Here is a 456,349-nt window from a genome sequence, read left to right as displayed (position 1 = left end):
AGCAGAGCCCATCTCCCACGACAGAAGCTGAAAAGGCTTACTTTCCCTGCCTCCCTCACACCTGAGGCACAGGCAGACGTTCCAGACTCAGCCAATCAGATGGACCTGCCCTGAACTTGGGAGCAAGTGACACTGAGGAGCAGGGACAGTGGGACATCCATTCCTGCTGCAGCCATGGCCACAACATCTGGTGTTCTGGATGGTGTTGGTGGCAGCTGATTGAGTGCTATAAGCTGCTCTCTCTGGAGTCCATGGCGGTGGTCAGTGTCTGGGTCTGCAGCGTGATTTGGGCTCCAGCCACGGAGCCTTCCTTGTCCCTGTTTTCAGCAGCTGGCTCGCCAGTGTTCCCAGACATCTTGTGACTGCCCCCACAGACTTTCACTAAATTATTTTCTGCTCCCATCAGCCAGCACCTGTGTTACCATGGTAGTGGGAGGTTGACCATCCACTCCTCTCTCATACTCCTTTGCCTTTCATGGAACCGACCACCAGAGAAGTTAGGGGTCACTATTGGTTCTGAAGGTACCTCCCAAAGAAATGAGGACATGAAGATATAACAACCTTGGGCCCCAGGTTTTTGGGGGCAGAAAAAATTTCAAATATTCTGTTCATACATTGTACCCCCGTTTTGTAATTTTAAAATATTCTCTATCTGCACAGTGGGGTTGGGAAGGATTGGTACCTGCCAGGGCAGAACTGCCTCTTACAAGCAGTAGTATCAGAGCTGAGAAGGATGGGACAAAACAGACAACTGTGCCTGAAGGCCTGAGCCACCTCTGAAACAGCTAGACACCCCAGGGACGGCTTCCAGGTGATATGGTGAGGAAACACCCAAGCTTGGAATCCCAGAGGCCAGCAGGACAGCAGTGGTCAATGAGAATGGAGAGACCTCAAAATTAGACACACTGATTCCCTGCGTGGAACCTGTCTTTCTCTTAAGAGTGGGCTCAACAATGATCTTCTAAAGAACAGAATAGGCCAGCTGTGGTGGCTCACACCTGTAATCCTGGCACTTTGAGAGGCTGAGGGGGGCGGATCACAAGGTCAGGAGTTTGAGACCAGCCTGACCAACATGGTGAAACCCCGTCTCTACTAAAAATACAAAAATTAGCCAGGCATGGTGGCACGTGCCTGTAATCCCAGCTACTCAAGAGGCTGAGGCAGGAGAATCGCTTGAACCTGGGAGGCAGAAGTTGCAGTGAGCCAAGATTGTGCCACTGCACTCCAGCCTGGGTGACAGAGCGAGACTCCGTCTCAAAAAAACAAACAAACAAAAAACAGAATAAAGTGAAAGTGACCTGCAGTTTCAGAGAATACATCATGTAAGGCACAGTGGCTTTCTCCTTGCTCTCTCCCTTGGATTGTTTGCTCTGAGGGAAGGCAGCCATGTTGTGAGGACACTCAAGCAGCCTGCGGAGAGGTCCATGTGGTGAGAAACTGAGGCCTTTTACCAACAGCCAGTCAAACAGACCTGCCAACAGCCAGCACAGAATGAGGCCTTCTGCCAGGACAATAGCCATGTGGGTGAGCCACCTTGGAAGTGGATCCTTCAGTCACTGTCAAGCCATCAGAAGACTGCAGCCCCAGCTGGCATCCTGACTGCAGGTTGAGCCAGAGCCACTCAGCTGAGACACTCCCCAATTTCTGACCAAGAGAAACTGAAATACATATATGTGTTTGTTGTTTTAAGCCAGTGTTTGGGGTTACATTTTTATGCAGCAATTGATAATTAATATGTTTGTTCATTACTGAAGGAACACAGGGGCCTCTCACTTATTGACAGACGGGTTGAAGAGCCAAACTTCAGGCTGGGCACGGTGGCTCACGTGTGTAATCCCAGCAATTTGGGAGGCTGAGGTGGGTGGATCACTTGAGGTCAGGAGTTCAAGACCAGCCTGGCCAACATGGTGAAACCTTGTCTCAACTAAAAAAAAAATACAAAAATTAGCCAGGCGTAGTGGCACATGCCTGTAGTCCCAGCTACTCGGGAGGCTGAGGCAGGAGAATCTCTCCAACCTGGGAAGCAGAGGCTTCAGTGAGCCAAGATCGCGCTACTGCACTCCAGCCTGGATGACAGAGCCAGACTCCGTATCAAAAAGAAAAAAAGGAAAAAAGAAAAGAAAAGAAAAAGAGCCAAATTGCAAAAAGGATACAGGTCCAGCTAAGAGTCAGGAACACCAGTGCCACTGGGTCTCCCCTTCATCTGCTGTCCCTTCCTCTCTGCAGATCTTTATTATCTCTCACTCTAGATTGGCATCTGCCATACAGTGGTGACTTAAATGCCAGTACCTCTTAATTTATATATTTTAATGTCCAGGCCAGGCAGATGTGGTGGCTTACATCTGTAATCCCAACACTTTGGGAGGCAGAGATGGGAGAATTGCTTCAGCCAAGGAGTTTGCGACCAGCCTGGGCAACAAGTAAGACACTGTTTCTACAAAAAATAAAAAAAAATTAGCCAGTTGTGGTGACATGCACCCGTAGCCCTAGCAACTCTGGAGGCTGAGGCAGCAGGATCACTTGAGCCCAGGAGTTTGAGGCTGCAGTAAGCTGTGATCATGTCATTGCACTCAGCCTGGATGGCACACAGTGAGGTCCTGTTCAGGCTGTGGGAAGAGCAGACTTTCTTTTCAAGTTCCCAGGAGGGCCTCTGTTTGGCTCATCTTGAATTAGGAGCCACCTGGCCTAACGCTTGGAAGGGCAGACTTTCTTTTCAAGTTCCTGAAAGGCCTCTGATTGGCTCATCTTGAATTAGGAGCCACGTGGACTAACCAGGTGGAGTCCAGGGGGCATATAAAATTGCAGTCTCTAGCCGGACTCTGGCTTTTAGTGGAGAGAGAAGGCGTTACCAAAAGAAGAGGGGGTTCTATTCTTCAAAGAAGGGCTGGGACAAAGCAGCAGATGTTCTTGACTGGAGGAAAAGATAAGTGTGGCTTTGTGGGCCAAGCCGCCTAGGAACCTCCGGACCCCAGAAGACAGGGGACTCTTCCTTCTGCTTCACCCCACCTACAACCAGAGAATTCTTCGGGCTTGTGAAATGTGTAATCCCCTAAATGCTTCTAAATCTCGAAACAAGTAGGGCCCCCCCACCCAGTTGTTCTTCCCCCCAAATTAAAAAAGTTGGGAGAGGAATCACAGGTTTTTTTAATTGACGGATTAGAAAAGGAGAAGAACGTGTTTAATCCCAGTGGCTAGAGTATAGCATTGCATCGGATGCAGCCACCTCCTAGCTTTTTGATTAAGTGTTGCTTGTGGAAAGTGCTAGGTTCACATGAGAGGTCTTCTGAGCTCAGTGTCCTTTTAAAAACAGTGTGCAGTTTTCCAGTGGAAAACCCAAAGTGCCCTGAGGTGCCCGCTGACTGAGCAAGTCAGTGTAGGGGAAACCACCTGCTCCACAGCCCTCCCCTGGGCATATTTTGTTCCTGGGTTCCTGTAGTGCCCCTCAGCCCTGGTTAGACCACCTAACTAGCAGTGTAGGGAACAGGGTGGCCAGTAACCTGAGAGAGGACCTGAGGCTGCAAAGCCCCACCCAGACACAGACTGGTTAGGAGCCAATGGTTTCAATTCCCTTTCTTGGGAATCCAGAGTGGGAAAGGTGAATGACCCGCGGAGAGCCAGTCCACCGACCAGACAATGACTGCTGGAGTGCTCAGGGCAAACGGACCTGCGAATCCAAATCGGGAAGTGTGGAGATAATGGACTGGAGAGGGCAAAGTTGAACAAATGGACTGAGAAGGTCATGAATGAAGGGTTGTGGCAAGAACATGCTAAGAGAAAGCAGGCATTGAAATAAAGAAGATACAGTGATTCCCACTCTGGCTGCAAATTCGAACCACCTGGGATAATTACAAATATCCCTTCCTGGGTCCCTGCCAGATTTAAGAGTCTCATTAGTGAGAGAACGGGAGAGCGGAGGCACGGAGACCAGGTAAGTCACTGTACTGGGGGAACTCTCCTCTCTATCCCCTACCAGCTCCCCAGGCCTGCCCTGCCCACCGCAGTTCCCCTCCGTCCAACCCCTTTTCCCTCGATGGGGCTACTGCGTATCCATTAATTCACCTCGCCTCCACCCTCTCACCCATTTGCGGGGAACTGCCCCCCAATCTCTAATTCCGCGGGGTGAACAGCGGGAGCACTCCCAGGCAGCCAGATCCCGGGCAGGCCCGACGTGGCCTGCGCGCAGAAGATGCCTATCCTGGAATATGGTCGCAGCCGGCAGTGGTCTGTTAATCCTCTCATCAGAAAGCAGCCCGACGGGTCTGCGGTCCCACAGGTCGGCTGTATCCACAGGGTGCACCCAAGCACAGAGAAGGTGGAGATGAAGGGACGGGAGGGGGTTCCGCCGCCCTCAATCCCCGGGTCCAGACGTTGTTGGAGAGCAGCAAGCGCGCCCTAGTCCGCGCTTCCTTGCCACGACTCTGCAAGAAATGTCTTACATAAGACACTCTCGGCTCAAGTCCGCCAGCGTTGGCTTGTAAGCTCCAGCTCCCTTCTTCGGGCTACCTAAAGGAGCGCAACCCGCAGAGCGCGCACTCTTGCACGCTCACCGCCTCTCCACTCCCTGCCCAATCAGCCAACATTTGTACCTGCACTGGCGCTAATATTGCTGGTCGGGCTATGCTCTACCCTTAGGCACCTCATTCTAGGAAGCTGACCTCATTTCTTAGCTCCTGGTAAGATACCCTGTGGCTGTGAATTTAAAAGAGCATTTGTGTAATTTATTTTTTCTGTAAGGAAAATGTGTTTAGAGTGGCAGATGAGAGTACACCTAAAAGATGCCCGATGGGTTCTTTTCTTTTGCAATAAGACTACAAAGAAGCAACCATAGTGACTGTGGTCAAACAAAACTGTGAACCCAAGTGTCTATACTACAGCTAACTTTTTTTTTTTTTTTTTTTGAGACGGAGTCTTTGTCTCCCAGGCTGGAATACAGTGGCATGATCTCCGCTCACTGCAACCTCTGCCTCCCGGGTTCAAGCGATTCTTCTGCCTCAGCCTCCCAAGTAGCTGGGATTACAGGCGCCTGCCACCGAGCCAGCTGATTTTTGTGTTTTTTAGTAGAGATGGCGTTTCACCATGTTGGCCAGGCTGGTCTCGAACTCCTGACCTCAGGTAATCCGTCCACCTCGGCCTCCCAAAGTGCTGGGATTACAGGCGTGAGCCACTGCGCCTGGCCTAAAGCCAGCTGTTAAAGCAGCCACCAGGGAATTCAGTGTGAGTGTAACAACAGACTCCTGCCTCTCTCCGGAAAATATAAAAACAAAAAAGTCACTGGGGGCACAAAAGATGATCACATAAAACAGTAAAACAACGGATGTTCAAGTAATGCCTTTAAGGTTTTTTCAATTTATTTTTATTTATTTTTTTGAGACAGGGTCTTTCTCTGTCTCCCAGGCTGGAGCGCAGTGGCGTGATCTTGGCTCACTATAGCCTCTGCCTGCTGGGTTCAAGCAATTCCCCCACCTCAGCCTCCCGAGTAGCTGGGATTACAGGTGCCTGCCACCACTCCCGGCTAATTTTTGCAGTTTCAGTAGAGACAAGGTTTCACCATGTTGGCTGGGCTGGTCTCGAACGCCTGACCTTAGGAGATCTGCCTGCTTCAGCCTCCCAAAGTGCTGGATTACAGGCATGAGCCACTGTGCCCAGCAGGTTTTTTTTTTTTTCTTTTTGAGATGGAGTTTCACTCTTGTTGCCCAGGCTGAAGTGCAATGGTGCAATCTCAGCTCACTGCAACCTCCACCTCCCAGGTTCAAGAGATTCTCCTGCCTCAGCCTCCTGAGTAGCTGGGATTGCAGGTATGAGCCATGAGCCACCATGCCGGGCTAAGTTTGTATTTTAGTAGAGACAGGGTTTCTCCATGTTGGTCAGGCTGTTCTCGAACTCACGACTTCAGGTGATCCACCCCCCTCGGCCTCCCAAAGTGCTGGGATTATACGTGTGAGCCACTGTGCCCAGCCTTTTTTTTTTTTTTTTTTTTTTTTTTTTGGAGACACGATCTCTGTCACTCTGTCACTCAGGCTGAAGTGCAGTGGTGCATTCACAACTCACTGCAGCCTTGACTTCTGGGGCTCAGCTGATCCTCCCACCTCAGCCTCCCAAGTAGCTGGGAGTATAGGTGTGCACCACCATGCCTGGCTTTTTTTTTTTTTTTCTGTAGAGTTGAGGTCTTACTATGTTGCCCAGGCTGGTCAAATTCCTGCCCTCAAGTGATCTTCCTGCCTTGGCCTCCCAAAGTCTTGGGATTACAAGCATAAGCCCAGTCTTTTTTTTTTCTAATAGTCTTTATTATTATTTTTAATAGTCTTTATTGTTTTAGAACAGTTCTACATTTACAGAAAAATTTTGAAGATAGTGGCGTTCCCATATGTCCCACATCCAGTTTCCCTGATTATTCACATCTTACTTTGTTACAATGAATTTGTTACACTGTTATTGACGAGAGCCCATACTTTATTCAAGTTTCCTTAGTCTTCCCTTAATGTCTTTTTTCTAGGTAGCCCTCCATGAAACCAGATTACATTTAGTCATCATGTCCCCTTGGCTCTTCCTGGCAGTGGCAGTTTCTCCGATTTTCCTTATTTTTGGTAAGCCTTAGTCCATATAAATATATTCTGAGGGAATTATAGATGGGTTTGACAGAAAGCAATTTTAAAAACAAAAACTACAAAAGAAGAAAGTCACAATCGATCAGTTGAAAGTTACCCTATTCCAAACATCTTGGCAAACATTAAATAATCACATTTCAGAAACCACACCAAGCAAAAAAAACAAAAACAAAAAAAATTGCCTTGAGTTATGGACATCAGGAAGCAGTAGCTTTGCACAAAAAGGATGGGTTTAAGGAGAACATTGTTTGAGGTGAGGTTTGGTAGATTTACAAACAAGGTTAGAGAAGGCTTCTATACACATTATTAACCTGTGACATTAAATATATCTCTAAAACTTTATAACTTTTCCTTCTTTTATTTAACAGAACTGTTGGAAGAAAACAATATTTTGAGTAAAAATGGAAATTCCTGATGCTTTGGGAATTGTTTCAGTACTTTTTCTAATACTTCAGGCATTGACTAGAAGAACTGAGACTAGAAAATATTTTTACCTGTTTAGTCAGTATCACATATCTTCATCTGTTTGTTCTCGCTGCTGAAGCACACACTTAAAATAATCATCATACATTTATGCACACAACTCCTTCTCCCGTGCTCTATACGAACCTATTAAGCTATTTTTCTGAATCAAATTTGCACAACTTTAAAGAAAAAAAAAACCTCACAGAATAATGTGTTTTTCAAGGCAGACATCTTTTTTTTTTTTTTTTTTTTTTTGAGATGGAGTCTCGCTCTGTCGCCCAGGCTGGAGTGCAGTGGTGCAATCTCGGCTCACTGCAAGCTCCGCCTCCCGGGTTCACGCCATTCTCCTGCCTCAGCCTCTCTGAGTAGCTGGGACTACAGGCGCCCGCCACTACGCCCGGATAATTTTTTTGTATTTTTAGTAGAGACGGGGTTTCACCGTGGTCTCGATCTCCTGACCTCATGATCCGCCCGCCTCGGCCTCCCAAAGTGCTGGGATTACAAGCGTAAGCCACCGCGCCCGGCCAAGGCAGACATCTTAAAAGCTAATCCCAACTTGTCCTGCTTTAGGCTTTTGCAGTGTTTAACTTGCTCTCTTGGGTAGTTAGTCTGGAAATGAGTTCATCTTCTGACATAGGATGGCTGGATTTTAATATTTTCTGTCTCCAATTCGCTTGGTTAAATGCCTAAAGCTGGTAGTCTCTAGTGCTGAAGGAAGAGGGGAAGCATTTATGGCTCATTAGAACCAATCCCCATGGTTTCCAGGTCAGCTGATTTTCTCACTACAATACTTAACAGCAAGATGAGAGGCTTTATCAACATCATATCAATAAGGCCATTAATAATTCAGAAGAAATTTTAATTACAAGCTTAAAAGAATTACATAGTTGTAAATTAGTCTGTCACTAAGTAAAGACTACTACATTTCACTTTGGGAGACCTTGTAAAATGTAAGCTAACTCATTGCTGGAACCTTGAAACAGAGGTCAGCCAGATCAACAAGCATGAGTCAGTCCCTTCTGCCAGCTTCTGATCCCCTGATTTGAGTTTATGTGATGAGCCAATAATGTAGAGGCAAGAAGCTCATTTTTCTACCTAAAACTAAGGTTCAGCCTGACACTTTCCTTCGGACCCAGTTACAGCTGCTTCTCTGGTGTGTGCTTCAATCCTCTTCACTGGGCACCATTAAACACTGGACTTGGTAGCTGTCTATGCATGTGACCAATTTCACTATCCATCCTCTGGCTTCAGTGCCAATTTTAAGGATGCTAATTCCTACGTGGCCAGATTTCTATAAAGATGGCAAATTATTTTATTCTGGCTAAAATTAATCATATTATTAATATTGTCTAAAGTTAGCCTTTATATTTACTGCTTTAAAAAAATTCCAGGCTGAGTGTGGTGGCTCACGCGTGTAATCCCAGCACTTTGGGAGGCCGAGGCAGGTGGATCACGAGGTCAGGAGATCGAGACCACGCTGGCTAACACGATGAAACCCCGTCTCTACTGAAAAAATACAAAAAATTAGCCGGGCGTGGTGGCGGGCGCCTGTAGTCCCAGCTACGCGGGATGCTGAGGCAGGAGAATGGTGTGAACCCAGGAGGCGGAGCTTGCAGTGAGCAGAGATGCGCCACTGCACTCCAGCCTGGGCGACAGAGCAAGACTCCGTCTCAAAAAAAAAAAAAAAAAAATTCTAGCAAACATAAAATTTAGGCCTAAAAGATGCCAATGATTTAAAAATCTACACAGATCTAAGATCAATGCCTATGTATGAATATAGCTACTGCCACAAGGCATTCTACTCATAGCCAGCCTAGGGAAGTATGAGCTGAATACAGGTCCTATGCCAAAAAACCTCTGCCTGAAACAACTACGGAAGTGAGAAGCATTAATAAATGTGCACTGTATTTATATAAGCTTCTCTTTTCAGCATTAAAACAGCTGATCTACTGTGTCAATCTGGTAGAGATCAGTTGGTGCCATATGTAAAAACCAACAGGTTAACTGACCAAACTTCTCCAGATTTCAATTGGCTCTATGGGATCAAATAGACATGATAGGTTAATTATGATGAAAATAATAATATTAACCATGTTTAAGAAAAAAATACAAAATTTTAGTACAAGTACTTATTTACTTCTGTACTCAAAAAGGGTGAGAATTCCAGCTACTCAGAGGCTGAGGTGGTTGGATCACCTGAGCCACAAGTTCAAGACCAGCCTGGACAATATAGCAAGACCCCTGCCTCAAAGAAAATTGAGATTTTAAATTTTGTTTGTGATTTCCTCTAAGTGAATAATGGTAAAATTTAACAAACTAGCATAGTTCAATTTACCGAGCTACAAAGTATAACATTCAGCTGGGCATGGTGACTCACGCCTGTAATCCCAACAGTTTAGGGGGCTGAGGCCAGAGGATTGCTTGAGGCCAGGGGTTTGAAACCAGCCTGGGCAACATAGTGAGACCTCATCTCTCTAAAGTTAAAAAAAAAAATTGTTTTTAGTGTACTTTAATTTATGGCAGGTACTATATATGAGAGCTGAAATCTTCTGTACCTCCACAATGCCACACTTTCTTATTCAAAAAGGATGGTTAGAAGCTAGAATACAACTTTTTTGCTATTTATAAATGCTGCCAAAAGCAGAAATGTTTATGGAATTTCAAATGACACAGTTGTAAATTGGCAGTTAACCAGCTTTCCATGTAAAGCTTCATCTCAGCATGAAAAACTTGATTACAGTCAAAACTAGCCAAGGAAAACTCAAGTGTATGATGCCTGAAAGTCTACTGTGTGGCTGTCTGAAAACGTGTGTTGTACCATGGTGTTGTCCATCCAGCCAGGCTTTTGAAGCTATCTGTAAGAGTCATGTTATAGGGAGAAACAGCTCCATAATTAAAAAATAATCTAAGTGAGGCCAGGTGCAGTGGCTCACGCCTGTAATCCCAGCACTTTGGGAGGTCGAGGCAGGCAGATCACCTGAGGTCAGGAGTTCGAGACCAGCCTGGAAAACACAGTGAAACCCTGTCTCTACAGGTGGCAGGCACCTGTAATCCCAGCTACTCAGGAGGCTGAGGCAGGAGAATCACTTGAACCCACGAGGCAGAGGATGCAGTGAGCTGAGAATGCCCACTGCACTCCAGCCTGGGTGACAGAGTGAGACTCCATCTCAAAAAAAAAAAAAAAAAAAATCCGAGTGATATTAAATATACATGTTAGCACCTTTGGCATTTTAGTCCAAATCAATGTTGACAAAGTAGGGACTTAACTCTTTTCATCTTCATTTTTCCAAAAGCAGATTCACGCAGCACCTTCATTTTCCTCTATAATATACAATATTTTTGCTTCAACTATTGAAATGATTCCTTCATTCTGAACTTCAAACATGTAGAGGGTTTTCCAAGTCCCTAAGGCAGGAAGCAGTTCCTTATCAAATTCATTATCAAGGCTGGGTGTGGTTTCTCATCTGTAATCTCAGCACTCTGGGAGGCCAAGGTGGGTGGATTGTTTGAGCCCAGGAGTTCAAGGCCAGCCTGGGCAAAATTGTGAAACTCCATCTCTATAAAAAATACAAAAATTAGGCTGGGCGTGGTGGCTCATGCCTGTAATCCCAGCATTTTGGGAGGCTGAGGTGGGCGGATCACAGGGTCAGGAGATCAAGACCATCCTGGCCAACAAGGTGAAACCCGGTCTCTACAAAAAATAAAAAATTAGCTGGGTGTGGCAGCATGTGCCAAAAATAAAAATAGGTAGGTGTAGTGGCACATGCCTTTAGTCCCAGTTACTTGGGAGGCTGAGGTGGGAGAAGAGCTTGAGCCTGGGAGGTTGAGGCTACAGTAAGCCATGATCGAGCCACTGCACTCCAGCCTGGGTAACAGAGCAAGACTGTCTAAAAATACACACACACACACACACACACACACACACACACATATAACTATCAAAATCCATAACCAGAACTCCTCACCCTACTCTCTTGACTGGCTCCTCTATGTAACTGCCTTCTGAGCCCTTCCAGTCTTGTGCAAACCTCTCTGGGATTTTGGATTGGGTTTTTGTACATTTCACTCTGTTGTCAGGCTTGTTCACTTGATTGTGAGCCTGCCTTCAACCTCAGGCAGCTAGACTTCAAATTTCTGGGCCTCTTGTTTTTCTGTATTTTTCTCTGAATTTTGTTAATTTGTGACTCAAACTGGCTGTGTCTCCCATTTGAGGATTCCTTTTGTAAATGTTTTTCATTTTTGTTATGCCATTTCTTTGATCCATTTCCATCTGTATTTATTTCATTGACTTTCTCTTGTAGTTTTTTCCTTTTCAGTTGAGGTGGAAGACTGCCAACATCCTCTGGGGTTACACCCCTTACACTACAGTCTTTTTTTTTTTGAGATGGAGTCTCACTCTGTCACCCGGGTTGGAGTGTAGTGGCATGATCTCAGCTTACTGCAAACTCCACCTCCCAGGTCCAAGCGATTCTCCCATCTCAGCCTCCCAAGTAGCTGGGATTACAGGTGCGCACCACCACATCTGGCTAATTTTTGTATTTTTGGTAGAGATGGGGTTTCACCATGTTGTCCAGGCTGGTCTCAAACTCCTGACCTCGACTGATCCACCTGCCTCAGCCTCCCAATATGCTGGGATGATTACTGGTGTGAGACACTGTGCCCAGCTTACATTACAGACTTTTGAAGCAGCCAATATTGGATTTGATAATGAGCTCATTAAACCAATCAGTTCCTTTTGCTGCTTTGGAGCTTTATTTATACATTTTTATGAACAGCCAAAGTTTCCTTTCAATTTGCCACCACAACTGACCCTGGTTTGCCTTCTCCTCAGAAATCTGAAAGACTATTATCAAGCACCTTATTGGCAGAGTGTAGTCCTCAAATGTCTCCAGGAGGCTCATACTCTGACTTGAAAGTTTTTATTACCAGCTGTGACATTTTTCTGATCATTGATTCAGTTGCCTTTACTATTCTGTCCAAGCATCTCCTATTGATTGCTATCACCTGTTGACCAATCGCTACATACGTCTTCACTGATTCTCCCATTCTCACTATCCTGTTTCCCTCTATCTCTTGTATTTTCTGGAAGTTGTTGTAAATATTAGGATGGTAAAATTCCTGAGGCTCAGTGTCATATTTCTCGAAGAATTGATGAATCAATTCTCATTGAGTAGTCTGCTGTCTTCTGCCATTGGTGATGCTTTCTCAGCTTGGTGGTGTGCCTTTTTCAACATCCACTTTTAAAAACGTGTTTTTAAAACATACGACATTTTCTCAAAATACTGATGTGCTCAGCAGCCTTTTTATAATCTCAATTGTCTTTTACTTGACTCAAGTTGCTTCCATCAAGTCTCTGTCGGTGGTTGTGCCTTCTGGGCATCATGAAAGTGAGATTTCCTCTCCTGCTTTTGGTTTTGAACATGCCCTTGTAACTCCACGGTGATCAGAAAGTTCAAGACCTCAAAGAAGATAACTTAATGCTGCCCAGCATGATCACTCATTTTGTTCACAGGGAGGGAAGGAGAGTTTTACGTAATGTATTCTTTCTCCTTCCAGTTCCTTTTCGGTTGTCATTTCTTTAAAAGATTCCTGAGTTGTTTTGTATAGCTGAGTTCAATCTCAGTCCTTTCCTTGGCAGATGTGATGAATTTCTCAAGACTACCGATTTTCTAAGTTGTCAAACTGATCCCAGAGTTCTAGGTCCAGGCAGGGAAGAGGGTCCCTACCCGGCCACGCCCTTGCCTCCTGAGCTCCTAGCGGCCGCCGCCCCGCTCCTTGGGCTCCTCAGCGGCTCCTCCTTCCGGTTCCTCCTCAACAAGATGGCCGGAGGAACCCGCGCCGAGGCCTGCAGGGCCGCCTGCCTTGGGTACTTGAACGTGTGAGTAACCTGCCATTCGCGACTCCAGCGGCGCAGGCACACGTTCCCCCAGGGTAGGTGTGTGGAGCGGCCCGGGCGTAGCCACGGCACCAGCCCAAGAGGGAAAGACGGAGAGGTCCGGACGTCGCCTCCCATCTTTCCGGAAGCTCCTGCCGGGCTGGGACCCCGGCGGAAAGCCTTGCCGAGAGGTCGCCCCCTGCCGCCGTGGAGGCAGTCGGCCAGAGCGACCGGAGGCGGAGCCTGCAGCCCGGCACGGAGAATGGAGCGCTCCGGGGTTGGGCGGGTGGGGGAGCTGGGAGCCGGGCGCCTGGAATGGAGTTCCCCCGGGAGGAGCCCGAAGCAGTGTCCTCCTGGGAGCACTCAGGGAAGAACCTGGAGGTCCAAGCCGTGGGCTCTTAAGAGAAGGAAGGCGGCCTATTGAAGGTCCTAGAGGCCTGAGGTAACAGGGCTTCAGGGGCCACTAGTACGTCTTTCCTGCTGACACCTCAGGCGTGTAACAGAAAACAAAGAAGCACCCAAGGAATGTCAAAAGGCCACAGGAATAAGTTTGAAGGGGCTGCCGTTGGTTAAATTTTGTACAATTTGGCAAATATTTATTTTAAAACATTCAATTAAAAAGAATCCATGGGTTCATATTACCACAACTACTACACTAATATTAATATGAAAGGAGAGAGAAGTAAAGATGCTTTTTCAAAACAGTAGAATGATAACCAATAAATATATGAATTATAAAATTGGAAATCTGCCATTTTGCAGCAATTGTGGTAATAATTGATTCAGCCAAGAATCACCAGTGGAAGCTAAAACTATTAGGTGAAAAGACTGGGAATAGGTTATTCACACAGTCTTAAAGTAGCACCTCCTAGATTACTTATTAATTATAAAGGGGAAATTTTTCAGGCAATGGAGACATTTGCTGGACATTGCCTTAGCCAAAAGTCAAACTTAGCATTTCCAGTAATAGGACAAACTGAGACTGTGTGCTTCCTGGTGTGAGGAACAGGAAAAACACACATCATCTGGGTAGTATTTCTAATAGACTTAACCTGATTAATGAAGAATCAATCAGACAAATCAAAATTGAGGAACATTCTGCAAAGCAATTGACTTGAGTTCTTAAAAGATGGCAATATCTTCTTTTTTTTTTTGAGATAGGGTCTCACTCTGTCTCCCAGGCTGAAGTGCAGTGGTGCGATCACGGCTCACTGCAACCTCCCCCTCCCCGGTTCTAGTGATTCTCCTGCCTCAGCCTCCCAAGTATCTGGGATTACAGGCACGTGCCACCATACCCAGCTAATTTTTGGATTTTTAGTAGAGCCAGGGTTTCACTATGTTGGCCACGGTGGTCTCAAACTCCTGACCTCAAGTGATCCCGCCTCAGCCTCCCAAAGTGCTGGGATTACAGGCGTGAGCCACCGCGCCCGGCCAAAAGTTGGCAATATTGTGAAAGAACAAAGTGGTAGGGCAGCAGTCTGCAGATCAAAGAAGAGTCAGGAAACTACAACTTAAATGCATGGTGTGATTCTGGACTGGATCTTGGTTTGGGTCTTGGTTTAGGAGGAAAACACAATTATAAGAGACATTATTGCAAAAGTTGGATAAATTTGAATATGAACTCAATATTAGATAATATATCAGTTTCCTGGGTGCAATAATTTTATCGTAGTCATGAAGGAGAATGACTGTTCTTAGGACATACAGACAAAAGTATTTACAGGAGAAGTGTCTTGATGTCTGCAACAAATTCCCAAATGGTCCATATATATGTAATACATAAATGTTTATATATATGTAAATGTAAAGATGTGTGTGTGTATTCAGAGAGAGGAGCAAATACAATGTGACTTTTGAACAATGTCAGTTAAACATTCTGACTAACCCACATATAAATTTTGACTCCCCAAAAACTTAACTACTAATAGGCTACTGTTGACCAGAAGCCTTACTGATAATATAGTTATTTTGTATGTTGTATGTATTATATACTGCATTCTTACAATAAAGCCAGAGAAAAGAAAATATTGAGAAAATCATAATGAAAATACATTTACAGTACTGTACTGTGCTCACTGATACTGTAAGTGTCAATTGTCTTTATAAGATGAATCGTCTGTCTGAAATGGTGGGCAACTGCAGCTGCAGACCTCAATCCATGGTACATATCAAGCAATTCAACTTGTTCTTGTAATGTCATGACTTTTCTTTGCTTCTTGGGAGCACTTCCACCATTACTAGAGGCACTCTGTGTGGGTCCCATGGTGTTATTCAAGATTTACAGCATTGCACTAAACACCATGAAAGACATGTGAAAACCACAAGAGATCACTTTTTACTATAGTATGCAATTTACTGGCGATAGTAACTGCTCTCGTGGAGATGATTAGCGTCACAGGCATTTAAAGCAGATACTTGGTTTTTATCAATTTTAATTTTTATAATTTGTGGGTCGGGTGCAGTGGCTCATGCCTGTAATCCCAGCACTTTGGGAGGCCGAGGTGGGTGGATCACGAGGTCAGGAGTTCGAGACCAGCCTGGCCAACATGGTGAAACCTCGTCTCTACTAAAAATACAAAAATTAGCTGGGTGTGCTGGTGGGCGCCTGTAATCCCAGCTACTCAGGAGGCTGAGGCAGGAGAATCGTTTGAATCTGGGAGGCAGAGGTTGCAGTGAGCCAAGATTGTGTCATTGCATTCCAGCCTGAGTGACAGGGCGAGACTCCGTCTCAAAAAAATATATAATAGATTTGTGTGTATTTTATGGTACAACATGATAAAATAGACTAATATCTACATGTATTTTATGCATTCTTGACAAACCAGTGTTGCTCAAGGGACAACTGTATAACAAAATGCTAAAAAATGGTGAATCTAGGTGAAGAGTATGTGGGTGCCCATTGTACCATCTGTGCAACTTTTCTATAAATTTGACATTTTTTAGGATCAAAAGGTCTGTAATCCCATGCATGCCTGTGGTCCCAGGTACTCAGGAGGTTGAGGCAGGAGGATCACTTGAGCCCAGGAGGCAGAGGCTGCAGTGAGTCAGGATTGCACCACTGCACTTCAGCCTGGGAGAAAGAGTAAGACCTTGTCTTAAAAAAATAATAAAATAGGCCGGGCGTGGTGGCTCATGCCTGTAATTCCAGCACTTTGGGAGGCTGAAGCAGGTGGATCACCTGAGGTCAGGAGTTCAAGGCCAGCCTGGCCAAAATGGTGAAACCCCATCTCTACTAAAAATACAAAAATTAGCCAGGCATGGTGGCACATACCTGTAATCCCAGCTACTTGAGAGCCCGAGGCAGTAGAATTGCTTGAACCCAGGAGGTGGAGGTTGCAATTCAAAAACAAATCCTGATTTATCTCTGTACCTTCAAAACACAAGCACAATCTGACCCCTTCTAACCACCTCTTCTGCTCCCAATCAGAGTTCCCACTGGGTTCTTCCACATACCCCTTACCCATCTCCCCGCTCCCCTCTCCCTTGCCCATTTGAGGTGCTTCCCTGAGTTCCCTGGCTGCTGCTCACCTCCCTCCTGGCTTCTCTTCCCTGCCAGCCCCTTAGTGTCTGAGCCCCCTTCTCCCTCCCTGGAGTGTTTCATGCACAGCTGGGGCTTTGCTCACCATGGACTACCGACAGCTCCCCTAGTCGCACCCAAAGTGCTGGGATTACAGGCATGAGCCACCACACCTGGCAAGATGCTCTTTTTAATCTTTTTGTTTGTTCTTTTAACTTTTCTAAATTGACAAATAACAATTGTACATATTCATGGGGTACATAGTGATTTTTTTTTTTTAACTTGAGATGGAGTCTCACTCTGCTGCTCAGGCTGGAGTGAAGTGGCACTATCTGGGCTCACTGCAACCTCCACCTCCTGGGTTCAAGCAATTCTCGTGCCTCAGCCTGCCGAGTAGCTGGGACTACAGGCACACACCACCACACCCAGCTAATTTTTTGCATTTTTAGTAGAGCCGGGATTTCACCATGTTGGCCAGGCTGGTCTCGAACTCGTGACCTCAGGTGATCTGCCTGCCTTGGCCTCCCAAAGTGCTGGGATTACAGGCATGAGCCACTGTGCCCTCCTAGATATCTCTTTGATATAATGATTTCCTTTCCTGTGGATAAATGCCCAGTAGTGGGATTGCTGGATCATATGGGAGTTCGATTTGTAGTTTTTGAGGAACCTCCATACTGTTTTCCATAGTGGGTGAACTAGGTTTACATTCCCACCAGCATTGTATAAGAGTTCCCTTTTCTCTGCATCCTCATCAGCATTTATTTTTTGTCTTTTTGTTAATAGCTATCCTGAGATGACATAATATCTCAGTGTGGTTTTGATATACATTTCCCTGATGATTAGTGATGTTGGGCATTTTTTCATATATTTGTTGGCCATTTGTATGTCTTCTTTTGAGAAATGTCTGTTCAGATTATTCCCCCGCCACTCTCTCCGGCCTTTTTTTTTTTTTTTTTTTTTTGAGACAGGATCTCACTGTCGCCAGGCTGGAGTGCAGTGATGCAATCACATCTCACTGTAGCCTTGTCCTCCAGGGCTTAACAATCCTCCCACCTCTGCCTCCTAAGTAGCTGATACCACAGGCATGTGCCACCATGCCAGGCTAATTTTTTGTATTTTTTGTAGAGAAAGGGTTTTGCCATGTTGCCCAGGCTGGTCTTGAGCTCCTGGGCTGAAGCAGTCCACCCACCTCCACCTCCCAAAATGCTGAGATTATAGGCGTCAGCCACTGCACCTGGCTCATTTGCACATTTTTTTTAATTTTTATTTTTGTTTGCTTATCTATTTAATTTATAGAAGCAATTGCACCTTTAGCATATTCCATTGAATCATCTTCAACATTACATTTTTCTCTCAACTAGGCCTCTCTCTTTTTTTTAGCTCTATCCAAATTAACAAAATTTTAAATATTTCAACAGTTTTAGGGGTACAGTGGTTTTTGGTTACATGGATGAATCGTACAGTGGTGAAGTCTGGGCTTCTGGTGTACCTGTTCACCCAAATAGTCTACATTGTCCCCAGTAGGTAATTTTTCATTCCGCATCCTCTCCCATCCTCCCTGTTTCTTGGTCTCTAACGTCCGTTATACCCCTCTATATTCCTTTTTATCCCATGGCTTAGCTCCTGCTTATAAGTGAGAACATGTAGTATTTGGTTTTCTGTTCCTGAGTAACTTAGGATAATCATTTGCCCATTTTTAAATAGCATTGTTTTGTTTTTTTGCTGTTAAGATGTTTGAGTTCCTTGTATATTCTGGATATTCATTCCCTATTGAATGAGTTGTTTGCATATCCTTTCTCCCATTCTGTAGATTGCCTTTTTACTCTGGTGATTGTTTCAGCTTTACTGTGCAGAAGCTTTTAGTATGATATCTCAATTGCTTATTTTTGCTTTTTATCGCCTGTGCTTTTGAGGTCTTATTCATAAAATATTTTCCTAGACCAATGTCCTGAAGCATTTGCCCTGTGTTTTCTTCTAGTAGTTTTATTGTTTGGGGCCTTACATTTAGGTCTTTGGTCCATTTTGAGTTGATTTTTTGTATAGGGTGAGAAATGGGGTTCTAGTTTTCTTCTTCGTGTACAGATATCCAGTTTTCCCAGCATCTTTTCTTTTCTTTTTTTTCTTTCTTTCTTTTTTTCTTTTTTTTTTTTTTTTTGAGACAGAGTCTTGCTCTGTCACCCAGGCTGGAGTGCAGTGGCGTGATTTTGGCTCACTGCAATCTCCACCTCCTAGGTTCAAATGATTTTCCTGCCTCAGCCTCCTGAGTAGCTGGGATTACAGGCGCCTGCCACCACACCCAGCCAATTTTTTGTATTTTCAGTAGAGACGGGGTTTCACCATGTTGGCCAGGCTGGTCTTGAACTCCTGACCTCAAGTGATCTACCTGCCTCGGCCTCCCAAAGTGCTGGGATTACAGGCATGAGCCACCATGCCCAGCCTGCTTTTTTAACTTTTAAGAGATTTAATTTTATTGTGGTAAAATACACAGAACATAAAATTTACTATTTTAAGTGTACAATTCAATGGCACTAAGTGTATTCACATTGTTTATTTCAATAATTTTTGGGGTACAGGTGGTTTTTGGTTATGTGGATAAGTTCTTTAGTGGTGATTTCTGAGATTTTAGTGCACCTATCACCCAAGCTGTGTACACTGTACCCAATATGTAGTATTTTATCCCTTACCCTCCTTCCAGCTCTCCCCCCGAGTCCCCAAGGTCCATTATATCACTTTTATGCCTTTCTGTCCTCATAGCTTAGCTCCCACTTATAAGCCAGCACCATTTGTTCAAAAGATTGTCCTTTCCCCAATGAGTATTCTTGGCACCTTTGCCAACAATCAGTTGTCTGTAAGTATGTGGATTAGTTTCTGGGTTCTCTATTCTGTTCCATTAGTCTTTGTGTCTGTTTTTATGCCAGTACCATGCTGTTTTGGTTATTACAGCTTTATAGTATATTTTGAGGCCTGATAGTGTGATACCTCCAGATTTGTTCTTTTTGCTCAGGATTGCTTTGGCTATTTGGGGCCTCCTGTAGTTTCATACAAATTTTAGGATTTTTTTTTTTCTATTTCTGTGAAGAATGTCATTGGTATTTTGATAGGGATTGCATTAAATATGTAGCTTGCTTTGGGTAGTATTATTATGTTAATAATATGAATTTTTCCAAATCTGTGAGCATGGGATGTTTTACCATTTGTTTGTGTCCTCTTCAATATCTTTCATCAGTGTTTTGTAGTTTTCCTTGTAGACATCTTTCACCCCCTTGGTTAAATTTATTCCTAGGTATTTTATTTTATTTTTTGGTAGCTACTGTAAATGGGATTGCTTTCTTGATTTCATTTTCAGCTAAGTTTGTTGTACATGTATGGAAATACTACTGATTTTTATATGTAATTTTTTGTTATCCTCCAACTTTACTGAATTTATCAGTTGTAAGAGTTCTTTGGAAGAGTCTTTAGGTTTTTGTATATATGTGATCCTGTCATCTACAAACAGGGACAATTTGACTTCCTCCTTTTACATTTGGATGCCTTTTATTTCAAGTTCTTGCCTAATTGCTCTGGGTAGGACTTCTAGTACTAAGTTGAATAACAGTAATGAGAGTGGACATTCTTTTTTTTGACGGAGTCTCACACTGTCGCCCAGGTTGGAGTACAGTGGCGCGATCTCTGCTCACTGCAACCTCCACCTCCCGGGTTCAAGTGATTCTCCTGCCTCAGCCTCCTGAGTAGCTGGGATTAGAGGCATGTGCCACCATGCCCGGGTAATTTTTTGTATTTTTAGTAGAGACAGGGTTTCACCATGTTGGCCAGGCTGGTCTCAAACTACCTCATGATCCGCCTGCCTCAGCCTCCCAAAGTGCTGGGATTATAGGCATGAGCCACGGCGCCCAGCCAAGAGTGGACATTCTTGTCTTGTTCCAGTTCTTAGAGGAAAAGCTTTCAGCTTTTCTCCATTCAGTAAGATGTTAGCTGTGGGTTTTTTTTTTGTTTTTTGTTTTTTTGAGATGGAGTCTTGCTCTGTAGCCCAGGCTGGAGTGCAGTGGTGAGATTTGCACTCACTGCAACTTCTGCCTCTCGGGTCCCATATCAAGCAATTCTCCTGCCTCAGCCTCCCGAGTAGCTGGGATTACAGGAACACACCACCATGCCCAGCTAATTTTTGTATTTTTGGTAGAGACGGAGTTTCACCATGTTGGCCAGGCTGGTCTTGAACTTCTGACCTCATGATCCATCCACCTCGGCCTCCCAAAGTGCTGGAATTATAGGCGTGAGCCACCGTGCCCAGCCTGCTGTGAGTATTTTTAATCTTTTTGAAAGTAGATTGTAGTCACTGTCTAATCTCTTGTATTTCTTGCAAAGCACTCATTACTAGTCTTTGAGTTCTTAATATGTTTTTTAAAATAATTAAAAAATTTTTTATACACTTAGATCTGCATATTGTTTTTTATGTAGTAAAACTTTTTATTTGGTTTTAGATAACTTAGTTAACTTGGTTTCCTGTTTATTTACTTCCTTGAGTATAATTTTGCTGATGTTTTGGTTCTTATTGATAATTTTCTTTATTTGGAGCAGTTTTATAGTTTATGTAAATGTTTTAATGGATTTCAAAAGGAGTTAGTTTCTTACAGATACTTTAAAAGCAAATAAATAAGTAAATAAAAGGAGTGGGTTCTTGGTGGTATTACTGGCATTACCATCAGAAGACCCTTCATATTTGAGAGGCCACATGGGGAGGTGCACCAAGGAGATAATCAGATAAAAGACACCAAATGGCCTGCAGTGTTACTAAAGATACAAGCTGGGGCCAAGTCCTGTGGGTCCCTGGGACAAAGTTAAAATGTGTCTTATCCTGAGAGCTGTATCAAACGGGGAGTATCAAGGAGTATTACAGGGAAATAGTATCATCTGATTTGGTTTTTAGAAAGATTATCTGAGTAAGGAGATTGGCTTTGGTAAGCTGGGCAGGGAGATCAAATGGGGGCTAGAATTCAAGTTTTTCTTTTTTTTTTTTTTTTTTTTTAATTATTTATTTATTTATTTATTTATTTTTTTTGAGACGGAGTCTCGCTCTGTCGCCCAGGCTGGAGTGCAGTGGCGCGATCTTGGCTCACTGCAAGCTCCGCCTCCCGGGTTCACGCCATTCTCCTGCCTCAGCCTCTCTGAGTAGCTAGGACTACAGGCGCCCACCACCACGCCCGGCTAATTTTTTGTATTTTTAGTAGAGACGGGGTTTCACCGTGATCTCGATCTCCTGACCTCATGATCCGCCCGCCTTGGCCTCCCAAAGCGCTGGGATTACAAGCGTGAGCCACCGCGCCCAGCCGAATTCAAGTTTTTCAAATAACAATACCTGTTGAAGATGCTCTAAAGAGCCCAAGTCTTCCTGTGGAGCCACTTTGTTGCAACCTGTGCCTCTTGTGCCCATAGACCCACAGACTCAGGTCATGCCCTAAGCTTTAGGTAGGTAGATTCCCACCAGTGAAGACAATGTCCCTTGGGTTTGTGGGTCTTAAGGTACAGAAGAAACGGGTATATTTGGATAGGGCATACAGACTTTGGCACCAAATACATCTGGGTTGATTCTGGGCTTTGCCATTTCCTAGCTGGATGGTCTTGAGCAAGCCATTCAACCTTTCTGAAGGGTCTCACATTTAGACCAAGATATGAGAGGCCTCTGCCCTGGGTCCCCAGCTTTAGAGAGCTATACTGTGGTCCTCGTTCAACATGCCTCTGTCCATACCAGGGAGGAGTCTATATCTGTAATGAAGGCTTACACATGGTAGTCTGTATGAATGGTGTTCCCCAGAGTTGTGCAGTGCATAGCCTGTATGACTGTACAATGTGGGTTGCTAATAAAAGTAGCAAAGAGAAGCAGGATTGAGAATGCTGAGGATGTAGAATCTAGACTTGGCAGGTGTCAGGATATGACTGGGAGAATAGGAAATTTGGTGGAGAGTTGAGAGGTCAGTTTTGGTTAAGACTTTGACCTTACCAAAGAGCCACCCAGAGCTATCCAGCAGCCCAAACTCATGAGCCCAAACTCATGGCTTTGGAAATCATTGGCATTAGGGTCATAGTTGAGGCCTGGTGGCTGAACAAGTCCTTTGAAGGAAAGCTTATAGTCTGTGGAGAAGACTGAGTTGATTCTCTTGGGGGCATTTGTGTTTAAAGGACAAGAGGTCACAAAGGGGCTCATGAAAGAGGGCAGGGTCCTGGGACAATGGAATGTTCCTGGCTATGCAGTCCGGGAGCAGAGGGTTTCCAGGGCTTCACAGAGGTCAGTGAGGATGAGGATCCCTGGCCTAGAAGCTATGTCTGGAGAAATAAAGGTACAGGTGAGTGAGTGGTATGGAAGGAGGTTGTCTACACCTGCAGATATGTGGTGGTGATAGGAAGGAATGGGAAAGGTCTACGAGGCAGAGCAGGGTCAGGATGGGGTGAACCTGAGAGCACGTGATGGGGAAAAGCCACAGAAAAGGGTTAATGGATGAAGCACGTTCCACAGGAGCAGCACAGGGTGCACATGGAGAGAGTCAGGGGTACCGAGCAGCAGGGGTGTGTGTGCAGTAAAGAGGACGAACATACAGGAAGATGGTTTGAAGTATAGCGAGGGAACTTGGGCAGGCTCCCTGGGCCTGGGGTTGGGCTTCTCAGTAGAGGAAAGCAGGCCTCTGCTAAGACTTCTGGAGTGGGGATGAGGCGCTGGGGGGTATCTAGAATTTAACAAAGCTTTGTCTTTCATGCCTTCTATGTTGTCTTCATGGCTCTGACAAGAATGTACACTGGATTATGTGTGCTGAACATGTTTTCAGGGCTTCATGTCCCCCTGCATGGACATGATGTATGTATGGATGCACCATCCCATGGACATGGGATGTTGAATGCCTATTTTCAGAGCACAATGGGAGACAAAGATGACTAACAGCTCTCCAAGCTTAAGAAGCTTACAAGAGCGTCAGAACACACAACAAAGTTGCTGACCAAGTTGTATAGCTGGGTTGGGTAAACCAGTATTTGACAAAATTAAGATTCAAAATAGGCAGGGAGAGTGGGTTAAACAACAGTTCATTTAAGATGGCTACACTTCAACTGCTGTGTGAAGCATTAAAAAAAAAATTGCATGAAGACTGGAGTTAGTGGACCTGATTTGGCAAAAGTTCACAGAAGAGGTCACTATGTGGTCCAAGACTAGTCTTGGACTCCTTAATGACCTAAAACTTTGCATATATCAAGAGTAATAATGATAGCTCTTATTACCTGCTATGTTCTGAATGCCTGGCACTTTCACTTCTGTAGTAATTTTTTTATCCTTATATCTTATGTGGTATCATTAGCCTGTCTTATTGACAAAATGACACAGAGAGATGAAACGACTCATCAAATCGCACAATTGGGAATTGAGGGAGCCATGTTCTTTCCAAGCCACAAGCCCTCAGTAAAACTCAGCTGCTTAAAAAGCTAACAAACAAACCTTGGTGTACACTTATAAAAATAGCATGTCCAGATCGTGGGGCTCCATGGTGTCTTTGTGCTTGGCTTGCATGAGCCGGATCCCATCTGGAACTAATTGCTCATTTCTAGAGATCCCAATATGAATAATGATGCTCTAGGTGTGAACAGACGGGGGCGCGGTGGGGAGTAGTGGTGGACAGGGCCTGGACCTGTTACAAGAAGGTTTATGGAACGTGGCAGAGGGGAATTTACTGCAACGCTTCTTAGCGTAGAAAGAAATAGACTGAGTGAGATTTACATGGAGGCACATTTAGATTAGTTCAATTTATAATTGCAACAAGTTGAGATGTTAAAGAGTTTGGTGATACAGGGATGATTAAATGCTTCTGTATCCATACTAAAAACATTGCTAGGCAACTATTTAAAAAGATGCTATTCTGCATACTGATAAAGATAGCTTAAGTGCAAAAAGATTACAACATTGTATTATTGTATTCCATTTGAAAACATACATATGGGTTGTATTTACACACTCAGAAAATGTTTGCAACCAATATGCGGTTCTCTCGTGGTGGGATTTCAGATAACTTTTAAGAACTTCTGTCTTCTAATTTTCTATATTTAACATGGAACTTGTGTAAGAAGAGATGGCAGCATATTTATAGCTAACCAATAGTGAAACCAGCCCCAGCTGAAGGAGGAATGTCCTGCCCCTCCCTTCAGGCTCTGCAGATGCAGCAGCCATCATGACAGGCGCTCAGGAAGGGGACAGAACTAGGTCTCTTCCAACTCGAGGAAAGCAGGTTACAAAACAACAGTGTGACCCCACTTTTGTAAAACATATAAACATGTTTGTTTGAGGATCCCTGGATAGCCAGGTGTGCCAAGGCATTTCCAGTGGGTTCCTCTGCAAGCAAAGTAAAATGGAGATGATAAAAACTTCCAAGCCGATCACCTGGCACTCATGATCATGGTGTTTTCACTCAGATGCCCTCAGAGATAAACTTTCCCATCTAGAGTGACTTGGGATGTTGGGATATTGCTGAAGTCCTTATCAACAGCTGGGCTGGTTGTCCCTCAAAGACACCGGATCAATTTCAATCAGATGTTTCACGCAGGAGGAAGAGCGAGCAGATTCACTATTATCTCTTCTCCTTCCTCAATTCATATTCCCTTTTCAAGAACAGCCACCTCCGGAATTGGTAATCTGAATTAAAGAAGGTAGCTCCAGGCATGGGATCTTGTGGGAAACCTCTGCCGCTGGTCAGCAGAATCTCGGGTTCCGTATTAGCCAATCCCTACTAGACTTGCTGTTCAAGCCATCCAAACCAAGCAGCATTCGGTGATCCTTTAGCAAACCTAACAAACATCAGAAGTTAATTTTAGTAGGAGGGGGGTATTTCCCAGTGGAAAGAATAAAAAGGACAAAAAAACATAAAAGGGAAAGAAAACAAAAAGAAACATAGATGAGAAAAAGGCCATCTCTACTTTCCCCCTTTAGATCCCGTTTTAACAGCTGATAGCCTTTGAACATTCCTTTATCCAGGTGGCAGAATGGACAAGGCCAGGTTCCGCTGCTGCTATTAGTGAGGGCTTCATTTGTACATCTACAACATACGGTGGGCGGGTGAGGTTACAGGGTACCTGACACATCACATTCCAGTCCTGGTTCAAGGAGGGGGAAAAAAAGAAAACCCACACTGAATTTGAGTGCAAAAAATAAATATAAAATTTATTAAAACACCCACAATATTTTAAAGATACCAGGAGTAATACAGTTCACAAACCCAGTTGTTTGTGTAAATTATAATAAAATACAAATCAAAAAGGATACATACTTGCAATTTCTAGGCACCCTAAATTAAATTTACTGAAACACTGAGGGAGAAGGGAGGGTAAGGAGGGGTAGCTCAGGAGGCAAACCAATAAAGTGGAAGGAAAAAATATTAACAAAAGGTAAAAATTATACAAAATAAAATTATCAGCATAAATTTACTGTACTAAGGATATCTACAGTTTAATACACATCCTATTGCCTTGAGACATTGCAAAAATCTACCATTCATCCATCAACCCCAGATAAACTTCATTTCAAGTAGCCACAGTTTACAAAGTCAAGACGGAATATTCAAGTATGGTTGTTAAGTTCACCTCCATTGGAAGCCAAGTAACCAAACAGGAATTCAAAGAGATAAGAAATAAAACACATCAAAAAGCTACAGGGGTTCTAGATTAAGTCTAATGTATTAATATGCCATTATACGACCTGCCCTTGTTTCTTTAATTGGAATACATGAAAAAGAAATGACATCACTCCTGTTTTTCTCCCCTCTTTTCCCCTCAAAAGAAAAAAAAAAAGGGTATTGAAACCAAGAAAATTTGGAATGTTCAAATGAGCCAATTAGTTTCTTAATTTAAATCCCCGTGTGAAGAGTGATGAGTTACCCCTGAATGACGGGTAGTCAAAACGCGAAGAGGGAGCAAACAATACCACTACAAAAAGCATCCCTGATATCAGAATAGAAGCCAATGAGGAAGTAGGCCAAATCGCTCGCTGATTCTTAGGCAAAAAGCAACTTTAGACCTTGCATTTCTGTGCTGCGGTCTCTGCTCAGGGGAGAAGCCTATTGCTCTGCTCTTGCCTGCAGCTCTGCAGGAGGAAGGGCTGGGAGCACCAGAGGGGGCCGCCCCTCCCCCTGCACTCGCAGAGTGCACTCGCACTCTGTGCACCTGGATGTGGGACTGTATAACTTATGCTGGGGGTATGCACCTCAAAAATGTTTTGGTCCAGGGTATGTTGAAATTGGCTATGTACTACAGCAGAGGCAGCTGGCTAATAAAACTAGGTTTTGAGGGAGTCATTTCAAATGACAGCAACAATGACTGAGAAAGCTCAATGAGATGGGCATAGGAAATTCACATTTTATTCAAAAGCAAAACTTAAACATGAAATACAGCCAACTACGCTCCTTCCTTTCGGCGTTCCGCTATCTTAACTGAAGAATGAAACACAAAATGACCCCAGATTTTTCAAGGTCAAGTACGTCATCAGACGGACAACCTGCAAGTATCAGACCCTCATGGAATCTACTTTACTGAAGTTGTCATGATGTCCTGTTTTTGAGGTATTTAAAAAAATTATTGTGACAGTGGATGACACAAAATGGAGCTTCCTGGTGAGTTTTTAAAACATCAACTTCTGTGGACCCAAGAAGAAATTTAGGTTAGCACCAACTAAAAAGCAGCCTCAGTGGCATCGAGTGAGCAAAGAAAGCTCCTTCCTTTAGTTCGAACATAAGGGGTTACCAATGAGAGGCAGAAGCAACGCTGGGTCAGAGAATGAAGCCCCTGCCCACCATGGTCCCAGCCAGTGCCAGGGGAGGAAGGAGATCCATCTGGTCTCCCTTGGTGTGCCCTTGGGACTCCCAGAGATGTCTGCTTAGCACCCTGGGCTGCAGGAGAAAATCTGTGTCCCTGGCTATGAGAATGCCTATCATGCTAGGAGAGGCAGGAGTACCCAACTCCCCTTCCTCAAAAACAAAAACTCAAAAAACCCTTCGCCCTTTCTTTCACATCAAGCCTGAGAAGACAGGTGTGGAACCAAAGCACCTGCCAAGCCAGGCAGGCCCACTCCCGATCATAGAAAGGGAGATAGCTGCCTTCTCGACTTGCTTTGTTTGGCCACCAAGGGAAGAACAATACAACACAACACTGCTCAGAGCAGATTATAGCACGGTAAACGGGTCTAAGACAGCACCAAAAGAGGGGAGGGAAAAAAAAAGCCAAGAGACTGGAGCCCACCTTGTTTTTGGTTGGTTGTGGTTTCAGAACGTTGATAGCACCTCAGCAAGACAGGATCAGGGACAGTCACATTAAAACACCATAGCACCATTTTATTTAGACTATTTCAATTCATAAAAATGCTTCCTAGTCCATAAAACACACTTCAGTAACAAAAGGAAAGAGATACTGGTTGAGGCACGTCAGGGATATCGTATAGTTTTCCACCAGCTTTGCCTTGGTTTGAGATCTCATGGTGATTAAACCTCTAGAAGCAAGTCTGGCTGGGTTTCTCTCAATGAAATTAGGTTATCATCGACTAACTGTCAACCATCCTTGCACATCTACTGCTGTGTGGTACAAAGCAGTTAAGCTCTGCTACTTCTTTCCTTGCTTTAGCACTTTAAAAATCCCTTGCTCTGCAAACTACTGTTTCCAAAAGTGGCTGGTGGAAGGACCAAGAGGGGGCGGTGGGGTATCATCTCTTTCCACGCACACCATTGTCACCTTGGTGAGAAGGCAAAGCAGTACCCATGAAGCCGGGGCGTGGGAAACATTGGCCCTGCTAAAAACCAGACCCAAAACCAAAAACCAAAAACCCCCCAAATCCATGCAACAACACCTTTAGTCAAGATTTCTGATGGTCAGATGATGATTTCTTGAGCTAGCACCAGTTATTTGTGAGAACCTGCTGCGAAGCGATTTTTATTTTTAAAATCTCGTAGCACAGAACTTTACAAGCACTTCCCTTGCACGCAACAGGCAGGGAAAACAAAACAGAGCAGAAAAGGAACCAAATATTTGCACTGCACGTGGATGGTGTCCGTGGACAGGGCACACTGGGGAGATGACTAAGACGCCATCGATTTCCGTTGCTATAATATGACTCTTCAAACTTGGTCATGCTGTTAGGTTCTTTAGTTGCAATGGCTTTATTTTTCTTCTCATGATAAAAATGTCTGTTAATCATCTTTAGGACTTAAAAAATGATAGTGCCAGTAAAAAATAAAAATTTGATTTTTCTCTTTAAGAAACCTTCAGCAGCAAGGGGGGGCTAAAGAGCTGTGCATAGTTACTTTTTAAATATATGTCTAAAGCATGCTAATTTTAATGACTGAGATTTGAGGTAGGTTAGACATGTAGTGTACAAATCAGCATGGGCTTGAGCACGGCAACCACACCGCCTAACTCTGGAAATGCCATTCTGAGGGGAATAGGGACATCCAATGGAGACTGCCTCTTGACTCACCTCTCAGCAGCCTATTTCCTACTGCAGAAACTGATGAACCAAGGCTGTTTGGGCTGGGGGACAGACGTCGCATGCTTTTAGCTTGTATTGATTTCTCCTTTCATCTAATGGCTTTCCTACCAAAGGGTGATGAGGGGAAGAGTTTATTTAACATACATCAGGAAGATTCACACATGCCAAGTATCAGAATCACCTGGGTTACACTCGGGACCTTCCAAACCAACAGCCAACCTGGGGCTTCCACGGGTCATACAGACGGTCACATTCTCCAAATGTTTCGTAAAATATTGTATTTCTTGCTTAAGATCATTTAAAATGAAGTTTTCAAGGCACCCCCGCATCTACCTAAGCACGGAGTCAAATGAGACCTGCATAAAAGTACTGATGCGATAAGCAAAATAGCATTTAAAGGACCCAATTTTTCCTCAAAACTAGAAAATTAGCATGCTCATTAAAGACTCTGCTTCCTTTAGCTTGTCAAACTGAAGGTCAGAGGTTTTCCTATAAATCTGAGTTCTGAATAATTCTAAGTCCTGATAAGCTCTTGGGTATTTATTTCAAAAGCAATAATATTTCATTTTTTTGTCCTGTAAAATAAATGCAACTTTACAGAATATGGTAAAAGTGGAGGATAGACAAAGCACATTAAATATTCAGCTACTATTTACAATTTCTCCCACAATTACATGTTAAAACATACTTTTTTTCAAGTTGCTGTTTAAATCTAGGCAAAAGTGCTTAAAAAAATCTTTCACTATTTACAGTTAAAACCAGACCACATAAATGCTCAGGACATCTTACAACGACCCTCCGCCAGTGCTTCCAAACAGATACAGTAAACACCCAGCAGGCCGGTTCTCAGCTCTTACTCAAGGCACCCGGAAGCTCAGGAACTTGCCTATAGCGGTCATCTGATTGTTAAACATGATTCATGAAGACCCATATCTGAATACAACTGCTCAGTAAATACCTGTTCATCTCAGGGCTTGGTGGTCATCCACCGTGTGGCCACATTCCCCTCTGTGTGTCCTGATGAAGCCCCCCATTCACCACACACACATCCACATGGGTAGCAAGAGATCATTTCTGCTAATATCACAAGAAAAACCAACACTCCAACAAAGTTTGACGTGGTGATGATGAGTGTTGCTCCCATCAGGCCCAAACTCTCTCAACAACGTCACAAAAATTAAGCACCACATTCTCATTTCAAAGAACCGAATGAATGCACCAGAATTTCAGAACAGCTATGTTAAAGTGGATGAAGAGGGGAGAAAGGAAAAAAAGAAAATGATCAAATGGAGAAATGGCACCAATTAGGGAGGAAAATTATAGCAACCTGTTGAAAATGTTTGACTCTTGCACTTTAAAATTGTTAAGTGTAGGCCCCCGAACCCGATGATAACATGGAGGAAGCAGGCTCAGGTGTGAGGCATGCACCATTGTCCAATGTGGAAATTCAGGGATCAGGATAGATGCATTAACTGTTGTTACACTGGTCTGCTGAGCTCCTGTAGGATGTGACCTGCCCAAGAGTCAAGAAAGTCCCAGCACAACACTACAGCACCAGGCTCCGCACAGCACCATGCACAGAGCACCACTGGCTTTTCACAGCTTGGGTTCAGCTTCCTGTTTTTAAAGATACAGTAGCCCTTTTTCAATGTCAGCATAGACTTTGGGGGCATTTTTTTAAAAACTGCCACTAAGACAAATTCCTTCAGCTCAGCATGCATTGGCTTGGCAACATGGTGGGCGCGGCCCCTAAGAACCTTGCACTCCAGCTCCAGCGTGAGGTGCTGCCTAGTGAACCATGACATCATGTGACTCCATAAATAACGGACAGAGGATTCAGTGTGGAGACTAGCAAGCTTGAAGCCATCTACTTCCAACCTGGTTTCTGGGGAAAGCTATGCCAGCATCTCGTGGGGGCTGGCCTGGGGTGCATCTGCCCTTCGACTCCAAGCCAGGGACTGGAAAAGGGACCCCAGATGGTTTTCTGCAGACTCTCCCATCCTATCAGAGAGGACAGAAGCTGTCCTGAGGCTCCCTTCCCCAAAGGGAAGGGGTGTGTGTCGGGAGGGATGAACTGGGTGGCTACCGTCCACGCTTGGCTCTCGAGGGGCAGATGGCTGAGGACCTCGCCAGCGCCCGAGGGGCTTGGCTCGCCGGACCCAGCGAGACTGGGCGGGGGAGCACTACTGGCCTTTCCTGCCCATCCTTTACCATTACTATTGTCGCTTTTAAAAAATCCAATAAATACACATTTTAAATGGAATTTAAAACTACTCCTTTGTGAAAGGATACTATAAACTTTCTTTCCATTATTGTGATATACAAGGATAGAGTTTTAAAAACAAAGAGAAAATAAAAACCCCCCAAACAAGGGGGGGGAAACAACTTGGAGATATAAATATTAAGATCACAGAAAAATCACCCGACAGCCGTAGTTTCTTCTTCAAAGTGCTGGGGAAGTGGGGGTAAGGGAGGGGCGGGTCAGTTCTGAGGTTTGGACCATAAATACATATATATGATATGCGCATCTATATATGTATATAGAGATAAAAAGACTTCTGCACCCCCAACCCGCCCCCAGGTATGAGGGCAAAAGCACCACAGAGACAGCTCGGGCCGGGCCCGACGCTGAGGTACGCTGGCTCCCTGGCACCTAGATCCAGCGGCTGTAGGGGCCAGTGACCTTCGTGTAGGCATAGGAGGACACGGTGACTGCCGAGTCTGTGGGCACAGCCAGTGCCTGCCGGGTGGGGACGACCCCCTTCTTCTCCTTCTGCTGGGGCTCAGCAATCACAGTGCCCCCCCACTTGCGCTTCTTCCCGTAGAGCTTGGCCTCCTGCTGGCCCAGGCCCAGCCGGGCAGCCTCCTCCTGCCGTGCCCGTGCCCTCTCCGCCAGCTGCTTCATCTTGGCTTCCCAGAGGGCCAGCCCATGGTTGGGCTGGTTGAGGTTCTTGTGCTGGTAGAAGACCAGCGAGATGCGGGTGGGGTGGCAGCGGTTGGGCTTCTTAAGCGGCGTGGTGGCGTGCAGCTCCCGCCGGGCACACTCGATGAGGATGGAGCCGTGGGCTGGGGCCACGGCCACACCGCCGATGTTCTCGTCCAGGAAGTTGTGTTCACTGTCAGACCATAGCTCCTCCTCTTCCTCCTCCGCACCACCACCGCCCTTCTCCTCCTTCACCGCTCCCTTGCTGGGGGGCTCCTCAGCTGGCCCCTCCTCCAGGCTGAAGGGGTCCCACAGCTTCTCCTCCGACTTCAGGGCCCCAAACAGCTTCTCGCTGGATCCCAGGGGCAGACCAAAGGACTGCCAGGCCTTGTCCAACTGGCTGGCCCCTGCGGCTGGAATCCTGCCCTCCTCTCCTTTCATGGGATTCCACAGCTTGTCTTGGAACCCAGGACCACCTTTCAGGGCCGAGTTGAAATCCCCTGCCCCCAGCGCCCACGGCTTCTCAGTCAGGCTGGGCCCAGCCAAGGCAGACGTGCTGTTCCCAAACTTGCAGGGGCTCCACGGTTTGCCTCGCAGCCGTCCTCCAGAGTGGGAAGCCGCCTGCTGCCCCTCACTGGGGAACAGCCCCCACTGGCCATCTGTGAAGTGGGAAGGACCCAGGCAGCTGGCCCCAAAGGAACTGAGCTTGTCGGGGACGATGACAGGACTCTCCCCAGACGAGAACACACCCCAGCTGCCACCCACGCTGTTAGTCCTCTTGGGGGACATGCTTGGGCCTCCTGAGTACTGTCCCCAAAGGTGACTGGGTCCTCCATTCTGAGACACCTCGGGCAGAGGTGTCTTGCCCATCTTGCCAGTGTCTCTGGGCACAGGCTCAGCCTGGGTCAGCGGGTCTACTGGCTCTTGCTTGATGGATCTGTTGTAGCAGTTGGAGCTCTGGGCAAAGGGGGAGGGGTCCCTGGACACTGAGTGGATTGGGGGGGCCTTGGGAAGCAGATACTCCTTGGGGCCTGGGTACGCAGGCTGCTGGTGGTGAGGAGTGGGGTGGCGGGCGTCTGTGGGAACAGCCTGGCTAGGCAGCTCGGCAAACTCAGCACCACCGTAGGCCGGGCTCAGGCTGTTATGCAGAGCGTGGAGGTCTGGCTTCTTCTCAAAACTGCCACTGCTGCCACTGTGCCCCCAGGCACCAGGACCCAGGAACTGAGAGGGGAAGACAGGGTTGCTGGATGGAAAGCCATAGTAGCTAAAAGATGGGAGAGCGTACTTGGAGTGGAAGCCATTGACGGAGGTCAGGCTGGGCTGTGCATAGTAGGAGTGGTAGGAGTACACGCTGTTCATGCTGTAAGGGTCGGAGGGCCGGCAGTTGCCCAGCACCGAGTAGCTCTCCACCACCGCGTTGCCACTGTACTTGAAGGAGCTGAAGTGGTTCTGTGGCTCCACCTTGAGGGAAGGCTTCAGGCCTTGCTGGGACAATCCACCCTTCAGAGACAGGCCTGGGGAAACAGAAGGCAAGATGGCAGAGGGGCAGACACCACCACAGCCTGGAGAGGCCCTGGGTGGGGGACTGGGGATGGACCCTCCCTCTTTCCCAGGGATGTTTCCTCTTTTGGGACAGGCAGGTGAGGTGCTGAGGCATGTCCAGCCCAGACCAGGTCGTACTCCCTGGGCCCTGCTCAGCACAGGCCCCAGCTCCAGCCCCTGCTCAGCACAGGCCCCAGCCCCAGCCCCAGCCCCAGCCCCAGCCCCATTGCGGGTGGGAGGAGGCGATCCCTGGTGAGAAGCAGCTCATGCAGGGTCCACAGTACCCCCACCAACTCCTCTCCTCACCCTAGAGAACTCCAGAAGTTGTACTGAACCACCACCACCCACTCTGTGCCCAGCCCAGTCGGGATCACTGCAGGGACCAGGGCCAGGAGAATGAGAACTCAGATGCCTGCCAGCAACCGTCTCCGCCCATAAGCCCTGCCGCCCTGGCACACACCCACATGCCCTGAAGTGCTGCTACTCACCTCAGTATCTCAGAGGGGAGCAAACTAGAGCTCAGAGGGGAGCCTCTGATTCTCTGAGGGATGCAAACTAGAGGAGAAACCCAGTGCTTCCCCTCTACCAAGCTCAGTTCCAAGCAGATAACAAGTCCTGCTGTACTTGCGTCCCCACAGCCTCCTATCAGGCTGGCTGTCTGTGGCTGCTGCAGATACCCTTCTGACAATTAAGCAGAGGCCCCAGTTCCAGTGTGATGCAGGAGGGTGCGTGGAAGAGCAGGGGCCCCCATGAGGACAGTGCCAATGCGACTCCCAGCGGGCACCCTCCCCCCACACACCTGGGTCTGATGTAATGCCCGCCAGCTCCAGGGCCTCCTGCTTGATCTTCTCCGGAGTGCTCAGCTTCTCCTTCTGAATCTTCTTCTTCTCGGCTGCTGCCTTTCTGGCTTCCAGCTGCCGCTGGCGGCAGGACTTGGCAGGCTCGGGCAAGCGTCGGACCTCGCGGGGGAAGGCGGTGAGCACCTGGATGGCTCCGCTGCCCACCTTTGCATTCTGGTTCTCCTCGCTACCAAACTCATCCGTGTTGGCCATCTTGTACAGGGGGAGAACGTGCAGCTGCTCATCCTCAGGAATCTTGCCCACGCAGCGATTGTCTTCCTTGGTCAGGGTGCAGACCTGCCCCAAGCAGTGGGGGAGAGAGGACATGGGGTTGGGGGACCGAGTGCTGGGAGAGAGGGGTCTGAGCACCCAAAACACGTGACCTCATCTTTCCCCACACAATCCCAATACCAGCCACTACTACTTCCGAGAGTTTCTGGAAAGCACATTGATCTTGGTTCACGGGGCAACAGTATCACTAGCATTTACAGTCCATTCATCAACTTTCTTTTTTTTTTTTAATTAATTTTTTTTTTGCACACAAAACAATAAACATTTTCTAAAAATACATACAAACAAAAAGATACATATCAAACATATTAGGAAGGTTGCACATGGGAAGACGGGGAATAGAAATGGGGGGTGGGAATTAAAGAAAATAAATGAGAGAGGGACTTTGTATGGATCAATGATAATAACTCAATCCTCTATTTGACAAAGAAGAAGGAGAAGGAAGAGGAAGAAAAAGCAAGTGGGATAAAGGATCAGAAAGGGAGGAAAATAGAAAAAATTAGAGTATGACTCCAGGGTAGACCTGTTTTGTTGTCGCTGGGTTGGTTGGTTGGTCTGTTGTATTTTTCACGTTTCGCCATGTTGGCCAGGCTGGTGTCGAACTCCTAGCCTCAAGTGATCAACCCGCCTCGGCCTCCCAGAGTGCTGGGACTACAGGCATGAGCCACCACGTCTAGCCCCCACATTGCGTCTGGCCTCCATGGTAGACCTCCCAGACGGGGCAGCCGGGCAGAGGCGCTCCCCACATCCCAGACGGGGTGGCCGGGCAGAGGCGCTCCTCACTTCCCAGACGGGGCGGCCGGGCAGAGGCGCTCCTCACTTCCCAGACGGGGCGGCCGGGCAGAGGCACTCCTCACATCCCAGACGATGGGCGGCCGGGCAGAGGTGCTCCTCACTTCCCAGACGATGGGGGGCTGGGCAGAGTCACTCCTCACTTCCCAGACTGGGTGGCCGGGCAGAGGCGCTCCTCACTTCTTCCCAGACGGGGCAGCCGGGCAGAGGCGCTCCTCACTTCCCAGACGGGGTGGCCAGGCAGAGGCGCTCACTTCCCAGATGGGGTGGCCGGGCAGAGGCGCTCCTCACTTCTTCCCAGATGGGGCAGCCGGGCAGAGGCGCTCCTCACTTCCCAGACGGGGCGGCCAGGCAGAGGTGCTCCTCACTTCCCAGACCGGGCGGCCGGGCAGAGGCGCTCCTCACTTCCCAGACGGGGTGGCCGGGCAGAGGCGCTCCTCACATCCCAGACGATGGGCAGCCGGGCAGAGGCGCTCCTCACATCCCAGACCGGGCGGCCGGGCAGAGGCGCTCCTCACATCCCAGACCATGGGCAGCCGGGCAGAGGCGCTCCTCACTTCCCAGACTGGGTGGCCGGGCAGAGGCGCTCCTCACTTCTTCCCAGACGGGGCGGCTGGGCAGAGGCGCTCCTCACTTCCCAGACGGGGTGGCTGGGCAGAGGCGCTCCTCACTTCCCAGACGGGGCGGCCGGGCAGAGGCGCTCCTCACTTCTTCCCAGACGGGGTGGCCGGGCAGAGGCGCTCCTCACTTCTTCCCAGACGGGGCGACCGGTCAGAGGCACTCCTCACTTCCCAGACGGGGTGGCCGGGCAGAGGTGCTCCTCACTTCCCAGATGGGGTGGCCGGACAGAGGCGCTCCTCACATCCCAGACGATGGGCGGCCGGGCAGAGGTGCTCCTCACTTCCCAGACGATGGGGGGCCAGGCAGCGGCGCTCCTCACTTCCCAGATGGGGCGGCCGGGCAGAGGCGCTCCTCACTTCCCAGGCGATGGGCGGCCGGACGGAGGCGCTCCTCACTTTCCAGACGGGGCGACCGGGCAGAGGCGCTCCTCACTTCTTCCCAGACGGGGCGGCCGGGCAGAGGCACTCCTCACTTCCCAGACAAGGCGGCCGGGCAGAGGCACTCCTCACTTCCCAGACAAGGCGGCCGGGCAGAGGCGCTCCTCACTTCCCAGACGATGGGGGGCCGGGCAGAGGCGCTCCTCACTTCTTCCCAGACGTGGCAGCCAGGCAGAGGCGCTCCTCACTTCCCAGACGGGGCAGCCGGGCAGAGGCGCTCCTCACTTCCCAGACGATGGGCGGCCCGGCAGAGGCGCTCCTCACTTCTTCCCAGAAGGGGCGGCCAGGCAGAGGCGCTCCTCACTTCCCAGACAGGGCAGCCGGGCAGAGGCGCTCCTCACTTCCAAGACGGGGTGGCCGGGCAGAGGCGCTCCTCACTTCCCAGACGGGGCGACCGGGCAGAGGCGCTCCTCACATCCCAGACAATGGGCGGCCGGGCAGAGGTGCTCCTCACTTCTTCCCAAACGGGGCGGCCGGGCAGAGGCGCTCCTCACTTCCCAGACGGGGCAGCTGGGCAGAGGCGCTCCTCACTTCCCAGACGGGGCGGCCAGGCAGAGGAGCTCCTCACATCCCAGACTATGGGTGGCCGGGCAGAGGAGCTCCTCACATCCCAGACTATGGGTGGCTGGGCAGAGGTGCTCCTCACTTCCCAGACGATGGGCGGCCGGGCAGAGGCGCTCCTCACTTCCCAGACGATGGGCAGCCAGGCAGAGGCGCTCCTCACTTCCCAGACAATGGGCGGCCGGGCAGAGGTGCTCCTCACTTCCCAGACGATGGGCGGCCGGGCAGAGGCGCTCCTCACTTCCCAGACGATGGGCGGCCGGGCAGAGGCGCTCCTCACTTCGCAGACGATGGGGGGCCGGGCAGAGGCACTCCTCACTTCCCAGACGATGGGCGGCCGGGCAGAGGCACTCCTCACTTCCCAGACGACGGGGGGCCGGGCAGAGAAGCTCCTCACTTCTTCCCAGACCATGGGTGGCCGGGCAGAGGCGCTCCTCACATCCCAGACGATGGGCGGCCGGGCAGAGCCTGCAATCCCAGCACTCTGGGAGGCCAAGGCAGGCGGCTGGGAGGAAGAGGCTGCAGCGAGCCAAGACCACGCCACCGCACTCCAGCCAGGGCAACACCGAGCACCAAGTGAGCACGACTCCGTCTGCAGTCCCAGCACCTCGGGAGGCCGAGGCGGGCAGACCACTCGAGGTCAGGAGCTGGAGGGCAGCCTGGCCAACATGGCGAAACCGCGTCTCCAGCCAAAGGACAAAAACCAGGCAGAGGTGGTGGCGCGCGCCCGCAATCCCAGGCAGCCCGCAGGCCGAGGCAGGAGAATCACGGGAGCCGGAGGCAGGGAGTCTGCAGCGTGCCGACTATACTCCAGCCCGGGCAACAGACGGAAGAAGGGAAGGAAAGGAAAGGAAAGGAAAGGACAGGACAGGAAAGGGGAGGGGGAGGGGAGGGGGAGGGGAGGGGAGGGGAGGGAAGGGGAAGGGGAAGGGGAAGGGGAAGGGGAAGGGGAAGGGGAAGGGAGCCACTCATCAACTTTCAAGGCACATTATCTCCTATGATCCTAAGAAGGCTGAGAAGAGATGAGATACCTGGCAAGGGGCCTGGCCAGGACCTGGAGGCTTGCTCTGCCCTCTGGCATAGCACTGACGCCACGGCACCACGTTGTCCAGTGAAGCTCGGACCGTCCGCCATTATCTTCCTTGTTCTAAACACTCAGCCTCCTTTTGCTCTTAAAATATGTTTCCTTTTGGGAGGCCAAGGCAGGCGCATCACCTGAGGTCAGGAGGTCGAGACCAGCCTGACCAATATGATGAAACCCTGTCTCTACCAAAAATATAAAAATTAGCCGGGCGTGGTGGCATGAGCCTGTAATCCCAGCTACTTGGGAGGCTGAGACAGGAGAATTGCTTGAACCCGGAGATGGAGGTTGCAGTGAGCCAAGATCATGCCACTACACTCCAGCCTGGGCAACAAGAGTGAAACTCCGTCTCAAAAAAAAAAAAAAAAAAAAAAAGTTTCCTTTTTATTATAAACTCTATGTGCTGATTGTAGAAAATTTAGGCAAGCAAAAAGTTAACAAAATCTCCCATCCTACCACCCAGAAGTAATCACTTTAAATATCACAGTCACCTAATTGTGTACATACACAAGTACACAATTACTTTTTGGTAATTAAAGGGGATATTATGCATATGGTCATATAATAGCTTCTTTTTTTCTTAACACAGTATAAATATTTTCCTGTACATTTATGATTAGAGCTGTGTAATATTATTCTACTGCATCAGTGTGTTAATCTCATTATCAAATATTTCAACTTGTTTCCAATTTTTTTATACGATAATACTTTTTGAAATACCCTTTTAGCTAAATTTTGTAAGATTCTTAATTCTTTAGAATAAATGTTAAGTAGAACTGCCACATACTGCCAGACTACCCTCAAAAATGATTCTGTTTTTCACTCATACCAGCAGAATCTGTTTCAACCTTCCTATATTTTTTCCACTAATTTCTTTAAAAACTTTTTGCTCACTGTTAAAATCAATCTCGTTGTTGGTGTACATTTCTCACAAGATTTGCTTTTTTATTCAAGTTTACTCTCTACTCTTGTGTTGACTATATTTTCTTATTTTCTATATTTTTGATGCTCTGGCCTTTGAGGTCTTGATCCCAGAGAGGCTGCCCCTCCCAGGGCTACTTAATTCCCAGAGATAGCAAATGGCTCCCTGCGAGTGTGCCTCTGATATATGAACCAACAAATCCAGAGCTCACACCCCCAGCCATCTCCTTTATCAAACTCACACACCAAGCCAATATTTCCCTGGCCTTATAGAGGGCTGCGCACGAGGAACCACCCCATAGCTCAGAGCCTGCTAAAGTATTCAAACTGTCCAATCCTAAACTTCCCCAGTGTAACTACCCTGCATCACCCATTCTTCCCTGCAAAACCCCACTAAAGACTCTGGGCCATGCTCCTCACTCTTCCTCTTCTGCCTCCTGACCGGCCCGGTGCTCCCCCAAGTGGCCCCAGAGCATGACCTGCCCTCCTGTTTCTAGGATATGAGTATAAAGTTCTTTCCTGACAATTATCCAGGTCTGCATGTCTTACCATAACCAATTAAAATAAATCCTTGGCCCATTTTAACACAATTCTCTCACTGTCTTCCTTCTTTTGTGAGTATTATGACTTTTGCCCACTACTATATATGACTTGTCACTTTTTAAATCACAAAGTCATCTTTGCATATTAAAGTTATAATTTCTTTATCACTTGTTACAAATATTGTAGCAGTTGGAGCTCTGTGAATTATTAGCCATTGTTAGTGTTTAGATGACTACGCAGACATCTGAATGTATGTATGTGTGTGTGTATGTGCATGTATGGCTATATAAAACTACAAATTGGATCACATTATATATACATGCTATTCTGTGACCAGCTTTTCTTTTTCTTTTTGAGATAAGGTCTTAGTCTATTGCCCAGGCTGCAGTGCAGTGGTGTGACACGGCTCACTGCAGTCTCGACCTCCTGGGCTCAAGTGATCCTCCCATCTCAGCCTCCTGAGTAGATGGGACTACAAGCATGCACAACCACGCCCAGCAAACTTTTGGTATTTTTTGTAGAGACGGGGTTTCGCCATATTCCTCAGGCTGGCCTCAAACTCCTGGGCTCAAGTGATCCTCCCATCTCAGCCTCCCAAAGTGCTGGCATTACACGTGTGAGCCACCGTGCCCAGCCTGACCTGCTTTTCTTTCTTTTTTTTTTTTTTTTTTGAGATAGAGTTTTGCTCTTATTGCACAGGCTGGAGTGCAATGGCGCCATCTCGGCTCACTGCAACCTCTGCCTCCCGGATTCAAGCGATTCTCCTGCCTCAGCCTCCCGAGTAGCTGGGATTACAGGCTCCTGCCACCATGCTTAGCTAATTTTTTGCATTTTTAGAAGAAACGGGGTTTCACTATGTTGACCAGGCTGGTCACAAACTCCTGACCTCAGGTGATCCACCCACCTCGGCCTCCCAAAGTGCTGGGATTACAGGCGTAAGCCACCGCGCCCGGCCTTACATGCTTTTCTTAACTCAAGGATAACTCAAGGCATCCAGTTTGTATTGGCCTTTCAATTGTTATTATGGCGTTTTATTACACTGAACAGAAGCCTTATATTTTTATGGCACTAACTTTATTAACCCTTTCACTTAGAGGCACTCCGAGTTTGGTGTCATGCCCTACTCAGCTTGTTTCTTCCCAGACTATGTGTGGATCTACGACTTCCTCTGCTCTGACCAACCTCCTGTGTACTTTCTGGGTTGGACTGGCCAGCCCCAGCCCTGCTTCCTACCAGTCTGTCAGACCAATGCTATAAACAACAGACCAAAGGGAAAATTCAAAGGATGAGATGGGGCAGAAGCTGTATTTCCTACAAGAGATACTTTACAAATATCAAAAGGTAAGGGCAGCCTGATTAAAAAAATAAGTAAAGTACATAAATAGGATAGTCGCAAAGATGAAATTCAAATGTGTAAGAAGAAATAGGAAAAAATGTTCAACCTCTCTAGTAATAAAATAAACACAAATTAAAATAAGATCATATGTTTGCCTGTATGTTTCCCACTCAGGCAGCAGGCAAAGATGAAAGAGACTGACAAAATCCAGTGTTGCCAAGTAAGTAGGAGAATTAGTGCCCCAAGCCTGTAAAAGTAAACATCAATGCAATCTCAAGGAGGTTACTGCGCCACTGCACAAATATGTGAGAAGAATGGCCTCTCCCTGTGGTTTACAGAAGGGAAATGTCTGAAAGCACTTACTGTCCATTGATAGGGGACTGGTTAAATAAATGATGGCAGAGCCATACATACAGCCTCAGAAAATGAAGTCCACTGACATAGAAAGCTTAAGAAAAGCAGGTCATAGAACAGCATGTATATATAATGTGACCCCATTTGGGTAAAATTTCATAAAACCATTCGTGCACACATACACATTTGGGTGTCTGAATGGATGGTTATCAAACTGCTAACTGGTTATCTCTGAGATTTGAGGCAACCTTTTTAATATTATTTAAATTTTTTAAAAATGAGTATTGTTTAGGAAAAAACAATACTTTTCATTTTGGAAGAAAATACTCCTTTTTTCAACCCCAAACTCTAGAAGCTCTGTGATCCAGATCACCTCATGGTGCTCTTGCTCTCACCCACCTTCCAGGGCTCCCCGGCTCCTTCGTCTCTCTAACACTGTGGGCATGCCCTTTCTGTGTATTTCACCTAGAAATCCTCACAACAGAGTGCCAGCAGGAGCTGCCCCTTCTTGCTTCTCAGTCTTGGATGCAGTGATAGAAAACAAGTGGAGAAATGAAATCCTGAGGTGGGTCCATCAGTCCCCAGGGGGCATAAGCTACACTTGGAATCTGGGAGCCCTCTTTCCAGGCAGATGTGCTGGTGCCCTTGCCTCGTCCTCAGCCCCTGGAAGCCCTGTCTGCCCAGAACCTGGCTAAAAGGCAGAGCAGACAGCCAGCATCATCCCTTCAAGGAAGCCCCTACCCAAGTCCAAACCTCTCTTCTCCATCTGCACTTACTCCCCTGGTGATGGCGTCGGCCTCACAGCTCTAACTATAAACGATGTGCTCTCCAGACCCTCCTTGCCCCCTGCCTACTCCACATCTCCACCTGCATGTCTAGCAGGCATCTTGAAACGGGACTCTTGATTTCTTACTCCTAAATTCAGCCTTCCCCTGTTACTGTACATCTCGGTCCATGTTACCAACAGTCACCCAGATGCTCAAGCAAAAAGGCTTGGAGTGCTCCTCAAGTCCTGCTCACATAACAATCCAGCCCATCTGCAAATCCTCTGGGCAGTCCCTTCCACATCATCCAAAATCTGTCCCATCAGCACCTCCCCCAACTCCTGCCCAAGCCGTGTCCCCTCTGGCCTGGACGGCTGCCCCAGCCTCCTCCTTTGCCTCCTTCCTCTTATTCCCTCCCGTTCACCTCACTCTGCCCCTACCATCACACACCTCATTCTCTAACTGCAGCAGCAGGAGTGCGTCTAACTTTACAATGCAAACTTACTGCTGCCCAGCTGAGAAGCCCTCAACAGCTTTCCATCATACTTAGAGCAAACCCTGCAACCCTCCCCTGGCCCTCAAGGCTCCCTGTGAGCTGGTCCCTGCCGGCCTCTCCAACCCCACTCTCCCTGCCCCTTGCAGTAAGTTACTCCCTTCCTGTTGTTCCCTGAACACACAACCCAGCCTGCTCCCCGCGTGGAGTCTGCACGCATGCTGGTCCCTCTGCCTGGAGCACTCTACCCCTAGATAGTAGCTCTCTCACTCTCTTGCGCCATTCACATCTCAACTCAAATGTCCCCTCCTCAGAGCAGCCCCTCATCTAAAATAGCATCTCCTGTTGCTTTATCCCTCACCCTACTTCATTTTTCCCTCTTGGCCTTCATTGCTACAGGACATTCCCACACACACTTGGGCAGGAACTTTGTCCGTTTCATCCCGCAGCGTGCAGAGCAGTGCCTGGGCACAGCTGGTACTCAATACACATTTGTCCAAAGAATGAATCAAGGGTTTGTTTGCATTTAAATCCAAGTGTCCACAGAGACCAGGGCCCACGCTTTACATAACTGGGCACTCCAGGTGCTTGAGGGGCTACATCCTGCAGCATCCCCCTAAGACACAGACACAAAGCCAGCCTTGTCTGTTCATGAGTTTTCTGGTGAGGTTTTTTCTGGGAGGTGGGCAAGGGCAGGCCATCTTGCAGGGAACCTTCCAGAGTTCTGAGGATCCTGTCTCCAGGTCCCTCCCTACCCTCATCCTGCCTTTCTGAAAAGACCACGGTGGACTCCCTCCCACAGTTGCCCCACAGGTGGGGCTATGACAGGGCACAGGCTTACCACGGTGCACCCATTGTAGAGGTTATGCTGGTCCTTGTGGGCGTGGGCACAGAAGTCCATGCAGGCCGTAACTCCCGCGAAGGGCCGTCCTTCCTTCAGCCCCAGACGGCAGTCAATCGCTATTTCCTCGTTGGTCACCTGTGTAGACAGCCAAGGAGAGGTGCTCACATGACCTGAGGTGAGTGGCCCCGATTCTGCACCTGGGGAGGCCAGGTCTTGGAAGGAGGGATGTTAAGGATGATAGTCACCTTGCCCTTCGACTGCAGGAGGGAGGTTTTCTGGCTGAGAGGCCCCAGCTACAAAAAAGTTACTTTCAGGCTCCTGTAGGAATTACTTCCTTCTGGGTTATCCCAAGTCCCCTTGCTTTGTCTAGGAGATACAAGGGTGACAGGTGAGAGAAACTCAGGCCTCACCAGTGGATACCAGAGCAGAGGAGGTGGATGGGTTACCAGGCGAAGGGAGAAGACCAGGATAGAAGAGGGACGGTGTGGGATGCAGGCAGCCAGGCGTAAAAAAAGGGGTTTTTATCAAAGAACTACATCATATCGCTTTACTTCTGGACTGGGCTCTTCCCATAATAGAGCAAAAGAGCCCACTCTCCCACTTCCCACCTTCAGAGCCTGAGCAGAGATGTGGACGGTGACATGTGGGCAGCAAAAGGCCCAGGGCCTGTTACCTGGTTCTGATAGGCCTGAGGGGCCAGTCGCTTGTACAGGGGAGCGACTTCGGTGGCCAGGTCCTGGAAACTCTTCCGGAGCACTTCTTCCTGCAGAGAGAGGAGCAGTCACACATGCAGAGCAGCCCTGCCTGGCAGACCCTGCACCCTGGAAGTGGATTGGCATTCCTGAAGCATCGTGGGGGAGGCTGGGAGGGAGGTGTCATCAGGTGTCTTTCTGGCCTTTCCTTCAGGAGGGCTGTGGTGCTGTGTCTACTTCACAGCTGGGGACACTAAGGCTCCCAGGAAAAGCTGTGGAAGCCATGGCCTGAAGGTCTAGTCATCCTGCCTGCTAAACTACTGCTCCTTCAGGCTCCCGCCCAGTTCAGCCCAGAACATATCAAACAGTTTCTTGCTTTCGAGTGCTGAACACCCTAGGTCAGAGGTGTGGCATAATGGGAATGAAAAAGCCAAGAGCAACAACTGTGGATCCTTCCTCCCAGGCTACAGACAGGAAGAAAGAGGCAGGATCCATGCTAGAAATTCCATAGCCAGCCCAGCCCAGCCCAGCCCAGCCCAGCCCAGCCCAGCCCAGCCCAGCCCAGCCCAGAGCCTGTCATAAGACAGGGATACGGACAGACTTCAAAGCTCCAGCTGCTAGACTCGTACTACGTAATGTTATTCACAAACCACATGTAGCTACAGATATACAGATGAATTCTATTTTTTTTTTCTTTGAGACAGAGGCTCACTCTGTCACCCAGGCTGGAGTACAGTGGCACAATCTTGGCTCACTGCAACCTCCTGGGTTCAAGCAATTCTCCTGCCTCAGCCTCCCGAGTAGCTGGGATTACAGGTGCCCACACCCGGCTAATTTCTTTTATATTTTTAGTAGAGACGGGGTTTTGCCATGTTGGCCAGGCTGGTCTCAAACTCCTGACCTCAGGTGATCCACCCACCTTGGCCTCCCAAAATGCTAGGATTACAGGCGTGAGCCACCATGCCCGGCCTGAATTCTAATAAAAATTAAAGAAATTCAGTCCCTCAGTTGCACTGGTCCCATTTTAAATACTCAGCAGCTACACGTGGCTCCTGTATGGACAGCAGAGAATGTTTCCACCATCACAGAAAGTACTGTGGGACAGCACTGCTCTACGTGAAGCAGCAGCCCCTGGTGACATGTGGCAGAGAGTTCCAGGTATCTACAGCCTCTGTCTGGCCCTCCAAAAACAAGCAGGGCTTGAAGGGCTCCTAGGACACCATGAGCACAGGCACAAAGGGTTTATGAAGAAGAAAGCAGGAAGAGAGGAAAGCGAAAAAGAACCAAGCACACAGCATGAGAAATGGAAGGTGGAGACCCACAGCTCAGCTGTACATCCAGTGGGGTCGCCAGGGCTGCCAGCCACTCTTGACCAGGCCAGCCTTGGCCAGTGAGGCCGGGCCACCTCCCTGCCTGCTGTCCAGATGCTGCCACCAGCACAGCAGGGGGTGAGGCTTGTGAGCTCTAGGGACACACAGGCCTGAGTTTCAAACCTGCCTTCACCATGAACTAGCCACATGGGCTTAAGGAAGCCATCTGCCTCATCTGTAAAGTGACAGGTAACACTGCCTAGATCACTGGGGTGGAGGGGTCATGAAATCATCTGAGAAACCTGTGAGGGGCTTGGCACAGTGCTTAGCACATCGTAAGAGCACAGGAAGTGGCGGCTGGTAGAAGAGGGAAAGAATTTGAGAGAAATTAAGCCAATGTCTTTCCATTCCTGGTAGTTCTTAGGACCTGGTGGCCCCAGGGCTCCATTCATTGAAGCAACCACATCTGCTGCTTGTAGGGGAGGGTGAATCTTACCATAAATAAAAATCTAATAACAAATTAGACTATTTGCATGCAGGTCTATTAGACTATTTAAGTCTAAAAGCCAGGTCTGGGGTAAACAAAGAGTTCTGAATTTGAAAATGCTTCCTTTTGCTTATGAGGACCCAAGCTTGGCAGTCAGAGCACAGAAGGTGACATAGGCTTTGGTGTAGAGAGGGTGTCCCTGCGCCATGGGAAGTGGGAAGCCCTTCTGGTACTAGGAACTTGGAGAGATTTGGAAGGTTGTGACTTGAGTTCACATATTTGGATATTTGTCTGTATCCTAGCAAAGGAAGCCAGCACTCCACCCGCTCAGGAGCCCAGGCAGGAGGAAGGTAAAATGGCAGACAGCCTGGATAGGCTTGTGCCTTCCTTGCATTTGGAGCTGAGTGGAGACCGCCTCTCGGGAGGGCCTTTGCCACGCAGGCGTCAGAGGACAAACAGAGGGGAGGCGGCCTGAGCAGATGCTCTGGCCCCCACGGCCTGAGGGCACCTTCCCCTGTTGTCTTGGGGCTGGGGGAGGCTCTGCAGGGAAGGGGTCTAGGTAAGGAGCCTGCAGAGAGAAGGTGCCGTGCCTAGCGGTCGTACTGTATGGACACCAGTCCAGAGCCCAGGGATCAGGCCAGGCCTCCAGCATAGAGACTGCAAGGGCCCGGAAAACTGCCCAGAGACGTCTGTCCGGCAGCCAGGCAGGGTGGGAGATACCTTGGGAAGTACAGCAAAGGCCCAGAGGATGGCCCACACGCGGGTGACTGCCTTTCCTGCTAAACCTCACACCCAGAAAGGTGTCCTGGGAAGATGGGGGGAAGAAATGACCTCTGAGAGGGCCAAATTCTGACAAGCAATTTGAATATGTATCTTCGATATTTGGAATATTTACCTAAAAGAGATGGTTTAAATTGGAAGAGCCTGGGGCACCCATAACTGCTAGGTCTAATTTTTCACATTTGGTGCCCTCCACACACCCCTTATTTCACAGCAAGATAAGGTCAGCTTTTAAAAAAACGAAAACAAGTTCCACTTCCTGCGCATCTGAGTCATGGCGTGCCAGTCCCACCTCCCGCTGGACTATGAAGGACGCCAGGCGAGAAAGGGTGGGAGGCAGGGTCTCCGCCCAGCTCTGCTCACCTCTTTGGGATTGTCCCCTGCGAGGCGGAACTTGCGAGGTGTCTTGCTCCGAGCATACTTGCAGCCGTTGAAGTACATGCTCCAGGAACAACCAAAGGAGAAGGAGGCACCGCAGGTGTTGGGGTCTTTGCCTTGGCAAGCGCAGGTCCGGCTGCAACACACAGCACAGGTCAGGGATACAGATGCCATATCCCTTCATTCTGGAGTATTCCTCCTCCCTCAAGGGGTGGCCCTGCTGAGCCCTGGCACCCATCAGCCTCCCAGTGACTGAGACTCATCCTTCCCCGCCCCCAACCCCTTTCTCAAGTTTCCTTGAGTAGAAAGCCAGATCTAAGCAGCCTCTTCTGCCTGCACCACTGCGAGCCTGCAGGTCTAACACTGAGTCTGTTGCTGGGAGCAGCACATGGGTTTACGGAAGTAAGGGGGAAGAATCTGGTAAAAACCCATTAAGGTTTATACTTTCCCTTAACTCTAATATCTTAACCAGCTCCAGCACAGACCATATGAACAGGGAAATGATGTGAGCCCCAAGGTTTGAATGTGCCTATTTCCTATAGCCCAGATGCTAACAGGCCTTTCAACAAAGTATACTGAGATGAAAAATAATGCTTAATACAATCTGAAAACAACCCAAGTGCCCCTAAGCGGGGAATGGATAAGCAAACTGTGATAGATCCACACAGTGGATTAAGACTCATTGATAAAAAGGAACGAGCTACTGACACACACGTCAACACAGATGAACACTGAAAACACTATGTTCAATGGAAGAAGCCAGACTCAGAAAGCTACACCCCGTATGATCCCATTTATGTGACATTCTCACAGAGGCAAACCTACAGGAACAGGAAACAAGACCGGTGGCTGCCCAGGGCTAGGGGAGGGCTTGCTTATAAAGGGCATGGGGCAGTTGGAGGGGGAAGATGGAACTGTTCTATTTCTTTTTTTGAAACGGAATTCTGTTCTGTTGCTCAGGCTGGAGTGCAATGACACGATCTTGGCTCACTGCAACCTCCGCCTCCCAGGTGAAAGTGATTCTCATGCCTCAGCCTCCTGAGTAGCTGGGATTACAGGTATGAGTCACCACGCCTCGCTAATTTTTGTATTTTTACTAAAGACAGGGCTTCGCCATGATGGCCAGGCTGGTCTCGAATTCCTGGTCTCAGGCGATCCACCCGCCTTGGCCTCCCAAAGTGCTGCGACTACAGGCATGAGCCACCATGCCCAGCCCTGTTGTATATCTTGATTGTGGTGGTGGCAGGTACGTGACTGTAAACATTTGTCAACACTATATACCTAAGAGGATGAATTTTATTGTAAATAAATATACCTTCATTTTTAAACATGGGAAAAACTCTAATAAGGGCAGGGTTTTTTTGTTTAATTTTTGAGACGGAGTCTTATGTCGCCCAGGCTGGAGTGCAGTGGTGCAATCTCGGCTCACTGCAACCTCCGCCCCCCGAGTTCAAGCAATTCTTCTGTCTCAGCCTCCCGAGTACCTGGGACTACAGGCGTGTGCCACCACGCCCGACTAATTTTTTCATTTTTAGTAGAGATGGGGTTTCACCATATTGGCCAGGCTGGTCTCAAACTCCTGACCTTGTGATCCACCCACTTCGGCCTCCCAAAGTGCTGGGATTATAGGCATGGGTCACCACGCCCGGCCAAGGGCAGGTTTTGTAAATATCTTCGATACCTTCTATTTGTGGGGCACAGGTACTTCACACTCGCTAACATCATTAGTGCCAGTATATCGACCTGGGGTTTAATGGTGAAGTCAAATTAGCAGACCCTCTGGAGCCAGAGCTAGAACCTAGCTCAAGCAAGATCTGTGGATATGCCTTCCTCAACCACAGTCCTAACTGTGCAGGACAAACAGTGCCGCAGAGAGGGCCCCTAGGAGCCTTCCCCAGGGTTGCCCGCAGTCTCCTGTATTTGCTGCCCAGGACCCTATAGGTGGGCCCTGGCCCTGCAGCCCCCTGCTACATACTCATCGTTGAGGCCGCATCTCCGGCTGGTGGGGTTCCCATACTTCCGGAGGGTGTCGGTGAGCTCCTGGTAGAGGGTGTCTCCGAGGCTACGGGGAATGCCCTCCCAGGCCAGGATGAGGATGACGATCACAGCATTCTGGCAGTGGTGGCCTGTCCGGTGCCGCACCAGGCAGAGCAGCTTCTCCTCCAGCGTGTGCCTGCGGATCACCTGCAGGGACGCAGGGTGTGAGGGGCAGGAGCCAGGTACCTGTGCTCCTCTGCATGGTGCCGCCCCTCCCTCTGTCACACAGACCCAGGGTGCAGGTCTTAAGCGCAGGGTTCTAGGGATGTCATGCCCTGACGACAGCAACCTCACAAGCTAAGAGGCCATAGGGAACAAATAGGGAACATTATTAGGAACAAATGTTTTGTTAGGGAACAAAAACATAAACGTTATTTTGAGAGTGAAATAAAAAATAATTACCACAAAATCTAAGTTGCTGATGACTTACATAGGCTTAGGAGTAAAAATATACATATAAAAATTGTAAGCCAAAATACAGTCAGAGTTTTATGTTATCCTACAACATTTGCAGAGAAAATGCTGCATACCTGTGTGCTTTTAGTTAACAGGCAAGGGGCTTGGCACTGTGGAAAACAGTCTGGCAATGCCTCCAAAAGCTAAACATAGGATTACCATATGATCCAGCAATTCCATGCCTAGGAATACACTCAAGGGACTGAGAGCAGGACTCAGGTAGATCCCTGAATACACACGTTCACTACAGCATTATTCGCAACAACCAAAAGGTGGAGGCACCCCCAGGGTCCATTGGTTGACGAATAGGTAAGTACGACGTGGTATAGACAGACAACCAAGTATTACTCAGCCTTAAAGAGAAACAAAATTCTGATCCATGTTACAACATGGATGAACTCCAAAAACATGCTAAATAAAATAAGCCAGACACAAAAGGACACATAGTGCATGATTCCACTGATATGAGACACCCAGAACAGTTCCATTCAGAGAGACAGGAAGTAGATTAGAGTTTACCAGGGCCTGGGAGAGGGGAGAATGGGGAATTACTGTTAACGGGTGCAGAGTTTCAGTATAGGATGTTGAAAAAGTTCTGAAAATAGACTATGTTGACGCTTGTACAACAATGTGAATGTACTTAATGCCACCAACCTGTACACTGAAAAATGGTTAAATTGTTAGATTTTATTTCTACACAAACTTTTTTTTTTTTTTTAGAGTAAGGGTCTTACTCTGTTGCCCAGGCTGGAGTGCAGTGGCATGATCATAGCTCACTGCAGCTTCGAACTCCTGGGCTTAAGCGATCCTCCCACTTCAGCCTTCTTGAGTACCTAGGACTACAGACACACGCCACCATGCCCAGCTAATTTTTTAAAATTTTTTAAGAGACAGGGTCTCACTATGTTGCCCAGGCTGGTCTTGAACTGCTGGGGCTCACGTGATCCTCCTGCCTCAGCCTTCCAAAGTGCTGGGATTACAGACATGAGCCACTGCATTACCACAATTTTAAAAATGTACTACACCAAAAACCATTGAATTATATGCTTCAAGTGTGTGAACTGTATGGTATGAGAATTATATTTCAATAAAGCTACTTTTTTTTTTTTTTTTTTTTTAAGCAAGAACCCTGGGCATCAATTGCTCTGCTGCTCAGGATCCAGGTCTGAGGTCTGGGTTCTCATTCACTCCCAAACACTGTCCTGGTTTATAAAAAGATGTCAGGGCCAAGAGGCTTGGGAGCTGGGGAAGGAGGTGGCTGAAAATTGCCAGAGAATGCCAGATAATTCCATGACCAGATAAGATGTGAGGGCCTGTGGGCAGGGGAAGGATGAGGGTAGACTGGAAAGGGCTCTGAGTGTCAGGCCCAGGGGCAGGGCCTTGAGGTGGGGACTCCATGCAGGATGGTGAGCAGGGAGCTTACATAAAGAGTTTCATGCTTTAGAAAGGCGGGGGCAGAAAATCGGGAGAAGGGCAAGACGGGGAGACCAGCTGGAACACCATTGACATAATGCAAGCAAAATGAATAAAGTCCTAACTACGGCAGGGGGTAAGGAAACAGGAGAAGAATGGATTCCTGAGGCTGAGGGACAAGGAAGAACCCTGAGTGACTTCCACACTTTGTAGCTCAGGAGACTGAGTGGGCATGGGTGTGGTTTACTGGCGAGTTAACTGGGAGCATCCTGAGGCTGAGGTACCTTAGAGCAGGGGTCTCTGACCCCCAGGGTGTGGACCTGTACTGGGTCTGTGGCCGGTTATGAACTGGGCTGCACAGCAGGAGGTGAGCAGCAGGTGAGCGGGCGTTACCGCCTGAGCTCCACCTCCTGTCAGATCGGCAGCGGCATTAGATTATCATAGGAGCACAAACCCTATTGTGAACTGCGCATGTGAGAGACCTAGGTAGTGCACTCCTTTTGAGAATCTAATGCCTGAATGGTCTTCCAGGAAACCAGTCCCTGGTGCCAAAAAGGTTGGGGACCACTGCCTTAGAGCACCTGAGTGGTCTCTAAGGATACCCCCCAGAGTGGGTCTGGAGGTCAGGAGATGCTGGGTTGCAGACAGACCTGGTCACGAGAGGGTCGTGCTGGGAGACCCTGAAAGGGGTAGCCAGGCAGGCAATACAAATGAGGAAAGTGGGCCGGATGAAGAAGGTGGGCCGGATCCAAGACTAGTGGGTGGTGTGGACCGAGGCAAAGTGAAAAGCATCTGCCCCATCAACAGCGGGAAGCCAGGCCTTATTGCCATCAACTACCGCCTGGGGCAAATTCCAGCCCAGTGAGGCTAATTCTTCCAATTTTGCAAGAAAAAAATGGAAATCCAGTTTTACATAAAATCCCTCTTCAAAAACATGAATGCTCCAATTTTCTTTTCTTTTTTTTTTTTACTGTGGAAAAATATACAAACAATTTACCATTTTAATCACTTCAAAGTACACAGTTTTGTGACATTAGGTATATTCATATTGCTGTGCAACCATTACAACCACCCATCTCTAAAATTTTTTCATCTTGCACAACAAACTCTGTTCATTAAGGAACTCTCCATTCTCCCCTCCCGAAACCACTGTTCTACTTTCTGCCTCTGTTTCTCTTTTTTTTTGAGACCGAGTCTTGCTCTGTTGCCCAGGCTGGAGTGCAGTGGCGTGATCTCAGCTCACTAAAACCTCTGCCTCCTGGGCTCAAGCGATTCTCCCCACTGTCTCCAGAGTAGCTGGGACTACAGGCGCGTGCTACCATGCCTGGCTAATTTTTTGTATTTTTAGTAGAGACAGGGTCTCACCAGGCCGGGTGTGGTGGCTCACGCCTGTAATCCCAGCACTTCGGGAGGTCGAGGCAGGCGGATCACGAGGTTAGGAGATCGAGACCATCCTGGCTAACACACTGAAACCCCGTCTCTACTAAAAAATACAAAAAATTAGCCGGGCATGGTAATGGGCACCTGTAGTCTCAGCTACTTGGGAGGCTGAGGCAGGAGAATGGTGTGAACCCAGGAGGCGGAGCTTGCAGTGAGCTGAGATCGCACCACTGCACTCTAGCCTGGGCAACGGGGTGAGACTCCATCTCAAAAAAAAAAAAGAAAAAAAAAAAAGAAACAGGGTCTTACCAGGCTCGTCTTGAACTCCTGACCTCAGGTGATCTGCCCACTTGGTCTCCCTAAGTGCTGGGATTACGCGTGAGCCACCATGCCCAGCCTACTTTCTGCATGTGAATTTAACTGTTCTAGGTACCTCATGTAAGTGGAATCATACATTATTTATCCTTTTATGACTTGCTTATTTCACTTAATGTAATGTCGTAACCATGTTGTAGCATGTGCTGGAATTTCCTTCAGACTTTGAAAGGATACTTTGCATGCTGAACAAAACACATCTCTGGCCAGGAATTCCTGCTCTGAGGCACAGCAAGAAGGTTGCTTCCCCACTAAAGCATCAATTGTATTATTCTTTTGAAATGTGTATTTTGGGTATCAGTAATACCTGAACACGGTATTAAATCAGATACTGAGTTAGAACTCTCTGTGTGATTGCCTGGCTTCTTGCAGATTAGGCTGAGTGCATCATGGGCATCGACGCACATCTGTGGACACTGATAAGGCCATGGTCTCTGTGACTAGGGTTTGTGACGCACTATGGTCAACTTCTGCTCCTGGCCGGGGAAACGCAGCCAATCACACTCATGGAAGAGACATTCGGAGCACTCAAGTCACCCAACCAGTCATGGCTGTGACTGAGGCCATGCCATTCTGGTTTCCCAAATGGCAAACACGCAATATCATTAGACACAAGCAGACAGCTATCTGTGGCCCATCCTCACAGGCCCGTGGGTGCACTAAAAAAACTAAGAAAAACAGCACAGAGGAGTTCCCTACCCACACTCCTATGAAGGAGCCTGGCAGGGTGAAACACACAAACATGTCAAAGTCAAAGGCTGACAGAGGCACAAACACATCCATACCTGAGCAGAGCAAGAGAGACGGCTCCAACTCAGCCACAGGATCCTCAACAGCTCATCCAGCTTCTAGGCAGAATTCCCTGAGCACCAGACCAAGAGTAATACAACCCCCAGCAGAACCCCAGCCCTGTCTTCCCACAGTGCTTGGTTCTAACACCTGCGGCTTCCTAAGTCTGTTTCACTGTGTCCCTAATAAGCCTACAAGTACCTGCCTTCCGACCTCTGTGACCTTTACACACCGGTACGGGCAGCATCTCTGGAGTTCTTTCCCAGAGCCCATCTTGCTGCCAGGCGTTGCCTTTGGCATGCCTCTGTTGTTTTGGGCCTTCAGAGTGCAACCAGGGCATGCCTGGAATCTTCCATATTTTGTACAGGCCACCTTAAAATCACAGATGACCAGAGGGCTCTCTGGGCTGAACCACTGCTTCCTAGGTCATCCTCTCAACACACATTTGCTGGGAACCCATGATGTACCTTGACTGTGTCCCCGCATCCTGGCCAGTCAAGTGCAGAACATGTGAGGCACACTGCTTTAAGCTGAAGGTATGGCTGGGGGCTAGGGAGCGGCTGAAACACAGGCATGAATCTTGGTTGGAAAACAAAAGCCAGGCTCTGGACATCAGACCAGGCAGGGTGGGGACATGCACAGGAGGCACTGGATGCCTACACTCACCTGTGGCCACAGAACCGGCTCTGGGCTCCTGACACTACACTGCCACCAAGAATAAAACGTCCTTCTAAGCATCCGTGGGTCACTTTCCCCGCAGGGCAGGGAGAAGGAGCACTCAACCCCTCTTCAACTTCCAAAGAAGGTGGAACTTTTTAAACCAAGCCCTCTTACCAAAACATAGGGTATTTGACAGTTGTGTAGCAAAAAGAAAACCCCAGAAATCCACCACACTAAAGGAGATGGCCAGAAAACAAAAAGCCCTCAGCACTGCTGTTTTCTTGCCACTACAATAGTTCTGTGACTGACCACCCATTTGCTCCTCCCATAAAAAAATGTATTTCCTCTCCTTTTCTCTTCACTCATCAGACATGGGAAGTCCCACCCTCTGCAAACACTATCAGCACCTTCTATGCTCACCCACCAGGGCTCAGTGACACCCACGAGTTGTTCCCTCCTTGAATGTAACCTCCAGTTCACTGCGCCCATGTGCCCTGCTCTGGGCATCCGTCCACAGACCCCAGAGCAATGGCATACTGAGGACAAAGTTCCTGCCCCTCCATCCTCCTGCCTTCCTCCCCAGCCCCAGGAACTGGCCCCAGTCTGCAGGCAAACGTGCTCTTCCCAGCCCTCAGCAGGGCCACACGAGCCCTGGCCAGGGCTTATCGCTTTACCACTGTATCCGGGGTCTAGAAATGCATCTTCTTTAAGCCACCCACAGGACCAGCTATTCTTTAAGGGGCCAACTTTCTTGAAGCGGGAAAAGTCTCTAACTCTACCTATGCTCCAAGATCTTCATTTTTATGTCCAAGACTTTGGAATTCCTCAATGACTGCATGAATTAGCAGGAGAAAGGGGCAGCTGTCACTCTATAGCCGACGTCTGTCAGCTTTCTCTGATGGGTTCTCTGGGGAGGTAACACCCCACCATGATAAGCCACATCAGACTTCTCACTGCAATGACCACCTCTCACGAGGGTGGGGGCAGCCTGCTTCTTCATACTTATGAATACACTAAGTGATTCCAGATTCTTTGGTTGTATATAATTCTGCAATGCTGACTAAAAATTGCTAAAAATAGTAAACTTGGTAGTTCAAGTTCAGACACCTTTTATTTTCACCAAACACAAAGACACAAAGGCACAGGGTGTATACCAGGTAAAAACAGGCACATATATCCTATGCATGTTGTGGCATATGTCAGAATTTCCTACAACACGCACAGATGGACATATGCTGACAGGGGTTATCTTACCCGCCTCCCTCACAGTCAGCCACGGGTCTGTCCACCCAGCCTCTCTGCCTTTGCCCACATGATTCTCCTCACTGGGAATGCTTCCTCCCTCTCCTCAGCCTGACTAGTAACGGGCCAGTATTCATGGCCCCTGGCACGCTCATCTCGGGAAACCTAGCCTGAGCATTCCTCCTCCTCTGAACCACAGCATCAAGTCTGCCTCTCAATGACCCCAGTCTCCACGACTTTTTTTCATATGTCTCTAGAGCACAAACAACTTGAACACAGGGACCGAGCCCTCGTCTTCCACCCATACCCACTGCCCAGCACAGCGTAAGGCTGAGCTTGCAGGCACCCGAGGAACTTGGCTGCTCCTCCTCAGCACTTGTTCTGCAGAGGCAGATGCTCTGCTATTTAAAGATCTCCCTGTGGACTGGGAGGGCAAGGTGAGAAGGACTCTGGTGACTTGGGGTCTGAGTCACTGATGTTCTCCCTGCGGAGATGTCTAGGCTGCCTGGTAGGAAATTGCTTAGAAGCAAGGCAGAGGCAAGACTGGCCCACAGCGCTGCCCGGAGCCCTGGCTTCTTCCCTCAGGTTGGATCTCAGCATGCCAGCCTTCAGGTTTGTCTCTGGCTTCCAGGCAGCAGACAAAAGCACTGGCAGCTCCAGGGCACATGGAAGGGGACAAGGAGTCTGACAGTCCACAGTGGAGCCCAGCATCGGGTCATGACAGCATCCCCAGCTTCCCCTTTCCTACTCCTCCGGCCCTGAGCCACAGGGACAGGATGAGCCGAGTGTGAAGACTAACACAGTTCCAAGCCTAACCCAAGACTCGGGGACTGGCATTTAAACAAGATGAGGACAAACAGCTGAGGCTGGGGGAAATGACCCTAACCCTGAGCCAGATTCCAGCTCTAAGGCTCCCCTGGACAGTCAACATGTTGTCTCCTACACACCCACCTGGCCCCTGCCCCCACCTGCTCAGCTACATGCAGCAAGGGGAACCAGGCACAGCCGTGGCCATGCAGCAAGGGGAACCAGGCACAGCCGTGGCTCTTGAGTGGGCTCAACACTCACCCACTTTGCAATGGGACAGCCGCGGGAGCTCTTTCCCTCCTTCCCCGTGTAGATGACCTTCTCAATCCGGATGGCTTTCCCCTTCTCTCCATACCTGAAGAGGGAGACAGAAGCCACCATTAGCACAGCAGAACCCCAAAGGAGAACAACTTTTGGTTAGAAGGCAGCCTCAGTGTGCTTTTGTTTGAGTTTCTGGTTACTGTCGGGGGCAACAGAGAAGAAAGAGAAAGGTTTAAATGTTATTTGGTACCTAAAGGCTCTGAAGACACAGCAGCCACTTCCACGCTTCCAGGTTCACCCGCCCCTTCTCTGCTCCTGCCCATTGGGCCCCCTCTGATCCAGGGCAGAAGGACAGCTGAGCAGAATGTCCCTGATCATTACCTCCGAACTCCAGAAGGGAACTGAAACCAAAGGCTAAACACGGGCATTTGTATCCAGCCCTGTTAGCTGAGTCACCCTGAGAGTTAACTATTTATAAATATAATAAATAAAATAAATGGCGGAACCCTTCTTATTCTCTCTGAATAATCCCCAGCTGACATTTGACCATGATGATGACAAACAGCTGAGGTTGGGGAGAAGCGGCTCTACTAAGCACAAACGCCAGCTCTGAGGTTCCCCTGACAGTAAACACATCTGGTTCCTGCACACGTCACCTGCCCTGGCTCCCCCACACACTCAGGTCTTCAGAACCCCAGCTCTCTAGGACTGTCTAATCAACCACACTATATTCAGAGATGGTGCAACTATGGCCCCTGGAGTTGAATTGACTTATCCAAGGCCGCACAACTACAAAGAGGCAGCAGTGGTCTAAGCACAGCCCTGGACATCAGACAGACTTGGGTGTGAGTGCCAGGCCTGCCACTGTCTTGCTATATAACTGTGGCCAAATTACTAAACTTCTCTAAGCCTCAGTTTTCTCATCTGTAAAATGGAGATTAAAATGGTCCCCACCTCCTGGGCTTGGTAAAGATCAAACAATAGTCCACAGGGAGTATATTATTTAAAGTGCTTTGAAGTTCCTGGCATGAGGGAACAGTCCAGTAAACTGTAATTATTTTTAATAATGTAAAAGGCATCTTACAGAATCTTCTTATTTTTAACAGTTTTTTAGTTTCAAGTGCAATGCCATATCACCTGCAGATAATGGTCATTTGCCACCTATTCCTTTCTATTCTTTATAGCTCTAGCCTGACTCTTGTCTCTCTGAGATGGCCAGGTGCTTTCTTTTTTTCTTTTTGAGATGGAATCTCACTGTCGCCCAGGCTGGAATGCAGTGGTGCAATCTCGGCTCATTGCAACCTCCGCCTCCCGGGTTCATGCAATTCTCTGCCTCAGCCTCCCGAGTAGCTGGGATTACAGGTGCCCGCCACCATGCCCAGCTAATTTTTGTATTTTTAGTAGAGACGGGGTTTCATCATGTTGGCCAGGCTGTTCTTGAACTCCTGACCTCATGATCCACCTGCCTCAGCCTCCCGAAGTGCTGGGATTACAGGTGTGAGCCACGCATGCCAGGCCTGGCCAAGTTTCTGAAGGGCTTGTGGGCATCTCTGCTTACTTCCCGACTTTACTGAAAATGTTTCCAACAATTCATCACTGAGCATGAAACTGGCTAACTTCGGGAAAGAGACAGATGTCCTTACTTTGAAGGGTGCTACTAAGAGTCTCCTGTCCTAAGGATTTTTAATCAAGAATTATTTTTATAAAATATATTTTTAACACATAAGGAGACAGATGATTGAATGTTTTTTATTCGAGCAATTAACACAGCATACTATAACTATCCTTGTATTTCTGTAATAAATTCAATTTGATCATGGCATGTTATTTTAATATACTGTTTCATAGAGCACGAATGTTATCATAGCTTCTACAGTTCAGAATACACATATTCTTTATCTTATCCACTCCACTTCTAGGAATCTCCACCCCAGAAATAACTGTACAAATGCACCAAGCTTTAGGAACAAGATAATTCACTGTCTCATCAACAATAGAAAAATGAAACAACTTATATGTCTAACATGAGACTGGTTAAATACATTATAATAAATTTCACAAAAAAATATCAATTTTCATGCGATGAAAAACCATGTTCCATCAAAAATGATTAGGTAGAATTGTATGTACTGACATGGAAAGAAATTAAGTGGGGGGAAAAAGCAAGCTATAGACAGTGGGTATAATGGACCACATTTGGTTTAAAACTTCTCTATATACATATTAATACATTTATCTCTGTATATATATACAAATATCTTTGTAAATGCTTAGAAAATATTGAAAAATAAGCATCGAACTTTAGAGCTTTATTCATTCTTTAGACTTTTAAAGCCTTTGTTTCATTTTTATAATTGAAAAAGAGAACAGAGTTTATAAATTTTTTTTAATTAATGAATTAATTTTTTAAAACAAGCTCTTGTCAGGCCATGAAGATTTTTTTTAAATGCTGATCTAAGGTTCCTCTGAGTTCCATGTTCTCTATTTCACTCAAGATCTTAGCAAAAGGATGAAAAGTGTTTCTGATAATTACAACATTAAAATTCTAAGGCTCTGTTCATCTCTTATAGAAAGCGTTTGGAGACAGGACTCAGGGGTTTATATAGCGTGGTCTGGATGAAGAGGAAAAGATCACATAATGCTGCTTTTGTCTGGTTCCTGGACAACTTTCATTTCAACAAGCATTGATCAGGAAGCCACCTATAAGGGCAGGGCCTGGGCCCCTGGTGTGTCCTGGAGATCCCTGTTGGGAGAACAGCCTGAGGTGACCACACTCCTCTCGCTGAGACGGAAGCACTATCGCATTCCTCGCAGGAGGGTGAGCTGAGGACACTGCCACCACTTTCCAACCAGGTCCTTCCCCACCATCCCGCCCCTGTGAGAAACATGTCCTGCAGTGAACCTCGCATTAGACAAATAAAAGGGGCAAGCACTGTCTGATCAGCTAGACTTAAAAAAAAAAACAAAACACACACACACACACAAACAAAAACAGAACTGACTGTCTCTTTGTGTTTAAAGACAGCCAATCAACTCTCACTTTAGCTCTTTCTTCTTAAGTGCCTTACTTTTTGGCCTATCATGAAGAGGCCCTTCTAGTATTCAGATTAACTATTAGACCCTCGACTAAGTCTGCATAGATAGCCTGAAATCTTATTCTAAAGGATAACTAATCATCCAAGCCAATCATCTTATTCTAAAGGATAACTGGCTCTCCAAGGGTGGTCCCAGGGCCAGCAGCATCAGCATCCCCTAGAAATTTGGCAGGAATGGAACATAGATTCTCAGGTCCCATCCCAGACCTGATGGGTCTGAAACTCAGGTGGGGCCCAGTCATCTGTGCTTTAACAAACCCTCTGGAGACTCTGAGGCCCACTGAAGTCTGACAACCACTGCTCTGAGGCTTTGCCTTTTCAGGATTGTCTCTATCACACAGTAACGAAACCAGTTCCCCCAAATCTCAGAGAACCTGCTAGCGCAGTATTGGTTCTTTGTTTCTAGAACAAGCATTTAATGAACTCCTAGGCTGCAGAGAATCTCCTTCCCAGACAGAACACCCAAGGATCTGTGCTGTACACGTCTCAGATATGGGTTTGACAACTGACTCCACTTATCTATGAAGATAAGGACCTCGGTACCCACAAAGTATGACGCTCATAAATAAGTTGGGACATTTTAGGATTTGCTTTCAACCTTCCCCTCCTTTCTCCAAATCTTTACTGGAAAAGCTAAGAGAACCAGGTTTCCCTGATTTCAGTTTATTTCCCCTCCCTGCCTTCAGCCAACTCCTGACAGCAGAGCAGTCCTGAAGAGAAAGGGTTGAGGAAGAGTCTAGGGAAAGAGACAGCCTAGACCTACCATTCACAAACTAGACCCCTACCCAGGGGATCTGCATCAACCACTCATTACTCTCCTTGTTCCAGAAAGGATCTTATGAAGATGTCTATAAGATAAAACTAACAGGTGATGAAATCAGAGTAAAGGGCAAAAAAAAAAGGTATGCTGGTACACAAAATACAATCAGTGGGGTTTTGTGTGTATTTTTGAGAGATAAGCCTGGAATATCTTGTTATATGAGAAATTCAAAAAAGGCTTGTTAGGATCATGTCAAAAACAAAACAAAATAAAACAAACAAACAAAAAAACCCCAGAGGAATGAACCTGAATAGGTTCTACGGGCCAAAGATGAGAAATTATCTTCCTCCTGATGGCGTACACAAATCTGGCTCCAAGTTTACTAGCAGGCAACGTAAAGATGGAACTGCAATCTGTTACATGATGTGCAAGGTCCTTAAGATAAAAATAAACCAGTTGCTAAGGAAAAACACAAGTATTCCTGGTCTTGAGAGGAATTCCTCCCTTGGATCAGTTTCTGAAGAATCTACAGCTGGCTGTTATTTTTAAAGCAATCAGGGGGAAAAAAAAGACATATTTCAACCTTATCTTACCAAATTTCAAAGATCTCTTGATCCTTGTTTCAAAATACTTTTCTATAATGAAAAGTTGTTTAAGAGAGCTGTCTGGAAATCTTATAAAATTGTTACTCCAAAATACCCCAGAACAAAAAACCTGCCCCAGATCAAACTTGTACATTTGACTCCCCTGCAGCAAATGATAGTGTCAGGATTCCTTACAAAAATCACCGGCCCAGAAGCTGCCTGGTCTAATCTGCAAACTACAACACACAGGCATGTGAGCACATGCAGGCAAGCACGACAACACTATACACAGCTTCAAATCTGTCTCATGCTCATGGACTCAGAAGTGCCCTCTTACCAGGCTGGAATTTACAAATTGGTGAATATAAATGTTCCCAGATGGTCTAGGAAATTAAGAGTGATGACTGCAGATCACTGTCCTCCATGTATCTTACCTTTTATTTATTCAGAGAAGCTGTTATTCAGCTCAAAATCATGTTCCCTGCTACACAGACAAGAGTATCTGGCTCCTTGCCAGGCACGGTGGCTCACACCTGTAATCCCAGCACTTTGGGGGGCCAAGGCAGGCAGATTACCTGTGGTCAGGAGTTCGAGACCAGCCTGGCCAACATGGTGAAACCCCGTCTCTACTAAAAATACAAAAATCAGCCGGGAGTGGTGGCACGTACCTGTAGTCTCAGCAGCTACTTGGGAGGCTGAGACAGGAAAATTGCTTGAACCTGGGAGGCAGAGATTGCAGCGAGCCGAGACCACACCACTGCACTCCAGACTGGAGGACAGAGCAGATTCAGTCTCAAAAAAAAAAAAAAAAAAAAAGTATTTGGCTCCCATGGTCAGACAAAATCTGGTTCCCAAATTTGCGACAACTCTAAGCCACGCAGCTTTCCACTTATCTGTATGTATATGTATGGGCAAGCATATGCTTACGTCTACATCATCTTAGCTTTCATTATAAAAATACTAATGCGGCTGGGCGCGGTGGCTCACGCCTGTAATCCCAACACTTTGGGAAGCCGAGGCAGGCGGATCACAAGGTCAGGAGATCAACACCATCCTGGCTAACACAGTAAAACCCCATCTCTACTAAAAATACAAAAAATTAGCCAGGCATGGTGGCAGGCGCCTATAGTCCCAGCTACTTGGGAGTCTGAGGCAGGAGAATGGCGTGAACCCGGAGGCGGAGCTTGCAGTGAGCCGAGATTGTGCCACTGTACTACATACAGCCTGGGTGACAGCACGACTCCATCTCAAAAAAAAAAAAAAACCAAAAAAAAAAAAAAACAAAACTAATGCTTGTTCTAAAAAATGCAATCAGTGCATTTGTCTGTCAGGTAGTTAACGACTATCTACCTTTTCCGTAGTACTCATGACAAGCACTAAGTGTTTCCATACATCAATTCAGTTTATCCTCACGACACTCCTACAGTGTGTTTTTATCATCATCTCTATTTTGCAGATAAGAAAACTGAGTCACAGAAGAGCAGAACAACTTGCTAGGGACTCAGCAGTGAGTGGCAGGGCCAGGACTGGGCCTCAGTCTGGCTCAAGTCCCTGCACTCAGCCCCTGAGCCACAGACTCGAACTTAGAGTGTTTACTACCTGCCGTGGACACGCACATGGGTTTCCAAGTCTGTATCTGTATGAACTGCTCAAAAACCACAACTAGTAAACAGAAACCCTAGAGTCCTGAATTTGAATTGGGAGTGTCAATATAAACTCATGATGTATGTAATCACTATGCAGTAACAAAAATGAAAAATCCAGATTCAACATAGCTCTTTCTACTTAAGCAGCCTAAAAACAATGAACAACCCCGTGTAGTCATAAGTGCCCCTAGTAGACAGAGTCTGTTTTCTAAATACTTTTTCCTCCAATAAAAGGAACCAGGACTTCTTGGATAAACGTACTTTGTGAACCCAGGATATCTTGTCATATGAGAAATCAAGAAAGCTGTGAAAGACTCCTACGATCCTGTCCAAAGGATTTAGGGGACAACCTGAGTAGGTTTCCACTGGCCAGGAGTGAGACATTACATTCCTCTTCGGGGAGGTAAAAAATTCCAACTATGAGGTAGTTTTGGAAAAAAAGGAAAAATAACCTGATCTCAATCAGGGCTTTCGGTCTAACTACCAATTTATAGGACACAGAGGCATGTTAAACACTTTCAATGATACCACAATACCACGGGAAAGCTATCAGCAAAATTCAGATGCAGGAAACTAACTCTACAGGACATAGAGCCATATAACCATAAAAACATTTCAAGACAGAGAGAAGCAGGGGGACATGAATTGGGCAGACCTACAGAATGAAGGAAACCCAGAAACAATGGAAGTGAGGATCCCACAGTCAGCCTTCCCTAACCCCGTTATCAGAGTTTCCTTTCTGTATATTGTCTATTACAAGGCAATGAAAAATGAGAGGTGCTTAATATCCATATTTCATTAACAGCACACCCATTTCTCCTTGGACATCTGTGTATCACTCACCGCTCCTCCATGAGTTCCCGGATAGAGGCGACCGTGGGGCCAGATCCCAGGTGAGTATAATATGGACCTTCATCTTTCTCCACTATTTGTTCTGCAGAAACACAGAGAGTAAACATTTTTAGAATATCAATTAGTCAATATTAATTTAGAAAGGTAAACCACCAACAGGAAAGTTAATAGGCATGCTAGAAAACAGGAAACCCACATGGCTTATGAACATGTGAAAAGGTGTTCAACTCCATTAGAAATCAGGAAACACAAATTAAAATCACAATAAAACACCATCACATATGGACCAAATTGGCAAAAATTAAAAAATCTGATAAAACCAAGTGTTGTCAAAGCTGTGATCTAGCACTTTGGGATTCCGCCTACCATTATCCAATAAAGCTAAACACTTGCATCCTGCCTGACCCAGTAATTCCATTTCTAGATACACACTCAAGACCAGGGGTCAGCAAGCTACTTCCCTCCAGTGAGCCAACACACCCAGCCAAAAACATTTTGTTAAGTGAAAGAAGCCCTCCTGGGTAAATACCCAATCAGACTGAAGACAGAGACTCAAACAGATACTTGTATGCCAATGTTCAGAGCAGCATTTATTCACCACAACTAAAAGGTGAAAACAACATAATCATCCATCAGCAGGTGGATGGATACATAAAATGTGTATGTCCCCATGACAGAATATTACTCAGCCAAAAAAGGAATGAAGTTTTGATACATGCTATTACAAGGATGAACCTTGAGAACATTATGCCAAGTAAAATGAACCAGACACAAAGGATAAATACTGTAGGATTTCCCTGATATGAATTATCCAGAAGAGGCAGATTCCTAGAGACAGGAAGTAGATGAGAGGTTTGCAGGGGCTGGGAGGAGCAGGAAATGAGGGGTTATTGCTTAATGGGACAGAGTTTCTGTTTAGGCTGATGAAGTTTTGGAAACAGATAGTGGTGTCAGTTGCACAATATTGTGAATGTAATTAACGCCACTAAACTGTACACATAAACATGATTAAAATGGCAAATTTAAGTTATACATACTTTACCACAATTTAAATAAAAGAAGTTCTGATACATGCTACAATATGGATGAACCTTGAAAATATATATTTTTTTTTTTTTTTTGAGATGGAGTTTTGCTCTTGTTGCCTAGGCTGGAGTGCAATGGGGTGATCTTGGCTCACTGCAACCTCCGCCTCCCAGGTTCAAGTGATTCTCATGCCTCAGCCTCCCAAGTAGCTGGGATTATAGGCATGCGCCACCACACCCAGCTAATTTTGTATTTTTAGTAGAGACAGAGTTTCACCATGTTGGCCAGGCTGGTCTCGAACTCCTGACCTCAGGTGATCCACTCACCTCGGCCTCCCAAAGTCCTGGGATTACAGGCATAAGCGGCTGTGCCCCGCCAAAAACATTTTGTTAAGTGAAAGAAGCCAGATACAAAACAGGTCACACATTGTATGATTCCGTTTATATGAAATACTCAGAATAGGTAAATCTATAGAAACAAAAAAGCAAACTGGTGGTTGTTGCCAGAGGCTGGGGGCTGGGGGAGTGGGGGTGGGTAGGAATGAGGAGTAACTGCTTAATGGGTAACAGGGTGTTTTTTTGGAGTCATGAAAATGTTTTAAAACTGGAGGGAGATGTGGTTGTACAACATTGTGAATGTACTAAATGCCACTGAATTGTTCACTTTAAGATGGTTAATTTTACGTGAAGCTCAACTCAATCTGTAAAAAGGAACAAACCATTCATGTAACAACATGGATGAATTTTAAATGAGTTTTTCTAAGTGAAAGAAAACAGACCCAAAAGGCTACATAGTAGCAGCTTTGGAAAACAGTGATTTGGCTGGATATTAGGAGGCTAAAAACAAAAAAACTATACACACAGTGTGCATCTACTGTACTACAGTTGGTAAGTTTGCTTCATATCTAAGAAGACATGACAATTAAATGTAATAGAGTATCCTACATTGAGTCCTATGACAGAAAAAGGACCATTGGTGGAAAAACTGATGAAATCCAAAAAGTCTGTAGTTAACAGTATTGTATCAACATTAATTTCTTCGTTTTAAATATACCATAATTACGTAAGACATTTACAAGCAAGAGGAGGTATATAAAGGGTATACAGGAACTCTCTACACTAACTTCGTAACTCTCCCATAAATGTAAAATTATTTCAAAATAAAGTATTAAAAAAGTAAAAGAAAAAAACAGACAGTGAGCCATAATTTCCTGATCCTTAGAAATCTTAGTCACACACATTAAAACCCACATACAAAGATTTTCACAGCAACACTGTCTGCAAGAGTCAAAGCTGTAGACAGCCTGCTGTGGACTGACTGTTTGTGTCCCTCCCAAATTTGTATGTTGAAGCCTAATCCCCAATGGGATAGCATTTGGAGGCAGGGCTTTGGGGAGGTAATTAGGTCAAGAGGGTGGCACCCTCCTGAATGGGACTAGTGTCCTTATAGGAAGGGATACCAGAGAGCTTGCTTCCCTTCCCTCTCCCCTCCTGACTATGTGAGGATATAGCGAGGAGGTGGCTGTCTACATGCTAGGAGAGGGCCCTCAATGGACACCAGATCTGCTGGTGCCTTGATCTCAGAATTCTCAGCCTCTACAGCTGTGAGAAATCAATGTTCATTGTTTAAACCACCTAGACTATGGGATTTTTTTTCTAGAGACAGGGTCTCACTCTAGTGCCCAGGCTGGAGTGCAATGGCACGATCACAGCTCACTGCAGCTTCGACCTACTAGGGTCAAGTGATCCTCCCACCTCAGCCTCCTGAGTAGCTGGGACTACAGGTGTGCACCACCACGCCTGGCAAATTTTTGTATTTTTTTTGTAGAGGCAGGGTTTTGCCATGTTGCCCAGGCTAGTCTCCAACTCCCGGGCTCAAGCTATCTGCCTGCCTCGGCCTCCCAAAGTGCTAGGATTACAGGCTTGAGACACTGGGACTGGCTGGTATTTTTGTTAAAATAGTCCAAATAAAGACACAACCCATAATTCAGCAACAGTGGAATGGATTTCTCTTGAAATGCAGTAGTCATATTATGGAATATATTCAGCAATGAAAATCAGAAACCTGCAACAGCACGGTTGACTACAACAGCAGTGAGTAAAAGCAGCACAACGCAGATGATACTGTCTAGCTGTGTCCCCACCCAAATCTCATCTTGAATTGTAGCTCCCATAATTCCATGTTGTGGGAGGGACCCAGTGAGAGATAACTGAATGAATCATGGAGGCAGTTTCCCCCATACTGTTCTCATGGTAGTGAATAAGTCTCATGAGATCTGATGGTTTGATAAGGGGAAACCCCTTTCACTTGGCTCTCATTCTCTCGTCTGCTGCCATGTAAGAACGTGCCTCTCACCATGATTGTGAGGCCTCCCCAGCCATGTGGAACTGTGAGTCCATTAAACCTCTTTTTCTTTATAAATTACCCAGTCTCAGGTATGTCTTTATCAGCAGCGTGAAAATGGACTAATACAGCAGAATACAGTTAAGATTCCATTTAAATGATATTCAATAACAGACTCAAACTATACTGCTTAGAGATCCATAGTGAGTAAAAACTACTAGGCTGAAATATGAAATTGCAGTCAATGATTTTTCACCTATCAAAAAATGATAATTTTATATGGTTCAACTTGATGAAAAGAAAAGCAAGGAAATCATTGTCACAAAAGTTAAGAGAATGGTTACTTCTAGGGGATGGAAGAGGAATGTGATTAGAAAGGCATACAGGTCTGGGCACGGTGGCTCACACCTGTAATCCCAGCACTTTAGGAGACCGAGGGGAGGATCACTTGAGTCCAGGAGTTTGAGACCAGGCTGGGCAACATAGTGAGACCCTGTCAATACAAACAAACAAATAACAACAATAAAAACCTAGCCAGGCTTGTTGGTATGTGCCTATAGTCCCAGCTACTTGGAAAGGTGAGGCAGGAGGATCACTTGATACCAGGAGTTCAAGGCTTCAGTGAGCTATGATTGCACCACTGCACTCCTGCCTGGGTGACAGGGCAAGACCCTGCATCAGGGAAAAAAAAAAAAAAGAAAGGGCATAGAGGCGACTCCTGGGGGGGCTAGAAGTGGTCTATTTTTTGATCCAGGTGGTGGTCACACAGGTTCATTTTATAAAATTTTATTAAACTCTACGTGAATGATTCTGGTACTTTCCTATGTTATATAAATCACAATTTTTTTAATGTAAAAAATTAATTTAATACCTATTTTATCCAGATCATTATGCTCAGCTTTATGGGGCATACAAGATAGAATAATACCTGACTGTTGCCTTTAAAAACTGTATGATCTAGCCAGGCAGACAAGACCTACACATAAGACACCTAATGGCATGTCCTATTAATAGGGAAAATAAAACTTTCAATGCATAGTGTTAGGACAACTGGGGGAAAAAAGTTTGATCCATACTTAATACCTTATCCCCCAAATCCATTCCAAATGGCTGAAAGATTAAAATACAAAAAAATTAAACTATACACGTGCTAGAAGGAAAAAAATGGAAGTTTTAAAAAATAATCATGAAGAAGGGTCTTCTCTAAGTATGACATAAAATTCCAAAGCCACTCCCAAAAATAAATAAATAAAACCTTGATAAATCGACTAAAGAAAAACTTTGTAATAACTATTGAAAGTCAAGCTGAAAGACAAACATCACACTGGGAAGAGAGATCTGGAACTCACATCAGTCAAAAGGCTAATTTCCTTAATATATCAAGAGCTACTATAGCTGAACAAGGTCAACAACACAAGAGAAAAATGAAAAAAAGATACCAATGGTTCTTGAAAAATGCAAATGGCTCAAACACACATAAAGCTACAATGAGATGTCATTTTCCCTCTTTCAGAGGAGTCCCTATCAAAAAGTCTGATAAGTCATTGTGTTGGTGAGGATACAGGCAGTATAAAGAATAATTTAGCAATACATTAAAATGACAAATGCATAATCTGTTTGAATTAGCAATTTCAAAGAATTTCAAATTCCTCAAAAAATTTATTTCTAGGAATTTGGTTATAATTGTGCATGTAAAAAATGACCTATGTAACAAGAATACTCATTATATCATTGTTTGTAATGGAGAAATATCAGAAATAACCTAAATGTCCATTATTATGGACTAGTTAAATGCATTACAGCATATCCATATAATGAAATATTGAGCAGTTGTCAAAAGGAATTAAGCAGCTTCAGATTTACTGACAGAAAATGACCTCCAAGATATTTTAAGTGGGAGAAAAAAAAATTTCAGTACAGCATGTGTAAGATGCTACAGTTCGTGTACACACAACCACACATACATCTGTACATACACACACGTACAAGCATAAAGGTATATACATATGTCATTACGAACTCTTAAGAATAGCAGAGTAAAAGCAAGTTTAAACTGAGTTCAGTTGTGTTCCAGTAAAACAAACAAACAAAAAAACGGTTAGCCACGGAGTGTGCAGCCAAGCAGATGACCTGACCTGATCAAAGTAGCTTGCCACTGACGGCGTCTACTCATGGAGGCTCCTCACCCCTCCCTACTGTCCTGGGTCAGGCTCTTGCCTCAATTATTGCCATGATCTCCTAACAGTTGGTCTGAGCCCTCCTAAGTCATCCTACCCAATACCACCAGTTATAGTCCCCAAACAGAAATCTGTTTACATCACTTTCCACTGATGATGCCACGCTGGACAGAAGACAGAATCCAAATTTCAGAACGTGGTCCACAAAGTCCCCGCCACACCATCTCCACACACCTCCCTGCCTTGCAACCTGTCCCAGCCACCAAGGGCTCTGCCACACAACCACTCGGTATCCCATGTCCTTAAATATGTTTTCTCTAAATATGTTTTCTCATTGACAACAGTGCCTTTCTGGATCTTTTTTGGAAAAACTCATTTTTTTTTCCTTTCTTTCCTCACAGCTCCAGCTCTAAGAAAGGGCCTAGTTTAAATGCCACTTTTTCTGTGAAGCCCTATTGAACTTTCTCAGGCTGTTTTCCCTCTGGACTTCTAAAGCATCTTGTATACAATGTCAATTATCGAGGCATGTATATACATATTACATAATTGTTACATAATTATTAATGTAGCACAGAATAACAACTACTGATCTTGTAGACGGAAACCTGGGCAACTACAATGAATTACCTTCCCAACCTCTCTAATCCTCATGCCTCTATGTGTAAAATACACAAAGGGCTTAGCACAGTATTTGGCACATAACATAAGCTCGATAGGTAGCTGTTGTCCAGGCTCCGCCAAACAAATTATGTGACTGTGGGCAAATTACACAACCTTTATGAGCCTCAACGTAGTTACAATAATGTTTTTACTTAATAGAATTGTTGAAGATTAGATGAGATGCAAGGTACCAGTGCTTAAACATTTCATGAATGAGTATTTTCAACTAAAGAGTTAGAAATGACTCATTCCAAATGGGCACTATTTTGAACCATAGAATAGAATTACAGAAGGGTGCATGTGTAGAGGTGGGGAGAGGAGAAGGCCAAGGGAGAGCAGGGGGGAGTGGGGAGGGAGAGGAAGAGAAAGAGAATATGAGAATGTGGGTGCTGGAGGCAGTGGTCTGAAAGCTCTTTATAGGTGCTAGGAGACCACACGGTATACAGAAAATAGAACATAAGAATATGCCAGAACTCTGGGCTCTGTTCCAGTTTCTATTGTCTGGAGAAAATTCAAAGTAACAAATTGACTGCAGGGTCTTATGCTGGGAAGAGAAACATCATGTAGCTTTTGGTGACCACCTTCTGCCCTAAGTCACAAAAACTCAAAACTTACATGGTTAAGGACAGAGAAAGGAAATTTTCAAGGAGAAGGCACAAACTAAATCTTAGCAACTCCATCCCAATAGCTGGAAAACAAGATACGAAGATCTAAAACCAAGACAACCTAGAACTGGCTGGTCAGGTTTCTCTGGGAAGGCCACTAAAACACAAAGGGCAGAGAAAGCTCCAAGTGCCAAACAAAACCAAAGCCACTTTCAGCAGTTTACAGGGCAGCCCAAGGAGTCTCTTAAAAGCATTGTTTCTTTTACTTATGTCTCCTCCCTTGAGTATAAGGGAAAAGATATTCTAGAAAAGAAATCAGACAACAAAGTTGTTAACTTACAACAAAGTTATAAAACTAGTATACATGTACAAATTTAATTATCCTCATATATGTTATATGAGGATATATATTATAGACATCATTATATATATTATCTTCTGTGCATACATATGTGTAACATATATATATATACACACTACCACCATCGATTTCTTGTTATGTAAATGTCTCATTTTCATACAGTTTTCATTTTATATATCGAATAAACGTTATATACGGTACTTAAAGGATCCTGAGCTAGGAACGAAGATATTAAGTATCTTATTAAGTATAAAATAAAGGAGATACAAATATAAAAATCAAAGAAGTAAAACCTCTGTACTGTTAAGTCTGAATTATAAATATCATTATGAACTCGGGTCCTGTCCACTGGAGAAACATAAGAGCAATGACATTCTAGTAGCTCTAAGTACCCCTAGCTCTCTGGCTCTCTGGTTTTGATTTCTAAACACCATTATCCTTTAAAAAGAACCAGGTGGGCCGGGCACGGTGGCTCACACCTGAAATCCCAGGACTTTGGGAGGCCAAGGCAGGCGGATCACGAGGGCAGGAGATCAAGACCATTTTGGCTAACACAGTGAAACCCCATCTCTACTAAAAATACAAAAAATTAGCTGGCATGGTGGCAGGTGCCTGTAGTCCCAGCTACTCAGGAGGCTGAGGCAGGAGAATCACTTGAACCTGGGAGGCAGAGTTGCAGTGAGCTGAGATCGTGCCACTACACTCCAGCCTTGAGACACAGCAAGCCTCCGTCTAAGAAAAGAAAAAAGAAAAGAGAAGAGAAGAGGAAAGGAAAGAAAGGGAAAGAAAAGTAAAGAAGGGAAGAAAGAAAGAAAAAGAAAGAAGGAAAGAGAAAGAAGGAAGGAAAGAAAGAAAGAAAAGAAAAGAGAAAGGGAAGGAAGGAAGGAAGGAAGGACAAACCAGGTGACCAAGCCAAAAAAAAAAAAGAAACCAGGTGGCCTTGGAGAAATGGTTAAATTCAAGGTCTGAGGCAGGAAAAGTATGATGTTCCCTGGATATTTCTTGTTGAACAAAAAGCAAAGAAATGATCAAAGGATGATCTGGGGTGAGGTATGTCCAAAGACCACAGGAGCTGGCCTGAAGGGGCATCCCACTGGCCAAATTGGGGACAATCTGAGCAAAAAGAATGACTGTAACTAAAACACATTAAATATATTAATATTCATTAGTCCATAATTATGCTCAAAAAAGAGAAAAGAGGAAAAAATAACAAACACTCCTTTGTCCTTGAAGGTGACTATTCACTTCATTTTCATTTCAACTGCTATAATATGCATAATTTCTATGAGTTACCATTAAAAAATAAACCTTGTCACTTAAACCATGGCAATACTATACATAATCACTTTCACTTTTTATCTCATATTCATTGAAAAAGCTTTTAGACTTGCTTAGATGGGTCTATCTATCACTATATACACATAAAAAGAAAATACAAGCTAAATACAGTAAATGAGTTGCATGTTGTACAAGAATACAGTTGACTCTTGAACAACACGGAGGTTAGCGGCACCAACTCCCAGTGTGGTTGAAAACCTGCATATATCTGTTGACTTCCCTGAGACTTTACTAATAGCCTACTGTTGACTGGAAGTCTTAGTGATAACAGATAATTAACACATAGACTAGTATCTACATATATTTTATGCATTTGTGACATATTTACCATTTATTAAGAAATTTTTTCAATATTTCTAGGCTATGCATTTTGTTCGTCAGTTTTTTCAAATTTTTTACAAATCTCCAAAAAATGTTCCAGTATATTTATTGAAAAAAAAATCTGGGCCAGCTGTGGTGGCTCATGCCTATAATCTCAGCACTTTACTTTGGGAGGCTGCGGTGGGCAGATTGCTTGAGCCCGGCCTGGGCAACATGGTGAAACCCCACCTCTACCGAAACACAAATAAACAAACAAAAATTAGGCAGGTGTGGTGGCACGCACGCCTGTAGTCCCAGCTACTCAAACGGCTGAGGTGGGAGGATCACTTGAGCCTGGGAGGCAGAGTTTGTAGTGAGTGGGGATCACACCACTGCACTCCAGCCTGGGAGACAGAGTAAGACCTTGTCTCAAAAAAAAAAATAATAAAGGAATGCTCAGAAGCTTAGTTTCCATGTTTCTACACACAATAACTTTGTTTCAATACTGAATCACACTGTACTCTTTCTGAAGACAATTTAAACAGTATTTAATTTTGACACACATAATACTAACATTCATAACTCACAGAGATAACAATATGAAAAGCTATGACCAAATTCATGCGTGTATACGGGTGCCATAATGGCTGCCTAGCCAACAACTAGTACAAGACATCATTGATTATAAGCTATATCCCGACTTCAGAGAGCTTCGAGATGTTTTTTAAGTGGTATAAAGCCACATATGCTCACACTTCTTCCAACTGATGAAATGTGATATTAAGCCAACTCTTATATTCTGACAATTGGTAATTAAGGGGAAAATTATGCATTATCCTGGCTTTCTTACTTAGAAAGCAATCAAATGAAGAACAGCACTTTTTTTTTGGTAAGAACTCTAAAGATAAGATCTGCCCTTCTTTTAGAATCTATTTTACTTATTTTTTTTTTTTTTTGTCTGTAGAGATGGGCTTTGTTGCCCAGATTGGTCTCAAACTCCTGGGTTCAAGTGATCCTCCCACTTCGGCCTCCCAAAGTGCTGGAATTGCAGGCAGAGGTATTGTACCAGGCCAGATCTGCCCTCTTAAACTTTCAACTGCACAATACGGTATGTTTAGTATGTTGTACAGCAGATCTCTAGAACTTATGCATCTTGCATAACTGTAACTTTATACCCACTGAACAACTCATCTCCCCCTCCCCCATCCCTTAGCAATCACATTCTATTTGCTACTTCTATAAGTCTATTTTACAAAAACTCATATAAGTGGAATCATGCAGCATTTGTCCTTCTGTGACTGAATTACTGAGCATCTTTCAGGTTTTGTAAGGTATTACATGTAAAAAAAGGATGGACAGAATTAGAATATCATCAGTTTGCAATCCCTAATGAAAAATTAACTTACACAAGGATCATCAGTAGACATGATAAGACTAAAGATTGATAGGGAACTGGATAATCACATGGTGGTGAAGTATTGCCTGACAAATTATTTGCTGGACACAAGGGGGAAAACATAACTATATAATAGCAAGACCTGGCTCTTGGTCTTACCACCTTAACCTAGTGACAACTGGGCTTCACCAACGGTGGGACAATTAGACTTCTCAAAGTGATCTTACGTGAGAAGCCTGGCATACTCCATTAAAAAAAATAAAAGTTTTAGGCCAGGCATGGTGGCTCAGGCCTGTAATCCCAACACTCTGGGAAGCTGAGGCAGGTAGATCACTTGAGGTCAGGAGTTAGAGACCAGCCTGGTCAACATGGTGAAACCTCATCTCTACTAAAAATACAAAAATTAGCTGGGCGTGGTGGTGCATGCCTGTAACCCCAGCTACTCGGGAGTCTGAGGCAGGAGTATGGCTTGAACCCAGGAGGCGGAGGTTGCAATGAGACGAGATCATGCCACTGCACTCCAGCCTGGGTGACAGAGTGATACTCTGTCTCAAAAAAAAAAAAAAAAAGTTTCACCTGAACTTAACCAAGTATTTAGATCCTTCAGCACATGGTTTTCTTTTTTCTCACAGTGAGACAAGGTTTACTAACCTTCTTGGTGCCGTTTAATGCTATTCAATCTTAAATTCAACAGGTGACTTTATCCTACTTACATTCATTGTTATAACATATATTTCTGGCATTTTATGTTTTCCATGTTTAATGCTTCCTTGTCTTCTTCGTTTGCTGCAGATTTTGTATTTTCTATTTCCCCCACCAGCACCACCCCTGGTAATCTGGAAAATCTATAGTATGTTTTTAAAAATGCTAACGGTACTTCTAAAGAGAAAAGTTAGCACCTCTATAATTTCTCCCACCTCCTCCTTTACTTCTGCTTTTCACTGGTATCCTCAGGAACATATTTCCCTCTGCTACATATTAAGATGTTTAACATAAAAATATATCTTAAGTAGAGTTTAAGTAAATATCTTTTGTTTTACAAAAATAACTGTCATTTAAAGTTAGACTTAACGTTTGAACAGATTTAGTGTTCATTGCCAGCCTCTCCATACTACAACTTCCCCATCTATTATTATTTTGATTCATCTCTAGAAAATTTGAGTTCTTACATATTTAAAAATGTTTTTATGAAGACTTTACATATGGATGGTGACTTAAGTAAGTCGAACTTGGATCAAACTTTTTAATCTCAATACTCTACTCTGAGAACTGCAAAACACATATCCAACAAAGGACCCATATATCCAAAATAAAGAACCCTTACACTCAATAAGAAAAACAATAGAGAAATGGGCTTGAACAGCAACTTGAATGACTTGAACAGGAACTTGAACAGAAATGACTTGAACAGGAACTCTACAAAAGATGGCATATGAAAAACTGCTCACCCTCATTAGGCATCAGGGAAATTCAAATTAAAACCACAGTGAGATACTATTATACATCTACCAAAATGGCAAAGACTGGATGGCACCATTTGCTTGTGAGAATGTGGAGCAACGCTGGTGGCAGCTTAAACTGTAACAACCACTTTGGAAGACCAATCGTACCTACTAAAGCTGAACATACACAATTTCAGTCCTAGGTAAATACCTAAGTATACACATGTATACATAAATGCACCAAGAGACAGGTACAAGAATGTCTTATATTAGCACGATTCATAATAACTCCAAGTTGGAAACAACCCAAAAGACCATCAGCGACCTACTGGATACACCGTGGTGTATTCAAAAAATGGAATACTGTACAGCTATGAGAATGAACGACGGGGCAGATAACAAATATACATACATACAGATAACACAGGGCCAGGCACAGTGGCTCACACCTGCAATCCCAGCACGCTAGGAGGCCAAGGTGAGAGACTAGCCTGGGCAACAAAGAGAGACCTCGTCTCTAAAAAAAATTTAAAAATTAGCCAGGCACAGTGGCATGTGCCTGTAGTCCCAGCTACTTGGGAGGTATGGGGATCGCTTGAGCCAAGGAGTTCGTGGTTGCAGTGAGCTATGATCACATCACTGCACTCTGGCTTGGACAACAGTGACATCCTGTCTCTCTAAAAATAAATAAATAGGTCAGGCACAGTGGCTCACACCTGTAATCCCAGCACTTTGGGAGGCCAAGACAGGCAGATCACCTGAGGTCAGGAGTTCAAGACCAGCCTGGCCAACCTGGCAAAACCCTGTCTCTACTAAAAAAATACAAAAGTTAGCCAGGTGTGGTGGCGCATGCCTGTAGTACCAGCTACTCTGGAGTCTGAGCCAGGAGAATCATCTGAATCGGGGAGGCGAAGGTTGCAGTAAGCTGATATTGTATCACTATGCTCCAGCCTGGTCAACACAGCGAGACTCCGTCTCAAAAAAATAAATAAAAATTAAATAACAAAAATAAAAACACAATATAGATGAATCTCACAAACACATCATTGAGCAAAAGCCAAAATATGAAAGAGCATATGATACATATTCATGATTCCATTGTATGAAGTTCAAGAATAGGCAAAACTGATCAGTGTGGTAAGAAGTTAGAATAGAATAGTTACCTTAAGACGGGTCAGCAAACTTATTCTGTTAAGCACCAGACAGTACGCATCTTAGGCTCTGCAATCTCAGGGGCAACTACTCAACTGTGTTGTTGTAGTGCAAAAGTGGTTATAGACAACAGATCAACACATGAGCATGGCCATGTTTTAATAAAACTTTACAGACTCTAGTATTTGGATTTCATATCATTTTCGTGAGTCATGAAATGTTATTCTTCAACGGACTTTTTTTTTCAATCATTTAAAAACATAAAAACCCCTTTTATACATGAATGTGGGCCAGGTTTGGTCTGCAGGCTGCCAGCCTATGCTTCAGGGGATTGGGTGGCACGTGCCTGGAGGGGTGGACTTCGGAGGCTTCTGAGGTGCTAGTAAAATTCTGTTCTGCTGTTTACATGAGTGTGTGTCTTTTATAAAACTGTACTGAGCTGTACACTTGTGATTTACATACCTTCCTGTATGTGTATTTCAATACAAAATGTTTTTTGAAAGTGCTTTTAAAAAAGAAAAAAAATTTAAAAATTAAAAAACATTTGTCTACAAAAACCTAATATATGCGACCAACTTTTTTTTTTTTAAACTTGTAGGTGATTCTTCACCCTTGAAATTTAATAAGTTAATCAGCATTGTTATCTGTCAAATTTCCCTCATTTTCCCTGGGATATGAAAACTTATTATAACACCTTTTCACTTCAAAAATGTTTTCTGTTCTACCTTTGACTCTCACGTTTGTTCAGTTTGCTCCACACTGTTCGCCGAGAACACCGAGTGTTCCCAAGATTCCCACCAGAATGAATCTGTGTGTGGGGTCCCTACTGTCCCTCTCTTCTGCTTCCCTCACTGTATGCCACAGCTATACTGTTCATTTCTACATTTTCCCGTTTTGGGGTAAACTTTCAAGACCATGCCTCTTCCTCACCAATCTGCTTTTTCTGTTAACTCTGATTCTGCTTTTTGTAGCTTCTTAATGCACTTTTTATGTGTTTTGTAATGGCATGGTTCTTCTGGAATTTAATCCATAACTCTCACGACTTCTTTATAACTTAGCACCTCATCTTCCATTTTTTATTTCATAGCGACTGTTTTCTTCAACTTCCCTGAAGATATAAGTCAGCGGTTTAAACAATTCCTGTATTTTCTCATGTAAATTTTCTTTTTTTAGCTTAAGTATTTGTTTGCAACTAAGCTTATTAACACTAATGAAAATGTACAAAGAATTATAAATTTTCATATTAAATGTTATATTAATCCCTCCGCTTTTCCTACAGAATTTGAATGGCTACCATGTTGATTTCGTTTGTTTGTTAATCAATCTTCTCACAGGGGAAGCTGATCTCTAGTTTCTCCTCCTTGGCAGAACTGACATTTTGGATCAACTAGTTCTTTACTGTAGGGGCTGTTAGGAGGCTTAGCAGCATCCCTAGCTTCTAGATGCCAGTAGTACCCCATCACTTGTGATGACCACAAATGTCCTCAGATATTGCCAAATGTCCCCTGGGGGCAAGGAATGGAAAGCCTCCAATTGAAAGCCACTGGTCTATACTCATTTGCCCAAAAATAGAGTGGGCAGAATTTCCTTACTCCTGTTTACCTGGACAGTGCTCAAATTCTTCCCTTAAAAATTCAGCTAGATAACTAGATGCTGTAGAGGTTTCAATTATTAGTTTGAAAGTTCAGCAGGCTGAGAGGGGATAGGAGAACTGGGGCTGGCTGTGGACAATTGTGACTGGGAAATTTCATCTCCAAGCCCTTTGTCTGTTGGAGCCAATGCCTCTAAATTTTTATGTGTATGTTGAGGGTTGGGTTGTACTCTGTCCTGATGGGGAGAGACACTCTTGGGATTTTGGTTCATTCCCTCAAAAGGGACTGAGCTGGTCACTCTGATAAGATGTCAAGTTAAAATAAAGCCCCACAGTTGACAGGATTTTTGTTTGGTGGTTCAGCAAATATTTTTTCTTTGCACAATAGCCTTTTCGGTACTGTTGGCCCTCAGCTACAAAGCCAGCTCTTAGGATATGATTTCCCATCTCTCCAGCCCACCATCCTCAGCCCAGACCTTATCCCCTTCAAAAGCTGGAGCAAATGGGGAGCATGCTCTGCCTGCATTCCCTGGTTTCCAAAGAGCATGACTTCTAGACGGTGGTCTCCCATCTTCCAGCCCATTTCTCCAAGTTGTGGGGTCCCTCTGTTATTTTTCCCAACACTGGGAGTTGTGTACTCAGTGTGTCATTCTTTAATTCAATTTGATCTCAAAGTGGCAGACAGCCCTTGGAATTCATGGTTGAAGATTGGGGCTATTCCCAAATTTCAGCTGATGAAAGCTTTTCCTGTTTTTATTGATTTGGTTCCTTTCACCAGGTTTCAGGAAAGGAGTATTTTACCATCTTGCTGTTAAGTCACTGTTTTACCTTGTAGTCCCCAGGGTAATATTTCTTCCTTCTCCATAAAGGTAAAGTGGCATCGCTGGGAAATGGCTCAACTCTTCTTAAAGAAAAACCTATTTTATGTCTTGTTTTGATCACTGAGAGAAGAAGTGAAGGTGGTTCTTTTTTCCCCCCCTTTCTAAAATACACGGCAGAAAGCTCTGGGGGAGAGCTCAGGAGAGCAAAATCCAATTTTTGAGAAAATGCTCGTTATACGGCTTTAGGTGTTTTTCTTAACCCTGTGCACTTAATTCTATACTCATTAAAATAGAAAAATATGTTCTGTTCCATTTCTGCTCTAGGCTGGGGAGAGAATGAATATATTTCTGCTATCAGCAAGAGACACTTAACACAAGAAACCACTCATTACTACCTAACAGAAAGAGAGATGTTTAATTTCTAAAAGAACCTTCCACCTTTCTGCACTCTCTACACACAAACTAAGCCATCCACATTTTTCCAGTGGGGAATCAGTGGCCAGGAATATACACAGGAGCACAGCTGAGGCATTTCTTTTTTATGACATTAGTACAGAGAGACAGTATGCAATTAATGTACAGATGTCAAGATAACACAAAGGTTCCATTTATACCTATCTACTCTTTCCAAACAATTCTATATAATTGCCCCAGTTTCTTAGTCCATTTTCTGTTGTTTATAACAGAATACCTGAAACTGGGTAATTTATAAAGGAAAGGAATCTATCTCTTATAGTTCTGGAGTCTGAGAAGTCCAAGGTCAAGGGGCCACACCTGTTGAGGCCCTTCATGTTGATGGGGACTCTGCAGAGTCTCAGGTGGTGCAGGGCACATGGTGAGGGGCTGGGTGTGCCAGCTCAGGTCTCTCTTCCCTTTCTGAATAGAGCTACCAGTCCCACTGCCATGCTAACCTGTTAATCCATTAACCCACTAATCCATGAATGAATTAATCCATTCATGAGGATAAAGCCTGCATCACCCAATCACCTCTTAAAGGCCACTCCTCTCAATACTGACTTTAGGGGATTAAGTTTCAACGTAAGTTTGGGGAAACAAAAACATTCAAACCACAGAACTCAGTTTCCTGATATAATTTTAGTGAACTTAACGCTGAAGAGCGTAAGATTATACAGATAATTAGATTCCATTTTAATGACAGTCAATGACTGCTAGCATGATGCCTCCTGATAGTTACAAAGCCACAGCCATGGGCAGGTAGAATGTTAGGTCCTACTCTGGATCAGGTGTGCTGGATGAATTTTTTAACACTAAAATCTCAGGTCAGCTGCCTGTGAAACCATGTACAGCATGCTGGGCCTTTATAAAAATGGGCATATTCAAGATCATAAACATTAAAGGTAAGGAGATCATTCCTAAACCCATCTGACACCTTCGCAGAGTATAAATATGGAGGTAGAATAAGGCTGACCAGTTGACCAAAAAATATGAAGGGTACTTGCCATAGGCTTAGCACCAGTCTAGATGCTTTATAAATACAACACGCGGCCAGGCACGGTGGCTCACTCCTGTAATCCTAGCACTCTGGGAGGCCAAGGTGGGTGGATCACTTGAGCCCAGGAGTTCAAGATCAGCCTAGGCAACATGGCAAGACCCCATCTCCTCTACAAAAAATTTAAAAAATTAGCCAGGCATAGTGGTGCATGCCTGTAGTCCTGGCTACTTGGGAGGCTGAGGCAGGAGGATCGCTCAAGCCTAGGAGGTCAAGGCTGCAGTGAGCTGTGAGTGTGCCACTGCTCTCCAGCCTGAGTGACAGAGTGAGACCCCACCTCAAAAAAAAAAAAAAAAAAAAAAAACCATGCAGTCCTTGTGCTGAAGGAACCTGGGCTTTAACTGCAAAGACTGGTGCACATAGAACAAATAATGTAAGAGAAGAAAGAATCCAGCATTCAGTCCTAACCCTTCTTTTCTGATGCTGTTAGCCCTCCCAACCTTGAAACTATCCATTGGTTCTTTAACCTAGCCTCTCGTCGATTTCTTCCCACATCTTTTCCACACTTTCTTCGAAGCCTCCTGTTTGAGCTCCTCTCCCCTAAACGGTGGTAACTTCCATTCTCGGTCTTTTTTTTTTTTTTTTTTGATCTACACAGTCAGCCTGGTGAAATGACCAGGACTGAACATTTCAGTTACCATCAGTCTGCCAAAGAACTACCAGTTCACAGATCTGACCAGATTGACACTGCCAGGTCCCACAGACATCTCAAAAGCCGGTTACCCACACTGGCTGCCTCACCCCGCCCCTCCCCCCCCCGCCCCCGCAGTATTTCTAACCTTGGTGAAAGGCAGCACCATCAACCCAGTCGCCCAGCCTGAAACCTCAGGAGTCACCTGTGACCACTCCTCCTCCCTTACTCCTACATCCAACCAGTCACTAGAGCAGTTAATTCTTTTCTTATTCTTTTATCTGCCCCCTCCCCTCCTCCTTTCTACTCAAGGTCACTCTAGTTCAGAGGCGCATTATTTCTTGCCTGAACTACATCTGAGCCTACAAACTGGTTTCTCTAGCTTTGGTATCATCCCCTCTTCCCCTGAAACTCTCCTCTCCAGCCACTCCCAATCTTTCATCTTCCACACCCGTCACACCGGCATGACCTGTATTTCCCCACGTTCTCTCATCTTCCGCATCTTCATGTGTCTTTCCACATGTCTTTCATCTGCATAAACTTCAGGTCCCTTCTCCCTGTTCCTCTATTAAACTTCTATTTATCCTTTAAAACTCAGTAAGACATCCTCTCCTGCAGGAAGTTTTCTCTGATACCCTCCTACTCACTGTCAGATTCCCCATCCTTTATATGGTGTCCAAATAGTCATTGTTTCAAAAAATATTTAAAAGATATGAAGTTTCTCTTCATCTCAATGCAGTGGGGTGGGGGGTTTCTGTGATACATTCTCATAGAAATAAAAACTGTAGAAAACAGACTTTACACGACTGTAAACAAATAACTTTGTGTCCTCCATTCAGGACTATGTCCCATCTGAAATTCTCTGATGGACATGCCACCGGCTACATTCACTGGACAATGCCACTCCCTCACCCAGACTTTCACCATGCTCCAGGCAAAGGAGATATTTTTCCTGTGGCCACTTCTTCAGGGAAGAACAATCAACTGATTAAAAATACAACATATTTCTATGAAGGCAACCACTAGCATCTACACCTCCTAACTTCTTGCTTTTGCTGTGGTTTAGTCTCTGCAGCTTCCTGTTGGCTGCTCCCCGGAGACATCAGGACAACACTTACAAACTAACACAGATTGCTTCCTCATCTCTAAGATGGTGACTAGATGAGCACAAAGGATGCTTTTCCCACTAAAAAGTCATTTGCATTCATTCTCTGTCCTAAACTGGCTCCTCTTGGGAATTTCCCTGTTACTGAAAATAGACAAAATACACAAAGGCGAAGGGAACAACAGTCTCTATAGCTCCTTGTCCTGTTTCTGACAATGGTGTTATAGGATGGTTGTGGGGGGACTCTCCAATGAGTATTTTTAAATATCCACATCCACAAGTCACTTGCAATAATTCAACACAGAAATTCAACTTGTGAGGCCGGGCGCGGTGGCTCAAGCCTGTAATCCCAGCACTTTGGGAGGCCGAGGCGGGCGGATCACGAAGTCAGGAGATCGAGACCATCCTGGCTAACACGGTGAAACCCCGTCTCTACTAAAAATACAAAAAATTAGCCGGGCGTGTTGGCAGGCGCCTATAGTCCCAGCTACTCGGGAGGCTGAGGCAGGAGAATGGCGCGAACCCGGGAGGCGGAGCTTGAAGTGAGCCAAGATCGCGCCACTGCACTCCAGCCTGGGGGACAGAGAAAGACTCCGTCTCAAAAAAAAAAAAAAAAAAAAAAAAAAAAAAAAAAAAAAAAAAAGAAATTCAACTTGTGATAAATATTCTCAAAGCTGTAAACATCATATTACCTTTTAGAGAATGGCATTTCCTTTCATAGCTTATAAGTTTACTTCTTTGAAGCTTTAAGGGGTGCCTTTAATTCTAGAACTTCAAGATTCAGATTAAAAAAATCCATATGAGTCCCATCCAGACCTTCAGAAACCCATCATTTTTATATAAATGGGTTGGGGACTTTGGTTACGTGGTGATGCCCATATTGGCTAAATTGCTTATTTGGCAAAATTACCAAATAACTTGAATAATAGAAGGTTTTTTTGTTTTGTTTTGTTTTTTGAGACACAGTCTTGCTCTTTCACCCAGGCTGGAGTGCAGTGGCATGATCTCAGCTCACTGCAACCTCAGCCTCCCAGGTTCAAGTGATTCTTCTGCTTCAGCCTCCAGAGTAACTGGAATTACAGTCACCCGCCACCATGCCCGGCTAATTTTTGTATTTTTAGTAGAGATAGGGTTTCACCATACTGGCCAGGGTGGTCTCGAATTCCTGGCCTCATGATCTGCCCGCCTTGGCCTCCCAAAGTGCTGGGATTACAGGCATGAGCCACAGCGCCCGGGCCCCTCCCCCACCGCCTTTTTTTTTTTTTTTTTTTTTGGCTATAGGAACTTGTATGCTTTTATAAAGTTGTTCCCATATTCTGTTATCAGCTATTAGGTGGCTTCATGGAGTTTCCATATTTCACCCCCACTTCTACAGAAAATTCTTCCTTATATTAACCTACAACTCTCTACCTACCACTGGTGAGGGGATGAATTTCTGGAGTATGGGATTTTCCCATTGTCATCCCAGAGTGAGCACCTTGATTTCTAAGCCTTGTTCTGAGCCTGAATTCACAAAGACAAATTCTACCATACCAACTGAAGAAGCACCTGTTCAGGCGTGGTGGCTTACACCTGTAATCCTAGCACTTTGGGAGGCTGAGGCAGGTGGACTGCCTGAGCTCAGGAGTTTGAGACCAGCCTGGGCAACATGGTGAAACCTTGTCTCTACTAAAATACAAGAAGTTAGCCAGGCATGGTGGCAGGTGCCTGTAATCCCAGCTACTCCAGAGGTCGAGGCATGAGAACTGCTTAAACCCAGGAGGCAGGGGTTGCAGTGAGCCAAGATCACGCCACTGCACTCCAGTATGGGCAACAGAGTGAGAAGCATGTGGCCAGACAATTCTAGAAAACAGAATAGGTTTTCCTAACATGAACCTCAGGCCCTCCAGAAGCTGTTTCAGAGCAAATCTCTTTGTTGGTTCTCTTCATTCTACTACCATTGTTTTAGTGAGGACTTGTTTCCCAACTGACCAGTTTCAATCACAATATGACATGGTGGTTGAGTCCAACTGCCGAGGTTCAAATCTCACTTTCATTAGTTTGTATGACCTTGGTAAATTACTTAATCTGTTTCCTCATGGCTAAAATGGAGCCACTGACAGTACTTACCTCATAGAGCTGCTATGAGGATTAAGTGAGGTGGTGACTATAAAGTACTTGGCAGGGTGCCTAGACCAGAGCAGGTGCTTCATAAACACTTTTACTCTCAAAAGCTTCCTAACGGGTCTCCTACCACAGGGTTATCACCCTTCACCAATCCACCTTCCATGCTACTGCTAGCATGCACTTTCACAAGTATTTCTGAGTTATACAATACAAATTTCATGGTAGAAAATTCAAAAAACACATGAGGGAAAGGTCATCCATACTCCAACCACAGAGACAATCCACTGTTGATATATTTCCTTCTAGTCTTTTTTCCATTTTCTAAAACTTAACTGAGATGATCGTTCAAATTTGTTTCTGCTGTTTTCACCTAAGTATTTTCCTCTAATTTAACAATACAAAGTGTTGTTAGCTCCCAGTTCCTGAAGGTCTGGTTTCTCTGATGCTGACAGATGCCTGCGTTTTTGCTCACTGCCTACAAGCGAAGATGTATCCTCTCTGGTGGAGGCTCCTCATTCGAGGAATGCAGGAGAACAGAGGTTTCAGGTCACCCTTGTAACATCCCATCCTACAAGCTTGCTTCCTTCTGCCCCAAGACTGTGTTTATGCACTACTCAGTGTGGAAAGCCTTTCTGCCTCTCCTCATCTGTGTTCACTACAGTTTTCAAAACCCAGCTCTAAACAAGAGTTTCCTAGATAAAACATGACCTCCCATGATGACAACCAAGTCTGTGCTACAGGGTACTCCTGCGATACAGCCACTTCCATACAACAGCATGGGCCTCGGAGGTAAAAGGCACTCAGCACACACTGGTTGAGTGGGTGACTAAATATTTTATTGTTTATTTATTTTTTCCTTAAGTAAACCATAGGCTGGGCGCAGTGGTTCACGACTATAATCCCAGCACTTTGGAAGGCTGAGATGACAGGATCGCTTTAGCCCAGGAGTTTGAGACAAGCCTGGGCAATATAGTGAGACCTCGTCTCCACAAAAAATTTTTAAAAATTAGCCAAGTATGGTGGCATGCGCCTGTAATTCCAGTTACTTGGGAGACTGAGGTGGAAGGATTGCTTGAGCCCAGGAAGTGGAAGCTGCAGTGAGCGGAGATCATGCCACTGCATTCCAGCCCCAGCAACAGAGTGAGACCCTGCCTAAAAATTAAAAAAGGAAACCGCGAAGTCCTTCAGTGATGAACCATTTCTGTTAATTTTATCCTTATTGGTAGTTATACATGGCTAGGTAATTAATATATGATAACTAAAGGAACAGCCAACTTTTTCTTTCCTTTACAAAAGTATGGTTTTACTTTTCTTGCCCTATTGGACTTGATGGGCTTGATAACAGCTGACACTCTTGTGCCAACACAGCACTAAGTGCTTTACACATAGTAACGAATTTCATCCTCACAACAGCCCCGGTGAGGCTGGTACTATTATCGTTTTCATTCTACATATGAGGAAGCAGAAACCGTGATGGGTTATGTAAAGTGCCCAAGCACTCCCAGCTAGTAAGTGATGGAGTTGGGATGCAAATTTAAAAACTAGTTTGACCACACATAATATCCATATAATTAAATTCAACAATTAAAATATTGGCTAAGGATCAATTATGTCTTAAAACACTAGGTAAGGATATTTCCCACGTTGTAGAAGGAGAAACGAGGTGCTAAACGCAGGCGGATGGGACACACACATACACGCACGGAGAAAAGGTAGGCGGACCCCATGATCAAAACAAGTTTCCCCCATATGCTGGTAAATAAGAGGGCCCTAGAAGTCATGTCATTACTAGTCATATCTAAGAATGGACAGGGCCAGTGGGAACCACCATCTAGGAGCATGTCTCTGAGTGCCTGGCAGCATATCTGTTCACCCCCAGATAAGAGCCCTGGGGCCAGCTTATCCTTGCTCTGCATGTGACTCTGTCACCCACTCCTCTGCCTCGTACCCCAGGAGTCAGGGAGGGGTAGCTGGAGGAGGCAGAACAGCCCAGCTCCTCCCCACTGACCGGGAGACAACATCCCAGCAAGTACATGACTTACTTGATATTTACGTATTTTTCACAAGTAGGGAAGACAGCCTTTTCCCAAGACCCGTCTGTGTTATCATAAAATCACAAGAATTCAATATGCTCATCGCCAGCATCACTGTGTTTTCTGTCAACATCTGAAACACACATATCTTGTACAGAACACTCCCTAAACAGAGCGTGGGGGTCGAGTGGACCTGAAGCTTACCACTGCCTCCAGGACTTCCCAGAGATAGTACGCTTACTGGGGAGTGGTCCTCAGCGGCCCTGCACCCTGCTCTCATTCCAGAAGGCAAGGCTTAGAAGTGGACTCAACTCCTCAATGCGTTCTCATGCACGGCACAGCTTCAACCATGACTTGCATGCTAACTAGATCCAAACGTGTAACTCAGACCCTAACCTGGTCTTCTGGCCACTTCAGATGTGGCTTGTCCAATGGGAACTCACTTCCTGTCCTCCCAATCTGAGTTATCAGTGAACACCACCACCCCAGGCAGAGACCTGCAGTGTCTCATCCCCTCCTCCCACAAGCCTTCCTCTGGAGACCTTCCAACCCCTCCCTCTGCCACCGGCTCTTTCAGGCCAGGCCCTTGTCATTTCTTGCCTGGCTCATGACAACACCTTTCTTACAGCTATGCCTCCTCAGCGCCCTCAAGCTTCCCTCCCCACCATAAGCCAGAAGTCATTCAAAAGCACGAGGTAACAGGGCATTCCTTGCTTTAAAATCCTCAGGAGCTCACTATTTACCTATGGGGTCAAGTCAAACTCTTGGCCTTGGCTCCCTAGGCCCTACACAATCTAGCCCCTGACACCATCCTCCTCACCCACCAAACCACCTTTTGTTCATCCCCACATATACCCAAGCCCTTTTGCTCCTGCCTGAACCAAGAATAGTCCAAGTAAGTTCCACTCCCTCATAGCCACTAAGCTGTTGCCCAAGCTACTCTAGAATGTGTCCTTTCTACCTGATGGCTCTGTAGGGCTCAGCACAAGTACTACCTCCTACAAGAAGGCCTCTATTATGCCTTCAACTCCATTTGTGTATTAAAGCACCTATGCCCATCTCAGCCGACGTGGCATACACCAACAGTATCACGTCAATTTCTTTCAATGTCTTTTCCACTAAGCTATGAGCTCATTTCTGTGTTCCCAGAACCAAGTGTGGCAGTTGGCACACAGTAAATGTTTGCCAAATGAAAGACAGGGCCTAGAAATCCTAGCTCACCAGGCCACAGCCCTTTCTCTGCCCTTCCCTGATACCCAGGCGGACTTACCGACGCAATCGCAGGTGGGGAACTCGGCCTGGGCTCTCTTGGCAGGTGTGTCCAGCAGACTCTTGGTGGGTGTGTCCAGGTACTTAAGAGGTGACTCCAAGAAGCCACTGAGGGTGGGTGTGAGTGGGTTCTCAGCCTTGGTGGGTGTGGCCTCCTGGCCTCCCTCCTCTGAATGGAAGCAGGTGGTTGAGAGCACAGTCACAGCCCCCGAAGATTCAATCTTGATTTGCTTGGGGGAACGGGTAGCAAAGGGGCTCTCAGGGGCTGGGAGACATGTTTGCTGGTTCTCGGGGTCCTGAATGGGCACAGAAGGGGGGCCGGGAAGCCCAAAGCTATCTCCAAATTCAGCCTCAAACTGCCGGATGAGCTCTTCCAGCTTGTCATCGGCAGGGGGAAGAGGGCCGGTGGAGCCTGGCTGCAAGGTTGTCATGGGGCTGGGGGACCTCATTTCCTGAGTAGGGGGCAGCAGGCTGTCCCTGGAGGGACTAGGTGCAAATAGCGCAAGAGAAGGTTCTGGGGGCAGGGGCACAGCAGAGCCCTGTGAGGCAGGCAGAGGGGCCGGTGGATGAGCCTGCACTTCCTGGGAGGCCGGGGACCTAAGCCCTTCCAGGACAATCTGTCGGACAGGTGGGAAGAGGGGCTGTGCTTCCCGGGGCCTGGACTTTTTTATCTGAATGGGCTTTCGGACACTGGGCTTGATCCCAGGGGCAGCTTTCTCCATTCCCACGGGACCTCCAGCTGGTGTTGGGAGCTTCTTCTTCTTCTCCTTGGGTGGTCTGTCTGGAAGCCGTGGGGCAGGTGAGCTTGGTGGGGGCCACCAGCCAGGAGCAGAAGGCTCCGAAGGAGCAGGGAAGGAGGTGTCGTGCACCTGTTCTAGGAAGAGGCTGCGCTTGTGATGGAGGTGCTGCTGCAGGGCGGTCTGGGCCTTCTGGTGGGTGTCGGGCTCCGAGGATGGCGTGGGAGCCTCCCTCTGAAGTACAGGGGATGGGGCCGGGGCTGGGGCTGGGGAGGAAGAGGGTGCCTCCACCTTGACCTTGGGCTTGGTAGGCAGGGCCTCAGGCCGCTTGAATACTGACTGGATGTAATCACTGGCGCTGCCCAACAACTGCTCCAGTTCAGCCATGGGGTCGGGGCTTGGGCGAGGCATGGGCCAGGAGCTCCGGGGCGTTGCTGGAGGGGTGTCGGTGCCCCAGGCTTCAGGGAACTCAGTTCTAGGAGTTGCTGGAGGGAAGGCAGAGCTATCAGGAGCAAAAGATGAGTGCTCTTCAGGAGGAACCACAGGCCATGAGGGAGCCCGGAGGTAAGACTGGGGAGATCTGAAAGGGGCAGGAGGTGACAAGGCCTCAGGAAGAGGGCAAGAAGCCTGGGGGGTGGAATGAGAAGGCTGCGGGAGGGCGGAGGAGAGCTGTGTGAGGGCCTCAATGGCAATGGCGGTCTGCAAGCTGATGTTTTTTTCCTTGGCAATGCTCAGGGCACTCTGGGACAAGGGCAGGCCCTCTTGGGGAGAGATCTGGGGCAACTCTGAGCTGAGGAGTGGCCTGGTGCTTGGTGCTGGGAGGCCGGCCTCACCAGGAGGCAGAGGCCCTGGGAGCCTGGGCCGCTCCTCCCCTCCTTCCATGACCACAGACTTGATCTTCCCCTCCAGCCACTCGAGGTAGTCAGGGCATTCTGGGCCATCGCAGTTGCAGTTGGGTGGTTTCATACCATGCCGTGCGAGGGCCAGGGCCGTCTGCAGTGTGTCAAGGTCTTCGCTGCCAGCAGAGCAGCCCTCGGGCCCTGGCCGGGGTCCCCTGCTGTTGTTCCCAGCCTCACGACTCATCTCACGGTTGAAGGTTTCATAGAGTCGGGTGCTAAGGGCCCCATAAGAGGACACAGCTTCGGCCACAGCCGAAAAGGCCACCAGATCGTGGGCATCTTCCAGGCGAGCAGTATGAGCTGGGCCTGGGGCAGCCTCCCAGTCGGGCTTTTGGTCTACCCGCCAAGGACCCCCAGTCCCCAGCAGACTGGGTCCAGCGGGCTCTCTAGCACCATTGACCGGCACCCCTGAGGCGCTTAGCTGCCGTGAGTCCCCATGGTACACTGGCCCTGAGTCCATCTGACCTGGAACAGGTCCATCAACTGGGCTGAGCTCTGAGCCTGTCTAAAGAGAGAGAGAAGGGGGAAAAAGGAAAAAAATGAACCACACTATTTGAAAAGCATTTCCCTGCTTCATACCACTCAGGTGCATATCTGACCCCCAACTTTTCTTGCAAATCCTCTCTCTGGTACTTCTTGAGCCTCCAATTCATCTTCCCATGTCTCTGGTTCCCTAGCGAGCTTCACCAGCAGAAATAAAAAGAAGATCTTTAAGGTATTTTTAAAGAGAAGATCCTATGAGACATTCTTAATGTTGCTCAGAAACTTTTAGAGCCTCAGATCAATCACACGAATGAGGCTCTCCTAAAACCAGAGACACACAAAAAGGTCCTTAATTCACAATGATCAAAGTCACACTAGGACTTTATTTTGTTTTTTGTAAGATGGAAAGAAATCCAACCAAGCCTGTATGTACACACGTGCTCTAAGAGTAAAGTGTGGGTTTGTAGGGGTAGGGAAAGAGGAGCTTTGATGAACAAATTCAGCCTGGAACATGGGTCAGCCATGGCTTCCTAGTGGGGACCCATAGTTCTTTTCCCCCCCTAAAACTGTCCTCACTTAAGCCCAGGCTGAGCACAGAAAGCTGGCAACAGACCACATTCCCACACACAGCCCCAGGCCTGAGGGAAACGCCAATGGTCTGACACAGCATGCTTTTAGCCCCATGCCGGGTCAGTCCTGCCAAAGACAAGCAAGTTGCTGCTTAGAGAAGGATTCAGGCCTCTCCCCAAGCACAAGAACCACCATTATATACCTCACATCCCCAAAAGCACACCAAAGGCAAAGGATGAGAGGAAGAGGGCCAGGAGGACCTGGCCCAGCAAGTGAAAAGTGAATACAAAGATGTGAAATTGAGTTTGCAGACCCATCCCTTAGGAAAGCAAAGCTCTTCCTTACTGTAGAATGCTAAGAGAAAACACAGAAGGACTGATGGATTTAAAAAGCCATCTGTGGCAGCAGGTGAAAGCATGATGAGGTACAGGATGTATGCATGGTCTCAAAGCATCTCCTCTAAAATTACATAATTACAATAGTAACTGTAGTGGAGAGATCTGGTAGACAGACACCACCTTAACCCAAATGACCAAAGTTATAATCATCAATACTGAGACACAACAACACCATGTGCCTCTTGATGTAAGACATTGCGGATGACTTAACACCACTCACACAGAACTCCTGCCAAAATGTATAACCTGAATCTATTCACAAGGAAACATCAGATAAACCCAAATTGAAGGGCGTTCTAGAAAGTACCTGGATTGTTTTTCTTGACTTTGAAATTTTTTGAAGAGAACAATCTCTTCCCTTAAAAAGAACAGCTAAATGTGTGTTCATGGGTTAGACCTTAGACTGGGGAAAAACACACTATTTTTACTTGGGACAAGTCATGAAATGTGAATGTGGACGTGGATAAGATAATATTCTGTCATTCCTAATCTTGACTTGGATCATTAGACAATGGGTTATGTAAGAGAATGCCCTTGTTCTCAGGATACACATACTGAAGTATTTAGGAGTAAAGGGACGGTACAGACAGTCCCCAACTTACGATGGTTCCACTTAAGATTCTGACTTTGCGACAGGCATTCAATAGAAACCATACTTTGAATTTTGATCTTTTCTGAGGCTAGCAACACTTTCGCGATGCTGGGCAGTGGCAGCAAGCCAGATCCCCTGGTCAACCACGCAATCACCAAGGTAAACGACTGAGGCTCCACAGTGTTCCATGCTGTTAGGGCTTTCTGGATATTGTGTACTGTGTTTTAGCATCCCATCATGTCTATAAAATGCCCATTTTTGACTTACAATACTTTCAATTTATGATTAGTTTATTGGGACGTAACTCAGTCATAAGTTGAGGAACATCGTGTACTCAATTTAATCTCAAATGATTCAGAAAAAAAACTATATGCATATGGAAAAATATGTCTCTACAGACAAAATGATAAATACATGAGGCAAAACTTACACATTTGGGGTATGTGAAGTCCCAAGTATGATCCCTGCTATTTTTCTATAAATTTTTAAATTCTGTGAAAATAAAAAGCTAAATAAGAAATCAGTCCCTCGAGTATAACACAAAGTGTTTTATTTATTTATTTTACAGACACACTCTCACCCAGGCTGGAGTTCAGTGCCATGATCACAGTTCACTGCAGCCTAGAACTCCTGGACTCAACCGATCCTCCCACCTCAGCCTATCAAGTAGCTAGGACTTGATGCATGTACCACGCCCAGCTAATTTTTTTAAAATTTTTTTTTATTTTAGAGCCTGAGTCTTGCTATTTTGCCCAGGCTGCTCTCTAACTTCTGGCCTCAAATGATCCTCTGGCCTTAGCCTCCTAAAGTGTTGGGATTATAGGTGTGAGACACTGTGTCTGGCCTCAAAGTGTTTTAAGTAGGTGGCTAAAATGATGCCAGTCCTAACACTGTCAGACAAGGCCATCATGGGCTCCTAAGTGTGGTGGGAAACTAGGGTTTGGGATGAGCTCTGCAGGAGGTTATCAGAGGCCCCAGCCTGCAGCTCCTGCCTCATCCTCACCCTTGCCCCCATTCTGGCCACAAAAGACCCTCATGCTTTTCTAACAGCCCATGTTCTCTGACGTCATCAGGCTTTGTACACGTAGTTCTCATTGCTTGGAATGCCCTTCTCAGCCTCTTAGAGCGGCCTCTCTGGCTTATCCTTCAAGCATCAGCTCAGTGTCACCTCTTCCCCTACCTACTTCACAGAATTATCTGTGGCTCCTTCCCCGGGTTCCCAGGGCACCTTCATTAGCACTTATCACATGCCACTACTGTTACTTGTTCAAGCAGCTGCCTTCCTCCCCGACTAGATGGTGGCTCCTGCCAGGCAGGGTCCAAATCTCAATGACTCCTGTGCTTCCTGCCCACAGCTGGAGCAGTAACACTCAGGCAAATGAAAGGCCCACACCACGGAATATATCAGCTTTTCCCTGACCCCAGTGGGAGACTACCTTTCAGAAGTCTAGGAATGTGGCGGATCACCCAGCACTCTCTTCTCTCTTAGAAGCCTAAACTAATGTGGCTAACAAGGCTATACAATCTGAAGTGGTCAAATCTTACATGCTTATGTAGGAAGATGGAAGGAGCATGCATAACCAAGAAGAAACACCCGAGAGTAGCACAGGTTTACAAAAATAGTGTCAGGAAGACTAATGCTACATGAGTGGAGGCTTCCCCAAAATGGTCAAGACAACTAAAAGGGATTTAAAAAGTTATTTTTGGTGTGTGAATAAAAACAAGGAAGGGCTAGGATGGCTCTTGTGCCTCTGAATTCCCTGGGAAGGAAAATGCTCCTTGGACCAAAAAGAGGAGAAAGGGAAAAGTAGACGTAGATATGAGGTAAGTGAAGCCAGTATGGATAGGGAGATCTTAAGAAACTCTAAATTCCCATTTCCCAACCAAGAGATCCCACTGATACCTTTCTCAACACCTGTCAGTGATGCTGGAGGAAACCTGCCAGCAGGAGACGGGGCCAACAGGCAAGAGAAGGAGAAGCGTCCTTCCCAACTCTCAGTCTGCTGCGTTTAAGAACAGTCCAGGTAAGAACCACAAGGAGTCAGGTTCCACGGAAGGCCATTAACCTACCAACATCCAAACAATCTTAGTGCTTTGAGTCATGGGGTCATTGGACAGCAAATGGGGAGACACTGTGGCTGACAGGTCACAAGGCCGAGAGCTTCAGGCCAAATCTGCCACAAGTTTGTTTTACTTGCCTATATGGTGTTAATGTTTTTGTTTTGCCAACATTCAAAAATCAAATTCCACATGAAACCTGGATTTTCTTGACGATCCACGCTTCTCCGGGCAAATTTGTCTGTAACTGAGCAGTGGCTACTCCTTACATAGAATATAACTACTCCAACTCACCCCCAGCTTCCCCACTCCACACTGTCTTCTTGAAACCAAGGCTGGGGTCAGGAATTACTTATTAATTGCTTGAATTAATTATCACTTCACTCACTTGTGTTACCTGCCAACCCCCTGTAGGCCTTCGACTTTGCAACTTCGGCTGTGGACGTTCAAGTTTCACAAGGTCTGCCATGACCCTTTTGACGCCAGCTACAGAGAACTACAGGCTGAAAAGGCTGGTTCACCACTGGTTAAATGACCATGCTCAAAGGGTACAAGAGGTGTATCAACTGGGAGGAGGGTCTTTAGTGGTCTGCCACAGGGCTCTGTTCTTGGAACTATCCTGTTCAACGTATTTATCAATAATGATAGAGAAGGCTCACTTAATAAATAAGTAGATGTTGAAAATAGAAGGGATAAAGCTATGTTGAGTGACAGAACCAGGTGCCAAAAGGTCAACAGACTAGAGAGAAAAAAAATCTAAAAGGGTAAACAGGGTCTCATACTTAGGCCCCAAGCCACATCTGTGCAAATAAATTAAAGATGGGAGAAGCACATAATAGCAGCAGCAGTACCCATAAAAATGTCTTAGGAATCAGAAGAGGTAAAACCCTGAGAGCTAACTGATGGCACACCCAGTATGATGTGATGTGGCAGCTTCAAAGGGTCTTATAACCCAGTTTTTTTCAAAAATTTTCACTACAATTCACAGTAAGAAATACATTTTACACTATGCTCCATTAGCTACTTATATACAAGTTTTGTAAAACAGTACTTCGCCTTAACAGATACCTTAATGTATCTTTCTTCTTTATTTTTAAATGCAGGTTGCAACCTTCTAAGTTGATTTCGGGATCTACTAATGGGTTCTGACCCAGTCTGACACACACAGCTATGACCTACCTGAACAGGACTACAGCACAGGCAATGACAGCCCTGCTTGTGACCCAGACAGTCCCCACCTGAATGCAGGCTTCCCTGTGGGGCTGCACCCTCTGGGCAGAGAGGAAAGCGAGCATGAGGGTTCAAAACCACAAGAGGAACAGCTCCCTTTTGGTTCTGAACAAGATAAAACTCCAGAAAGTCTTTAAACATCTGAAGGCCTACCGTTTGGGAAAAGAATTAGACTTGTTTTGCGTGGCCTTAAGGGATGGAATTAGAAAATGGGTAAAGAGAGAGAAAAGCTTAGGCTCCATCTAGGGAAGAATTTGCTTAATACTTAGAGATACCAGAAAACGCACTGAAACCAGTCCCCCTAACAACCAGAGGAAACAAGTTCTTATCAATGGAGATGCGGAAACGAAAAGCAAGCAGCTATTTGGCAATTATTGGCAGGGAGGCAGGACAATGCCAGGGGAGGATGGGGACCAGTTTAGCCCTTTCGAAGCCTCAGCTCAGACCCATCCCAGCTCAGAAACCCTCTGCTTTTCCCCTCAATTCTCATTCCCTTCTGGGCTCCAGCAAACATCGCTGTGAGATGCTCCTTTTTTTGAGACAGGGTCTTGCTGCTCTGTTGCCCATGATGGAGTGCAGTTGTGCGATCATGGCTTAATGCAGCCTCAACTGATTCTCCCACCTCAGCCTCCCAAGTACCTGGGACCACAGGTATGCACCACCATGCCCAGCTGATTTTATTTTTAGTAGAGACAAGGTCTTGTTATGTTGTCCAGGTTGGTGTCAAACTGCTGAGCTCAAGCAATATTCCTGCCCTAGCCTCCCAAAAGTGCTGGGATTACAGGCATGAGCCCCCATGCCCCGTCTAAATGTCTGCTTTCTGTCTGGACTTCTCAACTACCCTCCAGCTAGCTCCAACCCCTAGACCATGCTGTAAGCCCACTGAGAGTCAGCTTGTCTAAAATAGAACTGAACTCTCCCTCCTGAGAGCAACTTTCCCAACTTTCCTATTTTTGCATTCACCAACATTCCCAACCCAAATGTTACCCATATTCTTCCAATGTGTGCAGTCATTGGATCCAAACAATTCTAAATGTGAACTGTCTCTCAATTTTATCTCCTCCCTTTCCATCCCTGCCTTCCCAATCTGGGTCTTTCTGTGTGTACGTTTTAATTGTCTCACCTGACAGTGGGTCCTTTAAGCAACTCTGTGTATCCCCAAGCCCCCTCCCTGACCACACATACATGTGCATGCACACACACACACACACACACTCTTCTCCACTCTACAATCTCTTGAACATACCCTCTTTTATGATTCCCAGCCACCAACTTCATAACTCTTCCTCATCGTTCACCCTGGCTTCAATCTTCAGTTTAAGAATGCCATTCGTATGCATCAAGTGCTTAATACGTGTGACATACTGTGTGTTCCAAAGATAGCCACAACATTCCCTCCATTCCACATGCTCTTCTTACTGCGTGACTTGGACACTTCCCCCACGGAGAGGTGGGGTCTACGTTCCCTCCTCTTCAATCTGGGTAGGCTTGTGACAATGGAAGTGATGCTACATGACTTTCAAAGCTAGATCATAAAAGGCAATTCAGCTTCTGCCTGGTTCTCTTGGGACTCTCACTCTTGGAGCCCAGCCACCATGCTGTGAGGAAGCCCAGGCCATGTGGAGAGGCCACATGGAGGAGTCAGCTGACATTCCCAGCTGAGGTCCCAGCCAACAGCTGCCATCATCTGCCAAATGTGTGAGTGAAGGAGACCTTCGAGGATTCCAGCCCAGTCATCAAGTTACCTTCAGCTTTTATGCCTTCCCAGCTGAGACCCTAAATTTTTTTTTTTTTTTTTTTTTTTTTGAGACAGAGTCTCATTCTGTCGCCCAGGCTGGAGTGCAGTGGCGCAATCTCGGCTCACTGCAAGCTCCGCCTCCTGGGTTCACGCCATTCTCCTGCCTCAGCCTCTCTGAGTAGCTGGGACTACAGGTGCCCACCACAACGCCCGGCTAATTTTTTTGTATTTTTAGTAGAGACGGGGTTTCACTGTGGTCTCGATCTCCTGACCTCGTGGATCCGCCCGCCTCGGCCTCCCAAAGTGCTGGGATTACAAGCGTGAGCCACCGCGCCCGGCCGACCCTAAATATTAACGAACATATAGAAGCTACCTATGCTGTTGTCACTTCTGACTTCCCAATCCACAGAATCCCTGGGCATAACAAAATGATTACTGTTTCATACTACTGTGTTTTGGGGTGATTTGTTACCTGACAATAGACCAGACTATGTATTTCAGGAACCCCAAGAAGTTTTAAGATGAAAAGGAAGAAAAAGGCCTATAAGTCAATGCCCTAAATCATATCAGTGCTGTGAAAGCAGTATCTACAGGGGCCTGTAGGGGCTCAGTATATACAGCTATCTGGGCAGGTGGGTGTCCAGGAAGGTTTTATCTCAAAGAAATCTCAGAGAGGCTAGAGAGAGTAGCAGGTATTTTGGAAGAAGGGGAAGAATTCTGCAGGAGTTCCAGATGGAAGGAATACCATGTGCAAAGGCACAGAATCATAAGCCCTGGCAGGCTTGGAGATGCGTAAGCTGTTGAGTGTATCTTGATTGCAAAGGCAGGGGAGGCAGGTGTGTGGACCACAGCCTGAATGCTACAGAGAGCAGATTTACATCTCAGGAGGGGCATTCAGGCATCCTGCAGAAGACAGACTGCAGGGTTCCAGGCTGGTGACCCAAAGACCGGTTAGGAGACTATGCAACTGTCCAGATTAGTAACAATAAGGACCTGAACTAAGGCACTAGCAGACAGATGGGGATGAAACGTGGTTATGGAGGTAAGTGATTAAATTTAGCAGTGAGACAAGGAACAGAATCAATCCCTCCCTGAGAAAGTCCTCCTTGACCAGTCCTGTCCGCCACAGGCTGCCCCAGAGTCTACAGTCACCGTGCATAGCCACATTCTGTTAGGGATCTTTTCATAAGAGTGTATGGTCAACTACACCATTTGCTCCTAGGGAACCAGGCATCTGCCACACCTTCAAAACCTACTGGAGTCTCTAGAATTCGTTCAAAAAGCTCTGTCGCTTCTTTCTCCCCAAGGACCTGGCTGGTGCAAGCCTCATCACCCCCATATTTTGAGATGACCCATGGAAGCTCTAGGCAGAGTTGGTGATCTCTGCTATTATGGCACCCATTACAACGCACACATGGTAGAGGTCTGCAAAGGCTGTAGGGGGCCTCCAGAGAAGCCCAAGGTGCTGGTGCTGCACATCTTACTGCCAACTTCCAGGTGCAAACCCCTTTTCCCTGCCCTCGCTGGGTCCTCACACCCAACCCCATCAGGTTTCTTCCCTGCTTCACAATATCACTGAAAGAGGGTATGCCCATCCCAGGCTAAGTCTTCCCCAAGTTGGAGGTGTGTTCCCATCACCTAGGGGCAGCAGGGATTTGTTACTAGGAGACTGAGAGGCAGGAAACATTACTCAGGCAGAGAAAATGCCCTTCTCAGATCCAAGAAGAGATATAACTCTTCACTATACTCCATGAAGAGTTCATATGTGCATACAGCATCGCCAACCCCAGTCACATTTCCCACCTTCAGAGAGCTGGGGACCCTGTGCTGAAGGTGACCCTGCACCCCGCCTGGCTAGCTCACAAGGTCCCCTGCCTCCTCCTCTACAGTGCACTCCCTTCTTAGACTCCCAAATCCCCAGAGCTGGTCCTCCTGACTTCTGCAGGCATTCAACAGCAGCACCCTGCTCTCCCCACCCAGGGGACTCCAGAGCCCCTCAGATGCCAGGCAAGGCTGGAAAAGTGTGGAATGCCACTCCCCAAACACCTCATTCAGTCAACAACACAGTGAAGGATACAGATATGGCACTAGGTTTCCCAAATCCTTCCTTACTCTCAACACATCAAAACCAGATCAACAATTCTCTATTAAAGGAAAATAGGGAAGAGAGAAGATGAAGAATGTTATCTTGAAAGAGCAAAGTCCTGATTGGCTATACCTTCTTAAGGCCTCTAAGAAAGGGGAAGTTACAAGAGGAACAGAGTCTGGAGGGCTGTTTTGCTTACTGTCAGCAGTTACACACTGTATTAGAAGAACCATGTGCAAGAAGGTGTTTTTGGCCAGAATGAACTAGCCTGTAGTCAACCTTCAGAGCCCAGTAGCCCATTCTCTGCAGAGGAATCTCCTGAAGCGAATTCTCATGAGACTCCAAGATAGTGGTGGCAGCGCCCCACCCTGTTAGCCAGTAAACTCCACCCAGTGCTTTCCCAACCACACATACCACCAGCTCAGCTACTCTGATCCACAGCAGCTGTTCAAGGCTGCTCATTCCAGCCTCATCCTTTATCTCAGTCCTAGAGTTCAGAATCCACCTCCTTACAAAGCTAATTCCTTCTTCCTTGCCACCAAATGGATGGCCCCACTCTCTCTAATAGCAAATGGGTTGTATTTATGGCATGTTCTGTCTAGGGTTGATGAATTATTCATTTCTTAAGAGGATTCTCCCTTTGGAAGATTTATTGATAAAACTAATCAGTGAGTGCAAAAAGAGAGTTTTAGGGGAACCCTTGCAGAGGATGTGCACATCTGCCTGTTCTTGCAGAAGTGAGTGTGTGCCCATGGGCACGCTGGCTAGCCCAGTCCCATGTCTGCACCCTCAATACCCAAACTGGTCATCTCTGCAGACAGCAACTCCAGGATTATGTCTGACTTCTTGAGAGCATTATACATTGGCAGAGGGTATTCTTACATGAGGTGGGGGGAGGCAGTTGTTTTTGTGGTTACTACATGCATATCAGTAAAACACTTTAAAATCTAATTTTTTTTCCTACTACAAAATGGGCAGATACAGCAAATCTGTCAGTGGCTGGGGTGATACTTAGGAAAAAGCTGAAATGGGCCTAATTCCCTGAGGTCATCATATCTGGCAGAAGCACAGGACTTTGTTCATGTCCTCTGACCTAACAGTAATTAATGTGGGTTCGAGGAAGAAAGGAAAAGAAGGAACCAGGAAAAGTCTCTACGTGACTCTGATGGAACCCTCTTATGACAGGCGGAGTATCATGCGAATTGTCGCACATTCACTTATCTCATTTAATCATCACATGCTCCTCCAAGGTGGAGATCAGAGATAAGGACACTAAACACAGAGAGGGGAAGTAATTGCCTCAAGATCACAAGGCAATGTGGAAGAGCACAGCCATTTTAACCACTAAGTACTCTTAATTTCACTGGAAATGTAAAAGTAAACAAGCCAACAGAAGACATAAAAAAGCTACATGTGCCAATGATTTTCCCTCAAGCATGAACAACAGAGAATTACAAACAACCTGAGTGCCCCAACAATACGGAGACGGTTTTAAGTTTTATATTTCTTCTTCATGAAAAGGGAATAAACATATGAAAAAATACTCAATATCATCAGTAATCAGAAAAATACAAAATAAGATCACAAGAAGATTCCACTTTACACCTATTACGTAGGACTGAAGAGGAAGAACATTTAGTTTGAATCGTGGCCCCACCACTTACTAGCTGTGTGACCATAAGCAAGTTAGCTAATCTCTCTGTGCCTCTGTTTTGTCACCTGTAAATTGGGGATGAGTAACAGTACCTACAAGATTATTATGAAAATTAAACAACATATGAAGAGCATTTATAACAGTACCAGGTACACAGTAAGCACCGCGAGAGGGTATTTTAGTTTAATACCAAGTGCCAACAGGGTTTAGCAAGAACTTTTTTTTTTTTAAGACAGAGTCTCACTCTGTCGCCCAGGCTGGAGTGCAGTGGTGGGATCTTGGCTCACTGAAACCTCCGCCTCCGGGGCCCAATGATTCTTGTACCTCAGTCTCCCAAGTAGCTGGGACTACAGGCGCACAACATCACACCCAGCTTGCTTGCTTATTTATTTATTTAGTAGAGAAGGGGTTTCATTATGTTGGTCAGGCTAGTCTCGAACTCCTGGCCTCAAGGGATCCACCCACCTCGGCCTCCCAAAGTGTTGGGATTACAGGCGGGAGCCACCACACACTTTTTTTTGAGACAGAGTCTCACTCTGTTGCCCAGGCTGGAGTGCAATGGCACAATCTCGGCTCACTGCAACCTCCGCCTCCTGGGCTCAAGTGATTCTCTTGCCTCAGCCTCCCGAGTAGCTGGGATTACAGGCGCCCACCACCATGCCCAGCTAATTTTTGTATTTTTAGTAGAGACAGGGTTTCACCATGTTGGCCAAGCTGCTTTCGAACTCCTGACCTCAAACCACCGTGCCTGGCCCCAATAACTACTTTTTTTTTTTTTTTTTGAGATGGAGTCTCGCTCTGTTGCCCAGGCTGGAGTGCAGTGGCGCGATCTCCGCTCATTGCAAGCTCCGCCTCCTAGGTTCATGCCATTCTCCTGCCTCAGCCTCCTGAGTAGCTGGCATTACAGGCACCCACCACCATGCCCAGCTCATTTTTGTATTTTTAGTAAAGACAGGGTTTCACCATGTTGGCCAGGCTGGTTTCGAACTCCTGACCTCAAACCACTGTGCCCAGCCCCAATAACTTTTTTTTTTGAGACGGAGTCTCACTCTGTCGCCCAGGCTGGAGTGCAGTGGCGCAATCTCGGCTCACTGCAAGCTCTGCCTCCCAGGTTCACGCCATTCTCCTGCCTCAGCCTCCCGAGTAGCTGGGACTACAGGTGCCTGCCACCACACCTGGCTGATTTTTTTTTTTTTTGGTATTTTTTAGTAGAGACGGGGTTTCACCATGTTAACCATGATGGTCTTGGTCTATTGACCTCGTGATCTGCCCGCCTCAGCCTCCTAAAGTGCTGGGATTACAGGCATGAGCCACTGCACCCAGCCCCCAGTAATCACTTCTTATACCTCACTAGCAGGAAGGCAAAACAGAACAAATAACTTTGAAAAGGTTTGTGGTGCTATCTTTTAATGTCAAACATGCACATCTCCTACAGCCCTGCAATCCGACTCCTAGGAAAGCTTTGTACACATGCATCAGGAGACATGTACATAAATTTTCATAGCAGCATTACTCATAAAAACCACATCATGGAAATATTTCTAAGGGCCCATAAACTACAGAATGGACAATGGAGTATTATAGAGCAGTGTCAATGAATGAGCCACAGGAACATAAATGAATCCCAGAGACTACAACGGGGTTTGTCTTTTTTTTTTTAAATCAATGCTCGAGGACTACATATGTCCTACTGAGTCTACAAACCTCAAACAAGCAAGCAAAATTAAGTGTATTGTACAGGAATGCAAACTTACATAATGAAGGCTTTAAAAAGCAAGGGAATGATAAGAACAAAATTCAAGGTAATGGTTACCTCTGGAGGTGAAGAAGGGAGATAGGGCTGGGGGAAAACACCCAGGTAATTTCAATGATGTTGGCAATATTCCAGCTAACTTGGGGAACTGGCATGTGTTTATTATGCTTTATCTGTTTAACATATATAAAATACTAGGGTCAAGTATGGTTCAAGTAATACATAAAAAAATAAAAACTATAATACAGCCATACCTCGTTTTATTGTGCTTCATTCTATCGTGTTTCGCAGATATTGGGGGTGGTTTTTTTTTTTTTTTTTTAAAATGACGAATTTAAGGTTTGTGGCAACCTCACATTGGGCAAGTCTCTTTTTTTCTTCTTTTTTTTTTGAGACAGAGTGTTGCTCTTGTTGCCCTGACTAAAGTGCAACGGCACAATCTCGGCTCACTGCAACCTCCGCCTCCCAGGTTCAAGCGATTCTCCCGCCTCAGCTTCCCGAGTAGCTGGGATTACAGGTGCCCGCCACTATGCCTGGCTAATTTTTGTATTTTTAGTAGAGACGGGGTTTTGCCATGTTGGCCAGACAGGTCTCGAATTCCTGACCTCAGGTGATCCCGCCCGCCTCGGCCTCCCAAAGTGCTGGGATTACAGGAGTGAGCCACCGCACCCAGCCACATTGGGCAAATCTTACTGGTGTCATTTTCAATAGCATGTGCTTACTTTGTTAGCATTTTTTGGCAAAAAAGTATTTTAAAATTAAGGTATGTACACATTTTTTTAGCCATAATACTATCACATACTTGCTAGACTACAATATAATGTAAACACAACTTTTATATGCACTAGGAAACCAAAAAATTCACGTGACCAGCTGTACTGCCATATTCACTTTATTGCAGTGGTTTAGAGCTGGACCTGCAGTATCTCCAATGTATGCCTGTTTATAATATTTAATCAGTAGATGTACACAACTGCTTAAAATCATATGGAATAAGAACATAAAACTAAATGTATTAAATGAAAAAGTGAAACTTGAGAATGTACTTACTAAATGAATGCTTTCAGAGGGTTTTTATGATGGGGGAAGTACATACTATTTGAAATGGGGAAAAAATGGGATTCAAAATATTGCCCAATTTAACAATTCAATTCAATCACAATGCATGCCTGTGTACATACACAAAACAGCAAGGGGAATCATACAGAAATGTTAACAGTGCTTATCCTCTGCGTGATAGAGGATGAGTAACTTTCTTGTTTATAGTTTCCAAAATTTATCATAGGTATATTCATCTTTATTTAGGGGAAAAATATTTAAGAATAGAACACCTATAAAACACCTGAAACTGCAAACTACACATGTCTGTGAATGAGACGATAAGGGAGCAGTCAGGGAAAATTTCTGGGTATTTTTTGTGCTATTTCTGTTGCTAGAGAGTTGTATGCAGTTGTAACACAGAGGCAGATCACACATAATACAGGAAGAAAATTTCTAGGAGATGAGATGCACTGGAAGGTGAAGATGAGCCTAGTTGAGATGGGGTGCCAAGCCTGAAACTCTCACCCATTGAAAGTTCTATGTAAGTTGCTGTTCTAGGACCGGAACTCCAAACTACAGCTCTGCAACTCTGACCTATGCAAAGTTATCGCCTGGGCAGCACACGCTCCCCTGCAGCAGGTGGGGGTGAAGGGGGAGCTGCAGGCTGCTCTGCAGGCTCCACGTGCCCCACCCCCAGCCTCTTGATCTGCAGCCCAGAGCAGGATCCAGCTCTCCTGACGGAAGCCCCTGCCTCCAGCAGCCGGTGGCGGCCCGGCCAGAGGCCAGCCGGGAGGAAATCGAGCCTAACCACATCTGAGGCCTGGCAAAAAGCAGCAGCAGCTGCTCTGAAGCTGCCAGCACACAAGAACCAGGTCATGACGCGGAGGCAGCTCCTCAGCCAGACCCAGCAAGGGCCTCAACTCCCCTAAAACACACACACACACACACACACACACACACAGCTCTTGCAGCCACCGGGGCCATCGCCCAAGCCCTGCGGTGCACGTCCCATGGCCAGAAAAGCCCCCATCAGTTCCCAGCGAGGCAGGGCATTCCCACAACTCCTCCCACCCAACAGCACAGATCTACTTCTCATCACCCACCTCCTACTCCAAAAGTCTAATAGGCTAAAGAAACAGAAAGCATGCATTGCTAACACCACAGTCCCCCGCAGAGCCAGTCCTTCACCAAAGGCTCCATGCACTTTCCCTAAAGAAGCCCCCAATCCCTCAAAACCCACTGACAGCTCAGGTGTGTGAAAGGGGCAAGGTTTAGAGAAGGAGGACAGCAGCCCACAGTTTTGAGTGCTGAGTGCAAACTTTAAATAAGCACCTTTATGTTTAAATGTAACCTTTCTGTTCTTCCAACAACTCCACATCCATTTTAGTAGATGAGGTACACAGAAGATAACTAACATACTCCAAAGCTCAGAATTGGTGAGTGGCAAAGTAGAATCCAACATCAGAGTCAATAGTGGATGCCCATGGCCTCCCAGGTACCAAGGTTCTAATCATTCTTTTGGAGAGTGAGCTCCCACATGTGCCTCAATAATTATTCATGGATTTCAGCTTTTCACAGGAACCCCTGTGTGTTTGCCCCCACTCAATCCTTTCTCAAGGACTTAAGACCTAAGTTTTTCATTCAAAGAAATAAATCTTTAAGCAACCACCCAAAAATCTAGAGGAAAAATAATTTTTGGCAGAGGGTATCCACCTATCAGCCACAATATCAACTTCACAGAGTAGGCTAGGAAATGCCATTTAGGGAAGCCTGCTGCTGTCCAAAAGGCAGGAAATTGGGGAGCACAAATTAATTCTCTTTATCCTAAACTTCAAATCCTGGAAAAGTCACACAACTCATCTTAGTGTGTAAAGCTTCATTATCCACAGTCACTACTCGTTTATTAGCCCAGATAACTGAAAGATGCCAGTAATCTGGGTTTGCACATGTTCATCTGAAAGGCCTGTGTGCAATGCTGGAGAAACAGAACAGGAACCTCGGCATCTGCACAGCCATTATCGTTTCTGAGGGTCGGGGTGATGAGGAAGGCCACAGGGGTCCCTCGTCTCTCTGGCCTGTCTGTGGCAGCAGATCACCCACTCACCTGCCCACCCTGGGTTTCCGTGACCCTGCCGGTTACTGGTTCTCCTCCACTCTCCTTTTCCTCCTCTGTCCCCTCAACAGAGCTGTTCTCCACTCTCTTGCCCTCACTGCTCTCCATCGCCCCATGCTCCCCTCAGAAGCCTCCCCTCCAATCAAGGCCCCACAGCTCAGCCTGCACCAACAGCCCCAAAGTTTCCTTTTTCCTTGACTGCTTTCCAGCTACCAGACACACTTCCACTTGGATGCAACTTAAGCCCATCACATTTAAAACTTAACTCAGCGCCTGCCTCCTTTTCCTCAGCAACTCCTCCCCTGGACATCCCTTTAAAAAAAAAAGAAATTCATGTTAAGATCCATTCCCCTGGGCATCCTGGCTAAAGCCTTCCATCCCCTCTGATGTCCTCTTGATGTTTCCATATGCAAGCAAACTCTAGTCCTGCCAACTGCTCCTGTAGAGCATTTCAGATCTGCCTTCTTTTTGTTTTCTCCTCATTTATCTCTCACAAGGACAAACTCAGGAGGTGGCTCCTTGACTGGCCACCTGCCTCTGCTTCCACCCCAGAACACTACTGTTAGACTCATATTCAACCCACTGAGCCTTGAACCCCCATCACCCAGCTCCCAGGCCAGGGTGCCTTCTAATTCACAACTTCCATCTTCTGTCTTGGTTCAAACAGTAAAAATAAATGAGTAAATAAATCTGTAGATAAGCAAATAAATGAACACACGAACAAATGTTATCAAGAGCAATAAAGACTACTTCCATCAAGCAGTGCTGTTCCTAGAAACTTTTTTTTTTTTTTTTTTTGAAATGGAGTCTTGCTCTGTCCCCCAGGCTGGAGTGCAGTGGCGCGATCTCGGCTCACTGCAAGCTCCGCCTCCCAGGTTCGCGCCATTCTCCTGCCTCAGCCTCCCGAATAGCTGGGACTACAGGCGCCCGCCAACACGTCCGGCTAATTTTTTGTATTTTTAGTAGAGACGGGGTTTCACCGTGTTAGCCAGGATGGTCTCGATCTCCTGACCTCGTGATCCGCCCACCTCGGCCTCCCAAAGTGCTGGGATTACAGGCTTGAGCCACTGCGCCCGGCCCTAGAAACTTGAGCTTATGTTTGCATTAAAAGAAATCTTTCCACACAATAGTGAAAGCTGAAAACTCAGTATGAGGGGCTTGGTTTGGTAAACTATGATACAATTCAACAGAGTATTATACACTCATCTAAACCTGTAATTATAAACACTAAGGAAAAAAGCTGGATGAAATAGGAAGAACAGCAGAACACCACACTGTATGAAGCTTAGACTGCAACTATGTAAAACCAAGCACACAAATGAGAAAACTAGGTAGCTTTTTAAAAAAGTGAAAGTAAGTATTTGTAGCCCACAGAATTATGAGACGTCACCCACTGATGCTATCAGCACAACAACCATTCCTTTCCTATATGCATACATAATTATGTATTCGTTCATTTATCTCTCAAACAAATATATATTCAGCATCACTTCTTTGTGGATAGACTAGTGAACAAGCAGTCCTTTCTCTTGGATAGGGACTTTTTAGATGTTTGAATTTGCCTTAGATCCTATTCAAAGGCAAGTTCCTTTAGGAACTGATACTGTACCACTATCACTAACATGTGCACGGCAACATAAACCCATGTTACATACATACTCTGTGGTTTTGAGTATGTGATGAAAGCAATGAAAACCGATATTAACTGTGACTTTATCTCCAAGTGAAGCTGCCTCTAGTGTAGTTACTGATAGGATATCAAAGGCATACTACAAACTCATTATAGAGCCAGAGAAAACCCTGGTGGATGATCCAAGAGAATAAAGAGAGGTCACAGGCATAGAATAAGGAAAAGAAAGGACAGCTTCAGTAGAAGTTGCTGAGAGAGACAGACGAACAAGAGGTTCTTTTCACTGTGGAAAATAAAAAAGATGTAAAAATCTCCCACTGCCCAAAGATGACTATAGTTTATATTTGGTATCTTTTTAAACTATGCAACATACACTTAATTTACAAAACTGGGATGACTGAGTATATCAGTGGTTTTTTCTCATATGCTAATTTCTTCCCTAACTGCATAAACATTTTCCTATATTGTTAACTATTCTTCAAGAATTTCATTTTTAATAGCTGTCCTGTTTTCTCTGGCATGTATATAGCATACACAGGGCCCCAGAGGCTGAATCTCTAGGTTTTCTCCTGTTTGCTATATTCCCAAGGGACATATTGACTGTTGGAGTAGTGTCTTTCCTCCTCCTTCCATGTCTATTTGGGCTTATTATTCCCTTGAGAACAGGGATGGCAACTTGGCACTAAAGGCTGAATGGATGGATTCTACTCAACCTTGAGGGCTGTAGGAAACAACCTTGATAACAACAGGTAGGGGTAGGATTTTACTCATATTAGCACAAGGGTTTCATCTTATTTGGGTGACTACAAATATAAAAGGTACGTGTCTAGTAAGCCTTTGGGGACAACTGCCCCTTTCAAGATTGGAGGAGAAGCAGTAGTAACACTAGTATTTGCTGTTCTAGTACCCCAAGGTAACAATGATGAGACCCCTAAGGCCCATGGTTCTACAAACACTGGTTGAAGACATGCCCAGCAAGAGATAAGCAGATTGAGCATGGCCAGCTGAGTCTTGGCCAGGACTCCTGTAAGTGTGATCTATGGACTAGCACTATTCTGCAATCTCCATTAGTCCGTGACAAGGTAAATACAAAAGCTAAGAGTAAGTGTTAACTTTAGAAACTTGTATCACAATTTCACATTGTCATGGCATCTAAGCACATGATCATTTTTCTAGTAATTCATTCTTATTTTTACAAAATTATCAGTCCATGATGAATTAGAAATTTTTAAAACTTAGTCCTTCACCAGAAATTTTGAAGATGTACATCATGTAAATGTTAATACGAAACAATACATGCAAGTAACCAATAAAAAAGCTATAAAGACCAATCTAGCTATCTCATCTACTATAAACATCTACAAAACAGAAGACACTAAGATAATTAAATGGAAAAGAACAGTATTTTAATTGGGACAACTGGATATCCAGTTGCAACAGAATGAATGTGAACCCCTGCCTCACACCATATACAAAAACTCACTCAAAATAGATCAAAGACCCAAGTGTAAGAACTAAAACTATAAAACTCTAAAAGAAAACAGACATAAATCTTTATTACCTTGGATTAGACAGAACTTTCTTAGATATGAGACCAAAAGAAAAAAGATAAACTGTACATCATCAAAATTAAAACCTTTTGAGTTCCAAAGGACACAATCAAGAAAGTGAAAAAAACGGCTAGGCATGGTAACTCAAATCTGCAATTCCAGCACTTTGGGAGGCTGAAGGATTGCTTGATGCCAGGAGTCTGAGACCAGCCCGGGCAACAAAGCAAGACCCCCATTCTACACATTTTTTTTTTTTTTTTAATTAGGCAAGCATGGTGGTGGCACACATCTGTAGTCCTAGCTACTTCGGAGGCTGAGGCAGGAGGATCCCTTGAGCCCAGGTGTTCCAGGTGCAGTGAGCCACAATCACTCCACTGCACTCTAGCCCAGATGACAGAGTAAGACCCTGTCTCTTAAAAAAAAAAAAAGTGAAAAAAACCCACACAATGGGGAAAAAATTTATAAATCATATACATATAAAATCATATTCAAGGAATTCATATAGAAGAGATAACAAACTCTTACAACCCCTTAACCAAAAACCCCAATTTTAAAATGGGCATGTTCACACAAAAACGTGTATACAAATGTTCATAGCAGCATTATTCATAGCAGCCCAAAGTGAAAATAACCTACATGTCCAGTGACTAAAGAATGGATAAACAAAATGTGGTCTGTGCATGCAACAGAATATTATGCAGTCATGAAAAGGAATAAAGTATTGACACAGGCTACAACATGGATGAACCTTGAAAATATTATGCTAAGTCAGCCAGACACTAAAGATATATACTATAACATTCCATTTATATGAAATGCATGGATTGGGTAAATCCACAGAGACAGAAAGATAAGTGGGTGCCAGGGGCTGAGGGGGTTAGGTGAACAAAGAGGGGTGAATGCTATTTGCCACAGGGTTTCTTCTAGGGATAGATAAAAATTTTGTGAACTAAGAGAGTGGTGTTGGTTGCACAATCTTGACTATACTAAAACCACTGAATTGTACACTCGCAATGGGTGAACTGTATATGATTTATATCTCAATAAAACTGTAATTTCAAAAAAAAAGTCACTTCTCATCACCCACCTTCTACCCCAAAAGTCTAAAAGGCTAAGAAAACGAGAAAGCACATATTGATCCTTCACCTGCATCTCCATAAGCAGCTTTGAAGCAAAAGCAGAAACTGAACACAAGCTCAAGGAGGGTGGGTGAGCTGGTGAGCTCACCCTCAAACAATGGTTGGGAGACAGGGACAGAGGAAAGGGAAAGGCAAGAGTGTGGTGCAACTCGTTCTCTGCAACTCATTCTCTGCAACTCATTCATCAGCGTTTCTCTCTCCTTTTACTTCCCTACTGGGTTACAAGTGAAAGTGAAAACAGGAGGGTCTTATCTCAGGGAAAGTAGTGGTGGTCCCTTTTCCATCAAAGAAAGGTGGGAAGAACACCTCCCACGTCACTGCAGGGGACAGCAGGAGTGGTGACAACTCTTGAGTGGGGAGGAAAGCAAGCTGGGGCAGCCCTGAGCTCTGGGTTGGGGAAGAGAGAGATGAGCTCTAGAAATGCATGGGCAGGGGGCCTGGAAACGAGAACCACTGACTTAAAACCAGCTGATCCCCTGGGTAGAGTCACAGATAACTAGAAAACAGGAAATGGAACTTGGTTCAAAGGCCCTTAGAATTAAAAAAAAAAAAAAAGTTGGAGGGGAAGAGTTTGCGAGCGATTCAATAAAATAAAGTGAGACAAAGAATGTATAATATGCAATAAGCATGCCCTTAAAAAGCCAAATGCAAATCATCTGTTAAAAAACAGATCATGTTTTTAATATCTATTATACAAGGGAGTTCTGCTACTAAAAGATAACCTAACAGTCAATTATCTGTTAAGCACTGCCCTTGTAATGCAAATAACCACTCTGGAACCTCGTTAGGTATTCCATGGCATGGAGGTCTGGGAACAGGCGACCTGCTCCCTCTGGCTCACCCTCGGGACATACCTCAGTTGGGACACACAACTCTGACTGGGGATTAACAATCCCCGGCCACTGGCCTCAAAGTTGTGGGGTGGGGGAGAGGGGGGTGACAGGGGTGTTAAAACCCACATCCCCAAACCGAGGGTGTTACTCTTTAGAAAGCAGCAGCTGGGCCCTACCCAAGGCAGTGATCTCTGCTCCTCAGCCCTGATCTCAGGGAGAGGCAGTGGCAGACCAGTGTCAAAGTCCCTCTCTCCCCCCAGCGATGGCCTCCGTCCTAGGCTAACACCAAACCAGCCAGGGAATGGGTGGAGTAGGGTGGGGTGGGGTGCTGTGGCCTGGTATTACAAAGACAGAAGGGCAAAGGGGAGAGCAGAAGGCAGCTTCCTGGGGAGCTGGGCCCTGCCTCACCTCTCTGCCTTAGGCTTTGCTGATGACACACACCTAGGAGCTGAGTGTTCACTGGGAGCTATGAGGACAAGGAGTCAGCTTCCTCATGTGCTTAAAAACAATTATTTTTATTTATTTATTTATTTATTTTTGAGATGAGGTCTCACTCTGCCGCCCAAGCTGCTCTCAAACTCCTGGCCTCAGGTGATCCTCCTACCTTGGCCTCCCAAAGCACTGGGATTACAGGCATGAGCCACAGTGCCTGGCCAAAAACGATTCTTTAAAAATATCAGGAAAAACTGAGAATCTGCTCCAGATTAAAGGAGACTTAAACAAACAAACTGACCACCGGACACAGCATGTGATCTGCGGGGTTTCTCTCACAAGAGAGGTTGTGATGATTGGTAAAATTTAAGTAAGCCTAGGTTAGCTGGTATAATAATGCTGTATCCACATTAACTTCCTGATTTTGATGGCTCCTTTATGGTTATTGAGATGGTTTTAGAAAACCTACATTCGGGCCGGGCGTGGTGGCTCACACCTGTAATCCCAGCACTTTGGGAGGCCGAGGCGGGCGGATCACGACATCAGGAAATGGAGACCACCCTGGCTAACAAGGTGAAACCCCGTTTCTACTGAAAATACAAAAAACTAGCCAGGCATGGTGGTGGGCGCCTGTAGTCCCAGCTACTCGGAGGCTGAGGCAGGAGAATGGCGTGAAGCCGGGAGGCGGAGCTTGCAGTGAGCCGAGATCACACCACTGCACTCCAGCCTGGGCGACAGAGCGAGACTCTGCCTCAAAAAAAAAAAACCTACATTTGAGTATTTAGTAGTAAAGGACATCACATTTGCTACTTACTTTCTTTTTTTTTTTTAGACGGAGTCTTGCTTTGTCACCCAGGCTGGAGTGCAGTGGCACAATCTCAGCTCACTGCAAGCTCCGCCTCCTGGGTTCACGCCATTCTCCTGCCTCAGCCTTCCCAGCAGCTGGGACTACAGGTGCCCACCACCATGCCCGGCTAATTTTTTTTGCATTTTTAGCAGAGATGGGGTTTCACTGTGTTAGCCAGGATGGTCTTGATCTCCTGACTTCATGATCCGCCCGCCTCGGCCTCCCAAAGTGCTGGGATTATAGGCGTGAGCCACCGCGCCTGGCCTGCTACTTACTTTCAAATGGTTCAAATACAAATTACAGAGAAAGAAAAGGATAAAGCAAATGTAGTAAAATATTAACATTTGGGTATCCAAGTGAAGAGAATTCTGTGTACTATTCCTGCAACTTTTGTAAAACTGAAATTATGCCAAAATAAAAAATATTTTTTAAAAGAGTGATGTTTACTGTATGGTATCTATGGCTCTTCCAGTTTCTGTGAAAAGGTAACATTCCCCAAATCTTACAACGAGGAACAGGAAACGGTGAAACAAGCAGTCACTGACAAATGGCTGGTCGGAGGCAGGAGGGGCTCCAGAACTCAAGTCAAGTTCTCTGACTTAATCCCATCCCCACTCCACCAGCCCTCAGCTCATCTAACACTGAGGGACACTGAGCCCCAGACACCACCCTGGGTACCGGATGACCACCGCAGATCAGAGGGCAAGGAAGAAGGCAGCCGCCTGGATGGTCTGGCTGGGCAACAGCCTGAAGAGGCAACGCTGATAGGAGAAACGGAGAGCCTGGGAACAGGGTCCACCCACTCTCCTCCCAAGACCCCTTCCCTCCACACACAGAGGGCACAGACAGCCCCTGTCATGTGCATGCCAGAGGGCCAACTCAAAGCTTCAGCAACACACCTGCACAAGTTCCAACCATGAGCATACAAGACCATGCAGAGCACAGACTCATAGCCTGGTCTGCAAACGAGTAGGGCCCTGAGAAGACAGCCTTCAAGCCCTTGCTAACTAAAAGGAATACAACATCTGGAAATCCTAAGCAAGTCTCCTAAATAACTCCAGGATGAAGGAAAAAAATAATCAAAGTCACACACAACTACATATCTAAAGATTAAATATCAGTGAGAACAGTATCTATTAGAAAAATTCATGTTTTCATAAACACTTTTACTAAATGAGAAACAAGTAATTGAGGCTTCAATCCAAGAAGCTAGAAAATAAAAACAAAGAAAGGTAGGAAAAACTGAATCAGGAGGGATAAAGACAGAAATAGTGGATTAGAAAACAAAATGTAGTAGTATTTATAAATGAATCCAAGAGATGACTCTCCTGAAAACCAATAAAACAAACAAATCTCTGACAAGACTGGTTATTTTAAAAAGAAAAAAACAAATATTAGAAATATAAAAGGAATATAACCACCACCTGTGAAATGCTTTACTAAAAACTTTGAAAACATGAATTAAAGAACAATTTTCTAGGAAAACATATTGAAGAAGTCGTAGAAATACTGATAATATCAATCACCAGAGCCACTGGGAGCCACTGTCTTGAAGTCACCAACCAGATGTGGCCAAGCTAGGCTCAGTCCCACAGCCTAAAGTCTCTGGATTAAGGCGCAGAAAAACTCTGAGTTCCAAAATGCTCCTCAAAATCATAACTAAACTGTGCGCTGTGGCTCACACCTGTAATCTCAGCACTTTGGGAGGCCGAGGCAGGAGGATCACTTGAGTCCAGGAGTTTAAAACCAGCTCAGGCAACATAGTGAGACCTCATCATTATGAAAAATAGAAAAATTAGCTGGGTGTGATGGTGCACACCTGTAGTCCCAGCTACTCAGGAGGCTGTGGCAGGAGGAGTGATTGGGCCCAGGAGGTGGAGGCTGCAGTAAACCATGATCGCAGCACTGCTGCACTCCAGCCTACGTGACACAGCGAGACCTTGTCTCGAAATTAAATAAAAATAAAAATAAATCACAACTACATATCTGAAAATTAATATCAATGCTTATGAGGTACCTCTGATGGTCACCCAGGTTTGGAAACTGCTGGCCCCTTGCTACTCAAAAATGTGGTCCAAGGAACAGCAGCATCAACATGACCTCATAGTATGTTAAAAATGCAGAATAAGGCCGCGCGCAGTGGCTCACGCTTGTAATCCCAGCACTTTGGGAGGCAGAGGCGGGCAGATCACTTGAGGTCAGGAGTTCAAGACCAGCCTGGTCAATTTGGTGAAACTCCGTCTCCACAAAAAATACAAAAATTTGCCAGGCGTGATGGCAAGTGCCTGTGGTCCCAGCTACTTGGGAGGCTGAGGCATGAGAATCGCTTGAACTGGGAGGTGGAGGTCGCGGTGAGCCGAGATCATGCCACTGCACTCCAGCCTAGGCGACAGAGCAAGACCCTTATCTCGAAAAAAAAAAAAAAAAAGCAGACTCTCAGCCTCACCCCAGACTCACTGAATTTGAAAATGCATTGTAGTAAGAATCCCAGGTTATCTGGATGAAGAAGATAAAGTGGAGAAGCACTGGTCTGGCCTATACCTGCCTAATTACCCCTCAATTCCTCTTAATTTGCAAAAGCAGTGCCTGTTCTGTGTTCTGTCTGGCACAACCAAAAGAAAAAAATAATAATAAACCAATTAACTACTGGAGCTAGATTTGATCACACAAGCATGTAAAAAAAAAAGTTTGGTAAAAAAAAAAAAAAAAAAAAAAACTCTCCAGCTGAGGCAACAGAGTGAGACTCCGTCTCAAGAAACAAAAAAACAAAACACAAACAAAAAAAAACCCCGACTGGGCGCGGTGGCTCACGCCTGTAATCCCAGCACTTTGGGAGGCCGAGGTGGGTGGATCACGAGGTCAGGAGATCGAGACCACGGTCAAACCCCGTCTCCACTAAAAATACAAAAAATTAGCCAGGCATGGTGGCAGGCGCCTGTAGTCCCAGCTACTCAGGAGGCTGAGGCAGGAGAATGGCGTGAACCCGGGAGGCGGAGCTTGCAGTGAGCCGAGATCGCACCAATGCACTCCAGCCTGGGCGACAGGGCGAGACTCCGTCTCAAAAAAAAAAAAAAAAAAAACCCAAACGTACATTAAAAGAAATTTGCAATACTTGCCAAAGCATGATAAAGAGTTAATACCACTAATATATGAAGCTGTCTTACCATTCATAAAAAAAGCATACACAAAAAAATAAAGGAAATAAAAATATATTCACAAAGAAAAAAAGAGCACAACTAAACATAGCAAGGAAAGATTTGCAAATCAAACATTTTGCACTCATTTTTATGCCAATCAGAAAAGAAATAGTTTTATAATAAACATGTATTATTTTGATAATCATGGAAGGAAAAGACCAAAAATATTTAAAATTAAAAAAAAAAAGGTGTCCTAGAAAGACTGAAATAGTAACAGGAGTTCTCTCTGAGTAGAAAAATTATGGACTTTTTTATTTTTCTCTATCTGCTTATCTGAACTTTCTGATTTTTCTACAGTGAATTTTTATTCTTTGTAATAGACAATGGCAAAAAAAAGTTTTAACTATTTCCTAGAGTCTGATCATATCTGAAATGTCTTCCTGTGTTTTCACAAGTGTTTGCATAGCACCTGGCCTTTTCACAAACCATCATGGCATTTAAAGGCATGTCTTTTCAGTCCTGATCAAGTACTGGAAGCCCCAAACAGGCAGCCTTTTTTGTTACATTAGTTCACAGGCCAGCAGTTCTCAAACTCCAGTGGGCGTGGGAATCACCTGTAGGAAGCTGGTTATGGATGCAGATTCCCAGGTCCCACCAGAGATCAACCCTGCCTGACCATGGAAGGGATTCTGACCCAGGTGGCCCCCTGAACGACCTTTTGAGAACCCCTTCCCATAATCCTATGGGGTTGAGGGTGAGTGCAGATGAGGGGAAGGCCTCAGCCGGTTCAGAAACCAGGTGAACTGAGGTTCTTACAGGCTGACCAGGGACAGTAGTCTCTTTCCACCTCCCATACGCACATGCAGGCCTGGCCATTCAGTGGTCAGCGCTGATGCTTTTTGAAAGGCCAAAACATGGATGGAGGTGGCAGTGTAGAAACAGACTTTGTCCAACAGGTGAGCTAAAGCCCTAGGCAGCCCTGCATCGCGGCCTCACTGCCAGACTGCGCTCTGCTCTGGGAGGAGGCATCTGGAACAGCTCCATGGGTTCATGGAGGTCCATCTGTCGGAGTCGCTGCTCAGCACCCCGAGAAAGCAGCTCCTCCAGAGCTGGCAGAGATGCAGCTGTGGATGCAGCCGGGGCCTCTTGGGGAGCCTCAGGGCCACCTGGCTGGGGAGACTCACAGGCCCCAGGTGGGCACTGGGAGATGAAGTAAGAAACCAACGGCAGGGGATGGTGGCAGACAGAGCAATACTTCCAGATCTTTTCCCCGATCCAGCATTTCTTGAGTGTCCTCTTGGTTCCAATGTTACCCAGGGATTAAAACAAACCAGCAGAGGAGCCAGAGAAGCATTTCTATGTCCTCTGCCACCCTGAGCATGGGAGATGAGTGAGTGGGAAGGGGAGGGTGAGCACAGACCACGGGATAAATGAGTAACAGCTCACTGCTGTGGTCAAGCAAAACCCAGGGAAACCCCGGGACACGCTGAACCAGATGCACAACTGCTAGAGAGGGATTAGAAATCAGCTCACGTCCTCACTCCCACCTTCTTTTTATGCATGTTAAGAGGCAGAAATCCTGACCCCTGCTTAACAACAGCAGGGATTCCCTTCTCTCCAAGGGCATAGCCCTCGAGCCCTTGAACAAGAGGTGGGAGTTCCCTTGTTCCTGGGTCCCTCAAAGGCGGGTAGACATCACCATCCTCGCTCCAGGGGCAGCAGAGACCAGTGGGGGCAGGGACCTGAGGGTCTGGAACCACTGCCAAGGGTACAGAGTGAATTGGCATGCCCCAGACAGCTCCATCAAGGACTAGTGCCTGCCATTCCCCAACTACAAATAAAAGCTTACATATAAAATGCAAACACCAACGCTGGGCACTGTGGCTCACGCCTGTAATCCCAACACTTTGGGCAGGCAGACCACTTATGCCCCAGAAATCAAGACCAGCCTGGGCAATACGGTGAAACCCCATCTCTAAAAAACATACAAAGAATAGCTGGGTGTGGTGGTATGCACCTGTAGTCCCAACTACTAGGGAGGCTGAGGTGGGAGGATCACTTGAACCCAGAGGCAGAGATTGCAGTAAGCTAAGATCATGCCACTGCATTCCAGGTTTGGGGACAGAGTGAGACTCTGTCTCAAGGGAAAAACAAATGCAAATGCTATGGTAAAGATTAGCACATGGATAGGAATAAACTTCACATAGGACATATTGGGTTGGGGGGATGCATATACTCTGGAGGAGAACAGTAGAAGAAAAAAGAAAGGCACTACCATATGAGAGAAGGTGACTGGGCACATAGGTGTGAACCCATTTCACAATGGTCTGTACAAGCTCTGCTTCCAGCCTTGATGAGTCCTCATCCCCTAAGGGAAGTTGCAGATAAGTTTGTTTGTGCTACCTTGAAATGATTGGAAGCTAAGAAAGCAGTTCTCCCAACTAGTTAGCACTAATGAGGGTTAATGACAAATGGGCTGTGGGTCTCAGAATAATAATGAGATAGAGGCTCAGAGGGCTCCTCCCTGATGTCTGCACGTGGGAAAACGGCCCAGGACCTCCTTTTTCCTGTGGGGACAAGGCGGGTGCCCAATCTGTTATCCAGATCACAGCCTGAAGGCTTGGAGCCAGGGCTGCTTGAGATTCTGCTGCTCACATTGGCCCAGGCTGTCACACTTTGAAGCGGTGAAGCTCACTGTCTCTCTCATCAATCTGATGCCACGGCATTTATTAAAAGGATTTACTGCATGGCACTGGGGACATGAAATGGAGTGAGATGAGCACCCCGCCACTAGGAACTCACATTCAGGCACACAGTATTGCCACGGAGGTACAGACAATGCACCATGAGGACTCGAGGGAGAAAGGCACAGAAGTGTCAGAGGAGGCGGCACAGAGCAGCTGCATTTCTAATATGCTGGCAAAGATGGGATACAAAGTATAACAGAAAAGATCCCATTCCCAACAGCAACAACAGCAGCTACAGCGTATCTAGGAAGAAACTTCACAAGAAATGTGTAAGAAGAAAACCTTAAAACCTTTCATTTATTTTGTTTGTTTGGTTTTTATTAGAGACAGAGTCTCCTTCTGTCGCCCAGACTGGAGTGCGGTGGCCAGATCATAGCTCACTGCAGCCTCCAACTCCTGGGCTACAGCGATCCTCCCACATCTGCCTCCCAAGTAGCTGGGACTATAGGCATGCGCCACCACACCCAGCTAGTTTTGTTTTATTTTTTGTAGAGATGAGGGGTGGCAGGGTCTCACTATGTTATCCTGGCTGATCTCAAACTCCTGGCTTCAAGCAGTCTTCCCGCCTCAGCCTCCCAAAGCACTGGCATTATGGGGCATGAGCCACCAAACCTGGCCTTAAAACTTTGATGAACACACAAAAAAAGACTAGAATAAACGGAAAGGTCTACTTCCCTTTCTTTGGTTAGGAAGATTCATTGTAAAGTTATTTATTCTCCCCAAAACAACCTGTAAGTTTCATGTGATTCCAACTGAAAAATCCCAGTATTTTTCACAGAACATGGTAAGTTGTTTATAAGCTTATTTGGAGAAAGAAATGCCAAAAAAAAAAAAAAAAAGCAAGAAAAAGTATGTTTTAAACCAAAGTATTATATAAAAATGGTGGTAATTAAAACAATGAAATACACAGAATCAGACAACTAAGCCAATGGAAGTGAAAAGAGGCCTTAAAACACCCATGACTAAGAGTATTTATGAAATGCTTAAGGTAGAATTCATACATTACAAGGGAAACTACAAATACCCAATACATAGATTGGGGATAATAGGCTTTCTATTTAGGAAAAGTTCAATCCCTATCTTATATCACATGCAAAAATAAATCTCACCTTAGAAATCTGAACATCTAAAATAAAACTTAAGTAAAAACAAGCCAAAATACTGATGAATTCTGGTTGTATAAAAATCAAATTTTTATGATAGACACAATGAAAGACAAATAGGCCAAAATTTTTTTCAAAATGTAACAGTAGTATGAAAACCCTCATAATGATGAAAGCTATACTATATTTTCTCACTTAAGATGACAAAAGAAGGCTGGGCACGGTGGCTCACACCTGTAATCCCAGCACTCTGGGAGGCCAAGGCAGGCCGATCACTTGAGGTCAGGAGTTCGAAAACAGGCTGACCAACATGGAGAAGCCCTGTCTCTACTAAAAATACAAAATTAGTCGGGCACGGTGGCGCATGCCTGTAATCCCAGCTACGCGGGAGGCTGAGGCAGGAGAATTGCTTGAATCTGGGAGACGGAGGTTGCAGTGAGCCGAGACTGCGCCACTGCACTCCAGCCTGGGTGACAAGAGTGAAACTCTGTCTAAAAAAAAAAAAAAAAAAAAAAAAAAAAAAAAAGAGAGACAGAGGAGGTATCATCTCATCCCAGTTAAAAAGGCTGTTAAGAAAAAGACAAAAAATAAATGCTGGTGAGGATGTGGAGAAAGGGGAACTCTTACAGACCGTTGGTGGGAATGTAAATTAGTACAGCCATTATGGAAAACAGCATGGAGGTTTCTCAAAAAAACTAAAACTAGAACTACTGTATGATCCAGCAATCTCACTTCTGGGTATACGTCCAAAAGAATTGAAATAGGTGTGTCAAAGAGATGTCTGTACTCCCTCCCATGTTTACTGTGGCAGTATTGACAATGTCCAAGATATGGAATTGATCGAAGTATCAGTCAATGGATAAAGAACACATGGTACATGCACATAATGGAATACTAGTTAGTAATTAAAAAAAAAAAAAACAAAATACTGTCATTTGTGGCAACATGGATGAGCTTGGAGGATGTATTAAGTGAAATAAGCCAGGGACAGAAAGATAAATACCACATGTTCTCACTCAAATGTGGAAGCTAAAAAAAGTTGATCTCATAGAAGCAGAGAGAAGAACAGTGGTTATCAGAGGCTGGGTAGGGTAGGGGTGTGGGGGAAATACCCAAAGGCTGGTTAACACATTAAACAGTACAGCCAGATAGAAGGACTAAGTTCCGGTGTTCTATAGCGCTATAGGGCGACTATAATTCACAGTTTATTGTTTGGTTGTATGTGTGCGGAGTGGAGTACAGCGGTGTGAACATAGCTCACTACAGCCTCAAACCCCTAAGCTCAAGCAATCCTCCCACATCAGCCTCCCAAGTAGCTGGGACTACAGGCATACAACGTTGTGCGGGGCTAATTTTAAATTTTTTGCTATACAGAGAGGGGTCTAGCTTTGTTGCATAGGCTGGTCTTGAACTTCTGGCCTCAAGCAATTCTGCTGCCTCAGCTTCCCAAGTAGCTGAGATTATAAAGTGTGCCACTGTGCTTGGTTTATTGTATATTTTCAAATAGCTAGAAGAGTAAATTTTGAATATTTTCAACACACACACAAAATAATATTAATAAATGTTTGAGGTGATGGATATTCTCATTACCCTGATTTAATGATTATACACTATATACATGCATTGAAACATCATACTGTACCCCACAAATATGTATAATTATGTATCAATTAAATAGTAAAAGCAAAAAAAAAAAAAAAAAAAAACAGAAGAACCTATACATTTTTATTGGGTTTGTGGGTTTTGTTTTTTTGTTTGTTTGTTTTTGAGACAGAGTCTCACTCTGTTCTCCAGGCAGGAGTGCAGTGGCACCATCTTGGGTCACTGCAACCTCCGCCTCCCAGGCTCAAGCGATTCTCCTGCCTCAGCCTCCCAAGTAGCTGGAACTACAGGCATGCACCACCACGCCTGGCTAATTTTTGTATTTTTAGTAGAGACAAAGTTTCACCATGTTGGCCAGGCTGGTCTGGAACTCCTGACCTCAAGTGATCCTCCTGCCTCAGCTTCCCAAAGTGCTAGGATTACAGGTGTGAGAGCCACTGTGCCTGGCCTACATTTTTGGATAATGCTTATCAAAATGCATGTAAGAATCATGTCACTCTTTTTTCTTTATCCCTACCTAATAGCACAATGCCTGGCATACATGAGTAAGTAACAGTTCATTGAATTTTTTTTTTTTTTTTTTTTTTTTTTAAGAGACAGGGTCTTGCTCTGTAGCCCAGACTGGAGTGCAGTGGCCTGATCATAGCTCACTATAGTGTCCAACTCCTGGGCTCAAGCAAGTTCATTTTTTGTACAGATGGGGTCTCGCTATGTTGCCCCCACTGATCTCGAACTCTCGGCCTCAAGCAATTCTCCTGCCTTGGCCTGCCAAAGCACTGGGACTACAAGCATGAGCCACCACGCCCAGCCTGAATTTTTTTTTTAAAGAAATTAATACTGATAATATATCTTAATATACTGATAATATATTAAGAACTTTTGTGGATCAATAAAAAGACAATCTAAGAGTAATATGGATGTAATAGGTCATGGACATAGGTAATATACAGAATAAATGCAAAATGGCTAACTTTTAAAACATTCTCAACTTTACTAATAGAAGATATTAAAATGAGATATTTTACCTAGCCAAATGACAAAAATTAAGGACTGATAATTCCTCACTCAGTGTTGGTGGGAAGGTAAATTTGATAGATATTATCAAATTACCTTTGGGGAGAGTAACTTGGTAATGTCAATTAAAATTTCATTTGTATGATTTTGTTCTATACAAACACTTAAGTAACCAAAAAAATCCATATACAAATATATTGATAACCTCATCATTTATAATTGCAAAAAAATTAGAACTGTAAATGTCCATCAATAAGAAGTTAAATTACAATACAGCCACAAAATGAAATATTCAATAGTCATGTAAAAGGCAAAGACAGATGTATTGCCATGGAAAGGTGTCTTCAACATATTTATGAGCAAATAAAAGACTACTCAAAAATAAGTAGGGTACAAACACATTACTGCAGGAAGGCAGTAAGTTCATGTACTCATTTTTAAGTCTGGAAAGATATATATAAATTGTTAATAGTGATTATACTGGGGTGGAGAAGAAATAGGGATTCTCAGTTTCTAATTATGTACTTTTATATTGATTTATTTAAATGGGCATATATTATTCTCATTTAAAATTCAAAACTTTCTGCATTTTGGAAAAAAACAATCCGCTACCATTGGTTTTTAGGTTGAACTCAAAAGTCCATCCTTTCTTCCTCTCCCTGCCCATCCCCTTCTCCTGACCATCATGGCTCTCTAAGGAGTTAGGACAAAGGGTAAGAATATCTTCCCCCAAGGCACTGCACCTTCTCGCTTGGGTGCGACCCTTGGGCCAAGTCATTCCTCTGATGGCTTCAACAGGTTCAGACTGGGACACAGAGGGCTGTCCCTACTGCACTAGGCCCTGCTGGACCCAGAGAGGGGAGACTGTGCCTTCACCACATGATCACTGTTACCCTATACTCTGCACTCTAAGGGAGAAATCCAGAAATCGGTTTTCAGTGGAGCCCAGGAGGTGGTGTCTAAGAGATGTCCACCATATTTTTCCTGGCACTGTGGATCCCTTTCTTCTGTTCTCTCCATCCTGGGACAGTGTTCATGGACTGAAGGATCCCAGCTGGACCATATTTTCTAGAGGCTCATGAAAGATGCAGGGAGCAAGCCTTTAGCCTGCAGCCTAGACCAGCTTAGCAAGGCCATCAACTCTGGGTCAAAGTCTGTTTTTTTTCTCTCACTGCCCCTGGCATATAGCTTCATTTCTTCTGGTGCTAATGTATGAGGCTTTTCTAAATACTACCAAAACTTCCATTTGGGCCTAGGATATGCTCTCATCCTAGGCAATAAATTCAAACTGATTTTGCTTAGGGTAAAAAAAAAAGAAAAAAAAATTCCACAGGTCCTGATGGCTAAGCTGGCAAACTATTACTAGGGTCCCTACTTGGGGGTTTAGAGACAGAGCCCAAGGGAGTCACCAAGTGCTGCACTGCCTAGCTGTGCCACCAAGCCATGCGCAGGGACTCTCCTCAGGGCCCTTACTGGGAGCGAAGGGTAGGCAGTCTAAATCGGGGCTCAGAATTCTCATGCTGGGTATACCATCGAAACCTCTCCAAGAACTCCAGACATAAAATATCAAAACCAAGAGAATTAGGCCACAGTGGAACTTAGAGAAAGTCATATTTTTAAATGTATTTGTTATCAAAGAAGAAAAAAATAGAAAAAATGTGCTAAGGATCCAACTGAGAACCCAGAAAAAGGACATACCAAATAAACCTAAGGAAAAGATGACAATTTATATAAGACTACAGTAGAAATTAATACTTTAGAAAACAGCACAACGGACAGATCTGTGTGCTTTTAAATTACATAAAACTCCAGCAAAGCTACGGAAGAAAAAGAAAAAATATACAATATTAGAAATGAAGAAAGTTAAAAAAAAAAATCACAGCTACTGAGGGAACTGAAAAGCAGTAACTGTAGACATATTATGCTAATAAATTTGAAAAGGATCACTTTTATGGAAAATACAAAGTAAACATTTGATAACATTAGTTATGGGGAGTAGAGGGGAGATCAGAAAGCTGCAAAGACCCATCCCTCATAAAAGAATGAAATTATTATTACTATTTTTTTTTGAGATGGAGTCTCGCTCTGTCGCCCAGGCTGGAGTGCAGCGGTGCGATCTCAGCTCACTGCAAGCTCCGCCTCCTGAGCTCACGCCATTCTCCTGCCTCAGCCTCCCAAGTAGCTGGGAATACAGGCACCTACCACTACACCCGGCTAATTTTTTTTGTATTTTCAGTAGAGATGGGGTTTCACTGTGTTAGCCAGGACGGTCTCGATCTCCTGACCTCGTGATCCACCCACCTCGGCCTCCCAAAGTGCTGGGATTACAGGCATGAGCCACTGCGCCCAGCCCCAATAAAAAGAATCAAATTATTATTTAAGCAGTACTATTTAAATTATACCAAAGAATAAAGAAAAAAAGGCTTCACGGTCTATTATATGAAGTTACTATTATTCTAATACTAACATCTGACTACAAAAACACAAAGGAAAATTATAGGTCAATCTGATTCATAAATATAGATGCAAAACGCCTATGTTAATAAATCAAATCAAACAACATGTTAAAAAAAATATCCCATCAGGCCGGGCGCAGTGGCTCATGCCTGTAATCCCAGCACTTTGGGAGGCCGAGGTGGGCAGATCACGAGGTCAGGAGATCGAGACCATCCTGGCCAACATGGTGAAACCCCATCTCTACTAAAAATACAAAAAATTAGCTGGGCATGGTGGCGTGTGCCTGTAATCCCAGCTACTCGGGAGGCTAAGGTGGGAGAATCCCTTGAACCAGGGAGTCAGAGGTTGTAGTGAGCCGAGATCATACCATTGTGCTCCAGCCTGGCAACAGAGCAAGACTCTATCTTGAAAAAAAACTAAAAAAAAAAAAAAAATACCCCATTACCACATATAGTATATTCAAAGACTGCAAAGACAATTCAATAGGAGAAATATCATTTGATCTTCAAACCATGCTAAACAGACATGACAAAAGCAAATATCCACTACTAATTGGAAAAAAAGACTTCTTAATAAAATGCAATTAAACCATTTCTTCAAACATGATATAGAAGAATTCAAACCAACAACCAGAAGACCTCAATCGGCAATACCCACACTTAAATGTAAAATACGAGTCATTCACATTAAAGTGGAAAGGAAAAAATACTAAGGAAAAAGATGTCCTCTACGCAATACATATTTGGTAAATGAATTCAACATGCAAAGACAGTCCTAGGAGGGAGGCAGCAGTCTACAGACACAAGCATCAGCTCTAAAGTCAGATATCCTTGGCTTGGATTCCAGCTTCATCCCTTGTGAAACATCAACCTCTGGTCAAGCTCCTGGCCTGAATCTCAGTTTCCTTTCTGAAAGGTGGGGCTACTACCACCTGCCTCAGAGCTGTCCTGAAAACTAAGAGAGAACTATGAAAACTTTATCCCTGTGTGCCTGCCCCACACATGGTAAATGCTCAATAAACGACTGCTAGTTATTACATAGAGGAAAGTGTGCTACAATGCAGCATGACTCCATTTCTATGAACAACACTAAACAGATATGTAATACACATAGAATAAAGTCTGGAGGGATACTCCGGTTAACAATGACTAATGGGGCCCTAGGAGGTGGCTCATGCCTGTAATTCTAACACTTTGGGAGGCCAAGGAGGGGTGGGATCCCTTGAGCTCAGGAGTTTGAGACCAGCCTGGGCAACATAGCAAAACCCTGTCTCTACCAAAAATACAAAAATTAGCTGGGCCTGGTGGCATGCACCTGTAGTCCTAGCTACTCAGGAGGCTGAGGCAGGAGGATGGCTTGAGCCTGGGAAGTGGAGGCTGCAGTGAGCCGAGATCGAACCACTGCACTCCAACCTGGGCGGCAGGGCCAGATCCTGTCTCACAAAAAACAAACAAACAAAAAATGACTAACTGGACTGTGAAATTATGGACAAATTCCTCTCTTTGCTCCCTTTCTATTTTTTTTTCCTTTTGGTAGAGACGAGGGTCTCACTATGTTGCCCAGGCTGATCTCGAACTCCTGACCTCAAGTGATCCTCCCACTTTGGCCTCCCAAAGTGCTGGGATTATGGCATGAGCCACCACACCCAGCCGTATTTCTATTTTCTAATTTTTCCAAAGAATATGTATTACTTACACAATCAAAAAACAGAATACGAGGTGAAAAAAGGATATGGATTTTTGGATTCACCGAAGATAGGGGACTGGGACACCTAAGGCCCAGGTGGAAAAGAAACTAAAGGTGATAAGGGAGAGAGCGACACTGGGGAGGGGCTGGAAGGGTGCCCCTACCCCGTGCCCTATCACAGGGGGAACCCATTCAGTTTCAGGAGCACCCATATAGGTGTGAAAAGTATTTAAAGGTATTCCAGTGGAGGCCAAGCTGAAGCCCTCCAGGCCCAAAGCCACCACATACTACTGTACTATGGCCTGGTTTGACCTTTGTCCAAATGCCGTAGAAATTCTGGGCAATGGGAACGGGGTGAGGGTACTTATTTCTTGATCCAGGTGCTGATTATACAGGTATTTACTCTGAAAATTCACCAAACTGTACACAGCATATGCCTTTCTGTGTGTATACTATACTTCAATTTTTAAAGTGTTTTTTTTTTTTTGAAACGGAGTCTCTCTCTGTCACCCAGGCTGGAGTGCAGTGGCGCGATCTTGGCTCACTGCAATCTCTGCCTCCCGGGTTCAAGCGATTCTCCTGCCTCAGTCTCCTGAGTAGCTGGGATTATGGGCACCCACCACCACGCCCAGCTAATTTTTAGTAGAGACGGGGTTTCTCCCTGTTGGCCAGGCTGGTTTTCAACTCCTGACCTCATGATCTGGCCGCCTCAGCCTCCCAAAGCGCTGGGATTACAGGCATGAGCCACCGCACCCGGCCTTAAAAGTTGTTAAAAATTAAAAACTGAGGAGAAAATTCAGTTTCTATCATTTGCTATAGTTTCCCGCTTAAGTTCTGGTTTTAATAACTATGGACTCATGGAACACTCTCATGGAAAAGAACACTGAATCCAGTATTTTGTCTGACATGTCTGTCATCACTTTTGCAAACTCTGTATTGATGATTAAAATTATCAATGAATGAGAAAAAATTTCTGGGGCAACCCAGGGACATGGGAGAGGCAGGGAGACCCAAACTGGATATGGCAGCTGCTTTCAACTCTGACTGCACATTCAAATTACCTGGGGAGCTTTGAAAAATGCTGGGGCCCAGGTTCCACTCGAGACCAATAACAGCAGACTCTCGGGGGCTGGAGCCAGGCATTGATAGTTTTTTTTCTGAAATCTCCTCAGATGATTCTAATATGCAGTTGGTGCTGAGAACCACCAAACTCGTTGAACCAGAGGGACCGGCCCTTGGAAACACTCTTGGCAAGTTGAAGCATGGTCCTGCCTGTCTCAGTGGTGGCTGTGCGGGTGGGAGCATTTAGGTGAGGTGAGCTTAGGGATGAAGTGCTCTGGCACCCACCCAGGTCCTCCTCCACATCCGGCTTCCCCCAGACCTCGGGCAAAGACCCAGCAGGGAGCAACGCCCCCTATATGGAGGCGGCAGCATCTGGAAGGTGATGGGGAGGAGCTTCCCAGGCTTCCTGGGTTGGACACGGAGCCCCAGCTTCTGGCTCCTAGCCAGGGTGTTGAGACTGCTTTGGCCCACTTGCCAGTACAGCCCTAAGACACACGCCGCTCCAACCACACAACCCCAGAGCTCAGCCCTAACTACTACCCAGGGTCCAAATGACGCCTCTGGGAACCCACAGCTGGAAAACAGGAAACCAAGGAGAAATAACAGTGGGAGGAAAGGCCACAGGGCAGAGGTCCCCATACAGCTCAACCATCAGGTAGCACCTGGCTCAGGGACAAGTGGCAGGGTTAGTGAAGGGGGGATACCACACGGCCCACCTGCCCAGAGCTTCCAGCCCTCATACCTGAGGCCCCTATGCTACCCTTATCTTGAGCCCATTCCACCTAACTGTGCAGCAGGAGCCCATGGGTTTGACTCTAGCAGACAGCTGTCCTGGCTGGGCAGCCCCCTGGCATCTTACACGTTCCCTGGATGATTGACATAGAGCCCTGGGCCCATGCTTCACAAAGCATGTCCTTAGAGGTCCTCTCTGCTCAGTCTAGGTCTTAGAGCTGAGATCAAAGCACAAGGGGCAGGACTAGCGATGGACTGAAGCCATGAAAAGTGTCCTAGGATGGAGAGGACAGCAGCAGAGAGATCCACAGTGCTAGGAAAAATATGGTGGACGTCTCTTGGACACCACCTCCAGGGTTCCCCTGAAAACCCATTTCTATATTCCTCCCCTAGAACTAGGATGTAAGGCAACAATGATCCATGTGGTGAAGGCACAGTCTCCTCTCTCTGGGTCCAGCAGGGCCTGATGCAGTAGGGACAACCCTCTGTACCCCAGCCTGAGCCTATTCAAGCCATCAGAAGGATGACTTGGCCAAAGGGTCACACTCAAGGGAGAACATGCAGCAGAGAAAGTTGGTCTATGGATCCAGGCAGGGTTCTCAGCTCAGAATCCCTTTCCAGGGCCTCTCTCTGTCTCCTACAGGAGTTACCAGCCTCCCTTGGCTCTTCCCCATCTGCAGAGTGGCCAGCAGGGTCAGAGATGGAACCTCCCTGAGGTACAGGAAGGTGGACTGGCAGGAAATGGCTCCTTCTGTAAATTCCATCTGCTTAGTAGGGCTAGGAACCAAGGCCTGCAGGCTAGAAAAACAGACTCCTGGGGACAAGGATTTTGAGAGAGACGGTGGATGCTACAGAGGAGGCAAAGGAGGAAAACTCAGTTGGCAGGGCTCACAGCTCAGGAGCTCAGTGTCAGGGACAAGTTGCAAACCCTTTCAATGCCTTTGTTTCCTTTGCAAAGCCCATGAGGTTAGGATTACACAGGCGAAAAAATGCCTGGAGGTGGGGCTGAGAAATCCAATTACTTAAGCACCAAGGGCGTAAGAGTTCCAGGCCACGGAGGTAACTAAGATTTCTTTAGACCCTAATCTTCCTATCCTTGGAATGTTTGCCTCTTAAGGAATATTTCTGTGGCAAGATACTGTTACCTCTCCCCTACCCCTCCCTTCCTACTCTCCTCTAGCTAAGGCAGCCAGAATAGAAGAAAGTTAGTCATTTTTACTTTTTGTCTAATCTTTAGCATCTCAAATAAAAAGGCCATAGATCCTCAGCAAGAGAAAGTAGGGGAGAGACAGTCAAACTCATACTGTCAGAAATATTAAGATGTCTGTGTTTATAGAAATCAGGGTAGAATTTGCAATCAACCCCCAGGGTAAAAAGGGTATGTATACCTCTAGGTAAATTAAGAGCCACTGCATGGAAAAAGCTCAAAATTCAAGGTGCCCTGCCTGTGGCAATGGAGCTTTAGTCTCTTGCAGGGTCCAAGTCCACACCAGCATCTACAGGAGACTTGGCCTCCTCCCCAACTGTTCTCTTCCTCCAAGGCATGCAATTCACACACACACAGTCCAGGGGCTCCAAGGGCTCTGATGGGCCTCCATCAGACTCCCAGACTTGCAGAAGTGAAAGAGAAGGCAGGAGGCATCCTTATCTACAGAAGCTGAGATGCAAGGAAATCTTTTGGGGCACTCAGAGAACTTCTGGGACAAAAAGATCTCTACTCTTTCAAGCGGAGGCTTTGTCCCCAAGATGGAGGGTATAGAAGAGTGGAAAAGTCATGTCCAGATGGGGTGGGGAGGCATCAAAACAGAGACCCTGTGCTGTCCCAGATAAAAGTTCAAAAGCAGTGCTATTCAGGATATGGCCCGTAAACTGCTTAACACCAATCCACCACAACATAAATACAGGAACCAAGAGGAAGCCTTTAGGAACCTTTATAGCAATTTAAAGCTACCACGACATCCAAGGGCATGATCACTTGGCTCGCCTCACTGAACGGCTCACAGACCACTTTGGATGGTGCTGGGCCACATGTGCAGCAGCTGCAAACTCGCTGTACAAAATAAGTGGGACCATGTTTTAGTTCTGCAACCTTTTGGGAACACTGAAAAAAAAAAAAAAAACCCCCACAAAAACTGGTCCTTCCCCAGATTTAGTCTGAGAAAAACTTAACTTTGGAAGGCAATCCCCTCACTTTACCCAGAAAGCTGAAGTCCAAAGACCGTAAGTGACCTCCCCATGGCTAATGACAGAACCCAAGAGTAGGAGTAGAGTAGAAAACAGAGTGGAAGGAAACTAACAACTGTACTTCTCACCCTCCTCCTCTCAGTCAGTGGGTCTCACTGAAGCCCCCTGAAGCAGTAAGGGCTGCGGGACCCACGCTCTAAATGAGTCTAAGGCAATTTCAGGTTCATGGTAGATTGCTCAGGCACAGTATTTCCATCCAGCTTTCAGAATCTCAAATCCCAAACATCTAACGCCAACATGTGCCTTTCAAAACTAAGCTCCCTTCCCAGCTAGTCCATTTCTGACCCCACTGCCCTCCTCTGTCATTGCTAGATCCCGGAAACAATGACTTATTGAAAACAAACTTGGCACGTTGAGTCTTCCTTCGAAGTCCCTCGAGGTTCTCTGAGCCAGAGAGAAAGCAAATGTAAAGTGCTGGGTGCATCTGGGGTGAGGATTCTGTCTGCCATGTGCAAGTTCACAGCCCCAAACACAACGCTGAAGTCAAAAGCATTCAATATATAAAACACAAAAGCTTCCAGTGCTGGCTTTCCCACTCAAGAGTTGTAATTTTAGGTAACAGTTTAGTCAATGTCTCTTACTTCCAATGGTTTTGTGAGAATCAAATAATAATGATTTCTCTTATTTTTCAGGACCTAATGTTGTACCTAGAACATGATAAATGTTTGGTGGATGTTGAAAAACAAAGGGAAGAAGAAAGGGGGAGAAAATAGATAGAGATGGGGGTAATAGTCCTAGAGCATACAATAATCTACAGGTTTTAATCCTCCAAGCTTTCCCTGCCTTCTATTTGCCCAAAGGCTTCCTAATCTAGCTCCTTCTCCGAAGCTGTAGAGATGCTGAGAACGAGGGGGAGTCCTCAGCTAACTGCCAGATGCCCGGGTGTGAGAGGAAATGAGGCCGAAAGCCCAAGAGGTCAAGGGTAGGAAAGAGGACTTAAGAGGATTGTGAGACCCAAAAGCTGAGCCAAACCATAGCCCCTCCCATACTCCCTGCCCCCACCCCCATCCAGCCAAACCATTTGCTGCAGCCTCCAGGGTATGGGAGGGGACTTGGCAAGACCACAAAGCCCATTTCTAGCAGAAACCTCCATCTGCAGCTGGAGGGAGCCCAGTGCCCAGGCCCCTCCTCACCAAGCCTACCGAAAGGGCTGTAGTCATCCCCACAGTGGTCCCTGGGGGCAGCTCCAGGGCCCCTGCACCACTGTGGACAGGAGGGCTCTCCCTTCAGCTCACTCATGTGTATATCTTGCAAGGCTCTCTCCCTCTCCCATGACATTCAAAAAGGGTGAGGGTCACCAAGGAGATGGAGCTGAGCTCTGGGACTCTAACTCCAGTTCTTATCATGGATGGGGAAAGCCCCCTCTTTCTCTCCATCCTCAAACTCAACTCTGAAAATCTCTTGCTTAGTTCCTTCACTTCTCTAGCTTGACATGCTCACCTGCTTCCATATCTTCCCAAGCTGGCTACTGCTTATAAACATACCCGAGAGAGAAGTGGCTGGAAGTAGGAAGAGCAGGTAAGAAACAACTAGTGGGAAGGACCCAGAGTGTATAGAAAGTCCAGGATCACAGGTCCTTGAGAACAGGGCATTTTTTTTTTTTTTTTTTTTTTTTGCAGTGGTCAAAAGGAGAGACAGAAGGCAGAGATCCTGGGCACAATCCCAAAATAGTTTCCAGACATCCTCAGCCAGTCAAGGGTTCCCATGGGGCAGAGTGTGGGAGCCGTGTAGGAGCCTTGAAAGCAGGGCGGCCCGGTGTTCTCGGCACTGGGCACTCACTCCTCTCCAGGCTGCCAACGAGGAGGTGGTAGCAACAGTGTCTGCTATAGCACGTTCCTTGAGATACCATGGGTAGACATATAATGCATCAAACAATAAAATGTCAACTTGCATTTATCAAGCTCAACTCTGTGCCTATGCTAGGCACTATGTGGACTCATACATACATCATAGGTATTCTTGAAACCCTGGCAGGACTTAGCACACCGTATATGTGTCTATTCCCACTGGCTACTAGATACCATTCTCCCACGGGGCTTCCTCAGCCAGCACCCATCTTGTGACACCCCCTTTGTCCTGTGTCCCAGAGTCTTGGTCTGATCTCACACCAGACCAAGATGAGCTCACACATCAGACATATCCTTCTTACACCACGACCTGAAAATGGGAGGGCCTCTGGCAAAACTGCCTCACCCTGGGTATGTGGGACACTGCAGCCAACTGGCCACCCAAGGAAACTCTATGTATGGAGGTGGCACCAAGGACAGAAGACTCAGACCTGAGTGTTTGCTAGCAGTGCCTGAGCTGCATATGATTCTCAGACAACTGAACAATAAAAACAAGCATAGATACAACCTCAGAGTTTTAAAAACTCAGCCAGCTCAGGCCTACTCTTGAGAAGGTGGAAGGAGGAAGACTTGTTAGGAAGGCTTCCTCTGGATTTTCAAGTAGCACCTGCCACATGTCCACAACACTAAGGCTGGGGTATTAGGCTGGGAGCTTCCAGCAGGACTGCGGAAAACCAGCCTCCATCTGGGGCCAGCAGGCAGGGAGACACGGAGAACACACTTGGAAAGAGCTGAAGAGAAGCGGGTCTGCCAGGGAAAGCCATCACTACAGCGGAAGGGGGTGCTTTCGGGAGTAAACAAACCTGCCAGCCCGTCCTTTCTCGCAGCAGGGAGGGAAGCTCTAGGCTGACAAGGCTGGAGATACAGAGGAGAGAGGGGCCTGCCCCCTCCCTGGGTCCATCTGTCCTCATCCCCTTGGCCTGCTTTACCCAGGCTGGGAGACAGAGCAGGTCTACTCTACGATCTCTGTGCCCACACCCCTCCAACAGCACATGAGGTGATTACAACTCCTCCAGCCAGCAGCGGGAGGCGAGAGGAGGAAGCAGAGGTGGAACCTGGGGGTTCTGCTCCGGAGAAGAGTGTAGAAAAGAGTGTGTAGTGAGAGGCAACTTGAGGTGAGCTCAGCTCTCTCCTCCCCACCCACAGTGTCGCCCATATCAACTGCCCTCTGTCACCTCCCGGCCTCCCACCCCCTCATCCCAGGTGATCATCCACTACTCCCAGTCTCACCAAAGCACACCCAATAGACAGGGGAGCCGATGCCCCCTGGCTCTTCTCCTTCCCAGAAGCTGCTCCAGAAGCAAAATTCACACCCTTCCCCAAGCACTTCCTTGCCTCAAGTTCCTTGGGACAAAGCCAGGGAACTATCCAGGCCTCCTGATACACCCTGCAGCCTCGCCTAGAAGCCCCTATCCCCCACGTGGGAAGCACAGCCCCTCCCTACCAGCATCCCTATCCAGTCAGTGAGGTGGCAGGATGCCACTTCCAGCACCTCCATGGAGCTTCCCACAGCTTTCCCAGGGGGCGGGAAGAGAATTTCCAGTGAGGAAACTAAGGGCATCTGGGGACACTCGCAGCTCACCCACCTGCTACCCAAGCAACCAAGATCCCAGCTCCCTGAAGACTCCAGCGGCTGAGAGGGTAGGTGGGCTGAGGCAGGGGCAGGAACGCGCCTCCTCTCCGCTAGGAAGAGTCCTATAAGCCCTGACCCTGCCCACCTGCCCCATGCTCCCTTCCAGCCTCTCTGCTCTTGGACTTGAGAGGCAGCCACACAGAGCCACCTCCCAATCTGTTTTCTCCGCCCTGGGCCAGCAGAGGATACTGCTGAGTAATCCCAAACTCACGGTGGCTCCTTAGCCCTGAAAAGGGGGGACAAGCTCAAGGAAACCTACTGATCGGGTCCATGCCAACGTGGGAGGAATATCTGTGGTTTCCTGGTAATGGTTGATACTCTACTGGACTCTCCCCTCCCCTGCCCCAAATACCCCAGCTCCCCCCCCTTCCCCCAGACAACCACAAGGAGCTCAGTGCCCCCTTCTCTGCTTCCCACGCACCTGGGAACACTCTCTTCCCAGTCCCCTAGACACCAAGTCACACAGAGTAACAGCAGACGCCCGCCGGATTCCCAGTCATGATGTTGCATCAGCCCCCACCCTACCCAAAATATCCTCACCCCCACCACCTCCTCTCCTCTCCAGCCATCTCCATGGTGACAGCAGCATGACTAATGACATCCTATCAGCTTCAGACTCAGGAGCGCAATTCTCCCTCCCTCTTACGCCCCCCCACCCCCCCCCGCACACCGTCCCCCCCCCCCCCCCCCCCGGGATTTCTGCAGATTGGATGCAAACCAACAGTGCCAGGGACATTCTCGAGAGATTTCCAGAGGCAGGGGTGGGGAGTGGGTTGCATGTCTTAAAAAAAAAAAAAAAAAAAAACAGTTCAACAAACCAAACCCCAACTGCACCCAAAACCATCCAGCTGAGAAAGCAAAAAGAATCCAAACAAAACCCACACAGGCCTGAGAATTCATTGGCCGCCCACACCCCCGCCGCCCCTCCCCCTCAGCGGCTGCTACACACACAGTGGGAGATTAAGGGATCACCAGAGGAGACCCTTTATTTTTATCCAATCCGGTCAAACACTTCACCGCCACCACACACACGCACACGCACGCACACACACAAGGTACCTTGACAGCCGCTCCTTGTCCCCACGGCCCGGCTCCTTCACCAGCCTTTATTTCCACCTGCAAAAGAAGCCAGAGGGACGTGTGAGCCAGGCGGGTACCGGGAAGGCAGCAAAGTCCTCCTGCTACAGCCCCCAGCCCGGCCGGAGGGGAAGAAGGCGAACGGGAGGGGATACAGCCTGGGAAAGAAAGGCTATCAGGGACCATCTTCCTGCCTCCAGCTGCCGCCCGGATCACGGCAGACGGGCTCCTCCGCCTTGCAGTGTGTTTTTGTTTTCATTTCTCCTCTGAGAATCCCCCCGAGATCCGAGAGGACGGCGACCCCCGGCCCGCGTCCGCCCGGCCATCCCCGGCCCCGCGCGCTCTACCTCGGCCGGCCTCCTCTGGTGCATTGGCCGGCGGGCCTCCCATTATCCCCGCCGGAGGGAGCGCACGGAGGGAGGCACTGCAGAGGAGGCGGCGGCCAGCTGCCGGCTGCGCTCCCCTCCCCGCCGCGGGGCTGGTGTGCGAGGGGGCGGCGCGCTCGCCAGCCAATCCCCGTAGCCGGCCCTGCCCCCGCCTGGCGGACCTGCCCAGCCGGGAGGCGGGGGCGCCACCGAGGGTGCTGCTGAGCCGCGCTGGCTGCTTCCCAGGCCCGCCGTGCCGCTCCCCAGCAGGCTGGGGCATCCCAGGGCACCCCCGGCCTCCTCCCGCGGGGACCCCGAAGGTAGTAACCCAGAAGGCGTCCTCTGCACCTCCAGGATCAAAGATGACAGACTGCGCCTCCGGGCGGAGCGGAGCGGACCAGACGCCGGGGGGATTCCCGCTTCGCCACTCTCTAACCCCAGCATCATCCTGGCAGCAGCTAGGACGGCACCAGGCCCTGTCACAAGGGCATGAAGTGCAATAGCCCCTTCATCCTCAAAAAAGAAGAAAAAGCCCAGGCAGCACAAACCTTTACTCCATTCTGCAAATGAGGTGATAAAATAAGTGAAACAACTTACCCAAGGTGACGCAGCTAGGAAACAGCAGAGCCGGGACTCGGAGCCAGGTCTGTCGGCTCTGAAGACCATACTCTTAACAGCTATGCAGGCTCTCTGCTCCTCCCTGCTCCAGCGCCCACCTCAGAAAACAGGCTCCTCGGAGCCCACACCTCCTGTGTCAACCCTGCCCTCCTCCACACACACAAACACCCACACCTCACTTTAGGATCACCCCCCAGCCCCACCAGAACATACCTATCCAAGACAGCCTCCCCACCAACACCCCACAATGGGTTCTCCACTCTTAGAGAGGCTACAGGAGGTAACCCCCAAGATCCCAAGGGTCCCCAGACCTCAGGGCTTCCCATCTCCTGGAAAGGCAGAGGAGGGGAGGTAGCCCAGACCCCAAGAGCTCTGGCCTTCCAGTTTCCAGACTCAGCCTTTGAAAGCTGCATCAGAAGACTGAAAGGAGGGCAGGATGAGAAAGAACAGAGAGGGGAGAGGCAGACCCTGCAATCCACTCCTAGATTTACTTCCTGGGCCACCTGGGGCACATCGTTCCCCACCCCAATCCCTCCCTGTAGTTGAGCACCCCAGAGCTTCTACCTCCCAGGAAGGGACTTCCACACACTTTGGTACCCACAAACTCCAGGCTCCATCACTACCTAGCTGGTTGTAACTTACCTCTCGTAGCCTCTCTTTGCTCATCTTATAAAACTGAACTACAAATAGCAGCTACCTCATCCAGTTGTGAAGATTCACTGCAGGTGAATCAATTTCTGGAAGAGCTCACTGGGTGCTCCTTCTCATTCTCACAGATGAATAAGCTGAGGCCAGGGAGAAGTGACTCACAGGATTAGTTAGGATGTTTGAGAGCCCCTGACCCAGTGATTCGCTCTCCTACCCACGACACCACAGATGCCTAATTGCTGTCCCCTCCCCGGGGGCCCAAAGGGGGTACTCAGAACAAGATGAGCTGCCTTTGGAGAGACAGCAAAGCTGGCCTCCAGTGAGGAGACTCCAGGAGGCATCAGGGCCCACACCTGCCTCCCCCTGGGAACACAGGGCAGCCCTCCTGGGCTCCTCCCAGGGCAGGGAGGGAGGCAGGTGGCAAAGCATGGCAAGGAACAGTGTCCTAAGCACGGCTCAGGTGGAACAATGGGTTTCTGTGCCCCTCAACTTTGACAATGACCAGGCCAAGTGGAGTCCCTCCTTTATCCTGGTCCCCAAAACCCCTGCCCTCACACATACCCCCCAGTCTGCTGCTGGATAGGAGAGACAAACAATGCTTGGACAGTAACAACTAGTACGGTTGCTGCAGCGGCTGCCACAGTTTATCAAGCCCCTGCTACATGCCAGGCCCTGTGCCAACCACGTTGTAGGATCATCTCATTTGGCTTACTCCACATACAACCTCATCTCTAACAGGGCAACGGATGGACTTTGCGATGTTAACTTACTTACCTGTCAACACAGCTGGTGAGTGGTGGGCTGGAATTCAAATCTAGGTCCTTCTCTTTCCAATTCTCTAAGTTCTGTCTGTCTCTGCCAACCCCAGGGAGATACAAAGAAGACCGAGAGCACTTGAACCCAATCACTTCCCTTTAAGCTATGGATCTAGTAATGTTTTCATGCCTCAGAGACTTCCCGGTGCTGCTCCTTCTGCCTGGATCCCTCTCCACCTCCCCCGATCTGGCAAGCTAATGTGGTACAAGACTTAGTTTAAACATTGCCTCCCCCTGCCAGTTTCTCAGATCACCAAGCTCCCATGAGCAACATCTGCTCCTCCCGGGTCCTGACAGAGCAGTGTACTGCCTCTTCCAGGGCACCAGTCACAATGAAGTGCAGTTATTTATTTACACGGCAGTCCTCCCACGTGGGCGGGGGCCCTGTCTTCCTTACTTTCCTAGGCTCTGCACAGAGCTGGAATGTGCTGAGCCAAGTTTCTACACAAGGAGGGTGGAGAGGCAGGAGGGTGGAGAGGCAGGGGGCTGGGCACTGATATGTAAAGGCCCCTCTTCTGGTCAGCCTTCTCCCTGAGGTCCTCAAGGATCTGAGAGACACCTGCTGTCCTGGGAGGGCAGGACCTGCCAGAACTGAACTGTGATCTACTCCCAGACTTGCTCAACCAGCACCTATCTTCCTCAGCAGCCTGAAGGAGCTACAGAGCCAAGTTCCCATCCCAACTCCTGGCTCCACTCATCTCCCGGTGGTAATTCAGCCCTACCCCAAACACAGGTCCCCACCCTGCCTTCCAGCAATCCTCGGCTATACCAGAGAAGTAGCCCAGAGGAGGAGCCCATGGTCCCCCAGGCAGTCCATCTGCTCCCATCCCCATCTCACCCTGGCCTCATTCCCTCTTCTGAGGCTCGTGGAATGCCAGGGCTCAAGGGAGTCACAGAGGTGCATGCCAGGGCCACTGTGCCTCCAGCCGGTATGCTCTTCACTCCCCTCTTGATCCTCCTCCCATCTCTATCTGCCCCCTTTTCTAAATTTTGCACTTCACAGTGACCACTCACAGGTACTTGGAACCCCTCTGCATGGGGGCCAAGGGTACCTCCCCTCCCCCCCTACCATCACAACCCCCAGACCCTACTGTGCTCCCAGCAGGAGGAATGGAGCCATAGCCCTCCCCACTGGAGAGGTGAATGGATTTACTCGCTTTCAGGACACACAAAATGCCCTAACACTGAGAATCTCAGGAACATGGATACCCACAGGTCAGATTCCACACAGATATTCAAAGACGAAGGAACACAGACACGACCAGACCCATTCTTGGGGGAATTTACAAGAAATCAACCAAGCACCAACCCCATGTCAGGCCCCACAGAGCATGATATACTGTATCTTTTTTAACTCTCTAAACAAACCAACGAGACAGGAAATATTTGTGCCCATTTTACAGACGAAGAATTGGGATACAGAGAGGCTAAGTATCTTGCCCAAGGTCACACAGCCAGAAAATGAATGCACAGGGTTCTTGCCACCCCCTCACTTGCAGCAGCACAGCCAAGGCTGCTCTGTGTTGCTCTATGATTTTCATATCCACCTACCTCTTCTAGAGCTGGTAGAGGGTAGAGGGAGACAGGCTTCTCATCCTCCCTCACCATGGCTGTGTCCTGAATGAGGTCACTCTTCACAGGGCTTTACTTCAAAGCTCTGTTTAAGCCCTGCTTCCTCCAGGAAGCCTTCTCTGATTACTCCAGTCTTCTGCCAACCAACAGCGCTTCTAACATTTCTCATCTGACCCCTGGTACTGTTATCTGTCTCTCTGTGTGTCCTGCATCTCCAACCAGAATGACTGGAGTTGTGCCTCTCCAAAGCCCCTGCAGGGCTATGCCTACGTTCCACACACTGAAGGCACTTGGAATTGACTATGAGGGAAGTCTGTGACCTCCTTTTCTCTCCATCACACAAAGGATCCTGCCAAAAAAAAAACCCAACACCCCCTCCACCTTCAGAGCCTATGTTTGAAGTCCCCGGTGTCCACGCATCAATTTCCACCCAAGTAATTGCCGCCCATCACACACACATCATCCCCTATATTTGAAACTCTTTGCGGTTGTCATGGGAACTGCCTTTGCCTTCATTCACTGATCAGGCCTCACAATTAGCTTTGGCAGCGGAAGTCTGTGTCAACGACAATCACAGGGAGGAGGAGGCTGAGGAGGAGGAGCAGCAGCAGCAGCAACAGAAGAAGAAAAGATGCTTCTCTCCTTGGAGATGCGGCAGAACCAGACTGAACCAAGGCACCCAGCAACACTCGAGGGAAACAAGTCGGAGCCAGCCAACAACTCCATCTTCGTGCTTCCTACCACTAAACAGCATGCATCCAGGGCCTCCCAGGCTGATAGGTAGCAGGTGACACTCTGCCTATACCCTACATGCCCTTCGAGATGCTTGTGAAAAGGTCTTATAGTCTGTGAACCTCGTCAGGGTCTCCTCGCCCCAAATTCAACAGCCTTGAACCACCAAATGTTCCAAAGACCTAAGCAAATAACAACGGACTGTATGATGCTGTTGAGAAGGTGGGGCACAAATGCTGAGCTAGAAACCCAGGGACACCCCAGCAGAAGACTTCCAAGAGGAATTAACACAAAGCGTCTAACCTTCCACCTCTAGGATTCTCACGTGGTACCCAGCAATTTGTCCTCATCCTTCCACACCCCTGCCGCCAGCATCAAGTAGCATCTCTACACACTGCAAGATCAGGGAGGTGCTTCCCCCTCCTGGAAGTCCTTCTCCTCCTCATCCTTCACATGTCACTACACTCTCAAGACATGTTCCTTCCCTTCCTGGCTGGGCTCTATGGGCCCAAAGGTGACTAAGGCCAGTCTCTGCCCTCAAGGCATCCCTCCCTTTTAGCCCTATCAGAATGTACTGTAGTTATTTGTTTCTATGCTTGTCTCCCTCCCCAGACAGCAAGATCATTAAGGACACACGGAGTTAATGTGCCTCCCTTTACCCACCGCTCAGACTCAGTGCGGCACCCAGCAAACAGCTAGTCCTAGGCGAGGTTTGCTGAATGGGGCCAGGAGGGCTGCCTGCCTGTCTATAGGTCAAAGCAGATGATGTCCTGCCTCGGGAAGCTGAAGCAGCACCAGAGAGAGGGGCTGGCTGCCTCCAGCACAAGGGACCTTGTAGATCCTGGCACCCAGGTTACACCAGGAAGGTGTCTCTCTCTCCTTGTCCTCCTGGCAGCAGTTCTTCTCCCACTGGCCCTCACAACCCCCTCTCCCCTCACTGCACCCACCCCATCCTGCAGCATGAACGCAGTACAGGCGGGACCCAGCCCTCACAGTAAGAGTCTGCCGTCCCTCTCTCTTCTAGGGCTTCAGGATCATTCCCAGCATCATTAAGGGAACTGCGGCACACAGAGCTTACCTTAAACGGCAGATCAATCAATAAAAAATAAGACAGGAAAGAGCCACCCATGTCCTCCCCAAAAGAAAAACTCAGTAGTGGAGCAGACTCTAGTCTAATATTTTGTTACTTCTTTTTGACCCAGCATCTCTGTACTCCTTTCCTGAGACTTCCTCCACCCAGCAGTAATTAGGAGGGGCAGGAGGCATGGAGGACCCACAGTCTGGCCAATACCACCAAATAATTCCATCCAATGCAACTCCCCATCCATTCTGAGAATCTGGAATTGCTGCTCTAGCAGCAGTAAGAGATGCCTTATTTTGTCCACTAACACCCTCGTTAGGTGTGGTAGAGGTAGGACACAACAGAGCTAAAATTCGTACAAGTCACAGCCAGCAGTGCAGGAACAGCCATCAACAGCACCCCAGCTGCATGCTGGTGCTACCTGAAGCAAGCAGGCAACAAACCCCCATACCTGTGGCCACCTGAAGGCCAGCCAGTTATCCCACAATGGGCTGCCGGCCTTCTTTTCAATCCCTCCCTCAGTGGTTAATAAAAACTTAGGTTATCAAGCCGGTCATGGTGGCTCACGCCTGTAATCCCAGCACTTTGGGAGGCCAAGGCAAGCAGATCACCTGAGGTCCAGGAGGTCAAGACCAGCCTGGCCAACATGGTGAAACCCTGTCTCTACTAAAAATACAAAAATTATTCAGGTGTGGTGGTGCATGCCTGTAATCCCAGCTACTCAGGAGGCTAAGGCACGAGAATTACTCAAATCCAGGACTGGAGGTAGCAGTGAGCCAAGATCATGCCACTGCACTCCAGCCTGCGGGACAGAGCAAGACTCTGTCTCAAAATAAATAAAAAAAAAATCTTAGGTTATCAGATTTCCTATGCAAATGACAGGAGACAAGGCCACCAAGGGATTTGTCCACCCTGGGTGTGGCAACTGTCTGTGCAGTGCCTATGCCCCGCACAGACATAGGCAGAGGCCCATAGCAACTCTAAAGGGCTCTCCCAGAAATAGCCAGCCAGGTTGCAGCAGGGCTCAAAAGGAAGATGAAGGAGTCTCTTTCCTTTCCAATACCTCCTCTCTTCCTGAGCATCATCCCCTCATTCCAAAAAGGAGCTGTAAAGAAGTGAAGGGGAATGGAGTGGGAAATTAGTGACAACTCCTGAGACCCTGGACCTGGTCTTTCGGCCTGCCCAGTCACCACACTGCCTTTTCCAGAACAAGAAAACCCACAACAGAGAGGACAACTCTGGCAGGACCCAGGAGATAAGTTTGGAGCTGGAAGTCAACATGAACACAGCTCAGTGGGGCTGCTGACCAAGACTGTAGGTGGGGAGGAGTCCTTTTCCCCACTAGGGATCCACAGAGAGCCTCTGGGTGGCGCACACCACCTCACTCCTGTCCCTGTGCTCTCCCATAGCAGACAAGTAAAGCATGCTCGTGCCTTCAAGGAGAAGCAGTGGACTATGCAGTGGGTTAGAACCCAGGAAAGTACTGTCCAGAGACCTCACCACTTACCTTCGGGGTGGGGACTGGGATCTCAAACCCTGAGAGCTGCCAATTCAGACAGCTATTTCCCCAACCTAAAAAGAGCCCTTGGTGAGGGTTCAGAGACCACACAGGGTCACTCTAAGGCTGGCTCCCAGCACTGTCCTACAGAACCTCCTGTGATGGCAGAAATGCTATCTGCACTGTCCAATACATGAGCCACAAACCACTAGCCACATGTGGCTAATAAGCATTTGAAAGTCGACTAGTATGACTGAGTCACTGAATTTAATCTTAACTAATTTAAATTTAAATAGCTACCTGTGGCCGATGGCAACTATATTAGACAGCTCAGGTAGGGCACGCTTCTTAAATCTGGGGAGGTCCTGAATACTCTTGACAATCTGCTAAAAACCACGGACCTCTCCCGTGAGAAAACACACGCCTGCACATTCACATAACATTTGGCTGAAATTTTCAAAACAGTTCACAGACCTTACCCCAACTGAGGTCTGAGATTAGGTCTAGGTCTAAGATTAAGTCTAAAAGGTGACCAAAATGCTGCAGTCTAAGATACATACCTCTCTTGCACGTAGTCATCTAAAAAACATGAAAATAGGCCGAGTGCAGTGGCTCATGCCTATAATCTCAGCACTTTGGGAGGCCAAGGTGGGCGGATCGCCTAAGGTCAGGAGTTCAAGATCAGACTGGCCAACATGGCGAAACCCTGTCTCTACTAAAAATACAAAAATTAGCCAGACGTGGTGGTGCACACCTGCAGTCCCAGCTACTTGGGAGGCTGAGGCAGAGAATCACTTGAATCATGAGGCAGAGGCTGCAGTGAGCTGAGATCATGCCACTGTACTCCAGCCTGGGCAACAGAGCGAGACTCTGTCAAAACAGACGAAAAAAAAGAAACATGAAAATAGACCTGATAGGCCGGGTGCAGTGGCTCATGCCTGTAATCCCAGTGCTTTGGGAGGCCAAGGCGAGTGGATCACCTGAGGTCAGGAGTTCGAGATCAGCCTGGCCAACATGGTGAAACTCTGTCTCTACTAAAAATACAAAATAAGTCAGGCATGGTGACACGTGCCTGTAATCTCAGCTACCTGGGAGGGTGAGGCAGGAGAATTGCTCGAACCTGGGAGGCGGAGGTTGAGTGAGCCGAGATCACACCACTGCACTCCAGCCTGGAGGACAGAGTAAGACTCCGTATCAAAAACAAAACAAAAAAAAAAAAAAGAAAAAAAAATAGACCTGATAATATACTTCACATAATCTTAGCAAGAGACCACCAAATGTGAATCTCCCTCCCAACCTTCCCGCAACCCCCAGGACATCCTCATAACTTCCCTGCTAGGCAGCACCCAGACTCATGCAGGCACTGGTCACACAGGACCTCTCAGAGCTAGTTCCTCAGTGCTGGAATGGTCATAAATGCTAGACAATTCTTTTTTCTAATGTGGGTTCAGTCTGTCTAATAACTTTCACCCACTAATAAAACTCCTGCATACTCCCTCCAGTGAGGGAACTGACCTCCTCTTCGTACAAGCTTTGCCTGAGCCTGTGTTCCTCTACTCATCAGCAGCTGAACAGCCCTGCTTCCTTCAACTGTCCTGCATGTGACCACTCTGACAGATTTCAAGGCAGACTGTCAACATTCTTTTTTAGAGTTTCAGTTATTTCTACCTGCTAGGAAGCCAGAGTTCATACATTTCTTTTTTAAAACAAGTACAGGCCTTTGCATTTGCCCTGATTAAATCCCATTGAGTCTTACTGGGACTCACTGTACCTGACTGCCCCAACCTCCTTAGCCCCTTGTTCTATCACTCAACGTAATAACTACATCATCACTGCCACCCACCTACCCACCATACCCACAGATCTGACTCGCCTACTACCTCATCTTGTGAAAAGGGCACACATTGATTCTGCTTCATAAGCTTCCAGATCGTTCCATGAGACCTAAGATTCTATGGACACACCTCTTCCTCTGCACAACCACCACCATCTACTACTGGGTCACGGAGCTCCAACCTCCTGAATCAGGCTGCTGAGCAGCAAACATCTTCTGAGAGCCCTTTCCTGACTGTTGTCAGAATAAATACAGGAGTTCTCTGATAACTTTGTAGATCAGTTTTATTAATAGGTTTTACTGATAACTCCCTAAACTACAAGGAAACAAATGCCAGAAGAACAAGCAGAAACATGCAGTAAATCTCAAGAGGTCCTTGTCTCCCCAGCTTAGAGGGTCAGGAAATGGGTTGGGTCATCCTCTTTACCCTTGCTGGCACTTGGAATTCTTTGCCTGTTCATCACAGCTTATTTGTCACCACCCCCACCCTCCACCCCACTCGCTCCATGTCCCATGCCCTTCTGGTCATAGAAATGCTGTAGACAGCTCCTCAAACTTTCATAGACATACAAATCACCTGGGGATCTCGTTAAAGTGCAGATTTCAATTCAGCAGGTCTGGGGTAGGGCTGGACATTCTGCAGTTCTATCAAACTTGCAGGTGATGCCAATGCTGCTGGTCCACTGAGCAGCAAGGTGGAAGTCAGGCTGTGGAACATGCAAGTGTCTCAGGTGAGCAATTTGCCATAGAAGAGTCCAGGTAGGTGCCCATCACCTCACAGTCTCTCATCTGCATCAGAGGGTTTCCATGCTAACTACACATTAGGTACACCTGGGAGCCCCAGACCAGTTTGGTCCACCCTGCATCAATTAAATCAGAATCCTTTGGGAGTGGGGCTGAGGCACCATGTTTTGCTACGTTTCCCAGGTGATCCCAATGTGGAACCCCTGATCTACATGGTTAACAGACTGAACAGGGCAGTCATATCAGTGCCCTCCAAGATGACTTTAAGTCAAAAACTGGACTTCTCATCTGTCCAAGCTGGCAGGAGATGCCATCATTTATTTACAGAAATCTAGATCTGTTCATTTGCCTCAGCTGCTTTGAAAAGAACCACAGGCACCCTCAAAGTTTATCACTTGCCTTTCTAAAGTTTCACAAAACACCTTTTAAACAATCTGTTCTAGAACTGTCAAAAACTGACATTAAGATTATATATTTACAATTTTCAAAATCTCTTTGAGAAATTGGACTTTTAGCCCATCTCTGGTCTTTTGGCCCTCTTTCAATCATCATAATTCCATAAAAATTGTAATTCACCAGGAGTTCACCAGCCTGTGCAAAATAGCGAGACTCTGTCTCTATTTAAAAAAAAAACAAGGGCCGGGCACGGTGGCTCACGCCTGTAATCCCAGCACTTTGGGAGGCCAAGGTGGGCAGATCACCTGAGGTCAGGAGTTCAACACCAGCCTGGCCAACATGGTGAAACCCCATCTCTACTAAAAATACAAAAATTAGCCAGGCGTGATGGCACATGCCTGTAATCCCAGCTACTTGGGAGGCTGAGGCAGGAGAATCACTTGAACCGGGGAGGTGGAGGTTGCAGTGAGCTAAGATCATGTCATTGCAGTCCAGCCTGGTCAACAGAGCGAGACTCCATCTCAAACAAAAAAAAAAAAAAAAAAAAAAAAAAAAAAAAAAAAAGAAAAGAAAAGAAAAAAAGATTGTGATTTTGCCAGAACATCTGCAGGTGTTCAGTAGGAAGCGAATGACTCAGACTTGGGTAGGGTAGCTGGCTGGCTCTGTTTTCCCCAGGTTATATCTTCTGACACCACAGGGCCCAGTGTCTGTCCACTCTCTCCATCCCTAGAAAGTTGCAAGCCTACCTCTTCCTTCTCACTCTTGCTGGAACCATATACAAGACATTGTTATCAGCATTTTCCACCAGCCTTAGCACATTCTGGCCACTGGACTCCCTGATGCTCCTCTTAGGGGCTCAGACCACACTCTTGACTCTGCTTCAGTGCCATGTCCCCACTTTCCACATAATGTGCTTGGCCTTTTACCCCCTCACTCACTAGAGAACAGCCCATACAGCCAGGCAGATGGCTCAGTCCTTCCCCAGTCCCACCAACACCTTTGTCTTGAAGCTATCATTCACGACTGTTCTATCAGCGTTTCCTTTTTTTTTTTTTTTTTTTTTTTTTGAGACAAAGTTTCACTCTTGTTGCCCAGGTTGGAGTGCAATGGCGCAATTTCAGCTCACTGCAACCTCTGCCTCCTGGGTTCAAGGGATTCTCCTGCCTCAGCCTACCGAGGAGCTGGGATTACAGGCACCCACCACCATGCCTGGCTAATTTTGTATTTTTAGTAGAGACGGGGTTTCTCCATGTTGGTCAGGCTGGTCTTGAATTCCTGACCTCAGGTGATCTGCCTGCCTTGGCCTCCCAAAGTGCTGGGATTACAGGTGTGAGCCACCATGCCCGGCCAGAGTTTGCTTTTTAACAAGCAATTCTATCCCTGCAGCTAATTTTCATTTAGAATCTGTGGCCGTGGAGTTAAAAACTGCTTGCATTTGAAAGATGATATTCTAAAGACTATCCATAAAAATTGTAATTCACGGAGTTCAAGACCAGCCTGGGCAAAATAGCGAGACCCTGTCTCTATTTAAAAAAAAAACAAGGCCGGGCGCGGTGGCTCACGCTTGTAATCCCAGCACTTTGGGAGGCCGAGGCGGGCGGATCACGAGGTCAGGAGATCGAGACCACGGTGAAACCCCGTCTCTACTAAAAAAGACAAAAAATTAGCCGGGCATGGTGGCGGGCGCCTGTAGTCCCAGCTACTTGGAGAGGCTGAGGCAGGAGAATGGCGTGAACCCGGGAGGCAGAGCTTGCAGTGAGCCGAGATTGCGCCACTGCACTCCAGCCTGGGCGACAGAGCGAGACTCCGTCTCAAAACCTGTAATCCCAGCACTTTGGGAGGCCAAGGTGGGTGGATCACCTGAGGTCAGGAGTTCAACACCAGCCTGGCCAACATGGTGAAACCCCATCTCTACTAAAAATACAAACACTCCTCCCTGTCCAACCTTCTTTCAGGCTTGACAAATGCTCAGATGCGGTCCCTTTCTCTAAAGATTCTCATCACTTCCACTTCTCTAGTCAATTCTCCCTTTGATGCTGAGACCAGCCTGAACACATTCCTCTCCACAGCCTCCATCTTCAGGAAGATAGAACTACCAGCAGGATGGGCAAGGATTCATCAGGTGTTTGATATTGTTGAAAGATTCCCAATTCCAAGGTATCTTGTCTCAAATCTGGCAGAGATCTGTTTCAAGCTGTAAATCCACTTGGCTGAGGGCTAGAAAGTATTCTCATCACATATATCTTTCCATTTCTCTCATTTTCACCCATAATATTCTCAGTCATGCTTCCAAACTTATGCATACATTTTTCTATGCATTTTTTTTCAAGGGTCATTCTCCTACTCTAATAGTTATTTACTTCCCTCATTCATGGTCAACTTTTCAGTCAGGCCTAGGACCATAGTGACTCCTTGGTGTCTAGCCTCCTCCCCCCAGCACAGAGGCTGGCAAACTCCTCCCTCCCTCTGCCTGGCTCTACAGTTCTGCCCCACAGTTCTTCTATGAGCAAGTGAGGGGAATGCCTTGAGATAAACACTTAATTTGTATTGCATCTGGAGTCGTATGCAGGCTGGAGTGCAGTGGCTCAAATATTGCCCACTGTGGGCTCAGGCGATTCTCCCACCTCAGTCTTTCCAGGAGCTAGGACTACTGGCACACGCCACCAAGCCTAGCTAATTTTTTTTTTTTTAGCAATGGGGTCTTGCTACATTGCCCAGCCTGGTCTCAAGTGATCATCCTGCCTCAGCCTCCCAAAGCTCTGGGATTACAGGAGTAAGCCACCATACCTAGCCCTTGTATTGCATCTTTACAGCTCGAAGACTAATGCACAGTTGTTTATGCATAAAGATTCATCATTTTCTAGATGTTTAGGAATGTTTTGTCATCATGCATTGATTACCTACTATGTGCCAGACATTATGCATATTTTATCTCATTTAATCCTCATGACAACCCTACAAAGAAGGGTTACTCCCATCTTACAATTGAGAAAATGGACACAGAAGGGATGGAGCACTGGTTGCCCAAGAGAGTAAGGGCACAGCACTTACTCTGGGTTCTCAGCCCTATCTACTGTGCTTCCATACTCACCAAACCCTACTTTTCTAATCAGTCATCTTCATTGTACTACCAACCCACCACTCAGTTAAAAAGAATATGAAATCAAACAGCCTCCTCTAAAGTCTTCCTGGAACTAGGAAGGAAGACCACAGCTACTACCAACCTGCCCCAACCTCACATTAGGACCCAGAGAAGTAGTCACCTCCCCCTAGGGCAGGAAGGCCCATCCCTGGGGGACCTGTCTCTAGTCCTAAAATGCTGAACTTCTTTTCTGAGGGATTCCCCTGCATCCTTCTCCCCACCCACAAAGCCCAGAGAAAAAGAGTGTGGAGCAGGGAAAGAAGATGGAAAACCCAAGATAATCTCCTCCTTACAGGATGATATAAAGTAACTGCAGACAGACAATTCAAAGGAAGCCCCAAAGTCAGCTACGAGAGATGGAGACAGACGGGAAGTAAGGAAGAGTGCCCAGAGGAGCACAGCACTCTCACAGCTAGAGGAGGAAGTGCCACGCAGCAGGAATGCAGGTAGATGGTCTGATGTTCCAGAGGCTCCTAGGATACTGCGTCCCACCCCACCTGAACAGTCACAGCCAAAACGACCTCCCCAATCCCAGGACATGTTCCCTCTGCCACACGGCTGCTAAGATCTAATGGTTATGGTCCCAGCAGTCCCCAGCATCTGCTAAATGCTGGGCTGGTCTTAGGGTCTCATCCACTCTGGCAGTCTCTCAGGAACATCTCAGCTTTTCAATTAATTATGCCACAGATATGCCCGTTAAATGCGGTATACCCTAGACAGTGATTCTCTGGCATTCAGCCTTCACAGACCAAAAAAAAAAAAAAAAAAACAACACACACACACAACTTTTTTTTTCAGAGGTTGCCATTTTGTATTTTACCAAGCAAAGACTTAAAAAAAAAAAAAAAAGGTCTAATTTCTATCATACCTTCACTTCATAAAGCACATTTTAAGAAAGCGTATTTTAAACATCGAGAAGTAGAAAGGACCTATCCTTAGAAAAAAAGTACTGCTCATTGAGTCACAGAAAGTTAGCTTTATGAAAAAACTCATTCCACTGTCCCGTTTTGTTTCTCTAGAAACAGAGAACTCCACTGATCCACAGATCAGCATGCAGACCCTCTGTCCTCGGACACCCAAGGCCGTCCAGCCTCACCTTACCTGACCCTGGGGCTTAGAGAGGCAGTTGGCCATGGCAAGGTCAACAGGGATGCAGACATCTCTCAGCAGGGTTGTCTCTAAGCCTCAGCCACCCCAGATCCACGATATCTTAACCAAGACCACCCGGCAGCCTGGGCCGACAGCTTACACACAGGATGACAAGGCCCTGGCCTCACTCCCAGCCCCTTTCACTCAGGTTATGTTCTGTTGTTGCCAAAAGCAGCACTTCAACCTAGTTCACAAGGGCCACTGCTTCCAAGAACATGTAGCCCAGGAAGCTCAGCATCCTCATCCCTCCCCTTAATAATGGGAGAAATCGAGTAAGATAATGGGGGCTGGGGAAGAAAAGGAATGCTAGAAGGAAAGGTGCAAAGGAATCAAGCTTTGCAAAGTAGACTCAGCAGCTTCTCCCTACACCAAAGCACCAGCTCTTACATCCAGAAGTAAAGCCACCCCCGCTTCATAACACCCTGCTTTCAGTAGCGACCCATGGGGCACTGGGCCTGCAGGACGATAACTACCACCAACACCAGCAAAAGAGAAGTCTCCCAGGCTGGGGCTGGGGGCTGCATATGTGATCCAGATGTCTGCTTTAACCAGAAACAGGGGAAACAGGGCTCCGAGTCTGCAGTCCCTGGGTCAGGACATACAGCTTCCACAGAGCACGGACAAGACAAGGTGAGAAGGGGCAGAAACATCCAGCAACCCCACGTCCCTGTCCTCAACACTTGAATCTTTCTTCCTAGCCATGGGACCAGCCCCACCAGCTCGCAGCGGTCAGGGAAACCCTGAGCACGAGCTGCCAGCCCAACGCAGCCACAGGGACCCGAGTCCTCAGAAGCAAGCAGCTCCCAGCCCAGCTGGAAGAGGCTTTGAAAGCCATCAAGTACAACTCCTCCACTTCCCCCAAGGAAAAGACAGGCCCAGAGAGGGGGCCCAAGTTGTCTGGGCCCGTGGACAAATGAGTGGCAGAGCCAGGGGGAGCTCGAAGACAGCGCAGGCCTCCGTCTCTGTCCAGCGCCAGTTCCACTGCCTGGAGCGACCTCAGCGGCTACACTGCTCCTCCTAAGCTGCTCAACGTCGCTCAGCCCTACTTCTGCCAACTCTCTGCTGTCGCGGCTGTCACCAACCTCAAGCCGGCAGTCCGCTACTATAATGGGAGGGAAAGACGGCCAATGCAAGGTCACAGTCTCTCCCTTTCCTTCCCATCCTGCCTGCTCTCATCCCAAATCTCCTTCCATCCTCCACCCTACTACCCCAAATAAAGGGAGTATACCTCCCTGGGGTTGACAGTGTCTCAAAAGCACGTCATCCCTTCATGCAATTAGTATCTGAGTGCCTACTAGCTGCCAAGGAATTGTGCCAGGTCCCGAGAACACAGAAATAAAGTTTTTGACCGCAAGAAGAACTAAGACAGGGGAACCCAAAACATCAGTTTGTCACTAGATTCCCAAACGGTTTCAACTGGCTCTTTGGCCATCTGAGAAAAACGATGAAAGAAACATCCCACTCCATCAGGGCATCACAAAACCACCCTGTCAATCCAAAACTTTGTCTCCAAATCCATCAGCCTCCATCCCTCATCTTACACCCTCACTGCCCAAATCATCCAAGCATTAGCATGAGCTTGAAATACAACATCTGAGGCTTACAAGCAGCAGGACAAGAAACTTCTAGAGGTAAAGGTAGACATCACAGTCCCGCATCAAATGCAAACATCAGAGATGAGGGTGCTAGCTCAGATCCCCCTTCTACCCAGTTACTCTCATACAAATTGTCAGCCCTGCAAAGGAGTCCAAACATGTCAGTTACACTCCTACTTAAAGTTGGACCAAGAGGATCAGAAATGAGAGAATGGACTCAACCGGATGAGCCTTGCTTGAACAAGACCCCCGTGATCACCGTGCCCTCGAGGAAGGAACAGGGTAGCCCAGCAAGGGCCGGCTTACCTCCTTGAGAAGCCCTGCTTTTTTCTTCAGCACCTCACATTTTCGCAGTTTGCAGATCTGGTGCGTACGGCGGTTGGTACAGCTAGTGCAAGCGCCACAGTTTTCCAGCCGCCGGCAGGGCTCACAAGTACCACATCGTTTCCGTTTCTTTCGACCATCTCCACCCCCTCGGAGTTGGGACTCACTCCCAGCCATGGAGAGCCCAGGCCCCGGGAAGCCCCCTACCATCACCTGGCCCTGAGGGAAGTCATAAAGGCCTGGCAGGTCCGGCTGGACGGCCAGGGGCACCTGAAACTGGCTCATGATGCTGCCAGAGGTGGGGGCATAGGTGCTGGGGCAGAACCACAGTCCAGTTTCCAGCCACCAACAGGTCCTTCTCGCCTAGAACAGTCAAGAGTCTACAAGGGTGAAGGCAAGTGGCTTCAGTCTCGTGGATGGATGCCTCTTCTCAACCCCTCTTCACCTCCTCTGCAGCAGTCTGATCGGGCTCCGTAGGGGGCCACTCTCCCACCTGCTGGGGCCCAGGATCTGGGGGAGGACACCAGCAGCAGCCCTCAGAAAAGGGATCATCTTGGCCCGGTGGGTTCTTCACCCTCACCCACCCTGGACCCAGGCATGAGTTGAGCAGGTAGGGGTGTGGTGGGGGCAGAGCTGAGTGAGCAGTTTCTCCTGGTATTTTTCCTCCAGGGTCTGGACGCTGGAGAAGGCGGTGCTGCCTGAAAAAGACAGAAAGGGGAAGCGCATCACTCGGGGCTCAGGGACAACTTTCACGTGTCACTTCTTCCTGCTTCTGGGAAGAGAAAATGGGGGAAGAGATGGGGCTTGCTCAAATGAGGTCCTGCCCAGAACCTCAGGCAGGACGCACCCAGCACCCGCTCCCTGTCTGAGGGAGGCGGCCTCGGGCCTGAGGGCTGCTGGGGGCCCTGGATTCAAGGGGGTGATCAAGGTGAGATTTCTAAGAAAGTTGCCCTCTTCCCCACCCCCACGGGCTGGCGAGAGTTTCACCAAAATTCCCCCACACGCCCTGGCTGGAGGCTGCCGGGCCCTCCCTCAGGGAGCTGAGCTTTCAAAATAAAGTTTGCTGAGAGCCTCGCTCGGCGGGACTGCCCCGGCGCCCCCGGCACGGAAGCAGCCTGGAGGTGGGGGCGCGCCCGGGGCAGCCCGCGCCCGCCGCGCGCGCCGCGCCAACCGCCCGAGCGCAGCCCGCCAGCCCGACTGGGGAAGGCGGCCCCTGCCGCCGAGGGGCGCGGGGAGGGGGGCGCGCTCGAGCCGCGGGCCGGGCCGCGCGCGCGCCGCCGCTCGGGCTCCTTTGTTCTGGGGCCTCCGCCACTCGGCTCCGGCGGCTTCGCAGCCCCCGCCCCCGCCCCGCCACCCCCGCCCGGCTCAGCCGCACAGCGCCCCGCAGCACCCCGGTCCGGCCCCCCGCACCGGAGGAGCGGCCCCGCGCCGGCTCCGGGCCGTCCCCTCCTCCTCCCCCGGGCCGGGCCCCCCGCGCCTCCCGCCGCCCCTCCCCCACTCCGGAGCCGGAAAGGCACCGACTGCACCGACCTGCCCGCCGCCTCCGGGGCGGAGCGCACAAAGGGGCAAAGTTTCCCGGCCCGCGCCGCCGCCGCCACCACCGTCGCGGCCGCCGCCGCCGCTGCCTGGGGCGCCCGCCTCCCGGAGCGCCCGGCCCGACCGAGCTCGGCGCGCGGAGCCCCCCGCCCGGGCCGAGGAGGGGACGGCGCAGGAGGAAGGAAGAGGCAGCGGCGGCCGCGGCGGCAGCAGCAGCAGCAATGAAGGCGTCCGCGGGACTCCCCGCCCCCAGCGCACCGCGGCACGTGCTCGCCCGGGGACTCCCCCGCCCGGGAGGGCGCACACGTGCGGCCCCGCCGAGCCCCGCCGGCCCGGCCGGGCCCCGGGCCGGGCGAGAGGGGGGTGGTTCCCGCGGAGGGGAGGGGTCGGGAGGGCGGCCTGCGAGCGGCTTCGGGCAGGCTCCGGCCCGGCCGCCGTTCTCTGCACCTGCAGTGGCTCCCACCCACGCGGTCGGCCCTCCCGGGACGCGACCGCCGCCTTCGGGCTAGCCACCCTCGCCCTCCGGCGGGGCTGCAGCCGGGGCCGGCGAGGCGGGGTGGAGCACGCGGACCTTCCAGCCTAGGCCCTCGGCCGAGCCGCGCTCGGTGTCCCCACTTCCTGCCACTCCCTGCGGGCCAGATCGGTCCGGGACTGCCCCGGCGCCCCCGGGAGGCCTGAGCGCCGGGCCCGACTGACCCCCCGTCCCAGCTGCGGCTGGCTCATTCTGAGGCAGGACAATGGGGGACATCGCGCGTTTGCGTACCGAGTCAGCGTGGCCGGCAAGAAGGGGTTGCTCGGGGGCAAAGGCTAAGGGCACCCTCGCAGGGGTCACGGCTGAATGCCCTGTCCAGGTGGACCCCACGGCCCTGCCATCGCCAGCCTCCCCCGCGCCGCGCTCGGCTCTTTCGCGTCGAAAACAAAGACTAATCCGATACCCCCGCCCTGCCTCCCAGAGGAGGGGGAACGGGCGCGTCGCGGAGGGTAACTGAGGAGGACAGCCTTCAGGAGCGGCTCGGAGAGCCTCGAGGGGGCCGTGGCGCGACTAAGCCCTAAAACCCGGCGCAGACACTTTGAAGAGTCACCCTGGGCTATGTTCCAGGCAGGGGGTAAGGGGCAGGGCTCAGGAATATTTCCAAGTTGCCAAACTGCCCGTTCTCTCTGCTGCTTTTTTCCCTCACCTGTTGTGCAGGCCAAGTTGAAATTCCAGGTTAGATTAATTCAGCCCCACCCATCTGGTCTGACTGCCAGGCTGGTGCCTGCAACTGCCTTCCACCTACCTGGGTTGCAGGGGAGCAGGGTGGGTCTCTGACACACACGCGCACACACACACTCGGGCGAGTCCTGGCAGAAACAGCCACAGGACGGACTGGCCTGACCAGTTTGGGCGGTGCTCACGGAGCCAGGTACCTGGCAGGCGTCGCCGCCCGGCTGCAGCTAACAACTCAGCCAGAACTGGAAAAAGAGCATTCGGCCGGCTATTTAGAAAGAAAGAAAAAAAAGTAACTGATCTGAAGTAGCGCTGTCCAGAAAGCCCTAGGCGGTAAAGCAGCCCGGGTTCTGTCTGGAACTTCCCTCTGATTTTGACAGCCTGCTCCATGGTCCAGGTTGTCAGCGGGGGAGTGGGTGGGGGTGAACATGGCTGCAATATCCACTTCCTACCATGGCCTTTGGGAGGACTGAAGAGTTTCTGTTCAGGGTAGTAAGACTAGAACCGAGACGAAAAACCAAGAGAGTGTAATTTTCAAACAGGGGAACAGGTTGTAGACTCGTACTTGTTTTTAATGTTATATATTTTTAATAAGCAACTTTATTAATAAAAAATGTGTATAAAGAAAACGTGGAAACTACAGATACTACAGGGGAAAAATCACCAAATTACAGCCATATTTAACCATTTGCTATATTTCCTTGTAGCCTTTCCTATTTGTGGATTTACTCACACTGATTATACAATTTGCCATCGTCTTTTAACTTAACATTGTACCATAGGCATTTCCCTGTTTGGTATACAGTTTTCAGAAAGTGTGACAGTGAGGTGAAGAAGATGGCTCAGGAGCCAGAGAACTCTGGCTTCCAAACCTGAATCTGCCACTTGGTAACAGTGTGACCTTGGACTAGGTACTCCATCTTCGAGGGAATCCAAGTAAAGGACTTAATATAGGGCTCAATGAATGACAACAACTAATATTGTTTAATCCATATGACAACCTTGTGAGGTAGGTACTATCATCAAACCCATTTTATGGATAAGAAAACAGATTAAATAACTTGCCCAAGATCGCTCGGCTAGTAAGTTGTGGACTTTCAGAGGAGTCCAGCAGCCATCCTCTTGTATTCTGTCTGGGTAAATGGCACCAGCAAGTCACTGTGTCATTTACTCTTCGCCAGCAATCTATGAGAGGATCAATTCATAAATCCCTCTCGTTTAGGTAACTGGGTGAATGAATGCTGGTGCCATTCACTGTGACAAAATGCAGAAGGAAGGATGCCTGGGGATGGAGACATTCGTGTGAAAGTGAGTGTGCAACTGAGGGGGTGAGGCCTGGGCTTGAGATTTGGGCCCCATCAGTGAGCAGACAGCAAGGCCTCAGGTGTGGAGGAGCTCATCGGGGTGGATATGGAGAGTGAGAGGAAAAGGCTGCCAGAAAAGAGCCCCAGGGAATATCAGCCCATGAGGTACAGGAGCTGAGAAGGGGCCACCAGAGAGGTTGGAGGGAACCCAGCCAGGCTAGAGAGCTGCCTGTCATATCTTCCCGGCCTCTGGAACCTTACACTTCGGCAGTTCTGTTGCTCATTCCTTCTGCCTGGGGAAAACCCTTCCCACCCCACCCCTTCTCAGCTACCCCTTGTACCTGCCAAATTCCCACTCATCCTGCAAGTCATAAGTGCCAATTCCATGAAACCTTCTCCAGCTGCTCAGATGATTCCAGAGCCCCACCCACTCTCCCTCCACAGAAGTTTGACTCTCCCTGCCTAGGAACAGTTATCTCATCGGCGCTGGGCACTGGACTGGTTTGCATGTTTCCTTCCCAGTTACTACAAACTCCTGGAAGGCTAGCACGCAGTCTTTCACCTCATAACCCTAGACCTAGCAACCAACCACTGTGTTGAATGAAGAGATGAGGTGAGTAGAACCTGATGAATGACAGACTCCAGTAACACTGAAGACCCATAGGCTTCTTTCTTGCTTGCTTTACGACTTGCACAAACTGGTCAGGGGCGCCCAAGATAAAACCGCCTAAACTCCTCAGGTCCTGCCTTCTGGTTCTCCAGCCTCCTGGGCTGCTGCGGCTATTCCCATTCACACTGCGCTCAGGGCAGGAGAGCAGCGTGGGTGGGCGTAGGATGGGGCGAGCCCCTCCTGGGGCTGCGTTAGCCTAGACGCAGTGGTTCCGCCAACAGAGCCCCGGCACCAGCAGCATCACCATCTCCTGGGAACTGGCTAGAAATGCAAGCTCTTGGCCCTATCCTAACCCCACTGAATCAGAAACTCTGGGGGCGGGCCCAGCAATCTGTTTTAATTAGCCCGTCAGTTGATGTCAAGTTAGAGCAGCACTGGACTACAGCAAGCTGGGGAAAAGCAAGTTCAGCACCCAGGCGGAGACCGCGATTAGGCCCCCGAGGCGCTTAGAGTAGACAGAGGGAGAGAGGCTCCTTTTAGGAGCGGGTTTGGCGGGCGCCACCCCAAGCGGCCAAGGGCGGAGCCTCTTTTAGGCGACTGCTCCCGCGAGGTCAGAGCCGGGCTGCGCTGCTGCCCCCGGGACTAGAAAGGGAAATCTCCTTGCTAGAGGAGGAAGCCCTAAGGACTCAAGGGACGATAGGGATGTCAGGGGCATTTCCCTGGATGCCTGGAGCATGGAGGGTGCTAAATAAGGAGGCTTTCCTACCCCATTGATCAGCTGAAGTTGATTCCGCACGGGGAAGGAAAGGGACAGGAAGCATAATTGGATGTGCAAGCCTGTGGTTCTTCAGGAAGTTAACACGTGGAACTAACATCCAACAGATGCTGCTGAACTCTCAGATGATTGATGTGACTAACCTCCTCTGAGGTACTTGACCTCTCTCCTCTTCAGCTAATAAGTAATTTGTCCTTATTTAAGAATGAGATTTGTGTACGGGGATCTTTTGCAGAAATGTAAATACATCCCGATATCCATACCTGGGCTTGGTTTTAAAGACTGAAGGTATTGGGAGGTTTATTTGATTTTGGGTGTGTTACTTCTTTGGTCATGTATTGGCTAAAAATATTATCAACTAATATTTGCATAGATCTTTCTCTTTACAAAGCACTTCCACACACATTATCCTTCTGTCTGCACAGAGTGGCAAATACAACAAATGTGCAAATGTTAACGACATAGTTTTTATTATCATCACCATTTTACAGATAAGAGAACTGGCGCTCAGTGAGGTAATTTGTCCAAGGTCATTCACCACTACATGGCAGAATCCAGGACCTACAATCCAGGACCTCTGAAATTAGCCCACGAATGCTAGAGCTGATACCAGGCAGAAGCTGGCATTTTGCTCTCAGGGAAAGGGAGGTTCATTAGTGGGTTGCTTGTGGACCTGCATTGGTGAGTGTGACACGTGTAGGATATCTATGCTATGGGTTTTTGGGTTTTTTTGTTTTCTTTTGTTTTTTGGGTTTTTTTTTCTTTGAGATGGAGTCTTACTCTTGTCACCCAGGCTGAAGTGCAGTGGTGCGATCTGTGCTCACTCTAACCTCTGCTGCCCAGGTTCAAATGATTCTCCTGCCTCAGCCTCTCGAGTAGCTGGGATTACAGGCACCTGCCACCGCACCCAGCTAATTTTTGTAGTTTTAGTAGAGATGGGGTTTCACCATCTTGGCCAGGCTGGTCTTGAACTCCTGACCTCATGATCCACCCACCTCGACCTCCCAAACTGCTGGGATTACATGTGTGAGCCACCGCGCCCGGCTACTATGTTTTTAAATAGTCCTGTAAATGTCCTCATGTTTTATAACTAGTTTTGTGACTGCATTTTGAATTTAAGTTGAATCAAATAGGCTTCATTACTTGCAAGGAGAATGCAAGGGTACCCATCATAATGGAAGGAATACCCAACAGGGATAAAGGCCTTGGTGCCCCTGAGCCTTGGTTGACAGGGTGTATCAGTCAGGATCAGTTAGATTGTGCTGGACTAATAGACAATCCCCAAATCGCAGTGGCTTTACATAACAAAAGTGTATTTCTCAATCACAAAACGTGTCCATTACGAGTCGTTAGGAGCTCTGTTTCCCGTAGTCACTCGGGCATCCAGGCTGCTGCAACTGGACATGCATCTCCCCAACCCTGAAGGCAGGAAACAAGAATGGGGCAAATCTAGCACTGGCTCTTAAAGCTTTTACCTGGAAGTGACACACATCACTCCTGCTGTCATCTCACTGGCCAAAGAAAGTTACAAGGGGGCAGGGAAGTGCGATAAGTACAATCCTGCTATGTGCAGGAAGGATAAGCGGAAGTATTTGGTTAACAGCACTAACACACAGGGAGTGTGTGTGAGTGTGTGTTGAATGTATATGTGTGTATTTGAGGTATGTGCAATTACACATACTGCCCATTTCCAGAGCATTCCTCCCTCCTGGCGACACATATTAGAGATTCCTACTGTAAAGGACTGTCATTCCTTGCACCAGAGCAGGTTCAGAGATTTAAACTAAAGTAAAAAAAAAATAGGAGTTGAAGGAAACATAGTAGAAGAGGTGAGTGGCTGTGGGACAAACTCAGTAGAAATTCGTTTGTAGAGAAAGAAATCCAGTAAAGGAAGGTACTCAGGGTGTATGACACAAGGAGCCTGCCTACTAAAGGAAACTTCTAAAACAGCATAGCTTTAGCAGAGGCGTTTCCTGCCGCCTTGCCATTAACTCCCACTCATCCTTCCTGGTTAAACTCAGGTGACACTTCAGGAAGCCTTTGATGATCTCTTGAGATTGGGTAAGGGGCCCACCAATCAGATCACAAGCATGCCTGGGTCTGTCCCATCCCCTCAGCTGTGGACAAGGACCACATCTTACTGCCAGCTGCTATATAGAGAATGCATTAGAGGAGGGTGTCAGAATAGAGGCAGAGAGAGCGGCTAGAAGGCTGTTGCAGAAACCTAAGTGAGAAAACAAAAATGATGGTCTCCATTAGGGTAGTGGTGGTGGGGAGGGAGAGAGGTATCAAGAAAGATTTACGAAGTCAAACCCATAGGACGAGGGCATAGGAAGGGAGGTTTCTGGAAGAACAACAGGGTAGATGGTAGTGCCAGGGGGCCCAGAGAAGGTGGAAGTTGATGAATGAGGTCAGCAAGAACACATCCCATTTGAGGTCCATTTTGACAGTGCCCACAGAGAGACCCAGGAGCAGCCCCTGTCACAGCCTGAGATTCCGGTGGGGAAAACCAGGTCCTATGAACTGCCTCTTGGTTAAACTCTAACATCAAATCAAGGTTAGTATTTTCTTGTTTAAAAAAATATCAAGCCGGGCCTGGTGGCTCACGCCTATAATCCCAGCACTTTGAGAGGCCAAGGCAGTTGAATCACTTGAGCTTGGGAGTTCAAAACCAGCTTGGGCAACATAGTGAGACCTCAACTTTCCAAAAAAATTAGCCGGGTGCAGTGGTGCACACTCTGAGGTGAGAGGATCACTTGAGCCCGGGAGGTTGAGGCTTCAGTGAGCCAAAATTGTGCCATTGCACTCCAGCCTGGGCAATGGAGTGAGACCCTGTCTCAAAATAAATAAATAAATAAATAAAAAGTATGTGTGTTGGGGGAGGGGGAAACACAGAAAATACATACAGTATAAAAATGGTGAAATTCCTGAATTACACCTCATAGGAATCCATTCAGAACAGTGCTTTATAGAAAGAGCTGAGCATCCCTGAAAGATTGGTTCAACTTCAATTGGCTTGTCCCCTGATCTTGTTTTCATGTGTTGTTTCTGTCCCATCTCCTGCTAAGTAGGAGCCTGCTTGTCCCATTTGAGACTTGAAGATGAGATCAACCCCTTTCATCTTCGAGGCTTCCCTTCCTCATAGCCTTTTGTGGGTGAGGATTGAGTCCCATTTGTAGGTACTTGGCAGTGCTGGGGCACCCATCCTGAGAGACCCTGTTCTTCCCACTTGGATGTTGTACTCCCCTATTCCCCACGATATTTTCCCCCTTCCCCATGCACTGAGATGCTCCCACTGGTTCCTTGAGTTCCATTTGCAGCTCCTCCGTGTACCAGTTTTTGACTGCAGGCGAGGTAATTCCCCCCTCCTGGCCTCCTTCCAATCTCTAAAGATGGGACTTAGGATACCTCCTAAGCAGACTCCTTTGCAGAGGACCGAATGAAGCCAACCTATGGCAAAGTCCCGCCTCAGACCTTGGTGGACGGTAGGCACTCAAACTGTCCTTTACTTTCATTTCCATTGAGTCCCCTGATTCTTCCTCTCACTTATCAGAGAAATGGTCTTACCCTAGTCTAGCCATATGTAACCATGACACCTAGAATTAAACTATATACAATAATCAATGCAGACATTATGTATTACAGAGGGTCATCAGATATAATGGCATTCAGGTGCCCAGGATGAGGTTTGATATTAAGTAGGAGCACCTAGCCAGCCTCCCCAGGTGGAGACAGTTTGCCAAGTGCCTCCCTTATTCTCTCTCTCCCTCCATATTCAATCAACACTAGGTCCCACCAGCTCCAGACTAAACTGTCCTGAACTGGTGCTCTTTCTCAGGCTTCGTGCTCTCCCCTTTTCAGCCTGCCTCCCTTCCCCTCACTCTGTAGTCTCCCCTCTCACAGACACAGATTTCTTTGCCGTTGATTCAGACCTCCTGGGCGTGGGCAGGTAGGGTCCTGGAATTGAGATGACGAGGTGTCTGGGCCATCCTGTAGCCAGTCAGGAATATAAGTTTCAAACTCCTGCTACTCAAAGTGTGGTTGGTCTGTGGGTTTGCAGCAGCGGTACCACGGAGAGTTTCTAGAAGTGCACTATCTCAGCAGGCCTCAGAGCTACTCTTTTTGTTTTTGTTTTTTTCCCTCAAGAGACAGGGTCTTACTCTGTTGCCCGGGCTGGAGTGCAGTGGCCTGATCATAGTTCACTGCAGGCTTCAACTCCTGGGCTCAATTGATCTTCTTGCCTCAGCCTCCTCAGTAGCTGGGACTACAAGTGTGTGCTACCCACCCTGGACTAATTTTTAATTTTTTTGTAGAGACAGGGTCTCACTATGTTGCCCACACCCGTCTCAAACTCCTGGCCGCAAACCATCCTCCCACATCAGCCTCCCCAACTATTGGGATTATAGGCATGAGCCACCGCACCTGGCCAAAATCTGCATTTTGACAAGACTTTCAGGTGATTCCTAGGCACCATAATAATTAAGAAGCTCTGCTTTAAAATCCCTCAGAAGGTAGGGTTAGTTAGGGTAGAGATAAAAAGGACACAGGCATCCCTTGTAGAGCTGGGAGAGGCCTTCTTGGAAATGCCTGCACTAATGGATCGAGTCATATGGTGTTACACCAGCATCATTCTGGGGAGATACACTGTATTCTCAACATTGTACTATTTATCTGCTAAACCAGGGAAGGATGTGATTAGCAGATGTCTCAGTCTTCTTGCCATTCTTTAGGACATCCACATGACACTCAGCCATCTCAAACCATGTTAAAATTGAATTTTAACATCCAGCCTCTAGGAAACAATCTATTTATAGTGAACCAAAAATCTGTAAGATAGGCCAGGTGCGGTGGCTCGCGCCTGTAATCCCAGCACATTGGGAAGCCGAGGAGGGCAGATCGCTTGAGGTCAGAAGGTCGAGACCATCCTGGCCAACATGGTGAAACTCCGTCTCTACTAAAAATGCCAAAAATTAGCTGGGCGTGGTGGTACGTGCCTGTAGTCCCAGCTACTCGGGAGACTGAGGCACGAGAATCGCTTGAACCTGGGAGGCAGAAGTTGCAATGAGCCCAGATCGCACCAGTGCACTCTAGCCTGGGCGACAGAACGAGACTGTCTCAAAGAAACCCAAACAAAACAACAATAACAACAACAAAAAAACCTGTAAGATAGAAAATAGGGTATTAAAAGCCGAAAGAGGCCAAAGGGGAACTGACAGATTGGCCACTCGAATAGGAGCATGCAGTGGACCAAAGGCATGTGAGCGATGTGATGGTGGCCACTCAGATCCATAGACCGGTGAGCAGCTTCATGGTTGCTAGAAAAAAAGAGGAAGAAGGACAATGAAGTGCAGGAAGCCTGGAAGCAACCCATGAAGTCTGGGTGAAGAACTTAGGTTTATAAGCACATGGCTGATCTGTGTAGAAAAGGTAAATGAAGTGTTTTTTTTGTTGTTGTTGTTGTTTTGTTTTTGTTTTTCAATGTCTCGGGGGCACAAAGGAGAGGCTGCCCCTTGGCCATGAGAACCCTCTTTGAAGGTAAATAGGTAAATTCCTTTATGCAGCATGATGCCAGGTCTGCTGCTTCCTGTGGGCACTCCTGGGGCAAGGGCACCAACATTAAGACTGAGAGAAAAACCACAGGATTAGGATTATCAGATTTAGCAAACAGAAACACAGGACTTCCAGTTGAATTTGAGTGTCAGATAAACAACAAATAATTTTTTAGTATACATATGTCCCAAATATTACATGCCAGAGTAACCCTATTCAAGAGCAGAGCCTGTCCCCAAAGCATTTGACCAGGAGAAACTTGAGCTAAAGGAAAGTTTCTCCCTAGGGCTGATAGAGCCCAGTGGTACTATCCTAAGACCTACCCTATTTTTCAAAACAGGATGGAAATGGGCTTTGTTAGTTTTGGGGTGGGGCAGTCTTTTGTGAGAGGCTATGCCATATTGTTTGCTTTGTAAATGTTTTGCCCTGCAAAATGTTTTTTACGTTATCCTGTATTGGGCAAGGTAGTTCAAGGAACATATACCATAAAAGTAGTGTAGTTTTGATAATTCCAAGTCAGATTCCTGTAGGAGATGGACAGTTTCTTTTTCTTTTCTTTTTTTTTCTTTTTTTTTTTTTGAGAGGGAGTCTCGCTCTGTTGCCCAGGCTAGAGGGCAGTGGCGCAATCTCGGCTCACTACAAGCTCCGCCTTCTGGGTTCACACCATTCTCCTGCCTCAGCCTCCCGAGTAGTTGGGACTACAGGCGCCTGCCACCATACCCGGCTAATTTTTTTGTATTTTTAGCAGAGACGGGGTTTCACCATGTTAGCCAGGATGGTCAGCCTCGATCTCCTGACCTCGTGATCCGCCCTCCTCGGCCTTCCAAAGTGCTGATTACAGGCGTGAGCCACTGCGCCCGGCCAGGAGATGGACAGTTTCTTAGTCCAGAACAATAAAATCCCATGTAGCCAGATAAACTGCTTCTATATAACCAGGCATTTATTTATTGAGACTTGTAGAAGAAAATGTTGGTAACAATTTACCTCATCAAGGAACATTTCTAAGCATAAAATTAATAAATCCTTTTGTATGTCAACAAACCAAATTAAATGATAAACTGAGGAAAAATATTTACAAAACAAATGAACAGGAAAGGTGTTATATACTTAGTAGGTAAGAAAAGATGGGCACTCAGGAGGGAACAAAAAGGCAAAGGATGTGAACATTCACGAAAGAAGGAATACAAATGGCCAATAAAGACATAAAATGTCCAGGCCTGGCATGGTGGCTCACGCCTGTAATCCCAGCACTTTGGGAGGCCTGTAATCCTAGCACTTTCGGAGGCCGACGTGGGCAGATCACCTGAGGTCAGGAATTCGAGACCAGCCTGGCCAACATGGTGAAACCCTGTCTCTACTAAAGAAAAATACAAAAATTAGCCAGGCATGGTGGTGCTCCCCTGTAATTCCAGCTACTCAGGAGGCTGAGGCTGGAGAACTGCCTGAGCCTGGGAGGTGGAGGTTGCAGTGAGCCAAGATTGCACCACTGCACTCCAGCCTGGGCCACAGAGCAAGATTCCATCTGAAAAATAAAATAAAATAAAATAAAATAAAATAAAATAAAATAAAATAAAAACTTTATTAATAACTATAGCAAACTGGCAGATCACAAAATAAAAATACTCAGTTTTGCAAAGCCTGTAAGGATCTAAGTACAAGGATCTTCTTGGAGGACTTATTTATGACAGCAAAAAAAAAAATAAAATTAAATTAAAATAAACTTAAATATTCAACATTGAAGAATGATTAAGGCCAGGTCCATGGCTCACACCTGTAATCGCCACAGTTTGGGAGGTCAAGGAGTGAGGATCACTTAAGCCCAGGAGTTTGAGACCAGTCTGGGCGACATAGGGAGACCCCATCTCTACAAAAAAAAAAAAAAAGAAAAAAAATTAGCTGGACATGGTGAGTGTGCCTGTGGTCCCAGCTGCTCTGGAGGCTGAGGCGAGAGGATTGCTTGAGCTCAGGAAATTGAGGCTACAGTGAGCCATGATTGTGCCATTGCCCTCCAGCCTGGGTGACAGAGCAAAATACTGTCTCAAAAAAATTACATAAAATATACACGAAGATTGGAAGCAAATATATCAAAATATAAACATTGGGTCTCTGGATTATTTTTGTTTTCTTCTTAATACCTTTTTTCCCTAAAATTTCTACAACAAAGAAGTAGTAGCATTCCTATCATCACTGAAAAATAGAAAATTATGTTTGAAAAAGAAGACAAGTGAACCATCAATGCCTTTAAGTAGGTCTTTGAGAGAGAAGGAAGCAAATTCTGATAATTCTATAATAGAATGACCAAGACTTTTCACAGTGGAATCACCTGGAGAACTTGAGGAATACCAATGCCAAGGCCCCACTTCCAGAGATTCTGGTTGTATGGACCTGGTGCCCACCCCATGGGGTCTTTGGCAATGTCAGGTCATGCCCCGAGGTGTGGGGACTCCAATGTGAAGCCAGGCTGGGAACAACTGCTTGCAGGAGTGATCAGGAGTTTTGGAGTTTAGGTCCCTGTGGCCTGTTGGAGGAGCTACTGCAGGAGGAACGGCAAGACCTGGTTTCAAGCCCAGTAAGTGGTCCTTTAGGCACATAATTTAAGTGCATCTTTGTGTGTCTATCTGTAAAATAAGAATATTTAATGTCTACCACAAGAGTTGTGGCTTCGAGGAGAAGATAAATGAGGAAGTACTGTGTGAAATAGCATATACAAATGTACTCTTGTTAGAACCTGGAAATTCAGACTATAGCAATGACCTTTGATCAATGGAATATCCTTGACAACACTGGGACAGATGCAAATAGGCAGGTTTATTTCAAAACTGTCCATCTTATAATTTGATTTGATTTTCAGATCTTTTAGGCAGGTGCTGTCAAACGTGGATGCCTGGGGCAGTCCTAGCCAGAGGGCTCATGAGCAGGGGACAGCAGCCAATAGATCTGGGTTGGTTCAGATCATTTGGTCTTTCCTGCTTTGAAAAGTGGCTGGCCTCCACGAGTCAAAACCTTGTTCTCCTGACAATGTGCCTGTGCACGTTTAACAAACACACCAGAATGTCTACTTCCAAATAAATGTTCTTACCTAAATTGTTCCCTTGTGAGGTTGTATTACCATAGCCTAAAATGTCTTGGGAATTCCTCGTTTGAGATTGCCTTTGTCTAAGCTACGTCTCTTTTTTCTGAGTATTTTCAATCAGTGAATTTATTCTCCATCCTCTGAAGAAGAGCTTAATTTTAGGAAGCAGCCAAAAATATCTTTCAGAACCAAACCTGGTGATTAAGATGGTAGTCTAACCTAGGTAAGACGTTTTATTTTTTAAGTAGAAAGGTCACTTGTAAGGTACGTGTGTATCTATCTTGCTACTCACTGTACTCAGTGCCTGACATACAGACACTCAGTGTGTTCTTGTTGAATGATGAACAGAGCCTGGCTCTAGTGGGACCCATGAACTGGCTCCTAAGGCAACTCCAAAGAGGTTTTTGAGCAACGCCAGCCTATTTGGCAATAGTAATTTTTAGCCCGTATGTTGATTAGAAGTCAGTCTCTTTCCTTTATAAGTATTCTACATCTATACCTTATGCATTTGATCAAGGAGAAACTGTGGTAGTTCCTTCTACCTTACTGAGGCTAATGCTGGACTTAGTCTTCTAAAGCAACCACTAATCAGTGATGTTGGACAAATCTAGGCATTTTTGAAATTATTTTGCATGCCAACCCAAACCACAGAACATCTAAGCATGTGGTGGGTTAATAAGGACAATGCCTGAAACCCAACTCACTTTTTTACACAATGATTTCAAGATGCTGACCTTTGAGGTGTACAGAGTTAAGCAGCTCATAGGCAGGGCAGCAAGCACTGGCTTGAGTGTCAGGACACCCAGGCTATTCCAGCTCTGCTGCTAACTAGCTGTGTCTGCTTGGGAAAAACGTCTCACACACTCCCTTCTGTACAAACACACCCTTAGTCTTTATTTACGTACCTATACAATGATCTAGCACCATTAAAATCATCATTCTAAACTGAGAAAAGGCAGACAACAGTAGACACCCCACCGGCAAGGTCTGCCCAAGTACTGGGGAGATTTTTGGAGCTGCAAAAACCAGTTTGAGGCCGGGCTCCGTGGCTCACGCCTGTAATCCCAGCACTTTGGGAGGCTGAGGTGGGTGGATCGCTTAAGGTCAGGAGTGTGAGACCAGCCTGACCGACGTGTTGAAACCCCGTCTCTACTAAAACTACAAAATTAGCCAGGTGTTGTGGTGCACCCCTGTAATCCCAGCTACTCTGGAGGCTGAGGTGGGAGAATCACTTGAACCTGGGAGGAGGAGATTGCAGTGAGCTGAGATCGCACCACTGCACTCCAGCCTGGGTGAGAAAGCGAGACTCCATCTCAAAAAAAAAAAAGAAAAAAAGCCAACAACAACCACCACCACCACAAAAAAAAAAAAAAAAAAAAAAAAAAAAAAACTAATTTGAGCAGAGAGAAAGTCTCTGCTCTGAAGGAGAAAAAAAGCCAAAGATGAAGCTCACTGCTCCTGGCACTGGAACTGAAGGGAACACGCAGGTCATCTGAGGTCAAGTTCAGGGCATGCAGCCAGCCACCAGGCGGGAAGGAAGCAGAGTGAATGTCTGCCTGCTCTCCCAGCCGTCCACCTTCTGAGCAAAAGTCCCACACCGGTCCCCTTTGCTGGGTCTCCCAAGGGACCTCAGAGACTCCTTCCAGACCCGGGCATTTGGGCTCTGGCCTCAAAGACACAGCCTACGGTAGAAATGCTGAAAGAAACAGGTAAGAGAACAGTGTGAGCAACGGAGGCTTTGCTGGCTTGGCTTGTCTTTGCCAAGCACTCTATTTAAAACATTTGAGCATTTCTTGCCTGCTATTGCCCTCTACTCTAGCCTTGCGGTCTCCCTGCCCAACCCCACCCCCTCACAGGCTCTTTTCTTAGCTCCCTGCCTTTGCTTATGGTGTTTACTCCAAATCACCCTCAACCCAGTCTTGCTCTAAAAATCCTACTTCACTTAATGCCCAGCTCGAATGCCATGTAATCCAGGAATCTCCTTAGCTGGAAGCAGCACTCATTTTGGTCCACAGTGGTATCACGCTTAGGGGCATGAGGTCTGATCCCATCAGGACCTCGACACACCCCACCCTTCACCATCACATCCCGTGTGTCCCTTCCTTTGCCCATGCTGCTCTCCTGCTTGGACCTTCCTTCCCGCCCTACCTGCCCAAATGGTCCTCACCTCACCCTTCAAAGCTCAGCTCAGCTGTACTCTGTGAAGCACTCTCCAGCTCTTTCTTTCTCTCCACTCACATGCACCTACCAGTTCCGTTTACTGAGTGGCTACTCTGCCCAGACGTTTGTCTACAATATTTCTAATTCTTGGTACCACTTGAAAAATAATTGTAAAATTAGTTTCATTTTCAGATTTAAGGAAAACAGAAGCTCAGAGAGGCGAAGGAACTTGTCCAAGTTGCACTGCTGGTGAGTGGCCCAGCCAGGATTTGAACCCAGATTTGTGTGATGTCTAAACCCAAGTCCTCCACGTACTCCATGCTACTTATTCATTTGTAAGGTGGATATTTTAAGCAGAAGAATGTCAGGACCTTAAAGATTGTCTTCCTTGCTTTCAAAGCAAGGAATCTAAAATATAGAGATGTTCAGTGACTTGCCCAGGGTGATACAGTTTCTCCCAACCCCCCTCTCTGATTCCTCCCATGTGCCAGCGCTGGTGGCCAGCGAACTACCTATCACTGCAGAGGCTGTCCAGTACCAGGTAACGTTTGTCCGGGGTCCCCAGTCGTAAGCCGTGGGGCACATACCTGCACCACAAGCAGGGCCCCAAATTAGGCAAGAGAGAATGTTGCAACAAGCTCAGAGCCACAGGATGTATTAGCACAATTGTATACAATGATAAAATCCTCAACAGTGGCTTCAAAGTTTATAGCTTTCTGGCCAGGCGTGGTGGTGGCACATGCCTGTAATCCCAGCTACTCGGAAGGCTGAGGCAGTAGAATTGCTTGAACCCAGGAGGCGTAGGTTGCAGTGAGCCGAGATTGCACCACTGCACTCCAGCCTCGGTGACAGAGCAAGGTTCTGTCTCAAAAAAACAAAACAAAAAAGTAGTTTACAGCTTTGTCATGTGGAAGTCTGAGGAGGGAGTCCAGGGCTAAAGTTGCAGTTGTACAAAGTCAGGGCCTGAGGCTACTTCTGTCTTTTGCAATTCCCTCTTTATGAGGCACTTCATGATCCAAAGTGGCCCCCAGGATCATGGGGGAGGGGGTGGCTCTGAGGGCAGAATCAAAGGGCTTATCATCATCTTCTATTTCTACCATCCGTTCTAAGGATCTTACAGTCACATAATCTAGTCCAGAGTCAGAGAGGCTGCTCAGAGCCCACCTGCAGCTGGCCTGGGTCTTAGCAAGTATGTAACTAAGTATGTTAGCAAGTATGTTGCTAGCAGCATGGAGGGGTAATGGTGTGGGAGGTGTTTCATTGCTTCGTGCAAGGGGTCTTTCTCAGGCTCAGCCTGTGTCCCTTTTTCTTCTTTCTTCCTGCTTTCCATTTCTCCAGTATCTATTGAATTACTCACTCCCATGTGCCAGGCACTGGAGATACAAAGTGGGATAAGACATAAGCCATGCTCTAATAAACAGACAAAGAGATGATTTTAGGCTGGGTGTGGTGGCTCACACCTGTAATCCGAGCATTTTGGGAGGCTGAGGCGAGTGGATCACCTGAGGTCAGGAGTTTGAGACCAGCCTGGCCAACATGGTGAAACCCCATCTCTACTAAAAATACAAAAATTAGCCGGGCATGGTGGCGGGCACCTGTAATCCCAGCTAGTCTGGAGGCTAAGGCAGGAGAATCACTTGAACCCAGGAGGTGGAGGTTGCAGTGAGCCGAGATCACACCACTTCACCACTCCAGCCTGGGAAACGAGTGAGATGCCATCTCAAAAAAAAAAAAAAGAGAGAGAGAGAGATGATTTTAATACTATGTGTTAGAGCAACAGTAAGATAAATGCAAAAGGCATTTGACAGGAGCTCGAAGGGAGGCACCTGACACAGCCAGGGTAGAGTCAGCAGAAGCTTCCTGAAGATGGCAATTGTGGATGCTGAGGGGCTTAGAGGTGAAGGGCACTCCAGTGGGTGCGCACAGCATGAGCAAAAGCAGTGAGAGTGCGGGGGTGTGGGGCAACCATGAGTTTAATGTAAACACAGAGGAGGGTTTGGAAGGATATGTGCTTGCTCAGGGCCCCTGGGGGGCCAAAGGCACATTCTGGAGGCACCTGGTGGCGTTCGAGGCCCTCTGGCTCCTCTGTGGAGTAGGGATTTGGGAAAGCCGTAGCAAGAGGTGGAGAGCCTGGGTGGGAGGGCTGGGTAAGGAGTGGAGGTGGGAGAGCAGGCAGATCTGAGAAATGTTAGTGGGACATTGGTAGCATCAGACATTTGCCTGGCTGTTGGAGATGAGTGACAGGGAGGAGTCAGAGGATCCCAGTTTTCTAGTTGGGTGGCTGGAAGGATGATGGGGCCACTGCTGATATAGAGAATACAGGATCTACTGTCATACCACCCTGAATGTGCCTGATCTCATCTGATCTTGGAAGCTAAGCAGGGTTGGGCCTGATTAGTATTGGATAGGAGAATAATACAGGGTCTTCTCCCAGAAACCTTTCTTGCTTCAGAATATTCCAAGCTTCACAATAGGATATAACCTTTCCTATGTTGCCTTTTGCATAGCTGATCTTAAAGACATGCACATGGGCTCTTTTCTTTCCTTCCTTCCTTCCTTCCTTCTTCTTCTTTTTTTTTTTTTTTTTTTTTGACAGAGTTTTGCTCTTGTTGCCTAGCCTGGAGTGCAGTAGCACGATCTCAGCTCACTGCAACCTCCATCTCCCAGGTTCAAGCGATTCTTCTGCCTCAGCCTCCCAAGTAGCTGGGATTACAGGTGCTTGCCACCACGCCCAGCTAATTGTTTTTGTATTTTTAGCAGAGACAGGGTTTCACCATGTTGGTCAGGCTGGTCTCGAACTCCTGACCTCAAATGATCCACCTGCCTTGGCCTGCTAAAGTGCCAAGAGATTACAGGCGTGAGCCACCATGCACGGCCGGGCTCTTTTCATTTGAAAGATTTTAATTCAAGTATCCTCAGGAGATGAAGTTCCCTTCACTCTGGTGTAGTGAATGAAATATAGGAACACAGTTTGTACCATAGAGTCTCCAGGCCAAACCAAGCTGGAGTTTCAGCTTAGGTAACAAATGTTACCTAAGCCCAGTGGTTCCTAATGGAAGCTTTGGTTCTAGAAAACCCACCTGTAGTAAACATCTGCCATTCTTTATGGAGAACTAGTAAATCACTCCCCTTCCTGTGTCTGAGGACTTATTCACCTTGGTTGGGGATAGACCCTACCTCTCACAATGAAGATGTGATGTCAGATACTGTATTTCTCAGACTCCCTTGCAGCTACTTGGCATGTCAAGGGCATGTGGTCTAGGCTCTGCAAGTCAGATGTACCTACCAGAGTCTTGGGTCCATGAGCATTCTGTGACAGCAGCAGTAATGACAGGGAAATCACATTCTCATAACAGCCATGGTGGACCCTCCTGGGGACTTGCAAGTGATGCACCCTAAAACCTAAGCTTCCTTATGTTCACAGTAACTTCCTGCTATTTGTGATTAAGGACTGTGACTAGTTCTTTGGTGGCATATCAATCCAACAGGGTACGTGGCTAAGGCAAAAGCGGAGTCTAGGAGAGCACAGACATTGTTAAGAAAGTGAAACCATTTAGCAAGAACAGAGGATTCTTTCACAGGGGTGGGGAAAGATAAGGTTGGAGGGCTCCAAAAGCCTGCTTAAGGAGCCTGGTCATCATCTTCTAAGAGGTATCAACATTGTTTTAATGATTTTTATTTTGGAATAATTTTAGATTTACAGAAAAATTGCAAAGACAACACAGAGTTTCCGTGTATCCCTCACCCAGATTCCCCTAATGCTAACATCTCACATGACATGGTACAGTTGTGAGAACTGACAAGTTACATCAATTAAACTCCAGACTTGATTTGGATTTCACTAGTATTTTCCACTAACGAACTTGATCTGTTCCAGGATCCAGTTCAGGATAGCACTGTGCATTTGGATACCAACATTTTTTTTTTTTTTTTTTTTTGAGATGGAGTTTCGCTTTTGTTGCCCAGGCTGGAGTGCAATGGCGCCATCTTTGCTCACCACAACCTCTGCCTCCTGAGTTCAAATGCTTCTCCTGCCTCAGTCTGCCAAGCAGCTGGGATTACAGGCATGTGCCACCACACCCAGCTAATTTTGTATTTTTAGTAGAGATGGGGTTTCTCCATGCAGGCTGGTCTGGAACTCCAGATCTCGTGATCTGCCCACCTCAGCCCCCTAGAGTGCTGGGATTACAGGTGTGAGCCACAATGCCCGGCCACCAACATTTTTAAAGAAGAATATTAACATGATTAAAGGTTTTTAGGCTGGGTGTGGTGGCTCACACCTGCAGTCCCAGCACTTCGGGAGGCTGAAGTGCATGGATCACTTGAGCTCAGGAGTTTGAGACCAGCCTAGCCAACATGGTGTTGTCTACTAAAAATACAAAAAAAAAAAAAAAAAAAAATTAGCCAGGCATGGTAGTGTGCACCTGCAGTCCCAGCTACGTGGGAAGCTGAGGCAGGAGAATCGCTTGAACCCAGGAGGCGGAGGTTGCAGTGAGCCGAGATCATGCCACTGCACTCTGGCCTGGGCGACAGAGCAACGCTGTCTCAAAAAATAAAAATAAAAATAAATTTTTTAAAAATAAAGGTGTTTTAAGAAAATCATCTGACAGCAACATAAAAGGTGAGCTGGGAAGTGGAGTAGAAGGCATCTGTAAAGACATTTGAGAACCTTCATCAAGCTTCCACATACATTCTAATGGCTAGTGCCTGAAGGGCACTTTATGAAGGTGCAGTTGCTGAGAAGAGAAAATCTAGCCCCCCAGAAACATCTCTCTGCCTGTTCAGGGACCCAGGGGCCAAAGGCACAGTTAGGATGCACCTGGTGGCCTCCACCTAGCGGTGCTGGCAAACTAGGTTTTCCTGCCCAGGCTACAAAATTTGGCTGATAAATCCAGACAGGCAGCCAAGGAAATGCATGTTTGCCTTCTTTTCCGAAAATCTAGTCTTATGTCCCTTACGTAATGGTTTGGTGTTATTCAGAAAAAAGGTCTGGAGTCAGGATGGACCTAGGTGTGAGTCCCGGTGCTGTCAGTTACTGTGGGACTCTAGTTGAGTTACTGAACTCTGAGCTTCAGTTTCCTCACTGGTAAAAACCGGCATCTTAAACCTCCTTCATGGGATTATTGAGAGGGTTAAATAACATTTAGAAAGTGTTCAGTAGGGTAGCTGGCACACAGTAGGCATCTGATAATCATCAACTCCTTTGACAATTTAAGAGTAGAGTCCGGGCCCCAAATTTCTTGCATATTCTCAGTGCTTAGTACACGGAAGGAACTTCCTCAATTGATGATCATAATATACAGCTCACAAATAACCCAGGAAGCTGAGAAAGGGCGGAGCGTGTCTCCAGTCAATAATTTCTTTATTTAAAAGTCTATGTTAGGCACTCATGAAACAGCAATAAATAAATAAACGCCAGGCATTGTACTAAATGACCAAGACATGGTCTGTGTCAAGAAGGTCAAGGCCAAGGACATCAAAGAGATGTCTCCAGACAACTTTCATTCAGGTATGACACATTTGACAGAAGTTTAATCAACAGGGTGCTCAAGGGCACAAAGACTGGCCATGGTGTGGGGTGAGGGAAGGGCTCCACAGAGAGAGGAATGGTGGGCTTGGGCCTGGCAGGGTGAGTAGTTCTTCCAGTGTAAAAGCTTGGGGTGGGGGGTGGGAGAGAGAGAGAGAGAAACATTTTGTCACGTGGGAAAACACGTCTGAAGCTATGGGTGGTCTCGTGGGGTTTATGGTAGGAGTGATGGGAGATAGGGTTATAAAAACATGGCAGCTCTCATACCTCCACACAGGAGGGGCTGAAGGGCAGCTCTCTGGTGGCAGGGGTGGGGCAGGTGACCTAACTTAGCAACCACTGTTCTTTTTTATACATCATTTAGTTGATGTGGCTTGGGGAAGAAATGATTACTGGTAGTAGTAATTGGGGGGCAGGGGAGGGGCCATTCCTGCCATTCCTAGGCATGGCCACTGCTACAGTGGGGACCATATGACTGCTACGGAAGAGGAGGAGAGGTGGGATGAATGCTGGAGTGTCAACCACAATTTCCACTACACTTTCAACTAGAGAGCCAGAAATGGGTGCAGAGAAGATTTGAAAGATTTCAGAGATGAATAGGCAGAATTTGTTGAGAATGAGTGTAAGTGGGGGGTCAAAGATGACACCAAGGTTTTTAATGTGGCCAATGGAGTGAATGGAGAAGCAGGGGAAATGGCTTTGCTGGCTGGGGTGGGGTAGGGTTGGTGGTGGGTATGCAGGTGGGGAGAACTGTTTTGTACCCATTGAGCATAAGGGATCCGGGTTGTGAAATCCATAGTTTGATATAGCTCTAGCTTTAAAAGACATCCTCCTGTTTGGGATTTGCTTCAGAATAATGAGAGGGGTTAGTCTGTAGGTGAAACCAGATTGGTTCTGAGTAGATAACTGAAGTGGGTGAGAAAGTCAAAATTGGCTCATGCTAAGAAGGTAAAAAGCTGCCCTGCGACTCAACAGGCTGGGAGGACATTACACAGCTAAAGCCAGTCACAAAAGTTACCATGAAACAGTATTTCTCCCACGAGCACGTTGTAGCTGTAAAGTGCCATAATGACCCCTTTCCTTGTGTGACTACTGCTTTCTGACTCATAGAGAAACCTTGTTCTTTAAAATCATGAACTATCAGAAACTTTGCTGTGTGAAATGCTAAATGTTATCAGTAAAAATGAAACATTCCTTTTTTTTTTTTCTTTTTGGCCAGAAGATTCTAAGTGACTTTGACACAGAGAAGTTGTCTTGGTTTCCAAGCCAGGTTCAGAGTTTCACATAAGGAGCTTCTGAACACAAATTCCATGTTTGTCTTAACTTTGTACTTTCTAGGGAAACAAACCTGAGTTCACTGAACAGTTCAGAACAGACTCCTTTATACACAGTGGACTCCTTTATGCAGAGTCCTGCTTTGCTTTGCACCTATCCAAACAATGCTTCATTCAATTTTACCTAAACTCTAGTTTTCCTTAAAATCCTGTAATGGTATATTTTCCTGTTTGGTGAGATGCCCCACAGTTCCTCTGGTATGTGGTCTTCCTCGTTGCAATTTGACCTTCTCAAACTCAAGGTTTGTTTCTGGTGATCTTAGGCTGATTGGGCTAGAATGTGAGTATGGGGTACACGGGTGCTTGATACCATTCCCTCTTGCATATGATTCACATTTTCCGTAAAATTTCCAAGTTCATAAGAAGTCTTCACCCCATGAGAATAGTAGGAGCCATGATAGTGTTTGAGATCTGTGGAAAGCAGAATAATAGCCTCCCTCCCACCCCGCAGCTTAGATTTCCCAGAGGGGGCCAGTGTAATCACGTGGGTCCTTGAAAGCAGAGAAGGGTTCCTGGCTGTGGTTAGAGATGCAACACGACTGGCTTTGAAGATGAAGGGGCCACAAGCCAAGGAATGTAGGCAGCTTCTAGAAGACAGAAAAGGTAAAGAAACGGAGTCTCCTCTAGAACTTCCAGAAAGAAAAGCAGCCCTGTTGATAACTTGATTTTGTCCCAGTGAGACCCATGTCAGAGTTCTGATCTCCAGAGCTGTAAGATAATAAATGTGTGCTGCTTTAAGCCATTACCTTTGTGGTAATTTGATAAAGGCAGTGATAGAAAACAAATCCAAGATCACGCAGAGGGAGTGGACGAAGACAGAAATGAGCCAAGGGTGCCTTGGGGACACCAACACTTTCAAGGAAAAGAGAAAAAGATGGCAGCCCAGGAGGCAGAAGGGGAGGCATCAAATGTAGGGGAGCCAGGAGAGACCCACGAAGGAGAAAGTGGTTCGGAAAATGTAAACTGCTATTTAAGCGAGGGCTGAAGAAGGTTAAATAGTATTAAAATTTTAAAGTGCATGTTATTTCGTTGCATCACTTCCTCTGTGATTCTGGTATTTGCATATAACAAATAGTCCTTTTTACTTGAAATTATCACCTTCTGAGAGTTTGAGAACTTTCACAACCTTGATCCTTGTTATAAACCCATCAAGGTAATATTCAGGTTCCAGAACAGAAGGTTTTACCACATTGTAAGCCAGAAAGAAATGCAGCTATTTTTTATGTGTTAATCCAAATTTTTTGACGCTGGGAGTTGGCCTAAACCAAGAATTACAGCCATCCAGACTGGCCTGACAGTGTAGAGTAGGGACCATTTTAGTGTGACCTCCACTCTGTAGCGTCTGCTTTAAAAACCCACGGTGCCCAAGGTTTCAGCCTGCCTTCCTGCGGTCCTAATCTGCACACTTACAGGCTCCACCCAGACCTACTTGTCCCCCCCAACAATTTAAGGTTCAAAATTACTGCTGCTCATTAATATGTTTACTCTCTACAGATGATCCCAGCTACAAATTTGGAAAATGACAAATTATACCACCTAGGTTACACTGTTGATGGCCCGCACTATCTTAGAGGATATATATATATTTTTTTGAGACAGAGTCTCGCTCTGTCACCCAGGCTAGGGGGCAGTGGTGCAATCTCGGCTCACTGCAGCTTTTACCTCCCAGTTCAAGTGATTCTCGTGCCTCAGCCTCCCGAGTAGCTGGGACTATAGGCCTGCACTACCGTGCTCAGCTAATTTCTGATTTTTAGTAGAGATGGGGTTTCACCTTATTGGCCAGGCTGGTCTCGAACTCCTAGCTTCAAGTTATCCGCCCGCCTCGGCCTCCCAAAGTGCTGGGATTACAGGCTTAAGCCACTGTGCCCAGCCAACGTTTAACTTTCTAAAAGGCAATGTTTACCAATAGAGATGCTGAATTTGTAGACTTTCAGGCTTTAAAACTAGGTGAAGAGTGTGGTGGCTTACGCCTGTAATCCTAGCGCTTTGGAAGGCCAAGGCAGGAGAATCACTTGACACCAGAAGTTGGAGACCAGCCTGGGCAACACAGTGAGACAGTCTCTACTAAAAATAAAATAATTAGTGGGCGTGGTGGTGTGCACCTATAGTCTCAACTACTCAGGAGGCTGAAGTAGGAGGATGGCTTGAGCCCAGGAGTTCGAGGCCGCAGTGAGCTGTGACTGCACCACTGCACTCCAGCCTGGGCAACACAGTGAGACTGTTGGGGGGGAAAGAGGAACGAAGTACTGATACATGCTACCACTTGGATGAACCTTGAAAACATTATGCTCAGTTAAAAAAAAAAAGTTACAGGAGACAACATATTACGATTCTATTCATATGATATTGCAGAATAGGCAAATCTACAGAGACAGAAGTAGACTGGTTGTTGCCTAGGGCTGGGAGTTGGCGGCAGGGGAACTTGGGGGAGATGAGGTATGGGCTTTCTTTTTGGGGTGATGAAAAGGTTCTGGAATTGTGATATTGGTTATACAACCCTATGACTACTATACTAAAAACCACTGAATTGTATACTTTATTTTTAATTTTTATTTATTTATTTATTGAGATAGACTTTTGCACTTGTTGCCCAGGCTGGAGTGCAGTGGTGTGATCTCGGCTCACTGCAACCTCTGCCTCCTGGTTCAAGCGATCCTCCTGCTCTGCCTCCTGAGTAGCTGGGATTACAGGCATGCGCCACCACAGCCCACTAATTTTTTTGTATTTTTAGTAGAGACGGGGTTTCACCGTGTTGGCCAGGCTGGTCTCAAACTCCTGACCTCAGTTGATCCACCTGCCTCAGCCTCCCAAAATGCTGGGATTACAGGCGTGAGCCACCACGCCTGGCCTGTACACTTTATTTTTAAGAGGTAGAGTCTCACTCTGTCACCTACAAGTGCAGCGGCAGGATCATAGCTCACTGCAGCCTCCAACTCCTGGGTTCAAGCGATCCTTCCACCTCAGCCTTCCAAGTAGCTAGGACTACAGGCTCACTCCACTACACCTGGCTTATTTTTTTAATTTTTACTTTTTTGGAGAGCCGGCCTCTTGTTACGTTACCCAGGCTGGTCTCAAACTCCTGGCCTCAAGCAGTTCTCTTACTTTGGCCTCTCAAATCTCTGGGCTTACAGGTGTGAGCCAGTGTGTGTGGCCTGAATCGTACAGTTTAAATGAGTGAATTGTATGGTATGTGAAGTATATATCAATAAAGCTATTAAAATGTTGTAAATAAGTAGGATAAGGAAATTGCCATACTTTTATATTAAAACATTACTTTTTTTTTTTTTTTTTTGAGACAGAGTTTTGTTCTTGTCGCCCAGGCTGGAGTGCAGTGGTGTGCTCGGCCCACTGCAACCTCCACCTCCTGGGTTCAAGTGATTCTCCTGCCTCAGCCTCTCAAGTAGCTAGGATTACAGGCATACACCACCACGCCCGGATAAATTTTGTATTTTTGGTAGAGATGGGGTTTCGCCACGTTGGCCAGGCTGGTCTTGAACTCCTGACCTCAGGTGATCCACCTGCCTTGGTCTCCCAAAGTGCTGGGATTACAGGTGTGAGCCACCTTGCCTGGACTATGTATTTGTTAGAAACCAATCTCACATTCATTTCCCCAAAGCATAAAGGACAGAAACACAGATTTCTGTTTTCTGGGACACTCTTACATCCCCAGATCATTCATCTTCCTGTGTACCTGCAGAACTGTCAAGGGCTCAGTGCAGATCTGCTCCTGTGAATCATGGACCTGCAGGCTTCAGGCCATGGAGCACTTCAATCCTATAGAGCCATGTATTTTTCTTCCCTTAACAATAAATTCTATTTGAAGGTTAAAGAGCACGACAAAAAATTCTTTTTTTTTTTTTTTTTTTCCTGCAGAGAGAGATCCACTCCATTAACATTATCTGAAAGTCATTGGGTAGGGTATTTAGACAAAGCTAGAGTGCCGGGCTGGCCAATCTTAAATGTCAGATGCTTAACTTTTGGGTTCTTGCTGTTTTCTCCCTTTCTTTTGGCCAGGTTCTTTAGCTCTAGGACAAGGGATTAAGTTCCCCACACCTGTCCCCTATATCAAGAGTGGCAGACGGGAAGAGATAAAGAAGCTTCCTGGAGTTCACGCTCCATTTCCTGCTCTGGGGGCTCACATTTAAGATCCCACCCACTCTTGAGTCACTTTATTTCCCTTCTTCATGCATGGCAGGTAGGGCTTGGGTTAGAGTTCTGGGAGCAATTTGAAAATTGCTAGTTGTTATGGTTAAGCTTTGTGTCCCCAACCAAATCTCATCTTGAATTGTAATCCCCAGGTGTCAAGGGACAGACCTGCTGGGAGGTGACTGTATCACCGGGACGGTTTTCCCCATGCTATTCTCATGGCAGTGAGCTCTCACGAGATCTAATGGTTTTATAAGGCAGTTTTCCCTGCTCTTTCTTGCACTTGCTCATTCACCTGCCACCATGTAAGATGTGCCTGTTTCCCCTCTGCCATGATTGTAAGTTTCCTGAGGCCTCCCCCACCATGCGAAAACTGTGAATCAATTAAACCTCTTTCCTTTAGAAATTACCCAGCCTCAGGTAGTATCTTTATACAGTGTGAAAACGGACTAATACACGTCTAGAGGTGAATTTAGAGCAAGCACCAAGAGATACATGCTGAAATAAGTGAGCAACTGAATTAGAAAAACAAGCAAAACTTAAGTAAACTTTTATTTTCAAAATGCTTCAGATACAACAGAAAAAAATGGCAAAGTCTAACAATAATTAACAAACCAGCCCCTGAGCGGCAGAGTGCTCCAGGGATGAGAGGGGCTGGGTATGGAAAGGTGGTTGGGAGACACAACATTTTTCTAGCTTCAGAAAGGGAGCCCAGATCACAGCCTGAACATCATGGCATTGGTTACAGATTCTTTACAAAGGTGTTTACCTGTGGGAAGGAGAAAATCAGAAGTTTAATTTCACATTTTTAACAGAATTTTCAATAGTCCACCCCCAATGCATATGCAGCCAAGCCCATGAGGTTTTTGTGAGGAAAGGAAAATAGGCATGGAGAAGAAATGTGGGCAGGCCAGGGTTATATAGCATCAAGTGGTGGAGCTGGGAATAGAATCCAGTAGTCTCATTTCCCTAGTTTTAGAACGCCTTAGAGAAGAAAGTCAGCTGGCAAGCACATGTTACAAGTCAATTATTTAACAATTATTAGTCCAGCATACTTTAGAGAATAGGGATTATATTTTTAATTTTCACAAGATTCAATAGGCCTTGGAGTGTGAAATGCAACGTGAGATGCAAAGCACAAGACCCATGATATTGAACTTTGAAGCAAAGGCCAGAAAGATAAAAGTACAACAAAGGAAACCACTGGAAAGCAGGAGTTAAAGTCCTTCCCACCTCTCTCATGAGGTCTTCTTGTTTGGTTACTTCCTCAGAAAAATCATCATTGACATCCAACACCAGCACTGGAATGTTCATCAGAGCCTCAAAGTGGAGCCTATAAGAAGCGTGAATGTTTGGGGGACAGAAAAAAAGAAAAGTAACTTGAGTCAAGTTTCACATACTCGCCAAGTCTTTCTTACTCAGAAAACAGATCTAAATTCAACATGACTTTTCAAAGAAACTGCATGTAAACTGCATTTAAAAAAATAAATTCAATAAAGTTGGCTGGAAACAGAAAGGTTGAGGTTTCTCTTCATTCTTGAGAGTGATACGAACGGTCAGAGCACCAAACATTTTAAGTGGACAACAAACCAAGCTTAAAGGGAGGACAGGCAGAAACTAGGAATGCCAACTTAGTAATATTGACAATTTCTCTAACATTTTCAGCCCTTCATGCTGAGCCAACTACCACCATTGATCACAATGTTCAGTCTAGGGAAATGTTAAGAAACAAAGAAAAAGCTGGAGAAATAGAATCTACTAAAAAGGCCCTTGGATTGTAAAGATTATATTCAACATTAAACTTCTTCTGGGCATCTCACTCTTTCGCCCAGGCTGGAGTACAAGTGGTGCGATCTCGGCTCACTGCAACCTTTGCCTCCCAGGTTCAAGTGATTCTCCTGCCTCAGCCTCCCGAGTAGCTGGGATTACAGGCACCTGACACCACACCTGGCTAATTTTTGTATTTTTGGTAGAGACAGGGTTTCACCATGTTGGCCAGGCTGGTCTTGAACTCCTGACCTCAGGTGACTGCCTCAGCCTCCCAAAGTGCTGGGATTACAGGCGTGAGCCACTGCATCCAGCAATATTAAACTTCTGAGTTGGAAAATGCTTGACATTTCCAACCATTTCCAGTATATTCTGAACCTTCCTACAGGGGGCTGCATGCTGAACTTGGTTTTAACTGGCTGTTGGGAGCCAGGTCTCTGTCTGATACATTCTTTTCTCCACTTACTTCGTTGTCTTGTGAATAAGCCAGGCTTCGTGTTGGCCATGCAGCTGCTCTAGATAGGCCAGCTCAATTCCTTTCTCCTCCTCCCTGGCCCTCTGGTACAGTCTCTTCAAACAAACCTAAAAGACAGTCCCCAAGCCTTGATGAGCTCTTTGCTGTTTTGGCTGCTACAATGCAGTCTTCGGGGGCTCTGAGGCTCACCCATAATGTCTATCTTGGGCATTACAAGCCATGCCTTTGCTTCTGCTGTCTTGTTTTCTTATGCAATCAGAGGATCTACACCATTCTTTTCCCATCTCCACCTTAAACCTGCTCTTCCTCTGAAGTATCCTAAGTTGGTTAATGGTGAACATCATCCATCCAGTCATCCAAGCCATGGGCCTGGAATTTTCCTTCTCCCTACTATATCTGGGAAGTCACTCAATTCTCTTTCATCTCTCTAGATGGTTCTCTCCTTGCCTCTCCTCTCACCTCTGCCCTTGTCGGGTCCTCTTTACCTCTTACCTGGATTATGGCAAGAGCCTTCTGATTCTGCCTCCTGGAGGCAGGGAAGTATATGGACAGAGTACAGGCCTTAACGTCAGAAAGTCCAGGAGTAAAGTCCTGCCTTCATCAGGTACTAGCAGTGCAATCCTTGTGGGCTCCTATTTCCTCATTGTCTACCCATCCACAGCTCACTGAGCTAAGTCGTATTGAGCTCCTGGCAAAAGCTGTTCCCTCCTTCCAGTTTGTCCCCTTCACTCCACCCTCCTGTAGTACGGCAATATAATGACATGACTTTCCTTGCTGAAAATACTTCACAGGCTCTTTACCGCCTACAGCCATAGCCCCAGGGTTCAAAGCAGTATGTATGAATAGCATTGCATTTATAAAATGTTAGGTAATTTGAAATATCTCTTTCATGTCATACCAAACATTCACTCAGGAATAGAATGTAAAATTTGCACAGGTCAAAGATAAAACAAAGAAGTGGAAAAACAAGTGAGGCTTGAGACTAACTCTCCTCTCCCACTGCTTTGCAGAGTGTACATAATTCTATTCTGCATTCATCTGGTAGTGAAGTTTGATGCACATTGGCTCAGAAAATGACATCTTCTTTACCTGTCACACAAAGCTACCCCTCCTACTTCTCAACTGCCTTAGCTCTTCCCCTGGACTCACTGCTTTAGCCAGATTTGACCTCTTTCCTGGGGAACAGGCCAGGCTCTTTCACGCCTCAAAATTTTTGCTCCAAATGTTTGTTTTGACTGAATTATCCTCAGTCCTCTCTCTGCTCAACAAGTATTTCATTATTCAATATCATCTGTCGTGGAAGAATAGATGGATTAACCCACTGATTTAGGACTTCCCTTTTTTTTTGAGACAGAGTCTCGCTCTGTTGCCAGGCTGGAGTGCAGTGGCGTGATCTCAGCTCACTGCAACCTCTGCCTCCCAGGTTCAAGCCATTCTCTTGCCTCAGCCTCTCAAGTAGCTGGGACTACAGGCAGGAGCCACCACGCCCAACTAATTTTTTGTATTTTTAGTAGAGATGGGGTTTCACCATGTCGGCCAGGATGGTCTCGATCTCTTGACATCGTGATCTGCCCACCTGGGCCTCTCGAAGTACTGGGATTACAGGTGTGAGCCACTGCACCTGGCCAGGACTTCCCTCTTTCAGTAACTTAAGAAATGAAAACTTAATTTCCAAATGTAGTACACAATAATCCCAAAGACTTGGGAGTCTTTGCTGTTTCCCTCTTACCTTACCTTTTCTCTAAGGAAATAAAATTATAGAAACAAATTTCATTAATGGTCAAAAGGTATATGCACTTGCAATTATATACTGCCAGACTGCCTCCTTAGAGGTTAACCAATTTATATTCCCACCGGAAAGGTAGCTTTAGGGTTTCTAAGCATAGCAAAGCTATCTAATTTTTCTTTCCTAGAAAAAAAATGTCTGATTCGTGAAAATAAATTTTTTTAAAATGTGGCTTTATGTTTCCAAGTACACACACAAAGGCAGAACAATTCTTTTTAGGAAAGTTATTTCTAATTATTCATTCACTGCTTGCAGACAAACATTGACACTAACATTGATCTATTAAAATAAGCTAACATATTTCTATTTACTATTAATTTCTTTAACAGAGCAAATGGATTTCCTGAGAAGTCTAACTCTTAACTGGTGGCAGTATTGAGGGGGGAAAAAAAAAGAAGTCGAAGTAAACTCCTACTATGAGCATTTGGCATAACTCTTGCTTTACTGATATGGTTATAACAAATTCTATTTAAAAAAATCCCGTGCAAACAGTGCTTTAGTCTGGCCCCTCTTCATCTCAGTCCTCATGAGGAAGACACACCTGAATGTGAAAAGGAAAGATAGTGTAGCTACAAGTGGCAGGGGAGAGACCCTTTACTGGTCTTCTTAACCTGTCCCACCCAGGAAGAAGAACTGCTGCTCTGATTGCTTGGAGTCAGAGACAGAAAATGGAAAGTGACTGCTAGTGGGTCTTTTCAATATGCCTCTCAAGCCCAAACCCAGGTAGCATTTGTCCCATGCACCTCCTGCATGCTGTCCCCATGCTGTGCCAGTCCCAGGTAGGGCCTGGCTTTTTGATGTACACTGATCAGCTGCACTCTCTTCTTGATTCCATGGGGCTGGGTAGGAACACTGAGGCCTAGCCATTTCTCTTTTGAGTTTTAAAATTGTCAGCTTGCTTGTTTTTTTAAAAAAATTTTTAGAGATGGGGTCTCCCTATGTTGACCATGCTGGTCTTGAGCTCCTGGCCTCAAGCAATCCTCCCATCTCAGCCTCCCAAAGTGCTGGGATTACAGGCATGAGTGAGTCACCGTGCCCGGCCTGACTTGCTTGCTTTTAAAAAAAAAAAAAAAAATTTATTTATTCATTTATTTGAGACCGGGTCTTGCTTTGTGGCCTAGGCTGAAATGCAGTGGTGTAATCCTGACTCACTGCAGCCTCAATCTCCCAGGCTCAAGTGATATCCCACCTCAGCCTGCTGAGTAGCTGGGAATACAGACACACCACCATGTTTGGCTAATTTTTAAATTTTTTGTAGAGGGCAGGGGGCTCTCACTATGTTGCCCAGATGGGTCTTAAACTCCTGGGCTCAAGCAGTCCTCCCACCTTGGTCTCCCAAAGTGCTGGCATTGCAGGCGTGAGCCACTGCACCCGCCTGGTCCAGTCTGGTCCGGCTTGCTTGCTTTTAGGAAGTTAGGGGGCCGGGTGCGGTGGCTCACGCCTGTAATCCCACCACTTTGGGAGGCTGAGGCGGGCGGATTACATCAGGAGATCGAGACCATCCTGGCTAACATGGTGAAACCCCATCTCTACTAAAAATACAAAAAAAAATTAGCTGGGCGTGGTGGCAGGCGCCTGTAGTCCCAGCTACTCGGGAGGCTGAGGCAGGAGAATGGCGTGAACCCGGGAGGTGGAGCTTGCAGTGAGCAGAGATTGTGCCACTCTAGCCTGGGCAACAGAGCAAAACTCCGTCTCAAAAAAAAAAAAAAAAAGAAAAAAGAAAAAAAAGAAGTTAGGGAAGAATAGGTAGAAAGGAGCAGAAGGACCTACGAAGTCCATTTGACATGCTTGAAACTCAGTATTTATGAGGGCTCTGAACTGGAAGATTGGGCACTTGCACAGCTTTTTACATAGTGACATGTCAACTTCTACTCTGCTCTTCCCTTGGGCAGTTACCTCTGAATTTTTCTTTTCTGCCATTAAGTTGCAATAATCCTTCAACTCTTCTCATTCTACTCCAGCTGAAATATTTCAATTAGCCTCTCCAAAAGGGTGGATCTGCCCCCAAGTGATGACGATGATGATGATGATGATAATCACCATCATCATTATCATCACCATTTGCTATGGTTTGAGTGTATCCCCAGAATTCATGTGTTGGAAATTTGTTCCTTAGTGTGGTAGTGCTGAGAGGTGGGGCCTTTAAGAGGTGATTAGGTTGTTAAGACAGATTAATGCCACTCTCTTGGGACTGGGTTAATTCTCGCTGGAGTGAGTTCTCACTCTCGTGGGATTGGACCAGTTGCCATGACAGCAGGATGTTATAAAGCAAGGCTGCTCCTCCTGTCTTGCCTCTTTTGCACATGCCTGCTCCCTTCCACCTCATCATATGATGAGGCAGCAGGAGGTCCTCAATGGAAGTTAAGGCTGCCCAATTTGGACTTCCCAGTCTCCATAACTGTGAGCCAAAATAAGCCTCTTTATAAATTAACCAGTTTCAGGCATTCTGTTACAAGGTCATTCAGAGTGCACAAAGAAGAAAAGCAATTAAGACTTTCTTGTTCTCCTTGCTGGGTCCAACTTCTACTCCCCAGAAACAAGAGCCTCTTCAGCTGGCCCAAGTAGCCCCATTTTACTCCCAGGAATGAGTCAGCCCACTTCCTGTCTCACTCCTCCCCAATGCTGGCTTCATGGCACTGAGCTGAATGTGCTGAAGTTCCGTTCTCTTGGAAAAGGTTAAGTCAGCATTCTCACTTCTAATGCTTAGCTCCTCCTGAGAACCTCCTGCTTCTTTCAGTCCAGCCATCCCAAAACTCCCATAGGAAACCTGTCACCTCTTCAAATTCTAACCAGGATCTTTACTCAATCCAACCTCACAGCACTCTCACTCCTCTCTGGCCCAGGTCACAAGCCTTCCTGGGGCTCAGGACTTCTCTCCCAACTTGAACCCTACACTTTGACACTTCAAACTGTCCTCTTTGAGAGGGGACTCCTCTCTCCACAATCGCTGACACTAATCTCTACCCCTAAAGTATAATCCCCTTCTTCTATTTCGGCTCTCAGGCAATGAAGACTATTGAAAGAAGTCACATAAACATGACCCACCTGGTCAACTTGCAATCAATGCATCTAACTTTAGTGTGGTTCTTTCCATGGAAGATTATTAGCCCTCTGGCCTCACTGAATCTTTAGTTCAGTTTTATTTTATTTTAGAAACAAGTTCTCACTCTGTCACCTGGGCTGGAGTATAGTGGCATGATCACAGCTCACTGTAGCCTCGAGCTCCTGGACTTAGGTGACCCTCCTGTCTCACCTCCCCAATAGCTAAAACCACAGGCACACATAACCACACTCGGCTAATTTTTAAACATTTTTGTAGAGATGGAGTCACACTATATTGCCCAGGCTGGTCTTGAACTCCTGGCCTCAAGTGATCCTCCCATGCCAGCCTCCCAAAGTGCTGGGATTGTAGGCATAAGCCACCGCACTGGCCCAGTTTCATTTTCAACTTTAACCCTTATTTATTTCTGTAGAATCTCTTATTCCCTCCTACGATCTAGCTTTTGCCTCAAAATGTCCAGAAACTCTCAACACAAAGATCCCCAATATCTGGTCCCAGTCACATTCAAGGGCCTTTTTTCCTGGTTGCCACCTTCTTAAGGCAAGACCCTTCTTTCCAGTCCTCTCCTCGTTGGCTGGTGTGAGGCTCTGTGATGGGAGCTCTCCCACTCATCCTCTGGTTCTGCTCAGTCTGTTCTCGGCTCCTTTCTGCCCACAAGTCTCAGTTCCATCTCTAAAAAGCATAGCCTCTAGCTTGGAGACAGCTTTCCTTCCTTCTAACAGTATGTGGTATATCTGGCATTTGACTATATATTGGATGTATGTCTCAAAAGCTGAGAGCGCTACATCTCTAAAAAAAAAAAAAACTCACCTTGACTCAGAATCCCACTCCAGAAGAGCCCTTAGAGATCATCTAGACTGAGCCAGTGGATTTTACAGGCAAGGATCTCTCCAGTGGAAAGGTCTCCAGGGGCTGCCCAAGGTCACTACCAGTCAGCAGAAGCCACAGCTCACTTCTGTCTCCAGAGACTCTGGTGCTCCTGCCATGACATCATCCTACTGCATGTAAGATGGCACCAGCCAGAGAGTCACAGAATGGAACTACTATAGTCCATCCTGCCTTCCCAATGGCATCACGGTTCAAAAAAGGGCTATAAATTAGGGCAGTATTATGATGAGGTGAGAAAATTCTCCTTCTCTTCCTCCTCACATCTTATTAAGGAAACCATTGAGACTACACACTCTGATGACCCAGTCAGAGTGAAGGAGCTGACGCAAGTGGCTACAGGTCAGAGCGTCCCACCTGCAAACCCTAAGCGTCATCATAAAGATGACATTCGATTTGCTCTGTTGTTGCTACATCAACAGCGATCCTTTTATGCATAGTCAATGGCTTTAGCACTCTGCTACACGAAGCCAGTGGGGAACAGGGTGCTCAACGCTGGGACAGGAGGGTGTCCCCCACTGCTCTCCGTGCTGCAGGTAATGTCTACGCTCTAATCTCTCCAACCAGAAAATCAGGGGCTTGGAGAATGTCACTTCTTCGGTTTCATATGGCCCTAAAGTCTAAGGCTTTAGGTTCAGTGTTACCTGGGGAGAAGCCTGGAGGTAGATGAAGCCATGTAATGTGATCCGGCTGGCAAACTCCCACAGGAGAAAAGAATGCCAGTCCTGATAGATATGCCACTCGATGTCACTGAGGGAACCATTTTCAAAAAGATTCTTTGCAAAGATATACCTGGTTGGAAGTGGGATGGGAATGGGGAGGGCAGGAGAATGGGAAATGGAATGAAAGGTACGAGAGAGAGAGAGAAGCAGAAAAATCAATAACCAACTTGTTCCATGTCTGTTCAAATCACTTAACCTTTCTAGCTCCTCATCAATCCTTAAGAAATCTGAATTCTTAACCCATATATCCCTCCCTGCTCAATACTAAGATGGGAAATAGGATCTAGACTTTGGAGGCTGAAATCACAGCTTTCCAGATGGATTGATTCACTGGAAGAAAAGAGACAGAAGATAGTATCATTGGTCCCTAACAATTTTCTCTGCTAGAAACCAGTCAGAACATACAGCAAATATATGTAAACTTGAACTTTTGAGATTTCCTTATTATTATTATAGCAAGGCCCAAAACAAATCAACAAGTGAATCCAGTATAAATCCACCCACTAAATTTCATACAAGGACTGAGAGCTTCTAAGTCTCTAGGCTACTGAGCCATCCTTTTGTTTAGTTGAGACATGCAGAAGAAATAGTATTTATGTGGTGTCCTCTATGGAGCAGAAAATGCATTTCCTACTAATTTCAGTATTACTAAGAAAGCAGACTCTCCTGCAAAATGCATTATGAGCTCCTGCTTGCTTGCTTCCTCTGCTGCTGAGCTTCTAGTTCAGATAAAAGAAAGCTAAAGCTAAAAATCAAACCAGCTTTGCCCGCTGCTTATTTCTACAACCAAAAGAGCATCTGGTAAACAGGAAATCAGAGCTAAACATAAACCATGGCTTCAGACAAACCAGGGGTCAATTCTGCTTTCAAACCTCAGGCATTTTAATACAAAACACAATTTGCATCCTAAACAAGGGACTCCAGTTTTCAAGGCAATGCTCAGCAACTGGCCACTTCGGAGAAAATAAAATTCAGAACCCTTGTGTATGATGGCTCAGGAAAGTACAGACTGCAAGGCTGTGAGTGTCACCATTAAGAGAACACCTTCCAGAATAACATTCCAGGGTCTGATACTGGCTGAAACATTCACTAGCTATGTAACCTCAGGCAAGTCACCTAAATCCTCTCAGCCCGTTATGATGATGTCTTGTAATAATCCTCACAAAGTGCTTAGAAGAGTGACTGGCACATAGTATTCTAGATATCTTAGTTATTATTATAACTGCTTTTTGTTAGGCTATGAAGAAGCTAACTTAGAAACTCCAAAAGTAAACTTTCCCAGTCTGGAATGGTTTAGCCAGTCTAGTTGATGAGAACAAATAAAAGGGTAACATTTTAAACTCAAAATGTTTTTGAGTTCTTCACAGATAACTAAAAGATGAAATTAAGATCCTGTAAAGTGGCCATGCACTGTGGCTCACACCTGTAATCCCAGCACTTTTGGAGGCTGAGGCGGGCGGATCACCTGAGGCCGGGAGTTTGAGACCAGCCTGGCCAACATGGTGAAACCCTGTCTCTACTAAAAACACAAAAATTAGCCAGGCATGATGGCGTGTCCCTGTAATCCCAGCTACTCAGGAGACTGAGGCACAAGAATTGCTTGAACCCAGGAGGCAGAGGTTGCACTGAGCCGAGATTATACCACTGCACTCCAGCCTGGGCGACAGAGCGAGACTCTGTCTTAAAACAAAAAGGATCTTATAAAGAGAAATTAAAGATTTGCTAATAAGCCCTATGAAAGGGGTTCTTGGCTTTCTTGAGAAAGAGCACTTCCTTTATTTCTTCAAAGCTTGTGGTGGTGATGGGGTGAGGGGTAGAAGGGTGTGGTGCTGAGTGGGAGGGAAGTACTGCAGACTGAATGCAGGGGCTGCAGGACAGAACAGGGCATAAGGATCTAGGAGTCAGGGCCTCTGCTCTAAAACCATATGCTAATGTTTCCTTTAACTCAAACAGAAAAGACTAAGATTTCTTCCTCCCTATAATCAACTCTCCCAGATAACCTGTGTTCCTCCTTTGGAACAAATATCACACATGTGAGCATGTGTTCAGTCCCTGTTAGGCAGGGACTGGGTCTGCCTTATTCACTGCTACAGCCCCAGGGCAGGCCTTGGTGCTTCAACACAGGAGGCATCCAATAAATCTGTGCGAGTGAACAAAGTCTAAATTACCCTCGGGATTAGAACTTGTGATTAGTTTTCCTTTCTGTCTCAAAAATGCCCTCACTGAAGATAGCACCTGGAATGTTGTATGCCCATAGTGTAATCAATTCTTACCTCTTCCTTTACAAGCAAAGGTTAAGATCCATGCAGCTTCTTAATGCACTTCTAATTAACAAAGTGTTTCTACTTCTCTATTTTCCTCTGAGGGTCTCACACACCTACTTCATGAAGGGGCTAGAAATAAAGACTGTCTATGTTCCCAAGCAACCCATGTGGTTAATGTAATTCAACTTCTGAGTCCAAGAGGCATGGCTTGGGAGAGAACAGAGGAAAACAGGCAGGTGGCATACCCAACAGCTGAAAAAGAAGTAAAACCTATAGCCCAGCCATTTGTAATTCACATATTTAGCTTTTATAAAAAGTAGGCTCTCTCGGGGTACGTAAACAAGGAACGGATAGCCTATAGGGTTTGTTTTACATATCTTCCATGATTTTAGGGTAAAGTCAGAAAAATCACTTGTCATTCACAAATGTATCCTTATTTTTTTTCTTCTAGGAGGCTTTCTGGAAGTACTAAGAAATAGAACTAGTTTGTCTAATTTGGAATTAAAAGAGTAACCAACTGAGTGTCTTCAGCAGTGACGATGAAAATGTACCGCTTCCCATTTTGATAATTCAAAGAGCCTTAAGAAAGATCGTTTTGCTTGAAAGCACCATTTCATACTGACACTGGTCATTCATAGGCTTCAGATAAGAAAAACTCCAGCAGGGTCCAGATCAAGCCATCCTGACTTTGTCTCTAGGCGGCTTAACCTTAAGTCACAGCCTGGTCTCTGCAGCAGAGCCAGGCATTCCGGAGCCTGCATGGCCTAGCTCTTCTGGAGCAGATGGGCTCACTTCCCAGGGTGCTGCTAGCTTGCATTCAAAGTGACTTCACATCTCACTCCCTCAGGTGGTCAGGTGGTCAGGATGATGCCCATCCCTGATCTGACACAGGCACTGATGTCCACTAGACTCTGGCCAGCAAGAAGCCCTCTCACAGAAGAAAGGGTCAAAAAGGGCTAAATCTGAGACAGAAGCCAGTTTCTCAGATGTGCTATTTCTGCCTAAGTATCCTTTCTTGAAGAATAAAAAAAAAAAGGCTGAAAATATCTCTTACATCATTTTTAGGAACACAAATTTTAATTTCGTCTGCTTTTTTCTTAAAGGGGATAACCAACCACTGAATCATTTGATTTCTTAGAATATACACTGCTACTTAAGTGTCTATTCTGTGCCTTTTAGCATGTGATGGTTACATTAGGTGGCTACCAGCTTGCTCCATGCCAGAGAATAAGGAAACATAAGGTAATCAGTAGCAATGTAAGAAATTCAAAGCATTCAGTTGATGAAAAACCCAATTTGCTTTTTTGACATAGATGACAATCTGGTAGAAGTACAACTCTGGACAAATGTGTATAGTGTTGTCTTTAAAAAAGAAGACAATTTTTCGAAGTATAATTATCAGTGACCATAGCAGTGTAGGATCTGTGCAAGATCAAACAGGCAGCACTGGGCATGGGGCTTGTGACTGGTGGAGGGCTTGGCATTTTACCTGTCACTGTACACAGACCTCTCAAAGATCTGTACTGGCTTCCTGGCCTGTAAGAGTTTCTCAGGGAAGGGCTCCAGCTGTACTTTCAGGCGGCTCAAAAAGGAAAATGTCTGGAATGTGTAGGACCATCGTGCTGGCTCCCGGTACATCATATCCAGCAAGTTTCCAAGACTTTGGGCAGTGCAGGCCTAGAGGGCGATGAAAAAAAGAAGAAAATTTCCTAGAAAGCATATTTAATCCATGGGGTACACCCCTTCACACACACCCCTACCTCCCCAAACAGGTTTAATAATAATGAAAGAAGGAATTACAAAAGTTTCCTTCCACCAAAAAGGTAGAATCAGATCCCCAGCTTAGTCAAAATTTCATAATCAGGGATGAGATTTTCCTACCTGTTAAACAAGACTCTCTAAAGGGAGATGACATGCCACTTCAATATAACAAAAGCAGAGGAAGAACCATATATAGAATTAACACGATCACTGATTGAGGGATTTGTGAAGTCTGTCTGGGGAGCAGTTAACGTCAACAACCATCTAAAATTTAACTCTGAATCAAATCTTTCCACTATAACACTATGTTGCCTCTCTTTTGAGCTTCCATCTGTAGTTATTTGTCTATAAAATGTCAAGGCAAACCAGAAAGCAACTGCTTATTTGAAAATCCAACCAATCAACCACGAAATAGAATTTTATCTTTCATATAAGGAGTACAATTTGTTTGTTAAAACAAAACCCTACTTAATTCTAGAGACTTTATGAAACATAATTAAAACGTTTCACTTACTCGGCATGTGCAAGTGGGCACAAGTGTGGGATGTTCGGCAGCCCCGGATTCTTTTTTTTTTTTTTTTTTTGAGACAGAGTCTCACTCTGCCACGCAGGCTGGAGTGCAGTGGCGCGATCTCAGCTCATTGCAACCTCCCGGCTCACTGCCACCTCCGCCCTCTTCCCCACCCCAGCCGAGTTCAAGTGATTCTCCTGCCTCAGCTTCCTGAGTGGCTGGGATCACAGGCGCCCGCCACCACGACAAGCTAATTTTTGTATTTTTAGTAGAGACGGGGTTTCACCATGTTGGCCAGGCTGGTCTCGAACTCCTGCCCTCCCAAAGTGCTGGAATTACAGGTGTGAGCCACCATGCCCAGCCCCAGATTCTTTTCTGGATCTGCCATTGACTCAACAATGCAAAAGTGAGTTTTGTGTACAGAAGCACTTTGGATCTGTATTTTTCATTCAATCGCCATTAACTGAAGGCCTGTGTGGATGAGGCGCTATATGGACAGGGTACCGTAAGGGTATAGAAAAAGGAATTAACATTTATTTCAACCTTTACTGTGGTATGTTACCTCATTTAATCTTCAAAACAGCTTCATGAGGTAGGTACTGTTGTAACGCCCATTTTCCAGAGGAGAAAATCCACTCAGAGGTTAAGTAACTTACTTGTGCAAGGTTTCATGGTGAGTAAATGTTGAAGGGACTCAAACCTGGCTTCTTCTAACCTCATCATTCCAACACCCTCCATCTAAAGGTGAACAAGACAGTTCCTGAACTCAAAGAGCTCACAATGCAAAAAGGAAGAGGGTGACAAGGATATACAAAGCTGGAATGTAAGGCAGAACATGTGATGAAGGGACAATTACTGATGGTGGAAGGAATCTCAGGGAGTTTCTGAAAGAAAGTGGCATTAAGCTAGGAAGTAATTGATGAGTAGAATTCTCACAGATGGAAATGGAGATTAAGAAGACTGTACTTCAGGTAGAGACAACAGTACCGAAGGAGAAAGAAGATTAAACAACAGTAAGAAGTCCAATTTGGCTAAATAGCACTATTAGATTCCAAAGAAGGGTCTTTGCCCTTTGAAAGGCTTCAGCAGGAACAACACATATAGAGCAGAGTGGACCAAAAAAACATTTAATTAACTCGGAGGTGTTTTCGGGATTTCCCTCCTTCTGACCCCCCAAGCCCACACATACCAGCATCACACATGGCCCCTGACTAAGAGCTGGAGGTAGAAGTAGGAGGACAAATTTGAGTCTCCTATAGTCTCTGTGGTGTCACTAGAGATGGTAGGGAGCAGCCTTGGGCCTGTAGCACAATTCACACACTGTATGTGGAGCAGAGTGCTGTGCTGGCAGATGCAGTAGGTTGACTGGTGGGTTCTGTTGCACCCAGTGGGCTTTGGGCTATCAAAGAGAGACTCTTCTGGAGCGAAAAATGTAAAAAAAGCCAACACAATTTTTGAAAGAACCCATCTCAGCTACAGAACAAATGCAAACATCCTTCCAAAAATATAAGCAAACAGAAGAACAATAACTGGACACAAACATACTTAGCAATTCAAAAGGAGAGGACTAGTCTCTGTGCTCAGACAGGGCTGTTGTCAGAAACAGGAGAAAACAAAAGATACTGCCTTGCTGATAAAACAAGAATAGGCTATCATAAAAAGGAGCAATAAGAAAATAACTTTCTTAGAGGTGAAAAATGTAATTGCCAAAGTAAAACACCCAATGAAGATAATGAAGACGGTAACCAGCAGGCTGTACAATGCAGTAAACCTAATAGTGAATTAGAAGATCCTTACAGAGTATCAGTTTAAGGGCTAGGTATGGGGGCTCGCACCTATAACCCAAGCACTTTGGGAGGCCAAGGCAGGAGGACTGCTTGAGGCCAAGAGTTCAAGACCAACTTGGGCAACACAGCGACACTCTGTCTCTACAAAAAAATTTAAAAGTTACCTGGGCATAGTGGTGCATGCCTGTAGTCCCAGCTACTCTGGAGGCTGAGATGGGAAGATCTGCTTGAACCCAGGAGTTCAGTGCTACAGTGAGCTATACACTTGATCTTAGCCAAAAGGCTGAGAAGCAATGCTGCAGTGAGCTATAATAGGGCCACTGCATTCCAGCCTGGGTGACAGAGTGAGACTCTCTAAAAAAAAAAGAAAAGAGTATCAGCTTAAGAAATTCTCCCTAGGGGCTGGACATGGTGGCTCATGCCTGTAATCCCAGCACTTTGGGAGGCCAAGGCGGGTGAATCGCCTGAGGTCAAGAGTTCGAGACCAGTCTGGCCAACATGGTGAAAGCCTGTCTATAAAAATACAAAATTAGCCGGGCATGGTGGCATGCCTGTAATCCCAGTTACTTGGGAGGCTGAGGCAGGAGAATCGCTTGAACCTGGGAGGCGGAGGTTACAGTGAGCTGAGATCATACCATTGCACTCCAGCCTGGGCAACAGGAGCGAAACTCCACCTTTAAAAAAAAAAAAAAAAACCTGAATAACTGAGGCAGAAAACAGTTGTCCAATAATGATTCCCCTCAAACAGCACTGAATCCATATAATCTTAAAGATGATTTCTATCATACCTTCAAGGAATAGATCATTTCTATGCTAGAAAAGATGCAAAATTTCTCATTTTCATAACATTGACAGTAAAACGTGTCACAAACTACACATGGGCCAGGCATCACAGCTCACACCTGTGATCCCAACACCTTGGGAGTCTGAGGTGGAAGGGTCGCTTGAGCCCAGAAGTTCGAGACCAGCCTGGGGAGCAAAGTGAGACCCTACCTCTACAAAAAAAAAAAAAATTTTTTTTAAGTAGATGGGGACAGTGGTATGCACCTATAGTCCCAACTCACCAAGAGACTGAGGTGGGAAGATACCTGAGTCCAGGACTTCAAGGCTGCAGTGAGCTATGATCATGCCACTGCACTCCAGCCTGGGTGACAGAGGAAGACCCTGCCTAAAAAGAACCCAAAAGTCAAAACAAACAAAAATCACCATACACATAAATAATAATACCAACCAACTGTATAAATAAATATACATGCAAAATTCCAAACAACACATTACCAAATTAATGGAATAGTACATCATGACCAAAAAAAAGTTCATTCTAGAAATGTGAGGATGGTACCATTATTAAATCTATCACTAATACTAAGAGATTAAAAAAGAAAAACCCCTTGTTTATCTCACTAGATGCTAAAGTGTTTTTTGATGGAAATTCAACATTTGATCGTGATAAAAACAGTTACTATTCTAGTAACAAAAGGGTACATCTACCACATGGTCTATTGAAATGAATAACAAACACTAAACTTAACTGATATATTAGAGGCAGTTTCATTAATGACAGAACAAGATAAGGAAACTACCCTCACTGCTATTAGTTTATATGGCTTTGGAAGTTCTACCCAATGAAAGAAAACAAGAAAATAGAAATGTGGTACAGATATTAGAAAACTCTTCCAAATGATTACTATTTAGAGACAACTATTATTTTCCAAAACTCCAAGCAAATAAAAAAAAATATGAGAAATTAAGTCATATAAGATAAATATAACAATCAACTGTTTTCCATTAAAACAGCAATAACTAGTTTCAGAAGATGATGTGGAAAAAAGATCCCAGTCACAATAAAAACAAAATATATATTCTGCTCAGGAATAAACAAGAATACTACTGGATAAGTAGATAACCATTTGTGAAAAAATTAAAGTCCTATAACTTGTAAAGCCACATAAAACATAAAACCACAAAAGCAACACAAAGAAATAGATTATTTTTATACTCTTGGGCTACAATTTTAACATCAAAGGTGCTAACTATGAGGAAAAAGAAGGACAGGTTACACTACATAAAAACTGAAATGTATTATATTGTAAAAATATATTATATACCAAGATAAAAGAAAAATGACATGGCCGGGTGCAGTGGCTCACGCCTGTTATCTCAGCACTTTGGGAGGCCAATTCAGGCACATTACCTGAGGTCAGGAGCTCCAGACCAGCCTGGCCAACATGGTGAAACCCCATCTCTACTAAATATACAATAATTAGCTGGGTGTGGTGGCAGGCACCTGTAATCCCAGCTACTCAGGAGGCTGAGGGAGTGAGAACTGCTTGAACTCGGGAGGCAGAGGTTGTGCTGAGCCAAGATCACACCACTGGACTACAGCCTGGGCGACAGGGCGAGACTCTGTCTCAAAAAAAAAAGAAATGAAAAATGACAAACAAATATATGACAGAGTTAATATACTTAACATACAATGAGTTTTTATGAAGCCATTACACAAAGATGAAGATCTCAATAGAAAAAAACAAGGCAAGGGGTTTGGACAGGCAATTCACTAAAAAATAAAAAGATACACAAAGCATGGCTTTATATTAAAAAACAAACAGTATAGCTACAATGATATTCATCATTGCAACACTGCTTATAATAGGAAGAAATTAGAAAACTAAATATTCAAAATAGAGGACTGGATAACTAAATGATAATATTCATATTATGCAGTACACTACAACCATTAAAATGACATTACTGTGAAAGGGAGATCTTGTCTATTAAGTGACATACAGGTGGCAATCAAAATTTTTGTTTCAAAAAGCAAATGTATATATATTTTATACATTTATGTAAGTATATGTAAATCTATACATTTTTTCTGTAGAAAAATGTCCATTTTACTTCTGAATAATGGGATTACAGGATGATTAGTTATCTATTGCTGCCTAACAAATTATGCCAAAATTCAGTGGCTTAAACAAAAACATTCATTATCTCAGTTTCTATGGGGCAGGAATTTGGGAAGGAGCTTAGCAGGGTGGCTGGGCTTCAGGGTTTCTCATGAAGTTTCAGTCAAGATGTTGGCTGAGGCTACAGTTGTATGAAGGCTTGACTGTGGCTGAAAGATCCAATTTCAAAAAGACATGTACCTGTTCACAAGAGGCCTCAGTTCCTTCCGTGTGGCCCCCTTGAAAAGACTGCTTCCTGACATGGCAGCTGGCTTCCCCCAGAACAAGATGGAAGCTACAGTGTCTCTTATGACCTACCCTAGAAAGGTATTTCTTATTTTTGCTACTATTTACTAGAAACAAATCACAAAGTCCAGCTGCATTCAAGGCAAGAATTACGCTCTACTTCTAGAAGGGAGGAATACCAAACAATTGTGAACATGCAATCATGTGCCACTTAACAACAGGAATATGTTCTGAGAAATTGTCGTTAGACAATTTTGTCACTGTGCGACCATCAGAGAATGTACTCACACACACCTAGATGAGATAGCCTGCTACACACCTAGGCTATATGATACACCCTATTGCTCCTAGGCTACAAAGCTGTATCACATGCTACTGTATTGAATACTGTAGGCAATTGTAACACAATGGTAAGTATTTGTGTATCTAAACATAGAAAAGGTACAGTAAAAATATGTTGTTATAATCTTATGGGGCCACCACTGTATACAAGGTCTATCATTGACAGAAACATCATTATGCAGCCCATGACTGTATTTTGAAATACACACAGGTGACCTGTGGCATACTCAGAAAAAGATACATAATTTATTCCTGCATAGGAAAGTTAATTTCACAAATACACACACAGGCACACATACAGACATATAAACAGACAACTTAAGAAGCAAAAATCCTCAATAGGCATGATATGCCAGCCACAAAAGGTAACACAATTCTGGGTTGGAATAAAAAAAAATGGCACCTAGAACAAGTTCCATGATACTCTGTCCCACTTAGGCTACATCCAGAATGTCCTGTTCACCTCCAAGTAGCACTCTTAGTAAATCCAAAGTGGAAAGTGAACAAACTAGGACTCATCACTTAGGTAAAGTTACTTCAGAGTAAAGAATAGCCTGGAGGAAAACTGGAGGTGTTTGGCTTGAAAGAGAGAAGACTTGACCAGGCGTGGTGGCTCATGCCTATAATCCCAGCACTTTGGAGGCCAAGGTGGGTGGATCGATTGAGCCCAGGAGTTTGAGACCAGCCTGGCCAACGTGGCGAAACCCTGTCTCTACTAAAGATACAAAAAGTATCCCAGCATGGTGGCATGCACCCATAGTCCCAGCTACTCAGGAGGCTGAGGCATGAGAATTGCTTGAACCCAGGAGGTGGAGGTTACAGTGGGCCGGGATCACACCACTGCACCCCAGCCTGGGTGACGGAATGAGACTGTCAAAAAAAAAAAAAAAAAAAAGAAAAGAAAAGAAAAAAGGAGAGAGACTTGAGGGGGAGAAAGAACAGGAAAATCATTACCTTCAACTATATATAGGGCTGTTACGGGGAAAAGTTAAAAGACTTAGGAGGTAGAACTTGAACCAATGAGTCAGAGTCACAGGGGTGCAACATGGCTCACTAAAAGGCAGAATTGTTTAGTAATTAGAGTTAAGAACCAGAATGTGCCACTCAGTGAATATTCCAGGTGGCGGCAGGAGCAGTTCATGGTGCCTGAGGAGGCATGGTGCTTCTGCTCCCTCTGAGGGTCATGTCCAAACAGGTCCTGCCTTACTCAGACTGATGTGGCTGGAAACCAACCCTATGGCCTCTGCCAAAGCCATAGTCTTGACACCAGGGCCTAAGCCATGAGGTGTAAGTGAAATGTACTGTGCTTGGCATAGTACAGTGCCTGACACATAGTACATGCTCATAAATGTTAGCTGTTACCTCTCCCATTGACTCAAAGTGTGACTGGAACCTCTCTAATATCCCTTCCAATTTCTAAGACTTTATTTAAAAAGTTAAAATCACTATAATTAGCTATTAATCCTAGTGGTTAGCTTAAGTAATAATATAAATACTTAAGTGTAAGAATGACAAAATTCATCTTCAAAGCCATCCATGATGGTTGGACATGCTTTGGGAAACCACAAACAACAGAGGCAGTCACTTAGATAGACATATAAAAACCACAAAAATCAAAACTACACATATTCAAACAAGTCATATCCTCTCTGATCTAAGTGGCCTGCTTTCTGGAATGAAGCTATTTTAAAAAGGACACTCAAACTGGGCTACTTTACTCACTGAGAGTAAATTAAATTATGACAATTAGATTATTCACCCATGCCTGCCAACTACCCACCACAACTAAAAACTTACTTTTTGGGTGCCAGCAGCCTGGATATCCTGCCATGTTGCTACAGGTTCTGTAGCTGTGTGCCATTCTGGGTAAGTTTTCGTGAGTAACTTCACAAACGTGGACTTTCCCACAGCTGCAATGCAAACAGCATGTATTGGGATGTTTCCCAAATCAGGGTGGAAGGAGAAGGCTGCTACTAAACTCTGCCACAAATGCCCAAACTCAAGGGAACAAGTATTAGTTTTCTGAATTTCAAACTCAGCAGCCATACCATTGTCAGACTGATAACAGATCAATCCATGCTAACCAGAGCCACTGTAATGAATACAGCCAATAGTGAGGAAAAATTCCTTTAAGATTTAATTTGCAATTTCCATGTCTCAACCTTCCAGAGGCAGAGCATTTAATAACAGTTGAAAATGTAAAAGTAGATGAAATCTGCTCCATAAATTCTATCACTTGAGTCACCATTCTATTTGTACTGTGACGGTGTAAAATTTCTAAGTTTTTCAAGATAAAAAATAAAAATGATTATAATCTCATTCATTCAACAAATCTAAAAAATATTCATGGAGTGCTGACTATGTGCTCAGGACTGTCAGGCACTGTGGGTACAATGGTAAACAAAACACAGAATGGATTTTGCCCTCACAGAGCTTGTATGGGTGATAGATAGTAGACAAACACACAATTAACTACTAACAAATTGTGTTAGGTGCTAGGAAAAAATGCAGGATGGCACTAACATAGCCCAGGAGGTCAGAGAAGACTCACTTGAAAAAATGACATCTGAGGTAAGACCTAAAAGATGACAATTCATGCAAAGGGAGTAGCATACACAAAGACCTGAAAGAAAGAACTTGACACACAATAATACAGAAGTTTGAGGCCCTAGAAGAAGCCATACAGTATGGCTACAGCATGAGCAAGTGATGGAGAAGTGGCTCAACATGGGTGTGGCCAAACAGACAAGGAGTCCAGGGTCAGGTCACACAGGGCTTTGTAGTCATGGTAAGAAGACTGAATTCTATTCTAAGGGCAATGGGAAGTTAGTGAAGATTGGTTTTAAGTAGGAAAATTATAAGACTCCTTCTCATTTTTAGAAGATCACTCCACTAGCTGTGTAAGAATGGGCTGCAGCAGAAGCAGGCAGACTAGTTAAAAGATACAGCAGCTTGCCCCCAGGTGATGGCAGAGGAGTGAAAAGTAGCGGTTGTTTCGAGAAATATTTTGGAGATGAAATCAACCTAGTACCACAACATTCAAGTTATCTTTTCCCATTTATACCAATGTTTGGCCCATACCTCCATGAGCTCCAGAGACTATTCAAGAACTCTCCTGACATCTCCACTTGGGACATCCCACAAACACCTCAAAGTCAACATATTTCCTAAATGAACTAATCATCTTTCCCACCAAACTGAGCTTCCTCCTGTATCCCAGACCTCAGGGTATGAACACACCATCCACTCACTGACAGAAGTCCCTCCTCTGCCAAACCTCAGTGGCCACCAAATCCTTCTGCATTTGCTTCTAAATTTTACATATTTGTACTTTTCTCTCCATTCCCACCTCCATGCTCAAGATCAGCTTCTTATCATCTCTTGCCTTTCTGATGCTGACCTTGCTCTCTTCAATCCATGCTCCATACTGTGGCCAGACTGAACATGAAATAACTGTTTACAATCTTTTGACAGCTCTCTATTGGCTAATTGGCTACGGCAAGGGCAAGCAATGGAGTGGCTCAAGATGGGTGTGGCCACGTGGGCAGTCCACGGCCAGGTCACATAGGGCCTTGTGGCCATGGTAAGAGGTCTGAATTCTATTCTAAGGGCAATGGGAAGTCAGTGACATCTGAGCTAAGACCTGAACAAGCTTCATGACAGACTCCAAATTTTAACATGGTCTGCAAGACACAACAAGATCTGATCCCTGTGTATGCCTCTCTGGCCTCGGCTTTCCTTTAGGTAGCCTACCCTCCTGCAGGACCAAACTCCAATCATGCCATGTTCTCTTGTAAATATGACTTTGCATATGCTGTCCCATTTCCTGAAGCGCCTCCTCTCCACACCTGACCAACTCTTACTCAATCCTCCAGGTTTTGTTTAGATGAACCTCCACACTGTGAAGTCTTTCCAGATCCTGACACCTTTAAGCTGGATTAGCTAGTCTGCCTTTCTGCTTGGTTGGTATTCTGGTATCCATCACTGCAATTGTCATTGTGTTTCTCCAGCTAGAGGATGGGGCTCCTCCAGGGCAGAAAATGAATTACAACTTAATGACCTGGCCGAATGAATAAAATACACAATATATTACTAATTTCAGTTCCCTCTGAAACCTACATTTGTGAAAAATAAAAAATAAATCTTAAGACTGTATCTGGACCTCAGTCTCCTCTATCAGAAGTAATCTTTCTCAAGAGAAAGAAGGGGGGCATCCTTCCACTTAGAGTTACTGATTGGGGTGCTGATGTCTCAGCACAAGAACCCACACATTTAATAGATGACATTTACTACATGCCACCCCAACTCCTCTTTGAATAGGCAGGATAAGAACAAACAGCATGAATCTATGGATTTGTAGTCACGCTCATCTCTCAGTCCCCACCTCCACCTAACTTGTGTGTGCTTCTTCACATCTGTTCGATCCCTGCTCTTCCCACACTCCAATGAATAAATGCCCTCCCCTGCTCTTCCAGGCCTGTGTCTAAATCCTTTCCTCCAGCAAGCCTAAGGTGCCACTTCTTCAGGACTTCTCTAGCTCTGAATTCCTACCACACTGGTCAGGTGTGAAGTGGTTGAATGTGTATATTATCAAATAACTGTCTGCCCTGAGTAAGCCCTCACTTAAAATATTTGGCCCAGATGGTCAATATTTAGATTGTAGGTTAACAAGTCTAAAATATGGTCCCTGCTATTTAATAGCTAAAAAGCTATTTTAATTAATATGAAAAGATAAACGTAGCTGGCTTGTTAGATGGCTGGGATTGAATAATTGTTAGAATTACTTATATTTCTTAAAAGTTAAAAACAATTACCTTAAAAAACTGTTGCAGATGGAAAGGAAGGGCTCTGAGGTCAGACACTATTAGTTCATCTAAGAGCAGTCAGGACTCCAAGAAATTGACTCATGCAATTTAAATATATTAATTCTAGAATGCCAACAAATTAGATCTAACAGGAAATATACAGTTCCAATGACTGGAACAATAACATCTAATACCCAGGGTACTCTGTAACCCATGCCCCATTCCAAGGCTTCTGGAAAGCCAGTTTAGTAATCACAAGGCAGCTTCAGCACACAATGACAGTAAATGGTGGTGAAAGGTCCTGAGAGCTGTGCCATCCATGTTTCTGGGGCTTGGAGAGCCTGGGTAATTCACTACAGGGCAGTATTTCTTAAACTAATTCCACTGGAACTGAGCTGTGCCAGGTACCACCTACAGATGTGGAATAATTACTTTAAAAAATAATTCAAAGTTATATGTTTTTATTAAGGCCAGACACAGTATAACTTTCTCAGTGCTGTGATACCTGATCATCATAGATTTTTTTTTTCCTTCTTTGTTTGTTTTGACAAATGTTTCAAGGTGTTCACAGGGGGTTCCTAAGAGTGGTGGTGTTTGGCTCTCCACTGCTTCAGAGGCCTCCTCCTAGTGACCAGAACACCCCTGTCTACAGAAAGCCATACTTCTTCAGCCAATCTCTTATGATATCACTATCTCAGACTTACCGCAATTTAGTTAGATCCCAGCTTAGCTGCTATCTTTCCTTCTGAGATGGGGGTCTCTCTCTGTCACCCAGGCTGGAGTGCAGTGGTGCAATCTTGGCTCACAGCAACCTCTGCCTCCTGGGCTCAGGTGATCTTCTCACCTCAGCCTCCTGAGTAGCTGTCCAGTATGTTTGACCTGTCCAATATATTGTTTGTTTATTTATTCATTTTTGAGATGGAGTGTAGCTGTTGCCCAGGCTGGAGTGCAGTGGCACAATCTCGGCTCACTGCAACCTCTGTTTCCTGTGTTCAAGCGATTCTCCTGCCTCAGCCTCTTGAGTAGCTGGGACTACAGGTGTGTGCCACCACGCCCGTCTAATTTTTGTATTTTTGGCAGATACAGGGTTTCACTATGTTGCCCAGGTTGGTCTCAAACTCCTGAGTTCAAGCGATCTGCCTCTCTTGGCCTCCCAAAGTGTTGGGATTACAGGCGTGAGCCACTGCGCCGGGCCACTGATGTTATCTTTCCTTTTTTTTTTTTTTTGAGACAGAGTCTTGCTCTGTTGCCCAGGCCGGAGTGCAGCGGGGTGATCTCGGCTCACTGCATGCAACCTCCAAATCCTGGGTTCAACTGATTCTCCAGCCTCTCAGCCTCCCGAGTAACTGGGACTACAGGCATGTGCCACCACACCTGACTAATTTTTGTATTTTTAGTAGAGACAGGGTTTCACCATGTTGGCCAGGCTGGTCTTGAACTCCTGACCTCAGGTGATCTGCCCGCCTCAACCTCCCAAAGTGCTGGGATGACAGGCGTCAGCCACATCGCCCAGCCTGTCTTTCAATATACTCTTGGTATTATGAATTTTGGAAGGTACCGGAACTTAGAAGCAGCATCAAACCTTCCCTTGGGACCCTGGCCACCAGTGTTCTCTGTTGTTATATTGCCACAACTTTAAGAAAAGGTGGAAGGTACTTTAAGAGTATATTACTTCAACATGTTGATTTTCATTAGCTCCACTATTCTCATTCCACAAGCTGGAACAGAGAGTTCTGTTGTTACCACTCATCTTTTCCTAAGGCATGGTTTTTTCTTCCCACAAAATTTTCTATAAACTGACAATGCCTACCGTAGCTATGTAATGCTAAAATCTAGTAGCAAGATAGCATATGATGTAATACCCAAAATAACAGATCCCATTATTTTACGTCTAATACAGTTGTATTTCATAGGAGCCTATATTTATCACCTCTAGGCATTTTCAACTCCTGAACAAGATGAAAAACATGAGAAAAAAAATCCAATTCTGAAATCTTTTACCAAAATCCAACCAAGTCAGAACATATAAACTGTCTAATGTCTTTTTTAAAAAGTCCTTCCAAAAAAAATTGAAGTCTTTATTTCAGATAGTGTATTTGATGCTGCATTCATTCACTCATTCATTCAATCAACAAATGTTTATGGAGCAGCTAAGAGGTAAGTACTATAACTGAAATGATCTAGGCTGAGAGCTTGCCCTCAAGTTACATTCCAACCCCAAGACTGAGTACCCAGGATCACACAGGCTCCAAGCTTAAAAGCATTCTAGGCAAAGTTAATAAAAATCAGTCAGCAGGCTTAAAAAAAACTTAATACATTTTACTTTGATGCCTTTTTTCATGAAAAACAGTTTATGAAGAAAAAAAGGCAAAAAGCTTTCTCACACCTTCCTATGATCCAAACTCATCTGTTCAGCACAAAAGACCCTCACTGATCTGACATCCCCTCCTCCCCGCCTTGCCTACCAGGTGATTCAGCTTTCCCCTGCCACCTTCTCTTGTGAAGCCTCCTTGAACTGTCTCCAGCTCCACTTCATCTCTAGGCAGAGTTAATTACTGCCTGCTCTGGTTTACCAAAGGATTACACTGTAATTATTTGTTCACTCATCACTCCCTCCAGCTAGACTGGGAGCTCACTTTTGAAGACAGAGACTGAACCTTTGCATCCTGAGTATAAGAACAGTGATGGAGGGAAGGAGGTGAGTCACAGGCATAGAGAATCCACTATACAGTATTTGAAATAAATAGGCTATTTTTTCCCAAGGATTCTTTGCCCAATCGTTTATACTCAAAATAAGTAAGACACGTATTAGTGATGTGAAGTCACTAATTTTGAATGCTGGCGGAAACATGTTATTAGGGAAGCCCTCTACTGCTTTATGTTTAAGTTTCTTGATTGAAAAGTGCAAAAGAGTTTCCTCTTTTCTGGTTGGGTCTTTAAAAATAAGGTAAAAATGCTGAGATGACTCACTGACAGTGAGATTTCATACAGCAATCTTTTCTTCAATTTAGGCTTGTAATCGTAAGATAATCACAAGAAGATGATAATACACTGTAGGAATGAACAGTCTTAAAAGACAGGCTAGGTGTTTGATTTTTTAGATTTTCAGGGGTTCTAGGTACCAAGCTTTTGATTTTCAATCACACATCTTATATGGCTTCGTAAGTCATGCTAGATGCCATTAGTTGCTACTTCACTGATCAATTTTCCTTACACGCTGCTGTCTGCACCTTCAAGATCAGAATAACAGGACTTAGAGCAGAAGGAATACAAGAAAAGCCCCTCTAAACATACCTAATTTTGGTCAGGACAGGGGTTCACCTTCCCTGTTCAGGTTTCCTGAATGGGTGCTCTCATTCTGATTTGCTTGAGGATGTTACCTGTGATTAGAGAAGATGATCACTCTTGATTTGAAAAGCAGTTTAATATATTCCCTGTGTGGGTACCAATGCCTAACTTCCACATGGATATCATAGCACAGGATTCAAGAATCTGGTCAGTACTGAGTACACTGGGTCAGGCGGGGGTTAGGTGTCAGCAATACAAAGATGAACAGCACACTGAGTGGTCAGAGCCCAAGGAAGGTGGTGAATGTGCAAACAAGCTCAGCAGAACTCAAGTGCTGCAGCAGTTGTGGGTACAAAATGTTATGTCAGCCCACAGAGGAGGCAGTGACTAATTCTGTCTAGGGAGAGTCATCAGGGTGTGTGGGGTGATGAAGAGTAGTGGGAGATGAAAGTAAAAAGAGTCAGATTAGATCCTCCCATTTCACTTCGCATCACCCTTTTCTTGGGCAATTGCATTTACTTCCAAGGCTTCACCAACTAACCCTCTACCCACCAGTCAACAACTTCCACATCTGAAATCTCAGCACCCATCTCCGGACTCTCTTGATTTCAGGCACATATTCCAATCTGTCTCAGAACACCTCTCTCTATGTCTCACAGGCACCTTATACAAAACATATCACTCTAACCTCCCCAGACCACCTCTTCGTTTATTCCCATCCTCATGAACCTCAGTGTCACCCTCCTCTACTCCTCCTTATACCTCGCCTCCAAGTGGCCACCACATCCTGTCAATCCCACTTCCAAAATCTCTCTCAAACCATCACTTCGCTGTCTCTCCAGTTCTTCTGTTCAGGCCTGCATCTTTCCTCCCTCCAATTACTCCAATAGCCATAAAACTAGTGCACAGACTCAACTCTGTTCCAATTCATCTATTCATTCATCCAACAAACTGGATGCAAGGCACTATGGGTACTGCAGCAAACAAAATATACAAAGAAAGTGCCTGTTTTATGGAGCTTTCTTTCTCATCCTACACAGTTTCCTTTTTTAAATTAATCTGGTCATGGCACACACTGGCTTCAAGTGTTCAACAGCCTCCCACTGCCAACAGGATAAACTAGCATGGTCCACAAGGCTCTTCGACATATGGCAAATCCCACCCTTCCAACCCCTTGTTCTGCCACCCTTTCACAGGTCCCTTCAACTCCAGGCACATCCAACTACTTCTCTTTCATTAAAACTGCATGTGTTAGCCAGGCGTGGCGGCACATGCCTGTAGTCTCAGCTACTTGGGAGGCTGAGGCAGGAGAATCACTTGAACCTGGGAAGCGGAGGTTGCAGTGAGATGAGATCACACCACTGCACTCCAGCCTAGGTGACAGAATGAGACTCCATCTAGAAAACAAAAACAAAAACAAAAACAAAAAACTGCATGTGTTTCTTCAGGCTTCACCACCTTGGCACATGTTGCTTTCTATGCCTGAAACACTTTTTCCTCTTCTTCCTTTTGGGAATTCCTACCCCAGAGATTCTGGCTTTCCACGCCCAATCACGGATCTCACCACACAGTATGAAAATTATGTCGAGTCAGCCAGGCGCAGTGGCTCACGCCTGTAATCCCAGCACTTTGGGAGGCCGAGGCTGGCGCATCACGAGGTCAGGAGATCGAGACCATCCTGGCTAACATGGTGAAATCCTGTCTCTACTAAAAAATACAAGAAATTAGCCGGGCATGGTGGTGGGTGCCTGTAGTCCCAGCTACTCGGGAGCCTGAGGCAGGAGAATGGCGTGAACCTGGAAGGCGAAGGTCAAAGTGAGCCGAGATTGCACCACTGCACTCCAGCCTGGGTGACAGAGCAAGACTCTGTCTCAAAAAAAAAAAAAAAAGAAAAAAAAAAAAAAGAAAATTGCGTCGAGTCTGTTTCTCCTACTTAGTTGTGAGCTCCTTGAAGGACAGAAGCTGTATCCCATTCACTGCTGTGCTCAGCACAAGAGTGGACTCTTAGTCCTCACTCAGTAAGCCTCTGTTGCATGAGAAAGCAAGGAAGAAGCAGAAAAATTTGACAAGGTTAAGAAGCAAAGGTCAGGAAAATAGAGGGAGTTCAAACTTTATCTGATGACCTGTCCAAAGTACTTACTTTGTGATATACCCTGTTCTCTCTCTGGGATTTGAGGACGGAGCTTCCTTTAGGGGTGTGTTTCTCAAAGTACAGTACAAAACATATTTAAGCAAATAGCAGGACTCTCTCTTCCCATTCCTTTCAATGTTTCGGATTTGGCTGGAGAAAAACACACAGCCATGGTGACTGGTCTCATTTTAAATTCATGACTGCTAACTCCAAGTGGGTCCTAAATGGTACCCAGTAATTCAACATTTCTCTTGCTTATTCACTAGAGTATTTCATGTCTTCTGTCTCCACATTCACTCTTAGCTGATGACCTTTCTTCCTATTTCACTCTGAAAACAGACACAACCAAAAGACCTTCCCAAGTTCCCACCACACCCACTGAAGTTGGTGCTCATATATTTTGCCATCACGCCTGTTACTAGGGTTGAATTGTGCTCCTAGCTAAGGCTAAATTATTTCCCACTGAGCAATAGATTCCATTCTTTCTTGCTTAAAAATCACTCCAGCAATTCTATCCTCTGTCCCGATTTACCAATTTTCCTCCTTTCTACTAGACCACTTCTGTCAACTTAAAAACATGCTCTAATTCTTTTCACGAAAAGAAAATTAAAAATGTTAAACACTCACACCCTCTTCTAATTTCAGCTACCACCCCATGACTTCCCTTTCTAAAAACTTCCAGTTATCTTAACCCACTCTCCTCACCTCCCATTCTCCTTGAACCTATACCAACTAGGCTTTCACTCCTAACACTCCTAAAACTGTTCTTTTCAAGTTCACCAAAGACCTTCATTTACTTAAACAGTATAACACAGCTGATCATTCCCTCCCACTGAATACCTTCTTCACTTGGCTTCCAGGATATCATTCTGTTTTTTTCTCCTATCTCAGTGGGCATTCCTTCTCAGTCTCTGCTTATTCCTTCCCATCTCCCCAGTCTCATAATATTTGCACGCCCAGGGCTCAGTCCTTTCCATAAACACATAGTCTCTGGCATTAAATACCACCTACATTTACAGCTCCAGTCCAGGGAGACCCTAATTCTGAACTTACATATCCAATTACCTATTCAATACCTCTACTTGGACATTAATAGCCATGTAAAAACCTAACATGCTTAAAACCAAGGCTCACTTCTGTAATCCCAGCACTTTGGGAGGCCAAGGCAGGAGGATCAATTGAGCCCAGGAGTTCAAGACCAGCCTGGAAAACATAGTGAGACCCTGTCTCTACAAAAAATATAAAAAATTAGCCAGGCATAGTAGCAAACACCTGTGGATCCAGCTACTCAAGAGGCTAAGGTGGGAGGATGGTTTGAGCCTGGGAGGCAGGCTGCAGTGAGATGCAATCGCATCACTGTATTCTAGCCTGGGCAACAGGGCAAGACCCCACCAAAGGAGCGGAAGCGTGGGGAGGGAAGGAAGACGGAAAGGAGGAAATAAAGAAAAGAAAATCAGGAGTCTATCTTTCAAGTACTCAAGTCAAAATAATTGGAGTCATCACTGGCCCCTCTACCTTACACTCTGCATTCAATCTGTCACCAAATCCAATTGGCCCTACCTTAAAATACAACTAGAACCCAATAATTTCTCACCACTTCCACTGTTAAATTTTACTTAAAATGTAACTCAATTTTTGTTAACGTATAACTAGAATCCAATCACGTCTCACCACTTTCACTTTTCACAATACTATAATTATTGCAATACCACTTAACACCCTCTACTTTCAACTTATCAGCCACAGTGATCTTTTTATAATCTAAGTAAAACTGTCACTTGACTCCTCAAACCTTCCAATGGCTACCCATCTCGGTAAGATTAAAAACCCATACGGCCTATAAAATCTGGCCACCCCTTGGGCTTCTGCCCTGATTTCCCTCCTGTCCTTGCTCACTCGACTTCAGTCACAATGATTTCCCTCCTATTCCCCGAACACACTTTCCACCTCAAGGCCTTTCCAATTGCTCTTCACTCTGCTTAGAAGATTCTTCTCCCAGGTATCCACATGATTTGCTCCCTCATCTTCTTCAGTTTTTTGCTCAGATGTCACCTTCTCAGTGAGGCTTTGCTTATTTTATTTAAAATGACAACTTTGGCCAGGTGCGGTGGCTCACACCTATAATCCCAGCACTTTGGGACGCTGAGGCAGGCGGATCACCTGAGGTCAGGAGTTCGAGACCAGCCTGACCAACATGGTGAAACCCTGTCTCTACTAATAAAACAAAAATTAACTGGGTGTGGTGGCAGGTGCCTCTAATCCCAGCTACTCGGGAGGCTGAGGCAGAAGAATGGCTTGAACCAGGGAGGCAGAGGTTGCAGTGAGTCGAGATCGCGTCATTGCACTCCAGCCTGGGCAACAAGAGCAAAACTCCATCTCAAATAAAATAAAATAAAAACTTCCCTCAATTCTTCATCCCTGATTTTTCTCCACCATACTCATTACCTCTAACATATTGTTCACCTTGCTTAGTTTATGTTGTTTATTGTCCATCTCTCCCTACTTGAGTTCCATGAGAGCAGAGATAAATTTTATTTGTTCTATTCACAGCTGTATTCTCCAGGCCAAGAACAGTGCTGGCATATGGAAGTGGTTCAAAAGGTGATTTGTTGAATGAATAAAAAAAGAAATTCTCAGTTTGCTGTTACAATGTCTTCAGTACTCAACACTTGCTAAGCCCCTTTTGGGCTCAGTGACTTGGTAGGTAAAAGTATCAAGTCAGAATTTATTAGTATTAAATTGAAATGCTTTGTCTTCATTTTGCTTTTTGACTACTTTTTATTCAAGATACTGGATCTCACTCTTTTAACAAAATTATTTTTAATTTAACACGTTTTTAAGCTTAAAAAGTGAGGTTCTTCTAAGAAAAGCCTTAAGAAGTTATTATGCAACTAGCACAGACACAGGGCAAAAATTGTGAATGTGGTATTTGAACGACTGAAGTTTAGGAACTCTCTTCGAATAGGGTTGCCAGATAAAATACAGGACACAGTTAAATTTGAACTTTCAATGAGTGATTTCGTTGTTGTTTTGGTGTAAGGATGTCCCAAATATTGCATCGGACACACATTAAAAATTACTCGTTATCTTAAATGCTATTTTAACTGGATATTATTTTTAATTTTTGCTAAATATGGCAACCCTATCTAGGAGAATAAATAAACTGCACCCGCTTGTCGCTTCAATTTCGATCTATTACAAACAGCTAATATAATTCTTGTCCTATCCACTAACTGCGTGGCTTTTATGCCCCAACAAATGTGTCCCTGTGGGCGGGTACTGAGGCCCGATATCCTAAAAACAAGGAGGCAAAGATACACAGTGCACTTTGCGAGGGGAAAGGCTCTCCTCGCAGCCCAGAAAGAAAGGCCGGCCGCATCAGACGCAGGCCATTCCGGGCCCAGCTCCTTTCCCAGCCTCTGTCGCCTGCGTGGCGGAGGCCAAGGCTTGGCAGCCGCTTTCCGGCCCTTACCAATGTTGCCTTCGATGGAGAGCCTTCGAGGCCCGCGCCCCGCGTGCAGGCCCCTGGAGGAGGGAACGCCCTCGAGTGGGCTCTTGGCCATGGAACTGAAGGGTGCTCGAAGCCGACTTACAAAGAGGCGGCCCGCGGCCATCCCACCCACGATTCGCACAGCGATCACTTCCGCCGAGAGCACTTCCGCCCCAGGTACCGCTGCTCACTCACGCCAGCGCACAGCTGACGTAAGGAGATCGTCAGACAGGAAGTGGGTGGGGTTGAACATGCGACGTGATGAGCCCAAGAGACCGCTCCGCTATCGCGATGTTTGTAAAGAAGCGTTGCGGGGAGGAAGAGTTTTGCAAGGGTGCAGAATTTGATGGTGACAGGAGTTGCGGTGCGAGTGGTTTTTGTTCATTGGACAAATAACATTTTAAAAGACGTAATTCTACAATCCAACCACTTCATTTTTGTATAACTTTAAAATAAATTGTATAACTGAAGACAAATAAAATTAAAAATAAAAATTGTAATTTTAAGAGGGGCTTTTCTCCCCCCAGGTGCTTGTTGTCTGGTTTTTATTTTAATATCGGAAGAAAATGGAAGTTTTAAAGTAGGAAAATGACTCAATCTGATGATTTACACAAATTTAACTTTTTCCTATTCCCTGTAATTCCCTGCACAATGCTGGCATATTATTGACTAAATTAACAAATTAGATAATAAGTTACACCCCATTGCTTAGTGGGTGTCTTGAATAAGTAAATAAATGTTTGGTCAATCGATTTGCATTATAGCCAAAAATCCCTTCAGGATAAGGTGGTGGTGGCTCAGGTATGTGACTGGAAATCGTTTAAACCTGGTAGGTTGGGTTCTTGGACGTAAGCAATGGAGAGTAGAGACTTGCCAGTGTATAAAACCTGAGTCCTGCTGTGGGTGAAGTGTGCTCTGCAGGAGGGCAGAGACCTAAGCTGCTGCCACAGGTGAAGCCGGACTGCCACACCCCGTCATCATAACAACCTCAGAAGTAATGATTTACGAAATATTGTCAAATGGTGCCTCCCGTTCCAATCGCTTAAATCACCAGAATCAAATGGTGCTTCCCGTTCCAATCGCTTAAATCACCAGAGTCAAAACCAGGAGTCAACAGGCCAAACCGGCCTTCAGGCAGCACTCTTAGGTGTGGCAGGTTTTAGAAGACAAGGATCTGATTGCAAGGGGGCTGGGGAGGGGCCAGGGGCCAGGGGCTGGGATACCTGTCTTGAAGCTGTTCCCGTAAAAAGCACGGGACCTTTTTCTTATGTTGATGTACATGTAGGATGGCTGAGGTCATGTTTATATATTAAGAACATTTTTTTAATCGAATTTTTTAAGGATAACCAGGGTGGGGCGTTAATGGCTACTGGAGCGGCTAAAGTCCTACCCATTCCCATCTCCACTCCAGCAGCCACTTCTGTAAAAAAAAAAAAAAAACCTGCTTACATTTCTTTATCTATGTAAACTCAGATTTGGAAAATATTCATCCAAAAAAGCTTGAGAGGCTCTCTGCCTCGCCAGGATCTTGCTGCCTCAGGGGTGTTGTGAAAGTTAAATGAGAAAGTTGTCTGCAGGCAGGCATTAATCTAAAAGCAACGAGGTAGGAAAATAGGGTCTGGAGACAGGGAACCTAAGGCGGATTCAAGCTGACTTCCTAGAACTAAATCAAAAGGAAAACCCCAACTTTCTAACTCAAGTAACAAAAGGACCAGAAGCTAATCCCTTTGCAACCCCCACTTTTCTGGGTGGCAGATGAAAAACTGAAAGTACCTCTGACTGGCCCCCTCGGGCAATCAGTCAGGCTGGTGGCAGGCCAAGTCTTTAGTTGCATGGGGTATAACTTCGTAACTTCACTTCAGCCTCTGATTGGTCCCCTCCTGCAACCAATCAGACTGATCGCTGGCCACTACTTCATTTACATAGGGGGTACACCAGGTAACCAATGGGAAACCTTTAGAAGGTATTTAAACCCCAGAAAATTCTATAATTGCTGCTTGCTTGGGCCCCTTCTACCCCAAGGAGGGTTCTTTGGTGTACAATAAATTTGTGCTTTTGTTGCTTCATTGTTTCATTGCTTTGTGCGCTTTGTCCAATTCTTTGTTCAAAATGCCAAGAACCTGGGCACCCTCCACCAGTAACAGAGCTCCTAAAAATTGTTTTTAAAAATTTTATGGTGAAGTGGCGGTGGCTCACGTCTGTAATCCCAGCACTTTGGGAGGCCGACGCCGGCGGATCACGAGGTCAGGAGATCAAGACCATCCTGGCTAACACTGTGAAACCCCATCTCTACTAAAAAAAAAAAAAAAAAAAATAGCCGAGCATGGTGGCGGCTCCTGTAGTCCCAGCTACTCAGGAGGCTGAGGCAGAAGAATGGCGTGAACCGGGAAGGCGGAGCTTGCAGTGAGCCAAGATCGCGCCACTGCACTCCAGCCTGGGCGACAGAGCGAGACTCTGTCTCAAAAAAAAAAAAAAAAAAAAAAAAAAATTTAGGGTGAAGCATAGTATGTAGTGAGGAAAAGAGGATGTGTTGTAAGTGTACAGTTCAATGAAGTTTTTACAAACGGAACAGTCCCATGTTACCTGGATTCAGATCAAGAAACAGCATTATCCGCATCTCCAGAATCCCCCACATTGGTTGTCAGTTACTATCCCTCAAAGAAAACCATTAGCCTGACTTCAACAGTAGAGATTAGTTTTGCCTTTTCTTTATATAAATGGAATTATATAGTAAATACTTGTTTTATTTAACATATCTGTGAGACTCATCCAGGTTGAATTTATCAGTTGTAGTTCACTCATTCTCGTTGCTGTATAGTATTCCACAATGTCACTATACCACAATGTACTCGGAAGTTTCTAGATTTGAGCCATAATGAATAGTATTGCGGTAAATATTCTTGTACGTGTCTTTTGGTAAAAAGAAGTATGCATTTCTCTTGGGTGTATAAGTAAGAGTGGAATTGCTGTGTGATAAGTTACATATATATGCTCAGCTTTGATAGATATTACCAAATAGTAGATAGTTCCACAGCGTTCTAGTTGACATCACCATCATCAGTGAGAGAGAGTTCTGGTTTTCCCACATTCTTACCAACAGTTGATATTGTCAGCTTTTTTCATTTTATCCATTTTGCTGTGTGTAATTATAACTTATTGTGGTTTTAATTTGCATTTTCCTGCTGATTTTTTTTTTTTTTTTTTTTTTTTTTTTTTTTTTTTTGAGACGGAGTGTCGCTCTGTTGCCCAGCCTGGAGTGCAGTGGCGCAATCTCGGCTCACTGCAAGCTCTGCCTCCCGGGTTCACGCCATTCTCCTGCCTCAGCCTCTCCGAGTAGCTGGGACTACAGGCGCCCGCCACCACGCCCGGCTAATTTTTTTGTATTTTTAGTAGAGACGGGGTTTCACCTGGGTACAGGTGTGAGCCACTGTACCCAGCCTCTAAAAACACTCAAAATTTTTTTGATGTAGAGTGTAATGTAAGAAACTAAAATATCTTTTGCCTAAATTGCCTGTCAGTTATCTTAATTCGTTAGTAATAATCTTTCTACCCCCCTTTACTTATTTATGCTTGTTTTGTTAAATGTTATTTATTTATTTATTTAGGTCCCAATTCCAAATTCCCAGAAGGGAGAATCTGATTGGCTCAGCTGTGTTCAGGTATCTAATCATGGTTCAATCAGCTGTGGCCAAGGAAGAGGGTTGGGGCCCCACTTTTGCGCATGAGGAAGTACAATTAAGGGGATCTTCATGAGCAAAGAAGACACCCCAAAGAGGTGGTGATCAGTTCCTCTTGGAAGCAGTAAACAGGGAGTTTTCATCCCATTTGGGTGCTAGCCAGAAGACTGAAAGTAGTGGCATATTGGTGAGTAGAATTACCTCCCCCTTACCTGGGAGAATGAGGCCACTTCCTGCCCCTGGGCGATTTTGCCCTGGGCAAAATGTTGCCCTGCAGGAACTCTAGTCATTCAGCATCCATTCATTCATCCAATATTTGCTGAGCGTCTACTGCATGCCAGACATTCTGCTTAGTCCTTGAAGTGCAGCTCTGAAGGATTTACTATTTTTCCAGTGTTTGTGAATGCTACTGTATACATAAAATACTGACCAATATTATATAAAATGTCATGCAGCCATTAAAAAAGGGAGATAAACATACAAAAATGTGACCCAAACTTTATTCTGCAGCCTGGACTTTTAGTCAGTTATATCTCACCTACATTGAAGATTTTCTAATGTGCTGGATTGTGCTAAATCGATTTGGTTAAACTGGAAAGTACACTTCCAGAATGCCCTACCAACAAGGCTCTGAGTTAGAGTTGGCCAAAAGAGGACCTGGGGTGAGATTTGGAAGGCAGAGTGGGAGCGTCAGCCATTCCTCTGTGGAAATCTTTTAGTCAGATGCTATGACAGACAGAGGTGCCCAGCATATAGGTTTCACCTGGTCCTCCACCCATTTGTGACTCCTCTTGGAGTATCCCACAGTTCCTTGCAGACTTTCACTTTCCCAGCCCCTTCAGGCTTTGGGTAAAGTCTCATTCCTGTAATAAAGCCCTTATTCCCATAATACCCATAATGGCTCTGCTCCCCTGAATGAACTGTATTGATACACCTACTCATAAAGGGAGACGTATCAAAAGGTGGTTAAGAGTGTGGGCTCTGGATTCCAGTGACCTGGGGGTGAGGATTAAGAGAGAGAATCCACTTGCTCACACCTGCCACACAGTTACCACCCAATAGACATTATATAACACATAATAAGTAATGGCTGCCTTCGTGGGCCCTCAGTGCCTGGGACATTGTTTCTCTCTCTCTCTGATAGGGTCTTGACTGTCAGAGGCTGGTTTGAATTAGGCTCAAAGGATCCTCCCACCCCAGCCTCCCACGTAGCTGAGATTACTGGCGTGAACCATCACACCTGATTTTGTCGATCTTTAATAGACTTACAGTTGGATTTCCACTTTCCTCAAGCCACTGTCCCTCTCTCTATCAGTGGATAACTCCACATCCATTGAAGAATCTAGGACAGCATTTTTTAAACTTGAAATAGAGTAAGACTGGAGTAGGGGTGGAAGGATGGGGAAGGGAGGTCGGATGGCTGTGGGGGGTTGGTGGGAACGGTTTGGGCAGCCTGCCTTTCTCCATGTGGAGGCCTGGATGCCCCTCCATAGCGCAGTGTCAGTGCCCTACATCTCAGAACGCTCCTGCCTCCTCCTGTGCTTTCTCTTCCAGCAGCCAGAGCCTGCAGCTCTTCTTTGGAGGAGGCCTTTACCAATACAGGTGGAAAGCCTAGGACTTCAGTCCTCCCAGGGAGCGCCCTCACCAACCACTGGCAGGTGGTACTGTGAAAGCCTGGCTCCCTGGCCTCCACCAGGCTAGCCTTAGACTCCAGAGCTCCCAGTGGGTGGGGCCAGGTTGAAGCTGCCCTCTCCAGGACTTTACCTGCAATTGCCCCCTTGCCAGATTTCCTCCCCTTTCCTCTTCTGCGCCCCCTCCCCCGCACTCTGCTTACCAGCTGTCCTCAGAGCACTTCTTTAATAAGTCATTTGCAGGGAATCCTCATTTCAGGGTCTGCTTCTGGTCCTCACACAGAAATCCCCTAAAGGCTTATGAAAGCCGCTCCTCCATCCCACCCCACCCCCAGAGATCGAGTGCTGGGAGGGTTCAAGTAATGTCTGACATTGAGGTCTCTGCGCTTAACCACTGGACTCCACTGTCTCCAAATGGGTATGTCTGGGAAGCTTCATGGACCAGGTGGGATCTGATGGGGGCACGAAGGCTGGGACTTTACTAGGTGGGGAGGTGAAAGGTGCACCAGCCCAATGTGAGGATCTAGTTCTAAGCTGAACTAGCTGGGTGAAACCAGTAAACTAGCTATAAAATGGGAAATGATACTAGTACCTGCCTCATAGGGTTGTAGTGAGGATTAATTGAGGAAATCCATGCAAAACTCTTAACCTGGCCTATTGAAAGTACTGAATAAATGTTAGCTATTATTACCATCCCTTATTTTCTCATAGTACTTTTAGGCACTTTTGTTTCACTTTGTGTCACTGTCTTGTATGCATGTGTTTATCTCTGCCTGTAAGCAGTGAGACCCTCATGGGCAGGAATCATCTTTGTTGGAAACATAAATCCCTTGTGGCCTTACCCGGCAATTCCAGATGCCAAAAATTCAGTAAATACTTGTAAAATTAAACAAAATTGACCTAGAGCAGTGGGTAGGGAGGAAATTAATAAAGAGGGGAGGAAGAGGAGAAGGAGGAACAGGAGAGAGGAGAGAAAATGTCCCTCCTAAGGATGCTACTCCTGTCTTAATTTGGGGGCAAAATACAACCTGGCCAGGCACGGTGGCTCACACCTGTAATCCTAGCACTTTGGGAGGCCACAGTGGGCAGATCACCTGGGGTCAGGAGTTCAAGACCAGACTGGCCGACATGGTGAAACCCCATCTCTACTAAAAATACAAAAATTAGCCAGGCATGGTGGCACATGCCTGTGATTCCAGCTACTCAGCAGGCTGAGGCAGGAGAATCACTTGAACCCAGGAGGCAGAGGTTGCAGTGAGCCAAGATCGCACCACTGCACCACAGCCTGGGCAACAGAGACTCTGTCTCAAAAAAAAATAAAAAATAAAAATAAAGACAGCCTAATCCTCAATGACAACCTTGTAGAGATCTTAGGCCCACGGTGACCCTCCTTCATGCTAGTGACAGTAACATTGTATGTGAACTCCTCATGTCACATCCCATAAGCCTATGTCATGACTCTGTGTTCATGTTCCCTAGTGAACTGTCCTAGAGCACAAGGACTTACATCACTGAAAGCCTGTGTTTCTACCCCCATCCCAAGAGTCATCTAGCCTCATTCTTACTTATATTCAAGGAAAAGAAAACAAGATGACATAGTAGAAGGAGCACTAGCTTTGCAGTCAGATACTTGAATTTTAATCTTGAATCTGTGTGATCTTCGCAAGTCCTTGACTTCTCTGAGCCTCAATTTCCTCATCTGTAATATGGGGATAATGATAGCACCTACCTTACAGCATTATTGCATGGATTAAAAGTAATGTGTGAAAAGTCCTTAGCACTGTGTATGAGACATAGCCCAGGAAAAAAGAGCCCCACACAGAGAAGTAAGGCTTGTAGGTTTTAATGTTTCATGACTGGTAACAGAGTAGTCTCGAGGGGATTCTTGGAGAAACTGTTCTGACTTCAGAAGCACTTCCTGTGGACAATGGAGGGCCCTGCCTCATCATACTCGGGCTTGCTGATCCACATCTGCTGGAAGGTGGAGAGAGAGGCCAGGATAGAGCCCCCGATCCAGACTGAGTACTTCCGCTCTGGGGGAGCAATAATCTGCAAAGAACAAATGTGGTGAATCATGATCAGTCCCCAACAGAATAAGCAAGGTGATCCAAAAATCTACTTATCCCAGAAAAGGTGAGCCCCATGGTCAGAAAAGAACAGGAGAAACATTGTGATAGATTAGATTATTGCTCAAAACCTTCACTTCCCCATTCTTCCCTCATTCCCTCCATGGAAAGAGTGCGCTGTTCCCTGTGAGGCTGGGCATTGTGTTTGCTTTGACCAATGGGATATTAGCAGACATAACACAAACAGGGTCTTGAAATGTGCTTGTGTACTTGGGCATATTCTCTTGCTCTGCCATGTTCATGAGAAGAACTGCCCCTGGGGAGCAGCTAGCCCTTCAGCCTGGGCCTGTTAATGAGAAATATGGACTTGACCTGAGTTGGCTGGACCCGCAGTTAATTCAGAGCCACTTACTTAGCCAAGCCTGACCTTGATCAGCTAACTTCCAGCTGACGCGCAGATGCATGAGTAATAAATGCTCATTGTTAGGTGCCCCTGAGATTCCATAGTTGTTTGTTACTTGGCAATAGCTGACCGATACAAATATCTATAAGGGGAATCTTGTTCTGTTCTTGCCTGGAGTTTGGATGCATAGGCAGGTTGGGCTGGGCTTCCTCCATTCCTGAGTATAAACCAGTCTACCCAAACCATGTTTTGAGCTAGCTGTCATCAGCCAATTATATCTCAGAAGTCCTCAAATTAATATCTACATTGTTCATACTTTCTACTAGGAATCCTGGGCTTAGCTTTTAGAAATTGATTGTCAGGTCAAACAACTTTGAACTCTACCTCAAAGGGGATCCAGAAGGACTACGATTCTTCAACTAATTTTCCAGTTTTGGAAGGGTCTAAGAATTCAGTGCTAGAGCAAACCAGATAATAAATTGATTTTTTTTTTTTGTTGCCGTAGAATCTCTTTACATATTCCCTAAATCACAGAGATCATGGAATTGTAGAATAAGAAGGATCTTTAGAAGTTATTATCCAGGCAGACAAAAGTCACACAAATGCTCCTTGAACAGATTATTTCAAGGACTGGGAATGCACAGCCACTAGCAAGGTAACAAATTTTATTGTTGGACACTTCTCATGAGAAAACTCTGGCTTCTCTTAGGTTGGTGGTCCTAAATATAAGCCCCACCCCCACCCCAAATCTGTTCTTCCGTGTCCTTGAGACTTGCCTCATCTCCCCCAGTTCCTCTATACAAATCCTGCTGCCCAATTTGGATAGGTGCTCATATAAGCACACACCTGCCTGGACACATTTGCTCCTTCTACTTCCTCTGCTTAGAGTGTCCTTTCCCTTCTGCTTTTCTTATTTAGGTTGTCCTGGTATTAATCATGTTTACTAATTAGATCCTAAACTCCATGAAGGCTAGCACATACTGTTAAAGTCAGAGCTGTGGCTCATGAATTGGGAAATGCATCAGATCACTGGTGGTTGTTTATCAGCGTAGGTGATGGGGGGCAATTCAGACTTGTTGGACCAGAATCTGGGAGTGAGGCTAGGCGTGGTATCCTGACACACAGTCCTGGTAAAAGGCCCTGCCCCAGGCTTGGCATGATGCTCTCCATAGGACAGGCCTCAGTAATGCACTATTCCTGTGGCTCTGGGTGAGAAGAGCCCACAAGTTCTCACTAGTTTCCTGCTGGTCTGCTCCGTTTCTCTGTGATGAACACCATCTGTTAGGCAGGGGGAAGGCCTGGGGCAGCCTTCCTTCATGAAGGTTCTTAGAATATTGACTGAGAACACATTTCCTCACATCAGGTCTACTCCCCAGAGACCAGCTTTATTGTAAGACTTTGTAACTTTCAACCAATGTGTTATTTCTATTCCCAACTCTTTCTCTAAAGCTGTTAGCAGCAAAGTTCCTAGAAGGAGCAAAAAATGTCTGTGTGACTGCTTGGAGACCAGAGGCAGAGGAGAAGCTCCCATCCTGCAGATGCCCAGGAGGCGAGAGGCCCTGTTGGGAGGCAGTATGGGGAAGGGCATGGCCAAGATGGGACAGTAGATCAGAGATGTTCAGGAATCAAGGAATGTCCCTGTTGAGTTTGAAGCAGAGCTGGCCCTATGACCGAACATCCACTCTTTGGAACTTTCACCCTCCTCTGGAGCAATAAAGTTTAAAGATGCCATAGTGTGACCTCCTTCTTTTCTTTCCTTCTGTTTCCCGTCTCCTGATTTCCTTCTTAACCCTCTCAATATTCTGTTTATTTTATTTATTTATTTATTTATTTATTTTTAGAGACAGGATCTATCTGAATTTATATTTAGAGACAGGTTGGAGTGCAGTGGCAGAGTTAGAGCTCATCGTAGCCTTCAACTCCTGGGCTCAAGTGATCCTCGCACCTTGGCTTTCCAAAATGCTGGGATTACAGGTATGAGCCATTACACCTGGATAATATTCTTATCATCCCAAATTCTTTCAGCCTCTTCTCATGTGACATTCCTGGGATTATGTTTGAGATCCATACTAAGTGGGTCTTCAGCCCATCAATGCCCAAGGAACATAATTCCCTAGGATAAAATTGGCTCCAGTCCAGGATGATATTGAACCCAGGAGACCAGCAAGTTATCAGGTCTGGCAGCCTGCCTCTGAGGAACTCCCAGGTAGGCAAGACTTTATACAAAGAACAGAACGGACAGAACTGAGGCAAGACCCACCTTGATCTTCATGGTGCTGGGGGCCAGGGCTGTGATCTCCTTCTGCATCCTGTCAGCAATGCCAGGGTACATGGTGGTGCCCCCAGAGAGGACATTGTTGGCATATAAGTCCTTACGGATGTCAATGTCGCACTTCATGATGGAATTGTAGGTTGTCTCATGAATTCCAGCGGACTCCATGCCTAGTGGAGATCACAGTGTCTGGTCAACAGGCATCACTTCATAAATATGCATACCTCCAGCTCCTCAAATGACCCTTCTTCGATTGTCGCAACTACCCTAGTTCAGAACCTTAATATCTCCCAAAAGGATTATAAGATCAGACCCCCTTCCTTGTCATGGCCTTTCCTTTATTGTCCCCAGTTCTGATTGATCTTTTTTTTTTTTTTTTTTCTGAGATGGAGTCTCGTACTGTCGCCAGGCTGGAGTGCAGTGGCGTGATCTCAGCTCACTGCAACCTCCGATCCCTGGTTCAAGTGATTCTCCTGTCTCAGCCTCCCGAGTAGCTGGGATTACAGGCACGTGCCGCCACGCCCAGCTAAATTTTGTATTTTTAGTAGAGATGGGGTTTCACCATGTTGACCAGGATGGTCTCCATCTCCTGACCTTGTGATCCACTCATCTCGGCCTCCCAAAGTGCTGGGGTTACAGGCATGAGGCATTACACCCGGGCTTATCTTTTACACTGTTGCCTGAAGCATATTTCTAAAGGAACATTTTTGTTATATCATCTTTCTTTTTCATAACTTTTTGAGATATAATTCAGTCATTTTCAGTATATCCACAGAAGCAAACATCACCAAAATCTAATTTTAGAACATTTTTAATACCTTCAAAAGAGACCCCCATACCTAATAGCAGTCACTCCCCATTTTCCCCTCCATCCCTGCCCCAGCCCTAGGTAACAGTGAATCCACTTTCTGTCTTTAGAGGTTTGCCTATTCTGGATGTTTCTTGTCAATGGAGTCATACACCATGTGGTCTTCTGTGTGTGGCTCCTTTCACTTAGTATAATGTTTTCAAGGTCACAGCATGGATCAATACTTCATTCCCTTTTATTGCCAAATAAGATTCCATTGTATGGATATACTTGTCATGTCATCTGACAGTCCCCCATTGCCTGCAGGTTGACATCCAGCTACTGTAGCCTGGCATCACAGTCCTCTGCAGCAAAAGGTCCTGCATGCCAAACTAGCTCTTGCCATCTGCCTGGTCTCCTTACCTCTACTCTTTTTTTTTTTTTTTTTTTTTTTTTTTTTGGGGCAGAATCTCACCCTGTTGCCCAGGCTGGAGTGCAGTGACACAATCACGGCTCACTGCAGCCTTGATCTCTGGGGCTCAAGCGATTCTCTCACCTCAGCTTCCTGAGTAGCTGGGACCACAGGCATGCACCACCATGCCCTGCTAAATTTTGTATTTTTCATAGAGATGGAGTTTCGCTATGTTGCCCAGGCTGGTCTCAAACTCACAGGCTCAAGTGATCTGCCTGCCTCAGCCTCCCAAAGTGCTGGGATAACAGGTGTGAGTCACTGCGCCCAGCTGCCTGCAGTCTTTTTTGTGTGTGTGAGACAGAGTCTCACTCTGTCACCCAGGCTGGAGTGCAGTGGTGCTATCTCGGCTCACTGCAACCTCTGCCCCCCACCTCATGGTTCAAGCGATTCTCCTGCCTCAGCCTCTCGAGTAGCTGGGATTACAGGCGCCTGGCTAATTTTTGTATTTTTAGTAGAGATGGGGCTTCACTATTTTGGCTAGGCTGGTCTTGAACTCCTGACCTTGTGATCCATCCACCTTGGCCTCCCAAAGTGTTGGGATCACAGGCGTGAGCCACCGCATCTGGCCAAGCCTCCGGTCTTTTATCCATGCAATATGATTCCACACTGTAGATAGAAGAATCTTGCTAAACTACAACCTGACCTTGCTACATTGCTGCCTACAAACTTTCTGTGTTTTAACCTCATTCTTAGTTTCATGTTATATTTCCTATTCTGCTTTTCCTGTATCTTGATTTCCTTTCCCTTTTATTTAAAATGAGATTTTCCCTATTTTTTTTTAAATAAATTTTTGGCCCTTCCTAGGAAAATGTGAGGTATGTGTATGTAATTAACAAAGTGGCCATGACTCCTGGTGTTTTTCTCTCCATACCTCACCCACCCCTTCACCCTCCCCTCCTGAGATTGGCAGGGACTATGGGCAGCACCTCACCAATAAAGGAAGGCTGGAAGAGGGTCTCAGGGCAGCGGAAGCGCTCATTGCCAATGGTAATAACCTGCCCATCTGGCAGCTCATAGCTCTTCTCCAGGGAGGAAGAGGAAGCTGCTGTGGCCATCTCATTCTCAAAATCCAGGGCCACATAGCACAGCTTCTCCTTGATGTCTCGCACAATTTCTCTCTCAGCTGGAAGGAGCAGAAATGACAAAAGGTGAATAGTGAGCTCTGTTAGTTTGGTTGTCCCATTTTGATCTCCATGAAAACCTCTTTCTCACATCGACTTTATTCTTTTTTTTTTGAGACAGAGTCTCACTCTGTCACGCAGACTGAAGTGCAGTGGTGCTATCTTGGCTCACTGCAACCTCTACCTCCTGAGTTCAAGCAATTCTCCTGCCTCAGCCTCCCAAGTAGCTGGGATTACAGGCGTGCGCCACTAAGCTCGGCTAATTTTTGTGTTTTCAGTAGAGACAGGATTTCACCATGTTGGCCAGGCTGGTCTAGAACTCCTGACCTCAAATGATCTGCCTGCCTTGGCCTCCCAAAGTACTGGGATTACAGCTGTGAGCCACCACGCCTGGCCTCACATCTACTTTAGGTTCAGTCATAGGATGATGATAGACTTGCCACAAAGATGGTCAAGGGTCACTCCATTCAATCTTAATTCTTCTACTCCTCTTTCTAAAGAGGGAGTCTCAAGTCTTGATTCCCAAGCAGGACTTTGCATGAGATTTCTGACAAAGCCTTAGGCCTTCCTGGGGGTTTTGCAGGACATATTTCTGGTCTAGACTCACTTAGATGTTTGATCTTACAGAATCTAGAGAGGCTCCCACCTAAAAATGCCGATTGCCCAGGTGGGCCACATGAAACCTTCCCCTTAGAAATTCGAGCCTCACTTACTCAATTTGTCCTCAAACCAAAGGTATCCCTAGGTAATGATATGCATCGGCAGATCTTCACTACCATTCAGCCCTGTGGAAACTAGCCCTAGTCCTGGTGTGGACATGGACAGAGGCAGCTGGTCTCTGGGGAAGGAGGGACTGCTTCCATGACTATCTGGTCTTATCCAGAGGCCCAGCCCCAGCTTAAGGCCCCCCAGTCTATCTCAGGAGAGTTTAAAGACACAGAGTCACAGAATTCTCATTGGTCCTGAGAACTTCTGGTCCTAAACCAGATTGGTTCTGAGCTCCAGTCAGAATCAGGAAAGGGGCTGGATACCTGTGGTATCCACAAACGGGCTGGATACCTGTGGTCACAAAAGAATAGCCTCTCTCTGTTAGGATCTTCATGAGGTAGTCCGTGAGGTCACGGCCAGCCAGGTCCAGACGCATGATGGCATGGGGCAGGGCATAACCTTCATAGATGGGGACATTGTGGGTGACACCATCACCTGAATCCAGGACGATGCCTGTGGACAGAGAGGATCAGGCTTATAAAAATCTTATTCTTGTCTTTCATCAGTCTCTTTCTAGGACTGTTACCAATGAGCTCTGACTACCATATTTTCCTTTACCAGTTAAGAATATTCACCCATCACAAGAGTCATCAATCATATCTTTTATTTTTTATGTATGTCACTTTTTCCCCCCCAATGAGACTGTAGGCCTCTAGAAGGTGAGTAAAATGTGTCCTTTTTTTGTATTCCTTGAAACACATAACTGGTAATGCATACTTGTCAATTTGCATTAAGTCTACATTGCATATTCTTTTTTTTTTTCTGAGGCAGAGTTTTGCTCTTGTTGCCCAGGCTGGAGTGCAGTGGCGCGATCTTGGCTCACTAGAACCTCTGTCTCCCATGTTCAAGTGATTCTCCTGCCTCAGCCTCCTGAGTAGCTGGGATTACAGGTGGCTGCCACCACGCCCAGCTAATTTTTTGTATTTTTAGTAGATGTGGGGTTTCACTATGTTGGCCAGGCTGGTCTTGAACTCCTGACCTCAGGTAATCCACCTGCCTTGGCCTCCCAAAATGCTGGGATTACAGGCATGAGCCACCGCATCCAGCCTCATGTTTCTTAATCTAACAGCCACATCATAACTGATGAGAAAACATTACAATATCACCACTATTATTTAATATTGTACAGGATGTTCTAGCCAATTGCAGTGAAACAGAAAATAGAAATAGGAGGTATGACTACCAAAGGGAAACAAAATTGTCATTATTTGCAGATAATGTGGTTCTATATAGAAGACCCAACACAATCAATTAAGAAACCATTAGACCTAGTTTGCTGGTTCAGCAAGGGCCAGATGCAAAATAAATGTCCAGAAACCAGTAACTTATTCTTGTGTAAGGATCTGAATCATGGCATATTTTATAATAAAAATAAGAGGTAACCTAAAGCTCCAGCAATAGAGAAATGGTAAAATAAATAAATAACGACACCATCATACAGTGACTACCACGTGGCCATTAAACATGATGTTTGCAACGAAGTGCAAGGTTGGGGCACGGTGGGTCATGCCTGTAATCCCAGCACTTTGGGAGGCCGAGATGGGCAGATCACTTGAGGTCAGGAGTTCAAGACCAGCCTGGCCAACATGGTGAAACCCCGTCGCTACTAAAAATACAAAAATTAGCCGGATGCAGAGGCAGGTGCATGTAATCCCAGCTATTTGGGAGGCTGAGGCAGAAGAATCACTTGAACCCGGGAGGTGGAGGTTGTGGTGCGCTGAGATCACATCATTGCACTCCAGTCTTGGCAACAGAGTGAAACACCGTCTCAAAACGAAAACAAAAACCAAAGTGCAAAGCGCAGGATATGAAACTGTATATGCCATGCATTTCTCCATCATTGTCCTTATCACATGCAGTGAAATTATCTTTTACTTTCGTCTATCTCCCACTAAACTGTTAGCTCCATAATGACGAAGTCTGTCTTATTTGTCAGTGTGTGCCCATGGCCTGGTACCATGTTTGGCACATTGTAGGGAGTAATGGAAAATATAATGGATTAATGAATGGATAAATCAGTGAATAAATGATGAATGAATGTTTAAACAAATGTTTATGGAAGCTGTCAAGTCCCTATTAAAGACCATTTTATTTTGAGATTTCCTCTGCTACCCTGAGCACACTTCTACACCAAGGCCACTTATAGTCATGTCCACATAATGACATTTTGGTCAACTTTGGACCACATACACAATGGTGATGCCATAATATTATAAGGAAGCTGAAAAATTCTTATTGCCTAGTGACATCATAGCTGACATCACATCATAGGGCAACAGTTTATTCACGTGTTTGTGGTCATGCTGGTGTAAACAAACCTACTGCGCTGCCAGCTGTATAAAAGTACAGCACATACATTATATACAACATACTTGAAAATGACAATAAACGACTATGGTACTAGTACTGGCTTATGTATTTCTTATACTTTTTTTTTTTTTTTTTTTTGAGACAGGGTCTCACTCTGTCGCCCAGGCTGGAGTGCAGTGGTGAGATCTCAGCTCACTGTAGCCTCTGCTTCCTGGGCTCAAGCAATTCTCCAGCTTCAGTCTCCCAAGTAGCTGGGACTGCAGGTGTGAGCTACCAATGCCCGGCTAACTTTTTGTATTTTTTGTAGAGATACGGTCTAGCCATGTTGCCCAGGCTGGTCTTCAACTCCTGAGCTCAAAGAGATCCACCTGCCTCGGCCTCCCAAAGTGCTGGGATTACAGGCATAAGCCACTGCACCCAGCCTCTTATACTATGTTTTTAATCATTATTTTAAAGTTTACTCCTTCTACTTATTTAAAAAAAAAAAGTTGATTGTAAAACAGCCTTAGGCAGGTCCTTCCGGAGATATTCCAGAAGGAGGCATTGTTATCGTAGGAGATGACAACTCCATGCATGTTATTAACCCTGAAGACCTTCCAGTGGGGCAAGATGTGGAAATGAAATACAGTGGTATTGATAATCCTGAACCTGTGTAGGCCGAGGCTAATGTGTATATTTTAGTTTTTATCAAAAAAGCTCTAAAAGTAAAAAAATAAATAAATAAATTTAATAGGAAAAAGCTTGTAGAATAAAGGATATAAATAAAGAAAACATTTTTGGCTGGGGTCGATGGCTCATGCCTGTAATCCCAGTACTTTGGGAGGCTGAGGTGGGCAGATCACTTGAGGTCAGGAGTTCGAGACCAGCCTGGCCAACATGGGATGGATCTGGAGAGGAGAATGGTCAGCCCTGGAAATTTCTAATTGACATTTAAAGGGTATACTCCTTTTTTTTTCTTTACTAAATAAAGAAAAGACAAAAATAAGCCAGGCATGGTGGCATGCTCCTGTAGTCCCAGCTACTTGGGAGTTTGAGGCAAGAGAATCACTTGAACCTAGGAGGTGGAGGTTGCAGTGATCTGGGATCGCACCACTGCACTCCAGCCTGGGTGACAGAGTGAGACTTTATCTCAAAAAAAATTTTAAAAAATCATGGGAGGCTGAGGCAGGAGAATCGTTTGAACCTGGGAGACAGAGGTTGCAATGAGCCGAGATCGTGCTACTGCACTCCAGCCTGGTGACAGAGCAAGACTCCGTCTCAAAAAAAAAAAAAACAAAGTCAAAGAAAAAAGATATTTTTCTATTACTGTCACTACAAAAAAAGTAAAAATGGCTTTAAAAATTAAAAAGTTTATAAGGTAAAAAACATTACAGTAAGCTAAGGTTAATTTATTATTGAAGAAAGAATAATTTTTTTTTTTTTGAGACAGAGTCTCGCTCTGTCACACAGGCTGGAGGGCAGTGGTGTGATCTTGGCTCACTGCAACCTCTGCCTCCCAGGCTCAAGTGACTCTTCTGCCTCAGCCTCCCAAGTAGCTGGGATTACAGGCGCCTGCCACCATGTCCAACTAATTTTTGTATTTTTAGTAGAGACGGGGTTTCACCATGTTGGCCAGGCTGGTCTGGAACTCCTGACCTCAGGTGGTCTGCCCACCTCAGCCTTACAAAGTGCTGGGATTTCAGGTGTGAGCCACCGTGCCTGGCCAAGAATAATATTTTTATAAATGTAGTACAGCCGATGTGTACAGTGTTTATAGTCTACAGTAGTGCACAGTAACGGTTTAGGTCTTCACATTTTCTCACTACTCACTAACCCACCCAGAGCAACTTCTAGTCTTGCAAGCTCCATTCATGGTAAGTGCCCTACACAGGTGTACCATTTTTTATCTTTGATACCATATTTTCACTGTAACTTTTCTATGTTTCAATATGTTTAGCTATACAAATACCTAACCATTCTGTTACAGTTCCCTGCAGTATTAATTATAGTTAAATGCTATACTGTCTGTAGCCTGGAAGCAATAGGCCATGCCATACAGCCTGGGCATGTAGTAGGCTATAGCATCTAGGTTTGTGCAAGTACACTGTCTGATGTTCCCACAGTGACAAAGTCACCTAATGACACACATTTCTCAGAACGTATCCCTGTCATTAAGCAATGTGTAACTGCACTCACATTTCCACCACCACAGGTTCTACTCTTTCTGCTTCATGAAGCAGAAACATTCCAGTATTGTTGGAATGTGTGTATGTGTAGAATCTCCTGGAATTATTACTGTAAGGGAAACAGTTCTTGCTGGATGTTTTTTCCAACTATACCAGGTAGGCTCACATCTGGCATTCCACATGGGCATTCTCACCTATTATCCCTAAGCAAGACTTTGCCTGGACTTCAGCTGTCCGTTTGATTCTTCTGAGCAGGAGCCTCTTCAAGACCCCAGCTTTTCCCTACCTCCCCTGAAGTCAGAAAAGGAATGGATTACAGGATTACTTACCTGTCGTGCGGCCGGAGGCATAGAGGGAGAGCACAGCTTGAATGGCGACGTACATGGCAGGGACATTGAAGGTTTCAAACATGATCTTAAAGGACAATGAAGAATAAAAGATTATCTGGCAAAAATCACAGCACTTCTTGGCCTGTAGAATGGTTTGTAATCTCATTAAGGGCAGGAACTATGCCAGTTTGGTAGTTCATTATTCCACACCCACTCCCCCAGGGCCTGGCATGGACTACGGACATAGCAGGTCCTCAGAGAGTTCTGTTGCACTGATGTTTGAAGGGGAGAAAGTATCTGGCCAAGCATCCATGTTGCATTCTTGTGCCAGTGTTCAAATCTTCCTGGCTTCTTACCTGGGTCATCTTCTCCCTGTTGGCCTTGGGATTTAGGGGAGCCTCTGTGAGCAGGGTGGGGTGCTCTTCAGGTGCTACACGCAGCTCATTGTAGAAGGAGTGGTGCCAGATCTAGTGGAGACAAAAGCCATATAAGCCTGGCAGACTCCCAGTGGCTGGAAAATTCTGACTGACATTCCCATGCTGGGAGAGTGTGGCACCATGTTACACAGGATGGGATGGATCTGAAGAGGAGAATGGTCAGCGCTGGAAATTTCTGATTGACATTTAAAGGGTATACTCCTTCTCAACAGGGCCCTAGGTAGGACTCAGACCTGGAACCACTATTTTCTATGTGTTCATTATTTCCATTTGACCTTCCCTCTTCTTCACTCTACTACAGTCTCTCCCCTGCCTTTGTGCATTGAGTGATGCAAGGCACATTGTATCACTCAAGTGTTCATTGCTTTCTGGCTTCTAGCTATATTTGGCTGATAGAAGATTCCTGCAAGAGGCTGGCAAGTAGGAGGGCAAAAGAAGTCAGGGTCTATCCCCTGACAATGGCGTGGCCCTACATGAGCACAGTTCCTGTTGGGCAGCCCCTCTTTCAGAGCTCAAGCTCTCACTAAGCTCCAATGACACTGCCCTCATCACCTGACCCCTTCATGTTTAGGAGTGTGAGAGCTCCCTCTGTTGCTGGTTCTTGGGTGCCTCGACACCCCTTTGTAGTTGCCTTAACCCTATGCACATTTCTGCAGGACATTCATTTAACCAGTTGTAAAACCCCAGCTGAGTATACACTGTCAAACAATTTCAAAACCCCAGCTGAGTGTACACTATCTCCTGCTGAGAATCTGACAGAGGCACTTGGGCTCAATTTTCACTGTCTATTATTGGCCAGGCTGGTGCTTTAAAGCAGGGTTTCTCAATCGCAGCTCTATGACATTTTAGGTTGGATAGTTCTTTGTTGTGGAGGGCCAACCAGTATCCCTGGTCTCCAACCACTGGATGCTAGCAGCAGTTTTCCAGTTGTGACAATAAAAAATATCTGCAGACATTGCCAAATGTCCTTTGGGAAGCAAAATCATCCTGGTTAAGAACCACTGCTTAGCCTGGGCAACATACTGTGGGCCTGTCTCTACAAAAAGATAAAAAATTAGCCAGTCATGGTAGCGCCTGCCTGTAGTCTCAGCTACTCAGGAGGCTGAGGCAGGAGGATTGCTTGAGCCCAGGAGGTCAAGGCTGCAGAGAGCTGTGAACATGGAACTGCACTCCAGCCTGGGCGACAGAGTGAAACCCTGTCTCAAAAATAAAAAAGAACCACTGTTTTAGAGGAAGTTAATTTCTTCCTGTGTCCAGTTCCTTCTTCAGTGATCAAGTACGACCAAAAAGGAGTCTTTCAGAGGGATTGGGCAAAGTGTAGCAGGGACATGGGGCTTTGGTTTCCTTAGAGGTGAGGCACAGGGTCATTTGATGCCATTGGACTCATGTATTTATGGGTTGCCAGGTTTGGGCTAAGACGGTGGTAAGTGTGATGAGGGCAGATATGAATCAGACATGGCACCCAATTCTCAGTTGCAAAGTCCAGAGGGGAGAGAGACGTTTAAAAAAGACCAAAACAAACAAAAAGAAAGACACAAGTCACATTTTAAGTGAAGGAAGAGGTAGGAGTAATTCATTATCTGAGGGATTTAAATGGGCCTTGAGGGCAAAAGGTCTCCAGAGGCTGCTGCAAAAGGCATCCAAGGCAGAGGGAATGGCACAGGCAGAGGCCCTGGACTGTAAGCGTTGCACAGGAGCTTGAAGGACAGCAACTGGTCTTAAGCAGGGGACCCCATGCTACTTAAAATGTGCTTCCTCGAGGCCCTCTTTCAGAGTCACCTAGGATCATCTGACCCACTGAACCAGAATCCTTGGGTGTTGGGCTCAAGCATCTGCACTTGATTTTAGTTTATTTTTTGGAGTTTTTATACCTTAAAAGTTAAAGATGTTGATAATTTTTAAAGTTAGAAAAATATTTTTAAGGTTGAGTGTGGTGACTCATGCCTGTAATCCCAGCACTTTGGGGAGCTGAGGCAGGCAGATTGCTTGAGCCCAGGGGTTGGAGACCAGCCTGGGTAACAAAGTAAGACCCTGTCTCTACAAAAAATTAAAAAATCAACTGGATGTGGTGTGCACCTGTGTTCCCAGCTACACCGGAGACAGAGGCAAAAGGATTCCTTGAGCCCAAGAGGCTAAGACCGCAGTGAGTTATGACTACACCACTGCACTCCAGCCTGGGCAACAGGGGAAGATCCTATCTCAAAATTTTTATTTATTTATTTATTTATTTATTTATTATTATTATTATTATTTTTTATTTTGAGATGGAGTCTCACTCTATCGCCCAGGCTGGAGTGCAGTGGCGCAATCTCGGCTCACTGCAAGCTCCGCCTCCCAGGTTCACGCCATTCTCCTGCCTCAGCCTCCCGAGTAGCTGGGACTACAGGCGCCCGCCACCACACCTGGCTAATTTTTTGTATTTTTAGTAGAGACAGGGTTTCACTGTGTTAGCTAGGATGGTCTCAATCTCCTGACCTCGTGATCCACTCGCCTTGGCCTCCCAAAGTGCTGGGATTACAGGCGTGAGCCACCACGCCCGGCCAAAAATTTTTTTAATGGAATAAAAATCTCCCCTGTGTCCATCACCTAACAACCAACAGTTAACATTTTGGCTTTTTTCTTTTTCCTAATCTTTTGTCTTTATGTATTTTAAAATTTATTACTATCATTATTTATTTCATATCCTTTTTTTTTTTTTTTTTGAGACGGAGTCTCGCTCTGTCACCCAGGCTGGAGTGCAGTGGCGCAATCTCGGCTCACTGCAAGCTCCGCCTCCCGGGTTCACGCCATTCTCCTGCCTCAGCCTCTCCGAGTAGCTGGGACTACAAGCGCCTGCCACCACGCCCGGCTAATTTTTTTTGTATTTTTAGTAGAGACGGGGTTTCACCATGCTCTCGATCTCCTGACCTCGTGATCCGCCCACCTCAGCTTCCCAAAGTGCTGGGATTACAAGCGTGAGCCACCGCACCCGGCCTTCATATCCTTTTATTATTATACTATGTTCAAATTTGTTTTATAACATAAATTATTTCACTTTTCATAATATTTTTAATAAACTAAACAAACTTCTGAAAATGCTTATATAACATTTTATCATATACTATCATATATTTAATCACATTACTATTCTGTCTTTGATTTTTGGTTATAAATAATCCTATGATAGTTATCTTTGGGCATATTGCAATTTATGTTTTGTATTCAGGATGTTTTCCAAAGAAGAAGATTCTAAAAGTGGAATTACTGGGCTAAAGAACATGGCAATTGGAAGACTTTCTGATTTCTGTTATTAACAAATAGGCTAAACCACTCCTTACTTCAGAATAAAAAAGTGGCTGTTTTACCCCATTCTTACCTGAATTCAGTGCTCTCACTCTTAAAATATGAAATAATTTGATAGGTAAAAATCATACCTATTTTACTTTGATTTTTTTGTTTCAAATGAGTTTAAATTTTTTCACATTTGCAACTTTTCATAATTTTTGTTCAGCTAATTAAGTGTTTGTTTTTTATTTGTCTGGGGGACACTTCATATTTTTAATTGTCAATTTGAATTAACTGTTCATATTAATCCCTCATTGCACTTTTGTTTTGCAATTTGTTATTTGGCTTTTAAATTTGGTTATTTTTGAGATATTAAAAGTTACAATTTTTTAAGAAGTCAAATTTGTCATTCTTTTTCTCTATGACCACTCTTACTAGAAATTTGATTAAATGCTCACATTAACTGTATTATATTTTTGGTAATTTAAATGTTCACATTTAACTTTTATATTTAATTGACATGTGTTTGGTGAAATGGTATGAGCTTAGGGCTATAAACCAAGATTCTCCAGCTCCGAAAATAACTAATCAGTTGTCCCAGAAATAATTTGTTGACTAGCCCTTTCCTCCTTTCTGATGCTAGAAGTTTCATTTATTATATATTTCCTCTTTACCTTTTTGCTGGTACCAAATTGTTTTAACTTTATAATTTATATTGTATTTTGTTACATTATGTCTTCCTTCATAATTTAAAAAATTCATTTTGTTCTCATAACTGTTGCTAATTTATTTCTGCAAACATACTTTAGAATTATGTCACATAATTTTTATTGGAGTGCAATGAGCCTATAAATTAATTTGAGGACATTTGACACTTTTACCCAATTTGGTTTTTCTTTTAAGGCACACAAGATATATATATATAATGATTTATAGATATATAATGAAATGATTATATATATAATGAAATGATTTTATATTTATACATATATACTTTAAAAAATATATATATATAGAGCCTCACTCTGTCACCCAGGCTGGAGTGCAGTGATGCGATCTTGGCTCACTGAAACCTCTACCTCCCAAGTTCAAGTGATCCTCCTGCCTCAGCCTCTGGAGTAGCTGGGATGACAGGCACCCACCATCATGTCCAGCTAATTATTGTGTTTAGTAGAGACAGGATTTCACCATGTTGGTTGGCCAGGCTGGCCTCGAACTCCTGGCCTCAAGTGATCTGCCTGCCTCAGCCTCCTAAAGTGCTGGGATTACAGGTATGAGCCACTGTGCCTGGCCTTAAGGCACATAATTTATTTTTTAAGAGTTTCTTTAAAGAGTTCACACATTGTCACTACTGTGAATAAAATAGTTGGTCTATTATTTGTCTATTGTGTTTTCTTCCTTCCTTCCTTTTTTTTTTTTTTTTTTTGAGACATGGTCTCACTCTATCACCCAGGCTGTTGTGCAGTGGCGTGAACACAGCTCACTGCAGCCTCCACCACCTGGGCTCAAGTGATTCTCATGTCTCAGCCTCTTGAACAGCTGAGACCACGGTCATGTGTTACCATGCCCAGTGAATTTTTACATTTTTATTTCATAGAGATAGGGTCTCACCATGTTGCCCAGGCTGGCCTCAAGCTATCCTCCTGCCTTGGCTTCCCAAAGTGTTGGGATTACAGGCGTGAGCCACTGGCCTCTATTATGTGGGTTTTTTTTTTTTTTTTTCTGAGACGGAGCCTCACTCTGTTGCCCACAGTGGAGTGCAATGGCACAATCTCGGCTCACTGCAACCTGTGCCTCCCAGGTTCAAGTGATTCTCCTGCCTCAGCCTCCCAAGTAGCTGGGATTACAGGCACCTGCCACCACGTCTGGCTAAGTTTTGTATTTTTAGTGGAGACAGGGTTTCACCATGTTGGCCAGGTTGGTCTCAAACTCCTGACTTTGTGATCCACCCGCCTCGGTCTCCCAAAGTGCTGGGATTACAGGTGTAAGCCACTGTACCCAGCCTATTATGTTTTTAAATTAGATACTGTTACATATACGTGAATCATATGTGTCACTTATTGAGCACATAAGTATGTTCCATGCCTTGGGATTATACTAAGCATTTACCTAATTCAATCTCCAAAGCAACCTAATGCACAAAGTGTTTTTTATCTTCACTTTACAAATGGGAAAACTAAGACTTATAGGGTGGGTTTGCACCTGGATTTCCTGCCATTGCCTCTAATGTCTGTGCTCTTACCCACTCCACTGTATAACGTGAAATCTATTGCATTTTATGTGCAGTACTTATCTCACATTGAGTGACTCAATCTAGGATTTAGAGAAAAGTATAAGTGAATTACAGACTTCAAGTCAACATGCCTCATTTCCAGTTGCAGTCTGCTTAGTAATCCCCCTACCACATTTCCAAAGACAGGCATTGCAGAAACAAGAACACTCAGCCAACTGTCAGCAGAGTTAATCACAAGAATATTAGAAAGACTCTATTAACATTTTGCACACATAATTTTGTTTACCATGAGCTCCACCATTTAAAAATCCCGCCCACCCACAATATTTTCTTAAACAAAAAGGCTTCTAGAAACCCTGAGAGAGTTCTACTTAAAAACTTTCATTGGAGGCTATCATCATAGTCTAGCATCAGTCCATCTATGTGAAGTCTTGACAGGGAAGGTAAGAATGAGAGATGGCTGTTTGCCTCTCTTGAGCCAGCACCAGCATTTTAAAGAAGGAGTGAGCACTGGCCTGAGTAAATATTGCAGGAAAAGATGATCATGGGGATCAGGCAGGGACAGGTCCTCTGATGCCAAGACGGGGAGTTAGGAACCCCCTGTTGGTTAATGAAGAGCTACTGAAGATTTCTGAGAAGGTGAGTGACATGAGCTGACCTGTGTTTAGAAAAATCAGCTTTGCAGCAGTGTAGAGAATTAATTCGGTGAATGAGGGCAAGAGACCAAGAAATCAGCCAGGAAGCCATTGCAATAGTCCAGGGAGAGATGTTGGCAGCCTAGGTTGGAGAAATGGTCGTGGGGCTGAAAAGAAAGGAAAGACAGAAGTGAGAAGCATTTTAGAGAGAGAGTTGACAGAGCACAGTGGCCTATGGATACGAGGGTCACGATGATGGGTGATCATTAAAGCAGGCTCGTTAAGGGGAAGTCTACAGATACCTTCTCCATGTCATCCCAGTTGGTGATGATGCCGTGTTCAATGGGGTATTTGAGAGTTAGGATCCCTCGCTTGCTCTGAGCCTCATCCCCCACATAGCTGTCTTTCTGGCCCATTCCCACCATCACACCCTGCAATACAAAGAGAAGAAAAGAGAAATGAATTGGCTGAGGGCTCCACACAGAGGGATTCAGGCACTGGAAGGTCTCTGAAGAAGGATGAGGATGAGAAAAACCGCCTTTCTTCCCCTGGAAACGGGATAGCAGGAGACAGGATGGAGCAGATACCAGTGAGTATGAAGGTGTCAGGAAGCGAAGGTGGAGGATTTCTTGTGTGGTGGCCTTTCTTCTTTCTCTTCAGACAATGTTGTTTTCTGAGATGAAACAAGCCCCACCCATACACTTCTTCCCCTCATCCTGCTACATACACAGACACACACACACACACACACACGACTTGTATGTGCCCTCCTCAAGTCCCCTGTGCCTGCTTAGATCTCCAAATCTTTGCTATTCTACCTGCTGAAATCCTTCTTATCATCAGGTATTCCTTTTTCTGTGACACCTTTCCCTTCCTGTGAAATATTTTACCTCTATTACAGCCCATGATCTCTGGTTAGTTACGTGTATTTCTTCACAAAGTGTAAATTTCTGAAAGGCAAGAGGCTTGTTCAATCCCATATAATTTAATTTTTCCAAACCTGGCAACCCCCCAAATGTAAGCCAGACATAATAGTGTCATTGTGTGCCTGATGTATATTGGTTTTGGCCTTGAATATTTCTATTTAAAGGGTCCTGCTCTATCAGTTAATCAGAAAAGAACTCCCTATACCTGGCGTGCATGCACGCATACACACACACACACACACACACACACACACACACACACACACTTCCTTCCCCTAACCCCCAGCTCAGCAGGGTCTCCACAGTGCAGCGCTTACTCCTAGTGGCTCAACGCCTGATATCCAGATGAGCACACACCTGGTGACGAGGGCGGCCTACGATGGAGGGGAAGACGGCCCGGGGGGCATCATCTCCTGCGAAGCCTGCCTTGCACAGGCCAGAGCCATTGTCACACACAAGCGCGGTGGTCTCCTCTTCACACATGGTGTGTGTGGCCGAGTGAGCTGGGGACTGGAGCACCTTGGGATTTGGGGGAGAAGAGAACTAGTCAGCCACTTGTCAAATCAGTTTGGAGACAGTTTCTTGGCTTTGGGGCCTGACTCTACCTGCCACCAGGGCACACTTCCAGGAGGGACAGGCATGGGCTTGGCCTCCCACTCTCTGGCAGTTGAGCCTCCTCCCTCTGCCCTGAATTGTGAATTGTGTCCCCCCAAAAATTCATGTTGAAGTTCTAACCCCCAGTACACAGAAGGTGACTGTATTTGGAGATAGGGTCTTTAAAGAGGTAATTAAGTTAAAATGAGATTAATGCAATATGGCTGTCATCCAATGTGACTACTCCAGTAGGATGAGTGTCTTTAGAAGAAGAGGAAATTAGGATTCAGATGCATGTAGAGGGTAGGCCACGGGAGGATGCAGTGAGAAGGTGGCCATATACAAGCCAAAGAAAGAAGCTAAAAGTTCTGGAAGGACACCTAGCAAACCGATTATCATGATTACCTCCGGGAGTGTGGAGAGGAACTGGGAGAGGAAGTGCTGGGTGATATCTATAATATTTCAATTTTTTTTACAAGGAGGCTGCATTTGCATATAGTTTATATAATTAAAAATCAATAGCATAACATAGCACTAAGGAAAAAATAGGCAGTGGTTATAGGTGAAATGTACACTCCTAAGGGTAGAAGCACCTTGATGAGGAAGGGGCACTCTGGGAGGAGAGAGGAAAAGAAGGGACTCCATGATGGGACTCACTGCTTGTTGCCTCGACAGATGGGGACAACAGAGGATTCCCTCCCCCATGCTGAGATCCGAATTAGGATGGATGCAAACTAATGAAGAAATTAACTTTCCCAACATCTGCTGAACGCATTCTTTCTTTCTATTTTTCTGCCTTCCTTCCTTCCTGTATCTTTCTCTTTCTCTTTCTTTCTTTTGAGTTACAAACAGCATCTGACAAATTCCTGGCATTTGGTGGTGAAGGAGAAGCAACAGAGCCTCGGAAGATGGTCAGAGATTGCCTCCTACCCTGTGAGGACCCAGTGAGGTGGGGCAGAAGTGGGGAAGGCCCCAGCTGAGGGGCCGGGGAGGCAGACTTCCAAAAGTCCAGAGAAAAGAGAGGCACCAGGCACAGAAAGAGAAGGCCGGCTGAAGTTTTATCCGGGATGTGCAACCGCAGGTGCCTATGGCATGGAGCGGGGAGAGGGGAACTTCTAAAACCTGTGACCCTTGGCCCCAGATGGCCTCGTGCAGAAGCTGGACAGAGAAGACCATACTGAAGCAGAGAAGAGACAGCACCACAGGCCTGAGAACGTGAGGTCTGAAGGCTAGGTAGACGCTGAGCAGAGGCTTGTAAACATTTTCAAGACTGAAAGGAAGCCCTTCCCAGATATGTTCAAAGCAAGGCAACACAAGGGGAGAGGCCCGCTGTGACTTCTTAAATCCAGCTTTGCCTCTGTCTCTGCTGATCCTTATGTCTCCCATAGCACCAATGATGAGTCCTCACTCTCTAAACCAGCCCACAAGGTCCAGAATAGGATATCCCTCTTGATAAAGCCATGTACTAAGCAATAATACAATTTGGTATATTTGCAGCTGCCTCAGTCAATGTCAATGAGGAGGCAGCAATATGTCTCAGGGCTCTACTCTTGACCCTTTCTCATGTGACATTTTTATAAATGAATTGAATGAAAATATAAAGCACAGGTTGATCAAGTTTTCAGATAAAACAGCTGGGAGAAAGTAATATTAGATACACTGGGTGAAAGAATAAAAATCCAAGAAAATCTCAAAAGGCACAGAAAATGAGCTGAATCAAAAGAGATTTTTTTTTTTTTGAGATGGGGTCTTGCTCTGTCACCCAAGCTGCAGGGCAGTGGCAAGAACACAGCTCACTGCAGACTCAACCTCCTGGGCCCAAGCGATCCTCCCACCTCAGCATCCCAAGTAGCTGGGATCACAGGCATGCCCTACTATGGCTGGCTGATTTAAAAAATTTTTTCTGTAGAGACAGAGTCTCCCTCTGTTGCCCAGGCTGGTCTGAACTCCTGGGCTCAAGTGATTCTCCTGCCTCAGCCTCCCAAAGTGCTGAGATTACAAGTGACCCACCACACACAGCCAAGGTTAAATTTAATGAAATGAATATGAATTCCTATATTGTGGGTTTCAATCACCAAACTGTGAAAGCTCTTGTGGCCGGGCGCGTTGGCTCACACCTGTAATCCCAGCACTTTTGGAGGCTGAGGCGGGTGGATCACAACGTCAGGAGATCGAGACCATCCTGGCTAACATGGTGAAACCCCGTCTCTACTAAAAATACAAAAAAAAAAAAAAAAAAATTAGCTGAGTGTGGTGGCAGGCGCCTGTAGTCCCAGCTACTTGGGAGGCTGAGGCAGAAGAATGGCGTGAACCCAGGAGGTGGAGCTTACAGTGAGCCAAGATGGAGCCACTGCACTTCAGCCTGGGCGACAGAGCGAGACTCTGTCTCAAAAAAAAAAAAAAGAAAAGAAAAGAAAAAAGAAAAAAAGAAAGCTCTGTTTAGCATCTGTGAGCAGGACTTGGTGTCTTGTTGACTGTCAGTAGTGTGCTATGGCCAGGATAAAAGCTACCTCTGCCCTTAGCTGGGGTACTGTGTGTGGTTCTTGGGGCCACCCTTGCTGGCAAAGGTATGGAGAATTGGCTTCACATTCACTGCTTGTGAGTGTCAAATTGTACTACTTTTCTGAAAGGGAATTTGAAAATACTTATTAAAAGCCTTAAAGATGTACACACCTTCTGACTCCCCAAAAGCACTTCTACGAATCTATCTTTGTGAAACAGTCATGGGTGAATGAAAAGATTTGGCCTGTTTTCACACCTTTGTTTAAAATGATCAAAATTAGGAACAATCTCAATATCAAAAAAAGTTACTGAATAATAAATAAGTTGGCTTGTAAACTAATTGCTGGAAGCCTCCATACAATGGAAAAACTAAAATAATTAATACAATAGGAAAGGTGCAAGTTGCTTTGGTAGGTGAAACAGCAGTATGTTCAGTGTTCCCATTTTTGGTAAAAATGGATTTTTAATTTTAAAAAACATGGAGTCTTCCGAGGAGCGTCTCTGCCCAGCTGCCCCGTCTGGGAAGAAGTGAGGGGCACCTCTGCCCAGCCGCCCCGTCTGGGAAGAAGTGAGGGGCGCCTCTGCCTGGCTGCCCCGTCTGGGAGTTGAGGAGCGTCTCTGCCCGGCCGCCCCATCTGGGAAGAAGTGAGGAGCGTCTCTGCCCGGCTGCCCCGTCTGGGAAGTGAGAAGCGCCTCTGCCCGGCCGCCCCGTCTGGGAAGAAGTGAGGAGCGCCTCTGCCCGGCCGCCCCATCTGGGAAGAAGTGAGGAGCGTCTCTGCCTGGCCGCCCCGTCTGGGAAGTGAGGAGCGCCTCTGCCCGGCCACCTCCCCGTCTAGGAAGTGAAGAGCGCCTCTGCCCGGCCGCCCCCTCTGGGAGGTCCACCACGGAGGCCAGACGCAATGTGGGGGCTGGACGTGGTGGCTCACGCCTGTGGTCCCAGCACTCTGGGAGGCCGAGGCGGGTTGATCACTTGAGGCTAGGCGTTCGACACCAGCCTGGTCAACATGGCGAAACAAATGAAAAATACAACAGACAAACCAACCAACCCAGTGACAACAAAACAGGTCTACCCTGGAGTCATACTCTAATTTTTTCTATTTTCCTCCCTTTCTGATCCTTTATCCCACTTTCTTTTTCTTCCTCTTCCTTCTCCTTCTTCTTTGTCAAATAGAGGATTGAGTTATTATCATTGATCCATAAAAAGTCCCTCTCTCATTTATTTTCTTTAATTCCCACCCCTCATTTCTATACCCCGTCTTCCCACGTGCAACCTTCCTAATATGTTTGATATGCATCTTTTTGTTTGTATGTATTTTTAGAAAATGTTTATTGTTTTGTGTGCAAAAAAAAAAATAAAAAAAAAGAAAAAAAAACATGAAGTCTTTCACATATATTATCTACTTAATCCTCAAAACAGCCCCTAGAGAAGATATCTTCAATTCCATCTCATAGATTTGGAAGCCAAATCTCAGAGAAGGTAAAGAACTTAGCCAGAGATCTCTTCACCGAGAAGAGGCTGGGAGATGCAGGCCTGGCACCCATCGAGGACACTTCCCAAGCCTGAGATGTGCCTTCCTCACTACTTTGGGGAACCATCATAACTTCTCCATGTTTGGTGTTTTTGCATCAGCCTGTCTCTCCAGAGCTGTTGGCAGCAAGCACCCTAAAACAAAAGGGTCTGTGTTCTTTTCTCTCTATGAAATGGAGTCCCTCCTGTGCCAGGGCCAAGCCTAGATTTACTTTTTACAGCCCCAGCACCTAAGCGGGTGTTTAACACATAGGCGGTGCTATGGTTTGAATGTTTGTCCCCTTCAAAACTCATGTTGAAATTTAGTTACCAATTTTAACTGCAGGGTTCTGCCCTCTTGAATGGACTAATGTCCTTCTCAGGAATGGGTTTTTTATAAAAGGGCGGATTTGGTCCCTTCTCGCTCTCTCTTGCCCTTCTGCCACGTGAGGGCACAGCAACAACGCGCCATCTCGGAAGCAGACTCTGGGCTCTCACCAGACAGACACTGAATCTGCTGGTGCCTTGATCTTGGATGTCCCAGCCTCCAGAACTTTGAGAAATAAATTTCCATTGTTTATAAATAACCCAGTCTCACATATTCTGTGGTAGCAACAAACATGGATTAAGACAGTAGGTGTTCAATAAATGTTGAATGACAATGTTGCCATCTGAGTGACCCCCTCCCAGACCTGGTGTGCTCTGCCTCTGGGATACCCGAGTCCCCACAGTCCAGCCTCATGATGGTTCGGTCACAAGGGCCTGAATTAGAATCACATGGGCAGTCTTCTCTCCAAGCTGGCCAGTGAACAGCAGTGCTGCCCTGTTCTAGCAGGTGGTCCACCTTGAGGGGAAAGCAACCTCCAAAGGGAGGAAACAGCCAAAGAGGCAAAGCTGTGCTCCGAGACTGTCTCCCTCTAGGGTCCCCTCAGCGTCCCTCTCTCCTGTGTGACTTACGGTTCAAGCCTGTCTGGGTTTTCAGTGAGCCCTTTTGTCTCCCTACCCAAACTCTCTCCGGTGTTTCCCACACACAGAAACAGGGAGAGCCTGGAATTTTGTTTCTAAAGCACAGCAGCAGCTGAGACAAGCCACAAGGCGACTTGAAGCTGTCAACAATGCTGTTCTGCAGCACTTCAGGTGGTTTGGAGTCTGCTATTTTGAAGGCAAAACCCAATAAGAAGAGAGGGCGGGGAAGGCAGCGGCAGGGCTGGTGGAGTCGAGCCTCCGAAGGGTCCCGTGCTGCGCTGGGAAGAAGGGGTTCACCCTGGAGCCAGACTCCTGGACCGTCTCTGCCCCCAGGAGAAATTCTAAACTTTCCTCAGCTGCTTTCTGGTAATTTGTGGCTAGACTTGAGCATGTCAGCTGAACCAGAGCCAAAGTCACTGTGGTTTCCTGGGGTCACAACCGCTTCATGCTTGGCAGGGAGCAGAGAGTTGTTCTGGTTCTTTCAGCACGAACGACATCTGGGCTTCATTGAAGCTCTCACTGACTCAGGAATGAAGCTTTTATTCCCCTTGCCCCGAAGGTGGCCAGAAACCAAAGGCATAATGAATGCAAGTCATTTGCTCACTCACCCGTCTCCCTGGCTACCTCAAACCCAATGTGAGGGCAGAGCTGTTAAAATTCACCCTCCCCAGCACCTCAAAGGAGACAAGTTTGGCTCTAGAAATCCTCCCACTGCTCCTCCTTCCTTTACCCTCTTCTCCCTCCTGGTTCCCCTTTCCCACAGCCCAGTTCTTTTGTCCTTCCCTGGGCCTTAGTTTCCTCCGCTAGCACATGGAAATGATAGTATCTATCTCACAAGATGACGGAATGGAAATGAAGGTGCCGTAGACATTGTAAATCAGGGTAGGCAAATTCCGGCCTGTTTCTGTATGGGCTATATCTCAGAATGGTTTTTCCTTTTTTTTTTTTTTTTGAGATACTGGGCCTCACTCTGTCACCTAGGCATTGAGTCCAGTGGCACCATCAAGCTCACTGCAGGCTTGAACTCCTGAGCTCAAGGATCCTTTCTCCTCATCCTAGGAGCTGAGATGGCAGGCATGTGGCTGGCATGGCCACTACATTCTGCTAATTTCAAAAAAAATTTTTTTTTGTAGAAACAGTGTCTTGCTATGTTGCCCAGGCTGATCTCAAACTCCTGGCCTCAAGTTGTCCTACTGCCTTGGCATCCCAAAGCTTTGGGATTACAGGTGCAAGCACTGCACCCGGCCCTACATTTTCAAATGGTTGAGAAAAAAGCAAAAGAAGAAAAATATTTCATGACCCGTGGAAATTATATGACATTCAAATCTCAGAGTCTAATAAATAAAGTCTTACTGAAACACAGCCACATCCATTCACTTACATATTATCTATGGCTGCTTTTGTTACAGTGGTAGAATTGAGTACTTGTGACAGAGAACTTCAGGCTCCAAAAGCCTAAAATATTTACTATCTGGGCCTTGTCAATCCCTGTTGTCAAGGGCTGTAAAGAATAATAATTCTTGTTAATCTCTCTTACTCTTCTCCATCAAAACTTGCGCCCAGGATGAAGCCTATCATATTGAAAGGAATTGAATGATCCATTTCACACATCAATGACTATTGAAAGTAGAATTTATGTCAGTTCTCAAAGACATTTTCATTTTGACAGAAAGTGTTAGGCCTAAAAGGAGGGCCTTTGCAATGATGAGATTTCAAACAATAGTTGGGGACAGGTTTTTGGGTGAGGGCTTCAAGTGACATGTAAGCAGTTGCATCTCTGCCTTTTATTATTTGCCTACATGTATATACAAACCATCAGAAACCCTCGCAGAGAGAAATTGTCTATGAAAAACACTGCCATGGTGGAAAATTCTAATAGCACCTCTAATTAACTTCAGGATATCTTCACTAGGTTCATATATATACATGAGTTCAATTAAAAACAACTCTACTGAGTAATATTTTGGATCCTCCACAATCTGTCGTGGGTGCCTTATCTTCTGGCTCTTACCCGGCCTTCCATTCACTCCCCTGGCTCTGCTCCTGTCCAGACCCCTCTCTTGAGCTCTAGGCCTGCAGAGCCTGCTGTGCATCTCCCCCACCAAACCCCCCGGCACCCCAACTTCACACCTCCAGGACTGCTGTCCTCATCAACAGCCACTGCCTGGAGCTGCCCTCACAGACTCACACCACCCACCCTGAGCCCACATCCAATGCCGTGGTGCCGCCCTCTTCCCTCCCAACCTATCACCAGCCCTTCTTACTTCTACCTGCATGGCACCCATGCCACCAGCTCAGGACCACTGCATGCTGCAGTAGCGCTCTTGCCCTGTTCCAGTCCACTCTCCTCACAGCTGCCAAAGCAGCCCCTTCAACAGATACCCTCCAGATTAAAACCCTTCCATGGCTCCCCATAGCCTGATCCTTTAGAGTCTAAAGCCCTTGTAATCCAGCCCTGCTGACCCCTCTGAATTTAGTTTTACCTGATTCCTGCCTTGCCATCTAAATGCAGTGGAGTTGAGCCACTTGAGTCCCAAAGACCACGCTTCCTCTTTACCAGGACTACCTTACTTCAGGACCAAGCTCAGGCACCTCTTCCTCCAGGAAGTCTTCCCTGATAACTCCTGGGCTGAGTGATGGGCTCCTCCTGGCCTTTACTCCTTTCATGTACTTATTTGCTCCATGGTTCTCATCTGTTTATCTGTCTCTTCCAGTAACTGCAGAAGCCTCTCCACTGTCCCTAAGGAGCAGGGACAGTGCCTCGCCCATAATAAGTGCTCAATAAATGTTGGCAGAATGAACAAGGGGAAACAGGAAAGATATCTCGCCCCAAGGTCATGATGTCACACGGCCCATCCCCTTTTCTTCGGCCTGGCATGTAGGATCTTACTGTTCATTGCAGTTTCTCCAGCACCCATCCATCTCTGTCACAGGAAGCTCTTCCTCTTTTCAGCCCAAGGGTTAGTATCAGAGTCCAAACCCACATTCGAGTAATCAAAGTGAGCACTGAGAGCCTCCCTGTACAAAGTGTAGTCCCAGACCAGCAGCTTCAGCGTTGCCTGGGAGCTTGTTAGGAATTCCAAGTATCAGGCCATATCTCGGCCTACTGGAATCAGAATCTGGGGTGGGGCATAGGGCAATCTGTGTTTTAACAAGCACTCCAGGTGATTCTTAAAGTTTGAGAACTCAGGGCCGGGCCCTGACAGCCTTGAGCTGAGTGCTGTATATATGCATTCTCTCATTTAATCCTCACACCATTGCCAAGTAGATATTATTATTCTTGCCCCAATTTTACAGGTGAGGAAGCTGAGGTCGCTCAGTAACTTTGTTAGCCTGGCAGTCTGCCTTCAAGGCCTGCACCACCACACCCAGCCTGCCTCACCTGTGAAGAGATGCTAGTGAATTCTGATGCCAAACATGGAAGTGGCCCATTCGTCTCATCTTCCTCTTAATTCTTTGTGCATGTGTGTCTGTGTGTGTTGGGTGGGTTGGGGGGAGTAACGACATCTGCAAATGGGTCACAGTTGGGTGTGAGTCTTTTGGATGAGTAGCTGAACGTCTCTAGGCCTCAATGTCCTCATCAGAGGAGAATGAACTAGCTGGGTCCCAAGTTCCTTCTACCCTGAAACCTCATGATGCCACAGGGCAAGTGGAATTTTCCCCATCCCCCAATGATCCTAGAGCCTTCAAGGACTGCAAAAACCCTCCATTCCCCTCAGCCAAGCACAGATCAGAGGACAGAGAGAGACTCATACGGGACCTGAAGAAAATATCCTCCTATTCCCAGCACAGACATTTCATGGACTAAACAGCTCACAGATACCAGGACCACTGTTGGCTTTGACTCAAGTATTCTGAAAAGCTGCTTTTCTGCAAAGTGTATGATCCCCTAAAACAGCCTCCCAGACATTCTAACCCAAGACAAAGGACATCAGGATGTGGATCTGCACTGGCCCTGGGGAGCAGGGCTAGTAGAGACTGCAGGCATTATACCCCACCAGTCCCCAGTCTGAGGCAGGGAGCACGGTTCCAAGCTGCCCCTGCCCCAGGATGTCCCATGGCCAGAGATGCCTTTTCCCAGCAGGCTTCAGTATGCTTGCAGGTGCCACTGCCGACCAAGGGCCCTGGCGTGTGATCTGGGCCAGCGTCACAGAAGCCAGGCCAATCTGGAGGCACCTCCCGCACCCAGGAGGCCAGGCAGCCCCGGAAAGGAAGAGGTGGCAGAAGCTGTACAGTACTCACCGAGGGTATGAGAGGTTCTTCTCCCAGTGACTGAGGGCTGGTGTGTCTTTGGCATGAATACCAGAGCAATATAAAACCCCAGAGGCGGATCTTCTTTAAACAAAGTCCCTAAAAAGGCCAGCTGACGGTGTGTTAGCAATATTACCATATAAGGTGGTTTTTTCAATAAATCGCCTTGGGGGTAGGGAAGGGGGGTGGGTAGAGTGAATTATCATTTGAAAAATGTATGCAAAAGGACTCAGTGGCAACAGCCCCGGTGCTGGTAGATTTGTTCCTTTTATGCTGCACTTGCATAAACAAAACTCACACCAGGCCTTATAAGCTGCCCAGAGTGAGACCAGATGCAGCTGTGCTCCTGGAGTGAGAACCATACCAAGAATGGCAGTGGGCCTCCTCCGTCCACACCTCCCTCCTCAGGCCCTGCTGCATGCGGCCCCTGGGTCTGCCTGGGACACCCAGGCAGTCCCCAAAATGGGTGCAATTATGCCTTGTCTGGCACGAGCCTGAGACCAATGAAAGCTGAAGAGAAATACCATCTGTACCCAGGAAAGAAATCCTGTGTGCCCTACTCACCTGCTGCACCTTGGCACGAGCTCCTAACCCTTTGGCTGAGTTCTCTGAGGGTCTCAGGACACCTTAGGCTTCATTCTCTCTTGGCTCCTTCCTGGGTTTCCTTTAAATATCTCTAAATATCTGCAGACTGAGGGACCTGCTTCAGGGTTGAGGCACACCTAACAGGACTGCTGGCCTGTAGGATTTTCCAGTCCTGTGACTCTTGAGCTTCTTCTTTTTCTTTTTTTATTTACTTTTTTGAGATAGAGTCTCGCCCTATCTCCCAGGCTGGAGTGCATTGGTGCAATCTCGGCTCACTGCAACCTCCGCCTCCCGGGTTCAAACGATTCTCGTGCCTCAGCCTCCTGAGTAGCTGAGATTACAGGCACCTGCCCACCACTCCCAGCTAATTTTTGTATTTTTAGTAGAGACAGGGTTTCACCATGTTGGCCAGGCTGGTCTCGAGCTCCTGACCTCGTGATCTGCCTGCCTTGGCCTACAGGTGTGAGCCACTTTGCCTGGACTTCTTTTTTGTTTGTTTTTTTTTTTTTAATTAGACAGAGTCTCGCTCTTAAACTCCTGGATTCAAGCAATCCCTCCACCTTGGTCTCCCAAAGTGCTGAGATTACAGGTGTGAGCCACCATGGCTGGCTGATTATTGCTCTTCTTTGGGTAATTCATGTACTATCCCTAGGTAGCTGGTTCATTTCCCACATTATCAGCTACCAGCTCTGCGGTATTACTTTCAACACCACATTCTCATGGTCCCCCTCCCTCACCCTGATCCAGACTAAAATGATCAATTACCTATTGGACATCGCAATTCAGATGACTCTCCAGCTCTTCAAACTCATCCTGTCTAAAACTGAACCCTTCTTCCCTACCCTCAAAGCTGCTGTGCCTTCTGGGTTGCCAACTTCCAAGTGCATCCCCTCAGCCCTTCAAGCTAGAAGCCAGTCAGTCTGGAACACTGTGTCTCCCTCATGCTCCCACCTGGGCACCACAGCCTGGTGCTCCCCCAACCAGAAATGCCCCTCAGCTCTGTGTCCTCCCTCCGTCCCTGCTGGCCTGCGCTGCCTCAGGCTCCAGTCCTATCTGGCCTGGAGTGGGGCACAGCTTCCTGACTGGCCTTCCTGACTCTGCTTCATCTTCAACACAGAGGTTCCCAAAGCATGGGGACCACCAGAGTGCAGCGGCAGCATGACATGGGAATGTGCGCACAATGCAGATTCTCAGGCGTCACCTAGCCCTATTGAAACAGAAATTCAGGGAATAGGCCTCAGCCATCTGTGTTTCTTAAACTTTCCCCACCCACTTTTAAAAAATTGTAATTGTGGAAAACACATATAAAATTTTACAATATTAACCATTTAAAAAATGGATGGTTCTATACGGTGGGTTTTTTTTTTTTTGAGATGGTTTGTCACTCCTGCTGCCCAGGCCAGAATGCAATGACGCAATCTTGGCTCACTGCAACCTCCGCCTCCTGGGTTCAAGCGATTCTCCTGCCTCAGCATCCTGACTAGCTGGGATTACAGGCACCCACCACCATGCCCAGCTAATTTTTGTATTTTTAGTAGAGACGGGGTTTCACCATGCTGGCCAGGCTGATCTCAAACTCCTGATCCATCTGCCTCGGCCTCCCAAAGTGCTGGGATTATAGGTGTGAGCCACCGTGCCCCGCGGTTCTGTACTATTAAGTATATTCACATTGTTATACAACCAGTCTCCAGAATTTTTTTTATCTTGCAAAACTGAAACAGTATCCATTAAACAACTCCTCACTTTGCCCTCCCCCAGCCCCTGGCAACCGCTCTTCTACTTTCTGTCTCTGAATCTGACAACTCTGAGTACCTTATAAGAGTGGAGTCTGTATACAGTGTTTGCCCTCAAGGTTCTCCATGCTGTAGTATGAGTCAAAATTTCCTTGCTTTGTATTTATGTAATTTTATTTTTCAGAGACAGGGTCTTACTTTGTCACCCAGGCTGGTGTGCAGTGGTGTGATCATAGCTCACTGCAGCCTCAAACTCCTGGGCTCGAGCAATGCTCCTGCCTCAACCTCCCAAACAGCTAGGACTATAGGCATGCTCCACCACACCCAGCTAATTTTTTTAAAATTTTAATTTTTGTAGAGGAGGTGGGAGGCGGGTCTCAATATGTTGCCTAGGCTGGTCTTGAACTCCTGGCTTCAAGTGATCTTCCCGCCTGCATCTCCCAAAGTGCAGGGATTACAGGCATGACCCAATGTGTGGCCTCCTTCCTTTTGAAAGCTGAATAATATTTCCTTGTATCTATGTAACATTCTGTTTATCCATTCATTTATTGAGTGACACTTGGAGTCCTTTCACTTCTTGGCTATTGTGAATAATGCCACTATGAACATGGATGTACAAATAGCTCTTTGAGACCCTGCTTTTACTTCTTTTGGGTATACACCCAGATACAGAATTGCTAGACCATCTGGTAATTTTCTTTTTACTTTTTTGATGAAGTGCCAAATGGTTTTCCATAGGGACCACATCATTTTCCATTTCCACCAACAGTGGTGCACAATGATTCCAATTTCTCCACATCCTTGCCAACACTTTTTTATTTTCAGGGTTGTATTTTATTTTTTTAAGTAGCCATCCTAATGGGTGGCTACTTTTTAAAAATTGTATATTAGTGTGTTTTAATTAAACAGACTTTTTTTTTTTTTTTTTTTTTGAGATAGAGTCTTGCTCTGTCACCAGGCTGGAGTGCAATGGTGTGATCTCAGCTCACTGCAACCTCCACCTCCCGGGTTCAAGTGATTCTCCTGCCTCAGCCTCCTCAGTAGCTGGGACTACATGCGTGCACCACCACACCCAGCTAATCTTTGTATTTTTAGTAGAGATGGGGTTTCACCATGTTGGCCAGGATGATCTTGATCTCTTGGCCTCATGATCCACCAGCATTGGCCTCCCAAAACACTGTGATTACGGGGGTGAGCCACCACGCCCAGCCTAGACTATTTTTTTAGAGTAGTTTTAGGTTCACAGAAACATTGAACAGAAAGTATAGAGAGTTTCCATTACGCCCAACACCCACACACTCTCAGCTTCCTCCACTATCAAAGTCCTACACCGATGTGGTTCATTTGTTACAACCAATGAACCTACATTGACACATCATTATCACCCAAAGTTCATAGTTTGCATTAGGGTTTGCTCTTGGTGCTGTACATTCAATGGGTTTTGACAAATGTATAATGCCATGTATCCACCCTTATACTGTAGTGTCATACGGAGTAATTTCACTGACCGTCTATTCATCCTTTCCCCTCCACAACCCCTGGCAACCATTGATCTTTTTACTGTCTCCATAGTTTTGCCTTTTTCAGAATGCCATATAATTGAAATCGTATAGCATGTGGCCTTTTTAATTGACTTCTTTTACTTAGCAATAGGGATTTAAGTTTTCTCCATGTCTTTTTACGGTTTGATACCTTATTTCTTTTTAGTATTGAGTGGTGTTTCGTTGTTTGGATGTACTACAGTTTACATATCCACTCACCTACTGAAGGGCATCTTAGTTGCCTCCAAGTTTTGGCAGTTATGCGTAAAGCTGCTCTAAACATCCTTTTGGGCTGGGCGCAGTGGCTCACACCTGTAATCCCAGCACTTTGGGAGGCTGAGGCAGGCAGATCACCTGAGATCAGGAGTTCGAGACCACCCTGGCCAACATGGCGAAACCCCATCTCTACTAAAAATACAAAATTAGCTGGGCACGGTGGCACATGCCTGTAGTCCTAGCTACTCGGGAGGCTGAGGCAGAAGAATTGCTTGAACCTGGGGGGCAGTGGTTGCCATGAGCCTAGATCGCACCACTGCACTCCAGCCTGGGTGACAAAGACAGACTGTCTCAAAAAAAAATCCTTTTGCAGGTTTCTGCATGAGCATAAGTTCTCAGCTCATTTGGGTAAATACCAAGGAGTGCAATTGCAAGATCTTCTGGTAAGAATATATTTAGTTTTGTAAGAAACTTCCAAATTGTCTTTCAAAGTAGCTGTACCATTTGGCATTCCCACCGGCAATGAATGAGAGTTCCTGTTGCCCCACATCCTCATGGTTTTGATTTGCATTTGAGCATTTCAACATAACAACATTTTTTCCCACTTGACAGTTATTGATTTTTAATTTCTTCAAGGGAAGAAAATAGCAAATATTTATTCAGAAACTTTTAAAAATAAACGTTTGTCATTTTATTTTTGTCAAAGTAAATATTATTTTCATATGATTTAAAAAGAATACTCATTCAAAAACTTCAGGAATAAGACAAAGTAGAAAAAATTCCCACCATCCTGATAACCACTATGAACTTAAATCTTTCCAGACATTTTCAAGATATAAACACATTTAGAAAAATGGTATCAGGGCCAGGTGTCATGGCTCATGCCTGTATCACAGCACTTTGGGAGACTGAAGTGGGAGGAATGCTTGCGGCCAGGAGTTCAAGACCAGCCTGGGCAAAATAGTGGGACCCTGTCTCTAAAAATATTTAAAAATTAGTTGGGTGTAGTGGTGTGGATTTGTAGTCCCAGTTACTTGGGAGGCTGAGGTAGGAGGAGCCTTTGAGCCCAGGAGTTCAAGGCTGCAGTGAGCTATGATTGTGCCACTGCACTCCAGCCTGGGCCACAGAGTGAGACTCTGTCTCTAAAAAAAAAGTAAATAAATAAAAGGAAAAAGAAAACTGGTAGCATCCTGCATATGCTATTTCATATACTATATGATTTATTTTGCTTTTTATTATCTTTCATTTGTCACTAGAATGTCAGCTCGAGGAAGGCAGCAATTCCTTTTATTTTTTGCTCACTGCTGTATCCCCAGCACCTAGAAGAGGGTCTGACACATGTAGGCACTCAATAAATATTCATTAAACAATGCAATAAACAAATCCTACTTTTACAACATAAAATGTTTTGGAATTTCTTTTTTCTGTGTCCATAGTATAATTTTCATCATCATCTATTTTATTGGCTGTGTATATTTCAAGGTATTTATTGAGCTTTACTGACTGGCCATGTAAGTGGTTTCTGATTGGTCACTATTACAAACAATAGTGTGGTGAATATGCTTATACTTATATTTGTGTACCTGTGGGATTATCTCTTTAGAGCAATTTAAAAAGAGAAGTTCCTTTGTCAAATAGAATGCATATTTTAATTATAAACCATTTTTGCTAAACCAGACCTCCAGAAAATGATTGCAATTTATTCTCCCACTCAGGCACAAGAGCGCTTATTTTCATTTTCTGTAACCTAGCTAGACAGCATAAAACTTGTTAATTTTTGCTGTCTAGTAGGTAAAAAATAGTGTTGCACTGGGTTTTGAGTTTGGTTATTAGTGAGCTGCAAATCTTTTCTTTTTTACTGTTCCTTTATATGTCTTTTCAAAATTGCCTATTTGTGTTTTTGCATTGTTATTAAATTGCTTGATCTTTTTTATTGATTTACAATAGCTGTTAAATAAAAGATAATTAATCTTTTCTATGTCATGACTGTTGCAAATATTCCTAGTTTGTCATTTCTTTTAAAATTACATTCATGGTAGGCAACTTGCTTGGGTCCCCTTCCATGCTGTGGAAGCTTTGTTCTTTCGCTCTTCACAATAAATCTTGCTACAAAAAAAAAAGAAGGAAAGAAAGAAAGAAAAATACATTCATGGTAGCTTTTGCCAAACAGAAGTTTCACTAAATTTTTTTATTTGAGGGATAACATACAGACAGTAAAGTAAACCACCAATTTTAAGTGCTCAGTGTCTTCTTCTTTAGAAATGTGCATATTTGAGGTGTAAACAACATGATGTTATGGGGTATATATAGACAGGAAAGTGGTTACAATCGTGAAGCAAATTAATGTATCTCTCATTTCACATAGTTACACTGTGACAAGAGCAGCTAAAATCTACTTATTTAACAAGAATCCCTTATGCAATACAGTTTTATGACCTATAGTCCTCAGGGTGTACATTAGATTTCTAGACTTATTCATCCTACGTACCTGTCTTCTACTTTGTATCCTTTGACTTACATCCCAATTCCTTCACCACTTCACCCCTCCCCACTCCAGCCCCACCACTATTTTAACCACTGTCTCCATCAGGTTTCCAGGTAAGCTCTCCCAGTCAATAATCCTCCCAAGTTAATCCTCTGATAATGTTTTAACTTGATGTAATAAAATCTGAGGCCAGGCGCGGTGGCTCACCATCATGAGCACCTCAGTTCAGAGTAAGCAGAAAGCAAATCTTGGTCTCGAGGCTGGAATGCAGGACCCATGTGTCTCCTGCCAGCGTGCTTGCTGAGACTCAGCAATAAAGTATTTTAAAATTAACGTATGTACATCTTTTTAGATATAGTGCGATTGCACAGTTAATAGAGTACAGTGTAGTGTAAACAGAATTTTTATATGCACTAGGAAACAAAAAAAAAAATGTGTGCAACTTGCCTTACTGTGGCGGTCTGGAACCAAATATTCCGTATCTCTGAATGTTCAGTTTGTCTGAACACCGCTCTCTGCTTTCTATGTGTTCTGAGCCTTGAGTGGCTTGGGAGGTACCCCAAGATCCGGGCTCCAGTAACCCCACTTCTCTTATTATCAGGCAGTCTCTCACTCCCACTCCCACACTTCCTAGCAAGCACTTGGGTGTGTGTTTCCCAGCCTCCCTCCTATCCTCATCTTGGGAGACAGGAGAAGCTGGGGATGGTAGTGATGGGGAAAAAGGGGGCTGGAAGCCTCCCCACAGGATGGTTCTTTTAAAAGTCAAGCTCTACCCAACACTCAGGCCTGCCTACCCACAAGGGTAGCTTTTATTTTTTTATTTTGGAGACAGAGTCTTGCTCTGTCACCCAGGTTGGAGGACAGTGGCCCAATCACGGCTCACTGCAGCCTCGACCTCCTTGGCTCAAGCGATCCTCCCACCTCCGCTTCCCGAGTAGTTGGCACTATAGGTGCAAACCACCACGCCTGGCTGTTTTTTGTATTTTTTGTAGAGACTGGGTCTCACCACGTTGCCCAGGCTGGTCTCAAAGTCCTGGACTCAAGTGATCCTCCTGCCACAACCTCCTAAAGTGCTAGGATTACAGGTGTGAGCCACCATGCCTGGCCAAGGGTGTCTTTTAAATGAAAGTAGGGGCTGGGCGCAGTGGCAACTACTGGACTTAGGCCTTATTACTATTATTGTTATATTATCCATAGTTGCCATGTATTGAGTCGTGTCTGTATGCTGCAAATTGTACTGAGCCATGTGTATGCATTATCTTATTTAATCTTGTTTTTTTTTTTTTTTTTTTTTTTGAGACAGTCTCACTCTGTCATCCAGAATGGAGTGCAGTGGCGCAATCTCGACTCACTGCAACCTCTGCCTCCCAGGCTCAAGTGATTCTCCTCTCTCATCCTTCCGGGTAGCTGGGATTACAGGTGCCAGCCGCCACGCCCAGCTAATTTATGTATGTTTTCAGTAGAGACAGGGTTTCACCATATTGGTCAGGCTGGTCTGGAACTCCTGACCTCAAGTGATCTGCCCGCCTCGGCCTCCCAAAGTGCTGGGATTACAGGCATGAGCCACCACACCTGGCCTAATCCTGGTATTATTTACATTTTAAAACGTTGAAGACTGTGAGACCAGGGAGGTCAGTTCACTTTTTGAAGTCACGCAACCAGTAAGTGAGGAAGCCAGGAATATCCCCGGTCAGTCTCGCCCCTGCACCTGCCCTCGTAAGCTTGGCATTATGCCTCCCCTAGTACTGAGGGAAAAAGCTCTACTTGCACCTTGGTGTTAGCTGAGAACTATTAAAATAATCACTTGCAGTGTTCTGAAGGTGAAGTTCTCATGTAACAACATAACGCAAATAACTAAGAATCAGTTTTAGTTTCAAAATGTTACTGCAAATGTGGGTCCTCCTTTCCATACATTTGGTTTAAGAAGGATGTTTGGATAACCAAAAATGACCTTTAACAAGTCAAATGAAGAAGCTGTGAAGAACCAAGATAGGAAGAGGCCACTCAGGACTTCATCAAAGTTACAGTTTACCCTACATTTTTCATGGTCTTTATTTAGTTGTTTTTGAGATGGAGTCTCCCTCTGTCGCCAGACTGGAGTGCAGTGGTGCAATCTTGGCTCACTGCAACCTCCGCCTCCCGGGTTCAAGTGATTCTCCTGCCTCAGCCTCCCGAGGAGCTGGGATTACAGGCACGCGCCACCATGCCCCATTAATTTTTGTATTTTTAGTAGAGACGGGGTTTCACCATGTTGGCCAGGCTGGTCTCGATCTCCTGACCTTGTGATCCACCCGCCTCAGCCTCCCAAAGTGTTGGGATTACAGGCGTGGGTCACTGGGCCCGGCCTTTCACTGTCTTAAAAATACTTTACTTCAATACACTGTGGTAAGAATTGAATCTGGCTGATAGATCTCTGGCAACAAGGGCAGACTGTAAGTTTTCTGTTATTCTGGAAAGTGGGTTTGTGTGGGGCCCAATGCTGAGTAACACCTAGGAAGTTCACTTCCTCCAGCTCTTACAAAACAGGGTCAACTGCCCCAAGTTTTATAAATATGAGGCGAGTCTCTGACTAGAACTCAGTTATGGTCCTTCACTGCCCAGGCAATTTTAAAACTTGACCCTAATCTAAAGCACACACATAGAACTTTCTGCCTCTGGAGTTGTCAATGCTTCTGAATCGTGAGCTCCAATCCTCAGTTTTATTGATTGCTTTATTTATTTATTGTGTTCATTTTTATTTTCTTACTCTATGGACATGGCTTTGTTTGGCTAGACACAGAGTCCAGTTTAACTTGCCTTCAATAAGGACATCCTGTATCTCCTCTAACTCAAATGAAAAGTCTATTTGTTTATTGGCCATTGTACCCAATTCCATGCCAGCTTTTTAACAAATTGTATAAATTGGGATTCTCAGATCAGCATTTGACATAAGGAACAGATGAGCTTTAAATAATAATTCCACAATCGGCTGCTACTGCCATAATTTTTGCTTTATGGTAGCAAGAATAATATCAAATCATTTGCAACTTTTATTGACCTATCCTCAGCTATGGGCCCTGGCTGAATTGATCGGGCACTGCTCTTCTGCTTCATGGGTCAGAGCTGTGGGAACAACTTTCCTGAGGGCTGATCCAGGCTGGGCTCTGACACCATGTACTTTTCCACTCATTAAAAAAAAAAAAAATCTGATGCCATCTTTGGATGAACTGGTTGCATAGCCTCCCTTGCTATTAGGAAAAAAAAAAAAAAAAAAAAAAAGGAGGCTGGGCATAATCATTCATGCCTATAATCCAAGCACTTTGGGGAGGCCAAGTCAGGAGGGTTGTTTGAGGCCAGGAGTTTGAGACCAGCTTGGGTAACATAGCAAGACCCTGTCTCTACAAAAAACTTAGAAGATTAGCCAGGCATGGTGGAGAACATCTCTAGTCCCAGCTACTCGGGAGGCTGACGTGGGAGGATCATTTGAGCCCAGGAGGTTGAGGCTACAGTGAGCTATAATAAGGCCACTGCACTCCAGCCTGGGTGACAGAGCAAGTCCTCCCTCAAAAACAAACAACCCTCCCCCCCCAAAAAAAACCAGAAAAACAAAAACCACACTCACACAAAAGAAAAAGGAATATTCTTTCTTACTCTAATGATATAGTTTAATTTTCTTGGACAGGGCATGGTTTGTATTTGTACAGCAGAAGCTATTAGCTAATTATGGACAGAAAGAAAGGCTACAGATCAAAAACCTCTGATGTTAGTTGTTACCTAGGCAGGTATTCCCAAGTTCATAAGTAAGGAGACAACCACACTGTCTGAAATTCAATTCCCTAAATTTGCTTATACAGAAACTTTTATGGTTACTGCAAGCTCCTTCTCCACTGTAAAGTGGGAATCCATGTAGTAAGTGGGCCATGGGCTCTGTTCCTCCATCTTGGTGAGCTGTGTTAAAACAAAACAAAAATGAGTTAAAAGTTGAGAGCCTCATATCTTACTCAGCCATCAATAAAGAATGGCAGCTGCACCCCAGGCACTTGCCAAAGATTACAATTCCGAGCTCACTATCACTAATATTTATTAAAATGTCAGTGCAGAGAACAACCCAGAGTTGTTTAAAATGCATGCAGTCCACCTGAGCTCCCAGATATGACGAAATCCATCCCTAGGCTAGGTCCAGTTAGCAGGCAACCCGGTGTCTCAGCTGGACTATGTTGCCTTCCCCACACCCACCACAGTTCCAGTAGAATTACATTTACCATATCTTGTGCTTTAGTGAGATTCCATCATTTCTATGGGAAAACAGAGCCCCTCTACCTGATGTTGGGTTTGTTATGCAAATTATTTATTACATCATACATCCTACAGCCCATACATGGTGGGAATGTAAGTAATCACGGTTTACGTGTTTTGCTTCATTGTTGAATTCACTTTGTTGCATACTTGATTTCTAGATCCTTCCCCCACTTTCGATTTATTTTCTCTTTCTAATATTTTACACATCCTAGGAATCTGTCTGAAATCCTTTCTACAAGGTTTCTAGAGTCCTGTGGGACTTGGCATTTAGTAGGCATACAGTAAATATCTGTTGAATAAAAGTGGAAGATACAGAAATTAAAATGAGAACATTCATTTCTCCCTCACTTGGGTTCCCTCAACACTTCGGGATAAAGTTGGTGCTCATGATTCTGTGTACACTCATTGATCATGAATTGCTCTTGCACTGTGAGAGTAGGGCTCCTTTATCTTACTTCATTATCTGCTCCTTGAGGACAGAGAGCATAACATCTACTTCTTGTGTACTTTGAACAGTGCTCTGCACACAGCAGGTACTCAATATATGCAAATTAGATGAATGCCCCACAGCCTGGATGTGCAACCCACCTTTTTGGGAGTGAGAAGGTCACTACCCCATCGTCCAGCTGCTATTATCTAAAGCTAACAGCACTTGGTGTTCCCATTTATATTAGCTCACTCACTTTGGGTCATACTGCCCACAGTAGAGATGGGAGGCTCTAGTTTTTTCTTCTAGGCATGCGTAGTGGACATCTGTTGCCTCTGCCTGCCCAGCATCTACTTCCCCTTCTGCTATTAACGCCACCACCATTCTTCTTTGGAAATGAATGCTGCCCCACTCTTAGTGCATGTGGCTTAGATGGGTTATGGGTACATGATCCAGGCCTGGCTAATTACAGCATTCCATCCTCCTGGCCAGAGTGATTGGTTCCAGGATGAAGTCATGACCAAAGCCATGACCCAATAACTCAATTCCAAATATTGTGTTGAAACTGTTGAACTAAGAAGTTCTTTTTCTTGGCCAGATGTGGTGGCTCACATCTGTAATTCCAGCACTTTGGGAGGTCTAGGTGGGTGGATCCCTTGAGGTCAGGAGTTCGAGACCAGCTTGGCCAACATGGTGAAACCCCGTCTATACTAAAAAAAAAAAATACAAAAATTAGCCAGGCATGGTGGTGTGCGCCTGTCTGAGGCAGAAGAATCACTTGAACCCAGGAGGCAGAGGTTGCGGTGAGCTGAGATCACACCACTGCACTCCAGCCTGGGTGACACAGCAAGACTCTGTTTCAAAAAAAATGTTTTTTTTCTTGCCGAGTTTACCAAGGCAATAGGCTATAACCTTCTAGCTGTCAAAGCTACCTAATTGAAAAATCCAATTAAATAAACAAACATTAATCATAGAAGAGCCTAGAGATGAATAAAAAATTAGCCTTGATGACAATGGACACTGGATCCAGCTGTACCTGAACACCAGTTTTAATTGAGTTTTCTGTCAGTGCAATTAAAAGCATTTTTTTTTCTTGAGACAGAGTCTCACTCTGTTGCCCAGGCTGGAGTGTAGTGATGCGATCTTGGCTCACTGCAACCTCTGCCTCCTGGGTTCAAGTGATTCTCCTATCTCAGCCTCCTGAGTAGCTGGGATTACAGGCACCCACCACCATACCTGGCTAATTTTTTTTGGTATTTTTAGTAGAGACGGGGTTTCACTATGTTGGACAGGCCGGTCTCGAACTCTTGATCTCTGGTGATCCACCCACCTCGGCCTCCCAAAGTGCTGGGATTACAAGCATGAGCCACCGCGCCCGGCCTCAATTAAAAGAATTTTAACTAACAGGGTTCATTTTCATTATGTGGTTTCCTCATAGGCCAGCTGAAGTCTCAAAGGCCATAATCATAGGCCCTGTGCTTACAGAACAACACTGTGGCTGAGAACCAAAATATTTGTGTAAACTTATCCTGCATTTACTATGGTTCAATTAAAAGTAATTTTAAACTCTTGGCCAGACACAGTGGTTCACACCTGTAATCCCAGTGCTTTGGAAGGCTGGGGTGGGAGAATTGCTTGAGGCCAGGAGCTTAAGGCCAGCCTGGACAACAAAGTGAGACCCCCGTCTTTACTAAAAATAACATAAAAAAAAATTTAAACCCTCCTACAACATGGCAAAGGTGTATACTAGGTTGTGTGAGAAAAGTTCTAGACACAGGTGTCTAAGTGTGGTGAGCAGGGTGTTAAGAGCTGTTCAGTGTGGCACAGGGCCTGGTGCTGTAGGTGTGGCATGGAAATATTTTGATGGAATTGTGCTTTGATATGATGCCATTCACTTTTTTGAAGGCAAAATGGGGTGAAGAGAGGAGGCTGCTGGGGATAGGGAAGCTAACCATAGGGAATTATGGAGGGATATCTAAGAATAGTGTTACTTCCTTTAGTCTAGGTAATGTTTTCACTTTTGTCACCCACCAATAACCCATTATGATTTGTCCAACACAAGGAACATCCTACATTCTAATGCAAGTCCAGAAAAAAAGACAGAAATAACCCTGGGCCACTGTGGGAGTTCTTTTTTGAAGGAGGCTGAGGTTGGGAAAAGTAATCCTTCTCTAGGAATAGATCATAACGGAGACCTGCTAAGCCCAGATGGGCACCCAGGACTTCTTTAGGCTGTAAGACCAGCACTTCTCTCTTCTAAAGAAGAGGTCAGTTCTTTCTCAGCTCTCCACTCACCCTGTTTTGTCCAAAGAGCTCTGCTAGTTCTTGCAGCAAGGTTTATGTTGAACGGGTTCCAGTGGTGAGGTCACCCTCATGGAAGGTTTCCATATATGACATGCCTCTGCTGCTACGCCCAAGAGCTTTCCCAAGCCCCTGTCACTGATGCTGTCCAAGAATAAGGTCTGGCTGGATTCCCACATTGAAGGGGCAATGAAGTTTTGGTTTCTGAAAATAGAAGGTATTGTCTTTTCTGTCCAATTATAAAAGCAATCCATGTTCTTTGTAGTACATTTGAAAAAATTCGAAAAAGGATATGGGGGAGAAATGAACAGTCGTCCCATAATTCTATCACCTACAGATAACTAATATTAATATTTTAATGTACTTCTTATTCATAGTTTTTCTGAATACATGTATTTATGTATATTTTAGGAAGGCAGCATTGCAGTGTGGTTGAGTGTGGGTTTGAAAGTCTGACACTATTCATTTGGAGTTCTGTGGCCTTGGGCAACTTAAACTCTTTTAAGTCTTACTTCCTTCAACAATAAAGTTTGCTGATTCTTAATCTAGTCCTCGGTCAGTATCAAATTATTTTAACTTATAGGTTTATAATAAGTGTTATCTGGTAATAAAATTTCTCCCAACATCTTTTTTCTTTCAATTTTTAAATGTTATTTCACATATCCCAGATTAATTTTAGAATAATCTTTCAAGTTAAAAAATGATACTTTTTAGTAGACTTGCATTTAAATTTTTAGATTAAAGAAGACAGAGCATCTTTAAAACATTGTCTTCCTCTAATAGAATACCGATAGTGTGTCTGTCTTTCCATTTATTTTCTTCATGTTCCTCTGAAAAGCTTAGTGGTTTTCTTCATACAAGGCTTGCACATTTCCTGTTAACTTTGTTCCAAAGTATTTTGTATTTTTAGTTGCTAGGTGCTGAATTAGATTGTTTTATTTTCCCCAATCACAAGTGGCTATTACCTGTACTGGAAAGCTATTTTCAAAGTTTTAAAATGTATCTTTTAGTGAACAGCATTGTGCCTTCCTCTTAACAGGTCTGACCATTTTTCAGAATTTATTATCTTCAGATTTCTAGGTAGATACTTAGCTTCTGGCCCAAACCTGTCTGCTTTCTAGTAGTATACTCTTTATCCTGCTTCATTGCATTGGTTAGATTATCCTTTCAGGACACTGTTCAATAATAGTAGTTAGAATGGATCTATGTTGTCCCTGACATCAGTGTTTGCTTATTAAGTATGATGCTGGGTGTTATATATCAGAAGATTTATTTTATCATGTTAACGAAGCTTCTTTTTTTTTTTTTTTTTTTTGAGTCAAGGCCTCTCTCACCCTCGTCCATGCTGGAGTGCAGTGGCGCTATCACAGCTCACTATAGCCTTGACCTCCCTGGGCTCAGGTGATCCTCCCACCTCAGCTTACTGGGTAGCTAGGACCACAGGCATGCACCAATGCCTGGCTAATTTTTTGTAGAGACAGGGTTTCACTATGTTGCCCAGGCTGGTCTCAAATCCCTAGTCTTAAGTGATCCGCCCACGTCAGCCTCCCAAAGTGCTGGGATCACAGATGTACGCCACTGTGCCTGGCCCTTTCTTTCCTTATTAGGGGAGTTTAAAAAATAAATGTTGATTTTCATCTTAAAAAAATTTTTTTATGAGACTCTTGTTTCTGTTTGTTTCCTTTGACCTACTCATGTGATATATCACTGGATTTCTTTTAATGAGGCCACCATTACATTCTAGGGACAAAAATCACCAAACGCCTCAGGGCTCTCAGAGTCAGGTAGACCTGGGCTGCCCTCTGACTCATCACTTTCTAGCAGGGGAATCATGGGCAAGTCCTACATGAGGATGCATAATACATGCTGGCAGTTAGGATACTTTATTCCTTTACTAGATAGATGATTTTTTTAGTGTTCTATTTAGAATTTTTGCATCTACATTATTTATTTTGGTGTGAAGTGTGTGTGTGTGTACACAATTTATGAGACCGTGCTCACAAAAATGACCCATGTCATTTACTTAATTTCTGCTTTTTTTTTTGAGACGGAGTTTTGCTCTTGTTGCCCAGGCTGGAGCCCAATGGCGCAATCTCGGCTCACCACAACCTCCGCCTCCTGGGCTCAAACAATTCTCCTGCCTCAGCCTCCCAAGTAGCTGGGATTACAGGCATGTGCCACCACAGCCGGCTAATTTTGTATTTTTAGTAAAGATGGGGTTTCTCCATGTTTGTCAGGCTGGTCTTGAACTCCTGACCTCAGGTGATCCACCCGCCTCGGCCTCCTAAAGTGCTGGGATTACAGGCGTAAGTCACCGCACCCGGCCAATTTCTGCTTTAGTACTTATTTCTTTCCCCCTGGTCTCCTAGTATATTTTATTATTCTTTTTCTAATTTGAGTCCAATGCTTAATTCATATCTTTTGATTCTTCTTAAATAACGAAACCATTTAGAGTTCTAAATTTCCTTCTCTGTATAATTTGTAGAAATTACAGAAATTTTAATTTGTGATATTGTATTATCATTCATCTCTAAATAAAAGATGAATGATTATATATGTAGTTTTTCTCATTTGCCTTCCTTCTAGAGGTAACCTTCTATGATTGTTATTTATTTATTTTTTTTAGACGGAGTTTCGCTCTTGTTGCCCAGGCTGGAGTGCAATGGCGTGATCTTGGCTCACCACAACCTCCGCTTCCCAGGTTCAAGCAATTCTCATGCCTTAGCCTCCCGAGTAGCTGGGATTACAGGCATGCACCACCACGTCTGGCTAATTTTGTATTTTTAGTAGAGACAGGGTTTCTCCATATTGATCCGGCTGGTCTCAAACTCCCGATCTCAGGTGATCCACCTGCCTTGGCCTCCCAAAGTGCTGGGATTATAGGCGTGAGCCACCGAGCCCAGCTGATTGTTAATTTTTAATTTGTACAATCTTTAAACATCAATATTTAAAATGTGCTCACATTTGCTGCACTTCTCCCAAAAAAGCAAAGCCTTACCATTTATTAATTGGATGATTTTGGACAAGTCTGTGCGTTTATTCATATCTTATTCCATGTCAGGGGACTCAGTACAAAGGTGAAAAAGACAAAGTTGCTGTTCTCAAGGAGTATACTTTAGACACATAAGCTAGCAATAAACAAACAGGATGATTTTAGCTCATGACAGGGCTACACAGACAGTAACAGTGATAAGATAGAGTGATGGGGAAGAGGTGCTTAAAATGGGGTTGTCAGGAAAGGCCTCCGCTAACCACCAGATCTCATGGGCTCATCTTGAGATTTAACCCAGCAAACCTCTTCTGAGCCAGTTGGCACCACTGATCTCCCTCCCCTCCTTTAAACTGTTGCCTTCCTTGATTTCTGTGACAAGATACTGGTGTCACTATCTCCTTGTCTCCTCCTACTTTCCAGCTGCCTCTTTCAGCCTTCTATGCAGGCACATCTTCTTTTGACCACCCATTAAATTAGCTGTTGGCCAGGACAATCATCCCTCCTGGTGGCTGGAAAGAAAGCTCAAGTGCAGCACAGGCCCAGCATATGATGCTGAGTCAAGTTCAGATGGCTTCCTACAAGGTGACATAGAGCTTCTCCAGGCTAGGACACAGGTCCACCTGGCTTCCTAACACATTATTCAACACCAAGGAACAGCTAAGCAATAAGGTTAAGTGCCTATCCTGACTGCAAGGTATGTTACACAGTGCATAAAGCAAACATGATTCTTACCCTAATGAAATTTATAGGATAGTTCAGAAACATGACTTACATAAAAGACAACATGAAAACACCGCAAAACAACAAAAACCACACACAACAAATTGTGGGAAACAGACTATAGCTGCCACTGGAGTTCAAGGAAGGAAGACCTCAGAGTGAACCTACCAGTGAGGGAAGGCACTAAAGGAACTGGAAGGACAGAGCCCATGGTTATGTAGTGTCACAGTGCTGGATTCTGGATCTAACAGGCTGATTGAATGATGCTGGACACACCCTGTAAGTTAAGGCCCAGCTTCTAACCTCAAACAGGCTAAGGTGAACTAAAAATTGAACCCTGGATTGAGTGAAGACTTCAGTGAAGAGGGCCAATGTTCTGCCCTTCCTTCATCTCAAGAAGTAGTTGGAACAACAAAAGTGGGAGGTTCAAACAAGAGTGGGCTGGAACCAAGGGAAAATAGAGATGATGTAATTTCTTTAGGTCCTGGGTCTGCTCTGGGTCTTAGGGAGAATGAGTAGAAATTTGGACTGGTTCTTGAGGTCCTCAGTTTTCCTGCAAAAACATCAAGGTAGACCAGATAGCTTTGGAGTCAAAGCCTAGCTAGTGCTAAGGAATGTGGATCTGCCCAAAGATTCCTCTAGCTGTATGCTGAATGGGGCAGAGGTCCAGAAGATAGAAGCAACCGCACCCCAACTGTAACATTTCAAGAAAGACAAGTAACAAATCCCTTATATCTTTGCAGCGTCTTTCAACTAACATAGGCCTCATATGCATATAGATGTCATTCTGTCATCATTTGAGGTAGGCATATTAGACTGATCCCATTTTATAGATTTTAAAGAAATTTAGGAAGTTAAGTGATTTGCTGGTGAATGTGTAGCTGGGCCTAGAAGCAAAGTCTTAAATGTTCAACCTGGCACTTCCTCTGGAGAGGATAATATTCCAATAGTCCTGATCTAAACAGGATTTCCAGTGCCCCAAGCAAAGCTCCTCAGAAAAAGACATGATCCTTGACTCAGAAGTTCTACTCTGGGCTCACATGCTTGAAAGATCCTTGGACAAACTGGTCTCCAAACTCAGGTGGGGTTAAAACACTGAGATATGAGGGATGGGAGGCACAATATCAATAGCTGACTCTATTTTCTAGGGAATAACATCTACTCTGGTCCTAAAACTGTGTTCTCAAAATCCATTGGAAACATATCAAAATTGCAGGATTCACCAGACTTTCACTCATTAAAGCTTTGCTCCTAGTAGCCTCCATTCTTCTCAACCCCAATACGAAAAATTTCTCTTTCAACTGGGGTAACTAAAATCCCAAAGAAGCCATCAACAGTGAAAGGGGATAGGCACTTACAATTTTAAATTCTGTGGTACCAAAATGAAAGCTGAAATCCTTGCCTCTCAAGCAAGAAAATCCACAATGACACTGGCCCAAGGGAATGTTTCTCTCATGCTGCCTTTTATAGTATCTGGTACTCAAGACAATATTACAAAAGCTTAAGGGTTTCTTCTTCTTCCCCTTTGGTTCCATTTAACAAGGAGTGTGTGAAAGTGATCATCTGAAAAAACCCAGCTCTGCTCTGACCCCCAGCAAAGCAGCTCCTCTGATTCTCTCTGCACCTGGCCTATGGCACTTTTGTGGGTTTGTGCCTCCCAGGGCAACTGGGACATTGTTTGGCAACCTGACAATGCTTTTGTATCCCCTCTCAGCCCAGAACACTAGGTATGGTACTTGTGCAGCTTGCAAGAGTGGAAAAGTCTCCTGGTCTTTGAGCCTCAGGAACCCAGGAGTCAGTCCCTTTAGCCAAATAGTCATCACCCTTTCAATACAATGTCTTTCCTCAGGTTTTGTGGTCTTAGTCCCTTTTATCCACAGTATTCCTTTCCTCTTTTCCCGACCGCCCTGGCTCCTCCTCTTTCTCTCCAGCCTATCCAGTCTCAGGGCTTCCTTGTGGGCTGGCTTGATTCCATGTCTCCTCCACAGAGGTAAGATGAAGACAGAGACACTTAGACCATCCTATGCAGAGTGCCTCTGCAGTGGCTAGGCTGCAGCAGATATGATGAGGGATCTACAGACTGATTTCCTGCACCCATCTAGCCACTAAGATATCTTGTGCATAGAGGAAGAGAAAAGAAAATATAGCAGTTTGGCGATCAGTCTGTGATCAATGTGGTTGCAATGTATGATATGTCGTTGACCTGGCTGAATGTCTTTGGTGGGCAGAGATTGATAAGAGAGCTCACAATTCTTAGGTATCAAGGACCAAAGCAGTGGTTGTCAACCCTGGTTGTACTTGAGAATTCTAGCAGCTTGAAAGACAAATGCAGAAACAACATCTGGGGCTCCACCCCAGAGATTCAGCTTTAATTGGTGGGGGGTAGAACACAGGCATCAGTATTTTTTAAATTGCTCCCTAGGTATTTGAATGTATAGCCAGGGGTAAGAACTTTAAGTGGAAAGTTCTAAATAAAAGCTAAATTTAGATTTTCGGCAATGGGAAGCTATTGCAGGTTTTTGAGCAAGAGAGAAAACATGAACATGGCTGTAACGTGAGAAGCTTCTCCTGATCAAAGTGTGCAGAACAGACTGAAATGAAGAAATGCTAAAAACAAAGAGACTTGGTAAAAGCCAATGGCTACAGTCGAAATAAAAGGTAAGAAAGCCCTAAGCTAAGTGGTAGACAAAGAATGGGAAGAAGGGGATGGATTTCCCAAAAGCACAGGACTGGGCAATTTCAGGACTGTTTAGAGCAAGGTGGAACAGCCAGGCTGCTCTGGGCCGCAGCAGGAAATGGCTTGCCCAAGCTCAACTGGCCCCCAGACCCACCCATACCAAAACAGCAGAGAAGGAATTTCCACTATATGGGGAGTTAAGAACCCAAGAGAAGTAAAAGAATATAGAGAACTGGGCTCTTTCAGGGGACAAGTTCAAGGACCACTAACCTAAGCAATAAAGACTGAGACAAAACTTAAAAATGAAGGAAACTTTATGCATTCACAGATTCTCCCTCCCCCCACCTAGAATTCTGATAAAGAATAAATCACTCTTCTCCTAGCCAAAGTATTTACTCTCCTGCCCTCACTCGAGGTGTCACAAATGACACCATTAATTCTAGGCCACCTAGAACACCAGGCTCAGCTCACAGAAAAATGCAGTATCAATTGCCACTTCAAGCGTCTTCCTAGGTACTGCCTTAGTCAGAAAAGAACAGCCAACACAATGAAATTGGTAGGGTGGGGTGGCTGGGAAATGTAATCATTTATTGGAGTGTAACCTGGTACTCCAAACAAAGGCTTCATTATCCTCAGCCAAAAGCATGGAGGGCATAAGGAGGAAGTGAATTGTTGACCCATTTCAGACAGCACCAAAAGAACAGAGATGACTTCACAACACCTCTGGAAGACGGCAACAGGCAGATAAAAAACAAGGAATAATTAAAAGTGAACTGGGACACACCTTCAGTGTCAGTATATCTCAAATTCCATTTTTCCTTCACCTTTCCAAAACAACCATACCTTTTTTTAACCTGTTTATACAATGCTTGATCAAATGGATCACTCTGAAGCACAAAAACATAAGTTAATTGTTACTTTATTGTAGAGGAAAAATATCCTGAAATATTTGTTAAATAACAATAATTCCTGACAAAATCATTCTTCGGGATGTGTTAGCCAAACTATCTGGTCAAATGGAGTGAGCTGTCCCTCACCCCAGTAATAAGCTCCATTCATATTGTCATAAACCACAGGAAAATCCAAAAGATTTTCTAAATGGCTTCCAAATTTCTGCATAGATGCCCTTATTGAGCCCAGAGGTAAATATAAACAAATTGAAATTAGAGAGAAATTAGAAGGATAGCTGAGAGGAAAATAATGTTAACAATTGGTGACTCCAGAAGGAAAGGTATATGGGGGTTCATTATACCATTCTTTCTTAATTTCTGAGTTACTTAATTTCTGAGTAACTTAATTTCTGAGTTACAGTTGCTTTTGGGTGACCATGTTCTTTCTGACTTGCCTAAAAAATATGTTCAGTTATTTCTTTTCAAACCTGAAACACAAAATCAGCTCTTTCTCAGGTGATGCCCCCCTTTCTACTCTGTCTACAAAAACTTCCAAAGCTTTCTAGAAAGCGTAAATTAAGGGGCTACAGTACACTGATATGGTTTTGCTGTTCTTGGAAGGTGTTGGACTCAAACGCTCATCGAAGGTCTGTGATGGTCACTGCTCTGTCCGCAACAGTCACGTGGCTGCAGCTCTGCAATAGGAAAAATGAAAGAAAGGTGGAGTCCTAGAAAATTCTGAAAAGTCTTTTTTTTTCTCTTCATATAGGGTCTTGCTCTGTTGCCCAGGGCTGAAGTGCAGTGGCACGATCTCGGCTCACTGCAACCTCCGCCTCCCGGGTTCAAGTGATTCTCCTGCCTTAGCTTTCTCAGTAGCTGGGATTACAGGCACGAGCCACCATGCCTGGCTAATTTTGTGTTTTTAGTAGAGGTGGGGTTTCGCCATGTTGGTCAGGCTGGACTTGAACTCCTGACCTCAAGTCATCTGCCTGCCTCAGCCTCCCAAAGTATTGGGATTATAGGTGTGAGCCACCGTGCCCGGCCTGAAAAGTCATTTTAAAAAACCGCTTTTCGGCTGGGTGCGGTGGCTCACGCTTGTAATCCCAGCACTTTGGGAGGCCAAGGTGGGCAGATCATGAGGTTAGGAGATCAAGACCATCCTGGCCAACATGGTGAAACCCTGTCTCTACTAAAAAAAAGAAAAAAAAAAATTAACCCAGTGTGGCGGCACACACCTGTAGTCCCAGCTACTCGGGAGGCTGAGGCAGGAGAATTGTTTGAACCTGGGGGGCAGAGGCTGCAGTGAGCTGAGATTGTACCACTGCACTCCAGCCTGGCAAAAGAGTGAGACTCTGTTTCAAACAAAAACAAAAACAAAAACCACCCTTATTTAAAATGTTCATTCTAGGCTAGTGGTTCTCAGCCTGGAAGCCAGACTGCTATTTAAGTGGTAGTTATGGTAAGAGTCTAGGACTCATTACTACCACCAGTCCCACCTGAAGATGGAATCAGTGTTTGCCCATTTACCTTTGTTTATTTTTAAAATGTATATACATTCTAGACTTATTCTTTGATGCCTAAACTTGGCAACAAATAGTGTCATCCCTAAAATATACATTAATTTAAAAGAATTACTGAATTCATAACAGTTTTTTTGGCTATGATGTCACCCAAATAATAAGGTTTACCTACTGTCATGTGGTGAGAGAAGAATGCTCCCTTTTGGCATGCAACAGGGGTCTTTATAACTGAAAACGTGGGCACTGGTGCCCCAGACCTTTTTTTCTGATTGTGTAGTCTTTGTTTCAACATCCTAGTACTTAGACATTCCAAGGCAGACTGATCTATTTTTGAACAGATTTGTCAGAAAGTTCTTCCTCACGCTCAGCAGAAAACCATCATTCCATGAAGTCTTTGTTTTAGTGCTAGGAGTGACATGAAATATACCCAATCCCTTTTTTTATACATCAACTCTTCTAACACTTGAAGTCAGCTCTCAGATCCTTCCTGGGGTTTCTCTTCTAAATATCTCCAGTTTCTTTTAAGTGTCAAGGTTCTTAGTCCTCCATATTGCTCACTTTTCTCTGAACCCAAAAGAAATAATACTCCATGGCCAGCATGGAGTAATGCAACACCATCAAATCAGATTGCAGGGGCAAATGGAAACATACTGATCTTATCATCAACTAAACTTTTTATTCACAGACCACAACATAGGGAAAAAAGAACTTCGTAGGAAGGTCGTAAAGCCCGTATGATTTAAGCAAAATTCTACAAATATACTTAATTTACCTATCTTAAGTGGCTTCTCTTTTCCTTTGCCTTCAAATCTCTTATTGAAGTACAGGCTTAGAAAGTGACATTGATGAAAGGAAAAAGTAACATTTAATAAGCCAGCGACTGCATTAGGTACTTCCTGCACATTACTTCATTTAATCATCTCAAGAACTCTATAACGTAGGTGTTATTATTATGCCTATTTTATAGATGGGAAAACTGAGGCTCAGGAAGGGTAAGTAGCCCAATCAAAGGCACACAGTGGCAGAGCTAAGATTCAAATCTATTCGTGTCCCATACTGCTTCTCATGTACATCCTTACTATGGAGATCTGGCAAGGTAAGTGACAAGGCTGGTCTTCTGTGTGGATCAGAAAGGATGATGCATTTCATAGCTCTGACTGTCCTCCCCGCTTGAAGCACAGCCCCATTTTCTTCTACATAGATACATACACAGAACAGAGGTGGATCCTTGCTGTGTGGATGAAATCCTTTCTGGCGACAGGAAGAAATCTCCTCTAGTCCATGGTCAGTTAGTTTAAAGAATCCAGTTCTGAAATTAAAAAAAGGCAGGCTAAGAGTCAAGCAAAGGTGTCCCTCCATCCCAAACAATATGCATGCACACACACACCAGCATGTACACTCACACAGCAGGGCAGAGGTCATTGTGAGACAGCTTCTGCAGGATGCTGCCTCACAGGTCTCTTCTCTGGTGAGTGAATCACAGTTAGAGAATGATTCATTACTGCCATCACACTAGTTTTGCTGGAGAATTCATAGTAAATAATCAAAGTGGGAGTAGAGACAGGATTTGGAATTAAAAAGAAGTGCATTCTGAGATAATGTGTTTGATTTTGAAACTTCTAATCCAACATAAAACTCTTGACATTCCTATCGCTTCAAGTCAAACACTTCAAATTTATTGTAGACTTTTCTTAGAAAAGCAACTAAGTTGTTACTTGGATATCTTTTTGAACAAGCATGATAGATTAATCATGATATGGGGCTTAAAAGGAAGCCCTTTAGAATAACCAACTTACAATACAATCTATATATTTTACAAAGAACAAGTCCACAAGAATAGAGACCTTTTCCCCTGAGGCTTTCTTCCCTCCTACCCCCTTGAAACACCCAGAACCATGCCCTCTATACTCACTCCTGGAACTTGGGGGAGCAAACAATGGCTATTGACTCTGGCAACATCATCTGGTAAGAGCAGTGAGTGTGTAGGTCGACACTGGAGAGAAACGCGGTCTGTGTGGGGTGAGTCTGAGGAGAGAAAAAGAGTCAGAGGACTCTTAGCGAGGATATATGGTAGTCCCTCCTTATTTGTGATTCCCTTTCTGAGGTTTCAAGCTATGCATATCAACTGCAATCTGAAAATATTACATACGATAAGATACTTTGAGAAAGAGAGATCATCTTCACATAACTTTTATTACACTGTATTTTTATAACTGTTCTGTTTTATTATAGTTGTTGTTAATCTCTTCCTGTGCCTAATTTATAAATTAAACTTTATCACAAGTATGCATGTACAGGAAAAAAACACAGCATATATAGGGTTTGGTACTATCTGTGATTTCAGGCCTCCATTGGGGGTCTGGGCTCATATCCCCTGAGGATAAGGAGGAGACTACTCTGACGTACAACCAAGCCTGGTCTCTGAAGGAAGTAAAGCTAAACAGTTCTCAACAGCTGGGCACAATCTCCTTTGTAAGTAAGAAGCCATCTGCAACCATGAGAGGTCCACCTGAAGTTCCTAATAAGTAAGGAAGCTCCTTTCCAGCACTGTAAACAAATATTGCTTAACACCAGTATGTGAAGTGACTCATAATTTATTTCTTTTTTTAAGTTCAAGAGACTTACTACACAACATGGTGACTACTGTTCATCACAATGTATTACACACTTGAAAACTGCTTAAGAGAGTAGATTTTAAGTGTTCTCACCACAAAAAAGTATGTGACATAATGCATATGCTAATTAGCTTGATTTTCCCATTCCACAATATATGTATACATATTTCAAAACATATAGACTATTGTTATTTGTCAATTAAAAAAAGAAAAAACAAAAACAGGCTGGGCATGGAGGCTTATGTCAGTAACCCCCAGCACTTTGGGAGGCCGAGGGGGGCAGATCATTTGAGGTCAGGAATTTGAGACCAGCCTGGCTAACATGGTGAAACCACATCTCTCTTAAAAATACAAAAGTTGGCCGGGCGTGGTGGCAGGCACTTGTAATCCCAGCTATTCGGGAGGCTGAGGCAAGAGAATCACTTGAACCTAGGAGATGGAACTTGTAGTGAGCCGAGATAGCACCACTGTACTCCAGCCTGGGTGACAGAGCAAGACCCTGTCTTAAAAAAAAAAAAAGAAGATATATGTTCCCATTATAAAGTCCTAGGTAACAAGGAATAAAATGAATAAAAGAGCTTATAGAAATAAGGAGCATAGGCCCGGTGTGGTGGCTCACGCCTGTAATCCCAGCACTTTGGGAGGCTGAGGCAGGCAGATCATGAGGTCAGGAGATCGAGACCATCCTGGCTAACATAGTGAAACCCTGTCTCTACTAAAAAAAAAAAAAAAAATACAAAAAAATTAGCCAGGCGTGGTGGCACGCGCCTGTAATCCCAGCTACTCGGGAGGCTGAGGCAGCAGAAGGGCATGAACCTGGGAGGTGGAGCTTGCAGTGAGCCGAGATCGTGCCACTGCACTCCAGCCTGGGTGACAGAGCGAGACTCCATCTCAAAAAAATAAAAATAAAAAAAGAAAAGAAAAGAAATAAGGAGCATAAACAATTATTGGAAACTGGAAGAGCTGTCTGTGGTGAAGGATACAATGAGAGACGGGAAGGGATGAAAATAACTAAGGAAATGAAATAACTTAGATTGCATTGTCCCCAGCAGAATGACAACTAAACAGATGGGGATTTGTCTGAAGAGCAATCGTGGGGAGATGCCACAAGTGGGGTGGGGGAGATCCCACTTCAGTTCCTGGGTAGGTGGATGTATGCCCTCACTTACATTGTGCAGAACCATAATTCTGAGATTCTGTAGAGTGTCTGATGAATGATAAGGTGATCTTTTTCTAATGGAAAGCAACAGCATTAAGCCCAGGCAAGTGCATGCCATCCTAGCTCATGGTTATAGATGACATACCAAATAACCCACCCACCACATTTCATCTAATTCACTCAGACAACCTTCTCAGGGAGAGAGCTCCCAGAGGTCACCGAGGTTGTACTGGACAAAAGTAAACTGAAGACGAAGAGGCTTGGAACTTTCTGGCTTCCCTTGTTTGAAGGCAATGGAAGATGTTAGGCAGCTTGAGCACTCAAGGGGAAGGGGGAACTGGAGTAGGCAGACGAAAAAGGGAGGTAAACACAAAGGGGGAACTTTCTTCTCTGTACTGCTCAAAACGGGGACTCTGATCCCACTGGTTCAGAAGATCTAGGGTACCTGATGGGTTCTGGAATTCCTGGTTGGATGAAAGACTGTAGGCTGCAGAGCCTTGATGTGAGAAGGCATCAAGATATCGGGCCATTAAACTAGTAGGGTATGGAGAGGACCCATGGACAGAGCTCAAACCTTCCATCTGGGGCATCATTGGGGAAAGATACTGTTCCACAGTGTTAAAACTCAAAGACCACTGCAAAGTGGGAGAAAAACAGAATTCTGAGGCTGGAATAGACAAGGCAGAAGAATTCAATGCTGTGCCACATTCTAGTTAAACAAATTCTGACCTCTCAAAAGGAAATCAAGATCTAGGTTCCAAGTGTGAAGAAAAGGCTTCCCTGAGGTTGGTGTGTGCTAGCTAGGAGATCAGTATGGTGGGTCTTGTAGGGTGTGAGAACTGGCAAGGGGAACCCCATCTCAGATGACAGCACACATAAACTGGCTTGAAGACCTCCTTCAGGCACATATCTGCTGCACAAAGATCACCAGACAGTAGGAGTGGAGACAGGAAAAGACATTTGCGTCTCAGGGTTGGAGACAGAAGTGGGGGTTGTTTGTTGATATTTCCTGCTCTGGCTCTCCTGCTCTTGAACCAAATTGGAAGAACTCAAGGACTATGATGTTGGATTCACCCAGGGATCCATGGAATCAAAGGTGTTAATAGGTGTTAATGGGGTTGTCATGATGGGCATCCATGGACAAGGTAGGTGGGTGTCCTCAACAATTGTGAATGGCACGCAGTGGCCCTTGGAACTTTTGCTAGGGAATTTCTTCTATCTCCTCTAAGAAGTATTTCTCTCTGGATGATTCAGGCTTTGGTTTTTCAAGAGACTCATAATTTCTAATTGACCATCAAGACTTATTTGGTTCCTTACAAGGTCTCTTCATACCATCGAGTCACCCATTCTGGAACAGATGGTACACACCCAATATTTCAACATGGTGGAAGTCAAGGACTTAGTAAACCACAATTAGATGAATGATTCTTCTTTCCCACAGAGGTGTTAAAAGGTCAAACATGAATCAGGTTCTATAAGCAAAGGCTGTCCTGTAGCTAAAGCATCATCCAAGGAAGATACGGGAGGTAGGGGACTACTTCAATTTCAGTGGCTAGTTAAACCATACAAAGGAGACCATTCTGTTTGGAAGGAGAACACAATGCTAAAATTTGAGGTTAATCAGTTAAAGCATCACCTAAATGTGCATCCCGATTATTTGTTTCCATTGTTTGTTTTATTAAGCACATATTTTATATACAAAACAGACAACTATATAATGACTTATGTTCATCTTAGAGGAAGTGTGATCTTAGGTAACAAAAATGGAAAAAGATCTAGCATGATTCAAAAAGACAACCAACCTTTACTGACAGAAAAGCACAGACAATAAAGACATGCAATTGACTAGCGTTTTCAAACCTGCTGTCCAAAAAAACAAATCTCCTGAGGAGCTTGACAAAAGCCCAGACTCCTGCACCCCACCCCTGGAAAGAACCATCATGAGGGAACATTTTTCTTGAAAGCTCACTAAGTGATTCTTATGTGCAGCCTCATCTGAGAAGCCCCATTCTCAGGTGCTGTGATGAGCTCACTGTGGAAGAAGCCTTCAGGACAGGAATGTGTCAGCTGAGTGCAGGCAGCAAATCCACACACAAGTCTTCACGGGGCCTGTAAGGACTTCAGTGACCACAAAGTTTCTACCTGATGAGAATATAATCCTTTAGGCTGCTAAAGAGCAGTGGCCTGTGCCAACACCACCTTCCATCCCACAGTTAGAGTCCAGATTCTAACTGGGAGCAAATGTGGGTAGCCAGAAAGATAATAAAGAGACATAAGCAGGGGCTTAGTAAACGACTATTAAACAGAATCAAAAAACCTTGCCGTGATCCCCTGCTCCTCTCTAACTACTGTACATTCTCTCCCTCCTTCCTTTCATAGTCAAGTTTCTTGAATGAATAGTTCATTATGTTCACTGTGCCCATGCTGCTGGGGATAGAGGAAGGCACTTTCACAAGGAGAAAACAATATACCGAAGGAGCAGAAATGAGCAAGGAGGGTGAGTGCTGAAGGCAGCCTGGGTACCTGGGTGGGAAATTTTCCCTAGAGGGAAATGGCTCAGATAGGGCTGAAACATGATGAGGAGTGCCTTGAGTTCTGGGCTGGAGGTTTGACAACAGTTGGTGATCAATCCATAACCATACCAAGCTTTTGACCTGGGAAGCTGATTCATAGTTGACAAGGTTAAGAAGGAAGAACTGATGATCTTTTGCATTTTCCTCTGGCCTATTTTAAGATCTGAATAAATCTTACGGTCTGCTTTTTGTTTGTTTTTGAGACAGGGTTTTCACTCTGTTGCCCAGGCTGGAGTGCAGTGGTGTGATCACGGCTCCCTGCAGCTTTGACCTCCCAGTCTCAAGCGATCTTCCTGCCTCAGCCTCCCAAGTAGCTGGGACCACAGGCGTGTGCCACCATAAATGCATAATTTTTTTTAATTTATAGAGATGAGGTCTTGCTATTTTGCCCAGGCTGGTCTTGAACTCCTGGGCTCAAGTGATCCTCCCACCTTGGCCTCCCAAAATTCTGGGATTACAGGTGTGAGCCACCATACTCAGCCTGTTTGTTTTTAATCCCGAATTAGGAAGGAATGGTGCAGAAATATGGAGGAAAAAAAGCTGAACTAGCTGGGCATGATGGTGTGTGCTTGTAGTCTTAGCTACTCAGGAGGCTGAGGCAGGAGGACCACTTGGGCCCAGGAGCTCAAGGCTGTAATGCAGTATGATTGTGCCTGTGAATAGCCACTGTATTCCAACATAAACTACATAGTGAGACCTCATCTCAAAAAATAAAAATAAAAAAGCTGAACTACTATCAATTTAGGCTTTAAATCTGTTCCCAGCTGGACCCTCACTGATACTTAAAACTCTTTTATTCATTTGTAGCTAAGTTCTACCTGAAGTCTGTACAGTAATGATTCTAAACTTTCCCCCATCTCCTCCAGTTTCTAATTCCTCCTTGGTCTCCCTCTTGCTCAACAGCAGACCTAGACTTCAACCTTATTGAGGTCAAGATTGTCTAAAACGTGTTTCCTCAACTCCTCCAGACATCATTTCAAAAATCTCTCTGTATCTTCATTTCCGTTCATTCAATCTTGTCTTGGAGGAATGGATGTTTTTCCCCCTGTGAAGATGAATCCCTCTTTGTACTTCTGATTCGATCCTTCCTTATCACTACACTACCTTGTCTCTCCTGCCCTTTTACATCTCCATTGTTGGCTCATTGGGCATAAGAACATGTTCAGAAAACTATACACAAGAATGTGAATAAACCTTCAAAATGTTGAGCAAAAGAAGACACAAATATACATATGGTATAACTCCATTTACAAAAAGGTAAAAGCCAGGCAAAAGTAAACTATAGTGTTTAGAGACACACATTGAAGTGGTGAAATTATAAATGAACCAAGGGAGGGAGGACTTCCCTCCCTTAGGGCATGCATGCTCCTGACAGTATTCTGTTTCCTGACCTAGGTAGTGTATGTACATAGATATTTGCTTAATGATTTGTTAAACTGTACATTTAGTTTCTTTTTTTCCCAAGACCAAGTCTCGCTCTGTTGCCCAGGCTGGAGTGCAATAGCGTAATCTTGGCTCACCACAACCTCTGCCTCCGGGGTTCAAGCAATTCTCCTGCCTCAGCCTCTCGAGTAGCTGAGACTACAGGCATGCACCACCATCTACTACAATGGGGGTGGGGTGGGGATACACAATAATAGGCAAATCATCAAACCACCATGTCCAGCTAATCTTTGTGTTTTTAGTAGAGACAGGGTTTCACTATGTTGGCCAGGCTGGTCTTGCACTCCTGACCTTGATCTGCCTGCCTTGGCCTCCCAAACTGCTGGGATTACAGGCATGAGCTACCGCACCGGCCTAAAGTATATATTTAGTTTCTGTGTGCTTTCTTATATATGTGTTATATTTCATCAAAACAAAACACGTTCAAGCCTTTCACTTTGAACAATCAACCAAACATTCTCTCAACCCAACTTCTCCTTAAACTACCATCCCATCTTTCTCCTTTCCTCTAGAGCTAGGTTGCTCAAAATGGTAGTGTATACTTCATTATCTCCACAAGCTTAATCCCTATGACTTCTTAAACTCTTACAGTCTACTCCCATTAATGTCTAAAACGCACTAAATCGAGATCCTCAATAATTTCATCAAATCCAGGTCGATCTGAGTCTTCACCATTCTGGAGCTCTCCATAGGATGTGACATGGTTAACATCCGGAAATTTTTTCTTAAAGCCTTCCTTGGCCGGGCGCAGTGGCTCATGCCTGTAATCACGAGGATCACAAGGTCAGGATTTCGAGACCAGCCTGGCCAACATAGTGAAACCCAGTCTCTTCTACTAAAAATACACACACACACACACACACACACACACAATTAGCCAGGCATGCTGGTGGGTGCCTGTAATCACAGCTACTCAGGAGGCTGAGGCAGGAGAATCACTTGAACCTGTGGGAGGCAGAGGTTGCAGAGCCAAGATTGCGCCATTGCACCCCAATCTAGGCAACAGTGTGAGACTCCATCTCAAAAACAAAACAAAATAAAAACAAAACAGCCTTCCTCCTCCTATGGCTTCTGTGCCTTAACACTACCCTCACCTTTTTCATACATCTCTTTGCTTCATTGCTAACTACATTCTATGTTACCTTAGGTAGCCTGTCCCCCAAGTTGCCAGTGAACCTTTTCTTGCTCTAGACTCTTCTCCTACTTCCAGGGCTTCCAAGATCAGCACTACATAGTGGATTCCCAGAGCCCTCTCTCCTGCTTTGACTTTGCTCCCAAGTTCTAGCCCTACATTGCCAACTGGCTGATAACTACCTCCAGTGATTTAATATCTCATCAATACCTGAAATTCAACATGCTCAGAACTGAACCCCACTTTCAAACCAAATCCTTCTCCTGGATCCCCTACTTTTGCTTATGAGGTATCACTGTAAGACCCCAAATCTCTGAGTCACCACTGACTCTGAGTCATCATCCTCTATTACTCATTTCCCAAATCCTCTGAAATCCTACATTCATCTCCTCCTTCCCAAACACACTGGCATCACCCTAGCTCTTATCATTATTAGGCTTTATCAGCACACTAACCTCTTAAATCATCTCCTTGCCACAACCTACCTTAAAACTGTGTTTATGTTAAATTTTCTAAAGTATGGCTTTTATCATATCATTGCTCTGCTCAAAAACCTTTAGGAATTCTCCACTTACTAAAAAGCGGAACAATTCTGCCTGTCCACCCCAGACCCTCCAGAACCCGGCTCCAATGTGCTACATTAAAACATATCTAGCCGGGCGTGGCGGCTCATGCCTGTAATCCCAGCACTTTGGGAGGCTGAGGTGGGTGGATCACCTGAGATCAGTAGTTCGAGATCAGTCTGGCCAACATGGTGAAATCCCATCTCTACCAAAAATACAAAAATTAGCTGGGCATGGTGGCGGGCGCTTGTAGTCCCAGCTACTTGGGAGGCTGAGGTAGGAGAATCGCTTGAATCCGGGAGGCGGAGGTTGCAGTGAGCCAAGATCTTGCCATTGCGCTCCAGTCTGGGTGACAAGAGTGAAACTCTGTCTCAAAAAAAAAAAAAAAAAAAAATGTCTACCACTGTTTCCTGATATGAACCATAAATCTCAGCGAACTAGTCCCCCCAGTGCTCCAAGAACAGAGTCTGCCTCTTCTCCACCTGTCCGCTCCTTAAGGAACTTGCCCTTGGCCCAGCTTGCCAACATTCTACTAAACCCTATCAAGCATGGTCCCTCCTTCCTCTGAATTCCACAGTGTCTTGCTGGCACCTCTTGAGGCCTTTAGCACATTCTGCCCCAGGTGAAGTTATTAATTGTCTATTTATTTAATCTCCTTCATGAGGCTAAAATCATACCTTACTCAAATTTGTATGCCCTGGCAGATAAGGAACAAGTTTTCTTTCCCCCATCTACTACAATGGGGGTGGGGTGGGGATACACAATAATAGGCAAATCATCAACATGAACGTAACTGAACAGAAGAAAGGACGGAAGGCACGTGAGACTGCCTCACAGGTCAGTCTTTCCCAAATTCTGGCATACAAGTATGTGTAATCCAAGAATAAACCAATTTATTTGTAACTCTGTCATACAGCATAAAATGCAGCTTGGGCTATGGGAGTGAGGGGTTGAAAAGGAATAGAAAGAAAAATTTAAAAATAATCTTTAGGGAAGGCCTTATATTTTACCTGAACATTACCAGAAGGCTGCACAAGATATGCAGACACTTGAAAATAATGTGTATTTATAGCCCTTCTTGTTTATATAAAGGTGCTTTAAGGAAGACCAAATGCAAGCATCTGAATTAACCTACTTGGCTCATTTAAAATATTTTGAGGTATACAACTTTAAGGAACATCATCTGTATACAGTAGGCATAGTCTCTAAGGTCAATGTCCACATATATTCTAGGCCAGCATCCCATCACCAGTCACACTCAGAGGGAAACTGGAACTTTAGGGACAACAGTTTATTTTTACTAAAAAATAAATAAAAAGTTAAAAAAATTTAAAAGCCCTAAGTGTTCCCAGAAAACAATACGAAAGTGCAATAGTCAAGTATGCTAAGGACTGCAACCGAAAGAGAGAAAAACAATAAATAATCTGGATATAATTGACTTTGTTCAAAGAAACACTCAGTGTATTTATACCACCATAGGAGAGGCAGAGACTAACTCTCAGACAGCTCAGAATTGCTTACATGAATCCAGCCCAGGGTGATGAGGCCCTGCTGATCTTGTATGAGGAAAAGTTCTTCTTCGTTCTCTGTGTTGCAGTAATCAGACCCAGCACTTTGCTTGGGGATGAGAACATGGGTAATGGTAAATTCATTCCTCATCTGCCAAAGGAGAGAACAGCTGGTCACAATTCCCTGGTGCTCATGCAACCCTGCTCCACTTCATCCCGACAGTGGAAAGGTAAGCATCTATACAAGTGAAAGCCCTTCCCACACAGCAGGAGTCCTGCCACTCAGTGGTTCACAACCTTGGCTGCTGATGCACATTGCCTGGGGTACTCTGTACAGTGACAGATGCAGAGACCAACCCCAGAACTCTGCAGCCTGGGCAAACACCACAGCCCTGAGGGAATTTCCTGCTGTGCCGAACTGCTCTGCTGAGAAGCTCTGGGTAGAGCACCATTTCTCTCCCCTTGCTCAGGTCTAAAGTTGCTTTCCTGTCACTGTTTCCTTAAGTCCTTCTCATCCCGTAAGCCTCAGCTTACATTTACTCTGCTTCATTTATTTATTATTCAGCAGTAATGGGTTCTTTAAGTGCCTCCATTCAGTGACCTTTCCTTCCTCAAAACTCCCAATACTTACACTGTACATATTTTTCAGCCTGCTGGTTAGACTTTAGTGCATGTCTGCCTTCTCTCCAAAGTGACTGGGCACTTTTCGTGGACACGTACTATGTGCTTTACATATTTTATATTCCCAGGTCCTACCATAAAGTAGGTACTAAAAAAATTGATATGTAGATAATGACTGGATCTTCCTACCAAGTTTAAAATTAGGTATTTCTTACTACTAGCATTAAAATAATCACTTCAATTCAATCAATCAATACAGGGTCACCAAATTCAAAGTGACACGAAATTATGCAGTCCACGGTTCCTTGGTACAAAGGGTAACTGACCCTGGATATTTTCTCCGACAGTCACAGGATGCCAAGAGGGGAAGAAATAGTTTCGGTTCAGGTTTTTTTTTTTTTTTTTTTTTTTTTTACCAGTTTTCCACAGAGAATTCCACATGTCTCCACTCCCCGGGCAGTGTTGGCACTGGCTAACTGGAGAAACTGTGGGCACAGCCGCCCAGGCACCACCACATGGCGCAATCCATCGATTGTGGGAACTGTAATGGAGAAAGGAGAAAAGTCTGAGACCACTGAGCCCTGCCTCCTCAAGCAGACCTCACAGCCGGCAGCCATGGGAGAGCAACATTAAGCCACTGGGATTCCCCCAACTTCAGGCAGTGAGTAGGGATCTCATTCTAATGGCACCAAAAAAAGGGTTGTAAAGTGTCTTCTCCAATCTTGGGCCACAGCTGTAAGGAGCACATTACTTCAAGAAGAGAAAATAGTAGGCTTTAATTATTCAAGTTAAGAAAAGGGCAAACTACTACCTTAAGAAAAGTTTTCTTAAAAATAACCTTAAGAATGTAATTGGATTGTTTGTAACTCAAAGGACAAATAATTGAGGGGATGGATACCCCATTCTGCATGATGTGCTTATTTCATATTGCATGCCTGTATCAAAACATCTCATGTACCCCATAAATATATACACCTACTATGTACCCACAAAAACTTAAAAAATTAAAGTAAAAAATAAAATTTAGGGGGGGAAAAAGACATAAGTTCTTGAAACATTTGGGAATTTTCTGTCAGAATCTAATACAAAGAATTCAAAAAATAACCTCCTTGCTGTGTCTCCCAAAGTTCATGTTTTGGAAACTTAATTCCTAATGCAAAATTATTGAAAGGTAGGATCTTTAAGAGGTGATGAGGCTATGAGGGATCTTTGTTTGCCCTTCCACCCTTCTGACATGGGATGACGCAGCAAGAAGGCCTTTGCCAGGCCCCTGGATCTTGGACTTCCCACTCTCCAGAACTGTGAACCAAATAAATTTATGTTGATTATAAATTACCCAGCCTCAGGTATTCTGTTATAGCAGCACAAAATGGACTAAGACACTGCCCATTCATCTGAACTTTTAATTTTAAATCTCTCTTTTATCTCAGATAAGAATATCAGAGAGTATGACTTTTAAAAGAAATACACTAGTATATATTCTTGAGAATGGAAAAAAATCTGGGCAGTTATTTACTTCTGAACTTAGTCTTTTGGAAGAAGTTAAAATGCCAAACCACAACAAAATAAAAAATACAATGTAGTCCCCCAAAAAAGGCATGAACAAAGCAGCTCATAAAAAATGCCAAGAATGGACCCAGTTTCTGAACACCATAGAGAAACTCTGTGAGACAGCCAGCAAGCTAAAGTTAGGAAGTGTCTCTCACAGCTATATTTTCATATTTAAAAAAAAAAGTGGGAGGGGAAAGATGTTCTGCTTTTGTGTATTCAACAGCAAGATCTGAATTGCTAGAGAGGTAACAAAGTCAGAGCAGGGGACACAGAGTCACACAGCGTCTGATGATGTTATCTGAGGATTATGAATTCGGTTTGGCACATTCTTTTCCTTTCACTAAAAAGTTGACAGTCTGACTTTCAAGAATAATATTAGCTCTTCAGAAAATCGACCACACTAGGTTTCAGCAAAGGCCACTTTTATAACATAGCCAGTGTATTAGGACACAGTACAGCAACACTTATCAGATGGGTTTCTGTGACCAAAGCTTAATGAGTGGGATCAGGGAGGTAATCTTAGGTTGACCCCGTCAGAATGATACTGTTTGGCTGCAACTGAAAAGGAAGAGGACATCAGCAAATGCACTTACTACTTTCTGAGTTGCTCAGTGCTCCAGGTTTCAAGGACCTGTCCACTACAGGTGGCTTAGCTGGCCTTACAGTTGTGTGACAGTCTGAAGGCTGTATGGATGAGACTGGTGAGGTGGGGAACACATCTAAGGAGGGCTTCTCCAAGTCAGGCACTAGCGGGCCACCTAGGCCAGGGTCCACCTTCCCAAACTCCTGTACAATTTTCAGTCGCTCTTTTTCTAGCTCCTGGTTCCGGATCATCTCCTCGAAGGCATGGAACTGTTCCTGTTCCAATTGCTGCTGCTTCTGTTGTGCTACCCTCTGTTTTTCCTTTTCCAGCTCTTGCTGGATGGCCATGTTCCGGGCCAATTCCTCTGCTTCCTTCTTCTACAAAGAGAGAAAATTTGGGCTAACACTTCACACCTCAGTGACTTCGCACTTCAGGAGAACGAGGCTTTTTAGCATGGAGATTTCCAAAATGTACTTCCGCTCTGGCCTGATTACCTAACACAGAATTCACGCTTTCCTCAGTATCTTTATACCCACGGAGTGTAGTCACCACCCCTTTCTATCTGGCCACAGTATACCTATCTCCAAGGACAATTAAAATCCCAATCCTCTCAACACCCTCCCGACAATGACTCTACCTAATGCACTTTCCTCTTCACTGAAATCTTTTTTTTTTTTTTTTTTTTTTGAGACAGGGTCTCATTCTGTTTCCCAGGCTGAAGTGCAATGGCATGATCACAGCTCACTGCAGCCTTGATCTCCCAGACTCAAGCAATCCTCCCACCTTAGCCTCCTGAGTAGGTGGGACCACAGGTGTGTACCACCACACCTGGCTAATTTTTGTATTTTTTGTAGAGAAAGGGTTTCGCCATGCTGCCCAGGCTAGTCTTGAACTCCTGGGCTCAAACAATCTGCCCACCTCGGCCTCCCGAAGTGCTGGGATTCCAGGCGTGAGCCACAACATCTGGCCTGAAATCTTGATGCAACTTATTGTCTGTGTTCTCCTAACCTGTATCACAGAGAGTTTTATTCTTCTGTGTCATGTATATATTCTATATTTCAAGTAAGGCTATAAAATAGAACCAGATCCAAACTTACACCTGCTATCTTGGGGGTCTCTACTGAATTTTTTTTTTTTTCTTAGAGAGTCTTACTCTGTCACCTAGGCTGGACTGTAGTGGCCAATCATGGTTCACTGCAGCCTCAATCTCCCTGGGCTCAGGTGATCCACCCATCTCAGCCTCCCAAGTAGCTGAAACCAGAAGTGCGTGCCACCACACTAATTTTTGTATTTTTTGTAGAGACCCAGCTAATTTTTGTATTTTTTGTAGAGATGGGGTTTCACCATGTTGCCAAGGCTGGTCTCAAACTCCTGGGCTCAAGCGACCACCCACCTCAGCCTCCCAAAGTGCTAGGATTACAGGCATGAGCCACCAGGTCTGGCCTTCTGAATTTTAACCCAAAATGAAGCCTCTGAAATTTTTATGGTTTTTATGTATTTGTTCAACACAGAGTGACATTTTAAGCTAATAAGAAATACTTGAGTGGCATTTGGATTAAAAAAAAAAAAGAAAGAAATGCTAAGTAATAACCTCCTCCTTAAAGCTTACACTCACTTGGTGCTTTAGAAGTATATACCTCATAGCTGTTCATCCCTCTGCTGATTTTCAACATCAGAGTCCAGAATAGAGACCAGCAGACAGCTACACAACAGCCTGTGAGTGGCTGCAGTATGTATTCACAGCTGGCCACTGATAGCGCCCTGGGAGTTTCTCCACATGTTTTAACTGACTATTCCTAAAAAGAATCATTTGAAAATAGCTTGAAATGGCTGGGTGCAGGAGCTCACGCCTGTAATCCCAGCACTTTGGAAGGCTGAGGCAGGCAGATCACTTGAGGTCAGGAGTTTCAGACCAGCTTGGCCAACATGGTGATACCCCATCTCTACTAAAAATACAAAAATTAGCCGGGTATGGTGGCGGATGCCTGTAGTCCCAGTCACCTGGGAGACTGAGGTAGGAGAATCACTTGAGTTGGGGAGGCAGAGGTTGCAGTGAGCTGAGATCGTGCCACTGCATTCCAGCCTAGGCGACAGAGTGAGACTGTATCAAAAAAAAAAAAAAAAAAAAAAATAGCTTGAAAAGTCAACTCTTATAAATAGCTTCAGGTATAACCAAATGTGAATCAAACCCTCAAATTCTCTGATCTAAAAACCTATGTTTTGGAGAGAATGTTCATTGTTCTTAAAATTCTCACTCTAGACATAGCAGGTAGGCAACAGATTTTCTGTCCCTCAAGTCACTCTCTTTGACAAATAGGCTATATCTGTGTTACAACCCTGAGCCTAACCACTGGTGTTCTACTTTTTTGAGTTTCTGGTCTTTGCCCAAAAAAGGTGAAACAGCACATTAAAAGCACAGGATATATTGAAATGTCATATTACAAATCCCAGGGCACAGCCTAAAAAAGCAAAATAATTTTCTTCTTGGCTGTTATATACTGACCTTTTCTTCATTATATTCTGTATATTCTTTGGTATATCGTTTTAACAGCTCTGCCTTCAGCTCTTCTGCTTTGGGAAATGCAATCTCCTTTAATTTCTGAGACACAAAACAGAAAACAGAATTAGAACAATGCCAGAAAATTAGAGAATCCAAAAGAAGACTTAAGTCAAGGTGGTGACTGCAACATTTCCCAAAATGATTTAAAATACCCCCTACTGTACCATACCTGCTACTTCAGAACTGTTCTGGTGAAATGGCCTTATCTCCTATTGCAGGATCTGGTACTTAGATGCAGAGACTACTACTTTTATCTTGAAGTCAGTCTGTGCTGCTCTGAAGCTTTTAGATGGGCAACAATGAAAGTGAAGACCCACCTTTACTGTATCTTTCTTTTCAGGAATGACAGCAGATTTGTAATCTCGATGCTTTGGTAGTTTCTCAATAAAGAGCCTAAGGAAACAGTTCAAAATGATTATGAAGCAAATGGTCCAAATGTCCATAAGACCCTAAAGCTATGCAACTCCCTTATCCGGAAGCCCTTACATGAAAGGTTCCAGAAGTGCAGCGGAGGGAGAGCTAGTACACCTAGCTGGGCCATGCTCCTTTCCCATCTCTATCCCCCTAAAGAGCCAGAGTCTTTTCCTCTACTCCCAAACTAGGCAGCAAGCACCAGACTCCTACAATGAAAAGGATGGCCAAAAAAATTTTAAAAAGCCTTTCTTGTGCCCAAAAATGTACCTCCAAAGAAAGAGATCTTTTTCTTGTTGTGACATGACAGGCTTTCAAAGGAAAGGGCTTCTGTCACAAAGCCATGGGCAGAAGTAAGAGAAAACCATGTTTCCTTACTACTTCCAGCTTTTACGTAACCTTTAACTTTGGCTTTCTTTCCTTTGGGATTTGTGTTCCTTCAAAGAAGAATATTAGTTTGCATCATACAAAAATGCATGGAAATACTTAGTGCATGTGTTCTATGCATGTAGTATGTGCATATTACATGTTAGTATGCATTGTCTTTGATGAAAAGTGCTTAGATAAATATAAGATGCTAGATTTCATCTTTTGGTTCTCATCCATGGCTCTAAAGCTCAGTGGGGAGAATAAACTGAATCAATTCACAAATCTCTAACCTTTAAGACATCTACTTAGGGGCAGTGAAAATAAATAAAAACCCAGTAACTTGTCACAGAAAGAAATTGGCAGATTCAGAATTTCAGTATGAGCAGGCTGGCTCCAGAGCCTATTCTTTTAACTACTACACCATACTTCTTCCATATGGTTTCTGGAATGTCTAGAACTACTGGAGGGATTCTGAACAAAGATGTCTTTTAACAGAATTAAGTTGTAATAGACAGAAACTGAGATTAAAAAAAAAATTGAAGGTAGCTTGCTGACAGCTCTAAAATATTATATTGTAGTTGGGATAAACTCTTTTCTACTTACTGCCCATGGGGCAGAAGTAATTGGAAGAAGAATCCTCAATAAAGAAAAAAGATGATCCCCACCAAAACAAACTTTCTAAAGATAAGTCCTCATCCTTCAGTTCTATATTAGGCAAAAAGTTTCATTTTGATCCAACTTGATAAGGCTCCTCAAGGCAGCGATGGACTCTAAAATAAAAATGGTTCTTTAAAAAGCTTCCTTTTGGGTTCATGAAGAAGATATAAAAGAGGCTGGGTGTGGTGGCTCATGCCTGTAATCCCAGCACTTTGGGAGACCGAGGCATGAAGATTGCTTGAGCCCAGGAGTTCAAGACCAGCCTGGGTAACAGGGTGAGACCTTGTCTCTATTTATATTTTTAAATTTATATATATATACATATATATAAATATATATAACAAAACATAAAAAACACAAAAATTAGCTGGGTGTGGTGGTATGCACCTGTAGTCCCAGCTGCTTGGGAGGCTGAGGCAGGAGGATCTCTCGATCCCAGAAGTCTGAGGTTACAGTGAGCTTTGATCACACCACTGCACTCCAGCCTGGGTGACAGAGGGAGATCCTGTCTCTATTTGGAAAAAAAAAAAAAAAAAGAAAGATATAAAACAGTTGCCTTGAAGTCTATATTTAAAAGACATACAGATTCATTTGTTCAAACCATAAAGTCCTGAAGAATCTATTAAGACAAATAAGATATATTTCTTATATTTTAGAGACTGATAGATAATTCAGTAGAACTCTCACCTTGGCCCCAAAAGCCAAGATACATATTAATATTTACTACCTTTAGCAGGCTGAATGTGCTTTGTATTGAGGCCTGAATCAGCTAAGAAAGTACTATGATGTCATATAAACACCATGTTTTATTTTCACTTATGCTCTTATTATAGAACTAGACTGTGAGCTTCCTGAGGCCAGAGATTTCTGTGTTTCATGCTTCTTTGTATATTCCTTGGAAACCAGCACAGTGCCTTGTATAAAGAGGCACTCAATAAATATTTGATGAATAAACATTACATATATGTACAAGTATGTACGTATACACAGTAAGTCCTTAATGTTGATAGGTTCTTGGAAACTGTGACTTTAAGCACAATGACATACAACAAAACCAACTTTACCATGCACTAATTGACATAAACAAGAGTTAAGTTCCTTTGACCTATCCTGGTCACAAAAACACCAGATTTCTAAATACAGACCAAAACACTTCTAATATTAAACACTGAAATAAATAGGAGCTATACATACATTTAAGAAAGACTTATAAAAACAAGTAAGTAAATGATTTACCTGCTTATTCAGTCCCAGGTGGCCAGAGTCCATCCCAGCAGCTCAAGGCCAAGGCGGGAACCAACCCTGGTGAGGATGCCATCCCATCACAGGGCACACTCACACATACACTTGCACTCACTCAGACTGGGGACAATTCAGACATGCCAGTTCACCTAATGTGCAGACCTTTGGGGTGTGGGAAGAAACTTGAATACCCGGAGAAAACCCACACAGACACGGGGAGAATGTGCAGACTCCACACAGACAGTGGCCCCAGGCAGAAATGGATTTTTCTTTTCTCATCAACATTAAAACAAAACGACATTGGACAAAACGACATTATTTGACAACCTGCTGTATTTAACCTGCCGTATTTATTTACTTTGCTTTGTAAGTATACAAAGCAACACGAAGTATACACAGAAATGAGGGCGGGGTAATAGAATAGATAAGAATAGGCGTGAAACTTTTCACCAAATACCTCTTTATATTACTTTGACTTTGAACCATGTAATGGAATCTAGTGTATAAGTAAAAAAAAAAAAAAACAACAAAAAACAAACAAAAAAAACCTCCCAGACCTGTACATGAGTAGCTTTCCCTTGCTTCAACAACTGTAGCCAGTTTTCTGAATGGGGATAGATGGGCAAAAAGGTCTCCTGAAACAGACAATGGGCAACATACCCCATTACTCATACTGGAGGTAAAAGAACTTAGTGGTTATTAGGGCTGGCTCTGGAGCCACTATGCCTGGGCTCAAATCCTGGTTTTGCCATTTACTAGCTGTGTGACCTTGGACAAGTCACTTAATCTCACCATCCCTCAGTTTTTTGCAGGGGTGTCCAACCTTTTAGCTTCCCTGGGCCACACTGGAAGAAGAACTGTCTTAGGCCATACATAAAATACACTAATACTAACTAGCTAATGAGCTTTAAAAAAGGTGATATCTGCCATCATAGATAAGCAAAAAAGTCCTTGCATTCAAAGGGTTGGACATGGCTGATATCCTGTCTATAAAATTGTATAGATGGAGACAAATTAGTACTCCCTGACAGGCTTGCTGTGACACTTAAAGAGACAATAAAATGCTAAACACAGTATCTAGCACATAGTCAATATTTGCTATGGGTTTCTATGATTTTTTTTAACTAATAAACAAAAAATGTGAGCAAGAATAAGAGATGAAGATGCTAACACCAGCATCATGTACAAGTCTGGGAGTTTTTTCTTTACCTATAAACTAGATTCCATTACATGGTTCAAAGTTCTATCCCTAGAAACTTTCTAGGGATAGAAAGCGGTGGCCCAGATGTATACTGTTCTCTGGGGTTATATCTGGTCGAAGTCTGGAGAGAGGAAAAGTACCAAAGCCAACAAAGATATGATTGCAAAAACACAAGCAAAATGACCTAATAAACAATGAAAAAAGAAGACATAGGCCGGGAGCGGTGGCTCACGCTTGTAATCCCAGCACTTTGGGAGGCCGAGGTGGGCAGATCACGAGGTCAGGAGATCGAGACCATGGTGAAACCCCGTCTCTGCTAAAAATACAAAAAAAAATTAGCCGGGCGTGGTGGCGGGCACCTGTAGTCCCAGCTACTCGGAGAGGCTGAGGCAGGAGAATGGCGTGAACCCGGGAGGTGGAGCTTGCAGTGAGCCGAGATTGCGCCACTGCACTCCAGCCTGGGTGACAGAGTGAGACTTCGTCTCAAAAAAAGAAGAAGACATAAGCAGAAAAGTAAATACAAAAGGTGGATATATGAAATAATGCTGAATCCACTTATAATTAAAGAAATACAAATTAGGATGAGATACCATTTTCATCCATCGGATTGGCAAAGGCGTAAAGGTTAATTATACCTGGTATAGAGCAATGGGGCTTAAAGGTTGATCATACCTGGTATAGAGAAATGGGATCCCCATACAGTGTTAGCAAGACTGTAAATTAATATAACCTTTTATCTTAAGGGAGGGAAAATGGAAGCTAATTATTCAAAATTTAAAATGTGTATATCCTTTATTTTTAATTTGTACTATTTTATTTATTTTTTGATTTTTTTTTTTTTTTTTTGAAACAGAGTCTTGCTCTGCTGCCCTGGTTGGAGTGCAGTGGGGCAATCTCAGCTCACTGCAACCTCTACCTCCCAGGTTCAAATGATTCTCCTGCCTCAGCCTCCCGAGTAGCTGGGATTAGAGGCACCTGATACCACGCCCAGCTAATTTGTGTATTTTTAGTAGAGATGGGGTTTCGCCATGTTGACCAGGCTGGTCTCCAACTCCTGACCTCAGGTGATCTGCCCGCGTCAGCCTCCCGAAATGCTGGGATTACAGGCGTGAGCCACCGCAACCAACTTAAAACGTGTATATCCTTTAAACTCACAATTCTATCTCTAGGAATTTATCCTAGAGATCATTATAAAACAGTACAAAGATATATGTATAAAAATATTCAATACAGCATTGTTTAAAAAAGTAGAAAAAACTAAAAAAAAAAAAAAAAACCTAAATGTCCATCAATAGGGGATTGTTTAAAAAATAATGTGCATCCAAATGTGAAGACAATGTAATCATTCACCCATTCATTCAGTGAATATTTACTGAGCATCTACTATGGGGTCCAGAATTATTCTAAAGGTTGGGGATATGGCAGTGAACAACACAGTCAAATATTCCTCCCCACCATAGAGTGCACATTACAGTGGAGGAACAGACAATAAACAGAAGTATGCTAGGAAAGTCATTAATAGGGAAGGGGGATAGAAAGTGATAGGGGAATGGTTGAAATTTTAGATACAGCAGCTAAGGAAGTCATCATTAAGAAGGAGGCATTTGAGTAAGGACTAGACAAGAGTGAGCCATGAATCTGGGACTGTTCCAGATTCGTGTTCCAGGCAGATGGAATAGCCCTGAGGCAGAATGAGATGGCTCAGTATGTCCTGATATGGAAAGACACTACTGTGAAGAAAGCAAGTCGCAGAACAGAATACATGGTATGATCCCATTGATGCTTTAAGGAAAAGGACACGTGGGGGCCCCTATGAGCTTAATCACATCTCATCCATGCCAGAAATACAATAGTGGCCACCTCTGATAGATGAGACTTCTCTTTTCACTTTAATATCTCCCTTGTAGTGTTTGAAAAATTTTTAAAATCATGAATAAGTGTTAATTTTGTATGAAAACAACTAATTCAAAAAGTCAAGCAAAGGTTCTTTAACATGGGTGCATTAAGGATCCTCATCTCGATTCTTCCAGTCTTAAAGTTACTCAGCACGGTAAGCATGATCACAAATGGAACCTTCTTCAGTCTATAAACCCCAATCCCAGCAAACATTTTCAACACAGGTGACAGTTCATTTTCAGAAAGAGGGTTGGTGTTCCAGGAGGCTCACATAGCAGACAGGAATTGCCTGAATACTCTCACTCCCTTCTGGGCAGCCTAGTTGATGACCATAAAAAGCTGTGAAAGAATCCACTGCCTGGTTTATTGTCTGCGCTCATCATGAAAATATGTACGGATTTAATATGCTGAACTCTTTCTTCTATACTGGGGTCTGCAAAAGGCAAAGCATTCCTACATTAGGGAAGCTACTGGGGGGGAAATATGCCTGAGATCATTAAGATGCCTGAACTGCTCCAGGAAAAGGAACAAACGTGCCTTTTAAAATCCTGAAGTAAAGAAAGTATCCACAAAAGGTCTAGAACAATAATTCTCAGTAGTAGGGGAGGCAGAGGAGTGGTGAGGCAGATGTATACTCCGCTCTCTTTTCTCCTCGGTTGTAGTAACTGCCAAACCTGAGCCACTGTTATTGACAGGAATGTACTAAGTAAAATACAACAGAAAACAGACTGAGAATCACTGAGCTAGAATTTCTTTGCAATTGCTGTGATTTTCTGTTCACAGAATCAGAATCAGAATCAGGATTTTAAAGGTATCTCCAAGAAAAGTGAAGGTAGCTACATTACTTCAGGTAAAGCCAATACAACAAAATTCCAAATTAAACTCTAAATCCCACAAATCAAGTAAATGAGCTGCTAAATCTCATCCGCACCAACTCTCCTAGTAGTTCATCATTTTAAATGGTCCTATAAGTGACAGGGACAAACTCCCCATATCAGTCTTGCTGTTAACACTAATATGTCACTCAAAATAACACTAAGTGACATAAAAAACAATTCCTTAGGCATCCATGTACTCTTAATCCTATCCCCTCTTGCCTTCTGAGGAGTTTATTAGTACAGCTAAGCTCTCTTCTGGACCATTAGCCTCTCCTCCTCCATAGGATCCTTTTCCATCAGCAAAAACATGCTCTAAAATCTCCCAACTTAAAATACATACACATGTTCACATGCTCCTTGTCCCCCTTCAACTACTTCCCCATTTTTCTACTTCCCTTCCCATCTAAACTTCTCCAAAGAGTTGCCTATACCGGGGTTGGCAAACTACAGCTGTTGTGCCAAATCCAGCTAGCCATCTGTTCTTGTAAACAAAGTGTCATTGGAACCAGTCACATCCATTCATTTATATGTTGTCTATGGCTACTTTCACACTATAAAGCAGACGTAGTCACAGAGAGAGCAAACAAAGCCAAAAATTTTTACTCTCTGGTCCCTTATAGAAAAAAATTTGCCACCTTTAGGTCTATACCCTTTGCCTCCACTTTCTTACTGTCCATTCACCTTTCTACCCATTCTAATTAGGGTCTCTGTAATCCTTCTAGCGAAATAGCTTACCAAGATCACCCACAACATCATCTTACCAAACCCAAAGGCCAATCTTCTGTCTTCACCCATCTGACATAGATGGCTACTCTCCTTTTTCAAACACTAACTTCTTTTGGCTCCCATGACACCACACCAATCTCTCTTGGATTTCCTCCTGCCTCTTGAACCTTCCTTCAAAGAAAGTCTCCCCTGTTGACTCTCCCTCCATTAACTAACCTCAGGGCTCAGTCCTAGGCTCCTTCTCTTTTCATTCCCTAGTCTTATTAACAAAGATACTTGATCTTTTATGTTCCATGGATCCTTCTGGCATCTGGTGAAGCCTATGGACCCTTCTCAGAATAATTTTTTTAAGGTATAACTTAAAGTACAAAGGATCACCAAAAATACCCCAATTTTATTGAAAAAGTTTTCAAAAATTTTAAAAATTGTGATATATTCTTCTGTATTAATGTGTTCTTTTTTTTTTTTTTTGAGACGGAGTCTCGCTCTGTCACCCAGGCTGGAGTGCAGTGGTGCGATCTCGGCTCACTGCAAGCTCCGCCTCCCGGGTTCACACCATTCTCCTGCCTCAGCCTCCCGAGTAGCTGGGACTACAGGCATCTGCCACCATGCCAGGCTAATTTTTTGTATTTTTAGTAGAGATGGGGTTTCACCGTGTTAGCCAGGATGGTCTCGATCTCCTGACCTCGTGATCCACCAGCCTCGGCCTCCCAAAGTGCTGGGATTACAGGCGTGAGCCACCGCTCCCGGCCTCATGTGTTCTTTATCAATGCATTTGATAATGGGATCTAGCTGTGGGTCTAATAATTCTGTACTGTAATTCTGAAGTAGTGATGTTTAGATGCTAATTTGAGATGTCAGCAACAACTGTAATGCAATATGAAAATATCTTGATTTCTACTGGTGACAAAATTACAATATTATTACTACTACTGTACTTTGAGGCCTACATTCAAAATGGAAGGAAATGCTAAATTTCAGTCACTGGTTAGAAAAAACAAGAAAAGTTTTTCCTGTTCCGGTTCACAGATCCCCTGAATTCGATCAATGAATCTCTGTGAGGTTCCTGGACCCTGGATTAAGAGCCCCTTCACTAGAAAATCTCAGGCATTCTCAGGCCCTTCTCTGCATGCCTCAGGAATCCTGAGCCCCGGGGAACTAGTCCTACAGAGCAGCGGGCCAGGCCTAAGCCTCCATTTCTTCCCCAGCCCCTGGCCCAAGGGTCGAAGTGGAGATGGCAACCCCTCCCCAGCGTGCATGCACCTCTGCTGGCAGGAGGCCAAGCCTCTGGCCGCAGGGCCTAAGAGCCAGGCTTATTCAAGCTCAGTTGAGGCCACCCTCTGAGCCCCAGGGAGGAAGAAGGCCCTGTTCCCCAGCCGGCAGCCACTGCTCTCCCTCCCAGCCTCTAGTCTCTGACCCTTAGCAGTGCTGGGCCAAGCGGAGTGTTCTCACCAGTCATCTGCAGGCTTTAGCCATCCAGCCCTTTCCCCTGCCCAGGGCTGGGGCTGGACGGGGTCTACTCCTCCCACAGCTCCCTCCTCCACCCCTCACATACACAACTTCTTGGCCCAGCCAAGCAAGTCCAGGTCACAGAATGGCACCAGAGGGGTCTGTGGTCAGCCACCCCACCCTGAGGGCAGCACGGGCACCACGGGGCGGAGGGGAGGGGGAGGCTGCCAGGAGCCTCCAGATGCTGCCTGCTGGCCTGCAGGAGAGCCCTGCAACAGCTGCTGCTCCTGCCTCGGCAGTCGCCTCACCTCCTCCACCCAAGCCCCTATGCGGAGGCTCCGTGGCCGGGCCAGCCCTCGGCTGCTCACAACTGATTCAGTCTCCCTTCTTCACATGGGGAAAGCACAGCAGGGATGTGTGGAAAGAATGTACCTGTAGATGGGTACATACCACAGTGCTGTAATTTTGTACGTTGCAATCATGTAAATACATGTACGGATTTTATTATATACATATATAAAAATCTATAAAGGCATATTTTTAGAAAAACAGTGCACCACTACTTCTTTGAAAATAGTCTGAATAAGAATAAAATTAATTTCTACAGGAGAAAAAAAAAAGAAAAAGAAAATCTCAGCCATTCTCATGACTTCAGAACCATCTGTATGCTGAGGACTCCCTTGTCTGTATTTCCAGCCCGGACCTCAGTCTTCCGAGTTCAGATTGGTACATTCAACCTCCCACTTGACATCTCTACTTGGATATCTCACAGGCATCTCAAATTTTAACATGTCAAAAAAACCCCAAACGTGAACGGTTAAATCCCCCCGCTACCCAGCCCTCTTTAGATACCATTTTTCCGATCTCAATACATGGACTACCCCATCGTTTAAGTTGTTCAAGGCAGAAACATGACATCAACCTCCGCGGTATCTTTTTTCCTAAGCGATTAGTAAGTCCTATGGACCTGACCTCCAAAATACCAAATCCATCTGTCTCTTTCCATGTTGCCACACTACTTCAAGCCACCAGCCTGCAAGAATTTCCTAACTAGTCTCCCTGCCTTCTCTTAACACTTGCTCCACCATTTACCACACAACTGCCAAAATTTATACTTTAAAATATTGATTGGGCATGGAGGCTCACAACCGTAATCCCAGCACTTTGGGAGGCTGAGATGGGAGGATCGCTTGCGTCCAGGAGTTCGAGACCAGCCTGGGCAACATTAGTGACATCTCTTTTTTTTTTTTTTTTTTTTTTTTTTTGAGACCGAGTCTCACTCTATCACCCAGGCCGGAGTGCACTGCCGTGATCTCGGCTCACTGAAACCTCTGCCTCCCGGGTTCATGCAAGTCTCCTGCCTCAGCCTCTCGGGTAGCTGGGATTATAGACGTGGGCCACCATGCCTGGCTAAGTTTTGTATTTTTAGTAGAGATGGGGTTTCACCATGTTGGCCAGGCTGGCCTCGAACTCCTGGGTGGCCTCCCAAAGTGCTGAGATCATAGGCGTGAGCCACTGTGCCCGGCCGAGACCTCATCTCTTTTAAAAAACAGTAAGTAAATTTAGGTCTGAATCCCACTTAAAACTTTTCAATGGCTTGCTGTTACTCTCAAGATAAAAAACAGACTCCTTACCATGGCCCATGAAGTCCTGCATGATCCAGCCCCATGTGCCTCTCCAGCCTCACCTGGAGTCATCCTGCTTTTCTCTGGCTATACTCCAAACACAATGATCCTTCAATCCCCAGAACATGCTAAGGTCTTTCCCACCTAAGCACTTCTAAACACAGAGTTACCTGTGTTTTAATGCTCTGCCCTGTGCTCTTGGAATGACCAACTTTATTGCATCCCTCAAGTCTCAGCTTAAATATTATCTTCTCAGACAGACCTTACCCTGACTACTCTAGTCATAAACCCCTGCTTATTCTCTATCACAGTACTCTTAAGTATTTTCCTTATTTCAACTACAGCTGACTTTTGGACAACATGGGTTTCAATGGTGTGGGTCCATTTATACACGGATTTACTTCTGCCACTGCCACCCCTGACACAGTAAGACCAACCCCTCCTCTTCCTCAGCCTATTCAACATGAAGATGACGAGGATGAAGACCTTCATAATGATCCACTTCCACTTAACAAATAGTATCTATATTTTCTATTCTTTATGATTTTCTTAATAACATTTTCTTTTCTCAAGCTTACTTTTCTGTAAGAATATAGTACATAATACATACAATATATAAAGTATGTGATAACTGACTATGTTATCAATAAGGCTTCCAGTCAACAGTAGGCTATTAGTAGTTAAGTTTCTGGGGAGTCAAAAATTTTATATATATATATATATATATACATATTTTTTTTTTTTTTATATGATCTTGCTCTGTCCCCAGGCTGGAGTGCAGTGGCGTGATCTTGGCTCACTGCAACCTTCACTTCCTGAGTTCAAGCAATTCTCCTGCCTCAGTCTCCCAAGTAGCTGGGGTTACAGGCACCTGCCACCATACCAGGCTAATTTTTGTATTTTTAGTAGAGATGGGGTTTCACCATGTTGACGGGGCTTGTCTTGAACTCCTGACCTCAAGTGATCCATCCACTTCGGCCTCCCAAAGTGCTGAGACTACAGGTGTGAGCCACTGCGCCCGACCATATGTATATTTTTGATTGCATGGGGGATTGGTGCTAACCTCTGTGTTGTTCAAGGGTCAGCTGTATTTATTTGCTTATCTGTTTATTGTCTTCTCCCATACCTATAAAGGAACACCAATAAGGACAAGGGCCATTTTACTCACTGCTGTCCAGGACCTAGTGCAGTGCCATGTAGATAGCAGGTATACTCAATACATATGTGTTGAATGAATATGGTTTTGCCCTGAAAGCCCTTTCTATTGTGGGGCAATAGGATTCTGAAGGCCCTTCAGAAAATACCTGGTGCAGTGATTCCATGATTCTACTGAACTTTCTGAATTAGTGTTTCTCCAAAGGAATTGTGCCCCTGGGTTTCATTCTGAGAGAACAATCTATAAGCTTATAGGAAATACATAAGAATATTCTTTCTACCAGCAGTAGAGTATATAAAGAAGACAGAGTCAAAAAAACTGCAGGAAAATAAATAGTGTGGCTAGGAATGAAAAACTCATAACAGCAAAGAGAAGTAGTAATATAATTATAATTCTATGAAACCTTAACAATACTGAGGCCACATGACATGGCATAATGGCATTAAAGAACTACAGATCTTTAAGGAAACAGGTGTTAAGTTAAAGCTGCCTCCAAAGATAGTGAACTGTAACCTAATTTAATGTATAAACAAACTGTAACTTAACATAAGAGTTAGGTTACAAGTATAATAAATAGCTGAGTCTCAGCCAATCATAGCAGCTGAAACCTCCAGCCAATTGGAGGCTAAAGCCTGCCAAAACATGACCAAATAAGGCAAACACATAACTGTAGCCAATCAGGCTATTTCTGTATCTCATTTCCTTTTCTCTGACTATAAATATAGCCTGCACAACCTCCACTATAGGGTGGAACATTCTGTACCAGTTTTGGTCCTGAGTGTTCCCTGAACCTTTTTCTACTGGATTAAACTCTGTTAAATTTGACTTGTCTAAGGTTTTCTCCTCTTAACACAGGCAACACTTCTAAATAAAAAGGACAATAGCAGTCCCATTTCTCCACTCTGCAATTACAATACGAATTCTAGACAGTCCACTCTTCCACATACTTTTCTTTGGAGCACTGGTTCTCAGAGGTGATTCTGCCCCTGGGAGAACATCAGATAATGTTTGGTGACATTTTTGATTGTCACACTGTGGGGAGGGCGGATACTGGCATCTGGTGAGCAGAAACCAGGGGTGCTGCTAAACATTCTGTAACACACAGGACAGCTCCCACCACAAAGAATTATTCAGTCCAAAAGGTCAATAGGGGCAAAGTTGAAAAGCCCTGCTTTAGAGGAGTATGTGATAAAAAACTTAATGTGATAAAACTGGTATGTGTATATCATCTCTTGGAAGATATCTAAGAAACTACTAAGAGTGATTGTCTCTGGGGAGGAGAACTGAGGGTTTGGGGGGAAAAGAGAAGTGGGTGGGGAGACTTTTTTTTTTTTTTGAAACAGTCTCGCTTTGCCACCTAGTCTGGAGTCCTGGAGTGCAGTGGCACGATCTCGACTCACTACAACCTCTGCCTCCTGGTTTCAAGCAATTCTCCTGCCTTAGCCTCCCAAGTAGCTGGGATTACAGGCACACGCCACCATGCCCGACAAATTTTTGTATTTTTAGTAGAGACGGGGTTTTGCCATGTTGGCCAAGCTGGTCTTGAACTCCTGACCTCAGGTGATCCGCCTGCCTTGGCCTCCCAAAGTGCTGGGATTACAAGCGAGAGCCACTGTGCCTGGCCGAGACTTACTTTTTAACTACAGTTATTCTTTTGTGCCTCTGAATTGTGTACTATATATATATAACCTACTCAAAAATCAGTAGTAAAATAACCAAAAAATAGCCAGTGTGGCACATGACTATGATCTCAAAAGACTACCTCTGACTCTAGAACATTACTAAATGGAAAACAAGAAGAACAGGACCTATGTTGTAGAACAAATCCTGAATTAGGAGTCAGAAAACCAAGGTTTTGTCACTTCAAACATAAGCGTATCACCAAACACTGAGTTTGTTTCCTCATATGTAGAATGCAGGGTAGTGTACCCTATTCCATGCACACAGAACTGTGAAGATCAAATGAAATTATGCAGGTGAAATACACTATGAGCTACTAAGAACCAAATACATTGTAATTATTTTTTTAAAAGTCCTGGTATTGTGAAGGAACAAGATTAGAAATGATCAATAAGACCTTTAACATTATTTCCTTTCTAAATTACGTATCATTGTCAATGGAGTTTTAGAAGTTGTCTGCTGTTAATAGTACTGAAATTTTCTACTTACGCTGCCTACCCTAAGATGATAAATAACTTAAGGGAAAGGTCTTATTATGATGAGCCACACAAACTGTAGGCAGTTACTAATTATTTGATGATTTGCATGATTATGATAAAGGTTAAGAGGAAAAAATTTTTTCCTGTATCACTAAATTTGCTACAAAATAAGTACAAGTGAGGAATTTTGGCTCTGCTAGACCCCAACAATAATCCTATGATTGGCTGCTTTAGTAGAAAGAGAACAGTAAAAGCATTCATCAGTACATAATATGTCTAGTTTAACCACCAACTCTTTTGTCTAACAGCTGGGCTATGTGGGCATAGGCCAAAGAACTAAATCTCTTACTCATAAATTACTGAGTCATGAAAATAACACCTTCAGCACTCATGTCTTTGAACGGCAAGGACAGCCAATATGTAGGAGTTGCCAGCAAAAATGATTAATGTTGATGATATTGTGAAGTTCTGTGGTTTTAGCAATTCTGAGCCAAATAGGCGAGGCACCAGTCACCAGAAAGGAAAAAGGAAACTGTAGGTGTCTTACGTGATATACTTGTTATAGAGGATGAAGGCATGTTCAATGTTGCCTTCCTCAGAGTAAATGGATGCCATTCGGATAATCTCAACTCCAGAGCGGAAGTACCGACGGGGTGGAATGTCTTCATTCACCTCTACCGCACTACCCAGCTGGGAGAGAGCCCTCACCCGGTCTTCGGGCGGGAGGCTCACATCTCCATGGTCAGACATCAGGACCAAGTTCTGAGACAGAAAAAAACAGATGGCATCAATACCGTTGCCCTCATCATCCCAGCACAGTCTTACAGTTTATCTCACAGACCTCTACCTTAAGAAGAAAATATAAGAGAAACATACCAAATGCTGTGGCTCCTATTAAATAAGGACTTTCCTACAAGAAGGCTGAGACCCTCAAGGAAGCCCAAATCACAACGATGACAGGACTGGCAGACTAGAAAACGTACAACCCCTGTACCATAATTAGGTGGTATAAGGAGTAGAACCACAGTGGACCAACCAAAGGTTCAGTTCAAGTTAATCAAATTCCTTGCCATTAGGGGGCCCCGCCCACAGCACTGTAAAAGTGGGAACAGCATCTTTTATTTTCTATTATTTCTCCTTCCAGATACCCACATACCTCTACCCCAGTACCTGGCAGAGTGCTCTCAGTGAACTTTCGTGAGGATTGTTAACTAACCTCAAGGTTGACCATTTTTACTTAATCTGAGAGTAACTGACATTTTCTGTGGTGTCCTTTTTCATATTTGAGCACAAGGCGAGTAAGGGGAACTGGTCTAGGAATTAATGCTCATAATTTTAACTCTGCTCACTAAACCACTATAGTCAACTATAAAATCATTCATCATTATCATGGCAAGGGATTTGAATCTTGAAAACAACCATTTACTCATCTTCATAGACTAAACACTGAATAGCAAAAAGGCACGATGGTAACTTGCACTGCAAAAACCGCTGGTGTCCCAAAACTCCAGTAATTCTAGTCTTTCTAGATATAGTTGCTGTTAGAATCAGATTCCAAATTCCAACCAGATATCACCACTATCATCTCCAAAATAAATCTGGGCATTTGACACACATTGCATTACAGCAAACCCTAATCAGTATGCTCCAGAATATACAAACTACAGTAGAATAAATCTTGGAATTCAAGGCCCTGTGGCAACTGGCCCTTCCCAACAGAGATCTTTTGCTTCAGTCAGGATTCCAATCCGCCCAGGCATCCTCACATTTCAGTTTCATTTATCTATCCAGTTTTTCTTTTCTACTACAACTCTTCCCTAAGGGGTGGTCTTCTCTCAGCCAATTCCATCTTTAGGTCTCTTCAATATTCGGGTCACAATTCCTCCACAAACCTTCCCCTCTAAAACACCCTCACTAATAGCACAAAAGCCGTGAGGACTACTAGGGATGCAGAGATAGTCCATCTCTCACGAGGCCTCTTTAGGGACTCAGAAAGCCGCAAGCATATCTAAAACCTCCCCAAGTACATAGTAAACCTAGTCCACAGCCCATGAAAGTTAACTGAAACAGAGGATGCTTGTTGCATCTCAGTACCTCTTGGGAGAGGTTCTTGTGGGTTAAGAAAGGAACCACCTCCCGAGGCCAGGAAGCGGCGCCGGTTACCACCCGGTTGAGCAATTCCAAAAAGGGGATGCAGCATCTGCAAATGAGGGGGAAAGGCGGCGTAAAGGACGGAGGGGGAAATACGAGTAGGAGAAAGGAAGTAGCAGGAATGAGCGGAGGGGGCGTATGCAGTAGGGAGGGCTCTATCGACAACGGCTTGAGGAACCCTTCTTGAAGGCACTCAAGACCGACTTGCCAACCCCAGGCACAATCATCCAGGGTTTTCGGGATCTTTCAAATGCAGTAGGCGGGGAAGCGCTGGGCCTGGCTGGTCAGGCGCCAGCCCGCGGAGACCGAAGCCGTCGGGTGCCTCGAGTGAGGCAGGCCGGGCAGGGGAGTCGGGGAGAGTAGGCTGCAGGCCCCACACTCACGGCGGCCGCTCCCCTTCAAAGTCCAACCACGCTCGGAGGCCCTGCCCCACCACGTTCCCGGGACCCTTCCCCACCTTTCCCCGCGGATGACACTCGGAGGTTCCGGAAACGTCACATCCGGCGCCCGCTCCGCCCACTCCCGCTGGTCTGTCTATTACATTCCCAATGATTTAGGACTGGGAATGGAGAGCTAGTAGGTGGGGCTAGAATCGGCACCTGCGGAAAATCCGACCAATGAGGAGCGAGCGACGCAGCGGCCATCTTGGTAAAGGAAAAGGAACAAGGAAGAAAGTGGAACCAATTACCAAGCTAAGGTTTATTTTTAAAATTATTTTGATTTGGGGTAGTCCCTCATCACACATAGAGGCTGTTCCTGATATTAGAAAGTTAATGTGCCCAGTTGCTAGCAGTTCTTAAGGTGATGGCTAAGTGAATATAGGAAGCAGGATCTAGTCTTTTTAGGGAGAGAATTTGTAAATGTTGATCAGAGTTTTTGACATCTGGGGCAAAGTTCAATACTCAGCTTTCTAGGGACCTGAAATAAGAAAATCTTGGTATTCCTGCATTTAAGGAGGGATTGCTGATCCCAGTACAACTGCAGACTTAGCTAAACTAACCAGGATTTATAAATTGGGGGACAGAAAGTCTTTCGAGTGTATTTTTTAGCTTGTATTACATTCTACACAAAAATTGGGAGTCTTAGATATTAGGCAATATCTAAGACTAATTTTATTGCTTAGAAAGGAACGTAAGTCTTTTTTTTTTTAAGAAAGGGTCTTGCGGTGTCACCCAGGCTGTCACAGGAGTGCAGTGGCATGATCATAGCTCACTGTGGTCTCCAACTTCTGGGCTCAAGTGATCTTCCTGCCTCTGCCTCCCAAAGTACTGGGATTACTGGCGTGTGCCACCGCACCCAGATGAGACTAACGTTTTAATGTCAAAAAACCTATAAAATATTCGAAAAAAAAGCGTTCAATCTCTAAGAGCCGCTATGCAAAAGCAGTGGGGACACAAAGATCTGTATGATACTGTTCCTGCCCTGAGACCGGGACAAGGTGGTTTTATGCATCAAATACAGAATGGCACGTTCTGCATGTAGATGTGTGTCTGTAACGAATCCATATACATCCTCTTTACAAAAAGGTCCTACAAGCTTGCTAGTCATTCTGTCTCAGGAGACTTTGTGAAACATTAGGCTTTGGTTTAAAAGTCTAAGTCTCTGGGGGACACTTACCCCAAATTTGGGAGCCTCCCTGTGAGTTTGTTAGTGTGATGGCATGACCTATTCTTCAAGGTCTAGCTTAAATCCCTAATTCAGGTGTTGCCTCCTCCACCTAGCCAGCCTCCAGATCTCTCATTTCTCCCAAGCTCCGTTGTGTATATTTCTGTTGGAGTTACCTGAAGTGATTCTGTGTAGTCATCAACTTTTCAGACTTAGGGTTGAAGGTACTTGCTTGCATCATCACCTCCCCTTCTGCCCCCAGCAAGCATTAATGTGCATGGGTCTACTATCAACTCTCATGGATCTACTGCAGATAAATCTGGGATGATAATTGTACAGGGCACTCTACTGTGTCTTCAAAACTCTCTCTACTGACTCTCTTCAGAATGTAAACATGATGGGTTGGGCCTAAAGAAATTGATGCAGTGGAGATGCTGGTCACTGGGTGGGCATGTAGTGCAGATGGGGTCCCGGCAGGAGGCAACACAGGTCAAAATCTGATCCATTCAACCTCTCACTCAATAAATGTTTACTGAGTGTCTACTATGTGCCAGGTTCTGTTCTAGGTGTTAGGGATACATCAGCAAACAAATCCAGCAGGTGGATACTCTAATGGTGGAAGCACAGGTAGAAGTACAGCTGGTGGGGTAGGGAACAGGGGCATCTGCTCCCATTCAGCACAATCTCTAAAGTAGTTCTTTTTTTTGTAATGTTTAGCTTAACAAGTAAAGAAAATTTACAAACATCCTAGATTTTAAGATTATGATGAGAAGACTTTAAGAAGCTATAACTGAGACACAGATGTAAGGGGTGTGCATAGTCATAAACATAGCCAGCGCCACATAGAGGCTGTTCCTGATATTAGAAAGTTAATGTGCCCAGTTGCTAGCAGTTCTTAAGGTGATGGCTAAGTGAATATAGGAAGCAGGATCTAGTCTTTTTAGGGAGAGAATTTGTAAATGTTGATCAGAGTTTTTGACATCTGGGGCAAAGTTCAAAACTCAGCTTTCTAGGGACCTGAAATAAGAAAATCTTGGCCAAGGTAAAAATTTTACATTCCTCATTTCTTGTTTAACTGGAAAAGTTTAAAAACTGCACAATTTTGTATACACAATCAGGAAATCAAAGCTATAAAAGATTCTTGGCATAACTGATGAGAATATCCTACCTACCCCTGCCCTAAAGATTGGAGGCTAAGCGTGGAAGGTATTCCTTCAGCAAATAGGCTTCAGCAGTTCACCTGGCAGACTAAGACCAGGTTAGGAATTGAGATGCTCTTTCCTTCCGGTGCTCACTCCCAGCCATGAATACTTTTCCTGAATATAGCAGCCTCCATCTGGCCTCTTGCATATGCCAACGTCAGGTCTCCTGCACTCCTGCATGCTCATTCCTACTTGCTCATTTTTGGGCAGCAGCAAAAGATGCCTGGAAGGTGAAGTTCTTAATCTGAAATGTAGCATCGGGGTTTAGAAAACACAGGCCCGGACCAGGTGCGCTGGCCCATGCCTGTAATCCCAGCACTTTGGAAGGCTGAGACAGGAGGATCGCTTGAGCCCAGGAGTTCGAGGATATAGTGAGCTATGATTACACCATTGCTCTCCAGCCTGGGCAACAGAGTGAGACCTCTAAAAAAAAAACAAAACAAACCAAACAAAAAACCCAGGAGGATCACTTGAGCCCAGGAGTTTAAGGCTGTGGTGTGCTATGATCTCACCTGTGAATAGCCACTGCATTCCAGCCTGGGCAACATAGTGAGACTCCTACTGCTAAAAAGCAAAAAGAAGAAAAGGAAAAGAAAAATACAGACCCAGCGGAGTTCGGGGGGTGGGGAGGGTAAAAACAAGGAAGACTCCAGGTGTATTTCACTTGCAAGGTTGGTACTCTTGTGTTAAGTGACATATCTAGAGGGACAATTGCATTAGTACAGGAAGGGCATTCATTCTTACCTACTACAATGCATTCTTACAACAGCAGCTGATGATTTTTTTTTTTTTTTTTTGAGATGAAGTCTTGCTCTGTCACCCAGGCTGGAGTGCAGTGGCACAATCTCGGCTGCAACCTCTGCCTCCCAGGTTCAAGCAGTTCTCCCTGCCTCAGCCTCCTGAGTAGCTGGGATTATAGGCGCTCGCCACCAAACTTGGCTAATTTTTGTATTTTTTAGTAGAGACGGGGTTTTGCCATGTTGGCCATGCTGGTCTTGAACTCCTGACCACAAGTGGTCCACCCACCTCAGCCTCCCTAAGTGCTGGGATTACAGGTGTGAGCCACCATGCCTGGCCACTAATGATCTTTTTAAAGCAAAAATCAGATTCCATCACTCCTGGGCTTAAAACTCTTCAGTGAATTCCCATGGCACTTGGAATAAACATCCACACTCCTTACTGGGGATGACAGAGTGACTCGGCCCCCGTTGCCTTTCTGACTTCATCGCCCAATCTCCTTGCTTAATGCTCTCCACCGACACCATCCAAACCTCTGCTTTTCCACTCAAGACCTTTGCATAGTTGACTCCTTTTCCTGGGATGCTTTTACCCTCATCTTCACTTGGCTGGCTCTGCCTCATCATTCATTTCTTAGTTTACATGTTACCTCCTCCAGGAGAACTTCTCTGACCACCCATTCTAAGGAGCCACCCAGTCATCCTACATTAGTTGGTCCTATTTTAATTGTCTTGATAATCCTTCCCACTGTCTGATGTGATTTGAGTTGCTTATTGTCTTTCATTCCCCACTAGAATATAATTTCCAGAAAGTTAAGATCTTTTTCTGCCTTGCTCACAGCTCCATCCCCACCGCCTAGAATGGCTTGCGAACCCAGATGTGACACTCAATGAACATTGTTGAATGTTCAAACGTTGTTGAGATAAATATTGTCTCACTGTCTCCAAAATGATTTACAGGAATGTAATCAGCCAGTTACGCTGATTACTGAGATGAACAATGAAAAACAATGACCGTTATGCTTTTGGGACCCACTCTTCTCTGCAAGGCACTTAGAGCTAGAAGCAGAAAGCCTAAAGGCTAGATGCCTTTATTAATTGAGCAAGTGTTTATTGAATATCTTTCATGCTCATGGGTCTGTGTCTGGCATGGGTCTACCACAGTGAAAAAGAAAAACTGGGCAGGGCGTGGTAGCTCGTGCCTATAATCCCAGCACTTTGGGAGGCTGAGGTGGGCGGATCACAAGGTCAGGAGATCAAGATCACCCTGGCTAACATAGTGAAAACCTGTCTCTACTAAAAATACAAAATTAGCTGGGCGTGGTAGTGGGTACCTCTAGTCCCAGCTACTCAGGAGGCTGAGGCAGGAGAATCACTTGAACCCAGGAGGCAGAGGTTACAGTGAGCTGAGATCGTGCCACTGCACTCCAGCTTGGGTGACAGAGCGAGACTCCGTCTCAAAAAAAAAAAAGAAAAGAAAAAAGAAAAACTGAGTTGCAGTTGTTTTAAGGCTTCCGTGGATAAAGGTTTAGAGCCATTAGAAGGAAAAAATTCTTTAAAAGATGAGCAATATTCTCAAGGGGAGGCTAAGTGAGCTCCATGCATTGAGACACTAAAACAGCCTATCTTGAACATTGCTTGGGAATGGAGGGGCTATGAAAGCAGAAATGGAGTGTGTACTAAAGACAAATTGTTCACATTGTTAAAATTTTTGCTGTGAGTCCATTGGGAATATAAAATGACAAATAGATTTGAAAAGTAAATACTCGGGAAGAAAAAGATACAGAATGAGCTGATTCAAATAAAGGGAAATGTAGCAAATGCACTGGGATCTTTTAAGTTCGTGCATTATGAATGAATGCATATATGTTCCTTTTCAGCTGGAGTTGGAATTACCCAATGAAGTTGTTCTTAAGAAGGCTACTTAAAACCAGTAACATGAAGGTGAATCTGTGGTTTGGAGCTCCCCTTACAGTTTGTTTGAAGACTGGTCTCTCCATCTCCAGGAAAAATGACCACTTTGGAAAATGAGTTCTTACGCATGCTTGGAAATATTTTTAATGTGTATATATTATTTAAATTTATGTTTAAATGTGTACATGAGGAATCTGTTTTATGTTAGACATATTTTTTTCTTTTGTTACCTGCTTGCCAACTGTGGACTGTATAATTTATTTTCCAATAAGTCAAAGTCTTTCTTTTAGGTCAGTGCCATTTTCAAGGTTGCGAATTTCAACAAGAGTTAAATGACATACGAAACTTGATGGCTATTTGAGAATTGGACGTTTTGAATGAGAGATTTTATCATTTTATATTTGGTTTACATATTTCTTTTCAAATATAGGGCCTGAATTATGACCAAGCACTGTAACTTTTAATGAGGGATAAAGAATTGCATGCCACTCTGAAAAATACTCATTTAGTTAGTCATTTGACAAATATTAATTATCATCTATGTGCCAGACACTGTTTAAGGCATTAGGCACATATCAATGAACAAAGCAGACAAAAATTTCCCTGCCCTTGGGGATCTTGTAGTTTAGTGATGGATGAAGGAGTGGTGGATTCTAAAAATTATCATGATAAAGAAGTCAATTACATAGTGTATGAGAAGGTTCAAAGTACTGTGAAAGCAATGGGCCCTGGCACAGGAAATCAGATTGAAGGAAGGGAGAAGCAGTGAGGCAACTGCAATTCCCAATAGTGTGGTCAAGGAAACTCCCATTGAAAAGATTTGAGAAAAGACTTGGAGGTAAGAAGAGCTTTCCAGGCAGGGAACAGCAAGTGCAGAGGCCTTGAATCAGGAGCTTGCTGGTGCATTCAAGGCACAGTAAGGGGGCTCAGCGTGCCCTGGAGTGGAGTGAAGGGGAGTGTAGCAGTAAATCATGTAGGGCAAGAGTCAGCAAACCAATGCAGCCTGTTTTTGTAAACAAAGTTGTATTGGAACATGGCCATGCTTGTTTGTTTATGTATTTTCTGTGGCTGCTTTCATGCTACAACCACAGAGTGGAGTTGTTGAGACGGAGATGATCTATCCCACAAAGACTAACATATTTAACTGTCTGAGTCTTTATAGAAAATATTTGCTGATCCCTGCTGTAGGTAAGATTTCACAGGCCACCGTAACAATGTTGACTTTGACTGAGAGAAATGAGAAGCTATGGGAAGGATTGAGCAAAAGAGTGACAGGATCTGATTTGTGTTTTGAAAGGATCATTATGGCTGCCATGTTGACAAATTTTAGGGAAAAGGCCGCGAACAGGAAAACCAATTAGGACTGTGGTTCAAAAGGTGTACCAACCAGGCACAGTGGCTCATGCCTACAATCCCGGTGCTTTGGGAGGCTGAGGTGGAAGGATCTCTTGAGGCCAGAGTCTGAGATCGCAGCAGTGAGCTATGATCACAGCACTACACTCTAGCTTGGGTGACAGAGTGAGACCATGTCTTTAAAAAAAAAAAAAAAAAAAAAAAAGTGCACCAATGTGCTCCCAAGATACTACAGCAGATTAATCTGGGTGCAGCTGGGTATTTTAAATTCATGAAGGATTCACAGCAATACCCAACATCTGTTAGATATTGTATGAGCTTCTAGCTAGTAGGTATAGTTCACAGTTTCAACATCAGATCATGCCACATTCCTTTCAATGATACTGTGTCTTTGTGAAGCTGGGTTTTTAGGAAGTGCCCTATGCAAATCAGTGTGGAACAGGAGGTGATGCTGGTAGTATCCAACTTGATTCTAAGGTTTGAGATGTACAGTACCCAACTGGCATACATATCCCATTAGCAAGTGATTGTGGCTAAGAGTAAAGTTTTCTTTTAACTTAATTATATTATTTTTCAGATGGCACCTTACTTGTTAGAGCATTGTATTCGTTTCTAGTCGCTGCTCTAACAAATCACTACAAATGACTTCAAAGTTTTCTGCCCCAAGCAACTGAAAAATGGCATTACCATGAACTGAGATAAAGAAAATTGTGTATGAACCAGGTTTTTTTTTGTGGGGGTAGGAGGGCAGATGAGAGATTCAATTTTATACATGTTTAGGAAAGAAGATACAAAGAGAAGGAAATGATATACATTCTGACCAGGGCCTTTCTCCAGATTGTCCACCCATGAGCCCTTTAGGCTGTTGTGTTTTGACTTCTCACTCAAAACATGGACTGAGCAAGTACAGAGGTGCCATGTTAGAGAGAGGAGACTCAGCAAGCCTTGTCTGACTCAGAGTCTTAACTAGTTTGGGGCAAATGGAGCTCTGTTTAAGGGAACAGAGAACTACAGGGTTCCCATGTTTAATTATGTCAAAAGATTGAGCAGGATTTTAGAAAGATGGAGGCAGCAGTGTAGTTTTGAATCTCCTCAAATCCTCTCATGGAAATAGATCAAACCAAACAAAAAACCCATAAGTAGCCTTTACCACAAAACTAGAGGACAGTTTTCCCTATGAACCCCAAAACAAGAGTGTGGGGCAAACCATCACCAGTGGGCACCAGACTTGCCTGGTATGGCATCCACACAAGAGGGAGTGGTAGACAATATGCCTTCAAACTGCCAGCAGAAGTTCACTGGAAAGTACCATGGGCCAATGTGAGAAAAGCAGCTGAAATTGAGGGGTTTTGCCCAGTCACAAAGTAAGTACAAGGGACCTGTGATAGACTCTGAAGCACTGAAGCAGTCTAGTCCCTTCCCACTCTTGGGCCCGAGCAGCCAGAGCTCCTTTCCAGGATGCGGCCCTGGAAACACAGAGGAAAAACTACTGGGAGGAACAACAGATACAAAGGATAAAAATCAAGGAGGGAAACAGAGCTAGGAAATGTCAAAAAGCAAACCACCATGTCATTTGATACTACGTTTTGAAAAAAGAGAAGTTTGGGGAGGTTTTAGAAAAGTTATCCTTAACATCTCCTTTTCAAAGTGCAGAAACACTAATTTCACCTAAAAATGAATAACAAAAGGATCGTAGTCAAATCCCATACAAAGGTATTATAAGAAAAAGAGAATAAGCAGCAGAATAGCATCCCGTCAGACAATAAAAGCAAGTCAGAAAAGACAGGCCCACAAGCTGATCCGAAGAGTAATCTGCTATTTCAAAACCAGCTAAAAGACATTAGGAAAAAACAATGCAAAAGACGAAAGGACCATGGGGGGCAGGATGGGAAGTTACTGAATGAGTACTGTACAGAGTTTTTGTTTGGGATGATGAAAAAGTTCTGGAGATGGATAGTGGTAATGGTGGAACAACAGTATGAATCTAATTAATGCCACTGAATTGTACACTTAAAATGGTTAAAATGGTAAATTTTACGTTATGTGTATTTTACTGCAATAAAAAGGGTGAGAAAACAATATAAATCAAAATTAGGTGAGATGGTAGAACTCAGAACAGGATTAAAAACAAAAGAAAAACTTCAGAAATGAAGACTAAAGTAAAAAGAACACAAGAATGAACAGGGTGGGCATGGTGGCTACATTTTAAAAAAACACCTGTAATCCCAGCACTTTGGGAGGCCAAGGCGGGTGGATCAGTTGAGGCCAGGAGTTCAAGACCAGCTTGGCCAACATGATGAAACCCTGTCTCTACTAAAAATACAAAAATTAGGCCGGGCGCGGTGGCTCACACCGGTAATCCCAGGGCTTTGGAGGCCGAGGCGGGTGGATCACCTGAGGTTAGGAGATTGAGCCCAGCCTGACCAACATGGCAAAACCCCATCTCTACTAAAAATACAAAATTAGCCAGGCATGGTGGTGCATGCCTGTAATCCCAGCTACTCGGGAGGCTGAGCCAGGAGGATCGCTTGAACCTGGGAGGCAGAGGTTGTGGGGAGCCGAGATCGTGCCATTGCTCTCCGGCCTGGGCAACAAGAAGGAAACTCCGTCTCAGGAAAAAAAAAAAAAAAAAAAAAAATTAGACAGGCATGGTGACGTGCACCTGTAATCTCAGCTACTCAGGAGGCTGAGGCATGAGAATCGCTTGAACCCAGGAGGTGAAATTTGCTGTGAGCCAGTTGGCACCAGTGCACTCTAGCCTAGTGACAGAGCGAGAGTCCGCCTCAAAGAAAACAAAAAAAAAAAGAAAGAAAAAGAAAAAGAAAAAAGAATGAATTAGCATAATGGATAATGCCTTTAAAAAAAGAAGAAATTTTTAAAAATCAAAAAGATGATAAAAAGAATTCTGGAGAAATGGCAAATAACAAAAGATAGGCAAAAACGTCAGGACAGTTCTGAAAAGAGTAATGCAAACACATAGAAATGTAGTATACCATAAAAGTGACATTTCAAATCAATGGGACAGATTATTCAGTAAATTGTAATACGTACATGTTGGGGTAAAAATAAATAATTTATCTGGAAGAATCCTTAAAGTGGCAAAAGTAGATGCCTCTAAGGGAGGGGGTAGGTGGTGGCTGGGAAACTTGGGGAAAGGGTGAATTTCCATTGTCACCATTTTGTATCTTTCCAATGTTCTGTCATGTGAATCTATCACCTTTTAAGTCTAAAATGCCTGTGTTCAAATCCCAGCTATTCCTAGCAGTTGCTAGCTAGCTCTTAATCTTGGGCAAATTCTTCAGATTCTCTACCTCCTTATCTGTGAAATGGGATGAATAACTTAGCCAGGTGCTGCCTAGCACAGAATAAACTCTCAACAAATATAAACTGCTGGTGGAAACAACCCAAATGTCTAGTAATGGATGAATGAATAAGCCAATGTGGTGTAGTCATACAATAGGAATACTATGCAGTATGAAAAGGAATAAAGTTCAGACACACACTACAACATAGAGAAACCTTTAAAACATAGTACTAAATGAAAGAAGCCAGATACCAAAGGTCACATGTTGTATGATTCCATTTATATGAAATGTCCAGAAAAGGTAAATCCAGAGATTGGTGGTTGCCTGGTGTCAGAGGGAGGAGGGAATGAGGAGTGACCGCTAATGGGTAGAGGGCTTTTTTGCAGGGGATGATGAAAAGGTAATGGCTCAGATAGTTGTAATGATTATACAACCTTGTGAACATACTAAATGCCACTGAATTGTACGATTTTTGTTTGTTTGTTTTTTCGTTTTGAGACTGAGGCTCGCTCTATTACCCAGGCTGGAGTGCAGTGGCAGGATCTCGGCTCACTGCAACCTCCCCCTCCCGGGTTCAAGCGATTCTTGTGCCTCAGCCTCCTGAGGAGCTGGGATTATAGGCATGCGCCACCACGCCCGGCTAATTTTTGTATTTTTATTAAAGACGGGGTTTCACCATGTTGGCCAGGCTAGTCTGGAACTCCTGAGCTCAAGTGATCCGCCTGCCTCAGCCTCCCGAAGTGCTGAGATTACAGGCCGCTCCCGGCCGAATCGTACGGATTTTGAATAGTGAATTTTATGTTAGGTGAACTATACATCAGAAACTATTTTTTTAAAAAATAAATTACTGATTTTCCCATGGTGACCATCCACTGCCCCCATCTTCCCTTCCCCCACCCATTCTTCTCCTGCCCTCCCCCCACCGCCCCCAACCCTTTCTACCTCCCGCTGTGCCTCGACGGGCGGAGGCGGGGAGGGGAGAGGAGGCTCCCCTAAGGAGCCTCTGTGGACGGTTGGGCGCCTGCGTCTTGCGGCTTATGGAGGGGGACCCAGGGCGCGCGCGCGCCCACCACCCATCCTGTGAAAATGGACGCTCCGAGCCGTTTTTTCTCGTGTACTTCAGTTAATGGTGATGGCCGAGAAGGTTGCACGTGCTGGAATGGGTGGAGGAGGACCTAGCGGCCTCTTAATATTTAAGTCCCTCCAGAAGCTTGATTTCGCATGCCTGTAACCTCCAGATGCCGCGGTCTGGCTGCCTGCAGGCGCTTGCAAACGCTGAGGAATTCGGAGACCCACAGGCCTTACCCCTTTGCACGCAGTGTGACCCAAGCCCATTGCTGAACCTCACTAGTAAAGTGGCACAGTGTTACTGGTCTTGTGTGTTGTTGTGAAGGTCAACTGAAGTAGTGCGTCTCATTGCCCCTTGCATAGGTGTTGCTGAGTAAATGGAGATCTGTACTCTGGGGTCTGTTCTGGGCCAGCTTCGTGCTGCTGCAGTTCATTTGGCTGGGCCCCGGGTTATCAGCTGCACCTAGGAGAACTGCGAGCCCTTGCCATTCCCCTGGTAGATTTCCCCTATGTTTTGTACCTCTCTTTCCCGACTGTGATCGTATATGTATAAGGTAACCCAAACCTGTTGATGAGTCCTGAATCTTATTTTCTAAAATACCTATCAGATAGGCCATGAGACATCAGGCCATCATCCATGGGAGATTTTGTATGTTTCTTTTGGTCCACCCAGCCTCATCTTCTGCCATCTTCAATTTATAATCCAAATTTTATTCTTGTAGTCCTAACCTCAGATTCTGCATCTTACTTCTGCCATTTTCCCCATTTCTGATTCTTTGTATAAGCCCATAAAATCTCTCCCCATTTGACCTTCTTAGTCCTGGAACATGTTCCTTCCTGTTTCCTCAATTCTTATCCCTTTCTGTCTATTCTCCCATCCAACTTTTTGTTCCTTTTTTTTTTGAGACAGAGTGTCACTCTGTTGTCCAGGCTGGAGTGCAGTGGCAGGATCTCGGCTCGCTTCGAGCTCCACCTCCCGGGTTCGAGCGATTCTCCTGCCTCAGCCTCCTGAGAAGCTGGGATTACAGGTACCCACCACTACACCCAGCTAATTTTTTGTATTTTTAGTTGTTTAGTTTGTATTTGTAGTTTCACCATGTTGGCCAGGCTGGTCTCCAACTACTGACCTCAGGTGATCCACCCACCTCGGCCTCCCAAAGTGTTGGGATTATAGGCATGAGCCACCACGCCCGGCTATAGTTCCTTCTTTCTAATGCAGCCTTTGATCCCCACCCCCACCAAAGAAAACCCACAGTCAACAGCCTCTCAAAACTCAAAAGGCCTTTTTATTACTTATCTATTAATCAATTCTATTACATTTCTTTATTATGTTTTAAAAATATATCAGAATAAATAAATTAGTATCTATCTATGTATGTGGAAAACCAGCGGTATCCAAAGTAAAACCAACAATCTCAGCTCTTAGATTGTGTAGCCATAGTATTGAGCAATTTCCATATCTCTTTCTCTTTCAACGAGAAACTGCACCTTCCCCAAAGAGGTGTATTTGGCAGCATTCTCACGCCCTTGTTGAGCCTTTCTCTTCATGGCCTCACGCTCTGGCCTCTGCTCTTCTGTGATGGGCATTGACATTACTGGCTCAGGAACAGTGGATTTCCTCCATGGACGGGGTTGGAGGCTGAAGTCTTGGATTAGAAATCGATTTTGAGGCTTGGGCAGTGACCGGAGACTGGTCACAGCAGTGGAAACAGGCTCCCGCTGCAGAGAAGAACAAGATGATGTTTTGTAGGGTGATGGCCTAGAAGCAGCAGATTGAGGGACAGTAGGCTGGGTAGGGTTGGCTGAACTGGGTTGGGTTGCTTTGGTTGAAATTGGCTGAGCCGGTGTGGCAGGACCTGTCAAAGATGTGTTGGTAGGAGCTGGTTGGGATGGATTGACTGCAGTTGATTTAGCTGAGTTAGTAGAATCAGGTTGAGCACGGTAAGCCACAGCAGGCCTACGTGAGGCCAGACGGTTTGGCCGCCGAGAAACAGGTTGAGCTTGAGGTTTGTCCAGGGTCAGAAAGGGCAAAGGTATCAACTTGACCTTCCCAGGTGGTGGCAACTCAGAATGGGATGGAGATGGACACTCTTTTTCAGCACTACCATCTAGTTTCTGGGCCTTGACCTGAAGTTTCTCCGGGCCTTTACCCTCACGTCGGGTATCCAGCCATGGTTTGAGAGCTGGGAATGGCTGGCGGTTTTGGGTGTTGCTTGAGCTTCCCGGGATCCTGGAGGAAGAGAATCCAGTTTTCTTATCGATCTTTTTCCCGAGTGCATGGAAAACTTGCACGGACTCTAGCAGGTGCGTGCCTAGGGAGCTTCGGGGCTTTTTAAAGGTCTCTTGGCTAAGCTGAGGTTGATTTTTCTTCCGTTTCCTATGGGGAATGGTTTGCTTCTCTTCTACCTTGACTTTGTTCCCTGACTGCTTTCTCTCTTCAGATTTCTTGGAGCTGTTCTTTCTGTTCTCTTTGGTCTCTCCCTGCCCATGGCTCTTAGTTTTGCTGATCCTGCTGGATGCAGCTTTGTGAGGTTTGTTGCTAGAATGCTTGGCCTTGTTCACAGAAGCGTTGTCACTGACTGTAGCACTGCAAACAACCACTTCTCCCTCTAATGGGAACTCTGGGTTCTTTGGCTGGATTTTGGCCTTGGGAGCACCCTGGATAGGCTCGGAAGCTTTATGCTTGTTCTTCCTGACTTGATCAGAGTGACCCTTTATGATATATGACTTTTCCTGCACCTGATTTACCTTGATGGCACTGGTATCTTTGGCTTTCTTTGCCGAGGGAACTTCGGGTTGGTCAAGATCTTGTAAGGAACTGAAGATCGGGGGGAGATAAGTATTCTCCACCCATGTAGTGATGTCTGCCAAATGACTGCTAGACTCAATCCCATTTTCAAATATCCCTTGGTCCTCAAGACTCAGGCTGTTATTTCTCAGATTGGCATTTTCAGAACCAGGCTGGTCCTCTTGGCCAAGAGGATCAATGCAGCCCAGAAGCGGGTGACTATCAGGGATTTCTAAAAGAGGTAGTGGAGGATCTTGATTTCCTATTAGGATCTGGTAGACATCTAGCGGCTTTGAAAGGTTGGTTTTAATCTCGTCAAAATTCTCATTCTCATTTTTTTCCTGGCTTGGAGCTGGAGACAGTGTCAAGAGATTAGTAGGACTCTGGACTGGAGTTATAATTGAAATGTCCACAAGCTCAGGTGATGGGTTACTCTCAAGTGTCTGGGTATTTCTGCTACTGAAGGACTTGGAGAATTCTGGAGTTTGTGGCAGACAAAATATCTGGCTTGGAGATTGCAATCTCAGGGAAGTATCCATCCCCAGGGAAGTTTCCATCACTACAAAGGAATCAAGGAAGAAGTCAGTCCCTGGTAAGTGATATGCTCCCCCTGTACACCAATGCAGCGATCGGATACCTTTCCAACATGGGCAAGGCATTTCTACTAGGTCTTCTTAAGGACCATGGACAAGACCCTGTATTAGGAGACTGACAGTGACTGTTCTCTTACTGGTTATCATTTGATGTGATTGTTTCTTGGTTTTCTTTGTATTTCATAGGGTTGTTGTAAGTCAAAAAGTGAAAGTGATTTTTTAAATAGGAGATGTTTTATAAAGCCTCACATTCTTACAGGGTCCTTTCAATTCTCTCCACTCTCCTGAGAGAATAAGAACACTTTACACCATGGACTAGGGTAGAGAGTGGAGCCCTTCCTCATGAAATAGATAAGCAAGCACAGATTCTGAGCCTGTTTGTTTTGGAGAGGATCTCTGAACACAAGGTCTTAAATCCTATTGTAAGATAAGGAAAATCAAAATGTCACTGCCAAAATAAGAGTTCTGAAGTGCCTTCCAAAGAGACTAAAGTAACAGATTAAGGAAAGACATTACAGCGTGGTAGTGTGGGGGAAGTGATCAGCCAGGGCACTAAAAAGTGTATCCGTCAGTATGCTCTTGCGACTCTCTTACATGTAGCATAGATGGCCATTATAATGTTCCACTTTCCCACTTATAAGGTGTTCTTATATAGAGTCTGAAAACGGAGAGCACTGCCCAAGAATAGTGGTTGAAGTCTCAGGACTTAAATTCTACCTATCCATGGACTCACCACTCAGCTACAGATTTGACCCTCCTTTTCAGTGCTGACATTATCCCTCTCCTTTCTTGATGCTTGTACTCACCTTGAACGCCGGTTTCTGTGATGGGTTGAGCAGACACAGAGTAATACATCCCAGAAGTAGAGGCTGGTGGTAGGACATTTGTGGGCTGAACCTCCTTGAGCACCATCACCATTTCTGGTTGATGGGCAGAAGCCCTATATCCTGTGTATGACACAGAGCCATAGGATTGCAGGCAGGATAGTGGAGACCCCATTGTGCCTTGATTATGGTAATAGACCTGGCTTCCTATCTGGTAGGGAAGTGACAGGTTATGGCCCTGCTGATTTGGAATTTGAGTTAGTGTCCCCTGAACAAGGCTGGCAGATAGTGATGGATACAGAAGGACCACAGTATTGGTATCTGAAGTTTTACCATACTGGGCTGTCATAGACATGGAAGAGACAGCTGTGTTCTGATCAATGGCAGTCACGGTGAAGTCCCTGAGTGAGGATGACTTCTTTACTGTGCTTGCTATACTATCGCACTCAAAAACGCCTGGATAAGAGGCAGCTGAAGTACAGATATGGCTCTGGCCAGTAACCCCAGACAACATAGTTGTGCTAGAATGTTGGTAAAGGTAGGCACTGCCCATGAGTGGCTGGAAGGGGGTGCCAGAGGCTGATGGCTGTAGCCATGCTGAGCTGATGGCTGGAGCAGAGGCTCTGGAGAAGTTGGAGATGCTTCCTGTCAAGAAAGCTGCATTGTTCACCACAGGAAGAGAGAGCTGCAGAGAATTTGCAGTTCCAGGTAAAGATGTATTTTGGAAATCTTCTGTAGGTAACAAGAGAGAGATGAAAAAACCAATGAGATTGAAAAATTCTCACCTTATTTGAAGAACAGCATTATCTTAAGGTTGTTGCAATCAGGAAGCCTCTAATACCAATACTCACTGAGATACCAAAAGCCAAACAGTTTATGATGGCCTCGAGTGCTGAAGCAGTTTGGTCCTCTTCTGATGAACTGTCTTTGTGTTCAACTTGGACACAGATGTGAAGACCCAAGTGGTCTGGTTTCGTATATTATTTCCTAGGCTAGAAGCAACCTTCTCCCTTCTCTATCTATCCCTTGAATCTGGGCTAGTATAGACTCAAACTATTTCCTAGAATTGGAGCATTTTAGAACTAGGAGGTCCTTAGAGAAGTTCTAACATTTCATTTTATGAGTCTGAGAGGTCAGATTGACCTGTTTAAGTTTTACCATTATGTTAATATCTTTACCAGGTTACAGAACCTGACTTCCTTGCCAGGAGTCTTTTCTCTGAGCATAGACCAGAAACCAGGAAATTAGAACTTTTAATATGGCATTTATTTGGTCTACTGGAATATAGTACTGCTATTACCTTTATAATCCCTAGTGTCACGTTTTGCTTCTGCAGGTCTTATGATATGTCCTAGCGTTTATATTTAACCTAGGCCATTGGTAAATCTAAAAGGTCATTCATTGCTCTCTTCAAGCCTGGCTTTTTATCATAAGTCAAAATAACTACCTGATAGAAATGCGTTTTTTTTTTCTTTTTTTAAATTTTATTTTATTGAGACAGAGTCTTACTCTGTCACTCAGGCTGGAGTGCAGTGGCTTGATCTCAGCTCACTGCAACCTCCGCCTCCTGGGCTCAAGCAATTCTCATGCCTCAGCCTCCTGAGTAGCTGGGATTATAGGCGCATGCCACTCTGCCTGGCTAATTTTTTGCATTTTTAATAGAGACGGGGTTTTGCCACGTTTACCAGGCTGGTCTGGAACTCCTGACATCAGACTATCTGCCTGCCTCGGTCTCCCAAAGTGCTGGGATTACAGGCGTGAGCCACAACGCCCGGCCAAGAAATGCTGTTTGAAAGAAAAAGTCTAGTTAAACTCTGAGCTTCAGGCTGCTTGTCTATAAAGAAGTTACAAAATAATAACAGTGATAATTCATACATGAATAAAAGTGATAGATTACATATGACTTATAATGAGGAAGACATAGTAAGTTCTGAAAAAACAGACAAAATAAAGAATAAAATCATGGAACTAAAACAATATATAGATATTAATGAAAATTGGGGTATGTAGCTAGCATCAAAACATAGCAAATTACTAACTAAAGCTGTTGCCATACATGCAACATTAGGAACTGAATAGTATCTACTCTTTCCTAGTGAATACTATTAACCAAGAAACAGCCCATAATAGAATGAATTTCTGACCAACATATATAGACAGAGAAACTGTATCAGCAAAAAGTGTGTAACAAGCAGAAAAATGCAGTAAATGTGAATGTAAAATAGCCATAATATATGTGGGTACATATTTCAATAAAAACTGGTACAAAATAGAATGCAAAAAATAAGTGTAAAGGAATTCCATTATTATGCTCATTCATATTTCTATGAATATTACGCAGCAAATGACAGGTATTAATCCTAGTATAATATTTAAATTATTATAGCCACATAACAAGCAGAAAAGAACCCTTAAAAAGTATCATGAGAGCTTTAATATTTATCCTCAAAACCGAGATTATAATCATCTCCAACATCCAGGAAAGTGACATCCCCATAGCTTAAAAAAAAACGCAAGAATCCAATTGAAAAATGTTTTGAATGTAGGAAAATTCAAAGGACTCCAGAAAATTTGGCTTAGATAGATATGGAATTAGAGATATGTGGCTGATATGTGGCTTGACTTTTTATTCTTAGGTCTAAAAGCAGCCCATTGTAAATCAGTATGTACTCTGTTTTTGGAAGAAAGTATTAAGATAAAAAAAGCAGCTTTTACTTGAAATCTACTTTTCACACAAAGGTATTGTTCTTCTGATGCAAATAACGATATTCTTTTTTCAGAAAATTTTATTGTTAATAGGAGAAACATCCATATAATTTCAAAATTAGAAACAGGACACTGCAAACTACATGTCCTGCAGCTCTCTAGGTAACCACTTATTAGTTTCTTGTTTGTAGGAAGCATCATTTCTTTTCTTTTCTTTTGAGATGGAGTCTTGCTCTGTCATACAGACTGGAGTGCAGTGGCAAGATCTCGGCTCACTGCAACCTCTGCCTCCCAGATTCCAGAGATTCTCCTCCCTAAGCCTCCTGAGTAGCTGGGATTACAGGCGCCTGTCACCACACCCAGCTAATTTTTGTATTTTTAGTAGAGATGGGGTTTCACCATGTTGTCCAGGCTGATCTCGAACTCCTGACCTCAGGTGATCCACCCACCTCAGCCTCCCAAAATGCTGGGATTATAGGTGTGAGCCACCGGGCTCGGCCTGGAGGCATCATTTCTATGAACATATATATATAAAATATACATGTATATATATATAAAATATATATATTCTTTTTGAGACAGAGTTTTGCTCTTGTTGCCCATGCTGGAGTGCAATGGCATGATCTAGGCTCACTGCAACCTACACCTCCCAGGTTCAAATGGTTCTCCTGCCTCAGCCTCCCAAGTAGCTGGGATTACAGGCAGGTGCCAACATGCCCGGCTAATTTTGTATTTTTAGTAGAGACAGGGTTTCTCCATGTTGGTCAGGCTGGTCTCGAAATGACCTCAGGTGATCAGCCCACCTCGGCCTCCCACAGTGCTGGGATTACAGGTGTGAGTCATCTTGCCTGGCCTCTAAAGCATATTTCTAAAATGATTACGTTAAAAACTGTCAAGTGTCATCTATGTTCAAAAAGGCAACGGAAAAAAGTAACTGCATGTGACTTCTGATAAGCTGCTTTTCCTAGGGATACTGTATTCTAGCCTGTTTCCTTCCTAGTCCATCGATCTAAGCATTTGCTAAAACCAACTTCATTTGCCCTACTCTGAATAGATTTCACTCTGTTGTCCTTATGCTTCTTTTTTTCCTTATGCTTCTTTTTTTTTCAAATTTAAAATATATTTTTCTCTTTTAAAATCATTTCGTCATTCTCCAGGGCATATCCCAAGGGAAGAGGAGGGGATCCTGTTTTCTGCTTTAATTAAACTACCAAATTCCTTACTCTAGAATACCTGCCTCCTTATGACCCAGTACTCTCCATTTTCTCTTTCCACCTAGTTTAGATAGGAATGTCCAAAACGTGAGTATTACTTTTCTTTGTTTGTTTGTTTGTTTGTGACAGGGTTTCACTTTGTCACTCAGGCTGAAGTCCAGTGGTGTGAACACGACTCACTGCAGCCTCAACCTCCTGGGCTCAAGCAGTCCTCTGATCCTCCCACCTCAGCCTCCGGAGTAGCTGACATACCCCCAACCCTGGCTGAGTTTTAAAAAGTTTTTGTAGAGATGGGGTCTTGCCATGTTGCCCAGACTGCCCGGGAAATCCTAGGCCCAAAGCGATCCTCCCACCTCAGGTTCCCAAAGCATTGAGACCGCAGGCATGGGATACCACGCCCAACTGAATATTAAAAACCTCACTACACATCAGTAAACGTCACTAAATTTAAAATAGTAAAGTTGAAATATTAGTGAGGGAGATGGCCTCCCAAAGTGCTGAGATTACAGGTGTGAGCCACTGTGCCTGGCTGAATATTATTTAAAACATCACTAAACATCACTAAATTTAAAATGGGAAAGTTGAAATATTAGTGGAGGGAGACCATTCCACATGAAACATCTCAGAATATATTGCTAGTTTTCTAGGCCACTTCGGTTTTTTCTCTGTTTCGGTTGAAATGAACACTCTCAGAAAGTCTCTGATTTCATTTTCTATACGTCTACCCTTTAAGACTCAGTATTAGAAAAGAAAAGAGCCAGGGGGAATAACCAATCTATTATCCTAATGTAACAGATGAGGAAACAGAATTTGTGAGAGAAGAAAAGTTATCTAAAGTCACACAGCCAGTAAATGTCAAAGCCAAAACTGAAACGAGGTCTGCAGATTTCTACTTCAATAGTTTCCCTGTTATTCCAAGCTGTTTGGGACTATAGGGGGAAAGAAATCTAAATTTAGGGGCAAAGAAATCTCATGAAAACCGTTTTAAAAAGTTTCTTTCTTTACCTGACATGGTCAGAGAAGAAGAAACATCAACTGCAGATACAAGGGAAGAAGCGACGATACTAGTGGATGTCTGGGTGGCTGACGCCAACGAGTGCATGTGTCCAGTATGAAGGCCACTGGTAACTGATTACTGGTCACTGGCCACTTGCGATGATACAAGTTTACAGGCCACACCCAGGATGCCCCTTGGTACCAGGTGGCGGTAGGTTAGGTGGGAGAATGATGTCACAAAGCAGGCAGTTTAAAGGTCTGCGATAGCCAATAGGGAGGTCCGATTCTCAACAAGACAGGATTGGCTGGCAGAGGTGGTCGGTTTAAAGGTCTGGGATAGCCAATAGGGAGGTCAGATTCCCAACAAGACAGGATTGGCTGGCAGAGGTGGTAGGAAAGCTGTAACAGCACCTCTGGGGAGGTGAAATCTACCAGACAGACATGATAGTCCCACTTTCCCCCAGGCTCTCATGTTAGGGAGATCATGTCAATGTTTCTGATAAATGTTCATTAATATAATTAACTAACATTTATATTTTATACGTTATGTTTCATATTATATAATAGCATGCATTTATGATTATACAGTACATACACGATATCCTTGGAGAGAAAGGAAAGGGACGTCTAAGTTGAGCAATTATAGTTGTTCTGAAACCATTTCAGTGAATCTGATTAATGAATTTACTGCTGCTTTTTAATTTAATTTAATGTTTTTTGAGATGGAATCTCGCTCTGTCACCCAGCCTGGAGGGCAGTGGCGTGATCTCGGCTCACTGCAAGCTCCACCTCCCAGGTTCACGCCATTCTCCCGCCTCAGCCTCCTGAGTAGCTGGGACTACAGGTGCCCGCTACTTCAGCCAGCTAAGTTTTTGTATTTTTAGTAGAGACGGTTTCACCCTTTTAGCCAGGGTGGTCTCGATCACCTGACATCGTGATCCGCCCGCCTCAGCCTCCCAAAGTGCTGGGATGACAGGGGTGAGCCACGGCGCCCAGCCCTACTGCCACTTTCAAGGGCCAAAGGAAGGGATTAAAGAACCCTCTTTTGTAACTTGGTTGAACAGCAAAGTTCGTTGACTGCCCCTTATAGGAGATGATGTGGTCCAAGGCTCTTCTCTTTTAGTTTCCTCTCCTCAAATGCTACCTTCTTGGGCTGGGCCAGGTTGGACTTGGATCTCTCTTCTGCTCTCCTTTTTTTACCCCTTGATTTTAGGCATTGTTTCTGGGCCAAGCCTTGATCTTGCATTTTTACATTCGTGGATATTCCTTCTTGTCAACTTTCAGAGCAGGAGTCTTCTTTCAGTGTCCCGATGTTTGGAAAACGGACTCTGCTCATGAGAGGCAAACACCAGAGAGGTAGAAGACAAGGCTGCCTGCAGACCTTCCCTATTCTAGCCTTTGGTCACAATTCTTTTGCCCACAGTTTGCTACCTCTGGCTCCTTTGGCCACACAGACACCCTGCCATCCTGCCCTTTTATACGTGAGAGGCATTCAAGATACCTTCTTTCTTCTCACATAAGAGGATCCAGTGTGGCAGTTACTGATAGCCTCCTCTCCCTTGCAAACAGCCACTCTAGAATCTTGGGCCTTTAGGACTTCCTGTCAGCCATGCTTGGGTGCAAGGGCCAGGGAAAATGAAGAGTTAAAACATTTAGTGGAGAATAGGAAACAGGCAAGGTGAGGGTATAGGAAAAAAGAGATTTGTGTGGATTTTTTGGTTTCTGTAACAAACAATTGGACATACCTATTTTGTATTAACGGAATAGACAATTAAATTTTTTTCTTTCTTTTTTTTTTTTTTTTTTTTTGAGAGAGAGTCTCTTTCTGTCGCCCAGGCTGCAGGGCAGCGGCCTGTCTCTGCTCACTTCAAGCTTTGCTTACCAGGTTCACGCCATTCTCCTGCCTCAGCCTCCTGAGTACCTGGGATTACAGGTACTCCACCATGCCCGGCTAAATTTTTGTATTTTTAGTAGAGACAGGGTTTCACCGTGTTAGCCAGGATGGTCTCCTGACCTTGTGATTTGCCCGCGTCGGCCTCCCCAAGTGCTGGGATTACAGGCGTGAGCCACTGTGCCCGGCCCAATATTTTTTATGTAGCTAGATAGTCCAACACTTCCATGACTTCTGTACACTGAAGAAAATAATCATAATGTATTTTTTCGATTTTGTTTTATACCATATTAGCTCATTTATGTCATTCACTAGTATGTCTGTAGAATGTAAATTGCTTTTGTTTTATTAATTTTATTTTATTTATAAGAGTGAGACAGAATTTCACTCTTTTGCCCAGGCTGGAGTGCAGTGGCACGATCTCGGCTCACTGCAAACTCTGCCTCCCAGGTCCAAGTGATTCTCCTGCCTCAGCCTCCCGAGTAGCTGGGATTACGGGCGCCCGCCACCATCCCCGGCTAATTTTTGTATTTTCAGTGAGGACAATGTTTCACCATGTTGGCCAGGCTGGTCTCAAACTCCTGACCTCAGGTGATCTTCCGCCTCAGCCTCGCAAAGTGCTGGGATTACAGGCGTGAGCCACCATACCCGGCCTGTAGATTGCTTTTAAATGCTCTGGTTTTTCTACATGTTTTTTCCTTGTCATATTTTTAAGGAATACAACATTGTAAGACATACTGCATGTTTTTCTCATGATGGTTGTTTATTTTGAAACATCATGAACTATGGTGACCTGATGGGTTTTGTGGAGGAAATTAAAGAGGGGTCTGTGAAAAAGGCACTGTTGTGAGTTGTGCTGTGTGCCCAAGCATAAGGACCAGATGTCTGCAGTGAGCCCAAGTTGACCTGGATTGCTTTGGTTTTCATTTTCCTAGTTAGTGCTTTTCTCACTAACTTCTCTTGTAACTGTGATAAAATGAGTTAGGGCTGAGTTGCTAATGATTTACGTGTGGACTAAGCTGGTTTGGTGGAGGAAATCTATGGATATAATCATTTTCCTTGGTGGTAAGCTTTTAGAGATACCTGCATTGATCATTTGTTTATTTGTTTGTCTTTAGATGGAGTCTCGCTCTGTCGCCGAGGTTGAAGGGCAGTGGCACGATCTCGGCTCACTGCATCATGCGCCTCCCCGGTTCAAGCAATTCTCATGCCTGAGCCTCCCAAGTAGGTAGGATTACAGGTGCATGCCACCACACCCAGCTAATTCTTATATTTTTAGTAGAAATGGGGTTTCACCATGTTGCCTAGGCTGGTCTCCAACTCCTGACCTCAGGCAGTCTGCCTGCCTCAGCCTCGGAAAGTGCCGTGATTCCAGGCGTGAGCCACCACACCCCGCCTGGAAGCATCATTTCTAAAACATATTTCTTTCTGCCTTGTTTTTTCTTTTTGAAGTGGCGTTTCGCTCTTATTGCCCAGGCTGGAGTGCAATGGTGCAATCTTGGCTCACCGCACCCTTCGCCTCCCAGGTTCAAGTGATTCTCCTGCTTCAGCCTCCCAAGTAGCTGGGATTACAGGCATGTGCCACCACAGCCCAGCTCATATTGTATTTTTAGTAGAGATGGGGTTTCTCCATGTTGGTCAGGCTTGTTCACACTCCTGACCTCAGGTGATCAGCCCACCTCGGCCTCCCACAGTGCTGGGATTACAGGCGTAAGCCACCGTGCCCGGCCTCTAAAACATATTTTTGAAATGTTTATATTAAAAACTGTCAAGTGTCATCTATGTTCAAAAAGGCAGCAGAAAAAAGTGACTGAATATGACTTCTGATAAGCTGCTTTTCCTAGGGATGTGTATTGTAGCTTGTTTCCTTCCTAGTCCATTCATCTAAGCATTTGCTAAAACCAACTTCGTTTTGCCCTACTCTGAATAGATTTCACTCTGTTGTCCTCCTGCTTTTTTTTTTTTTTTCAAATTTAAAATATATCTTTTTCTTTTAAAGTCGTTTTGTCATTCTCCTTGGCATATCCCAAGGGGAAGAGGAGGGGACCCTGTCTTTCTGCTTTAATTAAAATACCAAATTCCTTACCCTAGAATACCAGCCTCTTTATAACCCAGAACTCTCCGTTTTCTCTTTCCACCTAGTTTAGATAGGAATGTCCAAAACGTGAATATTACTTTTCTTTGTTTGTTTGTGAGAGATTCTCACTTTGTCACCCAGGCTGAAGTCCAGTGGTGTGAACATGACTCACTGCAGCCTCAACCTCCTGGGCTCAAGCAGTCCTCTGATCCTCCCACCTCAGCCTCCTGAGTAGCTGGCATACCCCCAACCCTGGCTGAGTTTTAAAAAGTTTTTGTAGAGATGGGGTCTTGCCATGTTGCCCAGACTGCCCGGGAAATCCTAGGCCCAAAGCGATCCTCCCACCTCAGGCTCCCAAAGCGTTGAGACTGCAGGCATGGGACACCACGCCCAACTGAATATTAAAAACCTCACTACACATCAGTAAACGTCACTAAATTTAAAATAGTAAAGTTGAAATATTAGTGAGGGAGATGGCCTCCCAAAGTGCTGAGATTACAGGTGTGAGCCACTGTGCCTGGCTGAATATTATTTAAAACATCACTAAATTTAAAATAGGAAAGTTGAAATATTAGTGGAGGGAGACCATTCCACATGAAACATCTCAGAATATATTGCTAGTTTTCTAGGCCACTTCGGTTTTTTCTCTGTTTCGGGTGAAATGAACACTCTCAGAAAGTCTCTGACTTCATTTTCTATACGTCTACCCTTTAAGACTCAGTATTAGAAAAGAAAAGGGCCAGGGGGAATAACCAATCTATTATCCTAATGTAACAGATGAGGAAACAGAATTTGTGCGAGAAGAAAAGTTATCTAAAGTCACACAGCCAGTAAATGTCAAAGCCAAAACTGAAACGAGGTCTGCAGATTTCTACTTCAATAGTTTCGCTGTTATTCCAAGCTGTTTGGGACTATAAGGGGAAAGAAATCTAAATTTAGGGGCAAAGAAATCTCATGAAAACCGTTTTAAAAAGTTTCTTTCTTTACCTGACATGGTCAGAGAAGAAGAAACATCAACTGCAGATACAAGGGAAGAAGAGACGATACTAGTATATGTCTGGGTGGCTGACGCCAACGAGTGCATGTGTCCAGTATGAAGGCCACTGGTAACTGATTACTGGTCACTGGCCACTTGCGATGATACAAATTTACAGGCCACACCCAGGATGCCCCAAGATGCTACCAGGTGGTGGTAGGTTAGGTGGGAGAATGACGTCACAAAGCAGGCAGTTTAAAGGCCTGCGATAGCCAATAGGGTGGTCCGATTCTCAACAAGACAGGATTGGCTGGCAGAGGTGGTCGGTTTAAAGGTCTGCGATAGCCAATAGGGAGGTCAGATTCCCAACAAGACAGGATTGGCTGGCAGAGGTGGTAGGAAAGCTGTAACAGCACCTCTGGGGAGGTGAAATCTACCAGACAGACATGATAGTCCCACTTTCCCCCAGGCTCTCATGTTAGGGAGATCATCTCATTGTTTCTCATAAATGTTCACTAATATAATTAACATTTATATTTTATACGTTATGTTTCATATAATAGTATGCATTTATGATTATACAGTACATACACGATATCCTTGGGGAGAAAGGAAAGGGACGTCTAAGTTGAGCAATTACAGTTGTTGTGAAACCATTTCAGTGAATCTGATTAATGAATTTACTGCTACTTTTTAATTTAATTTTATTTTTTTTGAGATGGAATCTCGCTCTGTCGCCCAGGCTGGAGGGCAGTGGCGTGATCTCGGCTCACTGCAACCTCCACCTCCCAGGTTCTCGCCATTCTCCCGCCTCAGCCTCCTGAGTAGCTGGGACTACAGGTGCCCACTACTTCAGCCAGCTAAGTTTTTGTATTTTTAGTAGAGACAGGGTTTCACCCTTTTAGCCAGGATGGTCTCGATCACCTGACCTCGTGATCCGCCCGCCTCAGCCTCCCAAAGTGCTGGGATGACAGGGGTGAGCCACCGCGCCCGGCCCTACTGCCGCTTTCAAGGGCCAAAGGAAGGGATTAAAGAACCCTCTTTTGTAACTTGGTTGAACAGCAAAGTTCGTTGACTGCCCCTTATAGGAGATGATGTGGTCCAAGGCTCTTCTCTTTTATTTTCCTCTCCTCAAATCCTACCTTCTTGGGCTGGGCCAGGTTGGACTTGGATCTCTCTTCTGCTCCCCTTTTTTTACCCCTTGATTTTAGGCATTGTTTCTGGACCAAGCCTTGATCTTGCATTTTTACATTCGTGGATATTCCTTCTTGTCAACTTTCAGAGCAGGAGTCTTCTTTCAGTGTCCCGATGTTTGGAAAACGGACTCTGCTCATGAGAGGCAAACACCAGAGAGGTAGAAGACAAGGCTGCCTGCAGACCTTCCCTCTTCTAGCCTTTGGTCACAATTCTTTTGCTCACAGTTTGCTACCTCTGGCTCCTTGGGCCACACAGACACCCTTCCATCCTGCTCTTTTATACGTGAGAGGCATTCAGGATACCTTCTTTCTTCTCACATAAGAGGATCCAGTGTGGCAGTTACTGATAGCCTCCTCTCCCTTGCAAACAGCCACTATAGAATCTTGGGCCTTTAGGATTTCCTGTCAGCCATGCTTGGGTGCAAGGGCCAGGGAAAATGAAGAGTTAAAGCATTTAGTGGAGAATAGGAAACAGGCACGGTGAGGGTACAGGAAAAAAGAGATTTGTGTGGATTTTTTGGTTTCTGTGACAAACAATTTGACACACTTATTTTGTATTAATAGAATAGAAAATTTATGTTTTTTATGTAGCTCGTCCAGAACTTCCATTACTTCTGTACACTGAAGAAAATAATTATAATATTCTTTTTCCGTTTTGTTTTATGTCATATTACTTCATTTATGTTATTCATTAGTATGTCTGGTTACTTTCTATAAACCCTATTCTGCCTAGGTCTGGATTTTCTTGTGTCAACCCTTACTGAATTTGTTCTCACCCCAGTGTTGTGTCTTTTAGCGAATTGAAAGTGTAAGCCCAATACAGCTTTTCTAGCTTCTGAAAGATTTATGTCACATTTTGTATCTTGTCTTGTCTATAGACATTTGTAGATTTGTAGTTTTGGCTACTATACACCTATTGGAATTTTTCATAAATTCCAAAAGAACATTGCATTATTTATTTATTTATTTATTTGTTTGTTTTGTGATACAGAGTCTCGCTCTATTTCCCAGGCTGGTGTGCAGTGGCACAATCTTGGCTCATTGCAACCTCTGCCTCCCACATTCAAGCCATTCTCTTGCCTCAGCCTCTCAAGTACCCTGGACTGCAGGTATGAGCCACCATGCCAAGCTAATTTTTGTATTTTTAGTAGAGATAGGACTTTACCATGTTGGCCAGGTTGATCTCAAACTCCTGACCTCAAGTGATCTGCCCGCCTCGGCCAACCAAAGTGCTGGAATTACAGGCATGAGCCACCATGCCCGGCCACAATATTTTATAATTTAATGTCAAATTTGAATGTGGGCTGGGCACGGGGGCTCATGCCTGTCATCCCAGCACTTTGGGAGGCCGAAGAGGGCAGATGACCTGCGGTCAGGAGTTCAAGACCAGCCTGGCCAACTTGGTGAAACCCTGTCTCTACTAAAAGTACAAAAATTAGCCGGGCATGGTGGCACATGCCTGTAGTCCCAGCTACTCAAGAGGCTGAGGCAGGAGAATTGCTTGAAACCAGGAGGCATAGGTTGCAGTGAGCGGATATCATGCACTGCACTCCAGCCTGGGTGACAGAGGGAGACTCCATCTCAACAACAACAACAAATGATTAAATGTTCCTAATTGTAGGTTTGTTATGTTCTGCTAACCTGTCTTTTCGTTTTTCCAATGAACAATTTATGAATATTGAGACATTTTTAATGATGTGGAAATTTTCAGAATTGTAAATGTTTATGTATTTAAGACTGGTTGGAAAAGTACTGTCTCAAAAATGTTAATAAAGCTAGCAGTCTAGCTTTATTAATATTCATTTATTCAATAGCTCTGATCTTACTCATCCTTGGTTTACCCAGCTCTAAAATGGTTGCAAAGATTACTAAAAATATAGGTAAGTTACTTTCACAAATTAGACACTAAAAAGTAAAAATTACTTTCGAAAATCTGCCATTGGCCAGGTGCAGTGGCTCCAGCCTGTAATCCCAGCACTTTTGGAGGTCGAGGAGTGCTGATCATGAGGTCAAGAGATCGAGACCATCCTGGCCAACATGGAGAAACCCTGTCTCTACTAAAATACAAAAAATTGGCTTGGAGTGGTGGCACGCACCTGTAGTCCCAGCTACTCGGGAGGCTGAGGCAGGGAGAATTGCTTGAACCCGGGAGGTGGAGGTTGCAGTGAGCCGAGATGGGACCACTGCACTCCAGCCTAGTGGTAGAGTGAAACTGGGTCTCAAAAAAAAAAGTCTGCAATCATAATTATTTACCGTTTAATCTGGAATTTAGTACTCTATTCTATTTTCAAAGCTACTATAGGGTATGCTGTCCTTTGTAGTTCCACTTTTAGCAGAATTCAATGTTTTTCTAACGGGTATAGATCTTTATGCTTGAGACTGTGTGGAAACCATGGACTTGAGCTCCACTCTCAGTTATTTTTTGTATTTGCTGAAACTTAAATACATTCTGTCCACCTATAACATGATACCTGGTATGTGATAGGAACTCAATAAAAGTTTGGCTGTGATGGGAATGTATGTTTCTACATTATTTTTGGAGGGTAATTAGGTAGTATCTTTCAAAATTTTAAGTTTGTATGTGTTTCATTCCAGACATTCTACTTCTAGGAATTTAGATATAGTTGTATATATGTATAAGGATGTTCACATTGCAGCATTGTCTGTAACAAGATTTGAAAAGAACCTGAAAACAACTAAAGGTCCATTAATATTGAACTGGCTAAATACGTTATGGTACTTTTAATTATGTTACTCATAAGCAAGTAAATTGCCTATAGCCATTAAAAAATAGGATCTATGTATGCATAAATTGACTGGGAAACTCAGTGCTCAAGGTATATTGTAGAATATGTACAGTTACTCCTTTTGTATAAAAATAGAGGATATACATATATGTGAAAGTAAATATGTATACACAATATGCAAAATATGAATGTAAGCACTGGTAAATATCTAGAAGAACACACAAGGAACCGGGGCTGGGGGCGGATCGGGCAGAGGGACTTCCCTGTGCCTCACTGTTTGAATTCTGAAGGGTGCATACACGCCCTTATTGATCTGTGCTACCGGCCTCTGGCTAAAGAGGGCGCTGTAGCCAACAAAGTCCTGTTTACAAATCAGGAGTCTCAGTAAGCCAGCGTGGTTACGCCATCACGACAGGCGGTGGCACATGCGCAATAGCGAGATGCTGGAACGCGGCGTAGGTGGCTGCCGAGTCTCTTCCGGTCTCGGGTCTTATCTTGGCACTGAGGGCGCCCGACTTGCGCTTTCGGCCCGCTTGGCATTGGGTGGGCGGCTTCTTGGAACCCACATGAGCCAGTGGCATCATCCCCGCAGTGGCTGGGGCCGGAGACGCGACTTTTCAGGACGCTCCTCAGCCAAGAAGAAGGGCGGAAACCACATCCCCGAAAGGTAGTATGTCTTGGTCCCTTGGCGTGGCCTTTCCAGCTCGTGGCTTCTGGGTCTGGGCTTCATCTTGTGTGGTCTCTGCCTCTCGCTGTTGCCGTCGCAAGCTTGACCTGTCCGCCCGTTGCTTTGAGGCTTTGACCCTCTGCGCCACCCGCTGTAGCTGAAAGGGGCGATGTCTGTGGTGTCCTGTGATTTCTCCGTATTCTTGTAAAAGGGAGGTTCTGGCCATTGCTCTTAGGTAAAATACGGAAGGATTGCTTTAAGGTGGGACTGTTACTGTTGGGGACGCTCCTTAATTCCCAAAATGGAACCTCCTCAATTCCTTGTTACGTTGGCACGGCAAGTGTAATGCTTTGCGTTAGGAACCCAGCAGTAGTAGCGCCCTGAGATCTCACATGGCAAGTTGGTTTGTATTGTTTCCAGAAGTCGCAAAGAGCATACTTTGTTACTTCCTAACAGGCCTCGTTTGAAAGATACTCCTTTGTACGTACCAATGATTAATTTTGAGACTTTGCACGTAGGTGCAGTGAACTGTTTTTACTCTTTGAGACCATCCTCCACCATCTCATACCTCAATAAGTCCTCTTCATTTTATCCACTATCTTTTGACTGTCACTTTCTATCAGTACCTTAATACAGGTCTTGCCTGACCTATTGCAGTTGGGTTCTAATTAGTGAATCTCCTGTTTTCTTCCAATCCGTTTTTTTGTTTGTTTGTTTTTCTTTTCGTTTTTGGGATGGATTTTTGCTCTTGTCCGCCAGGCTGGAGTGCAATGGTCCGATCTCGGCTCACTGCAACCTCTGCCTCCCGGATTCAAGTGATTCTCCTCCCTCAGCCTCCCAAGTTGCTGGGATAACAGGCGCCCGCCACCACACCCGGCTAATTTTTTTGTATTTTTAGTAGAGACGGGGTTTCACCATGTGGGTCAGGCTGGTCTCGAACTCCTGACCTCAGGTGATCCACCTGCCTCAGCCTCCCAAAATGCTGGGATTACAGACGTGAGCCACCGCGCCCGGCCAGTTCCTACCATTATTAAGTGAAGTTCACAGTCCCTCTTCTAGCAGGTTTTCTCTTACAATATGAACTTGAAGTTTCCTACTAATTGAAATTGATGGCATGAGTCGTATGAAAACTAAAACCGTGAAGTGAAATAATTGAATTTAAATTATTTCAGTGAATGTGTTTGTATTAATGGCACTTTAGTATCTGGTACTGGGCCAAGTTTAACAGGGATACAGAAGTTCTGGGTGTCTCCGGTTTTATATAGGCCTTATTTGAGTTGTACTGTTGTGTTGGCTTGTGTTCGTTTTCATGATGGGGAAACAGGAGAGGACAGTATACGTCGCTACTTGGTGGGGTTTAATAAGTGCAAAGCAGAGAGAGAAGAGAGGACATGTTGTGCGGGCTGTGATTCCCATTTTCAAAAAGTCTTATTCTATGCCAGGAAACAAGGCTAACTTACAATTTGGCTAACAAAAAATATAGCTAATAGGTGGAAAGACTATCTCCCAGTTGGACAGCGGATGCCTGGGACTCGTTTCATTGCTTTCAAAGTTCCTTTGCAAAAGGTAAGCAAAAGTTAATTCAGTATTCTTTCAGGCAACTGAGTTCATCATGCAGAATACTGTTCTCCACTCTATCACATTCCATTTTCTCTTTTTATAGCAAATACTTTGTAATGACCCCTTTACTATCCTGAAATGAAGGTCATAGGTACATACAACCTACTTTATATTTTAAACAAAAACACCAGTGAACACCCTAACTCTAATATAAAAAATAAAATAAAAGTAATTTATAATAAAAAATATTCATTTCAATATATAAATGTTTGGACATGACTGCATTAAAAGACATAGAGTAATAGTTGCCTGCGCCATGAATTCAAGAATTACAAATGTAGACTGGTCTAGGTGGCTTATATTGCTTTAGTGGTAGGAGTTTCTATAATAGATTTCCAAACAGAAGAAAGTGTAATCTTCATTTGGTTGATAAGGTAATTATTATCCTGGAAAATTCAATAGATATTAGTATTGTACAAAAAATACTTTGTGTTTATTTGTGAAATGGAGTTAGGTTCTAAGGCCAAGCTAAATATGAACAGCTTTTTATCTATATTAATGTTGAATAGGACATCCAAAAGCCATTCAGGATGTGGGACACATTTGTAGGACTGTCTTGAATTCGGCAAGTTGTTTAGAATTTGTAACCCTTACCCACTGAATGCCAGTGGGACTCCTTTCCTTCCATGGTCACAATCAAAAATATCCCCTGGATCATCAAGATCAGGATTTCAGTGGGGAAAATCTGAAGATTGTGTTTTTGTTTAAACTAGGAAAGGAATAGGAGCAATAGGAGGGGAAAGCTTTTGACAGCCATAAAAAAGATGAGAAGGTGAAGACAAATAATTGTTTTCTAGATTCCATGTCTTTCTTATTAGACTTCCCCAGCATAGCTCAGATTAGTATCAGGAGAAGCCTACTTGAAACGTTTTGGGAATTTACTTAATTTGTGACTCATAGATCAGATTTCCTTTTTCAACTGCTGTGTCAGCTTCTCTGCACGTCTGGGCTTAAAAATGAGTCATTTCAGGCCAGGCCTGTTGGATCATGTTTGTAATCCCGTACTTTGGGAGGCAAGGTGGGTGTATCGCTTGAGCCCAGGAGTTTTAGACCAGCCTGGGCAACATTGCGAAACCGTGTCTCTACAAAAAATACAAGAATTAACCAGGTGTGGTGGTGTGTGCTTGTAGTCTCAGCTGCTCAGGAGGCTGAAGTGGGAGGATGGATTGAGCCCAGGAGGTCAAGGCTGCAGTGAGCCGTGGTCATGCCACTGTACTCCAGCCTGGGCAACAGAGCAAGACCCTGTCTCCAAAAAGAAGGTGTTGGAGACACAGGGAATTTTTAGGGAAGTGAAACTATTCTGTGTGATACTGTAAGGGTGGATACATGTTGTTATATATTGATCAAAACCTATAAGAGGGCTTCACATATATTAACACATTTCACAACACTCCTGTGCTGATGAAGTAGCAGTAGTACTAATATCTCTTATTGAGTGCTTATTCTGCACTAAGCTCAGAGGATAGATGGTTACATCTAATAAATGATTTTGTAGGTAATCAAACAGGCTCAGAAAGGAAAAATCAAAACTTGAACTTAGTTCTTTCTCTCATTTTTTTTTTTGTGGCAAAATATATATAACATAATATGTACATACAATGCGTAACATAGAATGAACCATGCACACCTAACCTCTAGACTTTGGTGATAACGACGTGTCAGAGTTGGTTCTTCATTTGTAACAAATGGACCACACTGGTATGGAATGTGGATAGTGGGGGAGTCTGGGTGGGGTGGGGAAGGCAAAGTACGTGTGGGAACTGTCTGTCCTTTTGGCTCAGTTTTCCTGTGAACCTAAAACTGCTCTGAAAACTAGTCTATTTTTTTTTTTTTTTTCAGATGGCATCTGGCTCTGTCGCCCAGGCTGGAGTGCAGTGGTGTGATCTTGGCTCACTGTAAGCTCTGCCTCCTGGGTTCACGCCATTCTCCTTCCTCCGCCTCCTGAGTAGCTGTAACTACAAGCGCCCGCCACCTCACCTGGCCAATTTTTTTGTGTTTTTAGTAGAGACGGAGTTTCACCGTGTTAGCCAGGGTGGTCTCGATCTCCTGACCTCGTGATCCTCCTGCCTCGGCTTCCCAAAGTTCTGAGATTACAGGCGTGAGCCACTGCACCCAGCCAAACTAGTCTATTTTTTAAAAAGTACATTGCTGGCACCTGAGTAGCCAGACAGATTGACGGAACAGAGCATAAAGTTCAAAAATAAACTGCATACATAAAAGAATATTCAGCAATGAAAGCCATCATTTATATGTGTAGACATGTAAGAAATATTTATTTCTGTGGCCGAGACAGGAGGGTTGCTTGAGCTCAGGAGTTTGAGATCAGCCTGGTCTACATGGCAAGACGGCAGGACCCTATCTCTTTTTTTTTTTTTTTAATTTTTTTAATTTTTTTTTTTTTTGAGGCAGAGTCTCGCTCTGTCACCCAGGCTGGAGTGCAGTGGTGTGATCTCGGCTCACTGCAAACTCTGCCTCCCGGGTTCACGCCATTCTCCTGCCTCAGCCTCCCGGTAGCTGGGACTACAGGCGCCTGCCACCACGCCTGGCTAATTTTTTGTATTTTTAGTAGAGACGGGGTTTCACAGTGTTAGCCAGGATGGTCTCGATCTCCTGACCTTGTGATCTTTCCGCCTCGGCCTCCCAAAGTGCTGGGATTACAGGCGCGAACCACCGTGCCCAGCTGACCCTATCACTTTAAAAAAATAAAAAAAAAGGCCAGGTGTGGTGGTTCATGCCTGTAGTCCCAGCTACTTGGGAGGCTGAGGTGGGAGGATTGCTTGAGCCCAGGAGGTGGAGGCTGCAGTGAGCCATGTTTGTGTCACTGCACTCCAGGCTGAATGACAGAGCAACACCCTGTTTCAAAAAAAAAGAAAAAGAAAAGAAATATTTATAAACACTAAATATGATAAGCACTCCACCTGGAGCTGGAGATACAGTGGTGAATAAAATCTGGGAGTTTACAGTCTGATTAGGAGACCAACATGAAACAAATACAGAAATACATATATAGAAGTGGGCTTATTTTTTTCTTTCTGACCACTCTGGAAGAAAGGATTGTTACAATATACCTTCTATGTTCCAGGAGAATGGAAACTTTCCTTTGAATCTCGTTGTATGTTAGCATCACAGGACTTGAATAAATGCCTAATGTAGTAAAGGATTTTAAGCACATATTTGCTCTTATTTCATCTTTCTGACAGAGTTTTGAAAAGAAACTTGCTCCAGAAGAATGCTTTTCCCCTTTGGATCTTTTTAACAAAATCCGAGAACAAAATGAAGAACTTGGACTGATTATTGATTTAACATATACTCAACGCTGTTATAAACCAGAAGTAAGTGGAACCCTTCATTGAAAAGAACTTTCTTCATTCTGATCCTAAAATAATTTACAGTAATTCAGTAATCATCTTGTGCTAATATGAAGCTTGGCCTTCTTTGATGGGTAGTAAGTTTAAAAGAGAACCAAGTTATTTCTCTAATTACATGTTTTTAATTGCTGTCTTAAATGAAATCGAAGAGATGAATTGAACTAAAATATTTGGCAGTAGGCTGTGTGTGTGCCTAAGAAATTCTATAAGCTTCCATATTCTATATTTTGAAAATGAAGTAAACTTACTAATACTAGCAGTGGCCTGAAGGAAAGAAAGGAATATCCAGTATTTCTTAGCACTTATTTTAACCCGTTGCCTGAGCATGTGTAAGCATCATGTAAAAGAACGTTCTCTAAGTTTATGATTTCTTTTCCCAGTATCTGTTGATACAATACAGAGATTCATATATTTCTGTTGGCCCCATTTAGCATCTCAGTGGGAAAGAATGATCCTTCTTCTGACCAGTTCCATGGCTTTTGGAAACAGTAACACCTAATGTTTGTTAATATTTGTACAGCAGTTTGCTATTTAAAAAGTACTTTCAGCCAGGTGCAGAGACTCAAACCTGTAATCCCAGCACTTTGGGAGGCCAAGGCGGGTGGATCACCTGAGGTCAGGAGTTCAAGACCAGCCTGGCCAACATGGTGAAACCCATCTCTGTTAAAAATACAAAAAAAAATTAGCCAGGTGTGGGTGGTGCACACCTCTAATCCCAGCTACTGGGGCGGCTGAGGAAGGAGAATCGCTGGAACCTGAGAAGCAGAGGTTGCAGTGAGCCAAGATCATGCCACTGCATGACAGCCTGGGCATCAGAGCAAGAGTCCATCTCAAGAAAAAAAAAAAAGTACTTTCACATGTATTAACTTAGTTAATCCTCTCAACAATCTTGTGCTGATAAAGTAGCAATTGTGCTAGTATCTCCTATCGAATGCTTTTTCTTGGCTAAGCTCAGAGGATTAAATGGTTACAATTAATACATAATTTTACAGAAGATAAAACAGGCTCAAACAAGGATGACTTAAAACTTGAATTTAGTTATTTCTCTTTTTTTTTAATTGGAGCACAAATTGAGGCCCTATCTTTGGAGAGTTGGAGCTTCTTAGATTGTCTCCTGAGTCCTTTTGACACAACTCTAGTAACCTTTGATCACTCTTTTTTTGCTATTTATATGAAAAAAAATTCCAGGCTTATCTTGTACATTTCCTGCCCTACCCTGAACTCAGCCGTTTTCCCAAGGAGCTTTGATTCCTTTCTGGTGGGAATGCTATTGAAAGATGAGAGTCTGAGTGCTAGAGGTGCTCAGTGCTCCTAGGCTCATTGTTACTCGTCTTCTTCTGTGGATGGTGCCAAGAAATAATGTTTGTTTTTAAACTACATCATGAGTTCATGCTGATACTTTCCATTTGAACTCAGAACTTCAGTTCTAAAAGAACTGAAAGCAAGGATTTAAACAAATACTTGTACACCAGTGTTCACAGCAGCATTTTTCACAATGGCCAAAAGGTGTCCATCAGTAGGTGAATGGGTACACAGAACATTATATGCACACAATGGAATATTATTCAGCCATAAAAAAGAATAAATACATGCTACAACATGGATGAACCTTAAAAACATGCTTAGTGAAATAAACCAGACACAGAAGGACAAAGATATGATTCCACTTGTATGAACTACCTAGAATAGACAAATTCACAAAGACAGAAAACAGACTAAAGGATCTACGAGGTGAGGAGAAGGGAATTATGGTTTAATGGTCAGAGTCTTTCTGTTGAGGATGATGAAAAAGTTTTGGGTATAGACAGTGGTGATGGTTACACAATACTGTGAATGTCATGCCACTGAACTATACACTTACGGATGGTTAAAATGATTTTGACTTAGCCTCTTCTGTCTTTTATCTGTATCTACTTTTCTCCCACCCCAGGAATATCAGTTCTCAATAGTGCCTGGAATTCCCTCTATGTCACAATTCAAATCCAAGTTCTTCTGACTCTATTCTCTACTCTTCTACTTAAATCGTAGCTGCTTTATGAAGGCACTGGCCCTTGAATTGTAAAATATTAAATGGAACTGTTTATATAATTTATAGTTAAATATGCATTCATTCACATGGAATTTGCTTTCAGTTTTGTATACCTAGTGACTATCTATTATGTAGTTTTATTGAAAATCAAGTGATACTTCCTGGTTGAAGCAGTGTTGGAAGAAATGGCTCTTTTATCAAAATTGCATATACTGATATTGGCATATTAAGTTTGTTATAATCTCTTGGCTTATATTCTGGGTCCCCTAATTACTCTTTAATTATTTCTCTACAAGTGAAATAATACACATCTTTTATGGTTTTGCTTTATAGGATTTGCCAGAAACTATTCCTTACTTAAAAATTTTTACAGTTGGACATCAAGTGCCTGATGATGAGACTATTTTTAAATTCAAACACGCTGTTAATGGGTTTTTGAAAGAAAATAAAGATAATGGTGAGTTTTTGTTCTTACCTGAACTGTGGTGTGCATTATGAATGGGGTTGGGGATTTTTGGTATTTTTTCTAGTTCTAACCTTAGACCTGTTGTATTTAATGATGCTAAGGTGATGAAAATGTCAGATGGTGCTAAAATGGTAAGATGTTTTTCCTTTTTTTGATCACAAATAATTTAACTTTGTAATGTGAAATTAGTTTTAGTGCAAAATATGAACTGAACTAACTCATCTTTCTTTTTTAATTTGAATGGGAAATATATAATAAAATTAAAATGTTATTTTTGTCTTATATATTGGTTAAGAAGTGAGAGGTAGAAGAAAAGATTAAATAACTCTGAGTCTTAGAGTTACGTGAAAGAGACAAAGGGCAAAGATTAAGAATGGGACGGACCCCTAGAAGCAAAACAAGAAAGAGTGCACCAGTGGAATTGCCCCTTTGTCATATGTATTTAAGATACACGTATACATATGTAACAAACTTGCCATTGTGCACATGTACCCTAAAACTTAAAGTATAATAAAAAAAAAAAAGGATATTTCTGCTGTTTTTCCGCTTTGAGTACAGATGGGGAAGATACCACCACCTCTTATTCTTCACACGAGAGAGCTTAAGCCAAAGGCTGGTGCTTTCTTGTTCCTGCTTTAAGATTTACCTTACTCTTTTGAAAATAGAACTTAACAGCTTCTTTATCTTAAGGATCCAGTTGCCTTTTTCTGGCATCTCTCTGCCAGAAAGAACATGATATTTGCCATATTTTAAGATTGAAGAAGCTTTTATTTTGGAAAGCCACTGACACCCACAGGACAGAGGCTTCATTTGCCTTCTTTCCAAATTTAGCTTGAGGAGTGTACACTTTATTACATAAATCTGACAGTAAATACTCCTTTTCAAAAAATGTGATGGAGTAGTGGAGAAAGAATAGAGACAGAGGTGGGAAGATAGGGAGTGGAAGGTGAGAGATAGAGACTGGATCAGTGGGTTTGAAGATAAAATTTCAAATTGTAACCCAGTCACTCACTTAATGTGGACACTAGCTTTTAATGATGTGAAACCTTGTTCACAGATCTTCCCTTGTACTTTAACTTTAAAACTTGAGAGGTTTGGCTTTCTCATTTGTATAAGCTGTTGTCACAGAAATACTACCTTTTAAGATATGAGGGTACAGCTGATGGCCTATTCACTGCTTCTAGGCTTTTTTGTGTGAAATTTTTATATAGCGTTTCATCTGTTCTGTGAGGGCTAGGAGGTCCTTATGAATACATGAGAACACATTTTTAAATCTTAGTTGTTCACATGTTACACTGATTGTAGTCAATTGGATAGACTGAACTCCATGTTGGTCTTCTGCCTGAGTTGTGCTAAGTCTTGCAGTACTCACTGCCATAGCAGGCTTGGGACCTTGTTTGTAATCAGTTTTGGCTACCTCTGCTATAATCCCTTCTCACAGATACCAGGCTCACTGATAAAAAGAGGACACTACACTCTCCACTGTCTCCTAGAACTAGTAGGGACTGAGAAATTGATTCAGTAAACACTGAGATCCTTTTAGATTTGTTGTTAGAGCATGAAGACACAGAGGTGATAGCACTCTTTGTTTTTTGTTATAGCAGTTCACAGTTACCTAGGAAAATAAACATGTAGTGCATGTGGTTTAAGATGTGGGTTAGGCCGGGCACGGTGGCTCACGCCTATAATCCCAGCATTTTGGGAGGCCCAGGCGGGCGGATCACGAGGTCAGGAGATCGAGACCATCCTGGCTAACACGGTGAAACCCCATCTCTACTAAAAATACAAAAAATTAGCCGGGTGTGGTGGCGGGCACCGGTAGTCCAAGCTACTCGGGAGGCTGCGGCAGGAGAATGGTGTGAACCTGGGAGGCGAAACTTGCAGTGAGCCGAGATTGCGCCACTGCACTCCAGCCTGGGCGACAGAGCGAGACTCCATCTCAAAAAAAAAAAAAAAAACCACAAAAGACAGTTCATAATAATAAAAGAATAAATTAAGTCCAGTGAGAATATAGAGGAGAGATTGAGGAAGGCCTGACAGGAGACGACATTTGAGCAGCAGGGATGAGAATTTTGCCAGGATGAGAAAAGGGCAGCCCAGTTTTGGGGATTAGGCACAAAAGGCACAGGGCCTAAAGCCATGGAGAGGCAGCCTCTTGTGTGACTAGAAGATAATGTGAAAAGGCATGGAATTCATATGTTCATTTGCAACAAATAATTATATAACCTATGTTGAAGTCACTTTTCTAGAAAGTGGAAATAGAACAAAGTCCTTGCCCTTCTATACTTTACATTCTAGTTGGGGAGAGAAAGAAGCAAATAAATACATGGAATATATATGGTGATAAGTACTTTGGAGAATAACAAAACACGATAATGGGATGAGGGAAGAGGTGAGTGATCAGGAAGGCCTCTTTATGAAGATGTCATTTGAGCAGAACCTTAAAGGAAGTAATGAACCAAGCCATTGGGTTTCTGGGGAGGAGCGTCCTAAGGCAGAGAGAACAGCAGGTGCAAAGTCCCTGAAGCATGAGTATGCTAGGCATGTTTGAGGAATGTTAAAGAGCCCAGTGTGGCTGGAGTGGAGTGAGTGAGGGTAAGAGCAGGAGAAACGGGATCAGAGAGGTTGGGGTTGGGCAGAACGGAGGTGGATCATATCAGCCCTTGTAAATCATAGTTAGGATCATTGTGGACTTAGATTGGTTGGAAAGACAGATTGATATCAGTTTATGAAGGATTCTAAATGCCATGCTAAATTTGGGCTTCATGCTATGCTAAATTGAGATTTTTAAGCAAAAACAACCCAGCCAGGCTTATTTTTTAGAAAGATAACATCTGCCTTATGGAAGATCAGTTGAGACAGAGGTAGGGAGATTAGTTTGTTGTAGTAATCCAGGCTGGCAATGATGAGTGCCTTCTTTTTTCTTTCTTTTTTTTTTTGAGACAGAGTCTCACTCTGTCGCCAAGGCTGGAGTGCAGTGGCAGCATGTTGGCACACTGCAGCCTCCGTCTCCTGGTTTCAAGCGATTCTCCTGCCTCAGCCTCCCGAGTAGCTGGGATTACAGGCACCCACCACCACACCCGGCTGGTTTTTACATTTTAGGAGAGATGGGGTTTCACCATATTGGCCAGGCTGGTCTCGAACTCCTGACCTCAGGTGATCCACCCCCCTCGGCCTCCCTAAGGGCTGAGATTACAGGCGTGAGCCACCACGCCCAGCAGAGTGCCTTCTTTTTTCTTTTCTTTCTTTTTTTTTTTTTTTTTGAGTAGCTGGGATTACAGGCTCCCACCACAATACCCAGCTAATTTTTTGTACTTTTAGTAGAGACGTGTTTTCGCCATGTTGGCCAGGTTGGAAAGTGCTGGGATTACAGGCGTGAGCCACCACACCTGGCTGATGAGTGCCTTCTTTACCAGACGCTACCTAGTCACGGACACAGATTTTGCAAAGATAAACTACACTTTTTAAATTTAATTCCTCATGCAATTTTTTAAAAAGATGGACTAAGAAGTACTGTGGTGTAATGGGAAAAATCTTAGACTTGATTCTAGTCTTGTACTGTTTGCCTGCTTTGACTTACATCTCCAAGCCTTGCCTTTTCATTGTAAAATGTGAATAGTGCTATTTACCTGAGTACTTCACAGGGCAAGTAGACCTGTGGTATGTGTGGAGCACCGAAGAAGAGAAGGAATAGAAGCTCTTCGGGAACTCAAGAGTACTATGGAAACTGTCCTTAATATTCAATATCAAGAGTGAATGCCTTTTATTTGTTTCATTCAGAAACAAATTTCATTCTTCTCTTAGCCTGTTGTTGCTTTCACTCCCTTTTTGTATAATTAAATCAGTTGCTGATGGGCATTCTGTTTTAAGATAGATGGGTTTGTCTCATTGCAGTTTTAGCTGTTAGTGTCTGACCAGGCCTGCAGTTGACATCATTGAGTCTAATTAGGACTATGCAAAGTTTCCCAGAAGCAGTGAGTTTTGGCTTTCTGTTAGATGATTCTTTATAGTATGTTCCTAGAAAAAACAATTCCTCTTAAGAGTTATTCATTTTCAGGGCAGTGATAATGTTATACACTTGTGTGTCTACTTCAGTTACTTAATCCTGTATTTTCTTTTTATAGACAAACTTATTGGTGTCCATTGTACTCATGGTTTAAACAGGACTGGCTACCTCATTTGCAGGTAAGTTGCCAACCCCAGAGGCAGACCATTTTAAAGTTGTTTTTGTCTGTTTACAGTGGTAATGTAAGCTTGTTGTAAAAAATGGAACCGGTATAGAAATGCATGAAGTAGAAGGCAGTCTTGCTCCCCACCCAGAGATTACCACCATTAATAATTTAGTACACATCTTTTCAGACTCTAAAAATGCAGATACAAGCATACATGTTATTGAATGGTATAATAGTTAGACATTCTGTTTTTTTAATACGTGATAGACATCTTTCTTTGAAAATACTTGGACTCCTTATTCTTTTTTTTTTTTTTTTTTTTTTTGAGACGGAGTCTCGCTCTGTCGCCCAGGCTGGAGTGCAGTGGCACGATCTCGGCTCACTCCAAGTTCCGCCTCCCAGGTTCACGCGGTTCTCCTGCCTCAGCCTCCCAAGTAGCTGGGACTACAAGCGGCCTGCCACCATGCCCAGCTAATTTTTTGTATTTTTAGTAGAGATGGGGTTTCATTGTGTTAGCCAGGATGGTCTTGATCTCCTGACCTTGTGATCCACCCACCTCAGCCTCCCAAAGTGCTGGGATTACAGGAGTGAGCCACCGCGCCTGGCCGGACTCCTTGTTCTTTTTAAGGGCTGCGTTGTTCTTTGCACACCGATGAACACAAAAGTCAGAAGTTTTTGATATTATAAAACCTTGAAGTAGTGAACATTTCTATGTACATATTTTTGAATACATATCCCTTAGCCCCGGAGGTAATTTCACTGAAAATAGAATTTCTGAATCAAATAGTATGTGTCCTTACGCTTTTTATGGATGTTGCCACACTGTACTGAGTTATGTTTGTTCGTTCAGAAAATATCTCCTGAGCATCTGTTATGTGTAGGCCCTGTGCTGGGTGTTAGCAAAGAGACTTGAGCTGCCCTTTGTGCATCCTAACAGTCTAGGGAGGGAGTAGATATTAAAGAATCACACAAATGCCTATAGAATTACAACTCCGACAAGTGTTGAGAAGGGGAGTGACGTGGTACAATGAGAGCATAGAATAGGGAGAATTTGACTTCAACAAGAGGACTAGAGGTTTCTGTGGGGAGGTCTGAGCAAATATCTGAAGTATGAGTAGGTGTTAACCAGGTAGGGATGTTGTGGAGAGAATTCTGAACATAAGGATCAGCAGAGACCATATAACAGGAAAACATATACTGTGTTGGAGGACCTGGCTAGGGAGACTGGGCCATGGGGGTAGTACGGCATTAAAATGGAGCTGGAAATATGGATAGGAGCTAAAACCATGCAGAGCTATGTTTAAGGTTTTAGTCACTACCTTAAGAGCAATAGAAAACCATTGAATTTTTTTTGTTGGGGATGAGTGTGGGGAACATTCAAATTTGTATTTTCAACTTATCATTTTGTTGCTGAGTGGAGAATACACTGCAGAGGGAAAGAGGTAGAAGCAAGGAGACAAGTTGGGAGGTGTTTGTAGGAATTGAGGCATAATGGTGGATTGGACCAGGGCATGGTGGCCATTTTGGTAGAAAGATGCAGATATACTCTATAGAGATATTTAGGTAATATTGTTGTCAGGAGTTGGTGGTGAATTGAAGATGAGAGTATGGAAGAAATGGCTGACAGTGATGGTGACTCCCAAGTTTGTGGCCCATTCTGTTGGTTATACAGTATTTTTTAGATATAATGTTAATATTTTTCCCAGTTTGTCTTTTGTTCGTTGTTGGTTTCTGATAAATACTCTGTTATATTAAGGAAGTCTCTATTTTTAGTGTATAAAGCATTTTGGTAAAAGATGATTCTGCATTTTCTTTCCTTTTGTTTATTAAATTACATTAATGTAAATAAATATATAAATAGATTTTGTGGAGTTGGATCATCCTTGCATTCTTGAAAAACATCTTTTTGTGGTCATGGTATGTCATTCTTTAATAACTGCTGGATTTGATGTGCTGATATTTTCTTAGGATTTTTATATCTATGTCTATAAGTTGAAATTGGACCTTTTTTGAAAAAACTTGTTTTTTTTCTTTTCATATATAAATGACCCAAATTATGTTGTTTTGTTAGATATTTGATTGATGTAGAAGGCGTGAGGCCAGATGATGCAATTGAATGTAAGTGTGAGGGTTGTCACTATTTTTCCCTTTTTATTAAAGTTAAAGGTGGAAATGTAGAAGAATTTCTCAAATTTTGGAAAAAAGTTTGTAATTTATTTGTCCAATATAAGATAGTCTTGCCAAAAGTCTATAGATGTATGTGGAAGTAGTGAGATATAACAGCTTGAATAGTGAATTTCAGCTTAATTTGCTTTTTCTGGAAAGATTTGCTCTTTGTACACTTATTTCTAACAGTTTATCCTCTCCTCAGTATTCAATAGGTGCCGGGGACATTGCTTAGAAAGACAGAACTGCATCGAAGACCTTCAGAATGGTCCTATCAGAAAGTAAGTCGTATGTTATATATGTGAGATTTGTGGGTCAGGGAGATCTCTGTTTATATAATTTAAGTTGCATATGTTCATTCTTCTGGTAGCTTGTTTATTTGTTGGGGGGAGACGTAAACAGGAATGGGAGAAGGAAGAAACTGTTATTTTCATATGCCAAAATATAGTCACTAAATTGACTACTAAATCTGGAAACCAGTAATATTGTGTGGAAATATTCTCTTTAAGGAATTGGAATTCCAGTGTACCCAGGTCAAGTGGTTTTGAAGACTCAGCACATCTCCTGCAACCAGTCCACAATAAGCCTGTTAAGCAAGGCCCTAGGTATAATCTACATCAGATCCAGGGTCACTCAGCTCCTCGACATTTCCACACCCAGACCCAAAATTTGCAACAATCAGTCAGGTACGTCTCTCTGCTTTCCCTTTTCTAGAATTAAGATAGAAATCAATACTATAGTTAATGAAAACACATTATGATACTGATGAGGAATTCTTTGTTTTTTTTTTTTTTTTGGAGACAGAGTCTCGCTCTGTCATTCAGGCTGGAGTACAATGACGCGATCTCGGCTCACTGCAACCTTCACCTCCCAGGTTCAAGCAATTCTCCTGCTTCAGCCTCCCAATAGCTGGGACTACAGGCACTGCTACCACGCCCAGCTAATTTTTTGTATTTTTAGTAGAGATGGGGTTTCACCGTGTTAGACGGGGTGGTCTTGATCTCCTGACCCTGTGATCTACCCCACTCAGCCTGTCAAAATGCTGGGATTATAGGTGTGAGCCACCGCACCTGGCCGATAAGGAATTCTTGCTGTTTGGTTTGAACCAGGAGATATTATTCTGCTCTGTATTTTGCATTTAGCACTGGAAAATCAGTTACAGGAGAAGGAATATGTGACTTTGCAGAGGCAATTCGGAAAGGGACTTAGAAATTTTCATTGATTTTAAACTTAAGCGAAGAGTTTGATGTGGCTATCAAAAAGGATCTTATATTCTTAGGCTACCTTAATGTAGTATACTTTTCAGAATAAGGAAGATTGTTATTTGAGGAGTTGATATGAATTATAAGAAAAATAATAAAATCCTAATAGAGAAATTGCAAAGGATCTGAACAAATAAAACAACAAAAGTATTTTCACTTGGAAAATGGGGAAAACCTCAGTATGGTTAAAGTGGTACATTAGTATGAGTTCTCCAGAATGATAGAACCAGTAGGATGGATGGATGGATGGATGGATGATGGATGGGTAGATGGGTGGGTGGATGGGAGGAGGAGCTTTTTTATTCGGGGTATCAGCTTATGCACTTACGAAAGCTGAGAAGTTTCATAGTAGGCTGTCTGCAAACTGGAGAACCGGGGTAGCTGGTAGAATTCAGTCCAACTCAGAAAGCCTCAGAACCGCGGAAGCCAGTGGAGTAACTCTCAATCCAAGGCTGAAGGCCTGGGAATCTGGTAAGGGTTGGAGGACACTGGTGTGAGTCCTCAAGTCCAAAGGCCATGAAGCCTGGAGTTCTGATGTCCAAGAGTAGGAGAAGGTAAGGTATTCCAGCTCCAGGAGAGCACAATTTACCTTTCCTCTGCCTTTTTGTTGTATCCAGGCCCCCAGCCTATTGGATGGTACCTACCCATCCTGAGAGTGGATCCTCCCACTCAGTCCACCCACTCACACACCAGTATCCTCTGGACACACCCTCACAGACGCTCCCAGAAATAATACTTTACCAGCTATCTAGATATCTCTTAACCCAGTCAAGTTGACACCTAAAATTAACTATCACAAATAGCAAGGCATTATTCTTTGACTATTTGACTACTCATTTAGCAACAGTTTTATTAGCTTCTTTTTTTTTGGAGATGGAGTCTCACCCTGTCGCCCAGACTGGAGTGCAGTGGTGCAATCTTGGCTCACTGCAACCTCCACCTCCCAGGTTCAAGCAATTCTCCTGCTTCAGCCTCCCGAGTAGCTGGGATTACAGGCACTGCCACCACGCCCAGCTAATTTTTGTGTTTTACTAGAAATGGGGGTTTTACCATGTTGGCCAGGCTAGTCTTGAACTCCTGACCTCAGGTGATCCACCTGCCTCGGCCTCCCAAAGTGCTGGGATTACAGGCTCGAACCACCTTGCCCAGCCAGTTTAGCAACAGTTTTTGATAAGCACTCCATTGTAGTGGTTGTCAGGCTGGACCTGGATTTGCATCTTGGCTTTGTTACTCGCCTGCTTTGTGATCTTGGATAAGATACTTAGCCTATCTACATTTCCTTTTTCCCATCAGTCAGATAGATATTTTAATAATACATACCCCATAGTGGTTGGTATTGACAGTTAACATGAATTTAAACAGTTTAGCACATTGTAAACACTTTCAGAAATACATTGCCATTTTTAGGCCAGGTGCATTGGCTCACACCTGTAATCCCAGCACTTAGGGAGGCTGAGGTGGGACGACTGCTTGGGCCCAGGAGTTTGAGACCACCCTGGGCAACATGCTGGAATCTTGTTTTTATTAAAAAAAGGAAAAAAAACTTAAACTGACATTTTTAAAAGATGTAAACAAACATTTCAAAAATATGTCACTTGCGGCATTGAAAATTGGTATAAGCCTTTTGAAGCACAATTTCAAGAGCCATAAAAATACTTTACCAAGTAATTTCATTCTGAGACTAAGGAAATACTTCAAAGTACAGAAAAAGCTATATTTACTTAATCATTTGGCACATTTCTCAAACTCCTTTCCATGTGTCAGATGCTGGGCTAGCTCAGGATACAGTAGTATATGTTTTGCATGTTAATCCCAGCATTATTTGTGGTTGTGGAAAAACTTGTAGCTGCTGTATTTCTAACAGTGGAGAATGTAGCTAAATAATTATATCCATACTATAACATTTTATAAAGCCATCGAAAGTGTTAGCTCATTTATGATAAGTGAAAATAATAGGCTGTGATTCAACAGTCAGAAAAAGATGCTGGGGAAAAGAATAAAAGGAAATACTAACTAATTGAATTATAGGAAGTGGGATTGAGGGCTGTGTAGCGGGGGTTAGTTTTTCTTTTCTCAGATTTCCAAATTTTCTTTATTATTTTTTTTTTTCAAGACGGAGTTTCACTGTTGTTGCCCAGGCTGGAGTGTAATGGTGTGATCTCGGCTCACCACAACCTCCACCTCCCGGGTTCAAACGATTCTCCTGCCTCAGCCTCCTGAGTAGCTGGGATTACAGGCTCCCACCACCACACCCGGCTAACTTTGTATTTTTAGTAGAGATGGGGTTTCTCCATGTTGGTCAGGCTGGTCTCAAACTCCCGACTTGAGGTGATCCACCCGCCTTGGCCTCCCAAAGTGCTGGGATTACAGGTGTGAGCCACCACGCCCAGCCCCAAATTTTCTTTTGTATAATTACATGAGATTTTCTGGTCTTGCTTTTGAAACAAGTCAATTTAAATCCTAATTTTTCGAATTTGTTGCATATACCATTATTAAAGTTTTTCACACTTTATAATTAATGTATGTATGTTTGTTTATAAAGTGGAAGCAGCTATCTGTTTTCAGTACTAAATAGCTTATTCAGTCTTATGTCAACCCTGCCAGACTTTGGGAGAGAAAATATTTGATTAGAATAGTATGGGCCTGCATTTATCTCTGTAGGGAAAGGTGGAAAGGCTTCTGGGAATCCATGGTGTGCCAGGGCATCGTAGGTAATTGAAATGTATTTTCTTAATTTAGCTTCATAACAGCTCGTAAAGGTGAAAAGTATTATTAGCCCCATTTTATAAAGAACTTAGGGAAATAACAATTAAGTATTTTATCTACTAAGGTCACACAGGTAGGAAACAGTAGAATATATATTATTTTGTAAGTGTATAAATTTAAAATCTTTTATGAAAATATAAATTTAAAATAAATAAAAATTATTGCATTAATCCTAGTAATGGCTTATTACTTTTTGTTTTGCTTTAAGAAAATTTTCAGAGAATCCACATGTTTACCAGAGACGCCATCTCCCTCCTCCTGGTCCCCCTGGAGAGGACTGTTCACACAGGAGGTACTCTTGGAATGTGAAGCCCAATGCCAGTCGGGCAGCCGAGGATAGAAGAAGGTGGTATCCTTACAATTACTCCGGACTCTCCTATCCAGCCTGTTGGGAATGGACCCAGTGATACAAACCTGTCCTGGAATTCTACCTGGAGACCAGAGCTGGCCTGAAGATTACTGGTGTGACTTTAATTAGTTCAGGTCTAATCAGGTTTCTTTATTGTTCCCTTACGTATTCAAGCTTAAGGAAAAATTGCATTGCTGTTTACTTCTTTGCTGATAAATTTGCAGTAATTACAGCATTGCAGGAAAAACAATCTGTTATTCCAGTCTTAAATTTTTCTAAAAGAAGACAATATTTTAGAACTGAAGCATTAAGAACCTCCCTTGCAAATTATTTTTAAAATTCTATCTTGTTTATCTATGTATTTCTTTTTGACTAGACTTGTGATATGTGTGTGTTTATGTACAGAAATTTTTAGTGTTTTTGTTCTGTTATTGACCCAAAGGCCATCTTTATTTGCTATAACAGTTCAAAATTTATATTAAAATCTGCTTAGGACATAATTTCTTTAGAACCTAGTTACTACCTGTAATTAATTGTGGTATTTTTGTGATTAGGTATTACTTTCTTTGGCAGGCAGTTGTGGGATTTGACCAACTTCCTTTGACTGAATTGTCAGATATACCGTCTCACACAGGAACGGATGAACTTTTAGGGATTGTCAATTGAGCAAGAGAGACTGACTGATAAACCAGATTGCTGGTTTATTCAATTATAGTGAGTAATTTACCTGGCAGGATAATTGCCGTCAACTGGGTAGAACTATCCAGAAAACTTGAAAACTTTTATAAAGGTGGTGAACAGAGTAGAATATGTCCATTTAAAGGTTGTGCATATCTGGCAAAACTACTGTGTTATTGCTCCGTTGTTGAATATAACCTCCTGGGATCTTTCTCCAGTTGCCTCTCCTCTTAAGTGGAGTTGTGGCTTACCTTTTTTTTTTTTTTTTTTTTTTTTTGAGACAGGGTCTTGCTCTGTCACCCAGACTGGAGTGCAGTGGTGCCATCTAGGCTCACTGCAACCTCCGCCTCCTGGCTCAAGTGATCCTCCCACCTCAGCTTCCCTAGTAGCTGGGACTGCAGGTGTGGACTACAATGCCTGGCCAATTTTTCATATTTTTTTTTATAGAGACCGGGTTTTGCCATGTTACCCAGGCTGGTCTCAAACTCCTTAGCTCAAGCAATCCACTCACCTCAGCCTCCCAAAGTGTTGAGATTATAGCCATGAGCCACTGTGCCTGGCCTACCTTCACTTTTTCCAAGTCGTCTCTTCTGCTGCTATACCTGTGGAACCCACAGACCGATCATTGGGGAGGGTAATTATTTTTAGTTGCAGAGGAAGCCAGAAACCTTTGATGGCTCAAAGGTTTTTTAAATTATTTTAATTAATTAATTAATTAATTTTTCAATTTTTGGTAGAGATAAGGTCTCACTTTGTTACCCAGATTGGTCTTGAACTCCTGAGCTCAAGCGATCCTCCTGCCTTGGCCTCCCAAAGTGCTGGGATTACAGGCATGAGCCACCATGCCCAGCCATTGGCTTCATTTTTTAAAGCATCTGATTTTGAGGATTTGTGTCATTGAATGTCTGATGTTGCACGTGATAGTTATTTTCTCTTCTCTCATCTATGAACAACATCTGGACCCTGATCTTAAGGAGCTACTGTAGCTCAGCTGTTCTTGGCTGTACCTGATTAGCTCAGTCAGGTTGCTGTTGTAGAACCCCAAAAGTTAGGTTCATCTACCTGGTGCACAGTAAGCCAAACACTGACATATTAATGCTTAGAAAGGTTTATTCAATTTGGCCAAAGTATGAGGGCGGGAGAAGCAGATTCTCAAATATGACCTTCCTTTGCACGTAATTGGGGGCTTTCCCTGATGATCAAAGCTGCTCGTGTCCCTTGGCCAGTCAGAGTCCTGGATGCCATCAAGGAGGTCAGTGTGACCTAAGGATCATTGTTCTTTAAAAGAAAAACAAGTACATTAATCTTGCAAGCAGCCCCTGGGGGTTAGGATATACAGTTAATCACTTGTTAGTGACTACCCTCTACCAAAATGACTATGTGCAAGCAATCCTGCCTGGAGGAAGCTAAGGACAGAGAAAGAAAAATAAGTAAAATAAATACCTGATGGTTTTTATAATATAGGCTGGGTTACAGTATCCCCACTGACACTGTTCCTTTCCTTAATCTTAAGTTTGGGTGTTGACTCAGTCTTCCTACTTCCCGCTGGCAAGGGGCATTCCTAGGGGGCTGAGGAATGGAACTTATTTACCTGCTGTTGAAAATATTCACATGTCCCGGGACTTAGGCAATTTTGTTGTAACATTGTTGAACAGGGTGTCAGGAGCTTCAGAAGGGCGATCTTGCAGTCCCACATACATCGTGCCACAGCAGTATAATCCACAGGCAAGGAGTATTCCTGTTTCTATAGTCATAGCTAGAATTACCAGTAATTTTTTCCACCAAGAGGGTACTGACTGGAAGTATGAAGACAGTCATTGGTTTAGTGACATCATGAGGTTGGACACAGCATTCAGTTTGTACATATCTTGAAGGGCCAGGGTGATGTCTCCTGAATTGTCTGCAATGTATACATAGCATTCAGTTTTCCTTATGGCACAAGTTCTCCTTGTGCAGCCGTGAAGACATCAAGGGCCATGTGGTTCTAGAAAACTGCTTTTTTCATCATAGTCATCTGAGAGGTGATTAAAGAGATGCCTTTGAATGCATCCTTCAGCACATGCTGGATATAATTTGTTAGGATCTCAACATGTCAGATAACATTTTCTAAACTAACTTGGGGAACAAAAATGGAGAGGGGATGGTCATACCAGTGGTAAACTGACTTGGTCCATTGGTACAACACATTTGGGAAATTTCCAGGTTGTCCGTTGGTTTTTTGCCAAATGGCCCTGGACCTGTGGGAATCCCAGAGCATATTGTCCTATCCAGCCAATGGGTAATCAGGGCCAAAGATTAGTCCCACATAGCCATTGCACTCCATATGAAGCTAGCCATTGAATTCCTGGCCTGTGTCCAATCGGTAGCAAACCAGTCAGTTTGTTGCAGCCCTGGAGTATGTTCACATTGGTGGGGGGAGCAGCCAGCCCATATTCTTAGTGATATTTGGCCAATTATCGTAAGAATGCTGGTTTTGTTTTGTTCCCAACATAAAGGGGAATTTGATTTATGTGGCCAGTGGCAGGTTAAGGGTAGGGGACCACAGTCATTCAAAGATAATCATCCCAAGCTTGATAAAAACCTTCCTCAGTATAGTGGCTGTTAATAGTCAAAATTTGGGGGGCTGCCGAGGGAAATTCCTTCAGGAGAGGAGGAGGAGTGTATTCAAAAGTTTGTTGAACAGTCTGATTTATAGTAAAAGATTTTCTGTGACCTGGGTTGTGAAGGGTTATATTAATGCCAGGCCATAGCCTTACATTTCCTCGTGTTAGCACACCAGAGAGCTGATTTTCTTTAGAATAGTTTTTCATAAAAATTTGTTACTGTACTCAGTTGTTTCCTTGTAAGAGCAAGACCCACCAAGGTAATACCAAAGTGCTAGAGATAGGTAACAGCCCTCAAACCCTACGAGCTTCTGTAGGCTGTCTGCATAATGCGCCCATTGTAGGAAAAGATTGGTTTCAGCAGCCACCGTAAGCCATATAGTACTGTGGTGCTTAGCAAGAAGGCTTTACTTATCTGTGGGTATTTTCTTAAAAAGCAGCTTCAGGTTTTTAGTTGGTTCACATGTCCTTTCAGGTCTATTAACCTGATAGGTCAGGCTGAGCGGGGGCAATTTTTATCCAGGTATAATATACCCACGGTTTAACTCCTGCCCAACTGATGAATGCGTGGTCAGAAGGACCTCATAGGGTCTTACCCTTTGAGGGGCTATTTGGTGATCCAGTCCAGTCTCCCTCCAGGTTTTAAGTAGGACTTGGTCTCTAGCCTAGAAGGGGTGAAGTGGCCTGTCCGTGGGGAAGAAGCAAACTCATGAACAGAAGTCGGTATTTCATTTAGCAACTTTAAATAATGTCTAATAGCTCCTTCCCTTTCTAAGAATTTATAGCCTGATCTTAGCCCCAAGGTGGCTAGGAAAGGTCTCTCATACATAATTTGTAAAGGGCTCAACTAGAGCCTGTTTCAGGGAATGACCCAAATCGTCAGCAGGAGAGAAGGTAGTACTTTGTCCCAAGTTAGATTAGTTTCCTGGCACACGTTAGCAGCAGGTGCTTTTTTTTTTTTTTGAAACGGTCTTACTCTGTCGCCCAGGCTGGAGTGGAGTGGCATGATCACAGCTCACTGCAACCTCTACCTCCTGGGTTCAAGCAATTCATGTGCCTCAGCCTCCCAAGCAGCTGGGACTACGGGCGTGTGCCACCATGCCCAGCTAATTTTGTATTTCTAGTAGAGACGGGGTTTCACCATGTTAGTCTGGCTGATCTTGAACTCCTGACCTCAGGAGGTGATGCCTAGAAGGTGAAGTTCTTAATCTGAAATGTAACATCGGGGTTTAGAAAACACAGGCCTGGACCAGGTGCGCTGGCTCACGCCTGTAATCCCAGCACTTTGGAAGGCTGAGACAGGAGGATCGCTTGAGCCCAGGGGTTTGAGGATATACTGAGGTATGATTACACCGTTGCTCTCCAGCCTCGGCAACAGAGTGAGATCTCTAAAAAAAAAACAAAACAAACCAAACAAGAAACCCAGGAGGATCACTTGAGCCCAGGAGTTTAAGGCTGTGGTGTGCTATGATCTCACCTGTGAATAGCCACTGCATTCCAGCCTGGGCAACATAGTGAGACTCCTACTGCTAAAAAGCAAAAAGAAGAAAAGGAAAAGAAAAATACAGACCCAGCGGAGTTCGGGGGGTGGGGAGGGTAAAAACAAGGAAGACTCCAGGTGTATTTCACTTGCAAGGTTGGTACTCTTGTGTTAAGTGACATATCTAAAGGGACAATTGCATTAGTACAGGAAGGGCATTCATTCTTACCTACTACAATGCATTCTTACAACAGCAGCTGATGATTTTTTTTTTTTTTTTTTTTGAGATGAAGTCTTGCTCTGTCACCCAGGCTGGAGTGCAGTGGCACAATCTCGGCTGCAACCTCTGCCTCCCAGGTTCAAGCAGTTCTCCCTGCCTCAGCCTCCTGAGTAGCTGGGATTATAGGTGCTCGCCACCAAACTTGGCTAATTTTTGTATTTTTTAGTAGAGACGGGGTTTTGCCATGTTGGCCTTGCTGGTCTTGAACTCCTGACCACAAGTGGTCCACCCACCTCAGCCTCCCCAAGTGCTGGGATTACAGGTGTGAGCCACCATGCCTGGCCACTAATGATCTTTTTAAAGCAAAAATCAGATTCCATCACTCCTGGGCTTAAAACTCTTCAGTGAATTCCCATGGCACTTGGAATAAACATCCACACTCCTTACTGGGGATGACAGAGTGACTCGGCCCCTGTTGCCTTTCTGACTTCATCTCCCAATCTCCTTGCTTAATGCTCGCCACCGACACCATCCAAACCTCTGCTTTTCCACTCAAGACCTTTGCATAGTTGACTCCTTTTCCTGGGATGCTTTTACCCTCATCTTCACTTGGCTGGCTCTGCCTCATCATTCATTTCTTAGTTTACATGTTACCTCCTCCAGGAGAACTTTTCTGACCACCCATTCTAAGGAGCCACCCAGTCATCCTACATTAGTTGGTCCTATTTTAATTGTCTTGATAATCCTTCCCACTGTCTGATGTGATTTGGGTTGCTTATTGTCTTTCATTCCCCACTAGAATATAATTTCCAGAAAGTTAAGATCTTTTTCTGCCTTGCTCACAGCTCCATCCCCACCGCCTAGAATGGCTTGCGAACCCAGATGTGACACTCAATGAACATTGTTGAATGTTCAAATGTTGTTGAGATAAATATTGTCTCACTGTCCCCAAAATGATTTACAGGAATGTAATCAGCCAGTTACGCTGATTACTGAGATGAACAATGAAAAACAATGACCGTTATGCTTTTGGGACCCACTCTTCTCTGCAAGGCACTTAGAGCTAGAAGCAGAAAGCCTAAAGGCTAGATGCCTTTATTAATTGAGCAAGTGTTTATTGAATATCTTTCATGCTCATGGGTCTGTGTCTGGCATGGGTCTACCACAGTGAAAAAGAAAAACTGGGCAGGGCGTGGTAGCTCGTGCCTATAATCCCAGCACTTTGGGAGGCTGAGGTGGGCGGATCACAAGGTCAGGAGATCAAGACCACCCTGGCTAACATAGTGAAAACCTGTCTCTACTAAAAATACAAAATTAGCTGGGCGTGGTAGTGGGTACCTCTAGTCCCAGCTACTCAGGAGGCTGAGGCAGGAGAATCACTTGAACCCAGGAGGCAGAGGTTGCAGTGAGTTGAGATCGTGCCACTGCACTCCAGCTTGGGTGACAGAGCGAGACTCTGTCTCAAAAAAAATAAAAAAGGAAAAAGAAAAACTGAGTTCCAGTTGTTTTAAGGCTTCCGTGGATAAAGGTTTAGAGCCATTAGAAGGAAAAAATTCTCTAAAAGATGAGCAATATTCTCAAGGGGAGGCTAGGTGAGCTCCATGCATTGAGACACTAAAACAGCCTATCTTGAACATTGCTTGGGAATGGAGGGGCTATGAAAGCAGAAATGGAGTGTGTACTAAAGACAAATTGTTCACATTGTTAAAATTTTTGCTATGAGTCCATTGGGGATACAAAATGACAAATAGATTTGAAAAGTAAATACTTGGGAAGAAAAAGATATAGAATGAGCTGATTCAAATAAAGGGAAATGTAGCAAATGCACTGGGATCTTTTAAGTTTGTGCATTATGAATGAATGCATATATGTTCCTTTTCAGCTGGAGTTGGAATTACCCAATGAAGTTGTTCTTTTTTTTTTTTTTTTTTTTTTGAGACAGAGTCTGGCTCTGTCCCGCGGGCTGCAGTGCAGTGGCATAATCTGGGCTCACTGCAAGCTCCGCCTCCCGGGTTCACGCCATTCTCCTCCCTCAGCCACCCGAGTAGCTGGGACTACAGGCGCCTGCCACCACGCCCAGCTAATTTTTTGTATTTTTAGTTGTTTAGTTTCTATTTTTAGTTTCACCATGTTGGCCAGGCTGGTTTCCAACTACTGATCTCCGGTGATCCACTCACCTCGACCTCCCAAAGTGCTGGGATTATAGGCATGAGCCACCACGCCCGGCTATAGTTCCTTCTTTCTAATGCAGCCTTTGATCCCCACCCCTACCAAAGAAAACCCACAGTCAACAGCATCTCAAAAGTCAAAAGGCCTTTTTATTACTTATCTATTAATCAATTCTATTACATTTCTTTATTATGTTTTAAAAATATATCAGAATAAATAAACTAGTATCTATCTATGTATGTGGAAAACCAGCGGTATCCAAAGTAAAACCAACAATCTCAGCTCTTAGATTGTGTAGCCATAGTATTCAGCAGTTTCCATATCTCTTTCTCTTTCAACGAGAAACTGCACTTTCCCCAAAGAGGTGTATTTGGCAGCATTCTCACGCCCTTGTTGAGCCTTTCTCTTCATGGCCTCACGCTCTGGCCTCTGCTCTTCTGTGATGGGCATTGACATTACTGGCTCAGGAACAGTGGATTTCCTCCATGGACGGGGCTGGAGGCTGAAGTCTTGGATTAGAAATCGATTTTGAGGCTTGGGCAGTGACCGGAGACTGGTCACAGCAGTGGAAACAGGCTCTCGCTGCAGAGAAGAACAAGATGATGTTTTGTAGGGTGATGGCCTAGAAGCAGCAGATTGAGGGACAGTAGGCTGGGTAGGGTTGGCTGAACTGGGTTGGGTTGCTTTGGCTGAAATTGGCTGAGCCGGTGTGGCAGGACCTGTCAAAGATATGTTGGTAGGAGCTGGTTGGGATGGATTGACTGCAGTTGATTTAGCTGAGTTAGTAGAATCAGGTTGAGCACGGTAAGCCACAGCAGGCCTACGTGAGGCCAGCGGGTTTGGCCGCCGAGAAACAGGTTGAGCTTGAGGTTTGTCCAGGGTCAGAAAGGGCAAAGGTATCAACTTGACCTTCCCAGGTGGTGGCAACTCAGAATGGGATGGAGATGGACACTCTTTTTCAACACTACCATCTAGTTTCTGGGCCTTGACCTGAAGTTTCTCCAGGCCTTTACCCTCACGTCGGGTATCCAGCCATGGTTTGAGAGCTGGGAATGGCTGGCGGTTTTGGGTGTTGCTTGAGCTTCCCGGGATCCTGGAGGAAGAGAATCCAGTTTTCTTATCGATCTTTTTCCCGAGTGCATGGAAAACTTGCACGGACTCTAGCAGGTGCGTGCCTAGGGAGCTTCGGGGCTTTTTAAAGGTCTCTTGGCTAAGCTGAGGTTGATTTTTCTTCCGTTTCCTATGGGGAATGGTTTGCTTCTCTTCTACCTTGACTTTGTTCCCTGACTGCTTACTCTCTTCAGATTTCTTGGAGCTGTTCTTTCTGTTCTCTTTGGTCTCTTCCTGCCCATGGCTCTTAGTTTTGCTGATCCTGCTGGATGCAGCTTTGTGAGGTTTGTTGCTAGAATGCTTGGCCTTGTTCACAGAAGCGTTGTCACTGACTGTAGCACTGCAAACAACCACTTCTCCCTCTAATGGGAACTCTGGGTTCTTTGGCTGGATTTTGGCCTTGGGAGCACCCTGGATAGGCTCGGAAGCTTTATGCTTGTTCTTCCTGACTTGATCAGAGTGACCCTTTATGACATATGACTTTTCCTGCGCCTGATTTACCTTGATGGCACTGGTATCTTTGGCTTTCTTTGCCGAGGGAACTTCGGGTTGGTCAAGATCTTGTAAGGAACTGAAGATCGGGGGGAGATAAGTATTCTCCACCCATGTAGTGATATCTGCCAAATCACTGCTAGACTCAATCCCATTTTCAAATATCCCTTGGTCCTCAAGACTCAGGCTGTTATTTCTCAGATTGGCATTTTCAGAACCAGGCTGGTCCTCTTGGCCAAGAGGATCAATGCAGCCCAGAAGCGGGTGACTATCAGGGATTTCTAAAAGAGGTAGTGGAGGATCTTGATTTCCTATTAGGATCTGGTAGACATCTAGAGGCTTTGAAAGGTTGGTTTTAATCTTATCCAAATTCTCATTCTCAATTTTTTCCTGGCTTGGAGCTGGAGATAGTGTCAAGAGATTAGTAGGACTCTGGACTGGAGTTATAATTGAAATGTCCCCAAGCTCAGGTGATGGGTTACTCTCAAGTGTCTGGGTATTTCTGCTACTGAAGGACTTGGAGAATTCTGGAGTTTGTGGCAGACAAAATGTCTGGCTTGGAGATTGCAATCTCAGGGAAGTATCCATCCCCAGGGAAGTTTCCATCACTACAAAGGAATCAAGGAAGAAGTCAATCCCTGGTAAGTGAGATGCTCCCCCTATATACCAATGCAGCGATCGGATACCTTTCCAACATGGGCAAGGCATTTCTACTAGCTGTTCTTAAGGACCATGGACAAGACCCTGTATTAGGAGACTGACAGTGACTGTTCTCTTACTGGTTATCATTTGATGTGATTGTTTCTTGGTTTTCTTTGTATTTCATAGGGTTGTTGTAAGTCAAAAAGTGAAAGTGATTTTTTAAATAGGAGGTGTTTTATAAAGCCTCACATTCTTACAGGGTCCTTTCAATTCTCTCCACTCTCCTGAGAGAATAAGAACACTTTACACCATGGACTAGGGTAGAGAGTGGAGCCCTTCCTCATGAAATAGATAAGCAAGCACAGATTCTGAGCCTGTTTAAGACCTGAACACAAGGTCTTAAATCCTATTGTAAGTTCAGGAAAATCAAAATGTCACTGCCAAAATAAGAGTTCTGAAGTGCCTTCCAAAGAGACTAAAGTAATAGATTAAGGAAGGACATTACAGCGTGGTAGTATGGGGGAAGTGATCAGCCAGGGCACTAAAAAGTGTATCCATCAGTATGCTCCTGTGACTCTCTTACATGTAGCATAGATGGCCATTATAGTGTTCCACTTTCCCACTTATAAGGTGTTCTTATATAGAGTCTGAAAATGGAGAGCACTGCCCAAGAATAGTGGTTGAAGTCTCAGGACTTAAATTCTACCTATCCATGGACTCACCACTCAGCTACAGATTTGACCCTCCTTTTCAGTGCTGACATTATTCCTCTCCTTTCTTGATGTTTGTACTCACCTTGAACGCCGGTTTCTGTGATGGGTTGAGCAGACACAGAGTAACACATCCCAGAAGTAGAGGCTGGTGGTAGGACATTTGTGGGCTGAACCTCCTTGAGCACCATCACCATTTCTGGTTGATGGGCAGAAGCCCTGTATCCTGTGTATGACACAGAGCCATAGGATTGCAAGCAGGATAGTGGAGGCCCCAGTGTGCCTTGATTATGGTAATAGACCTGGCTTCCTATCTGGTAGGGAAGTGACAGGTTATGGCCCTGCTGATTTGGAATTTGAGTTAGTGTCCCCTGAACAAGGCTGGCAGATAGTGATGGATACAGAAGGACCACAGTATTGGTATCTGAAGTTTTATCATACTGGGCTGTCATAGACATGGAAGAGACAGCTGTGTTCTGATCAATGGCAGTCACAGTGAAGTCCCTGAGTGAGGATGACTTCTTTACTGTGCTTGCTATACTATCCCACTCAAAAACGCCTGGATAAGAGGCAGCTGAAGTACAGATATGGCTCTGGCCAGTAACCCCAGACAACATAGTTGTGCTAGAATGTTGGTAAAGGTAGGCACTGCCCATGAGTGGCTGGAAGGAGGTGCCAGAGGCTGATGGCTGTAGCCATGCTGAGCCGATGGCTGGAGCAGAGGCTCTGGAGAAGTTGGAGATGCTTCTTGTTAAGAAAGCTGCATTGTTCACCACAGAAAGAGAGAGCTTCAGAGAATTTGCAGTTCCAGGTAAAGATGTATTTTGGAAATCTTCTATAGGAAACAAGAGAGAGATGAAAAAACCGATGAGATTGAAAAATTCTCACCTTATTTGAAGAACAACATTATCTTAAGGTTGTTGCAATCAGGAAGCCTCTAATACCAATACTCACTGAGATACCAAAAGCCAAACAGTTTATGATGGCCTCGAGTGCTGAAGCAGTTTGGTCCTCTTCTGATGAACTGTCTTTGTGTTCAACTTGGACACAGATGTGAAGACCCAAGTGGTCTGGTTTCGTATATTATTTCCTAGGCTAGAAGCAACCTTCTCCCTTCTCTATCTATCCCTTGAATCTGGGCTAGTATAGACTCAAACTATTTCCTAGAATTGGAGCATTTTAGAACTAGGAGGTCCTTAGAGAAGTTCTAACATTTCATTTTATGAGTCTGAGAGGTCAGATTGACCTGTTTAAGTTTTACCATTATGTTAATATCATTACCAGGTTACAGAACCTGACTTCCTTGCCAGGAGTCTTTTCTCTGAGCATAGACCAGAAACCAGGAAATTAGAACTTTTAACATGGCATTTTTTTGGTCTACTGGAATATAGTACAGCTATTACCTTTATAATCCCTAGTGTCACATTTTGCTTCTGCAGGTCTTATGATATGTCCTAGCGTTTATATTTAACCTAGGCCATTGGTAAATCTAAAAGGTCATTCTTTGCCCTCTTCAAGCCTGGCTTTTTATCATAAGTCAAAATAACTACCTGATAGAAATGCGTTTTTTTTTCTTTTTTTAAATTTTATTTTATTGAGACAGAGTCTTACTCTGTCACTCAGGCTGGAGTGCAGTGGCTTGATCTCAGCTCACTGCAACCTCCGCCTCCTGGGCTCAAGCAATTCTCATGCCTCAGCCTCCTGAGTAGCTGGGATTATAGGCGCATGCCACTCTCCTGGCTAATTTTTTGCATTTTTAATAGAGACGGAGTTTTGCCATGTTTACCAGGCTGGTCTGGAACTCCTGACATCAGATTATCTGCCTGCCTCGGTCTCCCAAAGTGCTGGGATTACAGGCGTGAGCCACAACGCCCGGCCAAGAAATGCTTTTTGAAAGAAAAAGTCCAGTTAAACTCTGAGCTTCAGGCTGCTTGTCTATAAAGAAGTTACAAAATAATAACAGTGATAATTCATACATGAATAAAAGTGATAGATTACATATGACTTATAATGAGGAAGATATAGTAAATTCTGAAAAAACACAAAATAATTAAAAGCATAAAATCATGGAACTAAAACAATATATAGATATTAATGAAAATTGGGGTATGTAGCTAGCTTCAAAACATAGCAAATTACTAACTAAAGCTGTTACCATACATACAACATTAGGAAACTGAATAGTATCTACTCTTTCCTAGTGAATACTATTAACCAAGAAACAGCCCATAATAGAATGAATTTCTAACCAACATATATAGACAGAGAAACTGTATCAGCAGAAAGTGTGTAACAAACAGAAAAATGCAGTAAATGTGAATGTAAAATAGCCATAATATATGTGGGTACATATTTCAATAAAAACTGGTACAAAATAGAATGCAAAAAAAAGTGTAAAGGAATTCCATTATTATGCTCATTCATATTTCTATGAATATTACGCAGCAAATGACAGGTATTAATCCTAGTATAATATTTAAATTATTATAGCCACATAACAAGCAGAAAAGAACCCTTAAAAAGTATCATGAGAGTTTTAATATTTATCCTCAAAACCTAGATTATAATCGTCTCCAACGTTCAGGAAAGTGACATCCCCATAGCTTAAAAAAAAACGCTAGAATCCAATTGAAAAATGTTTTGAATGTAGGAAAATTCAAAGGACTCCAGAAAATTTGGCTTAGATAGATATGGAATTAGAGATATGTGGCTGATACGTGGCTTGACTTTTTATTCTTAGGTCTAAAAGCATCCCATTGTAAATCAGTATGTACTCTGTTTTTGGAAGAAAGTATTAAGATAAAAAAGCAGCTTTTACTTGAAATCTACTTTTCACACAAAGGTATTGTTCTTCTGATGCAAATAACGATATTTTTTTTCAGAAAACTTAATTTTATTGTTAATAGGAGAAACATCCATATAATTTCAAAATTAGAAACAGGACAGTGCAAACTACATGTCCTCCAGCTCTCTAGGTAACCACTTATTAGTTTCTTGTTTGTAGGAAGCATCATTTCTTTTCTTTTCTTTTGAGATGGAGTCTTGCTCTGTCATATAGACTGGAGTGCAGTGGCAAGATCTCGGCTCACTGCAAGCTCTGCCTCCCAGATTCCAGAGATTCTCCTGCCTAAGCCTCATGAGTAGCTGGGATTACAGGCGCCTGTCATCACACCCAGCTAATTTTTGTATTTTTAGTAGAGATGGGGTTTCACCATGTTGGTCAGGCTGGTCTCCAACTGACCTCAGGTGATCAGCCCACCTTGGCCTCCCAAAGTGCTCTGATTACAGGTGTGAGTCATCCTGCCCGGCCTCTAAAGCATATTTCTAAAATGTTTATATTAAAAACTGTCAAGTGTCATCTATGTTCAAAAAGGCAACGGAAAAAAGTAACTGCATGTGACTTCTGATAAGCTGCTTTTCCTAGGGATACTGTATTCTAGCCTGTTTCCTTCCTAGTCCATTGATCTAAGCATTTGCTAAAACCAACTTCATTTTGCCCTACTCTGCATAGATTTCACTCTGTTGTCCTTATGCTTCTTTTTTTCCTTATGCTTCTTTTTTTTTCAAATTTAAAATATATTTTTCTCTTTTAAAATCATTTCGTCATTCTCCAGGGCATATCCCAAGGGAAGAGGAGGGGATCCTGTTTTCTGCTTTAATTAAACTACCAAATTCCTTACTCTAGAATACCAGCCTCCTTATAACCCAGTACTCTCCATTTTCTCTTTCCACCTAGGAATGTCCAAAACGTGAATATTACTTTTCTTTGTTTGTTTGTGACAGGGTTGTCACTCAGGCTGAAGTCCAGTGGTGTGAACATGACTCACTGCAGCCTCAACCTCCTGGGCTCAAGCAGTCCTCTGATCCTCCCACCTCAGCCTCCTGAGTAGCTGGCATACCTCCAACCCTGGCTGAGTTTTAAAAAGTTTTTGTAGAGATGGAGTCTTGCCATGTTGCCCAGACTGCCTGGGAAATCCTAGGCCCAAAGCGATCCTCCCACGTCAGGCTCCCAAAGCATTGAGACTGCAGGCATGGGCTACCACGCCCAACTGAATATTAAAAACATCACTACACATCAGTAAACGTCACTAAATTTAAAATAGTAAAGTTGAAATATTAGTGAGGGAGATGGCCTCCCAAAGTGCTGAGATTACAGGTGTGAGCCACTGTGCCTGGCTGAATATTATTTAAAACATCACTAAACATCACTAAATTTAAAATAGGAAAGTTGAAATATTAGTGGAGGGAGACCATTACACATGAAACATCTCAGAATATATTGCTAGTTTTCTAGGCCACTTCGGTTTTTTCTCTGTTTTGGGTGAAATGAACACTCTCAGAAAGTCTCTGATTTCATTTTCTATACGCCTACCCTTTTAGACTCAGTATTAGAAAAGAAAAGGGCCAGGGGGAATAACCAATCTATTATCCTAATGTAACAGATGAGGAAACAGAATTTGTGAGAGAAGAAAAGTTATCTAAAGTCACACAGCCAGTAAATGTCAAAGCCAAAACTGAAACGAGGTCTCCAGATTTCTACTTCAATAGTTTCCCTGTTATTCCAAGCTGTTTGGGACTATAGGGGGAAAGAAATCTAAATTTAGGGGCAAAGAAATCTCATGAAAACCGTTTTAAAAAGTTTCTTTCTTTACCTGACATGGTCAGAGAAGAAGAAACATCAACTGCAGATACAAGGGAAGAAGAGACGATACTAGCGGATGTCTGGATGGCTGACGCCAACGAGTGCATGTGTCCAGTATGAAGGCCACTGGTAACTGATTACTGGTCACTGGCCACTTGCGATGATACAAATATACAGGCCACAGCCAGGAAGCCCCAAGATGCTACCAGGTGGTGGTAGGTTAGGTGGGAGAATGATGTCACAAAGCAGGCAGTTTAAAGGTCTGCGATAGCCAATAGGGTGGTCCGATTCTCAACAAGACAGGATTGGCTGGCAGAGGTGGTAGGAAAGCTGTAACAGCACCTCTGGGGAGGTGAAATCTACCAGACAGACATGATAGTCCCACTATCCCCGAGGCTCTCATGTTAGGGAGATCATCTCATTGTTTCTCATAAATGTTCACTAATATAGTTAACATTAACATTTTATATGTTATGTTTCATATAATAGTATGCATTTATGGTTATACAGTATATACACAATATCCTTGGGGAGAAAGGAAAGGGACGTCTAAGTTGAGCAATTACAGTTGTTCTGAAACCATTTCAGTGAATCTGATTAATGAATGTACTGCTGCTTTTTTATTTTATTTTATTTTATTTGAGATGGAATTTCGCTCTGTCACCCAGGCTGGAGGGCAGTGGCGTGATCTCGGCTCCCTGCAAGCTCCACCTCCCACGTTCACGCCATTCTCCCGCCTCAGCCTCCTGAGTAGCTGGGACTGCAGGTGTCTGCTACTTCAGCCAGCTAAGTTTTTGTATTTTTAGTAGAGACAGGGTTTCACCCTTTTAGCCAGGATGGTCTCGATCACCTGACCTCGTGATCTGCCCGCCTCAGCCTCCCAAAGTGCTGGGATTACAGGGGTGAGCCACCGCGCCCAGCCCTACTGCCGCTTTCAAGGGCCAAAGGAAGGGATTAAAGAACCCTCTTTTGTAACTTGGTTGAACAGCAAAGTTCGTTGACTGCCCCTTATAGGAGATGATGTGGTCCAAGGCTCTTCTCTTTTAGTTTCTTCTCCTCGAATCCTACCTTCTTGGGCTGGGCCAGGTTAGACTTGGATCTCTCTTCTGCTCTCCTTTTTTTACCCCTTGATTTTAGGCATTGTTTCTGGACCAAGCCTTGATCTTGCATTTTTACATTCGTGGATATTCCTTCTTGTCAACTTTCAGAGCAGGAGTCTTCTTTCAGTGTCCCGATGTTTGGAAAACGGACTCTGCTCATGAGAAGCAAACACCAGAGAGGTAGAAGACAAGGCTGCCTGCAGACCTTCCGTCTTCTAGCCTTTGGTCACAATTCTTTTGCCCGCAGTTTGCTACCTCTGGCTCCTTGGGCCACACGGACACCCTGCCATCCTGCTCTTTTATACGTGAGAGGCATTCAGGATACCTTCTTTCTTCTCACATAAGAGGACCCAGTGTGGCAGTTACTGATAGCCTCCTCTCCCATGCAAACAGCCATTATAGAATCTTGGGACTTTAGGATTTCCTGTCAGCCATGCTTGGGTGCAAGGGCCAGGGAAAATGAAGAGTTAAAGCATTTAGTGGAGAATACGAAACAGGCAAGGTGAGGGTACAGGAAAAAAGAGATTTGTGTGGATTTTTTGGTTTCTGTGACAAACAACTCGACACACTTATTTTGTATTAATAGAATAGATAATATAATATTTTTTATGTAGCTCGTCCAGAACTTCCATTACTTCTGTACACTGAAGAAAATAATCATAATATTCTTTTTCCATTTTGTTTTATGTCATATTACCTCATTTATGTTATTCATTAGTATGTCTGGTTACTTTCTATTAACCGTATTCTGCCAAGGTCTGGATTTTCTTGTGTCAACCCTAATGAATTTGTTCTCACCCCAATGTTGTGTCTTTAGCAAATTGAAAGTGTAAGCCCAATACAGCTTTTCTAGCTTCTGAAAGATTTATGTCACATTTTGTATCTTGTCTTGTCTATAGACATTTGTAGAGTTGTAGTTTTGGCTACTATACACCTATTGGAATTTTTCATATTCCAAAAGAACATTGTATTATTTATTTATTTATTTTGTGATACGGAGTCTCACTCTGTTGCCCAGGCTGGAGTGCAGTGGCACAATCTTGGCTCATTGCAACCTCTGCCTCCCACATTCAAGCCATTCTCCTGCCTCAGCCTCCCAAGTACCCTGGACTGCAGGTATGAGCCACCACTCCCAGCTAATTTTTGTATTTTTAGTAGAGATAGGATTTTACCATGTTGGGCAGGTTGATCTCAAACTCCTGACCTCAAGTGACCCGCCCACCTTGGCCTCCCAAAGTGCTGGAATTACAGGCATGAGCCACCATGCCCGGCCACAATATTTTATAATTTAATGTCAAATTTCAATGTGGGCTGCGCACGGGGGCTCATGCCTGTCATCCCAGCACTTTGGGAGGCCAAAGAGGGCAGATGACTTGCAGTCAGGAGTTCAAGACCAGCCTGGCCAACTTGGTGAAACCCTGTCTCTACTAAAAATACAAAAATTAGCCGGGCATGGTGGCACATGCCTGTAGTCCCAGCTACTCAAGAGGTTGAGGCAGAAGAATTGCTTGAAACCAGGAGGCAGAGGTTGCAGTGAGCCGGTATCGCGCACTGCACTCCAGCCTGGGTGACAGAGAAAGACTCCATCTCAACAACAACAAATGATTAAATGTTCCTAATTGTAGGTTTGTTATGTTCTGCTAACCTGTCTTTTTGTGTTTCCAATGAACAATTTATGAATATTGACACATTTTTAATGATGTGGAAATTTTCAGAATTGTAAATGTTTATGTATTTAAGACTAGTTGGAAAACTACTGTCTCAAAAATGTTAATAAAGCTAGCACTCTAGCTTTATTAATATTCATTTATTCAATAGCTCTGATCTTTCTCATCCTTGGTTTACCCAGCTCTAAAATGGTTGCAAAGATTACTAAAAATATAGGTAAGTTACTTTCATAAATTAGAAACTAAAAAGTAAAAATTACTTTCAAAAATCTGCCATTGGCCAGGTGCGGTGGCTCCAGCCTGTAATCCCAGCACTTTTGGAGGTTGAGGAGTGCTGATCATGAGGTCAAGAGATCGAGACCATCCTGGCCAACATGGAGAAACCCTTGTCTCTACTAAAATACAAAAAATTGGCTGGGAGTGGTGGCACGCACCTGTAGTCCCAGCTACTCGGGAGGCTGAGGCAGGGAGAATTGCTTGAACCCGGGAGGTGGAGGTTGCAGTGAGCCGAGATGGGACCACTGCACTCCAGCCTGGTGGCAGAGTGAAACTGGGTCTGAAAAAAAAAAAGTCTGCAATCATAATTACTTACAGTTTAATCTGGAATTTAGTACTCTATTCTATTTTCAAAGCTACTATAGGGTATGCTGTCCTTTGTAGTTCCACTTTTACCAGAATTCAACGTTTTTCTAACGGGTATAGATCTTTATGCTTGAGACTGTGTGGAAACCTTGGACTTGAGCTCCACTCTCAGTTATCTTTTGTATTTGCTAAAACTTAAATACATTCTGTCCACCTATAACATGATACCTGGTATGTGATAGGAACCCAATAGAAGTTTGGCTTTGATGGGAATGTATGTTTCTACATTATTTTTGGAGGGTAATTAGGTAGTATCTTTCAAAATTTTAAGTTTGTATGTGTTTCATTCCAGACATTCTACTTCTAGGAATTTAGATATAGTTGTATATATGTATAAGGATGTTCACATTGCAGCATTGTGTGTAACAAGATTTGAAAAGAACCTGAAAACAACTAAAGGTCCATTAATATTGAACTGGCTAAATACGTTATGGTACTTTTAATTATGTTACTCATAAGCAAGTAAATTGCCTATAGCCATTAAAAAATAGAATCTATGTATGCATAAATTGACTGGGAAAATCAGTGTTCAAGGTATATTGGAGAATATGTACAGTTACTGCTTTTGTATAAAAATAGAAGATATACATATATGTGAAAGTAAATATGTAAAATATGCAAAATGTGAATGCAAGCACTGGTAAATATCTAGAAGAACACACAAGGAACCGGGGCTGGGGGCGGATCAGGCAGAGGGACTTCCCTGTGCCTCACTGTTTGAATTCTGAAGGGTGCATACACGCCCTTATTGATCTGTGCTACCGGCCTCTGGCTAAAGAGGGCGCTGTAGCCAACAAAGTCCTGTTTACAAATCAGGAGTCTCAGTAAGCCAGCGTGGTTACGCCATCACGACAGGCGGTGGCACATGCGCAATAGCGAGATGCTGGAGCGCGGCGTAGGTGGCTGCCGAGTCTCTTCCGGTCTCGGGTCTTATCCTGGCACTGAGGGCGCCCGACTGGCGCTTTCGGCCGGCTTGGCATTGGGTGGGCGGCTTCTTGGAACCCACATGAGCCAGTGGCATCATCCCCGCAGTGGCTGGGGCCGGAGACGCGACTTTTCAGGACGCTCCTCAACCAAGAAGAAGGGCGGAAACCACATCCCCGAAAGGTAGTATGTCTTGGTCCCTTGGCGTGGCCTTTCCAGCTCGTGGCTTCTGGGTCTGGGCTTCATCTTGTGTGGTCTCTGCCTCTCGCTGTTGCCGTCGCAAGCTTGACCTGTCCGCCCGTTGCTTTGAGGCTTTGACCCTCTGCGCCACCCGCTGTTGCTGAAAGGGGCGATGTCTGTGATGTCCTGTGATTTCTCCGTATTCTTGTAAAAGGGAGGTTCTGGCCATTGCTCTTAGGTAAAATACGGAAGGATTGCTTTAAGGTGGGACTGTTACTGTTGGGGACGCTCCTTAATTCCCAAAATGGAACCTCCTCAATTCCTTGTTACGTTGGCACGGCAAGTGTAATGGTTTGAGTTAGGAACCCAGCAGTAGTAGCGCCCTGAGATCTCACATGGCAAGTTGGTTTGTATTGTTTCCAGAAGTCGCAAAGAGCATACTTTGTTACTTCCTAACAGGCCTCGTTTGAAAGATACTCCTTTGTACGTACCAATGATTAATTTTGAGACTTTGCACGTAGGTGCAGTGAACTGTTTTTACTCTTTGAGACCATCCTCCACCATCTCATACCTCAATAAGTCCTCTTCATTTTATCCACTATCTTTTGACTGTCACTTTCTGTCAGTACCTTAATACAGGTCTTGCCTGACCTATTGCAGTTGGGTTCTAATTAGTGAATCTCCTGTTTTCTTCCAATCCGTTTGTTTTTGTTTTTGTTTTTGGGATGGATTTTTGCTCTTGTCCACCAGGCTGGAGTGCAATGGTCCGATCTCGGCTCACTGCAACCTCTGCCTCCCGGATTCAAGTGATTCTCCTCCCTCAGCCTCCCAAGTTGCTGGGATAACAGGCGCCCGCCACCACACCCGGCTAATTTTGTTTGTATTTTTAGTAGAGACGGGGTTTCACCATGTGGGTCAGGCTGGTCTCGAACTCCTGACCTCAGGTGATCCACCTGCCTCAGCCTCTCAAAGTGCTGGGATTACAGACGTGAGCCACTGCGCCCGGCCAGTTCCTAGCATTATTAAATGAAGTTCACAGTCCCTCTTCTAGCAGGTTTTCTCTTACAATATGAACTTGAAGTTTCCTACTAATTGAAATTGATGGCATGAGTCGTATGAAAACTAAAACCGTGAAGTGAAATAGTTGAATTTAAATTATTTCAGTGAATGTGTTTGTATTAATGGCACTTTAGTATCTGGTACTGGGCCAAGTTTAACAGAGATACAGAAGTTCTGGGTATCTCCGGTTTTATATAGGCCTTATTTGAGTTGTACTGTTGTGTTGGCTTGTGTTCGTTTTCATGATGGGGAAACAGGAGAGGACAGTATAGGTCGTTACTTGGTGGGGTTTAATAAGTGGAGTGGCAAAATGCAAAGCAAAGAGAGAAGAGAGGACATGTTGTGCGGGCTGTGATTCCCATTTTCAAAAAGTCTTATTCTATGCAAGGAAATAAGGCTAACATACAATTTGGCTAACAAAAAATATACCTAATAGGTGGAAAGACTATCTCCCAGTTGGACAGCGGATGCCTGGGACTCGTTTCATTGCTTTCAAAGTTCCTTTGCAAAAGGTAAGCAAAAGTTAATTCAGTATTCTTTCAGGCATCTGAGTTCACCATGCAGAATACTGTTCTCCACTCTATCACATTCCATTTTCTCTTTTTATAGCAAATACTTTGTAATGACCCCTTTACTACTCTGAAATGAAGTTCATAGGTACATACAACCTACTTCATATTTTAAACAGAAGTACCAGTGAACACCCTAACTCTAATATAAAAAATAAATAAAAGTAATTTATAATAAAATAATATTCATTTCAATATATAAATGTTTGGACATGACTGCATTAAAAGACATAGAGTAATAGTTGCCTGCGCCATGAATTCAAGAATTACAAATGTAGACTGGTCTAGGTGGCTTATATTGCTTTAGTGGTAGGAGTTTCTATAATAGATTTCCAAACAGAACAAAGTATAATCTTCATTTGGTTCATAAGGTGATTATTATCTTGGAAAATTCAATAGATATTAGTATTGTACAAAAAATACTTTGTGTTTATTTGTGAAATGGAGTTAGGTTCTAAGGCCAAGCTAAATATGAACAGCTTTTTATCTATATTGATGTTGATTAATGTTGAATAGGACATCCAAAAGCCATTCAGGATGTGGGACACATTTGTAGGACTGTCTTGAATTTGGCAAGTTGTTTAGAATTTGCAACCGTTACCCACTGAATGCCAGTGGGACTCCTTTCCTTCCATGGTCACAATCAAAAATGTCCCCTGGATCATCAAGGTCAGGATTTCAGTGGGGAAATCTGAAGATTGTGTTTTTGTTTAAACTAGGAAAGGAATAGGAGCAATAGGAGGGGAAAGCTTTTGACAGCCATAAAAAAGATGAGAAGGTGAAGACAAATAATTGTTTTCTAGATTCCATGTCTTTCTTATTAGACTTCCCCAGCATAGCTCAGATTAGTATCAGGAGAAGCCTACTTGAAACGTTTTGGGAATTTACTTAATTTGTGACTCATAGATCAGATTTCCTTTTTCAACTGCTGTGTCAGCTTCTCTGCATGTCTGGGCTTAAAAATGAGTCATTTCGGGCCAGGCCTGTTGGATCATGTTTGTAATCCCGTACTTTGGGAGGCAAGGTGGGTGTATCGCTTGAGCCCAGGAGTTTTAGACCAGCCTGGGCAACATTGCGAAACCGTGTCTCTACAAAAAATACAAGAATTAACCAGGTGTGGTGGTGTGTGCTTGTAGTCTCAGCTGCTCAGGAGGCTGAAGTGGGAGGATGGATTGAGCCCAGGAGGTCAAGGCTGCAGTGAGCCGTGGTCATGCCACTGTACTCCAGCCTGGGCAACAGAGCAAGACCCTGTCTCCAAAAAGAAGGTGTTGGAGACACAGGGAATTTTTAGGGAAGTGAAACTATTCTGTGTGATACTGTAAGGGTGGATACCTGTTGTTATATATTGATCAAAACCTATAAGAGGGCTTCACATATATTAACACATTTCACAACAATCCTGTGCTGATGAAGTAGCAGTAGTACTAATATCTCTTATTGAGTGCTTATTCTGCACTAAGCTCAGAGGATAGATGGTTACATCTAATAAATGATTTTGTAGATAATCAAACAGGCTCAGAAAAGGAAGAATCAAAACTTGAACTTAGTTCTTTCTCTCATTTTTTTTTGTGGCAAAATATATATAACATAATATGTACCTACAATGCGTAACATAGAATGAACCATGCACACCTAACCTCTAGGCTTTGGTGATAACGATGTGTCAGAGTTGGTTCTTCATTTGTAACAAATGGACCACACTGGTATGGAATGTGGATAGTGGGGGAGTCTGGGTGGGGTGGGGAAGGCAAAGTACGTGTGGGAACTGTCTGTCCTTTTAGCTTAGTTTTCCTGTGAACCTAAAACTGCTCTGAAAAGTAGTCTATTTTTTTTTTTTTGAGATGGCATCTGGCTCTGTCGCCCAGGCTGGAGTGCAGTGGTGTGATCTTGGCTCACTGTAAGCTCTGCCTCCTGGGTTCACGCCATTCTCCTTCCTCCGCCTCCTGAGTAGCTGTAACTACAGGCGCCCGCCACCTCACCTGGCTAATTTTTTTGTGTTTTTAGTAGAGATGGGGTTTCACCGTGTTAGCCAGGATGGTCTCGATCTCCTGACCTCGTGATCCTCCTGCCTCGGCCTTCCAAAGTTCTGGGATTACAGGCGTGAGCCACTGCACCCAGCCAAACTAGTCTATTTTTTAAAAAGTACATTGCTGGCACCTAAGTAGCCAGACAGATAGAAGGAACAGAGCATAAAGTTCAAAAATAAACCACATACATAAAAGAATATTCAGCAATGAAAGCCATCATTTATATGTGTAGACATGTAAGAAATATTTATTTGTGAGGCCGAGACAGGAGGGTTGCTTGAGCTTAGGAGTTTGAGATCAGCCTGGTCTACATGGCAAGACGGCAGGACCCTATCTCTTTTTTTATTTTTTTATTTAAAAAATTTTTTTTTTTTTGAGGCAATACAGAAATACATATATAGAAGTGGGCTTATTTTTTTCTTTCTGACCACTCTGGAAGAAAGGATTGTTACAATATACCTTCTATGTTCCAGGAGAATGGAAACTTTCCTTTGAATCTCGTTGTATGTTAGCATCACAGGACTTGAATAAATGCCTAATGTAGTACAGGATTTTAAGCACATATTTGCTCTTACTTCATTCTTTCTGACAGAGTTTTGAAAAGAAACTTGCTCCAGAAGAATGCTTTTCCCCTTTGGATCTTTTTAACAAAATCCGAGAACAAAATGAAGAATTTGGACTGATTATTGATTTAACATATACTCAACGCTATTATAAACCAGAAGTAAGTGGAACCCTTCATTGAAAAGAACTTTCTTCATTCTGATCCTAAAATAATTTACAGTAATTCAGTAATCATCTTGTGCTAATATGAAGCTTGGCCTTCTTTGATGGGTAGTAAGTTTAAAAGAGAACCAAGTTATTTCTCTAATTACATGTTTTTAATTGCTGTCTTAAATGAAATCGAAGAGATGAATTGAACTAAAATATTTGGCAGTAGGCTGTGTGTGTGCCTAAGAAATTCTATAAGCTTCCATATTCTATATTTTGAAAATGAAGTAAACTTATTAATACTAGCAGTGGCCTGAAGGAAAGAAAGGAATATCCAGTATTTCTTAGCACTTATCTTAACCCGTTGCCTGAGCATGTGTAAGCATCATGTAAAAGAAAGTTCTCTAAGTTTATGATTTCTTTTCCAAGTATCTGTTGATACAATACAGAGATTGATATATTCTGTTGGCCCCATTTAGCGTCTCAGTGGGAAAGAATGATCCTTCTTCTGACCAGTTCCATGGCTTTTGGAAACAGTAACACCTAATGTTTGTTAACATTTGTACAGCAGTTTGCTATTTAAAAAGTACTTTCAGCCAGGTGCAGAGACTCACACCTGTAATCCCAGCACTTTGGGAGGCCAAGGCGGGTGGATCACCTGAGGTCAGGAGTTCGAGACCAGCCTGGCCAACATGGTGAAACCCGTCTCTATTAAAAATACAAAAAAAAATTAGCCAGGTGTGGGTGGTGCACACCTCTAATCCCAGCTACTGGGGCGGCTGAGGAAGGAGAATCGCTTGAACCTGGGAAGCAGAGGTTGCAGTGAGCCAAGATCATGCCACTGCATGACAGCCTGGGCATCAGAGCAAGAGTCCATCTCAAAAAAAAAAAAAAAGTACTTTCACATGTATTAACTTAGTTAATCCTCTCAACAATCTTGTGCTGATAAAGTAGCAATTGTGCTAGTATCTCCTATCGAATGCTTTTTCTTGGCTAAGCTCAGAGGATTAAATGGTTACAATTAATACATAATTTTACAGAAGATAAAACAGGCTCAAACAAGGATGACTTAAAACTTGAATTTAGTTATTTCTCTTTTTTTTTAATTGAAGCACAAATTGAGGCCCTATCTTTGGAGAGTTGGAGCTTCTTAGATTGTCTCCTGAGTCCTTTTGACACAACTCTAGTAACCTTTGATCACTCTTTTTTTGCTATTTATATGAAAAAAAATTCCAGGCTTATCTTGTACATTTCCTGCCCTACCCTGAACTCAGCCGTTTTCCCAAGGAGCTTTGATTCCTTTCTGGTGGGAATGCTATTGAAAGATGAGAGTCTGAGTGCTAGAGGTGCTCAGTGCTCCTAGGCTCATTGTTACTCGTCTTCTTCTGTGGATGGTGCCAAGAAATAATGTTTGTTTTTAAACTACATCATGAGTTCATGCTGATACTTTCCATTTGAACTCAGAACTTCAGTTCTAAAAGAACTGAAAGCAAGGATTTAAACAAATACTTGTACACCAGTGTTCACAGCAGCATTTTTCACAATGGCCAAAAGGTGTCCATCAGTAGGTGAATGGGTACACAGAACATTATATGCACACAATGGAATATTATTCAGCCATAAAAAGAATAAAATTAATACATGCTACAACATGGATGAACCTTAAAAACATGCTTAGTGAAATAAACCAGACACAGAAGGACAAACATATGATTCCACTTGTATGAACTACCTAGAATAGACAAATTCACAGAGACAGAAAACAGACTAAAGGATCTACGAGGTGAGGAGAAGGGAATTATGGTTTAATGGTCAGAGTCTTTCTGTTGAGGATGATGAAAAAGTTTTGGGTATAGACAGTGGTGATGGTTACACAATACTGTGAATGTCATGCCACTGAACTATACACTTACGGATGGTTAAAATGATTTTGACTTAGCCTCTTCTGTCTTTTATCTGTATCTACTTTTCTCCCACCCCAAGAATATCAGTTCTCAATAGTGCCTGGAATTCCCTCTATGTCACAATTCAAATCCAAGTTCTTCTGACTCTATTCTCTACTCTTCTACTTAAATCGTAGCTGCTTTATGAAGGCACTGGCCCTTGAATTGTAAAATATTAAATGGAACTGTTTATATAATTTATAGTTAAATATGCATTCATTCACATGGAATTTGCTTTCAGTTTTGTATACCTAGTGACTATCTATTATGTAGTTTTATTGAAAATCAAGTGATACTTCCTGGTTGAAGCAGTGTTGGAAGAAATGGCTCTTTTATCAAAATTGCATATACTGATATTGGCATATTAAGTTTGTTATAATCTCTTGACTTATATTCTGGGTCCCCTACTCACTCTACAAGTGAAATAATACACATCTTTTATGGTTTTGCTTTATAGGATTTGCCAGAAACTATTCCTTACTTAAAAATTTTTACAGTTGGACATCAAGTGCCTGATGATGAGACTATTTTTAAATTCAAACACGCTGTTAATGGGTTTTTGAAAGAAAATAAAGATAATGGTGAGTTTTTGTTCTTACCTGAACTGTGGTGTGCATTATGAATGGGGTTGGGGATTTTTGGTATTTTTTCTAGTTCTAACCTTAGACCTGTTGTATTTAATGATGCTAAGGTGATGAAAATGTCAGATGGTGCTAATAGGGTAAGATGTTTTTCCCTTTGTTGCTCACAAATAATTTAACTTTGTAATGTTAAATTAGTTTTAGTGCAAAATATGAACTGAACTAACTCATCTTTCTTTTTTAATTTGGGAAATATATAATAAAATTAAAATGTAATTTTTGTCTTATATATTGGTTAAGAAGTGAGAGGTAGAAGAAAAGATTAAAAAACTCTGAGTCTTAGAGTTACGTGAAAGAGACAAAGGGCAAAGATTAAGAATGGGACGGACCCCTAGAAGCAAAACAAGAAAGAGTGCACCAGTGGAATTGCCCCTTTGTCATATGTATTTAAGATACACGTATACATATGTAACAAACTTGCCATTGTGCACATGTACCCTAAAACTTAAAGTATAATAAAAAAAAAGATATTTCTGCTGTTTTTCCGCTTTGAGTACAGATGGGGAAGATACTACCACCTCTTATTCTTCACACGAGAGAGCTTAAGCCAAAGGCTGGTGCTTTCTTGTTCCTGCTTTAAGATTTACCTTACTCTTTTGAAAATAGAACTTAACAGCTTCTTTATCTTAAGGATCCAGTTGCCTTTTTCTGGCATCTCTCTGCCAGAAAGAACACGATATTTGCCATATTTTAAGATTGAAGAAGCTTTTATTTTGGAAAGCCACTGACACCCACAGGACAGAGGCTTCATTTGCCTTCTTTCCAAATTTAGCTTGAGGAGTGTACACTTTATTACATATATCTGACAGTAAATACTCCTTTTCAAAAAATGTGATGGGGTAGTGGAGAAAGAATAGAGACAGAGGTAGGAAGATAGGGAGTGGAAGGTGAGAGATAGAGACTGGATCAGTGGGTTTGAAGATAAAATTTCAAATTGTAACCCAGTCACTCACTTAATGTGGACACTAGCTTTTAATGATGTGAAACCTTGTTCACAGATCTTCCCTTGTACTTTAACTTTAAAACTTGAGAGGTTTGGCTTTCTCATTTGTATAAGCTGTTGTCACAGAAATACTACCTTTTAAGATATGACGGTACAGCTGATGGCCTATTCATTGCTTCTAGGCTCTTTTGTGTGAAATTTTTATATAGCATTTCATCTGTTCTGTGAGGGCTAGGAGGTCCTTATGAATACATGAGAACACATTTTTAAATCTTAGTTGTTCACATGTTACACTGATTGTAGTCAATTGGATAGACTGAACTCCATGTTGGTCTTCTGCCTGAGTTGTGCTAAGTCTTGCAGTACTCACTGCCATAGCAGGCTTGGGACCTTGTTTGTAATCAGTTTTGGCTACCTCTGCTATAATCCCTTCTCACAGATACCAGGCTCACTGATAAAAAGAGGACACTACACTCTCCACTGTCTCCTAGAACTAGTAGGGACTGAGAAAATAAATTGATTCAGTAAACACTGAGATCCTTTTAGATTTGTTGTTAGAGCATGAAGACACAGAGGGGATAGCACTCTTTGTTTTTTATTATAGCAGTTCACAGTTACCTAGGAAAATAAACATGTAGTGCATGTGGTTTAAGATGTGGGTTAGGCCGGGCACGGTGGCTCACGCCTATAATCCCAGCACTTTGGGAGGCCCAGGCGGGCGGATCACGAGGTCAGGAGATCGAGACCATCCTGGCTAACACGGTGAAACCCCATCTCTACTAAAAATACAAAAAATTAGCCGGGTGTGGTGGCGGGCACCTGTAGTCCAAGCTACTCAGGAGGCTGCGGCAGGAGAATGGTGTGAACCTGGGAGGCGAAACTTGCAGTGAGCCGAGATTGCGCCACTGCACTCCAGCCTGGGTGACAGAGCGAGACTCCGTCTCAAAAAAAAAAAAAAAACCACAAAAGACAGTTCATCATAATAAAAGAATAAATTAAGTCCAGTGAGAATATACACGAGAGATTGAGGAAGGCCTGACAGGAGACAACATTTGAGCAGCAGGGATGAGAATTTTGCCAGGATGAGAAAAGGGCAGCCCAGTTTTGGGGATTAGGCACAAAAGGCACAGGGCCTAAAGCCATGGAGAGGCAGCCTCTTGTGTGACTAGAAGATAATGTGAAAAGGCATGGAATTCATATGTTCATTTGCAACAAATAATTATATAACCTATGTTGAAGTCACTTTTCTAGAAAGTGGAAATAGAACAAAGTCCTTGCCCTTCTATACTTTGCATTCTAGTTGGGGAGAGAAAGAAGCAAATAAATACATGGAATATATATGGTGATAAGTACTTTGGAGAATAACAAAACACGATAATGGGATGAGGGAAGAGGTGAGTGATCAGGAAGGCCTCTTTATGAAGATGTCATTTGAGCAGAACCTTAAACGAAGTCATGAACCAAGCCATTGGGTTTCTGGGGAGGAGCGTCCTAAAGCAGAGGGAACAGCAGGTGCAAAGTCCCTGAAGCATGACTATGCTAGGCATGTTTGAGGAATGTTAAAGAGCCCAGTGTGGCTGGAGTGGAGTGAGTGAGGGTAAGAGCAGGAGAAACGGGATCAGAGAGGTTGGGGTTGGGCAGAACGGAGGTGGATCATATCAGCCCTTGTAAATCATAGTTAGGATCATTGTGGACTTAGATCGGTTGGAAAGACAGATTGATATCAGTTTATGAAGGATTCTAAATGCCATGCTAAATTTGGGCTTCATGCTATGCTAAATTGAGATTTTTAAGCAAAAACAACCCAGCCAGGCTTATGTTTTAGAAAGATAACATCTGCCTTATGGAAGATCAGTTGAGACAGAGGTAGGGAGATTAGTTTGTTGTAGTAATCCAGGCTGGCAATGATGAGTGCCTTCTTTTTTCTTTCTTTCTTTTTTTTTTTTTTTGAGACAGAGTCTCACTCTGTCGCCAAGGCTGGAGTGCAGTGGCACCATGTTGGCACACTGCAGCCTCCGTCTCCTGGTTTCATGCGATTCTCCTGCCTCAGCCTCCCGAGTAGCTTGGATTACAGGCACCCACCACCACACCCGGCTAGTTTTTACATTTTAGGAGAGATGGGGTTTCACCATATTGGCCAGGCTGGTCTCGAATTCCTGACCTCAGGTGATCCACCCCCCTCGGCCTCCCAAAGGGCTGGGATTACAGGCGTGAGCCACCACGCCCGGCAGAGTGCCTTCTTTTTTCTTTTCTGTCTTTCTTTTTTTTTTTTTTTTTGAGTAGCTGGGATTACAGGCTCCCACCACAATACCCAGCTAATTTTTTGTACCTTTAGTAGAGACGTGTTTTCGCCATGTTGGCCAGGTTGGAAAGTGCTGGGATTACAGGTGTGAGCCACCACACCTGGCTGATGAGTGCCTTCTTTACCAGACGCTACCTAGTCACGGACACAGATTTTGCAAAGATAAACTACACTTTTTAAATTTAATTCCTCATGCAATTTTTTAAAAAGATGGACTAAGAAGTACTGTGGTGTAATGGGAAAAATCTTAGACTTGATTCTAGTCTTGTACTGTTTGCCTGCTTTGACTTACATCTCCAAGCCTTGCCTTTTCATTGTAAAATGTGAATAGTGCTATTTACCTGAGTACTCCACAGGGCAAGTAGACCTGTGGTATGTGTGGAGCACCGAACAAGAGAAGGAATAGAAGCTCTTCGGGAACTCAAGAGTACTATGGAAACTGTCCTTAATATTCGATATCAAGAGTGAAGGCCTTTTATTTGTTTCATTCAGAAACAAATTTCATTCTTCTCTTAGCCTGTTGTTGCTTTCACTCCCTTTTTGTATAATTAAATCAGTTGCCATAACCATACCAAGCTTTTGACCTGGGAAGCTGATTCATAGTTGACAAGGTTAAGAAGGAAGAACTGCTCTTTTGCATTTTCCTCTGGCCTATTTTAAGATCTGAATAAATCTTACGGTTTGCTTTTTGTTTTTGAGACAGGGTTTTCGCTCTGTTGCCCAGGCTGGAGTGCAGTGGTGTGATCACGGCTCCCTGCAGCTTTGACCTCCCAGTCTCAAGCGATCTTCCTGCCTCAGCCTCTCAAGTAGCTGGGACCACAGGCGTGTGCCACCACAAATGCATAATTTTTTTTAATTTATAGAGATGAGGTCTTGCTATTTTGCCCAGGCTGGTCTTGAACTCCTGGGCTCAAGTGATCCTCCCACCTTGGCCTCCCAAAGTTCTGGGATTACAGGTGTGAGCCACCATACTCAGCCTGTTTGTTTTTAATCCCGAATTAGGAAGGAATGGTGCAGAAATATGGAGGAAAAAAAGCTGAACTAGCTGGGCATGGTGGTGTGTGCTTGTAGTCTTAGCTACTCAGGAGGCTGAGGCAGGAGGACCACTTGGGCCCAGGAGCTCAAGGCTGTAATGCAGTATGATTGTGCCTGTGAATAGCCACTGTATTCCAACATAAACTACATAGTGAGACCTCATCTCAAAAAATAAAAATAAAAAAGCTGAACTACTATCAATTTAGGCTTTAAATCTGTTCCCAGCTGGACCCTCACTGATACTTAAAACTCTGTTATTCATTTGTAGCTAAGTTCTACCTGAAGTCTGTACAGTAATGATTCTAAACTTTCCCCGATCTCCTCCAGTTTCTAATTCCTCCTTGGTCTCCCTCTTGCTTAACAGCAGACCTAGACTTCAACCTTATTGAGGTCAACATTGTCTAAAACGTGTTTCCTCAACTCCTCCAGACATCATTTCAAAAATCTCTCTGTATCTTCATTTCCGTTCATTCAATCTTGTCTTGGAGGAATGGATGTTTTTCCCCCTGTGAAGATGAATCCCTCTTTGTACTTCTGATTCGATCCTTCCTTATCACTACACTACCTTGTCTCTCCTGCCCTTTTACATCTCCATTGTTGGCTCATTGGGCATAAGAACATGTTCAGAAAACTACACACAAGAATGTGGATAAACCTTCAAAATGTTGAGCAAAAGAAGACACAAATATACATATGGTATAACTCCATTTACAAAAAGGTAAAAGCCAGGCAAAAGTAAACTATAGTGTTTAGAGACACACATTGAAGTGGTGAAATTATAAATGAACCAAGGGAGGGAGGACTTCCCTCCCTTAGGGCATGCATGCTCCTGACAGTATTCTGTTTCCTGACCTAGGTAGTGTATGTACATAGATACTTGCTTAATGATTTGTTAAACTGTACATTTAGTTTCTTTTTTTCCCAAGACCAAGTCTCGCTCTGTTGCCCAGGCTGGAGTGCAATGGCGTAATCTTGGCTCACCACAACCTCTGCCTCTGGGGTTCATGCAATTCTCCTGCCTCCGCCTCTCGAGTAGCTGGGACTACAGGCATGCGCCACCACGTCCAGCTAATTTTTGTGTTTTTAGTAGAGACAGGGTTTCATTATGTTGGCCAGGCTGGTCTTGCACTCCTGACCTCGTGATCTGCCTGCCTTGGCCTCCCAAACTGCTGGGATTACAGGCATGAGCTACCGCACCGGCCTAAAGTATATATTTAGTTTCTGTGTGCTTTCTTATATTATGTGTTATATTTCATCAAAACAAAACACGTTCAAGCCTTTCACTTTGAACAATCAACCAAACATTCTCTCAACCCAACTTCTCCTTAAACCACCATCCCATCTTTCTCCTTTCCTCTAGAGCTAGGTTGCTCAAAATGGTAGTGTATACTTCATTATCTCCACAAGCTTAATCCCTATGACTTCTTAAACTCTTACAGTCTACTCCCATTAATGCCTAAAACGCACTAAATCGAGATCCTCAATAATTTCATCAAATCCAGGCCGATCTGAGTCTTCACCATTCTGGAGCTCTCCATAGGATGTGACATGGTTAACATCCGGAAATTTTTTCTTAAAGCCTTCCTTGGCCGGGCGCAGTGGCTCATGCCTGTAATCACGAGGATCACAAGGTCAGGATTTCGAGACCAGCCTGGCCAACACAGTGAAACCCAGTCTCTACTAAAAATACACACACACACACACACACACACACACACACACACACACACACACACACACAATTAGCCAGGCATGGTGGTGGGTGCCTGTAATCACAGCTACTCAGGAGGCTGAGGCAGGAGAATCACTTGAACCTGGGAGGCAGAGGTTGCAGAGCCAAGATTGCACCATTGCACCCCAACCTAGGCAACAGTGTGAGACTCCATCTCAAAAACAAAACAAAACAAAAACAAAACAGCCTTCCTCCTCCTATGGCTTCTGTGCCTTAACACTACCCTCACCTTTTTCATACATCTCTTTGCTTCATTGCTAACTACATTCTATGTTACCTTAGGTAGCCTGTCCCCCAAGTTGCCAGTGAACCTTTTCTTGCTCTAGACTCTTCTCCTACTTCCAGGGCTTCCAAGATCAGCACTACATAGTGGATTCCCAGAGCCCTCTCTCCTGCTTTGACTTTGCTCCCAAGTTCTAGCCCTACATTGCCAACTGGCTGATAACTACCTCCAGTGATTTAATATCTCATCAATACCTGAAATTCAACATGCTCAGAACTGAACCCCACTTTCAAACCAAATCCTTCTCCTGGATCCCCTACTTTTGCTTATGAGGCATCACTGCAAGACCCCAAATCTCTGAGTCACCACTGACTCTGAGTCATCATCCTCTATTACTCATTTCCCAAATCCTCTGAAATCCTACATTCATCTCCTCCTTCCCAAACACACTGGCATCACCCTAGCTCTTATCATTATTAGGCTTTATCAGCACACTAACCTCTTAAATCATCTCCTTGCCACAACCTACCTTAAAACTGTATTTATGTTAAATTTTCTAAAGTATGGCTTTTATCATATCATTGCTCTGCTCAAAAACCTTTAGGAATTCTCCACTTACTAAAAAGCGGAACAATTCTGACTGCCCACCCCAGACCCTCCAGAATCTGGCTCCAATGTGCTACATTAAAACATATCTAGCCGGGCGTGGCGGCTCATGCCTGTAATCCCAGCACTTTGGGAGGCTGAGGCGGGTGGATCACCTGAGATCAGTAGTTCGAGATCAGTCTGGCCAACATGGTGAAATCCCATCTCTACCAAAAATACAAAAATTAGCTGGGCATGGTGGCGGGCGCTTGTAGTCCCAGCTACTTGAGAGGCTGAGGTAGGAGAATCGCTTGAATCCGGGAGGCGGAGGTTGCAGTGAGCCAAGATCTTGCCATTGCGCTCCAGTCTGGGTGACAAGAGGAAACTCTGTCTCAAAAAAAAAAAAAAAAAAAAAAAAGTCTACCACTGTTTCCTGATATGAACCATAAATCTCAGCGAACTAGTCCCCCCAGTGCTCCAAGAACAGAGTCTGCCTCTTCTCCACCTGTCCGCTCCTTAAGGAACTTGCTCTTGGCCCAGCTTGCCAACATTCTACTAAACCCTATCAAGCATGGTCCCTCCTTCCTCTGAATTCCACAGTGCCTTGCTGGCACCTCTTGAGGCCTTTAGCACATTCTGCCCCAGGTGAAGTTATTAATTGTCTATTTATTTAATCTCCTTCATGAGGCTAAAATCATACCTTACTCAAATTTGTATGCCCTGGCAGATAAGGAACAAGTTTTCTTTCCCCCATCTACTACAGTGGGGGTGGGGTGCGGATACACAATAATAGGCAAATCATCAACATGAATGTAACTGAACTGAAGAAAGGACGGAAGGCACGTGGGACTGCTTCACAGGTCAGTCTTTCCCAAATTCTGGCATACAAGTATGTGTAATCCAAGAATAAACCAATTTATTTGTAACTCTGTCATACAGCATAAAATGCAGCTTGGGCTATGGGAGTGAGGGGTTGAAAAGGAATAGAAAGAAAAATTTAAAAATAATCTTTAGGGAAGGCCTTATATTTTACCTGAACATTACCAGAAGGCTGCACAAGATATGCAGACACTTGAAAATAATGTGTATTTATAGCCCTTCTTGTTTATATAAAGGTGCTTTAAGAAAGACCAAATGCAAGCATCTGAATTAACCTACTTGGCTCATTTAAAATATTTTGAGGTATACAACTTTAAGGAACATCATCTGTATACAGTAGGCATAGTCTCTAAGGTCAATGTCCACATATATTCTAGGCCAGCATCCCATCACCAGTCACACTCAGAGGGAAACTGGAACTTTAGGGACAACAGTTTATTTTTACTAAAAAATAAATAAAAAGTTAAAAAAATTTAAAAGCCCTAAGTGTTCCCAGAAAACAATACGAAAGTGCAATAGTCAAGTATGCTAAGGACTGCAACCGAAAGAGAGAAAAACAATAAATAATCTGGATATAATTGACTTTGTTCAAAGAAACACTCAGTGTATTTATACCACCATAGGAGAGGCAGAGACTAACTCTCAGACAGCTCAGAATTGCTTACATGAATCCAGCCCAGGGTGATGAGGCCCTGCTGATCTTGTATGAGGAAAAGTTCTTCTTCGTTCTCTGTGTTGCAGTAATCAGACCCAGCACTTTGCTTGGGGATGAGAACATGGGTAATGGTAAATTCATTCCTCATCTGCCAAAGGAGAGAACAGCTGGTCACAATTCCCTGGTGCTCATGCAACCCTGCTCCACTTCATCCCGACAGTGGAAAGGTAAGCATCTATACAAGTGAAAGCCCTTCCCACACAGCAGGAGTCCTGCCACTCAGTGGTTCACAACCTTGGCTGCTGATGCACATTGCCTGGGGTACTCTGTACAGTGACAGATGCAGAGACCAACCCCAGAACTCTGCAGCCTGGGCAAACACCACAGCCCTGAGGGAATTTCCTGCTGTGCCGAACTGCTCTGCTGAGAAGCTCTGGGTAGAGCACCATTTCTCTCCCCTTGCTCAGGTCTAAAGTTGCTTTCCTGTCACTGTTTCCTTAAGTCCTTCTCATCCCGTAAGCCTCAGCTTACATTTACTCTGCTTCATTTATTTATTATTCAGCAGTAATGGGTTCTTTAAGTGCCTCCATTCAGTGACCTTTCCTTCCTCAAAACTCCCAATACTTACACTGTACATATTTTTCAGCCTGCTGGTTAGACTTTAGTGCATGTCTGCCTTCTCTCCAAAGTGACTGGGCACTTTTCGTGGACACGTACTATGTGCTTTACATATTTTATATTCCCAGGTCCTACCATAAAGTAGGTACTAAAAAAATTGATATGTAGATAATGACTGGATCTTCCTACCAAGTTTAAAATTAGGTATTTCTTACTACTAGCATTAAAATAATCACTTCAATTCAATCAATCAATACAGGGTCACCAAATTCAAAGTGACACGAAATTATGCAGTCCACGGTTCCTTGGTACAAAGGGTAACTGACCCTGGATATTTTCTCCGACAGTCACAGGATGCCAAGAGGGGAAGAAATAGTTTCGGTTCAGGTTTTTTTTTTTTTTTTTTTTTTTTTTACCAGTTTTCCACAGAGAATTCCACATGTCTCCACTCCCCGGGCAGTGTTGGCACTGGCTAACTGGAGAAACTGTGGGCACAGCCGCCCAGGCACCACCACATGGCGCAATCCATCGATTGTGGGAACTGTAATGGAGAAAGGAGAAAAGTCTGAGACCACTGAACCCTGCCTCCTCAAGCAGACCTCACAGCCGGCAGCCATGGGAGAGCAACATTAAGCCACTGGGATTCCCCCAACTTCAGGCAGTGAGTAGGGATCTCATTCTAATGGCACCAAAAAAAGGGTTGTAAAGTGTCTTCTCCAATCTTGGGCCACAGCTGTAAGGAGCACATTACTTCAAGAAGAGAAAATAGTAGGCTTTAATTATTCAAGTTAAGAAAAGGGCAAACTACTACCTTAAGAAAAGTTTTCTTAAAAATAACCTTAAGAATGTAATTGGATTGTTTGTAACTCAAAGGACAAATAATTGAGGGGATGGATACCTCATTCTGCATGATGTGCTTATTTCATATTGCATGCCTGTATCAAAACATCTCATGTACCCCATAAATATATACACCTACTATGTACCCACAAAAACTTAAAAAATTAAAGTAAAAAATAAAATTTAGGGGGGGAAAAGACATAAGTTCTTGAAACATTTGGGAATTTTCTGTCAGAATCTAATACAAAGAATTCAAAAAATAACCTCCTTGCTGTGTCTCCCAAAGTTCATGTTTTGGAAACTTAATTCCTAATGCAAAATTATTGAAAGGTAGGATCTTTAAGAGGTGATGAGGCTATGAGGGATCTTTGTTTGCCCTTCCACCCTTCTGTCGTGGGATGACGCAGCAAGAAGGCCTTTGCCAGGCCCCTGGATCTTGGACTTCCCACTCTCCAGACCTGTGAACCAAATAAATTTATGTTCATTATAAATTACCCAGCCTCAGGTATTCTGTTATAGCAGCACAAAATGGACTAAGACACTGCCCATTCATCTGAACTTTTAATTTTAAATCTCTCTTTTATCTCAGATAAGAATATCAGAGAGTATGACTTTTAAAAGAAATACACTAGTGTATATTCTTGAGAATGGAAAAAAATCTGGGCAGTTATTTACTTCTGAACTTAGTTTTTGGAAGAAGTTAAAATGCCAAACCACAACAAAATAAAAAATACAGTGTAGTCCCCCAAAAAAGGCATGAACAAAGCAGCTCATAAAAAATGCCAAGAATGGACCCAGTTTCTGAACACCATAGAGAAACTCTGTGAGACAGCCAGCAAGCTAAAGTTAGGAAGTGTCTCTCACAGCTATATTTTCATATTTTAAAAAAAAAGTGGGAGGGGAAAGATGTTCTGCTTTTGTGTATTCAACAGCAAGATCTGAATTGCTAGAGAGGTAACAAAGTCAGAGCAGGGGACACAGAGTCACACAGCGTCTGATGATGTTATCTGAGGATTATGAATTTGGTTTGGCACATTCTTTTCCTTTCACTAAAAAGTTGACAGTCTGACTTTCAAGAATAATATTAGCTCTTCAGAAAATCGACCACACTAGGTTTCAGCAAAGGCCACTTTTATAACATAGCCAGTGTATTAGGACACAGTACAGCAATACTTATCAGATGGGTTTCTGTGACCAAAGCTTAATGAGTGGGATCAGGGAGGTAATCTTAGGTTGACCCCGTCAGAATGATACTGTTTGGCTGCAACTGAAAAGGAAGAGGACATCAGCAAATGCACTTACTACTTTCTGAGTTGCTCAGTGCTCCAGGTTTCAAGGACCTGTCCACTACAGGTGGCTTAGCTGGCCTTACAGTTGTGTGACAGTCTGAAGGCTGTATGGATGAGACTGGTGAGGTGGGGAACACATCTAAGGAGGGCTTCTCCAAGTCAGGCACTAGCGGGCCACCTAGGCCAGGGTCCACCTTCCCAAACTCCTGTACAATTTTCAGTCGCTCTTTTTCTAGCTTCTGGTTCCGGATCATCTCCTCGAAGGCATGGAACTGTTCCTGTTCCAATTGCTGCTGCTTCTGTTGTGCTACCCTCTGTTTTTCCTTTTCCAGCTCTTGCTGGATGGCCATGTTCCGGGCCAATTCCTCTGTTTCCTTCTTCTACAAAGAGAGAAAATTTAGGCTAACACTGCACACCTCAGTGACTTCGCACTTCAGGAGAACGAGGCTTTTTAGCATGGAGATTTCCAAAATGTACTTCCGCTCTGGCCTGATTACCTAACACAGAATTCATGCTTTCCTCAGTATCTTTATACCCACGGAGTGTAGTCACCACCCCTTTCTATCTGGCCACAGTATACCTATCTCCAAGGACAATTAAAATCCCAATCCTCTCAACACCCTCCCGACAATGACTCTACCTAATGCACTTTCCTCTTCACTGAAATCTTTTTTTTTTTTTTTTTTTTTTGAGACAGGGTCTCATTCTGTTTCCCAGGCTGAAGTGCAATGGCATGATCACAGCTCACTGCAGCCTTGATCTCCCAGACTCAAGCAATCCTCCCACCTTAGCCTCCTGAGTAGGTGGGACCACAGGTGTGTACCACAACACCTGGCTAATTTTTGTATTTTTTTGTAGAGACAGGGTTTCGCCATGCTGCCCAGGCTAGTCTTGAACTCCTGGGCTCAAACAATCTGCCCACCTCGGCCTCCCGAAGTGCTGGGATTCCAGGCGTGAGCCACAACATCTGGCCTGAAATCTTGATGCAACTTATTGTCTGTGTTCTCCTAACCTGTATCACAGAGAGTTTTATTCTTCTGTGTCATGTATATATTCTATATTTCAAGTAAGGCTATAAAATAGAACCAGATCCAAACTTACACCTGCTATCTTGGGGGTCTCTACTGAATTTTTTTTTTTTTTCTTAGAGAGTCTTACTCTGTCACCTAGGCTGGACTGTAGTGGCCAATCATGGTTCACTGCAGCCTCAATCTCCCTGGGCTCAGGTGATCCACCCATCTCAGCCTCCCAAGTAGCTGAAACCAGAAGTGCGTGCCACCACACTAATTTTTGTATTTTTTGTAGAGACCCAGCTAATTTTTGTATTTTTTGTAGAGATGGGGTTTCACCATGTTGCCAAGGCTGGTCTCAAACTCCTGGGCTCAAGCGACCACCCACCTCAGCCTCCCAAAGTGCTAGGATTACAGGCATGAGCCACCAGGTCTGGCCTTCTGAATTTTAACCCAAAATGAAGCCTCTGAAATTTTTATGGTTTTTATGTATTTGTTCAACACAGAGTGACATTTTAAGCTAATAAGAAATACTTGAGTGGCATTTGGATTAAAAAAAAAAAGAAAGAAATGCTAAGTAATAACCTCCTCCTTAAAGCTTACACTCACTTGGTGCTTTAGAAGTATATACCTCATAGCTGTTCATCCCTCTGCTGATTTTCAACATCAGAGTCCAGAATAGAGACCAGCAGACAGCTACACAACAGCCTGTGAGTGGCTGCAGTATGTATTCACAGCTGGCCACTGATAGCGCCCTGGGAGTTTCTCCACATGTTTTAACTGACTATTCCTAAAAAGAATCATTTGAAAATAGCTTGAAATGGCTGGGTGCAGCGGCTCAGGCCTGTAATCTCAGCACTTTGGAAGGCCGAGGCAGGCAGATCACTTGAGGTCAGGAGTTTCAGACCAGCTTGGCCAACATAGTGAAACCCCATCTCTACTAAAAATACAAAAATTAGCCGGGTATGGTGGCGGATGCCTGTAGTCCCAGTCACCTGGGAGACTGAGGTAGGAGAATCACTTGAGTTGGGGAGGCAGAGGTTGCAGTGAGCTGAGATCGTGCCACTGCATTCCAGCCTAGGCGACAGAGTGAGACTGTATCAAAAAAAAAAAAAAAAAAATAGCTTGAAAAGTCAACTCTTATAAATAGCTTCAGGTATAACCAAATGTGAATCAAACCCTCAAATTCTCTGATCTAAAAACCTATGTTTTGGAGAGAATGTTCATTGTTCTTAAAATTCTCACTCTAGACATAGCAGGTAGGCAACAGATTTTCTGTCCCTCAAGTCACTCTCTTTGACAAATAGGCTATATCTGTGTTACAACCCGGAGCCTAACCACTGGTGTTCTACTTTTTTAAGTTTCTGATCTTTGCCCAAAAAAGGTGAAACAGCACATTAAAAGCACAGGATATATTGAAATGTCATATTACAATCCCAGGGCACAGCCTAAAAAAGCAAAATAATTTTCTTCTTGGCTGTTATATACTGACCTTTTCTTCATTATATTCTGTATATTCTTTGGTATATCGTTTTAACAGCTCTGCCTTCAGCTCTTCTGCTTTGGGAAATGCAATCTCCTTTAATTTCTGAGACACAAAACAGAAAACAGAATTAGAACAATGCCAGAAAATTAGAGAATCCAAAAGAAGACTTAAGTCAAGGTGGTGACTGCAACATTTCCCAAAATGATTTAAAATACCCCCTACTGTACCATACCTGCTACTTCAGAACTGTTCTGGTGAAATGGCCTTATCTCCTATTGCAGGATCTGGTACTTAGATGCAGAGACTACTACTTTTATCTTGAAGTCAGTCTGTGCTGCTCTGAAGCTTTTAGATGGGCAACAATGAAAGTGAAGACCCACCTTTACTGTATCTTTCTTTTCAGGAATGACAGCAGATTTGTAATCTCGATGCTTTGGTAGTTTCTCAATAAAGAGCCTAAGGAAACAGTTCAAAATGATTATGAAGCAAATGGTCCAAATGTCCGTAAGACCCTAAAGCTATGCAACTCCCTTATCCGGAAGCCCTTACATGAAAGGTTCCAGAAGTGCAGCGGAGGGAGAGCTAGTACACCTAGCTGGGCCATGCTCCTTTCCCATCTCTATCCCCCTAAAGAGCCAGAGTCTTTTCCTCTACTCCCAAACTAGGCAGCAAGCACCAGACTCCTACAATGAAAAGGATGGCCAAAAAAATTTTAAAAAGCCTTTCTTGTGCCCAAAAATGTACCTCCAAAGAAAGAGATCTTTTTCTTGTTGTGACATGACAGGCTTTCAAAGGAAAGAGCTTCTGTCACAAAGCCATGGGCAGAAGTAAGAGAAAACCATGTTTCCTTACTACTTCCAGCTTTTACGTAACCTTTAACTTTGGCTTTCTTTCCTTTGGGATTTGTGTTCCTTCAAAGAAGAATATTAATTTGCATCATACAAAAATGCATGGAAATACTTAGTGCATGTGTTCTATGCATGTAGTATGTGCATATTACATGTTAGTATGCATTGTCTTTGATGAAAAGTGCTTAGATAAATATAAGATGCTAGATTTCATCTTTTGGTTCTCATCCATGGCTCTAAAGCTCAGTGGGGAGAATAAACTGAATCAATTCACAAATCTCTAACATTTAAGACATCTACTTAGGGGCAGTGAAAATAAATAAAAGCCCAGTAACTTGTCACAGAAAGAAATTGGCAGATTCAGAATTTCAATATGAGCAGGCTGGCTCCAGAGCCTATTCTTTTAACTACTACACCATACTTCTTCCATATGGTTTCTGGAATGTCTAGAACTACTGGAGGGATTCTGAACAAAGATGTCTTTTAACAGAATTAAGTTGTAATAGACAGAAACTGAGATTTAAAAAAAAATTGAAGGTAGCTTGCTGACAGCTCTAAAATATTATATTGTAGTTGGGATAAACTCTTTTCTACTTACTGCCCATGGGGCAGAAGTAATTGGAAGAAGAATCCTCAATAAAGAAAAAAGATGATCCCCACCAAAACAAACTTTCTAAAGATAAGTCCTCATCCTTCAGTTCTATATTAGGCAACAAGTTTCATTTTGATCCAACTTGATAAGGCTCCTCAAGGCAGCGATGGACTCTAAAATAAAAATGGTTCTTTAAAAAGCTTCCTTTTGGGTTCATGAAGAAGATATAAAAGAGGCTGGGTGTGGTGGCTCATGCCTGCAATCTCAGCACTTTGGGAGACCGAGGCATGAAGATTGCTTGAGCCCAGGAGTTCAAGACCAGCCTGGGTAACAGGGTGAGACCTTGTCTCTATTTATATTTTTAAATTTATATATATATACATATATATAAATATATATAACAAAACATAAAAAACACAAAAATTAGCTGGGTGTGGTGGTATGCACCTGTAGTCCCAGCTGCTTGGGAGGCTGAGGCAGGAGGATCTCTCGATCCCAGAAGTCTGAGGTTACAGTGAGCTTTGATCACACCACTGCACTCCAGCCTGGGTGACAGAGGGAGATCCTGTCTCTATTTGGAAAAAAAAAAAAAAAAAGAAAGATATAAAACAGTTGCCTTGAAGTCTATATTTAAAAGACATACAGATTCATTTGTTCAAACCATAAAGTCCTGAAGAATCTATTAAGACAAATAAGATATATTTCTTATATTTTAGAGACTGATAGATAATTCAGTAGAACTCTCACCTTGGCCCCAAAAGCCAAGATACATATTAATATTTACTACCTTTAGCAGGCTGAATGTGCTTTGTATTGAGGCCTGAATCAGCTAAGAAAGTACTATGATGTCATATAAACACCATGTTTTATTTTCACTTATGCTCTTATTATAGAACTAGACTGTGAGCTTCCTGAGGCCAGAGATTTCTGTGTTTCATGCTTCTTTGTATACTCCTTGGAAGCCAGCACAGTGCCTTGTATAAAGAGGCACTCAATAAATATTTGATGAATAAACATTACATATATGTACAAGTATGTACGTATACACAGTAAGTCCTTAATGTTGATAGGTTCTTGGAAACTGTGACTTTAAGCACAATGACATATAACAAAACCAACTTTACCATGCACTAATTGACATAAACAAGAGTTAAGTTCCTTTGACCTATCCTGGTCACAAAAACACCAGATTTCTAAATACAGACCAAAACACTTCTAATATTAAACACTGAAATAAATAGGAGCTATACATACATTTAAGAAAGACTTATAAAAACAAGTAAGTAAATGATTTACCTGCTTATTCAGTCCCAGGTGGCCAGAGTCCATCCCAGCAGCTCAAGGCCAAGGCGGGAACCAACCCTGGTGAGGATGCCATCCCATCGCAGGGCACACTCACACATACACTTGCACTCACTCAGACTGGGGACAATTCAGACATGCCAGTTCACCTAATGTGCAGACCTTTGGGGTGTGGGAAGAAACTTGAATACCCGGAGAAAACCCACACAGACACGGGGAGAATGTGCAGACTCCACACAGACAGTGGCCCCAGGCAGAAATGGATTTTTCTTTTCTCATCAACATTAAAACAAAACGACATTGGACAAAACGACATTATTTGACAACCTGCTGTATTTAACCTGCCGTATTTATTTACTTTGCTTTGTAAGTATACAAAGCAACACGAAGTATACACAGAAATGAGGGCGGGGTAATAGAATAGATAAGAATAGGCGTGAAACTTTTCACCAAATACCTCTTTATATTACTTTGACTTTGAACCATGTAATGGAATCTAGTGTATAAGTAAAAAAAAAAAAAAAGAAACAACAAAAAACAAACAAAAAAAACCTCCCAGACCTGTACATGAGTAGCTTTCCCTTGCTTCAACAACTGTAGCCAGTTTTCTGAATGGGGATAGATGGGCAAAAAGGTCTCCTGAAACAGACAATGGGCAACATACCCCATTACTCATACTGGAGGTAAAAGAACTTAGTGGTTATTAGGGCTGGCTCTGGAGCCACTATGCCTGGGCTCAAATCCTGGTTTTGCCATTTACTAGCTGTGTGACCTTGGACAAGTCACTTAATCTCACCATCCCTCAGTTTTTTGCAGGGGTGTCCAACCTTTTAGCTTCCCTGGGCCACACTGGAAGAAGAACTGTCTTAGGCCATACATAAAATACACTAATACTAACTAGCTAATGAGCTTTAAAAAAGGTGATATCTGCCATCATAGATAAGCAAAAAAGTCCTTGCATTCAAAGGGTTGGACATGGCTGATATCCTGTCTATAAAATTGTATAGATGGAGACAAATCAGTACTCCCTGACAGGCTTGCTGTGACACTTAAAGAGACAATAAAATGCTAAACACAGTATCTAGCACATAGTCAATATTTGCTATGGGTTTCTATGATTTTTTTTAACTAATAAACAAAAAATGTGAGCAAGAATAAGAGATGAAGATGCTAACACCAGCATCATGTACAAGTCTGGGAGTTTTTTCTTTACCTATAAACTAGATTCCATTACATGGTTCAAAGTTCTATCCCTAGAAACTTTCTAGGGATAGAAAGCGGTGGCCCAGATGTATACTGTTCTCTGGGGTTATATCTGGTCGAAGTCTGGAGAGAGGAAAAGTACCAAAGCCAACAAAGATATGATTGCAAAAACACAAGCAAAATGACCTAATAAACAATGAAAAAAGAAGACATAGGCCGGGCACGGTGGCTCACGCTTGTAATCCCAGCACTTTGGGAGGCCGAGGTGGGCAGATCACGAGGTCAGGAGATCGAGACCATGGTGAAACCCCGTCTCTGCTAAAAATACAAAAAAAAATTAGCCGGGCGTGGTGGCGGGCGCCTGTAGTCCCAGCTACTCGGAGAGGCTGAGGCAGGAGAATGGCGTGAACCCGGGAGGTGGAGCTTGCAGTGAGCCGAGATTGCGCCACTGCACTCCAGCCTGGGTGACAGAGTGAGACTCCGTCTCAAAAAAAAAAAAAAAAAAAAAAAAAAAAGAAGACATAAGCAGAAAAGTAAATACAAAAGGTGGATATATGAAATAATGCTGAATCCACTTATAATTAAAGAAATACAAATTAGGATGAGATACCATTTTCATCCATCGGATTGGCAAAGGCGTAAAGGTTAATTATACCTGGTATAGAGAAATGGGGCTTAAAGGTTGATCATACCTGGTATAGAGAAATGGGATCCCCATACAGTGTTAGCAAGACTGTAAATTAATATAACCTTTTATCTTAAGGGAGGGAAAATGGAAGCTAATTATTCAAAATTTAAAATGTGTATATCCTTTATTTTTAATTTGTACTATTTTATTTATTTTTTGATTTTTTTTTTTTTTTTTTGAAACAGAGTCTTGCTCTGCTGCCCTGGTTGGAGTGCAGTGGGGCAATCTCAGCTCACTGCAACCTCTACCTCCCAGGTTCAAATGATTCTCCTGCCTCAGCCTCCTGAGTAGCTGGGATTAGAGGCACCTGATACCACGCCCAGCTAATTTGTGTATTTTTAGTAGAGATGGGGTTTCGCCATGTTGACCAGGCTGGTCTCCAACTCCTGACCTCAGGTGATCTGCCCGCGTCAGCCTCCCGAAATGCTGGGATTACAGGCGTGAGCCACCGCAACCAACTTAAAACGTGTATATCCTTTAAACTCACAATTCTATCTCTAGGAATTTATCCTAGAGATCATTATAAAACAGTACAAAGATATATGTATAAAAATATTCAATACAGCATTGTTTAAAAAAGTAGAAAAAACTAAAAAAAAAAAAAAAAACCTAAATGTCCATCAATAGGGGATTGTTTAAAAAATAATGTGCATCCAAATGTGAAGACAATGTAATCATTCACCCATTCATTCAGTGAATATTTACTGAGCATCTACTATGGGGTCCAGAATTATTCTAAAGGTTGGGGATATGGCAGTGAACAACACAGTCAAATATTCCTCCCCACCATAGAGTGCACATTACAGTGGAGGAACAGACAATAAACAGAAGTATGCTAGGAAAGTCATTAATAGGGAAGGGGGATAGAAAGTGATAGGGGAATGGTTGAAATTTTAGATACAGCAGCTAAGGAAGTCATCATTAAGAAGGAGGCATTTGAGTAAGGACTAGACAAGAGTGAGCCATGAATCTGGGACTGTTCCAGATTCGTGTTCCAGGCAGATGGAATAGCCCTGAGGCAGAATGAGATGGCTCAGTATGTCCTGATATGGAAAGACACTACTGTGAAGAAAGCAAGTCGCAGAACAGAATACATGGTATGATCCCATTGATGCTTTAAGGAAAAGGACACGTGGGGGCCCCTATGAGCTTAATCACATCTCATCCATGCCAGAAATACAATAGTGGCCACCTCTGATAGATGAGACTTCTCTTTTCACTTTAATATCTCCCTTGTAGTGTTTGAAAAATTTTTAAAATCATGAATAAGTGTTAATTTTGTATGAAAACAACTAATTCAAAAAGTCAAGCAAAGGTTCTTTAACATGGGTGCATTAAGGATCCTCATCTCGATTCTTCCAGTCTTAAAGTTACTCAGCACGGTAAGCATGATCACAAATGGAACCTTCTTCAGTCTATAAACCCCAATCCCAGCAAACATTTTCAACACAGGTGACAGTTCATTTTCAGAAAGAGGGTTGGTGTTCCAGGAGGCTCACAGAGCAGACAGGAATTGCCTGAATACTCTCACTCCCTTCTGGGCAGCCTAGTTGATGACCATAAAAAGCTGTGAAAGAATCCACTGCCTGGTTTATTGTCTGCGCTCATCATGAAAATATGTACGGATTTAATATGCTGAACTCTTTCTTCTATACTGGGGTCTGCAAAAGGCAAAGCATTCCTACATTAGGGAAGCTACTGGGGGGGAAATATGCCTGAGATCATTAAGATGCCTGAACTGCTCCAGGAAAAGGAACAAACGTGCCTTTTAAAATCCTGAAGTAAAGAAAGTATCCACAAAAGGTCTAGAACAATAATTCTCAGTAGTAGGGGAGGCAGAGGAGTGGTGAGGCAGATGTATACTCCGCTCTCTTTTCTCCTCGGTTGTAGTAACTGCCAAACCTGAGCCACTGTTATTGACAGGAATGTACTAAGTAAAATACAACAGAAAACAGACTGAGAATCACTGAGCTAGAATTTCTTTGCAATTGCTGTGATTTTCTGTTCACAGAATCAGAATCAGAATCAGGATTTTAAAGGTATCTCCAAGAAAAGTGAAGGTAGCTACATTACTTCAGGTAAAGCCAATACAACAAAATTCCAAATTAAACTCTAAATCCCACAAATCAAGTAAATGAGCTGCTAAATCTCATCCGCACCAACTCTCCTAGTAGTTCATCATTTTAAATGGTCCTATAAGTGACAGGGACAAACTCCCCATATCAGTCTTGCTGTTAACACTAATATGTCACTCAAAATAACACTAAGTGACATAAAAAACAATTCCTTAGGCATCCATGTACTCTTAATCCTATCCCCTCTTGCCTTCTGAGGAGTTTATTAGTACAGCTAAGCTCTCTTCTGGACCATTAGCCTCTCCTCCTCCATAGGATCCTTTTCCATCAGCAAAAACATGCTCTAAAATCTCCCAACTTAAAATACATACACATGTTCACATGCTCCTTGTCCCCCTTCAACTACTTCCCCATTTTTCTACTTCCCTTCCCATCTAAACTTCTCCAAAGAGTTGCCTATACCGGGGTTGGCAAACTACAGCTGTTGTGCCAAATCCAGCTAGCCATCTGTTCTTGTAAACAAAGTGTCATTGGAACCAGTCACATCCATTCATTTATATGTTGTCTATGGCTACTTTCACACTATAAAGCAGACGTAGTCACAGAGAGAGCAAACAAAGCCAAAAATTTTTACTCTCTGGTCCCTTATAGAAAAAAATTTGCCACCTTTAGGTCTATACCCTTTGCCTCCACTTTCTTACTGTCCATTCACCTTTCTACCCATTCTAATTAGGGTCTCTGTAATCCTTCTAGCGAAATAGCTTACCAAGATCACCCACAACATCATCTTACCAAACCCAAAGGCCAATCTTCTGTCTTCACCCATCTGACATAGATGGCTACTCTCCTTTTTCAAACACTAACTTCTTTTGGCTCCCATGACACCACACCAATCTCTCTTGGATTTCCTCCTGCCTCTTGAACCTTCCTTCAAAGAAAGTCTCCCCTGTTGACTCTCCCTCCATTAACTAACCTCAGGGCTCAGTCCTAGGCTCCTTCTCTTTTCATTCCCTAGTCTTATTAACAAAGATACTTGATCTTTTATGTTCCATGGATCCTTCTGGCATCTGGTGAAGCCTATGGACCCTTCTCAGAATAATTTTTTTAAGGTATAACTTAAAGTACAAAGGATCACCAAAAATACCCCAATTTTATTGAAAAAGTTTTCAAAAATTTTAAAAATTGTGATATATTCTTCTGTATTAATGTGTTCTTTTTTTTTTTTTTTTGAGACGGAGTCTCGCTCTGTCACCCAGGCTGGAGTGCAGTGGTGCGATCTCGGCTCACTGCAAGCTCCGCCTCCCGGGTTCACACCATTCTCCTGCCTCAGCCTCCCGAGTAGCTGGGACTACAGGCATCTGCCACCATGCCAGGCTAATTTTTTGTATTTTTAGTAGAGACAGGGTTTCACCGTGTTAGCCAGGATGGTCTCGATCTCCTGACCTCGTGATCCACCAGCCTCGGCCTCCCAAAGTGCTGGGATTACAGGCGTGAGCCACTGCTCCCGGCCTCATGTGTTCTTTATCAATGCATTTGATAATGGGATCTAGCTGTGGGTCTAATAATTCTGTACTGTAATTCTGAAGTAGTGATGTTTAGATGCTAATTTGAGATGTCAGCAACAACTGTAATGCAATATGAAAATATCTTGATTTCTACTGGTGACAAAATTACAATATTATTACTACTACTGTACTTTGAGGCCTACATTCAAAATGGAAGGAAATGCTAAATTTCAGTCACTGGTTAGAAAAAACAAGAAAAGTTTTTCCTGTTCCGGTTCACAGATCCCCTGAATTCGATCAATGAATCTCTGTGAGGTTCCTGGACCCTGGATTAAGAGCCCCTTCACTAGAAAATCTCAGGCATTCTCAGGCCCTTCTCTGCATGCCTCAGGAATCCTGAGCCCCGGGGACCTAGTCCTACAGAGCAGCGGGCCAGGCCTAAGCCTCCATTTCTTCCCCAGCCCCTGGCCCAAGGGTCGAAGTGGAGATGGCAACCCCTCCCCAGCGTGCATGCACCTCTGCTGGCAGGAGGCCAAGCCTCTGGCCGCAGGGCCTAAGAGCCAGGCTTATTCAAGCTCAGTTGAGGCCACCCTCTGAGCCCCAGGGAGGAAGAAGGCCCTGTTCCCCAGCCGGCAGCCACTGCTCTCCCTCCCAGCCTCTAGTCTCTGACCCTTAGCAGTGCTGGGCCAAGCGGAGTGTTCTCACCAGTCATCTGCAGGCTTTAGCCAACCAGCCCTTTCCCCTGCCCAGGGCTGGGGCTGGACGGGGTCTACTCCTCCCACAGCTCCCTCCTCCACCCCTCACATACACAACTTCTTGGCCCAGCCAAGCAAGTCCAGGTCACAGAATGGCACCAGAGGGGTCTGTGGTCAGCCACCCCACCCTGAGGGCAGCACGGGCACCACGGGGCGGAGGGGAGGGGGAGGCTGCCAGGAGCCTCCAGATGCTGCCTGCTGGCCTGCAGGAGAGCCCTGCAACAGCTGCTGCTCCTGCCTCGGCAGTCGCCTCACCTGCTCCACCCAAGCCCCTATTCGGAGGCTCCGTGGCCGGGCCAGCCCTCGGCTGCTCACAACTGATTCAGTCTCCCTTCTTCACATGGGGAAAGCACAGCAGGGATGTGTGGAAAGAATGTACCTGTAGATGGGTACATACCACAGTGCTGTAATTTTGTACGTTGCAATCATGTAAATACATGTACGGATTTTATTATATACATATATAAAAATCTATAAAGGCATATTTTTAGAAAAACAGTGCACCACTACTTCTTTGAAAATAGTCTGAATAAGAATAAAATTAATTTCTACAGGAGAAAAAAAAAAGAAAAAGAAAATCTCAGCCATTCTCATGACTTCAGAACCATCTGTATGCTGAGGACTCCCTTGTCTGTATTTCCAGCCCGGACCTCAGTCTTCCGAGTTCAGATTGGTACATTCAACCTCCCACTTGACATCTCTACTTGGATATCTCACAGGCATCTCAAATTTTAACATGTCAAAAAAACCCCAAACGTGAACGGTTAAATCCCCCCGCTACCCAGCCCTCTTTAGATACCATTTTTCCGATCTCAATACATGGACTACCCCATCGTTTAAGTTGTTCAAGGCAGAAACATGACATCAACCTCCGCGGTATCTTTTTTCCTAAGCGATTAGTAAGTCCTATGGACCTGACCTCCAAAATACCAAATCCATCTGTCTCTTTCCATGTTGCCACACTACTTCAAGCCACCAGCCTGCAAGAATTTCCTAACTAGTCTCCCTGCCTTCTCTTAACACTTGCTCCACCATTTACCACACAACTGCCAAAATTTATACTTTAAAATATTGATTGGGCATGGAGGCTCACAACCGTAATCCCAGCACTTTGGGAGGCTGAGATGGGAGGATCGCTTGCGTCCAGGAGTTCGAGACCAGCCTGGGCAACATTAGTGACATCTCTTTTTTTTTTTTTTTTTTTTTTTTTTTGAGACCGAGTCTCACTCTATCACCCAGGCCGGAGTGCACTGCCGTGATCTCGGCTCACTGAAACCTCTGCCTCCCGGGTTCATGCAAGTCTCCTGCCTCAGCCTCTCGGGTAGCTGGGATTATAGACGTGGGCCACCATGCCTGGCTAAGTTTTGTATTTTTAGTAGAGATGGGGTTTCACCATGTTGGCCAGGCTGGCCTCGAACTCCTGGGTGGCCTCCCAAAGTGCTGAGATCATAGGCGTGAGCCACTGTGCCCGGCCGAGACCTCATCTCTTTTAAAAAACAGTAAGTAAATTTAGGTCTGAATCCCACTTAAAACTTTTCAATGGCTTGCTGTTACTCTCAAGATAAAAAACAGACTCCTTACCATGGCCCATGAAGTCCTGCATGATCCAGCCCCATGTGCCTCTCCAGCCTCACCTGGAGTCATCCTGCTTTTCTCTGGCTATACTCCAAACACAATGATCCTTCAATCCCCAGAACATGCTAAGGTCTTTCCCACCTAAGCACTTCTAAACACAGAGTTACCTGTGTTTTAATGCTCTGCCCTGTGCTCTTGGAATGACCAACTTTATTGCATCCCTCAAGTCTCAGCTTAAATATTATCTTCTCAGACAGACCTTACCCTGACTACTCTAGTCATAAACCCCTGCTTATTCTCTATCACAGTACTCTTAAGTATTTTCCTTATTTCAACTACAGCTGACTTTTGGACAACATGGGTTTCAATGGTGTGGGTCCATTTATACACGGATTTACTTCTGCCACTGCCACCCCTGACACAGTAAGACCAACCCCTCCTCTTCCTCAGCCTATTCAACATGAAGATGACGAGGATGAAGACCTTCATAATGATCCACTTCCACTTAACAAATAGTATCTATATTTTCTATTCTTTATGATTTTCTTAATAACATTTTCTTTTCTCAAGCTTACTTTTCTGTAAGAATATAGTACATAATACATACAATATATAAAGTATGTGATAACTGACTATGTTATCAATAAGGCTTCCAGTCAACAGTAGGCTATTAGTAGTTAAGTTTCTGGGGAGTCAAAAATTTTATATATATATATATATATATATATATACATATTTTTTTTTTTTTTTTTTATATGATCTTGCTCTGTCCCCAGGCTGGAGTGCAGTGGCGTGATCTTGGCTCACTGCAACCTTCACTTCCTGAGTTCAAGCAATTCTCCTGCCTCAGTCTCCCAAGTAGCTGGGGTTACAGGCACCTGCCACCATACCAGGCTAATTTTTGTATTTTTAGTAGAGATGGGGTTTCACCATGTTGACGGGGCTTGTCTTGAACTCCTGACCTCAAGTGATCCATCCACTTCGGCCTCCCAAAGTGCTGAGACTACAGGTGTGAGCCACTGCGCCCGACCATATGTATATTTTTGATTGCATGGGGGATTGGTGCTAACCTCTGTGTTGTTCAAGGGTCAGCTGTATTTATTTGCTTATCTGTTTATTGTCTTCTCCCATACCTATAAAGGAACACCAATAAGGACAAGGGCCATTTTACTCACTGCTGTCCAGGACCTAGTGCAGTGCCATGTAGATAGCAGGTATACTCAATACATATGTGTTGAATGAATATGGTTTTGCCCTGAAAGCCCTTTCTATTGTGGGGCAATAGGATTCTGAAGGCCCTTCAGAAAATACCTGGTGCAGTGATTCCATGATTCTACTGAACTTTCTGAATTAGTGTTTCTCCAAAGGAATTGTGCCCCTGGGTTTCATTCTGAGAGAACAATCTATAAGCTTATAGGAAATACATAAGAATATTCTTTCTACCAGCAGTAGAGTATATAAAGAAGACAGAGTCAAAAAAACTGCAGGAAAATAAATAGTGTGGCTAGGAATGAAAAACTCATAACAGCAAAGAGAAGTAGTAATATAATTATAATTCTATGAAACCTTAACAATACTGAGGCCACATGACATGGCATAATGGCATTAAAGAACTACAGATCTTTAAGGAAACAGGTGTTAAGTTAAAGCTGCCTCCAAAGATAGTGAACTGTAACCTAATTTAATGTATAAACAAACTGTAACTTAACATAAGAGTTAGGTTACAAGTATAATAAATAGCTGAGTCTCAGCCAATCATAGCAGCTGAAACCTCCAGCCAATTGGAGGCTAAAGCCTGCCAAAACATGACCAAATAAGGCAAACACATAACTGTAGCCAATCAGGCTATTTCTGTATCTCATTTCCTTTTCTCTGACTATAAATATAGCCTGCACAACCTCCACTATAGGGTGGAACATTCTGTACCAGTTTTGGTCCTGAGTGTTCCCTGAACCTTTTTCTACTGGATTAAACTCTGTTAAATTTGACTTGTCTAAGGTTTTCTCCTCTTAACACAGGCAACACTTCTAAATAAAAAGGACAATAGCAGTCCCATTTCTCCACTCTGCAATTACAATACGAATTCTAGACAGTCCACTCTTCCACATACTTTTCTTTGGAGCACTGGTTCTCAGAGGTGATTCTGCCCCTGGGAGAACATCAGATAATGTTTGGTGACATTTTTGATTGTCACACTGTGGGGAGGGCGGATACTGGCATCTGGTGAGCAGAAACCAGGGGTGCTGCTAAACATTCTGTAACACACAGGACAGCTCCCACCACAAAGAATTATTCAGTCCAAAAGGTCAATAGGGGCAAAGTTGAAAAGCCCTGCTTTAGAGGAGTATGTGATAAAAAACTTAATGTGATAAAACTGGTATGTGTATATCATCTCTTGGAAGATATCTAAGAAACTACTAAGAGTGATTGTCTCTGGGGAGGAGAACTGAGGGTTTGGGGGGAAAAGAGAAGTGGGTGGGGAGACTTTTTTTTTTTTTTGAAACAGTCTCGCTTTGCCACCTAGTCTGGAGTCCTGGAGTGCAGTGGCACGATCTCGACTCACTACAACCTCTGCCTCCTGGTTTCAAGCAATTCTCCTGCCTTAGCCTCCCAAGTAGCTGGGATTACAGGCACACGCCACCATGCCCGACAAATTTTTGTATTTTTAGTAGAGACGGGGTTTTGCCATGTTGGCCAAGCTGGTCTTGAACTCCTGACCTCAGGTGATCCGCCTGCCTTGGCCTCCCAAAGTGCTGGGATTACAAGCGAGAGCCACTGTGCCTGGCCGAGACTTACTTTTTAACTACAGTTATTCTTTTGTGCCTCTGAATTGTGTACTATATATATATAACCTACTCAAAAATCAGTAGTAAAATAACCAAAAAATAGCCAGTGTGGCACATGACTATGATCTCAAAAGACTACCTCTGACTCTAGAACATTACTAAATGGAAAACAAGAAGAACAGGACCTATGTTGTAGAACAAATCCTGAATTAGGAGTCAGAAAACCAAGGTTTTGTCACTTCAAACATAAGCGTATCACCAAACACTGAGTTTGTTTCCTCATATGTAGAATGCAGGGTAGTGTACCCTATTCCATGCACACAGAACTGTGAAGATCAAATGAAATTATGCAGGTGAAATACACTATGAGCTACTAAGAACCAAATACATTGTAATTATTTTTTTAAAAGTCCTGGTATTGTGAAGGAACAAGATTAGAAATGATCAATAAGACCTTTAACATTATTTCCTTTCTAAATTACGTATCATTGTCAATGGAGTTTTAGAAGTTGTCTGCTGTTAATAGTACTGAAATTTTCTACTTACGCTGCCTACCCTAAGATGATAAATAACTTAAGGGAAAGGTCTTATTATGATGAGCCACACAAACTGTAGGCAGTTACTAATTATTTGATGATTTGCATGATTATGATAAAGGTTAAGAGGAAAAAATTTTTTCCTGTATCACTAAATTTGCTACAAAATAAGTACAAGTGAGGAATTTTGGCTCTGCTAGACCCCAACAATAATCCTATGATTGGCTGCTTTAGTAGAAAGAGAACAGTAAAAGCATTCATCAGTACATAATATGTCTAGTTTAACCACCAACTCTTTTGTCTAACAGCTGGGCTATGTGGGCATAGGCCAAAGAACTAAATCTCTTACTCATAAATTACTGAGTCATGAAAATAACACCTTCAGCACTCATGTCTTTGAACGGCAAGGACAGCCAATATGTAGGAGTTGCCAGCAAAAATGATTAATGTTGATGATATTGTGAAGTTCTGTGGTTTTAGCAATTCTGAGCCAAATAGGCGAGGCACCAGTCACCAGAAAGGAAAAAGGAAACTGTAGGTGTCTTACGTGATATACTTGTTATAGAGGATGAAGGCATGTTCAATGTTGCCTTCCTCAGAGTAAATGGATGCCATTCGGATAATCTCAACTCCAGAGCGGAAGTACCGACGGGGTGGAATGTCTTCATTCACCTCTACCGCACTACCCAGCTGGGAGAGAGCCCTCACCCGGTCTTCGGGCGGGAGGCTCACATCTCCATGGTCAGACATCAGGACCAAGTTCTGAGACAGAAAAAAACAGATGGCATCAATACCGTTGCCCTCATCATCCCAGCACAGTCTTACAGTTTATCTCACAGACCTCTACCTTAAGAAGAAAATATAAGAGAAACATACCAAATGCTGTGGCTCCTATTAAATAAGGACTTTCCTACAAGAAGGCTGAGACCCTCAAGGAAGCCCAAATCACAACGATGACAGGACTGGCAGACTAGAAAACGTACAACCCCTGTACCATAATTAGGTGGTATAAGGAGTAGAACCACAGTGGACCAACCAAAGGTTCAGTTCAAGTTAATCAAATTCCTTGCCATTAGGGGGCCCCGCCCACAGCACTGTAAAAGTGGGAACAGCATCTTTTATTTTCTATTATTTCTCCTTCCAGATACCCACATACCTCTACCCCAGTACCTGGCAGAGTGCTCTCAGTGAACTTTCGTGAGGATTGTTAACTAACCTCAAGGTTGACCATTTTTACTTAATCTGAGAGTAACTGACATTTTCTGTGGTGTCCTTTTTCATATTTGAGCACAAGGCGAGTAAGGGGAACTGGTCTAGGAATTAATGCTCATAATTTTAACTCTGCTCACTAAACCACTATAGTCAACTATAAAATCATTCATCATTATCATGGCAAGGGATTTGAATCTTGAAAACAACCATTTACTCATCTTCATAGACTAAACACTGAATAGCAAAAAGGCACGATGGTAACTTGCACTGCAAAAACCGCTGGTGTCCCAAAACTCCAGTAATTCTAGTCTTTCTAGATATAGTTGCTGTTAGAATCAGATTCCAAATTCCAACCAGATATCACCACTATCATCTCCAAAATAAATCTGGGCATTTGACACACATTGCATTACAGCAAACCCTAATCAGTATGCTCCAGAATATACAAACTACAGTAGAATAAATCTTGGAATTCAAGGCCCTGTGGCAACTGGCCCTTCCCAACAGAGATCTTTTGCTTCAGTCAGGATTCCAATCCGCCCAGGCATCCTCACATTTCAGTTTCATTTATCTATCCAGTTTTTCTTTTCTACTACAACTCTTCCCTAAGGGGTGGTCTTCTCTCAGCCAATTCCATCTTTAGGTCTCTTCAATATTCGGGTCACAATTCCTCCACAAACCTTCCCCTCTAAAACACCCTCACTAATAGCACAAAAGCCGTGAGGACTACTAGGGATGCAGAGATAGTCCATCTCTCACGAGGCCTCTTTAGGGACTCAGAAAGCCGCAAGCATATCTAAAACCTCCCCAAGTAAATAGTAAACCTAGTCCACAGCCCATGAAAGTTAACTGAAACAGAGGATGCTTGTTGCATCTCAGTACCTCTTGGGAGAGGTTCTTGTGGGTTAAGAAAGGAACCACCTCCCGAGGCCAGGAAGCGGCGCCGGTTACCACCCGGTTGAGCAATTCCAAAAAGGGGATGCAGCATCTGCAAATGAGGGGGAAAGGCGGCGTAAAGGACGGAGGGGGAAATACGAGTAGGAGAAAGGAAGTAGCAGGAATGAGCGGAGGGGGCGTATGCAGTAGGGAGGGCTCTATCGACAACGGCTTGAGGAACCCTTCTTGAAGGCACTCAAGACCGACTTGCCAACCCCAGGCACAATCATCCAGGGTTTTCGGGATCTTTCAAATGCAGTAGGCGGGGAAGCGCTGGGCCTGGCTGGTCAGGCGCCAGCCCGCGGAGACCGAAGCCGTCGGGTGCCTCGAGTGAGGCAGGCCGGGCAGGGGAGTCGGGGAGAGTAGGCTGCAGGCCCCACACTCACGGCGGCCGCTCCCCTTCAAAGTCCAACCACGCTCGGAGGCCCTGCCCCACCACGTTCCCGGGACCCTTCCCCACCTTTCCCCGCGGATGACACTCGGAGGTTCCGGAAACGTCACATCCGGCGCCCGCTCCGCCCACTCCCGCTGGTCTGTCTATTACATTCCCAATGATTTAGGACTGGGAATGGAGAGCTAGTAGGTGGGGCTAGAATCGGCACCTGCGGAAAATCCGACCAATGAGGAGCGAGCGACGCAGCGGCCATCTTGGTAAAGGAAAAGGAACAAGGAAGAAAGTGGAACCAATTACCAAGCTAAGGTTTATTTTTAAAATTATTTTGATTTGGGGTAGTCCCTCATCACACATAGAGGCTGTTCCTGATATTAGAAAGTTAATGTGCCCAGTTGCTAGCAGTTCTTAAGGTGATGGCTAAGTGAATATAGGAAGCAGGATCTAGTCTTTTTAGGGAGAGAATTTGTAAATGTTGATCAGAGTTTTTGACATCTGGGGCAAAGTTCAATACTCAGCTTTCTAGGGACCTGAAATAAGAAAATCTTGGTATTCCTGCATTTAAGGAGGGATTGCTGATCCCAGTACAACTGCAGACTTAGCTAAACTAACCAGGATTTATAAATTGGGGGACAGAAAGTCTTTCGAGTGTATTTTTTAGCTTGTATTACATTCTACACAAAAATTGGGAGTCTTAGATATTAGGCAATATCTAAGACTAATTTTATTGCTTAGAAAGGAACGTAAGTCTTTTTTTTTTTAAGAAAGGGTCTTGCGGTGTCACCCAGGCTGTCACAGGAGTGCAGTGGCATGATCATAGCTCACTGTGGTCTCCAACTTCTGGGCTCAAGTGATCTTCCTGCCTCTGCCTCCCAAAGTACTGGGATTACTGGCGTGTGCCACCGCACCCAGATGAGACTAACGTTTTAATGTCAAAAAACCTATAAAATATTCGAAAAAAAAGCGTTCAATCTCTAAGAGCCGCTATGCAAAAGCAGTGGGGACACAAAGATCTGTATGATACTGTTCCTGCCCTGAGACCGGGACAAGGTGGTTTTATGCATCAAATACAGAATGGCACGTTCTGCATGTAGATGTGTGTCTGTAACGAATCCATATACATCCTCTTTACAAAAAGGTCCTACAAGCTTGCTAGTCATTCTGTCTCAGGAGACTTTGTGAAACATTAGGCTTTGGTTTAAAAGTCTAAGTCTCTGGGGGACACTTACCCCAAATTTGGGAGCCTCCCTGTGAGTTTGTTAGTGTGATGGCATGACCTATTCTTCAAGGTCTAGCTTAAATCCCTAATTCAGGTGTTGCCTCCTCCACCTAGCCAGCCTCCAGATCTCTCATTTCTCCCAAGCTCCGTTGTGTATATTTCTGTTGGAGTTACCTGAAGTGATTCTGTGTAGTCATCAACTTTTCAGACTTAGGGTTGAAGGTACTTGCTTGCATCATCACCTCCCCTTCTGCCCCCAGCAAGCATTAATGTGCATGGGTCTACTATCAACTCTCATGGATCTACTGCAGATAAATCTGGGATGATAATTGTACAGGGCACTCTACTGTGTCTTCAAAACTCTCTCTACTGACTCTCTTCAGAATGTAAACATGATGGGTTGGGCCTAAAGAAATTGATGCAGTGGAGATGCTGGTCACTGGGTGGGCATGTAGTGCAGATGGGGTCCCGGCAGGAGGCAACACAGGTCAAAATCTGATCCATTCAACCTCTCACTCAATAAATGTTTACTGAGTGTCTACTATGTGCCAGGTTCTGTTCTAGGTGTTAGGGATACATCAGCAAACAAATCCAGCAGGTGGATACTCTAATGGTGGAAGCACAGGTAGAAGTACAGCTGGTGGGGTAGGGAACAGGGGCATCTGCTCCCATTCAGCACAATCTCTAAAGTAGTTCTTTTTTTTGTAATGTTTAGCTTAACAAGTAAAGAAAATTTACAAACATCCTAGATTTTAAGATTATGATGAGAAGACTTTAAGAAGCTATAACTGAGACACAGATGTAAGGGGTGTGCATAGTCATAAACATAGCCAGCGCCACATAGAGGCTGTTCCTGATATTAGAAAGTTAATGTGCCCAGTTGCTAGCAGTTCTTAAGGTGATGGCTAAGTGAATATAGGAAGCAGGATCTAGTCTTTTTAGGGAGAGAATTTGTAAATGTTGATCAGAGTTTTTGACATCTGGGGCAAAGTTCAAAACTCAGCTTTCTAGGGACCTGAAATAAGAAAATCTTGGCCAAGGTAAAAATTTTACATTCCTCATTTCTTGTTTAACTGGAAAAGTTTAAAAACTGCACAATTTTGTATACACAATCAGGAAATCAAAGCTATAAAAGATTCTTGGCATAACTGATGAGAATATCCTACCTACCCCTGCCCTAAAGATTGGAGGCTAAGCGTGGAAGGTATTCCTTCAGCAAATAGGCTTCAGCAGTTCACCTGGCAGACTAAGACCAGGTTAGGAATTGAGATGCTCTTTCCTTCCGGTGCTCACTCCCAGCCATGAATACTTTTCCTGAATATAGCAGCCTCCATCTGGCCTCTTGCATATGCCAACGTCAGGTCTCCTGCACTCCTGCATGCTCATTCCTACTTGCTCATTTTTGGGCAGCAGCAAAAGATGCCTGGAAGGTGAAGTTCTTAATCTGAAATGTAGCATCGGGGTTTAGAAAACACAGGCCCGGACCAGGTGCGCTGGCCCATGCCTGTAATCCCAGCACTTTGGAAGGCTGAGACAGGAGGATCGCTTGAGCCCAGGAGTTCGAGGATATAGTGAGCTATGATTACACCATTGCTCTCCAGCCTGGGCAACAGAGTGAGACCTCTAAAAAAAAAACAAAACAAACCAAACAAAAAACCCAGGAGGATCACTTGAGCCCAGGAGTTTAAGGCTGTGGTGTGCTATGATCTCACCTGTGAATAGCCACTGCATTCCAGCCTGGGCAACATAGTGAGACTCCTACTGCTAAAAAGCAAAAAGAAGAAAAGGAAAAGAAAAATACAGACCCAGCGGAGTTCGGGGGGTGGGGAGGGTAAAAACAAGGAAGACTCCAGGTGTATTTCACTTGCAAGGTTGGTACTCTTGTGTTAAGTGACATATCTAGAGGGACAATTGCATTAGTACAGGAAGGGCATTCATTCTTACCTACTACAATGCATTCTTACAACAGCAGCTGATGATTTTTTTTTTTTTTTTTTTGAGATGAAGTCTTGCTCTGTCACCCAGGCTGGAGTGCAGTGGCACAATCTCGGCTGCAACCTCTGCCTCCCAGGTTCAAGCAGTTCTCCCTGCCTCAGCCTCCTGAGTAGCTGGGATTATAGGCGCTCGCCACCAAACTTGGCTAATTTTTGTATTTTTTAGTAGAGACGGGGTTTTGCCATGTTGGCCATGCTGGTCTTGAACTCCTGACCACAAGTGGTCCACCCACCTCAGCCTCCCTAAGTGCTGGGATTACAGGTGTGAGCCACCATGCCTGGCCACTAATGATCTTTTTAAAGCAAAAATCAGATTCCATCACTCCTGGGCTTAAAACTCTTCAGTGAATTCCCATGGCACTTGGAATAAACATCCACACTCCTTACTGGGGATGACAGAGTGACTCGGCCCCCGTTGCCTTTCTGACTTCATCGCCCAATCTCCTTGCTTAATGCTCTCCACCGACACCATCCAAACCTCTGCTTTTCCACTCAAGACCTTTGCATAGTTGACTCCTTTTCCTGGGATGCTTTTACCCTCATCTTCACTTGGCTGGCTCTGCCTCATCATTCATTTCTTAGTTTACATGTTACCTCCTCCAGGAGAACTTCTCTGACCACCCATTCTAAGGAGCCACCCAGTCATCCTACATTAGTTGGTCCTATTTTAATTGTCTTGATAATCCTTCCCACTGTCTGATGTGATTTGAGTTGCTTATTGTCTTTCATTCCCCACTAGAATATAATTTCCAGAAAGTTAAGATCTTTTTCTGCCTTGCTCACAGCTCCATCCCCACCGCCTAGAATGGCTTGCGAACCCAGATGTGACACTCAATGAACATTGTTGAATGTTCAAACGTTGTTGAGATAAATATTGTCTCACTGTCTCCAAAATGATTTACAGGAATGTAATCAGCCAGTTACGCTGATTACTGAGATGAACAATGAAAAACAATGACCGTTATGCTTTTGGGACCCACTCTTCTCTGCAAGGCACTTAGAGCTAGAAGCAGAAAGCCTAAAGGCTAGATGCCTTTATTAATTGAGCAAGTGTTTATTGAATATCTTTCATGCTCATGGGTCTGTGTCTGGCATGGGTCTACCACAGTGAAAAAGAAAAACTGGGCAGGGCGTGGTAGCTCGTGCCTATAATCCCAGCACTTTGGGAGGCTGAGGTGGGCGGATCACAAGGTCAGGAGATCAAGATCACCCTGGCTAACATAGTGAAAACCTGTCTCTACTAAAAATACAAAATTAGCTGGGCGTGGTAGTGGGTACCTCTAGTCCCAGCTACTCAGGAGGCTGAGGCAGGAGAATCACTTGAACCCAGGAGGCAGAGGTTACAGTGAGCTGAGATCGTGCCACTGCACTCCAGCTTGGGTGACAGAGCGAGACTCCGTCTCAAAAAAAAAAAAGAAAAGAAAAAAGAAAAACTGAGTTGCAGTTGTTTTAAGGCTTCCGTGGATAAAGGTTTAGAGCCATTAGAAGGAAAAAATTCTTTAAAAGATGAGCAATATTCTCAAGGGGAGGCTAAGTGAGCTCCATGCATTGAGACACTAAAACAGCCTATCTTGAACATTGCTTGGGAATGGAGGGGCTATGAAAGCAGAAATGGAGTGTGTACTAAAGACAAATTGTTCACATTGTTAAAATTTTTGCTGTGAGTCCATTGGGAATATAAAATGACAAATAGATTTGAAAAGTAAATACTCGGGAAGAAAAAGATACAGAATGAGCTGATTCAAATAAAGGGAAATGTAGCAAATGCACTGGGATCTTTTAAGTTCGTGCATTATGAATGAATGCATATATGTTCCTTTTCAGCTGGAGTTGGAATTACCCAATGAAGTTGTTCTTAAGAAGGCTACTTAAAACCAGTAACATGAAGGTGAATCTGTGGTTTGGAGCTCCCCTTACAGTTTGTTTGAAGACTGGTCTCTCCATCTCCAGGAAAAATGACCACTTTGGAAAATGAGTTCTTACGCATGCTTGGAAATATTTTTAATGTGTATATATTATTTAAATTTATGTTTAAATGTGTACATGAGGAATCTGTTTTATGTTAGACATATTTTTTTCTTTTGTTACCTGCTTGCCAACTGTGGACTGTATAATTTATTTTCCAATAAGTCAAAGTCTTTCTTTTAGGTCAGTGCCATTTTCAAGGTTGCGAATTTCAACAAGAGTTAAATGACATACGAAACTTGATGGCTATTTGAGAATTGGACGTTTTGAATGAGAGATTTTATCATTTTATATTTGGTTTACATATTTCTTTTCAAATATAGGGCCTGAATTATGACCAAGCACTGTAACTTTTAATGAGGGATAAAGAATTGCATGCCACTCTGAAAAATACTCATTTAGTTAGTCATTTGACAAATATTAATTATCATCTATGTGCCAGACACTGTTTAAGGCATTAGGCACATATCAATGAACAAAGCAGACAAAAATTTCCCTGCCCTTGGGGATCTTGTAGTTTAGTGATGGATGAAGGAGTGGTGGATTCTAAAAATTATCATGATAAAGAAGTCAATTACATAGTGTATGAGAAGGTTCAAAGTACTGTGAAAGCAATGGGCCCTGGCACAGGAAATCAGATTGAAGGAAGGGAGAAGCAGTGAGGCAACTGCAATTCCCAATAGTGTGGTCAAGGAAACTCCCATTGAAAAGATTTGAGAAAAGACTTGGAGGTAAGAAGAGCTTTCCAGGCAGGGAACAGCAAGTGCAGAGGCCTTGAATCAGGAGCTTGCTGGTGCATTCAAGGCACAGTAAGGGGGCTCAGCGTGCCCTGGAGTGGAGTGAAGGGGAGTGTAGCAGTAAATCATGTAGGGCAAGAGTCAGCAAACCAATGCAGCCTGTTTTTGTAAACAAAGTTGTATTGGAACATGGCCATGCTTGTTTGTTTATGTATTTTCTGTGGCTGCTTTCATGCTACAACCACAGAGTGGAGTTGTTGAGACGGAGATGATCTATCCCACAAAGACTAACATATTTAACTGTCTGAGTCTTTATAGAAAATATTTGCTGACCCCTGCTGTAGGTAAGATTTCACAGGCCACCGTAACAATGTTGACTTTGACTGAGAGAAATGAGAAGCTATGGGAAGGATTGAGCAAAAGAGTGACAGGATCTGATTTGTGTTTTGAAAGGATCATTATGGCTGCCATGTTGACAAATTTTAGGGAAAAGGCCGCGAACAGGAAAACCAATTAGGACTGTGGTTCAAAAGGTGTACCAACCAGGCACAGTGGCTCATGCCTACAATCCCGGTGCTTTGGGAGGCTGAGGTGGAAGGATCTCTTGAGGCCAGAGTCTGAGATCGCAGCAGTGAGCTATGATCACAGCACTACACTCTAGCTTGGGTGACAGAGTGAGACCATGTCTTTAAAAAAAAAAAAAAAAAAAAAAAAGTGCACCAATGTGCTCCCAAGATACTACAGCAGATTAATCTGGGTGCAGCTGGGTATTTTAAATTCATGAAGGATTCACAGCAATACCCAACATCTGTTAGATATTGTATGAGCTTCTAGCTAGTAGGTATAGTTCACAGTTTCAACATCAGATCATGCCACATTCCTTTCAATGATACTGTGTCTTTGTGAAGCTGGGTTTTTAGCAAGTGCCCTATGCAAATCAGTGTGGAACAGGAGGTGATGCTGGTAGTATCCAACTTGATTCTAAGGTTTGAGATGTACAGTACCCAACTGGCATACATATCCCATTAGCAAGTGATTGTGGCTAAGAGTAAAGTTTTCTTTTAACTTAATTATATTATTTTTCAGATGGCACCTTACTTGTTAGAGCATTGTATTCGTTTCTAGTCGCTGCTCTAACAAATCACTACAAATGACTTCAAAGTTTTCTGCCCCAAGCAACTGAAAAATGGCATTACCATGAACTGAGATAAAGAAAATTGTGTATGAACCAGGTTTTTTTTTGTGGGGGTAGGAGGGCAGATGAGAGATTCAATTTTATACATGTTTAGGAAAGAAGATACAAAGAGAAGGAAATGATATACATTCTGACCAGGGCCTTTCTCCAGATTGTCCACCCATGAGCCCTTTAGGCTGTTGTGTTTTGACTTCTCACTCAAAACATGGACTGAGCAAGTACAGAGGTGCCATGTTAGAGAGAGGAGACTCAGCAAGCCTTGTCTGACTCAGAGTCTTAACTAGTTTGGGGCAAATGGAGCTCTGTTTAAGGGAACAGAGAACTACAGGGTTCCCATGTTTAATTATGTCAAAAGATTGAGCAGGATTTTAGAAAGATGGAGGCAGCAGTGTAGTTTTGAATCTCCTCAAATCCTCTCATGGAAATAGATCAAACCAAACAAAAAACCCATAAGTAGCCTTTACCACAAAACTAGAGGACAGTTTTCCCTATGAACCCCAAAACAAGAGTGTGGGGCAAACCATCACCAGTGGGCACCAGACTTGCCTGGTATGGCATCCACACAAGAGGGAGTGGTAGACAATATGCCTTCAAACTGCCAGCAGAAGTTCACTGGAAAGTACCATGGGCCAATGTGAGAAAAGCAGCTGAAATTGAGGGGTTTTGCCCAGTCACAAAGTAAGTACAAGGGACCTGTGATAGACTCTGAAGCACTGAAGCAGTCTAGTCCCTTCCCACTCTTGGGCCCGAGCAGCCAGAGCTCCTTTCCAGGATGCGGCCCTGGAAACACAGAGGAAAAACTACTGGGAGGAACAACAGATACAAAGGATAAAAATCAAGGAGGGAAACAGAGCTAGGAAATGTCAAAAAGCAAACCACCATGTCATTTGATACTACGTTTTGAAAAAAGAGAAGTTTGGGGAGGTTTTAGAAAAGTTATCCTTAACATCTCCTTTTCAAAGTGCAGAAACACTAATTTCACCTAAAAATGAATAACAAAAGGATCGTAGTCAAATCCCATACAAAGGTATTATAAGAAAAAGAGAATAAGCAGCAGAATAGCATCCCGTCAGACAATAAAAGCAAGTCAGAAAAGACAGGCCCACAAGCTGATCCGAAGAGTAATCTGCTATTTCAAAACCAGCTAAAAGACATTAGGAAAAAACAATGCAAAAGACGAAAGGACCATGGGGGGCAGGATGGGAAGTTACTGAATGAGTACTGTACAGAGTTTTTGTTTGGGATGATGAAAAAGTTCTGGAGATGGATAGTGGTAATGGTGGAACAACAGTATGAATCTAATTAATGCCACTGAATTGTACACTTAAAATGGTTAAAATGGTAAATTTTACGTTATGTGTATTTTACTGCAATAAAAAGGGTGAGAAAACAATATAAATCAAAATTAGGTGAGATGGTAGAACTCAGAACAGGATTAAAAACAAAAGAAAAACTTCAGAAATGAAGACTAAAGTAAAAAGAACACAAGAATGAACAGGGTGGGCATGGTGGCTACATTTTAAAAAAACACCTGTAATCCCAGCACTTTGGGAGGCCAAGGCGGGTGGATCAGTTGAGGCCAGGAGTTCAAGACCAGCTTGGCCAACATGATGAAACCCTGTCTCTACTAAAAATACAAAAATTAGGCCGGGCGCGGTGGCTCACACCGGTAATCCCAGGGCTTTGGAGGCCGAGGCGGGTGGATCACCTGAGGTTAGGAGATTGAGCCCAGCCTGACCAACATGGCAAAACCCCATCTCTACTAAAAATACAAAATTAGCCAGGCATGGTGGTGCATGCCTGTAATCCCAGCTACTCGGGAGGCTGAGCCAGGAGGATCGCTTGAACCTGGGAGGCAGAGGTTGTGGGGAGCCGAGATCGTGCCATTGCTCTCCGGCCTGGGCAACAAGAAGGAAACTCCGTCTCAGGAAAAAAAAAAAAAAAAAAAAAATTAGACAGGCATGGTGACGTGCACCTGTAATCTCAGCTACTCAGGAGGCTGAGGCATGAGAATCGCTTGAACCCAGGAGGTGAAATTTGCTGTGAGCCAGTTGGCACCAGTGCACTCTAGCCTAGTGACAGAGCGAGAGTCCGCCTCAAAGAAAACAAAAAAAAAAAGAAAGAAAAAGAAAAAGAAAAAAGAATGAATTAGCATAATGGATAATGCCTTTAAAAAAAGAAGAAATTTTTAAAAATCAAAAAGATGATAAAAAGAATTCTGGAGAAATGGCAAATAACAAAAGATAGGCAAAAACGTCAGGACAGTTCTGAAAAGAGTAATGCAAACACATAGAAATGTAGTATACCATAAAAGTGACATTTCAAATCAATGGGACAGATTATTCAGTAAATTGTAATACGTACATGTTGGGGTAAAAATAAATAATTTATCTGGAAGAATCCTTAAAGTGGCAAAAGTAGATGCCTCTAAGGGAGGGGGTAGGTGGTGGCTGGGAAACTTGGGGAAAGGGTGAATTTCCATTGTCACCATTTTGTATCTTTCCAATGTTCTGTCATGTGAATCTATCACCTTTTAAGTCTAAAATGCCTGTGTTCAAATCCCAGCTATTCCTAGCAGTTGCTAGCTAGCTCTTAATCTTGGGCAAATTCTTCAGATTCTCTACCTCCTTATCTGTGAAATGGGATGAATAACTTAGCCAGGTGCTGCCTAGCACAGAATAAACTCTCAACAAATATAAACTGCTGGTGGAAACAACCCAAATGTCTAGTAATGGATGAATGAATAAGCCAATGTGGTGTAGTCATACAATAGGAATACTATGCAGTATGAAAAGGAATAAAGTTCAGACACACACTACAACATAGAGAAACCTTTAAAACATAGTACTAAATGAAAGAAGCCAGATACCAAAGGTCACATGTTGTATGATTCCATTTATATGAAATGTCCAGAAAAGGTAAATCCAGAGATTGGTGGTTGCCTGGTGTCAGAGGGAGGAGGGAATGAGGAGTGACCGCTAATGGGTAGAGGGCTTTTTTGCAGGGGATGATGAAAAGGTAATGGCTCAGATAGTTGTAATGATTATACAACCTTGTGAACATACTAAATGCCACTGAATTGTACGATTTTTGTTTGTTTGTTTTTTCGTTTTGAGACTGAGGCTCGCTCTATTACCCAGGCTGGAGTGCAGTGGCAGGATCTCGGCTCACTGCAACCTCCCCCTCCCGGGTTCAAGCGATTCTTGTGCCTCAGCCTCCTGAGGAGCTGGGATTATAGGCATGCGCCACCACGCCCGGCTAATTTTTGTATTTTTATTAAAGACGGGGTTTCACCATGTTGGCCAGGCTAGTCTGGAACTCCTGAGCTCAAGTGATCCGCCTGCCTCAGCCTCCCGAAGTGCTGAGATTACAGGCCGCTCCCGGCCGAATCGTACGGATTTTGAATAGTGAATTTTATGTTAGGTGAACTATACATCAGAAACTATTTTTTTAAAAAATAAATTACTGATTTTCCCATGGTGACCATCCACTGCCCCCATCTTCCCTTCCCCCACCCATTCTTCTCCTGCCCTCCCCCCACCGCCCCCAACCCTTTCTACCTCCCGCTGTGCCTCGACGGGCGGAGGCGGGGAGGGGAGAGGAGGCTCCCCTAAGGAGCCTCTGTGGACGGTTGGGCGCCTGCGTCTTGCGGCTTATGGAGGGGGACCCAGGGCGCGCGCGCGCCCACCACCCATCCTGTGAAAATGGACGCTCCGAGCCGTTTTTTCTCGTGTACTTCAGTTAATGGTGATGGCCGAGAAGGTTGCACGTGCTGGAATGGGTGGAGGAGGACCTAGCGGCCTCTTAATATTTAAGTCCCTCCAGAAGCTTGATTTCGCATGCCTGTAACCTCCAGATGCCGCGGTCTGGCTGCCTGCAGGCGCTTGCAAACGCTGAGGAATTCGGAGACCCACAGGCCTTACCCCTTTGCACGCAGTGTGACCCAAGCCCATTGCTGAACCTCACTAGTAAAGTGGCACAGTGTTACTGGTCTTGTGTGTTGTTGTGAAGGTCAACTGAAGTAGTGCGTCTCATTGCCCCTTGCATAGGTGTTGCTGAGTAAATGGAGATCTGTACTCTGGGGTCTGTTCTGGGCCAGCTTCGTGCTGCTGCAGTTCATTTGGCTGGGCCCCGGGTTATCAGCTGCACCTAGGAGAACTGCGAGCCCTTGCCATTCCCCTGGTAGATTTCCCCTATGTTTTGTACCTCTCTTTCCCGACTGTGATCGTATATGTATAAGGTAACCCAAACCTGTTGATGAGTCCTGAATCTTATTTTCTAAAATACCTATCAGATAGGCCATGAGACATCAGGCCATCATCCATGGGAGATTTTGTATGTTTCTTTTGGTCCACCCAGCCTCATCTTCTGCCATCTTCAATTTATAATCCAAATTTTATTCTTGTAGTCCTAACCTCAGATTCTGCATCTTACTTCTGCCATTTTCCCCATTTCTGATTCTTTGTATAAGCCCATAAAATCTCTCCCCATTTGACCTTCTTAGTCCTGGAACATGTTCCTTCCTGTTTCCTCAATTCTTATCCCTTTCTGTCTATTCTCCCATCCAACTTTTTGTTCCTTTTTTTTTTGAGACAGAGTGTCACTCTGTTGTCCAGGCTGGAGTGCAGTGGCAGGATCTCGGCTCGCTTCGAGCTCCACCTCCCGGGTTCGAGCGATTCTCCTGCCTCAGCCTCCTGAGAAGCTGGGATTACAGGTACCCACCACTACACCCAGCTAATTTTTTGTATTTTTAGTTGTTTAGTTTGTATTTGTAGTTTCACCATGTTGGCCAGGCTGGTCTCCAACTACTGACCTCAGGTGATCCACCCACCTCGGCCTCCCAAAGTGTTGGGATTATAGGCATGAGCCACCACGCCCGGCTATAGTTCCTTCTTTCTAATGCAGCCTTTGATCCCCACCCCCACCAAAGAAAACCCACAGTCAACAGCCTCTCAAAACTCAAAAGGCCTTTTTATTACTTATCTATTAATCAATTCTATTACATTTCTTTATTATGTTTTAAAAATATATCAGAATAAATAAATTAGTATCTATCTATGTATGTGGAAAACCAGCGGTATCCAAAGTAAAACCAACAATCTCAGCTCTTAGATTGTGTAGCCATAGTATTGAGCAATTTCCATATCTCTTTCTCTTTCAACGAGAAACTGCACCTTCCCCAAAGAGGTGTATTTGGCAGCATTCTCACGCCCTTGTTGAGCCTTTCTCTTCATGGCCTCACGCTCTGGCCTCTGCTCTTCTGTGATGGGCATTGACATTACTGGCTCAGGAACAGTGGATTTCCTCCATGGACGGGGTTGGAGGCTGAAGTCTTGGATTAGAAATCGATTTTGAGGCTTGGGCAGTGACCGGAGACTGGTCACAGCAGTGGAAACAGGCTCCCGCTGCAGAGAAGAACAAGATGATGTTTTGTAGGGTGATGGCCTAGAAGCAGCAGATTGAGGGACAGTAGGCTGGGTAGGGTTGGCTGAACTGGGTTGGGTTGCTTTGGTTGAAATTGGCTGAGCCGGTGTGGCAGGACCTGTCAAAGATGTGTTGGTAGGAGCTGGTTGGGATGGATTGACTGCAGTTGATTTAGCTGAGTTAGTAGAATCAGGTTGAGCACGGTAAGCCACAGCAGGCCTACGTGAGGCCAGACGGTTTGGCCGCCGAGAAACAGGTTGAGCTTGAGGTTTGTCCAGGGTCAGAAAGGGCAAAGGTATCAACTTGACCTTCCCAGGTGGTGGCAACTCAGAATGGGATGGAGATGGACACTCTTTTTCAGCACTACCATCTAGTTTCTGGGCCTTGACCTGAAGTTTCTCCGGGCCTTTACCCTCACGTCGGGTATCCAGCCATGGTTTGAGAGCTGGGAATGGCTGGCGGTTTTGGGTGTTGCTTGAGCTTCCCGGGATCCTGGAGGAAGAGAATCCAGTTTTCTTATCGATCTTTTTCCCGAGTGCATGGAAAACTTGCACGGACTCTAGCAGGTGCGTGCCTAGGGAGCTTCGGGGCTTTTTAAAGGTCTCTTGGCTAAGCTGAGGTTGATTTTTCTTCCGTTTCCTATGGGGAATGGTTTGCTTCTCTTCTACCTTGACTTTGTTCCCTGACTGCTTTCTCTCTTCAGATTTCTTGGAGCTGTTCTTTCTGTTCTCTTTGGTCTCTCCCTGCCCATGGCTCTTAGTTTTGCTGATCCTGCTGGATGCAGCTTTGTGAGGTTTGTTGCTAGAATGCTTGGCCTTGTTCACAGAAGCGTTGTCACTGACTGTAGCACTGCAAACAACCACTTCTCCCTCTAATGGGAACTCTGGGTTCTTTGGCTGGATTTTGGCCTTGGGAGCACCCTGGATAGGCTCGGAAGCTTTATGCTTGTTCTTCCTGACTTGATCAGAGTGACCCTTTATGACATATGACTTTTCCTGCACCTGATTTACCTTGATGGCACTGGTATCTTTGGCTTTCTTTGCCGAGGGAACTTCGGGTTGGTCAAGATCTTGTAAGGAACTGAAGATCGGGGGGAGATAAGTATTCTCCACCCATGTAGTGATGTCTGCCAAATGACTGCTAGACTCAATCCCATTTTCAAATATCCCTTGGTCCTCAAGACTCAGGCTGTTATTTCTCAGATTGGCATTTTCAGAACCAGGCTGGTCCTCTTGGCCAAGAGGATCAATGCAGCCCAGAAGCGGGTGACTATCAGGGATTTCTAAAAGAGGTAGTGGAGGATCTTGATTTCCTATTAGGATCTGGTAGACATCTAGCGGCTTTGAAAGGTTGGTTTTAATCTCGTCAAAATTCTCATTCTCATTTTTTTCCTGGCTTGGAGCTGGAGACAGTGTCAAGAGATTAGTAGGACTCTGGACTGGAGTTATAATTGAAATGTCCACAAGCTCAGGTGATGGGTTACTCTCAAGTGTCTGGGTATTTCTGCTACTGAAGGACTTGGAGAATTCTGGAGTTTGTGGCAGACAAAATATCTGGCTTGGAGATTGCAATCTCAGGGAAGTATCCATCCCCAGGGAAGTTTCCATCACTACAAAGGAATCAAGGAAGAAGTCAGTCCCTGGTAAGTGATATGCTCCCCCTGTACACCAATGCAGCGATCGGATACCTTTCCAACATGGGCAAGGCATTTCTACTAGGTCTTCTTAAGGACCATGGACAAGACCCTGTATTAGGAGACTGACAGTGACTGTTCTCTTACTGGTTATCATTTGATGTGATTGTTTCTTGGTTTTCTTTGTATTTCATAGGGTTGTTGTAAGTCAAAAAGTGAAAGTGATTTTTTAAATAGGAGATGTTTTATAAAGCCTCACATTCTTACAGGGTCCTTTCAATTCTCTCCACTCTCCTGAGAGAATAAGAACACTTTACACCATGGACTAGGGTAGAGAGTGGAGCCCTTCCTCATGAAATAGATAAGCAAGCACAGATTCTGAGCCTGTTTGTTTTGGAGAGGATCTCTGAACACAAGGTCTTAAATCCTATTGTAAGATAAGGAAAATCAAAATGTCACTGCCAAAATAAGAGTTCTGAAGTGCCTTCCAAAGAGACTAAAGTAACAGATTAAGGAAAGACATTACAGCGTGGTAGTGCGGGGGAAGTGATCAGCCAGGGCACTAAAAAGTGTATCCGTCAGTATGCTCTTGCGACTCTCTTACATGTAGCATAGATGGCCATTATAATGTTCCACTTTCCCACTTATAAGGTGTTCTTATATAGAGTCTGAAAACGGAGAGCACTGCCCAAGAATAGTGGTTGAAGTCTCAGGACTTAAATTCTACCTATCCATGGACTCACCACTCAGCTACAGATTTGACCCTCCTTTTCAGTGCTGACATTATCCCTCTCCTTTCTTGATGCTTGTACTCACCTTGAACGCCGGTTTCTGTGATGGGTTGAGCAGACACAGAGTAATACATCCCAGAAGTAGAGGCTGGTGGTAGGACATTTGTGGGCTGAACCTCCTTGAGCACCATCACCATTTCTGGTTGATGGGCAGAAGCCCTATATCCTGTGTATGACACAGAGCCATAGGATTGCAGGCAGGATAGTGGAGACCCCATTGTGCCTTGATTATGGTAATAGACCTGGCTTCCTATCTGGTAGGGAAGTGACAGGTTATGGCCCTGCTGATTTGGAATTTGAGTTAGTGTCCCCTGAACAAGGCTGGCAGATAGTGATGGATACAGAAGGACCACAGTATTGGTATCTGAAGTTTTACCATACTGGGCTGTCATAGACATGGAAGAGACAGCTGTGTTCTGATCAATGGCAGTCATGGTGAAGTCCCTGAGTGAGGATGACTTCTTTACTGTGCTTGCTATACTATCGCACTCAAAAACGCCTGGATAAGAGGCAGCTGAAGTACAGATATGGCTCTGGCCAGTAACCCCAGACAACATAGTTGTGCTAGAATGTTGGTAAAGGTAGGCACTGCCCATGAGTGGCTGGAAGGGGGTGCCAGAGGCTGATGGCTGTAGCCATGCTGAGCTGATGGCTGGAGCAGAGGCTCTGGAGAAGTTGGAGATGCTTCCTGTCAAGAAAGCTGCATTGTTCACCACAGGAAGAGAGAGCTGCAGAGAATTTGCAGTTCCAGGTAAAGATGTATTTTGGAAATCTTCTGTAGGTAACAAGAGAGAGATGAAAAAACCAATCAGATTGAAAAATTCTCACCTTATTTGAAGAACAGCATTATCTTAAGGTTGTTGCAATCAGGAAGCCTCTAATACCAATACTCACTGAGATACCAAAAGCCAAACAGTTTATGATGGCCTCGAGTGCTGAAGCAGTTTGGTCCTCTTCTGATGAACTGTCTTTGTGTTCAACTTGGACACAGATGTGAAGACCCAAGTGGTCTGGTTTCGTATATTATTTCCTAGGCTAGAAGCAACCTTCTCCCTTCTCTATCTATCCCTTGAATCTGGGCTAGTATAGACTCAAACTATTTCCTAGAATTGGAGCATTTTAGAACTAGGAGGTCCTTAGAGAAGTTCTAACATTTCATTTTATGAGTCTGAGAGGTCAGATTGACCTGTTTAAGTTTTACCATTATGTTAATATCTTTACCAGGTTACAGAACCTGACTTCCTTGCCAGGAGTCTTTTCTCTGAGCATAGACCAGAAACCAGGAAATTAGAACTTTTAATATGGCATTTTTTTGGTCTACTGGAATATAGTACTGCTATTACCTTTATAATCCCTAGTGTCACATTTTGCTTCTGCAGGTCTTATGATATGTCCTAGCGTTTATATTTAACCTAGGCCATTGGTAAATCTAAAAGGTCATTCATTGCTCTCTTCAAGCCTGGCTTTTTATCATAAGTCAAAATAACTACCTGATAGAAATGCGTTTTTTTTTTCTTTTTTTAAATTTTATTTTATTGAGACAGAGTCTTACTCTGTCACTCAGGCTGGAGTGCAGTGGCTTGATCTCAGCTCACTGCAACCTCCGCCTCCTGGGCTCAAGCAATTCTCATGCCTCAGCCTCCTGAGTAGCTGGGATTATAGGCGCATGCCACTCTGCCTGGCTAATTTTTTGCATTTTTAATAGAGACGGGGTTTTGCCACGTTTACCAGGCTGGTCTGGAACTCCTGACATCAGACTATCTGCCTGCCTCGGTCTCCCAAAGTGCTGGGATTACAGGCGTGAGCCACAACGCCCGGCCAAGAAATGCTGTTTGAAAGAAAAAGTCTAGTTAAACTCTGAGCTTCAGGCTGCTTGTCTATAAAGAAGTTACAAAATAATAACAGTGATAATTCATACATGAATAAAAGTGATAGATTACATATGACTTATAATGAGGAAGACATAGTAAGTTCTGAAAAAACAGACAAAATAAAGAATAAAATCATGGAACTAAAACAATATATAGATATTAATGAAAATTGGGGTATGTAGCTAGCATCAAAACATAGCAAATTACTAACTAAAGCTGTTGCCATACATGCAACATTAGGAACTGAATAGTATCTACTCTTTCCTAGTGAATACTATTAACCAAGAAACAGCCCATAATAGAATGAATTTCTGACCAACATATATAGACAGAGAAACTGTATCAGCAAAAAGTGTGTAACAAGCAGAAAACTGCAGTAAATGTGAATGTAAAATAGCCATAATATATGTGGGTACATATTTCAATAAAAACTGGTACAAAATAGAATGCAAAAAATAAGTGTAAAGGAATTCCATTATTATGCTCATTCATATTTCTATGAATATTACGCAGCAAATGACAGGTATTAATCCTAGTATAATATTTAAATTATTATAGCCACATAACAAGCAGAAAAGAACCCTTAAAAAGTATCATGAGAGCTTTAATATTTATCCTCAAAACCGAGATTATAATCATCTCCAACATCCAGGAAAGTGACATCCCCATAGCTTAAAAAAAAACGCAAGAATCCAATTGAAAAATGTTTTGAATGTAGGAAAATTCAAAGGACTCCAGAAAATTTGGCTTAGATAGATATGGAATTAGAGATATGTGGCTGATATGTGGCTTGACTTTTTATTCTTAGGTCTAAAAGCAGCCCATTGTAAATCAGTATGTACTCTGTTTTTGGAAGAAAGTATTAAGATAAAAAAAGCAGCTTTTACTTGAAATCTACTTTTCACACAAAGGTATTGTTCTTCTGATGCAAATAACGATATTCTTTTTTCAGAAAATTTTATTGTTAATAGGAGAAACATCCATATAATTTCAAAATTAGAAACAGGACACTGCAAACTACATGTCCTGCAGCTCTCTAGGTAACCACTTATTAGTTTCTTGTTTGTAGGAAGCATCATTTCTTTTCTTTTCTTTTGAGATGGAGTCTTGCTCTGTCATACAGACTGGAGTGCAGTGGCAAGATCTCGGCTCACTGCAACCTCTGCCTCCCAGATTCCAGAGATTCTCCTCCCTAAGCCTCCTGAGTAGCTGGGATTACAGGCGCCTGTCACCACACCCAGCTAATTTTTGTATTTTTAGTAGAGATGGGGTTTCACCATGTTGTCCAGGCTGATCTCGAACTCCTGACCTCAGGTGATCCACCCACCTCAGCCTCCCAAAATGCTGGGATTATAGGTGTGAGCCACCGGGCTCGGCCTGGAGGCATCATTTCTATGAACATATATATATAAAATATACATGTATATATATATAAAATATATATATTCTTTTTGAGACAGAGTTTTGCTCTTGTTGCCCATGCTGGAGTGCAATGGCATGATCTAGGCTCACTGCAACCTACACCTCCCAGGTTCAAATGGTTCTCCTGCCTCAGCCTCCCAAGTAGCTGGGATTACAGGCAGGTGCCAACATGCCCGGCTAATTTTGTATTTTTAGTAGAGACAGGGTTTCTCCATGTTGGTCAGGCTGGTCTCGAAATGACCTCAGGTGATCAGCCCACCTCGGCCTCCCACAGTGCTGGGATTACAGGTGTGAGTCATCTTGCCTGGCCTCTAAAGCATATTTCTAAAATGATTACGTTAAAAACTGTCAAGTGTCATCTATGTTCAAAAAGGCAACGGAAAAAAGTAACTGCATGTGACTTCTGATAAGCTGCTTTTCCTAGGGATACTGTATTCTAGCCTGTTTCCTTCCTAGTCCATCGATCTAAGCATTTGCTAAAACCAACTTCATTTGCCCTACTCTGAATAGATTTCACTCTGTTGTCCTTATGCTTCTTTTTTTCCTTATGCTTCTTTTTTTTTCAAATTTAAAATATATTTTTCTCTTTTAAAATCATTTCGTCATTCTCCAGGGCATATCCCAAGGGAAGAGGAGGGGATCCTGTTTTCTGCTTTAATTAAACTACCAAATTCCTTACTCTAGAATACCTGCCTCCTTATGACCCAGTACTCTCCATTTTCTCTTTCCACCTAGTTTAGATAGGAATGTCCAAAACGTGAGTATTACTTTTCTTTGTTTGTTTGTTTGTTTGTGACAGGGTTTCACTTTGTCACTCAGGCTGAAGTCCAGTGGTGTGAACACGACTCACTGCAGCCTCAACCTCCTGGGCTCAAGCAGTCCTCTGATCCTCCCACCTCAGCCTCCGGAGTAGCTGACATACCCCCAACCCTGGCTGAGTTTTAAAAAGTTTTTGTAGAGATGGGGTCTTGCCATGTTGCCCAGACTGCCCGGGAAATCCTAGGCCCAAAGCGATCCTCCCACCTCAGGTTCCCAAAGCATTGAGACCGCAGGCATGGGATACCACGCCCAACTGAATATTAAAAACCTCACTACACATCAGTAAACGTCACTAAATTTAAAATAGTAAAGTTGAAATATTAGTGAGGGAGATGGCCTCCCAAAGTGCTGAGATTACAGGTGTGAGCCACTGTGCCTGGCTGAATATTATTTAAAACATCACTAAACATCACTAAATTTAAAATGGGAAAGTTGAAATATTAGTGGAGGGAGACCATTCCACATGAAACATCTCAGAATATATTGCTAGTTTTCTAGGCCACTTCGGTTTTTTCTCTGTTTTGGGTGAAATGAACACTCTCAGAAAGTCTCTGATTTCATTTTCTATACGTCTACCCTTTAAGACTCAGTATTAGAAAAGAAAAGAGCCAGGGGGAATAACCAATCTATTATCCTAATGTAACAGATGAGGAAACAGAATTTGTGAGAGAAGAAAAGTTATCTAAAGTCACACAGCCAGTAAATGTCAAAGCCAAAACTGAAACGAGGTCTGCAGATTTCTACTTCAATAGTTTCCCTGTTATTCCAAGCTGTTTGGGACTATAGGGGGAAAGAAATCTAAATTTAGGGGCAAAGAAATCTCATGAAAACCGTTTTAAAAAGTTTCTTTCTTTACCTGACATGGTCAGAGAAGAAGAAACATCAACTGCAGATACAAGGGAAGAAGCGACGATACTAGTGGATGTCTGGGTGGCTGACGCCAACGAGTGCATGTGTCCAGTATGAAGGCCACTGGTAACTGATTACTGGTCACTGGCCACTTGCGATGATACAAGTTTACAGGCCACACCCAGGATGCCCCTTGGTACCAGGTGGCGGTAGGTTAGGTGGGAGAATGATGTCACAAAGCAGGCAGTTTAAAGGTCTGCGATAGCCAATAGGGAGGTCCGATTCTCAACAAGACAGGATTGGCTGGCAGAGGTGGTCGGTTTAAAGGTCTGGGATAGCCAATAGGGAGGTCAGATTCCCAACAAGACAGGATTGGCTGGCAGAGGTGGTAGGAAAGCTGTAACAGCACCTCTGGGGAGGTGAAATCTACCAGACAGACATGATAGTCCCACTTTCCCCCAGGCTCTCATGTTAGGGAGATCATGTCAATGTTTCTGATAAATGTTCATTAATATAATTAACTAACATTTATATTTTATACGTTATGTTTCATATTATATAATAGCATGCATTTATGATTATACAGTACATACACGATATCCTTGGAGAGAAAGGAAAGGGACGTCTAAGTTGAGCAATTATAGTTGTTCTGAAACCATTTCAGTGAATCTGATTAATGAATTTACTGCTGCTTTTTAATTTAATTTAATGTTTTTTGAGATGGAATCTCGCTCTGTCACCCAGCCTGGAGGGCAGTGGCGTGATCTCGGCTCACTGCAAGCTCCACCTCCCAGGTTCACGCCATTCTCCCGCCTCAGCCTCCTGAGTAGCTGGGACTACAGGTGCCCGCTACTTCAGCCAGCTAAGTTTTTGTATTTTTAGTAGAGACGGTTTCACCCTTTTAGCCAGGGTGGTCTCGATCACCTGACATCGTGATCCGCCCGCCTCAGCCTCCCAAAGTGCTGGGATGACAGGGGTGAGCCACGGCACCCAGCCCTACTGCCACTTTCAAGGGCCAAAGGAAGGGATTAAAGAACCCTCTTTTGTAACTTGGTTGAACAGCAAAGTTCGTTGACTGCCCCTTATAGGAGATGATGTGGTCCAAGGCTCTTCTCTTTTAGTTTCCTCTCCTCAAATGCTACCTTCTTGGGCTGGGCCAGGTTGGACTTGGATCTCTCTTCTGCTCTCCTTTTTTTACCCCTTGATTTTAGGCATTGTTTCTGGGCCAAGCCTTGATCTTGCATTTTTACATTCGTGGATATTCCTTCTTGTCAACTTTCAGAGCAGGAGTCTTCTTTCAGTGTCCCGATGTTTGGAAAACGGACTCTGCTCATGAGAGGCAAACACCAGAGAGGTAGAAGACAAGGCTGCCTGCAGACCTTCCCTATTCTAGCCTTTGGTCACAATTCTTTTGCCCGCAGTTTGCTACCTCTGGCTCCTTTGGCCACACAGACACCCTGCCATCCTGCCCTTTTATACGTGAGAGGCATTCAAGATACCTTCTTTCTTCTCACATAAGAGGATCCAGTGTGGCAGTTACTGATAGCCTCCTCTCCCTTGCAAACAGCCACTCTAGAATCTTGGGCCTTTAGGACTTCCTGTCAGCCATGCTTGGGTGCAAGGGCCAGGGAAAATGAAGAGTTAAAACATTTAGTGGAGAATAGGAAACAGGCAAGGTGAGGGTATAGGAAAAAAGAGATTTGTGTGGATTTTTTGGTTTCTGTAACAAACAATTGGACATACCTATTTTGTATTAACGGAATAGACAATTAAATTTTTTTCTTTCTTTTTTTTTTTTTTTTTTTGAGAGAGAGTCTCTTTCTGTCGCCCAGGCTGCAGGGCAGCGGCCTGTCTCTGCTCACTTCAAGCTTTGCTTACCAGGTTCACGCCATTCTCCTGCCTCAGCCTCCTGAGTACCTGGGATTACAGGTACTCCACCATGCCCGGCTAAATTTTTGTATTTTTAGTAGAGACAGGGTTTCACCGTGTTAGCCAGGATGGTCTCCTGACCTTGTGATTTGCCCGCGTCGGCCTCCCCAAGTGCTGGGATTACAGGCGTGAGCCACTGTGCCCGGCCCAATATTTTTTATGTAGCTAGATAGTCCAACACTTCCATGACTTCTGTACACTGAAGAAAATAATCATAATGTATTTTTTCGATTTTGTTTTATACCATATTAGCTCATTTATGTCATTCACTAGTATGTCTGTAGAATGTAAATTGCTTTTGTTTTATTAATTTTATTTTATTTATAAGAGTGAGACAGAATTTCACTCTTTTGCCCAGGCTGGAGTGCAGTGGCACGATCTCGGCTCACTGCAAACTCTGCCTCCCAGGTCCAAGTGATTCTCCTGCCTCAGCCTCCCGAGTAGCTGGGATTACGGGCGCCCGCCACCATCCCCGGCTAATTTTTGTATTTTCAGTGAGGACAATGTTTCACCATGTTGGCCAGGCTGGTCTCAAACTCCTGACCTCAGGTGATCTTCCGCCTCAGCCTCGCAAAGTGCTGGGATTACAGGCGTGAGCCACCATACCCGGCCTGTAGATTGCTTTTAAATGCTCTGGTTTTTCTACATGTTTTTTCCTTGTCATATTTTTAAGGAATACAACATTGTAAGACATACTGCATGTTTTTCTCATGATGGTTGTTTATTTTGAAACATCATGAACTATGGTGACCTGATGGGTTTTGTGGAGGAAATTAAAGAGGGGTCTGTGAAAAAGGCACTGTTGTGAGTTGTGCTGTGTGCCCAAGCATAAGGACCAGATGTCTGCAGTGAGCCCAAGTTGACCTGGATTGCTTTGGTTTTCATTTTCCTAGTTAGTGCTTTTCTCACTAACTTCTCTTGTAACTGTGATAAAATGAGTTAGGGCTGAGTTGCTAATGATTTACGTGTGGACTAAGCTGGTTTGGTGGAGGAAATCTATGGATATAATCATTTTCCTTGGTGGTAAGCTTTTAGAGATACCTGCATTGATCATTTGTTTATTTGTTTGTCTTTAGATGGAGTCTCGCTCTGTCGCCGAGGTTGAAGGGCAGTGGCACGATCTCGGCTCACTGCATCATGCGCCTCCCCGGTTCAAGCAATTCTCATGCCTGAGCCTCCCAAGTAGGTAGGATTACAGGTGCATGCCACCACACCCAGCTAATTCTTATATTTTTAGTAGAAATGGGGTTTCACCATGTTGTCTAGGCTGGTCTCCAACTCCTGACCTCAGGCAGTCTGCCTGCCTCAGCCTCGCAAAGTGCCATGATTCCAGGCGTGAGCCACCGCACCCCGCCTGGAAGCATCATTTCTAAAACATATTTCTTTCTTCCTTGTTTTTTCTTTTTGAAGCGGAGTTTCGCTCTGATTGCCGAGGCTGGAGTGCAATGGTGCAATCTTGGCTCACTGCACCCTTCGCCTCCCGGGTTCAAGTGATTCTCCTTCTTCAGCCTCCCAAGTAGCTGGGATTACAGGCATGTGCCACCACCGCCCAGCTAATATTGTATTTTTAGTAGAGATGGGGTTTCTCCATGTTGGTCAGGCTTGTTCACACTCCTGACCTCAGGTGATCAGCCCACCTCGGCCTCCCACAGTGCTGGGATTACAGGCATAAGCCACCGTGCCCGGCCTCTAAAACATATTTTTGAAATGTTTATATTAAAAACTGTCAAGTGTCATCTATGTTCAAAAAGGCAGCAGAAAAAAGTGACTGAATATGACTTCTGATAAGCTGCTTTTCCTAGGGATGTGTATTGTAGCCTGTTTCCTTCCTAGTCCATTCATCTAAGCATTTGCTAAAACCAACTTCATTTTGCCCTACTCTGAATAGATTTCACTCTGTTGTCCTCCTGCTTTTTTTTTTTTTTTTCCAAATTTAAAATATATCTTTTTCTTTTAAAGTCGTTTTGTCATTCTCCTTGGCATATCCCAAGGGGAAGAGGAGGGGACCCTGTCTTTCTGCTTTAATTAAAATACCAAATTCCTTACCCTAGAATACCAGCCTCTTTATAACCCAGAACTCTCCGTTTTCTCTTTCCACCTAGTTTAGATAGGAATGTCCAAAACGTGAATATTACTTTTCTTTGTTTGTTTGTGAGAGATTCTCACTTTGTCACCCAGGCTGAAGTCCAGTGGTGTGAACATGACTCACTGCAGCCTCAACCTCCTGGGCTCAAGCAGTCCTCTGATCCTCCCACCTCAGCCTCCTGAGTAGCTGGCATACCCCCAACCCTGGCTGAGTTTTAAAAAGTTTTTGTAGAGATGGGGTCTTGCCATGTTGCCCAGACTGCCCGGGAAATCCTAGGCCCAAAGCGATCCTCCCACCTCAGGCTCCCAAAGCGTTGAGACTGCAGGCATGGGACACCACGCCCAACTGAATATTAAAAACATCACTACACATCAGTAAACGTCACTAAATTTAAAATAGTAAAGTTGAAATATTAGTGAGGGAGATGGCCTCCCAAAGTGCTGAGATTACAGGTGTGAGCCACTGTGCCTGGCTGAATATTATTTAAAACATCACTAAACATCACTAAATTTAAAATGGGAAAGTTGAAATATTAGTGGAGGGAGACCATTCCACATGAAACATCTCAGAATATATTGCTAGTTTTCTAGGCCACTTCAGTTTTTTCTCTGTTTCGCTTGAAATGAACACTCTCAGAAAGTCTCTGATTTCATTTTCTATACGTCTACCCTTTAAGACTCAGTATTAGAAAAGAAAAGAGCCAGGGGGAATAACCAATCTATTATCCTAATGTAACAGATGAGGAAACAGAATTTGTGAGAGAAGAAAAGTTATCTAAAGTCCCACAGCCAGTAAATGTCAAAGCCAAAACTGAAACGAGGTCTGCAGATTTGTACTTCAATAGTTTCCCTGTTATTCCAAGCTGTTTGGGACTATAGGGGGAAAGAAATCTAAATTTAGGGGCAAAGAAATCTCATGAAAACCGTTTTAAAAGTTTCTTTCTTTACCTGACATGGTCAGAGAAGAAGAAACATCAACTGCAGATACAAAGGAAGAAGAGACGATACTAGCGGATGTCTGGGTGGCTGACGCCAACGAGTGCATGTGTCCAGTATGAAGGCCACTGGTAACTGATTACTGGTCACTGGCCACTTGCGATGATACAAATTTACAGGCCACACCCAGGATGCCCCTTGGTACCAGGTGGCGGTAGGTTAGGTGGGAGAATGATGTCACAAAGCAGGCAGTTTAAAGGTCTGTGATAGCCAATAGGGAGGTCCGATTCTCAACAAGACAGGATTGGCTGGCAGAGGTGGTCGGTTTAAAGTTCTGCGATAGCCAATAGGGAGGTCAGATTCCCAACAAGACAGGATTGGCTGGCAGAGGTGGTAGGAAAGCTGTAACAGCACCTCTGGGGAGGTGAAATCTACCAGACAGACATGATAGTCCCACTTTCCCCCAGGCTCTCATGTTAGGGAGATCATCTCAATGTTTCTCATAAATGTTCACTAATATAATTAACATTTATATTTTAAATGTTATGTTTCATATAATAGTATGCATTTATGATTATACAGTACATACACGATATCCTTGGGGAGAAAGGAAAGGGACGTCTAAGTTGAGCAATTACAGTTGTTCTGAAACCATTTCAGTTAATCTGATTAATGAATTTACTGCTACTTTTTAATTTAATTTTATTTTTTTTGAGATGGAATCTCGCTCTGTCGCCCAGGCTGGAGGGCAGTGGCGTGATCTCGGCTCACTGCAATCTCCACCTCCCAGGTTCTCGCCATTCTCCCGCCTCAGCCTCCTGAGTACCTGGGACTACAGGTGTCCGCTACTTCAGCCAGGTAAGTTTTTGTATTTTTAGTAGAGACAGGGTTTCACCCTTTTAGCCAGGATGGTCTCGATCACCTGACCTCGTGATCCGCCCGCCTCAGCCTCCCAAAGTGCTGGGATTACAGGGGTGAGCCACGGCGCCCAGCCCTACTGCCGCTTTCAAGGGCCAAAGGAAGGGATTAAAGAACCCTCTTTTGTAACTTGGTTGAACAGCAAAGTTCGTTGACTGCCCCTTATAGGAGATGATGTGGTCCAAGGCTCTTCTCTTTTAGTTTCCTCTCCTCGAATCCTACCTTCTTGGGCTAGGCCAGGTTGGACTTGGATCTCTCTTCTGCTCCCGTTTTTTTACCCCTTGATTTTAGGCATTGTTTCTGGACCAAGCCTTGATCTTGCATTTTTACATTCGTGGATATTCCTTCTTGTCAACTTTCAGAGCAGGAGTCTTCTTTCAGTGTCCCGATGTTTGGAAAACGGACTCTGCTCATGAGAGGCAAACACCAGAGAGGTAGAAGACAAGGCTGCCTGCAGACCTTCCCTATTCTAGCCTTTGGTCACAATTCTTTTGCTCACAGTTTGCTACCTCTGGCTCCTTGGGCCACACAGACACCCTGCCATCCTGCCCTTTTATACGTGAGAGGCATTCAGGATACCTTCTTTCTTCTCACATAAGAGGATCCAGTGTGGCAGTTACTGATAGCCTCCTCTCCCTTGCAAACAGCCACTATAGAATCTTGGGCCTTTAGGATTTCCTGTCAGCCATGCTTGGGTGCAAGGGCCAGGGAAAATGAAGAGTTAAAGCATTTAGTGGAGAATAGGAAACAGGCAAGGTGAGGGTACAGGAAAAAAGAGATTTGTGTGGATGTTTTGGTTTCTGTGACAAACAATTTGACACACTTATTTTGTATTAATAGAATAGATAATTTATGTTTTTTATGTAGCTCGTCCACAACTTCCATTGCTTCCGTACACTGAAGAAAATAATTATAATATTCTTTTTCCGTTTTGTTTTATGTCATATTACCTCATTTATGTTATTCATTAGTATGTCTGGTTACTTTCTATAAACGCTATTCTGCCTAGGTCTGGATTTTCTTGTGTCAACCCTAACTGAATTTGTTCTCACCCCAGTGTTGTGTCTTTTAGCGAATTGAAAGTGTAAGCCCAATACAGCTTTTCTAGCTTCTGAAAGATTTATGTCACATTTTGTATCTTGTCTTGTCTATAGACATTCGTAGATTTGTAGTTTTGACTACTATACACCTATTGGAATTTTTCATAAATTCCAAAAGAACATTGCATTATTTATTTATTTATTTATTTATTTTGTGATACAGAGTCTCGCTCTGTTTCCCAGGCTGGTGTGCAGTGGCACAATCTTGGCTCATTGCAACCTCTGCCTCCCACATTCAAGCCATTCTCTTGCCTCAGCCTCCCAAGTACCCTGGACTGCAGGTATGAGCCACCATGCCCAGCTAATTTTTGTATTTTTAGTAGAGATAGGACTTTATCATGTTGGCCAGGTTGATCTCAAACTCCTGACCTCAAGTGATCTGCCCGCCTCGGCCACCGAAAGTGCTGGAATTACAGGCATGAGCCACCATGCCCGGCCACAATATTTTACAATTTAATGTCAAATTTGAATTTGGGCTGGGCACGGGGGCTCATGCCTGTCATCCCAGCACTTTGGGAGGCCGAAGAGGGCAGATGACTTGCGGTCAGGAGTTCAAGACCAGCCTGGCCAACTTGGTGAAACCCTGTCTCTACTAAAAGTACAAAAATTAGCCGGGCATGGTGGCACATGCCTGTAGTCCCAGCTACTCAAGAGGCTGAGGCAGGAGAATTGCTTGAAACCAGGAGGCATAGGTTGCAGTGAGCAGATATTGCGCACTGCACTCCAGCCTGGGTGACAGAGAGAGACTCCATCTCAACAACAACAACAACAAATGATTAAATGTTCCTAATTGTAGGTTTGTTATGTTCTGCTAACCTGTCTTTTCATTTTTCCAATGAACAATTTATGAATATTGAGACATTTTTAATGATGTGGAAATTTTCAGAATTGTAAATGTTTATGTATTTAAGACTGGTTGGAAAAGTACTGTCTCAAAAATGTTAATAAAGCTAGCAGTCTAGCTTTATTAATATTCATTTATTCAATAGCTCTGATCTTACTCATCCTTGGTTTACCCAGCTCTAAAATGGTTGCAAAGATTACTAAAAATATAGGTAAGTTACTTTCACAAATTAGACACTAAAAAGTAAAAATTACTTTCGAAAATCTGCCATTGGCCAGGTGCGGTGGCTCCAGCCTGTAATCCCAGCACTTTTGGAGGTCGAGGAGTGCTGATCATGAGGTCAAGAGATCGAGACCATCCTGGCCAACATGGAGAAACCCTGTCTCTACTAAAATACAAAAAATTGGCTTGGAGTGGTGGCACGCACCTGTAGTCCCAGCTACTCGGGAGGCTGAGGCAGGGAGAATTGCTTGAACCCGGGAGGTGGAGGTTGCAGTGAGCCGAGATGGGACCACTGCACTCCAGCCTAGTGGTAGAGTGAAACTGGGTCTCAAAAAAAAAAGTCTGCAATCATAATTATTTACCGTTAAATCTGGAATTTAGTACTCTCTTCTATTTTCAAAGCTACTATAGGGTATGCTGTCCTTTGTAGTTCCACTTTTAGCAGAATTCAATGTTTTTCTAACGGGTATAGATCTTTATGCTTGAGACTGTGTGGAAACCATGGACTTGAGCTCCACTCTCAGTTATTTTTTGTATTTGCTGAAACTTAAATACATTCTGTCCACCTATAACATGATACCTGGTATGTGATAGGAACCCAATAAAAGTTTGGCTGTGATGGGAATGTATGTTTCTACATTATTTTTGGAGGGTAATTAGGTGGTATCTTTCAAAATTTTAAGTTTGTATGTGTTTCATTCCAGACATTCTACCTCTAGGAATTTAGATATAGTTGTATATATGTATAAGGATGTTCACATTGCAGCATTGTCTGTAACAAGATTTGAAAAGAACCTGAAAACAACTAAAGGTCCATTAATATTGAACTGGCTAAATACGTTATGGTACTTTTAATTATGTTACTCATAAGCAAGTAAATTGCCTATAGCCATTAAAAAATAGGATCTATGTATGCATAAATTGACTGGGAAACTCAGTGCTCAAGGTATATTGTAGAATATGTACAGTTACTCCTTTTGTATAAAAATAGAGGATATACATATATGTGAAAGTAAATATGTATACACAATATGCAAAATATGAATGTAAGCACTGGTAAATATCTAGAAGAACACACAAGGAACCGGGGCTGGGGGCGGATCAGGCAGAGGGACTTCCCTGTGCCTCACTGTTTGAATTCTGAAGGGTGCATACACGCCCTTATTGATCTGTGCTACCGGCCTCTGGCTAAAGAGGGCGCTGTAGCCAACAAAGTCCTGTTTACAAATCAGGAGTCTCAGTAAGCCAGCGTGGTTACGCCATCACGACAGGCGGTGGCACATGCGCAATAGCGAGATGCTGGAACGCGGCGTAGGTGGCTGCCGAGTCTCTTCCGGTCTCGGGTCTTATCTTGGCACTGAGGGCGCCCGACTTGCGCTTTCGGCCCGCTTGGCATTGGGTGGGCGGCTTCTTGGAACCCACATGAGCCAGTGGCATCATCCCCGCAGTGGCTGGGGCCGGAGACGCGACTTTTCAGGACGCTCCTCAGCCAAGAAGAAGGGCGGAAACCACATCCCCGAAAGGTAGTATGTCTTGGTCCCTTGGCGTGGCCTTTCCAGCTCGTGGCTTCTGGGTCTGGGCTTCATCTTGTGTGGTCTCTGCCTCTCGCTGTTGCCGTCGCAAGCTTGACCTGTCCGCCCGTTGCTTTGAGGCTTTGGCCCTCTGCGCCACCCGCTGTAGCTGAAAGGGGCGATGTCTGTGGTGTCCTGTGATTTCTCCGTATTCTTGTGAAAGGGAGGTTCTGGCCATTGCTCTTAGGTAAAATACGGAAGGATTGCTTTAAGGTGGGACTGTTACTGTTGGGGACGCTCCTTAATTCCCAAAATGGAACCTCCTCAATTCCTTGTTACGTTGGCACGGCAAGTGTAATGCTTTGCGTTAGGAACCCAGCAGTAGTAGCGCCCTGAGATCTCACATGGCAAGTTGGTTTGTATTGTTTCCAGAAGTCGCAAAGAGCATACTTTGTTACTTCCTAACAGGCCTCGTTTGAAAGATACTCCTTTGTACGTACAAATGATTAATTTTGAGACTTTGCACGTAGGTGCAGTGAACTGTTTTTACTCTTTGAGACCATCCTCCACCATCTCATACCTCAATAAGTCCTCTTCATTTTATCCACTATCTTTTGACTGTCACTTTCTGTCAGTACCTTAATACAGGTCTTGCCTGACCTATTGCAGTTGGGTTCTAATTAGTGAATCTCCTGTTTTCTTCCAATCCGTTTTTTTTGTTTGTTTGTTTTTGTTTTCGTTTTTGGGATGGATTTTTGCTCTTGTCCGCCAGGCTGGAGTGCAATGGTCCGATCTCGGCTCACTGCAACCTCTGCCTCCCGGATTCAAGTGATTCTCCTCCCTCAGCCTCCCAAGTTGCTGGGATAACAGGCGCCCGCCACCACACCCGGCTAATTTTTTTGTATTTTTAGTAGAGACGGGGTTTCACCATGTGGTCAGGCTGGTCTCGAACTCCTGACCTCAGGTGATCCACCTGCCTCAGCCTCCCAAAATGCTGGGATTACAGACGTGAGCCACCACGCCCGGCCAGTTCCTAGCATTATTAAGTGAAGTTCACAGTCCCTCTTCTAGCAGGTTTTCTCTTAAAATATGAACTTGAAGTTTCCTACTAATTGAAATTGATGGCATGAGTCGTATGAAAACTAAAACCGTGAAGTGAAATAGTTGAATTTAAATTATTTCAGTGAATGTGTTTGTATTAATGGCACTTTAGTATCTGGTACTGGGCCAAGTTTAACAGGGATACAGAAGTTCTGGGTGTCTCCGGTTTTATATAGGCCTTATTTGAGTTGTACTGTTGTGTTGCTTTTGTTCGTTTTCATGGTGGGGAAACAGGAGAGGACAGTATACGTCGCTACTTGGTGGGGTTTAATAAGTGGAGTGGCAAAATGCAAAGCAGAGAGAGAAGAGAGGGCATGTTGTGTGGGCTGTGATTCCCATTTTCAAAAAGTCTTATTCTATGCCAGGAAACAAGGGTAACATACAATTTGGCTAACAAAAAATATATCTAATAGGTGGAAAGACTATCTCCCAGTTGGACAGCGGATGCCTGGGACTCGTTTCATTGCTTTCAAAGTTCCTTTGCAAAAGGTAAGCAAAAGTTAATTCAGTATTCTTTCAGGCAACTGAGTTCACCATGCAGAATACTGTTCTCCACTCTATCACATTCCATTTTCTCTTTTTATAGCAAATACTTTGTAATGACCCCTTTACTATCCTGAAATGAAGGTCATAGGTACATACAACCTACTTTATATTTTAAACAAAAACACCAATGAACACCCTAACTCTAATATGAAAAATAAAATAAAAGTAATTTATAATAAAATAATATTCATTTCAATATATAAATGTTTGGACATGACTGCATTAAAAGACATAGAGTAATAGTTGCCTGCGCCATGAATTCAAGAATTACAAATGTAGACTGGTCTAGGTGGCTTATATTGCTTTAGTGGTAGGAGTTTCTATAATAGATTTCCAAACAGAACAAAGTGTAGTCTTCATTTGGTTGATAAGGTGATTATTATCCTGGAAAATTCAATAGATATTAGTATTGTACAAAAAATACTTTGTGTTTATTTGTGAAATGGAGTTAGGTTCTAAGGCCAAGCTAAATATGAACAGTTTTTTATCTATATTAATGTTGAATAGGACATCCAAAAGCCATTCAGGATGTGGGACACATTTGTAGGACTGTCTTGAATTCGGCAAGTTGTTTAGAATTTGCAACCGTTACCCACTGAATGCCAGTGGGACTCCTTTCCTTCCATGGTCACAATCAAAAATGTCCCCTGGATCATCAAGGTCAGGATTTCAGTGGGGAAAATCTGAAGATTGTGTTTTTGTTTAAACTAGGAAAGGAATAGGAGCGATAGGAGGGGAAAGCTTTTGACAGCCATAAAAAAGATGAGAAGGTGAAGACAAATAATTGTTTTCTAGATTCCATGTCTTTCTTATTAGACTTCCCCAGCATAGCTCAGATTAGTATCAGGAGAAGCCTACTTGAAACGTTTTGGGAATTTACTTAATTTGTGACTCATAGATCAGATTTCCTTTTTCAACTGCTGTGTCAGCTTCTCTGCATGTCTGGGCTTAAAAATGAGTCATTTCAGGCCAGGCCTGTTGGATCATGTTTGTAATCCCGTACTTTGGGAGGCAAGGTGGGTGTATCGCTTGAGCCCAGGAGTTTTAGACCAGCCTGGGCAACATTGCGAAACCGTGTCTCTACAAAAAATACAAGAATTAACCAGGTGTGGTGGTGTGTGCTTGTAGTCTCAGCTGCTCAGGAGGCTGAAGTGGGAGGATGGATTGAGCCCAGGAGGTCAAGGCTGCAGTGAGCCGTGGTCATGCCACTGTACTCCAGCCTGGGCAACAGAGCAAGACCCTGTCTCCAAAAAGAAGGTGTTGGAGACACAGGGAATTTTTAGGGAAGTGAAACTATTCTGTGTGATACTGTAAGGGTGGATACATGTTGTTATATATTGATCAAAACCTATAAGAGGGCTTCACATATATTAGCACATTTCACAACACTCCTGTGCTGATGAAGTAGCAGTAGTACTAATATCTCTTATTGAGTGCTTATTCTGCACTAAGCTCAGAGGATAGATGGTTACATCTAATAAATGATTTTGTAGATAATCAAACAGGCTCAGAAAGGAAAAATCAAAACTTGAACTTAGTTCTTTCTCTCATTTTTTTTTGTGGCAAAATATATATAACATAATATGTACCTACAATGCGTAACATAGAATGAACCATGCACACCTAACCTCTAGACTTTGGTGATAACGACGTGTCAGAGTTGGTTCTTCATTTGTAACAAATGGACCACACTGGTATGGAATGTGGATAGTGGGGGAGTCTGGGTGGGGTGGGGAAGGCAAAGTATATGTGGGAACTGTCTGTCCTTTTGGCTCAGTTTTCCTGTGAACCTAAAACTGCTCTGAAAACTAGTCTATTTTTTTTTTTTTTTTTTTGAGATGGCATCTGGCTCTGTCGCCCAGGCTGGAGTGCAGTGGTGTGATCTTGGCTCACTGTAAGCTCTGCCTCCTGGGTTCATGCCATTCTTCTTCCTCCGCCTCCTGAGTAGCTGTAACTACAACCGCCCGCCACCTCACCTGGCTAATTTTTTTGTGGTTTTAGTAGAGACGGAGTTTCACCGTGTTAGCCAGGATGGTCTCGATCTCCTGACCTCGTGATCCTCCTGCCTCGGCCTCCCAAAGTTCTGAGATTACAGGCGTGAGCCACTGCACCCAGCCAAACTAGTCTATTTTTTAAAAAGTACATTGCTGGCACCTGAGTAGCCAGACAGATTGAAGGAACAGAGCATAAAGTTCAAAAATAAACTGCATACATAAAAGAATATTCAGCAATGAAAGCCATCCTTTATATGTGTAGACATGTAAGAAATATTTATTTCTGTGGCCGAGACAGGAGGGTTGCTTGAGCTCAGGAGTTTGAGATCAGCCTGGTCTACATGGCAAGACGGCAGGACCCTATCTCTTTTTTTTTTTTATTTTTTTTTTTTTTTTGAGGCAGAGTCTCGCTCTGTCACCCAGGCTGGAGTGCAGTGGTGTGATCTCGGCTCACTGCAAACTCTGCCTCCCAGGTTCATGCCATTCTCGTGCCTCAGCCTCCCGGAAGCTGGGACTACAGGCGCCTGCCACCACGCCTGGCTAATTTTTTGTATTTTTAGTAGAGACGGGGTTTCACAGTGTTAGCCAGGATGGTCTCGATCTCCTGACCTTGTGATCTTTCCGCCTCGGCCTCCCAAAGTGCTGGGATTACAGGCGTGAACCACCGTGCCCAGCTGACCCTATCACTTTAAAAAAAAGAAAAAAAGGCCAGGTGTGGTGGTTCATGCCTGTAGTCCCAGCTACTTGGGAGGCTGAGGTGGGAGGATTGCTTGAGCCCAGGAGGTGGAGGCTGCAGTGAGCCATGTTTGTGTCACTGCACTCCAGCCTGAATGACAGAGCAACACCCTGTTTCAAAAAAAAAGAAAAAGAAAAGAAATATTTATAAACACTAAGTATGATAAGCACTCCACCTGGAGCTGGAGATACAGTGGTGAATAAAATCTGGGAGTTTACAGTCTGATTAGGAGACCAACATGAAACAAATACAGAAATACATATATAGAAGTGGGCTTATTTTTTTCTTTCTGACCACTCTGGAAGAAAAGATTGTTACAATATACCTTCTATGTTCCAGGAGAATGGAAACTTTCCTTTGAATCTCGTTGTATGTTAGCATCACAGGACTTGAATAAATGCCTAATGTAGTACAGGATTTTAAGCACATATTTGCTCTTATTTCATTCTTTCTGACAGAGTTTTGAAAAGAAACTTGCTCCAGAAGAATGCTTTTCCCCTTTGGATCTTTTTAACAAAATCCGAGAACAAAATGAAGAACTTGGACTGATTATTGATTTAACATATACTCAACGCTGTTATAAACCAGAAGTAAGTGGAACCCTTCATTGAAAAGAACTTTCTTCATTCTGATCCTAAAATAATTTACAGTAATTCAGTAATCATCTTGTGCTAATATGAAGCTTGGCCTTCTTTGATGGGTAGTAAGTTTAAAAGAGAACCAAGTTATTTCTCTAATTACATGTTTTTAATTGCTGTCTTAAATGAAATCGAAGAGATGAATTGAACTAAAATATTTGGCAGTAGGCTGTGTGTGTGCCTAAGAAATTCTATAAGCTTCCATATTCTATATTTTGAAAATCAAGTAAACTTATTAATACTAGCAGTGGCCTGAAGGAAAGAAAGGAATATCCAGTATTTCTTAGCACTTATTTTAACCCGTTGCCTGAGCATGTGTAAGCATCATGTAAAAGAACGTTCTCTAAGTTTATGATTTCTTTTCCCAGTATCTGTTGATACAATACAGAGATTCATATATTTCTGTTGGCCCCATTTAGCATCTCAGTGGGAAAGAATGATCCTTCTTCTGACCAGTTCCATGGCTTTTGGAAACAGTAACACCTAATGTTTGTTAATATTTGTACAGCAGTTTGCTATTTAAAAAGTACTTTCAGCCAGGTGCAGAGACTCACACCTGTAATCCCAGCACTTTGGGAGGCCAAGGCGGGTGGATCACCTGAGGTCAGGAGTTCAAGACCAGCCTGGCCAACATGGTGAAACCCATCTCTGTTAAAAATACAAAAAAAAATTAGCCAGGTGTGAGTGGTGCACACCTCTAATCCCAGCTACTGGGGCTGCTGAGGAAGGCGAATCGCTTGAACCTGGGAAGCAGAGGTTGCAGTGAGCCAAGATCATGCCACTGCATGACAGCCTGGGCGTCAGAGGAAGACTCCATCTCAAAAAAAAAAAAAAAAAGTACTTTCACATGTATTAACTTAGTTAATCCTCTCAACAATCTTGTGCTGATAAAGTAGCAATTGTGCTAATATCTCCTATCGAATGCTTTTTCTTGGCTAAGCTCAGAGGATTAAATGGTTACAATTAATACATAATTTTACAGAAGATAAAACAGGCTCAAACAAGGATGACTTAAAACTTGAATTTAGTTATTTCTTTTTTTTTTTTAATTGAAGCACAAATTGAGGCCCTATCTTTGGAGAGTTGGAGCTTCTTAGATTGTCTCCTGAGTCCTTTTGACACAACTCTAGTAACCTTTGATCACTCTTTTTTTGCTATTTATATGAAAAAAAATTCCAGGCTTATCTTGTACATTTCCTGCCCTACCCTGAACTCAGCCGTTTTCCCAAGGAGCTTTGATTCCTTTCTGGTGGGAATGCTATTGAAAGATGAGAGTCTGAGTGCTAGAGGTGCTCAGTGCTCCTAGGCTCATTGTTACTCGTCTTCTTCTGTGGATGGTGCCAAGAAATAATGTTTGTTTTTAAACTACATCATGAGTTCATGCTGATACTTTCCATTTGAACTCAGAACTTCAGTTCTAAAAGAACTGAAAGCAAGGATTTAAACAAATACTTGTACACCAGTGTTCACAGCAGCATTTTTCACAATGGCCAAAAGGTGTCCATCAGTAGGTGAATGGATGCACAGAACATTATATGCACACAATGGAATATTATTCAGCCATAAAAAAGAATAAAATTAATACATGCTACAACATGGATGAACCTTAAAAACATGCTTAGTGAAATAAACCAGACACAGAAGGACAAACATATGATTCCACTTGTATGAACTACCTAGAATAGACAAATTCACAGAGACAGAAAACAGACTAAAGGATCTACGAGGTGAGGAGAAGGGAATTATGGTTTAATGGTCAGAGTCTTTCTGTTGAGGATGATGAAAAAGTTTTGGGTATAGACAGTGGTGATGGTTACACAATACTGTGAATGTCATGCCACTGAACTATACACTTACGGATGGTTAAAATGATTTTGACTTAGCCTCTTCTGTCTTTTATCTGTATCTACTTTTCTCCCACCCCAAGAATATCAGTTCTCAATAGTGCCTGGAATTCCCTCTATGTCACAATTCAAATCCAAGTTCTTCTGACTCTATTCTCTACTCTTCTACTTAAATCGTAGCTGCTTTATGAAGGCACTGGCCCTTGAATTGTAAAATATTAAATGGAACTGTTTATATAATTTATAGTTAAATATGCATTCATTCACATGGAATTTGCTTTCAGTTTTGTATACCTAGTGACTATCTATTATGTAGTTTTATTGAAAATCAAGTGATACTTCCTGGTTGAAGCAGTGTTGGAAGAAATGGCTCTCTTATCAGAATTGCATATACTGATATTGGCATATTAAGTTTGTTATAATCTCTTGGCTTATATTCTGGGTCCCCTAATTACTCTTTAATTATTTCTCTACAAGTGAAATAATACACATCTTTTATGGTTTTGCTTTATACGATTTGCCAGAAACTATTCCTTGCTTAAAAATTTTTACAGTTGGACATCAAGTGCCTGATGATGAGACTATTTTTAAATTCAAACACGCTGTTAATGGGTTTTTGAAAGAAAATAAAGATAATGGTGAGTTTTTGTTCTTACCTGAACTGTGGTGTGCATTATGAATGGGGTTGGGGATTTTTGGTATTTTTTCTAGTTCTAACCTTAGACCTGTTGTATTTAATGATGCTAAGGTGATGAAAATGTCAGATGGTGCTAATAGGGTAAGATGTTTTTCCTTTTGTTGATCACAAATAATTTAACTTTGTAATGTGAAATTAGTTTTAGTGCAAAATATGAACTGAACTAACTCATCTTTCTTTTTTAATTTGAATGGGAAATATATAATAAAATTAAAATGTTATTTTTGTCTTATATATTGGTTAAGAAGTGAGAGGTAGAAGAAAAGATTAAAAAACTCTGAGTCTTAGAGTTACGTGAAAGAGACAAAGGGCAAAGATTAAGAATGGGACGGACCCCTAGAAGCAAAACAAGAAAGAATGCACCAGTGGAATTGCCCCTTTGTCATATGTATTTAAGATACACGTATACATATGTAACAAACTTGCCATTGTGCACATGTACCCTAAAACTTAAAGTATAATAAAAAAAAAAAAGATATTTCTGCTGTTTTTCCGCTTTGAGTACAGATGGGGAAGATACCACCACCTCTTATTCTTCACACGGGAGAACTTAAGCCAAAGGTTGATGCTTTCTTGTTCCTGCTTTAAGATTTACCTTACTCTTTTGAAAATAGAACTTAACAGCTTCTTTATCTTAAGGATCCAGTTGCCTTTTTCTGGCATCTCTCTGCCAGAAAGAACATGATATTTGCCATATTTTAAGATTGAAGAAGCTTTTATCTTTGGAAAGCCAGTGACACCCACAGGACAGAGGCTTCATTTGCCTTCTTTCCAAATTTAGCTTGAGGAGTGTATACTTTATTACATAAATCTGACAGTAAATACTCCTTTTTAAAAAATGTGATGCAGTAGTGGAGAAAGAATAGAGACAGAGGTGGGAAGATAGGGAATGGAAGGTGAGAGATAGAGACTGGATCAGTGGGTTTGAAGATAAAATTTCAAATTGTAACCCAGTCACTCACTTAATGTGGACACTAGCTTTTAATGATGTGAAACCTTGTTCACAGATCTTCCCTTGTACTTTAACTTTAAAACTTGAGAGGTTTGGCTTTCTCATTTGTATAAGCTGTTGTCACAGAAATACTACCTTTTAAGATATGAGGGTACAGCTGATGGCCTATTCACTGCTTCTAGGCTCTTTTGTGTGAAATTTTTATATAGCGTTTCATCTGTTCTGTGAGGGCTAGGAGGTCCTTATGAATACATGAGAACACATTTTTAAATCTTAGTTGTTCACATGTTACACTGATTGTAGTCAATTGGATAGACTGAACTCCATGTTGGTCTTCTGCCTGAGTTGTGCTAAGTCTTGGAGTACTCACTGCCATAGCAGGCTTGGGACCTTGTTTGTAATCAGTTTTGGCTACCTCTGCTATAATCCCTTCTCACAGATACCAGGCTCACTGATAAAAAGAGGACACTACACTCTCCACTGTCTCCTAGAACTAGTAGGGACTGAGAAAATAAATTGATTCAGTAAACACTGAGATCCTTTTAGATTTGTTGTTAGAGCATGAAGACACAGAGGTGATAGCACTCTTTGTTTTTTATTATAGCAGTTCACAGTTACCTAGGAAAATAAACATGTAGTGCATGTGGTTTAAGATGTGGGTTAGGCCGGGCGCGGTGGCTCACGCCTATGATCCCAGCACTTTGGGAGGCCCAGGCGGGCGGATCACGAGGTCAGGAGATCGAGACCATCCTGGCTAACACGGTGAAACCCCATCTCTACTAAAAATACAAAAAATTAGCCGGGTGTGGTGGCTGGCACCTGTAGTCCAAGCTACTCGGGAGGCTGCGGCAGGAGAATGGTGTGAACCTGGGAGGCGAAACTTGCAGTGAGCCGAGATTGCGCCACTGCACTCCAGCCTGGGTGACAGAGCGAGACTCCGTCTCAAAAAAAAAAAAAAACCACAAAAGACAGTTCATCATAATAAAAGAATAAATTAAGTCCAGTGAGAATATAGAGGAGAGATTGAGGAAGGCCTGACAGGAGACGACATTTGAGCAGCAGGGATGAGAATTTTGCCAGGATGAGAAAAGGGCAGTCCAGTTTTGGGGATTAGGCACAAAAGGCACAGGGCCTAAAGCCATGGAGAGGCAGCCTCTTGTGTGACTAGAAGATAATGTGAAAAGGCATGGAATTCATAGGTTCATTTGCAACAAATAATTATATAACCTATGTTGAAGTCACTTTTCTAGAAAGTGGAAATAGAACAAAGTCCTTGCCCTTCTATACTTTACATTCTAGTTGGGGACAAAAATAAGCAAATAAATACATGGAATGTATATGGTGATAAGTACTTTGGAGAATAACAAAACACGATAATGGGATGAGGGAAGAGGTGAGTGATCACGAAGGCCTCTTTATGAAGATGTCATTTGAGCAGAACCTTAAAGGAAGTAATGAACCAAGCCATTGGGTTTCTGGGGAGGAGCGTCCTAAGGCAGAGGGAACAGCAGGTGCAAAGTCCCTGAAGCATGAGTATGCTAGGCATGTTTGAGGAATGTTAAAGAGCCCAGTGTGGCTGGAGTGGAGTGAGTGAGGGTAAGAGCAGGAGAAACGGGATCAGAGAGGTTGGGGTTGGGCAGAACGGAGGTGGATCATATCAGCCCTTGTAAATCATAGTTAGGATCATTGTGGACTTAGATCGGTTGGAAAGACAGATTGATATCAGTTTATGAAGGATTCTAAATGCCATGCTAAATTTGGGCTTTATGCTATGCTAAATTGAGATTTTTAAGCAAAAACAACCCAGCCAGGCTTATGTTTTAGAAAGATAACATCTGCCTTATGGAAGATCAGTTGAGACAGAGGTAGGGAGATTAGTTTGTTGTAGTAATCCAGGCTGGCAATGACGAGTGCCTTCTTTTTTCTTTCTTTTTTTTTTTTGAGACAGAGTCTCACTCTGTCGCCGAGGCTGGAGTGCAGTGGCACCATGTTGGCACACTGCAGCCTCCGTCTCCTGGTTTCAAGCGATTCTCCTGCCTCAGCCTCCCGAGTAGCTGGGATTACAGGCAACCACCACCACACCCGGCTAGTTTTTACATTTTAGGAGAGATGGGGTTTCACCATATTGGCCAGGCTGGTCTCGAATTCCTGACCTCAGGTGATCCACCCCCCTCGGCCTCCCAAAGGGCTGGGATTACAGGCGTGAGCCACCACGCCCGGCAGAGTGCCTTCGTTTTTCTTTTCTGTCTTTTTTTTTTTTTTTTTTTTGATTAGCTGGGATTACAGGCTCCCACCACAATACCCAGCTAATTTTTTGTACTTTTAGTAGAGACGTGTTTTCGCCATGTTGGCCAGGTTGGAAAGTGCTGGGATTACAGGCGTGAGCCACCACACCTGGCTGATGAGTGCCTTCTTTACCAGACGCTACCTAGTCACGGACACAGATTTTGCAAAGATAAACTACACTTTTTTAATTTAATTCCTCATGCAATTTTTTAAAAGGATGGACTAAGAAGTACTGTGGTGTAATGGGAAAAATCTTAGACTTGATTCTAGTCTTGTACTGTTTGCCTGCTTTGACTTACATCTCCAAGCCTTGCCTTTTCATTGTAAAATGTGAATAGTGCTATTTACCTGAGTACTTCACAGGGCAAGTAGACCTGTGGTATGTGTGGAGCACCGAACAAGAGAAGGAATAGAAGCTCTTCGGGAACTCAAGAGTACTATGGAAACTGTCCTTAATATTCAATATCAAGAGTGAAGGCCTTTTATTTGTTTCATTCAGAAACAAATTTCATTCTTCTCTTAGCCTGTTGTTGCTTTCACTCCCTTTTTGTATAATTAAATCAGTTGCTGATGGGCATTCTGTTTTAAGATAGATGGGTTTGTCTCATTGCAGTTTTAGCTGTTAGTGTCTGACCAGGCCTGCAGTTGACATCATTGAGTCTAATTAGGACTATGCAAAGTTTCCCAGAAGCAGTGAGTTTTGGCTTTCTGTTAGATGATTCTTTATAGTATGTTCCTAGAAAAAACAATTCCTCTTAAGAGTTATTCATTTTCAGGGCAGTGATAATGTTATACACTTGTGTATCTACTTCAGTTATTTAATCCTGTATTTTCTTTTTATAGACAAACTTATTGGTGTCCATTGTACTCATGGTTTAAACAGGACTGGCTACCTCATTTGCAGGTAAGTTGCCAACCCCAGAGGCAGACCATTTTAAAGTTGTTTTTGTCTGTTTACAATGGTAATGTAAGCTTGTTGTAAAAAATGGAACCGGTATAGAAATGCATGAAGTAGAAGGCAGTCTTGCTCCCCAGCCAGAGATTACCACCATTAATAATTTAGTACACATCTTTTCAGACTGTAAAAATGCAGATACAAGCATACATGTTATTGAATGGTATAATAGCTAGACATTCTGTTTTTTTAATTTAATACGTGATAGACATCTTTCTTTGAAAATACTTGGACTCCTTATTCTTTTTTTTTTTTTTGAGACGGAGTCTCGCTCTGTCGCCCATGCTGGAGTGCAGTGGCGCGATCTCGGCTCACTCCAAGTTCCACCTCCCAGGTTCACGCGGTTCTCCTGCCTCAGCCTCCCAAGTAGCTGGGACTGCAAGCGGCCTGCCACAATGCCCGGCTAATTTTTTGTATTTTTAGTAGAGAGGGGGTTTGACTGTGTTAGCCAGGATGGTCTTGATCTCCTGACCTTGTGATCCACCCACCTCAGCCTCCCAAAGTGCTGGGATTACAGGAGTGAGCCACTGCGCCTGGCCAGACTCCTTGTTCTTTTTAAGGGCTGCGTTGTTCTTTGCACGCCGATGAACACAAAAGTCAGAAGTTTTTGATATTATAAAACCTTGAAGTAGTGAACATTTCTATGTAAATATTTTTGAATACATATCCCTTAGCCCCGGAGGTAATTTCACTCAAAATAGAATTTCTGAATCAAATAGTATGTGTCCTTATGCTTTTTATGGATGTTGCCACACTGTACTGAGTTATTTTTGTTCATTCAGAAAATATCTCCTGAGCATCTATTATGTGTAGGCCCTGTGCTGGGTGTTAGCAAAGAGACTTGAGCTGCCCTTTGTGCATCCTAACAGTCTATGGAGGGAGTAGATATTAAAGAATCACACAAATGCCTATAGAATTACAACTCCGACAAGTGCTAGAAGGGGAGTGATGTGGTACAATGACAGCATAGAATAGGGAGGATTTGACTTCAACAAGAGGACTAGAGGTTTCTGTGGGGAGGTCTGAGCAAATATCTGAAGTATGAGTAGGTGTTAACCAGGTAGGGATGTTGTGGAGAGAATTCTGAACATAAGGATCAGCAGAGACCATATAACAGGAAAACATATACTGTGTTGGAGGACCTGGCTAGGGAGACTGGGCCATGGGGGTAGTACGGCATTAAAATGGAACTGGAAATATGGATAGGAGCTAAAACCATGCAGAGCTGTGTTTAAGGTTTTAGTCACTACCTTAAGAGCAATAGAAAACCATTGAATTTTTTTTGTTGGGGATGAGTGTGGGGAACATTCAAATTTGTATTTTCAACTTATCATTTTGTTGCTGAGTGGAGAATACACTGCAGAGGGAAAGAGGTAGAAGCAAGGAGACAAGTTGGGAGGTGTTTGTAGGAATTGAGGCATAATGGTGGATTGGACCAGGGCATGGTGGCCATTTTGGTAGAAAGATGCAGATATACTCTATAGAGATATTTAGGTAATATTGTTGTCAGGAGTTGGTGGTGAATTGAAGATGAGAGTATGGAAGAAATGGCTGACAGTGATGGTGACTCCCAAGTTTCTGGCCCATTCTGTTGGTTATACAGTATTTTTTAGATATAATGTTAATATTTTTCCCAGTTTGTCTTTTGTTTGTTGTTGGTTTCTGATAAATACTCTGTTATATTAAGGAAGTCTCTATTTTTAGTGTATAAAGCATTTTGGTAAAAGATGATTCTGCATTTTCTTTCCTTTTGTTTATTAAATTACATTAATGTAAATAAATATATAAATAGATTTTGTGGAGTTGGGTCATCCTTGCATTCTTGAAAAACGTCTTTTTGTGGTCATGGTATGTCATTCTTTAATAACTGCTGGATTTGATGTGCTGATATTTTCTTAGGATTTTTATATCTATGTCTATAAGTTGAAATTGGACCTTTTTTGAAAAAACTTGATTTTTTTCTTTTCATATATAAATGACCCAAATTATGTTGTTTTGTTAGATATTTGATGTAGAAGGCGTGAGGCCAGATGTTGCAATTGAATGTAAGTGTGAGGGTTGTCACTATTTTTCCCTTTTTATTAAAGTTAAAGGTGGAAATGTAGAAGAATTTCTCAAATTTTGGAAAAAAGTTTGTAATTTGTTTGTCCAATATAAGATAGTCTTGCCAAAAGTCTATAGATGTATGTGGAAGTAGTGAGATATAACAGCTTGAATAGTGAATTTCAGCTTAATTTGCTTTTTCTGGAAAGATTTGCTCTTTGTACACTTATTTCTAACAGTTTATCCTCTCCTCAGTATTCAATAGGTGCCGGGGACATTGCTTAGAAAGACAGAACTGCATCGAAGACCTTCAGAATGGTCCTATCAGAAAGTAAGTCGTATGTTATATATGTGAGATTTGTGGGTCAGGGAGATCTCTGTTTATATAATTTAAGTTGCATATGTTCATTCTTCTGGTAGCTTGTTTATTTGTTGGGGGGAGACGTAAACAGGAATGGGAGAAGGAAGAAACTGTTATTTTCATATGCCAAAATATAGTCACTAAATTGACTACTAAATCTGGAAACCAGTAATATTGTGTGGAAATATTCTCTTTAAGGAATTGGAATTCCAGTGTACCCAGGTCAAGTGGTTTTGAAGACTCAGCACATCTCATGCAAGCAGTCCACAATAAGCCTGTTAAGCAGGGACCTAGGTATAATCTACATCAGATCCAGGGTCACTCAGCTCCTCGACATTTCCACACCCAGACCCAAAATTTGCAACAATCAGTCAGGTACCTCTCTCTGCTTTCCCTTTTCTAGAATTGAGATAGAAATCAATACTATAGTTAATGAAAACACATTATGATACTGATGAGAAATTCTTTGTTTTTTTTTTTTTGGAGACAGAGTCTCGCTCTGTCATCCAGGCTGGAGTACAATGACGCGATCTCGGCTCACTGCAACCTTCACCTCCCAGGTTCAAGCAATTCTCCTGCTTCAGCCTCCCAAGTAGCTGGGACTAAAGGCACTGCCACCACGCCCAGCTAATTTTTTGTATTTTTAGTAGAGATGGGGTTTCACCGTGTTAGACGGGGTGGTCTTGATCTCCTGACCCTGTGATCTACCCCACTCAGCCTGCCAAAATGCTGGGATTATAGGTGTGAGCCACCGCACCTGGCCGATAAGGAATTCTTGCTGTTTGGTTTGAACCAGGAGATATTATTCTGCTCTGTATTTTGCATTTAGCACTGGAAAATCAGTTACAGGAGAAGGAATATGTGACTTTGCAGAGGCAATTCGGAAAGGGACTTAGAAATTTTCATTGATTTTAAACTTAAGCGAAGAGTTTGATGTGGCTATCAAAAAGGATCTTATATTCTTAGGCTACATTAATGTAGTATACTTTTTAGAATAAGGAAGATTGTTATTTGAGGAGTTGATATGAATTATAAGAAAAATAATAAAATCCTAATAGAGAAATTGCAAAGGATCTGAACAAATAAAACAACAAAAGTATTTTCACTTGGAAAATGGGGAAAACCTCAGTATGGTTAAAGTGGTACATTAGTATGAGTTCTCCAGAATGATAGAACCAGTAGGATGGATGGATGGATGGATGGATGGATGGATGGATGGATGATGGATGGGTAGATGGGTGGGTGGATGGGAGGAGGAGCTTTTTTATTCGAGGTATTAGCTTATGCACTTATGAAAGCTGAGAAGTTTCGTAGTGGCTGTCTGCAAACTGGAGAACCGGGGAAGCTGGTAGCATTCAGTCCAACTCAGAAAGCCTCAGAACCACAGAAGCCAGTGGAGTAACTCTCAATCCAAGGCTGAAGGGCTGGGAATCTGGTAAGGGTTGGAGGACACTGGTGTGAGTCCTCAAGTCCAAAGGCCATGAAGCCTGGAGTTCTGATGTCCAAGAGTAGGAGAAGGTAAGGTATTCCAGCTCCAGGAGAGCACAGTTTACCTTTCCTCTGCCTTTTTGTTGTATCCAGGCCCCCAGCCTATTGGATGGTACCTAACCATCCTGAGAGTGGATCCTCCCACTCAGTCCACCCACTCACACACCAGTATCCTCTGCACACCTTCACAGACGCTCCCAGAAATAATACTTTACCAGCTATCTAGATATCTCTTAAGCCAGTCAAGTTGACACCTAAAATTAGCTATCACAAATAGCAAGGCATTATTCTTTGACTATTTGACTACTCATTTAGCAACAGTTTTATTAGCTTCTTTTTTTCTGGAGATGGAGTCTCACCCTGTCGCCCAGACTGGAGTGCAGTGGTGCAATCTTGGCTCACTGCAACCTCCACCTCCCAGGTTCAAGCAATTCTCCTGCTTCAGCCTCCCGAGTAGCTGGGATTACAGGCACTGCCACCACGCCCAGCTAATTTTTGTATTTTAGTAGAAATGGGGGTTTTACCATGTTGCCCAGGCTAGTCTTGAACTCCTGACCTCAGGTGATCCACCTGCCTCGGCCTCCCAAAGTGCTGGGATTACAGGCTCGAACCACCTTGCCCAGCCAGTTTAGCAACAGTTTTTGATAAGCACTCCATTGTAGTGGTTGTCAGGCTGGACCTGGATTTGCATCTTGGCTTTGTTACTCGCCTGCTTTGTGATCTTGGATAAGATACTTAGCCTATCTACATTTCCTTTTTCCCATCAGTCAGATAGATATTTTAATAATACATACCCCATAGTGGTTGGTATTGACAGTTAACATGAATTTAAACAGTTTAGCACATTGTAAACACTTTCAGAAATACATTGCCATTTTTAGGCCAGGTGCATTGGCTCACACCTGTAATCCCAGCACTTAGGGAGGCTGAGGTGGGAGGACTGCTTGGGCCCAGGAGTTTGAGACCACCCTGGGCAACATGCTGGAATCCTGTTTTTATTAAAAAAAGGAAAAAAAACTTAAGAAAAATTGACATTTTTAAAAGATGTAAACAAACATTTCAAAAATATGTCGCTTGTGGCATTGAAAATTGGTATAAGCCTTTTGAAGCACAATTTCAAGAGCCATAAAAATACTTTACCTAGTAATTTCATTCTGAGACTAAGGAAATACTTCAAAGTACAGAAAAAGCTATATTTACTTAATCATTTGGCACATTTCTCAAACTCCTTTCCATGTGTCAGATGCTGGGCTAGCTCAGGATACAGTAGTATATGTTTTGCATGTTAATCCCAGCATTATTTGTGGTTGTGGAAAAACTTGTAGCTGCTGTATTTCTAACAGTGGAGAATGTAGCTAAATAATTATATCCATACTATAACATTTTATAAAGCCATCGAAAGTGTTAGCTCATTTATGATAAGTGAAAATAATAGGCTGTGATTCAACAGTCAGAAAAAGATGCTGGGGAAAAGAATAAAAGGAAATACTAACTAATTGAATTATAGTAAGTGGGATTGAGGGCTGTGTAGCGGGGGTTAGTTTTTCTTTTCTCAGATTTCCAAATTTTCTTTCTTTATTTTTTCTTTCAAGACGGAGTTTCACTGTTGTTGCCCAGGCTGGAGTGTAATGGTGTGATCTCGGCTCACCACAACCTCCAACTCCCGGGTTCAAACGATTCTCCTGCCTCAGCCTCCTGAGTAGCTGGGATTACAGGCTCCCACCACCACACCCGGCTAACTTTGTATTTTTAGTAGAGATGGGGTTTCTCCATGTTGGTCAGGCTGGTCTCAAACTCCCGACTTGAGGTGATCCACCCGCCTTGGCCTCCCAAAGTGCTGGGATTACAGGTGTGAGCCACCACACCCAGCCCCAAATTTTCTTTTGTATAACTACATGAGATTTTCTGGTCTTGCTTTTGAAACAAGTAAATTTAAATCCTAATTTTTCGAATTTGTTGCATATACCATCATTAAAGTTTTTCACACTTTATAATTAATGTATGTATGTTTGTTTATAAAGTGGAAGCAGCTATCTGTTTTCAGTACTAAATAGCTTATTCTGTCTTATGTCAACCCTGCCAGATTTGGGAGAGAAAATATTTGATTAGAATAGTATGGGCATGCATTTATCTCTGTAGGGAAAGGTGGAAAGGCTTCTGGGAATCCACGGTGTGCCAGGGCATCGTAGGTAATTGAAATGTATTTTCTTAATTTAGCTTCATAACAGCTCATGAAGGTGAAAAGTATTATTAGCCCCATTTTATAAAGAACTTAGGGAAATAACAATTAAGTATTTTATCTACTAAGGTCACACAGGTAGGAAACAGTAGAATATATATTATTTTGTAAGTGTATAAATTTAAAATCTTTTATGAAAATATAAATTTAAAATAAATAAAAATTATTGCATTAATCCTAGTAATGGCTTATTACTTTTTGTTTTGCTTTAAGAAAATTTTCAGAGAATCCACATGTTTACCAGAGACGCCATCTCCCTCCTCCTGGTCCCCCTGGAGAGGACTATTCACACAGGAGGTACTCTTGGAATGTGAAGCCCAATGCCAGTCGGGCAGCCGAGGATAGAAGAAGGTGGTATCCTTACAATTACTGCGGACTCTCCTATCCAGCCTGTTGGGAATGGACCCAGTGATACAAACCTGTCCTGGAATTCTACCTGGAGACCAGAGCTGGCCTGAAGATTACTGGTGTGACTTTAATTAGTTCAGGTCTAATCAGGTTTCTTTATTGTTCCCTTACGTATTCAAGCTTAAGGAAAAATTGCATTGCTGTTTACTTCTTTGCTGATAAATTTGCAGTAATTACAGCATTGCAGGAAAAACAATCTGTTATTCCAGTCTTAAATTTTTCTAAAAGAAGACAATATTTTAGAACTGAAGCATTAAGAACTTCCCTTGCAAATTATTTTTAAAATTCTATCTTGTTTATCTATGTATTTCTTTCTGACTAGACTTGTGATATGTGTGTGTTTATGTACAGAAATTTTTAGTGTTTTTGTTATGTTCTGTTATTGACCCAAAGGCCATCTTTATTTGCTATAACTGTTCAAAATTTATATTAAAATCTGCTTAGGACATAATTTCTTTAGAACCTAGTTACTACCTGTAATTAATTGTGGTATTTTTGTGATTAGGTATTACTTTCTTTGGCAGGCAGTTGTGGGATTTGACCAACTTCCTTTGACTGAATTGTCAGATATACCGTCTCACACAGGAACGGATGAACTTTTAGGGATTGTCAATTGAGCAAGAGAGACTGACTGATAAACCAGATTGCTGGTTTATTCAATTATAGTGAGTAATTTACCTGGCAGGGTAATTGCCGTCAACTGGGTAGAACTATCCAGAAAACTTGAAAACTTTTATAAAGGTGGTGAACAGAGTAGAATATGTCCATTTAAAGGTTGTGCATATCTGGCAAAACTACTGTGTTATTGCTCCGTTGTTGAATATAACCTCCTGGGATCTTTCTCCAGTTGCCTCTCCTCTTAAGTGGAGTTGTGGCTTACCTTTTTTTTTTTTTTTTTTTTTGAGACAGGGTCTTGCTCTGTCACCCAGACTGGAGTGCAGTGGTGCCATCTAGGCTCACTGCAACCTCCGCCTCCTGGCTCAAGTGATCCTCCCACCTCAGCTTCCCTAGTAGCTGGGACTGCAGGTGTGGACTACAATGCCTGGCCAATTTTTCATATTTTTTTTTATAGAGACCGGGTTTTGCCATGTTGCCCAGGCTGGTCTCAAACTCCTTAGCTCAAGCGCATCCACTCACCTCAGCCTCCCAAAGTGTTGAGATTATAGACATGAGCCACTGTGCCTGGCCTACCTTCACTTTTTCCAAGTCGTCTCTTCTGCTGCTATACCTGTGGAACCCACAGACCGATCATTGGGGAGGGTAATTATTTTTAGTTGCTGAGGAAGCCAGAAACCTTTGATGGCTCAAAGGTTTTTTAAATTATTTTAATTAATTAATTAATTAATTTTTCAATTTTTGGTAGAGATAAGGTCTCACTTTGTTACCCAGATTGGTCTTGAACTCCTGAGCTCAAGCGATCCTCCTGCCTTGGCCTCCCAAAGTGCTGGGATTACAGGCATGAGCCACCATGCCCAGCCATTGGCTTCATTTTTTAAAGCATCTGATTTTGAGGATTTGTGTCATTGAATGTCTGATGTTGCACGTGATAGTTATTTTCTCTTCTCTCATCTATGAACAACATCTGGACCCTGATCTTAAGGAGCTACTGTAGCTCAGCTGTTCTTGGCTGTACCTGATTAGCTCAGTCAGGTTGCTGTTGTAGAACCCCAAAAGTTAGGTTCATGTACCTGGTGCACAGTAAGCCAAACACTGACATATTAATGCTTAGAAAGGTTTATTCAATTTGGCCAAAGTATGAGGGCGGGGGAAGCAGATTCTCAAATATGACCTTCCTTTGCACGTAATTGGGGGCTTTCCCTGATGATCAAAGCTGCTCGTGTCCCTTGGCCAGTCAAACTTCTGGATGCCATCAAGGAGGTCAGTGTGACCTAAGGATCATTGTTCTTTAAAAGAAAAACAAGTACATTAATCTTGCAAGCAGCCCCTGGGGGTTAGGATATACAGTTAATCACTTGTTAGTGACTACCCTCTACCAAAATGACTATGTGCAAGCAATCCTGCCTGGAGGAAGCTAAGGACAGAGAAAGAAAAATAAGTAAAATAAACACCTGATGATTTTTATAATATAGGCTGGGTTACAGTATCCCCACTGACACTGTTCCTTTCCTTAATCTTAAGTTTGGGTGTTGACTCAGTCTTCCTACTTCCCGCTGGCAAGGGGCATTCCTAGGGGGCTGAGGAATGGAACTTATTTACCTGCTGTTGAAAATATTCACATGTCCCGGGACTTAGGCAATTTTGTTGTAACATTGTTGAACAGGGTGTCAGGAGCTTCAGAAGGGCGATCTTGCAGTCCCACATACATCGTGCCACAGCAGTATAATCCACAGGCAAGGAGTATTCCTGTTTCTATAGTCATAGCTAGAATTACCAGTAATTTTTTCCACCAAGAGGGTACTGACTGGAAGTATGAAGACAGTCATTGGTTTAGTGACATCATGAGGTTGGACACAGCATTCAGTTTGTACATATCTTGAAGGGCCAGGGTGATGTCTCCTGAATTGTCTGGAATGTATACATAGCATTCAGTTTTCCTTATGGCACAAGTTCTCCTTGTGCAGCCGTGAAGACATCAAGGGCCATGTGGTTCTAGAAAACTGCTTTTTTCATCATAGTCATCTGAGAGGTGATTAAAGAGATGCCTTTGAATGCATCCTTCAGCACATGCTGGATATAATTTGTTAGGATCTCAACATGTCAGATAACATTTTCTAAACTAACTTGGGGAAGAAAAATGGAGAGGGGATGGTCATAGCAGTGGAAAACTGACTTGGTCCATTGGTGCAACACATTTGGGAAATTTCCAGGTTGTCCGTTGGTTTTTTGCCAAATGGCCCTGGACCTGTGGGAATCCCAGAGCATATTGTCCTATCCAGCCAATGGGTAATCAGGGCCAAAGATTAGTCCCACATAGCCATTGCACTCCATATGAAGCTAGCCATTGAATTCCTGGCCTGTGTCCAATCGGTAGCAAACCAGTCAGTTTGTTGCAGCCCTGGAGTATGTTCACATTGGTGGGGGGAGCAACCAGCCCATATTCTTAGTGATATTTGGCCGGTTATTGTAAGAATGCTGGTTTTGTTTTGTTCCCAACATAAAGGGGAATTTGATTTATGTGGCCAGTGGCAGGTTAAGGGTAGGGGACCACAGTCATTCAAAGATAATCATCCCAAGCTTGATAAAAACCTTCCTCAGTATAGTGGCTGTTAATAGTCAAAATTTGGGGGGCTGCCGAGGGAAATTCCTTCAGGAGAGGAGGAGGAGTGTATTCAAAAGTTTGTTGAACAGTCTGATTTATAGTAAAAGATTTTCTGTGACCTGGGTTGTGAAGGGTTATATTAATGCCAGGCCATAGCCTTACATTTCCTCGTGTTAGCACCCCAGAGACCTGATTTTCTTTGGAATAGTTTTTCATAAAAATTTGTTACTGTACTCAGTTGTTTCCTTGTAAGAGCAAGACCCACCAAGGTAATACCAAAGTGCTAGAGATAGGTAACAGCCCTCAAACCCTAGGAGCTTCTGTAGGCTGTCTGCATAATGCGCCCATTGTAGGAAAAGATTGGTTTCAGCAGCCACCGTAAGCCATATAGTACTGTGGTGCTTAGCAAGAAGGCTTTACTTACCTGTGGATATTTTCTTAAAAAGCAGCTTCAGGTTTTTAGTTGGTTCACATGTCCTTTCACGTCTATTAACCTGATAGGTCAGGCTGAGCGGGGGCAATTTTTATCCAGGTATAATGTACCCACGGTTTAACTCCTGCCCAATTGATGAATGCGTGGTCAGAAGGACCTCATAGGGTCTTACCCTTTGAGGGGCTATTTGGTGATCCAGTCCAGTCTCCCTCCAGGTTTTAAGTAGGACTTGGTCTCTAGCCTAGAAGGGGTGAAGTGGCCTGTCCGTGGGGAAGAAGCAAACTCATGAACAGAAGTCGGTATTTCATTTAGCAACTTTAAATAATGTCTAATAGCTTCTTCCCTTTCTAAGAATTTATAGCCTGATCTTAGCCCCAAGGTGGCTAGGAAAGGTCTCTCATACATAATTTGTAAAGGGCTCAACTAGAGCCTGTTTCAGGGAATGACCCAAATCGTCAGCAGGAGAGAAGGTAGTACTTTGTCCCAAGTTAGATTAGTTTCCTGGCACACGCTAGCAGCAGTTGCTTTTTTTTTTTTTTTGAAACGGTCTTACTCTGTCGCCCAGGCTGGAGTGGAGTGACGTGATCACAGCTCACTGCAACCTCTACCTCCCGGGTTCAAGCAATTCATGTGCCTCAGCCTCCCAAGCAGCTGGGACTACGGGCGTGTGCCACCATGCCCAGCTAATTTTGTATTTTTAGTAGAGACGGGGTTTCACCATGTTAGCCAGGCTGATCTTGAACTCCTGACCTCAGGAGGTGATGCCTAGAAGGTGAAGTTCTTAATCTGAAATGTAACATCGGGGTTTAGAAAACACAGGCCTGGACCAGGTGCGCTGGCTCACGACTGTAATCCCAGCACTTTGGAAGGCTGAGACAGGAGGATCGCTTGAGCCCAGGGGTTCGAGGATATAGTGAGCTATGATTACACCATTGCTCTCCAGCCTGGGCAACAGAGTGAGATCTCTAAAAAAAAACAAAACAAACCAAACAAAGAACCCAGGAGGATCACTTGAGCCCAGGAGTTTAAGGCTGTGGTGTGCTATGATCTCACCTGTGAATAGCCACTGCATTCCAGCCTGGGCAACATAGTGAGACTCCTACTGCTAAAAAGCAAAAAGAAGAAAAGGAAAAGAAAAATACACACCCAGTGGAGTTCGGGGGGTGGGGAGGGTAAAAACAAGGAAGACTCCAGGTGTATTTCACTTGCAAGGTTGGTACTCTTGTGTTAAGTGACATACCTAGAGGGACAATTGCATTAGTACAGGAAGGGCATTCATTCTTACCTACTACAATGCATTCTTACAACAGCAGCTGATGATTTTTTTTTTTTTTTTTTTTTTTTTTTGAGATAAAGTCTTGCTCTGTCACCCAGGCTGGAGTGCAGTGGCACAATCTCGGCTGCAACCTCTGCCTCCCAGGTTCAAGCAGTTCTCCCTGCCTCAGCCTCCTGAGTAGCTGGGATTATAGGCGC

The 456,349-nt window shown here is 44.3% G+C and overlaps 10 protein-coding genes, 4 long non-coding RNA genes and 1 pseudogene across 46 annotated transcripts; 7 read left to right on the top strand and 8 right to left on the bottom strand.

Annotated features, from left to right (window-relative positions):
• Positions 1–25,622: 25,622 nt before the first annotated feature.
• Positions 25,623–151,585, bottom strand: TET3 (tet methylcytosine dioxygenase 3). Of its 5 annotated transcripts, none has more exons than XM_055243717.1 (12): positions 151,338–151,585; positions 149,790–150,505; positions 133,277–133,333; positions 87,172–89,311; positions 63,296–63,386; positions 56,368–56,461; positions 48,923–49,131; positions 46,933–47,083; positions 43,974–44,063; positions 43,298–43,435; positions 34,223–34,559; positions 25,623–33,395 (listed from the first exon to the last, which is right to left on the bottom strand). In XM_055243717.1, exons 2-12 carry the CDS (start codon positions 150,090–150,092, stop codon positions 31,612–31,614), a joined length of 5,394 nt encoding a protein of 1,797 aa, XP_055099692.1. In that variant the 5' UTR covers positions 150,093–150,505; positions 151,338–151,585; the 3' UTR covers positions 25,623–31,611. The 5 variants fall into 5 exon arrangements, with proteins under 5 accessions (XP_055099692.1, XP_063473556.1, XP_055099698.1 ...); XM_063617486.1 differs by lacking the exon at positions 151,338–151,585 and adding an exon at positions 151,218–151,235; XM_055243723.2 differs by lacking the exons at positions 149,790–150,505; positions 151,338–151,585 and adding an exon at positions 135,700–135,803.
• Positions 151,586–177,563: 25,978 nt separating this feature from the next.
• On the bottom strand, positions 177,564–209,532 carry DGUOK (deoxyguanosine kinase). Of its 12 annotated transcripts, none has more exons than XM_055243746.2 (7): positions 209,278–209,507; positions 197,379–197,491; positions 189,479–189,666; positions 185,648–185,795; positions 179,263–179,378; positions 178,263–178,362; positions 177,564–177,798 (listed from the first exon to the last, which is right to left on the bottom strand). In XM_055243746.2, the coding sequence occupies exons 1-7, from the start codon at positions 209,417–209,419 to the stop codon at positions 177,772–177,774; spliced, it is 834 nt and encodes a 277-aa protein (XP_055099721.1). In that variant the 5' UTR covers positions 209,420–209,507; the 3' UTR covers positions 177,564–177,771. The 12 variants fall into 12 exon arrangements, with proteins under 12 accessions (XP_055099721.1, XP_063473606.1, XP_055099726.1 ...); XM_063617536.1 differs by having other exon boundaries at positions 189,497–189,666; positions 209,278–209,470; XM_055243751.2 differs by lacking the exon at positions 209,278–209,507 and adding an exon at positions 193,113–193,216 and having other exon boundaries at positions 197,379–197,459.
• Positions 209,533–216,218: 6,686 nt separating this feature from the next.
• ACTG2 (actin gamma 2, smooth muscle) lies at positions 216,219–244,662 on the bottom strand. Of its 3 annotated transcripts, XM_055243741.1 has the most exons (9): positions 244,603–244,662; positions 235,149–235,310; positions 234,168–234,296; positions 227,653–227,763; positions 227,297–227,381; positions 222,784–222,945; positions 221,535–221,726; positions 219,333–219,514; positions 216,219–216,652 (listed from the first exon to the last, which is right to left on the bottom strand). In XM_055243741.1, exons 2-9 carry the CDS (start codon positions 235,272–235,274, stop codon positions 216,509–216,511), a joined length of 1,131 nt encoding a protein of 376 aa, XP_055099716.1. In that variant the 5' UTR covers positions 235,275–235,310; positions 244,603–244,662; the 3' UTR covers positions 216,219–216,508. The 3 variants fall into 3 exon arrangements, with proteins under 3 accessions (XP_055099716.1, XP_055099717.1, XP_055099718.1); XM_055243742.1 differs by lacking the exon at positions 234,168–234,296; XM_055243743.1 differs by lacking the exons at positions 227,653–227,763; positions 234,168–234,296; positions 235,149–235,310; positions 244,603–244,662 and having other exon boundaries at positions 216,441–216,652; positions 227,350–227,362.
• Positions 244,663–254,790: 10,128 nt separating this feature from the next.
• Positions 254,791–299,805, bottom strand: STAMBP (STAM binding protein). 11 transcript variants are annotated; one of them, XR_008651033.2, is made up of 13 exons: positions 299,588–299,697; positions 299,148–299,253; positions 297,601–297,815; positions 283,602–283,677; positions 283,228–283,323; positions 280,735–281,101; positions 279,007–279,131; positions 277,983–278,120; positions 268,889–269,001; positions 268,186–268,285; positions 266,050–266,151; positions 258,172–258,381; positions 254,791–255,098 (listed from the first exon to the last, which is right to left on the bottom strand). XR_008651033.2 is itself a non-coding variant. In XM_063617513.1 (12 exons), exons 3-11 carry the CDS (start codon positions 297,801–297,803, stop codon positions 266,095–266,097), a joined length of 1,275 nt encoding a protein of 424 aa, XP_063473583.1. In that variant the 5' UTR covers positions 297,804–297,815; positions 299,148–299,253; positions 299,588–299,665; the 3' UTR covers positions 254,791–255,098; positions 266,050–266,094. The 11 variants fall into 11 exon arrangements, 9 of the variants coding, with proteins under 9 accessions (XP_063473583.1, XP_063473582.1, XP_063473584.1 ...); XR_008651031.2 differs by lacking the exon at positions 299,148–299,253 and having other exon boundaries at positions 299,662–299,792; XM_063617513.1 differs by lacking the exon at positions 258,172–258,381 and having other exon boundaries at positions 299,588–299,665.
• LOC134732431 (uncharacterized) lies at positions 278,074–279,694 on the top strand. Its single transcript, XR_010115592.1, has 2 exons — positions 278,074–278,199; positions 279,010–279,694. It is a non-coding gene; the product is annotated as an uncharacterized lncRNA (long non-coding RNA).
• Positions 299,579–309,786, top strand: LOC134732434 (uncharacterized). The gene is made up of 2 exons (XR_010115596.1): positions 299,579–299,901; positions 304,629–309,786. It is a non-coding gene; the product is annotated as an uncharacterized lncRNA (long non-coding RNA).
• Positions 309,787–311,654: 1,868 nt separating this feature from the next.
• On the bottom strand, positions 311,655–319,682 carry LOC129463161 (uncharacterized protein C2orf78-like). The gene is made up of 3 exons (XM_055243727.1): positions 319,519–319,682; positions 314,576–315,325; positions 311,655–313,735 (listed from the first exon to the last, which is right to left on the bottom strand). The coding sequence occupies exons 1-3, from the start codon at positions 319,613–319,615 to the stop codon at positions 311,811–311,813; spliced, it is 2,772 nt and encodes a 923-aa protein (XP_055099702.1). The 5' UTR covers positions 319,616–319,682; the 3' UTR covers positions 311,655–311,810.
• Positions 319,683–321,630: 1,948 nt separating this feature from the next.
• On the top strand, positions 321,631–347,761 carry LOC129463165 (RNA/RNP complex-1-interacting phosphatase-like). Of its 3 annotated transcripts, none has more exons than XM_063617520.1 (10): positions 321,631–322,628; positions 330,554–330,629; positions 333,884–334,015; positions 336,414–336,537; positions 340,671–340,731; positions 342,790–342,836; positions 343,090–343,165; positions 343,394–343,570; positions 343,689–343,758; positions 347,121–347,761. In XM_063617520.1, the coding sequence occupies exons 1-10, from the start codon at positions 322,519–322,521 to the stop codon at positions 347,250–347,252; spliced, it is 1,005 nt and encodes a 334-aa protein (XP_063473590.1). In that variant the 5' UTR covers positions 321,631–322,518; the 3' UTR covers positions 347,253–347,761. The 3 variants fall into 3 exon arrangements, with proteins under 3 accessions (XP_063473590.1, XP_063473589.1, XP_055099711.1); XM_063617519.1 differs by lacking the exon at positions 321,631–322,628 and adding an exon at positions 327,576–329,063; XM_055243736.2 differs by lacking the exons at positions 321,631–322,628; positions 343,689–343,758 and adding an exon at positions 327,580–329,063.
• Positions 347,762–354,540: 6,779 nt separating this feature from the next.
• On the bottom strand, positions 354,541–362,247 carry LOC129463160 (uncharacterized protein C2orf78-like). The gene is made up of 3 exons (XM_055243726.2): positions 362,018–362,247; positions 357,451–358,200; positions 354,541–356,621 (listed from the first exon to the last, which is right to left on the bottom strand). Exons 1-3 carry the CDS (start codon positions 362,112–362,114, stop codon positions 354,697–354,699), a joined length of 2,772 nt encoding a protein of 923 aa, XP_055099701.1. The 5' UTR covers positions 362,115–362,247; the 3' UTR covers positions 354,541–354,696.
• Positions 362,247–381,150, top strand: LOC129463172 (RNA/RNP complex-1-interacting phosphatase-like). Of its 2 annotated transcripts, none has more exons than XM_063617541.1 (5): positions 362,247–366,523; positions 368,016–368,091; positions 370,768–370,899; positions 373,287–373,410; positions 381,018–381,150. In XM_063617541.1, the coding sequence occupies exons 1-5, from the start codon at positions 366,282–366,284 to the stop codon at positions 381,098–381,100; spliced, it is 657 nt and encodes a 218-aa protein (XP_063473611.1). In that variant the 5' UTR covers positions 362,247–366,281; the 3' UTR covers positions 381,101–381,150. The 2 variants fall into 2 exon arrangements, with proteins under 2 accessions (XP_063473611.1, XP_063473612.1); XM_063617542.1 differs by lacking the exon at positions 381,018–381,150 and adding an exon at positions 377,419–381,009.
• Positions 381,151–381,184: 34 nt separating this feature from the next.
• On the bottom strand, positions 381,185–403,671 carry LOC129463170 (STAM-binding protein-like). Of its 3 annotated transcripts, XM_055243745.2 has the most exons (8): positions 403,467–403,555; positions 403,027–403,132; positions 401,480–401,694; positions 387,448–387,523; positions 387,074–387,169; positions 384,585–384,951; positions 382,859–382,983; positions 381,753–381,972 (listed from the first exon to the last, which is right to left on the bottom strand). In XM_055243745.2, exons 3-8 carry the CDS (start codon positions 401,680–401,682, stop codon positions 381,805–381,807), a joined length of 1,035 nt encoding a protein of 344 aa, XP_055099720.1. In that variant the 5' UTR covers positions 401,683–401,694; positions 403,027–403,132; positions 403,467–403,555; the 3' UTR covers positions 381,753–381,804. The 3 variants fall into 3 exon arrangements, with proteins under 3 accessions (XP_055099719.1, XP_055099720.1, XP_063473599.1); XM_055243744.2 differs by lacking the exon at positions 403,027–403,132 and having other exon boundaries at positions 381,185–381,972; positions 403,541–403,671; XM_063617529.1 differs by lacking the exon at positions 403,027–403,132 and having other exon boundaries at positions 403,467–403,554.
• LOC134732435 (uncharacterized) lies at positions 403,242–413,665 on the top strand. The gene is made up of 2 exons (XR_010115597.1): positions 403,242–403,780; positions 408,509–413,665. It is a non-coding gene; the product is annotated as an uncharacterized lncRNA (long non-coding RNA).
• Positions 413,666–415,533: 1,868 nt separating this feature from the next.
• Positions 415,534–428,526, bottom strand: LOC129463163 (uncharacterized protein C2orf78-like). The gene is made up of 3 exons (XM_055243728.2): positions 428,353–428,526; positions 418,455–419,204; positions 415,534–417,614 (listed from the first exon to the last, which is right to left on the bottom strand). The coding sequence occupies exons 1-3, from the start codon at positions 428,447–428,449 to the stop codon at positions 415,690–415,692; spliced, it is 2,772 nt and encodes a 923-aa protein (XP_055099703.1). The 5' UTR covers positions 428,450–428,526; the 3' UTR covers positions 415,534–415,689.
• Positions 423,591–427,612, top strand: LOC134732430 (uncharacterized). The gene is made up of 3 exons (XR_010115591.1): positions 423,591–424,232; positions 426,396–426,505; positions 427,498–427,612. It is a non-coding gene; the product is annotated as an uncharacterized lncRNA (long non-coding RNA).
• Positions 428,527–431,173: 2,647 nt separating the features above from the next.
• LOC129463168 (RNA/RNP complex-1-interacting phosphatase-like) lies at positions 431,174–455,857 on the top strand (annotated as a pseudogene).
• Positions 455,858–456,349: the final 492 nt, after the last annotated feature.

Source organism: Symphalangus syndactylus, chromosome 14 (assembly GCF_028878055.3).
Source record: "Symphalangus syndactylus isolate Jambi chromosome 14, NHGRI_mSymSyn1-v2.1_pri, whole genome shotgun sequence".
Taxonomy (NCBI): domain Eukaryota; kingdom Metazoa; phylum Chordata; class Mammalia; order Primates; family Hylobatidae; genus Symphalangus; species Symphalangus syndactylus.
The sequence above is the reverse complement of the archived record's forward strand: the minus strand, read 5'-3'. Positions and strand labels throughout refer to the sequence as shown.

Bases quoted from the DNA above. Each gene is read 5' to 3' on its own strand.
- LOC129463163 (XM_055243728.2), bottom strand. From the start codon at position 428,449: ATGCACTCGTTGGCGTCAGCCACCCAGACATCCGCTAGTATCGTCTCT. The intron at 419,205-428,352 runs GTAAAGAAAGAA...TGTTACCTACAG, and splicing joins TTCTTCTCTGACCATGTCAG to AAGATTTCCAAAATACATCT. The intron at 417,615-418,454 runs GTGAGTACAAGC...ATTCCTTTGTAG, and splicing joins CACAGAAACCGGCGTTCAAG to TGATGGAAACTTCCCTGGGG.
- ACTG2 (XM_055243741.1), bottom strand. From the start codon at position 235,274: ATGTGTGAAGAGGAGACCACCGCGCTTGTGTGTGACAATGGCTCTGGC. The intron at 234,297-235,148 runs GTGTGTGCTCAT...TTTGTATTGCAG, and splicing joins TAGGCCGCCCTCGTCACCAG to GGTGTGATGGTGGGAATGGG. The intron at 221,727-222,783 runs GTATCCAGCCCG...TGCTCCTTCCAG, and splicing joins CTATTCTTTTGTGACCACAG to CTGAGAGAGAAATTGTGCGA.
- LOC129463160 (XM_055243726.2), bottom strand. From the start codon at position 362,114: ATGCACTCGTTGGCGTCAGCCATCCAGACATCCGCTAGTATCGTCTCT. The intron at 358,201-362,017 runs GTAAAGAAAGAA...TGTTTCCTATAG, and splicing joins TTCTTCTCTGACCATGTCAG to AAGATTTCCAAAATACATCT. The intron at 356,622-357,450 runs GTGAGTACAAAC...ATTCCTTTGTAG, and splicing joins CACAGAAACCGGCGTTCAAG to TGATGGAAACTTCCCTGGGG.
- LOC129463170 (XM_055243744.2), bottom strand. From the start codon at position 401,682: ATGTCTGACCATGGAGATGTGAGCCTCCCGCCCGAAGACCGGGTGAGG. The intron at 387,170-387,447 runs GTGGGTCTTCAC...TTTGTGTCTCAG, and splicing joins AAAAGAAAGATACAGTAAAG to AAATTAAAGGAGATTGCATT. The intron at 381,973-382,858 runs GTAAAAAAAAAA...CTCCTTTGGCAG, and splicing joins GAATTCTCTGTGGAAAACTG to ATGAGGAATGAATTTACCAT.
- LOC129463165 (XM_063617519.1), top strand. From the start codon at position 328,822: ATGCGCAATAGCGAGATGCTGGAACGCGGCGTAGGTGGCTGCCGAGTC. The intron at 336,538-340,670 runs GTGAGTTTTTGT...TTCTTTTTATAG, and splicing joins GAAAGAAAATAAAGATAATG to ACAAACTTATTGGTGTCCAT. The intron at 340,732-342,789 runs GTAAGTTGCCAA...TTGTTTTGTTAG, and splicing joins ACTGGCTACCTCATTTGCAG to ATATTTGATTGATGTAGAAG.
- DGUOK (XM_055243746.2), bottom strand. From the start codon at position 209,419: ATGGCCGCGGGCCGCCTCTTTGTAAGTCGGCTTCGAGCACCCTTCAGT. The intron at 197,492-209,277 runs GTAAGGGCCGGA...TTTGCATTGCAG, and splicing joins CTCCATCGAAGGCAACATTG to CTGTGGGAAAGTCCACGTTT. The intron at 189,667-197,378 runs GTAAGTTTTTAG...ATCGCCCTCTAG, and splicing joins AGGCTGCTGGCACCCAAAAA to GCCTGCACTGCCCAAAGTCT.
- LOC129463172 (XM_063617541.1), top strand. From the start codon at position 366,282: ATGCGCAATAGCGAGATGCTGGAGCGCGGCGTAGGTGGCTGCCGAGTC. The intron at 368,092-370,767 runs GTAAGCAAAAGT...TCTTTCTGACAG, and splicing joins TCAAAGTTCCTTTGCAAAAG to AGTTTTGAAAAGAAACTTGC. The intron at 373,411-381,017 runs GTGAGTTTTTGT...ATGCCCTGGCAG, and splicing joins GAAAGAAAATAAAGATAATG to ATAAGGAACAAGTTTTCTTT.
- TET3 (XM_055243717.1), bottom strand. From the start codon at position 150,092: ATGAGCCAGTTTCAGGTGCCCCTGGCCGTCCAGCCGGACCTGCCAGGC. The intron at 56,462-63,295 runs GTGAGTGATACA...CTCCCTCTTCAG, and splicing joins CGGGAACTCATGGAGGAGCG to GTATGGAGAGAAGGGGAAAG. The intron at 43,436-43,973 runs GTAACAGGCCCT...CTGTCTACACAG, and splicing joins CTCAGGCCTATCAGAACCAG to GTGACCAACGAGGAAATAGC.
- LOC129463161 (XM_055243727.1), bottom strand. From the start codon at position 319,615: ATGCACTCGTTGGCGTCAGCCACCCAGACATCCACTAGTATCGTCGCT. The intron at 315,326-319,518 runs GTAAAGAAAGAA...TGTTACCTACAG, and splicing joins TTCTTCTCTGACCATGTCAG to AAGATTTCCAAAATACATCT. The intron at 313,736-314,575 runs GTGAGTACAAGC...ATTCCTTTGTAG, and splicing joins CACAGAAACCGGCGTTCAAG to TGATGGAAACTTCCCTGGGG.
- STAMBP (XM_063617515.1), bottom strand. From the start codon at position 297,803: ATGTCTGACCATGGAGATGTGAGCCTCCCGCCCGAAGACCGGGTGAGG. The intron at 281,102-283,227 runs GTCAGTATATAA...CTCTCTTTGTAG, and splicing joins CAGAATATAATGAAGAAAAG to AAGAAGGAAGCAGAGGAATT. The intron at 266,152-268,185 runs GTATGTATCTAT...TTCCTATTGCAG, and splicing joins AGGATCCACCTCTGTTCTGT to AGCTGCAGCCACGTGACTGT.